This window comes from Phyllobates terribilis, unplaced genomic scaffold (assembly GCF_046119375.1).
Source record: "Phyllobates terribilis strain yellow unplaced genomic scaffold, ASM4611937v1 Scaffold_7__3_contigs__length_470593459, whole genome shotgun sequence".
NCBI lineage: Eukaryota > Metazoa > Chordata > Amphibia > Anura > Dendrobatidae > Phyllobates > Phyllobates terribilis.
In genome coordinates this window covers 403580444-404157159 of record NW_027362767.1, presented here as the reverse complement: position 1 = coordinate 404157159, position 576716 = coordinate 403580444, and the positions used below count along the sequence as shown (strand labels likewise).

The 576716-nt window shown below is 46.4% G+C and overlaps 13 protein-coding genes and 1 long non-coding RNA gene across 23 annotated transcripts; 9 read left to right on the top strand and 5 right to left on the bottom strand.

The window, feature by feature from the left end:
* Nucleotides 1-151257: 151257 nt before the first annotated feature.
* SYCN (syncollin) lies at nucleotides 151258-151821 on the top strand. Its single transcript, XM_073637983.1, has one exon. The coding sequence runs from the start codon at nucleotides 151297-151299 to the stop codon at nucleotides 151690-151692; it is 396 nt and encodes a 131-aa protein (XP_073494084.1). The 5' UTR covers nucleotides 151258-151296; the 3' UTR covers nucleotides 151693-151821.
* Nucleotides 151822-154778: 2957 nt separating this feature from the next.
* On the bottom strand, nucleotides 154779-162492 carry LOC141155062 (uncharacterized). Its single transcript, XM_073641693.1, has 6 exons — nucleotides 160230-162492; nucleotides 159859-159933; nucleotides 157151-157247; nucleotides 155911-156006; nucleotides 155631-155769; nucleotides 154779-155115 (listed from the first exon to the last, which is right to left on the bottom strand). Exons 1-6 carry the CDS (start codon nucleotides 162367-162369, stop codon nucleotides 154978-154980), a joined length of 2685 nt encoding a protein of 894 aa, XP_073497794.1. The 5' UTR covers nucleotides 162370-162492; the 3' UTR covers nucleotides 154779-154977.
* LOC141155063 (uncharacterized) lies at nucleotides 159812-164778 on the top strand. The gene is made up of 2 exons (XR_012247509.1): nucleotides 159812-160010; nucleotides 164510-164778. It is a non-coding gene; the product is annotated as an uncharacterized lncRNA (long non-coding RNA).
* Nucleotides 164779-169305: 4527 nt separating this feature from the next.
* On the bottom strand, nucleotides 169306-209633 carry PAK4 (p21 (RAC1) activated kinase 4). 2 transcript variants are annotated; one of them, XM_073641692.1, is made up of 9 exons: nucleotides 209480-209633; nucleotides 187167-187384; nucleotides 182547-183194; nucleotides 182042-182461; nucleotides 176688-176821; nucleotides 175869-175995; nucleotides 173949-174074; nucleotides 173714-173848; nucleotides 169306-172007 (listed from the first exon to the last, which is right to left on the bottom strand). In XM_073641692.1, exons 2-9 carry the CDS (start codon nucleotides 187368-187370, stop codon nucleotides 171852-171854), a joined length of 1950 nt encoding a protein of 649 aa, XP_073497793.1. In that variant the 5' UTR covers nucleotides 187371-187384; nucleotides 209480-209633; the 3' UTR covers nucleotides 169306-171851. The 2 variants fall into 2 exon arrangements, with proteins under 2 accessions (XP_073497793.1, XP_073497792.1); XM_073641691.1 differs by lacking the exon at nucleotides 209480-209633 and adding an exon at nucleotides 199132-199287.
* Nucleotides 209634-212241: 2608 nt separating this feature from the next.
* ACP7 (acid phosphatase 7, tartrate resistant (putative)) lies at nucleotides 212242-238380 on the bottom strand. 2 transcript variants are annotated; one of them, XM_073641689.1, is made up of 16 exons: nucleotides 238345-238380; nucleotides 235773-236011; nucleotides 234189-234307; nucleotides 232436-232639; nucleotides 228802-228984; nucleotides 226990-227015; nucleotides 226736-226833; nucleotides 224607-224669; nucleotides 224415-224529; nucleotides 223852-223965; nucleotides 222220-222277; nucleotides 221839-221906; nucleotides 219153-219224; nucleotides 215717-215872; nucleotides 212922-212965; nucleotides 212242-212470 (listed from the first exon to the last, which is right to left on the bottom strand). In XM_073641689.1, the coding sequence occupies exons 3-16, from the start codon at nucleotides 234286-234288 to the stop codon at nucleotides 212344-212346; spliced, it is 1428 nt and encodes a 475-aa protein (XP_073497790.1). In that variant the 5' UTR covers nucleotides 234289-234307; nucleotides 235773-236011; nucleotides 238345-238380; the 3' UTR covers nucleotides 212242-212343. The 2 variants fall into 2 exon arrangements, with proteins under 2 accessions (XP_073497790.1, XP_073497791.1); XM_073641690.1 differs by having other exon boundaries at nucleotides 215735-215872; nucleotides 238345-238378.
* Nucleotides 238381-238428: 48 nt separating this feature from the next.
* Nucleotides 238429-250613, top strand: LOC141155059 (F-box only protein 27-like). The gene is made up of 6 exons (XM_073641688.1): nucleotides 238429-238566; nucleotides 240440-240838; nucleotides 248138-248249; nucleotides 248567-248662; nucleotides 249486-249624; nucleotides 250406-250613. Exons 2-6 carry the CDS (start codon nucleotides 240454-240456, stop codon nucleotides 250559-250561), a joined length of 888 nt encoding a protein of 295 aa, XP_073497789.1. The 5' UTR covers nucleotides 238429-238566; nucleotides 240440-240453; the 3' UTR covers nucleotides 250562-250613.
* Nucleotides 250614-266114: 15501 nt separating this feature from the next.
* LOC141153271 (F-box only protein 17-like) lies at nucleotides 266115-269884 on the top strand. The gene is made up of 5 exons (XM_073637982.1): nucleotides 266115-266482; nucleotides 266596-266707; nucleotides 266999-267094; nucleotides 269219-269357; nucleotides 269601-269884. Exons 1-5 carry the CDS (start codon nucleotides 266128-266130, stop codon nucleotides 269754-269756), a joined length of 858 nt encoding a protein of 285 aa, XP_073494083.1. The 5' UTR covers nucleotides 266115-266127; the 3' UTR covers nucleotides 269757-269884.
* Nucleotides 269885-272082: 2198 nt separating this feature from the next.
* On the bottom strand, nucleotides 272083-281695 carry MRPS12 (mitochondrial ribosomal protein S12). The gene is made up of 3 exons (XM_073641687.1): nucleotides 281619-281695; nucleotides 273123-273192; nucleotides 272083-272670 (listed from the first exon to the last, which is right to left on the bottom strand). Exons 2-3 carry the CDS (start codon nucleotides 273169-273171, stop codon nucleotides 272294-272296), a joined length of 426 nt encoding a protein of 141 aa, XP_073497788.1. The 5' UTR covers nucleotides 273172-273192; nucleotides 281619-281695; the 3' UTR covers nucleotides 272083-272293.
* A 140-nt stretch (nucleotides 281696-281835) lies between these two features.
* SARS2 (seryl-tRNA synthetase 2, mitochondrial) lies at nucleotides 281836-294850 on the top strand. The gene is made up of 16 exons (XM_073641685.1): nucleotides 281836-282141; nucleotides 285815-285910; nucleotides 287238-287267; nucleotides 289139-289279; nucleotides 289521-289575; nucleotides 290711-290774; nucleotides 291131-291236; nucleotides 291794-291841; nucleotides 292197-292305; nucleotides 292402-292447; nucleotides 292732-292819; nucleotides 292901-293013; nucleotides 293252-293345; nucleotides 293493-293585; nucleotides 294129-294194; nucleotides 294410-294850. The coding sequence occupies exons 1-16, from the start codon at nucleotides 281899-281901 to the stop codon at nucleotides 294533-294535; spliced, it is 1518 nt and encodes a 505-aa protein (XP_073497786.1). The 5' UTR covers nucleotides 281836-281898; the 3' UTR covers nucleotides 294536-294850.
* A 17117-nt stretch (nucleotides 294851-311967) lies between these two features.
* Nucleotides 311968-333450, top strand: CCER2 (coiled-coil glutamate rich protein 2). Of its 2 annotated transcripts, XM_073641683.1 has the most exons (6): nucleotides 311968-312196; nucleotides 313301-313347; nucleotides 316717-316810; nucleotides 317227-317295; nucleotides 320746-321482; nucleotides 332853-333450. In XM_073641683.1, the coding sequence occupies exons 1-6, from the start codon at nucleotides 312148-312150 to the stop codon at nucleotides 332925-332927; spliced, it is 1071 nt and encodes a 356-aa protein (XP_073497784.1). In that variant the 5' UTR covers nucleotides 311968-312147; the 3' UTR covers nucleotides 332928-333450. The 2 variants fall into 2 exon arrangements, with proteins under 2 accessions (XP_073497784.1, XP_073497785.1); XM_073641684.1 differs by lacking the exons at nucleotides 311968-312196; nucleotides 313301-313347 and adding an exon at nucleotides 315214-315248.
* Nucleotides 333178-363824, bottom strand: LOC141155054 (inositol-tetrakisphosphate 1-kinase-like). The gene is made up of 10 exons (XM_073641682.1): nucleotides 363535-363824; nucleotides 360832-360856; nucleotides 358698-358820; nucleotides 343848-343965; nucleotides 342987-343082; nucleotides 338696-338736; nucleotides 334950-335115; nucleotides 334612-334679; nucleotides 333961-334120; nucleotides 333178-333850 (listed from the first exon to the last, which is right to left on the bottom strand). Exons 1-10 carry the CDS (start codon nucleotides 363627-363629, stop codon nucleotides 333627-333629), a joined length of 1116 nt encoding a protein of 371 aa, XP_073497783.1. The 5' UTR covers nucleotides 363630-363824; the 3' UTR covers nucleotides 333178-333626.
* Nucleotides 363825-363829: 5 nt separating this feature from the next.
* On the top strand, nucleotides 363830-464684 carry LOC141155053 (calpain-9-like). Of its 6 annotated transcripts, none has more exons than XM_073641677.1 (21): nucleotides 363830-363935; nucleotides 421144-421311; nucleotides 421545-421614; nucleotides 422314-422432; nucleotides 422508-422665; nucleotides 422735-422918; nucleotides 423732-423803; nucleotides 425022-425107; nucleotides 425197-425268; nucleotides 427703-427869; nucleotides 428250-428413; nucleotides 429245-429453; nucleotides 432529-432565; nucleotides 435567-435629; nucleotides 442084-442144; nucleotides 445745-445803; nucleotides 446347-446415; nucleotides 447218-447296; nucleotides 455552-455668; nucleotides 462488-462546; nucleotides 464043-464684. In XM_073641677.1, the coding sequence occupies exons 2-21, from the start codon at nucleotides 421147-421149 to the stop codon at nucleotides 464067-464069; spliced, it is 2037 nt and encodes a 678-aa protein (XP_073497778.1). In that variant the 5' UTR covers nucleotides 363830-363935; nucleotides 421144-421146; the 3' UTR covers nucleotides 464070-464684. The 6 variants fall into 6 exon arrangements, with proteins under 6 accessions (XP_073497778.1, XP_073497782.1, XP_073497781.1 ...); XM_073641681.1 differs by lacking the exon at nucleotides 363830-363935 and adding an exon at nucleotides 417732-417859 and having other exon boundaries at nucleotides 422619-422665; nucleotides 422747-422918; XM_073641680.1 differs by lacking the exon at nucleotides 363830-363935 and adding an exon at nucleotides 417732-417859 and having other exon boundaries at nucleotides 422619-422665.
* Nucleotides 464685-478887: 14203 nt separating this feature from the next.
* Nucleotides 478888-519656, top strand: ACTN4 (actinin alpha 4). 2 transcript variants are annotated; one of them, XM_073641675.1, is made up of 21 exons: nucleotides 478888-479160; nucleotides 505120-505234; nucleotides 505340-505459; nucleotides 505574-505660; nucleotides 505747-505834; nucleotides 507361-507439; nucleotides 507531-507612; nucleotides 508817-508902; nucleotides 511460-511552; nucleotides 511835-512065; nucleotides 512281-512428; nucleotides 512518-512668; nucleotides 513243-513351; nucleotides 513445-513585; nucleotides 513676-513858; nucleotides 513944-514078; nucleotides 515226-515405; nucleotides 515487-515633; nucleotides 515908-515988; nucleotides 516361-516519; nucleotides 518389-519656. In XM_073641675.1, exons 1-21 carry the CDS (start codon nucleotides 479035-479037, stop codon nucleotides 518545-518547), a joined length of 2700 nt encoding a protein of 899 aa, XP_073497776.1. In that variant the 5' UTR covers nucleotides 478888-479034; the 3' UTR covers nucleotides 518548-519656. The 2 variants fall into 2 exon arrangements, with proteins under 2 accessions (XP_073497776.1, XP_073497775.1); XM_073641674.1 differs by lacking the exon at nucleotides 508817-508902 and adding an exon at nucleotides 508406-508491 and having other exon boundaries at nucleotides 478889-479160.
* Nucleotides 519657-543405: 23749 nt separating this feature from the next.
* On the top strand, nucleotides 543406-567501 carry LOC141155050 (galectin-4-like). Its single transcript, XM_073641673.1, has 9 exons — nucleotides 543406-543559; nucleotides 552366-552454; nucleotides 559588-559792; nucleotides 560131-560265; nucleotides 560721-560756; nucleotides 562660-562689; nucleotides 562794-562882; nucleotides 563803-563968; nucleotides 567227-567501. The coding sequence occupies exons 1-9, from the start codon at nucleotides 543515-543517 to the stop codon at nucleotides 567371-567373; spliced, it is 942 nt and encodes a 313-aa protein (XP_073497774.1). The 5' UTR covers nucleotides 543406-543514; the 3' UTR covers nucleotides 567374-567501.
* Nucleotides 567502-576716: the final 9215 nt, after the last annotated feature.

Genomic DNA, 576716 nt, shown 5'->3' with positions numbered 1-576716 from the left:
GTGGTGTGGGCAGTGACCGAACGTTTCAAGCATTACCTTGCCTCTTCCAAGTTCCCCGTGTACACGGATAACAACCCGTTGACACACCTGGACACTGCAAGGCTTGGTGCCCTGGAGCAGAGATGGATGGCCCGCCTGTCCAACTATGAATTCACCATCAAATATCGGGCGGGACGCTCAAATGCCAACGCGGATGCCCTGTCCAGAATGCCAAACTTACCGGACGTAGGGGAAGATCCAGAAGAACTGGAAGAAGTCGAACTTCCTGCGTTCCACCATCATGGGATTACCCTGTATTCCCACCGTGTAAGGGACAGGCGCTCTGCCACGTTCAATCCCTTACCCCACTACAGCTGAGCGGAGACGCAAGACAGTGATCCAGCAGTCCGTCTGGTGAAGAAAATGCTGACACAGGCTGATGCCCGTCTTGACCCAGACGCTCCGGAGGAGACCAAACAACTGTGGAAGGAAAAAAGTAAACTGTTTCTTTACAAGGAGAAGCTGTGCCGGAGAATGGTCAACTCTAGAACACATGAGCTGACCTGGCAGGTAGTGGTCCCAAGACGAGACGCGGCTATGGTTCTGGAGGCATACCACGACGGAGCAGGACACTTCGGATGGAAGAAGCTGGAGTTCTTGTTGCGCGGACGGTTCTACTGGGTAGGCATGAGAGGAGCCATCGAGAGGTGGTGCAGAGACTGTGGCCCGTGCAACCTAAGAAGGAAGGACCGTGCCAGCCAGAAGACTCCTCTGCAGCCCATCATCACTAGGCAGCCACTAGAACTGGTAGCCCTGGACCATGTGAAACTGGCCCCAAGCAAATCTGGGTACGTCTACGCCCTCACTATCGTAGATCACTACTCCCGGTTCCTGGTGGTGGTCCCTGTCAAGGACTTAACGGCTCAAACAGCAGCTAGAGCCTTCCAGGAGCACTTCTGCCGTCCACACGGGTATCCGGAGCAAGTGCTGACGGACCAAGGACCAGCCTTCGAAGCGAAGGTCTTCCAAGAGTTCTGCAATCTGTATGGCTGCAGGAAGATAAGAACAACCCCCTATCACCCTCAGACCAACGGACTATGTGAGAAAATGAATCAAGTGGTGATAGACTTGCTAAAAACGTTGCCCCTGGAAGAACGCAGTCTCTGGCCTGAAAAACTGCCTGATCTGGTGGACTTATGTAATCACATCCCCGTAGGTTCCACCAACTGTACCCCGGCTTACCTAATGAGAGCAAGACCTGGTAAGCTGTCTATTGACCTGGATATGGGAGTCCTGGCACCTGAGGACACCTCGCCAGAGGCAGACTGGGATACAGAACGGCAGCAGCAGTATCGGAAAGTACAGGAGAGCGTCGAGCGGAGTCTGTCTAAAGCAAGAGAAAGGCAAGAGAAGGCTTATAACCAGCATGCTCCCTCTGTTCCCCTGGTACCTGGAGAGCAGGTCTTGAAGAGAAAGAGGCGGCTCCACAAGTTGGACGACCAGTGGGAGAAGGACCCGTACACCGTACTGCCCTCAAGCCATGATAATCCAAAAGTCTGTATAACCAGTAAGGATGGAGGAGAAACCACAGCCATTGTCTCCAGAGACCACCTGAAAAAGTGTCCCGAGCAGCTGCAAAGCACGGACGAAGATCAAGAGAACCCTCAACCCGCAGAGGAAAGGGAAGAAATGATCAGTACCGTACTCGGAGACTTTCCCCGGTCCTGGACTCAAATTAACAACGCGGTCGTGGTACCCGTCCTCACCTTTCTCCAGCCAGCCCCTCAAGGGCCTACAGAAGAACAGGGAGTGTCAGAACAGCAGCCGGCCCAAGAGGCAGAAGAATCCATACCAGCAGCCAAGGAGAATCAACCCTCTGCTAGTACTGAGCCTGCCGTGCCCCTAGTAAGCCAAAGAGTACGCAGAAAGCTGCCAGGCCTACCCGCAACACCTTCTACACCCTGTAGTGCAGAACCAGATAGTGGGTTACGTAGGTCCACCAGGAGCACTAGAGGACAGATGCCCGCTCGCTGGAGAATCTAAACTGTAATGTGAATTTACCTGTAAACTGCAAATGTTGAAAATGGTTTATGTTTGCTGCCTGTTTATTTATTATGTTTCTCTAGTTACCCTTCAGGTTTATTTGGACTGACGGGTTATGGACGCTGAATAACCGGAACTACATTGTAGATAGTTACACTTGGTGCTTCTTGCGAAAATGGCCACGGAAGAAAAACCTGTCTGGCGTGGTCCCGTGTGGTCCAAAGTAGTTTGCTTCGCCTTGCAGCCACGCCCAGGGCCAACGTTTGGGGTTTGCTTTGGACAGGTCCCCTACTCTGTTCTAAAAACTTCACCTCGGGTGATATGGACACCCGGTTACGGAAATGCCGTGACCTTAAAGACAAAATGTACTTTTTCCTGTTGTTTATACCCTGTTATATTATGTTTTAAAAATGTGTTTAATCCCGGAGTACTAAAATTTACTAGGGGGGAATGTGGCACCCCAGGGGTCTGGTTACCACAGTAATAGAAATATTATGTCTGAGAGCAAGTGGGAGGTTTCCTGGTCAGGAGCCCTTAAACATGCAACACCTCCTGCCCAGTCCTGGGAGGGGAGGAATCTGCCCTTATAAACTGGGTCTGGGGCGGGGTTAGAGAAGAACAAGCAGACACAGGGAAAGTGACAACTAGGAGCTCTGTAGGAGCAGGAGCTGAAGACCAGGGGCTGGAGCTGAGCAGAGCTCGCCCTGGCAGAAGAATCTAAGTACCGGACACCGGAGTCCGAGGCTGTAAGGATCTCTAAGTCCAACACCAGAAACCAGCCGGCAGGGGATTTCAGGTCCTCTGGCCATAGAAGCCCGGAGGCTCAGTCACAAGCAAGGGACCAGCATCGCCATCGAGGAGCGGAGGCTAACAGAAGGCCCCAAGTCACCAGCCATACGGGTGAGCACTGCACGGTACACTCAGGGACATGGGCTACTATCACCCGCTTACAGCAAGGTAGCCAGGAAGAGTGCAGACAGACGGGGAGGCCTACAACTCCACCTGGCCACGGGAGCTCCTGCTTGCTCACAGACTGACCAGGCCTCTTATGCTAGCCAGTACTCCCGGGAGGGTCTGCCTTATTATCATCAGTAAAGACCCTGAACTGCACTGCAAAGACTCTGAGTCATTCCTGTTGCGCTCGTGCACCATCACTCCCATCATCCACACTCATTGCCCTGAGGCTATACTCCTCCCGTGGGGAGTCATCCCATTCTCTGCTGTGCATACAACACCAGCCTCAGCGGTCTGCCTCGCAGCGGCGGTACACCCTAACCGCAATCCACTGGTGGCGTAGTCGGACAATTAACCTAAAACCTATAAAGGACTGCCACTGGTTTGACCACCCTGAGCCACGGGACCGGGTCGCCGCCACGGAGACTACAACCCCCAGAGACCCGGCGCCGGGTAACCCACACGCGTGTACACTCGGCCCAGGGGGCACGTCATACTCACATCGGGAAGTAGACAGTAGTTATATTATAGAGATCATTACAAATTCTGCTGGGAAACCTCAGATCCAGGCGTAAGGCTATGGAGAGGCAACTGACTATGCCCTGTGCAGCTGCATGCAAGTCGCATGTGTTAGGCTCACCTGGGGAGGTGGATCCTCCAAGCCCAAGGTTTGGGTGGGCACACGGGTGTCAGTGCAGCAGGCAGGTGAGGCACATGGGAAATGGGTAGCAGACGTACTGGAAGCCGCAGGCAGAAAGGTAGCTGAGGTACTGGAAACCGCAGGCTGATAGTTAGCTGAGGTACAGGAAACTGCAGGCAGACAGGTAGCTGAAGTACTGGAAGCCAAAGGCAGATAGTTAGCTAAGGTACTGGAAACTGCAGGCAGACAGCTAGCTGAGGTACTGGAAGCCACAGGCAGACAGGTAGCTGAGGTACTGGAAGCTACAGGCAGACAGGTAGCTGAGGTACTGGAAGCCAAATGCAGATAGTTAGCTAAGGTACTGGAAACCGCAAGCAGACAAGTGGCTGAGGTACTGGAAGCCGAATGCAGATAGTTAGCTAAGGTACTGGAAGCCACAGGCAGAAAGCTAGCTGCGGTACTGGAAGCCACAGGCAGAAAGCTAGCTGCGGTACTGGAAGCCGCAGGCAGACAGGTAGCTAAGGTACTGCAAACTACAGACAGACAGCTAGCTGAGGTACTGGAAGCCACAGGCAGACAGGTAGCTGAGGTACTGGAAACCACAGGCAGACAGGTAGCTGAGGTACTGAAAGCTACAGGCAGACAGGTAGCTGAGGTACTGGAAGCCAAATGCAGATAGTTAGCTGAGGTACTGGAAGCTGCAGGCAGACAGGTAGCTGAAGTACTGGAAGCCAAAGGCAGATAGTTAGTTAAGGTACTGGAAACCGCAGGCAGACAGCTAGCTGAGGTAATGGAAGCCACAGGCAGACAGGTAGCTGAGGTACTGGAAGCTACAGGCAGACAGGTAGCTGAGGTACTGGAAGCCAAATGCAGATAGTTAGCTAAGGTACTGGAAACCGCAGGCAGACAAGTAGCTGAGGTACTGGAAGCCGAAGGCAGATAGTTAGCTAAGGTACTGGAAGCCACAGGCAGAAAGCTAGCTGCGGTACTGGAAGCCACAGGCAGAAAGCTAGCTGCGGTACTGGAAGCCGCAGGCAGACAGGTAGCTAAGGTACTGCAAACTACAGACAGACAGCTAGCTGAGGTACTGGAAGCCACAGGCAGACAGGAAGCTGAGGTACTGGAAGCCAAATGCAGATAGTTAGCTAAGGTACTGGAAACCGCAGGCAGACAAGTGGCTGAGGTACTGGAAGCCGAATGCAGATAGTTAGCTAAGGTACTGGAAGCCACAGGCAGACAGGTAGCTGAGGTACTGGAAACCACAGGCAGACAGGTAGCTGAGGTACTGGAAGCCACAGGCAGACAGGTAGCTGAGGTACTGGAGGCCAAATTCAGATAGTTAGCTAAGGTACTGGAAACCGCAGGCAGACAAGTGGCTGAGGTACTGGAAGCCGAATGTAGATAGTTAGCTAAGGTACTGCAAACTACAGACAGACAGCTAGCTGAGGTACTGGAAGCCACAGACAGACAGGTAGCTGAGGTACTGGAAGCCAAATGCAGATAGTTAGCTAAGGTACTGGAAACCGCAGGCAGACAAGTGGCTGAGGTACTGGAAGCCAAATGCAGATAGTTAGCTAAGGTACTGGAAGCCACAGGCAGAAAGCTAGCTGAGGTACTGGAAGCCACAGGCAGAAAGCTAGCTGCGGTACTGGAAGCCGCAGGCAGACAGGTAGCTAAGGTACTACAAACTACAGACAGACAGCTAGCTGAGGTACTGGAAGCCACAGGCAGACAGGTAGCTGAGGTACTGGAAGCCACAGACAGACAGGTAGCTGAGGTACTGGAAGCCACAGGCAGACAGGTAGCTGAGGTACTGGAAGCCACAGGCAGAGAGGTAGCTGAGGTACTAGAAGCCAAATGCAGATAGTTAGCTAAGGTACTGGAAGCCACAGGCAGAAAGCTAGCTGCGGTACTGGAAGCCGCAGGCAGACAGATAGCTGAGGTACTGGAAGCCACAGGCAGACAGCTAGCTGAGGTACTGAAAGCCACAGGCAGACAGCTAGCTGAGGTACTGGAAGCCACAGGCAGACAGCTAGCTGAGGTACTGGAAGCCACAGGCAGACAGGTAGCTGAGGTACTGGAAACCACAGACAGACAGCTAGCTGAGGTACTGGAAGCCACAGGCAGAGAGGTAGCTGAGGTACTGGAAGCTGCAGGCAGACAGGTAGCTGAGGTACTGGAAGCCCCAGGCAGAAAGGTAGCTGAGATGCTGGAGGCCGCAAGCTGACAGGTAGCTAAGAAGCCGCAGGAGGAAAGGAGACGTCCTGGTAGACCGCAGACAGACATCTAACTGAGATGCTGCAAGCCATCAGGTAGCTAAGATACTGGAAGACGCAGGCAGTCAGGAAACGTCCTGGTAGACTGCAGACAGACAGGCAACTGAGATGCTGGAAACCACAAGTGACAGGTAGCTGAGGTACTTTAAGCCGCAGGCAGACAGGAGACATCCTGGAAGATGGCAGACAGGGAACAGTGCACAGACAAACTAAAACTAAAAATTTTAATGCCAAGAAACAGGTGTGCATCTTGTTAGGCCTTATATAGGCCCGGCTAGATGATTACATGGGATCACGCCAGGCTATCTGCAAAGCTTGAGATGGAGCATAACACAGTTTAGAGAACCGGCATGAGGGAAGCAAAGCCTGGTGTCATGGGTTTACCACGACAGAAAGGAGCCGGAAGACCACGCCGTCTGATTTCTCCTACTCCTGCACTGACTACAAGCACTTCTCCTTCTTATTAAATGGTGCAGGTTTCTTCTAGCAGTGCAGGGGTTAATCTGCTCAGTTAAGAGCTCCTGGAAGCTTACCTATATTAAGGCTCTCAGCTGTTCATTGTTGGCCACTCCCCATTCCTATATATACTGGACTCTGGCAGGCAGCCATTGCGAGAGTTAGCTTCATTACTGCTTGATTCAGGAGTTGGTGGAGAGTTGTTGTTTGAGAAGGCGTTTGGTGGATTTATGTAAGACTGTTGTATGGTTTTGGGTATGTGCAAATCCTCTCCTTTTCCTACTTTGGTTTTTCCCCCATCCTCCACTCCTCGGTGTGTTCCTGTGTTCTTTGTGTGTACATATTTGTATGTTTGCTATTTTCATTTATCTCTGTTCATATTACCTTGTTAGTCTTGTTGGTGTTGCCATACACTACTACTCCCCTCTTCCCTGTGTGGAGGAGGGATGGGGGAGGGAACAGACTGGGGGGCGGATTTAGGAGCTCAGCAAGGTATGTGGCCCCAGCGTCTTCACCATTAGAAGTAATCCAGGAAACAGGGATAGCTAGGGCGCCCCCTAGCGTTAGAGACAGAGAAGGAGTCCCTGGACCCGGGATACCCGAAAGCAGAGTCGTGACTCCTGGATTCTGGATAGGTGTCAAACATTATGCAGTGTGCATATTCCAGCCTACTACAGGAAAGAACTAAAATGACTGGTTGATAATAGCTTCACAGCATCAACAGCGTATTTCCCAACATCAGGGTAAAGAAAACAGGAACAAGTCCAGCCCCCGGAAAAGCCCTTTATCTGAGAAATTTACAAGCCATGCCACTTTTCAGCCTGGAGAATGTCTGCCTGGAGAATGTCTGACTTTTTAAGGATTGTTTCTAAAAATTCAGGACAGTCCCAGGAATTCTTGACTGTAGACGACTGTTCTTTAGTGAGCTGCTTGGAGATTCAGTGACAACCACAAAATACACAAGGCTATACAGATTTGTGGTTGTCAGGTTCATTCTGACATTTTCTTATTCAGAAATTCACCAAAAATAACAAGGAGTTACATAAGACATCGTAATTACAAGGAAGGATTTACACAGAATTTATTGTGATTTTTCTTAAAGAGTATCCATCATTTTAATTTTATCAATCAATAGAACACATCAAAGTAAGAAACTTTGTAATATATCTTATCAGAGAAATTTGCTTCTTTCTCCTCCTAGGACCGGTCATTCATTTTCAATATTCACAATTTCCTTGTTAAAGCTGTATTCCGTGAAGATAGATAGACTGGCGCCAGCAAATGTGGTACCAATATTCAAAAAGGGGTCTAAAAGTGACCCTGGGAACTATAGACCAGTCAGCTTAACGTCTGTTGTGGGTAAATTGTTTGAAGGATTTCTTAGAGATGCTATTGTAGAATATCTTAATGATAATAACTGTCTAACTCCATATCAACATGGATTCATGAGGGATTGCTCCTGCCAAACAAACCTGATCGCCTTCTACGAGGAGGTGAGCTCACAGCTGGACCGGGGAGAGTCAGTGGATGTTGTATACCTTGACTTCTCCAAAGCGTTTGATACCGTGCCACACAAAAGGTTGGTATATAAAATGAGAATGCTTGGTCTGGGGGATAATGTGTGTGTGGCACCCCAGGGGTCTGGTTTCCACAGTAACAGCAATGTTATGTCTGAGAGCAGGTGGGAGGTCTCTTGGTCAGGAATCCTATGCATGCCACACCTCCTGCCCAGTCCTGGGAGGGGAAGGACTTCCCCTATATAAACCTGGGGCTGAGGCAGGGTTAGTGAGTAGGGAAGAAGTAGAGACAGAGAAAAGAAGCAAATATAGGAACAAAACATCAGGAGCTCTGTGGGAGCAGTGTTACAAGGAGTCAGGGGCTGGCAGCTGCAGAGCTCGCCCTGACTGAGAAGATTTCTTACCGGACCCGGAGTCCGAGGCTGTGGGGACTAACTCCTACCCAGCAGCAGAATCCGTCAGGCAGGGGATTCCAGGTCCTCTGGCCAAGAAACCCGAAGGCACGGTCACACGCATGGGACCAGCACCGCCGTCGTGGAGCGGAAGCTACTAGAAGGCCCCGAGTCACCGGCCATACGGGTGAGCACCACACGGCACACTCAGGGACGTGGGCTACTTTTACCCGCCTCTAGCAAGGTAGCCAGAAGAGTACAGTTAGTTTGGGAGGCCTACAACTCCGCCTGGCCAGGGGAGATCCCATCTGCTCAAGGACTGACCAGGCCCCAATCGCTAGCCAGTACTCCGGGAGGGTCTATCTTTGTCACCAGTAATGACCCTGAACTACACCGTACCGTCTCTGAGTGGTTCCTGCTACCCCCATCATCCACGTCGGCTGCCCTGAGGCCATACCCCTCCCGTTGGGGGTTATACCATCTACGCTGCACTATCCTACCACCGGCCTCAGCGGTCTGCCCTGCAGCGGCAGCTCCATAGCTGCATTCAACGGGTGGCGTAGTCGTCCTACATCTACTGCTAAAACATCGCCGCTCAGTTTGACTCCCTGGGCACGGACCGGGTCACCGCCACGAGACTACAACCCTCAAGAGATCCGGCTCCGGGTAAGCTCCCGCGTGCGCAACGCAGCGCGACACAGGCCCAGGGGTGCGTCTACTTTTGGCGTAGTCGGCAGGATTTCGTGCCCGCAACTACCGGGTACTGCGTGCCTGAAAAAAGAGACTTTTAAACTTACCATCGGTGAAGATTCCCGCCATCCGGCGCCATCTTCAGCCTTCTTCCCGCCATCGGTGAAGATTCCCGCCATCCGGCGCCATCTTCAGCCTTCTTCCCGCCTTCCGTGGAGTTTTCCCGCCGTTGGACGCCATCTTGAAGACGCCGCGCGGGAAGAAGAGGGGCGTGGACTCCGAAAACGCGCGAGAACTGAAGCCCCGCCTCACGTCCGGACGTTGCGTAAGGTCCTGGAAGGAGCCCAGCAGACGCCGACGTCACAGGAGCGCGACGGAAGGTCCTCAACCCTGACGATCCACTGCGGAGCCGTGGCCTACGGAAGAGGATCATCGCAAGGTAGGCCACGGTCCACTAGGGGGGAGAAGGATGTCGGATACGGAGGAGAGCTTCACCGCTTCAACCCCCGCCAGCGCCACCGCTGTTGCGGTCATGCCTTTCACCATGCCCTATATCCCGGGGGCAGCCTGGCTACCCCAGTACTCAGGGGAGTCACATACCCTGCATGACTTTAGAGAAAAGCTGGATAGCCTCTTCCAGGTGTACCCCCTCACAGAGGAGCAAAAAGTGAGCATCCTGGTGGCCCAATTAACCGGGGCAGCCCAAAGGGAGGTAAAGTCCTGGCCACCTGGGAGGAGGACTGTCGCAGAGATACTAACCCAGCTAACCGAGGAGGAGCTGCAGTACTACCAATACGAGGAAAGCCAAGAGGACCCGGACGGGTCTGAGGACTACTCTCAGGAGGGAGCACAAAGAGGACATAGCTACTGAAGGGAAGTAGCGTGAATAAAGAGCTGTAAATAGTTACCCGTAAGGGTACAAGGACTGCTGCTAATTAAAATATGGTCCCCGTTGGGATTAGTGAATTGTTCCCCATGTGCCCCTATCTTAAACCAGGCTGAGGACTGTGAGCAGCCATTCCTTATCCCCACTGGCCGAGGACTGAGAGCGGCCATATCCTGTAAATAATTATGTGTTTCTAGTAATTTATGGGAGTCTTTGGTGGATTTACCGGGAATCCTTTGTACATGGTTGGAGCGTAACCCAGGAATGGACTAAAGACTGTTAAGGACTCGGGGCAGGACAGACCCCTACCTGGTTACGTCTCCCTGTTTTGGTGAAATGGACACCTTGCTTTTCTTCAAAACTGCACCCGGTTGCGGACACGCCGTAACCATCTTTATGTGTTTTTCTTATTGTATTATTATTGTTTATACCTTGTTATGTTTTTCTAAAATATGTTTAGTCCCGGAGTACTAAATTTCACTAGGGGGGAATGTGGCACCCCAGGGGTCTGGTTTCCACAGTAACAGCAATGTTATGTCTGAGAGCAGGTGGGAGGTCTCTTGGTCAGGAATCCTATGCATGCCACACCTCCTGCCCAGTCCTGGGAGGGGAAGGACTTCCCCTATATAAACCTGGGGCTGAGGCAGGGTTAGTGAGTAGGGAAGAAGTAGAGACAGAGAAAAGAAGCAAATATAGGAACAAAACATCAGGAGCTCTGTGGGAGCAGTGTTACAAGGAGTCAGGGGCTGGCAGCTGCAGAGCTCGCCCTGACTGAGAAGATTTCTTACCGGACGTGGAGTCCGAGGCTGTGGGGACTAACTCCTACCCAGCAGCAGAATCCGTCAGGCAGGGGATTCCAGGTCCTCTGGCCAAGAAACCCGAAGGCACGGTCACACGCATGGGACCAGCACCGCCGTCGTGGAGCGGAAGCTACTAGAAGGCCCCGAGTCACCGGCCATACGGGTGAGCACCACACGGCACACTCAGGGACGTGGGCTACTTTTACCCGCCTCTAGCAAGGTAGCCAGAAGAGTACAGTTAGTTTGGGAGGCCTACAACTCCGCCTGGCCAGGGGAGATCCCATCTGCTCAAGGACTGACCAGGCCCCAATCGCTAGCCAGTACTCCGGGAGGGTCTATCTTTGTCACCAGTAAAGACCCTGAACTACACCGTACCGTCTCTGAGTGGTTCCTGCTACCCCCATCATCCACGTCGGCTGCCCAGAGGCCATACCCCTCCCGTTGGGGGTTATACCATCTACGCTGCACTATCCTACCACCGGCCTCAGCGGTCTGCCCTGCAGCGGCAGCTCCATAGCTGCATTCAACGGGTGGCGTAGTCATCCTACATCTACTGCTAAAACATCGCCGCTCAGTTTGACTCCCTGGGCACGGACCGGGTCACCGCCACGAGACTACAACCCTCAAGAGATCCGGCTCCGGGTAAGCTCCCGCGTGCGCAACGCAGCGCGACACAGGCCCAGGGGCGCGTCATGTGCAAGTGGGTAAATAGCTGGCTGAGTGATAGAAAGCAGAGGGTGGTTATCAATGGAGTAAGCTCAGGGGGTGTCAGGGTTACTAGCGGGGGGCCTCAAGGGTCTGTCTTGGGCCCTATATTATTTAATATATTTATTAATGATCTAGTGGAAGGGTTGCATAGTAAAATAGCAATATTTGCAGATGATACTAAACTTTGTAAAGTAGTTAATACAGATGAGGATAGGGCACAGCTACAGGAGGATTTAGATAGATTGGGGAGTTGGGCCAAAAAATGGCAAATGGGGTTCAATGCCGATAAATGTAAGGTCATGCACATGGGAAAGAAAAACAGCAGTCACCCATACATATTAAATGGGAAACCGTTGGGGAAATCTGACATGGAGAAGGACCTGGGCGTCTTGGTTAATAGCAAATTAAATTGGAGTGCCCAGTGTCAGGCAGCAGCTGCGAAGGCAAATAGAGTCATGGCATGCATCAGAAGAGGAATAGGGGCATATGATGAGAACATTGTTCTTCCTCTGTATAAAGCGCTGGTAAGGCCGCACTTAGAATATTGTGCACAGTTCTGGGCTCCGGTGCTCAGGAAAGACATATTGGAGCTAGAGAGGGTACAAAGGAGGGCGACTAAGGTAATAAAGGGAATGGAGGGACTAGAATACCCAGAGAGGTTGTCCAAATTAGGCCTATTTACGTTGGAAAAGAGAAGGCTTAGGGGAGACCTCATAAACATGTATAAATACATCAGGGGGCAGTACAGAGATCTCTCCCATGACCTGTTTATACCAAGGATGGTGACAAAGACGAGAGGGCACACTATGCGTCTGGAGGAAAGGAGGTTCCTGCACCAGCATAGAAGGGGATTCTTTACGGTCAGAGCCGTGAGACTCTGGAACTCTCTGGGAGAGGAAGTGGTGATGTCCAACTCACTTAATGAGTTCAAGAGAGGCCTGGACGCCTTTCTTGAGAACAATAAAATTACATCTTATGCTTAGTGATAGTTAATTAATCCAGGGATTTAATCTGACTGCCAGATTGGTGTCGGGAAGTGAATTTTTCCTCAATGATGTAAATTGGCCTATACCGCATGGTATAGGAATAGCGGAATAGCTGCAGTGCACAAGAAATAGGCTGAACTGGATGGACGCTTGTCTTTTTTCGGCCTTATAAACTATGTAACTATGTAACTACATTACTGAGATAGGCGATGACAGTTGGTGCTGATAAAATTCTATGTAGAGAAAAGGAGCAAGAGGCAGAGATCCTCCCTTTTACATAGGAGATGATAGTTGTTTTTTATAAGATTCTACGTAAAAGGGAGGAGCTCTGCCTCTTGCTCCTTCTCGCTACATAGAATCTTATCAGCACCAACTGTCGTCTCCTATCTCCGTAATATAACAGTCTTCAATGAATACAGATTTTACCCATGAATTGAGATTTTGCCCATGAATTGAGATTTTGTGCAGCACGGTGGCTCAGGGGTTAGCACTGCAGCCTTGCAGCACTGGGGTCCTGGGTTCAAATCCCACCAAGGACAACATCTGCAAGGAGTTTGTATGTGTTCTCCCCATGTTTCCATCGGTTTCCTCCTACATTCCAAAGACATACTGATAGGGAATGTAGATTGTGAGCCCCAATGGGGACAGTGCTGATATTGTATGTAAAATTGTCTGAATTATAAAGCGCTGTGGAATATGTTGGTGCTATATAAATAAAAAGATTATTATTATTATATTATCACCTATCTCAGAAATGGAAAATCTGTCTTTAGTGAATACAAATTTTACGCTAGAATTGAAAATAAAAAAAATCAGCCCTGGAGGAGAGAGAAACAGATTTCTCTGATAAGATCTATTACAAAGCTTCTTATTTTCCCATATACTGTTGATTTATGGAAAGAACAAATGAAAACAACAAAAGTAAGAAAGTGGTGGACAAACCCCTGCAGAACTTAAAGGGTCCTCCCCAATGGCTTCCAATGGAGGATGACAAATGAGTGGTCTTTAGTCACTCTCCAATTACCCAAGCACTTAGGCCCCGGGCACTAACACAATAATGGGCCGGAGACAAACTTGTTTGGAGTTGACTTTGGGGCAATGACTGGACTCATGCTCGGTATGGGCGGAGGGTGGTCCTTAGAATCATTTATTCTCCTGGGCCTAAGGACCTCTAATCCAATACTGGACTCGGGCACTAACGCAATAATTGTCACAGGTGTGTCAGTGTCAGAGGTGACAGACAGTCGCCCTGCAGTTGGTTGCAGGAGATCTCTACGTTTGGCATTACAAACATCTTCCTAGAGGATGTCTCTAGGACCTAGCGGCTACCTCCCTCTGGCTAATTAGCTCACTGACCTGGGTGTATAAATACCTGGTGTGTTTGAGAGGGAGTTGCCAGCGATATTCATTTCTATTTGTGAGGCTTGGCAAGAGCAGTACTTCCTCTTCTCTGGAGCTTAAGGCCATGTGCGCATTTGTCTGGAGTCGTCTAAAGCTAAGCAATTCTCCCCTGTTTGTGTACTCTTGTTGTCTATAGAGTTTAGTGGAGATTGACTAGTGCTCATCTCTTTCCTTCCCTAGCCTTAACCATACACCAGGGAAAGTTAGGGCGAGGCACACGTGCGGCGATTGGTGAAGAGCCAATATAGGGATTGTAGTTGAGACAGGGTGACACTAGACCAGACTAGGAGATCTCCACTTCCCCCTTTCCCTAGTGTCTGGACTCCCTTTCCCTCTTTCCTCTGTGTTGCACTAAGTCTTTCCCACACCTTGCGTGACAATAATGGGCCATAAGCAGAAGACAGGGACAACCTTGTTTGGAGTTGACTTTGGGGCAATGACTGGGCTCATGCTCAGTATGGACGGAGGGTCGTCCTCTGAATCATTTCTTCTGGATGGCCTAAGGACCCCTAGTCCAATACTGAGCCCGGGCACTAACAGAATAATGGGCCACAAGCAGAAGTCGGGGACAACCTTGCAGGGAGTTGACCTTGGGGCAATGACTGGGCTCATGCTCGGTATGTACTGAGGAGGAGGATGGTCCTCAAAATCATTTCTTCTGGTGTGCCTAAGGACCCCTAGTCCAATACTGGGTCCGGGCACTAACACAATAATGGGCCACAAGCAGAAGCCAGGGACAACCTTGTTTGGAGTTGACCTTAGGGCAATGACTGGGCTCATGCTCGTTATTTACCGAGGGTGGTCCTCAGAATCATGTCAGGACCCATAGTCCAATACTGGCCCTTGCTACGGAGATTTAAAGGACCTAAGACATATTTTTCAATTACGCCCTTAATCCTAACACTGTATCCGATTGTTCCCAGCCCGGTGCGTCTCCAGCCTCATACTTGAAGACGGCTCCTTCTGTCTGAAGATGCCCAATGTGGGAAGCCTTGTAAGACTAATGGTGACTCCAGCAGTGATAATAGCCGCTACAACGGCGCATGAAGTGTTATATTTATGTAAGAAGGACACAAAGGAATATGCCGCTGCGTACTACAAACACGGCGTCCTTCTATCTATTTATCTCCATAGCATTACATAAGTGTTTGGACGGCTCTCGGGGAGGCGACTTTAATGTAGATGGCGTGATATGGTGATCAGAGCTGATGGGGAAGACTCATTATCGAGTTTTCTTCCTCCGCGCTGGGTAATCCTCACATGGAGGTTACTGATATCCAAGCTCCTAAAGTCTAATTATTTCCATTAATTAAGAAGATTACATCAAAACAAATGTCTCTCCCCAGAACTCTGTGCACGAGGGGCTCCTGGGTCCGGGAAGATTAGTGAGTAATAGGGGATGACACATGGTAATAAGAACGGTGTCACAGACGGAGGAAGCAATAACATGTACGGCCGCAGCAATAGACGCCTCTGTCATTGGGATGTAGCAGAGCTGGAGTTGTCATTCTCCTGTCTATGGTGAGAGTTGTACCTGCACTGCCGGAGATGAGCGGAGCGGCTACTTATCTGTTCCTGCAGCCGATATTGATCCAGTTTGCAGTAAATCTCTTCTCCAATGGTAATGACTGATGGACTGTGATATAGTGATGCTTAATTCATTAGGAAGAGGTTCAGCTGCTGCAGAACCTCATATTACAAATCTCAGCTGCTGCAGAACCTCATAATACACCTCAGCTGCTGCAGAATCTCATAATACACCTCAGCTGCTGCAGAACCTCATAATACACCTCACCTGCTGCAGAACCTCATAATACACCTCAGCTGCTGCAGAATCTCATAATACACCTCAGCTGCTGCAGAATCTCATAATACACCTCAGCTGCTGCAGAATCTCATAATACACCTCAGCTGCTGCAGAACATCATAATATACCTCAGCTGCTGCAGAATCTCATAATACACCTCAGCTGCTTCAGAAACTCATAATACACCTCAGCTGCTGCAGAATCTCATAATACACCTCAGCTGCTGCAGAATCTCATAATACACACCTCAGCTGCTGCAGAACCTCATAATACACCTCAGCTGCTGCAGAATCTCATAATACACCTCAGCTGCTGCAGAATCTCATAATACACCTCAGCTGCTTCAGAAACTCATAATACACCTCAGCTGCTGCAGAATCTCATAATACACCTCAGCTGCTGCAGAATCTCATAATACACACCTCAGCTGCTGCAGAACCTCATAATACACCTCAGCTGCTGCAGAACCTCATAATACACCTCAGCTGCTGCAGAATCTCATAATACACCTCAGCTGCTGCAGAATCTCATAATACACACCTCAGCTGCTGCAGAATCTCATAATACACCTCAGCTGCTGCAGAACATCATAATACACCTCAGCTGCTGCAAAGCATCATAATACACCTCCGCTGCTGCAGAGCCTCATAATACACCTCCGCTGCTGCAGAACATCATAATACACCTCAGCTGCTGCAGAATCTCATAATACACACCTCAGCTGCTGCAGAATCTCATAATACACCTCAGCAGCTGCAGAATCTCATAATACACCTCAGCTGCTGCAGAACATCATAATACACCTCAGCTGCTGCAGAGCATCATAATACACCTCAGCTGCTGCAGAACCTCATAATACACCTCAGCTGCTGCAGAACATCATAATACACCTCAGCTGCTGCAGAATCTCATAATACACCTCAGCTGCTGCAGCACCTCATAATACACCTCACCTGCTGCAGAACCTCATAATACACCTCAGCTGCTGCAGAATCTCATATTACACCTCAGCTGCTGCAGAATCTCATAATACACCTCAGCTGCTGCAGAACATCATAATACACCTCAGCTGCTGCAGAATCTCATAATACACCTCAGCTGCAGCAGAACCTCATAATACACCTCAGCTGCTGCAGAATCTCATAGTACACCTCAGCTGCTGCAGAATCTCATAATATACACCTCAGCTGCTGCAGAATCTCATAATACACCTCAGCTGCTGCAGAACATCATAATACACCTCAGCTGCTGCAGAGCATCATAATACACCTCAGCTGCTGCAGAACCTCATAATACACCTCAGCTGCTGCAGAACCTCATAATACATCTCAGCTGCTGCAGAATCTCATAATACACCTCAGCTGCTGCAGAACCTCATAATACACCTCACCTGCTGCAGAACCTCATAATACACCTCAGCTGCTGCAGAATCTCATAATACACCTCAGCTGCTACAGAATCTCATAATACACCTCAGCTGCTGCAGAACATCATAATACACCTCAGCTGCTGCAGAATCTCATAATACACCTCAGCTGCTGCAGAGCATCATAATACACCTCAGCTGCTGCAGAATCTCATAATACACCTCAGCTGCTGCAGAATCTCATAATACACACCTCAGCTGCTGCAGAATCTCATACTACACCTCAGCTGCTGCAGAACATCATAATACACCTCAGCTGCTGCAGAGCATCATAATACACCTCAGCTGCTGCAGAACCTCATAATACACCTCAGCTGCTGCAGAACATCATAATACACCTCAGATGCTGCAGAATCTCATAATACACCTCAGCTACTGCAGAATCTCATAAAACACCTCAGCTGCTGCAGAACATCATAATACACCTCAGCTGCTGCAGAACCTCATAATACATCTCAGCTGCTGCAGAATCTCATAATACACACCTCAGCTGCTGCAGAATCTCATAATACACCTCAGCTACTGCAGAATCTCATAAAACACCTCAGCTGCTGCAGAACATCATAATACACCTCTGCTGCTGCAGAATCTCATAATACACCTCAGCTGCTGCAGAACCTCATAATACACTTCAGCTGCTGCAGAATCTCATAATACACCTCAGCTGCTGCAGAATCTCATAATACACCTCAGCTGCTGCAGAATCTCATAATACACCTCAGCTGCTGCAGAACATCATAATACACCTCAGCTGCTGCAGAATCTCATAATACACCTCAGCTGCTGCAGAACCTCATAATACACTTCAGCTGCTGCAGAATCTCATAATACACCTCAGCTGCTGCAGAACATCATAATACACCTCAGCTGCTGCAGAATCTCATAATACACCTCAGCTACTGCAGAATCTCATAATACATCTCAGCTGCTGCAGAACATTATAATACACCTCAGCTGCTGCAGAATCTCATAATACACACCTCAGCTGCTGCAGAACCTCATAATACACCTCAGCTGCTGCAGAACCTCATAATACACCTCAGCTGCTGCAGAATCTCATAATACACCTCAGCTGCTGCAGAATCTCATAATACACACCTCAGCTGCTGCAGAATCTCATAATACACCTCAGCTGCTGCAGAACATCATAATACACCTCAGCTGCTGCAAAGCATCATAATACACCTCCGCTGCTGCAGAGCCTCATAATACACCTCCGCTGCTGCAGAACATCATAATACACCTCAGCTGCTGCAGAATCTCATAATACACACCTCAGCTGCTGCAGAATCTCATAATACACCTCAGCAGCTGCAGAATCTCATAATACACCTCAGCTGCTGCAGAACATCATAATACACCTCAGCTGCTGCAGAGCATCATAATACACCTCAGCTGCTGCAGAACCTCATAATACACCTCAGCTGCTGCAGAACATCATAATACACCTCAGCTGCTGCAGAATCTCATAATACACCTCAGCTGCTGCAGCACCTCATAATACACCTCACCTGCTGCAGAACCTCATAATACACCTCAGCTGCTGCAGAATCTCATATTACACCTCAGCTGCTGCAGAATCTCATAATACACCTCAGCTGCTGCAGAACATCATAATACACCTCAGCTGCTGCAGAATCTCATAATACACCTCAGCTGCAGCAGAACCTCATAATACACCTCAGCTGCTGCAGAATCTCATAGTACACCTCAGCTGCTGCAGAATCTCATAATATACACCTCAGCTGCTGCAGAATCTCATAATACACCTCAGCTGCTGCAGAACATCATAATACACCTCAGCTGCTGCAGAGCATCATAATACACCTCAGCTGCTGCAGAACCTCATAATACACCTCAGCTGCTGCAGAACCTCATAATACATCTCAGCTGCTGCAGAATCTCATAATACACCTCAGCTGCTGCAGAACCTCATAATACACCTCACCTGCTGCAGAACCTCATAATACACCTCAGCTGCTGCAGAATCTCATAATACACCTCAGCTGCTACAGAATCTCATAATACACCTCAGCTGCTGCAGAACATCATAATACACCTCAGCTGCTGCAGAATCTCATAATACACCTCAGCTGCTGCAGAGCATCATAATACACCTCAGCTGCTGCAGAATCTCATAATACACCTCAGCTGCTGCAGAATCTCATAATACACACCTCAGCTGCTGCAGAATCTCATACTACACCTCAGCTGCTGCAGAACATCATAATACACCTCAGCTGCTGCAGAGCATCATAATACACCTCAGCTGCTGCAGAACCTCATAATACACCTCAGCTGCTGCAGAACATCATAATACACCTCAGATGCTGCAGAATCTCATAATACACCTCAGCTACTGCAGAATCTCATAAAACACCTCAGCTGCTGCAGAACATCATAATACACCTCAGCTGCTGCAGAACCTCATAATACATCTCAGCTGCTGCAGAATCTCATAATACACACCTCAGCTGCTGCAGAATCTCATAATACACCTCAGCTACTGCAGAATCTCATAAAACACCTCAGCTGCTGCAGAACATCATAATACACCTCTGCTGCTGCAGAATCTCATAATACACCTCAGCTGCTGCAGAACCTCATAATACACTTCAGCTGCTGCAGAATCTCATAATACACCTCAGCTGCTGCAGAATCTCATAATACACCTCAGCTGCTGCAGAATCTCATAATACACCTCAGCTGCTGCAGAACATCATAATACACCTCAGCTGCTGCAGAATCTCATAATACACCTCAGCTGCTGCAGAACCTCATAATACACTTCAGCTGCTGCAGAATCTCATAATACACCTCAGCTGCTGCAGAACATCATAATACACCTCAGCTGCTGCAGAATCTCATAATACACCTCAGCTACTGCAGAATCTCATAATACATCTCAGCTGCTGCAGAACATTATAATACACCTCAGCTGCTGCAGAACCTCATAATACACCTCAGCTGCTGCAGAACATCATAATACACCTCAGCTACTGCAGAATCTCATAATACATATCAGCTGCTGCAGAACATCATAATACAACTCAGCTGCTGCAGAACATCATAATACACCTCAGCTGCTGCAGAACCTCATAATACACCTCAGCTGCTGCAGAACCTCATAATACACCTCAGCTGCTGCAGAACATCATAATACACCTCAGCTGCTGCAGAATCTCATAATACACCTCAGCTACTGCAGAATCTCATAATACATCTCAGCTGCTGCAGAACATCATAATACACCTCAGCTGCTGCAGAACCTCATAATACACCTCAGCTGCTGCAGAACATCATAATACACTTCAGCTGCTGCAGAATCTCATAATACACCTCAGCTACTGCAGAATCTCATAATACATCTCAGCTGCTGCAGAACATCATAATACACCTCAGCTGCTGCAGAACCTCATAATACACCTCAGCTGCTGCAGAACATCATAATACACCTCAGCTACTGCAGAATCTCATAATACACCTCAGCTGCTGCAGAACATCATAATACACCTCAGCTGCTGCAGAACCTCATAATACACCTCAGCTGCTGCAGAACATCATAATACACCTCAGCTACTGCAGAATCTCATAATACATCTCAGCTGCTGCAGAACATCATAATACACCTCAGCTGCTGCAGAACATCATAATACACCTCAGCTGCTGCAGAACCTCATAATACACCTCAGCTGCTGCAGAACATCATAATACACCTCAGCTGCTGCAGAACATCATAATACACCTCAGCTACTGCAGAATCTCATAATACATATCAGCTACTGCAGAACATCATAATACACCTCAGCTGCTGCAGAACATCATAATACACCTCATCTGCTGCAGAATCTCATAATACACCTCAGCTGCTGCAGAACCTCATAATACACCTTAGCTGCTGCAGAACATCATAATACACACCCCAGCTGCTGCAGAGTCTCATAATACATCTCAGCTGCTGCAGAATCTCATAATACACCTCAGCTGCTGCAGAACCTCATAATACACCTCAGCTGCTGCAGAACCTCATAATACACCTCAGCTGCTGCAGAATCTGATAATACACCTCAGCTGCTGCAGAACCTCGTTATACACCTCAGCTGCTGCAGAACCTCGTTATGCATACTTTAGATTGTGTAGAACAAAATTTAGTCAAATCAAATCACCTCCCCTCATTATTTACCTGGTTTTCTGTACAGCATGTAGTAAGAATGGTCCGGGGGAGGGGTAGATATATTTTTCCCTTTATTTACAATAATAAAGTAAAATAATTACAATTTCTGAGTTTCCATTATTCCACACACCTATTGTTCCAGAGGAATACATGTAAGAGAAGCTGCAAATAATACATTATAGCTGCAAGTCTAATAAAAGAACCAATCGATGCAGGAAAAAACTCCCGAGCTCATAAATCACATCTGAAGCTGGAAGCATTTGAAGCCGAACACCTCGGCGAGACCTCGGGATTTATACGTTTAAGCCCAGAGATCCGACACGATTTATGCTGCTATAAAAATCTATTGGGATCTACAGCCGTACCTCCTGTCATCTCAGGGAGCCTGCGGGGGGCGCCATAGGTCCATAACGTTCTAATGCGGCTCTACGTCCTGTAGTAATCGGTGGGTGGAAACGATCACAAAAATGTATAAAAGTATCAGCAGCAAGTAATAAAATGAAGCACAAAGTAAAAAATATACAATATAGAGGAATGCAGGGGGACAATTAAAACTTGTGAGCCCCGAGGGTGAGTCAGTAAGGGGCCCCTCCGTGTTGACTGTAAATTGAATTGTAGGAAAATCCCAAAAGCCTAAGAGGGCCCCTTCAGATTCTGAGCCCGGTAGCCATTGCTATGTCTGCAGTTACACCCATGATAAGAACCATTGCCATCAGTCCCGATTTTGGTAGAACAGTCCCATGAATTGGACAACAAAAGGACAGGCTTATCAAAAACACACCCAAAAGTGGGCATTTGGGGAGCTCCTGGTTTTTCCTCTAGGGTGGGGCTTAAAATCCTAAATTTTGGTCTTTAAATGGTGATAATTAGAGTTGAGCAAAAATATTTACAGTACGTTGGTCTAGTGGCGTTGGCGTTGACGTGGTGTTGGTAGCCCTACAAAGTTCCTACTACCTGCATAATTCCCAGTGTCTCTACCGATTAGTATGTCCTCGTGACCTTGGGGGAGTCTACTGATTATCAATGTTTTCAAGTTAAAATCTAGGACATTTGAGACCTGGAGAATCCCAAATACCCATTTTTGGAATTAAAGAGGTTTTTTTTTACCCAAAAACATAAAGCCAATAAGGCTAATATAAATCAGTAGGGTGGATAATTGAATCCTAAAGTTGGCCATACATTTGAGAACATTCGGCAGCTTTATGCTTGGCTCAGCTGAGTGGATATGCTTACATCAAGGGGGGTGTTACTCATTTCTCCTGGATATCCCCGGCTCTGCTTCTTTCACCCCTGTCCGTTGCCCGCTGTTGTGTTCCACGTCGGGTATTGCAGAGGCTCAGTGATGTCATCTCCCTAATCCTATTTAAGGCCCAATAGGAAACACACCTGTGTCTTAGGATGGAGTCTCAAGAATTTTCTTTGGTGTACTCCACCTTCTGTGCACACCATACTTTAACTCGCTTCCATCCCTGAGGGGTTTCACTGCATCTGTCCTTCTGCTCCCAAGATCCCAGTCCTTGCATCCCATGTACCTTCCTACTTGTCGCACCATCGCCCGAGGTCCATGAGCCCACCTGGACCTGAGGCTTAGAGGATCCACCTCCCCAGGTGAGCTTAAACGGGCAATAAGAATAGGAGACCACCAGACACTCTGGTAATGGCTTACCTTCGGCAGAAAATAAGGATCAGGCATGATGAAATCCAACATGCCCAACCCTTTTTCCACCAACACATTAGATCATCTGCCACTCTGGTTGGAAGGTTGGACATTATTGGTCCAAGTTTTTCACAGATAAGTTTTCCTTCACATGGCAAAGCTCCAGATACCCGTCATAGCCCAGTATCCAAATACCTTGTTCAAAGAAGAGTAGCTGAGAGTCATCCAGCAAATATTCTATTATCTGCGTGCTGCCTTAGCTGCATCACTAAAAGGGGCAAGATAATCAGTTCAAGATTCAGATATTTTCTCCATGCATTACTAGGCACATTGTTGGAGGGTTTTCGTACATAAATGTTAAGGGCTCAAAAATGTTTCTCATTTGGCTAATCAAATAATGTTGGCTTCTTTTTTTTCTATTTTCTATTTTTTTCTATTTGGGGCCCAATTTAAGGTGTATGGGCACCTTTAGTGATGCTCCGGTGGTTGAGTCCAAAATGAATAGGTTATTATAACTAAACATAATAATCATAGAGTAAATACTTACAGCCACCATCTACCCAGTAAAAACGTAGGGAAGACAGAAGAGCAGGAAGAAGAGACGAAGAACAGCAGCAAGAAAGTGGATGGAAATATTCAAAGAAATTATGAAGACTCCATAAAGAGGACCCATAACGCTGTAGATGGAGATTTGATATGGAGACAAAATCATTTAGACACCAGAGATAGACATACCACTTGAACAGGTTAGGTGGACATACCATACTACATGGACAGCCTGAGTGTTAGGAATTGTGGTTCTGTGCTCCCATCTGGGAATGGATCAGGTCCAGTGCTATGCTACTTCGGTCGCAGGTGTCGCCATTGTCCTGACCATGGGGGCAGAGCTACCACACATGCAGGGAAACTGTCCCAATCTTATGGAGCATCGTGTTCTGATGTTGTAGGATGTGTGATGACGCGGGACGCCATATCTCCTACTGATTTCACTGCCTGGGGAACATGGGACACTGTGTTTCCCAGTTACCAGGCAATGCAGGACACTGCTGTGTCTGGCACTAGGCAGTGGTGGGATTGTGTCCATTCTGCTGTGCAAGTTAGCAGGGAGTGGTTGTCTGGGGATGATTGGGAGGTATTCAACACCTGATCATTAGGCAGGCTATATAATCCTGCTCCCTGCTTAGTCCTGTGCTGTTTATTGCAGTTCCTATGTGTTGTGGTTGTGAGTGGTGCTAGCATTATTGGTTGTTATATTTTCAGGGTTTTTCTTAGGAGTCTTCTCTTTCCCTCTTAATTCTTCCTATGGGTTCTTGCAGAGGTACCCACCTGGTTCTTGACTAGGCACCGGCCGCGTCACCAGACGCCAGCTGACCGGCGACAGTGGGCCTAGGAAGGGCTCTACTTAAGTCTTCCTTCTATTACTGGGAGCTGGGTGAAGAGCTACACCTTTGCTGGTTTGGTGCCAGTTTTGCTAGGTCTTCGGATAACACTGAGGTGGACATACCAGAGATGGACAACCCATATGTACAGCCTGAGGTAGACATACCAGAGATGGATATACTATATGAACAGCCTGAGGTAGACATACCAGAGGTGGACATACTATATGTACAGCCTGATGTGGACATACCAGAGATGGATATACTATATGAACAGTCTGAAGTGGACATATCAGAGGTGGACATACTATATGTACAGCCTGATGTGGACATACCAGAGATGGATATACTATATGAACAGTCTGAGGTGGACATACCAGAGGTGGACATACTATATGTACAGCCTGAGGTGGACATACCAGAGATGGATATACTATATGGACAGCCTGAGGTGTACATACCACATGGACAGTCTGAGGTGGACAGACCAGAGGGGGACATACTATATGTACAGCCTGAGGTGGACATACCAGAGATGGATGTACTATATGAACAGTCTGAGGTGGATAGACCAGAGGTGGACATACTATATGTACAGCCTGAAGTGGACATACTAGAGATGGATATACTATATTGACAGTCTGAGGTGGACATACCACATGGACAGTCTGAGGTGGACAGACCAGAGGGGGACATACTATATGTACAGCCTGAGGTGGACATACCAGAGATGGATATACTATATGAACAGTCTGAGGTGGACATACCAGAGATGGATATACTATATGAACAGTCTGAGGTGGATAGACCAGAGGTGGACATACTATATGTACAGCCTGAGGTGGACGTACCAGAGATGGATATACTATATTGACAGTCTGAGGTGGACATACCACATGGACAGTCTGAGGTGGACAGACCAGAGGTGGACATATTGTTTGTACAGCCTGAGGTGGACGTACAGTCTACAATGACTATGTGGACAGACCAGAAATGAACATACCATGTGTACAGCCTGTTCTTCTATACGGACTTACTACCTTACATTGCAAAGAACAGTTCTTGTTCCTGTTGACAAGAGGTCGTCTAATGGCTGCATTAATAATTCCCATGGCTCATAATTACTTCTGGATTAGAGTCCACCAGAGAATTTCCCACCCTAGAGACACATGAGGAAGGTACATTGTAATCAGCTCCAAGCTTAGCTTAGAAGACCAAGGGCGATGGAAATCAATTTATAAGGGGTGGTAACATGGACATGGACTGTCCTACCTCAGTTTTCGCACTTACGGAGAGCTGTGTGCCTTGTACAATATAGCAGAGATTGTTGTTCCCCATTAATAGTATTCTAAAAAGACGTCCCATACCTTCAATAACTGAGTGCAAATAAAGTGTCAGGAGTCCACTGGGTGGTCCGCATCACTGGAGTTATTCGACACCTTTTTCCCCAGAATGCGCTTAGTGAAATGTTGTGTGTGCGCAGTGTAAAGATGTCCTCCAGCCTGACTGCAACTTAGTGAGGACAAGCGGCCAGCAAACATGCTCACTGTTATCTACAGATGGAAGATGGAGACCAACCTGGAGGGGAATGAGGGGATAGATAGATAGATAGATAGATAGATAGATAGATAGATAGATAGATAGATAGATAGATAGATAGATAGATAGATAGATAGATAGATATGGGATAGATAGATAGATAGATAGATAGATAGATAGATAGATATGGGATAGATAGATAGATAGATAGATAGATAGATAGATAATAGATAGATAGATAGATAGATAGATAGATATGGGATAGATAGATAGATAGATAGATAGATAGATAGATAGATAGATAGATAGATAGATAATAGATCGCACTTATGTTTCCTACTGCGGAATATGAAGGTACTAGAAGTCCCAGCGGACCCTGCAGCTATACTCACGTACAGGGTGAGAGACGGCCGCTGTATATAGGTCACAGTATTCCGCCATGACACCTAGTATGAGCAGTATTTTACTGTTGCCGGTTCATTTGCCAATTTTCCAAATCACTGATCACACGCAGTAATTATAGGGTTTCTCCACAGATTAGCTTCACTCCGCACTGGTAGAATACATTTAATGTATATACGGCATCCGTTTCCTATTTCTCGCGGTTTTTCTCGCCTACTCAACTACTTAAGTAGCAGCAGCTTTTAACAACTTTATTTCAAAGCCGTATTTGCATCCGTCATTTATCCCCAGAGCATTAATATTATGGATTATTTTAATGCCATTATATCTTTTTAGTGCACCTCTTTATGACCTTGTTAATGCATACTAAAGTTTTGTGCCTTGTTATAGTTCTGTGGCAAAATGGTAGAATAAAGAAATTTGCATCTATTCTTCTATGTCTTCTGTGCCTTGTACCCAGCGGGGCGGGGGAGGGTGCATGCAGAAAATCTGTGGATTCGTAAAGGGAGAGACTGTGCGAGAGGAGACAGAATGTGCCATAGTAATATATAGGCAGCACCTTACACTGGAGTAGCTGGGCTCTCGCCCCCCGCCCACCATGTGCCATTCATAATACTGGTGTCTTCAGTGCCCCTGAGTATCACTGGTAACTATTTTATTATTTGGGTTCTATTAACAATTTTGCACCATTCGGCTTTGTTTCCCGGTACATTCAACTTTGATGTGATCTATGGTCATAAATCAGCTGAGAGGAGCTCAGAAAAAGACAGATGAAAGAATGAAAGAGTTACAAACTCTCCCTTTAGATCATCATAGCGTGCTCACTCACAGATTCCCAGTTACCTCCTTGTGCAGGCAGCAATAGACATTGCAACTCAGAAGCTATAGAAAGCAAACGGTGCAACATTTTTAATGGATCCCAACTGCAAACATTATTTTTAGCATCAATTACGTGGAATTAAATATTAAAAAGAAAGTTTTAACTTTTTGCACTGGGGCCCAGGAGCTCTAAGTTACTCCTCTGATTGTAGTAAGCCAGTAGCCTACTTAAACGGGTTATCTGGGACCTTGTTTTTTTCCTATTGGGCAAAGAACTTACTGGCAGGTAGTTGCAAACTACCCCCCTGTTCTGCCCTGCGAAGATCTGTTCCAGCTTAGCTGGCAATTCTTCTGCTTCCTTTGACCTCGCGTCAACAGAGCAGCTCTTTCTCTCCCGCTCTGCTCTGTCCATCAGGCGTCACTGTTGGCATAATGCTGATTGACAGCGGCTCATCAAAGCAGAGGGGAGCCGGCTGTCAATCAACATGACATCAACAGGGACACCCAATCGACAGATCAGATGGAAGAGAAAGAGTTGCTCTGTCGACATGGTGTCACCGGAAGCTGTCAATCAACATGACGTCAATAGTAACACCAAATCGACAGAGCAGACGGAAGAGAAAGAGTTGGTTTGTCGACATGGCGTCACCGGAAGCTGTCAATCCACATGATGTCAACAGAGACACCCAATCGACAGAGCAGACAGAAGAGAAAGAGTTGCTCTGTCGACATGGCATCACCGGAAGATGTCAATCAACATGATGTCAACAGTGACACCAGATCGACAGAGCAATTTGAAGAGAAAGAGTTGCTCTGTTGACATGGCATCACTGGAAGCTGTCAATCAACATGACGTCAACAGTGACACCTGATTGACAGAGCAATTTGAAGAGAAAGAGTTGCTCTGTTGACATGGCATCACTGGAAGCTGTCAAACAACATGACGTCAACAGTGACACCTGATCGACAGAGCAGACGGAAGAGAAAGAGTTGCTCTGTCGACATGGCATCACCGGAAGCTGTCAATCAAAATGACGTCAACAGTGATACCGATCGACAGAGCAGATGGCAGGGAAAGAGTTGCTCTGACGACATGGCGTCACAGGTCAATCAACATGACATCAACAGTGACACCTGATCGACAGAGCAGACGGAAGAGAAAGAGTTGCTCTGTTGACATGGCGTCACTGGAAGCTGTCAATCAACATGATGTCAACAGTGACACCTGATTGACAGAGCAATTTGAAGAGAAAGAGTTGCTCTGTTGACATGGCGTCACTGGAAGCTGTCAAACAACATGACGTCAACAGTGACACCTGATCGACAGAGCAGACGGAAGAGAAAGAGTTGCTCTGTCGACATGGCATCACCGGAAGCTGTCAATCAAAATGATGTCAACAGTGATACCGATCGACAGAGCAGACGGCAGGGAAAGAGTTGCTCTGTCGACATGGCGTCACAGGAAGCTGTCAATCAACATGACATCAACAGTGATACCTGATCGACAGAGAAGACGGAAGAGAAGGAGTAGCTCTGTCAATATGGCGTCTCTGGAAGCCTGAGAATTGTCAACAGGTGCGGTCCGTGACCACTCTGAGTCTGGAGAGATTGTCGCAGGGAAGAACAGGCAGGTACTTAGCATCTACCTGTTGATAAGTTCTTAGCCCCATAAGGAAAAGACCCCAAAGTCCCGGATAACACTTTTAACAGCATTTCATTGGCCAAAATGGGACATTGACGCCCTCTGCTTGGATTGCCTAGAGCTGCCCCTAAAACGACCAGTAATTCTCACTTTTGAGTGGGTTTCATGGTACATTTGCAGTAAAATTGGGACAGTAGATGACCCCCTTCCAGTTTTTGCTCTGCAGTCTTTGCTTAGTTAGTTCTGACAAGACGATAATAAAATAACATTAGCAGTTAGAGATGAGCGAATCTTTGGAAATTAGAATTCACCAAATTTTCCCAACAATTTGATTGGCGGCGAATAAATTTACACAAATCTCAATGAGAGAATGTTTAAATTTACGTGATGCCGTGAATTTTGGGAAATTTGATTAGATCTCAGCCCTCCGCTCATCTCTATTCGCAGGTCTTACATGTTTTTTTGCAGGTTTCCTTTAGTTTTGGGTGCTGATACTTTTGGCATTGAGAGTTGAGAAATAATGCAGCTGTGATGGAAAGTGATGATGTGATGGCTTACAAACACTGATGTAAAATACTGACCAAATACTGAACGTGTGAACATGGCCTAATAAGAAGAATATTACAAACGTCAATTCATGTTCATTAGTCGGAGCTGTGTAGAGTTTTCAGTATCTGGAAATCCCTTTAAGGGAGGATGAGACAAGCTGCAAAATGAATTCACACATGTAAAATAGAATTTTCACATTATTTTTAATACAAATTAAATCTAGATGATAAAAAGGTCCCATAGTAAAACCAAACTGCCCCTGCTGGGCTGACTGAGGTACTGCAGGTTTACTCCTTTTAGGTGATGTGCACAGGTTGATTATTTGCACCTGCTTTTTCTGCTGCAAAAACAAGTTTCATGGCAGGAAAAACACTGTGTAAAATCCACGCATTTTTACACAATTTTACTTGCATTTTTTTCCCATTCATCTGAGTGAAAAACGCTGAAAGAATTGAGATGCAATCACTATGCTGTTAGTGTAAAACGCTGCATTTATCTGCAGCGAAAAAGCACCAGAAAAAAAAATGCAGCATGTGACCAAGACTTTAGAGCATACACTTCTCTGGCCTGCAGGGTGGACCGCGACACCAGAACACCACCCCCTATATGGGGCCATTATACTGTTTGTAGGACTATGTGGGGCCATTATACTGCATGGAGGACTATGTGGGGCCATTATACTGTATGGAGGACTATGAGGGGCCATTATACTGTATGGAGGACTATGTGGGACCCATTATACTGTATGGAGGACTATGTGGGGCCATTATACTGTATGGGAGACTATGTGGGGCCATTATACTGTATGGAGGACTATGTGGGCCCATTATACTGTATGGAGGACTATGTGGGGCCATTATACTGTATGGAGGACTATGTGGGGCCCATTATACTGCATGGAGGACTATAAGGGACCATTATACTGTATGGAAGACTATGTGGGGCCCATTATTCTGTATGGAGGACTATGTGGGGCCCATTATACTGTATGGAGGACATAGTGGGACCCATTATACTGTATAGAGGACTATGTGGGGCCCATTATACTGTATGGAGGACTATGTGGGCCCATTATACTGTATGGAGGACTATGTGGGGCCATTATACTGTATGGAGGACTATGTGGGGCCATTATACAGTATGGAGGACTATGTGGGCCCATTATACTGTATGGAGGACTATGTGGGCCCATTATACTGTATGGAGGACTATGTGGGCCCATTATTCTGTATGGAGCACTATGTGGGCCATTATTCTGTATGGAGTACTATGTGGGGCCCATTATTCTGTATGGAGGACTATGTGGGGCCCATTATACTGTATGGAGGACATAGTGGGACCCATTATACTGTATAGAGGACTATGTGGGGCCCATTATACTGTATGGAGGACTACGTGGGCCATTATTCTGTATGGAGGACTATGTGGGACCATTATACTGTATGGAAGACTATGTGGGGCCCATTATTCTGTATGGAGGACTATGTGGGGCCCATTATACTGTATGGAGGACATAGTGGGACCCATTATACTGTATAGAGGACTATATGGGGCCCATTATACAGTATGGAGGACTATGTGGGCCATTATTCTGTATGGAGGACTATGAGGGGCCATTATACTGTATGGAGGACTATGTGGGCCCATTATACTGTATGGAGGACTATGTGGGGCCATTATACTGTATGGAGGACTATGTGGGGCCATTATACAGTATGGAGGACTATGTGGGCCCATTATACTGTATGGAGGACTATGTGGGCCCATTATACTGTATGGAGGACTATGTGGGCCCATTATTCTGTATGGAGCACTATGTGGGCCATTATTCTGTATGGAGTACTATGTGGGGCCATTATACTGTATGGAAGACTATGTGGGGCCATTATACTGTATGGAGGACTATGTGGGGCCATTATACTGTATGGAGGACTATGTGGGCCCATTATACTGTATGGAGGACTATGTGGGGCCCATTATACTCTATGAAGGACTATGTGGGCCCATTATTCTGTATGGAGCACTATGTGGACCATTATTCTGTATGGAGGACTATGTGGGGCCCATTATTTTGTATGGACGACTATGTCAGGCCCATTATTCTGTATGGAGGACTATGTGGGCCATTATTTTCTGTATGGAGGACTATGTGGGTCAATTATACTGTATGGACGACTATGTGGGCCCATTATACTGTATGGAGGATTATGTGGGGCCATTATACTGTATGGAGCATTATGTGGGGCCATTATACTGTATGGAGGACTATGTGGGACCATTATACTGTATGGAAGACTATGTGGGGCCCATTATTCTGTATGGAGGACTAAGTTGGGCCCATTATACTGTATGGAGGACATAGTGGTACCCATTATACTGTATAGAGGACTATGTGGGGCCCATTATACTGTATGGAGGACTATGTGGGTCATTATTCTGTATGGAGGACTATGTGGGGCCATTATACTGTATGGAGGACTATGTGGGCCCATTATACTGTATGGAGTACTATGTGGGGCCATTATACTGTATGGAGGACTATGTGGGCCCATTATACTGTATGGAGGACTATGTGGGACCATTATACTGTATGGAGGACTATGTGGGGCCATTATACTGTATGGAAGACTATGTGGAGCCATTATACTCTATGGAGGACTATGTGGGGCCCATTATACTGTATGGAGGACTATGTGGGGCCCATTATACTGTATGGAGGACTATGTGGGGCCATTATACTGTATGGAGGACTATGTGGGACAATTATACTGTATGGAAGACTATGTGGGGCCCATTATTCTGTATGGAGTACTATGTGGAGCCCATTATACTGTATGGAGGACATAGTAGGACCCATTATACTGTATAGAGGACTATGTGGGGCCCATGATACTGTATGGAGGAGTACGTGGCCCATTATTCTGTATGGAGGACTATGTGGGGCCATTATACTGTATGGAGGCCCATAATACTGTATGGAGGACTATGTGGGCCCATTATACTGTATGGAGGACTATGTGGGGCCATTATACTGTATGGAGGACTATGTGGGGCCATTATACTGTATGGAGGACTATATGGGCCAATTATACTGTATGGAGGACTATGTGGGCCCATTATACTGTATGGAGGACTATGTGGGCCCATTATTCTGTATGGAGCACTATGTGGCCATTATTCTCTCTGGAGGAGTATATGGGGCCCATTATTCTGTATGGAGGACTATGTGAGGCCCATTATTCTGTATGGAGGACTATGTGGGGACATTATACTGTATGGATAACTATGTGGGCCCATCATACTGTATGGAGGACTATGTGGGGCCATTATACTGTATGGAGGACTATGTGGGGCCATTATACTGTATGGAGGACTATGTGGGCCCATTATACTGTATGGAGGACTACATGGGCCATTATTCTGTATGGAGGACTATGTGTGGCCCATTATTCTGTATAGAGGACTATGTGGGGCCCATTAAACTGTATGGAGGACTATGTGGAGCCCATTATACTGTATGGAGGACTATGTGGGCCCATTATACTGTATAGAGGACTATGTGGGGCCCATTATACTGTATGGAGGACTATGTGGGCCATTATTCTGTATGGAGGACTATGTGGGGCCCATTATTCTGTTTGGAAGACTATGTGGGGCCCATCATACTGTATGGAGGACTATGTGGGGCCCATTATACTGTATGGAGGACTATGTGGGGCCCATTATTCTGTATGGAGGACTATGTTGGGCCCATTATACTGTAAGGAGGACATAGTGGTACCCATTATACTGTATAGAGGACTATGTGGGGCCCATTATACTGTATGGAGGACTATGTGGGTCATTATTCTGTATGGAGGACTATGTGGGGCCCATTATACTGTATGGAGGACTATGTGGGGCCATTATTCTGTATGGAGGACTATGTGGGGCCCATTATACTGTATAGAGGACTATGTAGGGCCCATCATACTGTATGGAGGACTATGTGGGGCCCATTATACTGTATGGAGGACTATGTGGGGCCATTATTCTGTATAGAGGACTATGTGGGGCCCATTATACTGTATGGAGAACTATCTTAGGCCCATTATACTGTATGGAGGACTATGTGGGGTCCATTATACTGTATGGAGGACTATGTCGGGCCTTTATTCTGTATAGAGGACTATGTGGGGCCCATTGTACTGTTTGAAGGACGATCTGGGGCCATTATACTGTATGGAGTACTATGTGGGGCCATTATACTGTATGGAAGACTATGTGGGGCCATTATACTGTATGGAGGACTATGTGGGGCCATTATACTGTATGGAGGACTATGTGGGGCCATTATACTGTATGGAGGACTATGTGGGCCCATTATACTGTATGTAGGACCATGTGGGCCCATTATTCTGTATGGAGCACTATGTGGGCCATTATTCTGTATGGAGGACTATGTGGGGCCCATTATTTTGTATGGAGGACTATGTCAGGTCCATTATTCTGTATGGAGGACTATGTGGACCATTATTCTATATGGAGGACTATGTGGGGCCATTATACTGTATGGAGGACTATGTGGGCCCATTATACTGTATGGAGGACTATGTGGGCCCATTATACTGTATGGAGGACTATGTGGGGCCATTATACTGTATGGAAGACTATGTGGAGCCATTATACTCTATGGAGGACTATGTGGGGCCCATTATACTGTATGGAGGACTATGTGGGGCCCATTATACTGTATGGAGGACTATGTGGGGCCATTATACTGTATGGAGGACTATGTGGGACAATTATACTGTATGGAAGACTATGTGGGGCCCATTATTCTGTATGGAGTACTATGTGGAGCCCATTATACTGTATGGAGGACATAGTAGGACCCATTATACTGTATAGAGGACTATGTGGGGCCCATGATACTGTATGGAGGAGTATGTGGCCCATTATTCTGTATGGAGGACTATGTGGGGCCATTATACTGTATGGAGGCCCATAATACTGTATGGAGGACTATGTGGGCCCATTATACTGTATGGAGGACTATGTGGGGCCATTATACTGTATGGAGGACTATGTGGGGCCATTATACTGTATGGAGGACTATATGGGCCAATTATACTGTATGGAGGACTATGTGGGCCCATTATACTGTATGGAGGACTATGTGGGCCCATTATTCTGTATGGAGCACTATGTGGCCATTATTCTCTATGGAGGAGTATATGGGGCCCATTATTCTGTATGGAGGACTATGTGAGGCCCATTATTCTGTATGGAGGACTATGTGGGGACATTATACTGTATCGATAACTATGTGGGCCCATCATACTGTATGGAGGACTATGTGGGGCCATTATACTGTATGGAGGACTATGTGGGGCCATTATACTGTATGGAGGACTATGTGGGCCCATTATACTGTATGGAGGACTACATGGGCCATTATTCTGTATGGAGGACTATGTGTGGCCCATTATTCTGTATAGAGGACTATGTGGGGCCCATTAAACTGTATGGAGGACTATGTGGAGCCCATTATACTGTATGGAGGACTATGTGGGCCCATTATACTGTATAGAGGACTATGTGGGGCCCATTATACTGTATGGAGGACTATGTGGGCCATTATTCTGTATGGAGGACTATGTGGGGCCCATTATTCTGTTTGGAAGACTATGTGGGGCCCATCATACTGTATGGAGGACTATGTGGGGCCCATTATACTGTATGGAGGACTATGTGGGGCCCATTATTCTGTATGGAGGACTATGTTGGGCCAATTATACTGTATGGAGGACATAGTGGTACCCATTATACTGTATAGAGGACTATGTGGGGCCCATTATACTGTATGGAGGACTATGTGGGTCATTATTCTGTATGGAGGACTATGTGGGGCCCATTATACTGTATGGAGGACTATGTGGGGCCATTATTCTGTATGGAGGACTATGTGGGGCCCATTATACTGTATAGAGGACTATGTAGGGCCCATCATACTGTATGGAGGACTATGTGGGGCCCATTATACTGTATGGAGGACTATGTGGGGCCATTATTCTGTATAGAGGACTATGTGGGGCCCATTATACTGTATGGAGAACTATGTTAGGCCCATTATACTGTATGGAGGACTATGTGGGGTCCATTATACTGTATGGAGGACTATGTCGGGCCTTTATTCTGTATAGAGGACTATGTGGGGCCCATTGTACTGTTTGAAGGACGATCTGGGGCCATTATACTGTATGGAGTACTATGTGGGGCCATTATACTGTATGGAAGACTATGTGGGGCCATTATACTGTATGGAGGACTATGTGGGGCCATTATACTGTATGGAGGACTATGTGGGGCCATTATACTGTATGGAGGACTATGTGGGCCCATTATACTGTATGTAGGACCATGTGGGCCCATTATTCTGTATGGAGCACTATGTGGGCCATTATTCTGTATGGAGGACTATGTGGGGCCCATTATTTTGTATGGAGGACTATGTCAGGTCCATTATTCTGTATGGAGGACTATGTGGACCATTATTCTATATGGAGGACTATGTGGGGCCATTATACTGTATGGAGGACTATGTGGGCCCATTATACTGTATGGAGGACTATGTGGGCCCATTATACTGTATGGAGGACTATGTGGGGCCATTATACTGTATGGAAGACTATGTGGAGCCATTATACTCTATGGAGGACTATGTGGGGCCCATTATACTGTATGGAGGACTATGTGGGGCCCATTATACTGTATGGAGGACTATGTGGGGCCATTATACTGTATGGAGGACTATGTGGGACAATTATACTGTATGGAAGACTATGTGGGGCCCATTATTCTGTATGGAGTACTATGTGGAGCCCATTATACTGTATGGAGGACATAGTAGGACCCATTATACTGTATAGAGGACTATGTGGGGCCCATGATACTGTATGGAGGAGTATGTGGCCCATTATTCTGTATGGAGGACTATGTGGGGCCATTATACTGTATGGAGGCCCATAATACTGTATGGAGGACTATGTGGGCCCATTATACTGTATGGAGGACTATGTGGGGCCATTATACTGTATGGAGGACTATGTGGGGCCATTATACTGTATGGAGGACTATATGGGCCAATTATACTGTATGGAGGACTATGTGGGCCCATTATACTGTATGGAGGACTATGTGGGCCCATTATTCTGTATGGAGCACTATGTGGCCATTATTCTCTATGGAGGAGTATATGGGGCCCATTATTCTGTATGGAGGACTATGTGAGGCCCATTATTCTGTATGGAGGACTATGTGGGGACATTATACTGTATGGATAACTATGTGGGCCCATCATACTGTATGGAGGACTATGTGGGGCCATTATACTGTATGGAGGACTATGTGGGGCCATTATACTGTATGGAGGACTATGTGGGCCCATTATACTGTATGGAGGACTACATGGGCCATTATTCTGTATGGAGGACTATGTGTGGCCCATTATTCTGTATAGAGGACTATGTGGGGCCCATTAAACTGTATGGAGGACTATGTGGAGCCCATTATACTGTATGGAGGACTATGTGGGCCCATTATACTGTATAGAGGACTATGTGGGGCCCATTATACTGTATGGAGGACTATGTGGGCCATTATTCTGTATGGAGGACTATGTGGGGCCCATTATTCTGTTTGGAAGACTATGTGGGGCCCATCATACTGTATGGAGGACTATGTGGGGCCCATTATACTGTATGGAGGACTATGTGGGGCCCATTATTCTGTATGGAGGACTATGTTGGGCCCATTATACTGTATGGAGGACATAGTGGTACCCATTATACTGTATAGAGGACTATGTGGGGCCCATTATACTGTATGGAGGACTATGTGGGTCATTATTCTGTATGGAGGACTATGTGGGGCCCATTATACTGTATGGAGGACTATGTGGGGCCATTATTCTGTATGGAGGACTATGTGGGGCCCATTATACTGTATAGAGGACTATGTAGGGCCCATCATACTGTATGGAGGACTATGTGGGGCCCATTATACTGTATGGAGGACTATGTGGGGCCATTATTCTGTATAGAGGACTATGTGGGGCCCATTATACTATATGGAGAACTATGTTAGGCCCATTATACTGTATGGAGGACTATGTGGGGTCCATTATACTGTATGGAGGACTATGTCGGGCCTTTATTCTGTATAGAGGACTATGTGGGGCCCATTGTACTGTTTGACGGACGATCTGGGGCCATTATACTGTATGGAGTACTATGTGGGGCCATTATACTGTATGGAAGACTATGTGGGGCCATTATACTGTATGGAGGACTATGTGGGGCCATTATACTGTATGGAGGACTATGTGGGGCCATTATACTGTATGGAGGACTATGTGGGCCCATTATACTGTATGTAGGACCATGTGGGCCCATTATTCTGTATGGAGCACTATGTGGGCCATTATTCTGTATGGAGGACTATGTGGGGCCCATTATTTTGTATGGAGGACTATGTCAGGTCCATTATTCTGTATGGAGGACTATGTGGACCATTATTCTATATGGAGGACTATGTGGGGCCATTATACTGTATGGACGACTATGCGGGCCCATTATACTGTATGGAGGACTATGTGGGGCCATTATACTGTATGGAGAACTATGTGGGGCCATTATACTGTATGGAGGACTATTTGGGACCATTATACTGTATGGAAGACTATGTGGGGCCCATTATTCTGTATGGAGGACTATGTGGGGCCCATTATACTGTATGGAGGACATAGTGGGACCCATTATACTGTATAGAGGACGATGTGGGGCCCATTATACTGCATGGAGGACTATGTGGGCCATTATTCTGTATGGAGGACTATGTGGGACCATTATACTGTATGGAAGACTTTGTGGGGCCCATTATTCTGTATGGAGGACTATGTGGGGCCCATTATACTGTATGGAGGACATAGTGGGTCCCATTATACTGTATAAAGGACTATGTAGGGCCCATGATACCGTATGGAGGACTATGTCGGCCATTATTATGTATGGAGGACTATGTGGGGCCATTATTCTGTATGGAGGACTATGTGGGCCCATTATACTGTATGGAGGAATAAGTCGGGCCATTATACTGTATGGAGGACGATGTGGGCCCATTATACTGTATGGAGGACTATGTGGGCCCATTATTCTGTATGGAGCACTATGTGGGCCCATTATTCTGTATGGAGTACTATGTGGGGCCATTATACTATATGGAAGACTATGTGGGGCCATTATACTGTATAGAGGACTATGTGGGGCCCATTATACTGTGTGGAGGACTATGTGGGGCCATTATTCTGTATGGAGGACTATGTGGGACCATTATACTGTATGGAAGACTATGTGGGGCCCATTATTCTGTATGGAGGACTATGTGGGGTCCATTATACCATATGGAGGACATAGTGGGACCCATTATACTGTATAGAGGACTATGTGGGGCCCATTATACTGCATGGAGGACTATGTGGGCCATTATTCTGTATGGAGGACTATGTGGGGCCATTATACTGTATGGAGGCCCATTATGCTGTATGGAGGACTATGTGGGCCCATTATACTGTATGGAGGACTATGTGGGGCCATTATACTGTATGGAGGACGATGTGGGCCCATTATACTGTATGGAGGACTATGTGGGCCCATTATTCTGTATGGAGCACTATGTGGGCCCATTATTCTGTATGGAGTACTATGTGGGGCCATTATACTGTATGGAAGACTATGTGGGGCCATTATACTGTATAGAGGACTATGTGGGGCCCATTATACTGTGTGGAGGACTATGTGGGGCCATTATACTGTATGGAGGACTATGTGGGACCATTATACTGTATGGAAGACTATGTGGGGCCCATTATTCTGTATGGAGGACTATGTGGGGTCCATTATACCATATGGAGGACATAGTGGGACCCATTATACTGTATAGAGGACTATGTGGGGCCCATTATACTGCATGGAGGACTATGTGGGCCATTATTCTGTATGGAGGACTATGTGGGGCCATTATACTGTATGGAGGCCCGCTATGCTGTATGGAGGACTATGTGGGCCCATTATACTGTATGGAGGACTATGTGGGGCCATTATACTGTATGGAGGACTATGTGGGGCCATTATACTGTATGGAGGACTATGTGGGCCCATTATACTGTATAGAGGACTATGTGGGCCCATTATTCTGTATGGAGCACTATGTGGGCCATCATTCTGTATGGAGGAGTGTGTGGGTCCCACTATTCTGTATGGAGGACTACGTGAGGCCCATTATTCTGTATGGAGGACTTTGTGGGGCCATTATACTGTATGGACGACTATGTGGGCCCATTATACTGTATGGAGGACTATGTGGGGCAATAATACTGTATGGAGGACTATGTGGGGCCATTATACTGTATGGAGGACTATGTGGAGCCCATTATTCTGTATAGAGGACTATGTCAGGCCCATTATACTGTATGGAGGACTATGTCTGGCCATTATTCTGTATAGAGGACTATGTGGGGCCCATTATACTGTATGGAGGACTATGTGGGACCATTATACTGTATGGAGGACTATGTCGGGCCATTATTCTGTATAGAGGACTATGTGGGGCCCATTATACTGCATGGAGGACTATGTGGGACCATTATACTGTATGACGGACTTTGTTGGGCCCATTATACTGTATTGAGGACAATGTGGGGTCCATTATATTGTATGGAGGATTATGTGGGGCCATTATACTGTATGGAGGACTATGTCGGGCCTTTATTCTGTATAGAGGACTATGTGGGGCCCATTGTACTGTTTGAAGGACTATCTGGGGCCATTATACTTGTATGAAGTACTATGTGGGGCCATTATACTGTATGGAGACTATGTGGGGCCATTATACTGTATGGAGGACTATGTGGGGCCATCATACTGTATGGAGGACTATGTGGGGCCATTATACTGTATGGAGGACGATGTGGCCCATTATACTGTATGGAGGACTATGTGGGCCCATTATTCTGTATGGAGCACTATGTGGGCCATTATTCTGTATGGAGGACTATGTGGGGCCCATTATTTTGTAGTGAGGACTATGTCAGGCCCATTTCTCTGTATGGAGGACGATATGGGCCATTATTCTGTATGGAGGACTATGTGGGTCCATTATACTGTATGGACGACTATGTGGGCCATTATACTGTATGGAGGACTATGTGGGGCTATTATACTGTATGGAGGACTATGTGGGGCCATTATACTCAATGGAGGACTATGTGGGACCATTATACTGTATGGAAGACTATGTGGGGCCCATTATTCTGTAAGGAGGACTATTTGGGGCCCATTATACTGTATGGAGGACATAGTGGGACCCATTATACTGTATAGAGGACTATGTGGGGCCCATTATACTGTATGGAGGACTATGTGGGCCATTATTCTGTATGGAGGACTATGTGGGACCATTATACTGTATGGAAGACTATGTGGGGCCCATTATTCTGTATGGAGGACTATGTGGGGCCCATTATACTGTATGAAGGACATAGTGGGACTCATACTGTATAAAGGACTATGTGGGGCCCATTATACTGTATGGAGGACTATGTGGGCCCATTATACTGTATGGAGGACTATGTGGGGCCATTATACTGTATGGAGGACTATGTGGGCCCATTATACTGCATGGAGGACTATGTGGGCCCTTTATATTGTATGGAGGACTATGTGGGCCCATTATACTGTATGGAGGACTATGTGGGCCCATTATTCTGTATGGAGCACTATGTGGGCCATTATTCTGTATGGAGGAGTATGTGGGGCCCATTATTCTGTATGGAGGACTATGTGATGCCCATTATTCTGTATGGAGGACTATGTGGGGCCACTATACTGTATGGATGACTATGTGGGCCCATTATACTGTATGGAGGACTATGTGGGGCCATTATACTGTATGGAGGACTATGTGGGGCCATTATCCTGTATGGAGGACTATGTGGGCCCATTATAGTGTATGGAGGACTATGTGGGCCATTATTCTGTATGGAGGACTATGTGTGGCCCATTATTCTGTGTAGAGGACTATGTGGGGCCCATTAAACTGTATGGAGGAATATGTGGGGCCCATTACACTGTATGGAGGACTATGTGGGCCCCTTATACTGTATGGAGGACTATGTGGGGCCCATTATACTGTATGGAGCACTATGTGGGCCATTATTCTATATGGAGGACTATGTGGGGCCCATTATACTGTATAGAGGACTATGTAGGGCCCATCATACTGTATGGAGGACTATGTGGGGCCCATTATACTGTATGGAGGACTATGTGGGGCCATTATACTGTATGGAGGACTATGTGGGGCCATTATCCTGTATGGAGGACTTTGTGGGCCCATTATAGTGTATGAAGGACTATGTGGGCCATTATTCTGTATGGAGGACTATGTGTGGCCCATTATTATGTATAGAGGACTATGTGGGGCCCATTAAACTGTATGGAGGAATATGTGGGGCCCATTACACTGTATGGAGGACTATGTGGGCCCCTTATACTGTATAGAGGACTATGTGGTACTCATTATACTGTATGGAGCACTATGTGGGCCATTATTCTGTATGGAGGACTATGTGGGGCCCATTATTCTGTATGAAGGACTATGTGGGGCCCATTATACTGTATAGAGGACTATGTGGGGCCCATTATAATGTATGGAGGACTATGTCGGGCCCATTATACTGTATGGAGGACTATGTCGGGCCATTATTCTGTATAGAGGACTATGTGGGGCCCATTATACTGTATGGAGGACTATGTGGGACCATTATACTGTATGCAGGACTATGTCGGGCCATTATTCTGTATAGAGGACTATGTGGGGCCCATTATACTGCAAGGAGGACTATGTGGGACCATTATACTGTATGGCGGACTATGTTGGGCCCATTATACTGTATGGAGGACAATGTGGGGTCCATTATACTGTATGGAGGATTATGTGGGGTCATTATACTGTATGGAGGACTATGTCGGGCCTTTATTCTGTATAGAGGACTATGTGGGGCCCATTGTACTGTTTGAAGGACTATCTGGGGCCATTACACTTGTATGAAGTACTAGGTGGGCCCATTATACTGTACGGAGACTATATGGGGCCATTATACTGTATAGAGGACTATGTGGGGCCATCATACTGTATGGAGGATTATGTGGGGCCATTATACTGTATGGAGGACTATGTGGGACCATTATACTGTATGGAAGACTATGTGGGGCCCATTATTCTGTATGGAGGACTAAGTTGGGCCCATTATACTGTATGGAGGACATAGTGGTACCCATTATACTGTATAGAGGACTATGTGGGGCCCATTATACTGTATGGAGGACTATGTGGGTCATTATTCTGTATGGAGGACTATGTGGGGCCATTATACTGTATGGAGGACTATGTGGGCCCATTATACTGTATGGAGGACTATGTGGGGCCATTATACTGTATGGAGGACTATGTGGGCCCATTATACTGTATGGAGGACTATGTGGGCCCATTATACTGTATGGAGGACTATGTGGGGCCATTATACTGTATGGAAGACTATGTGGAGCCATTATACTCTATGGAGGACTATGTGGGGCCCATTATACTGTATGGAGGACTATGTGGGGCCCATTATACTGTATGGAGGACTATGTGGGGCCATTATACTGTATGGAGGACTATGTGGGACAATTATACTGTATGGAAGACTATGTGGGGCCCATTATTCTGTATGGAGTACTATGTGGAGCCCATTATACTGTATGGAGGACATAGTAGGACCCATTATACTGTATAGAGGACTATGTGGGGCCCATTATACTGTATGGAGGAGTATGTGGCCCATTATTCTGTATGGAGGACTATGTGGGGCCATTATACTGTATGGAGGCCCATTATACTGTATGGAGGACTATGTGGGCCCATTATACTGTATGGAGGACTATGTGGGGCCATTATACTGTATGGAGGACTATATGGGCCAATTATACTGTATGGAGGACTATGTGGGCACATTATACTGTATGGAGGACTATGTGGGCCCATTATTCTGTATGGAGCACTATGTGGCCATTATTCTCTATGGATGAGTATATGGGGCCCATTATTCTGTATGTAGGACTATGTGAGGCCCATTATTCTGTATGGAGGACTATGTGGGGCCATTATACTGTATGGAGGACTATGTGGGGCCATTATACTGTATGGAGGACTATATGGGCCAATTATACTGTATGGAGGACTATGTGGGCCCATTATACTGTATGGAGGACTATGTGGGCCCATTATTCTGTATGGAGCACTATGTGGCCATTATTCTCTATGGAGGAGTATATGGGGCCCATTATTCTGTATGGAGGACTATGTGAGGCCCATTATTCTGTATGGAGGACTATGTGGGGACATTATACTGTATGGATAACTATGTGGGCCCATCATACTGTATGGAGGACTATGTGGGGCCATTATACTGTATGGAGGACTATGTGGGGCCATTATACTGTATGGAGGACTATGTGGGCCCATTATACTGTATGGAGGACTACGTGGGCCATTATTCTGTATGGAGGACTATGTGTGGCCCATTATTCTGTATAGAGGACTATGTGGGGCCCATTAAAGTGTATGGAGGACTATGTGGAGCCCATTATACTGTATGGAGGACTATGTGGGCCCATTATACTGTATAGAGGACTATGTGGGGCCCATTATACTGTATGGAGGACTATGTGGGCCATTATTCTGTATGGAGGACTATGTGGGGCCCATTATTCTGTTTGGAGGACTATGTGGGGCCCATCATACTGTATGGAGGACTATGTGGGGCCCATTATACTGTATGGAGGACTATGTGGGGCCCATTATTCTGTATGGAGGACTATGTTGGGCCCATTATACTGTATGGAGGACATAGTTGTACCCATTATACTGTATAGAGGACTATGTAGGGCCCATTATACTGTAGGGAGGACTATGTGGGTCATTATTCTGTATGGAGGACTATGTGGGGCCCATTATACTGTATGGAGGACTATGTGGGGCCATTATTCTGTATGGAGGACTATGTGGGGCCCATTATACTGTATAGAGGACTATGTAGGGCCCATCATACTGTATGGAGGACTATGTGGGGCCCATTATACTGTATGGAGGACTATGTGGGGCCATTATTCTGTATAGAGGACTATGTGGGGCCCATTATACTGTATGGAGAACTATGTTAGGCCCATTATACTGTATGGAGGACTATGTGGGGTCCATTATACTGTATGGAGGACTATGTCGGGCCCTTATTCTGTATAGAGGACTATGTGGGGCCCATTGTACTGTTTGAAGGACTATCTGGGGCCATTATACTGTATGGAGTACTCTGTGGGGCCATTATACTGTATGGAGGACTATGTGGGCCCATTAAACTGTATGGAGGACTATGTGGGCCCATTATACTGTATAGAGGACTATGTGGGCCCATTATTCTGTATGGAGCACTATGTGGGCCATCATTCTGTATGGAGGAGTGTGTGGGTCCCATTATTCTGTATGGAGGACTATGTGAGGCCCATTATTCTGTATGGAGGACTTTGTGGGGCCATTATACTGTATGGACGACTATGTGGGCCCATTATATTGTATGGAGGACTATGTGGGGCAATAATACTGTATGGAGGACTATGTGGGGCCATTATACTGTATGGAGGACTATGTGGGGCCCATTATTCTGTATAGAGGACTATGTCAGGCCCATTATACTGTATGGAGGACTATGTCTGGCCATTATTCTGTATAGAGGACTATGTGGGGCCCATTATACTGTATGGAGGACTATGTGGGACCATTATACTGTATGGAGGACTATGTCGGGCCATTATTCTGTATAGAGGACTATGTGGGGACCATTATACTGCATGGAGGACTATGTGGGACCATTATACTGTATGGCGGACTTTGTTGGGCCCATTATACTGTATGGAGGACAATGTGGGGTCCATTATACTGTATGGAGGATTATGTGGGGTCATTATACTGTATGGAGGACTATGTCGGGCCTTTATTCTGTATAGAGGACTATGTGGGGCCCATTGTACTGTTTGAAGTACTATCTGGGGCCATTATACTTGTATGAAGTACTATGTGGGGCCATTATACTGTATGGAGGACTATGTGGGGCCATCATACTGTATGGAGGACTATGTGGGGCCATTATACTGTATGGAGGACGATGTGGGCCCATTATACTGTATGGAGGACTATGTGGGCCCATTATTCTGTATGGAGCACTATGTGGGCCATTATTCTGTATGGAGGACTATGTGGGGCCCATTACTTTCTAGTGAGGACTATGTCAGGCCCATTTCTCTGTATGGAGGACGATGTGGGCCATTATTCTGTATGGAGGACTATGTGGGTCCATTATACTGTATGGACGACTATGTGGGCCATTATACTGTATGGAGGACTATGTGGGGCCATTATACTGTATGGAGGACTATGTGGGGCCATTATACTCAATGGAGGACTATGTGGGACCGTTATACTGTATGGAAGACTATGTGGGGCCCATTATTCTGTATGGAGGACTATTTGGGGCCCATTATACTGTATGGAGGACATAGTGGGACCCATTATACTGTATAGAGGACTATGTGGGGCCCATTATACTGTATGGAGGACTATGTGGGCCATTATTCTGTATGGAGGACTATGTGGGACCATTATACTGTATGGAAGACTATGTGGGGCCCATTATTCTGTATGGAGGACTATGTGGGGCCCATTATACTGTATGAAGGACATAGTGGGACTCATACTGTATAAAGGACTATGTGGGGCCCATTATACTGTATGGAGGACTATGTGGGCCCATTATACTGTATGGAGGACTATGTGGGGCCATTATACTGTATGGAGGACTATGTGGGCCCATTATACTGCATGGAGGACTATGAGGGCCCTTTATACTGTATGGAGGACTATGTGGGCCCATTATACTGTATGGAGGACTATGTGGGCCCATTATTCTGTATGGAGCACTATGTGGGCCATTATTCTGTATGGAGGAGTATGTGGGGCCCATTATTCTGTATGGAGGACTATGTGAGGCCCATTATTCTGTATGGAGGACTATGTCGGGCCACTATACTGTATGGACGACTATGTGGGCCCATTATACTGTATGGAGGACTATGTGGGGCCATTATACTGTATGGAGGACTATGTGGGGCCATTATCCTGTATGGAGGACTATGTGGGCCCATTATAGTGTATGGAGGACTATGTGGGCCATTATTCTGTATGGAGGACTATGTGTGGCCCATTATTCTGTGTAGAGGACTATGTGGGGCCCATTAAACTGTATGGAGGAATATGTGGGGCCCATTACACTGTATGGAGGACTATGTGGGCCGCTTATACTGTATAGAGGACTATGTGGGGCCCATTATACTGTATGGAGCACTATGTGGGCCATTATTCTGTATGGAGGACTATGTGGGGCCCATTATTCTGTATGGAGGACTATGTGGGGCCCATTATACTGTATGGAGGACTATGTGGGGCCCATTATACTGTATGGAGGACTATGTGGTGCCCATTGTACTGTATGGAGGACTATGTGGGGCCCATTATTCTGTATAGAGGACTATGTCGGGCCCATTGTAGTGTATGGAGGACTATGTGGGGCCATTATTCTGTATGGAGGACTATGTGGGGCCCATTATACTGTATAGAGGACTATGTAGGGCCCATCATACTGTATGGAGGACTATGTGGGGCCCATTATACTGTATGGAGGACTATGTGGGGCCATTATACTGTATGGAGGACTATGTGGGGCCATTATCCTGTATGGAGGACTTTGTGGGCCCATTATAGTGTATGAAGGACTATGTGGGCCATTATTCTGTATGGAGGACTATGTGTGGCCCATTATTATGTATAGAGGACTATGTGGGGCCCATTAAACTGTATGGAGGAATATGTGGGGCCCATTACACTGTATGGAGGACTATGTGGGCCCCTTATACTGTATAGAGGACTATGTGGTACCCATTATACTGTATGGAGCACTATGTGGGCCATTATTCTGTATGGAGGACTATGTGGGGCCCATTATTCTGTATGAAGGACTATGTGGGGCCCATTATACTGTATGGAGGACTATGTGGGGCCCATTATAATGTATGGAGGACTATGTGGGGCCCATTATACTGTATGGAGGACTATGTCGGGCTATTATTCTGTATAGAGGACTATGTGGGGCCCATTATACTGTATGGAGGACTATGTGGGACCATTATACTGTATGCAGGACTATGTCGGGCCATTATTCTGTATAGAGGACTATGTGGGGCCCATTATACTGCATGGAGGACTATGTGGGACCATTATACTGTATGGCGGACTACGTTGGGCCCATTATACTGTATGGAGGACAATGTGGGGTCCATTATACTGTATGGAGGATTATGTGGGGTCATTATACTGTATGGAGGACTATGTCGGGCCTTTATTCTGTATAGAGGACTATGTGGGGCCCATTGTACTGTTTGAAGGACTATCTGGGGCCATTATACTTGTATGAAGTACTATGTGGGGCCATTATACTGTACGGAGACTATATGGGGCCATTATACTGTATAGAGGACTATGTGGGACCATCATACTGTATGGAGGACTATGTGGCGCCATTATACTGTATGGAGGACTATGTGGGCCCATTATACTGTATGGAGGACTATGTGGGCCCATTATTCTGTATGGAGCACTATGTGGGCCATTATTCTGTATGGAGCACTATGTGGGCCATCATTCTGTATGGAGGAGTGTGTGGGTCCCATTATTCTGTATGGAGGACTATGTGAGGCCCATTATTCTGTATGGAGGACTTTGTGGGGCCATTACACTGTATGGACGACTATGTGGGCCCATTATACTGTATGGAGGACTATGTGGGGCAATAATACTGTATGGAGGACTATGTGGGGCCATTATACTGTATGGAGGACTATGTGGGGCCCATTATTCTGTATAGAGGACTATGTCAGGCCCATTATACTGTATGGAGGACTATGTCTGGCCATTATTCTGTATAGAGGACTATGTGGGGCCCATTATACTGTATGGAGGACTATGTGGGACCATTATACTGTATGGAGGACTATGTCGGGCCATTATTCTGTATAGAGGACTATGTGGGGCCCATTATACTGCATGGAGGACTATGTGGGACCATTATACTGTATGGCGGACTTTGTTGGGCCCATTATACTGTATGGAGGACAATGTGGGGTCCATTATACTGTATGGAGGATTATGTGGGGTCATTATACTGTATGGAGGACTATGTCAGGCCTTTATTCTGTATAGAGGACTATGTGGGGCCCATTGTACTGTTTGAAGTACTATCTGGGGCCATTATACTTGTATGAAGTACTATGTGGGGCCATTATACTGTATGGAGGACTATGTGGGGCCATCATACTGTATGGAGGACTATGTGGGGCCATTATACTGTATGGAGGACGATGTGGGCCCATTATACTGTATGGAGGACTATGTGGGCCCATTATTCTGTATGGAGCACTATGTGGGCCATTATTCTGTATGGAGGACTATGTGGGGCCCATTATTTTGTAGTGAGGACTATGTCAGGCCCATTTCTCTGTATGGAGGACGATGTGGGCCATTATTCTGTATGGAGGACTATGTGGGTCCATTATACTGTATGGACGACTATGTGGGCCATTATACTGTATGGAGGACTATGTGGGGCCATTATACTGTATGGAGGACTATGTGGGGCCATTATACTCAATGGAGGACTATGTGGGACCGTTATACTGTATGGAAGACTATGTGGGGACCATTATTCTGTATGGAGGACTATTTGGGGCCCATTATACTGTATGGAGGACATAGTGGGACCCATTATACTGTATAGAGGACTATGTGGGGCCCATTATACTGTATGGAGGACTATGTGGGCCATTATTCTGTATGGAGGACTATGTGGGACCATTATACTGTATGGAAGACTATGTGGGGCCCATTATTCTGTATGGAGGACTATGTGGGGCCCATTATACTGTATGAAGGACATAGTGGGACTCATACTGTATAAAGGACTATGTGGGGCCCATTATACTGTATGGAGGTCTATGTGGGCCCATTATACTGTATGGAGGACTATGTGGGGCCATTATACTGTATGGAGGACTATGTGGGCCCATTATACTGCATGGAGGACTATGTGGGCCCTTTATACTGTATGGAGGACTATGTGGGCCCATTATACTGTATGGAGGACTATGTGGGCCCATTATTCTGTATGGAGCACTATGTGGGCCATTATTCTGTATGGAGGAGTATGTGGGGCCCATTATTCTGTATGGAGGACTATGTGAGGCCCATTATTCTGTATGGAGGACTATGTCGGGCCACTATACTGTATGGACGACTATGTGGGCCCATTATACTGTATGGAGGACTATGTGGGGCCATTATACTGTATGGAGGACTATGTGGGGCCATTATCCTGTATGGAGGACTATGTGGGCCCATTATAGTGTATGGAGGACTATGTGGGCCATTATTCTGTATGGAGGACTATGTGTGGCCCATTATTCTGTGTAGAGGACTATGTGGGGCCCATTAAACTGTATGGAGGAATATGTGGGGCCCATTACACTGTATGGAGGACTATGTGGGCCGCTTATACTGTATAGAGGACTATGTGGGGCCCATTATACTGTATGGAGCACTATGTGGGCCATTATTCTGTATGGAGGACTATGTGGGGCCCATTATTCTGTATGGAGGACTATGTGGGGCCCATTATACTGTATGGAGGACTATGTGGGGCCCATTATACTGTATGGAGGACTATGTGGTGCCCATTGTACTGTATGGAGGACTATGTGGGGCCCATTATTCTGTATAGAGGACTATGTCGGGCCCATTGTAGTGTATGGAGGACTATGTGGGGCCATTATTCTGTATGGAGGACTATGTGGGGCCCATTATACTGTATAGAGGACTATGTAGGGCCCATCATACTGTATGGAGGACTATGTGGGGCCCATTATACTGTATGGAGGACTATGTGGGGCCATTATACTGTATGGAGGACTATGTGGGGCCATTATCCTGTATGGAGGACTTTGTGGGCCCATTATAGTGTATGAAGGACTATGTGGGCCATTATTCTGTATGGAGGACTATGTGTGGCCCATTATTATGTATAGAGGACTATGTGGGGCCCATTAAACTGTATGGAGGAATATGTGGGGCCCATTACACTGTATGGAGGACTATGTGGGCCCCTTATACTGTATAGAGGACTATGTGGTACCCATTATACTGTATGGAGCACTATGTGGGCCATTATTCTGTATGGAGGACTATGTGGGGCCCATTATTCTGTATGAAGGACTATGTGGGGCCCATTATACTGTATGGAGGACTATGTGGGGCCCATTATAATGTATGGAGGACTATGTGGGGCCCATTATACTGTATGGAGGACTATGTCGGGCTATTATTCTGTATAGAGGACTATGTGGGGCCCATTATACTGTATGGAGGACTATGTGGGACCATTATACTGTATGCAGGACTATGTCGGGCCATTATTCTGTATAGAGGACTATGTGGGGCCCATTATACTGCATGGAGGACTATGTGGGACCATTATACTGTATGGCGGACTACGTTGGGCCCATTATACTGTATGGAGGACAATGTGGGGTCCATTATACTGTATGGAGGATTATGTGGGGTCATTATACTGTATGGAGGACTATGTCGGGCCTTTATTCTGTATAGAGGACTATGTGGGGCCCATTGTACTGTTTGAAGGACTATCTGGGGCCATTATACTTGTATGAAGTACTATGTGGGGCCATTATACTGTACGGAGACTATATGGGGCCATTATACTGTATAGAGCACTATGTGGGACCATCATACTGTATGGAGGACTATGTGGCGCCATTATACTGTATGGAGGACTATGTGGGCCCATTATACTGTATGGAGGACTATGTGGGCCCATTATTCTGTATGGAGCACTATGTGGGCCATTATTCTGTATGGAGGACTATGTGGGGCCCATTATTTTGTAGTGAGGACTATGTCAGGCCCATTTTTCTGTATGGAGGACTATGTGGGCCATTATTCTGTATGGAGGACTATGTGGGTCCATTATACTGTATGGACGACTATGTGGGCCATTATACTGTATGGAGGACTATGTGGGGCCATTATACTGTATGGAGGACTATGTGGGGCCATTATACTCAATGGAGGACTATGTGGGACCATTATACTGTATGGAAGACTATGTGGGGCCCATTATTCTGTATGGAGGACTATGTGGGGCCCATTATTCTGTATGGAGGACTATGTGGGGCCCATTATACTGTATGGAGGACATAGTGGGACCCATTATACTGTATAGAGGACTATGTGGAGCCCATTATACTGTATGGAGGACTATGTGGGCCATTATTCTGTATGGAGGACTATGTGGGACCATTATACCGTATGGAAGACTATGTGGGGCCCATTATTCTGTATGGAGGACTATGTTGGGCCCATTATACTGTATGGAGGACATAGTGGGACTCATTATACTGTATAAAGGACTATGTGGGGCCCATTATACTGTATGGAGGACTATGTGGGCCCATTATAGTGTAAAGAGGACTATGTGGGGCCCATTTGACTGTATGGAGGACTATGTGGGCCATTTTTCTGTATGGAGGACTATGTGGGACCATTATGATGTATGGAAGACTTTGTCGGGCCCATTATTCTGTATGGAGGACTATGTGGTGCCCTTTATACTGTATGGAGGACATAGTGGGACCCATTATGCTGTATAAAGGACTATGTGGGGCACATTATACTGTATGGAGGACTATGTGGGCCATTATTCTGTATGGAGGACTATGTGGGGCCATTATACTGTAAGGAGGACTATGTGGGCCCATTATACTGTATGGAGGACTATGTGGGGCCCATTATACTGTATGGAGGACTATGTGGGGCCATTATACTGTATGGAAGACTATGTGGGACCTTTATACTGTATGGAAGACTATGTGGGGCCCATTATTCTGTATGGAGGACTATAGGGGGCCCATTATACTGTATGGAGGACATAGTGGGACCCATTATACTGTATAGAGGACTATGTGGGGCCCATTATACTGTATGGGGGATTTTGTGGGCCATTATTCTGTATGGAGGACTACGTGGGGCCATTATACTGTATGAGGCACATTATACTGTATGGAGGACTATGTGGGCCCATTATACTGTATGGAGGACTATGTGGGGCCATTATACTGTATGGAGGACTATGTGGGGCCATTATACTGTATGGAGGACTATGTGGGCCCATTATACTGTATAGAGGACTATGTGGGCCCTTTATACTGTATGGAGGACTATATGGGCCCATTATACTGTATGGACGACTATGTGGGCCCATTATACTGTATGGAGGACTATGTGGGGCCATTATACTGTATGGAGGACTATGTGGGGCCATTATCCTGTATGGAGGACTATGTGGGCCCATTATAGTGTATGGAGGACTATGTGGGCCATTATTCTGTATGGAGGACTATGTGTGGCCCATTATTCTGTATAGAGGACTATGTGGGGCCCATTAAACTGTATGGAGGAATATGTGGGGCCCATTACACTGTATGGAGGACTATGTGGGCCCCTTATACTGTATAGAGGACTATGTGGGGCCCATTATACTGTATGGAGCACTATGTGGGCCATTATTCTGTATGGAGGACTATGTGGGGCCCATTATTCTGTATGGAGGACTATGTGGGGCCCATTATACTGTATGGAGGACTATGTGGGGCCCATTATACTGTATGGAGGACTATGTGGGGCCCATTATACTGTATGGAGGACTATGTGGGGCCCATTATTCTGTATAGAGGACTATGTCGGGCCCATTGTACTGTATGGAGGACTATGTGGGGCCATTATTCTGTATGGAGGACTATGTGGGGCCCATTATACTGTATAGAGGACTATGTAGGGCCCATCCTACTGTATGGAGGACTATGTGGGGCCCATTATACTGTATGGAGGACTATGTGGGGCCATTATACTGTATGGAGGACTATGTGGGGCCATTATCCTGTATGGAGGACTATGTGGGCCCATTATAGTGTAAAGAGGACTATGTGGGGCCCATTTGACTGTATGGAGGACTATGTGGGCCATTTTTCTGTATGGAGGACTATGTGGGACCATTATGATGTATGGAAGACTTTTGTCGGGCCCATTATTCTGTATGGAGGACTATGTGGTGCCCTTTATACTGTATGGAAGACATAGTGGGACCCATTATGCTGTATAAAGGACTATGTGGGGCACATTATACTGTATGGAGGACTATGTGGGCCATTATTCTGTATGGAGGACTATGTGGGGCCATTATACTGTAAGGAGGACTATGTGGGCCCATTATACTGTATGGAGGACTATGTGGGGCCCATTATACTGTATGGAGGACTATGTGGGGCCATTATACTGTATGGAAGACTATGTGGGACCTTTATACTGTATGGAAGACTATGTGGGGCCCATTATTCTGTATGGAGGACTATGGGGGGCCCATTATACTGTATGGAGTACATAGTGGGACCCATTATACTGTATAGAGGATTATGTGGGGCCCATTATACTGTATGGAGGATTTTGTGGGCCATTATTCTGTATGGAGGACTATGTGGGGCCATTATACTGTATGAGGCACATTATACTGTATGGAGGACTATGTGGGCCCATTATACTGTATGAAGGACTATGTGGGGCCATAATACTGTATGGAGGACTATGTGGGGCCATTATACTGTATGGAGGATTATGTGGGGTCATTATGCTGTATGGAGGACTATGTCGGACATTTATTCTGTATGGAGGACTATGTGGGGCCCATTGTACTGTTTGAAGGACTATCTGGGGCCATTATACTGTATGGAGGACTATGTCGGCCATTATACTGTATGGAGGACTATGTGGGGCCCATTATACTGTATGGAGGAATATGTGGGGCCATTATTCTGTATGGAGGAATATGTGGGGCCATTATACTGTATGGAGGACTATGTGGGGCCATCATTCTGTATGGATGACTATGCGGGGCCCATAATACTGTATGGAGCACTATGTTGGGGCACATTATTCTGTATGGAGGACTATGTGGGGCCTATTATTCTATATGCAGGACTATGTGGGCCCATTATACTGTATGGAGGACTATGTGGGGTCCATTATTCTGTATGGCTGACTATGTGGGGCCCATTATGCTGTATGGAGGACTGTGTGGGGCCCATTATTCTGTATGGAAGACTATGTGAGGCCCATTATTCTGTATGGAGTACTATGCGGGGGCCCATTATACTGTATGTAGGACTATGTGGGGCTCATTATACTGTATGGAGGACTATGTGGGGCCCATTATTCTGTATGGAGGACTATGTGGGGCCCATTATACTGTATGGAGGAATATGTGGGGCCATTATTCTGTTTGGAGGAATATGTGGGGCCATTATACTGTATGGAGGACTATGTGGGGCCATCATTCTGTATGGATGACTATGCGGGGCCCATAATACTGTATGGAGCACTATGTTGGGGCACATTATTCTGTATGGAGGACTATGTGGGGCCTATTATTCTATATGCAGGACTATGTGGGCCCATTATACTGTATGGAGGACTATGTGGGGTCCATTATTCTGTATGGCTGACTATGTGGGGCCCATTATGCTGTATGGAGGACTGTGTGGGGCCCATTATTCTGTATGGAAGACTATGTGAGACCCATTATACTGTATGGAGTACTATGCGGGGGCCCATTATACTGTATGTAGGACTATGTGGGGCTCATTATACTGTATGGAGGACTATGTGGGGCCCATTATTCTGTATGGAGGACTATGTGGGGCCCATTATACTGTATAGAGGACTATGTGGGGCCATTATTCTGTATGGAGGACTATGTGGGGCCCATTATTCTGTATGGAGGACTATGAGGGGCCATTATTCTGTAAGGAGGACTATGTGGGGCCCATTATTCTGTATGGAGGACTATGTGGGGCCCATTATTCTGTATGGAGTACTATATGGGGCCCATTATACTGTATGGAGGACTATGTGGGGCCCATTATTCTGTATGAAGGACTATGTGGGGCCCATTATTCTGTATGGAGGACTATGCTGGGCCCTTTATACTGTATACTGGTTGGCCCGAGACTTTTTTATTTTGGCCCTCTGTGTGTTTGAGTTTGACATCCCTGCTTAGAGGGATTATTAGGTTCAGAATTTTTTTTTTTTTTTTTGCTAGAAGGAATCATAAATGTAAACTGAACACATGATATATGACTGCTGGAATCCCAATCCATCAGATGCAATGTGTAGGGCTGTAGTCTCCAGGCTGTGACTCTCTGGCTGTTGTAAAACTACACCTCCCATCATGCCCTGGCTGTCCAAGCAGGTAGTTTTTTTGCAACTACAGGTTAGAAATCATCTGGTAGAAAGTGTTTGCTTCCGCTTCAGGAGAGATAAAGCATTGCTCACATCCTATTGAAATCAATTTTCCAGGTCCTTCAGAGATAAAACCATAAGTTTTATTAATCATCCAGATTGATTGCTATATTATCTGCACCACTTTTATTTCCGAATACCCTAGAAGTGCATTTTTTAATGGTTTTCCAGACGACCCCTTTAAGTGACTTTCTGGTTATCTGCCCCGTCCGTAATCAGCATTTTCTATTAGTTCTTAAATCCGGTGTGAGTGAAAAAAAAAAAATCCAATATAAGATCTAATCACACCTGACTCCAGCACAGGAGGCCACGTGACTGTCCTACATCTGCCACAAATGTTCTCCAATTAGAACCAGCAATGGAGATTTCTTTAAGTGGGGGGGGGGGAGCGATTTAGGATTTTTTATTGCCTTGCACATTTCGTGGAGAGCGGCGTCTCAGCCCTCGCGTGCACCGCAGAGCCGTTAATCCCTGAATACATTTCTCTGTGCTTTGCCAAAATGACGTTTTGTAAAAATTTGCCCAGGGCCATGGGCTCATCGACCTTATCTGTAGGAGTCGGTGCCAGGCTGGATGAGGAGCTGCAGGCCGCTGTGGAAGCGCTGTAATGCCATCTGCAGAGTCAGATTAACTCAGCTGTAACTGCAGAATCGGGCCCCTACCCGGAGCCCATGCAGAGCACTGGGAGCCGGACTCCATCCCTGCTCCGTTCTGACAGGTGGGGGGAGGAAGAAGGAAAATCTGGACATGACGTGACCTTTACGACGGGCGTAACCCATCATCTGCTCATAACGGAGGGATGGAAGTGCATACTGTGCACCGTCAATATTACATTACCCCAAAATGAGGGTAATAATAATCGCGGCTGGGGGTTATGAATTTTTTGGGGGACATTTTTGCATCCCCTCCCGTGCAGGCAGGGTTGGACTGGCCTACCAGAGAAGCGGAGAATCCTCCGGTGGGCCCTTGCTTCTCCTTCAGGATAGTTCATAGTGCAAACCTTGCAGCTGCTATGGGGCTCTTGAGTAGGGGATAAAGGTGGGTGCTCAAAATCAAATCCTCCAGTGGGCCCAATGTTCTTCAGTCTGACACTGCGTGCAGGTAAGTAATAAATGCTGGATGGGGGAAGATTACCGGTGATACCCAAAGGTCTGGAGACGGCAGATGGCACATGGTGGGTGGAAGACCCTGGAACACATTTTGCATTGAAGTCTAGTAGGCATCACTAACTATAAGGACAGAAATCCATGAAACGCGCTCTGAGTACGGACCGCGATGTTCGGACTGGCCGGCGGGTCTCCTGACCAGGAGTCAACACTCTCATCAGTGACATAACTGGAAGTTCAATGGCCCCAATGCAAAATCTCCACCAGGGCCCCCAACTATCATGGGTCTGTACTAGTATTAGTCTTCTAGTATGGGCCAAAATGACTATTTTGGCCCCTGTGACTGCAACCCCTGAACTATTATAGTTTGCGCCCCCTGAGTCTCATAGGTATATATAAGGGAAGAGTCCGACAGCCATATAAATCAGATGGAGATCGGAGCACAATGCTCGGACTGGCCGGCGACTCTCCCTACCCGAGCGTGACAGCTGCATAAAAATACATGAAGCCGCCACGCTCCAGGAGGGAGAGCCGCCGGCCAGTCCGAGCATTGCATTCTGATCGCCGTCCGATTTATACGGCCGTCTGACTCTTCCCTAAGGTTGTTGCGTTTGGGTCTGGAGAATCGCGGACATCATATTCCGTACGTAGAATGTGTTTAAATAAACTTCTAATTCCACCACTGACACAGTTTATGTTAATGGATTTGCCAATAAGGGTCCTGGAAGTTCTGTACCCCAAATGACATTGCAAGTAATGCTTTTGTCGGGTACCATCACTCTTATGGTATATGGCGCCAATTTCTTTTTGTGTGATGTTCTTGATGTAATAGCCATTTATTCAGAGGCGAACATATCATTGGTGCAGCCTGTGTAGCCAAAGATGTAAGGGGGTCACGTCTGCCTCCAAAGCAGGTGGAATTGAGCACTATGATGAGCTATTGGACTGCACAGGGCCCGTATATTGTTCTTGCACAGGGGCCTCTTCTGTCTGTGTCCGCCAGTGCGTCTATTCTCAAAAGGGAGAACTCCTGAAGAACCAGCAAAGCAGGAAAGTCTCTGGAATTAGTGACTTTCATTTCTATATTATTTTTATTTATTTTTATTTATTTGTTTATACTGTTCCTATTGTCTTTAGTGTATGCAGTGAGCTCCCCCTAGTGGCGGTATCACACAGAGAAATTTCTGTGGCTGTGGGAAGGCTAGCAATTGCCGCCTAGGTTTAGGGAAGATTCTTTAGGTCCAAGCAAAATTGTTTTTGTTATTCATTTTCTTATTTTCTATGGCAGTATCGATCCTGTGGGGCAATGTGCAGCCACTATTGGGCACTCGTCCATCATACTGTCTGTGGGGCTTTGTGGGGTCCATCATTCATGGCTTGGGGGGCTGTGGGGCCCATCACACTGTGTGTAGGTGGCTGTAGTGTCTATCATACATGGTGTGAGAAGCTGTGCAGGTCATCATACTATCTGGAGAGGTGGGTGGTCCATCATTCTGTGTAGTGGGAGCTGTGGGGTATTCATACTGCGGGGGCATCATACTGGTGGGGTTTGCTGTGGGGTCATCATACTGTTCTTTAGGGGTAATGTGGGAGTTAATTATTTGAGGAGATTCACAATGAGGTATAATACTATGCGTTGGGGCATTTCAGGGGGGCATTATACTGTGGAAGAGACTGTGGGGTCATCATACTGTGTGAGGGGGCAAATTATATGGGGATTTTCACTATGAGGCATCATACTACAGTCATGGCCAAAAGTGTTGGCACCCTTGAAATTGTCCCAGAAAATGAAGTATTTCGCCCAGAACAGAGGGAAAAAACAAAAAAGACAAATTGGACATAATTTCACACAAAACCCGGGATTCGAACTCGCCGAATTATGAGGATTTTCCCAGGAAATTAGATTTGCAGCGAAGTTATTCTCCACTAATTGAATGTCCCTTATTATGAACGTAAGATGTAAAAAAAAAATCCAAAACCTAATACCTCACCGCTCACCGCTCAGGCCGCCGTCACGTGCTGCATCTTCGGTTTCTTCACTATAGGCCATGACCAAGTCTTGACCGTTCCCTTCGCATCATAAGGTCGCTCATCTCTGGAAAAAGACCATGTTCGCTCTTCCAATAGTTTTTTTTTTTTATTGTATCTTCCATATTTTTGCACCAATATATGAATATAAAAACAGCAAAGAAAAAAGAAGAATATAGGGAAGCTATAGAGCTGATTTGCCTGGATGCCATAAGACTGCGCTTCCTATTTATACCCTTTTTCTTGTTCACTTATGAATGGACGTTCCCACAACGTCCTTTATTGATTGCAAGACATCCGACTTCCTGCACAGCCGGCAGAACAGCAGCGGTAATATTAGAATCAGTCCACATGTGACTCCATTGCTCCGCGTCTCTGGCCTTGAGGGACGCGCACTGTCAGCGATGCTGACCTTGATTAACATTGCCCGCCGGTGACCTCAGCGAGAATCTGGCTGGGGAACGTCCTAGCTGACCCCATTCTTCCTTTCCAAGAAAAAAACACTCGGTGATCATTGGGGTCCCTCAGGGCAAAACACAGCTCTATAAAACGCGGAGGGGAATCTGTTCTGTCTACATCGCAGGATTGCAACGCGCTCCAATCATTTATAGTGCCTGACAATATGGAAGAGCTATTCCGGGAGGTCCCTGTAGATCGCAGGCACAGATGTAACCGTAATCAAGTTTTATAGAAAACATGGGTTATTACATTTCAGAATATTTATTGCCTGCTCTCCCGTAGTGTAATGCTTTAGTTGTGTACTTCATGAATATAATGAAAGAACTGCAGTGAAGACTGACACACAGGCAGAGTAACGGAGAAAGGAGGGGGTCCCAATGTATATACTATTGGGGACCCCAGTGAGCAATTCTTACAGAATTGACCAGTGTAATCTAGATCACAATAGTTGACTTTAAAGGGACGCTACATCCAAAAATGCCCCATCACAGAATGCATCACCCACAGATAATCCCATATCCTCACGCCAGCCAGCTACAGATGCCCTTATAATAAGAAGCATAATAATAATATTTTTTTTTATATAGCGCCAACATATTCCGCAGCGCTTTACAATTAAGCGGTGACACAAACAGGCAATAAAAACAAAACAATGTAACGCATTACATTACATTACAAGAGGAATGAGGGTCCGGCTGCTCGTAAACTATAATCTATAAGGAAATAGGGGGACACAATAGGTGGAACGTGCTGTTATGTACGGTCCGGCCATCATTATAATAGATAAGGGTTTTTATATTAAGCTGCATGATCCAGTCACCAGAAGCACACCATAAATGCCCCCCGAAAAGTGTGCCAGCCATAGATACTCCAATCCCTGATGCCCAAAAAAGTAATATGTCAGCCACAACTGCCTCATGGCAAAGCAACATGGCGAGGGAACACGGCGCACATTAAAATTACGCACTGGCGCAGTGACGTTGCCTCTATAATAACAGCAAAAGTCCCCAAAACAGTAAACCGGCCACAAGTACCCAACACTTATTACAGATGCTGGTGTAAAGTTGCCAAGAGCGGAAGTCATGACCGAGCTGCTGTCCCGTTACGCTCTGGCACTTTACAGACAAGGGGTGTCCCAGTCCCAGTGTGCTGTAGGGTGTGGGGTGCACTCACTTGTAGGCCACAGGCCTCCATCTTCAGGAGCCGACGCACACAACTCTGGGGACACCACGTTCAATGCAACAAGCAAACATTTACTAGTCAGACCAAGTTCATCAGGTGGTGAAATGTGGGATAGGGCACAACACTTCATACTCCTTACTTCCTTAGCACAACACATCTTCAGCCCAACCATTTGTCCCTCCTGGACTCTCCCTAAGCCCACTGGCTCCGTCAGCCCCAGGAATTTCCTGTCCAGTTCCGCTTTGCACCTGAGATCAGCCACCTGCCCTTCACACGGTTGCGCATCCATCTTCCCCTGTGCGTCAGAGGATACGATGCGCCCATCAGCCCCCACGCCGGGCCTTGGGCTCTTGACATAGCAGGAATGTCCACTCAGGATATCAGTACGGCCTCCCGCTGCCTTGAACGATAAGTTCATGCTGGCCCTAGCAGCCCACTACAACTGAACTTGACCTTGTTACTGCACTTCCCTATCTCACAACTACCATGAAGTGCGTTCCTTTTCTAACCTCACTAGCCCCTCCCACTGTGGGCTACTCCCAAACATTAACTGTATCTTATCCTATATTAGTATGTGCTAAACCTATTGTCCTTATCTTGTGCCCTAGGTCCTAATCTATGTCTTACCCTATTCTGTACACTACCAACATCATACGTTGCTACACATCATGCATATTATACTTCACATTACCATATTAACAATACTTGTACTAGACCATATCATATTACACACTAGACGCATAGAGACGCATGACACTATTCACATTATGCAATTGTTGTCTTCAGGAACAGGGCAATACAGTCCACACCCTTACACTGGCATCGTTGTCTTTGCCCGTTCTTCAGCGTATATTACTAGTCTGAAAGATGTTGATTATCATAAATATAGTATTTCCAAATTCTGCTTCACCCCATCTAACCCCACGGCCTCAGAGTACAGCTTAACCCTTTCACAGTCATGCCCTCTGGTAGGAGCGGCACCAAATTACGACCCCCTCCCAATAAAAAAAAAGGCTGGTAGACAGACCCTTCGTGCTGTAATCATCATAGACATGACTAACCCACAGGGAATTAAAGCATAAATCCTTTATGACTTGCTTCTTCTCATTTCCTTCCGTGGTGCCCTATTATTGTAAGAGCTAGCGCCACCATGCCATGACTTACCTTTGCTTGTCCTTTCCTCAGGCTACGTGATACCAGTCTACACCGCTCCATAGTCTTTCCGAGTTTCTATTCCGCAGTACAACAGAAAAGAAAGAGTTAAATGGTCAATGTAATGACTAACCCATCTTTAGTTCTGAAATTTTAAGAATTCAAGTTCTTTTAAGAAAATGCCATGTAATCTCAATGTGTTCATCACATGAGATTTTGCAGAGCAATGTTAAAGGGGTTTCACAGCCCGAAAAAATGTTATTATATATTGTGCAAAGGTTTTAGGCAGGAGTGGAAACGATGTCGAAGATTAAGAGCCTTTCAAAAATAGCAGCCTTAATCATTTATTTTTATGAATGAACAAAATGCAAAGTGAGTGAACAAAAGAGAAATCTAAATCACATCAATATTTGGTGAAAGCCTTTGCCATGTCTTCTCAGCACTTGCACACAGTTTTTGAAGGAACTTGTCAGCAGGTTGTTCCAAACATTTTGGAGAACTGACCACAGATCTTCTAGTGCAAATCCTTCTGTCTCTTCATGTGATCACAGACAGACTGGATAATGTTGAGTTTAGGGCTCTTTAGGGGCTGAATCATCGATCCCAGGACTCTTTATTCTTAATGACATTGGCTGTATGTTTGGGGTTGTTGTCCGGCTGCAGAATAAATTTAGAGCCAATCAGACGCCTCCGTGATGGTATCACATGATGGATAAGTATCTGTCTGTATTTCTCAGAATAGGAGACAGCAATAAATGGGCAACGTTGAGGATCATAGACCTGGTGGTCGGCCAAGGAAACTTAGTGCAGCAGATGAAAGACACATCATGCTTACTTTCCTTCTAAATCAGATGTCCAGCAGTGCCATCAGCTCAGAATTAAAACATCTTCAAAGTAATATACACTGTGTGCAGAATTATTAGGCAAGTTGTATTTTAGAGGATTATTTTTATTATTGAGCAGCAACTATGTTCTCAATCAACCCAAAAGACTCATAAATATCTAAGCTTAATATTTTTGGAAGTTGGAGTGGGGTTTTTTTAGATTTGGCTATCTTAGGAGGATATCTGTTTGTGCACATGTATATTTGTTACACGCATGCCTCTAGGTTCAGATAGGGCGAGACGGATTTCATGAATTCTTTGGAATCCTGGGGGAACAAATACTCAGGACGACCATAGGCTGCAGCTTCTCTCAGGCACACGATAGATTCAATTGCTAACCAGACACATCTGACAAGAGTCTTTTTCAACAGTTTAACAGTGGATTTTAATCTGAAGCACGTCCAGTGCAATTCAGGGATATTACAGCAACAATCTTCATTACAGTACAGTCTAATATAGCAGGCACAGTAACGTCAGTCTCTTCAGTAGCATAATTCAGCATAGATTAGATCTCTTAGCAGCACACTTCTATGCATACACAACCACAGGCTTTTCCTTCACAAGGACACAATAGTACACAGCACTCTTTAACCTGCATGGAGATGGAGGGGGGAAGGTTTGATGAGGGAGATGATCCCTGTGACACAATTCCTTCCGGTCCTTATCTTCCTGCCCGATAATACTCTGCACTGTTGGTTCAGGTAGTTTATCTGACCTGTGTTTAGTTTCTCTCCTGATCTGAATCCTGTTCAGTTGCCTTCTGTCAGATCCAGATAACACACCACCTTTCTCTTCGGCTTCAGACAGACTACAATAACAAGTTCCCCACAATCCCCCTGGGACTCGGCTAAAACACTCCCTCTCTTCTGTGACTGTGTTAACCCCTCTAGTTGCTGGATTCTTCTGAAGCACAACACTTCCTGTCTCCTGTGCTTGTGTTATTTGTAACAGTTGCTGGATGCTTTTGAAGCAACATCACTACTTCTGCAAGTTACATATTGACACAGCAGAGCTGAGAGTGCAATACCACCATGATTGCTAGGACTGAGCTTGGAAGTAGTACTTATTGGATTGCAGTCAGGAGTAGCTGGGAAGATAATTAGACACCTGGCTGGAGCTGAAGCAAGTGGAAGGTGAGGCAAACTTCTGGTAAAGCATGTGGTAGCAGAATGCTCTACGTCCTGAATACTCAGACGGCGCACAGCTGCCTGAGCCAGCACTAAAAGGCCTTGACTGATCATGTCAGAGGTTATTGCTGGGTTACTACAGTAATCCAGCACAGACTAGCACAGATGGCGCTGGCCATAAGGGAAGTAAGTAAAGCCTGGAGCTGGAACCGGGGCAGATGAGTAATACTAATTATTTAATATCACTTATCCACAAGTCATAGGTGGATTAGAGGTTAATACTTGGTGTTTTAGAATAGTGAAGGAATTAATGATATCCCTGGTGGTCTAGGGTGGTGAATCAGTCAACAATAATATCCATGGCATTTTAGGGTGGTTAAGAGTTATAATTCAATATCACTTGAGGTCATAGATGGATTATGGGTTAACATCTGGTAGTTTAGAATGGTTAAGGAGTTAACGATATCCCTGGTGGTCTAGAGTGATAAAAGAAATGACAGTAATATCTATGGTGTTCCAGTTGTAATTATTTAACATCACTTGTGGTCATGGGTGGAGTAGAGGTTAACACCTTGATGAAGAAGTTGCTAATCATATCCCTGGTCAGCTAGGGTCAACTATGTAATCTATTATGTTTTAGGGTGGTTACAAGTAATTATTTAATATCTCGAGGTCATTGGGTGGTTTAAAGGCTAACACCTATTAATGTAGAATAGCCAAGGAGTTAATGACATCTCTGGTGATCTAGGATGATGACGGGGGTCAACAGTAACATCCAAGGTGCTCTAGGGTAACTACCAATTTGTATTTCATATCTCTTGACGTCATGTGTGGATTAGAGGTTAACACCTGTTGACTTCGTTTTGTAAAGTTGATGACATCCCTGGTGGTCTAAGGCAGTATCTACTCCTAGTGGTGGTTTCGGGCAGAAATTAAAATTATCTTTTAGGAAAAGCAGTTTTAGACTGCAGTAAATCCGGCCGCTAGGGTACCCAAAATCCAACTCCTCTCATCCGACTGCCACCAATTTACTTACTTAAGATAAAAAGACAGTAAAAAAGAAATGTGGTGACTGATAGAAGCCGCTGGTGAAGCCAAGGATTAAAAGGATTTCTTAGCATTTGTGCTAATTCCCCATGAAAAATTGTCCTTGAGATCAGATGTTTTCAGTTGTTTTGTGAGCAATTGTCCCAAAGGAATTGTCCAGATAAAGCGGAGAACGATATGTAAATGTTTAGTACATAAAATTCTGCATTCATGAATAACTAATGCAGTGATTTTTTTAGGTTCCCGATAACCGGCCTTCTGTATGGGCAGGGGCCGCGCGCTTTACCTTTGTTTTACACCAGGTACATTACGCAGGTTCTCGCAGGGGACGGACGGCAGGTTTTACATCTTCATGCCGAGTGCGTGGGAGGATTTTCTGTGCTTTGTTTCTGTCTTGCTCACAGTTAAATTGGCTTTATATGTGACTGAGTAGCTTCACAAGGAAAACAACAAATATAAATGCAGACTCCCCGCCGCCCGTGCCCATACTTGTTCTATCCCACCACCACCTAATGACCCCCGTCTGCCAATCAGCTGCCACCTTCCCGATCAAAACACCAACGTCTAGCTCCGTTTTAAGCATCAATTGTTCACTTATCGTGTTAAGTAATTTTGCAATTATTTCGGTTTACTGATTTTTTAACCTCTAGTCCTTGACATTCCGCCAACAATGACATCATCAGCTGTGATGTCATCATTCCATACTCTAGTGACACCACGACCCCTAAAATGTAAACACTTCTACTGAAAAGCCACCGCGCCCATTAGTCTGCACTGATCCTGCAGTGATATCATCATGCCTATTGTTCACATGACCGCTGCAGCCAATCATGTATGGCATGTGATTTGTAAGGTCAGTGATTGGCTGCTGTGGACATGTGAATAACTACTGGAGCGGTGGCGCTGCAGTGGAAGTTGGTATCAAGTGTTTCCATGTTAGGATGTCACTAGAGTGATGGTGTCACTGGGATGATGATGTCATCACCGCTTGATTAGTGGGAGGATGTCTAGGACTTGTGCTGGTGGGCGAGTGTGCGTAATATCATCACAAGTGACTAAATTGTCTGACGTCTACTTCAAGGCCCTCAGAAAGGAATGTGATGTCACCAGTGATGACATCACATGTACTGACGAGGTGGCCAGTGACATCACAAGAGGTGCTGAATCTATATATTAAACGTCAAGTAAGAAGAACAGGAGGTCAGAGCTCACCACGTTTGCTGAGAGACGGAAAGCTGAGAATACCAAAGCTGGTGGGTGCCGAATCCCACTGGTGGAGCACAGGAAAGCATATAGAAGAAAAGGAAGTGGTGCGACACAACCACCCGGTGAAATGAAAAAAAACTTTATTAGAACATCCTTAAAAAAAGTGCATCCATCCAAAAAAAAAAACATTTTAAAAATCTGACGCGTTTCTGGCACAACAAATCATGATTAAGGGCATTTGTTGTGCCAGAAACACATCGGCTTTTTAAAATGTTTTTTTGGGGTTGGATCCTTAAGGGCATTTGTTGTGCCAGAAACACGTCAGGTTTTTAAAATGTTTTTTTTTTGTTTGTTTTTATGAATCCTTAAGGGTATATGTTGGGCCCGAAACGCGTTAGATTTTTAAAATGTTTTTGGATGGCTCCTTAAGGCCATTTGTTGTGCCAGAAACACATCAGCTTTTTAAAATGTTTTTTTGGAATGGAGCCTTAAGGGCATTCGTTGTGCCCAAAACGCATCAGGTTTTTAAAATGTTTTTGGATGGCGACTTAAGGGCATTTGTTGTGCCAGAAGCGCGTCAGGTTTTTAAAATGTATTTTTGGGATAGAGCCTTAAGGGCATTCGTTGTGCCAGAAATGTGTCAGCTTTTTAAAATGTTCTTTTGGATGGATCCTTAAGGGCATTCGTTGTGCCAGAAACGCGTCCGATTTTTTAAAATATTTTTGGATTGCTCCTTATGAGCATTTATTGTGCCAGAAATGCGTCAGATTTTTTTAAAAAAAATTGGGGATGGATCTTTAAGGGCATTTGTTGTGCCAGAAACGGGTCAGGTTTTTAAAATGTTCTTTGCATGGATCCACTTGTTTTAAGGGTGTTCTAATAAAGTTTTTTTTCATTTTAACGGGGGGGTTGTGCGGCACCACTTCCTTTTCTTCTATATTCCAGGTGGACGCACCTGAGAGTAGAGGTAACACATGGAGGAGTCACTTTGTCATTCACTTAGTGACTTCATCGAGCAGGTCACCATTGCCATTTTCTAATGAGTCCCCCATGGGCACCAGGTGTCACTTAGTCCATTTTAAAGCTTGGGAAGAAGAGGTGACATCACAGGTCGGATTGCGGAAGGCGATGACCTCACTACTGGTGCCTGCACTAAAAATTGTGCGCTAATGGGCTATCTACGCTGAAATGTTGTGTCCGATTCTCAGCTCTAATATATATATATATATATATGCTGTATATAACTAGATCTATAGAAAAGAAGAATGTTCCATTCAATGACAGCAAGCACATATATTGAAAATGATGACGTATTGACACACAAACTATATTGCAGGTTTTGTCCATGGTCATTAAATTAATAGTCCCACGTGGAGGCAGATTTCTCCCCTATCCAAGCCGGTGACTGCCTTCTGCAATGTCTGGCAGGCTTTCCTCTAGACTGGACGGTTTTAACCTTTTTTTTGCTAAAGCGGACTGACAATATCCTGCTTTGCTTTTCCGCTTAAATATCTTCTCAGTTGGAGTGAACTCGTCTTTGGCTATGTGCCCACGTTGCATTTATGCAGCAGAAAATTTCTGCTGCATAAATGCAAGTCCTCTCCCGGAAAAACGCATGCGGAATTCCGCACGCGTTTATCGCGCATTTTTCGCGCGTTTATCACGCGTTTTCCACATGCGGAATTGCCTTGCGTTTTTTATGCATTGGACAAAGGCAATTCCGCTTGCGGAAACGCAAAATTAAATGACATGCTGCGGATTTTTGAACGCGGCATAAACGCTGCGGAAAAATCCGCAGCATGTGCATAGAACTTGCGGAATCCCATTGGGGAACATGGGGTGCGGATATACATGCGTTTTTCAAGCGTTTACGCTGCGGAAATTCCGCAGCATATACGCTTGAAAAATGCTACGTGGGCACACAGCCTTTCAGTTTACCTGGCCTGAAACATTGCTCAGAGACTGGCATTCTGCTGAGATCAGATCAGGCTGACACTGGAAACAGCAGCCGCACAGTATTCCCTGCAATACGAGGGAAATGCAAGTGTGCCACCTAGTGGTGACCGAGGGGAAAGAGGCGAAGGCGCAAAAGTAATGTGGGGGCACCAAAGACGTCTTGGGAGATTTTTCATACTAATTATAAGCAAAGGGAAATATGTAGAGAAAGAGATAAGAAAGTTTGTGGTTGCAGCTCACCCCATTCAATATACGTACGTTGTTCATATTGATGTGCGCAGATAAAGCTTGTTAGGTATCAAGCAGCTTTGTTCAAACTGATGAGAAAAAGTTTTTCAATCCAGAAAAAAAGCATTAAAAGCAAAAACAAATTCTATAGTGTGACTTCAATAAAACAGTAGCACCAGCAAAGAATAATATCTGACGCGTTTCGAGTCCGGCTGATTTATTTACGATTAATAGTCAGCTATAATCGAGACGCGTGAGTTTTTTTAATCCAGCAAAGCAAAAAAATAAACTGACTTCATTAAAATAGCAGCATGGGCATAGAAAAATACTGATGCGTTTCGAGTCCGGTTGACTTATTTACGATTTTTTTTTGTTTTTAATTTGCTTTGTTGGATTGAAAAACTTTTCTAATCACTCTGAGTATAGAGAATGAACACGACTTCCCGAAATAAAGCAATAATACATGTATAATTATTAAATCTTTTATTCCCAAAAGCGCAAGTTATTACCTTATTTCTAGAATAGGGCATAATGAGTTTATAGCTTGGAGTCCAACTGCTAGGACCTGGACCCACAGCAACCCCAAAAACATCTCTGATAGGTGCTGCCGTCATGAGGGCGTTTAGGAAGTCTAAAGCCCCGATTCATCACTTTCTTTGGCCCTTTTATGGAGTAAAAATGGTTCCAATAGTGCCGGTTATTATTTAACTAAATGGTGGCCCGATTCTAACGCATCGGGTATTCTAGAATATGTATGCGGCCGACTGGGCACAATCAGCAGAGCGGTGTTTAAATCTGGCGCCAAAATCGCTGATTGGTCGCGGCCGGCAACCGCGACCAATCAGCAAAGCAGTGTTTAAATTTGGCGGCAATATCGGTGATTGGTCGCAGGCGGCGGCCGCGACCAATCAGCAAACCGTGTTAGTGAGGACTGGAGAGCGTGTTTAAATTTGGCACCAAAATCGCTGATTGGTCGCGGCCGGCAACCGTGACCAATCAGCAAAGCGGTGTTAAAATTTGGCGCCTATATCGCTGATTGGTCTCGGCCGGCGGTCGCGACTAATCAGCAGAGCGGTATTTAAATTTGGCGCCAATAATGCTGATTAATCGCGACCGGCAACCGCGACCAATTAGCAGAGCGGTGTTTAAATTTGGCGCCAATATCGCTGTTTGGTTGCAGCCGGCCACCGCGACCAATCAGCAAAGCGGTGTTTAAATTTGGCGCCAATAGTGCTGATTAGTCGTGGCCGGCAACCGCGACCAATCAGCAGAGTGGTGTTTAAATTTGGCGCCAATATCGCTGCTTGGTCGCGGCCGGCCACCGCGACCAATAAGCAAAGCGGTGTTTGAATTTGACGCCAATAATGCTGATTGGTCGCATCCTGCGACCGCATGCAATCAGCAGAGTGGGGTTTAAATTTGGCGCCAATGCTGCTGATTGTTTGCGGGCGGCGGCCGCGACCAATCAGCGAACCGTGTTAGTGAGGACTGGAGAGTGTGTTTAAATTTGGCGCCAAAATCGCTGATTAGTCGTGGCCGGTGGTTGCGACTAATCAGCAGAGCGGGGTTTAAATTTGACGCCAATACTGCTGATTGGTCGCGGACGGCGACCGCGACCAATCAGCTGAGCGGTGTTTAAATTTTGCGCCAATATTGTTGATTGGTCGCGGCTGGCGACCGTGACTAATCAGCAGAGTGGTGTTTAAATTTGGCGCCAATACTGCTGATTGGTCGCTGCCGGCGACCGCGACCAATCAGCAGAGCGGTATTTAAATTTGGCGCCAATAATGCTGATTAGTCGCGGCCGGCATCCGCGACCAATTAGCAGAGCGGGGTTAAATTTGGCGCCAAAATCGCTGATTGGTGGCGGACAGCGGCCTCGACCAATCAGCATAGCGTTGTTTAAAAATTTGGCGCCAATCTCGCTGATTGGTCGCGGTCGGCCGACAGCCGCGACCAATCAGCAGAGCGTTGTTTAAATTTGGCGCCAAAATCTCTGATTGGTCGCGGCTGGCAGCCGCGACCAATCAGCAGAGCGTTGTTTAAATTTGGCGCCAATAATGCTGATTGGTCGCGGCCGGCGACCGCGACCAATCAGCATAGCGGTGTGTAAATTTGGCGCCAATGTCGCTGATTGGTCGCGGTCACCGGCAGCGACCAATCAGCAGAGCGTTGTTTAAATTTGGCGCCAATAATTCTGATTTGGCGGCAATAATGCAGATTATTTGCGGCCGGCGGCCGCGACCAATCAGCAGAGCGTTGTTTAAATTTGGCACCAATCTCGCTGATTGGTCGTGGCCGGCCGGCGGCCGCGACCAATCAGCAGAGTGTTGTTTAAATTTGGCAGCGTCCGCGACCAATCAGCACAGCAGTGTTTAAATGTGTCGGCAAGATCGCTGATTGGTCGCGGGCAGTGTCCGCGACCAATCAGCACAGCAGTGTTTAAATGTGGCGCCAAAATCGCTGATCGGTCGCGGGCAGCGTCCCCGACCAATCAGCACATCAGTGTTTAAATGTGGCTCCAAGATCGCTGATTGGTTGCGGGCAGCGTCCGCGACCAATCAGCACAGTAGTGTTTAAATGTGGCGCCAAGATCGGTGATTGGTCGCGGCTGCTATTTAAATGTGGCGCCCAAATCGGTGATTGGTCGCGGGCAGCGGCCGCGACCAATCAGCACAGCGGTGTTTAACTTTTGCGCCAAGATCACTGATTGGTCGCGGCCGGAGACCGCGACCAATCAGCGAATCGTATTGGTGAGGACCGGGGAGCGGAATCGTATTGGTGAGGACCGGGGAGCGTCGCTGCCTGTGCAGCTACTTCTGCTGCGAGAAGCAGGGAGATGAGCGACTGCTCGCAGCAGAAGTATCCCGACCCGCAGCGCCGCTCCCCGGTCCTCCCTTGACACCCTAGCCACTTGGATGTCAGCGCCGCTGCCTGTGCGGCTACTTCCGCTGCGAGAAGCCGGGAGATGAGCAGCTGCTCGCAGCAGAAGTATCCCGACCCGCAGCGCAGCTCCCCGGTCCTCCCTTCCTCATGGAGGTCTGCGGCGCCGGCGGTCGAGGTCCTTCTGCTGCTGCCGGCCGGGAGATGAGCGCCTCGCGACGGTCATCTCCCGGCTGCATCTCTGTCCCACAGATGAGCCGCTAGCGGCCGCCATCTTTTTTCTGAAATCCCGCGTCGCTGATTGGCCGCTGCCGGACCAATGAGCGACGCGGGATTTCCTGGACAGACAGACAGACAGACGGGATAAGACGATTATATATATAGATTTGTGCCTTTTTTTTATTAACTTACTTGGTTTCATCTGTGGTTTTATTTTTTATTTTTTTTTTTCGTTTATGGACATGGTTTTCCTTATCTGGATGTTTTAGTTTAATTCATCGATTGTCACTTTTTGAAAAGTTGCAACATTTTTGAGCAAATTTTACTAGTACAAAATCTGTCTGATTTTAACTTCTGCATGGTAAAGACTAACGCGCAACAGTTTAAGGGATCATAAGTCTTTTTTTGCTCTTAAAAGGAGCAAAAAGGTAAAAGACAGAGCAGATTTGATTTTTGCACAAAACTCCCCATCCATAGGCGCCTTTTTTTTAAGAATTTTTAAGAACTTGGCGCCAAAAATGGCAACAAAAACTACAAGAATTCAAAAAAGGCAAATGATGAATTTGGGGTCTTGCTTCATGGGAGCATCAGGGAAAGTAGCTGCTGTAGACGGGGAAAGTAGCTGCTGTAGTGGGGGAAAGTAGCTGTTGTAGTCGGGGAAAGTAGCTGCTATAGTCGGGGAAAGTAGCTGCTATAGTCGGGAAAAGTAGCTGCATAGTCGGGAAAAGTAGCTGCTATAGTCGGGAAAAGTAGCTGCTATAGTCGGGGAAAGTATCTGCTATAGTTGGGGAAAGTAGCTCCCATAGTCGGGGAAAGTAGCTCCCATAGTCGGGCAAAGTAGCTGCTGTAGTCGGGGAAAGTAGCTCCCATAGTCGGGCAAAGTAGCTGCTGTAGTCGGGGAAAGTAGCTGCCATAGTCGGGGAAAGTAGCTGCTGTAGTCGGGGAAAGAAGCTGCTATAGTCGGGGAAAGTAGCTGCTGTAGTCGGGGAAAGTAGCTGCTGTAGTCGGGGAAAGTAGCTGCTGTAGTAGAGAAAAGTAGCTGCTATAGTCGGGAAAAGTAGCTGCTGTAGTCGGATTGCTGGGGAATGGCAAGAAGAGACATGTGAGTGCTCTATCTGCCACGTTCACACGTTCAGTATTTGGTCAGTATTTTACATCCATATTTGTAAGCCAAAACCATGAGAGGGTGAAAAATACAGAAGTGGTGACGTGTTTCTATTATACTTCTCCTCTGATTGTTCGAATCCTGGTTTTGGCTTACAAATACTGATGTGAAATACTGATCGAATACTGAATGTGTAAATATGGCTGAGACCAGGAGGAAGAAACTATGTGATATGCCATAAAGGATCATTCAGTCAGACATCCATGCCAATCAGTCCAAGATTGGGCCACAATGCACGGACTGGCCGGGGGTCTCCCGACGCGGGCATGACAGCTCCATAGAAATATATGAAGCCATCACCTTCTGGTTAGGAGAGCATTGGCCAGTCCGTGCATTAGCAGCCCATCCGTGCATTAGCGGCCCAAACTCGGACCAATTGGCACGGACGTCTGAATGGGGTCTTAAGCTGAAACCTCTGTGATGGCCAGATGTAAGAAGTATCAAGTATCTCGTCTCCTGCCTCTCCTGCTTTTTATGTCTGCAGTCCTCACCGGGACACCCACCGGGTCCTTGAAAATAATCGAATCAGAAAGCGTCTTTTTGCCGAACCCCAACTGAGAAAAGTTTGGTATTGTCTCAATCACATTAAACTGGAAAAATATGTTACTGGGTCATTGTTACTGCGCGATGAACGGCAGTAAGAATAAAAAAAAAACTCAAAAATAGCGGAATTCAGGGGGATATTGTGCAGATTTGGAATTTTTTTCCCAAATTTGTTTCAGCACATTCTACAGTAAAGTAGAATGGTGAATGAAGAAGCAAGCCTTCATATGGTTATGTTGCCAAATAAATTTAAAAAAGTAACTCTTGGAAGAAGGGGAGGAAAGAAATAAAAGAGCAAAAATGAAAACTAGCACCGTCGGGAAGGGGTCAAGAACCCTTGTTTTAAGCCATAGGTCTAGAGCAATCCCAGTATGTCTCGTATGGTCTCCAGTCCCACATATCCTCTGCATCATAAGCCGAGTTTAGCAGCCGCGGCTGACGATTACACACCTGTAAATGATAACCACTTAGGACAAATTGTTGGTATATATCATCCACTAGAAGAAAGCGCCATTGATTGTGCGTCCTCTGTGTAACCCTGAAGTTGTACTTATAATTACTCACCCTAAACCAATTGCCTCTTTTCGTTTCCTTGGCTCTCCGTCTTGGTTAAATCACTCTGCCCAATTTATTTTCGTGTAATTCTTCACGCAGATGAAATTTGTTTTGCGGCTTCGGGTAGACGCCAATAGTTTTTAATGCGGTCTCAAATACAAATAACTTGCAATTACGTCGCTCTTGGCTCTCGCTTTTTCGGTTAATTTCTCCGTATTTAGATTTATTTAATCTTCTTTTTCAAACTTTAAAAGACGTTTGGCATAAACATGGTGTCCTCAGCCATGCTAAATACTGAATCCAGCCCTTCGTTGACCAATTTTGGAGCGTTCCTTACATGGTGCCAGTTAACACACCCTCAAGTAATTTATTAGAACCAAAAATATTTAAAGAGATTGTACAAAAACATGGTTGCACTACTCCAGAAACAGCGCCACACCTGTCTGTGGGTGGTTTCCGGTATAGCAGCTCAGCTCTTTTGAAGTAAACGGAGCTGAGCTGCATTACCCCAATGTGGACAGATGTGGGACTGTTTCTGAAAGCGATCACCCATGTTTTTTTTAATCTTGTGTTATCCCTTTAACCCCTTCACAACCGGACAATTTTCATTTTTTTTTTTCGATTTAATTTCTTCCTTTCCTTCTTCCAAGAGCCATAACTTTTTTATTTTTTCCATCCCCATAGCCATATGAGGGTTTGTATTTTGCGGGGCACGTTTTACTTTTGAATGACACCATTTATTCTGCCACATAATGTACTAGAAAGTGGTAAAAAAAATTACAATTACGTTGAAATTGCAAAAAAAAGTGCAATTTCACAATTGTTTTGGGGATTTTTTATTTACCTTCTTCACTATGTGACCTGGCAATATGATTCTCCAGGTCAGTACAAGTACACAGATACCAAACATGTATCGTTTAATTTTATTTAATGACCAGGCCAATTTTTTCAATTCTGACCACTGTCAATTTATGCGGTAATACCTCTGGAACGCTTCAACGGATCCCCCTGACTCTGGGCTTGTTTTTTCGTGACATATTGTACTTCATGATAGTGGTAAAATTTCTTCGATATCACTTGCGTTTATTTGTAAAATAAACAGAAATTTGGAGAAAATTTTTAAAATTTTGCAATTTCAAACTTTGAATTTTCATGCCCTGAAATCAGAGAGATATGTCACACAAAATAGTTAATAAATAACATTTCCCACATGTCTACTTTACATCAGCACAATTTTGGAACCAATTTTTTTTTTTATAAGGGAGCTATAAGGGTTAAAAGTTGACCAGCGATTTCTCATTTTTCCAACAAAATTTACAAAACCATTTTTTTTTAGGGACCACATCATATTTGAAGTCACTTTGAGGGGTCTATATGACAGAAAATACCCAAAAGTGACACCATTCTAAAAACTGCACCCCTCAAGGTGCTCAAAACCACATTCAAGAAGTTTATTAATCCTTCAGGTGCTTCACAGGAACTGGTGCAATGAGGAAGAAAAAAAACTAACATTTCACTTTTTTTCACAAAATATTAAATTTAGACCAAATCATTTTTATTTTCACAAGGGTAACAGATAAAAATGGACCCCAAAATGTATTGTGCAATTTCTTCTGAACATGCTGATACCAAATATGTGGCGTAAAACTACTGTTTGGGCGCACGGTAGGGTTTGGAAGTGAAGGAGCGCCATTTGACTTTTTGAATTCAAAATTTGCTGGAATAATCAGCAAATGCCATGTTGCGTTTGGAGAGCCCCTGATGTGCTTAAACAGTGGAAACCCCCCACAAGTGACCCCGTTTTGGAAACTAGACCCCTTAATGAACTTATCTAGATGTGTGATGAGCACTTTGAACCCCCAGGTGCTTCACAGAAGTTTATAACATAAAGACGTGAAAAAAAAAATTCACAAAAATTTCTTTTTAGCCCCAAATTTTTTATCTTCACAAGGATAACAGGAAAAAATGGACCCCAAAAGTTGTGAAATTTCTCCTGAGCACACCGATATTCTATATGTGGCAGAAAACCACTGTTTGGGCGCACGGCAGGGTTCGGAAGGGAAGGAGCGCCATTTGATTTTTTGAATTCAAAATGACGCCATGTTGGTTTGGAGAGCCCCTGATGTGCCTAAACAGCGGAAAACCCTCACAAGTGACCCCATTTTGGAAATTATACCCCTCAATGAACTTATCTAGATGTGCGGTGAGCACTTTTAACCCCCAGGTGCTTCTCAGAAGTTTATAATGTAGAGCCATGAAAATAAAAAAAATCACATCTTTTAGCCCCAAATTTTTTATTTTCACAAGGGTAACAAGAGAAAATTTACCTCTCATTTTGTTGTGCAATTTCTCCTGAGCACGCCAATACCCTACACGTAATTGGCAACTACTTTTGAGGCACAGTACAAAGGTCAGAAAGGAAGGAGCACAATATTATAGTACAGATTTTACTGTTATGGTTTGTGGGTGCCATGACCCACTGGGAGATCCCCTGAGGTGCCGTAACAGCAGATTCCCCCATAAATGACCCCATTTTTCAAACTACACCTCTCAATGAACTCATCTTGGGGTGCAGTGATCATACTGACGCCAAGGGTGTGTCACAGAATTTTATTCCATTGGGCAGTGAGGAAAAAATAATTACATTTTCACCGCAAAAATTTTGTTTTAGCCTCAGATTTGACATTTTCACACTGGATAATGGATAAAAATGGCACCAAAATTTGTCCCATAATTTCTGCTGAATGTGGCAATACCTCATATGTGGCTGTACAGTACTGCTTGGCCACGCGGCGACACTCGGGGGGGACGGAGCGCTATTTACCTCCTGGAGTGGAGATTTTCCTAGAATAGTTTGCGTACCCCATATACAGAGCCCCTAAATGCTAGAAGAGCAGAATCCCCCCTCAAGTGACCCCATTTTGGAAATTATACCCCTGCCAAACATGTGGACACTAAATGCGGTTTAGACACACTGCGGTGCTCAGAAGGGAGGGAGGATTTGGATTTGGGAGCGCAGAATTTGCTGAATTTCTTTTTGGGTGCGAGGAGCCATTTAGCTTTTCCAGAGCCTTTGTACTACTCGTAATGTGGAAGCCCCCTATATTTCCAGCAACAGATGACAGACCTGAGTGGGGGCTTTTATGTGAAGCTTTTATTGGGAACATTTTACATAACATTTTAGATCACATTTATCCGGCACGCTACGCTGAGCACTTACTTTGGGGTTTCCATCTAAATCTCCAAATGACGTGAATCAGATGAAACTCCCAAGGGTTCCATTCACTATAATGAGATGTGGCAGCAGAGTTACTCTGGACTCCATCTGGCCTCTGTTCAGTGTTATCCTTCTTTTCAAAGGTGCACAAAACTGTGGCTGACCGCGCTTTTATTTACGCCTAAAAAGATGGACACCGCCGGATCATAGGTCAGACACCGTCCACAGTGCCTCCATCTGCCTCATTATAGGGAATCTTCCATCAGTCGCTTCCGGTGTAAGTGCTCAGCGCAGAGCGCAGGATACATGTGCGCTGAGCCATACTGCGATCTTTGGGAGGCAGAATGAACAAAAATCAACAATTCAGGATTTTTTTGTTGTTACTTGTGTGGTAAAATTGATAAGGCAGCTTTATTCTTTGGGTCAGTACGTTTACAGCGGTACCACATTTATGTAATTTTTTTATGTTTTGGCGCTTTTACATAATAAAACTTTTATAGAAAAAATAATTATCTTTGCATCGCTTTATTCTGAGAGATGTAACTTTTTGCGTGACAAGATGACGTTTTCAGCGGTACCATTTTTATTTCCATCCGTCTTTTTGATTGCGTTTTATTCCACTTTTTTCCAGCGGTATGATGAAAAGTCATAGTTTCTCATGTTTGTTTTTTTTTTACGCTGTTCACTGAAAGGGTTAACTAGTGTGGCACATTTATAGATTGGGTCGTTTCGGACGCAGCGATACTAAATATGTGTACTCTTTTGTTTATTTTATTATTTTTTTTACCTATAAACCTGTATTTATTAGTGTAATATTTATTTTTTTTTACATTTTTTTTTACATTTTTGCAATTTTTTCTTTTTATTGTTTTTAAACTTTTTTACTTAGTCCCACTATGGGACTTTCACTTTTTTCATAGGTATAATGTATTGCAATGCACTAGCATTACAGTACATTATACCTATATTGAAAGCTCCTGAGACTATGCTGTGCATAAGTCTCAGGAGCTTTCCGTAGCTTGGTGACCTGGCAACGGTCGGGCCCCTGCGATGACGTCACGGGGGTGCCAACCTGAAGGCAGAGCGAGCTCCCAGCCTCTGCCTTGTCTCCTGAATGCTGCGATCGCGCTCGATCGCAGCATTCAGGGGGTTATCAGCCAGGGGCGGCGCTGACACCGTTCCTGGCTGTTTAGTGCGGGAGCTCAGCCACTGTCAGCGCTGAGCTCCGGCACTGATAGAGCAGCAGAGGCTGAAATTTCAGAGTCTCCTGCTCCATCATGCTGTGATCGGTCAGTCAGATTAACTGACCTATCGCAGCGATCTGGGTGCAGGGACCGACGGCATGGGTCCCTGCACCCCTTCTCGTGACGCTCAGCTGTCACAGACAGCTGTCGGCCAGTTCAAAGCTATGACGGACACTGCACAGCAATGAGCATTAACTTACACCTGCTCATGCAGTGTCCGTCATTGAGCGCTATGGGGTTAAGTGGTGGAAAAAAATTTAAAATTTGTAAAAAAAAAAAAATGTTGCTTGTGTTACTATTTTCCGAGACCCGTAACGTCTCCATTTTTCGGGATCTGGGGCCGTGTGAGGGCTTATTTTTTGCGTGACGAGTTGACATTTTTATTGATAACATTTTTGGGTAAATACAATATTTTGATCGCCTATTATTGCATCTTAGTGCAATGTTGCAGGGGCCAAAAAATTCTGGCGTTTTGACTCTCTTTTTGTTACACTGTTTACCAAGCAAATCAATTTATTTTATATTTTGAAAGATCAGACTTTTATGAACACAGCCATACCGAATATGTAATTGTTTTATTTTAAAAGGAGAGTGATTTGAACTTTTGTGGGGATTTTTATTTTTCATATTTTTAAAAACTTTTTTTTACTTTTTACTGTACTTAATAGCTCCCTTGGGGGACTTGAAGCTGTGATCATCTGATTGCTTGTGCTATACGTAGAAGTGCATCAGCATTTAGCAAAAATCACCATCTCCTATGAATGGCCACGGGCTGGCTTTCACAGGAGTATGTAATGACGGGCATAGGGGTCATCAGCAGACCCCTGACTGTCATAGAAACCCATCAGCGCCCTGTGATCGTGTCACGAGCACGCCCAATGGGCGGGTGGAATGACGTGCCCCCCTGATGGCGCTTGTTAAATGCTGCTGTCAGAGATTGGAGTGGAGCTTTTAAAGGCACATGATGGCTGAATAAATCAGCCATCATCTGCTGGGAAAGATGCGGGCTCAGAGTGCAAGCCCGCATGAAAGTCAGGGACACAACCTTTGATGTACATGCATTCAAGGGTCGTGAAGGGGTTAAGGATGGATTGCAATGTACTCATAAAGGGGACTATTTTTTACTTAAATGCATTCATTTTGGGATAAAAATCATTTTGTTTCATTAAAAACGTTGCACCGTTTGCCTTTTGTAGCGTTCATGTTGCACTGTGTATTTCTGACTGCAGAATGAGTAGCTCAAGAATTCCTTCGACCTTTACCTTCCGTCTGAGCCGCCACGTGACCGTCCACACTCATTATTACCGGGAAGTATTTGTACTGGAATGAAGTAATCCATCACAGGTGAAAATAAGAGCTTATCGTCCATGTATATTCCACGTCCCTCCAGCATAACTTCCAATCAATCGATTGAACACACTTTCCTACAGCCGTCTATGAGAACATGTTCCAGTTCACTGTCTCCGAGCAATGTTCTCGGCTGTAAATACAAATCTCCTAATCATCGCCGGCTGAATAAATGGAAATGTACAGTGGGGCCGGAGGTTAATGGTCTGGTGTCTAAATATGAGTTATTGATCAACACTAAGGTCAAATAAGACAATGGAGTACGTCTGTCTGCTCATGTCAGCTGCTCCTCCAGCCACTTCGGGAATCCGCGGAGCTGTCAATCATATCGCATATCACTCGACTACCTGTCTGACGTCCCGGGATGTCTCTCGACTTCAACCGCAGGCAGCACTGCTCTGATATTTAATATAGTTATCACATTTAATGAAAGTGACGGGGAATCCTGGCTATATACAGATATCACTTGTAAAATATGAAGGATCCTAGTTATAATGGAAAAATTGTTACCTGTAATTTTTCTTTCCTCGAGTCTGAAGACATCACACAAGGAATATTTTGACCTTCGGCTTTCCTAGGACCGCCAACCTAGCAATCAGACGAAGGGCTTATGCACATGACCGTATTTTCAATAAAACATCGGCTTGCACTCTGACCAATGTTATTCTATGGAGCTGTGGACATGTCTGATTTTTTTCTCGGCCCGAGCCGGACCAAGGAAAAAAATCGCAGCACGCCCAAGTTGGAACCGATAACAATGTTCTGCATATTTTCAAAATATTAATGATTTTCACCTCCTGAATTCAAATCTGCCAATGAAAATGTTTAGTTGGCTCTTGTTTCTATGATATCAAAGAGTTTTCCTTTTACTGCTACATATAATTAATTCATAAAAGTTTCAGAACTTTGAAACATTATTATTTATGTAAATATAAAGATGCAGAATGTTTTGTTATTCCAATTTTCTGATATTTGTTTAGAGGAAATTTAGCAACAATTCAAATAACTAAAATATGTCTAAACACTAATGCGAATTATATACAGTTACAGAAATTGCTCTATAAAATGTAATCCTCATTCAGTGACGACTTTCTTTTGCTTGTCTCTTGTACTCCTGCATCGGATCATCTCTTATACTTGTCCATTAGTAATCTGCAAGCATTGATGGATTCCATTTTCCTTGATATCTTTTCTCCATAGCCGCAGTATCTTGGTGAAATCTCTCACCATGCTCGTCGCTCACTGCTCCGCAGTTTGGTGGAAAAAAGACTAGATGTGAATGTAAGAAATGAATCTTAAAGAACATGTTACAGCCAAGATCCTTATAGGTTTTCAGGTGATTTTCCCAAAAAATGAGTTACCACTAATGTGAATGCTACCCATGCAGCCTTTTCCTTGCCCTGCAACAAATGGAGAAACTCCTCATCTTGCAGAAGCTTATGAATCTGAGGTCCAATAAAGACTCATTACTTTATCTTTGCTTCACTCAATCTTGGAAATTTATCTTTGAGATTCTTGAATGCTTTTGCATTTTTATCCATTGCCTTTACAAAGTTCTTCATTAGGCCCATTGTGATATGCAATGGTGGTAACAAAATGGTATGTGGGTCAACAAGTGCTGGATGTCGGACATTTTTACTCCCAGGCTGAAGTGAATGTCGGAGAGGCTAATCTCTTTTATTGTAGTGATAGTCTCTTGCACTACTATCCCACTCACACAGAAAGCAGCAGTACTTTGTGTATCCACCATGGAGACCAAGTAAGAGGGCAACCATCTTTACATCATCACAGAGGTCACAAATGTTGATCATAGTTCAGGCACCTCATCAGCTGTTTCATGTTGTCATAGGTTTTTTTCATGTGGACGGCATAACCAACTGGAACTGAAGGTAGCGCATTGCCGTTATGTAGCAAGACGGCTTTTAGGCTTGTTTTGGACAAATCAATGAAGAGCCTCCATTCCTCGGGATTATGATTTATCTTCAGAGCTTCCTTTAAACTGTTGATGTTGTTGCATGCCACAAGATCGCCTTCCATGAAGAATTATTGGACAAGATCTTTATCACCATTGCGGAACAAAGAAATCCGAACATCGCTCACTAGGAGATTCCTCTGCTGTAGCCGGGAATCTAAGAGCTCAGCCTTACTCTTGGGTGGATCCAAATCTCTAACAAGATGGTTCAGTTCACTTTGTGTTATAGGGTGCGGTTCAGCTGAGGTTGCTGACAGAAAGTCTGGGAAGATGCTTCATGACACCAAGCGTCCTCTTCTTCCTCACTTGACTCGACTGAAATGTTTCTGGTGCTTTTGGAACCGGCAGTTCTTCTGTATGTGGTACTGGGCGTATTGCCGGTGGAATGTTTGGATACGGTACAGTCCACTTCTTCTTCCTTGAAACTCCTTTCCTAATTGGGGGCACCATGCAGAAATAGCAATTTGTAGTGTGTTCGGTTGGCTCTCTCCAGATCATTGGGACTGCAAAAAGCAAAGATTGCCTCTTCCCATGAAACCACTGTATAGGATGTGATGCACATCTATTGCAGCATGTATGTGGAGCCCAACTCTTGTCCTGATCGCCTATTCTGCAGCCAAAATACAGGTTGTAGGCTTTCCTTATCATGGTAGTCAAGTTTCTCCTTTGTGATTCAAAAGTGACTTCTCTGCATATGTAGCAAAAACTATCCGCTTTGTTAATGCAAGAACGAGGCATATCTGATGTATAGAAACATGTCAATACGCTAAGAAACTAAGCCAGGGGAGGAGTCCTGAGGAGATAATTTGCATATTCCCACTGCATTTTGGGGTAAGTGAAGAGTCTCCACGAGCTCAAAGAACACTGGATTTTGGCTGTTGGAGCTGAAAAGAGGACATCGGTAAACCAGGGGAGGAGTCCTGAGGAGACAATTTGCATATTTCCACTGCATTTTGAGGTAAGTGAAGAGTCTCCGCGAGCTCAAAGAACACTGGATTTTGGCTGTTGGAGCTGAAAAGAGGACATCGGTAAACCAGGGGAGGAGTCCTGAGGAGATAATTTGCATATTCCCACTGCATTTTGGGGTAAGTGAAGAGTCTCCGCGAGCTCAAAGAACACTGGATTTTGGCTGTTGGAGCTGAAAAGAGGACATCGGTAAAGCTTTTTGAAGCTTTTTATTTAAGCTTTTTTCACTGTTTTCAGAACATTAACAATAAGAACATGGAAGAGTCCAGGAGCCATTTGGTGAGCTGCATATCCTGCTACATGTTCACAGACTTGCCAGTGGAAAAGCCAAACTTCACATGCCAGAAATGCAAGCTTGTGTCCCTGTTGGAGGAAAAGTTGCGAAATCTAGAAGAGAGGTTAACTACCTTGAAAATCATTAAGGAAGGTGAAGAGTTCTTAGACAGAGCAGAATTATCTCTTCATGATTCAGAAAGAGAAGAAATTCGAACTGCACCTGACGAAACAGAGGAATGGAAGCATGTGACCCACAGAAGCAGGAGAATCGAGAGGCAGTCAGCACCCATACTGCTCAGGAACCAGTACCAGGCTCTCACGCAGGAGAACCATGAAGAAATACAGCAAAATAAGACTTTGCCAGCAATGAATAACCTTGTAAGCCCTCAGAATCCTCCTGGATGGAGAAAGAAGAATGTTGTGAAGAAAAAACGGAGAGTGGTGGTCATGGGGGATTCCCTGTTAAGAGGAACAGAGGCCGCTATCTGCAGACCAGACATAACCTCAAGAGAAATGTGCTGTCTTCCAGGAGCAAAAATTAAAGATGTGTCTGACAGGATATCAAGACTCTTCAGACCTACAGATCACTACCCATTCCTGCTAATACATGTGGGGACAAATGACACCGCAAGAAAGGACCTGGAAACCATCTGCAGTGACTTTGAAGACTTAGGCAAGAAAGTGAAAGAATTGGGAGCGCAGGTGGTCTTCTCATCCATCCTCCCAGTGGATGGCCATGGAACAATGAGGTGGAATAAGATTCTACAGGTGAACAACTGGCTACGTCGATGGTGCCGTCAACAAGGATTTGGATTTCTGGATCACGGAATGAATTACCTATACGATGGACTACTTGCTAGAGATGGGGTGCACCTTACGAAGACTGGAAAACATGTATTTGGAAGTCGCCTTGCTACACTCATCAGAAGAGCTTTAAACTAGAACAATGTGGGAAGGGAAGCAAAAGGCCAGAAAAAGCCATACAGCTGACAAATACTATTGAGATCTCTGCTACTGGAAGTGGAAAAGAAGAACAAAGACAAAAAAATCTAAATAATAAAAATATGGGAGGAAGAGAAACCAATCACAAACTAAAATGTTTTTATACAAATGCACAAAGCATGGGCAACAAACAAGGAGAATTGGAACTACTAACGCAGGAAAAGGAACATGATATCATTGGAATCACTGAGACTTGGTGGGACGATACACATGATTGGAATAAAAGGCTAAAAGGATACAACTTATTTGCAAGAAACAGACTTGATAAACGAGGAGGAGGTGTTGCATTGTATGTTAGAAAAGCGTATATCTGCACAGAGATTGAAGCTTCAGAGACTGGGAGTTCTGTGGAAACTGTTTGGGTAAGAATACAAGGAGAGAACAACGGAAAGGACACCATTGTAGGCATTTACTACAGGCCACCTGGGCAAGCTGAAGATATGGATGAACTCTTTATGTATCAAATGACCAAGTTCTCCAAAAAATATGACGTAGTGGTCATGGGAGATTTCAACTATCCAGACATTTGTTGGGAATCTCTCTCAAGTAAAACTAACAGGTCAAGCAAATTCTTATCCTATCTTGCTGACAACTTTATCTTCCAAAAGGTAGGGGAGAAAACAAGGGGATCTGCTACTTTGGATCTAATCCTTATAAACAGGGAGGAAATGGTTGAGGAGGTAAAGGTGGCTGGGACCCTAGGAGGCAGCGATCATGCTATTATAGAATTTTGGATAACTAGAGGAGGAAGACATGTGAAGACTCAAACTTCAAGGTTAGATTTTAGAAAGGCAGATTTTAAGAGACTCAGAAAGAGAATAGGAGGGATCCAATGGCTGGATGTCCTTAAGGACAAAAATGTCCAGGAAGGATGGGAAATTTTTAAAAATGAGATTCTCAAAGCACAATCGTTAACAATCCCGAAAAGTAGGAAGAATGGGAAGCATTTAAGGAAACCAGGATGGATGAACCCAGAACTTAAACACATGCTAAAAAGAAAGAAAGAAATGTTTATTAAATGGAAAGAGGGAGGCATATCTAAAGAAGATTATAATGCAGTCTGCAGATCCTGCAGGGCACGTATCAGGTTAGCTAAAGCTGACAATGAATTAAGGCTTGCAAGAGATGTCAAAAGCAATAAAAAGGATTTTGGGGGTATGTCAAAAGTAAAAGAAAAGTCAAAGATGCTATAGGATTTTTACAGGATGAAAATGGAGAAATGGTAAGAGAGGATGTTGAGAAGGCCGAACTTTTTAATTCCTATTTTGCATCTGTTTTCTCTCAGAAAGAAAATGTAACATCAACTGATCTTCACTGTCCTTTTAAAGGAATAGAGGAATCCAAGTTATCTGTAAACAGAAAGATTGTGAGGGAATATTTAGCTAACATAAATGAGTTCAAGTCTCCAGGTCCAGATGAATTACACCCCAGAGTACTGAAGGAGATCGTAGAAGAAATTTTAGAACCACTCTCCATAATCTTTGAAAATTCTTGGAGAACAGGAGTAGTCCCAGAAGACTGGAGAAGAGCAAATGTTGTTCCTATCTTCAAAAACGGGAAGAAGGTGGACCCAGGGAACTATAGGCCGGTGAGTCTGACTTCTATACCAGGAAAGATCTTTGAACAAATTATTAAACAACATGTATGTAAGTACATGGATAAGAATGAAGTGATTAACCAGAGTCAGCATGGGTTTGTGTGACACCCCAGGGGTCTGGTTGTCACAGTGATAGAGATATTACGTCTGAGAGCAGGTGGGAGGTCCTTTGGTCAGGGATCCTGTGCATGCCACACCTCCTGCCCAGCCTTGGGAGGGGAAGAACTTCCCCTGTATAAACCCGGGGCTGAGGCAGGGTGAGTGAGTCCAGGAAGAGTAGAGACAAGAGCAGCATAGGAAGCAGCAGAGTCACAAGGAGTCAGGGGCTGGCAGCTAAAGAGCTCGCCCTGACTAAGAAGATTCTTTACCGGACCCGGAGTCCGAGGCTGTGGGGACTAACTTCTACCCAGCAGCAGAATCCGTCAGGCAGGGGATTTCAGGTCCCCTGGCCCAGAAGCCCGAAGGCCCGGTCACACGCGTGGGACCAGCACCGCCATCGTGGAGCGGAAGCCATTAGAAGGCCCCGAGTCACCGGCCATATGGGTGAGCACCACACGGTACACTCAGGGACGTGGGCTACTTACATCAGCTTCTAGCAAGGTAGCCAGAAGAGTACAGTCAGCTTGGGAGGCCTACAACTACGCCTGGCCAGGGGAGATCCCATCTGCTCAAGGACTGACCAGGCCCCGTTCGCTAGCAAGTACTCCGGGAGGGTCTATCGTTGTTACCAGTAAAGACCCTGAACGCTACCATACCGTCTCTGAGTGGTTCCTGCTACCCCCATCATCCACGTCGGCTGCCCTGAGGCCATACCCCTCCCGTTGGGGGTTATACTATCACGCTGCACCATCCTTCCACCGGCCTCAGCGGTCTGCCCTGCAGCAGCAGCCCCCCTGGCTGCATTCAACGGGTGGCGTAGTCATCAACCATTTTCTACCGCTAACAGACTGCCGTCCAGTTTGACTCCCTGGGCACGGACCGGGTCACCGCCACGAGACTACAACCCTAAACAGATCCGGCTCCGGGTAAGCTCCCGCGTGCGCAACGCAGCGCGACACAGGCCCAGGGGCGCGTCAACTTTGGCGTAGTCGGCAGGATCACGTGCCCGCAACCACCGGGTACTGCGTGCCTGAAAAGCAAAGACTGTTCAAACTTACCAGTGGTGAAGATTCCCGCCGTCGGTGAAGATTCCCGCCATCCGGCGCCATCTTAAGCCTTCTTCCCGCCATCGGTGAAGTTTCCCGCCATCCGGCGCCATCTTCAGCCTTCTTCCCGCCATCCGTGGAGTTTTCCCGCCATTGGACGCCATCTTGAGGACGCCGCGCGGGAAGAAGAGGGGCGTGGACTCCGAAAGCGCGCGAGAACTGAAGCCCCGCCTCACGTCTGGACGTTGCGTAAGGTCCTGGAAGGAGCCCAGCAGACGCCGACGTCACAGGAGCGCGACGGAAGGTCCTCAACCCTGACGATCCACTGCGGAGCCGCGGCCTACGGAACAGGATCATCGCAAGGTAGGCCACGGTCCACTAGGGGGGAGGAAGATGTCGGATACGGAGGAGAGCTCCACTGCCTCAACCCCCGCCAGCGCTACCGCTGTTGCAGTTATGCCCTTCACCATGCCCTATATCCCGGGAGCAGCTTGGCTACCCCAGTACTCAGGGGAGTCACATACCCTGCATGACTTTAGAGAAAAGCTGGATAGCCTCTTCCAGGTGTACCCCCTCACAGAAGAGCAAAAAGTGAGCATCCTGGTGGCCCAACTAACTGGGGCAGCCAAAAGGGAAGTAAAATCCTGGCCACCTGGGAGGAAGACTGTCGCAGGGATACTAACCCGGCTGAAGGACACCTTTGATACCCGCACCTCAGCCGAGATTAAACTTAGATTCTACGGGTGCAAGCAGCGAGCGCATGAGAGTATAAGGGACTATGCACTCAACCTACAAGAGGCCCTGAGGGCCATTAAGCAGACCGACCCTAATGGAGTGGGAAACGAGGACAGGCTGTTGACCGAACAATTTATAGAGGGTTTATATTGCAATGCCCACCGCACCCAGTTGCGGGCAATGGCCTTACAGGACCCTCATCTAGAATTTGCACAGTTCAAGGACAGAGCCATCCGGGTGCTCCGAGAACCGGCACCAGGTGGCGTTGTGACCCACAGACGCCCCACTACCACTTACTACCAGGAGGCGGCGCCCTTGTCAGCAGGGCCTGTGGGAGCTGATGCGCAGGCTTTGGACAATGACCCGGCTCCAGACCTACACCATCAGGTCCAAGAGCTAGCTAAAAGCGTTGCTGCGCTAACCCGAACTGTGCAGTCTTTACAGGTTTCCACTCCAGGGAAGATCCAGCTGGCATCCGGACCGGAGGACATCCCGTGGCGTCGACCAAGGAGGACCCCACCGGCCAGAGGAAGACCCAGTGACCGATACAGCGAGGACGGACGACCCATCTGCCGCCGCTGCAATCAACCCGGACATATGGAAAGGTACTGTTCTTTAAACGGGCACAACCTGGGGTAGAGGGCCAACCCCCAGGAAAAAGATCACCAGGCCCATCGAACTGGCGCGACAGATATGTGGGAGGACGTCCAGTCTTGCCTGTGGTACTGGATGGCATTCCCATGAGTGCCCTACTGGACACCGGGTCACAGGTCACCACCATCCCGTACGTGCTCTTCAAGCAGTACTGGAATGACTCGGATATTACCCGCTACCCTGACGACGACTTGAGTATCATCGCCAGCAATGGTCAGCCCGTGCCACAGATCGGATTTAAAGAGGTGACCATCAAAATTGGTAGAGTCGAACTGGCCGCACAGGGACTGATCATTGTAGATATTGACAAACATGAGAGTCACCCAAAAATAACTCTAGGAACTAATGTAATTGAAAATTGTCTTGCAGAGGTGATTTTCCTTTTACAGCAGGTTGCCAAGAATGCCAGCTCCGGCGAGCAGCGGGTGCTCCAGAAAGAGATCCGGGCACTGATGCAACGGCAACAAGTGGAACTCTCCGGCGGTGAGATTGGTAGCGTAAGAATGTGTGACCCTTTTCCTATTGCCATGCCCCCAAAAAGTGAAATGATGATTTGGTGCCGGGCAGCTATTGGTCTGAGAGGTAGAGATTACCAGGCAATGGTAGAACCAGTTTACTCAGACAGTAGGCCCACCATTTTGACAGCACGGGGGGTGGTCAATGTACGCCATGGGAGGGTGCCCGTTCGCATAATAAATATCGGGGAGAGGGAAGTGTACCTGCCCCGGTATGCCACGCTAGCCAAATTATATACCACTAATCAAAATTCTATACAATCTGTGGAACCCTTGCCTCCATCTCACCCGGAGGAAGGTAACGGCTCTAAGAAAGACATGGAGGACTGGTGTCAGCAACTACATCTGGGTACTGACTCCACTCCCTCACACCAGAAACAAGGAGTCTATCGGGTGGTTCAAGAGTATGAGAGAGTGTTTAGTAAACACCCGTTAGACTTCGGGCGAGTCAAGGGGGTAGAACACCGCATCCCCACGGGAGATCATCCTCCCATAAAAGAGAGGTATCGACCCGTACCCCCTGCACATTACCAACACGCCAAGGGGATGCTTAGAGACATGAAGGAGGCTGGGGTAATCCGGGATAGCTGTAGCCCCTGGGCAGCCCCACTAGTTTTAGTCAAAAAGAAAGACAACACCATGAGGATGTGTGTAGATTACCGGAAAATCAACCGTATCACACACAAGGATGCGTACCCCTTACCAAGGATAGAGGAGTCATTGGCTGCTTTAAGATCTGCTAACTTCTTCTCTACCTTGGATCTCACTAGCGGGTACTGGCAGGTTCCTGTAGCAGAGGCGGACCGGGAGAAGACCGCATTCACCACCCCGATGGGACTTAGCGAGTTCACCTGCATGCCGTTCGGACTCTGCAACGCCCCAGGAACCTTCCAACGATTAATGGAGTGCTGTCTGGGCCACAGAAACTTCGAGACGGTCCTGTTGTACCTGGACGATGTCATCGTATACTCCAAAACTTATGAGGACCACCTGAAACACCTGGCGGAGGTGTTCGAAGCTCTGGCGAGTTACGGCCTAAAGGTGAAACCCTCCAAGTGTCACCTCCTGAAACCAAAGGTGCAATACCTGGGACACGTGGTGAGCGCTGACGGAGTGGCTCCCGACCCCGATAAGATCACCGCAATTAAGGGATGGCCAAGCCCCTCCAGCGTAAAAGAAGTGCGGCAGTTCCTAGGGTTGGTAGGCTACTACCGAAGGTTTATTCCCGGTTTCACCAAAAAGGCAGCACCTATGCAGGACCTCCTGATAGGCCAGTCCCGGAAGGCCAAGAACCAGAAGCCGCCCTTCAAATGGGAAAAGCTAGAAGAAGAGTCCTTCCGCCAGCTGAAGATGGCCCTCACGGGGGATGAAATCTTGGCGTACCCGGACTATAGCCAGCCCTTCATCCTCTACACCGACGCCAGTAACATCGGGCTAGGAGCCGTACTGTCCCAGATTCAGCAGGGGAGAGAACGAGTAATCTCCTATGCCAGCCGAAAACTGCGACCCACCGAAAGGAACCCCGAAAATTACAGCTCATTTAAGCTAGAGTTCCTGGCCGTGGTATGGGCAGTCACCGAGCGCTTTAGGCATTACCTCGCTTCTTCCCGGTTCACCGTATACACGGATAACAACCCGTTGACACACCTGGACACGGCAAGACTCGGTGCCCTGGAGCAGAGGTGGATGGCCCGTCTGTCCAACTACGAGTTCACAATTAAATACCGGGCAGGGCGCTCCAATACCAACGCGGACGCCCTGTCCAGGATGCCCAACCTGCCGGACGGAGGAGAAGATCCGGAGGGACTGGAAGAAGTTGAACTCCCTGCGTTCCACCGTCATGGGACTATCCAGTATTCCCACCGGGTAAGGAGTAAGCAGGCTGCTACGTTGAACCCCTTACCTCACTACAACTGGGCGGAAACGCAAGACAGCGACCCTGCCGTCCGACTGGTGAAGGAGATGCTGACTCGCCCGGAGGCTAGCCTGGAATCAGACGCTCCAGAGGAAGCCAAACAACTATGGGCAGAGAAGAGTCGACTGTTCCTTTACAAGGGGAAGTTGTGCCGCAGAATGGTTAACTCCAGGACGCATGAACTACTCTGGCAAGTAGTGGTGCCACGAAGAGACGCAGCCATGGTGATGGAGGCATACCACGACGGAGCTGGACACTTCGGGTGGAAAAAGCTGGAGTTCCTGCTGCGCGAGCGGTTCCACTGGGTAGGCATGAGGGGAACCATCGAGAAGTGGTGCAGAGACTGTGGCCCGTGCAATCTGAGAAGGAAGGACCGGGCCAGCCAGAAGACTCCCCTGCAGTCCATCGTCACCCGGCAACCGTTGGAACTGGTAGCCTTGGATCATGTAAAACTGACCCCCAGCAGAAGTGGCTACGTCTACGCGTTAACCATCGTGGATCATTACTCCCGGTTTCTGGTTGTCGTCCCCGTCAAGGACTTAACGGCTCGAACAGCAGCTACAGCCTTCCAGCAGCACTTTTGCCGTCCACACGGGTACCCGGACCAAGTGCTGACGGACCAGGGACCTGCCTTTGAAGCGGAGGTCTTCCAGGAATTCTGCAATCTGTATGGCTGCCGGAAGATAAGGACGACACCCTACCATCCGCAAACTAATGGACTTTGTGAGAAAATGAACCAGGTGGTAATGGATCTTCTAAAAACGTTGCCCCTGGAAGAACGCAGTCTGTGGCCTGAGAAGTTGCCCGATCTGGTGGACCTATACAACCACATCCCGGTAGGTTCCACCAACTGTACCCCGGCTTACCTAATGAGGGCAAGACCTGGTAAGTTACCTGTTGACCTGGAAATGGGAGTCCTGACGCCCGAGGACACTTCACCAGAAACAGACTGGGACACAGAGAGGCAGCAGCAGTACCGGAAAGTACAGGAGAGCGTGGAGCGAAGTCTCTGTCAGGCTAGGGAAAGACAAGAGAAGACTTACAACCAGTATGCTCCCGCTGTTCCCCTGGTACCCGGAGAGCAGGTCTTGAAGAGGAAGAGACGGCTCCACAAGTTGGACGACCAGTGGGAGAAGGACCCGTACACCGTACTGCCCTCAAGCCACGAGAACCCGAAGGTCTGTACCATCAGTAAAGACGGAGGGGAAACCACAGCCATTGTATCCCGGGACCACCTGAAGAAGTGCCCCGAACAACTGAGGAACCCTGAGGAGGAACAGGAAGACCATCGACCCGTGGAAGAAAGGGAAGATATGGTTAGTACCGTGCTCGGGGACTTCCCTCGGTCTTGGACTCAAGTCAATGGTGCAGTTGTGGTACCCGTACTCACCTTCCTCCAACCATCATCCCAAGAACCTACGGAGCAACGGGTAGAGCTGGAAGAGCAGCCGGTCCAGGAGGCAGAAGACTCCACCCAAGCGGAACAGGAGAATCCACCCTCTGCTTATAGTGAGCCTGCCGTACCCCTAGTGAGACAAAGAGCCGGTAGACAGCTGCCCAGTTTACCCTTGACAGCTCCTACACCCTGTAGTTCAGGGCCAGACAGTCAGCTCCGTAGGTCCACTAGGGCCACTAGAGGCCAGTTACCCGCACGTTGGAGGATCTAAATGTTTAAGTTGTTTTACAATGTTTACCTGTTTATTGTTGCTTGTGTGTAATTTTGTGTTTCTAGTTGTTTTTAGGAGTCTTCGGTGGATTTACCGGGAATCCTTTGTATATAGTTGGAGCGTAACCCAGGATGGACTAGAGACTGTTAAGGACTTGGGGTAGGACAGACCCCTACCTGGTTACGTCTCCCTGTGTTGGTGAAATGGACACCTTTGCTTTTCTTCAAAGACTGCACCCGGTTGCGGACATCCGTGACCATCTTATTGTGTTTCCTTATTGTATTTTATTGTTCTTTGATATACCTTGTTATATTTTTCTAAAAAGTGTTTGTGACACCCCAGGGGTCTGGTTGTCACAGTGATAGAGATATTACGTCTGAGAGCAGGTGGGAGGTCCTTTGGTCAGGGATCCTGTGCATGCCACACCTCCTGCCCAGCCTTGGGAGGGGAAGAACTTCCCCTGTATAAACCCGGGGCTGAGGCAGGGTGAGTGAGTCCAGGAAGAGTAGAGACAAGAGCAGCATAGGAAGCAGCAGAGTCACAAGGAGTCAGGGGCTGGCAGCTAAAGAGCTCGCCCTGACTAAGAAGATTCTTTACCGGACCCGGAGTCCGAGGCTGTGGGGACTAACTTCTACCCAGCAGCAGAATCCGTCAGGCAGGGGATTTCAGGTCCCCTGGCCCAGAAGCCCGAAGGCCCGGTCACACGCGTGGGACCAGCACCGCCATCGTGGAGCGGAAGCCATTAGAAGGCCCCGAGTCACCGGCCATATGGGTGAGCACCACACGGTACACTCAGGGACGTGGGCTACTTACATCAGCTTCTAGCAAGGTAGCCAGAAGAGTACAGTCAGCTTGGGAGGCCTACAACTACGCCTGGCCAGGGGAGATCCCATCTGCTCAAGGACTGACCAGGCCCCGTTCGCTAGCAAGTACTCCGGGAGGGTCTATCGTTGTTACCAGTAAAGACCCTGAACGCTACCATACCGTCTCTGAGTGGTTCCTGCTACCCCCATCATCCACGTCGGCTGCCCTGAGGCCATACCCCTCCCGTTGGGGGTTATACTATCACGCTGCACCATCCTTCCACCGGCCTCAGCGGTCTGCCCTGCAGCAGCAGCCCCCCTGGCTGCATTCAACGGGTGGCGTAGTCATCAACCATTTTCTACCGCTAACAGACTGCCGTCCAGTTTGACTCCCTGGGCACGGACCGGGTCACCGCCACGAGACTACAACCCTAAACAGATCCGGCTCCGGGTAAGCTCCCGCGTGCGCAACGCAGCGCGACACAGGCCCAGGGGCGCGTCATTTGTAACTAACAAGTCTTGTCAGACTAACTTAATTTCCTTCTATGACAGAATCACTGACTGGGTGGATCAGGGAAATGCTGTAGATATAGTATATCTTGACTTCAGCAAAGCATTTGACAAAGTATCTCACACCATCCTTATTGAAAAAATGACCAAGTATGCAATGGACCAGGCAACTATTAGGTGGATTCATAACTGGCTTAGTGATCGGACTTAAAGGGTGGTTGTAAATGGCTTCACATCCAGCTGGATGAATGTCTCAAGTGGGGTACCACAGGGCTCCGTCCTGGGACCTGTATTGTTCAACATATTTATCAATGATTTAGATGAAGGAATTGAGGGTAAACTGATTAAATTTGCTGATGACACAAAGCTAGGAGGGATAGCTAATACTAGAGAAGAGAGAGAGAGGATTCAAAAAGACCTAAATAAACTGGAGCAATGGGCAGCAACCAACAGAATGGTTTTTAACAGGGAAAAATGCAAAGTACTACATCTGGGCAATAAAAATGAAAAAAGCATATACAGAATGGGAGGAATAGAGCTAAGCAACAGTACATGTGAAAAAGACTTAGGTATACTAATAGATCATAGACTGAACATGAGTCAACAGTGTGATGCAGCAGCAAAAAAGGCAAATACAATTCTGGGATGTATTAACAGAAGCATACAGTCTAGATCACGTGAAGTCATTATCGGTCTTTACTCCTCTTTGGTCAGACCTCATCTGGAATACTGTGTACAGTTTTGGGCACCACATTTTAAAAAAGACATAGACAAACTGGAGCAAGTTCAGAGAAGAGCGACCCGAATGGTGACTGGTCTGCAAACCATGTCCTATGAGGAACGGTTGCAGGATTTGGGAATGTTTAGCTTGCAAAAAAGAAGACTGAGAGGAGACTTAATAGCTGTCTACAAATATGTCAAGGGCTGTCACATTGTAGAAGGATCATCTTTATTCTCATTTGCACAAGGAAAGACTAGAAGCAATGGGATGAAACTAAATGGGAGGAGACACAGATTAGATATTAGAAAAAACTTTTTGACAGTTAGGGTGATTAATGAGTGGAACAGGCTGCCACGAGAGGTGGTGAGTTCCCCTTCAATGGACGTCTTCAAACAGAGGCTGGACAGACATCTGTCTGAGATGATCTAGTGAATCCTGCTTTGAGCAGGGGGTTGGACCAGATGACCCAGGAGGTCCCTTCCAACTCTACCATTCTATGATTCTATGATTCTAAACTAAGAAATCCTAAAACTGTATACTTTACACAGAGCATTTATAAAAGTAGGTGATGCCACTGTAATTAGGATTACGCCATCGGAGCTGAGTTGGCGTTTTTTGATTGGTCACCAAAGATGATAGAATACTGAAGGCTCAATAGACTAAATAGATGATGTAATAGACGAGCTGCTAACAATGCAATAATGATGAGGAAATAGTAAAGACACAACTGCATGAAAGGTGTTCTAAGTAATTACACGCTCCTCTGGATCTTAAAAGTTAGAGCCAATCAGCAAATTTAAGCATTATATTCGTTTTCAGTACCGTTTTAGTTAATTTGAACTGTTTTCGTCTCTGAACCAATTTGGCTGTAGAGGAGTGTATCGGATCGCGCTTGGCCAAGCAAGTCAATGAGTCCATGGAAAACATCGGACTAAACTCGGGTGACATCTGAGTGCAGTCTGATTTCTGATTGGACTGACAGACTGGAGAAGAAAGAGAATTTTTTCTCTCCATCTTCTCCTCATTCAAGAGAATCAGATCACAGTTAGTGATGAGCGAGTATGTTCTGTTAACCCTTTCAGCGAGCATCCTCGGGTGCTCACCGAGTATCTTCAGCATGCTCGGCCATTATGTTTTAGTCACTCCGTGCACATGATTTGCGACTGTTTGACAGCTTTAATACGTGTGAGGAATGCCTAAAAAACAGGCATTCCTCACATGTATTAAAGCTGTCAAACAGTCGCAAATCATGCGCACGGCGTGACTCAAACATAACACCCAAGCACCCTGAAGATACTCGGAAAACGCCCGAGCATGCTCGTAAATCTTGAGTAACGAGCATGCTCGCTCATCACTAGTCACAGTGTTATTAAACTCTGATTAGAAGTGTGATTCTCTATATGGTGGAGTGTACTTGGACAACTAGCTATTTCAAGACAATGTACCAGAATAATGGGTATCCTTGCATGTAAAAGCTCTGGTCCATTATTCAAAGGGGGGTTTACTATATGTATATCAGAGAGGTGTCCCTCTCTACAGTGTCTATGCAAAATATGCTGAAGTAAATTAAATGGTAAATTAATTTTGTCATTTGCATTTTGCTGTTTGAAGCATATCACAGTGTATGGAAATCAAGGAGCTGCACATTACATGTATATTACAGTGTCAGGGTAGTGTCCTGTGCACAATGTATGGAAATCAAGCTTCTGCACATTCAATATATATAACAGTGTCAGGGAGTGTTCATGTGCACAATGTATGGAAATCACGCTGCTGTGTGAGGGTAGTGAGGATGGCATCCCACTCCTGTGGCGTCACTTGCTAACTTCTGCGATCAACCAGCGAGAAGTTATCGCAGAAGTTAGAGATTTTAATAAAAACATGAAGGGTGGAGCCGAGCCCACGTGAGGTCATCCCAGGGGAGTGTGTGTTGGCAGGACCACCCCCTCGGCATAAAAAATCCAGCTGAAGATTGATGCACACTCATCCTGGAAGGTATATATTCTAGAAGCAGGGGTTCCGTTCGATAACGGTCCATTGGAGCGCCTCCCCTCCACCTAAACTGAATCATCTCTGCGATCCGTCTAGTAAGTTTCTTTTGTTAATCCCTTTTTATTTTGTGTAACTGTATATTCTGTATTGTATTGAACCCTTTGTAAAATCTTTGTATATTTTTCATAAACACTGCCTCCCTTTTGGATTAAATATAAAATTTAATAGTCCTGTTTCTTGTGCTCTGTAATCGTTCTTCCCCCGAAGCCATACGCTACCAGAAAGCAGGTGTCCAATCAGGCCTGTATTATATTTTAAAACTGATCGATGGTGGCAGCGAATAATGATAATTGGGCTATCGTGAAGCTGGCAGTGATCGTAAGTAGAGATGAGCGTTGTTCTACTCGAACTGTTCGCCAATCTCAAATTCGAGCTGTTTTGGGCGGTGTTCGAGCCGTTCGGCGAACACGAACAATTTGAGAAAAATTCGGCTGTTCGAGGTTATGTTCGATAACTGTTCGTGCACCAAAATCATAACTGGATTTTTTCTCAGTAATGATGAAAATTAATGTTAATACGCAGTTTGAGTGTACAGCGGGGCGGGGGGAGGGGCAGGGGATGGATCTCTGCAGGAACAATGAAGATCTCCATTTTTTTTTTCTCTTTCCCGCATTTACAGTGGGGAGGTGCAATCTGTCAGCCTATCAGCAGCGCACACACGGAGCGAAGTGCTTTTTTTCACACAAGCAAGGGCATGTGTGATTGGCAGTGTATGTCACATGTCCTTGCCCTATAAGACCAAGCCATTTTCCCCGTCGCCACCATTTTCTCACTGCTGCAGCTGCGTGTTAGACGGCACCGCTGTTGCTGTGTGCGCTATACCTTGTTAATTTCAAGCCAATTTTCGCACAAATCTACAGATAGCTTGGGAGTAGGGAATAGTTGTGATTGCAGTCCTTTTAAGGACTAGGTTACAGCATTTCCTACAACTTTTATCAGGCAGGTCTGTGCTCTTAAATAGATAGATTGTGGGAGTAAAGACTAATTGTAATTGCAGTCCTTTTCAGGACTAGGTTACATCAGTTCCTATCAGTTTTTGCCAGGCAGGTCTGTGCCAGTGCTGTGCAAGTTTTTTTCACAGCATTTGGCTGAATCCAGCAAAGCTAATCCATTTTGGCCTATTGCAGAGTGCGTTAGTCAGTGGAGTAGCCTATCTGTGTTGCAAGATATACCACCTGTGTATAGAATACCAATTTTTTTACTGCACCTAGTGAAGTAAAATCTTTTGGGCATAGCATCATTCTATTAGTCCATCTATACTGACCTCCATCAGGTTGCAAATTGAATATAATTTTTTCTGCATCTAGCTCTGAAAAAATATTGGGCTTCTAGCTGTGTGTGGGACTTGTTCTATTAATCCATCTATACAGACCTCCATCAGGTTGCAAACTGAATATATTTTTTTCTGCATCTACCTCTGAAAAAATATTGGGCTTCTAGCTGTGTGTGGGACTTGTTCTATTAATCCATCTATACAGACCTCCATCAGGTTGCAAACTGAATATATTTTTTTCTGCATCTACCTCTGAAAAAATATTGGGCTTCTAGCTGTGTGTGGGACTTGTTGTATTAGTCCATCTATACTGACCTCCATCAGGTTGCAAACTGAATAAAAAAATTTTCTGCATCTACCTCTGAAAAAATATTTGGGCTTCTAGCTGTGTGTGGGACTTGTTCTATTAGTCCATCTATACTGACCTCCATCAGGTTGCAAATTGAATATAATTTTTTTCTGCATCTAACCCAGCCAATAGTTTTGGCCTAATACCACAGTTTGGCCACTCAGCTCTGCTCGGTTCCCATCCATTGTTTTTTTGTGCAAACAACTCCAGAGTTGTGAATTAGTTAACCACCAAAATGAGTGGAAAAAGGCCTGCTGCTGGTGGAAAGGGGAATAGGCGTATTGGGAAGGGGAAAAAAGGTTGTGTCCGTGGGGTAGGTGTTAAAGCAACAGTAACATCTGCAGAAGAAAGACCATCTTCCAGCCAAACTAAAATGTCTACTTCTTTTAGCGGACAATGTGATAAGATCCCTTTCTTACGGCCACGCCAATCGCTACAAATTCCAGATGAGGCACAAAAACAGCAGGTGCTTCAACGGATATCAAGTGCTCCTTTAAGTGGGCTCTCCTCCACATCAACTTCAACATCACAAATACTCCAGTCCTCAAAGGTGTCACCCCAATCGCACTTGCTTCCTCACAGCTCCCAAATCTCCAGCTGCCCGTCTGAGTATGAGGTAGAACAGATGGTTGAGTCTGCAGAGCTGTTTACTCATACTATAGCCTGGGAATCAGAGGTCGACTCCAGCGCTTCTGTGAATCCAGACGAGGAAATGATCTGCACTGATGCCCAGAATCTTTATGAGTCGGATCCAGGACCAGACGCAGAAGGTTCTGACCATAATGTAGACCTTCATTCCCAAACTGTAACTCCTGTTGGTGGAGACAATGAGGAAGACGATAATAAGACTCAAATACCTGATTGGAGCGACAACTTTAGTTTTTTGTCAGTGCAGGAACAGGTTGGCTCTGAGGACGACGGGTGTGATAACGCACAGGGTGATGATGATGAGGTTGGAGATCCCACTTACTGTCAACCCACAGTCAGCCAAGAGATGAGGTCAGCAGAGGAGGTGGAGGAAGATGCTAGTGACGACGAGGTCAGGTTGCGCCTTCCTGGACAGAGACGTAGTACTGGAAGCACGTCAACAACTGCATCCTCAAACACAACTCTGCCTCTCACCACAAGTCGTGGTGGCTCTTCAGGTCGCATGGGTGCTAAGCCTTGCATAGCCTGGGCATTTTTTCAGATCGATAAAGATGACCCAACTCGTGTTATCTGTAACATTTGTCAGCAAAAGCTAAGTAGAGGCCAAAAAATACATAGTTTGAGTACTTCATGCATGAACCGGCACATGGACATGAAGCATAAGTTGCAGTGGGAAGCTCAGTGTGCTACAATGCGGCCTAGCCGGCCGGGCCAACCACCGTCTGCCATATCTTGTGCATCCGCGGCCTCTTCATCCTCTGTGACTGGGGCGACAGCAGTCAAACCTGTTTTGGGGCGCAGACCTGCCACCTCTTTACCCGCAACAGCCAGCGTGATTGGCAGGTCATCATTTTCTTTGGAGGTGGTAACACCAGCTGGTGTTGAGCGCTGTCCGACATCGATAGCACCACCTTTGGATCAAGGCAACCTAACATGTCCGCCTGCATCTTCCTCACAGACGGGCAGTTTGCCGGGGACACCCTTATCAACCCCGTCTAAGCACAATAGCCAGCCCTCGGTCCCTCAGATGTGGACAAGTAAAAGACCATTTCCTCCTAGCCATGAGAAAGCTAAGAGGTTGAATTTCACCATCTGCAAGCTCTTGGCTACAGAAATGCTGCCTTTCCGCCTGGTGGACACAGAGGATTTTTGAGACCTTATGTCCTTCGCAGTGCCCCAGTACCAGATGCCCAGTCAGCACTACTTCTCAAAGAAAGGTGTGCCTGCGCTCCACCAGCATGTCGCACACAACATCACCGCTTCTTTGAGAAACTCTGTGTGTGACAGGGTGCATTTCACCACAGACACTTGGACGAGTAGGCATGGACAGGGGCATTACATGTCGCTGACTGGGCACTGGGTAACTATGGTGACAGCAGGACAAGGGGCTGCTGTCCAAGTCTTGCCGTCCCCACGAGTTGTGCGTCAATCCTCTTTATGTCAAAGTTCCTCCACTGCTTCTGCCTCCTCAACCTCCTCTCGGTCTTCCACCTGCACCCAAAGCCTGTCTGGTCATGCCACAAGCTTTCTAACTGCGCAGAAGGGATCCTGCACACCTCCTTACTATGCTGGCAGTAGGGCTCAACGTCATCAGGCGGTTTTTACATTGAAATGTCTGGGAAATGTGAGTCACACAGCTGAGGAGTTGTGGTCAGCTCTGGAGAACCAATTTCATGAATGGTTGTCTCCACTGGACCTGAAACCAGGGAAGGCCGTGTGCGACAATGCTGCAAACCTGGGTGCGGCCCTTCGCCGGGGCAATGTCACACACGTGCCTTGTATGGCTCACGTGTTGAACCTGGTTGTCCAGCAATTTTTAGCCCACTATCCCAGACTAGATGGCCTTCTGCAGAGGGCACGGTCGCTGTGTGCTCACTTCCGCCGTTCACATCCCGCAGCTCAGCGACTTACATCTCTACAGAAGTCGTTGGGCCTGCCACTTCACCGGCTAAAATGCGATGTGCCTACCCGGTGGAATTCAACTCTGCACATGTTGCAGCGACTGTGGCAGCACCGACAAGCCCTGGTGCAATACGTTCTGACGTATAGCCTGGGCCAACGAGATCCAGAGGTGGGGCAAATCACGCTGGAGGAGTGGTCTCAGATCAGGGACCTATGCACCCTTCTGCACAGTTTTGAAATGGCGACGAAGATGTTTAGTGCTGACGATGCCATTATCAGCATTACTATTCCGGTGATTTACATGCTGGAGCACATGTTAAACAGAATTCGGAGTCAGGTGGTGGCACAAGAGGAGGTGGAGGAAGTAGAGGAGGAGGAGTTGTATGCGGAAGGGCTAACATCTGCAAGGTCCAGACGGTCGGCAGCACCAAGGCGGCAGGCATGTGAGGGTGGGGGAGATGGTTTTACCAGGGAGCATGGTAGCAGCCAAACTAGTGAGGAAGGTGCAGGAGCCCAGGAAGAAGTGGAGGACGAACTGATGGAAGACTCATCAGATGAGGGAGACCTTGATCACATTTCTGTTGTGTGAGGTTGGGGGGAGAGGACAGAGGAAGGAAGCATGATTGTTACCTCGCCACCAACACAACAGGGACTTGGTGCTCCTGGATGCGCAACACACATGAGTGCCTTCTTGCTGCACTACCTGCAACATGACCCTCGAATTGTGAGAATTAGAAATAATCCTGACTACTGGGTTGCCACACTGTTAGATCCCCGGTACAAAAGTAAATTTGCAGAAATTATTCCTGCCATAGAAAGGGATGCACGCATGCAGGAGTATCAGCAGAGACTGTTGCAGAATCTTACATGTGCTTTTCCACAAAATACCAGTGGTGCACGTAGTGAATCTCACAGTTCCAACTTGTCAACCGTGGGACCGTCAAGTGTTCAGCACTCAAACCGTAACAGAACCACAGTATCTGCTGGTAACATCAATTTTGCGGAATCATTTCACCACTTTTTTAGCCCATCCTTTGCAAGGCCACAGGAGACAAGAAGTCTGACACATAGTCAACGCCTAGAGACGATGGTACAGGAGTATCTCCAAGTAAACATTGAAGCCATGACTGTGTCACTGGACCCTTGCTCTTTTTGGGCTTCCAATCTGGATAAATGGCCGGAGCTAGCCACTTACGCCTTGGAGATCTTGTCATGCCCCGCAGCCAGCGTTCTGTCTGAACGTGTGTTCAGCGCTGCTGGTGGTGTGCTGACAGATAAGCGCACGCGGCTCTCCACTGATAATGTAGACAGACTCACGTTCATAAAGATGAACAAATCATGGATCCGAAACGACTTTTCTACCCCTGTGTCATCCTGGGGAGAGTAAAAGCTTGATGATTGGTTAAAATCACCCTACCAACCGTTTTAAGCTTTCAAATTACTAATCATGTTTATCTGTATCTTGGCTGGAAAATAATTTGGGCTTTGTAGCAGTGTGCAGCACTGATTCTATTAGGCCATCTATAATAAGCTCCACCAGATTTAAAATTACTAATCATGTTTATCTGTATCTTGACTGGAAAATAATTTGGGCTTTGTAGCAGTGTGCAGCACTGATCCTATTAGGCCATCTATACTAAAGCTTCACCAGATTTAAAATTAATAATAATTTTTAGCTGCATCTAGCTCGGAAAATAATTTTGGGGCTCCGAGATGCGCAAGACACATAAGTGCCTTCTTGCTGCACTACCTGCAGCATGACCCTCATATTGTCAGAATTCGAAGTAATCATGACTACTGGGTTGCCACACTCTTAGATCCCCCAAACTTTTCGATCAACCTTTTCATTTTAATAAAGACCAAAAAAATGGTCATTTTTGAAATTATAAGCATTAGCAGGTTGTTAGAAACTGAAATCAAACAGTTTTCAACTCAAAACTTTATTCTAGGTGATGTTACATTTTCACATAGGACCCCTTGTTCGAAAGGAGCTTCTGAACTCTCTCGTCCATTGAATTTGTCAGGTTTTGGATGGTTTCTGCTTCAATTGTTTTGCATGAAGACAGAATACCCTCCCAGAGCTGTTGCTTAGATGTGAACTGCCTCCCGCCATCATAGACACTCCTTTTAATGATGCTCCAAAGGTTCTGAATGGGGTAGAGGTCAGGGGAGCATGGGGGTCACACCATAAGTTTGTCCCCTTTTATGCCCATATCAGCCAGAGATGCAGATGTTTTATGTGCAGCATGAGATGGTGCATTATCATGCAAAAAAATGATCTTGCTGTGAAATACACGGTTCTTCTTCTTGAACCATGGCAGGAAGTGCTGTTTGAGAAAATCCACATACATTATGGAGTTCATCTTTAGCGCCTTCAGGGATCCTAAAGGGGCCGACAATCTCTCTCCCCATGATTCCAGCCCAAAACATTACTCCACCTCCTCCTTGTTGGCGCTGTAGCCGTGTTTGCGTGGGGTGTCCATCAACCAGCCATCCTCCACTCCATCCATCTGGACCATCGAGCGCTGCACGGCACTCATCCGTGAACAAAACAGTTTTGAAATCAGTCTTCATGTAATGTTTGGCCCACTGGAGCCGTTTCTGCTTGTGTGAAGTGGATAGAGGAGGTTGACAGGATGGCGTATGCACAGCTGCAAACCTCTGAAGGACCCTGCATCTTGTTCGGGGGACGTTGGAGGCACCAGCAGCTTCAAAAACTTGTCTGCTGCTATGACAAGGCTTTTTTGACGCTGCTCTTTCAACCTGACGTAATTGCCTGTAGGAAAGAGTCCTCAATTTGCCCTTATCAGCACGCACACGTGTGTACTGTGAATCAGCTACATACTTCTTGATTGCCCAGACACTTCATCCTGATCATCGCACAATGTTGATTGTAGTCATGCCTTGACCTAAACACTCCACAATTTGTTGCTTCTCAGCAGCCGACACATCCTTTTTCTTTCCCATTTTGGCAGAAAATGTAGGCTGCTTAATAATGTGAGACAGCCTTCTTAAGTAGTCTTGCCTTTCATTGGACACACCTGCCAAACTAATTAGCACAGGTGTCTGCAATTGCTTACAGTGATATAAAGAGCCCTGACACACATCACCATCAATGAGTTTAACTGACAAACAAACAAATTCTTCCCTTATCACTCCTAAACACTTTTTGCATAATAATTTGGAACACAGTGTACATGTGCTTTTCCACAAAACACCAGTGGTTCACGTAGTGAATCTTACAGTTCTAACTTGCCAACCGTGGTCTGTATGGAGTTGTTCAATAAAGGGCCCGAAATTAAGATAACATAGATGGGAGAGGTCTCTATGAATAAGAATTCCTACGTATTTGATACCCTGTGAGGGCCAGGCAAAGGGAAAGTTGGACTGGATGGAATCCTATATGGATTTGGGGAGGGAGACATCGAGGGCCTCAGACTTCGCTGCATTGATTTTAAAATTTGACCATGTAACAAAGTGATCTATTTCAGCCATAACAGCATGGATGGATATATGTGATTGAGTGATATATACTAGGACATCATCAGCAAATAGAGAGCACTTGTACTCGGTGCCTCCCACCTCAATCCACCTAATATTGGGGTTATGGCGAATTGATGAGAGCAGGTGCTCCGTCACTAGGATGTATAAGAGAGGGGACAGAGAACATCCCTGCCTTGTCCCATTGGTGATTGTGAAAGGTGATGAAAATGTTCTGACGCGCCCCCTGGGCCTTGGGACACCCGGAGCCGGACCCTTTTTGGTGGATGCTGGTGGTTGTAGTCTCCGTGGCGGCGACCCGGTTCCGTGGCTCAGGGCGGTCAAACCAGTGGCGGAACTATTTATGTGGTTTTGATGTTTAAATGTCCGACTACGCCACCCGTGGATTGCGGTCAGAGTGAACCGCCGCTCCAGGGCAGACCGCTGAGGCTGGTGTTGTGGGTGCAGCAGAGCGTAGCATAACTCCCCACGGGAGGAGTATAGCCTCAGGGCAGTGTATGCGGAGGATGGGGGTGATGGTGCAGGGCAGCAGCAGTAACTACACGGAGTCAGTGATGCAGTCCAGGGCCTTTACTCACAGTTCTTATTATCCAGACCACGTCTGCAGGTAACGGCTGCCCACGTCGTACTGTGCTCACCAGGTGAGGGGCTCAGACAACTCCCAGATAACTTTGGAGCGCTTCACAGGACCCCCTTTGTGTGTCCTTTGTCTGGCCTTTCTTACCAACCCTTCTGTCCGGCTGCCTCGGGCCTCCTCTTGGTAAACTTGGCGCCAGTTTCCCTGACCCTATGTGGTGCCTTCCTAGCGGGTGTAGCGAGGGGCTGCGCCACATAAAATGTCACAGCCTCCTGTTTCTAGCTGAGGGTCGTTTCCTGCCTCCACTAGTTTCGGGGACCGGTCTCCCCCTTTGGCCTGACCCCTCCACGCAGGTGGATTCGGGCGTGCGGTGGCGACTCGCCCGTCCGCACCCCTGGGATCCCTTCGTTCCTCGTTCCTGGAGCCTTCTCCGCTCCTCTTCCTTCCTTCTCCCTCTTCCAGGCCTGGGCCTCTGTTACTAGGCCCGCCTCCGGAGCAGAGCTCATGCAGAGCCCCTGCTCCCTGCCACTTCTCAGACTTCTCTGCACTGAACTAAGATGGTGCCCACCTTTTATACTCCCTTCTCAATGCACCCAGGAACTGCTTCCTCCCTGCTCCTGCACTACAGGGTTCCCCTTCCTCAGTGTTCCCTCCCCCCACTCCAGCCAGGGACAGGGACTGTCGTGCCCATCTCAGGGGCATATTGGTCGCCCTGCCCCACGGCAATGTGGTGTAATGCATGCAGGTGTCGGGTCCTGATCCACACTACATCCTTACCTGAGAGTGAGATATCACACCTCTGGGTGAGGTGCAATACCTCTGTAGCAACCGAGCCCTCAGGGTGCTACAGTTCCATTTATCTTCAGCCTAGGTGACGTATTGCGATACAGGGCCGTGATTTTGGCTATAAAAGGGTCCCCTAGACCCCTACCCCAAGCTTTTTAAGAGAATCATATATGGCGTGCCAGGAGACTCTATGGAATGCTTTCTCAGCATCCAACGAGAGTATCTAATTACAAATTTTTAACTGCATCTAGCCCAGGAAATACTTTGTGCCTAGTAGCAGTGTCTGCTAGTCAGCGGATTATCCCGGCTGTTAAGCAAGCTACACCACCTGTAGTTTGGACACTTAATTTTTTCAAAGGAAATGCTTCGGGACCACGGGATACTCAGTGAAGAGCATCAGGAGGCACCCCAAGGCATAGGGGCTGGGACTGGCAGTAGGATGCCTTGCGGTGGACAGCCGAGCTCGATCCTTATAAAAGCTTTTTAACTGCAGCAGCTTTAGTGGACGCTACTGGAGCTGGAATTACGCGGCTGCTGGCATGAGACTTGCCCTCCAATAGATCCTTGTAAATGGATTTAAAGTGTATTCATTCAAATTAGAGAGACAATTTAAATTAAAAAGCTTAGAGCTGCCTCCACCACAGGGGGGCTCGCTCGACCCACCAGCGGACAGGCACCAGTATTGGGAGAGGGGGGCTGGCCGTCAGGGTTCACCGCGGCTCTGGCACAAACCCAGCGACGCGGAGGTGGCACGGGCAGGAGCGGACTGAACGTGTCGGCTTCTCACTTTTTGGATTTTAGAAGGGCATGACATGCCTATATCTGTGTCTCCCCCTCCTTTTACTCCTCCACCTCTTTTCTTTTCGCATGACTATATGTACTTGTCACTTTTCCATGTGTTAGTTGTGTCTTCTGAGCAGTTTGTCAGCTTTTGGATACCTTTGAAGGTGTTTTCTATGTGTTTCTATGTGTTTTTGTTTGCCTGCCATTAGTTTTAACGGTGTTCGAAGGTGTTCGACGAACAGTTCGACGAACAGTTCGGCGAACACACGGGTGTTCGACGAACCGAACCGAACTCGAACACTACGGGGGTGGCTCAACACTAATCGTAAGGGGGCATATACTGTACACATATTCGATGCTTTGGAATTCGGAGGTGTGTACGCCATACGCTCACTGCTCGCTTGCCGATAGCTACATAGTGAGTAATCGGGATGTGCATGAATCCCTGACAAATTGGTGGCAGCGGTGGGATATTGTATGCTCCCTCCGGTGTCGTCCCTGACAAACCTGACAACTCCTCTGATATTTCTGTTGGTTAATTGTATTTTACATGAATGTTACTGCTATGTATTTAATGGTTATTTTCCTGTGGGCTGCAGTGTTGACCGAAAGCCACAAGATGTCACTGTCTTCCTTTTCACTCTGGTATAGAATGTAGGTGAAATCTGCCCAGATACAAGACAAGATATAGACATCAGGCACAAAGACAGTGTGAGGGTTAACTAAGTACAGCCCATAGTGGGAGGGCTGTACTTAGTTAACCCTCACACTTAGTTAACCCCATAGTGGGAGGGCTGTGGATTCTGGGATAAAGGAATCCATTTTAGTCAGTCTAGAAGAGGAAGATAAAGAGGCAAGACAGATTGTTCCTAGTGTGGAACTACAAGGCTCATGAGGAAAAGGATCTAGTTACAGAGGCAGTAGGATGACAGAGGCAAGTGGGGAACCCTGCAAGAGAAAAGCTTACAAGTCCAGGAAGTGTACTGTCCAACGAGAAAGGGACCTTGGGACAAGATAGCGCCCTGCTGTTGGTACTGAAGCGTACTGTCCAATGAGAAAGGGACCTTGGGACAAGGTTTCGCCCTGCTGTGGGTACTGAAACAGGGAGCATGTGATGCGCCCCCTGGGTCGTGGGGAACCCGGTGCCAGGCCAGTAGATGCTGGGGGATGTCACAGTGGCGGTGACCCGGTCCGTGACCCAGGGCGGTCAATAAAAAGGGTTTTATTTACAGGGGATTTATAAACAAAGTTCGTGAGGCCACCTGTGGTATGCGGCTAAAGGGAGCCGCCGCTTCGGAGCAGGTCCTCTGGAGCTGATGTTACTGCAGCAGGGATGGTGTGGCTCTCCACAGGTAGAGCTTAGCTCCAGGTCAGTGTAGATGTTATTGGTTGTGCTGGGCGTTGTAGTGCAGAGGGTGATGGCGCAGGCAATAATCACAGAGACAGTGGGGTGCAGTCTTCCGAGTTTACTCACAGTTGTTAAGTTCCTCAGGTTGCAGTGTCCAGCTTACAGCCTCCCACGTCGTGCTGCGTTCACCAAGCAGGGGTTCAGCAATCCCCCAGATAATTCAGGAGCACTTAACGGGACCCCTTTTCTCCCATAGTGGGAGGGAGTTCTGTGGATTCTGGGAGAAAGGAATCCATTTTAGTCAGTCTAGAAGAGGAAGAGAAAGAGGCAAGACAGGTTGTTCCTAGTGTGGAACTACAAGGCTCATGAGGAAAAGAATCTAGTTACAGAGGCAGCAGGACGACACAGGCAAGTGGGGGAGCCCTGCAAGAGAAAAGCTTACAAGTTCAGGAAGTGTACTTGTTATGATCTGCAACAAGTACTAAGGAAAGACTAAGCTGAATCCCTACGCCTTAGTCCTCGGCTAGTCTGAACGAAGACCTATAGCATAAGGGAAGGGGTTCCTAAAAGAACTAAGGACTGGGACAAAAATGGGACACCTCCTAAACAGAGAAGTTTAGACAAAAAGACAAACAGATAAAAAGGTACTAGAGGTCCCAGAAGGACCAAACGAACTGACAGAGAAAGGCACAGAAGCACTAGGCTAGAGAAACAGTCAAACACTTATGTCCAGCACAGCCAAAAGGGCGGAGCTGGAATATAAAGGCAGATGGTCACGTGACCGCAAAACACAAGATGGAAAAAACAAACAGGAGGGTTCTAACAGTACTGTCCAGTGAGAAAGGGACCTTGAGACAAGGTGTCACCCTGCTGTTGGTACTGAACCATACTGTCCAGTGAGAAAGGGACCTTAGGACCAGGTATCACCCTGCTGTGGGTATTGAAGCATACTGTCCAATGAGAAAGGGACCTTGGGACAAGGTATCACCCTACTGTGGGTACTGAAACAGGGAGCATGTCTTTTCGAGCGGCCCCTGGGACTGATATAAGCAAGGACACAGGGGATCAGGGCATAGCGACACACGTGGACCCGTATGACTCTACCACTAAGGAAAATGCAGGCATTTAAGATCTCTCCTCACTACTGTGCCATACCTGTTGCCAGAAACAAAGTGCAGACTGTAACTCTGAGAATGGAGTCTGTGTACTGTGCGGGAAGTGATGAAGAATGCATAACCTGTTACTCTATGTTCACCTGTTTGTGCATAAAATGAACACTGTTTATAACAGCTGGGTTGGCTTCTTGACTGAGAGGGTTAAACGGGACAGTTCTGCACCCAGCGCATTAGCAGGGACTGTGGAGATCTCAGATCTCGAAGCATCGTGGCACATGCTACCCCACCGTACACTATTTCCTGTAGAGAGTCGGGGTGTCAAAGAAGCAACACTTGCCCATGACTGCCACCAAGAGCCCCGTTACAGCTGCATATTACATGTATATTACAGCGGCAGGGTAGTGCCCTGTGTACAATGTATGGAAATCAAGCTGCTGCACATTACATGTATATTACAGTGCCAGGGTGGTGTTCATGTGGACAATGTATGGAAATAAAGCTGCTGCATATTACATGTATATTACAGTGTCAGGGGAGTGCCCTGTGCATAATGTATGGAAAGCAAGCTGCTGCTTGATTATATACAGATATCACATGTACAATATAGAGGTAGTTACTGAATGATGGGGGATCCTGGTTATATACGGATACCACACGTACATTATGGAGGTAGTTACTGAATGAAGGGGATCATGGTTATATACAGATATCACATGTTCAATATGGAGGTAGTTAGTGAATGACGGGGATCCTGATTATATACAGATACTGCATGTACAATATAGAGCTAGTTACTTAATGACGGGGGGATCCTGGTTATATACGGATATCACATGTACAATATAGAGGTAGTTATTGAATGACGAAGATCCTGGTTAAATACGGATACTACATGTACAATATGGAGGTAGTTACTGAATGACGGGGATCCTGGTTATATACTGATATCACATGAACAATATGGAGGTAGTTATTGAATGACAGGGATCCTGGTTATATACGGACTAGCTATTGAACCCGTTCTACGCCCGGGTGGCGAGCATTTTTATTGGTATATGGTCTCCCATCCTGTTATGTGCTGCCCCCATCCTGTTATGTGCTGCCCTCTTCCTGGTATTTGTGCTGCCCCCATCCTGGTATTTGTGCTGCCTCCATCCTGGTATTTGTGCTGTCCAATCCTGTTCCCCCATCCTGTTATGTGCTGCCCCCATCCTATCCTGGTATGCATGGCACCCCTTCCCTCATCCTGGTATGCATGGCTCCCTCATCCCCAATCCTGATATGTATGGCCCCCTCAGCCATATCCTGGTATGCATGGGCCCCTCACCTCCATCCTGGTATGCATGGGCCCCTCACCTCCATCCTGGTATGCATGGGCCCCTCACCTCCATCCTGGTATGCATGGGCCCCTCACCTCCATCCTGGTATGCATGGCACTCCTCATCCCCCAATCCTGGTATGCATGGCATACCATCCCTTATTCTGGTATGCATGGCACCCCTCATCTCAATCCTGGTATGCATGTGTGGCGCCCCTGAGGGTTCGACCGCCACAGGGATGCTACCTCTTTAATGTGGTGTGGTGTTCCTCCTTCGAGGTAAGAACGGTGCAATGGTCAGGACCCCACCTCCACATCCAACACCACACTTCTCCCACCAGAGGGGGCTATTAGGCACTAGTGCGCTGCCCCTACTGGAAAATGGGAGACTGGGGAACCAAGAAATAGGGGGAACCATGTAGAGGGTGAGGGTGGAGGACACACATTTAGTTACACTTAATATTTCATCTATCTATATAATTGTCTTATCCCGTCTGTCTGTCTTTCTGTCTGTCTGTCTGTCCTGGAAATCCCGGGTCGCTGATTGGTCCGGCCGCTGCCAATCAGCGACGCGGCATTTCAGAAAAACATGGCGGCCATTAGAGGCTCATGTGTGGCACGGAGGTCAGCGGCGATGCAGCCCGGAGATGCAGCCGGCTGCTCGCAGCATAAGTCCCCCGACCGCAGGTGCCGCTGACCTACATGCGGCTATCGTCGGAAGATCAGCGGCTATGGCCGCTTATCTCCCGAGGACAAGTGTAACGCCCCTCCCCTCCTTTCCCCTCCTCGCCTCTCCCCTCCCCTCTCCTCCGGTCCCTCCCCCCGCTCGATCAGGACCCCGGCACCCGGCGTCATACTTACCCCTCCCCTCCCCTCCTCTCCCCTCCCCTCTCCTCTCCTCCCGTCCTTCCCCCCGCTTGATCAGGACCCCGGCACCCGGCGTCATACTTACCCCTCCCCGTGCCTGCGCAGCAGCTCCTGTGTCTTCCGCTGCAGCTCTGTGACGTCTCAGGTCAGAGGGCGCGGTGACGTCTTTACACCGCGCTCTCTCCTGACCGGTCACAGCGCACAGCGTGAAGATGCCGGCTACGCTGGAGTCCAGAGAAGCAGTGAGGTGAGTATTGGATTTTTTTTTTTTTGTATGGGGCCATAGGGGACCTGCATGGGGCACTATGGGGGGATGGGACATCCCGCATGGGGTATTATATAGGGGGGGATGTGACAGCCTGCATGGGGCATTATATGGGGGGAGAGGTGACATCCTGCATGGGCCATTATATGGAGGGAGAGGTGACATCCTACATGGGGCATTATATGGGGGAACAAGTGACATCCTGTATGGGATATTATATAGGGGGGATGTGACATCCTGCATGGGGTATTATATAGGGGGGATGTGACATCCTGCATTGGGCACTATAGTGGGATGTGACTCCCTGCATGGGGCATTATATACGGGGGATGTGACATCCTGCATGGGGTATTATATGCATGGGGTATTATATACGGGGGATGTGACTTCCTGCATGGGGCATTATAAAGGAGGGTCGGGAGACATATGCTAGAATACCCGATGCGTTAGAATCGGGCCACCATCTAGTATTTAATAAACAGCCATCTTGGGCTCATGGTTCTTTGATTGTGATCTCCATCCCTGAACGTGGCTTCTGGTTGAACCTGCAGCGGATGGAGACACGGCCCTCGTACTCCAGCCTTGAGTCGAGGGGCAGGTTGGAGTTAACAAATGTCTCAACCCAGTTAAGGTCCCAGCCCAAGAAGGCCCGGAGCTTAAGAGTGTAGCTCCATCGCAAAAGGATCCCAGGGGGATGCAGACGGAGCGGTGTACGCCACCTGTCCTCGCTATTCTGGCCTAGTCAGAGGGATTCCGGCTGCAAGAGGGGTACCGGCCCCCGACACCTGACTTTGCTACTCCACGTCCTAGTCAGGGAAGCCCGGCAGGCCCAGAGGATCCCATCGGGTAACTGAAGGAGCGGAGCTGCCACCCGTACCCTTTTTCTGAACGTAGTCCAGAGGGAGACCCGGCCTATCTACACAGACAGGAAAGGACTCGGTCTGAAGTCTAGGAACACTCTGGTGCGGGGTCCTGATTAAGCACTTGAATTACTCGGAGGTTGTCGGACCCCTGTTTTCTGGTGACCTCAGAACTCCGTGAGGAGCAGGGAGAAGCCTTGCAGCTGCACGCTCTACCATGAGTAAAAACCCTGGAAGTCAACCCCTATGGCCTCCGGACTCTTTATTTCTGCACTGCACCGCGCAGCACCAGACCTCCTATACTACAACTCCCTCCACCCTCGTCTCTGCCCTGAGGCCCTGCTCCGCCTGTGGGGAGTAGTGTCAACTACAGCTGCCACAACATCACGCCTCAGAGGACTGCAGCAGCGCTGGTGGCCTTCACCAGGTACCACAGGTGGCGTAGTCGATAGCAACCACTCAACCCGGTAAGCCCATTACTTTTTATGTGACGGCCCTGGGCACGGAACGGGTCCAGGCCACGACTGCTTCCTCCAACATCTGACCCGGCTCCGAGTACCCCCGTCTTCCCAGGGTAGGGCTGTGAGGCGTCACACATGGCACCCTTAATCCCCCAATCCTGGTATGCATGGCACTCCATTACTCATCCTGGTATGTATGGCACCCCTCATCCCCAATCTTGGTATGTATGGTACCCCTCATCCCTATCCTGGTATGTATGGTACCCCTCATCCCTATCCTGGTATGTATGGCACCCCTCATCCCCAATCCTGGTATGCATGGTACTCCTCATCCGTATTCTGGTATGCATGGCACCCCCTCATCCGTATCCTGGTATGTATGGTACCCCTCATCCCTATCCTGGCATGTATGGCACCCCTCATCCGTATCCTGGTATGCATGGCACCTAATCCGTATTCTGGTATGCAGGGCATCCTTCATCCCTATCCTGGTATGCATGGCACCCCCTCATCCGTATCCTGGTATGCATGGCACCCCCTCATCCCTATCCTGGTATGCATGGCACCCCCTCATCCGTATCCTGGTATGTATGGTACCCCTCATCCCTATCCTGGCATGTATGGCACCCCTCATCCCCAATCCTGGTATGCATGGTACCCCTCATCCGTATCCTGTTATGCATGGCACCTAATCCGTATTCTGGTGTGCAGGGCACCCTTCATCCCTATCCTGGTATGCATGGCACCCCCTCATCCGTATCCTGGTATGCATGGCACCCCCTCATCCGTATCCTGGTATGCATGGCACCCCCTCATCCCTATCCTGCTATGCATGGCACCCCCTCATCCCTATCCTGGTATGCATGGCACCCCCTCATCCCTATCCTGGTATGCATGGCACCCCCTCATCCATATCCTGGTATGGATGGCACGCCCTCATCCCTATCCTGGTATGCATGGCACCCCCTCATCCGTATCCTGGTATGCATGGCACCCCCTCATCCCTATCCTGGTATGCATGGCACCCCCTCATCCGTATCCTGGTATGCATGGCACCCCCTCATCCCTATCCTGGTATGCATGGCACCCCCTCATCCCTATCCTGGTATGCATGGCACCCCCTCATCCCTATCCTGGTATGCATGGTACCCCATCCCTCATCCCTATCACGCTGCACATACACAAAACAATAAACAATTATACTCACCTTTCTTCCCTGTGCTCCAGCACTGCTGTGTCCTGTTTTGCCGGAGGCCGGGCGAGGAGTGTAGTGCCGGAGTACGCACTTGCCCATACCGCGCTGTCTGGCGCCATTTTGCTGAATGCACACTGCAAATGTGTCTTCAGTAAAATGGCACTGGATAGCGCTATGCACATGCGGCGATTCCGACGTCTCACTCCTCCCCCGGCCTCCGGACTGAACAGAGGCGCTGCGGCAACGCTCCTCCCGGTCAGGTAAGTATGTAAGTATGGTGCCGGATATCGCGGTATGCGTTCAGTGTCTACACATACCGCGATCTCTGGCGCCATAGACTCCTCTTACCTGTAACGGCTCCATGCGTTCTTCTGTTTGGAGCCAGACTGCGCGTCGCGCATGCGAAGTCTATAGAGGCTTCGGACAGAGGGACGCTTGCAGCGTTATATTATAGATATCACATGTACAATATGGAGGTAGTTACTGAGTGATGGGAGGACGCTCTAAAAATATAGCAGTGGGATTCTGAGCTCCCATTTTTCCTAGGTCTATGTGTGCGCTGTGATCTACTAGGCCCTTTCATTGGTGGAGACAATACTCTCTAAAAGAAAAGCCATCTTTGTTTCCCATAGCGACCAATCACAGCGCAGCTTTCATTTTGCGAGAGCTGTTTAAAAAATGAAAGCTGAGCTCTGATTGGTTGCTATGGGTAACACAGATAGGTTTTCTTAGACAGTTTTTATAAATGAGGCCTAATGTTTGTGGGAGGGAGAGATAACAATCAATCTGACTTTATTTCCACTCTGTAAATTATTCTTTAGTTTTATGTTATCTCATAAAAGAGCGACTTTCTGGATCTGCGGAGTGAGCAGCGCATCGGGAAGGAACATCCTGCTAGGATTTGGATGAAATGGTGGTTATTGTAGACAGTAATATCTATTCATGTGAAACAAAACAAGAAATAAATCTGATAACACGAGCAGAAGCCATCTGGATTACATAAGAGAAATGAAAAGAGCTCCGGACTGTCAATGGATTGTTCTGAAGACCTAATAGGGAGGTCATTAAGTTTATTGGATCCGAATATCAGTCCCGTAACTAGTAAATGTAACTATGATGGATAGATGCACTAAATGGAAAAAGTATGTGCCCCCTCCACATTACACCTACAGCAGCTTTCTGACCTCCCATTCTACATCCATAGACATTGACATAGAGGTTATTCCTCCTCTGCAGATAAAACAGCTTCCTTCCACTTATGGCTTTCTGCAAGATTTTGGAGGCGTCTCAAGGAATTTTTGCCCCTTCATCCAGAACAACATTTGTGAGGTCAGGCACTGATCGTTGGGGAGAGGCCGGGATCCCAGTCTCCGTTCTAGTTCATCCCAAAGGTGTTGGATAGGGTTAAGTTCCGGGCTCTGTGCAGCCGGTCATGTTCTTCCACCAAACTCTCCCCCTTCATGTCTGTATGGAGCTTGTGCACTGGGCACAGTCATGGGGAACAGAAAAGGGTCTTCCCCAAATTGTTCCTACAAAGCTAGAAGTTACAATTGTCCAAAATGTCTGGCGCTGAAGGATTAAGGTTTCACTTCACTGGATTTAAGGTGCCGAGGCCGACCCCTGATAACATCCCATAGTATTATCCTCCTTCAGCATCTGTACAGCGGGCACTATGCAGTCGGGGGGTAACGTCCTCCTGGTATTCACCAAACCCAGACTCCTCCATCAGACGCAGATAGAGAAGTGTGAACCGTCACTGCACAGAACACGTCTCCTCCAGGGTCCAGTGATGGCAGCTTTACACGACTCCATCCAACGCTCGACATTGTGCTTTGTAATGTACGGCTGCATGCAGCTACTTGGCCATGAAGCTCCCGGCGGGGGCGCAGTGTTTGTACTGATGTAAATAACAGAGGAGGTCTGGACTCTGCAGTTATGGGGTCAGCAGAGCGTTGGTAACTTTTCTGTCCTCTGCTCCTCAGCACTCGGCCCCCTCTCTGTAACATTGCGGGGTCTCGACTTCGTGGCTGAGTTGCTGCGGTTCCTTCCACTTCTCAATAATATCACTCACAGGTGATAGGGGAAGATTTAGGAGGACGAAATGTCATGAATGGACTTATTACCCCAATGACTCTTATTACAGGACCGCGCTGGTATTAGTGAGTTCGGCACCACTGGCCATTCTGTCACATGTTAGTGTGGCGCCCCTGAGGGTTCGACCGCCACAGGGATGCTGCACTTCTCTAATGGAGTGTGGTGTCCCTCCTCTGAGGTAAGAACAGTGTGATAGTCGGGACCCAACCTTTTGCATTGAACACCACATTTCTCCACCAGAGGGAGCTAGTATGCACTAGGTGCTGCTCCCCTGGTTACAGGGAGACTTGGGAACACAAAGTGGTAGGAACCAGTTAGTGGGTGAGGGTGGAGGACTTACAAGTTAGTTACACTTTAGATTTCATATTTAATAAAAAGCCATCTTTGATCATGGTCCTTGTTAGTCGAGTTCTTGTGCTGTCTTTGGTCGTACTGTGCTGTCAGATACTGTGTGTAATGTGACCTCCCTCCGGGAGCGCAGATCCTGTGTGGGCCTGCACCGGCAAAGGGACAGAGCCCTCGTACCCTGGCCTTGGGACGAGAGGTAGGTTGTAGACAAGGAATGTCTCAACCCGGCCAAGGAACAGGATCAAGAAGGCCCGGAGCTTAAGAGTGTGGCTCCACAGCAAATGGATCCCAGGCAGGATGCAGACGGAGCGGTGTACACCACCTGTCCTCGCCATGCTGATATATTCAGAGGGACTCCGGCTGCAAAAGGCGTATCGGCCCCCGACACCCGACCTTGCTACTCTACGTCCTGGATGGGAAAGCCTGGTAGGCCCTGAGGATCCCACCGGGTATCGGACGGAGCGGAGCTGCCACCCGTGCCCTTGTTCTGAGAGGAGTTCAGAGGGAGTCCCAGCCTATTTGCACACACACGGACAGGAAAGGATTCGGTCTGTAGTTCAGGAACACTCTGAATGCTGTACTTACTCGGAGGTTGTCGGACACCCGTCCCTGGTGACCGCAGGACTCCGTGGGGAGCAGGGAGTCGCCTTCCTTTGCCAGCTATGTGAGTAAAGCCTTGGAAGTTCACCCCTATGGCCTCCGGACTGTTATTTCTGTGCCACACCGCACAACGCGGCATCCGTTCTTCCTCTACTGCTTCCCCCATCCTCCTGTCCCTCTGCCCCGAGGCCTTGCTCCGCCTGTGGGGAGCAGTGAGAACTTAGGCCGCCATGACACCAGGGCTCGGTGGACTGCAGCGGCGCTGGTGACCCTTCATCAGGCACCACAGGTGGCGTAGTCGTTAAATAAGCCACTCAACCCGGATGAGCCCACAGCATCTTCCTTTTCATGTGACGGCCCTGAGCACGGGTCGGGTCCGGGCCACGGCTGCACTCCATCTCTTCGTCTCAGGACCCGACACCGAGTCCCCCATCACCCAGGGTAAACTCAAAAGGGGCTCTTTCGAGAACGAGGCATCACAACCTGGCGTAGTCGGCAGGATAGCGAGCCCGCAGCAAAGGAAGGAAGTGCCCATTGCTACCGGGTACTGTGTGCCTTACACCTTGAACCGTTGTTTTGCACTTAAAATGGCGCCCGCCCAAGAAGAACAGGCGCCATAATGCTGTGAAAAGACTGTCTTTGAACGCCTCCCATCGTGGGCTGGGCTCCCGCTTGGCGCCAAAAATGTGGACTGCCCCTTCCATCAGAGACTGTCCGCTGGGTAATGCCTGTCAAATCGGATGGGCTGAACGAAGGCGAGCCTGTCAGCATTCCGCCCAGGAACCGCCCCGAAAGAGGAGAAAGAAGAAAAGCAACAAGGTGCGGCCATTGCAGTCGGAGCTTGGCAATCAACAGAGGCAGACATGGACGCCTCTGGGGAGCAAGTCCACGCATCTACTGAACCCAGTTCAGGCCCTTCACCCGGCAGAGAGCAAGGCGGCAGCGTGTTGACCTCGGGAGATTTTGCATTTCTCCGGCAGGAAGCTCCGGGACTCTTAAGAAGGCAAAGAGAGGCCCAGGAGATGGCGACGGCTGCGTGGCGGGAGGAGATGCTGCTGCGTATCCGGGACCGCCGGCAAGGAGTTGAGGTTCCAGGACAAGGCGACGCGGTGACAGAGGTCGAGGGCGACCCAGCGGCGGGTGAGTGTGCAACCCCTGCCCCGGCTGCAGAGCTTACTGTGACTATCTTGGACCTAATGACGGAGTATCTAATTCCCCACGTGGTCACCTGGGAGCAAGAGTTGGCTCCAGAGCTGCAATCGGCAGCCATGAGTGGGGACCTGCGATGCCGCCCAAACCCTGACTCGGAGGTGCCTGAAGCTGCGGAGGAATCTACCGGCTACAACCCGGACTGGTCCGCGCCTCCAGAGGACCCGCAAAAACCTGTTTTGACCGCACTACCCGCGCCAGCAGTAACCTGGCCCGAGGCTGAGGAGTGGGCCTGGGAAAACCAGGGGGGCAACCTAATGGGCTTCCCCCGGGAGACCCGGGCTGAAGCGCGGAGGAGGAGCCAGTGGTGCAACGATCAAATCTTCCAGCTCGCACGGGAGCAGCGTCAGCGGGAGCAGCGCTGCAAGCGCCTCGAGGTTCTGGCCAAAGCTGCTAAGTCCCAGGCGCGTCAGGAGGAGGCCACCCGTCCCAGTCCCCGAGTGGAAGGCCACGTCGTCCGCTTCCACCATGAGGCGGGGTGGGGGTTCATAAGAAGTCCCCAGTACCAGGACGATGTCTTCGTCAGCTGGCGGGACGTCGAGCCGCGTTTAAAGAAGGGACACCCAGGTCGGAACCTCTTCCCGGGCGATACGGTCACTTTCTCTCGCCACCAGGGGGTGCGAGGGTGGTCCGCCCTGGACGTGCACAAATTGTCCGGGAGCGAAGCCACCCCGCGCTCAGCCTCAGGGGACCGGCTAGCCTCCGTCGGGAGGAATGAGCCTTTTCCAAGGAGAGAGCCCGAGGTCTAAAGCAGCCCCCGGCTGTTGCAATCCGTTTACAAGTTTTAGTGTGTGTTGACTTTTCTATTTTTGATTTTCTTATAATCCCCGGTTTCTAGAGACACGTGTCCCTGCGGACTGGCAGCAGACAGACTCTTTCCCTTGTATATAGTTTGCATCTCTTTAGGTGCTCCATATTGGTTTTATACAAAACCGTGGATATTTTCTACCTCAAGACCTCAGAAGAAAAACCTGTCAGGGTGGCTCTCCGGGAGGTCCAACTCGAGATCTTCCTGCCCTGCAGCCACCCCAGGGCCCCCGTTGAGGGTTTAAGACAGGTCCCTCGCACTTCTGAACTGACTCTGAGTCCTTGCACTTTTATCTGTCTGTTTGCACTAATGTCTCTGGAAAAATGCTAGCACTTTTATAATTTTATACTTTTGTACTTTTATACTGTATACCCTGTTATGCCATGTTTAAGGATATGTGCCTCCCATAAAGGGAAGATAGTTCATGTTTATATTAAAAAGAAAATTTCCTGGTTGTTACTTCTTTTGCAGCCCGCGGACGTGCTGTGTTTTACCAGGGGGGAATGTGGTGCCACTGAGGGTTTGACCACCACAGGGATGCTGCACTTCTCTAATGGAGTGTGGTGTTCCTCCTCTGAGGTAAGGACAGTGTGATAGTCGGGACCCAACCTTTGCATCCAACACCACATTTCTCCACCAGAGGGAGCTAGTATGCACTAGGTGCTGCTCCCCTGGTTACAGGGAGACTGGGGAACACAAAGTGGTAGGAACCAGTTAGTGGGTGAGGGTGGAGGACTTACAAGTTAGTTACACTTTAGATATCATATTTAATAAAAAAGCCATCTTTGATCTTGGTCCTTGTTAGTCAAGTTCTTGTGCTGTCTTTGGTCGTACTGTGCTGTCAGATACTGTGTATAATGTGACCTCCCTCCGGGAGCGCAGATCCTGTGTGGGCCTGCACCGGCAAAAGGACAGAGCCCTTGTACCCTGGCCTTGGGACGAGAGTTAGGTTGTAGACAAGGAATGTCTCAACCGGCCAAGGACCAGGATCAAGAAGGCCCGGAGCTTAAGAGTGTGGCTCCACAGCAAATGGATCCCAGGCAAGGATGCAGACGGAGCGGTGTACGCCACCTGTCCTCGACATGCTGATATATTCAGAGGGACTCCGGCTGCAAAAGGGGTACCGGCCCCCGACACCCGACCTTGCTACTCTACGTCCTGAACGGGAAAGCCCGGTAGGCCCTGAGGATCCACCGGGTATCGGACGGAGCGGAGCTGCCACCCGTGCCCTTGTTCTGAGAGGAGTTCAGAGGGAGTCCCGGCCTATTTGCACACACACACGGACAGGAAAGGATTCGGTCTGTAGTTCAGGAACACTCTGGTGTAGGGTCCCGATTGAATGCTGGACTTACTCGGAGGTTGTCGGACCCCCGTCCCTTGTGACCGCAGGACTCCGCGGGGAGCAGGGAGTCGCCTTCCTTTGCCAGCTATGTGAGTAAAGCCTTGGAAGTTCACCCCTATGGCCTCCGGACTGTTATTTCTGCGCCACACCGCACGACGCGGCATCCGTTCTTCCTCTACTACTTCCCCCATCCTACTGTCCCTCTGCCCCGAGGCCTTGCTCTGCCTGTGGGGAGCAGTGAGAACTTAGGCCGCCATGACACCAGGCCTCGGTGGACTGCAGCGGCGCTGGTGACCCTTCACCAGGCACCACAGGTGGCGTAGTCGTTAAATAAGCCACTCAACCCGGATGAGCCCACAACATCTTCCTTTTCATGTGATGGCCCTGAGCATGGGTCGGGTCCGGGCCACGGCTGCACTCCATCTCTTCGTCTCAGGACCCGACACCGAGTCCCCCATCACCCAGGGTAAACTCAAAAGGGGCTCTTTCGAGAACGAGGCATCACATTAGTAAAGGAAGATGTCATGGCGGGGGACCAGAGATGTTATACACCAGGGGGTGAGAGGCCGGATGTTATACACTTGGGGCGAGGGGCCGGAGGTTATATACCTGGTTCAAGGGGCCAGATATTATACAACGGGGCTGGATGTTCTACACTGAGAGGGCGAGGGGCCCGATGTTATACACCAGGGGGCAAGGGGTTGGATGTTATACACCGGGGTGGGGCAAGGGGTAGGATGTTGTACATCAGGGGGAGGGGCCAGATGTTATACACTACGGTCGAGGGGTCGGATTTTATACACCAGGGAAGGAGGTTATACAACGGGTGAAACAGGGCCAGATGTTATACACCGGGGGCGAGGGGACAAATATTATACACCGGGGGTGAGGGGCCAGATGCTAGACACCGAGGTTGAGGAGCCGGATATTATACACCGGAGGTTGAGGGGCCGGATATTATACACCGGAAGTTGAGGGGCCGGATGTTATATGCCAGGGGCCGGATGTTATACACCGGAAGTTGAGGGGCTGGATGTTATACGCCGGGGGCCGGATGTTATACACCGGGGGTGAGGGAACGGATGTTATATGCCAGGGGCCGGATGTTATACACCGGAGGGTGAGGAGCTGGATGTTATACACCAGAGATTGAGGGGCCGGATGTTATACGCCGGGGGCCGGATGTTATACACCGGAGGGTGAGGGGCCGGATGTTATACGCCGGGGGTGAGGGGCCGGATGTTATACGCCGGGGGGTGGATGTTATACACCGGAGGGTGAGGGGCCGGATGTTATACACTGGGGGCAATGGGATTGGAGAAAAAAAAATGGATTTTCCATATAGTGTAGATAGATGGATGGACGTGTGCATGGCTATATATACAGACAGATGCACTGTGTGCCGTGTTATTGAGGCTCTGTCTCTTACTTGCATTCTGTTTAGTAATAACATTATTTGGGCACAGACCTTTGGTCATATTCAGGCTGTATATGACTTTTTTGGGCACCGAATCACTTTTAATTATTTCATTTTATATATTGTCTAACTTATGTCTAAAATCAGGGCAGATGATAAAAATAAAACACGAAGACAAAATCAGAAACAAAACTAAAAGTGTCTATTCAAATAAATCATCTCTAAGTATGCAAGAAAGCATGGTTCTGTGCAGGGCTGGGGGGCTTTGTCTTTAGATCGTTTTGTTCTCCCAGTCCAGGATTTCCCCTTATATAGAACTGTTTTGTCTCATAAATATTCAAAAGGGTTAAATCTGTCTTCTATAATTACCCATCCATAGACTTCTATAGGACTACACTGTACCCCTGGACGATATCTTTATGATAATGAGGTGCCATATGGTGGCACATGAATTGCCTATGGCTCCATAGTGCTGAGCCACAGGGACTCTGCTCTGGCGCCTGCTACTTATGGACTATATTATATAGGTAGAAGTTACTACTCCGCGCGCCGCAGTCATAACGTAGTAATAGCAGGATGTAATTATTCCTTCCAGCCATTATTTTTCTTCTTTTTACAGGCTCCAATGAATTAAAATCTCCAAATCAGTTACCACGAATTATTGCAAACAATCTCAAAAAAACTGCGATAGTCAAAATGCCAAGTTAAACTTGCGGTTATTTACCATCGGAGCAGAAGTGCTCCGGATATTTAATAAACTAATAAACTTCCTAACGCTGCAATTATTCAATTATGTATGCCGCTGAGAGCAGGAATCCAGTGTTTGCATTCTGCATTTCCAGTTGCTTTTTCAAACAAGCCCGAAAGCGCTCCACCTGGTCCTGCTCAGCTGAGAGCGGCCTCGTAAAGAAGCAAGAAGTCATTACAGCAGATACAAAAGTGACCTGGAAGGTATACGGAGGATGACGGGGAGAAGGAGCACATGCCGCTACAACTTCAAGACCGAGGTCCTGGTGCCTCATTGGCGGGCTTTTATCACCACGACATGATGAAATCTTTTATTGCCCCCAAATCATCTCAAATTAAAAAAATAAAATGCAACTTTGCAGAACAGCTTGCTTTTAAATGTATCTCTCTTTTCACGCAAAACCAAGTTAAAACATGAACTCGGTGCCCTCAGCTGCTTTTGGTGCCCATACCAGTCGAATATGTCCAGGATCTGTCCCAATTCTCATACTCTGTCACTTGCCATCCTCTCTTTCTTCAGTGGGTGGTGCCTCTTCATCTGCATTCTGCCAGCACTATAGGTCCTGCCACTTCCTTTCTCCTTCTCAGCTAGCATTGCTCCTACCATTATCCAATGCTAACCCTGTACTGAAAGTCCACCACTCTGTTATGTCAGTAGGACAGGCTGGAGAGAAGGAGCCGAGAGACAAAAACCTGCCGCACTGCCTTTACAGAGTACAGTAAGTATCGGATAACATTTGCTCTGCTAATAATTCCAGTAACTTGAATGGTCACCCCCAAGAAATATATTAATTCCTTGTATTTTTTTAAGAATTTTCAGCACCCTTTAATTCTGTGGAGATCTTCCAGCTTATCTACTTCTTAACTGGTTCCCAAGGCTTGTCCATAATGTACCCTGTTTCCACATATGTCACATACCCCTAAACATTCCCCAGGTTACACTATGCTCCAAAAAAAGCTTATAGGGTAAGTCAGCGGTGCGGAAACAAGTGTTGGTTGGTAATTCTTAATGTGAATATCTAACCTTGAACCTTTTATTATAATAAGTCCAAAATCTGGTGCTGGATATTTTCTTAGTATATCTTCAGTTCTGTTTTTCTGATACAGAGCTCCAAATCCCCTGCATTGACACTGACTTAAAGTGAATCTGTCAGTAGGATCAGCCCTCCTAAGCCGTCTATATGGGCATGTAGATCATAGGAAGCTAAATAAAATGATACCTTGATATCAGCAATCCGATGTCTTATTCCAGAGAAATTCATGTTTTTCTTAATATGTAAATGAGCTGTTAAGATCTATGGGAGGGACATAGATCTCCCTGAGAATCTGACTCCTCTCTGATACATGTAGATCAGGAGAGCAGACTGTCAGTCATTACATGTCTCACACTGGTAACGCCCATCTGAGGCAGATTCTTGGGAGATCTATGTCCGGCCCAGAGATCTTAACAGCTCATTTACATATTAAGAAAAACATGGATTTCTCTGGAATAAGACATCGGATCACAGATATCAAGGTATCATTTTATTCAGCTTGCTATGACCTGCATGCTAATATAGATGGCTGAGGAGTAGTGATGAGCGATCATGCTCGTTTAACCCTTTTGCCGAGCACGCTCAGGTGCTTTCCGGGTATTTTCAGCGTGCTCGAATATTAAGTTTGAGTTTCTGTGTCTGCATGATTTATGGCTGTTAGTCCGCCTCAACACATGAGAGATTGCCTGTTTATTAGGGAATCCTCACATTTGTTGAGCCTGACTAACAGCCATAAATCATGCAGACGCAGGGGCTTGAACTTAATATATGAGCACGCCAAAGATACTCTGAAAGCACCCAAGCGTGCGCGGTGAAAGGGTTAAACGAGCACACTCGCTCATCACTACTTAGGAGGGTTGATCCTAGCGATAGATTCCCTTTAAATGTGACTTACAAGGTGACTTACTGAAGCCACCACTAGAGGTAGCTGAGTCCCCACTGCTAATAGACTAGTATACAGGAAGCGTCTCAGCACCCCCTTGTGGTGGCCACAGACAGCAACATTTTATAATTCAGTTCTATGTCCATACAGGCGAGTGGAATCTGTGAGTCAGAAAATCTGAGCTCCATCCACTATAAGGCTATGTGCCCACGATGCAGAAATGCTCCGGATTTTTCCTGAGCGTTTCTGCATCTCCCTGGCAGAAAAAACGCATGTGGATTGTACATGCGGATTGTAAATGCGGATTGTACATGCGGATTGTACATGTGTTTTCCTGCCAGGGACATGCGGATGTGAAGCGTTCTTCACATGCATTTCCGCATGCGGGTTGACAAGCGCTTTCCAAGCGATTTTAGCATCACTTGGAAAGTGTTTGTCAACTTGGTCACACTATATAAATCCATGCAACCGGGATGGATTTATATAATGTGACCGTAAAAGAATGGTAAAAAATAAAAAATAAATCTATACTTACCTTCCGATGGCCCCCGGTGTCTTGCTTCGCTCGGTCCCGGCTGACGTCAGCGCAGGTCCTTCAGTCCATCGCGAACTGCCGGCATGAGAGGAGGAGCGCACCGCGGGCCGCCAGAAGGTAAGTATCATATTTATTTTTTATTTTATTCTTTTTTTCACAGTTTCTATGGTGCCCGGGTCCGGAGGAGAGTCTCCTGTCCTCCACACCCGGGTACCATCCGCACATTAGAACGCATGGAATGCGCATCTACATATACAGTGATGCGTAATCCATGTGTTCCAATACAAGTCAATGGCGGTGAAAAAAGAACTTCCGCAAAATAATTGATAGTGCTGCGTATTTTTCCGCAATGATAATCCGCAGCGGAAATTTCCGCAGCATGTGCTCAGCACATGCGGATTATCATTGGGGAACATGGCAGACCTTCTACCATGCGTTTTTTAAGTGTTTCTGCAGCGTTTTTGCCGCTGCGGAAACGCTTAAAAAGCGCATCGCGGGCACACAGCCTAAAGTTATAATAAATTATTTAGCACAGAACGGTGGACCTAAAGACAAGGTGGCCCTCATCTAATACATGTCCTATGAAGAAGGGTTCCCCAATTCCAGTTGTGTTGTGTACTCCATTCATAATACCTATCACTGTCAGGCAACTTTATTATTATAGGGGCTGGAAAATCTCTATTATATTACACGGGATGGAAGGCCTCTCCTATATTATATGGGATGGAAGGTCTCTCCTATATTATATGGGATGGAAGGTCTCTCTTATATTATATGGGATGGAAGGTCTCTCTTATATTATATGGGATGGAAGGTCTCTCCTATATTATATGGGATGGAAGGTCTCTCTTATATTATATGGGATGGAAGGTCTCTCCTATATTACACAGGATGGAAGGTCTCTCCTATATTATATGGGATGGAAGGTCTCTCCTATATTACATGGGATGGAAGGTCTCTCCTATATTACATGGGATGGAAGGTCTCTCTTATATTATATGGGATGGAAGGTCTCTCCTATATTACATGGGATGGAAGGTCTCTCTTATATTATATGGGATGGAAGGTCTCTCCTATATTACATGAGATGGAAGGTCTCTCCTATATTACACGGGATGGAAGGCCTCTCCTATATTATATGGGATGGAAGGTCTTTCTTATATTATATGGGATGGAAGGTCTCTCCTATATTACACAGGATGGAAGGTCTCTCCTATATTATATGGGATGGAAGGTCTCTCCTATATTACATGGGATGGAAGGTCTCTCTTATATTATATGGGATGGAAGGTCTCTCTTATATTATAAGGGATGGAAGGTCTCTCCTATATTACATGGGATGGAAGGTCTCTCCTATATTATATGGGATGGAAGGTCTCTCTTATATTATATGGGATGGAAGGTCTCTCTTATATTATATGGGATGGAAGGTCTCTCCTATATTACATGGGATGGAAGGTCTCTCCTATATTACACGGGATGGAAGGCCTCTCCTATATTATATGGGATGGAAGATCTCTCTTATATTATATGGGATGGAAGGTCTCTCTTATATTATATGGGATGGAAGGTCTCTCCTATATTACATGGGATGGAAGGTCTCTCTTATATTATATGGGATGGAAGGTCTCTCCTATATTATATGGGATGGAAGGTCTCTCCTATATTACATGGGATGGAAGGTCTCTCTTATATTATATGGGATGGAAGGTCTCTCTTATATTATATGGGATGGAAGGTCTCTCCTATATTACATGGGATGGAAGGTCTCTCCTATATTATATGGGATGGAAGGTCTCTCTTATATTATATGGGATGGAAGGTCTCTCTTATATTATATGGGATGGAAGGTCTCTCCTATATTACATGGGATGGAAGGTCTCTCCTATATTACACGGGATGGAAGGCCTCTCCTATATTATATGGGATGGAAGGTCTCTCTTATATTATATGGGATGGAAGGTCTCTCTTATATTATATGGGATGGAAGGTCTCTCTTATATTATATGGGATGGAAGGTCTCTCCTATATTACATGGGATGGAAGGTCTCTCCTATATTATATGGGATGGAAGGTCTCTCCTATATTACATGGGATGGAAGGTCTCTCCTATATTACATGGGATGGAAGGTCTCTCCTATCTTATATGAGATGGAAGGCCTCTCCTATATTATATGGGATGGAAGGTCTCTCTTATATTATATGGGATGGAAGGTCTCTCCTATATTACATGGGATGGAAGGTCTCTCTTATATTATATGGGATGGAAGGTCTCTCTTATATTATATGGGATGGAAGGTCTCTCCTATATTACACGAGATGGAAGGCCTCTCCTATATTATATGGGATGGAAGGTCTCTCTTATATTATATGGGATGGAAGGTCTCTCCTATATTACATGGGATGGAAGGTCTCTCTTATATTATATGGGATGGAAGGTCTCTCCTATATTACATGGGATGGAAGGTCTCTCTTATATTATATGGGATGGAAGGTCTCTCCTATATTACATGAGATGGAAGGTCTCTCCTATCTTATATGAGATGGAACGCCTCTCCTATATTATATGGGATGGAAGGTCTCTCTTATATTATATGGGATGGAAGGTCTCTCTTATATTATATGGGATGGAAGGTCTCTCCTATATTACATGGGATGGAAGGTCTCTCTTATATTATATGGGATGGAAGGTCTCTCCTATATTACATGGGATGGAAGGTCTCTCCTATATTACATGGGATGGAAGGTCTCTCTTATATTATATGGGGTGAAAGGTCTCTCTTATATTATATGGGGTGAAAGGTCTCTCCTATATTACATGGGATGGAAGGTCTCTCTTATATTATATGGGATGGAAGGTCTCTCCTATATTACATGAGATGGAAGGTCTCTCTTTTATTATATGGGATGGAAGGTCTCTCCTATATTACATGGGATGGAAGGTCTCTCTTATAATATATGGGATGGAAGGCCTCTCCTATATTATATGGGATGGAAGGTCTCTCTTATATTTCATGGGATGGAAGGTCTCTCTTATATTTTATGGGATGGAAGGTCTCTCCTATATTATATGAGATGGAAGGTCTCTCTTATATTATATGGGATGGAAGGTCTCTCCTATATTACATGGGATGGAAGGTCTCTCTTATATTATATGGGATGGAAGGTCGCTCCTATATTATATGGGATGGAAGGTCTCTCCTATATTACATGGGATGGAAGGTCTCTCCTATATTATATGAGATGGAAGGTCTCTCTTACATTATATGGGATGGAAGGTCTCTCCTATATTGTATGGGATGGAAGGTCTCTCCTATATTATATGGGATGGAAGGTCTCTCCTATATTATATGGGATGGAAGGTCTCTATTATATTATATGGGATGGAAGGTCTCTCCTATATTACATGGGATGGAAGGTCTCTCTTATATTATATGGGATGGAAGGTCTCTCCTATATTACATGGGATGGAAGGTCTCTATTATATTATATGGGATGGAAGGTCTCTCCTATATTACATGGGATGGAAGGTCTCTATTATATTATATGGGATGGAAGGTCTCTCCTATATTATATGGGATGGAAGGTCTCTCCTATATTACATGGGATGGAAGGTCTCTCCTATAGTACATGGGAGGGAAGGTCTCTCCTATCTTATATGAGATGGAAGGTCTCTATTATATTTTATGGGATGGAAGGCCTCTCCTATCATGAGAGGGTAGAAAACTTGGGCTTTCATTATGAGTGGAAGAAAGGCGATTCCAGCAGCTAAACGGGAAAGGGTTCTTTACAGTCAGAGCTGTCAGACTGTGCAATGCCCGACCACAAGAGGTAGTAATGGCCGACACTATAACAGCTTTTATAGAAGGACTGGAAGCTTTTCTCAGTACAAATGGCAGTGTGGGTTATAAATAATCTAGCAATAGAGAATGAAGAACTGGTGGAGAAAGGGTGAACTTGAAGGACCTTTGTCTTTTGTTCAACCAACTATGTAACAATGTCTACAGTGCTGATGTATCCAGATATGGTCCAACGATACGTTGTGCCTGAGATCCTAGGGATTTCACTTTCCGCTTTCCTTACTATCCAGGTGTGTAAGTGTTTCACATAAAGTCAGAGGACGCGTAGGCTTCTGATTCGGCAATCTCCTGTTACATCATCTTGTTGTACCTGTTCAGACATTTCTAAATGAACTCATAAGTGAATGTGTCACAGCATTTATATTCGCTGCTGCAAAAAATTAAAGGGGTTCTCCCCTTTCATAAAATACCAGTCCCCATGTAAAGCTTCGTATTAAAAATAAATGCACTTTACTCATCCTCCCCAGGTCCAGCGCTGAGTCCCTATATCTGATATTGGCTGCAGCACTGACATCACGTTGGCAGCGTGGCAGCCAATCACTGAGATTATATATATATATATATATATATATATATATATATATACTGTATATACTGTATATATATATATATATATATATATATATATATATACATATATATATATATATATATATATATTATATACACACACATATATACAGTGGTGTGAAAAAGTGTTTGCCCCCTTCCTGATTTCTTATTCTTTTGCATGTTTGTCACTGAAATGTTTCAGATCACAAAACAAATTTAAATATTAGACAAGATAACACAAGTAAATACAAAATGCAGTTTTTAAATGAAGGCCTTTATTATTACGGGAACAAGAAATCCAAACCTACTGGGCCCTGTGTGAAAAAGTGATCCCCCTAAACCTAATAACTGGTTGGGCTGCCCTTAGCAGCAACAACTGCAATGAAGAGTTTGCGATAACTGGAAATGAGTCTTTTACAACGCTCTGGAGGAATTTTGGCCACCCATATTTGCAAAATTGTTGTAATTCAGCCACATTGGAGGTTTCTGAGCATGAATCGCCTTTTTAAGGTAATGCCACAGCATTTCAATTGGATTAAGGTCAGGACTTTGACTAGGCCACTCCAAATTCTTAATTTTGTTTTTCTTAAGCCATCCAGAGGTGGACTTGCTGGTGTGTTTTGGATTGTTGTCCTGCTGCATAACCCAAGTGCACTTCAGCTTGAGGCCATCAACAGATGGCCGGACATTCTCCTTCAGGATTTTGGTAGACAGCAGAATTCATGGTTCCATTTACCACACAAAGTCTTCCTGGTCCTGAAGCAACAAAACAGCCCCAGACCATCACACTACCACCACCATATTTTACTGTTGGTATGATGTCCTGAAATGCTATGTTACTTCTACGCCAGATGTAATGGGACATACTCCTTCCAAAAAGTTCGACTTTTGTCTCGTCAGTTCACAGAGTATTCTCCCAAAAATCTTGGCAATCATCAAGATGTTTACTGGCAAAACTGAGACGAGCCTTTATATTCTTTTTGCTCAGCAGTGGTTTTCGTCTTGGAACTCTCTCATGCGTGCCATTTTTGCCCAGTGTCTTTCTTATGGTGGAGTCATGAACACTGACCTTAACTGAGGCAAGTGAGGCCTGCTGTTCTTTGGACGTTTTTGTGGGGTCTTTTGTGACCTCTTGGATGAGTCGTCGCTGCGCTCTTGGGGTAATTTCCAGCCACTCCTGGGAAGGTTCACCACTGTTCCATGTTTTTCGCCATTTGTGGATAATGTCTCTCACTGTGGTTCGCTTGAGTCCCAAAGCTTTAGAAATCGCTTCATAACCTTTTTCAGACTGATAGATCTCATTTAATTTGTTTCTCGTTCATTCCTGAATTTCTTTGGATCACAGCATGATGTCTAGCATTTGAGGATCTTTTGGTCTACTTCACTTTGTCAGACAGGTCCTATTTAAGTGACTTCTTGATTGAGAACAGGTGTGGCAGTAATCAGGCCTGTCTGTGGCTAGGGAAATCGAGCTCAGCTTCCCAAAGATGTGAAAAAACACAATTAATTTATGTTTTAAGGGGGGGCAATCACTTTTTCACACAGGGCCCTGTAGGTTTGGATTTCTTTTTCCCTTATTAATAAAGACCTTCCTTTATTGTGATCTGAAATATTTAAGTGTGACAAAGATGCAAAAGAATAAGAAGACACTGTTTCACACAACTGTGTATATATACCGTATATACATATATATATATAGCAGCAGAATTTCATGAACAAAGAAATGCAGCAGAAAAAGTGCAGCATTTATGCTACATGTGAACACAGCCTAACTGTCCAAGCAAAGTAGATGTGATTTCATGATCACTCCACCCCCTGTGCACTATGTGGAGCCTGAAAAAAACCTATGTAAAAAAAACGCTGTTGCACTTTTAAGTGCAGAATAAAAGCTGTTCTGTAGTATCAAAAAAAGCATTAAAAATGCTGCTTCACATCTGCACTAAAAACGCATCAAATAAGTGTTGGCATATACAACAGATTAGAACTTATTATAAGTGAAAGGAGGACTTTATACTAACCAGACAGCAGATGGCGATAGTGTGTAAAGTTATATGCTTGCTGTTATGGTGGGATAAAAGCTCTCAATTGTTGGTTGTTTTTACTTCCTGCTTTTCTTTTTTTCCTGAATGTGTTATGTCAGCAGCACACGGACTGTGTGACACTGAATTGTATCTCATATTTAACCAGTATGAAGTAAATACTGTTTACTCAAGATATGTTTCTGATTGAAGCTCTCGTAAGTACAGTGGTGACTGTAAAAAGATGCACTTTGCGACAGGTTATGGGCCCAGGCCGGAACCCAGACACTAAAGCCCAGACACTACAGGCCCGCACTACCAGAGGATCCTGGTTTATAACCCCAGATAACAGAGCACACAGATAAGCTCTGTAAACAGAAGGAAATAAATCCAGATACAGAGTGACAAAGGAATTCATGATCCCAGGAGCTGGATATAATTACAGAGAATTCAACAAAGGCAGGACATACAGGAACTATCAGCAAGAAGAAAAAACAGGAGAATATCTTCAGTACAACTCTCTAAACAAGTAAGACTATATAAAGATGATGAGTAACACAGAACTGAAATTCACAGTAGCTAAACTGAATAGTGAAAATTATCAGTTATGGAAATTCAAAGTAGAGATGTTGTTATCTAAGGATGATTTATGGGAAGTAATTGTTACAGAAAGACCAGATCAAGATAATCAGACATGGGATAAGAAGAATAGACAAGCGAGAGCCACCATTAGCTTATTAGTGGATGATGCTCAATTAATACATATAAGAAATGAAGAAACAACTAAAGGAATGTGGGAAGTATTAAGAAAACTGTATGAAAGACCTAGCTTGAATCACAAGTTATTTTTATTAAGAAAGCTTTACAGTATGAGATTGAGTGCAAATGACGACATGCAGAAGCACATATTCTCAATGATGGAAGTGATATCACAGCTAAGATCTATTGGTGAAGACATTAAAGAAAGTCATGTAGCAGCTATATTATTGTGCAGTTTACCAGATTCATATACAGCCTTGATAAATGCCCTTGAGACGAGACCAGAAACTAACATTACATTAGATTTTGTGAAAACAAGACTAATAGATGAATATCAGAGAAGAAAAGAACAAAGAAATGATTCTTCTACTGAAAAGGACAGTGAAAACGCTCTTAAAGCTACAGAATTTAAAAGACCCTATAATAAAGAGACAAGAGAATGCTTCAGATGTAAGAAAAAAGGTCATTTAAATAAAGACTGTACCATATGGAAAGCAGAACAACAAAAATTACAACATAAAAAGCATACACAGAAAGTAAAAAACACAATTTCCGATTCATGTGAGAATAATTGGAATGGCACATTTAAAGTAACAGACAAGAAATCATCACTTGGTTGGTTTATTGATTCAGGAGCAACGAGTCATATGACAAGTGACAAGAATTTCTTTACTGATCTTGATTTAGATAAGAAAGAAGCCATTTATCTTGCAGATGGAAGCAAAATAACCGCAGAAGGTATCGGACAAGGTATGCTAAATTGTTCAAACAAGTTCGGACAAGATTCAAAGATACTTGTACAGGATGTGTTGTATGTTCCAAAATTGGAAGGTGGATTATTATCTGTGAAACGTTTAACAGCAAAAGGACTTACAGTAAAATTCAAAGACAATGAGTGTTCAATTATTGCAGGAAACAAGGTGATAAGCAAAGTCAAGGCAGATGAACAATTATATCATTTTGACATACCAAAGGAACAGATGAAGGTATGTACACATGATCACAAAAACTGTATTCACATGTGGCATAGACGTCTAGGACATAGACACCCTGACAGTATAAGGGAACTACAGAGAAAAGAATTGACAAAAGATTTAAAGATATCAGATTGCTCAATTACCGTAAGATGTGAATGTTGTATAAAATCCAAAGCCACAAGGATATCTATTCCAAAAGAAAGTGAGATGAAAAGCGAAAGACCACTTGATTTGGTGCATACTGACGTATGTGGACCCATGAAAGTGACTACATCAGGAGGCAATAGATACATGTTGACTTTTATAGACAACTACTCAAGATACACAGTCACATACTTAATTAAGAACAAAAGTGAAGTTTTTGATAAACTTGTAGACTATGTAACAAGATCAAGTAACAAATTTCAAAGGAAGCCAATTGTCATCAGAAGTGATAATGGAGGTGAATTTACAGGTCACAGAATAGAAGACTACTTAAGACAAAATGGAATAGAACACCAGAAAACTGTTCCATACACACCTGAACAAAATGGAGTAGCAGAAAGGAAAAACAGAACTCTAACAGAAATGATAAGATGTATGCTGACGGATTCCAAACTACCAGAGAAATATTGGGGTGAGGCAGCAATGACAGCTACATATCTACAGAACCGACTTTTTTCCAGAAAACTGATGAAAACTCCATATGAACTGTGGCAAGGTATGAAACCAAGTGTCAATCATTTAAAAGTTTTTGGATGTAAAGTTTTTATATTCATTCCAACAGAAAAACGTTCCAAACTTCAAAACAGATCCATGGAAGGAATATTCGTTGGATATAGTGAAAATTGCAAAGGATATAGAATCCTAGATCCCAAAACAGACAGAGTTACGGTGAGTAACAGTGTGACATTCATTGAAGATTTAAATGAAGACATTATGATTTCAGTTGAAACAAAAAATGAGAAAAACAATAGTGACATAACTGAAGAAATATCTGATGAGAAAGAAGTAGAAATCAATGAAGAACAAAATACTGAAAGTGAAGAATCACAACTACAAACAGACACAGAACCAAGACGTTCAATGAGAGAGAACAAAGGAAGACCACCAAAATGTCTCTCATACAAGACAAGCATAAGAAAAATCTATGAGCCTACCTCTTGGGAAGACATAAACTTCCTGAAGAAGAAGTTAATAAATGGATAGAAGCAACAGAAACAGAAATTAAATCCATGCATGATTCAAATACATGGACACTAACAGATTTGCCAGAAGGAAGAAAAGCCATAGGATGTAAATGAATTTTTAAAGTAAATTACCAAACAGATGGCACAGCTGAACGATACCGAGCAAGACTCGTAGCAAAAGGGTATTCTCAAAAATATGGAGAAGACTATGATGAGACATTTGTTCCAGTTGTCAAACACACTACAATAAGAACTTTACTTACAGTTGCAGCAATGAAACAGATGGAACTGAGACATCTGGATGTAAAGACAGCTTTTCTGAATGGAGATTTAACAGAAGACAGTTACATGGAACAACCTCCAGGATTCAAAGATGAAAGAAATCCAAACAAAGTTTGCAAACTACAGAAAAGCATATATGGTTTAAAGCAAGCAGCTAAAGTGTGAAATGACAAAATCACGGAAGTACTTACAAATGAAAAATTTCAAAGAAACAAAGCTGATCCATGCTTGTACACAAAAAGGCTGATTAATAGATGGATTTATGTACTCATATATGTAGACGACATTTTGATTTGTTTTAAACAAGAAAGGGATAAAGAAAACATTCTAAAAGTCCTGAAGCAACATTTTGAAATCAAAGACTTGGGAAATGTAAAACAGTACCTAGGAATACAGGTAGAAAGAGAAGAAGACGGAAGTTTCCTACTGAATCAAAATCACATGATTCAAGACATAGATAAATTTGGATTAAAGGATGCAAAAACAGTAAAGTCTCCAATGGAAACTAATTATCTCAAAGAGATGAACAGTGAAAAAAATATTCTACCAAATAATGAAGAATACACAACAGCAATAGGAAAACTACTGTATCTAGCGACCGTTACAAGACCAGACATTGCAGCAGCAGTAGGAATCCTGAGTAGAAAGGTATCAAAACCAAATAAAGCTGATTGGAATGCCATGAAGAGAGTAATGAGTTATTTGAAAGGAACTAGCAATGTTAAGCTGAAATTACCCACAAGTGATAATTGCATTTTAACAGGATATGTTGATGCAGATTGGGCTGGAGATCCAACTGACAGAAGATCTACCAGTGGACATATTTTTTTTCTCTCAGGTGGACCAATAAGTTGGACAAGTAAGTAACAGTCAATTGTGACACTGTCTTCAACAGAAGCAGAATATGTTGCCGCAGCACATGCGAGTCAAGAAGTACTGTGGTTAAGACAATTGTTGACAGAATTAGGACAACCACAGTTGGAACCAACAAAACAGAAAGAGGACAACCAAGGATGTCTTGTTCTTGCTCAGATGGAAAGAGTCAATCCAAGAACCAAGCATATTTATGTGAAATATCATTTCTTGAGAGATCATCAGGAACAAGGAGTCTTGAAGTTAGAGTATTGTCCTACTGAAGAAATGACAGCATACATCTTCACGAAGGCATTGAATGCTGATAAACACCAGAGACTAATAAAAAAGTTGGGTTTGATTGAATAAGTCCTTACTGTTGAGAAAGGGTGTTGGCATATACAACAGATTAGAACTTATTATAAGTGAAAGGAGGACTTTATACTAACCAGACAGCAGATGGCGATAGTGTGTAAAGTTATATGCTTGCTGTTATGGTGGGAGAAAAGCTCTCAATTGTTGGTTGTTTTTACTTCCTGCTTTTCTTTTTTTCCTGAATGTGTTATGTCAGCAGCACACGGACTGTGTGACACTGAATTGTATCTCATGTTTAATCAGTATGAAGTAAATACTGTTTACTCAAGATATCTTGCTGATTGAAGCTCTCGTAAGTACAGCGGTGACTGTAAGAAGATGCACTCTGCGACAATAAGGGATGAAGAGGTAAAAAAAACAAGGGAAAGCGTATCAAAGAAGATAGTTATTGCATTGTGTGGTGTGGATACCTGCAGAAAACATGCAGCTAAAAAGCAGGAGGAAAATTGCAGCATTTATGCTACGTGTTAACACTGCCACAGCCTTAAATTATTATCACTTTTTTTTTATGGGTTTAATGGAAGAAAAATATTAATCACAGCATTTTTTTTTACCCCATTTACTGATCATCGTAAATATCTGTTCACTGTATTGTACGAGTTGTTTCTATTATAGGGACACCGAAATATGTTTGTGGCATTTGCTGATTTGTGATGTTTATTCTTTTTTTTCAAGTGAAATAAAAATGACATTGTTTCTTATTATTTTTTTTTTCCAATTTTATAGAAATAAATCTGTTTTTTTCTCCCTCTAGAGTACAGGTTCCCAGAAATAGACTGGTATATAGAGATGTATCTTTGTGCACCAGTATAATCTGCCTGTAATTTCAGAGCCTACCCTGTACATTCAAGTACAGAAAATTCTCCCACACAGAGAAGTGCAGCCTGTGGCGCAGGGTTTTCCTTAGTGCCTACAATGATGCAGGTTGTGAGTTCGAATCCTGGGGAGACCAGAGCTCAAATAAAGAGTAAGAATTGTTTATTTAATAGAATATAAGCATGTGCAGAGCAGAGATACTGACCCCACTACAGTAGAAGGAGCTACAGAGCAATAAATACATTGCACAGAGGAGACGTCGCACAGAGTGGAAGTTGGGACATAGCCCCGACCTCCTTGGACAACGGGATCAATTAAGTAACAAACTGAAATTATTTTGAGGGGGGAAATAAAAATAACAAAACTAAATATTGTGGTTGCATAACTGTGAACACCCTCTTATTTGTGGGGATGTGGTTGTGTTCAGAATTAGACAATCACATTTACACTCATGTTACATAGTAGTCAATGCACGGCCGCCATCATTTCAACGGATTCTGATTAACCCCATATAAAGTTTAGCTGTTCTAGGAGGATTTCCCTGACATTTTCTTAGTTGCATTTGTGGCGCCCTGCTGCGCATTGGTGCCACAGATCCCAGAGGGGTGCATGGATGGACTTCTCCACAAGAGGCCCTCATAGCATTCACACACCTCCACCCTACCACCTCAGACCACCAGAGGGAGCCCGGATAGGGATATATATACTGGAGGGTGGAGTTAGGCAGGCAATCTAGAGAACAGTTTCCTCAGGGGACAGAGTTAGTTCCAGTTCCTGCAGAAGATGAGCCTGAGAGAGGTCAGTCTGCAGTGGAGCTCAGTCAGTTCCTCTAGAGAGAGTTCAGACTCAGTGAGCTCAGATTAGTGAGCTAGGAGCGTGCCGACGCTCAGAGAGCGGCGAAGAGTAGCGAGGCCTACTGCCCATGTGAAGCCTAGTGAGGTCCCCGAGCATGGCCGAAGGCGAGTGAGCAAGCAAGCAACATAGGGGGCAGAGGAGCTTAATCAGCTCGCCCCAAAACCATTTACCGGACACCGGGTCCGCGCCTACAAGGGGCCTATATCCCAAGCAGGAATAACCGGAACCCCTGGAGAACTTTACATCCCAGGTTAACCAGAAGCTGACTGGAATCACGGAGGCCCAAGAGACCAGGGAGTGTGATCTCCAACAGAAGGCCCTACTACCAGGTCAGCAGGTGCAAGACAGAGACCAAATTAGGCTTAGCTCCAGGCAGGTCAGAAACTTATCAAGGAAAGGCAAGGAACAGGAGGCCCTATACCCGCTCACTGGGGAGAGTCCTGATATGCACCCTTCACCCTAAAGTGCCTTGGATCGTGCCTGAAACACCACCAGTAAAGGTACTGAAGTGAACTGTTGTGTGTGTGCCTATTCTTCCTCTGACCCGGCTGGGTCCCCTCTGTCCTGTATCCTTCACCTACACTGCCCTGAGGCCCCGCTCCACCTGTGGGGAGTCGCACCAACTAAGCTGCCTAAACACCGGCCTGAGAGGACTGTCGCAGCGCTGGTGATTCTCACCAGACACCACGGGTGGCGTCACGAATATCCCTATCCCATACAACTTTCCCCCTTCTTTTAAGAGTGACCCCAGGGTATGGGCCCGGGAGCCGACCACCGCGACATCACCCAAGATCAGGCAACAACAAGGACCGGGCGCCGAGTCGTCCCCATCCCCTGGGCGCGTCACATTTTACAGTAAAAACCATGATATGTAAACAGGTGACAACACAGCAAGGGAATCTAATTGTTGGAAGTTATCAGTGAGGAGAAAGGTATAAAAAATTCTAAGGCATTAGATCTACCATGAAGCGCTGTGAAGACGGTTATCAAGAAGTGACTTAAATTTGGCACAACATGAACATTACCTACATTACCTAGAACGGGGTGTCCCTCAAAAATTGATGAAAAGACATGAAGAAAATTGGTCAGGGAAGCTGCCGAGAGGCCTACAGCAACACTAAATGAGCTGCAGCAATTTTTAGTAAGTACTGGTTGTGTACTGCATGTGACAACAATCTCTTGTATTTTTCATATGTCAGCCTGTGGGGTAAGGTGGCAAGATGGAAGCTTTTTCTTACAAAGAAAAACATCCAAGCCATGTTATATTATGCCAAAACCTACATCAAGACTGCCAAAAGCATGTGGGAAAACAAGTTATAGTCTGATAAGACCAAGGTTGAACCTTTTGGCCATAATTCCAAAATGTATGTTTTGGTGCAAAGCCAACTGTGCGCATCACCAAGACAACACCATACCCACAGTGAAGCACGGTGGAGGCATCATTAGGACTGTTTTTTCAGCAGTTGGAACTGGAGCTTTAGTCAAGGTGGGAGGGAACTATGAGCAGTCCCAAATATCAATCAATTTGCAACAAAACCTTCAGGTTTCTGGTAAAAATGTGAAGATGAAAAGGAAATTCTCCATTCAGCACGAGCCTAAGTGACCACCAAATAACCAAAAGAATGGATTTTCCAGAAGAATATGCATGTTTTGGAGTGGCCCTGTCCAAACCCAGACCTGAGTCCAATAGAAAATCTGTGGGTGACTTGAAGAGGGTGCTGTACACTGGAGATGCCCTTGCAGAATGACAGATGGGAAGCTACTGCAAGTAAGAGCGGGCAAAGATTGCCAATTCTACAAGTTGCATGCTGAAACTCAAAGGGGACTGCAACAAACTATTAGTTTAAGGGTGTGTAGATTTATGCAACCACATTATTTTAATTCTATCTTTTTCCACCCAAAAATTTCAATTGAATTGTATGGATAATGGGAGACATAAAAGATGGAAAAAGTTCTCTTCTTGGTATGAATATTTTAGTGCCACCATCGCTTTACACTGTGGGCATGATGTTCTGTCTGGCACTGTTATTTAGACACATTATGGTAAGGTCATGCATACACTGTTTAACCATATAGGGAGGGTGCAAACACTTTTATGAACCACCCATAACTGTCACATGGTGCGTCTTTATTAGCAACAATCCTTGCATTTACCAGGTGTAGAAACATGGAGAAGTATCAGAAGTTGCAGTCGTTCGTTTTGCTGGGCACTGTACAGAGCTGACTGTGGAGACATTGCATTTCTAGCGGGAATAGCAATATATTTCCACTTAGGAGTTAAATTGAGAAATGTCTGAACAGGTACAACAGGTTGATGCAACAGGAGGCGGGAAAAGCAAAAGTCTAAATTCCCGCTGCCGATGTGAGACACTTTCACTTTCCTCTTTCCTTACGTTCCAGGTGTAACACAGGATGTTGACGGGCGCTGCCACAATGTATATTATATGTCATCTATTAATACCCGGCATATTAGGCTGTGATGCGTTGTGCATGGAGTATTGGATCTTGCTCCTTGGCCGCCATTACTTATACATGGCATCTAGCTGGACACAACATTTGCATAGTACACGGTTTCCGGCCATTGTTCACCACCACATTTCATGCTTTAGGTATCTGGCAGCAGATTTCACAATACAAACTGCATATATTATTAAATAGACCTCTTAGACCTGATAAAGCTGGTGTACTTCCTTTGAAAAATCCATATTAGAATCCTTTTTTGAAAGTTTTTTCCTTCCTGATATTACAATGAGCTCTAGTTGGGCTGATAAAATGCTAATTTTAATATCAGGATTGCACAGATTGTATAGCCATGGGTTGTCAAAGTAAGTACATCGGTCTCATCAGGTCTAAAGATCTATGTAATAATCTATATGCTTTGCATTGTGATATCTGGTGACAGATCCTTTTTTTAAGGTGAAGATTCACCTTTTGACACAATGTTGTCCTTAGGTCAAAAGCTCAAAATTCTATGCATGATTGTTTCTAAAAACAAATTAAAATGTGAATGTATCTTGATATCTTTCACAATAAAAAATGATCTGATTGAAAAAAAAAATGCTATGCATAGCCATAGTGCTAAATGATGAAATTCTCGCTGTCACCGGTCACCACTAGGGGGAGCTCTCCAACATACTGTGTATACATTGAATTCAATAATAGCACAATATGCAGTGAGCTCCCTCTAGTGGTGGCTGTAGGCAGACAGAATTGTATTACTGAACTCTATGTCTATACTTGGGAGTTGGAGCTCTCTATTAAGAAAATATATAGCAAGAAATTAAAGGGGTTGTCCAGGACTTAAAAATGTATGACCTATCTGTAGGATATCACAGCACCCCCACCAATAAGCTGAGATTTGCTCCTGCAGCACCAGATATAAGCGACATATGGGGCAGAACACAGTAGCCATGTACATTGTTTAGTGGCCACTGCACCTTATTTCCTATTCCACTGATTGGCAGATAAAGACAGCGGCCACTAAGCAATGTACAGGGCTACTGTGTTGCATCCCATACATCACTTATATTTGGCGTTACAGGAACAGATATCAGTTTATTGGTGAGGCTGCTATGACATAGGTCATACATTTTTTAGTGCTGGACAACCCCTTTAATTTCTTGTTACATATTTTCTTAATAGAGAGCTCCAACTCCCCAGTATAGACATAGAGTTGAGTGATACAATTCTGTCTGCCTACAGCCACCACTAGGGGGAGCTTACTGCAAATTGTGCTATTATTGAGTTCAATGTATACACAGTATGTCAGAAAGCTCCCCCTAGTGGTGACAGTGAGAATTTCATAATTTAGCTCTATGGTTATACATAGCATTTTGGAGCTTTGTATTAAAAAAAAACAGAACTGCAACCGCAGAAATTCAGACTAATTTAAATAAAAAATAAAATTATTCAACGTTGGACATTCACTTTAACAAACACCAGCCAGCATGTGCTAGTGAATCCGCTGAGCGTTCCCTGGAACTACAGCCAAGGGCAGCAGGGTCAGCCTTAGGGGTGGGCGACGTTACTAAAAAGTGAGACCACCACCATATAGCATTTAGACTATTTCATGTTCAGAGCTGATATTTGGTCACTGTACGGTGGTATGTTTTGCGCACTGTATGGCGGTACTTACTTAGGATTTGCATGGTGCGGGCACATGTGTGCAATGTTGGCAGCACTATTTAGTTTTGCTATTAAGGAAACTATATGAATGTTTTATTAAGCCAAAATGTGACACTGTTATGTGGACGCCGTACTATATGGCACTTACTGACATTGTATAGGGGGCGCCACCAGACGATATTATACAGGACACAATGCACCATAAAGGAAGCAGTCCTCACCTCCCTTACGCACGACATTTCTTTCAGCTGGTAACGCTGCTCCATTGAATTGCAGGATGTGCAAACCGAAGATCTGGGAGCCCATTGACTTGTGAGCCTTAAAAAGTATTGTTCCCCCCAAAAAAAATAAGTCGTCAGCTATCTATAAAATAGGGGATAACTTGCTGATTGCTCGTGATTTTACCACTGGGACCCCCGGAAGGTCGGGGCTCTGGAGCCCTGAGAACAAAGCTCCGTCCTGAATGGAGCCGATGTGCGCATGCTTGGATTCTCCTCCATTCATTGAAAAAAGTGGAGGTCAAGCATACGCATCTCCTCTCCATTCAGGGTGGACTGCAAAGCTCCATTCCCAAGTCCCGATCTTGGGATCTCTGGGGTTCCCAGTGATTGGACTTGTTATTTCTGGGAAGAACCCTTCACATGCAGTCACCATTTAGTCATGCTGCATTGTTCTCCATTGTCCTCAATATTTCTCCAGATTTCCTATTTCCCCTGCTCCCGCGGCTCCTGATGGCCTATTTTTCCCCCATACGGCCCTTTGTTTTGGGATCTCAGCTCAGTCATTACAGGACCACTACTCCGTTAATCTCTGGTGTTTTGCTTTCTGCAGCGGCGAGCAAATATATAGGTGCGACGAGGCTGCCATGAAGACCTTTGGTCTGTAACCGGAGGAGGAGATTGGGCTGTGACAGGCGGAGGCGGCGACCGACACACCTGACGTCACCTGCTCACCTGCAAAGAAAAGTGAAACCTGTCGAGAAGTTCCCTAAGAAGAATGCAGTTCCCATTCTCCTTTAAGTTACATCATCAAAGAAATCTGGAAGATATCATGAAAGTGAATTCAATTTTCCCCCGAAGCATGAAGTATAAAAGAAGAAACATGGAGCATCCAACATCAAATCCACCAACCCTCCCAGTGAGATGCACCCTACAAGAGCAGGTGAGGGGTCTGCACCGTCATATTGGAGAATGCATTGTAACCTTAAGGATATTTTTGGTTTATTGTTGCTCTTCTCCTGATTTGCAGATATGGCTGACATCATCAGAATTGTGGCTCTTCTTGCCCTGTATTTTGCGTTCCTGCAGGACCCGGCCGAGGGTCATCCCATCCAAAATCACTGTCATATGTCTAAATATAAAAAGATGCAACCAAGCGCTATGTCACCGGCCCGAAAACTCCAGAACCTACAGGTGAGTAGAGATCAGGGGGTGAAGGGTTTGGAAAAGAGGGTGAAAAATGTACGGTCAGCAAGGTGCAAGGGTCTTCTGCCTGCAAGTCCCATATGTCCATAAAACGCCAATGTCGGCTACTTTTTTCAATAGAAATTCGCCAAGGACACCCCTCTGTATGGGGGGCTGCTAACAAGCTAAAGGGATCCCTGTATAACCCCTTTTGTTGCAATGGCCCTATGTAATTCTAGATTTCCTCCATTTTCACTGCTGCAGTTGACAATGACTTCCAAAGAAAAAATGGGGGTCTCGGAGTGATCCCTGGGATCATCAGTGATGAGAAAGCCCCTATAAATGTGCAATCAGCCCCAAAAAGTAAACAATTAAAAAAAAATCTCATTGTGTAAATGACCGGCTGAGAAACCTTGTAGATTGTGACTATAAGGGCATATAAAGACCTTCGGACATATTCATCAGATGGGATTGGATCTGATTTTGACTCTTTATCCGCAGCACAAGAAGTCGTCGTGCCATCATGGCCTCCGTCTGAAACACTTTGAGAACTGCGATATAAAGGTAAGGAGCTTACGCTTCGTCCCTTTTTACTATTCCTCTAGACGTCCTTATAGGTCACAAAAAAAAGAGGTCCTACCTGCGGCAAAGGATTCCCACAGAGACATAGTTTGGACCCCTGAACACCTATGCAAAATGTGTAACAGGAACGCCCTCCATGGAAGCTAGGGAGCTAAGAAATGGCTCCCAGGACTGAGTTTCTATTTAATGCTGCGTAAACTGACCTGCAGTGTGTGTTTCCAATCCGCAGCATGTCAATTTCTCTTGCTGAGTTTTTTTTCTGTGCGGATTTTCCCCATAGACTTGCATTAGATGCGCAAAAAACACAGGTAAAAAAGTAAAATATATCAATAAAGTTTTGTAAAAGTATCAAAAACAAAGCAGCTTTATTTAAATAGTGACACACCAAACAGAGACAAAAAAATGCAGCGTCCAAAACGCAATAAAAACGCACAAAAAAAAACGCAATGAAAAAACGCAAGTGGCCTAATTTATATAATAGGTGCAGAAATTCTGCAACATTAAAAATGCACCAAAAACTCATTGTGGGAATGTAGCCTAAAAAACAGGCTGTGACACATAGAAAGGCAGAGTTATTAGGCTATGTTCACACATCTTGTTTTTTTCAGCGTTTTTTGATGCGTTTTTTTTATGCAAATGTTCAGCTGCGTTTTGCAGTACCAGAAAAGTCTATGAGATTCCAGAAATCTTCTGCACACATCATGGGGTTTTTTTGTTCGGTATTTTGTGCTTTGCAGGTTTTTTTGCACAATAGAGCTTGTCACTTCTTTCAGCATTTTTTCACCCATTGGAAATAACGAGTGGTGAAAAAAACACGGAAAAAAAACGCACCAAAAATGCAGGTGTCAGGTTTTTTGTGCCCAAACCAGAATGAGATTTTTTTTTTCACTGAACTTTATGCACATGCATAAAAGAGACAAAAGAACAGTGGAAAAAAACGCACGAAAAAAACACACCAAAAAACAAGCAAGAAAACTCCTGAACAAACTTCCTGGACCAAGGGACCAGGTTTTGCTGCAGAAAAAAAAATAAAAACCCGCAGCAAAAACGCATTGTGTGAACATAGCCTTACAATGAGTTATATAGTCATGATCTTTGGTAAAAGTTTAAAAAAAAAAATTGAAACACTTAAAGAGAAAGAAAGTTGCCAAAGTAAAAAAATAAATTGCTATTAACTAAAAAGGACTAAAAAATGTAATAACTATTAATAAAAAGTAAAGAACTCAAAACTATACATACATATTTGGTGTCTCTGCCATTGTGTGCGTGCATATATGCAGTATATATTCTACATGTTTCTTATACAACATGATGAACAGCATAAAAGATCAGCAGAAGGTTTTTTTTTTATACCATCCTCAAAAAAAAGAAAAATTGTTGCAGTGGTCCAAGCATTCTAAAATGTGAACGGGACCTAACTCCAAGCTGATTAAATTCTTAATATATCTTTATACCAGTAGTTGATCAGTTTTTCTGATACAGAGCTCCAAACCCTCTGCATCAACATAAAATGTAAAAAAATATGTTGACTACCAGCACCAACCACTAGAGGGAGCTTCAATGTTTCCCATTGACTTCAATAGCAAGGCAGTAAATAAGCTCCCTCTAGTGGCAGCCACAGGTATCTAACATGTCATCTTTTAATTTTACGGTCATTCATGGGGTTTGAACCTGCAGCGTCATCCATAGGGGATATTATGTACTACATTACATGTGTTTATATGTGCATACTGTTCACGGAACTTAAAGGGATTGTCCACCTTTGGAGATTGAGATATATATGTAACATATATAGGTTTTATTTTTTTAATGAAATGATATAAAAAAAAATGTTTTGCTCAAAATACATGTGTTTAAGTTAAAAAAAAATATATACATATATTTTTTGCTTAAATTCATGTATTTTGAGCTAAAATATTTTTTTAATAGCATTTCATTAAAAATAATAAAAACATACTGTATATATTGTATATTTTTTTTAAAAAAATTAGAAAATGCTATTAAAAAAAATATTTTTAGCTCAAAATACACGAATAAGTAAAAAATATTATCTATATAATTTTTTTTTATTTAAATTCATGTATTTTGAGGTAACAAAAAAATTTTTTTTAAATAGTGTTTCATTAAAAATTGTGCATGGTTAGCCACCTATAGCTTCTGTATTGCACTTTCTATTGCTGGTTGCAAAACGGGTTAACTGAGAATCCATCAGTGAGCTCAGTTTAGGTCCAATGAGAGTTTAACTCTTTATATGTCTTTTCTGAGCTCCTGTCAGCTGATTTATGACCACGGACCACTTCAAAGTTGAATGTGTGGGGGAAACAAAGAGCTCTGTAAATGCTAAAGGGTGCAAAATATTTAATGAAATCCAATTTTTAGAAAAATTATCTTTAGCTGAAAAATACGATGCAATGTCCCTAGAGGTGGACAAAGCCTTTAAGGTGCTAAGTAAGTGTTAAATGTTCCATGTTGTATTCTTAACGTTGCCTATACCTCCGCAGGGCAGAGACAGACTGATGCTCACCTTATACAGGGTGTCGCTGGTCGTCAACGTGCTGGAGAACATGAATAAGACCGAACTTGTAAAGCAAAATCTGGACACTTTCTCCATTCTCGAGTCAGACCTGATGAACTGTGTAAGTGCAAAAACATTGTAGATATGTCTCATACATGGTGAACCAGCGCTAGACAAGGTGTGTGGAATAAGCAAGCAAAGGACACTGTACTTGGGGTGAATTTTTTTTTTTGTTGGCTCAGTGGTTAAGTGCCCCATTCTGTGATATTAGTCAATCAGTCCCTAGTGCCTCGTGTTCTTGTGACCTCGATAAGTGCTCCAGTCTACAGCGTTCAGTGATTTATCGCCATACTCACCGGTGCCTAGTGTTATGGTTACCCAGTGTCTGGTGTTCAGTGGATAAGTGCTCCAGTCCATAATACCCAGTGTTGTAAGAGCCCTAGTCCAGAGTGTTATGGTGTCCCAGTCTCTAGTGTTTAGTAGTTAAGTGCACCTGTCCATACAGTCCTGTGTTTTAATACCCTTGTCCTCAGTTTCTAGTGCCATGGGGACCCAGTGTCTGATGTTCAGTGGATAAGTGATCTGGTCCATAGTACCCATAGTTTCAACACCTTGGATCCTAGTGTCTAGTGTTATGGTGACCCAGTCTCTAAAATTCAGTTGATAAGTGTTCCAGTTCATAGCATCTAGTCTTTCATTGCCCTTGTCCCTGGTGTCTAGTGTTGTAGTGAGCCAGTCTTCAATATTCAGTGGATAAGTGCGCCAGTCCATATTGTTCAGAGTTTTAATACCCTGGTGTCTAGTGTTATAGTGAGCCATTCTTCATTGTTCAGTAGATAAATGTTCCGGTCCAGTGTTTTAATACCCTAGTTCCTGATGTTTAGTGCCATAGTGATCCAGTGTCTGGCATTCAGTGGATAAGTGCTCTGGTCCATAGTACCCCCAGTACTAGATCCTAGTGTCTAGTGCATTGGTGACCCAGGCTCAAACATTCAGTGGATAAGTGCTCCAGTTCATAGTATTTAGCGTTTCACTACCCTTGTCCCTGGTATCTAGTGTTGTAGTGAGCCAGTCTTCAGTAGATAAGTGCTCCAGTTCTTAGTGTCATATATTTTAATAACATAGTCCCAGGTGTCTGTTATGCTCTGGTCTAAGGCTTTCATAGTTTTAACTCCACAGACCAAGGTGTCTAATGCTATGCTGACCTGATACCCCGGTGGGTCAGCGGGTACGTGCTCCAGGTCATAGTGTTCAGAGTTTTAATTTTCTTGTCCCTCGTGTCTAGTGTAATGGTGACCTATGCAGTCTCTGTTATTTTGGTGAATAAGTGTTCATAATATTTAGTGTTTCACTACCCTTGTCCCTGGTGTCTAGTGTTGTGGTGAGCCAAGCATCAGTGGATAAGTGCTCCAGTTTTAGTGTCCTATATTTGAATAACATAGTCCCAGGTGTCTGTTATGCTCTGGTCTAAGGCATTCATAGTTTTAACTCCACAGACCAAGGTGTCTAATGCTATGCTGACCTGATACCCCAGTGGGTCAGTGGGTACGTGCTCCAGGTCATAGTGTTCAGAGTTTTAATTTTCTTGTCCCTCGTGTCTAGTGTAATGGTGACCTATGCAGTCTCTGTTATTTTGGTGAATAAGTGTTCATAATATTTAGTGTTTCACTACCCTTGTCCCTGGTGTCTAGTGTTGTGGTGAGCCAAGCTTCAGTGGATAAGTGCTCAAGTTCTTGGTGTCCTATATTTTAATAACATAGTCCCAGGTGTCTGTTGATCAGTGGATTTATGTTCTGGTCTAAAGTATCCATAGTTTCAACTCCGCAGACCCTGGTGTCTAATGCTATGCTGACCTGATAACCTGATGGTTCAGTGGGTACGTGCTCCAGGACATAGTGTTCAGAGTTTTAACTTTCTAGTTCCTCATACCCTTCAGATTGGTGGATGTGGCCAATGCACCAGTGTAATCCAATGTTCACGGACACCTTAAACCACAATAGCTGCAGTTTTTCTTTAATTCTCTACGTTTTTACCGATACCTCAAAAAGCGTTTATTGACATGAGTAATGCACGGGTTTGAGTCACATTGGTTCCTCGTCATTTTGGAGAAAGTATAATTTATCATCTTTATTCTTTTCTAGGAAACGGAGAAATCCCCAGAGTTGAAAAGCTGTCGGCATCATCTCAAGCATTACAGAGAGACGGTAAATATTTACTGCCGGAAATGGAGCAGATAGGAAGTAATGGAGGGAGCTCCGCACATCAGACAGGACCTGTCACCGTTCCCGATGTGTCTGGTTTAGTCATCACCTAGTATTAACCGTGAAATAACTCCGGAGCATCTTTTCTTAGAACTCTGCGTTGTACGATTCCTCTGTTATTCCTCCTAGAAAAATGGAGGAAAAAATTGACAATTGGGTGTTACCATTCCCTCTTTTTCAAAAGGGCGTGTCCCTATACAGTCTGATGATGTCAGCACTGACTGGACAGCTTCAAAGTATATAGGGACATGCTGCCAAGTGTTAACACCCATTTGTCAATTTATTGATATTTTGGGGGGGAGGTACGATAAGAACTGGTCTTTCTTGGAGAATATTTACTAAAATAGATGTGAGAAGTGGTCGTTTTTAAGCTTTGTCATAGATAAAAAGATTATAAAAAATTAATTTTATAAGAATTTTTGATTCCTTTGAGACAAGTGTCACCCAAGGTGACTGGTGGAGACTGATAACTATATAATATGTATGAGAGATCTTTTCAAAAACTTTTGACATGTCAGAAGTTTACACTGGTGGGTGTCCAAATGCCAAGACCTCCACCGAACTGTAAAATGAAAGGGACGAAGAATTCAGCCAAGCTATGCTCTCCTCCAAGACGGAAAGAGGACTTGTCACTTGCCATAAATATGTAAATTGTATTACCTTGTATAAATGCCCCTGTTTTTCTGAATCCGGAGATGTTTTTCTTTTGTTCCTGCGCCTCTCCATTCCTGAGATATTGCCTCCTCTTCCCTGTATATAAATCTAGTCTTGTTAGCCAACTGGGCGGGTTCCGTAAGAATACGCCCAAAGAAGAGTTGGTCACCACGCCCACTTAGAAAAAAGAGGCCATATCTCAGGAACGGAGAGGCGTAGGAACAAAAGAAAAACATCGCCGGATTCAGGAGAACAGCGGCATTTACACTGGGTAATAAAAATTACATGTTTATGACAAGCAACAGGTTCTCTTTAACACAGGAGAGCAGTGCTCAGTAATCGGTGAAGGTCTCAGATCTTCCCAGACACCCTCCAATCAAAACTTCTGACGTGTCTCTGATATGAAAAAAGTTGGGGTTTTTTTAAATGACAGTTACACCTTTTCCGTGAGTGGAAATTGTGCAAAAATTTTGCCACTTTTACGCCATTCCTGTGGCTACAAATTCACTTTAATATTGACGTGAACCTAATATATGAATAATTGAGTGAAACTATCATTTTTAACGCCCTTCTTCTTTTCTCCTAAATTTAGGTCACCCAAGAGTGTCTGAAAAATGACGTTCTCACCAGCCTGGTTTGGATTTTATCAGAAGATATGGGACAACTGATTCATGGGGGCCAAAGTACCGAAGAAATGATAAAAACAGATCTCCTTATCACTGCCAAACCACCTCCTGCAAAGAAGCAAAAAAGCAAAAGAAAGAAGAAAGGCAAGAAAACGAAAAAGAAGGCTGACTGAAAACATCTCCACCCTGTTGCTATGGGTGACATATAGTGTTGCTAAGGCTGGCGATGTCCCACATTTTATAGGCCTCATTTTTAAAATTGTCTCCTTGTTGCCCCCTAGCAACCAATCACAGCTCAGCTTTCATTTTGAAAACAGCTCTGGTTAAATGAAAGCTGAGCTGTGATTGGTTCCTATGTCTTCCACCATCTGCCCGTCAAAATCAAGTCTAGATGATATACAAAAATGAACAAAGGCCGCGAATAATACGTTATATTTCCGCTATCATGCTGTGAATGGACACAATATTGCGTTCAGTGACTTTTATACGTTAATGATATGTATTTATTATTAATAATAATAATTTATTTGTGGAGTTAGGATGACATTTCCTAGCACAATTTATTTATATTTTTATGTATATCTATTATTAATATTAAATTATTAGAATTTTTCGTTGGTTGTTTGACTCTTATTAGAAGAAGGGTAAATGGGGCCGTACATGAGAGCATTTTTTATACGGGTCCGTCTTTTTCTGGAGGTCAAAAACATCCATTTTTTAGCTTAAGACACTTTGGAAATTGCAATTTTTCTCTGGAAGTTTGTGCACCTGAAGCTTTATTTATTTATTTATTTATTTATTTATTTGCACTTTTTGGTCATTTTCTGAGATTTCTTTCCTCCTGTTTTTTTTGTCCTTTTTTGGGGAACGTTTTCTTTACTGTTTTTTCTGGACATAGTTTTCATAAATCTAGAGAGATATTGTCCTCATTCTTCCCAACATTAGTCATGGGGGAAAAAAGATGTTCAAGTCCTGCATAGGAAGACCTCCAACCCTACCAATTTTTTGGTAGAGTTACATAAACCCTGTCCCTTGTCCCTTTTAGGTCTGGGAAGGCCCAAATTCACAGGGACCCAATCTACAAATTCTGAACAATCACAGCAAATACAGGACAGCTGGAAAGTTTGCCCCCTACACCTCATGAAGAGCCCACTATGCCCCATTCTTGCCCCCATTTACAATTCTGACATCACAGACTGTGCCCATGGACTTTCTTCTCCGCTAAGATTGTGTCTCACATCTTCCTCTGCAAAAGAGTTCACCCATATCCCCCTTACCCCTAGCCATTAACAACTACCCTATCCCAGTCCTAACATGTCATCACTTTACATATTTCCCAAAGATGAAGATTTATGTAATAAGGAAAATGAATCCAGCTCTGTATCCCTGGTCTTTCTTCTCCGCTAAGATTGTGTCTCACGTCTTCCTCTGAAAAAGAGTTCATCCATGTCCCCCTTACCTCTACCCAATAACAACTACCCTATCCCAGTCCTAACATGTCATCACTTTACATATTTCTCAAAGATGTAGATCTATGTAATAAGTAAAATGAATTCAGCTCACCATGTGACATATCCTTCGCTTGTTTGGAGTCCGGAGAACGATGTATCAAAGTGTGGAAACAATCAATGAAGATGAACAAGGTTCCAGCTCAACGAATTGTGAACAGTCTTTATTCACATGGATACAAAGCGTAGGATAAAACAAGGCTTCTTCACATGACAGGCGGCATCAACGCGTTTAGAGTGACCTCACACCCTTAATCATGATCATAGGTTAAGGGTGCGAGGTCACTGAAAACGCGTTGATTCTGCCTATCATGTGAAAAAGCCTTGTCTTATCCTCTACTTTATCCATGTGAATAAAGACTGTTCACAGTTTCTTCAGTTGGATCCTTGTTCTTCTTCATAGATTTATTTAATGCCATAGTGATTATCCTATGCAAATCTGTTGGCTCTCCTGGCATGTCTGGAATTAAAAATTCTCATCATTCTCACCATGATATAACAATTCTCGAGCATGGTTTCCTATAACTCTTGAGTTGTCCCTCTGTCAGCTCTCCTAGAAATGTATGAATAGATCGACAACATTTTCCTTGTCAATGGTTGGCTGTCCGATGACTGCTAACAGTGTCAAACTCTGAAGTAACGCCCCCAATGGACAAGGTGAAAACCCTATTTCATAAATTAACATGAGGAGCAGCACAATGCAAAGTGTTAAGAATATGTTATTCTGGATTGTTCAAACCAACGAGAATGAGATTGTGAGGCAGTTTTTAGCTGTCTCCTTTTTTTATACCAACTGATGAGTTCTACAACACCTGTGCCCTCATATCTACAAGGAGGCATGACTACTGACCTTCACTACAGATGTGAGATTCTGTGGGTGGCATACAGCAGGTAGGTCTTCTCTGTGCCAAAAAAACACCTACTTCATCCCTGAAATGATACATAAAGCTGCCTCCAAAAAGTTCCTCTTCCCATTCAACCATGAGAGCCTTGAGTTTTTGCATCGTTCCACTGCTGGCCTCCTTGGCCATGGGGCTTTGCCCCCAACCTGCTGATCTCAAAGATGGTGAAGGCAACAGGCTGTGTGCCCGTCTTTATGCAGACAGCAGCCCGTATTACGATGAGTGCTGTGCTGGAGACGTCATAGACGTGAAGCCAGGAGAAGATATTCCCTACATCATACCGAGGTGGAACAATCGTATCTCTTCATTGGTGGTGGGCACCAAATGTGAACTCACCGTCTGGTCAAAGAAACCCAAAGATGGCGACACCAAGAAGTTTACCAGTGGGGCTCAACCACGACTGGCGGAGATCAAGAGAGGGCTTTTGGGAACCTGGGATGACTCCATCTCTTCCTATTACTGCAAATGCACCTGAGGAAGAGGAAGAGAAGACGGACAAACCTTGTGTCCTCCTAAATATGGAGAAGATTTCATGACTGAAGACAAAGCGTCATCCTGTAGGGGGTCCGACCTTCCTATACTGCAAATAAACCCTATAAACATGCATTGATCTGATGTGCTTACTATTATAGGACAGGAGGGCAGATTGTGAGAGGGTGAGTGTGCCGGACAAGAGTCTAAATGGGGCAAATGGAATTTTTGGAAGCTCTAAATTGTCCTCCTAAATTGTATCTCATCTCCATTTGCTGTGTAGTTGAATGCCATATGATGTTCCTTATTTGAAGTTATATAGGGCAAGACAAAGGGCCCCATACATATTGGTGTAAAGTCGGCAAAGACGCTAATTGTTTTTTGCCAACTATTGGATATATATGGGGGGACCTCCTGACGTTCCCCCGACAGATGGAGGAAAGAAGTATCAGGCATGTTGGATTTCACACCTAATCCCTTTGTTCTTGGGAGATAAACAGATACCAAATTTATTTTGAAGCAGTTTAATCCCCTCTTCTTAAAAAAAAACGTAAGTGCTGGGCCAAGAGGAATTGGGAGATAGCTATTAAAGATCTATGGGTACCTTCTCTGTAGGCTCTTATGTAGACACAAAGACATTTTGTGAAGGGTTAATGAAGGATCCTTTAAAATAATAGTATTTCATCCTTTTACCAGTGCCTCAAGAGGTCGAACATGTAATGAAGACCCTTTTCCCCACTGATATTTAGGGGTCCCACTTATTAGGCATTTATGGCACAAGCACTAATGTTTCTTGAAGCTCCCAGTGCAATAGTTGTAATCGACCACCTCTGCTGCGTGCCGGTGGCTTCTGGTCCCATTAGGCATTAGGTCTGAGAGTGACTGCTACCTTTGCACCCTACTGAGACTATTCTACTGGCAGCACCATAAGTGTCTAAATTAACAAAGTGGAAATTCAGTGTCAAAATTTTTACTGGTTTGTAGGGAATCCCTGACATCACCACTAAAAAATACATGAACGGGTATGTATACTTTTACAAATAATCTTCATATTGTTTCTATGCATTGATAATTTAAAAAAGAAAATAGCCTTAATTTAAAAGCATCCTATTTTTTATGTACGCAGCTCCTATGCAAGTCAATGTGTCCATATAGTTAGAGTCAACAAACAAGCCCTGTGTAGTCTGATCCTGCAGTCAGACTTTCTCTTCAACTTCTTGCTATAATATCTAGAAATAGGAGACAAGCTAAAAGGGTTTATTCCTATAAAAATATATATATTAGGAAGCTGTATAAAGATAACCAGTCTAATACTTTAAAGCAGAGTTGTCCCTTGCCATCAATACCTTTTTCTTTTATTCTTATCTGGTGTAATTGCCGCTGTTCTCCTGAATCCGGCGATGTTTTTCTTTTGTTCCTGCGCCTCTCCGTTCCTGAGATATAGTCACTTCTTCCCTGTATATAAATCTACTCTTTTTAGCCAACTGGGCGTGGTGCCTAAGAAGACACCCATGTAGGAGAGTTTGGGACAACGCCCTTTTGGCTATGAAGACTAGATTTATATATATATATAGAAGAAAGGGTCGTATCTCAAGAACGGAGAGGCGCAGGAACAAAAGAAAAACATCGCCGGATTCAGAAGAACAGCGGCATTTACCCCGTGTAAGAAAATTACATATTTATGGTAATTGACAGGTCCTCCTTAAAGGGATACTCCCATTTTAGAAAGTGAAGGAACATCACTAATACATGCTCTCTGTCCATGGAGGTCAAACTTCTAGGAACCCTACTTCTTCTGTCTAGTGTCTATCCCTTACATGTCCAGGATTGGTTATCCCATATAACGCAATGTATTCATACGTTTTACCCATAATATTATTTTTGAGATTTTGTCCGCGGCTCCTTACTGACAGGTAAATGATGTAACCTTGCTTGCTGCTTTACTGGAGGATATTACATTAGACGGGAGAAAGTTTGTGTTATGTTTTTTGATTATAGCGACACATCCAATGCAGCAAGGGGACGATCTGCGGAGCCGCAGGCGGCCTGGTACGTGCTCTCCTTAATGCATTACCAACTACTGACTGGTGGGGAGGCCTGAAAGGAAGATTATTGTACAAGATGTGACTGCAAGACGTGGAGAAGAATCTGTTTTGTATTTAAAGAGAGAGCGCCACTCTGGTCAGAGTCTGGTACTGCAGAATTCAAGTCAATGGGGTAACGCCAAAAACCTTAGCAAAAAAAAAAGCAGGTCGTGTGGGGTCTGAAACCAGGAGATGGTGCTACTGACCTTACAATACCAGATATAGGGGCAGTAATTCTAGGAACAAGACAAAATGCACAAAAACAAGCTCAGATTTTACTTTTATTCCCAATATTAACAAATGTTCTTTAATTTTACAATTTTTCTTTTTTTTTTTTTTTTTTTTAATGAGGGGGGAAGATGAAAGTCTCGTTTTCTGTGAAGACATAATTAAAAAACACATCTGCTTTCTTTGAAAAAACAGCACCCCACCCGTCTACTGGTTGTATCTGGTATTGCAACTTAATTCCATTGAAATGAATGGGACTGAACTGCAATACTGCATGCAAACTTCAGACAAGGGTGGCACTGTTTTTTTTTTAAAAATTTAAAAAAAGCAGCCATTTTTTTTTCCATTCCGTACAACCTTTGTATTAGAAATCTGATTGGTTACTATGATCGACGGCTGTTTTTATCTTAGTCCACATTTACCTTCCAAATTTTAAAGATTTTGAAGATCTCTATAGGAACATGTCATGGGTTCTTTTTATTATTATCAGTTTGATGGTCCCAAAGTAAAAGGTGTTACCCATAAAAAAAAATCATGGATTAGTGTTTTCTAAAAGGATCATAATTTGGGATCCTCTTGGCCAAAAAGTGGCACAAGACAAACTTTTCCCTTTTGACTGTTATCTGCAGGAACACCTGGCAGCATGTGTTTAATTAGCCAACAGTGCCCCCACAGGCAAATGTATAAATGACATGGTGTACATTTAAGTCATGTCTGTGCTGGTGAGCTTCCTATGAGACTTTCTCTGGGTTCCAGGTCACAAACTTCCACCAAAGTGTAGAGTAGGTAGATGGGGGCGTTGTCTGATAGGTAGGGACAACACCTCCATTTTCCATTATACCAATGTTTTATTTGCTGGTTTTATATACCATAGGTGCTATCATCCAACCAATGGGTGCAGGAGTACAACATATATTGAAGGTATGCAGCTGGAGACTGGTCCTGAGTTTTCACGTTGTCCTCTTCTATATTTGGATTCAGTCTCGAAGCTGAGCAAATATGGTGCTATCCGCCACGCGCGTTCGGTGGAATCCCAGGACTGACAGATCTTTACTCTTGTGCAAAAAGTGAACGTACCGCAGACCGGGTCCGTAAGACTTGAAGATATGGGAAACCTGAGACATAGAAGGGTCATTAGAAGGTTAGGGGACCCCGTCTGTTGGGTCTCCAGTGGGATATTTAAAACATATCCTGTCTAAATTAAAAACCCTCTGTAAGTCTTTAGAGAGGACTTGTCAGCAGTTTCTATCTTATTTTATTCCCGTTGCTCCCCTGAGTATTCTGGTTTTTCTTTTTTTAAACTCCGACATACGGTTCCAGAGATATGGGACATTTTATTTAGTGCTAAGTTTTATGGTCTTTACAAGAGGGCGTGGCTTACAGGGCGGAGCAGTCTAAAGACACGCCCCAGAGGATCCTGTGAGCCAATAAAAAGACACATATCTCTGGAACCGTATGGCGGAATTTAAAAAAACAAAAAATGGAATGCACAGGGGAGCATCGGGAATAAAATAAGAGCAGACACTGGTTAGTTTTGACATGGTGACAGGTCACCTTTAAGAGCTTACCTTTGACAGTATTTAATGATTATCCCCTTTCTATGGTTCCTTCTTGTATTTAGGATACTCACCGTGTTCCATCCTTTTGGTTCCCCGCTCATGTCATTTTCTGGGGTCAGGTCCAGCTGAGCTAAAACAGTTTTCTTGTCCTCTGCCAGCAGCTTGACATGGAGCTCATACACATGTTTGTGGAGCTTGCTGTCTTCATACCTGTACAATATACATGTGACATGAGGCCAGGATGCCCAATGGGCCCCTACTTACAAAATTATAGATGCTATTTCCACCAAAAATCTGACCAGTTATCAGGAGATTTGTCTCCAGCATCATGGTATGTTCCCAAGAACTCACCAGTCCAAAACATAGATATCCGGCTGATAGGAGTCCAGCAACTCGGGCCAAAGACCTTCAGAGCTCAGATCCAACATCTGCTCCTTCACACACCAACTGCAGATACCAAGAACACATTATAGCAGTGCGTGCAATGCCGGTTATTGCCATGTCGACATTTTCACTATGTCTATAAATATTTAAGAAAAATTGGTAGTAGAATCCAATATTGACAATTGGTGATGTCCTAATCCCCCTCCTTGCACCGCAGCACTCTCCCATAGAAATCAACAAGTCAGGTCTATGTGACTACTGTAAAAAAAATTTAATTATTTTAAAAGAAACTCAGGCCCTCATTATCATGTACAGAAAATAAGATAAAACATTTACGAGAATAAAATTAAAACATGAAAAATAAGAAAAACTTAAGGGATATGCAGTACCTGTGATGACCACCAGGTGGTGATGCACAGCACAGGGATTTCCTACTCCTACCTATTGCTCAAGCTGACTATATGGTAAAATGGGTTTGGGATTCACATATTTTGTAATTTTTTTTTTTTTGTAAAAAAAATGTATTTTACCTATCCGGTCTGGAGTCTTGAAAATTAAAGGGGTCTGCTATGGGTTTTGATAATTTTGGGGTCTGATACTTTAGGGGTCTGGTGTGGGGTCTCATAATTAATTGGCTTCTCCGAAAAATCGCTTTTTTTTTTTTCCTCTGACGGAACTATAAAGGCTGCAGCCCATCAGTGAACGCTGATTGGCTGCAGTGCTCACGTGACATCACAGTACAAACATCACTGGAATGGCGCCAGACTGGGAGGAGAGCATATGCTGTTTTGAGTTTTTTGTATATTTAAGAATGGGTTGTCAAGGTGTCTGGGATCTGATTATTAAAGGGTTCAGTCTGGGGTCTGAATGTTTAGGGGGTCTGCTCTGTACTTTGACAGTTTAGAGGTCTCATCTTGGATCTGATAATTTAGGGGTCTGGTCGAGAGTGTTTATAGATCTAGCCAGGTGTCTTATAATTAAGGGGTCTGGGTTTGCTAATTTCACGGTTATATCTGGGATCTGATAATTTAGGGGTCTGGTCTAGGGTCTGAGATATTTGCCAATTACACCCCTGCTTAGTGTGCACGAGCCCTTGCCTCGGATCTTAAAAGATCAAAAAAATGCAATGCAGTGTCCATTGGTGTTGGAGTAGGGCAGAGCTGTTGTACAGTATGCCGTCCTTACAGATACATGAGAGGGCACTCACCTGTACACGGGCAGATAACAGACCACCACACCTGGAGGAATATTACTCCTGTCCACAGGGATTTCTTCACTACTTATTTGCCACCCACTGAAATTACCTGAAAAGATAAAGGTACGTAGTGAGCGTCCATGTATGCATACAAGACTGGGACAATGAAAGGAGAAAACTCTGCATGTTCCTCTCTGTCATTGTCATTTTGCCTGTGATGATAATGAGATTACTATTGAGAAGTAATCTCTACAGAACAGGAAGTGACTACTGAGAAGTGATCTCTACAGAACAGGAAGTGACTACTGAGAAGTGATCTCTACAGAACAAGAAGTGACTACTGAGAAGTGATCTCTACAGAACAAGAAGTGACTACTGAGAAGTGATCTCTACAGAACAGGAAGTGACTACTGAGAAGTGATCTCTACAGAACAGGAAGTGACTACTGAGAAGTGATCTCTACAGAACAAGAAGTGACTACTGAGAAGTGATCTCTACAGAACAGGAAGTGACTACTGAGAAGTGATCGCTACAGAACAGGAAGTGACTACTGAGAAGTGATCTCTACAGAACAAGAAGTGACTACTGAGAAGTGATCTCTACAGAACAGGAAGTGACTACTGAGAAGTGATCTCTACAGAACAAGAAGTGACTACTGAGAAGTGATCTCTACAGAACAAGAAGTGACTACTGAGAAGTGATCTCTACAGAACAGGAAGTGACTACTGAGAAGTGATCTCTACAGAACAGGAAGTGACTACTGAGAAGTGATCTCTACAGAACAAGAAGTGACTACTGAGAAGTGATCTCTACAGAACAGAAAGTGACTACTGAGAAGTGATCGCTACAGAACAGGAAGTGACTACTGAGAAGTGATCTCTACAGAACAAGAAGTGACTACTGAGAAGTGATCTCTACAGAACAAGAAGTGACTACTGAGAAGTGATCTCTACAAAACAGGAAGTGACTACTGAGAAGTGATCGCTACAGAACAGGAAGTGACTACTGAGAAGTGATCTCTACAGAACAAGAAGTGACTACTGAGAAGTGATCTCTACAGAACAAGAAGTGACTACTGAGAAGTGATCTCTACAGAACAGGAAGTGATTATTGAAAAGTGATCTCTACAGAACAAGAAGTGACTACTGAGAAGTGATCTCTACAGAACATGAAGTGACTACTGAGAAGTGATCTCTACAGAACAAGAAGTGACTACTGAGAAGTGATCTCTACAGAAGAGGAAGTAATTAATGAGAAGTGATCTCCACAAAAGGGGAAGTGACTACTGAGAAGTGATCTCCACAGAACATGAAGTGATTAGTGAGAAGTGATCTCTACAGAACAGGAAGTGACTACTGAGAAGTGATCTCTACAGAACAGGAAGTGACTACTGAGAAGTGATCGCTACAGAACAGGAAGTGACTACTGAGAAGTGATCTCTACAGAACAGGAAGTGACTACTGAGAAGTGATCTCTACAGAACAAGAAGTGACTACTGAGAAGTGATCTCTACAGAAGAGGAAGTAATTAATGAGAAGTGATCTCCACAAAAGGGGAAGTGACTACTGAGAAGTGATCTCCACAGAACATGAAGTGATTAGTGAGAAGTGATCTCTACAGAACAGGAAGTGACTACTGAGAAGTGATCTCTACAGAACATGAAGTGATTAGTGAGAAGTGATCTCTACAGAACAAGAAGTGACTACTGAGAAGTGATCTCTACAGAAGAGAAAGTGATTAATGAGAAGTGATCTCCACCGAACATGAAGTGATTAGTGAGAAGTGATCTCCACAGAAGAGGAAGTGATTAATGAGAAGTGATATCTACAGAACAGGAAGTGACTACTGAGAAGTGATCTCTACAAAACAAGAAGTGATTACTGAGAAGTGATCTCTACAAAACAAGAAGTGACTACCGAAAAGTGATCTCTACAGAACAGGAAGTGATTTCTGAGAAGTGATCTCTACGGAACAGGAAGTGATTTCTGAGAAGTAAGCTCTACAGAACAGGAATTGATTACTGAGAAGTGATCTCTACAGAGCAGCAAGGGAATACTGAGAAGTGATCGCTACAGAACAGGAAGTGACTAATGAGAAGTGATCTCTACAGAACAAGAAGTGACTACTGAGAAATTGATCTCTACAGAACAGGAAGTGACTACTGAGAAGTGATCTCCACAGAACAGGAAGTGACTAATGAGAAGTGATCTGTACAGAACAGGTTGTGACAATTAAGAAAGTATCTGTACAGAACAGGAAGTGAACATTGAGATGTGATCTATAGAGAACAGGAAAAGTCAACCTATTATGAGGCTCTATGAAAACTGTAAGATTTCAGGATTTTATGTTTTAATATACATAATAACATGAAAAAAATACTTATAGAAAGTCCAATACATGCAGTTGATACCTGCTGACCAAATCTTTTTTGGCCATCAGTTATGATACCCCAATACTGGACCCTTCTGACCTCAGTCATTCTGAGGAAGAACCCAAAGAGCATTGGACAAAGAGATCCAGTAGAACAGATTTCACTGGAAAGACATTAGATTGTAGTGGGAGCCAAGTGATTGTTACAAAAGGTAAAGATGTAAATTATGGGAGAGATACTTTGGGTGTGAGCTGGGAAATGACAGGAACTATATTACTCAGAGCAGGTAGAAACATGATTAGCCTAACAGCATGGCATGAAAAGGATAATATGACTTTCTGACACAGACCTAATGTCTCCAGGGGCTTCTTCTCTGGGGGTGGGTCAAATTCTTCTGGTGGAGGAGGCTGTGAGGTGGATAAACCTAGTGAAATAACACATACATCAATATACCGGTTACAACTTGTCGGGAGGACAAAAAAAAGGGAAAAGAGGAGAAAAGTAAGTAGGTCATGATAAGACATTACATGATTACACTGAGCTAATATATGTTAAAAATGTGGGTAATATTCTGGACAAGTATCCATGGCGGCCCATGCAACTTCTATATCGGTCAAGGAGAAGGAGCCCAGCCCATGCATGGTGTGAGCCTGTGTAGGGCTCCCCTTCTGTAGGAATATTATGGGGTAAAAGTGAACTGAAGTATAGAACAGATCATACCTTCTGGATTTGGGCATTTCAGGAAGTTCCTTCCGAAAGGTTTTTTCTTATAGATGTCCTTCCAGTTGGCATTTTTTGGCAGGGTTATTGCCTTCTTCTGTAGACCCCACTCCTTCTCACACAATTCTAACCAGCCCTGAGCAGTCTCTGGTTCCTTCTCCACTGGTGGTATAAGATCTGCCAAGTTCGGAACTAGATCCGTCTGCGGCTCTTGTTTTGTAGGTTTCCATTTGGGTGGCTTTATTCCCAAAGTTGCTTCCTGTACAACTGATGTCACTTGGGACTTTTCCTGTTCCTGGACTGCAGTTATGGACTTTTGTACTTCTAGAGCTTTTTGTTTGGTGATCTCCTGTTCCTGAGATGTCGCATTAGACTTCTCCAGTTCAGAAGATGTGATTTTAGGCTTCTCTTGTTCCAGAGTTGTCCCTACAGACTTTTCCTGTTCCTGAGATGTCGATTTGAATTTCTCCAATTCTGTTACTGTCACATTAAGATTCTGTTGTACCTGACCTGTCACTTTAGACTTGTCCTGGGATGACATTTTGGACTCCTCTTGATCATAAGCAGTCTCTTTAGGCCTCTCATGTTTTTGTTCAGTCTCTTTAGACTTCTCCTGTTCCAGAGATGTCACTTTAGGCTCCTCTTGAACCTGAGCAGCCACTGTAGGCTTTTCCTGTACATGAGCAGTCTTTTTGGGCTTTTCCTGTTCCTGAACTGTCCCTTTAGGCTCTTTTACCTGGTCAGTCAGTGTATGCTTCTCTTGTTCTTGAGCAGTCACTACAGGTGTCTTTTGTTCCTGAGCAGTCTCTTTAGGCCTCTCCTCTACCAGAACTGTCAGTTTAAGCTCCTCTTGCAGCTGGGCAGTCACTGCACACTTCTCCTGTACCTGGGAAGTCTCTTTGGGCTTCTGCTGTTCCTTAGCTGTCACTTTAGGCCCCTCTTGTACCTGGGCAGTCACTGTATGTTTCTCCTGTTCCTGAGCTGTCACTGCAGGCGTCTTTTGTTCCTGAGCAGTCTCATTCGGCTTCTCCTTTGCCTGAACTGTCTGTTTAGGCTCCTCTTGCACCTTGGCAGTCGCTGTACACTTCTCCTGTGCCTGCGCAGTCTCTTTGGGCTTCTGCTGTTCCTTAACTGTCACTTTAGGCCCGTCTTGTACCTGAGCAGTCACTGTTTGTTTCTCCTGTTCTGGAGCAGTCACTGCAGGCGTCCTTTGTTGCTGAGCAGTCTCTTTGGACTTCTCCTCTACCTGAACTGTCAGTTCAGGCTTCTCCTGAGCAGTCTCATTTGGCTTCTCCTTTTCCTTAGCTGTCGCTTTAGGCTTCTCCTGTGCATTAGCTGTGACTTTAGCCTCCACTTCTACCTCTTGCAACTGAGCTGTCACTTTAGGTCCCTCTTGTACCTGGGCAGTCACTGTATGTTTCTCCTGTTCCGGAGCAGTCACTGCAGGCATCTTTTGTTCCTGAGCAGTCTCTTTGGGCTTCTCCACTACCTGAACTGTCAGTTGAGGCTTCTCCTGCTCCTGAGCAGTCTCTTTTGGCTTCTGCTGTTCCTTAGCTGTCGCTTTAGGCTTCTTCTGTGCATTAGCTGTGACTTCAGCCTCCACTTCTACCTCTTGCACTTGAGCTGTCACTTTAGTCTTCTCCAGTTCCTGAGCTGTCACTTTAGGCTCCTCTTTTACCTGAGCAGTCACTTTAGACTTGTGTTCCTCAGCAGTCTCTTTATGGTCCGGTTTCTCAGCTCCCTTCATATCTTCTTGCACTCGTTTTGCTGCGCCTGGCTTCTCGGGTGTCTCTTTATGTTTCTTATGTTTGCCAGGTTTTGCTTTGCCATTATCTTTCTTTTTGTGTTCTTCTAGTTTTACATCTGTCTCGATCGTCTCTTTGTTTTTCCCAGGAGTCTCATTTTTAGATGGTACTTCTTGCTTCTCCGTCCCTTCTGCCAGGGGAGGGACACTGTCTCCCTGCTGTTTCTGCGTTGGAGTCTCCACCTTTTCATTTTCGTCTCCCTTTTTGCTGACGCTCACGTTATCTTCGGTGACTTCTTTTACATGACTCTTCCCAGCCAGCTTGGACTCTCCCACCGAGTCCTCGGCATCCACCCTTGGGCCACCTTGCCCCTCTTGCGGTGAGCAGTCACTCATTCTTCCGTCTTCTCTCCCTCTCTCAGTCCTTCCAGGTGTTTGTAAGGTTCTGCTCCTCCTTCCCTAGGTGTGTGACCCGATGAGTAGTGATGAGAGGAGGGAGTGCCGCCCCAGGAGGCAGAATAAGCCTGTCATTGTGTTCGGAGCGAATCCTGTGCCGGACTCCTCTCCGCTAATTAATTCTGGGTGCACCTTATCATCAGAGACGCAATTAGGCAGGTACATCCCTATTCACATGCATTCAACCCCTTGGCCAGGTTTGGTCTTCACAACGCAGCAATTTTACACAACTTTTTTCTTGTCACTTGGCCGTATGGGGATAAGTTGTATTCTTCATTGGCACCATATTTTAAGAATCATACTTTACCAGTACTCACCGTGTCATAAATTATATGTTAACTTTATTGCACGGTCAGTACGATCAGAGCGACACTAATTTTATATATATATATATTTTTTTTAAGTTTTCTTTTATTTTTTTTTAGACTTTTGCATTCAGAGACTCAGAGCAGCTGTAGTTTTATTTGTATTTTTAAAGGTTCATGCAATTGTGTGGGTTTTTTTTTTATGGTGTTCCCTATGCAGGATAAAGTACATGATTATATTAAAGTTTGGGACATTATGAGCAATTATTTCCACTTTTTAATTTTTAATACTGTAGAACCTGAGAATGTGCAAAAAAAAAAGGTGATTATTTGGGGTATTTTTCACTTGAATTTTGCCCCAATTTTTCTAAAACTTATTTTTTTATCCTACTTGGGGATATTAATCGATTAGATAATACAGAAGTATTGCAGTGCATTATGCCTGCCACAGAACAATTGGCAAACAGCCTGTTATGCCCTGCCCCATTTGTACCTGAGAGGATGGGGGGCATTATGAGACCCCCAGATGCCACAACAACCCACCTGCAGCAAAATATCTGTCTAACCGCTTGGATGCAACAGTCACTTTTGATTGTGGATTGTAAGTGGGTTAAACAGCCAGGATTGGAGTGACCTCTAATCCCGGCCTTTGCAGCAGAGGATCAGCAACTGCGGCTGGTGCCAAAGGGTTAATCGCAACCAGGGTCAGACTGGCCCACCAAAATAACAGCAGATCCCCCGGTAGACACCTGCTCTGACAAAGTCATGGAGCCCAAATGAGATAGACAACAATTCGATATGGAACCGACTTTGGAAGATGAAAAAGAAAAATGTCTGCTTCATTCCGGAAGTGGCACCCATCTGATAGGAATGGAGGCAAGCTGCAGTACCAGACACAGCCTATGAAGAATAGTGGCGCTGTCTCCTTAGTAGGGTTGGGAATCCTATTTTGTAGATGTTATAGGGCCTTCTCATTTACAGGATTCTCTTTAATATCAGGTTTACTAGGGGTTGATCATAAATTGTGCAAAAATGAAATTTAAGGTATTTGTGATAGACACACCTGAGCAGCCATGTTTAGCCATGTACTGATAGGTGTGATTGTGTTCACAGCTCCGGAGCCTGTAACTACTGTCCCCTCCCTGGTGACTCACTGACACTGTGCACTCAGGATCTGCTCCGCACACACATAATGGCCCATTGTACTTCTACTCTTCAGGCTTTTTATTTTTCCCATTCAGACTACAAATATTGTACATTTATAGTACAAGTTGTAAAGCTTACCTGCTGGGGGTTATTGTACTTATCAGTAAAATAATGCATTTATTTCATGCTGGGTCTTCAAGACGACTTGTCACTTGACCTAAATAATGTAATTTTTAGTGTAAATGCCGCTGTTCTCCTCACTCCGGCGATGTTTTTCTTTTGTTCCTGCGCCTCTCCGTTCCTGAGATATGACCTCCTGTTTCCTGTATATAAATTTAGAAAAATTTTAGCCAACTGGGCAGAGAAAATGATGACCACACCCACTTGGAACAGTCAAAAATGTATACTCTGGGAAGAAGAGGCCATATCTCAGGAACAGAGAGGCGCAGAAACAAAAGAAAAACATCACCGGATTCAGGAGAACAGCAGCAATTACACCAGATAAAAAATACATATTTGTGACAAGTGACAGGTCTCCTTTAAAGGGGGAATGCAACAGATTTGGTTAAAAATTGTATTTTCCATTGATGTTAATAACAAAAAAGTATTATTCTTTTTTTTTCTACAAGTTGAATGTACAGTGCACGGATCACACAGAAGAGAAGTCACAACTTCTCCAAAGACATTTCTATATGTGAATGGATCCCTTTAACAATTCATCAGAAACAGGAAGGTCGGCTCTTGCAGGACGGAGATGTCACGGACCTCTCATCACACCCTGCAGTTTACATTTCACATTGGTGAACTCATAAAATATTATAAAATGCATTAAAGCTTGAATGTCTGCACCCTCGGAAAATAAACGGGCCAAAGCCACATGATGCCTTTTGGACAATCAGCCAAGAGATGCTTCCTTTTAGATAACCCACATGGGGTCTTATGTCCTCCCCAACTGAGACCATCCAATATTGGGTCATCGACAACGGATAATACCTTTTTGTGAGAAGGAAATAAAATGGTGTCACCCCAGTGATCAGCTGCGATCCATGGTCAAATTTGCAACAAGTGTTCATTTTCCCTGCAGCGCCCCCACATGGAAAGGAAGCATGACACAATGGCCATGAAAATTAATGAGCTGCCTATGAAATGGATACTCCTGCTGAGTCATTTAAAGGGTTCATGTTACCAGCCTTTAAAAAAGGGTAAACTAGGTTACATGGAGGTGTAGTTTTGCTTACTTAAAGGGACGTTCTTATTTTGAAAAGCTATTGATTTTACAGCAGTTCTGAAGAAGGCAGAGCTCTCAAATGGGGTCGTATCATGAAGACCACCCCTGTCTATATGCCCTATTAGGCATGTGAACAGGATAGAGAGGGACCTCACATGGATTCATCTGAAAGGTTAACAGTTATCCACAGGATAGCTGATGACTGCTAGACCTGTAAGGGGTCCATCTCCAGAATTGTGTCCTGTGTATATGCCCTATTAGAGAGACCCCACTTAAGACCTCCCTGAGCCACAAACTATCCTCTAATTAAAGGGTCATGGATTCATCTGAATGGTTGACCGATATCCACAGGATAGATGATGACTGCTAGAGCGGCAAAGGGTCCGGCCTCTGGGGTCCACCTCCAGAACATGGTCATGTCTACCGTATTTGAGAATATATGGGACTGACGGAGATAAACTGAATGGAGCGCAGCAATCATTGGTGGTCCATGTGGTCGGACCCATCAAAGCTAGCAATTATCACTAAATCCTGTGGATAGGTAAAAAGTTTTTATATCTGGAACCCCTCTTTAAAGACTTTGTATTACATTAGAAATAGGAATTGCATTTTCTTTAGTAACAGTGCCACTCTTATCCATGGCCTTGTCTGGTATTGCAGCCAATCCCTATGCACTTGAAAATAGCAGAGGTGCCGCTGTTTCGGGAAGGAACAGATCCATTTTTCTAAATCTGAAGGATATATTGGTTGAATGTCCTGGGAACGGTCCTCGTGTGCCCCAAGCTAAGTCACAAAGTCTCAATGGCCTCTGGCATCACTTTGCCATACCCCCTCAGTGTCCTTAATGGGAGGAGGGGGATATTTAAATTTCACACATTTTTGTGAACCCCAATTAGACATGATTCAGGACCACGAGAGCGGCGACCTTGACAATAGACTGCGCCGATTATTCTCTCCAGATACATTTGTCTATGAATTGTCCTTCCCTCATCTGTGAATCACAGGGAAGATATTGTGTTATCATCTATTCTGGTATTTCAATAACACGCGCCTGAAAGACTGGCTGATCCTGAACGGCTCCGTCATCGCCCAGGCACCTATTCACACAAGGCTTTTGTCACCATCGACCCATTATGTCATTGTCTGTCGTCTCTATAGATCTTCCATTCTTCATTGTAGCAGCTATTTTTCTCTTTTGTATCATTTTCTTCATTGTTGCAGCTATCATCTTCTTTTTGTATCACTTTCTGCATTCCGTTATCTTACATTTAAAGGGAAAGGCCACCAAATTTTTCCGCCATGGAAATGCCTACTTTTTAGCAGCACCCATGTTTTGCAGCAGGGAGGAAGTCTTGGCTGGGTGAAACTTTTTCTACAGACCACTTTTCCATTTCACTAGGGGGGCTGGGGGGGGGGGGTAAAAGTGATGTGGCACATAGATATCATTTTTTAGGTCCTCTTTGACCCCCCTGCTCCGGAGGTTGCTTTCCTCCTTGTGAATACATAACATTACTATATACTGATCTTGAGTTACAGTCTGGATTATAGACAGGAGCTGTATTACTAATACTACAAGCTTCAGAGCAGCACTCTTCCTTACGGGCTCCAATGTCTATATACAGAGCACGCACTGCTTTTAATTCTGGGAATAGAAAACGGTTATTCTGAATTATAGACGCTGAACTAAATTTGCAACTACCGCCAGGAAGCAGAACTGAGAATGCAGCTCTGAAGTGTACAACACTACAGTACCAGATAATTAATGCAATGTATTGACATTCGACCAAAAATTTGACCGAACACGATCGCCATAATTGGGAACTCCTGCCCTCCTCTAGCTGCAATATGGCAGCCATAAGGATCTAGTTGTGAGCAAAAACTATCTGGTAATTACATGGATTCATCTGAATGGTTAACAGTTATCCACAGGATAGATGATGACTGCTAGAGCTGTAAGGGTCCGACCACTGGGATCCATCTCCAGAACAGGGTCCGGTCTATTTGAGCATCTATGGGACTGACTGAGTGACTGAGATAAACTGAATGGAGCGCAGAAATCATAGGTGGTCCCTGCGGTCGGACCCCTCCAATCTAGCGATTATCCCTAAATCCTGTGGGTAGGTAATAACTTGTTATAGCGGGAGTCTCCCTTTAAAGAGTTTGTATTACATTAGAAATAGGAATTCTATTTTCTTCAGCAACAGCGCCACTCGGGTCCGTGGCCGTGTCTGGTATTGCAGCCAATCCCTATATCATTTGAATATTGCAAATAACAGAAGTGCCGATGGTCCGAGAGGACGCAGATGCGCCTCTGATGACCGCACGGAGCGGCACAGCGCGGCCATCAGAGGCGCACGGAGCGGCACAGCGCGGCCATCAGAGGCGCACGGCGCGGCACAGCGCGGCCATCAGAGGCGCACGGCGCGGCACAGCGCGGCCATCAGAGGCGCACGGCGCGGCACAGTACAGTCATTAGAGGCGCGCGGCACAGTACGGTCATTAGAGGCGCACGGCGCGGCACAGTACGGTCATCAGAGGCGCACGGCGCGGCACAGTACGGTCATCAGAGGCGCACAGAGCGGCACAGTACGGTCATTAGAGGCGCACGGAGCGGCACAGTACGGTCATCAGAGGAGCACAGCGCGGCACAGTACGGTACGGTAAGGTCATCAGAGGAGCACGGCGCGGCACAGTACGCTCATCAGAGGAGCACGGCGCAGCACAGTACGCTCATCAGAGCACGGCGCGGCACAGTACGCTCATCAGAGGAGCACGGCGCGGCACAGTACGCTCATCAGAGGAGCACGGCGCGGCACAGTACGCTCATCAGAGGAGCACGGCGCGGCACAGTACGCTCATCAGAGGAGCACGGCGCGGCACAGTACGCTCATCAGAGGAGCACGGCGCGGCAGTTATTAGAGCCGGACACTTGTGAGGTCGTGAGACTGGGTTTTATTCTTTACTGGCACAATCCAGCAATGGGCAGAGCAGCGCTCCAGTGTGACTGATGGTTTCACATTTACATCCAGCTAATCTGTGCTCTGTGTACCGGGCTCAGAGCTACTCATACACAGGACCCGGGTGTGCCACAGGGCACTGCCAGCTGCCGCATCCTCATACCATCACGGGGGTATAATTAACATTACGTTTCCATTACCACACACATTCCACTGGACGGATTTATGAGGAGCCCATTTGTGCGGCGCAGATCTGCCTCGTCTGAGCGTCCTGCCCACGTGCGTTCTCAGACGTCAAGCGTAAGATCGGATTATTACAGGGGACGTCCTGGAGAAAGGCAACGGTCTGGATCAATTCAAGTAACGTGCGCTTCTGCCCAGCCGGCTGCGGAGAGGATGAGGACGCCTCACCATCCGTATACAATGCTAAAGGGGATACAAGAAATGTGGGGGGGGGCTGTTACAGATTGGTGAGAAGACTACTAGGACCTCAATTATGTCCCATAGGCCCCATTGTAACATCCAGCCCACTGCCCCAGTGTATAACATCCAGCCTCCCGCCATGCCGTCTGCCTTGGTGGTGCGGACTTCACTGATACTAGCGCGGTCCTGTAATAGGAGCCACCGGGATAACAAGTCCGTTCATGACATTTCTTCCACCTGAATCGTCTCCATCACCTGTGAGTGATATTATTGAGAAGTGGAAGGAACCGCAGCAACTCAGCGGAGACCCCGTAACGTTACAGAGCCGAAGGCCGAGTGCTGAGGAGCAGAGGACAGAAAAGTCACCAACGCTCTGCTGACCCCATAACTGCAGAGTCCAGACCTTCTCTGGTATCAGCACAAACACTGCACCCCCGCCAGGAGCTTCATGGCTGAGCAGCTGCATGCAGCCTTACATCACCAAGCACAATGCAGAGCGTCGGATGGAGTGGTGTAAAGCCGCCACCACCGGACCCTGGAGGAGACGTGTCCTGTGCAGTGACGGTTCACACTTCTCTATCTGCATCTGATGGAGGAGTCTGGGGTTGGTGAATACCAAGAGGACGTTCCCTTCTGCCCTGATTACACAGTTGCAAGAATCCGTAGTTTTCCCCCTCTTAATGTATTTTTCCATTCACAGACTGCAAGCAAATATCTTGAAAAATGTGAGAACGATACACAGTGTATCCAATCAGCAGAAATGACCATGATACATTTACAAACCTCTTTACCTTCTGTGATGAAATGAATGGATGCAGACGGCCTTTTTATTTTATTTTTTTTATCCAAAACTGTATTTGTAAAACTAATCATTAATCTATTTCGCTCTGTTCAAACCAAAAAGATGCAAAATACAGTGGAATTTATTTGTACAAATTAATTGAAAAGCAGAGATCCTTTTTTTTAAAGTTTTCAAGTCCCTCAATGTCACAGCATATTTCTGTCTCCAGGTCAAAATGCAGGAAATACTGCAAAACATACACTTTATAAATATATATTTATATATAAAACTATAACCAGTAGTCACTCATGTAAGGAGGGGTAGGGGGCGCTCTGCTCTCCCAGTGCTACAAGTATTGCTTTGCTCGGTCTGCGGGGGATTTCGGAGCGGATGGTCCTTGATTGTCACATGGAGGGGGGCAGTAAAGTGACGGTGGGAATCTATAGAGTAAGGCACTATTGACAGTAATGGACACGGCTAATGACCCCCAAAGATAGACAGTAATTAATACAATGACAGGGAGGCAGGCATTTCTAGACTTAATCTATAATATCACCTTATTTGTAATATCCCATTTCCAGGACTTTTATATTTGCAGTACCACTCGTGGCCACTACACCATCTATGGAGCTGTTGCATTTCTCCTGCACCACAAACCCCTTCGATCCACTGATCAGTGGGAGCTGTAATACCAGGCGCATCCACTACTAAAAGCATGGCGCTGTAAACAATGAAAATTACACTCTGGAGCGTCACAGCCCCCTACAGCCAGCTGATCGGCAGGGTTGCCAAGAATCAGACCCCCACCGGTCTAATATTGATGACCCTTCCTAAAGATAGGTCAGCAATACTAAAGTCCCAGAAAACCCCTTTAAGCCTTTGTATACTTTGTAACACCTCCGCCACTAGTTTTCGAACCGCTATGTATTGCTCTCCTTATACTTTGGATACATGATAAAAAAGTGCACAAAGCCTTTAAAGGTGGCCATAGGATTGTTAACAATTGGGATTGTTAGGGCTGGCTGAAAGAGTCACTAGGGAAAGGGGGACTGTTAGGGAATTGGGGGGCTGGGGTGGATTGGTTCCAGTCTGATACTACACTGTGCCCCAATAACGCTCATCTACCGTATCTCCACAGTAATGGCATATCCGTCCTGCCGTGCAGACAGGGCATGTTATTAGGGATCCGGTCATAAGAGCACTGAAATGTCAATGGTCACATAGGAAGACGAGGTCCTCGTCCAGTACAGGGGTCCCCATCTCATACAACTGTGAGGGTCTTTAGGGCGTAGTATCCATGTGCGGTCACATCCTTTAGATCATACGTAGTGGTATCTTATATGTAGTGTTCTTTGGCGCTGTCTCATGTACTTCATTGTATGAAGAGTCAGGAGAAGTAAGATGAGGGGGGGGATAAGATCTACAGGGTCCATGACTGCACTGTATGGCGAGATGTTCTGTCTAGTAGATCATGGATGGCTCGTGGTCATGAATGGATTCAGAGGTCTTACCATCCACATTGCTTGGATATGCCGGCTCTTTATGATCAGTCGGCGGTCCAAGCTCTGGGATAGTTACCAATGCGTTCCACCCCCCCAAAAAAAAAGGGGTCTACTCTGCTACTCCAGCTCTGCTGCCGCTTGTCAGCGCAGGGGACCTGCATCCAGCACCACTTTAATAAAAGCATGCTGCACAGCAGGTGGTCAGGGGGCCGCAGTGCAGGGAAAGACTTAAAGGTACCAGTGCCCATAGATTACTTGATAGCACAGTATGGAAGAAATCCACTATGACAATAAGCACATAAATCTTCAGGTGCGGAGGGGGCTGCGTTACATCCCCTTCGTCTTCAGGATCGATGGGAGTCCCACCGACCGACCGTAAAGTGGTATAAGACAGGAATACCCTTTAATGGGGGTTAGGGCACTGTTCACAGACATGTCATCACCACTGCTCTGCTGAACGTACCCCGAACTGTGCAAACTACAGAGAAATGCAATGATACAAGGGGGGCAGTCACCTTCTCAGACCCTCGCCTTCTCCAGCCCCTTGAGAAATGCCAAAATGCTTACACAAATGGCCTGGATTGAGGTGGGAGCAGGCGATGGGTTTGATACCGTATCCTGCCGGCCTCGGACCACCCCATGCTATTCCAGTTATCCCCGACCTCAGTCATTTTTCCAGTGTTACATCCCAGTAGCGAGTGAGGGGCCGTCTTGTGTCTGTCCAAGTGCTTATTGGTGGTCCCAGAAGAACACAGCGGATGACCTGGTCCCCCCAGCTTCGTAGTGGACTGCTCCCAGTTTCTCAGGGTCCCGTATTGTGCACCGTTACAATAACTACCTGAGCAGTCAGAGGCCAGCAAGATGATTGCAGAGACACTCGGGAGCAGAAGAGTGCAGAGAGAGAGACAGCAACCTTCAGGGGATCCGGGAGAGGGGTCGGGTCAGTAGTTTTTATCCAGGGACCCTGGTACAATACTGAACAGATGGCAGAGACGCCACCTTCATGTTCTCGCTCCTCCTGGTTAGGTCAGTCTTTGGTGGGCTGCGTGAAGGGATAAGCAAGACCCCCGTGTCTGAAGCTCATCTCATGCGGTTCTGCCTCATCAGCGGTACGATGCACGATGGCGGCCCAGCCTTGGTCAGGAAGGGGTGTTTCAGCAGCTCGCTAGCAGTGCCTCGTTGGCTTGGGTCTCTCACCAGAAGCCGGTCAATGAATCCCTTTAAAAGGGGAGATACCTGAAAGACAGACGTAGATCAGGTCAATAATCGCCCCCTACACCAATCCCAATGTCATCACCGTCTGCAGGAGATTATTTTACAGCAGTTACAAACTTGCTTTACAGCAGCCAAAAACAGCAACAGATCGGCTCTAGGGGTGTGCGAGACATCATTGTACAGGAGGAGGAGGTGAGCTGTGACATCACCTATTGTGAATGGTGGATCCTGTGTTATCTACTGTATATAGAGGTGTTATCAGTCATTGTACAGGAGGAAGACGAGGTGAGCTGTGACATCACCTATTTTGAGTGGTGGATCCTGTGTTATCAGTCAGTGTAATCCTGTGATAATGAGATAACTGGAGGACTGAACTCTTCAAAACAGGATTAAGCGCAGGAAAGACGCAGATACAAGCCCAGGAGGGCACCGAGCCCTGCCGTCCTGTATATGGAGCACGTGATGGATGGGAGCCTAGAATTTAGGGGATGAGATCCTATCATCATTGGCGAGAATAACCCCTGTCCCTATACGGTTGCTTTACTATACAGGATGCGATTCTGGTTATAAATATATATATTTGAGAAGTGCTAATAATTCTTAAATTATTGGAGTTTTTCCTATTTCTTTAAACAGGCCATGAACACCACATTGGTCCCAAGAGTCGGGCTCTCGCCAATCGGTTTATTTCAGGGCTGCGGTGCGCCCCTTTGAGGGTATGTGCACACGATCAAGAGCCACTGCGGGTTTGACGTCAAACCCGTAGCGGCGAGATGTTACAGCATAGTGGATGGGATCTGTAGAAATCCCATGTCTACTATGCGTTCATCTGTGCCTGCGGATCACTCGCGGACACGGACATATGGCGTGTCTTGCTAGTCTCCGCAAGAGAAATCTCATCAGTACAATGTATTGAATGCGTTGAATCCGCACGCTTCAATGAACACATGCCGATTCACCTGCGTTCAATGGAATGCAGCGCTTAGGACACAGCATAAACTATACTGCATCCAAAGCGTGTGTACATACCCTGACTGCTCACCAGGAATAGCGCCACATGTTTCATAGTGGCTGTGCCTGGTATTACAACTCATTGCATTCAAGTCCAAATCTAAAGAATGGGACTGAGCTGCAATACTTGGCACAGCCACTATTACAAGTATGGCGCTGTAGCAGAATTGGATGCTATGTGGCCTGACTAGATCTCGTTGGACCGGTTCCCGTATCCAGCTGAGTAGATGGATGTGAATGGTGATGCAATGGACGTGGTGTCTGCAGCGTCATAAATCACATGTGATCACGTGTGCACATTTCCGCTCCTGGACGCCGGGCAGCTGCCCATGAAATCATCTCTTACTCACGTCCTGCATAACTATCAGCTCAGAAATGTTGATGGAAATGGACCGGAAGTAAAGAAAGAAAAAATACAGCAAAGAAGGCTGCAAAAACCCAAAAATCACACTGTGAGGCGTCCTGCACATGACAGTATTGGGTGACCCAATAATTGGCTCTCTAGCGCCATCTACAGGCGACTACACATAGGTATGTGCTTACTTATGGCCGTCAGTCTTAGCACATTGTGACTAATTTAGGCCAATGAGACCTCCAGCAGTATGCAACGAATGTACCTACAGATGCCCGGTGTTAATAAATGTGAAGCATGTCTGGGCCATCTGCAGGTTAATAAATGTTGGTATATATATGGCTTCATCAATGACTGCTCTTACCTTTTGCACATTTTTCAGTTTTGGTGGCAAATTGTCCCTAATCATCTTCATGGCCTTTAGTGGAGGCTCATTAAAATAGGGCGGCTCTCCGTCCACCATCTCTATCACCATGATTCCCAGGGACCAGATATCCACCTGAGATGGGAGGAAATACACAAGGACAGTCACACAAGGAGGTCGCTGGAATAAAAGACCCTGATCCTCCAAATTCACCAATCCAGGGACAAGTTCTCACCTCCGGACCATAGGGTAACCTTGAGATGAGCTCTGGAGCCATCCAGTAAGGAGTTCCTACCAGGGACTTACGACGAGGAACATCTCTATTTACCTGGGCACAGAAGCCAAAGTCTGAGAGCTTCACCTGCAACAAGAAAAAGGTGTTAGAAATGCTACAGAATATAGTTATGTTACAGAGGTTTAGTTCTAAATGGCCTGGGGCCGCCCCACCAGACCCCGGACGGAAGGCGCAGTCCCCACCAGACCCCGGGCGGAAGGCGGCGGCGTCGTCCCACCAGACCCCGGGCGGAAGGCGGCGTCGTCGTCCCCACCAGATCCCTGGCGGAAGGCGGCGTCGTTGTCCCACCAGACCCCAGGGCGGAAGGCAGCGGCGGCGTCCCCCCAGACCCCAGGGCGGAAGGCAGCGGCGGCGTCGTCCCACCAGACCCCGGTCGGAAGGCAGCGGCGGCGTCCCACCAAACCCCGGGCGGAAGGCGGCGGCGTCCCACCAGACCCCGGGCGGAAGGCGGCGGCGGCGTCCCACCAGACCCCGGGCGGAAGGCGGCGGCGGCGTCCCACCAGACCCCGGGCGGAAGGCGGCAGCGTCCCACCAGACCCCGGGCGGAAGGCGGCGGCGTCCCACCAGACCCCGGGCGGAAGGCGGCGGCGGCGTCCCACCAGACCCCGGGCGGAAGGCGGCGGCGGCGTCCCACCAGACCCCGGGCGGAAGGCGGCGGCGGCGTCCCACCAGACCCCGGGCGGAAGGCGGCGAAGTCGTCGTCCCACCAGACCCCGGGCGGAAGGCGGCGAAGTCGTCGTCCCACCAGACCCCGGGCGGAAGGCGGCGAAGTCGTCGTCCCACCAGACCCCGGGCGGAAGGCGGCGAAGTCGTCGTCCCACCAGACCCCGGGCGGAAGGCGGCGAAGTCGTCGTCCCACCAGACCCCGGGCGGAAGGCGGCGAAGTCGTCGTCCCACCAGACCCCGGGCGGAAGGCGGCGGCGTCCCACCAGACCCCGGGCGGAAGGCGGCGGCGTCCCACCAGACCCCGGGCGGAAAGCGGCGGCGTCCCACCAGACCCCGGGCGGAAGGCGGCGGCGTCCCACCAGACCCCGGGCGGAAGGCGGCGGCGTCCCACCAGACCCCGGGCGGAAGGCGCCGTCGTCGTCCCCACCAGACCCCGGGCGGAAGGCGCCGTCGTCGTCCCCACCAGACCCCGGGCGGAAGGCGCCGTCGTCGTCCCCACCAGACCCCGGGCGGAAGGCGCCGTCGTCGTCCCCACCAGACCCCGGGCGGAAGGCGCCGTCGTCGTCCCCACCAGACCCCGGGCGGAAGGCGCCGTCGTCGTCCCCACCAGACCCCGGGCGGAAGGCGCCGTCGTCGTCCCCACCAGACCCCGGGCGGAAGGCGCCGTCGTCGTCCCCACCAGACCCCGGGCGGAAGGCACCGTCGTCGTCCCCACCAGACCCCGGGCGGAAGGCGCCGTCGTCGTCCCCACCAGACCCCGGGCGGAAGGCGCCGTCGTCGTCCCCACCAGACCCCGGGCGGAAGGCGCCGTCGTCGTCCCCACCAGACCCCGGGCGGAAGGCGCCGTCGTTGTCCCCACCAGACCCCGGGCGGCGTCGTTGTCCCAGCTGACCCCTGGCCGAAGGCGGCGTCGTTGTCCCAACTGACCCCGGGCAGAAGGCGGCGTCGTTGTCCCACCTGACCCCGGGCAGAAGGCGGCGTTGTTGTCCCACCTGACCCTGGGCAGAAGGCGGCGTCGTTGTCCCACCTGACCCTGGGCAGAAGGCGGCGTCGTTGTCCCACCTGACCCCGGGCAGAAGGCGGCGTCGTTGTCCCACCTGACCTGAATCGGCCGAAGTCTTCCCACCTGACCCAAATCAGCAGTTTTATAAACATCCCAGATCCCCCGCTACATTTATTACAAGAGATGATTACCCGTCCATCGTGGGTCAGTAGTATGGAGTCGCTCTTGATGTCCCGGTGAATGACTCCCTGCACGTGCAGCACAGACAGCGCTTTCAGCACAGAGGCGCACACAGCAGCAATCTGCTCCTCATTCATCCTGAAAGCAAACACCACAAAGTCGTCAGTGACAAGTCTGGAGACGAGAACAAAATGGAAACAGTCACAGATCTCCTGATAAATGTAACTAATAACAGGAAGACAAGAAAAAACATAAAAAGGAACATAAAAATCAGCAGCGAATGTGAGGGAGAACACGAATCTCTGACCGATAAATGGTCTAGAATGTGATGTGACAGAGCAGCTTCACTCAGATTTATAAATGTGGTTCCCCTCATTCATGAGAATTGTACAAAGAAAGCTTGAAAATTCACCATGCAAAAAAAAGGGTAATAAATTACAGGATCCGGCTGCTGCGTTTCACACAGGCTGTGATGTGGCTACAGATTATTATATTCCCATTGGTTATCAGCAGAGTCAATGCGATCAGTGACAGGACCGGGTGTATCGGCCACGTCTAATCTGTGGCTGCCGGACAGGAGCCCTGAGAATCCTCCAACCTGCCGGCATCCGCGGCTCTTCTGTCAATCTTAACGCCATTGCATGTAGCAACAATCCAGGAGAAAAGTGGTGGATGCCAGGAGGTAAGAGGCGGTGCACAGAATAATGATGTGACCGATGGTTCGCATCAACCATACGTATCAGCTCTGCCTCTCATCAAGTTCAAAAATAAAATGGCAATAATTAAAGAGTTAAAAGTAAAAGACCAAAAGTAAAAATGGAAGCACATACCTGGTGTGCGTCACGATGTCCGTTAAGGCGCCTCCTTCCAGAAACTCCATCACAACCCACAGTTCATCTCCAACCAAGTAGCTGTTGTACATCTCCACCACGTTCTCGTGCTGGTAATCCCGCATGATCACCACCTGCCGAGCACAGAGAGTGTCAGCCACCCGAGACAGCACAGATTGGGGCCCCGGGGGACGTAAGAACGGGCATGGTGTCACTAAAGAACATATAGCCAAGACATGTGGACAATAATCCGCTGTAGTACCCGATTCCAGCACTAGAGGCCACTGTTTCCAGGGCTGTGACCTGGTTTATACTATATATTAACCCTATAAAGACCTAGGAAGTGCAGCAAAAATTGCGAGAAAAAACAAACAAAAATGCAATTCCACCACTGTTTTTATGCTGTTCATTGTGTGGTAAATAATGGACCTGGAAACATGATTCTTCAGGTCAGTAAGATTACAGCAATACCTAATGCAACTTTGCTTTACATTTATATATAATGATGGTAGGGTATGAGATATATTTTTGTCTTTTGTAGGTTTTGCTTCTTTTTGCTAGTGTGAACATGCTCCTATTTCTTGCATGTCTGCCATCTTAGACCTCAGTTCACATTGCTTGGTTTTTTGTCTTGTTTGCATTCTGTGCAATTTAAGGGTGTGGCATACCCTTTGTTGAGCTGATTAGTATATATGTAGCTTACCACGGGCCTAGGTGGTCTGGAGTTGGGACCCGGTCCTATTTGTCTACCCTTTTATATGCATTACTTCAACTTTGATATACAGTAAGGTTTTTAATATAGACAGTATAGGTACCGTCCCAATTTAGGGTCACCTTGTCGCTGGTGGGACGGCTTGTATACTTTTTTTGATCAAAAATAGTTCACTAAGTACCCTATATTTATTATGCAACTTTGCTTTACATTTATATATAATGATGGTAGGGTATGAGATATATTTTTGTCTTTTGTAGGTTTTAATACCTAATGTGTATAGCATTTTTATTTTTGTGATGTGGTTAAAAAAATTCTGTAAAAAAAATAAATAAATAAAACAAAAACATTAACAAAAAAAAAAACTATATTGTATTATATATATAGTTCTTTTTAGCATCAGTTTTCTTTATAATGCAGTTTAAATAATTTTATATAATGATAGACTGGACTTCTTTGGACACAATACCAAATATTTGTTTAATATTATCTACCAAGTGGTGATTTAAAACTTTTAGACATTATATACACTACCGTTCAAAAGTTTGGGGTCATTTAGAAACATCATTATTTTTGAAAGAAAAGCACATTTTTTTTCAGTGAAGCCGACATTAAATGAATCAGAAATACACTCTATACATTGTTAATGTGGTAAATGACTATTCTAGCTGCAAACGTCTTGTTTTTATTGCAATATCTACATAGGTGTATAGAGGCCCATTTCCAACTACCATCACTCCAGTGTTTTAATGGTCATTGTGTTTGCTAACAGTGTAAGAAGCTAATGGATGTTTAGAAAACCCTAGAAAACCCTTGCACAAGTATGTTAGCCCAGCTGAAAACAGTTTGGCTGATTTGAGAAGCTATAAAATTGACCTTCCTTTGAGCTAGTTGAGAATCTGGAGCATTACATTTGTTTGTTCTATGAAACTCTCAAAAATGGCCAGAAAAAGAGAACTTTCATGTGAAACTCGACAGTCTATTCTTGTTCTTAGAAATGAAGGCTATTCCATGTGAGAAATTGCCAAGAAACTGAAGATTTCCTACAACGGTGTGTACTACTCCCTTCAGAGGAGAGCACAAACTGGCTCTAACCAGAGTAGAAAGAGAAGTGGGAGGCCCCGCTGCACAACTGAGCAACAAGACAAGTACATTAGAGTCTCTAGTTTGAGAAATCGATGCCTCAGAGCTCCTCAACTGGCAGCTTAATTAAATAGTACACGCAAAACGCCAGTGTCAACGTCTACATTGAAGAGGTGACTCCGGGATGCTGGCCTTCAGGACAAAGTGGCAAAGAAAAAGCCATATCTGAGACTGGCTAATAAAAGGAAAAGATTAATATGGGCAAAAGAACACAGACATTGGACAGAAGAAGATTGGAAAAAGTATTATGGACAGACGAATCAAAGTTTGCGGTGTTTGGATCACACAGAAGAACATTTGTGAGACGCCACACAACTGAAAAGATGCTGGAAAGTGCCTGACGCCATCTGTCAAGCATGGTGGAAGTAATGTGATGGTCTGGGGTTGCTTTGGTGCTGGTAAAGTGGTAGATTTGTACAAGGTAAATGGGATTTTGAATAAGGAAGGCTATCACTCCATTTTGCAACGCCATGCCATACCCTGTGGACAGCGCTTGATTGGAGACAATTTCATCCTACAACAGGACAATGACCCAAAGCACACCTCCAAATTATGCAAGAACTATTTAGGGAAGAAGCAGGCGGCTGGTGTTCTATCTGTAATGGAGTGGCCAGCGCACCAGATCTCAACCCCATTGAGCTGTTGTGGGAGCAGCTTGACCGTATGGTACACAAAAAGTGCCCATCAAGCAAATCCAACTAGTGGGAGGGGCTTCAGGAAGCATGGGGGGAAATTTCTCAAGATTACCTCAGCAAATTAACAGCTAGAATGCCAAAGGTCTGCAATGCTGGAATTGCTGCAAAGGAGCATTCTGTGACCAAAGCAAAGCTTGAAGGAGAAAATTATTTTTTCAAAGAAAAATCATTATTTCTAACCTTGTCAATGTCTGGACTATATTTTCTATTCATTTTGCAACTCATTTGATAAATAAAAGTATGAGTTTTCATGGAAAACACAAAATTGTCTGGGTGTCCCCAAACTTTTGAACGGTAGTGTACATACATACATGTATATGTACACACACACACAGTGGGGAAAAAAAGTATTTAGTCAGCCACCAATTGTGCAAGTTCTCCCACTTAAAAAGATGAGAGAGGCCTGTAATTGCCATCATAGGTCGACCTCAACTATGAGAGACAAAATGAGAAAACAAATCCTGAAAATCACATTGTCTGATTTGGAAAGAATTTTTTTTTCAAATTTTGGTGGAAAATAAGTATTTGGTCAGTTACAAACAAGCAAGATTTCTGTCTCTCACAGACCTGTAACTACTTCTTTAAGAGGCTCCTCTGTCCTCCACTCATTACCTGTAGTACTGGCACCTGTTTGAACTTGTTATCAGTATAAAAGACACCTGTCCACAACCTCAAACAGTCACACTCCAAACTCCACTATGGTGAAGACCAAAGAGCTGTCGAAGGACACCAGAAACAAAATTGTAGCCCTGCACCAGGCTGGGAAGACTGAATCTGTAATAGGCAAGCAGCTTGGTGTGAAGAAATCAACTATGAGAGCAATAATTAGAAAATGGAAGACATACAAGACCACTGATAATCTCCCTCCATCTGGGGCTCCACACAAGATCTCACCCCGTGGGGTCAAAATGATCTAAAGAACGGTGAGCAAAAATCCCAGAACCACACGGGGGGACCTAGTGAATGACCTGCAGAGAGCTGGGACCAACGTTACACAGGCTACCATCAGTAACATACTACGCTGCCAGGGTCTCAGATCCTGCAGTGCCAGACGTGTCCCCCTACTTAAGCCATTACATGTCCGGGCCCGTCTGAAGTTTGCTAGAGAGCATTTGGATGATCCAGAAGAGTATTGGGAGAATGTCATATGGTCAGATGAAACCAAAGTAGAACTGTTTGGTAGAAACACAACTCGTCGTGTTTGGAGGAGAAAGAATGCTGAGTTGCATCCAAAGAACACCATACCTACTGTGAAGCATAGGGGTGGCAACATCATGCTTTGGGGCTGTTTCTCTGCCAAGAGACCAGGACAACTGATCCATGTACATGAAAGAATGAATGGAGCCCTGTATCGTGAGATTTTGAGTGCAAACCTCCTTCCATCAGCAAGGACATTGAAGATGAAACGTGGCTGGGTCTTTTAGCATGACAATGATCCCAAGCACACCGCCAGGGCATCGAAGGAGTGGCTTCGTAAGAAGCATTTCAAGGTCCTGCAGTGGCCTAGCCAGTCTCCAGATCTAAACCCTATAGTAAACCTTTGGAGGGAGTTGAAAGTCCGTGTTGCCCAGCGACAGCCCCAAAACATCACTGCTCTAGAGGAGATCTGCATGGAGGAATGGGCCAACATACCAGCATCAGTGTGTGCCAACCTTGTGAAGACTTACAGAAAACGTTTGACCTCTGTCATTGCCAACAAAGGATATCTAACAAAGTATTGAGATGAACTTTTGTAATTGACCAAATACTTATTTTCCACCAAACTTTGAAAAAAATTTCTTTCCAAATCAGACAATGTGATTTTCAGGATTTGTTTTCTCATTTTGTCTCTCATAGTTGAGGTCGACCTATGATGTCAATTACAGGCCTCGCTCATCTTTTTAAGTGGGAGAACTTGCACAATTAGTGGCTGACTAAATACTTTTTTTCCCCACTGTATATATATTTTAAACATTTTTTCTTTTATTTTTACTTACCGTACTTTTTTTTTTTTTTGTCTTCGGGGACTTGAACCTGCAATCATTCGATCCCTTATACTGCAATTCCATAGTATGGCAATATATAGTTATAAAAACACGCCCCAAGAGAATCCTTTGAGCCACGCCCCCTTGACAAAGACCATAGAAATTACCACTAAATAAAGAGGCCCCGGTGTCTAAAATTCTATGTGTTGTGAAGCTGTAAAGGAAAGTGCAATTATGCCATTGATTTGGGGTTTTATTTTTATTTCAGTGGTTACAAAAACAGATTTTTTTAATCTTTTTTTTATCCACTTTGTGTCACCATTTTCAGTTGCCCACAATGCTTTCACTTTTCCAAATTGGGACCGTATGAGAGCTTTGTTTATTGATACTATTATGAGGAACATATGACATTTTAATCACTTTTTGTTGCAGTTTTGGGGGCAAGTGCTGTGAAAAAAAAAAAACCTAACAATTTTGACTTTTTTTAAACTTTTTTTCTTTATGTCGTTACCATATAGATTAAATCATTTTATATTTTGATAGATGGGATTTTTATGCACGTGGCAAAACCAAATTTGTAGATTTTATTTCTTTATTTTAAATGGGGAAAAGAAGAGTGATTCAGATTTTTATATTTTTTGCTTTATGTAATTTATACTTTTATTTTTTTACTATTTTTTTTACTATATTTTTTAGTCCCCTTAGGGGACTTGAACCTATGATTGCCTGTTCTATATACCACAATACAACAGTATTGCAAACAAAGGGTGAAATCAATCAGCAATAATATAACGGGGCATGGTGGGACCTCCTTAAAAGACTAGAGGGGTCCGGCCTTACCTCGTTGAATAGAAGCTCCCTCCTCTGCTGCTTGCGGAGATCCATCTTTTTCACAGCGACCAGTTTCCCGGAACTCTTGATGGTAGCGATGCACACGATCCCCGTGGATCCCTCTCCGATTTTGATGAAATTATCCAGGTAGGATCTGGGGTCGCCGGGATCCACCACCATCTGCAGAGCCGCCCTAAACTGCTCATGTGACACCCGCTGAGGCTCTCTTTGCGGGGACCGCGGCTGGGGAGGTTGTTGTGTCTGTGGTGGGCGAGAGAGCTGGGGGTCTGAGCTGTGCTGGGAGAGGATGGCAGGAGATGGCTTTTCAGGAAGTTTAGGTTTGGGATGGGGTGGCGGCGGTGGCCGAGAACTGCTTTTGCTTGAAGGATTTTTGGGGGTGAGAGGGTTGGCCGATCGGGAATCCGGTACCTGTAATAAGCAAAAGAGAGGATTTTAAAGAATTACTGCTGTTACTGTAAAGAATCCATAATGGAGGCTTAAATCCTCTACTCACCTGTGGAGGAGCCCCCCTGCCGGGGTCAGTGTCTGCTCGGGGGTAGGTATTGAATGGTCGCCCTGTCTGTTGTGTTGGCTTTGCTTTTCCCTCGGCGGCTGGGTTAGCTGGTGTACGGATATTGGGCCCGGAGAGAGGCCTCTTATCTCGCGGTGACTGTGGGCTCCCCTGTCCTCCGGTGTAGGCCGATTTTGGCCTTTTGTCTTCCTTTTCTCTCCGGACCACCCTATCAGCAGGCTCGCTGTAGTCCCCGTCCGTCACGGGATGGTCTCGCTTTCCATCTGTTCTCTCATGAGAGCGCGTGGACTTGTTTTCCGATGACTTGGGGTAGTCCGGGGGAGGCAGCCGGTGTTTGCCGCTCGGCTCCTGTCCTCGTGGTTGTTGGGGGACCGTTCTTTGATCTTCTCTTGGCCTGTCCCTTCCAGGCTCGGCTTTGCTTCTCTCCGGGCCCCTACTTCCATCTTCGCGTACTTTCCGGAGACGGCCGTCGCTCACACCGTTTTCCATAGGGACCTGCTGCTCTCTTGGGGGACATGGCGGGCTCTCTCTACGCAGCGAGTTAGAGCGGCAGACGGACATATTCTCAAACTCATCCAGGAGCCACATCAGCGAGCCGTCTCGTGACATCTTGTTGCCACGTACAATTGTCTATGGTGGAGAAAAATGCAGAATTTCAAATTACAATACACAAATGTGTGGAAAACATTGGCACAAACAGACTAGATAAATAGGATATATCCCCCATATTCTACAAATGCTGAACGATGTGGACCCCTCCTCGTGCTGCCAGGTTCACCCCTACTACTAAGCATCGCCCCACCCCCCCCACTACTAAGCATCGCCCCACCCCCCACTACTAAGCATCGCCCCACCCCCCACTACTAAGCATCGCCCCACCCCCCACTACTAAGCATCGCCCACCCCCCCACTACTAAGCATCGCCCCCCACTACTAAGTATCACCCCCCCCACTACTAAGCATCACCCCCCCCCCACTACTAAGCATCACCCCCCCCCACTACTAAGCATCACCCCCCCCCACTACTAAGCATCACCCCCCCCCACTACTAAGCATCACCCCCCCCACTACTAAGCATCATCCCCCCCACTACTAAGCATCATCCCCCCCACTACTAAGCATCATCCTCCCCACTACTAAGCATCATCCCCCCCACTACTAAGCATCATCCCCCCCACTACTAAGCATCATCCCCCCCACTACTAAGCATCATCCCCCCCACTACTAAGTATCACCCCCCCACTACTAAGCATCATCCCCCCCACTACTAAGCATCGCCCAACCCCCACTACTAAGCATCGCCCAACCCCCCACTACTAAGCATCGCCCAACCCCCCACTACTAAGCATCGCCCAACCCCCCACTACTAAGCATCGCCCAACCCCCCACTACTAAGCATCGCCCAACCCCCCACTACTAAGCATCGCCCAACCCCCCACTACTAAGCATCGCCCCACCCCCCACTACTAAGCATCGCCCCACCCCCCACTACTAAGCATCGCCCCACCCCCCACTACTAAGCATCGCCCCACCCCCCACTACTAAGCATCGCCCCACCCCCCACTACTAAGCATCGCCCACCCCCCCACTACTAAGTATCGCCCACCCCCCCACTACTAAGCATCGCCCACCCCCCACTACTAAGCATCGCCCACCCCCCCACTACTAAGTATCACCCCCCCACTACTAAGCATCACCCCCCCACTACTAAGTATCATCCCCCCACACTACTAAGCATCACCCCCTCCACTACTAAGTATCATCCCCCCACTACTAAGCATCATCCCCCCCCACTACTAAGCATCATCCCCCCACTACTAAGCATCATCCCCCCACACTACTAAGCATCATCCCCCCCACTACTAAGCATCATCCCCCCCACTGCTAAGCATCATCCCCCCCCACTACTAAGCATCATCCCCCCCACTACTAAGCATCATCCCCCCCCCACTACTAAGCATCACCCCCCCCCACTACTAAGCATCATCCCCCCACACTACTAAGCATCATCCCCCCCCCACTACTAAGCATCATCCCCCCCCCACTACTAAGCATCATCCCCCCACACTACTAAGCATCATCCCCCCCCACTACTAAGCATCATCCCCCCACACTACTAAGCATCATCCCCCCACTACTAAGCATCATCCCCCCACACTACTAAGCATCATCCCCCCCCACTACTAAGCATCATCCCCCCACACTACTAAGCATCATCCCCCCACTACTAAGCATCATCCCCCCACACTACTAAGCATCATCCCCCCACTACTAAGCATCATCCCCCCACACTACTAAGCATCATCCCCCCCCACTACTAAGCATCATCCCCCCACACTACTAAGCATCATCCCCCCCCACTACTAAGCATCATCCCCCCACTACTAAGCATCATCCCCCCACACTACTAAGCATCATCCCCCCACACTACTAAGCATCATCCCCCCCCACTACTAAGCATCATCCCCCCACACTACTAAGCATCATCCCCCCCCACTACTAAGCATCATCCCCCCCCCACTACTAAGCATCATCCCCCCCCCACTACTAAGCATCATCCCCCCCCCACTACTAAGCATCATCCCCCCCCCACTACTAAGCATCATCCCCCCCCACTACTAAGCATCATCCCCCCCCCACTACTAAGCATCATCCCCCCCACTACTAAGCATCATCCCCCCCACTACTAAGCATCATCCCCCCCACTACTAAGCATCATCCCCCCCACTACTAAGCATCATCCCCCCCACTACTAAGCATCATCCCCCCCACTACTAAGCATCATCCCCCCACTACTAAGCATCATCCCCCCCACTACTAAGCATCATCCCCCCCACTACTAAGCATCATCCCCCCCACTACTAAGCATCATCCCCCCCACTACTGGGCGGCTTCTGGATTATTACTGCTCATACAAAAGACGGGAGGATAACAAATATGTCCTCGGCTTTCCTAAAAGTCTAACTGGAAAAGCTGCAGAAAATGCCAAACCTGTCCGGTAGGGCCTCTCTGTCACAGAGGCAATGATGGTGGCTTTATGTTACTCTGATAATTATTGGGGAAAGTCACCGCGATATTAAAGGGGTTGTATAGGATTTGAGAATGAGGAGGGTTTCTTCTAGAAAGTGCGACACTGTCCAATGGTTGTGTTAGTTATAGCAGATCACATGGGGCAAAGTGGGGAGCAGCAGTTCTGCACACAACCTGTGTGGGAGGGGGAGCCGCAGTTCTGCACACAACCTGTGTGGGAGGGGGAGGCGCAGTTCTGCACACAACCTGTGTGGGAGGGGGAGCCGCAGTTCTGCACACAACCTGTGTGGGAGGGGGAGGCGCAGTTCTGCACACAACCTGTGTGGGAGGGGGAGGCGCAGTTCTGCACACAACCTGTGTGGGAGGGGGAGGCGCAGTTCTGCACACAACCTGTGTGGGAGGGGGAGGCGCAGTGCCGCACACAACCTGTGTGGGAGGGGGAGGCGCAGTGCCGCACACAACCTGTGTGGGAGGGGGAGCCGCAGTTCTGCACACAACCTGTGTGGGAGGGGGAGGCGCAGTGCCGCACACAACCTGTGTGGGAGGGGGAGGCGCAGTGCCGCACACAACCTGTGTGGGAGGGGGAGGCGCAGTGCCGCACACAACCTGTGTGGGAGGGGGAGGCGCAGTGCCGCACACAACCTGTGTGGGAGGGGGAGGCGCAGTGCCGCACACAACCTGTGTGGGAGGGGGAGGCGCAGTTCTGCACACAACCTGTGTGGGAGGGGGAGGCGCAGTTCTGCACACAACCTGTGTGGGAGGGGTGGTGGTGGTGGTGGGACGACGACAGACCTGCAGTGACACACACAACCTGTGAGGGTCGGGGGAAGCTGCAGTAACACAGGGAACTTGTACACAGGTGCTTGGATAAGGACACAGCCTCGTTTTCTAATACTGTACAGCTCCTTTAAGGTAACAGTGCGCCCACTAATAAAATGCCTCAAACAGCATCTTTCAGAGGACGAGGTGCTCCCTGCGGAGGGGCCTGTAGGTTCATGTGACCACCACTCCTCCGGTGAGGGCTCGGTCTTGGCAGCGGGCAGAGCGGTCTTGTGAGTCTTTTGATCTGCAGATGTAAATAACTGCTGGAGGCCACAAATCATTCTGACAGTCGTACATCACTGCAGAGGTCAGCTATGAGCTCTTTAAGGGGATTTCTACTTCAAAGATACTGGCGGCCTATCCCTCAGGTGCCCAACACCCGACATCTCCCCGATCTCTTGATACCAGCTCCAGTGTATGGGACAGAACTGGACGGCTCAGTACGCTGTTTATTAGCAGCTCCCGGGTGTTTTAGTTCCTACTGATGTGAGTAGGACCTGACCTGCTGTACCCGGCAGCGGCCACTACTCAGTGTACTGCAGCATCCAGTGATCCTGAAGGTGAGGAGGGCAGGATACAGGAGCTTTTCTTCATGTTATTGCCCCCATTACTGTGGCTGGAGTATGTGTGCTCTATGGCTGTCACATCCAGTGGGGGAGGGTCTCCTATCAGTACGGCTATGGGGTTATAACATGACGCGTTACCTTCTTTATCCTCTTACATACCACGTCTCATCTCCGGCCGACTCACCTTTTGTCGCCCGTGTCCGATGGTCGTAATACATCCCGGGTCCACCATCGGCTTGGGCCTCTTGGCGGACTCTTCTATGAGGCTCTGCCATTGTCGCGGGAGGCCTGTGAACTTTTGTTCTTGCTCGTCGAAGCCGGTGTGCACCCGATGTTCAAAGTTGGACGGGGCGGAGATCTCGATGCGCTTCTTTTTCTTACTGAACATGGCAGCTAGCTGACCTGGGGGAGAAGAGGGTACAGGTGAGTAAAGAGCGAACGACACATGGACACCAGCAAAGCAAAGAGGGGCCTCCAACCTAGGAGGACACGGGGCCCGGAGCTCGGCGCTCCAGACTAGCACAGGAAGGGGGCCAAGAGCTCCAGACTGGCACGAGGTGGGAGGGACCGGAGCCCCAGACTGCCAGACTGGCATGGGGGTGGGAGGGGTGGCCCGGAGCTCCAGGATTGGTACAGGGGTGGGGGTGGGCCCCGAGCTCTAGACTGCCATGGGGTAGGAGTGGGGGTGGTGGGGGAGTGGCCCAGAGCTCCAGACTGGCACGGTTGGCACACATATGGATCCGTAATCACGTCCGCTTAGCAGAGCTCATTGTGTCGTGCGATCGGACCACGTTTCCGCGTCTATTGATGCCCTAATGAGGCAGTGTGCAGACAGGAGAGACCAACTTCCCACAAAGAATTTATTTCATGCGTGTTATAGAGGAAGAGCGGCCGTTGCCATGGTAACCGCACGCTCGTTCGCTTGAGCATCCGCTAAAAATAACTAACGTCCCAGATCAACAGGAGACGACCATTTTCTAATTCAGGCGCAATGGTTACAGCCGATAAATAATAATGTACTGATGACAGCGAGCCGACGCTGCGGAGATCTCGTCCCCTGCTGACACGTCTGCTACAACCAATCAGAGCCAAACAATAACTCATCACCCAATTAAAGGGGCTTCTCCTTCCTATAGACTGATAATATACAGGCAGAACCCGCCATCATCAGCCTACTGAAGCAGCTCCCAGCAGCCGCAGCCCCATCGATCAATGAGCCATCAGGTATCCTGTGTAGAGATGATATCACCCGTTTTAACCGGACAATCCCTTTAATCATCATTTGAGGTCCGACATCTGGGGATACCACTGATCATCAAATGAGGCAACCTGCAGATCTTTAGGGTAGGTCACCAGTATCAGATCGGTTACCATCTGGCCCCCGACACCCCCACTGACCACCCCACACTATGAGTGGGTCCCATGGTTGCTTCAAGAACACACAGCATTCAGAGCCCCAAACACCGTGCGGTGGCCGTACTCAGGTACTGCAACTCAGCTCCTATTGAAGTGACTGAGAGCTAGGATGCAATACCGGAGAATGGCCACTACACAGTGTGTGGCGCTGCAGTGTCACAACTCCCTGTGTGCATCAGGTATCAGCTGTTCATGGGGATCCCTGGGGTCGACCCACAACCAATCTGATAATGTAGACCTACCCTAAGGATCAGTATCTTCTTTCCGGTCAGCCCCTTTAAACTGGACCCGTCAGATGTTCTGACATTTTAATTTTAGTAACTACTTGTTGGTACCTTTTTTTGGTCTGTGACAGCACTGCTAAAAGACATGATATAGGAAAGCTGATAACTTATTGCTCCACCCATAGTAAATATTCTGAAGGACGGCACAAGACCACGTCTGCCCATCTCATTTACGTGAGGCTGAAAAGAAGTTTCAGTCAAAAAAAAAAAAAAGTTACATATCACGATCTTTATAAAAAGAAAAAATAAATTAGCAATTTTCACACTAGGGCTTTTTTAGGCCTCAGAGGAAGCGACCCCTGGTGGTCGCGAAACGCGCGTCGGGGTACACCAATGCATCTGTCTTTCCACTGATGTCCTACTGATCACCTGGTAAGCTCAGTAATGAATTTTAAAAATTGCAAGAGATAGCTCTTCGTACTATGTACTAATATCACATGATATATGGTTAATGTATTAGTCCTGGTCTGAGACTACTTATTTTTACTACCGCTACTCTATATATTTATTCCGGGACTGACCTGGTTCATTGCCATATGAGTGCAGACCTGGCTATACTCTATTTTCTTTATCTCTAATTGAGTCTATGAGCTTTACCTGAGTGTAAGGGCTTTATGACGTCAGTGGTCCGTTGCTGCCATTTTTATGCATTCTCACTTTTCTATTCATTGTATGTATAATTTTATATTTATTAAATGATGTAATAAAATTAATTATTTGCCGATAAAACTCTCTTTCCTCATTTGATTATATACAGCTCTATATACAGTAGATAACACAGGATCCACCATTCACAATAGGTGATGTCACAGCTCACCTCCTCCTCCTTTACAATGACTGATAACACCTCTATATACAGTAGATAACACAGGATCCACCATTCACAATAGGTGATGTCACAGCTCACCTCCTCCTCCTCCTGTACAATGACTGATAACACCTCTATATACAGTAGATAACACAGGATCCACCATTCACAATAGGTGATGTCACAGCTCACCTCCTCCTCCTCCTGTACAATGACTGATAACACCTCTATATACAGTAGATAACACAGGATCCACCATTCACAATAGGTGATGTCATAGCTCACCTCCTCCTCCTCCTGTACAATGACTGATAACACCTCTATATACAGTAGATAACACAGGATCCACCATTCACAATAGGTGATGTCATAGCTCACCTCCTCCTCCTCCTGTACAATGACTGATAACACCTCTATATACAGTAGATAACACAGGATCCACCATTCACAATAGGTGATGTCATAGCTCACCTCCTCCTCCTCCTGTACAATGACTGATAACACCTCTATATACAGTAGATAACACAGGATCCACCATTCACAATAGGTGATGTCACAGCTCACCTCTCCCCCTCCCTTCACAATAACTTTTGCACACACTCATTGGACGATTCAAAGTAACAGATCTGGGGAGAATCTGATCGTTGTGGCTAATGTATGTGTGGATTTCCTGAAACAGAAAGTTACAGTCAAAAAAATCCCCAGTGGCCGGTGTGAGAATTTCAATATTTCTATTTTTCATATAAAGTTTAATATGGTAAAGACAAAATAAATATTGGCAAAAAAGTAAAATAAAAATTTCTTTAAAACGCAAAAAAAAAAATCAGAGAATCTGATTTTCTGATGCTAGCTTCTGCACAGATTATAATGGCACAGATAGTACTGCCTCCTTGTAAATGACACAGGTACAGATAGTAATGCCCTGTATATGATATTGGCCCAGATAGTACTGCCTCCTTGTAAATGACACAGGTACAATCTGCGCCAATATCATATACAGGGCATCACTGCCTCCTTGTAAATGACACAGGTACAGATAGTAATGCCCTGCATATGATATTGGCACAGATAGTACTGCCTCCTTGTAAATGACACAGGTACAATCTGCGCCAATATCATATACAGGGCATCACTGCCTCCTTGTAAATGACACAGGTATAGATAGTTATGCCCTGCATATGATATTGGCACAGATAGTACTGCCTCCTTGTAAATGAAACAGGTAGTAATGCCCTGTATATGATATTGGCCCAGATAGTACTGCCTCCTTGTAAATGAAACAGGTAGTAATGCCCTGTATATGATATTGGCATAGACAGTACTGCCTCCTTGTAAATGACATATGTAAAGATAGCAATGCCCTGTATATGATAATGGCACAGATAGTACTGCCTCCTTGTAAATGACACAAGTACAGATAGTAATGCCCTGTATATAATAATGGCACAGATAGTACTGCCTCCTTGTAAATGACACAAGTACAGATAGTAATGCCCTGTATATAATGGCACAGATAGTACTGCCTCCTTGTAAATGACACAAGTACAGATAGTAATGCCCTGTATATAATAATGGCACAGGTAGTACTGCCTCCTTGTAAATTATATAGGTACAGAAGCATTGCTTCCCTGTGAATGATAGAAGCACAGATAGTACTGCCTCCTTGTAAATTATATAGGTACAGAAGCATTGCTTCCCTGTGAATGATAGAAGCACAGATAGTACTGCCTCCTTGTAAATTATATAGGTACAGAAGCATTGCTTCCCTGTGAATGATAGAAGCACAGATAGTACTGCCTCCTTGTAAATTATACAGGTACAGAAGCATTGCTTCCCTGTGAATGATAGAAGCACAGATAGTACTGCCTCCTTGTAAATTATATAGGTACAGAAGCATTGCTTCCCTGTGAATGATAGAAGCACAGATAGTACAGTCTTAGCACTGTACTAAGCAGTAGAAAGAAGGACACCTACAGAAAGGGAAACCACTCAGGAGAGATAAACCATTTCCTGGGCATAACTAGATGTGACCTGATGAGAGGTTTCTGCTGTGGCTACCACAGGACAGTGGGGCATCCGATGTGGCCCTTGCTATTAGCAGCAGGCCATTACTGACCATGTAATTACAGCCCCCCGGATACTTTCCCTGCCCCTCTCTCCCACCTGTCCGCAGACTGGGCTTTGTGACCTGTGGTATGAATTGGCATGTACTATACTGATAGATGGGAAATGAAGCCCCAGCTCTCATCAGACCGCACACCCCTCCTGGTGAGGCAGCGCACGCTGGTCGCCCACTCACCGTCACATGACAGATACACACGGGCGATACACTGGTTATTCCAGATTACTAGTCTACAGATCCGTCACTCACAAAGTCACACCCCAGACGCAGGGCGACAGCGAAAGTCTGCCAAATATACACACCTGATGTCACACTACAGGGAAAGCAATGACACAGAGGGAAAAATGGCGATTATAACAGTAAAAGAGCTGCCCATGCATACAGCAAACCTATGCGCAGAACCTGAGAGCATTGCCTTTCTGCAGAAGTTCCCAGTTGTTATTTTATTTTACATATATACACCATTAGAGCCTATGGGCATCCATCACAGTACAGTGGAAAATCCTCCTGAAACGCGGCAGCACGGCGCCCTTTACCTGTCTAACATTGCACGGCTTCCTAGTACAGAGCTGCAGAGTCTCTGTGATCTTCAGGACAGGGAGGAAAGCACCAGAAATACGGAGCTGTCAATTTCATGTTAAAAATAAAGTGCATGTGTGCCCGAGGCCCTACTGATATTACTGCACTCACTTCCTGATCAACACAAGCTGGAAGTAAAATCATCTCAGTGTGTTGTAATTTAGTGGGAATGTCGGGAACTTTAACCCTCGGCCATGTGGCGAGCCATGTGTAAAGTGCCTACCGGGCAGTGATGATTTTACTGTCTCTCTAAACATTACACAAGGGAAATCTATGTGTAAGGCTGATAGGATCTTAGATAACAATAATATAATAGTCCAGTAGGGATACAGAGGCTGTGCCTTTCCATAGGATAGCAGATAACTTGCTGATCGTTGAGGGTCCGGCCATGGGGTCCCTACTAACCCCATGAAAGCGGCTCTGGAATGCCCTGCCTGAATGCAAGCTCACTTCATTCATTTTCTCTGAATACAGCATTCAGGTCTTTCCCTCAGTCCCACAGAGAATAAATGAAGAGGAGAGGAGCATGGCTGGCCAGCGCTGCAACCAAGCAAGGCTCTGCCGAGCTCCGTTCTTGGGATAACTGGGTGTAATAGTAGTCAGACCTCCAGAGCTCATGAAGTTATTACCTATACCATGAACAGGAGATAACCTGAATGGTCAGCATTTGTGGTGTGCCTATGAAAAAAAAAAAGCCATAAAAAAGCCAAAGTAAAAACAGCATTAAAAAAGCCACAAACCCCAAAACACTGTATATGGTGTGTTTTATATTTTGCTATAGACTGTATAGGGATTTTCTCATGACAGATTTTCAGGGGCGTCCAGCTCTCGATTCCCGCGTGCCGGTATGCGGAGCTTTCCTGATGATTGAGAGTTTGATTAGCAGTATGGTGGTGCCGCTGTCCGGCACTGTGCGCTCTCCCATGCTGATAGAGGTAGCTTTGCCCCAGCAGTGTTGGAGGAGCACAGTGACAATAAAGCTGCCGGGATCTAGCAATCTAGTTCAGTTTCAAAGCAGCGCATACAAGTGCGATTGGAAAGAACTTGGAAGCACTGATGGTGCAGAGGTGACCGGTAACCTAGGTAACAAGTGGTAAAACTATCCAATTTAAAATCTTGAGACGAGAGAGGCTTCTTCATAAAAGGGAAAATGCAGCACATGGATTCTGGATGTTGCATTTGCTCCATTCCCATCTCACAGGGTGACCACAGCGGTGCACTTCGGATCTATTCCAGTTTGGTGTTGTGCCACGGCACCCCTCACTGACTACCCAAATCTAACGTCGTCTGCTAGGTAGAGCAGGAGTCAGTCTATTTATGCAGGCCTACAGTATAAGGCCATGGTCACACAGGATTTTTTTGAGGAGCTGATCTGCTCAAAAAATCCTCCTTAAAAATACACATAAAAAAAAAGCTGGGAAATCGCTTTCTATCAATTTCTGTGGAAAATCCATTTACTGTTCATTTGAGGAGTTTGAGCTTTTTTCCCTTAAGAGGTTTTGAAAAACACATAATGGGGGAAAAAAGTGCATGTCTTTTCTTTTTTTTAAAGTGTAACCCTGATGAGATCAGCTCCAAATTAGGTATCGTCCAATTAAAAAGCACTTCAAGAAAAAAAAAGAAAAAAACTCTCGGGTTTTTCTGCTTTAAAGAATTCTAGAATTCCTCAAATCAAAAAAAACCTCCATGTGAACACATCTCATAGTCTTGCATGGAGAGCACTTCATTCATTGTCTATGGGACAGCCATAGGCGACCAAAAAGGGTATTGTTCACACGTGGAGTTTCTCCCATGGGGGGGCGGGGGGACGCAGCGTTTTATTGTACCAGCAAAGTGAATGATTTCTGAAATCTCATGCACGCGCTGCTTATTTTTTCCTTGTGCAATTGAACCATTAAAGCTTTTTTTTCTCAGATCTGCAGCGTCAATTCTTTCACCCATTTTAATAAAAACGCACGCGAAAAAGGGGAAAAAAAGCAAGTATTTACGCAGTGTTTTTCCTTCCAATACTGCGGTTTTTGCTGCATAAAAAAAGAAAAGCTGCAAAAACAGCACGTGTGATTATACTCATACAGGGCTCCCATAGACAATGAATGGAGCGGGGGGGGGGGGGGGGGGCAGGCTACCAACACAAAGCTCTGCATATCCACAAAGCAGGGAGTATATAAATGATATTATCACAAGGGTGGAGATGGCAGAGTAGAAGGCAGTCCCTGCTATAGCTAATCATAGGAGACCTTATTGGGAGGCAGCTCCCCGTCTCGTACCCCTAGGCGAGGCTGGGTGGACCTGCGGTCTAGGTCATCTGTGCTGTAGAGGCAGAGCTCCCACATTCCCAGCACAGCGGCTGCTCTCCTCCTAATTAGTAACTCATTACCCCAGAAGGAGACCAGTCATGCAGAACTGAGCAGCTCCCTAACAGCCATCAGCCTTCATTACACTGGAAAGCTCCATCCTCAGGGCTCCGTTCACACAAGGAAGATTTGTAGATGAAATATCTCACGCTGAGAATCCCTTCCCTGCATGGCGTCAGCAGCGCAGGGCACGGGGGTCTGCAGAGAGATCAATGCTGGAGACTGTGCACTGCTGGTGTACAACCGCACTGCCACACTAACTGACCCTATAGATAATCGATCGTCGAGACCCCACCGATCACGAGAGTCCTTATTTTGAAAGGATCAGTGATTGAGCTCCATTCAGAGAAGGGGGTCCGATCAATCAGCAACTTGTCACCTAATCAGTGGACTGTGGCAGGCTGTCAGGGCATGCTGGGAGTTGTAGTGGAGGTTGCAGATCACTGCTCCAAGCCTGCATGTAATGAGTTAACGCCTGACCCTAATGTGCCCCCCAGGAAAAAACTGAGCGGAGCCAATAGAACGCAATATATACTCCCTCATAACACACAGCCTGCAGGCAGAAACCTCCTTACTACAGGGGACCCCCAAACCCACAGCCAGAAACCTCCTTACTACAGGGGGCCCCCGAACCCACAGCCAGAATCCTCCATACTACAGGGGGCCCCCAAACCCACAGCCAGAAGCCTCCTTACTACAGGGGGCCCTGAATCCACAGCCAGAAACCTCCTCACTACAGGGGGCCCCCAAAATCACAGCCAGAAACCTCCATATTGCAGGGGGGCCCCAAACCCACAGCCAGAAGCCTCCTTACTACAGGGGCCCCTGAATCCACACCTAGAAACCTCCTTACTACAGGGGCCCCTGAATCCACACCTAGAAACCTCCTTACTACAGGGGGCCCCTGAATCCACAGCCAGAAACCTCCTTACTACAGGGGGCCCCCAAACCCACAGCCAGAAGCCTCCTTACTACAGGGGCCCCTGAACCCACACCTAGAAACCTTACTACAGGGGACCCCCAAACCCACAGCCAGAAGCCTCCTTACTACAGGGGCCCCTGAATCCACAGCCAGAAACCTCCTTACTACAGGGGCCCCTGAATCCACAGCCAGAAACCTCCTTACTACAGGGGACCCCCAAACCCACAGCCAGAAGCCTCCTTACTACAGGGGCCCCTGAATCCACACCTAGAAACCTCCTTACTACAGGGGCCCCTGTATCCACAGCCAGAAACCTCCTTACTACAGTGGACCCCCAAACCCACAGCCAGAAACCTCCTTACTACAGGGGCCCCTGAATCCACAGCCAGAAGCCTCCCTACTACAGGGGGCCCCCAAACCCACAGCCAGAAGCCTACTTACTACAGGGGGTCTCCGAACCCACAGCCACAAACCTCCTTACTACAGGGGACCCCCAAACCCACAGCCAGAAGCCTCCTTACTACAGGGGGACCCCGAACCCACAGCCAGAAGCCTCCTTACTACAGGGGGGGGCCCTGAACCCACACCTAGAAACCTCCTTACTACAGAGGCCCCTGAATCCACAGCCAGAAGCCTCCTTACTACAGAGGGCCCCTGAACCCACACCTAGAAACCTCCTTACTACAGGGACCCCTGAACCCACAGCCAGAAGCCTCCTTACTACAGGGGGCCCCCGAACACACAGCCAGAAGCCTCCTTACTACAGGGGGCCCCCGAACCCACACCTAGAAACCTCCTTACTACAGGGGGCCCCCGAACCCACACCTAGAAACCTCCTTACTACAGGGGGCCCCTGAACCCACACCTAGAAACCTCCTTACTACAGGGGGCCCCTGAACCCACACCTAGAAACCTCCTTACTACAGGGGCCCCTCAACCCACAGCCAGAAGCCTCCTTACTACAGGGGGCCCCTGAACCCACACCTAGAAACCTCCTTACTACAGGGGGCCCCTGAACCCACACCTAGAAACCTCCTTACTACAGGGGGCCCCTGAACCCACACCTAGAAACGTCCTTACTACAGGGGGCCCCTGAACCAACACCTAGAAACCTCCTTGGATCTTTTATTTATTTGGTTACACAGTGAAAATAGAAAGTGATTCAGCCCCACAGAACAATCTTCACACACAGCGAGCAGCGCCGCTTCCTTCCTGAGGATCGCGCCAGCGGCAACACATGAGCTCAGCAGGATACATGGAGGCGTTCACGTACTGCAGAGCGGACTGCGGCTCTGGCCATCTCCCCGCACTAGTCTTCCAGTCGTCTCTACTCCAGCAACATTTCCTCGGACTCGGACTTTTGCCACTTGCTAGGAATTGGTCGCCTACTGACTCCAATTGTAAAAAAAAAAAAAATAATAAGATTTCTGATGGGGCATGCTCAGGATTTTTGGGATCTCTCATGTGAACTGTGCCAAAGTAGTAAGGGTCCGTGTGCTGCCCGTAAACCTAAACTGTGGCCCCCTGAATTATTTCGTGACAGCCTCGGAACGATGGGAGTAAAAGATCAATTCTAGGAAATTATTCCTAAGCCAATTTAGCACTTTTCTATCTATTTCAGGTTGGGTTGCAACCAATATGGTCACCATGTCCTATCCAGCAGCTTCTGGATATGGAGTAATACCCCCTTTTATTTCCCACCAGATAGATTTGCTTTTCAGGAGCCTGGGAAAGCTGGGTGACAACCTTGTGGAAGATATAATGCCAGCCATATTAGCTGACACTTAGGGTTTCCAAGAAACAAATATAATACTAAGAAACCATTGTAGAGCTGGGCACTCTCGCCTTACCATCTTAAAGGCTCATTCAGACGTCCGTGGATCTCTGACCGCAATGCACGAGCCAGCCGTCGGTCTCCCGACCCAAGTGTGACAGCCTCATAGAAACCGGGAGAATCGCGGGCGTGTTCTGATGGATTGGCACAGACAACTGACTTAGGGCTCATTCAGACATGTAACAACCAAAAGTGAACAAAATAAAGTGGCTATTAAATATTCCTTTAAATAAGCATCAGTTGCCATCTGATCTGATTATTCAGGATCTCTCAATATGAGAATCGCCACAGCCACGTGCTCATCCTAGGTCTTACAAAAACCCGGACCCATCATGTCTAATTAAGCATTAGAGGAATCTTACAGAAAAGAAAAATAGTAATAAAAGGAAATAAAAAAAAAAACAGCCATCTATGAAGAAGAATCAGTTGTGTCGTATAATTCATGATTTTCCAAGTTGGTAAAGATGTTGTTGATAAGGAGCGTAATAAACTTTTTTGCAACTAGACACCGTCCTTCTTTGTAGACCACCTCTGGGTGGGTGTACTGAAATATTGCTCCTATAATAATACATTTGGTGATTTTTTTCCTACTATACAAGGCAGCTTGGCGTGTAGCACCTTTTCTGCAATTTGTCAGGTATTTCTGGTTCAGTTGGCGTAAATCTCCGCGGCTGCGGTTAAGCGTCACCGCTGAATGTTGAACTGACGGATGTTGGCTGCAAATCTTTACAGGATGGATTAGTGATGCCCGGACCCCTATAGATAAGACCGCGCAGGACGGAGTGGTGTATCCTCTGCCATATCTACTCACATACTGATCTGTTCATTGGCTTCCTATAAATTAAGCCCCCCGACATGAGGGTCCCAATGATCCCGGGGTGCTGCAATACAAAGCTGTACTGTACTCTGATAAATTAAGATACGACCACGACTGGTGGTACAGGACACTTGGCGTGATGGCACCTCCGACCATACAATGCCATTTGCTCCTTTTCTTCCTTGCATGTGACAGTTGTCGTCCACCTCGGTGTAGTATTATATGCTGGTTATGGTAGGCTACACGTCTGGTATTCCCTTCTTGCCATCATTAATAATACACAGACATGGGAGAACCTGCTCTGCATTAATAATTGGCTCCATTCAGAAAGTCATCACCCGGTGGATACCAAAAACCGGGCAGTGCACCAGGTAGACAGGCGTGGGGGACATGTAGCCTCCATCTTTATCAGGACATGACCCCTGCAGATACTTGATCACCCATTTAGCTAAGACTAGATGGTCTTGACTGATAATGACCTTCTCACTCGCAGCACCAGGAGCGGTGTGGGGGCACGTACACAATTTGCCGGTGGTAGATGATGCACAGTCATGTCCTATCTCTAGACTCTACACCAGAGATGAGCAACCTCCAGCTGTCAGGGAATGCTGAGAGTTGTAGTATCACAACAGCTGGAACCCCGAAGGTTGGTAACCGAGCACATTTCTACAAACAACAGTAAAGTTGTCCCATATGAATGGGGCTATAAAAAGGGTCAATAGAGATCAACCTCCAGACACCCCGCAAAGCTCCCCACGCAGATGTTCTCTTTTGAGGGGTTAATAAGGCATAAGAACCCAATGCAGAGGAGACAATAGTCAGCCACTCTGCCTGGATCCACGAGTGTAGGACTGTCACCACCGCAGGACATGACGGACATTAGGACATGACGGACATCGCTCTCCTCTGCAGGTGGCTCCGGTGTAACAATGGGTGAGGCACGGTTGCACTAACATCCAGGGCAGGGAACCCTTGAGGTGACACAACACAACCCCTAAACAGGCAGGACTCACCCTTGGCATGGCTTTGGGCTCCGGACACCATAGAGACCGAGGAGGAGAGGGCACTGGCTGTGGGAGAGAATTCCTGTCTGATGGGAAGTTTCAGGCCCTCTCGCTGTCCCAGCCAGTTTCATGACGTGAAAGATCAGCTCCTCCCCGGCCCATGGGAGGAGGGAGGAGAGGAAAAAGACGGAGGGATGCCAGGAGTGGTCGGGATCACAATACACAGACATGAACGTGCTCTGTAACGCCGGAGAAGCCTAAAATATCACACCAAGGACTAAATATAAAGGGGGCATGAAGGCTGGCATCGCCACAATCCTGCACACTGCAATTCCCGGATTTATCCTACAAGCCGGGTTCCAGTACAGACCTAGTACAGGAACATGTCTCATTTATCCAAGTACTTGTAAAACTTTCCCTCAATGAGCAGCAATATGGACAAGTTTGTAATATAACCCCCCTCTCATAGGGTAGAGGGCCGCAGATGAGCTTTTAGGGGCACTTCCTAAACATTGCACGATGCCCAGATATGAGCAGCACCTCTTGTATAACATAGGCGTCCTTGGATACAGACGTCCAAGACTTGCTATAATAAATCCCCATTGCTGCATCCCAGCAAGACCCTCACTACTTGGATGCAGCATTGGCCTGAGGTCGTTTATGGGGACTTTGGCAAGATCCTAAAACTGCGCCTTCCTTGTGCACTGGCTGTGTGAAACCATGAACTTTCTCACAAGCATTTTCTGGCGGAGAAGTGTCACCTAGCCTTCTAGAAATACAGGCGGAGCGAGTTTTGTCTGGCACAGGAGACGCTCGGAGGTGCTGGTGGCGGGGGTTAATGACAAGGCGTGTTGTGCACATGTTAATGTATATCTGCTTTCACTGCTTGTACGCACACAAAGCATTAAAGAGAATAATGAGCGGTGGCGGCGAGTTCCCGAGCGCTGTGACCCGGCTCATCCGACTGGTCACAAGCTGCACAGCCTGATATTATATAAGCTGTTATCACACAACTGATCTAAGACTCGGCTCTCCTCCCCTTTTCAGAAAACTAAAATTAATTAAAAAAACAAAAACATTATTTGGCTGCAGCGATGACCGCTGCAAACACTCAGTGAGCTTTGCGGCTCTGCTCGTGTAGGCTGCACGAGCTGCTCATAGCTTTTGATCTCAGTGACTGGCTGCAGCTTTGTCAATATGATGTCACTGCTGCAGCCAATGAATGGAGACAGGGATAGAGGTGGACCCCAGGAGTTTGGTGTTTTTTTTCTAATGAGGGGACTCTATCCACAAAAATCAGTACATCTACAAACACCATGCACAAAGAATTCCTATTAAGTCGATAGGTGTAATGCTCTGGTTTGCCTGTGGAGGCGCTGCACGGGAACCTTAAACTGGTTGCCTGTCACACCTATACATGGTGCCATCTTTGATCAGTCACTCTGGGCTACTTCTACGTAAAGCGGACAACTCCTTTACCTTTTATTTTCAAAGTGACGGTGTCCAGAATCTCACTGAATGTGGATACAGTAGTGTTCTGGGGGCCCAAAATCACTGGTATGGGAAACCAGAACACACAGAGCATCTGTTGGATCAATCTTCAGACGGTTCCTATGACTGATAACATTACAACCTTATCTGACCAGGAACAAACTAAGACTGTAACATGCAAAAATAAAAACACCCTGGAGGTGGTGACAGCCAGGAAACAGATCAGAATAATCCCGCACAGGGGGATATGAAGGTTGGCGGATGAAAAGCAGGAGATAGTTTTATGACCGAGAGGTCAGAAGTCTTGACCTCCACATGACTGCAGTCTCCAGAAGAAGAAACAGAGGCTCATGGACGTGGGCATTGTGTCTGCAGGGCGCTTGCCACTTTCACCACATATTCGGAGGAACAGAAATCCCTGCACTTACAGCCTCGACTGCTATAAATGAGCTTATTAATGATAGTCTGTGGAATGCGGTGCCGCGCTGAATGAACTTGGAAAATCATCATGATCCGCTGCTGGCAGCTTCCGTTGCAATAGCTGACCAACGACGGCAGATGTGCTCGATGGGAGACAAGTCTGGAGCCGCTGCAGCCATGGGAGCATTGTTAGGTTGCAGGCTGTCTCCGGGGACACTTTGGAGAAATGGCCGTACTACTGGTTATACCATGATATCAATGTAATGCAGAGTTAGTGCACCTGGAATGGAGACTAGAGGGGTCATTACGCCACCCTGACCCATGATCCCAGGAGAAGGACTGGTGCATCGTTCCGTCATGAAGACATCTTAATGGTGTTGCCCTTGTGGTCTTCAGATGGAGATGATCCTCTTAAGTGATGGTGCAACGATAGCTGGAGATTAGAGATAAGTGAACCCAAACTCAAAAGGTCGGGGTTTATAAGGGACAGGTATTCGGCGTAGAACACCAAACACAGACTTCTCTCGGAAGACCGTTGCAGAGAGAGAGAATATTTTCCAGCTCAAAAGTTCGGTCCCAACACAATGGGGATTGGGTTGTGGTTCAAGTTCGGGTAGCCTAACCGAATTTTGGAATAAAAGTTCAGGTCGGACACCAGAACTCGAACTTCCATGTGTCCGCTCATCCCTACTGGAGATTAGCTTGGAGACCACGTGCTACCATGGTGTGCAGCGTCCACAGACTGGTCTCCCATTTCTGTTGATTGCATGCACAACCCACAGACCCTGTCACCAATGTTTGACGAGAGGGGACAGAAGACGCATGGATGGGACGTCACCATTTCCAGTATCAGAGCCATGATGGATCAAAGAGGTTGAAAAAAAATCCCCTTTCAAAGAGGGGCGATATTATTCGATATGGACATGACAGGGGAAGCCATAACATGAAGCTTCTCTATGCTCGAGGAACCCCAATAACCCATGCTGTGGATATCTGCAGCGAGCAGCAGCTGTGCCCGTGGCCGGCATGAGCCATACACAAAGCTTGCCCTGTGCACATGGCAGAACATACTGCGGGAGTCAATGTACAGATTCTTAAGACGTGCTTGGGGTGAAGGGGTTACTGACAAGGGGGATGGGACAGCTATGTGAGGAATGTAGAAGGAGACACAGAGACCATCTCCAGGCGGGCCCCCCCTGAGTATCCAGACACATGCCTGGGTCTAGTGGGTATTAAAGTAACATGACCCCTACAAATGACTATTCAGATTATAGCCCAGCTGATGCCAATGGATTCTGCTCCTTCCTGCGGCGTCGGCGTCCGTGTAATAATAACTGTGTGTGACATGAAAGGGGAACGTCCGTCCTGATAAGCGCCTTTGTCACAAAGCATTATGCTGTGCCCTGCATATACAATATGGGCACAGCGAGTGCCAGCCGAGCACGTGGCATTATCCTTTCCAAAAGGGCTTGCTTACACTTGTTACCAGAGACAGCTGCGACTTACAATACACAACCACCAGCGAGACATATGCTGGGGGGAAAACAAGGCCGACGATCAGACCGCTGAAAGCTCTGCAATCCAAATAATGCAAAGTGTAGGAGCGAATGATGGGAGTTATCAGCGCCCAGGAATGAAACCTGGACAGCGTCCAATGCATCAGCCACTCCCACCCCCGCACGGCCAGCTGTGATCCAGGCTCCATTACATACTGATGGGAATCATTATTTGTCTTATGACCCTATTACTGCAGTGCTTCCCTGTTCATCCTGAGCTACCTGCTTCATGAATAGAACCATGCATTTTGGTGCGGTCCTTCATCTGATGCATTTTCCGTCACATACTAATCCACGAGATAGGTGATAAATGTATTATTGGTGGGGGTCCGAAAGCGGAGGCCACCGCCGATCACAAGAACAAGGGTGGGCAGTGCACGACCACTTCGCAACCCAGTAGGCCCCTATATGGGCTGTACAGCACGGGTTATAGTGCGCCCACCTTTGGGTGGTAGACCCCGCGTTCCCTGGCAGCCTCAGTGATGTTCAGCCGGGCAGAATGAATGCCACAGACACAGAGGAGCGCCCAACGCGATTCATTAGCTGCAGAACATCGCGTTACATAATATCTAAATTACATTTCTACTTTGTGCTCCTTCTAGTTGTCAATTAGATTTGGATAATTACAAGCCTCGCACGATACATTTGAAGACTAGAATGACATTTTTGGAAATGGGGAAACAACTACATAATTTAAGCAAAGTTTCATATAAGGAATTTCCAGTACTAGGGTGGTGGGGCGGAGCAGGGGTCCTCTCCCCACAGTCTCCAGTACTAGGGTGGTGGGGCGGAGCAGGGGTCCTCTCCCCACAGTCTCCAGTACTAGGGTGGTGGGGCGGAGCAGGGGTCCTCTCCCCACAGTCTCCAGTACTAGGGAGGTGGGGCGGAGCAGGGGTCCTCTCCCCAGAGTCTCCAGTACTAGGGTGGTGGGGCGGAGCAGGGGTCCTCTCCCCAGAGTCTCCAGTACTAGGGAGGTGGGGCGGAGCAGGGGCCCTCTCCCCAGAGTCTCCAGTACTAGGGAGGTGGGGCGGAGCAGGGGCCCTTTCCCCAGAGTCTCCAGTACTAGGGAGGTGGGGCGGAGCAGGGGCCCTTTCCCCAGAGTCTCCAGTACTAGGGTGGTGGGGCGGAGCAAGGGTCCTCTCCCCACAGTCTCCAGTACTAGGGTGGTGGGGCGGAGCAGGGGTCCTCTCCCCACAGTCTCCAGTACTAGGGTGGTGGGGCGGAGCAGGGGCCCTCTCCCCAGAGTCTCCAGTACTAGGGTGGTGGGGCGGAGCAGGGGTCCTCTCCCCACAGTCTCCGATACTAAGGTGGTGGGCGGAGCAAGGGTCCTCTCCCCAGAGTCTCCAGTACTAGGGTGGTGGGGCGGAGCAAGGGTCCTCTCCCCAGAGTCTCCGATACTAAGGTGGTGGGCGGAGCAAGGGTCCTCTCCCCAGAGTCTCCAGTACTAGGGTGGTGGGGCGGAGCAAGGGTCCTCTCCCCAGAGTCTCCAGTACTAGGGTGGTGGGGCGGAGCAAGGGTCCTCTCCCCAGAGTCTCCAGTACTAGGGTGGTGGGGCGGAGCAGGGGTCCTCTCCCCACAGTCTCCAGTACTAGGGTGTTGGGGCGGAGCAGGGGTCCTCTCCCCACAGTCTCCAGTACTAGGGTGGTGGGGCGGAGCAGGGGTCCTCTCCCCAGAGTCTCCAGTACTAGGGTGATGGGGCGGAGCAGGGGTCCTCTCCCCAGAGTCTCCGATACTAAGGTGGTGGGCGGAGCAAGGGTCCTCTCCCCAGAGTCTCCAGTACTAGGGTGGTGGGGCGGAGCAAGGGTCCTCTCCCCAGAGTCTCCAGTACTAGGGTGGTGGGGCGGAGCAACGGTCCTCTCCCCAGAGTCTCCAGTACTAGGGTGGTGGGGCGGAGCAAGGGTCCTCTCCCCAGAGTCTCCAGTACTAGGGTGGTGGGGCAGAGCAGGGGTCCTCTCCCCAGAGTCTCCAGTACTAGGGTGGTGGGGCGGAGCAAGGGTCCTCTCCCCAGAGTCTCCAGTACTAGGGTGGTGGGGCGGAGCAGGGGTCCTCTCCCCAGAGTCTACAATACTATGGTGGTGGGGTGGAGAAGCGGTCCTCTCCTCAGAGTTTCCAAAACTAGGATTATGGGGTGGGGCAAGGACCTCTCCCCAGAGTCTCCAGAACCCTAGGGTGGGGTGAGAGCCTCTCTCCAGAACTAGGGTAGAAGTGGTGAAGCAGGAGCCTTTCCCCAGAGTCTCCAGAGATGGGGGGGGACGGGACGTCTCCACAGCAATATTCCCACCACAGCTCATGCAGATATTGCTCATAGTAATCTGCTGATACATATGATTGTGGAGTAGGGTTTTGACTGCTGTGACTCCTGCCTAATACCGATCTTCTACAATACCATGCTGAGAACTGTAGTTCCCCATCTGCTGGGGACATGCCATTCGTTGAATCCTCCTGTAATTTTCCCTTCCCGGCTGTATGAAGATGAAGCCATCAGTGGCAGACAAGGAGCTCCAGTAATGACGGGTGTGGAGGAGGATGCACTTGTTCCTGCAGCAGGTCACAGCTTGTGTAGGGAAGGTGGATGATGGCTCACAGCGATACACCTGTCTCATCCTGTCACTCAGCGCTGTCATCGCTCTGCCTGCACTTGGACAGTAGGGGGCACCACTCCACAACATTGCATAACTACTGCCATATAATAACTTGCTGATCAAGTAACATACACGATAACTCTTCCCTGGCTGCAGCAGAAGCACCGGGTTCTAAGTGACGATTTGGCAGCTAAATCCACATAAGCCATAAATGTGAAAGTCCCGGCGCATTGTCCTATTGACAGTACCGCACCCAGTCCTTAAATCAGAGTACTGTGCCAATGGCAGAGCTGCCACACCTCTGTCCTACCAGTGATTATTGCTTTAACCCTTCCCTGTCCAGGGTCAGTAAGTCACTGGGCAGAACAGGAATGTCCATAAGGAGCGAGAGAACAGAGGAAATAACAGCGATGGGACTCGCCCAGCGCAGAGGTGCAGCACAATGTAGTGCAACACAGGCGGGAAGTTCATTGATCAGGGTGAAAGTGCAGCGCACGCAGCGATCCGCACATTTCTTTCTTGGAATAGTAAACATTTATTCTGTGCTGTCAATAATCCAGAATGATAAATCGTCCGTACACGCCGAGGCTTCCCATTACTATGGGACACGCTGAGGACGTGGCACGCAGGGCAGGTATCTTATCGGGGTATTCCCATCTTCTGATGCAACACTTATCGTTACCATGTGTCATCACTTTATGATCGGTGGTGGTCGATTCTCTGAGAGTTAAGGGGACGCAGCGTTATTTTACTGCTTCTTATTGCGCAGCGGCTCCCGGTCACCAGAGGAAAGCAGCAGCAGTTTTCATTCAAGCTAGAGGGACAGCTCCTGCTACAGCGGACAGCATCGGGGCAGCTGTGCTGAGCCCCCTTTATTGTAGGAAACAGTGGAGATCCCAGAGTTCGGACCACCACGGATTAGAAAAAGTTTATTTATACCAGCATAATCTGCCATTAGAATAAAGTAGGGAAGGCGGCTCTCAATTCCAAAGGGTTGAGGGGGAAAAGAGGGGGTCGGCTCTCAATCCCCATGGGTCAGGGGGGAAAGGCTGCTCTCGAACCCCAAAAGTCAGGGGTGGGGGTGGAGTGGGGTCGGCTCTCGATCCCAATGGGTCTTGGAGTAAGAGGGGGGCAGCTCTAGTACTTTGAGGGTCGAGGGGCTATGCAGTACCCAGCTGTGATAGGCATAGTATTTCAATTTTTGGAATACTCTTTTAGGTTATGTGCACACCTTTAGTATTTGTAGCATATGTCTCTGCTGCAAAAACCAAAGTGTTGGCAGGAAAAATTGAATAGGTTGAAAATTCTGCAAAAAAAAAAAAAAAAGAACTGACACGCTGCAGATCTGAAAACACTTAGAAGGTTGAAATTTGCAAGAAACAAAATAAGCAGCGTGTGCATGAGATTTCAGAAATCTAATTCACTTTGCTGGTACTGTAAAATGCTACAAATTTTCCGTGGCAAAACTGTCAAGCATGAACAAGCCATTTTTGGGACTCTTCATAGAGCAATTCAGTAATAAAAGCGTTAATGCCAACATTAACGAGAGCTAGGTGATAACTTTGTGGGCCCTGAAATACCCCCTCAGAAGGAAGTGGTGGTCATGGACGCATTTATAGTCTATGGTATTTCAGGACATAGCTGAGTAAGGAAACCGCAGTCAGGAGCCCAGTAGTGCTCCATAGTAAAGAGGGATAAGATAAGAGGCATAGAAGTCAGGTGCAAACTTTTCACCGCCCCCAGACTACTCATCTCTGTGATTTATCCTTCACAACAATGTCACACCTGCTAGTGTTAAAGTGACAAGGGGCCCAGCATGTCCCCCAGCTGTGACAGAGACACCACAGCCCACACTGATAAGGACATGTCCTTCACTGGTCACTGGCTGTGGGTTTCAAAGCAGGAGGTATGAAGTCTGGATACATTTCTGCCACACTACAAGGACAGCTCTATTTATGGGCAAAAGTTCCCGTATTACTATTTCTTTACTGGATTCTGCAGCGGATTTCACCCTGGACATTATAAACTCTACAACAAAAGCAAAAACCAAGCCGCATCTGCATCACAATCCGATACACTGCAGCAGAAAAGTACACCACACGTGATTCTCCAGAGCCACGGTGTTTGGAGCCGACCTCAATGGTCGGCACTGGCCAAGCCTCAGGAAAGATGGGGTATTAGTCACCAGATGACAACGGTTCAGTCTTACTGACATGTCACAGAGGTCATTCAAAAAGGTCGTATTTCAGACCATCCCGCATCGTAGTGGGGATCCTGCTCATCGCAGGAAAAAGATGAAGACCTGCTTCAGATCAATTACTCCAATATTTTCCATTTTACAGTAGAGCTGACTTCAGATTTTCTACCCATACTGCACTGCAAGGAGGATTTACACCCCTGGTACCAGGACTGGCATCTTCACAGGTATAAGTAGGTATCCTATGCCTGCAGTCAGATTCAGGGCCAGCACTGAGCAAGTGCCAGCGGCACCGGGGGGGACCATTCTAGTCAGGTTTGCATTCGCATTATCCACTGCATATGGATGGCTTGTGTATGCACTGCGTGTATGGAGCGGGCCGAGGAGCCGAGCCGCACAGGCGGGCACGCTGCGGGCCAAGGAGGCACAGGCGGGCACACCGCAGGCCCAGGGGCCGGGGCCGCACAGGCGGGCACACCGCAGGCCCAGGGGCCGGGGCCGTACAGGCGGGCACACCGCAGGCCCAGGGGCCGGGGCCGCACAGGCGGGCACACCGCAGGCCCAGGGGCCGGGGCCGTACAGGCGGGCACACCGCAGGCCCAGGGGCCGGGGCCGCACAGGCGGGCACACCGCAGGCCCAGGGGCCGGGAAGCACCAGAGTCTAACTGCTGCGATCAGAGCCAGTTTAACATCTTAGACGCTGCTGCCAATCATGATTGCAGCATTTAATAAGTCGCAAATAGTGGATGGTGTCTTTTCCGAAATTCATCTCCCCTCATGTTTGCGCCTTTCCAATGGCGCTGTGTTGGCAACTGTGAGCTCAGTGAAGGCCCCCTCTGGCTGGGATACTTCATATCACATCCCCTTTTCCAAAAAAGTAAAATTAAAAAAAATTGCCCATTTGTCATTGTCATGAGCTTTACAGTCCGAACAAAATATCACAACTTTTATCTCACATAGTGGATATACAGGGTGGTCCAAAAGTAGGTGGACAGAAAGTGTAATAAGGTTATGTATGGGGAGATTTATCAAACATGGTGTAAAGTGAAACTGGCTCATTTGCCCTTAGCAACCAATCAGATTCCACTTTTCATTCCTCACAGACTCTTTGGAAAATGAAAGGTGGAAACTGATTGGTTGCTAAGGGCAACTGAGCCAGTTTCACAGATCTAGTTTTCACAGATAAATCTCCCCCAAATCTGTTTTCTTTTCAGATAATTCAGATAACACATAATTGCAAATAATTTAAATACAGATCAAAGAAAATGGATTTTAACAGAGTATTGGAAATCTCAAAATGCTGAAACCGTTAGAGCAAATTGGGTTGAAACATTTGGTACTCGAGCCCCAAAGAGACAAACCATTTACCGCATTCGTGACAAATTCAATGCCACTGGCTCAATCCTTAATGCTCCAAAAACTGCTCGACCCAAAACAGTCTGTACAGAAGATAAGAAACAACTTGTTGCTGAAACATTTGTTCAGAGTCCAAAAAAGTCCCCAGAAGAGCCTCTTTGGAATTGGGAATTTCACATGCTTCTATCATGCGAATCCTGAAATCTATTGGGTGGAAAGCTTATCGTCCACGTCTAATGCATGGTTTATTGGAGGATGATCCAGACAGGCGGCTGCAATTTAGTGTTTGATAAATCTCCCCCTTCATAACCTTATTACACTTTCTGTCCACCTCCTTTTGGACCACCCTGTATATATACACACATTACTAGGGTCACTTTGCCGACTCCTCCCCCAAAAAATAGAATAAAAAGATCAGAGGCCGAATATAACCCAAAAAAGCTGCACACCCCTGGAGCAGTCCCAGCACTAATAGTGCTGTACATGGCTGTGTGCAGTGCTGGGTCCCACCTTCAGGGGGCAGCAGAGAAGTTAGGAACCTCAGACCCTTGATTATGAGACAGTTACCATTTCTCGCACTGTCACAACGACCTGTCAGCAGCCCACACCTCCCTCACTGACAGCAGATACAACCTCAATCAAATCGGGCGATTAAAATCGCACACTACACAAGTCAGTGCATAAATAGCAAAGACTGGACCAGTGGTAAGTGTGAAGTACTTTCCATACGATTCCGCCACCTTCCCCGTCCTCACCTGGAGCCCAAGCTCTCCTCCTCTCACTGTCCTCCGGCCCCGGGCGCCATATTGTCCTACGAGCTTCAACATCCGGGGACTCCTAGCTCCCACAGCGCCTGCTGCCCAGCAACGCCGTACGCTGTCAACGGCCCCGCCTACTGGATGACGGGGCCGCGTCCTCATTGGTGGGAGCAGCGGTCACTCTGCAGATTAGAGCTCCTTGATTGGGTGGCCTGACCACTGTCAGGCACGGAGATGGCGCCTGCTGATTGGCTGAGGGAGGATTCGTATCTCGCACGCTGGTTTTGGCTGTAGGGGGTGAAGAATATTGGTGTCAGATGTCTGCAGCGCGGCGGCCATGTTGGCGGAGACTGTGCCCTCAGCAGGGCTTATGTGGGCCCTTGGGAGTCAGTGTCCCGCTGGGCCCCTCTTTGCTTTCCATTTTACCTCTTCCCCTTCCAAAGCTGTAGCTTTTTTGTCTATACAGTTGTATGAGGGTTTTGTACGAGCTGCAGATTTTTACAACTTTCTAATTTTTTTTATTCCATTTTTTAAAAAAGCAAAATGACCCCAATAAACAGCGATTCTGCTAGTTTATATATTTGTTTTACTGTTGCAGAGTTCACAAATATTCTGATATTAAATCTGCTCTTTTATTATATTTTAATAACATCCTTAAAATATATATTTTTATAGGTTTGTTAACAGAGAAATTAAAATCCATAAGACATCTCCAGAGAGAGGACATAGCACCCCCCCCACACACACACATTGAACTACTTATAACTAAGGAAGAAAGAAACTAATTACAACAAAGAGAAAGATGACACTTCAACCTCAATTGAAGTAGGTGCCTCCTGCAGTAACCAGGTAATTACAACAGGGAGATTTGCTGGGGAAACAGACACTGAGATTCATTTAGGCAGAGGGGCTAGTACTTCCAAACCAAAGAGTTTGTCTGGTCAAAGAATCTTTCTGAGACACTGGAGAGCCAGTTGTCAGCAGTGAATATTGGAATTTGCATCAATCTGATATTTATGGGAGATATATTTTCAGTGTTGCAGCTAAGGGATGAACATAACGCATTCACTCACATCACCGTAAGACCGACAGAAACCCTCCAACTTAATATTGGTCCGATGGATGATACTATCCATGCCGTGTTTCATCTCTATAGCGATGAGAAACATGATGACAATATCTACCACCTGGGACCTCCAGGGGCGAAGAGTTAGGGAAAGTTAGGGATCTCATGAAATTCTAACAGACCTAGCACATCCCACAACCAGCCCTCATATGAGCTCACCAAGGGGAGGTATGTGAGCATAACCTTGATCTAATAAAAATGAGAGTTTGCTTATCTGTCATTATTCATTCTAGAAGACATAGTTCTCTGTGAGAGTGTCCATTTTCCTAATCGGAGTGCTTCCCTCCGTAAAAATAACAGATAACAGTTATTCCTGCGACCTCAGGTTTAGTACTTCTCTTTCTTTATCCCTTTTTATTATATGTAATTGTATATACCGTGTTGTTTTTGTTCCCATTTTGTATATTTTTTATAAACACTGCCTCCCCATTTTGTATATTTTTTATAAACACTGCCTATCTTTCCGGATTGAATATATAAAATTTAATAGTTCTGTTCCTCTTGCTCTGTAAACGCAGCCCTGAAGCCATTCGCTACCTGTAATGGGTGTCCAATTGACCTGTATAACCAATTGGTGGTGGCAGCTAGTAGTTCCTTTTTCACTGCAGTCGATAACTGAGCTCAGTTATCGGCTGTGGCTGCAACAGTCACATGATATCATCTCTGGAGCAGAGTGAACAAAGGAACAAAGACTGGGGCGAAAGCAGCAGAGGAGGACGCCCTAAAGTTATTTTACACCATTATTTGTAAAAGTGTGTGGAGCTGGATGTCCCCTTTAAAAAGGAACGTGTCATCAGAAAATGGGCAATTATTTAAACCAAGTTTTTCTGGTAATTTTTTTTTTTAATTGTTGATAGGGTTATAGAAAACTGGAAAAAAAAATTATCAAAAATCTTACAATTTTCACGCTGGCCACTAGGCCTCATTCTAGATTTACACTTGATGTTCTGTACAGGTGACTTTTCAGCAGTCTCATCAATACAGAGAGGATTACAATCCCTGATAACACAGGATTCACAATTTACAATAGATGATGTCACAGCTCACCTCCTCCTCCTGTACAATGACTGATAACACCTCTATATACAGTAGATAACACAGGATCCACCATTCACAATAGGTGATGTCACAGCTCACCTCCTCCTCCTGTACAATGACTAATAACACCTCTATATACAGTAGATAACACAGGATCCACCATTCACAATAGGTGATGTCACAGCTCACCTCCTCCTCCTGTACAATGACTGATAACACCTCTATATACAGTAGATAACACAGGATCCACCATTCACAATAGGTAATGTCACAGCTCACCTCCTCCTCCTGTACTAATTAGATGCTATGATAAAGCTATTATACACATAGGGTCTGAGTCAGTCTATTGCTGTTAATATTCATGTGAAGAACAGGGAGTAGGAGTCTAATATTAGGCCCAGTGACCAGTAGAAAACAAATGCAAAATTAGATTTTTTTTTCTGAAACAATATCAAAAATGTTACATTTTAAATACATTTAACATAAAAATCTGATGTAAACAATAAGTCCTTTTCTCTTCACAAGTTCCCTTTATGATGGCATAGAAAGAACAATGGAGGGAGCATCACATTAGTAAATAATAGAACTAAATCAATTTTTCGGTTGAAATCTCCTTTAATGTTGACATTTCCGCACCGATCCGGGGCGTCCGGCCAGTTACAAGTTTAGTGTTAGCCTATTTTTCTCTTAAAAGGGGCTAAGTTTTGTTTTCTGGGTATAAGTCGCTGTTCATAGGGCAGAGTTGTATGTTGGGTGTCACAGACCCCCGGTGCTGGGTGGACTCCTCTGTGTTCTTCAGGGGGCTCATTGTGCTTTGTGCAGTACTAGGATCCAACATGGAGCGAAGAAGGTGAGATAAAGAAATCATCAGGTAGCATAGAAGCTGCGCTCCTGCCACCCCATAGCAAACTATGGGAAATGTAGTATTACATGACAGCCATGCAAATAACTCAAGGGCAGCTCGAGTCCACCAGCACAGAAAACCCCTACTACACAGCGGATCTCTATTCTGACTCCCAGAAGAAGCTGCAGACCCCCCTCTATGATATACATGTGCCCCAAAAGGGTATACGAGCAAAGAGATGTCATCACCAGACATCCTCTATAAGAGATCACTCAGTGCAAGAGATCAGCAGCAGCAGAATCACAGGGATCACTCCAGAGATACACAGAAGACTTCATTCCTGAGATCGAGAAAGAAGGACACAAATCCGGGGAAGATTCCGACCCCAACTGATTAAATCTCATCTAGAAAACATAGATCTCGGTATTCACCGCTTGTCTTTAATCAGCCAGATCTCATCCACTATCTCTCCATCCTGTGGAAGAAAAGCAGATGTCACAAGGTGTAATCTAATGTCTTTACTTACAGCTCGTCTCCCAGGAGTAAAGGCCCCGTCACACTAAGCGATGCAGCAGCGATCCCGACAACGATACGACCTGTCAGGGATCGTTGCTGCATCGCTAATACATCGCTGGTGAGCTGTCAAACAGGCAGGATCACCAGCGATCAGGGGAGCAACGATATCGTGGAAAGAATCGTTCCACGATGTCCTGCTCCCGTTACCAGCCTGCTGCAAGCAGGAGCAGGCTGGTAACTATGGTAAACATCGGGTTACTAAGTGCGCGTGTGCCCCTAGTAACCCGCTGTTTACCATGGATACTACTCTGCTACCGTGCGCTGGAGCCTCCGCTCACAGTAGCAGAGTGGTATCTATGGTAAACAGCGGGTTACTAAGTGCGCGTGTGCCCCTAGTAACCCGATGTTTATCATGGTTACCAGCCAGATCGTTGGTCCCGCTGGTCACACACAGCGATGTGTGCTGGCCAGCGGGAGGCCAACGACCAAAAAATGGTCCAGGACACTTTGCAACGATCAGCGACCTCACAGCAGGGGCCTGATCGTTGCAAAGTGTCACACATAGCGACATCGCTGGTGAGGTCGCTGGTGAGTCACCAAAACCGTGACACAGCAGCGATCTCGCTAGCGATATCGCTTAGTGTGACGGGGCCTTAAGAGAGGTTCAGGCGCTGATATTCATCAGTGTATAACCGTCCGTGTATTACTCTCATGTCCTGGCTCCAGTGCCGGCTCTGTGCCCTTCTCCTGCACGATGGCTTACAATGGCAACTGCACTTACTCCGGGGAGGTTTTGCTCTCAGGCTTTACAGACTTGCCCAGGCAGCGAAAAGTGGCCAGAATATTCAGGTAGTTGACATCAATGACGCTAACGTAGAAAGCTCCCTACACTGCCAGCTCTGCTATATCGTGGAGTTAGTGTGCCACACTGCTGACCAGTTCTACCTGGACTCTGTAACAAACCAAGCTCTACTATATCACTTCTATAGACAGTAGATTATATATATATATATATATATATACACACACACACACACACTACCGTTCAAAAGTTTGGGATCATTTAGAAATTTCATTATTTTTGAAAGAAAAGCACATTTTTTTTCAGTGAAGCCGACATTAAATGAATCAGAAATACACTTTATACATTGTTAATGTGGTAAATGACTATTCTAGCTGCAAATGTCTTGTTTTTATTGCAATATCTACATAGGTGTATAGAGGCCCATTTCCAACAACCACCACTCCAGTGTTTTAGTGGTACATTGTGTTTGCTAACAGTGTAAGAAGCTAATGGATGTTTAGAAACCCCTAGAAAACCCTAGAAAACCCTTGCACAAGTATGTTAGCCCAGCTGAAAACAGTTTGGCTGATTTGAGAAGCTATAAAATTGACCTTCCTTTGAGCTAGTTGAGAATCTGGAGCATTACATTTGTTTGTTCAATGAAACTCTCAAAAATGGCCAGAAAAAGAGAACTTTCATGTGAAACTCGACAGTCTATTCTTGTTCTTAGAAATGAAGGCTTACAAATACTGATTGTAATGCAGCGACTTGCTGGCATTACGGTAATGGTCCAGGATGTGTTTTACCTGACCATGTACCTTCCCCCTCAGGTGACTGGTCACATGACTGTGACATAGCACAGGTCCTGCGCGCACAGAATGTCTGTCTGATCACATGACTGTGACATCAGCAAGGTCCTGTCAGTATGTGTGTGTGTGTGCACGGGATGCATATATAAACCCTGCTTGATGGGAGACAGGTGTGTTCTGTGAGAGAGGCGTAAGGCCTGTTCCCATGTGTGTGGGACGCCGACCGTGTGAGGCCTAGTGGAGCCTGGTGCCTGAAAGGCAGAGCCTGGATCCTGTGTGGATGCTAGTGGCCTTGGAAGGCAGAGACTTGAGTAAGAGTCCTGAAAGGCAGAGCCTGGATCCTGTGTGGATGCTAGTGGCCTTGGAAGGCAGAGACTTGAGTAAGAGTCCTGAAAGGCAGAGCCTGGATCCTGTGTGGATGTCAGTGGCCTTTGAGGGAACGACGGCTGGAGACCCCGACCTGGGAAGCCGCAAAGCCACAGTGGTGGCGGAGTAATGGACTGAGACAGCTAAATCCGGCAAAGGTAATACCCTGTGTTATATGGACATTAATATGGACATTGCTATTTTATTACCTTGCTGAAGGCTGTTACTTGGGCCACTTGGGCCTGTCTGCTACTTGAGAGACTCCCGGATGTTAAGTGTGTAAACATGCCGGTGGCGGACTAAGATGGACTGTGTGAACTGTGGTTTATGAAGTGTAATAAACTGCAGCATTAAGAAATACCGGAAGGACATTGCTGGTGTGCTTTGATTTACCCGGTGCAGCGAGTATTCCCCATTATGATGACTAGTGCTGCCTTACATGATGTAAAATACTGACCAAATACTGGGCGTGTGAACGTGGCCTGACGTCTGGCTGATAGAAGTTGAAATGCACTGATACATTGTAGCAAACAATCAGGTGAGGAGAGATAGCAGCTGGTGCGTTTGTCTCACAGGCAGACTAAGCACTCTGGAAAATCAAGTGTCCTACAAGTGACTGTAAAGACGTATGAGCCAGCAATACCCCCAGTATGTCAGTCATAAGACCCCCGCCCTATATATATATATATATATATATATATATATATATATATATATATATATATATATATATATATATATATATACACACCCTGTGACGCGCGCTCACCCGGTCATCGGACACCTGCTGGATGTGTATGTGAGTCTTGTTTGCTATGTGGATCCGCGTGTAGCCATAATCCTCTATCCTCACTGCGCTCCATTCACGGTGCAGCGGAAAGAAAGGATCCAGCCGCTCCCTACATCCCTGCCACAAAATCACAAAAAGAAGAATTTATTCGTGGTTACCAATAAATGTATACATTTTACTTACAGTGAATGTCTCCCTATCACATCCAGTCATTGTGAAGTCTGAACTTACTGACTTTATACTTTATGGTATTTGGAGCTTTGTGTTACTGATACACAGTGCCAAACCTGCTGCTTCATGTAAGCCATAGACTTAAAGGGAATCTGTCAGCAGGTTTTTCCAGTGTAATCTGAGAACAGCATGATGTAGGGGCAGAGAGCCTGAATCCAGCGATGTGTCACTTACTGGGCTGCTTGCTGCAGATTTGATAAAAATACCTGTTTTATAAGTTCTCTAAATGCTGAGCCCTGAATAACCCCACCCCCACCCCCACCCCTGATTGGCTGCTTTCTGTGTACACTGTGCATAGGCAGAAAACTGCCAATCATTGGTGGGGGGCGGGATTACAGAGCAGGAGTACTACATGGCACGAGATACATAATCCTCTAGTGATAATCTCCTGCTGATAAAACAATGATTTTATTGAAACTACAGCAAGCAGCCCAGTAAGTGACACATCACTGGAATCAGGGTATCCCCTACATTATGCTGCTATCAAACTAGGTAGCAAAACCTGCTGACAGACTCCCTTTAAATGATAAAACAGTGCTTTATTAAAGCCACCACTAGGGGGAACATAGTGTGTACACCATCAAATAGACGCAACACCAGGATGGCACAACTTAAATTCCCACCGACAGAAATTGTCAGCGGCATTTAAGTAGATGCACAGTCTCAATTGCTGCTGCTATATGCGGGTGCTGGCTGTATAACACAGCTGGTACCACCCCTATATGGAGCGGGCCCGACACACCCATACCCTCCCCTATATGGAGCGGGCCCGACACACCCACAACCTCCCCTATATGGAGCGGGCCACACACACCCACACCCTCCCCTATATGGAGCGGGCCACACACACCCACACCCTCCCCTATATGGAGCGGGCCCGACACACCCACACCCTTCCCTATATGGAGCGGGCCACACACACCCACACCCTCCCCTATATGGAGCGGGCCACACACACCCACACCCTTCCCTATATGGAGCGGGCCCGACACACCCACACCCTCCCCTATATGGAGCGGGCCACACACACCCACACCCACACCCTCCCCTATATGGAGCGGGCCCGACACACCCACACCCTCCCCTATATGGAGCGGGCCACACACACCCATACCCTCCCCTATATGGAGCGGGCCCGACACACCCACACCCTTCCCTATATGGAGCGGGCCACACACACCCACACCCTCCCCTATATGGAGCGGGCCAGACACACCCACACCCTTCATTATATGGAGCGGGCCCGACACACCCACACCCTCCCCTATATGGAGCGGGTCACACACACCCACATCCTCCCCTATATAGAGCGGGCCACACACACCCACACCCTCCCCTATATGGAGCGGGCTCGACACACCCATACCCTCCCCTATATGGAGCGGGCCCGACACACCCACACCCTCCCCTATATGGAGCGGGCCCGACACACCCACACCCTTCCCTATATGGAGCGGGCCACACACACCCACATTCTCCCCTATATGGAGAGGGCCCGACACACCCACACCCTCCCCTATATGGAGCGGGCCCGACACACCCACACCCTCCCCTATATGGAGCGGGCCCGACACACCAACACCCTCCCCTATATGGAGCGGGCCACACACACCCACATTCTCCCCTATATGGAGCGGGCCCCACACACCCACACCCTCCCCTATATGGAGAGGGCCACACACACCCACACCCTCCCCTATATGGAGAGGGCCACACACACCCACACCCTCCCCTATATGGAGAGGGCCACACACACCCACACCCTCCCCTATATGGAGAGGGCCACACACACCCACATTCTCCCCTATATGGAGCGGGCCCCACACACCCACACCCTCCCCTATATGGAGCGGGCCACACACACCCACACCCTCCCCTATATGGAGCGGGCCACACACACCCACACCCTCCCCTATATGGAGCGGGCCACACACACCCACACCCTCCCCTATATGGAGCGGGCCACACACACCCACACCCTCCCCTATATGGAGCGGGCCACAAACACCCACATTCTCCCCTATATGGAGCGGGCCACACACACCCACACCCTCCCCTATATGGAGCGGGCCACACACACCCACATTCTCCCCTATATGGAGCGGGCCACACACACCCACATTCTCCCCTATATGGAGCGGGCCACACACACCCACACCCTCCCCTATATGGAGCGGGCCACACACACCCTTCCCATGACATAGGATTACATCCAGGGGAAAGTAACATAGTAACATAGTTTTTAAGGTTGAAGGAAGACTAAGTCCATCTAGTTCAACCCATAGCCTAACATGTTGATCCAGAGGAAGGCAAAAAAAAACCATGTGGCAAACACTAAGCTCCACATTGGGGAAAAAAATTCCTTCCCGACTCCATACGGCAATCAGACTTGTTCCCTGGATCAACGCCCTATCAATGGATCTAGTATTTATAACCTGTAATATTATACTTTTCAAGAAAGGCATCCATGCCCTTCTTAAATTTACATAGTGAATCACTCATTACAACATCATGCGGCAGAGAGCTCCATAGTCTCACTGCTCTTACAGTAAAGAATCCGCATCTGTGATTATGATTAAACCTTCTTTCCTCCAGATGTAGAAGATGCCCCCTTGTCCCCGTCTCAGGCCTCAGAGTAAAAAGATCAGTAGAAAGGTCTTTGTACTGTCCCCTCATATACATGTACATAGTAATAAGATCACCCCTAAGCCTTCTTTTTTCCACAGTAAATAACCCCAAGTGTAATAAGAAGGTGTTATCACTGATGGTCTGTCCTTAGGATCGGTGGTGGTCCAACTCCTGACACCACCATCAATCAGCTGATTGTCCAGAAGTGTAACAGCGCTGTACATTGTGTAGTGGCCATAAATGGTAGTACACACTCGCTCCTATTCGCTTGCAGAGGAGAGAACTTGAAGCACCAATCACAACCACTACACAGTGCATTTCCAGTGCACCACAATCTCTTCGATCAGCTGATCGGTGGGGGGTGCCAGCAGTCTGACTCCCATAGATATTGATGATAGCTTATCAACGATGAAGTCCCAGAAAACCCTTTTAAAGCTCTGTGGACCTTAAAATGACAACTCTGTACGGACTATAACACATACTCTGACAGTGACTATATACACGTATATACCTGTGCGCGCCCCGGTGTATAACTCACCGCAGATCCCGTCGTGATGTGGACAGGAGCCCTGGGATTTGTATAGGGAGCCTGGAGGGATCCATTATAAACCTGCAATGAGCGAGGGTCTGAATAAGAAATCTTTGCACAGCTGAACAAACAGCGCCGATCCACATACTCCTCACCGTCTGATGGGGTCTCCGGGGGGTCAGCTCTACACATATCAGCTCATGAAACATAGACGTGGTAGTATAGATAATAAGACACTCAGGGGCAGACGCCAACTATAGGGGCCCCGTGCCAGATCAGCTCCGCAGCTTTCGCTGATATTATTGGTGATGTCACTGCAGAAACCCACTTGTGATGTCATAGTGGCTTAGTGGAGTGAAATCCACTTAGGACGTCATATTAGTTGGCAGATCGCAGCTCACTTGTGGTGTTATAATAGATTATCAGGCTCAAATCTACTGTGATGTCACAGCAACTTGACTGACAAACTTATTTGTGATGTCATACAAGACTGGTTGACTGAAACTCAAGTGTGATGTCATTACAGCTAACGGAAACCTACTGTGGTGTCATAGCAGTTTACATGAATGAAACTCGCTGTGATGTCATTGCAGTTTATCTGATGAATACACATTTGTGATGTCATAATAGCCTACTTGCCTCAAACCTGCCGTGTTGTTACAGTAGCCTACCTGCCTGAAACCTATCATAAGATCGTAGTAACCTTCCATGATGTCATAGTAGCCTACCTGCCTGAAATCTACCGTGATGTCATAGGAGCCTACCTGCCTGAAATCTACCGTGATGTCATAGTAGCCAACCTGCCTGAAATCTATCGTTATGTCATAGTGGCCAACCTTCCTGAAATCTACCGTGATGTCTTAGTTGCCAACCTGCCTGAAACCTGCCGTGATGTCATAGTAGCCAACCTTCCTGAAATCTACCGTGATTTCATAGTAGCCTACCTGCCTGAAATCTACCGTGAGGTCATAGTAGCCTACCTGCCTGAAATCTACCGTGAGGTCATAGTGGCCAACCTGCCTGAAATCTACCGTGATGTAATAGTAGCCAACCTGCCTGAAATCTACCGTGAGGTCATAGTAGTCTACCTGCCTGAAACCTACTGTGATGTCACAGTAGCCTACCTGCCTGAAACGTACCGTGAGGTCATAGTAGCTTACCTGCCTGAAATCTACTGTGATGTCATAGTAGCCTACCTGCCTGAAATCTACCGTGATGTCATAGTAGCCAACCTGCCTGAAACCTATTGTGATGTCATAGTAGCCAACCAGCCTGAAATCTACTGTTATGTCATAGTGGCCAACCTGCCTGAAACCTACCATGATGTCATAGTAGCCAACCTGCCTGAAATCTACCGTAAGGTCATAGTAGCCTACCTGCCTTAAATTTACCGTGAGGTCATAGTGGCCAACCTGCCTGAAATGTACCGTGATGTAATAGTAGCCAACCTGCCTGAAATCTACCGTAAGGTCATAGTAGCCTACCTGCCTGAAATCTACCGTGAGGTCATAGTGGCCAACCTGCATGAAATCTACCGTGATGTCATAGTAGCCTACCTACCTGAAACCTACTGTGTTGTCACAGTAGCCTACCTGCCTGAAACCTACCGTGAGGTCATAGTAGCCTACCTGCCTGAAATCTACCGTGATGTCATAGTAGCCTTCCTGCCTGAAACTTACCGTGATGTCATAGTAGCCAACCTGCCTGAAACCTATTGTGATGTCATAGTAGCCTACCTGCCTGAAATCTTCCGTGATGTCACAGTGGCCAACCTGCCTGAAACCTACTGTGATATCATAGTGGCCTACCTACCTGAAATCTACTGTGATGTCATAGCAGCCAACCTGCCTGAAATCTACTGTGATGTCATAGTAGGCTACCTGCCTGAAACCTACCGTGATGTCATAGTAGCCAACCTGCCTGAAATGTACCGTGATGTCATAGTAGCCTACCTGCCTGAAACCTACCGTGATGTCATAGTAACCTACCTGCCTGAGACCTACTGTGATGTCATAATAGCCTACCTGCCTGAAACCTACTGTGATGTCATAGTAACCTACCTGCCTGAGACCTACTGTGATGTCATAGTAGCCTACCCGCCTGAAACCTCCTGTGATGTCATAGTAACCTACCTGCCTGAAACCTACCGTGATGTCATAGTAACCTACCTGCCTGAAACCTACCGTGATGTCATAGTAACCTACCTGCCTGAAACCTACCGTGATGTCATAGTAACCTACCTGCCTGAAACCTACCGTGATGTCATAGTAACCTACCTGCCTGAAACCTACTGTGATGTCATAGTAACCTACCTGCCTGAAACCTACCGTGATGTCATAGTAACCTACCTGCCTGAAACCTACCATGATGTCATAGTTTCTTATTTGACAGATACTTGTGATGTCACTGCTACCTACCAGAGTAAACTTGTGACATCACAGTAGGTTACCTAGGGGCATACACAAGCAAGAAATGGCCGCCAAGTAAAAACAATATATGAATAGATTACTGGAGGGAGCTGCCGGTGCCTCTGCAGACCATGCCTCAGCACCAAACCCCCAGTAATTGTGAGCTATGGATAGGAGGTGACCTCTTACCTGAGATCCAATAGGCCGTAGTGACCGCAGGTTGTGCTGATGCTATGTCCGCCCCAGGTGACAGTAATGTAGTCTGCTATAATGTGTAGTCTACTCACCGTACAGTTGTATACAGGCCACATCCGCTCGTAGGAATGCTCATGTGCCCAGATTTCCAAGTCCACCCCTAGAACATACATATGATAGTATAAATGCCTCCTGATTATGTAGGGGCTGATTTTTGCATGAGTAACGCTGAACATAGATGAACAGATGATCTACTGTAAAAGTGATCAGCCGATTGTGCTGAGGGATGATCCAGCTGGCTGTGCATTTTTCCTGCAGCGGCCACTACAGGAGAAGTGTAGTATTACACGCTGGCTTTGTGTTCAGGGTTTGAAGCTTGTGTCTCTATGATTTCATAGACATCTCCATCAGAGATGAAGTGTAAGGATTGCATCCGCTCACAGTATTCAGAATTGACATATTTATTACTATACCGTATTTATAGAACAGTTCCTCCAGCGGGTACTGTCCGCCAGGTAGCCCCGTCCTTATCTGCAAAATAGATCAAAGAATATGTTAGTGAATGAGTGAAAGAGACATCTATCTACCTGCAACATCTAGAAGTAGAGGACAATTCAGACCCATTCTCCAAAAATATCCCCACGCGGCCCATTAGAGGTTGCTCCAAGAATGTGTGTGTGAAGGGCTCTGACATTAGTAAGACATGTCACCATACATGGCCAGGAGCTATGGATGTGGTACAGGGGTGCTGCTCAAGACCTGTGCGGGGCCCCACTAATAACTATTGGATCCAGAAATATCTCGTATTGCATGGTCATCCGTTCATGTGTCTTAAGGTGCTCATATACTTTATATAACTATTGGCCCAATGCAATGATTTGATTGATATTCTTCCAATCTCAGACACACATGCACGCTCAGTTCGGCCAAGAGTGCATGTGTTCTGCAAAGGAAAAAAGGAGCAATTTGTTGCCAGACTGTCACGGGTGTGTTAGATGTGACAGACAATCGCCCTACAGTTGGTTGCAGAAGATCTCTTCATTTGGCATTACAGACACCGTCTTAGATCTGTCTCACTGTAGGACCCAGGGACTACCTCCCTCCAGCTAATTCACACCCAGGCCTGGGTGTCTAAATACTTTGTTTGCTCCAGGGAGGTGCCGGTGATATTCACATGTCCCCTTGTGAAGGCTTGGAGCTATTGCAGTTTGCTTACATCCTCTCGGGTGTTAGGAGGACGTGTGGGGTAATCTCTCTGAAGTCGGCTCAAGCTAAGTTACTTTCGCCCGTGTTTGTCTCCCTTGTTGTCTTTAGTTGTTAGTGAGGACTGTCTAGTGCTCATCCCTCCCTTCCCTATCCAGGGCCAAGCTCTAGGGAAATACAGGGTTTATGTTCCTGTGCGGCGATTGGTGAGGAACCAATATAGGCACGGTAGGGGAGACAGGGTGATATCAGATCAGCCTAGGAGGTCTCCACTCCCCCTTCCCCTAGTGTCTGGGCTCCCTTCCCTCTTCCCTTTGTGTTGCACTTAGTCTTTCCCACACCTTGCGTGACACAGACTCCTCATTCCCTTCTCTTTATGCCTAACTTTCTCTTTATGTGTGGAAATTCAACATCAATGACCCATCAACACGATGTCACGGGACAGCGGGGAGGCCCTCATGTATGGTCCTTCTGAAACTGGCAGATTTGGCCAACTTATCTCAATGATGTATGAGGGCGGCAAGTGTTTGGTCTAAAGTCGAAAGTGATTCAGCCAACTTCGGTGGGATCAGCCAACTATCCGATATGTATGGGGGTCTCCCAACTTTCACAGATGATGTCGGGATAGAGAAAGATCGGCACGGTGAAATTTCAACATCCGATTTGTTATTTTTTCCTCCGCTGCCAGAGGAGTCTGCAGGTGACTTTTTCCTCTCTCCCCATTGAATACAGACGGACGCACAGCTAAGCCGAACACTTGTGTATGGGGAGAGGTAGCTGTCAGCCGAACGAGCCAAGCACCGACATTAGGCTATGTTGGACCCCAGTCACATCCCTTCTAATCCTTTCCATCTTTGTCTCCTCAGTCCACCATTGCTTTCCCTTTTGTCCCGCCAGCTTACCGTACTATCGTGCTGGACGCAGTCGTCACTGTTGAAGTTGGTGCAGTACATGGGTCGGTGAGCCGTTGTTATGATCCATGGCCGCTCAGAACGATGCGCCGAGCTGGTGGCCTCCTGCAGACAATAAAATGTATAATAAAACTATGAACCTGTATGAAGTATCCAGGGGGTAGTCTCGGAGTGCGGTGTACCCTACAAGGGGCGATGGGGTACCTAGTGAGGACCGTGATGTCAACACACCGATACAAGACTAGGTTCCCAAAATTCTGCATAACAAGAAACTATTATTCCAGGTTACTGTATCTTTGAATAACTTAATATGAATTTCTGCCTTTTACCCTCATGACGTTTTTAGGTCCAATATACTGTGTTGATTAACCCCTTGTTGACACCTGCCTTATGCATGTAGTATATAGCACTGTTGCAAGTACTCCCCCATATTATGGCATATACTGCATGCACTGTGCAGTGGGCACCAGAGCTGTAGGCACCGCGCAAAATGGTACTAATCATCCATCCAACATGGGGATAAATAGGAGAAAGAAAGAGATCTTGCATCAGACCTGAAGATCCTTCTGCAGCCAGCGATACTGCTCCCCCACGAGTTCTTGGCCATACTTCAGATAGAAATACACCTCGGTGGAGAAGGAGATGATGTGAGCAGGTCCAAGGTCCCAGCTGGTAAAACAACACATTAAAATTTTATATCCACGTTACCATATCCTTGTATGACGGCACAACCACTGTCAGCTCACCTGTACCACAGACCTTCTGTATTTCCCGGCATGGAAAACCGGTTGCGGTAATTGGAGAAGTTACTGCGATACAAAAATGGTGAGATGCGGTTGTAACAATGGTAAAAACTGAATGTTTGATACTATAAAAGTCCTCATGCCATGTACAGCCATAGAGCTCAATGAGAAATTCTGCCTGCCTACGGCCACCACTAGGGGGAGCCCACAGCATACCGTTTCTACATTGAACTTAAAGACGATCTTTCAATTGCTAAAAAAAAACAAATAATTGTAAAAATCCCTGCGCTCCCGTGATTCTCCTGCTTTTTTCCGTTTTGTGCTGCCTCGCTCCTATCCAGAGATATTCAAATTTATTGGTTTTAGAGCGCAGCATGTGAAATCTCTGCTTGTAGTGCAACCAGGCGTTTTTTCAGAGTCTTCTCTGGGGGCGTGTGCTTTGACTCCTCCCTCCCAGAGGCGGCCAATTACAGCTCGGCAGTTGAGCTAGCAGTTTCAGAGGACACTGCCAATTGGCATCATTTGGGTAGGAGGGGTCAAAGCACATGCCCCCAGAGAAGACTCTGAAGAAACACCCATTTGCAGAGATTTCACATGCTACGCTCCAGAAGAAACAAATGTGAATATCTCTGCAAAGGAGCGACGCAACACAAAACGGAAAAGAGCGTCAAAATTGGGGGAGCTCAGTGATTTTTGCAAGGTATTTAACTAAATTTTTTTAAAGGTCCACTTTAAAGGGAGTGTGTCTGCCCAAACTGACAATATAACCTAAGCACATAGCCTTGTAGGGAATATAGCCCTTATAAAAAAAAATAAAAAAAAACGCACTTTTAGTGTTCTAATCGCTGCCTCCATTCTGCAGGATATGAAGTTCAATCAAAACAATAATTATGGTGATCAGGTTGCAATGGCATGGCAGTCCATGCCTGCCATGATGTTGTTCCCGTGAAGACTAGCCTGTGGCTGAGCTTCATAGGAGACTTTGGTATTGCAGTAGATAGTACAGTATAAGCAATCAGATGGTCGCTGGCTCAAGTCTCCTAAGGGGACAAAAAATTATAGTAGAATTTTTTTTATTTTTTTTTAAAAAGTAAAACATATAACAAAAATAAAGATTAAAATCACCTTCCTTTTCCTCAATTAAAAAAAAAAACATATTTGGTATTGCCGCATCCGTAAAAGTATCTGTCAAAATATAAAATTAATTAACCTGATTGGTACAAATAAGACAAAAATCACAAAGAACACCAAAATTGCGATATTTTTGGTCGGCGCAACTCCGCAAAAAAATGCAATAAGAAACAATCAAAATGTGATAACTACCCCAAAACGGTAACGATTAAAAAAAAATAACCCTACAATACATGGCAAAACACAAGCCCTAAAACTGCTCTATCAATCAAAAAAAAAAAAAAAAAAGAAAACATTACAGGTCTCGAAAAATAGCGACACAAGCACATTTTTTTCCTATGAATTTCTAATTGAAATAAAAAAATATAGATACAAGTTTGGTATTGCTGTAATCACGCTGACCTTGAGAATCGTATATATGCCAAGTTATTTCTACAACATGAATGAATGGTGTAAAAACAAAATGCAAACAACAATTGCGGAACTGCATATATTTTTTGCAATTTCTCCGCACTTGTAATTTTTTCCACATTTTCCAGTACAGTGAATGGTGTCATTCAAAACTACAACCCATCCCGCAACAAACCGGCTATGTCGATGGAAAAATAATAAAGTTACACTTCTGGGAAGGAGGGACGGAATAAAAAAAAAGATCGAAAACAATTAAAAAAAAAAAAAAAAAAATCACAAAGTCGGGAAGGGGTTAATAAAAATACAGTATGCGGTAAGCTCTTGAGCTCCCCCAAGTGGTGGATGCAGGTAGAAAAGATTTTTTGTTCATGTAACTCTTCATCTATGCAGGGGATTTGGAACTCTGAATTATAAAATATGGAAAAAAATATTTTAAGAGAGAAATCAACACATAATGTTGGACCCGGGGGGAATCCAATGAAGACACCAGTATTATTGCTGATCTAATTTAGGGTATGAGAGGGTCTTTGCGGTCCAAGAGCTGAAAATCAATAACTGGCTTATAATGGGAATGATAAGTCACAACTCACTATTTCTCTTCGTGGTTTCCAGGAGATGTCATGTAGGGAACGTAAGCTGCCACCGACTCGATCTGTCGCATGAACTCATCACCTACTTGAGCGTCATCCTAGAAGAGAGGGGAGGACGTGACCGTGCTAGGACAGGCATCAACCCGATTTCCATGGTTGCAATACCACACGCTGTCTATTGACAAAAGGGGCGCTGTTCCTCAAAAGAAAGCAGCTATGTTTTAGCGCGTTAGCAGGATATAAAGATATTTTACCTCGTCCATATCATAGGCAAAATCACCTGCAAGAAATAGAAACAGAAAGGACTTTACTTTGTGCAAGAGACCTGCACCTATACTGTCCCCATTGTTGCCCCTTCCTGGCTTGATTGACATCTCCTGGGCCGCTCCATCAGTATTTGGAGTATGCGCAGTGGAGAGCAGTGTACGGGCCTCCGCTTCATCTCCACGTTGCACATGTCTTAGATGCCACCGGAGCGGGCTTGTGATGACGTATCCCAGATATGGGGACATCAATTAAAATAAGTACCAGCCAGGAAATGGGATTGTGTGTAAGAGCGGAACCATCTCCAAGACTCTTCAGAATATTAAGCAAGAGATGCAATGTCCATGTAGTCGCTCCACCGGCATCTGGCACATGTTTAGCGAAGCGCGTCGTACTGGCCTCAGCTTCATCACCGCACTGCACATACACTGGTAAGTCATGGAGGGGCTGGCCAGTTGGATTTTATTGTGGGAGGTCAAGAACGACCTCCATGACTCTTCATGGTAATTAGCAAAATGCGGCTCTATCGGCATCTGGCACATGCATACCTAAGCATGGTGTATTGGCCTTAGCTTTCTTCTGTACACTGGAAGCCACCATAGCTGGCTTATCATGATGTATACCGGACAAGGGGAGACTATCCAAGCCTGTTAGGGAGAGAGGAACCACCTCCTTGACTCTTTTGGATAAGCAAGAGGTGCAATGTCCCATCCGGATCCAGTGTATGTGCAGTGAAGCGAGATGAACTGGCCTCAGCTTATTCTCAATATTGTGCTTACATTCGATGCTACCGACAACAGGGTCGTCAATAAAGCCAGGAAGGAACTGGACGGTGTGATTGCATGGTGGACAGGATCCACCTCTGTGACTCTTCAGGGTAATTAGCAATAGGAGCAATGTTCCTCTTGCTGCGCAATAATCATCAAATGCAAGTGCAGTGAAGTGCCCAGCATTGCCCTCCGCTTCTTATCCGCACTGCGCATGCATGCATTGGATGCCACCATAGCTGCTTAGAGGGACATCATAAAGGCAAGAAGGGTCCTGACCATATGTTCAGGAAGCAGGGACGACCTCCCTGACTTTTCTGGGTAAATAGCAATAGGTGCAATGTTCCTCTTGCTGCTCAATAATCATGCAATGCAAGCGCAGTGAAGTGATCAGTTCTGGCCTCCGCATGCACTGGATGCCACCATAGCTGGTCAGAGGGACATCAATGAAGGCAGGAAGGGTCCTGGCCAAGTGTTCAGGAAGCAGGAACGACCTCCATGACCTTTAAGGGTAATTAGCAATAGGTGCATTGTCCCTCTTGCTGCAAACTCAGTGAAGTGACCTGTAATGACCTCCGCTCCGTCTCCGCACTGTGTCTGCCAGTGGAGGTGTCTTGTGATGATTTATCAGAGCAAAAGGGATGTCAATCAACCCAGAGAGGGTCTGGTCAAAGTGCTTGGGAGACCGGAACCACCTCCATGACTCTTCAGAGTAATTAGCAATAGTCACAATATCCCATTTTGCTGCAAGCGCAGTGAAGTGAGCTGTACCGGCCGCCGCTTCTTCTTCGCGCTGCGCATGCGCTGGATACCACCAAAATTGGCGTGTGATAATATATCAGAGCCAAAGGGGCGTCAATCAAGGCGGGAGGGTTCGGGAAATGGGAACCACCATAATTTTTCAGGGTAGTTTGCATGAGGCGCTGTACATGACCTCAGTAACACTATTGTGGGAAATTACTATTTATGCAATTTCCAATTTCTAAAAAAGAACAGAATAACCCTGGATCATAACCCTAAAACTATCACACTTACCAACATGAAGTATGGCATCATACATTTCCATTTGCGTTTCCTTCTGGAGCCTTGATAAGGACTGAGCGTTGTCGTTTCCCATGTCCCCATATACGGCCAGGCGGGGTCCCCACGAAGAACCAACCTGGAGTGCCCGGAAGGAAAACTCAGGGCTCCAACCAAGGGAACTGCCGCAGTGATAAACTAAAGGACAAGAATTGCAAAAATAAGTATGAGATCTAAGAGGTAAGTTTTCTCCTTATGGATAGTGACATGCCAGGTCTGGCACGCCAGTATGAGGAGGCTTAAATGCCTTGCATGCTCCTCTGGGAAATTAAATATGCAAATTGTCTCTTCAGAGAGCAAGAGGACTTGAACTCTAGCGTCACCGATAGGAAGTAGCAATCCTACAAGTCAATATCAACTCTATAATCGACCCTTTAATATCGATATTGACTTGCAGGGTTGCTACTTCCAATAGGTGGTATTAGAGCATAAGTCCTCTTCCTCTCTGAAGAGACAATTTGCATATTTATTTTCCCAGAATAGCATTGCAAGGCGATTAAGCCTCCTCATAATGGGGTGCCAGACCTGGCATGTCACTCTCCATAAAGAGAAAACTTCCCCCTTAGATCCCAGTCTTAGCATCTCACCCAGCCAAATCAGACAATTTACAAAAATAAGTAAAAATAAAACATTGACCAATCATCTGTAAGTGTATAAAGCTCAGCTCTATTATCTAGTGGGGTCTGGGGTAGTCAGAAATCCATCCCTTGCCTCATTGGATTCTCACGCTGCTGCTCCTCTCCTCCTCTATCCTTTGCACTGCAGCTCTGCTTTTTCAGATAGGCTGCTGTGTATAAGCACAAGCCCACCTGAAGGGGAAGTCAGTGCATGCAGCCATAATTCTCATTACAACAAGGACACAATGATTATGACCTGCAAACAAATAAATCATCACGGTGAAAAAGAAGGTTATCACTGATATACTGAGACAAACGAGCCGCAATATGGCAGGTGCCCGTGAGATTGGCCGTAATTCACTCTCAGACCAATGAGACTGTTAGGCGACGAGTAGACAGATGACAGATGATGGATATATGGCACTGTCCAAGGTGTATGGGATTTGTCTGCATATTTCAGGGCTATAAAATACACCCATAGATTACTGATCGCCGTGAAATATGGCTGCTTTATACAAGAAGTCAGAAATGACTGTATTATTATTACTGGTCAGGGTTTTCACACATGGGGGATGCTGGATGATAGTGGTGTAGACCCAAAATACTTCCCAGACAGCAAAAAAAAAAACGGTCAAGCGGTTTTGCCACCATGCAGCAGACCGTGATCACCAGTGATCAGCTGTGATCACCAGGATAAGTTGCAGCTAGCGCCCACTACAGGTCAGATGTTGTATTACAAGGCGGACATTTAAAAGGGATTGTCCCCTTACATAAAATATTGGTCACCGATGCAGATCTGCCACCTATAACTTTACGACTGGTGGGGGCAAGACTGCTGAGAACGGGGGTCCCGTGTCTCATGTGTAAATAGATTGGTGGTACACATGCCCAACCGCCGCTAATTAATCTCCATTGGATTGGTAGTGCACGTGTGACCACCACTTCCGTAAACAGTGCGGTGGTCGCCCATGTGTGCTACCACAAGCGAGAGACACAAGACCCCCTATTCTCCAGACTGGTGGGAATCCGCCCCAAAAATCATACATTGGTGATATAACTTCAGTAGAAAAATTGGCTCTGTTACCTATAGCAACCAATCACAGCGCAGCTTTCATTTTACCAGAGCAGTTTAAAAAATATAAGCTTTGCTCTGATTGGTTGCTATGGACAACAAAGAGAGTTTTGGCAAATGAGGCCTATTATGAACTATCATTGTGGGCCTAAAAAGAAAAATGGTTTTTTTTTGTTGCCCATAGCAACCAATGACAGCCCAGCTTATATTTTTTCAATCCTGATGTAATAGTCGGTCACCATCAGGGTGCGCATGTAGCGGGCTACGAAGCTTCCGGCTGTGTCATGGCTGCTAGGAGTTGCCATGGCAGCTAGCGGCTAATGTAGGCCGCCATCTAACACCCAGCGTGTGGCCAGGCTTCATGGAAGATCGCAATATTAAAATTGCCGCATACAGAACAAATTATCAGGTTAAAAATATTAAGTGAAAATTAAATTAGTAATATTTAATAAAAATTTTAAAATAAAAAATAAGTTTTAATTCCCCTTACCAGTTTTAACACCCCCCAAAAAAAATTATATATACCGTATATATTTGATATCTTTAAAACTCTGTTCCATGAAAAAATTCACCCCAAAATATGGTAAAGAAAAAAAAAATCAAAATGCCAGAATTGCTTCCCCTCCTCCCAAAAAGCAATCAAAACATCATAGATGCTCCAAAATTGTATCAATAAAAATAACAATTCAGCCCGCAAAAAAACAAGCCCTCACACAGCATCATCTACAGAAAAATAAAAAAGTTATGGATCTCAGGAAAACAAATTTTTTTTTCAAAGTTCTGAATTTTTTTAAACTATAAAAATAATTAAAACAAAACCTATTTAATTCTATCGCTGTAATCGTTTTGACCTGGAGATTTATGTTGCCAAATTTATTTTTACCGCACAATGAACTTTGTATAAAAAAAAAAAAAAAAAAAAAAGGCAAAATTGCATTATTTATTTTTTTTCATTATTTCACCCAACTTGTATTTTTCCGCCCTACGGTAAATCTATACATTATAGGACTGTGGCCCTTTTAAACAGCTGATCGACAAAAGTGAGGAGAGTCGGACCCCTACCCGATCTAATACTGATGGCCTGCCCTAAGGAGAGTTTTTAAGAACTTAATATCCCCCTTTAACATCTGGCTGATGAGATTTTACACAATAAAAAATATGGCACCAGAGCGGGGCTTAAAGCAAAAGTAAATGGTATAAAAGCTTACAGATTAGAAGAGGAGAACAGCTTGTCTTGCTCAATTTAAGCCTACGACAGTAAAGTATATAATCCCAAGTACAGATGTTACAGAACTTTCTTTAGTGGTTGGAAACCCATAGAGTTCAGCTTATGCACTAGATTGTGGCCAAACAATAGCGCCAACTCTGCTACAACTGTATAATATTTAATTGCTGTAAATATGTATTTTTTTTTTACCTGGTGTAAATACCGCTGTTCTCCTGAATCCGGCGATGTTTTTCTTTTCTTCCTGCTCCTCTCCATTCCTGAGATATTTCCCTCTGTTTCCTGTATATAAATCTAATCTAGTTACCGAGTGGGTGTGGTCATGAAAGGAAACGCCCACAGAGGAGAGTTCAGGGCCACACCTACTTCACAACAAGACTATATTTAAATACAGGAAAGAGGAGGCCATATCTCAGGAACGGAGAGGAGCAGGAACGAAAAAAAACATCGCCGGATTCAGGAGAACAGCGGCATTTACACCAGATTAAAAAATTACATATTTATGGAAAATGACAGCTTCCCTTTAAATAAGCTGCATATGAATACTTAGAGCATTCAACAATGTGACTAGTTTTGTATGACAGCACAGTATCCAAACAAAGCCCACATGAGATACAACGAGAGGAGACCAACCTGACCATTTTCCCCCTTCCATGATTCCTGATCTTGTCTTACCATATTTCTGACCAGGATCCATATTCTCCAGAGTAACCCGATGGATAAACATCTTTCTATGTTTTGGTCCTCCATCTACAAAGATGCTGACACTGCCATAAGCAGTGAGATTGAAGGAAGCACGTCCGGGCAGAGGATTGTATTCTACTACCGATGGGGTCCAGCTGAAGGTGGTCCAGGTCACAGTCATGGTTGCCGGATGACCTGAATGGTAAATAAGATCAATTAAACTGTTCTATAAATTATACTGAGTAGTGTGTACACGCAATGATGGATGCACCCACCAGAGGAAGGAACTATCTATAGGTGATACCATCAATGTCAGATGGTGGAGGTCCAAAACAAAGCAGCTGATTGAAGGTGCCGTTGTGCTCCAGAACTGGCACAGCGCCATACACTGTGTTGTGGTTGTAGCAGAGGGAACTGCAAGCTTGCCGTAGCTTTCATGACCACTGCTGTGCCACGTCCAGCAGCGAGCCATGGCACCTTCAATCAACGGATCAGTGGGACTGCACTTGTCACCAGGTCGCAAGTTTTTTCTCATCTTTTTCTTGTTCTTCCCCTATTCCGTTTTTGTTTTGTTTAAATCCACCATACGGTTCCAGGAATATGGCCTTTTTATTTGGTGCTATTTTTATGGTCTTTACAAGAGGGGGTGGCTTACAGGGTAATTATAGAGAACAGCTAAAGACACGCCTATATGTCACGGTTTACCGCGAGAGAGAGGCCAGAATACTGTGATGCCTGATTTCACGTACTTCTGCACTGAATAGATGCACTTCACCTTCATATTAAACAGTGCATGTTTCTGCTAGCAGTGCAGGAGTTAATCTGTTCTGTTGATAGCTCCTGGAGCTTTCCTGCTTTAATAGTCTCAGCTGTCCAGTGTTGGCCACTCCCCTCTGATATATATGCTGCCTCTGGCAATCAGGATTGCCAGTGTTAGTTTCATACTGCCTGGTTCTGGAGTTGGAGGCGTTGGTTGTTTGAGGAGGCGTTTTGAGTGTTGTTCTGAAGAATGTTGCTTGGTGATTTGTCTGTGTGCATATCCTCATCCTCTCCTATTGTGTTTTTCCTTCCCTTTACTTCTCAGTGTTCCACGTTGTTGTTTGTGAGTGCATATTTGTATGATTGGTATTTTAATTTATTCCTGTACATCTTTCCTTGTTAGTCTGGTTTGTATATTCTTATACACTACTACTCCCCACTTCCCTGGGTGAGGAAGGGGACAGATAAGGGCTGATTCTGGAGTTCAGCAAGGTACGTGGCCCCAGAGTCTTCACCATCAGAAGTAATCCGGGGAGCAGGGATAGGGCGCCCCTAGCTTTAGGGATAGGGAAGGAGTGCCTAGCTCCGGGATATCAAACAGTGTTGTGACACTATATTACAGAATACAGAGTTAAAAGTGTGTGGTGGGTAGGTGGCTTTTTTTAGGATCCTCATCTATTGCCAAAGTGTAGAGTAGGTTACAAACAGCGTCTCTGGCTCTGGAGGACACAGCCTGTCCTGTATTACACAAAAATCCTATTGATTTGAATAAACAGTGTGTATTACTTAATTTTCCCTGGGGAGGCGCTGCAGAGAAACTGAAACAGGTTCAATAAGAAAATGTATTGGTAACAAAACAAGAGTGCCAGCAGGGGGCGTTTTTTGATTTGCTTTCCGTCAGTGCCAATATCAAAGCAGCTACCCTTATTAAATTTGGGGAGTGGGGCTGTCCGAAATCACAGTCCATTTTATGATCAATGCTTACCTGTATATGAGAGGTGCACCTGCTCGGGCTGGTACCAGCCAATGTTGGCACCGCTTGAGGACATCACGATCGCGCACAAGGGTAGAATAGACGTCCACATCCTGCTAAAAGTATTTTCGCTAAACAGTCACAAAAAAAAAAGTTAAAGTCAAATCTAAAGAACATTATTTAATCTGCATAGAATTTTTAAAATGTGTGTGTCGTTTTGAAGAATTTTGGAACAAAAAGCGTCAGTGACAATAAAAAAACCCTGCAAATGATTTGGTCAGTGTAATCCAAAAGCGGACTCCCTTATAAACATGTAACTTCCTAAATATGGATCAATAGATCGTATGGTGGAGATACGGATGCAGGACACTCCTGGCGCCGCTTATCTCCAGACGTAATAAGAGTTAATGCTGTATCTAAGCCGATTCCACCATCCCTGCACCTTCCGCTTCCATCTGTCACGTGCAGTATTCTTCCTATCTGGGTCACACGGAGGAGTCATGACTCTGCACAGGGGTTAGTGGTTTGGGGTTTAGCGGAACAGTGACTAAAGGAAGGAGGTTATTTCCTAGAAATGTAATATTCTGCAATATAATGAGTCCTGTCCGCGCCCCCATGTACATCTCGGTGTAAAGCAGGGTCACACAAGCTCATTTTCGGTCCATATGCAAAACAGACCGTACATGGACCAGCGGTCGTCAATGTGTAAGTGCTCATTTATCATTCTCTCGTGCGGTACATGCAGCTATGGCGCAATTCCACGACGTGTACAAGTGCACGGAGCTGTACGCTGGTCCAGAAAGGATTGACATCAGCGACAGTCAACTTTCGAGGATGCACCGGGTCCCAGATTTTCATTAGTGACTTCCATTGTACATGTACAGCAGATGTGCACCCTGCATGTATGGAGAGAGCAGTGCCGGCTGTGTTATACAGCCAGCACCTGAGTAACTGGCTCGGAGTTAAAGTAGCTTCTATTTCAGTGCTTTAACCCCCTTAGATGCCTTTATTAATCCTGACAGCAGCATTTAAGAGATTGAAATGGGGAGGAGGTGTCCTGTCAGGCAACTATTGACCCTATTGGCATTGCCATGTAAGCTGGAATCCTCCTTACAGGGGCTGTCTAGCTACAAGTCTGCAATCACAAAGTGTGACTTTAGACTTGTGAATCTTCACAGTGTACAGTGTGTGCACTGAGAGAATTCTCCGATTCAGGCGGTCACATGCCGACTAGACGTGCACAGAATGCTCAATGCAAGTGTACTGACACGTCTAGTCGGAATGTGCCCATAAGTATGCAAATCACATACTCATGGCCACAGTCCAACTAGACATGTCAATACACTTGGGGAGAATCCTCGCTGCGTACGTAAACCATCCAAACTAATAAAATATAAGTAGTAAAACTACATAAATTTGTTATCACCATAACCATAGTGACCTGTAGGACAAAGTTAACGGGTCATTGTTGCAGTAAAGTGAAGTTCGGAAAAAACAAAACACCAAAGATTATGGTGGAATATAGTATACAGTTGTATATAAGAGGTTAGTACTGAATCCTATGTAGTCACGATATTAGGTGAATGAGGTACGTACCTGGGAAGTCCTCGTGGTAAAATCAAGTGCCTCCCTCTTAGTAGGGGGGTTAGCAGCCAGTGATATTCTGCTGGAGACAGTCTTGGAAAAGCCGGAAACAAAAAAAACAAAAGGGCCGTCCTATAAGGAGCGTCCTGTGCGGCGCACAACTGCCCTCTCCTGCACAAAACCAGCACTGCATCTAGGAAAACATGCTAAGGGTACGTTCACACTGAGATGTGGAATGTAGATTTTTCTGGCTGAAAAACAAAAAAATGTAACGGCTATTTTATAAGATTTATATGTATTGTTTTTTTGTAAATGTTCGCCATTGTGGCCGGAGTTTGGGGTTTCCAAATGTTTATGGCTGATTCATCAATTACGACTTAAAAAAAAAAAGTGTACAAATTTACCCCAATCTCCTCCAGTGCGATTTTTATGGACGCCAAAACTTTGCACAACTTTTTAAACATTTTAGCAGAACATTCAACTTTTTTAAGCTTAAAAAGTTGCAAAAAAAAAAGGCAAAAGACCAAAATGAAAATAATTTTTCATTTTGCACAAAATTCATTAACCCCAAAACACATACCCATTGTAGGCTAATGGGGCTGGTCACAAGTTCTTGATTTTTGATGAACTGAGTGTCTGCAGGAATAAAAAATGGAGACGTCTGGATTGATCTGGGTCGTGAATCTCGCTCACCAATGCAAGTCTATGGGTCTGTGAAAAATAAATGGATTGCTTCATAGAGAAGTGTGATCCATCACTGCACAGAACATGTCCCCTCCAGAGTCCAGAGGTGGCAGCCTTACACCACTCCATCCGATGCTCAACCTTGTGCTTTCTGATGTACGGCTGCATGTAGCTGCTCGGCCATGAAGCTCCCATTGGGGGCGCAGTGTTTGTGCTGATGTTATTACCACAGAGGTGGTCTGGACTCTGCAGTTATGGGGTCAGCAGAGCATTGGTGACTTTTCTGCCCTCTGCTCCCCAGCACTCGGCCCCCCATTCTGTAACGTTATGGGGTCTCCACTTCATGGCAGAGTTGCTGCTGTTTCTTCCACTTCTCAATAATATCACTCAGAGGTGATGGGGGAAGATTTAGGAAATGTCATGAGCGGACTTGTTACCTCGGTGGCTCCTATTACAGGACCGCACTGGTATCAGTGAGCTCTGCACCACCGGCCGTTCTGTCACATGATAGTAAAGGCAGACGGCATGGCGGGGGGCTGGATGTCATACGGTGAGAGGCTATATGTTATACAATGGGGGTGAGAGGTCAAATGTTATACACCAGTGGGGGGCTAGGTGCCGTATGTTATACATTGGGGGGCAATGGGACTAAAGTAAAAAACAGAATTGAGTGATTAAGACGTGGGGACAGATACTTTCTCCATGTAATGTTCCTATGGCAGAAGGTAGGATGTAGAGCACTGTACAGACATGCAGTAATAAATGTCACCAACAATAAAATAAAAGTCATACAATGCACATTACACCTTTATTATATCCTCTTCTGCACTGACTCATATCGCTTTAATATACGACAAAAGGACCAGTAGATACAATCAGTACAAGCACCAAGTGTTCATATCAGAACACCAGCAACAAAAGTTTGTGCCCCCTCAGCTCCTCCTGGCGATGTTTCTGACACTCACAGCTAACACACACATTAGGGTGCGTGCACACGGTCAGTAAACGCTGCAGATTGTATGCCGCGCACTTGCGCTGTATGCAATTGCGCAGTGGCCAGATGTCACAGCATAGTGGATGGGACTTGTACAAATCCCATGTCCACTATGTGCCTGTGTGATCCTGCGGCTCACCCGCGGAGACGGACATGCGGCGCGTATTCACAGACCACAGGATGTCAATTTCTCTTGTGGAGACACTGGTTTCCGCAAGAGAAATTCTATCAGTGCAATGTCTAGGATGCAGTGACGGCAGGTGAATCCGCACGGTTCACTGAACACACACGGATTCACCTGCATGCAGCGCTATTGACACAGCAGAAAGTATACTGCATTCAAAGCGCAGCCAATACCGACCGTCTGCACATACCGAACTCTGCCTCTATGTCAGCGACTCTGGGGGCGCAGCGACCTGGGGGCAGGGTTTGGGGGTAACAGATGCTTCAACCTGATTCATCATTTGCTACTTTTACAAAAGTTGCAGCAAAATGTGATCCGGTCCTAGGGATGTCGTGTACCCCAGAAAAGTTTGTGTAACTTTTTTTGCACTAAAAAGTTGGAAAAGAAGGTTAAACACAAGGATTAAAAAAAAACATTCTTGCTTTTGCACAAAATTCACCAACTTTCTGAGCAATTTTTTTTAAATATAAATTTAGCACAAATACAAATATGCCAAGACAAGAAGTGACCTCAAAGTGCTGAAATTATGATTTGGACCCTTAGAGACCAGAATGCAGAACCCCAGAGAGGGCTCAGGGCAATCCAGCGAGAGAGGGTAGTCCCCCAGTTATGGCAGACCCCCAGAGAAGGCTCAGAGCAATCCAGCGAGAGAGGGTAGTCCCCTACAGTGAGTGCAGACCCCCCCCAGAGAGGGCAGTCCCCCAGTTATGGCAGTCCCCTACTGTGAGTGCAGGCCCATCGCGCGAAACAGTTCGAAGAACTTTAGAAACTACAACTCCCACAATTCCCTGACTTCCGCTCACACTACTCATTGTGCCCCGCCCATGGATGGGCGGGATTACGGATGTCATTAGCGCTGCTCTCAGCGCTGCGGCGCACCTTACTTTCCGGTTAGAGGTCGTTATGCGTGTTCACCGTGCACACAGCGTGTCTTATCCCTGCAGGTAACGTTCACCCGTGGGCGGCCCGGAGCCTGGGACACTGGGGCGTCCCCGCTTCTTATCAGGGACCTGCTGCGTCTGATGTCATATAACACATGTGTCTAGCGCTGACGGGCAGGTACAGCTGTTACCATGGCAACCGGAGGTTTCCACGCTGACAAGTTGCTATGGTTACCAGGATGTGATGCTTTTACACATGGAGCTTAAAGTTTTTGCCTGTTTTGCACAGTGGCGCCCCCCCCCGCCCCATCCTATAGTGCAGACAGTAGATAATGATGGATTTCGCAGATCTATGTTGCACGCGTGTGCCATCTATTCACATGTAACACGTCCACAACAGCACTTGACCGCTGCAGCCAATCACACGCGTCTGCTGAACATCGGTATACCGAGATCCCCCTTCACACTAGGGCAGCAATCGCAGTATTTCCAAATGGTGCTGTCATGGGGTCGTCTGTGGCCGGCGTCTTGTCACTGGGGGAGGGGTGCGCTTCTGTGGCTGGCATCTTATCATGGGAGGGGGGGAGCGTGTGTGACCAGTGTCTTGTCATGGGATGGGTGCGCTTCTGTGGCTGGCTTCTTGTTACGGGGGGGGAGGGGTGGTTGGGGGCATCATTGGCCAACGTCTTGTCATGGGTGCGGGGACGTATGTGGCCTGCATTTTGTCATGGGGGGGGGGGGGGGTGGAAGAGTGTGTGACCAGTGTCTTGTCATGGGGGGACGTCTATGGCTGGCGTCTTGTCACTGGTGGGTTTCGGTGAGAAGTTCTAATTCTGGCACCCCACAGTTGACAGTTAGGCTATGTTCACACGTTGCGCTTTTACAGTGTCTTTTTCCTGTAGGCAAAAACTGCTCTCGGCAGTAAAGAAGCTGTTTACAAATAGCGTCAGGTTTTACTGCTTTTTTTGAGTGAGGATTATATGTGTCATTTGTCTACAGTACATGTTTAATAAAGTTAGTTTTATTCATCAATAATGCATGGCTGCAGGTTTTTAGCTGTGTTTTTGCACTTTCTCATTGCTTTCTACTGGTAGAAAATATGCTGCAAAAACACTGAAAGCACTGACACACGGCAGTTTTCCAATTCAGTCAGGAAAAAAATATAAGTGTGTGCAGCTTTTAGGTTGCATTAAAAAAAAAACTGCAAAAACTGAACGTGTGACCATAGCCGTACACTGGTCTTTTGCCTGCAGGCACTCGTCCTATTAAAGGGGTTGTCCAGTACTTTATATTACCCCCCGGTGCCCCTAAGGATTTTTGGAATTACCTTACATTGCAGATACTGCCTGTGAGTGGCGCTATCACTGGCCGCTCACAGGCATCACGTGACCCCCGGTTGCAGCCGGCCCTGAAATCCGCTGATGTCACTACAAGTGCTGGCAGCAGCCGGGGATCTCTGTCTTCTGCGTTCCACGGTGGATTCCAGGCTGTGGGCGGGTTATCCCCCGCGTCACACCCGGCATCCACCGCGCGCTCTGCCTCTCCCCATTCATTGGGAAAGCGTGCGGTGGATGCCGGGTGTGATGTGGGGGGGGGGGTAACCCCGCCAACAGCCCATCAGCCACCACGGGGACCCCAGCACTGATGCCTCACTTGTCGTGACATCAGTGCGGGGTCACGTGATGCCTGTGAGTGGACACCGATAGCGCCGCTCACAGGCATTATCAGCAACGTAAAGTAATTAGAAAAAGTCTTAGGGGCCTGGGGGGATACATTGAAGGGGGTTATATAAAGTACTGCACAACTTCTTTAACAAGAGATTACACCTAATTATCAGTCTGGCCAGGACTACACCAAGGCCCCGATTCATTAAGGCCTCTTTCAGACTTGTGTTTCATACACATGTTGTATCTGTTTTTTTTCCTCTTTCCTGCAGGCTTTGATCACCTTATGATGGGTCAGAGCGGCTCTAAGGAATCAGATCAGCCCCCATCGGCCCGGGAGGAACTGCCGGCTAAGCTTGCATCCTACCAGGGAGCCTCACAAAGACTGAAGCAGGTGGCATTTTTCATGGACCTGGAGCCTTTCCCGGAGGAGATCCTTCTCTTGATCCTCAGCTTCGTAGCGGCTCAGGACCTGGTCCTCCGCTGTAGACTAGTGAGCCGGCGCTGGAGACATCTGGTGGACTCGCCCTCCCTATGGAGGATAAAGTGTGAGCGAGATCAGAGGAGAGAGATTCTCCTCGCCGCTGAAATGTGTCCTGACGTCTCCTGGCAGAGACTTTATCTGAAGACGCCATTTTCAAGGAACCTGCTGCGAAATCCCTTTGGCGCAGGTGAGACTCGGCCACTTCCTTGTACCGGGCTCTATTAACCCCTTCCCTTTGGAGCCAGTTGTTATTTTTGCACTTTCGTTTTTTTGTTTTTTTTTCCTCCCCTACTTCCATCTACGTAGCCATACAGAGGCTGGTATTTTGTGACTAGTTGAATGACTCGATTCACTTTACCCATTAATATATTGGAAACAAAAATTCCAAGTTAGAAAAAAAATAGTTCTGCCATTTTTTTCTTTCGTGTTTGTTTCGTTTTCATTTTGCGATAAACTTTACCTGGTATCTTGATTCTTCAGGTCAGTGTGATTACAGCGAGACCAAATACCGTATTTTTCCCCTTCTCCCATGACAGCACCACCTGAGAGAGGGTATCCGCCCACCAAGGACAGGAACCTACTGAATAAAAAGGCGGTACCTCTCCTCCGCATCAGTTTTGGTTCCTGTCCCTGATGGGAGCCTCACCAGGTGGTACCTTACGTACCTGGATTATGGACGGTGCGGCCTGGAGGCCGTGGAAGCAGCAGATGGTCCCTGTTCCCAGCCCATCTGGCTGCTGCCCGGGTCTGCGTGTGGGGAGGAGGTACTGTTTTTTTGATTCCTCCCCGCGTGCACCGGGGCCTGCGGCCGGGTCTGCGCCTCGCAAGACTAGCTGAGCGGGCCGGCCGGCAGGTCTTCTGGGTCTGCGCACGTGGGGGTCGCGTCGCACCCTGTGACGGAGCGCGCCGGAAGTCCGGGAAGCCGTCATCCCGCTGCAAGCGCGCCGGGTGCCGCTGGGCTGCGCACGCGCAGAAGGGAGCGGATCTGCGGTGTAGCGCGCCAGCTGGCTAAATTTAAAAAAAATATATATATATATATATATTTTTTTTTTTTTTTAAATGAGCACGCTGCCGGAAGGGGTGGAGCCCTACTGCTTTTAAGGATGGGAAGCAATCAAGATGGCGGTGTCTGCATCCCCGCCATGATGAATGAGGAGCCGCAGTCACCTGGGCAGCATCTGTCACCGCCACAGGAGGTACAGCAGCAGCCACAGCCATCAAAGCAGCGCAAGCAGCTTAAGCAAGTGGAGCATCGAGAATCTTCCCATCGACAAAGTCACAGCAGTGGAGGGCGTGCGAGTTCCGGCAAGACTGGTCAGAAAAGACTTCGTCAGTCCACCTCCGCCAGATGGGAGCCCTCATGTGAACGGCAACCACCGCCTCCGGAGGCGAAGTGTAGTGCTAAAAGTAAAAACAGGGAGTGTGCTTTATGCAAAATCGGTCTTCCCACCTCCTATGCCAAAAACCTTTGCTCGGACTGTATTCAGAAAACCATTGCAGAGGAGTCCCATAGGTTTTCTTTAGAATTAAAGGATCTAATCCAAACAGAGGTCAGAGAGTCTTTAAGAGGCTTAACCTCACGCAAAAAGAAGAAGCGAAAACTAGTTTCTTCAAAATCAGAGGAATCAGTGGAGTCCCGTTTTGCAAGAGAACTGCCTTCCTCCTCTAATCTCTCCTCATCATCATCGGAGTCTTCGGATGATGATGGGGGGGGGGCAGACCTTGTTTTTCGGTTGATAATACTGAGAGACTAGTTAAAGCCGTCAGAGGGACTATGGGTATTACCGATACCAAGGTGCCCAGAACAGTCCAGGATGTTATGTTCGGGGGCTTAGACCAAAGGAGGAGACGCTCATTCCCGGTCAATGACAGGATTAAATCTCTGATAGAAAGGGAATGGAAGAAACCGGAGAGGAAGGGTCAGCTGCCGTCATCCTCCAAGCGGAGGTACCCCTTTGAGGATGAGGATGCGGCTAAATGGGACAAAACCCCTAAGATTGACGTGGCCATTTCAAAATCTTCAAAAAAATCCACTCTGCCCTTTGACGATTTAGGAGCCTTAAAAGACCCGCTGGATAAAAAAGCGGAGTCCTTCCTTAAACAAGCCTGGGAGTCGTCAGCAGGGGCCCTTAAACCGGCAGTAGCAGCCACCTGCACCGCTAGATCTATGATGATCTGGCTTCAACAATTGGAAGACCAGATTAGGGGGAATGTGTCCAGGGAGAAAATTCTATCGGACCTTCCTCTTGTGCAGGGAGCGGCTGCATTCCTGGCAGATGCATCGGCAGATTCAGTTAGGCTGGCTGCCCGGTCTGCAAACCTCTCTAATGCAGCCCGTAGGGCGCTATGGCTCAAGAGCTGGTCAGGGGATGTGCAGTCAAAGTCTAAACTGTGCTCAATCCCTTGTGAGGGGGACTTCTTGTTCGGCAAAGGTCTAGATGACATCCTAGATAAAGCCGCAGACAAAAAACATTGATTTCCCACGGTGACTGGTTCCCGGTTTAACAGCTCCTTTCGGAAGAGAAAATACAGCCGCAGTAAAGCTCCCAGAGTCCAAGGTAGCTGGAAAGACAGAAAGCCGTATAACAGAGGCTTCATGTTCGGGGGTCCCTCCTCCGAGAATAAGAAAGCCCCTAAGTGACAGTTCCCCCCCAGGTGGGAGGAAGATTGTCCCACTTCCTGCCTGCCTGGAAGGAAATTTCATCCAATTCTTGGATCCTAGGGATAGTCAGGAGGGGGCTCACATTAGAGTTCAAAAGCAGGCCCAAGAACACTGTCAAAATATCAGCCCCCAGGAGTTTAGCGGAACAGATAGCCTTACAGCAGGAAGTTCTCTCTCTGCTCATGAAAGGAGTTCTGGTGGAAACACCTGCACCCGAGCAAGGAAGAGGATTCTATTCGACTCTCTTCCTAATAAAGAAGCCGGACGGCTCCTTCAGGACCATTGCGAACTTAAAGAGGCTGAGCGACCATTTAATCTACAGGCCGTTCAAGATGGAAACCATAAAATCGGCCATAAAGATGTTATTTCCGGACTGTTTTATGTGCGTCCTCGATCTGAAGGACGCCTACTACCACGTCCCGATTTGGCCAGATCATCAACAGTTTCTAAGAGTAGCTGTACAATTCGGCAGGCACGTAAGGCATTTTCAGTTCGCAGCTCTTCCCTTTGGCATTTCCATGGCGCTGAGGGTCTTCACAAAAATTATTCTGGAGGTCACAGCGCACTTGAGGGAAAGAGATATTCTGGTCATCCCTTATCTGGACGACTTCTTAGTAGTGGGCAGATCAAGTCAACTCTGTGCTCTAGCCCTGGCGGACGTCATGGCCAGTCTAAGACGCCTAGGTTGGCTGTTAAATCTGGAGAAGTCAAGGCTGGAACCAAAGAGGGTTCAGTCTTTCCTGGGTCTCATTCTGGACTCAGAAAACCAAACCTGTCTTCTGCCAGAGGAAAAAAAGCTGAAGATCAGATCCCTAATATCTCAGGTTATCAGCAATCCGACCATGACCCTGAGGAGTGCAATGTCTCTGTTGGGTACAATGACATCTTGCATCCCGGCGGTTCAGTGGGCCCAGTACCATTCCAGATGTCTTCAACAGGAGATTCTGGCAGCGGACAGGCGGCTCAAAGGTCGTCTGAATGGGAAAATATCTCTTCCAGATGTCGTGATCAACTCCCTGGACTGGTGGACATCTCCGGTCAACCTATCTTTGGGGGTTCCTTGGACCTTCCAGGTGTCGGATACAATTACAACAGACGCAAGTGCAGAAGGTTGGGGAGCTCACCTAAGGGATCGTTCTGTACAAGGCCTCTGGTCGGACAGCGAGACAAGTCTCTCTTCCAACATGAAAGAGCTGTTGGCAGCGAGAAACGCTCTAAAAGAATTCAGTTCTGTTCTTCAGGGTCCTCACGTCAGGATAATGTCAGACAACAGATCAACAGTCGCCTACATCAATCATCAGGGGGGTACCAGGTCTCTCCCTCTGATGTTAGTAGCGGATCAGATCTTCAGGTTTGCCGAGAGTCTGCTGGTTACGCTCTCGGCGCTGCATATAAAAGGGGAAGAGAACATAAAGGCCGATTTCTTGAGTCGTCACATCTTGAAACAAGGAGAGTGGGAGTTGAATCCAGACGTTTTTCAGCAGATTGTGGGTCTATGAGGACAGCCCCAGATAGATCTATTTGCAAACAGACACAATCGGAAGACCGAGACCTTTTGCTCCCTGAATCCAAAAGGGGGCGTTTGCGGTGGACGCGCTGCAGATTCAGTGGGATTTCACTCTAGCTTATGCCTTTCCCCCTTTAGTACTGATCCCTACTATCCTGAGGAAGATCCGAGAGGAACGGGCGAGGGTTATATTGATCGCCCCGTTCTGGCCCAAGAGACCATGGTTCACTTGGATGAAGAGAATGTCCCAAGCAGATCCATGGGTTCTTCCGGACATCCCGGATCTCCTCAGGCAGGGCCCAGTCTGTCATCCCCAAAGAGCGGGCCTGCATTTGACGGCCTGGATTCTGAGCGGTCGCTATTGACGCAAAGGGGGTTTTCTCCGGATCTTGTTACTACCCTTCTGGCAAGTAGAAAGCCGATAACAACTAGAATCTATGGTAGAACCTGGGCTAAGTTCTTGTCTACCTTGGGTCAGTCCGCCAAAGGGAGGATTCCTATTGAGGCCATACTAGAATTCCTCCAGAAGGGGTTAAATATGGGACTAGCCACCAGTACTCTTAAGGTGCAGGTATCAGCTCTGGGGGCACTGTAAAATTATGACTTGGCAGCAAATAGATGGATCATTAGATTTATTAAAGCTCGTCATAGATCCAGACCTATTCCTATTCCAAGAATGCCTCCTTGGGACCTTAATTTAGTTCTGGAAGCATTAACCAAACCTCCCTTCGAGCCCTTAGAGAAGGTTTCAGAAAAAAATCTTAACTTTAAAGACTGCTCTACTGGTAGCCCTGACATCAGCTCGTAGAGTCAGTGACTTACATGCACTATCCGTTAACCATCCATTCACTCAAGTATGTACGGATAGAGTAATCTTAAGACCAGACCCGGCCTATCTTCCAAAGGTAGCCTCCAAATTCTATAGGACGCAAGTAATCACTCTCCCTTCCTTCTATCCTAATCCTAGGGATTCTGAGGAACATAAGCTTCACACCTTAGATGTTAAGAGGGTGTTAGTCCAGTATTTGGAAGTGACAAAAGCCTGGAGAAAGAGTGACGCCTTATTTATATCCTTTCAGGGGGCTAAGAAAGGACTTAAGGTTACAAGAGGGACCATAGCTAGATGGGTCAGGGATACTATTACCTTAGCCTACTCTTCTAGCAATCTGCCGGTTCCTGAGAACCTGAAGGCCCATTCCACCAGAGCGGTAGCTGCTTCCTGGGCTGAGAAGGTGGATGTGCCCATCGATATCTTATGTAAGGCGGCAACTTGGTCATCCCCCGCTACATTTTACAAACATTACCGTCTTGACCTTTCCTCTTCTACTGATCTGTCCTTTGGTAGAAGGGTGTTGCAAGCGGTGATCCCTCCCTCTGGTATTTGATCTCTATAAATCTCTCAGGTGGTGCTGTCATGGGAGAAGGGGAAAAGATCCTAATTACTTACCGGTAACGGGATTTTACAGAGCCCATGACAGCACCCTATTAATTCCCTCCCCTTTATCACTGTGGTGTGCACTTTTTAAGGTGTTTAGTACAAATATTGAGGTGGTGGTTATGTATTAACCTGTCTTCGGAGGCCCTCTCATGCTCTGAAACAAAACTGACGCGGAGGAGAGGTACCACCTTTTTATTCAGTAGGTTCCTGTCCTTGGTGGGCGGATACCCTCTCTCAGGTGGTGCTGTCATGGGCTCTGTAAAATCCCGTTACCGGTAAGTAACTAGGATCTTTTCCGACTAGAAGAGGCATTTTTTAGCCAGAAAAAAATCTTGCTGAAAAGGGAGTGCTTCTTATAGTCCGGATTCAGCGCTGACACACAGTCCTTTCGATCACAGAGAGAGCTGCTCTCTTTCCCCCGGCCCCACACTGATCTATGCCGTCGTGGAGCTCGTTTTTAGTGATACCAATTAGAGGCTTTTTGATCACTTTTTTTTTTTATTTATTTTTTATTACATTTTGTGGGAAGGAGCGGTGACCAAAAAACAGCAATTCGGTCTGGCATTTCGATTTTTTATTTTTATTTATTTTTTTTTTTTTTTACCCCATATTTCATTTACCACATTGGTTAAGTATTTTTGTGTCTTGACTAGACTTTCACGGATGCAGGGATAACAAATATACTTAGATTTTTTTTTCTTCTTGAAATCTGAAAATGATTTAACCTTTGAAGTTATTTTTTTATCATAAAAACTTGCTTTAATTTTTTTTTTTTTTTTTTTTTAAACAAGGGGCTGTACCACCAACAAACGGTAATAATGAAATGGATAGTGGTTTGATTGTTGGGCCTGTTCACACAGTCACCAGTCAGAACAATTGTCTAGTGCAGGGATGTTAAACTCAAATACACAGAACGGGACCCGCCCGGCGTCGCGGGCCAAATGGACTCGGGGGACCTGTCCCGGCGTCGCGGGCCAAATGGACTCGGGGGACCCGTCGCGGGCCAAATGGACTCGGGGGACCCGTCCCGGCGTCGCGGGCCAAATGGACTCGGGGGACCCGTCGCGGGCCAAATGGACTCGGGGGACCCGTCCCGGCGTCGCGGGCCAAATGGACTCGGGGGACCCGTCGCGGGCCAAATGGACTCGGGGGACCCGTCCCGGCGTCGCGGGCCAAATGGACTCGGGGGACCCGTCGCGGGCCAAATGGACTCGGGGGACCCGTCCCGGCGTCGCGGGCCAAATGGACTCGGGGGACCCGTCGCGGGCCAAATGGACTCGGGGGACCCGTCCCGGCGTCGCGGGCCAAATGGACTCGGGGGACCCGTCCCGGCGTTAAGTAGACTCATTCTGTGGGCCAGAGTTTGATATATGTGATCTAGAGTAAAAGGCCCTTAAAGGGGTTGTCGATACCAAAACTGTAGTCCAAATAATACATACAGTTGAAACCCTCATCACGGTTGGCACAGGCTCAAACAGAACGTCATCACTTCCGTCTGATTAGCAGCCGGTCGGTGTCTGAGCACGTAGGCGCTGTTCTGCTTTTCTGAGGTGCGCTCCGTCCACTCATCCCCTTCCCATCCTAATGTAGATGGCTGGTGTCTGAGCTGTCAGCACCCATCACGACTTTCTTCTAATCTTCGCAGGACGAGGCCATCGCTGTATGTGCAGTGAAGATTAGAAGTCCGTCTTGGTGGGCACTGACCGGGTCGACGCCAGAGAATGGTGTCCATCAGAAGAAACGGTGCCACCCTAGACCGACATGGGAGAGGACGCAGCGTTACAGATTTATGCCTCCATGCAGCTAAAACTGTGACGGACTGGAGGATGGGTTCATGGTCGCCAGACTCCTTATGTTGTATAAATCTGATTTCCTGCAGAACAACTGAAGCACTGGGAAGCTAAACATGGAGGCGATGGGTGGAAGGTGGAGGAGAACTGCTCGGTTTTAGACGGTGCGGAGAGAACAACCTGCTTTGTCACCTCATTCGGGTGAGTGATCAGGTGACCTCCTGCAGACTGTTCAGTAACTAAAGGCTCATTTACACTGCCCAATAATTCAGAATGGAGATATCATAACCATGAACGTTCCCCATCATTGGCCTGTGTAATCCGCGGAGCCATTAAATCTCACATTGCCTTATGTAGACAGTGGATGTGCTACAGACAGTGTGCACGCCGTATGGGGGCCGAAAGATCTACCTACTCCCATACAGTCTGAACCTGTCATAAACAAGCGCTGATCTACTCGTATATAGACAGAAATCAGAGCGTCTTAATGCACAATAACCATATACCTCCCCCTGTAGGTGGTGCAGGAAGAGTCAGATCATAGACCTGTTACAGGAAGGACTGGCGGAGCATTTCCTGGACGTGCACCAGCCCTGCATCTGCATATCTGACTGGTGGGTTATTAGATTCACGTTACATACCTAAATTTAAACAGTTCTTTCCATGCAGAGGATCCTGCTCCATCCAGTGTGAGTGTCAGCTGTGTTGTACAGCTGGCACCAAAAAAAATCAGTGTTGTGCTGATGGGTATGCTATGGCAGTGGGGGTTTTCTGAAGCCCCCTAGTTCTGTCTTGTGTGGCTAAATTTTATGAGATCAATAATTTACCAATAGACTCTTCACCTAAGAAAAATAATTAAAAATCTAAAAAAAAAAAAAAAAAGTCAAAATATTTATATATTTATCCCATAAAATGAATGTAAAACTAATTTTTTTTGCATTTTTCAAAAAGAAAAATGCAACAAAGTGATGGACATAAAAATGTAAAAGTTTGGTATGGATGTAATCGTGCTGACCCGAAGAACCATGCTGCCAGGTAATTTTTTACCACACCCTGAATACAGTCAAAACAAATAAATTAAAAAAAGTAGTGGAATTGTGCTTTGTATTTTTTCTTCATCATTTGTCCCATTTTTTTTTAATACATTATATGGTAAATTGAACATTAATGGGTTACTGCCATGTTAAACAATCCCAAGCAACTGGCTTCATTCGATGGGAGAACAAGCAAATGTTCAGCCCCCCTGCAGCGCCACCATAGGGAACAGTGAAGTATTACACAGGTCTCATTGAATAAGTTAAATTTTATCGCCTATCCACATTCATCGCCACCACTGATGGGACATTTCAGATCCATATAGTAAAGATGCTAAAATGTGTAGACGTGTAAATCCACCCTAGACGGCACGACATCTGACGCCCGGGTCGTTTCCTGTAGGTACGCCGGACGGTGTGACTGCGGATGTGTCTACAAAATAAAAGTGCAACTCTTGGCGGAAAATAAACAAACTGTGCTAAAGGAGTTTTCTTTGGACCCCGAACCCATCCCCCAGTGGAACGACGCACATTATCAAGAGGTAGGATATAGTCAGATCATATATAGTGAAACGGACACGGACTGCTCATGGGAATCGCTAAGCCAGATCCCTTTTATGGCTGATGCATAAATTAAAGAAGATGTTCACTACTTTATATTATGCCCCAATGTATCCCCCCAGGACATATAAGACTTTTTTGCAAATACCTTGTGATGCAGTTTCTGCCTGTGAGCGGCGCTCTCCTTGGCCACTCACAGGCATCACGTGACCCCCCGCTGACGTCACGTCAAGGGAGGCGTGACATCAGTGACACGGTCCCCGTGGTGGATGTTGGGCTGTGGCGGGGTTACCCAGCACGTCACACCCAGCATCCACCACATGCTTTCCCAATGAATGGGGAGAGGGAGAGCGTGCGGTGGATGCCGGGTATGACGTGGGGGGTAACCCCGCCAACAGCCCAGCATCCACCTGTGGAACGCAGAAGAGAGAGAACCCCGGCTGCATCCGGAACCATGATATGACGTCAGTGGATGTCAGAGCCGGCTGCAGCCGGGGGTCGCGTGATGCCTGTGAGCGGCCAGCAATAGCTGCATCGCAAGGTATTTGTAAAAAGTGTTATAGGCCCCGGGAGAATACATTGGGGGGGATCATAGAAAGTATTGAACAACCCCTTTTAAAGGGGGCTGGCCTTGCGATTCAAATGAGGCTAGCGGCCTGCCCCCTTCACTGCAGACCCCAATGCTGGGTCACCCTCTACAGGCAACTTTTTCTTTCTTGTATGTTTAGTAATATCCGGTCACTTATGATTTTGTCTCTTCAGGTTTCCTATGAATTCCGCCACTATGGACCCGGTGTCCGATACGTGAAATTTGATCACAGAGGTAAAGACACAAAATTCTGGAAAGGATGGTACGGAGCTCGGATCACAAACTCATCCGTCACCGTGAAGTGTCACAACCTCGAGCCCTGTAGATAAGCCCAACGTGTCACCTGGAGCCGAACCATGTCTATTTTTGTAACTCTGAAAATATATATATATATATATATATATATATATATATATATATATGATACAATGAAATACAGAGAGTGAGACTGCATTCATAAATAAGTGCTAATAGTTTATTATTACCAAAATGCAAAGTGAATGAGCTAAAAAAGAACTCAGCAGGAGGTTGTTCCAAACATCTTCGAGAACTAACCACAGATCTTGTGTGGATGTCACTTGTGCAAATTCTTCTATCTCTTCATGTGATCCCAGACAGAAAATGGAAGAGGGAACTTGGTCAGAATTAATGGCGTCCTCAATGCTGAGCAGATACTTATCCATCAGGGAGGCGTCAGATTGGCTCCAAATTTATTTTGCAGCCGGATAACGTCCCCAAACATCCGACCAATGTCATAAAGAACGATCTTCAGTGTAAAGAAGAACAAGGAGTCCTGCAAGTGATGATTCGGCCCCCACAGAGCCCTGATCTCATCATCCAGTCTGTGATCGAATGAAGAGACAGAAGGATTTGCACTAGAAGATCTGTGGTCAGCTCTCCAAGATGTTGGGAACAACCTCCTGCCGAGTTCTTTCAAAATCCGTGTACAATTGACAAGTACCGAGAAGAATTGATGAAGGCAAAGAGCGGTCACCAAATATATTGATGTGATTTACATTTTTCTTTTGTTCATTCACTTTTCAGATCAATACGAATAAATATTAACACTTCTTCTATTTTTTTTTTTTTTTTTTAAAGCTTCTCACTGTGCAGCATTTTCCACACCTGCCTAAACCCTGTGCACAATACTGTACATGAACTATATATACGATTTACATAATATATGTATAGGCCTGTGTATAACCACCTAAAGTTATTTACTTACAGTATTTTATAATTCTACTTTTCTGCACAAAATTTGTGAAAATAAAGCAAATTTCACTTATAAAACTCTAAGCTCATGTTCACCAGGTTAATAAACTGTTGTGTAAGTCTCCCATTTACCACTATACGGACAGAGAGTAACCTCACTACAGTGTAACAGGTTGGTGACAACAGCAAAATAGTGAGTGCAGCTCTGGAGTATAATACAGGATGTAACATAGGATCAGTAATGTAATGTATGTACACAGTGACTGCACCAGCAGAATAGTGAGTGCAGCTCTGGAGTATAATACTGGATGTAACTCAGGATCAGTAATGTAATGTATGTACACAGTGAGTGCAGCTCTGGAGTATAATACAGGATGTAACTCAGGATCAGTAATGTATGTACACAGTGACTGCACCAGCAGAATAGTGAGTGCAGCTCTGGAGTATAATACAGGAGGTCACTCAGGATCTGTAATGTATGTACACAGTGACTGCACCAGCAGAATAGTGAGTGCAGCTCTGGGGTATAATGCAGGATGTAACTCAGGATCAGTAATGTAATGTATGTACACAGTGACTGCACCAGCAGAATAGTGAGTGCAGCTCTGGAGTATAATACAGGATGTAATTCAGGATCAGTAATGTAATGTATATACACAGTGACTGCACCAGCAGAATAGTGAGTGCAGCTCTGGAGTATAATACAGGATGTAACACAGGATCAGTAATATAATGTATGTACACAGTGACTGCACCAGCAGAATAGTGAGTGCAGCTCTGGAGTATAATACAGGATGTAACTCAGGATCAGTAATGTATGTACACAGTGACTGCACCAGCAGAATAGTGAGTGCAGCTCTGGGGTATAATACAAGATGTAACTCATGATCAGTAATGTAATGTATGTACACAGTGACTGCACCAGCAGAATAGTGAGTGCAGCTCTGGAGTATAATACGGGATGTAATTCAGGATCAGTAATGTAATGTATATACACAGTGACTGCACCAGCAGAATAGTGAGTGCAGCTCTGGAGTATAATACAGGATGTAACACAGGATCAGTAATATTATGTATGCACACAGTGACTGCACCAGCAGAATAGTGAGTGCAGCTCTGGAGTATAATACAGGATGTAACTCAGGATCAGTAATGTATGTACACAGTGACTGCACCAGCAGAATAGTGAGTGCAGCTCTGGGGTATAATACAGGATGTAACTCAGGATCAGTAATGTAATGTATGTACACAGTGACTCCACCAGCTGAATAGTGAGTGCAGCTCTGGAGTATAATACAGGATGTAACTCAGGATCAGTAATGTAATGTATGTACACAGTGACTGCAACAGCAGAATAGTGAGTGCAGCTCTGGAGTATAATACAGGGTCTAATTCAGGATCAGTAATGTAATGTATGTACACAGTGACTGCACCAGCAGAATAGTGAGTGCAGCTCTGGAGTATAATACAAGTGTAACGGGTCAGGGAGGTGGAACCTCTGAGCTACGATACAAAGGGGCAGTCCTTGTAAGGAAGCGGTGGCTCCCAGGGTAGGCGGGCAGGTAGTCACGGCAAGTGACGGGGACAGTCTCTGGGTAGAAGGGCAGGAGGTCACGGCAAGTGACGGGGACCGTCTCTGGGTAGAAGGGCAGGAGGTCACGGCAAGTGACGGGGACAGTCTCTGGGTAGAAGGGCAGGAGGTCACGGCAAGTGACGGGAACAGTCTCTTGACAGGCGGATGGTCACGGCAAGTGACGGCGAAGCCTCCAGATAGACTAGCAGGCAGGTAGCAGGTGGACGCTCCCAGGTGAGCGGGCAAGAGTCTCTGGACAGGCAGGTGGTCACAGCAGGTGACCGCAGAGCCTCCAGGTAGGCTAGCAGGCAGGTAGCAGGCGGACGCTCCCAGGTGAGCGGGTAAGAGTCTCTGGGCAGGCAGGTGGTCACAGCACGTGACGGCAGAGCCTCCAGGTAGGCTAGCAGGCAGGTAGCAGATGAGCGCTCCCAGGTGAGCGGGCAATCAGATCCATAGACAGACTGGTAGGCAGACTGTCGGACCGCAGGAATGCAAGTAGATAGACAAGTATCAGGCAGGTATCAAGCAGGAATCTGGCAGGTAACTGGTAACGGGACCTGAGGGCTGAAGCAGAGTGAAGGCTTTGCAACAACATTGCTCGGGCACCTCCATTTTGGAGGAGGTGCCTTATATATGGTGAGGTCCTCCGGCCATTGGCCGGGGACTCCTTAGGACGACGCGCGCGGCCCCTTTAAGAGAGGGGGAGCGCGCGCGCCTTAAGCACGGTGGCCGGGAAGCAGCGCGCGCTGCCAGCAGAGCGGGAGGAGGACGCCGGGCACGGAGCGGAGAGGTGAGGGGAACAGCGTCCCTGCCTAGCAGGAGGCAGGGACTCCGACGCTACAGTACCCCCCCCTTTAGGCCCCCCATTTTTTAGGCCAGACAGAAATTTATCAAGGATGAGAGGGGCATGGATGTTCTCCCGGGGCTCCCACGTTCTCTCCTCAGGACCAAACCCCTTCCAATCCACTAGAAAAAAGGTCTTTCCTCTTACCCTTTTGGTGGCCAGAATGTTCTCTACCTCAAACTCGTTTTCAGCGGAAACCGGAGCAGGAGGCGTACCTGTAGACTTGGAAAAAGAGTTAAGTACCACGGGTTTGAGGAGAGATACATGGAAGGAGTTAGGGATCCGCAAGTTGGCCGGGAGTTTCAATTTATAGGCCACTGGGTTGATTTGTTTGATAACTTCCAGTGGGCCGATGAACCGAGGCCCTAACTTGTAGGAAGGAATCTTGATCCGGACATACTTGGACGAGAGCCAGACTTTATCTCCAGGACGGAATTGTGGAGGATCCAGGCGTTTTTTGCCAGCGTGTCTTTTCATCCGCTCGGACGACTGAAGGAGTGCGGATCGGGTACTCTCCCAAATGGAGGAGAATTCGCTAACGAGAGATTCCGCAGCCGGATTGTCCACCGAGGTGGAGACGGGAAATGGGATCCGAGGATGCTGACCGAAGACTACAAAAAACGGGGATTTGGAGGAAGATTCGCTCTCGTGATTATTGTAAGAGAACTCGGCCCATGGTAGGAGATCCACCCAGTCCGAATGGTGGGCATTAACGAAGTGCCGGAGGTAACTGGTCAGGATCTGATTGATCCGCTCCACTTGACCATTGGACTGTGGGTGGTAAGCGGAGGAGAAGTCCAGGGTGACGTCCAGCAGCTTACATGTGGCTCTCCAGAAGCGTGAGGTGAACTGAACCCCACGATCCGACACGATGTGGAGGGGCAGGCCATGGAGACGGAAGATGTGGCGGATAAAGTCTTTAGCCAGCTCGGGTGCAGACGGGAGGCCCGGCAGGGGAGTGAAGTGAGCCATCTTGGAAAAGCGGTCAGCGACCACCCAAATGACCCTACAACCGGCAGAGACAGGGAGATCCGTTATAAAGTCCATAGCTATATGCTGCCACGGGGCAGCAGGTACTGGAAGAGGAAGGAGGCGACCGGCTGGCAGATGTCTCGGAACCTTGTTGCGGGCGCAGGACACACAGGCTGAAACAAAGTCTATTACGTCCTTGTGCAGGGTAGGTCACCAGTAATGCCGGGTAATAAGCTGGAGGGTCTTTTTCTGACCGGCGTGGCCAGCTAGCTTAGACGAGTGACCCCAGTGTAGGATCTTCTTCCGATCAGGTACTGTTACGGACGTCTTACCGGGAGGGAGACGATTTAGATTCACGGGGGCCACCTGCATTACTCTGGCGGGATCAATGATGTCCTTAGGCTCCTCCTCTAGATCAGACACCAGGAAGGATCGGGACAAGGCGTCAGCTTTGATGTTTTTGTCTGCCGGGCGAAAATGAAGAGTGAAATCAAAGCGGGCAAAAAACAAGGACCACCGGGCTTGGCGCGGGTTAAGTCTCTGGGCGCTCTGGAGGTAAGCCAAGTTCTTGTGGTCCGTGTAAATAATTACCGGGTGAAGAGCCCCCTCGAGCAGGTAACGCCACTCCTCCAGTGCCAGCTTAATGGCCAATAACTCTCGGTCTCCTATAGAATAATTACGCTCAGAAGGGGAGAAGAGTTTGGAGAAGAAGCCGCAAGTTACCATTCTTCCGGAAGACGACTTTTGGGTAAGTACCGCTCCGGCTCCAGAGGAGGAGGCGTCCACTTCCAGGAAGAATTGTTTGTTGCCGTCCGGACGATGCAGCACCGGGGCGGAAGAGAAAGCCTGTTTTAAGGAAAGAAAGGCTTCCTCTGCTTCGGGCGGCCATTCTCTGGGATTAGTACCCTTACGGGTGAGCGCAGAGATTGGAGCAGTCCGGGAAGAGAAGTGCGGTATGAAGAGGCGGTAGTAGTTGGCGAAGCCCAGGAACCGCTGAATAGCCTTCAACCCCTCTGGTCGGGGCCACTTCTGGATGGCAGACAGTTTCTCAGGATCCATTCAGAGGCCGGTCTGAGAAATAATGTAGCCCAAGAACGGAAGCGAGGTCTGCTCAAAGAGGCACTTCTCATATTTAGCGTAGAGGTGGTTCTGCCTGAGCCTGAGCAGGACCTGACGAACATCCCTCCGGTGAGTGAGAAGATCCGGAGAGAAGACCAAGATGTCGTCCAGGTACACCACTACGCAGGAGTAGAGAAGGTCCCGGAAGATGTCATTGACCAACTCTTGAAAGACGGCGGGAGCGTTACAGAGACCGAAGGGCATTACCAGATATTCATAGTGGCCGTCCCGGGTGTTGAATGCCGTCTCCCATTCATCCCCCTGACGGATACGGATCAGGTTATACGCCCCACGGAGGTCCAGCTTGGTGAAGATTCTAGCCCCCCTCAGACGGTCAAATAATTCCGGAATGAGCGGAAGGGGGTATTTATTCTTCACCGTGATCTGGTTAAGGCCTCTATAGTCTATACAGGGACGGAGTGAGCCGTCCTTCTTTTTGACGAAGAAGAAGCCTGCTCCCGCCGGGGAGGTCGATTTCCGGATAAATCCCTGGGCCAGATTCTCCTCAATATATTCAGACATGGACCGGGTCTCGGCAGCGGACAAAGGGTAAATACGCCCACGGGGAGGAGTAGCGCCGGGCATCAGGTCGATTGGGCAGTCGTATGGTCTATGAGGGGGTAATGTCTCTGCCTCCTTTTTATTAAAGACGTTCGCATAAGACCAATAGGGAACCGGAAGACCAGGTAGATTGGTTGGGGTAGGAGAAGGATGGATAGGATGGACGGGAACTAAACAAGTCTTATGGCAGTCCTGTCCCCAGCGAAGGACTTCTCCGGTCTGCCAATCAAGCACGGGTGCATGTTTCTGAAGCCAAGGTAGGCCTAGCAAGAGGGCGTGAGAGAGTCCAGGCAGAACATGAAAGAAGATGCTCTCAGAGTGCAGCATTCCCACCTGCAGGGTTATGGATTCGGTGATGAGTTGGATGGGATGTGGTAAGAGGCCCCCATCCACGGCAGCGACAGATAAGGGTACAGCCAGAGGTTTGGTGGGAATGCGGTATTTCTCTACCAGGGACTGAGAAATGAGATTTCCGGCAGCTCCAGAGTCAAGTTGGGCTAGTTCAAAATAACGGTTCTCCCCGCAGATGATAGAGACCGACAACAACAGAGATGGAGAGGGTTTACTCTTGTCTAGGACGACCTCTCTGAGCGATCCTAGACACAGGCGTTTCCCGACCTCTCTGGGCAGGAACGGATCCGGTGCTCCTTACTGCCACAGTAGAAGCAGCTCCCCTCGGCTCGGCGTAACTCTTGACGGGTCTTGACCATCTTGGTCTGGTCGACCTGCATAGGCTCGGGTGAGTGCGCCTGGGGAGTAGGAGAAGTGACGGATTTCTGAAAGGTAGGGGCTAGACGTGGAAACCTCCTCTCACGGGTGACCTCTTTGGCGCGTTCCTGGAACCGGATGTCAATCCGGGTGGCAAGAGTTATTAAGTCGTCGAGAGTGGTAGGAATGTCCCGACCGGCGAGTTCATCTTTAATACGGCCGGACAGACCCTCCCAAAAGACAGACACCAGGGCGTCGTTATCCCAGGCCAACTCCGAAGCAAGGGTACGGAACCGTATGGCATATTGGCCCACGGTGAGATTTCCTTGATTGAGGCGTAGCAGAGATGATGCGGATGAGGTCTTCCGTCCGGGTTCGTCGAAGACTTTCCGGAAAGCCATGAGAAAGGCTGGCAGGTTGGACACCAGGGGGTCTCCTCTCTCCCATAGAGGATTTAGCCAAGCCAGTGCCTCCCCCGTGAGATGGGACATGATGAAGGCTACTTTGGCCCGGTCGGAGATAAACTGGTGGGACAGGAGTTCAAAGTGCAGGGTGCACTGGTTTATGAAGCCCTGAGCTTGAGCGGGGTCGCCTCCGAAGCGAGGAGGTGCAGAAAGCCGGGGTCCGGGGCAGGATGCCATGGTATTGGTGGGCAGCGGCGCTGCCGGGCTACGAGTCATGACACTAGCGGTGGTTGCTGGTGGAGCAGTCAGAGTGTCCAGGCGAGAGTTGACATTCCGCAGATGACTCAGGATGGACTCCTGTTGGGACCTTTGACGGGACAGTTCATGACATAGGTCCGAGAGCGAGGGAGCTTGGGTGCCACCGGGTTCCACGGCCCGAGCAAACTGTAACGGGTCAGGGAGATGGAACCTCTGAGCTACGATACAAAGGGGCAGTCCTTGTAAGGAAGCGGGTGGCTCCCAGGGTAGGCGGGCAGGTAGTCACGGCAAGTGACGGGGACAGTCTCTGGGTAGAAGGGCAGGAGGTCACGGCAAGTGACGGGGACAGTCTCTGGGTAGAAGGGCAGGAGGTCACGGCAAGTGACGGGGACAGTCTCTGGGTAGAAGGGCAGGAGGTCACGGCAAGTGACGGGAACAGTCTCTTGACAGGCGGGTGGTCACAGCAAGTGACGGCGAAGCCTCCAGATAGACTAGCAGGCAGGTAGCAGGTGGACGCTCCCAGGTGAGTGGGCAAGAGTCTCTGGACAGGCAGGTGGTCACAGCACGTGACGGCAGAGCCTCCAGGTAGGCTAGCAGGCAGGTAGCAGGCGGACGCTCCCAGGTGAGCGGGTAAGAGTCTCTGGACAGGCAGGTGGTCACAGCACGTGACGGCAGAGACTCCAGGTAGGCTAGCAGGCAGGTAGCAGATGAGCGCTCCCAGGTGAGCGGGCAATCAGATCCATAGACAGATTGGCAGGGCTGGTAGGCAGACTGTCGGACCGCAGGAATGCAAGTAGATAGACAAGTATCAGGCAGGTATCAAGCAGGAATCTGGCAGGTAACTGGTAACAGGACCTGAGGGCTGAAGCAGAGTGATAGACTATGCAACAACATTGCTCGGGCACCTCCATTTTGGAGGAGGTGCCTTATATATGGTGAGGTCCTCCGGCCATTGGCCGGGGACTCCTTAGGACGACGCGCGCGGCCCCTTTAAGAGAGGGGGAGCGCGCGCGCCTTAAGCACGGTGGCCGGTAAGCAGCGCGCGCTGCCAGTAGAGCGGGAGGAGGACGCCGGGCACAGAGCGGAGAGGTGAGGGGAACAGCGTCCCTGCCTAGCAGAGGGCAGGGACGCCGACGCTACAACAAGATGTAACTCAGAATCAGTAATGTAATGTATGTACACAGTGACTGCACCAGCAGAATAGTGAGTGCAGCTCAGGGGTATAATACAGGATGTAACTCAGGATCAGTACAGGATCAGTAATGTAATGTATGTACACAGTGACTGCACCAGCAGAATAGTGAGTGCAGCTCTGGAGTATAATACAAGATGTAACACAGGATCAGTAATGTAATGTATGTACACAGTGACTGCACCAGCAGAATAGTGAGTGCAGCTCTGGAGTATAATACAAGATGTAACTCAGGATCAGTAATGTATGTACACAGTGACTGCACCAGCAGAATAGTGAGTGCAGCTCTGGAGTATAATACAAGATGTAACTCAGGATCAGTAATGTATGTACACAGTGACTGCACCAGCAGAATAGTGAGTGCAGCTCTGGAGTATAATACAAGATGTAACTCAGGATCAGTAATGTATGTACACAGTGACTGCACCAGCAGAATAGTGAGTGCAGCTCTGGAGTATAATACAAGATGTAACTCAGGATCAGTAATGTATGTACACAGTGACTGCACCAGCAGAATAGTGAGTGCAGCTCTGGAGTATAATACAGGATGTAACTCAGGATCAGTAATGTAATGTATGTACTCAGTGACTCCACCAGCAGAATAGTGAGTGCAGCTCTGGAGTATAATACAGGATGTAACTCAGGATCAGTACAGGATCAGTAATGTAATGTATGTACACAGTGACTGCACCAGCAGAATAGTGACTGCAGCTCTGGAGTATAATACAGGATATAACTCAGGATCAGTAATGTAATGTATGAACACAGTGACTGCACCAGCAGAATAGTGATTGCAGCTCTGGAGTATAATACAGAATGTAACTCAGGATCAGTAATGTAATGTATGTACACAGTGACTGCACCAGCAGAATAGTGAGTGCAGCTCTGGGGTATAATACAGGATGTAATTCAGGATCAGTACAGGATAAGTAATGTAATGTATGAGCACAGTGACTGCACCAGCAGAATAGTGAGTGCAGCTCTGGAGTATAATACAAGATGTAACTCAGGATCAGTAATGTAATGTATGTACACAGTGACTGCACCAGCAGAATAGTGAGTGCAGCTCTGGAGGATAATACAGGATGTATCTCAGGATCAGTGCATGATCAGTAATGTAATGTATGTACACAGTGACTGCACCAGCAGAATAGTGAGTGCTGCTCTGGAGTATAATACAGGATGTAACACAGGATCAGTAATGTAATGTATGTACACAGTGACTGCACCAGCAGAATAGTGAGTGCAGCTCTGGAGTATAATACAGGATATAACGCCGGATCAGTAATGTAATGTATGTACACAGTGACTCCACCAGCAGAATAATGAGTGCAGCTCTGGAATATAATACTGGATGTAACTCAGGATCAGTAATGTAATGTATATACACAGTGACTGCACCAGCAGAATAGTGAGTGCAGCTCTGGAGTATAATACAGGATGTAACTCAGGATCAGTAATGTAATGTATGAGCACAGTGACTGCACCGGCAGAATAGTGAGTGCGGCTCTGGAGTATAATACAGGATGTAACTCAGGATCAGTAATGTAATGTATGAGCACAGTGACTGCACCAGCAGAATAGTGAGTGCAGCTCTGGAGTATAATACAGGATGTAACACAGGATCAGTAATGTAATGTATGTACACAGTGACTGCACCAGCAGAATAGTGAGTGCAGCTCTGGAGTATAATACAGGATATAACTCCGGATCAGTAATGTAATGTATGTACACAGTGACTCCACCAGCAGAATAATGAGTGCAGCTCTGGAATATAATACTGGATGTAACTCAGGATCAGTAATGTAATGTATGTACACAGTGACTGCACCAGCAGAATAGTGAGTGCAGCTCTGGAGTATAATACAGGATGTAACTCAGGATCAGTAATGTAATGTATGAGCACAGTGACTGCACCGGCAGAATAGTGAGTGCGGCTCTGGAGTATAATACAGGATGTAACTCAGGATCAGTAATGTAATGTATGAGCACAGTGACTGCACCAGCAGAATAGTGAGTGCAGCTCTGGAGTATAATACAAGATGTAACTCAGGATGAGTAATGTAATGTATGTACACAGTGACTGCACCAGCAGAATAGTGAGTGCAGCTCTGGAGGATAATACAGGATGTATCTCAGGATCAGTGCATGATCAGTAATGTAATGTATGTACACAGTGACTGCACCGGCAGAATAGTGAGTGCGGCTCTGGAGTATAATACAGGATGTAACACAGGATCAGTAATGTAATGTATGAGCACAGTGACTGCACCAGCAGAATAGTGAGTGCAGGTCTGGAGTATAATACAGGATGTAACTCAGGATCAGTAATGTAATGTATGTACACAGTGATTGCACCAGCAGAATAGTGAGTGCAGCTCTGGAGTATAATACTGGATGTAACTCAGGATCAGTAATGTAATGTATGAGCACAGTGACTGCACCGGCAGAATAGTGAGTGCGGCTCTGGAGTATAACACAGGATGTAACTCAGGATCAGTAATGTAATGTATGTACACAGTGACTGCACCGGCAGAATAGTGAGTGCGGCTCTGGAGTATAAAGCCGAGACGAGCGACCACTGCTTCCGTCTCATACATCACAGAGGACAGAACCTCCTTATAATGAGTCTCAGTTTTTGTTCCTGACTGCTTGGTTGGAGACTCGTTATGGCACTTATTTCCTTCATAATGATCCCTACTGAGTGCTAAAATAGCGATTGTTCACTACTAACAAAATGTATAAAAAAACAGGTCCATGGTGGTACTATATACCCACTCGTGTTCCTCCGTACTGCTGCTGGTGTCCTCTAACGGTCTCCTCTTCCATTGTGGGTAGAAGCATCAGCTGCCACCAATTTATTTATTTTTTTATTTTACAAACGTCAGCATTTTTTTTTGTAACATCTGACCATAAATAAATATACATTTAAGGTTAGTATATATACACTAATATATATAATTTTTTTTAACCACTAACACATTGTATATATATATACACACACATTATATATATGTATATATATATATATATATATATATATATACATACACACACACACTAATTGGTATATAAAATTAGTATAAAAACAAAAAAAAGGGAGGCAGCACATCCAAAATAGTGAAAAAGTAAAGATCGACACCGGCTGCATTTTCTGGAATATAATGGGGGTTTATTTTGTTTGTTTATTTATTTTTATTTTATTCTTTTTAAAGTTTGGTCTTGCAGGAATCGCATTGACCTGAAGGATCGGGTCACCCGGTCACGTGGATTTTTTCCCTGTTTTTCCAAGTACATTACTTGGTAAAATGAACGGCGTCATTGAAAGCTACAACTCATCCTGCAAAAAAAAAAAAAAATGCCCTTGTACAATGGTCGACTTAAAAAAAAAAAAAAACACGTTATGTCTCCTGGAGGGGGTAGGACAAAAAAAATAATTCAAACTTCAAGCGTATTGTCTAGTCATGAAGGACTTAACAGGTGCACCCAGCTTTACGCTGGGCAGGCTATTTGAGGGATCAGTGAGGGTCCCCAACACCGAGACGTTTGCTGACCTTTTGTTTGGAAATCAATTCAGTAAGTTTTTTATTTTCCAGCATTTTTATATTACCGAAAGACAGCACAATCTAGGGTCCACCTGCCAGTGCCATGCCAGTACCCGGAGTCCTTGTCCTCTGCATTGGTTTTAATCAATGTTGGTAGATTTTGCAGCTGCAATCACTAATGATGGGAAGCTTCATAGCTGCCCAGATTCTCAGCTCTCAGTCCTAGCAGAGGAGGATGTCACAGCAAGGGGGAGAGCCGCCATTCTACTACGGAGCTCATATCCGGAGGCCGTGGTGCTGGTGTACTGGTAAGGCGGAGACTGGAATGGCGCTACCAAAAGGCAGTCCTCCCTCCGCAGTCCGGAATCTAGCCTGTATTGTGCAGGCTGGACTGGAGGTTTAACCCACCGCTCCATTAATATTTAGTGTGTGTGATTGTGCTGCATTTTTTTTTGCTGCTTTTTTCTGAAATCGCTGTATAAAAAAAAAAACCTTTCTGCACTTTAAAAAAAAAAAAATTTGCAAAAATATTAGAATTTTTTTTTTTTTTTTTTTTTTTTTTTAAGCCCAAACTCATCAAAAACTCCTCCTAAAAATTTCTTAAACTTTGGCTCCAATTCATCAATTGCATTTGTTTTTTAAGTCACGTTTTCTTGTCTTGTGACATTTGTTGCTGGCTTTGGTACCAAATGCATAAAAATGGCGCCCGTGATTCATGAATTTGGCGCAAAGTCAAAAATGGTCTTTTTCCTTGTCTTGAATTGCTTTTGGGATTTTTAACACCAAAAGTCGCAGTTTGGTGCCTAAAGTTACAAAAATTGCACCAAAAGTTAGTCGTACTTGGAAATACACCAAAGGAGGACTAGAGTGAAATTGTGCCAAACTTTGCGACTTTTTAAAAAGTTGCATTTGATGAATCAGGCAAAATCATCTGAAATAAATAAACTCCACCAACAAAGTGGAAACCAAAGAAAGACAAAAAGAACAGGCGTGACAAAAAAGGTGCAAAACACACAGACAAAAAAAAGCTGAAAGTCAATGGCGAATCAAGGCCTTTGTTTCTGATCCGAAAACTCAGCAAAAAGTCTCCATGTGCACATAGCCAGGGAGCGGAAACTTCCAAGTTTTGATGGGTTTCTGCTCCAAACACTTCAGTGTGAACACACCCTTAGGCTCCAATCCATCATTTCTGACTTATTGAAGTCTTTTTGTTTTCTTTTTTTAGACTTGTGGAATTCGATGTTGTCTTTTGAGCCAAATTCATCAAAATGGTGCAAACCAGTTTTTGCCACTTTTAAGTGCCAAAAGTCGCAAATACTTTACTAAGTTATAACTTTGTCTAAAATTGCGCCAAATTAAAATCTCCACTGGAAATTTCACTCCAGGCAATGATTGTGCCAAAAAAAAAGGTAAAAGTTGCATTTCATGAATCTGTCTAACAAGCGAAGTTGAGGGAAAAATCCAAAAAGCAACTTGAAAAAATGTGCAAAATCCAGAGAATAAGGCACAAAATGTACAGCAAAAAAAAGGAGCAAATTGCTGTTGAAATGTGGAGCAGAAACCATGATCAGTAAGCATCTTAGTGTCCCAAAAAGTGATCGCAGATGCTGACAGATTCTATTAGCTCTAGTTTTCTTAGAGGGAGCTCAAAGGTGGGGAATCCTTCAGGCTACGAGAGGACATTCCTTGTCCTGCAATGTCTGTGGGAAACTGATCAGAAGTTTAATGGTCTAAACAAAAACATATATATAGAGAATATCAAATGAGTGATGTACTGCCGGATGGGGCTGTGTATAGAGGGACTGTATATAGATGAGGAGTAATATATTGCAGGAAGTATATAGAGGGGATTAAATGAGTGATATACTGCAGGGTGGGGCTGTATCTAGATGGAGTAATATACTGCAGGATGAATATAGAGGATATTAAATGAGTGATATGCTGCAGAATGGGGATGTATATAGAGGGATTGCATATAGATGAGGAGTAATATACAGCAGGATATATATAGAAGATATCAAGTGAGTGATGTACTTCCGGATGGGGCTGTGTATAGTGGGACTGTATATAGATGAGTAGTAATATATCACAGGAAGTATATAGAAGGGGATTAAATGAGTGATATACTACAGGGAGGGGCTGTATATAGATGGGGAGTAATATACAACTGGATGTATATAGAGTGGATTAAATGAGTGATATACTGCAGGGTGGGGCTGTATATAGAGGGACTGTATATAGATGAGGAGTAATGTACTGCAGGGTGTATATAGAGGGGATTAAATGAGTGATATGCTGCCAGATGGGTCTGTGTATAGAGGGACTGTTTATAGATGAGTAATATACTGCAGGGTGTATATAGAGGGGATTAAATGAGTGATATGCTGCCAGATGGGGCTGTGTATAGAGGGACTGTTTGTAGATGAGGAGTAATAGACTGCAAAATTTGGCTGAATGCAATGATGTACTAGAGCAGGGTTCCCCAACTCCAGTCCTCAAGGCCCACCAACAGGTCATGTTTTCAGGATTTCCTTAGTATTGCACAGGTGATGTAATTATCACCTGTGCAATACTAAGGAAATCCTGAAACCATGACCTGTTGGTGGGCCTTGAGGACTGGAGTTGGGGAACCCTGTACTAGAGGACAGGGCTGTTTATAGAAGGTCTGACAGGAGTTATAGACTACAGGATGGGACTGAGAGGAGCGGTGTCCTACAGGATTGGGCTGTATATAGATGACGGAATTTATGTATTGCAGGATTGTGCTGTAAATAAAGGAGGCAGAGAAGAGTAATATACTGTAGGATGGGGCTGCATAGAGGGGGCTGGGGTGATGTACTGCAGCATGATAAATGGAGAGGCTAAGAGCTGTGAGGCACTGCAGGATGAGACTGTAAATAGAGGGGCTGAAAAGAGTGATGTACTGCAGGAGGGTGAGGCCACGGTTGGTTTGTAATTTCTTTTCCTTTTTTTGTAACATGCAATTGTATGTTGCAGAGAGTTGAATGGTGAGAAGTAATGTTGTTCACATAGGACTCTATGTTGGAGGGGTCGGAAGGGAATGATGTTTACATAGGACTGTATTTTGATTTTATTTATAAGGGACTGTATACTGAAGGGGGCTGAAAGGTGTGGAATGATGTTTTTCGATGGGACTCTATATTAAAGGAGGAGTAGGGTTTCTCCTCTACCTTTTCATCTATGGAACTGTGCATGTGATTCAGTCCTGTGTATATCGCCACCTTTGCCAGTCTAGCTCACAGTCCTCCTGAGATAAAAGCCTGATAAGGCCAGTGTGTGTCTGAGCGAGGCTCTATCACCCATCCGGTAACTGCGGACTGACCATATAGCGCCCATCATGTGATCACGAGAACTAAGGTCTTTGCAAGATCAGCTTTGGCGGAGACCCAACTCTGAGCAGTGTGCCATGTAATGGCCAAATATTGCGGTAGCTTTTATGCAGTTGATTTCTATTTCCTCCGTCTTGCAGGCTACGCTCACTTTCCTATGAGGCACGGCTTCTTCCCGGCACTACCGCCAGCTTGGCTTCTGGTACCTTACATGCCAATACCCTCGCTACAACATGTGGCATTTTTCATGGACCTGGAGCCTTTCCCGGAGGAGATCCTCCTCTTGATCCTCAGCTTCGTACCGGCGCGGGAGCTGGTCCTCCGCTGTAGACTGGTGAGCCGGCGCTGGAGGCGTCTGGTGGACTTGCCCTCCCTATGGAGGATAAAGTGTGAGCGAGAACATAAAAAAGAGATTCTCCTTATGGCTGAAAAGTGTCGTTCCTTCTCCTGGCAGAAGGTTTATGTGAAGACGCCATTTTCAAGGAACCTGTTGCGAAATCCCTTTGGTGCAGGTGAGGCTGTGAGACTCGGCCACTTTCTTGTACCGAACTGTATTAACCCCTTCCCATTGGAGCAGGTGGTCGTCTTCCATAAGATAATAATTTTATATTTCCGTTTACTGCAGAAATAATGTCTCACTGGAACGTTATACACGGAGCGCTTGGATGGGGGGTGGAGAGCAACCTTTCGGTTTTAGAAGGTGCAGAACAACAAATCTGCTTCGTCACCTCATTCATGTGAGTAATCTCTCGGCCTTCTGCTGTAACTAAAGGACCATAGAAGGGCGAGTTCATAACCATGCCTGATCCCGATCGCCGGCCCGTGTACACATGCCTCTGTTCATGCCGGCCATTAAATCGTCGGCAGCACATTGTAAACAGGGGACGTGCTGCAGACCAATATGGCGGCTAAAAGTCCTTTTGTATCGGCCCCTTGTGAATGGGTCATAAAAGCAAACAATCGCTGCTTGTTTATTTGCAGAAGTCTGAGCGTCCTGGTGCATGTTAACCGTATACCTCTCTCTACAGCTGGTGCAAGAAGTTTCAGATCATAGACCTGTTACAGGAAGGACTGTCTGAGCATTTCCTGGACGTGCACCAGCCCTGCATCTGCATATCTGACTGGTGGGTTATGATCTTCACTTTGCACAAAGTTTAAAAAGTTATGAATTATTTGGCGGCATCCGCCGTACATGTTCTCCGGGTTTACGCATTGCTTGCATGGACCGGCTCCATACAGCACAGGTGGCAGCAGTGTTGTACAGTTGGCACCAAAAACTATCTGATGTGATAGGAGCCGGCTCTGACTGCAGAAGTTTAACCTCTTAAATGCTGCTCTTGCAAAAAGGCTTCAACATCGGAATCTTCAATTTTGACAGCCATCAGCCCCCCTGCACAACAAGATGGCGGGATGCCGATGGATTGTCACGTCAGCGCGGGGCCTGCTGAAGCCCCCTAGTTCTGCCATAGTAGAACTCCTAGGAAGGGTGGCGTGTGGGTCGTTTTAACCAATGCATTTCAATACTACAAATCGCAGGTTCAAATCCTCCAAGCAATGGAGTCCAAGGGGAATCATTAAAAATGTAATAAAAAAATAATAATTAAATCCACTATGGAGATGGCAAAATGTAAAAGAAAAAAAAAATAGAATTGCCTGAGGTAATAAAATATCCAAGTATTTATCCCATAAAGTAAACGCTAAAAAAAAATCAATCACCAGAATTGCCTTTTTTCCCCCCAAAGAATAAAAAATTGTAAACTAACCCCTCCCGAAAAAAATAAATAAAAATACATATTTAATTTATTTTTAAATAGAAATAAATATAAATTAAATATAAAAATAAATTACTGTATTTTTTCGGACTATAAGACGCACCGGACCATAAGACGCACCTAGGTTTTAGAGGAGGAAAATAAAAAAAAAATTGAGCAAAAAATGTGGTCACGATGCTTTTAAGGGGGAGGGGGTCAGCTGCTGACACTGGTATAGGGGTAATGTCCCCCAATTCTGACAATATCCCCCATCCTGGTATATATGCCCCCCTTCCTTTTATACGTGGTCCCCATCCCCATCCTGCTGGCATCCCTCCATCCTGGTATGCATGGAACCCCTCATCCTTATCCTGTTATGCATAGCACCCCTCTTCCTTATCCTGGTATGCATGGCACCCCTCTTCCTTATCCTGGTATGCATGGCACCCCTCATCCCTATTCTGGTATGCATGGCAACCCTAATCCCTATCCTGGTATGTATGGCCCTCTCATCCTTATCCTGGTATGCATGGCAACCCCTCATCCTTATCCTGGTATGTGTGGCCCCTCATCTTTATCCTGTTATGTATGGCCCCCCATCCTTACCCTGGTATGCATGGCACCCCTAATCCCCATCACGCATCACATAAAAAAAAAACCACTACTACTCACCTCTCCTCCAGCGCTGCGTCCTGTCTGCCCGCACTGATCTCGCCATGTGAGCCGCGCATGGCGTCACTGCCATGCGCGGCTCACAAGGAGAGATCAGCTGGCGGAAGTCACTGCTCCCCACGCCGGGATTGTGTGCGCGGGGAGCAGTGACTTCATGCTCCTTAATAGCTAGCACACAGCGTAGCCGCGGCTCCTGCTGCTGCCGGGCTATCTCGTGTACCCGCTGTTAAAGGGCATGAATATTCACCCCCTCACCACGTCCATGGGCTTGGGGAGCAGTGAATATTCATTTTCTTTAGCAGCGGGGACAGTGTAGGCTGCAGCCTCCTGTGCCCCGCTCTTCTGCCACAACCGCTCCCCCCACACCCCCCCCCCCCCAACATTTGGACTATAAAACGCACCCCCCATTTTCCTCCAAAATTTGAGAAAAGTGCGTCTTATAGTCCGAAAAATACGGTACATTTTTATATTTATATTTAATTTATTTTTTATGTAACTTATATTTTGTAAGTTAATTATAAATCTAAAATATAAGTTAAGTAGAATATATTTAACTTATATTTTATATTTCATTTATTTATATTTCATTTCTTTTTACCACTTTATTTTTTTTTTTTTATAATTTATTGAAAGAAAAAAATAAACTTTACAAGTTTATTGCCGCAGAGGTGGGGAAGTGACTTATGACACTGTTCTCATTGAATAATTATGTGGTCACCCCTCGGCTCTGATGGACATATATATGGTACATATATACTGAAGTGTGTACAAGTGTAAATCCGCCCTAGAAAACATAAGTGCTGACGCCCGGGTCCTTTCCTGTAGGTACGCCGGACGACATAATTGTGGATGTGTCTACAAAATAAAAGTGCAACTCTTGGCGGCAAATAAACAAACTGTGCTAAAGGAGTTTTCTTCGGCCCCCGAACCCATCCCCCAGTGGAACGACACGCGATATCGCCAGGTAGGATATAGTCAGATCATATATAGTGAAGCGGATACTGACTGCTCATGGGAATTGCTAAGCCGGACCCATTTCACTGATATTGGACACACAGAAGGGGGCTGGTTTAGCTATTCTAATGAGCCCATCAGCCGCCCCCTACATTTGCGGTTCCTGTGAGAATGCTGGGTCACCCTCTACGGGCGACTTCTTCTTTCTTGTATGTTTAGTAATATCCGGTCACTTGTGATTTTGTCTCTTCAGGTTTCCTATGAATTCCATAAATATGGGCCCGGTGTCCGATACGTGAAGTTTTGTCACAAAGGTAAAGACACAAAATTCTGGAATGGATGGTACGGAGCTCGGATCACAAACTCATCCGTCACCGTGAAGTGTCTCCACCTCGAGCCCTGTAGATAAGCCCAACGTGTCACCTGGAGCCCTGGACCATGTGTATTTTATAACACTGCGAATATTTTACACTATCACATATATACTGTACATGTACGGATACAAGCGGTTTTTAAATGATAGAATTTTACATTTCTGCACAGAACTCTTTTAAATAAAGCAAATTTTAGTTATAAAACCCAAAACTTAAAGTGTACGAGGAAACAAAACTACGAGCTCTAAATACTACTGTACAGAGTGACTGCAAAACTGCTGCAACCAGAGGAACTATAAATGCTGCTCTGGAGGATAATACAGGAGGTAACTCGGGATCAGTAATGTAATATACAGTGGATTTAAAGTCTACAAACCCCTGTTAAAATGTTAGGATTTTGTCATGCAAAAAAATCTTACCAATTTTAGTTTTTTCCACCATAGAATGTTCTCGTTGGAAGGGACCTCCTGGGTCATCTGGTCCAACCCCCTGCTCAATGCAGGATTCACTAAACCATCTCAGACAGATGTCTGTCCAGCCTCTGTGTGAAGGAGAACTCACCACCTCTCGTGGCCGCCTGTTCTACTCATTGATCACCCTGTCAAAAAGTTTTTTCTAATATCTAATCTGTATCTTCTCCCTTTCAGTTTCATCTCATTGCTTCTGGTGTTTCCATGTGTAAATGAGAATAAGGACGATCCCTCTACACTGTGACCTTCAGCTATTAAGTCTCCTCTTAGCCTTTTTTCTAAGCTAACCGTTCCTCATAGGACATAGCTTGCAGACCTTTAATGCCACCGATAATCTGTACATATCTATTGAAAAACAGTGTTTTTAGGGGAAAAAATGTAAAATAATGTGATTGCATTTGCTTAAGTGTGAAAACCCTTTTATTTGTGGGGATGTGGTTGTGTTCCGAGGTGGCCAATCACATGTACACTCATGTTACAAAGTAGTCGGTACACGGTCACCATCATTTACAGCCATTCTGATTACCTCTGTAAGGCTACGGGCCCCACTATCAGTATTTGGTCAGTATCTGATCAGTATTTTTTCTCAGGAGTGGGAGCCAAAACCAGGTGAGGAACAATCAGAAAAGGTAGAATAGAAACAAGTCACCAACTCTGCATTTATCACCCACTCCTGGTTTTGGCTCCCACTCCTGAGAAAAAATACTGACCGAATACTGATAGTGGGGCCGTGGCCTAACAGTGAAAGTTTTGCTATACTAGGAAGATGTTCCTGACATTTTCTTAGTTGCATTTTACAGTGAAAGCCATGGTTCATAAACAGCTGACAACACAGCAAAGGCCATTGCATTGCTGACAGTTATCAGTCAGGAGCAGGGTCCAAAATTTCCAAGGCATCCGATATAACCATGCACAGTGTGAAGACATCAAGAAGTGGCTAAAATTTTGCACAGCGGTGACAAAACATACATCAAATCTGCCAAAAGCATGTGGGGAAAACGTATTATGGTCTGATGAGAGCAAGGCTGAACATTAGTCAGAATTCAAAAAGGAGCAAAGCAAACACTGTACTTCACCAAAAGAACAGCATACACACAGTGAAGCATGGTGGAGGCAGTGTTGTGCTTTGGGGCTGTTTTTTTGGTAGCTGGACCTTGGGTTTTGGTCAAAGTGCAGGAAACAGTTCTAAATATCAGTCAGTCAATATTGCAACAAAACCTTCAGGCCTCTGCTAAAAAGCTGAAGATGAACCTTTCAGCACAACAATGACCCAAAGCGACCTCCCAATAAAAAAAAAAAAAAAAAAATGGCTGCACCAGAAGATTTAAGTTTTGGAATGGCCCAGATTTTAAGCCAATCTGTGGATGACCTGAAGAGGGCGCTGTACACAGGAAATACAAAGATTGCCAGTTCTAGACGTGCCGTGCTGATGGACTCAGACTCCACAATACTGAATGCTGTCAAACATTCAAAGGGTAGTTCCACAAAGTATTAAACTAAGGGTTTGCAGATTTATGCAACCACATTATTTTAGTCCTTTATTTTTTCCTTCCGAAAAGATTTGTCTTTCAATGGATTTGTACAGATGATGGAGGACATTAAAGATCAAAAAAAGTGATTTGTTTTACAATACAAAAAGCTGGCATTTTAATAGGGGTGTGTAGACTTTACCTGAACTGTAAGTACACTGACACTCCACCAGCAGAATAGTGAGTGCAGCTCTGGAGTATAATACAAGATGTTCATATTTGTTGTCACAGCATTTTTTTTTATGGTACACAGCACCAAATCCCCCTACATGGGGTAGATGTGAATCCACATACAAGGAACCGCATGGAGTCACCACTAGGAGGTACTCTCTGTAGCCAGATTATACACATAGGATAATACATTCTGGTTTCCCATATACAAAGTTTATTTTACATGGAAAATATCAGACACAAAAATACATCAGCAGGTAATGTCACCGAGGCTTGCACGCTTCCTCTAGATGGACCCAGTAACTCTTGACTCGTGTGGCTGTGACCAGCCCCTACAGTGCACAGTTTTCTGCTGGGGCTCAGGACACACAGGAGCCATGATAGCCTCAGGGGCAGCCACCATTACTTCTTCACATGGGCACAGTCATATTTTCCTCGGACAATTTTCAGCTTGACCCCAGGGAGATCCTGTGTGCGGCCGCCCTCCACCAGGACGATGTTATGTTCCTGCAGATTGTGTCCCTCTCCTGGTATAAAGCATATCACCTCCTTGCCGTTGCTGAGCCGAACGCGGGCGCACTTGCGGTTGGCAGAGTTGGGTTTTTTAGGCTTGCGGATCATGGTCTTCAAAACAACGCCCTTAAGCTGCGGATTTCCACCCAAAGGTCCCAGTTTGGGAGGAGGTTTCTTGGGACGGCCGGCTCTGTGCATCTGATTCAATGTGGCCATGCTACGCGAGTGCACCAAAGAAGGGATGGCGGGACGGAAAAGTGAAGAACCTAAATAAAATAAGACAGGAGATTCACTTAGACTATAATTCACCCATTAAGGCTAGGATCGGCTTCCAGAAATTGATCGTCAGAGGTCTGACTGATGTGTCCACCACCGATTCCTACAATGAAGCAGCAGGCAAGTCGTGTCCTTTCTGCAGACTCCACACAGCTTTCTGCAGGCAGATATACTGAAGCTCAAGAGGAGAAGCAAGCTACTTCCTCCTCACTGATGACTTCCCAGCATCCTGTTACTTTATCTGACCCCCATCATTTACACTCAATGGTCCGGTGGGACAAAGGAGGAATGACCGGATCTAGTGCTGATACAGGGAGGTCCTATGGGTGCCACCTAAATTAGCCCCCTATAGGCCAATATGGCCGACAAGCTGATGGGTCCTGTCCTAGAAACTAGAGTTGCTACTAAACTGAGCAAGACCAGCACGTAAAAATCAACCTACCCCATCTCCAAGGTAAGGAGACCAGGCTCCGAATTCCTGCAAGGGACATGTTGGGTCAAAGAGACATCACCTGCAAGAGAGAAACTCACGTCAGTGCAAATAATCACACACCAGCACACGGCAAAATCTGGAAGTCCCTGCTTAGTCTTCTAGCAGGTGACATCAGGTAACCGCTGCAGCCAATCAGTGGCCAGTGATTGGCTGCAGCAGTCATCCGATGCCGTCTGCTGGAAGTAGAAGACCGGAATCCAGCAGTGACGCAGGCAACAGTACGGAGGGATTCTGATTAGAAGTGTTAAAAAAAAGAAAAAAATTTGCCTTAGGACAATCATTCCGATGTTCACAAGATCGGCGGGTGTCCATGATAGAGGGGAACCTGCTGAAGACCACCTTCACCGTCATCTTGTTACTCCTGTGACTGGGCTTCAGAGGAGATTAGTCATTTTTCCAATATACGACACTACGAGGGGCGATCCAAAAGTAATGATAATCGGTTATTTCTATTGCACACAGAAATTAAAATAAAATGTTTTCCTCTCTCTTAGGTACCCACTAGTCCAGGAAAAAAAATCACTTAAATAGGCCACGATTCCCGGGAGCTACATTCATTTGAATAAGAACTGCCGAGGAGTGAACATCAAAATGGAAAAAAATGAGCTCAGAGCTGTCATCAAATACCTCTGCTTGAAAAAAATGACTACCAAAGACATACACAGCGACTTGGTGGAAACATTGGGGGACTCTTCTCCTCCATATTCCACAGTTGCACGCTGGGCCAAGGAATTTAAGCTGGGAAGAACATCGACGGAAGATGAACATCGTGAAGGACGCCCATCCACGTCCCTCAATGAAGAAAACGTGAAAAAAGTTGAAGTTGTATTGGCAGATCGAAGAGTGACTATCAGGCATGTAGCTGAGGTCACAGGGATCTCATATGGCAGTATTCAAAGAATCCTTGCAAAAGAATTGCATATGAGAAAGGTCTCGGCGCGTTGGGTGCCAAAAATGTTAACCGACGAGCAAAAGAAGAAACGAGTTGACATTTCAATAGCAGATCTCGAAAAGTTCCAAGCAGACAAGGAGAATTTTTTGTCACGTTTTTTGACCATGGACAAGACCCGGATCCACCACTTTGATCCCGAAACAACAATCGATGACATGGAAACGAGCCAACGAACCGACGCCGAAGAAATTCAAAGTGTCAAGCTCAGCAGGGAAGGTTATGGCGTCCGTTTTTTGGGACGCTGAAGGAATTATTATGGTGGACTAATTAGAGAAGGGAGCCACTATTACGGGCTCCTACTACGCAGAACAAATAAGAAGATTGCGGGAGGCTATCAAGGAGAAAAGGCGCGGCAAACTGCGGGCTGGAGTGCTGTTTCACAAAGATAACGCGCCGGCTGACAAAGCTGCAGTTGCCATGGCTACCATTCAAGAAGCGGGCTTTGAAGTGATGGAACACCCCCCCATTCACCAGATCTAGCCCCCAGTGACTTCTATCTCTTTCCTCGGCTCAAGGAACACCTCCGGGGCAAGAAATTTGACGACAATAGCGACGTGATAACCGCTGTTGGGGATTTTTTTGAGGGTCAAGATCAAGAATTTTTTTCAAAGGGAATTCTAAGTTTAGAAAAGAGATGGACTAAATGTATAGACTTGTTAGGAGACTATGTAGAAAAATAATTATTTTTTTTTACTATATTCATTGTGTTTAGTATTGATTATCATTACTTTTGGATCGCCCCTCGTATATACATTCATCAACAATGAAATTGTAACACAGAGAAGGAAGAAAGTGATGGATTTATGGAGGATGGCGACGTCACTGCAAATCCGCATGTGCTGTGCACATGATGCAGAAATTTCCGCTCCGGATTCGCATTGCCGTGAAATCCGCAGCAAGACCATTAATAGTGCATTTATGAATGCGGAATTGACTATTTCCAATGCATTGGAAAAGCGCATGGCAAATTTGCATGAAAAATCGCGTAAAAACTGTGGGTGAAATTCCGCATGCGGAATTTCAACTTCAATTCGGCATCGTGGGCACACAGCCTCAATGTTGAGAAGTGCAGAACAAGCAAACGAGCGCAGGATCAAGTCCTCTAAATTACAAAATTAAAGCGACATTAAAAAGCAAGTCTTAATCACCGCCTAGTCTTAGAGTAACAAACACATATTTGGTATCATTGTGTCTGTAAAAGTACAATTTATCCAAATAAAAAAAATTATTTAAACTAACCGTACGCTGAGTGGTTAAAAATAACCAAAACTCCAGAATTCCAGTTGCTAAACTTCCCCCAAAAAATATGCAACAAAAAGTAATGAAAACGTCATACGTATTGCAAAATAACATTAATAACGTCAATTCGCTGCGCAGAATACAAGCGGCTCCATGCATATAAAAAAGGGCAGGGATAGAATCAGAAACAAAAAACATTTTTTTCTTATACAACTTTTACTTTTTTTTTACTTTTTCTCCTTTTTATTTTTTTTACAATGTTTACTATTTCTTTACTATTTGTTTTACTTTTTCACCTTTATTTTTTTAGTTTTATTTTACCATTTAACTTTTTTTTTTACAGTTTTTACTATTTCTAATTTTTTTTTTTTTACTAGTTATTTTTACTCTTCACCTTTTTTGTTTACAATTTTTTTTACGCTTTTATGCACTATTTTTAGTAAAAAAAACCTCAAATTTTTATTTTTCTAACTGTTTAATAACTTTTTTTTTAGAAACATCAATTTATACACAATACAATATATATTCACACACAACCCTAAGGCTGTGTGCCCACTATACGTTTTTTAAGCATTTCCGCAGCGGCAATTCCACTGCAGAAACGCTTAAAAAACGCATGGTAGAAGGCCTGCCATGTTCCCCAATGATAATCCGCATGTGCTGTGCACATGCTGCAGAAATTTCCGCTGCGGATTATCATTGCGGAAAAATCCACAGCACTACCAATTATTTTGGCGTTTTCACCACCATTGACTTGCATTAAATCGCATAATATCTGCATCACTACATGTGCACATACGGATATCATGCGGTTCAATGTGCGGATGGTACCCGGGTTTGGAGAAGAGGAGACGTTCCTCCGGACCCGGGTACCATAGTACCTGTAAAAAAAAAAAAAGAATAAAATAAAAAATATACATTATACTTACCTTCTGATGGCCCCTGGTCTCCATAGCGACCCATCCTGGCTTACCGGCAGTTTGCGATGGTCTAAAAAGACCTTCCATGACGTCATATAGTCCACTGATGTCGGCGGTCGCGTGACCCGTCACATGACTAAATGACATCATGGCAGGTCCTTTTAGACCACTGCTAGACACCGGGGGCCATCAGAAGGTAAGTATAAAATTTATTTCTTACCATTCTTTCGGTCACACTATATAAATCCATGCCGGTTGCATGGATTTATATAGTGTGACCAAGTTGTCAAGCACTTTCCAAGTGATGCTAAAATCGCTTGGAAAGCGCTTGATAACCTGCATGCAGAAATGCATGCAAAAACGCTTGACAAACGCTTCTACCTGGCGGGAAAAACACATGTACAATCCGCATGTACAATCCGCATGCGTTTTTTTTCTGCCAGGGAGATGCAGAAACGCTCAGGAAAAATCTGGAGCATTTCTGCATCGTGGGCACATAGCCTTAGGTGTTCACACGTTGTGTTTTTCAGCAGATTTTTATGTAAGTTTGCAGCTGTGTTTTGCAGTACCCTCAAAGTCTATGAGAAACCAGAATTCTCTGTTCACACATCTTGTTGTTTTGTTTTGTTTTTGTTCAGAGTTTTGTGCCTTTGTTGGGTTTTTGGAAAATAGAACATGTCACTTCCTTCAGCGTTTTTTCACCCATAGGAAGTAATGAGTGGTGAAAAAAAACGCAGCAAAAAACTCACCTGCGTTTTTTTTCAGCGTTTTTGATGGCAAAATGGGATTTTTTTTCACAGAACTTTATGTACATTCATAAATAGAGACAGAAGGACAGTGAAAAAAATGCCTCAAAAACGCATCAAAACACACAGGAAAACCAGCATTATTGACGCAGCTGTTTTCCTGCCAGAGAAAAGATTTACAGCAGAAAAAAACAATGTGTGTGAACATAGCCTTATAACAATGTTATCGCCTCTGCCGTCCTGGAGAATGGTATTTCCAGGCACAATTTACCGCACAATGCTCGCCATAAGAACTAAACCCAAAAATCAATGGCGGAGTTACAGTTTTTTCTCCATTTCCCTGCACTTTCTTTCTCCAGATTTATTTACTACATTATTTGGTAAATTGAATCGTCTCACTGAAAACTACAACTCATCCTGCAAAAAAAAAAAAACACAAGTCCTCATACTGCTCTGGGGACGGGAAAAAAAAAAACAACAAAAGAACAAAAACATTGAAAATTGCCTGGTCATAAAGGGGTTAATTAACCCCTTTAAAGCCCATGACGTACTATTCCGTATCTGCGCCCTGGGACTTAAGAGCCAGGTACGGAATAGTAGGTCATGGCGATCGCGCCCGCACACAGGCTGTGCGGGCACGATCGCCACCAGGTGTCAGCTGTGACAATGTGCAGGGAGCGGTCCGGCACATTAACCCCCGCAATGCTGCGATCGAAGTCGATCGCAGCATTGCAGTGGCAAGGGGAGGTGATCGCAATACTCACCTCCTCTTCCGGCCTCAAGCGATGTCTGCCGCGGCTTCCCGGATGTTGCCATGACGACCCGATGTCGTCATGACAACATCCGGGTCACCAGACATCAGGAAGATATTTTGGTCATGCGCAGTGCATCTCCAAACTATCTTCTCCCTGTGCAGCGCTGACAGCCTGCATAGCACAGGTATGGTGCTCCATTACTGTGCTATGCAGGCGATCAGAATAAAAAAAAGTGAAAGTCCCATAGTGGGACAAAGTATAAAAGTAAAAAAACTTCCAGAAAGTGAAAAAAAAATAAAAAAAGTCGTAAAAATATTTTTAAAAAATCCATCAAAAATAAAAATATAATGTACCCATCAATAAATATTATGAAAAAAAAAAAAACAATAAAAGTACACATATTTGGTATTGCCGCATCCAGAACGACCTGACCTATAAAATTTTCCCACTAGTTATCCCCTTCAGTGAATACGGTAAAAAATATAAATAAAAAACGAAGCAAAAAACAATGCTTTATCACCATACCGCCAAACAAAAAATGGAATAACACGCGATCAAAAAGACGAATATAAATAAAAATGGTATCGTTGAAAATGTCATCTTGTCCCGCAAAAAACAAGCCGCCATACAGCTCCATCAGCCGAAAAATAAAAAAGTTCCAGCTCTCAGAATAAAGCGATGCAAAAAAATATTTTTTTCAATAAAATAGCTTTTATTGTGTAAAAGCGCCAAAACATAGAAAAACTATATAAATGTGGTACCGCTGTAAACGTACTGACCCGAAGAATAAAGCTTCCTTATCAATTTTACCACACGCGGAACAGAATAAAAAAATTAAAAAAAAAAATCAATTCCTGAATTGTTGGTTTTTGTTTATTCTGCCTCCCAAAAATCGGAATCAAAAAATGTCACGTGCCTGAAAATGGCACCAATAACAACGTCAACTCATCCCGCAAAAAACAAGCCATCACATGACTGTCGGCCAAAATATGGAAAAATTATAGCTCTCAAAATATGGCGATGCAAAAACTAGATTTTACAAAAAATGCGTCTTTTAGTGTGTGACAGCTGTCAATCATAAAAAAACGATATTCTGGTATCTCTGTAATCACACCGACCCGAAGAATGAGGTCGTCTAATCACTTATACCGCACGAGGAACGGCGTAAAAAATGAACTCTTGGGTTAGGGTTAGGATTTTTTTCAAAAGTAAAAAAAAAAAAAAAAAAAAAAAGAGGACGATATGGCAACTAGTGTTGAGCTCTCACCACCTGAGTTGGCATCGGGTGCTCGGGTATGCATTGAGTATCGCGGGTGCTCGAGTTCCATATGCTTCGTGGCCAAAAATACCTCGCGGGGATTGCCTGCCATGCACGAGCGATCCCACGCATGTTTTTTTTGGGATAAAAACATGTGGGTGGGGACTCAAGCACCCGTGATACATGGTGCATGCCTGAGTACCCGATGAAAACTCAAGTAGCGAGCACTTGAGCTCAAGACTAATGACAACTTATTCAATATGATGACCTAATATTATCAAATTTTGTGTCGTACCTCTGCGTTCAAAATGTTCACTATACACCATGATAAAATCCTTGAAGGGTGTAGTTTCCAAAATGGGGTCACTTGTGGGGGGTTTCCAATATTTAGGCACATCAGGGGCTCTCCAAACCCGACATGGCATCCGCTCTCGATTCCAGACAATTTTGCGTTCAAAAAGTCACACAGTGCTCCTTCCCTTCTAAACCCTGCCGTGCGCCCAAACACTGTATTTTCCCCACATATGGGGTATTGGCGCACTCAGGAGACATTGCACAAAAGTTTTTGGGGTCCATTTTCTCCTCTTACCCTTGTGAAAATAAAAAAATTGGGGCTAAGGCTGCGTGCCCACGTTGCGGATTACAAGCGTTTTTGCTGCGGATTTTCCGCAGTGGAAACGCTTGTTAAACGCTAGGTAATCCGCACCCCATGGTCCCCAAGGGGATTCCGCATGTTCTATGCACATGCTGCAGATTTTTCCGCAGCGTTTATGCTGCGTACAAAAATCCGCAGCATGTCATTTAATTTTGTGGAAGCGCAGCGGAACTCCTGCCACTGACTTGCATTGAGACGCACAGAAACCGCGACTGTACATTTTTACAAGTGGCTTCTATGCATCTCTATGTGCGGATGGTACCCAGTTCTGGAGGAGAGAAGACTCTCATCCAGACCTGGGTACCATTGTACCTGTAAAAAAAGAATAAAATAACAAATAAAGTTTATACTCACCTTTCCGGAGGCTTCTCTTTGAATGCCAGCAGCGCTGAAGGATCTTCGGTGACGTCACAGTCATGTGACCGCAGGCCCTTCACCACTCTGTCTCGCGATATGCCGGGAACCAGCCAGGAAGCAGCGCTGCAGCCACGCCGGGGCCTCGGGGGTGAGTATAGCTTTATTTGTTTTAATTTTTACGGTTCACACTGTATAAATCCATGCTGTTTGCATGGATTTATACAGTGTAACCTAGTTGTCAAGCACTTTCCAAGTGATGCTATCGCCTGGAAAGCGCTTGTCAATCTGCATGCGGAAACGCATGTGAATCCGCATGTATTCTGCAGGAAAAACGCATGCACAATCCACATGTACAATCCGCATGCACAATCTGCATGCGTTTTTTCTGCCAGGGAGATGCAGAAATGCTGCAGAAATTTTCTGCTTCATTTCTGCATCGTGGGCACATAGCCTTAAACATCATTTTTGTGGAAAAAGTTTGATTTTTTTATTTTCACGGCTCCATGTTATAAACTTCTGTGAAGCACCTGGGGGTTCAAGGTGCTCAACACACATCTAGATAAGTTCCCTGAGGGGTCTAGTTTCCAAAATGGTGTCACTTGTGGGGGGGTTTCCACTGTTTAGGCTTAGGCACATCAGGGGCTCCCCAAACGCAACATGGCGTTCGCTAATTATTCAAGCAAATTTTACATTCAAAAAGTCAAATGGCTCTCCTTCCCTTCCGAACCCTGCCGTGCGCCCAAACAGTGTTTTTTCCCCACATATGGGGTATCTGCGTGCTCAGGGGAAAATGCACAACAAATTTTGGGGCCCATTGTTACCCCTGGGAAAATAAAAAAAATTGGGTCTAAAGTAACATTTTTGTGAAAAAAGTTAAGTTAATTTTTTTCTTCCACATTCCAAAAATTCCTGTGAAGCACCTGAAGGGTTAATAAAGTTCTTGAATGTGGTTTTGAGCACCTTGAGGGGTGCAGTTGTTAGAATGGTGTCACTTTTGGGTATTTTCTGTCATATAGACCCCTCAAAGTGACTTCAAATATGATGTGGTCCCTAAAAAAAAATGGTTTTGTAAATTTTGTTGGAAAAATGAGAAATCGCTGGTCAACTTTGAACCCTTATAGCTCCCTAACAAAAAAAAAAATTGGTTCCAAAATTGTGCTGATGTAAAGTAGACATGTGGGAAATGTTATTTATTAACTATTTTGTGTGACATATCGCTCTGATTTAAGGGCATAAAATTGCAAAATGTTCAAATTTTTCACCAAATTACCGATTTTTTTCACAAATAAACGCAAGTGATATCGAAGAAATTTTACCACAATCATGAAGTACAATATGTCACGAAAAAACAGTCTCAGAATCAGGGGGATCCCTTGAAGCGTTCCAGAGTAATTACCTCATAAAGTGACAGTGGTCAGAATTGTAAAAATTGGCCCGGTCATTAACGTGCAAACAGCCTTGGGTTGTAAAGGGGTTAAAGTGACAGCGCGCCCGGTGGAGGGGACATTTGCTGACTGATAGAACCACAAGTCCCAGCACACCCTGCCCGTGCACCGCACTCACCTTGAGCAGCAGAGCCAGAGCACACAGAGTGCAGCATGTGCGGGCACTTCCGGGTCACTAACTCCGCCCTGATGTCTGATTGGACAATCCCAGTGACAGCGACATTATCATTGGCTTTGTCCAATAACAGGGGCTCCGGATTGGTCAGTTATTAAGTCGGCGGAAATCAAATCGTTTGATTGGTTCGTCGTAATTAACTGAATCGCCTCCGGTCTCCTGATTGGTCAGTTTGACCCCATGCTACTTCCTGATTGGACGGCTCACTTTCCAACACTGAAAGATGGCGGCCCGCATGCTGCTCCGGTTATGTGTCCGTTCGGTATGCCGGGGACTCTCAGGGGTGCGGGCTCTGAGCACCGGAGAGTCGGCGCCTCCCAGCCGGCTGTACGACTATGTGCGGGAAGGTTACTGCAGCCGCCCTCAGCTGGATATGGACACCCTGAGCCGGGACATAGATGCTGCGGAGCGTGAACTGTCTGAGAGGAGACCGGGGAGACCCCCGGAGGGAGAACTGCGGGCGCTGGTGAGAGAATAGCTGCCTGATCCGGACACCAGAGGGCGCTCTGCTCCGCTACTAGTGGAACATGGAACTACGTGTAGTACCGCAATGTGACCAGCAGGGGCCGCAATGACCTGGAAATGGGATTCTCCAGACAATTACTGTCAGACACAATATATATATTTTGTTTTTAATGAAACAAAAAAAAAAACCTTAACTTTTTATGATTTTTTTTCCTGGGCTACTGCTTGAGTTCTGTGATAGATATAATTTCTTTTCCTGCTCGTTTTTTGGTGGCGATCTGACATTTTTATTGATGCACTTTGAGGTTTATAGAACATGTTGATGTTTTTATTAGGGAGATGCGGTGAAGGAATAACCTGCCATTCTCTTGTTTTGATTTCTTCTTCTTTCTGGTGTTTCCCGGGCAGGTTCGATCACTTTCTGTCTGGATGGATCGGACTCTTTCGGACGCACTGATTCCAGCTGTCTTCATTTTAAATTCAATTTATTTATTTTTTCAAAATTTAAATATTTGAATTTTTAAAAAGTAACAATATGTAAACAGTAACAAAAAACCAAAGGGAGAGGCGGAGGTCATAAGACGTCAGTAATCACCTAATGATAAGGGGAATGATGCAGCAGCCAGGGTAATATACCATCCACTAGGGGGAGCTCTCTACATACAGATTTATACAGTCAGTAATGATAAGGGGAATGATTCTGCAGCCAGGGTAATACACCCACCACTAGGGGGAGCTCTCTACATACAGATTTATACAGTCAGTAATGATAAGGGGAGTGATGCAGCAGCCAGGGTAATACACCCACCACTAGGGGGAGCTCTCTACATACAGATTTATACAGTCAGTAATGATAAGGGGAATGATGCAGCAGCCAGGGTAATACACCCACCACTAGGGGGAGCTCTCTACATACAGATTTATACAGTCAGTAATGATAAGGGGAGTGATGCAGCAGCCAGGATAATACACCCACCACTAGGGGGAGCTCTCTACATACAGATTTATACAGTCAGTAATGATAAGGGGAATGATGCAGCAGCCAGGGTAATACACCCACCACTAGGGGGAGCTCTCTACATACAGATTTATACAGTCAGTAATGATAAGGGGAGTGATGCAGCAGCCAGGATAATACACCCACCACTAGGGGGAGCTCTCTACATACAGATTTATACAGTCAGTAATGATAAGGGGAGTGACGCAGCAGCCAGGGTAATACACCCACCACTAGGGGGAGCTCTCTACATACAGATTTATACAGTCAGTAATGATAAGGAGAGTGATGCAGCAGCCAGGATAATACACCATCCACTAGGGGGAGCTCTCTACATACAGATTTATACAGTCAGTAATGATAAGGGGAATGATGCAGCAGCAAGGGTAATACACCCACCACTAGGGGGAGCTCTCTACATACAGATTTATACAGTCAGTAATGATAAAGGGAATGATTCAGCAGCCAGGGTAATACACCCACCACTAGGGGGAGCTCTCTACATACAGATTTATACAGTCAGTAATGATAAGGGGAATGATGCAGCAGCCAGGATAATACACCCACCACTAGGGGGAGCTATCTACATACAGATTTATACAGTCAGTAATGATAAGGGGAATGATGCAGCAGCCAGGGTAATACACCCACCACTAGGGGGAGCTCTCTACATACAGATTTATACAGTCAGTAATGATAAGGGGAGTGACGCAGCAGCCAGGGTAATACACCCACCACTAGGGGGAGATCTCTACATACAGATTTATACAATCAGTAATGATAAGGGAAATGATGCAGCAGCCAGGGTAATACACCATCCACTAGGGGGAGCTCTCTACATACAGATTTATACAGTCAGTAATGATAAGGGGAATGATGCAGCAGCCAGGGTAATACACCCACCACTAGGGGGAGCTCTCTACATACAGATTTATACAGTCAGTAATGATAAGGGGAATGATGCAGCAGCCAGGATAATACACCCACCACTAGGGGGAGCTCTCTACATATATATTTATACAGTCAGTAATGATAAGGGGAGTGATGCAGCAGCCAGGGTAATACACCCACCACTAGGGGGAGCTCTCTACATACAGATTTATACAGTCAGTAATGATAAGGGGAGTGATGCAGCAGCCAGGATAATACACCCACCACTAGGGGGAGCTCTCTACATACAGATTTATACAGTCAGTAATGATAAGGGGAATGATGCAGCAGCCAGGGTAATACACCCACCACTAGGGGGAGCTCTCTACATACAGATTTATACAGTCAGTAATGATAAGGGGAGTGATGCAGCAGCCAGGATAATACACCCACCACTAGGGGGAGCTCTCTACATACAGATTTATACAGTCAGTAATGATAAGGGGAGTGACGCAGCAGCCAGGGTAATACACCCACCACTAGGGGGAGCTCTCTACATACAGATTTATACAGTCAGTAATGATAAGGAGAGTGATGCAGCAGCCAGGATAATACACCCACCACTAGGGGGAGCTCTCTACATACAGATTTATACAGTCAGTAATGATAAGGGGAATGATGCAGCAGCAAGGGTAATACACCATCCACTAGGGGGAGCTCTCTACATACAGATTTATACAGTCAGTAATGATAAAGGGAATGATTCAGCAGCCAGGGTAATACACCCACCACTAGGGGGAGCTCTCTACATACAGATTTATACAGTCAGTAATGATAAGGGGAATGATGCAGCAGCCAGGATAATACACCCACCACTAGGGGGAGCTCTCTACATACAGATTTATACAGTCAGTAATGATAAGGGGAATGATGCAGCAGCCAGGGTAATACACCCACCACTAGGGGGAGCTCTCTACATACAGATTTATACAGTCAGTAATGATAAGGGGAGTGACGCAGCAGCCAGGGTAATACACCCACCACTAGGGGGAGATCTCTACATACAGATTTATACAATCAGTAATGATAAGGGAAATGATGCAGCAGCCAGGGTAATGCACCATCCACTAGGGGGAGCTCTCTACATACAGATTTATACAGTCAGTAATGATAAGGGGAATGATGCAGCAGCCAGGGTAATACACCCACCACTAGGGGGAGCTCTCTACATACAGATTTATACAGTCAGTAATGATAAGGGGAGTGATGCAGCAGCCAGGGTAATACACCCACCACTAGGGGGAGCTCTCTACATACAGATTTATACAGTCAGTAATGATAAGGGGAATGATGCAGCAGCCAGGGTAATACGATGTGGATAGTTAGTCCAGATTTGGGAGTGCTGACGTTTTCTCTTTCTAGTCTCCATAGGGGCCTTGAACCTGCGATCATTTGATCACTTTTTACCTGTATCGTACAGTATTGCAGTCCAGTCATCTCTGCTCCAGGATTGCAGCACACAAGTGCCCGTGATTGAGCGGCATTTAAGCTGTGGTGGAGGCAGGTGCTGTCTGTATCGCACAGCCGCCATCCATGGTGGAGGAATGGGTTCAGCTCCATTCACCGTCTATGGGACTGACCTGAGGAGCCCAGTGCAGGGCTGAGCTGCTTCTGCCGGCCCTATAGAAATGGATAGACCCGCGGTGGGGCTCATGGCGATCGTACATGTATGGCCGACCCTGTGCATAGCTGTAATAGACGTGCTAGGGGCTGTCGGTGACGTCCTCCGCTCTTTCTGTCCTCGCAGGTGGAGATCTGGGAAGAGCTGCAGACATTAAGACGAGACATTCACAGCCTGGAGGAGGAGAAATCACAAGTGGCCAATGAAGTCAAGGAAATGACGGTGAGTGTTTTGGGCACCAGATGTCAGTGATTTGTATACACAGTGTATCGACTTATTCATATGTAATCCTCTGCTTCCATTCACAGTACCATTGAGTTGGAATGCTGACTACATGCAGCCACCACTAGGGGGAGCTCACTGTATATGGATTTATACAGCTACCACTAGGGGGAGCTCACTGTATATGGATTTATACAGCTTCCACTAGGGGGAGCGCACTGTATATGGATTTATACAGCCACCACTAGGGGGAGATCACTGTATATGGATTTATACAGCCACCACTAGGGGGAGATCACTGCATATGGATTTATACAGCCACCACTAGGGAGAGCTCGCTGTATACGGATTTATACAGCCACCACTAGGGGGTGCTCGCTGTATACGGATTTGTACGGCCACCACTAGGGGGAGTTTGCTGCATATGGATTTATACGGCCACCACTAGGGGGTGCTCACTGTATATGGATTTATACGGCCACCACTAGGGGGTGCTCGCTGTATATGGATTTATACGGCCACCACTAGAGGGTGCTCGCTGTATATGGATTTATACGGCCACCACTAGGGGGTGCTCGCTGTATACGGATTTGTACGGCCACCACTAGGGGGAGTTTGCTGCATATGGATTTATACGGCCACCACTAGGGGGTGCTCACTGTATATGGATTTATACGGCCACCACTAGGGGGTGCTCGCTGTATATGGATTTATACGGCCACCACTAGAGGGTGCTCGCTGTATATGGATTTATACGGCCACCACTAGGGGGTGCTCGCTGTATACGGATTTATGCGGCCACCACTAGGGGGTGCTCGCTGTATACGGATTTATACGGCCACCACTAGGGGGTGCTCGCTGTATACGGATTTGTACCGCCACCACTAGGGGGAGATCACTGCATATGGATGTATACAGCCACCACTAGGGGGTACTCGCTGTATACGGATTTATACGGCCACCACTAGAGGGAGATTACTGCATATGGATTTATACAGCCACCACTAGGGGGAGATCACTGCATATGGATTTATACAGCCACCACTAGGGGGTGCTCGCTGTTTACGGATTTATACGGCCACCACTAGGGGGAACTCGCTGTATACGGATTTATGCGGCCACCACAAGGGGGAGCTCGCCGTATATGGTTATATATTGTACGGGCTGATTATTACACTGGTAGGATGAGGGGTATTTGAGGGTGAAATCTGCTGTGTGGGTAGAAAATGTCTGTATTTCTTTGGCAGAGGAGTCTGTGTAGTAATATGGAGCGGCCTGTGCAGCACACATGTAGTACATTTCCTAATTCTCCCTCTTTTCCCCTCAGCTCACACACGATCGTCAGAATCTGCCGTCGGTAAGTATCTGCAGTCTCCTATGAAGGGGCGGGGCATCAGAGGAGGCGGAGTTTAGCATCTTGTCCATAGCAGGCTCTGCGATGGGGGAGAGCTCCTGCTGCAGCCGGTAGCCTGACAGCCAGACATAAGAGTGATGGGGTTGGAGGGCAGAACGGCTGATCTCTGGGGTCACAAATAGAAGGAGTACATGGCGGGAGTAAGGAATTACATATGAGACATGGGGGACCACCAGTCCCAGCATGGCTGTAATCATACACTGCTCAAAAAAATAAAGGGAACACTGAAATAACACATCCTAGATCTGAATGAATGAAATATTCTCATTCGATACTTTTGTTCTATACAAAGTTGAATGTGCTGACAACAAAATCACACAAAAATCATCAATGGAAATCACATTTATTAACCAATGGAGGCCTGGATTTGGAGTCACCCCCAAAATTAAAGTGGAAAAACACACTACAGGCTGATCCAACTTTGATGTAATGTCCTTAAAACAAGTGAAAATGAGGCTCAGAATTGTGTGTGGCCTCCACGTGCCTGTATGACCTCCCTACAACGCCTGGGCATGCTCCTGATGAGGTTGCGGATGGTCTCCTGTGGGATCTCCTCCCAGACCTGGACTAAAGCATCCGCCAACTCCTGGACAGTCTGTGGTGCAACGTGACGTTGGTGGATGGAGCGAGACATGATGTCCCAGATGTGCTCAATCGGATTCAGGTCAGGGGAACGGGCGGGCCAGTCCATAGCTTCAATGCCTTCATCTTGCAGGAACTGCTGACACACTCCAGCCACATGAGGTCTGGCATTGTCGTGCATTAGGAGGAACCCAGGGCCAACCGCACCAGCATATGGTCTCACAAGGGGTCTGAGGATCTCATCTCGGTACCTAATGGCAGTCAGGCTACCTCTGGCGAGCACATGGAGGGCTGTGCGGCCCTCCAAAGAAATGCCACCCCACCCCATTACTGACCCACTGCCAAACCGGTCATGCTGAAGGATGTTGCAGGCAGCAGATCGCTCTCCACTGCGTCTCCAGACTCTGTCACGTCTGTCACATGTGCTCAGTGTGAACCTGCTTTCATCTGTGAAGAGCACAGGGCGCCAGTGGCAACTTTGCCAATCCTGGTGTTCTGTGGCAAATGCCAAGCGTCCTGCACGGCGTTGGGCTGCGAGCACAACCCCCATCTGTGGACATCGGGCCCTCATACCACCCTCATGGAGTCGGTTTCTAACCTTTTGTGCAGACACATGCACATTTGTGGCCTGCTGGAGGTCATTTTGCAGGGCTCTGGCAGTGCTCCTCCTGTTCCTCCTTGCACAAAGGCGGAGGTAGCGGTCCTGCTGCCGGGTTGTTGCCCTCCTACAGCCCCCTCCACGTTTCCTGGTATACTGGCCTGTCTCCTGGTAGCGCCTCCAGCCTCTGGACACTACGCTGACAGACACAGCAAACCTTCTTGCCACAGCTCACATTGATGTGCCATCCTGGATGAGCTGCACTACCTGAGCAACTTCTGTGGGTTGTAGAGTCCGTCTCATGCTACCACGAGTGTGAAAGCACAACCAACATTCAAAAGTGACCAAAACATCAGCCAGAAAGCATTGGTACTGAGATGTGGTCTGTGGTCCCCACCTGCAGAACCACTCCTTTATTGAGGGTGTCTTGAGAATTGCCAATAATTTCCATCTATTGTCTATTCCATTTGCACAACAGCATGTGAAATTGATTGTCAATCAGTGTTGCTTCCTAAGTGGACAGTTTGATTTCGCAGAAGTTTGATTTACTTGGAGTTATATTCTGTTGTTTAAGTGTTCCCTTTATTTTTTTGAGCAGTGTATTTCTCCTCCTTATTTTACCTTTGTGCTTTAGATCCCCGGGTACCTGACAATCAGAAACCGGGGGAAGGAGATCCGACAACAGCTGACTGCTCTCTACCAGCAGGAGAGCGATCTGGAGGAGTCATTCTATGTTCGGGCCCTTAAGTTGCCTAATAGGACACATCCGGGCACCGTGAGTAGCAAAAAAAAGACCCCTGATGTGTGTGTGTGTGTGTGTGGGGGGGGGGTGTTGTAAAAAAAAGACAGACTGCAATAGCGCCACTGTCCATGGTAAATGTTACTGTGCTGCAGTACCTGACAGAGCCATGCACAAGAGGGGCGCTGTTTCTGGAGCCTGTGGGGGCATCGGCCGCAGAAGTCTTCAGTAGACAGTGTAATACTTTCTAGCTCACGTCGTCTCTTTTCTTCTACAGCCCGTTGGGAATGAAAGCAACACGCGGCTGCTGGAGGTGGTTGGACAGAAGGCAGGTGAGGCTGGAGGACATGGTGTGGGCTCCTAACAGTCCCGTGGTCATGAAGTGGTTAAACCTCTGTCCATAAGTTTTGTATGTTGCAGGTATAGCAGGCACGACCCATGGCACGTTGTGGAGCAGCCATTTTTTTTGTGTGTTAATTCTGCCATGAGAGAGTTCAGCTCTGAAGCCAGCAAAACTGTGAATGCAACTCTAGAATATGTCATTTGGGACCAGTACAAGATAATGCAATGTTATGGCAAAGTCACTTGATAAATAAAGTATAAAATGGTGTCAACACAGCGGGGCCCGGCGCTGACCACCCGATGGCGGGGGCCTGGCGCTGACCACCTTCTGCTTCTCAACATAGTCATAGCGTTTACCTGTTGTCGCCACCAGGTGGAGCTCAGTATATTAGGTTAATAAAAGCTATAAAAAATCCATATGCAGAGATCTATAGCAGGCGGTGGCTCAGGTTTAACCCCTTCAGCAATGGGTGATTTATTTTATTTTTACTTCCGTTTTTTTCCTCCCTTTATTCCATCAGCCATAACTTCTTTTTTTTTCCATTCTCCGCAATGTTTACTATTTGGATTGATTAATTTCAATTTTCTCGTACTATAGAATTTTACAGATTTGGCAATTCCAAATATGTTTATTTTATTACTTTTTTTTCATTTTGAAAAGAAGGACGTTTTAAACTTTATTATGATTTTATTTAATTATTTTTATGTAGCTTTAAAAACCTTTTATTAGTTTTGCACTTTTTATTTTCCGTCCCCCGGGGACATGAACCTGCGACTGTTAGACCCCTTGTTCTGTATACTATAATACCGCACCCTGGCGCAGACATTATTATTACGGCCATATGTGTGAAGGGGGTTGAGAGTCAGAGAGATTCCCCCTAATGAACCCAAACTAAAGGACCAAAGTGCAGTAAAATATCCGACCATATTTACGTCTTACAGAAGTGTTTGGGGTTTGGTGCCGATGCCCTTGATGGCCCTCTGGTTCCCGCCAGCCCCCACATCCATGGCTGCCATGATGGCCCTGCAGACTATCGGCACATGTGCAGATGATCACTCCAGTACAGATGACTCTCCAGGGTCGGGAGCAGGTTATATATTAATTTTATTGTTTTCTGCTTCCAGAGTTTGATTTTAAAGTTCGGGGTCACCTGGAAATCGGTGAGGATCTGGACATCATCAGACAGAGGTAGGCCGGGCCCGCCCCCGTAGTCGTCCTGCTCCTTTCCTGCTTTGTGGTGTAATGGCAGAATTCTATCTCGGTGGGTTATATCACACAATGGGCTTTGGCCGCAGGCACTTTCCAGCCTGTCTGTGTAATGTGACGGCATCGTGCACGTGTCTGCACCTGATGGCGGCTTTTAATCAGGTGCCGGCTGCTGCGGCGTCCGTGGCCTGGACCATTATAGATAATTAGCCCTGCGGCCTCCGGGTAAAGCTTTGTCATGTACGGGACACGTTGTACGAGTGGCTGGGTAGAGCCAGCGCTCCGGGGGGCACTTATGGTGGGGGCGCATCTGACGTCTATTCTGTTCTGTCCTTCAGACGTCTCTCGCACATCTCTGGGAACCGCTGTTACTACCTGCGGGGGGCCGGCTCCATGCTGCAGCACGCGCTGGTGAACTTCACTATCACCAAACTCGTAAAGAAGGTAAGCGGACGACCCCGCCATCGTTACTTGTGCTTGCATAAAGGGCTGTCCGACCGCTGTTATCAGTCGCTCAGCCAGCCCCCTTCTCTGTGCACAAAGGATTATCTAGATCGGATTCATTGTAGAAGATGAGGATTGGAGATCTTTTACCCCAAAGGGAGACCATCCAAGCCTAGAGAAATTTACCACGGTCATCCTAACTTACTGACCTGTGGGGTCTAACCACTGCAGCGATCGGCAGAACGAGAAATTACCATCCTTAGTGCACACGGACGACGACTGTACCGTTCATTCTCCATGGAGTACAGCACTTGGCAGCCCCCATAGGGAATGAATGGAGCAGCGGCTGCACTTGTGCAGGACCCAGCAGACAAACCCCCTCTGATCACCAAGTTCTCACCTGTCCTTCATATACACGATGGCTTCTTGTCAACCCCTGTAATGCCATTGACTGTACTGTGCACCCGGCCCATCCCCAGTATTACCCCCATGCTGCGGCCCCTTCATTCTCTTGAGGGTCCTTGCTCATTATTTTCTCCTTTTTTCCTCTGTTGCAGGGATTTATTCCTCTCTCTGTTCCGGACATGCTGAAAGGGGCTGTATTTGTGAGTCTCCTTCATATGCATTTTGCGTCTTTTCTTCCACACATATGGGGGGCGGAGGGATGTGCGGGGGCAGGTGAAGATACGAGCGTCAGAGGCGGAATAACCGAAACCTGCTCACCAGAACCAATACTGCCTTATATCTGGAATTATTCCCAGAAATAATACACACTAAACCCTGATAATTTGCCCCTTATTAATACCTCCTTGAAGGGTCAATTCTTGCCCCTGTGACCAGCAGTTTATCCTGCCCATGGCTTAGCTGCGGGGGGCCACAACTCTCCGTTATTCTGCCTCTATAGCCTTGTGGTGCTTGTCCGCCCTGCCTGACCTGTACACTCCCCCCCCCATGTCCCAGGAAGGTTGTGGCATGCAGCCGACCGCCCACAGCTCGCAGGTCTACAGCCTGGATCCATCTGCGCACCCCGACCTGCACCTAGCGGGGACCTCTGAGGTCGGAATCGCAGGTAATTACACGTCCGGTCACGAGGGATTTGCCGGTAGGTCGGGGATGAGTCGGTTTTGCTCACTTTTCATTCCTGGTCTCTTTCTTTTATTCTTAGGTTATTTTATGGATCATGCAGTAGAATTGTCAGATCTGCCCATTCGGTGAGTTTTTACTTTTTCTGGGATCTACTGGTGACAAGTAGCTGAGGGTTCTCTGGTGCCGCATCAGGAGGTGAGCGGTGCTGGTGGCGGTGCTCCGGGACGTGGGCACAATCGGCAGGGCTTGTACACAGGCGTTTTTGCACACAACCTGGCAGGTATGTGCGGGAGCACCTAATGCAGAAGTAGCAGCACCGACAATCCTGTTAGATTATGGACCCCCTACCATGTGGTCATCCACGCCCGCTTTCTGCTCCTCTCTATACTCTTCTGCTTTTCTCCGGCAGGACTGTTTGCTGCAGCACATGTTACCGAGCAGAGACCGATACCGGCCGGGAAACGTGGGGTCTCTACCGAGTTCACCATTTTACCAAGGTTTCCGTCTTTCCTCGGGATGTCTCGGGGCGCAATCCTTTTTCTCTGGAGCGGTGGTCGCCATACTTGTCTCTTTTGCAGGTGGAGATGTTCGGGGTCACCGCTGATGAGACTGGTAACGAGAGTCAGGAGTTACTGGATGAGTTTCTGGACCTGCAGAAAGAGATTTTCTCCGATCTGGGCTTACACTTCCAGTAAGTAAAAGCATAGATCCTTGTGGATCCTGGGGATCTCGGGATCAGGGGGGGCTTATCCAATGTAGCTGCATTTGTTGGTTTTCATTTCTGGCGCCCTAAGTGATGTAAACCCCTATGTTCCCGCTGATGGATGGGGAACCACAAGGGTAAGAAAGGCTGGAGCCCCCACCAGTGTGTTTTATTACGTGCCCAGGACTGTGTCTGGTTATAAGCTTTTTCTTTATGATGTTTCTAGTGTTTTGGAAATGCCAAGTGAGGAACTCGGGCTCCCGGCGTACAGGAAATGTGACATGGAGGCCTGGATGCCGGGACGGGGGACGTACGGAGAGGTGCGTGCTCCATATTATTACTGGTGCTGCAGCGAGAGCCCATGTAGTACCATAGCTGTCAGCAGAGGGCGCTATGAGGGGTCATTACTTATACACATCTACCTCCATATAGTGCTCATGTTGTTATTATTATTCCCTTTCCACAAGATTTCCAGTGCATCAAACTGCACTGATTTCCAGAGCCGGAGACTGAACATCATGTACCGGAGAGCCGATGGAGCGCTGCGGCACGCCCACACGGTGAGATTGCTGCACCACCCCACCCAGGGACGCGTCATTGCCCAGAATCGGCCATCACTGCTGTGCACTAAAATGACATGTCAACCTAGAAATGCATTTGCCACATGGTTCATATATCGATGATCAATATCTATTGGTGGTCCGGGACCCCCACTGATCAGCTGACGGCAGTGAGTGGATTCAGAGCAACACAGCGCCACACAGTGTGTAGTGGCCATTCTCAGGTACTGCAGCTGGTCTCCTATTAAATTGAATGAGCTGCAGTACCTGGAATGGCCACTACACGGTGTAAGAAGCCGCGATGTTCTGCCTCTTTTTACACCTGGCCGCTGCAGGGTCCGTTAATGGGTGGGTGGTGTTTGCCTGGCCACAGTCTTATACACCTCTATAGGGCTTTGATTTCAGCCATCATCTTTTCTGCTTGTTGTAATCCCCAGTCCAATAGTCCGGCACCACAGCTCACTACGGTATCGTCTGTATCCTTGCAGGTCCGTACCACCAGACCTGTACTGAGTATCTAAGCTGTATCCTGTATAATTGCAGATTAACGGCACGGCTTGTGCGGTCCCCCGGCTCATCATCGCCATTCTGGAATCTAACCAGTTAAAGGTGAGTCCAGAAGGGTTTCTATGACTGGTCCCATTTTTATATGGTCCCCTCGACCACCACCTCGTCCTTCCCTGCTTCTTCCAGATTGCAGGACGGTGGTCCCCCAGAGGTCGGACCCTCATCTTAGGCTTGTGTATGGTAGTAGAGGCGGCCATGTTGCGGTCGCTCTGTAGCCCTTGTACTGTAATTTTTTATTTTTTCTTGTTTCTCTTTAGGATGGCCGGGTTCATATCCCTGAGGTCCTCCAGCCATTCATGGGCGTTGACGTCATAGAAAAACCATCGTACACTCCACAGAAATATATAGGACCGAACCAGAGAAAGAAGCCAGACAAGATGTGACCGGGACGGAGAGAAGGACGCGCCGAAAACCTTCCCTAATTACATTCATGTCTAAGGCTTCCGCTTCTGTTACGTAGCAGTGTCCCTAAGCCGCCACCAGGGGGAGCCTGGTGCATACAAGTTTATATAATTCACTGTATAATGCTGCAGCTAGCTCCCCCTACTGGTGGCTGCGTATATGCAGGATTTTATTATTTATCAAGTCCAAAAAACAGATCTTCACTAATATGAAATGAATTAAAACTGAATCTTGGACCCCTATATGGAGCGGAGGATATTACCTTTAATAAAGGTGCCGTATAGTGGGGTACAGTCCATTCTGCATTTTTGGCTCTATGATTTTAATGTACTCCTGTCTTAAAGAGGAGCATGCTTCCTCTGATGTGCCCATTCCTCTGTTGTTCCTCATGGAAATTTTTTGAACTGGGGTGTTCTCTACATATTTGCACATTGATTGTCTTTTGCTTCTGACAGCCCTCATTGGTCAATGTTAATCCATTTATACCTTTCTAGGCGGATTAACAGGAACGGAGCATCTGTTTAAGTTGCGTATGACAACATGGGTCAAAAAAGCAGATTTTTTTTTTCCAAATCAAAACTGCATTTTACAGCAAAAATTCTGTGGATCTTGCAAAATTACACCCCGCAAATGCTAAAAGTAAATGAATTGGTGCTGGGCAGCTGAAATCCACAGCGTTTCCAAGCAATGCAAAGGGTGAAATAGTCATGGCCAAAAGTGTTGGCCCTCTTGACATTGTTCCAGAAAATTAAGTATTTCTCACAGAAAATTATTAGTTACACTCGTTTATTTCCTTTTGTGTGTAACTGAAACAACACAAAAAAAAAAACAAAGATAAAAAAGCAAATTGGACATAATTTCAAACAAAACGTCAAAAATGGGCTTCACAAAATCGTCACGTTTCCAAAATTGTGGGTAAACAACTTTTTTTTTCAAGCTTTTGATGTGCGTTCAAACTCACCTGTGGCAAGTAACAGGTGTGGGCAATATGAAAATCACACCTGAAACCAGATAAAAAGGGGATAAGTTGACTCAATCTTTGCATTGTGTGTCTGTGTGTGCCACACTAAGCATGGAGAACAGAAAGAGGGGAAGAGAACTGTCTGAGGACTTGAGATCCAAAACTGTTCAACAATATCAACAAGCTCAAGGTTACAAGTCCATCTCCAGAGATCTTGATGTTCCTTTGTACATGGTGCACAACATAATCAAGAAGTTTACAACCCAACCCATGGCACTGTAGCTAATCTCCCTGGTCCTGAACGGCAGAGAAAAATTGAAAGGTTGCCACGCAGGATAGTCCGGATGGTGGATAAGCAGCCAGAATCAGGTTCCAAAGAAATTCAAGCTGTTCTGCAGGCTCGGGGTGCATCAGTGTCGGGGCGAACTATCCGTCGACATTTGAATGAAATTAAACGCTATCCGAGGAGGACCCCACTGCTGACACAGAGACGTAAAAAAGCTAGACTGCAGTTTGCCAAAATGTATATCAGTAAGCCAAAATCCTTCTGGGAAAAACGTCTTGTGGACAGATAAGACCAAGATAGAGCTTTTTGGTAAAGCACATCATTCTACTGTTTACTGAAAACAGAGTGAGGCCTACAAAGAAAAGAACACAGTACCTACAGTCAAATATGTTGGAGGTTCTTTGACTGTGTGCAAGGCATCATGAAATCTGAAGATTACCAAAGGATTTTGGGTCGCAATGTAGTGCCCAGTGTCAGAAAGCTGGGTTTGCGTCCTAGGTCATGGGTCTTCCAGCAGGATCTTAAAATTGCTGTTGAGATAAGGCGCCTTCACATATGAGAGACCTGGAGCAGTTTGCAAAAGAAGAGTCCAAAATTCCAGTTGAGAGGTGTAAGAAGCTTGTGGATGGTTATAAGAAGTCATTGATTGCAGTTACTATTTGTTTGCACTTCCTTTGGAATAAATAAGTTGAAGGTGCCAACAATTTTGTCCGGCCCATTTTTGGGGTTTTGTGAGAAATTATGTCTAATTTGCCTTTTTTCCCTCTGTTTTTTTTGTGTTGTTGCAATGCACAAAAAGGAAATAAACATATATAACAAAACATGTGTAATTGCAATACTGTTCTGGAAGAAATACTTCATTTTCTGTAACAATTTCAAGGGTAACAACACTTTCGGCCATGACTGTATGTTGTTCTAAACCATAGCATTTGTGAAAATAAATCCACGGAAATGCCCCCTGTGTATAGGTCACGATTTCTGACCACAGCGATGGAATGACATTGCCGGTGCACACACATCACCTCCACCTGCCCCCCGCTCAGCAATCACTGAATGCTCCAGTAACTGCCATGTTAGTCCTCCGGCGACTCCCGGTCACACGCTGCGCTCCATAGGAGAACGAGGTCTGGGGGCCGTGACCCCATCTTATCACTAAAACAAGGGGGCTGTAATAAGCAACATTCGTCTGAGGGATAATGCTCCTTTGTGGGGGTCTCTCCACTTGGATCTTGCCAAAACTTCTGACTGGTCTCTACAACATGTTAAAAGTGTTTGTGAAAGTGCAGCTGCATATTTGCACATATAATAAGTCACCAGCAATTTTCTAGCTGTGTGATCTGCTTTAACACCGCTCACTGGCATCCATAGATAGCTCCACATAATAAACAGGGCAATGTCCTGCAGTCACCAGTCCAGTACCTACTGTAAGCCATTGTTTCTCAGTTTGTGGTTCTCCAGCTGTTGAAAAAGTGCAACTCCCATCATGCCCTGGCAGTGACAGGTTGTAATGGTGTGAGGGGATTGTAGGCATCAGTCTTGGAACTTGGAGATGAAAGCTGAAAGTGCTGTGTCCAGAATCTTTAGCCAGCCTAACACTAGAACACAGGAGAAGCTTATCACAAGCAGGAGGCAGAAGAGCTTCTTGTGTGCTCATCACAAGCAGGAGGCAGAAGAGCAAACGAGGAGAAGCTCATCACAAGCAGGAGGCAGAAGAGCACACGAGGGGAAGCTTATCACAAGCAGGATGCAGAAGAGCACACGAGGAGAAGCTTATCACAAGCAGGAGGCAGAAGTGCTTCTCGTGTGCTCATCACAAGCAGGAGGCAGAAGAGCACACGAGGAAAAGCTCATCACAAGCAGGAGGCAGAAGAGCACATGAGGAGAAGCTCATCACAAGCGAGAGGCGGAAGAAAAAAGGCATTACCTACAATACACTGATATTTTGAAGTGTGAGGGGGAGACAAGTTCTGTCATCTATTACAGGCTATCCCTAGATTTGAGCAATGTGATGTGACTTCCCGCTCTGCAAAGACATAGGTACCCATATCAGAAGGAATCAAAACTATCTAGACTTTCTTTTTTTTTTCTCTGAGCCGTTCACACTGTGTTTTGCTGACTCTCTTTACTTTCTTCTAAATCCTTGAAAAACAAGAGTTAAATGGGGCAAATGGTGTACACAGTATGAAACTAGGTTCCTTTGATGCGACTTTCCGCCAGGGTCAGTCTTTTCAGTAGGGCAGAAAAACCCAAAAGGACTTGACATTTCATACTGTGAACTCCATTTGCCCAAGGTTATGTAACATAGATGTCGTTTCTGAATCTCGTTTTTCGAGCATTCAGTCAGAAGCTTTAACGCGTTGTCGAATGCAGTGTGAACGGACCCTGATGCAAATATTGGGGAACCTATTAAGGATGGGGCGAAACGGTGGTTTTGGCTGCAGCACAGGTCGCTCAGCCAAAGATTGCTGTACAGTCAGGCCTATTGTAACATACCTGGCGGCGTCCTTGCATAGTGGTCCATCTCCCACTGTGCAAGAGCGCGCACTTGATCTCCAATCCAGAATGTCTCTCTGGCTTCCCTCCATGCTGTCTGCCTCTGTTTCTGCTGCTTAAGGGCGGCGCCCGATCACTTCCTGTTTCTTGTACCTGCTGCAGGCACACCCCTTGTGCGTCCTCAGCCTATTGCTGTCTGTCACCTGGTATTTAAACCAGCTGCCCCAATTAACCCTTGCCTGAGCATCTTGCCCTGTCAGTTGGCTTCTTGTCTCTGACATGCCAGGTCCTGTGTGTTACCTGTCTTGCAGTATCTGTTCCCGTGTCTGTACTGTGTCCTACCTGTGTACTCTAACCTGCAGTCTGTACACGCTCTCTAGCCTGTTGTCTTCTGCCTATCCTGGAGGCTGTATTTCCAGGCCAGTGTGAACACGTTCCTAGCCTGTCCTTTCCGCCTTCTAGGGGCCACATACCTAGACCTGTTCCTGTATCTTGCCTGTTCTTAGCCTGTAGCTTACCACGGGCCTAGGTGGTCTGGAGTTGGGACCCGGTCCTATTTGTCTACCCTTTTATATGCATTACTTCAACTTTGATATACAGTAAGGTTTTTAATATAGACAGTATAGGTACCGTCCCAATTTAGGGTCACCTTGCCGCTGGTGGGACGGCTTGTATACTTTTTTTGATCAAAAATAGTTCACTAAGTACCCTATATTTATTATGCAACTTTGCTTTACATTTATATATAATGATGGTAGGGTATGAGATATATTTTTTGTCTTCTGTAGGTTTTGCTTCTTTTTGCTAGTGTGAACATGCTCCTATTTCTTGCATGTCTACCATCTTAGACCTCAGTTCACATTGCTTGGTTTTCTGTCTTGTTTGCATTCTGTGCAATTTAAGGGTGTGGCATCCCCTTTGTTGAGCTGATTAGTATATATGTAGCTTACCACGGGCCTAGGTGGTCTGGAGTTGGGACCCGGTCCTATTTGTCTACCCTTTTATATGCATTACTTCAACTTTGATATACAGTAAGGTTTTTAATATAGACAGTATAGGTACCGTCCCAATTTAGGGTCACCTTGCCGCTGGTGGGACGGCTTGTATACTTTTTTTGATCAAAAATAGTTCACTAAGTACCCTATATTTATTATGCAACTTTGCTTTACATTTATATATAATGATGGTAGGGTATGAGATATATTTTTGTCTTCTGTGGGTTTTGCTTCTTTTTGCTAGTGTGAACATGCTCCTATTTCTTGCATGTCTACCATCTTAGACCTCAGTTCACATTGCTTGGTTATCTTGCCTGTTCTTGTCTGTATACTCTCCTAGCCTGTTACCTGTTTTTCTCCATGTCCGTACCTTCCTTTTTCTTGCAGAATCTGATCCCGTACCTATCTCCTACTCGTTGTCTCTGTACTCCCGTTTGTGAGTTTGGAGTCCACTCGCTACTTCATTGCAAGTATCCTGTGTGTACCTGGTTCTGCCTTTCCCTTCCAGTCTGTTCCGTGTGAACAGAGCCCTGTCCCCTCCGCTCTGCCTTGCTTGCCGCTTCGGCGGTTCTTGCCTGCTCAGCCCTGTCCACCGCGTCTGCGGTTTCGCTTTGCTCAGCCCTGTCCACCGCGTCTGCGGTTTCGCTTTGCTCAGCCCTGTCCACCGCGTCTGCGGTTTCGCTTTGCTCAGCCCTGTCCACCGCGTCTGCGGTTTCGCTTTGCTCAGCCCTGTCCACCGCGTCTGCGGTTTCGCTTTGCTCAGCTTTGTCCACCGCGTCTGCGGTGTTGCTCTGCTCAACCTTGTCCACCGCGTCTGCTGTTTTGCTCTGCTGAGCCTTGTCTACCGCATCTGCGGTTTTGCTCTGCTCAGCCTTGTCCACCGCGTCTGCGGTTTCACTTTGCTCAGCCCTGTCCACCGCGTCTGCGGTTTCGCTTTGCTCAGCCCTGTCCACCGCATCTGCGGTTTCGCTTTGCTCAGCCCTGTCCACCGCGTCTGCGGTTTCGCTTTGCTCAGCCCTGTCCACCGCGTCTGCGGTTTCGCTTTGCTCAGTCCTGTCCACCGCGTCTGCGGTTTCGCTTTGCTCAGCCCTGTCCACCGCGTCTGCGGTTTCGCTTTGCTCAGCTTTGTCCACAGCGTCTGCGGTTTCCCTCTGCTCAGCCTTGTCCACCGCATCTGCGGTTTTGCTCTGCTCAGCCTTGTCTACCGGGTCTGCGGTTCTGCTCTGCTCTGCCTTGTCTACCGCGTCTGCGGTTCTGCTCTGCTCGGCCTTGACTACCGCACCTGCGGTTTCGCTTTACTCTGTTTGTTTACCGCATCTGCGGCTCCGAATTTGTCTCCCAGTCTGTACTGGACCCTACCCAGCCTGCGCTCTAGTCTGCCTGTTCCTGTATTCCCCGGTGTGGGTCAACAGCCGTGTCCGGAGTCTGACCTGGAGTAGACCCTGGTCCCTCTGCTCGGTTCCTCCTGGTGCACTGGCGTCGTACGCCGTCGTGCGACCTTGGTCGGATCGGGCAGATACTTATTTACGCCCCTCCAGGCCCTCTCCGGTTGATGGCACAGTGGAACCACTAAACACGCACACGCCAGTCAGTCCGGGCGTGTGCATTACAGCATGCTCAGGCCATGGTTCCCGTTGAGCCCCACGGCCTTCGCTCTCTGAGACTTTTTCCAGCGAATACGTACATCTAGAAGAAATTTTTTTTTTTTTCTTTTTTTTGCTACTAGCTGAGTTCCAGGCAAATTTCACACCCGTCCAGATGGAGCTTTCTGCACTCGTTCCTGCGGATCCGCCACGGTACTTTGGGGATCCAAAACAAAGTCGTGCATTTGTGGAGCAATGCATGCTACACTTTAAGGCCTACCCTCTCTATTTTCCTTCCGATTGGGCTAAAGTGGCCTTTATGATTGACTACCTAGCGGGTGATGCCTTGAAATGGGTCACCCCCCCTATGGGAAGCATGGGATCCTGTCGTCCTTGACCTGCAGCCCTTCCTGGTGGCCTTTTGTATGGTCTTTGAGGACCCTAACCCTGAAGTCTTGACTTCAGCAAAGCATTTGACAAAGTATCTCACATCATCCTTATTGAAAAAATGACCAAGTATGCAATGGACCAGGCAACTGTTAGGTGGATTCATAACTGGCTTAGTGATCGGACTCAAAGGGTGGTTGTAAATGGCTTCACATCCAGCTGGATGAATGTCTCAAGTGGGGTACCACAGGGCTCCGTCCTGGGACCTGTATTGTTCAACATCTTTATCAATGATTTAGATGAAGGAATTGAGGGTAAACTGATTAAATTTGCTGATGACACAAAGCTAGGAGGGATAGCTAATACTAGAGAAGAGAGAGAGAGGATTCAAAAAGACCTAAATAAACTGGAGCAGTGGGCAGCAACCAACAGAATGGTTTTTAACAGGGAAAAATGCAAAGTACTACATCTGGGCAATAAAAATGAAAAAAGCATATACAGAATGGGAGGAATAGAGCTAAGCAACAGTACATGTGAAAAAGACTTAGGTATACTAATAGATCATAGACTGAACATGAGTCAACAGTGTGATGCAGCAGCAAAAAAGGCAAATACAATTCTGGGATGTATTAACAGAAGCATACAGTCTAGATCACGTGAAGTCATTATCGGTCTTTACTCCTCTTTGGTCAGACCTCATCTGGAATACTGTGTACAGTTTTGGGCACCACATTTTAAAAAAGACATAGACAAACTGGAGCAAGTTCAGAGAAGAGCGACCAGAATGGTGACTGGTCTGCAAACCATGTCCTATGAGGAACGGTTGCAGGATTTGGGAATGTTTAGCTTGCAAAAAAGAAGACTGAGAGGAGACTTAATAGCTGTCTACAAATATGTCAAGGGCTGTCACATTGTAGAAGGATCATCTTTATTCTCATTTGCACAAGGAAAGACTAGAAGCAATGGGATGAAACTAAATGGGAGGAGACAGATTAGATATTAGAAAAAACTTTTTGACAGTTAGGGTGATTAATGAGTGGAACAGGCTGCCACGAGAGGTGGTGAGTTCCCCTTCAATGGACGTCTTCAAACAGAGGCTGGACAGACATCTGTCTGAGATGATCTAGTGAATCCTGCTTTGAGCAGGGGGTTGGACCAGATGACCCAGGAGGTCCCTTCCAACTCTACCATTCTATGATTCTATGATTCTATAAGTCCCTGCCGAAGCTTTACTTCCCAGTATCCCGGAGCAGCCCCGACGGGTAATGTGTGTGGGTAGCGCAACAGTTTTCCTCCTGCCTGAAGAGACTGCTGCCCACCCAGAATCCACACCGGAGGACCCCCTGTTGCCTCCTGAATCCCCCGGGATACCACTTGATGACAATTGGAGAGAGACTTCCCTATACTCTGCACCTGATACCTCGCCCGCTTCGTCCAGTGAATCCGACCTAGTGTTCTCCGAAGCAGAGGTTACCCCCGAGTCTCTACAACCCTCCGATCAGGCCGAGGATCTCCAGTTGTCTCCTGAACCTTTCGGGGAGCTACCTGGTAGCGAATGGACAGAGACTTTCCTATACTCGGTACCTGATACCTCGGCTGCTTCATCCAGTGAGTCCGACCTAGTGTACTCCGAAGCAGAGGTTACCCATGAGTCTCTTCACCTCTCCGACCTGGCGGAGGACCTCCAGTTGTCTCCTGAGCCCTTCGGGGTGCTACCTGGTAGCGAAAGGACAGAGACTCTCCTATACTCTGTACCTGATACCTCGCTCGCTTCGTCCAGTGAGTCCAACCTAGTGTACTCCGAAGCAGAGGTTACTCCCGAGTCTCTACACCCCTCCGACCAGGCGGAGGACCTCCAGTTGTCTCCAGAACCCTTCGGTGTGCCACCTGGTGGTGAATGGACAGAGATTTTCCTATATCCTGGATCTGATACCTCGCTCGCTTCGCCTAGTGAGTCTGACCTAGTGTACTCCGAAGCAGAGGTTATTCCCGAGTCTCTACACCCCTCCGACCAGGCAGAGGACCTCCAGTTGTCTCCAGAACCCTTCGGGGTGCCACCTGGTGGTGAATGGACAGAGACTTTCCTATACTCGGCACCCGATACCTCGCCTGCTTCGTCCAGTGAGTCCGACCTACTGTTCTCTGAAGCAGAGGTTACCCCCGAGTCTCTGCACTCCTCTGACCCGGCAGAGGACCTCCAGGTGTCTCCTGAACCCTTCGGGGTGCTACTTGATAGCGAATGGACAGAGACTCTCCTATACTCGGTATCTGATACCTCGCCTGCTTCATCCAGTGAGTCTGAACAAGTGTACTCCGAAGCGGAGGTTACCCCCGAGTCTCTGTCCCCCTCCAACCCGGCGGAGGACTTCCAGTTGTCTTCTGTACCCTCTGGGGTGCCACCTGAAAATATGTGGAGAGAGACTTCCTTGTGTGCTGTTCCTGGTACTCCACCCGTTTCGTTTGTTGCTGAGGATGGCTGGATAGGAGGTAGCATCCTAGGTACCCAGATGAGACCAGTTTTTCCTGTGGACAGTGGAAGTGATCTCCTTGAAGTGAAGGATTGGCCCTCGAATTCCCTGCGGAAGATTCTGGCAGGCCTGAAGAAGAGGGGGCGTAAGGGGGGGTACTGTAACATACCTGGCGGTGTCCTTGCATAGTGGTCCATCTCCCACTGTGCAAGAGCGCGCACTTGATCTCCAATCCAGAATGTCTCTCTGGCTTCCCTCCATGCTGTCTGTTTGCCTCTGTTTCTGCTGGTTAAGGGCGGCGCCTGATCACTTACTGCTTTTTGTACCTGCTGCAGGCACACCCCTTGTGCGTCCTCAGCCTATTGCTGTCTGTCACCTGGTATTTAAACCAGCTGCCCCAATTAACCCGTGCCTGAGTATCTTGCCCTGTCAGTTGGCTTCTTGTCTCTGACATGCCAGGTCCTGTGTATGTTACCTGTCTTGCAGTATCTGTTCCCGTGTCTGTACTGTGTCCTACCTGTGTACTCTAACCTGCAGTCTGTACACGCTCTCTAGCCTGTTCTTTCCGCCTTCTAGAGGCCGCATACCTAGACCTGTTCCTGTATCTTGCCTGTTCTTGTCTGTATACTCTCCTAGCCTGTTACCTGTTTTTCTCCATGTCCGTACCTTCCTTTTTCTTGCAGAATCTGATCCCGTACCTATCTCCTACTCGTTGTCTCTGTACTCCCGTTTGTGAGTTTGGAGTCCACTCGCTACTTCATTGCAAGTATCCTGTGTGTACCTGGTTCTGCCTTTCCCTTCCAGTCTGTTCCGTGTGAACAGAGCCCTGTCCCCTCCGCTCTGCCTTGCTTGCCGCTTCGGCGGTTCTTGCCTGCTCAGCCCTGTCCACCGCGTCTGCGGTTTCGCTTTGCTCAGCCCTGTCCACCGCATCTGCGGTTTCGCTTTGCTCAGCCCTGTCCACCGCGTCTGCGGTTTCGCTTTGTCTACCGCGTCTGCGGTTCTCCTCTGCTCTGCCTTGTCTACCGCGTCTGCGGTTCTGCTCTGCTCGGCCTTGACTACCGCACCTGCGGTTTCGCTTTACTCTGTTTGTTTACCGCATCTGCGGCTCCGAATTTGTCTCCCAGTCTGTACTGGACCCTACCCAGCCTGCGCTCTAGTCTGCCTGTTCCTGTATTCCCCGGTGTGGGTCAACAGCCGTGTCCGGAGTCTGACTTGGAGTAGACCCTGGTCCCTCTGCTCGGTTCCTCCCTGGTGCACTGGCGTCGTATGCCGTCGTGCGACCTTGGTCGGATCGGGCAGATACTTAGCTACGCCCCTCCAGGCACTCTCCAGTTCATGGCACAGTGGAACCACTAAACACGCACACGCCAGTCAGTCCGGGCGTGTGCATTACACCTATCACTGAGCGGGGATAATTAATCTGTGAGCGTTTTATCAGCTATAGACCAATGGAAAGGGTTTCTTTACATGCTGCTTAGTGCAATGACAGCTCCACATTTAGGCCTACACCCGTGCTGTGACTTCTTGCTGCGATAGAGGCAGAGAGAGCTGCTGTCATTCACATTTACTTGCAGCACAAGAAGAAAGAATATCATAATTATGAGAAATCACAAAATGCAAAATAGGGTCTGGAAAAGGAGTCTCCAAATGCCGATATTGGGCACCATTCCTGAGCCTGGCAGCGGTAAGCTGCGCTCCTTGCAGGATTGAATGATCAGGTCAGGGACGGTGAGCAGCCGGCAGCCATGACTTAACGCTCTGGCTGGCAAACAAAGCACGACTCTAAATGTCATTTTGCTGGAAGCCCTGCAGGTTTGTTCCTTAGTAATAGGTTTTGCTGCTTTCTGACTAATAGTTACATTATGCAGGGAGACAACACACTAATGGGGTCTGGATTGTGGTGGCTCCAGGCTTGTTTCCATCCCCATCCAGGTGGCAGGCAGGAGCCCCTGCAGCGAGCAGTCTACAAACAAAGGCGAAGACAATGGAGAGGAGGACACCTGCCGGGGATCTGCCGGGAACAATAGGAAGAGGCGGATGGAACAGCGACTATTTATACAATAACTGCAGGTCTGCCACCGACACCACACATTAATTCCCTCTGTATTATTCCCTTGGCGTGTGCTCCACAGTACATCGGCGCGGTGTACGCCGGGCAAAGTAACATGTAAATACGGTCTCACGTAACCTGTTCCATTACTGCGCATCCACACGGGATGGAAACGCTGCAGAAAATCCGTTGTATAAGCAAGATGCCAAATAGATGAGATCTGATCACATCTACATGCAGCGGAAAATTCAGAAATCTTGCACTTTTTTCGCTATCCGCTGAGCGTAATACTAAACTCATACTCCCTGTTCTGTGCAGAAGACTTTTCATTTTCTTCTGATCACCAAAAACAGTATTACAATGACTGATAACACTGATCTATTGTAGATAACACAGGATCCATCATTCGCAATAGGTGATGTCACAGCTCACCTCCTCCTCCTGTACAATGACTGATAACACCTCTATATTCAGTAGATAACACAGGATCCATCATTAACAATAGGTTGATGTCACAGCTCACCTCCTCCTCCTATACAATGACTGATAACACCTCTATATACAGTAGATAACACAGGATCCACCATTCACAATAGGTAATATCACAGCTCACCTCCTCCCACTTTCTTCAGATTGACCTTTGTCAAGATCAGTATGTCCATAAAATTCTGTAAAAGTCAATAAGTCAGAGTCAGTCTATTGCTGTCTATGTCCATATGACTGGTCAAAAGAGCCTAATGTTAGACCAAGTGTGAGAATTGCAAGATTTGTGTTTATTTATTTATTTTAAAAATAGGGAAAATGAATAATGTTTATTAAAAAATACATATAACATAAGAATCTGATCTGAACAATCAGCCATTTTCTGATGACACGTTCCCTTTAATATGTGACAGCCACAAGACAATACGATTGTGGTAAACCAAACTTCGATCATAACAGCGGTTACGTAATCTGCGGGGGTCTGGGTCTCGTGGTTGCAATTACACAGGACAGTCATCTAAAAGTGTAATGGGAATATTTACTACCGGAGTTTCCCTGTAATGCTATTTTATTTCGGGGGCAGACATGCAGTCTGTGCAGAGGAGCCCGAGTCCGGCTGCTAATCTGCGCCAATCCGAATTTACAGTCATAGTCTTGTTTTACGCAGGACTCTATGTTGTTCCCCAGAGATTCTCCGACACGGGACATTTTGTGGAAGGAGCCTTTTGTCTGTGCTTAGAAAATGTCGCCAGATATTATAATTAATTCCTAACTCAAACTTAAGACCTGTAGCATGGAAGGCAGAAACACTAATAGTGAGCCACAGGCTGTGCTGCTGTGTATGGGAGAATTTTCTCTGCCTAAAAATCTCAAAAGCATTTTTTTCCATACAGGAATAGACACAGATATATCTCAATATACCAGTACAATACAGATAAAATAAATCTGAAAATAAAAAGTCAGAGATTTATTCCATACAGTTACTCATTAATAAAGAGGCAAATATTTACAATAAACTTATTTTTGTTAAACATAGAAACTGTAAGAATTATCACGAAGTGCATCACATCCTACAGATTAAATTACAGACTTTGTGGCATTTGCCGCCTTGGTCCCTTTTTTTCAGGACGTGTTTACACACAATTTTTATTTTTTGTTCTTTGATGCAAAAAGAAAAATACCAGGAAATAATATTTGCGCCATGTTTACATTTGCGTGTAACGTTCTGTTCTGTTATCATCACAGAAATGGGAAGACAACCGAAATGTACATATATAAATAAATATAAATATATATATATATATATATATATATATATATATATATATATATATATATATATAGACACAAATAATGTGCAGATGTGTTTTCTGACCTCCCTATATCCATAGACATTAATATATTAACATAGTTTTTAAGGTTGAAGGAAGACTAAGTCCTTCTAGTTCACCCCATAGCCTAACTTGTTGATCCAGAGGAAGGCAAAAAAAAACCATGTGGCAAACACTAAGCTCCACATTGGGGAAAAAAATTCCTTCCCGACTCCATACGACAATCAGACTAGTTCCCTGGATCAACGCCCTATCAAGGGATCTAGTATATATAACCTGTATATACTAGATTCCTTGATAGGTCGTTGATCCAGGGATCTATGGAGTCTGTCCCTTCTCAGCTTCCGCTCTTCTGGGAAAGTTTTCTACAAGGTTTTGGAGATGTTTGTGGGAATTTTCACCCATTAATCTAGAATAGGTAAATTTCGACTCTAAAATTTTGGTGGAGGAAGATTTGTTTTTCAGTGGTCAGCCTTGGCTCCTTAGCTTAAGTGAAAAGAAATGTTAATGCTTCAAGGGATTGTCCAGGCGTGAGGCTCATGTCCGCAGTCACTCTGTCACAGTGCGTGCTGCCAGGATTCTCCAGTGTCAGTGCTGGGAGCTGGCAGGCGTGTGATTGCAAGTATGACATTTGCGTATAAGCGATCACATGCCGACTAGACATGTATCAAGTGAGGTCGGATAAGTCTAGTCGTAATGTGGCTGGAACTATTTAAATCGCATACTTGCAGTCACATGACCTGGCGCTGGCACTGGAAAATCCTGACAGAGCGCACTGTGCACTGCTCACACAGAGTGACTGTAGATGAGCCTAAAGCCTGGACAACCTCTTTCATTACAAGACATTGTGGACAACTGTAGCTTCTAACTTTGTGGGAACAGTTTGGGGAAAGCCCTTTTCTATTCCTCATGACTGTTCTCAGTGTACAAGCTCCATACAGACATGAAGGGGGGAGTTTGGAGGGAAGAACATGACCGGCTGCACAGAGCCCGGACCTCAGCCCCATCCAACACCCATGAGATGAAGCAGATGGAAGATTGTGAGCCAGGTCCTCTTGTCCAAATGCCACAATGCAGTCAGGGGGTAACGTTCTCCTGGAATCACCAAACCCAGACTCCTCCATCAGAAGCAGATACAGAAGTGCGATCACTACACAGAACACGTCTCCTCCAGGGTCCAGTGGTGGCAGCTTTACACCACTCCATCCGACGCTCAGCATGTATATATTGTGCATGTGTGTGTAATGTATACTTATTGTATATGTGTGTATGTAGTTATAATATATATATTGTGTATGTAATGTATATATATTGTATGTGTGTGTAATGTATATATATTGTATATAAGTGTATGTATGTGTAATGTACTGTATATATATTGTATATGTGAGTGTGTGCAATGTATATTTATTTATTTATTTTACTCACTTATACAGCGCCATTAATTCCACTTTACAGATATTATGGGCGCTGTCCCCATTGGGGCTCACAATCTAGATTCCCTATCAGTATGCCTTTGGAGTGTGGGTGGAAACCGGAGAACGCGGAGGAAACCCACACAAACATGTGGAGAACATGCAAACTCCTTGCAGATGTCGTCCTTGGCGGGATTTGAACCCAGGACCCCAGCGCTGCAAGGCTGGAATATATACATTGTATATGTGAGTGTGTGTAATGTATATATATTGTATATGTGTGTAATATATATATATATTGTATGTGTGTGTATGTATGCGTAATGTACTGTATATATATTGTATATGTGAGTCTGTGTAAAGTATATATATTGTATATGTGTGTGTAATGTACAGTACAGACCAAAAGTTTGGACACACCTTCTCATTTAAAGATTTTTCTGTATTTTCATGACTATGAAAATTGTACATTCACACTGAAGGCATCAAAACTATGAATTATCACATGTGGAATTATATACTTAACAAAAAAGTGTGAAACAACTGAAAATATGTCTTATATTCTAGGTTCTTCAAAGTAGCCACCTTTTGCTTTGATGACTGCTTTGCACACTCTTGGCATTCTCTTGATGAGCTTCAAGAGGTAGTCACCGGAAATGGTTTTCACTTCACAGGTGTGCTCTGTCAGGTTTAATAAGTGGGATTTCTTGCCTTATAAATGGGGTTGGGACCATCAGTTGTGTTGTGCAGAAGTCTGGTGGATACACAGCTGATAGTCCTACTGAATAGACAGTTAGAATTTGTATTATGGCAAGAAAAAAGCAGCTAAGTAAAGAAAAACGAGTGGCCATCATTACTTTAAGAAATGAAGGTCAGTCAGTCCGAAAAATTGGGCAAACGTTGAAAGTGTCCCCAAGTGCAGTTGCAAAAACCATCAAGCGCTACAAAGAAACTGGCTCACATGAGGACCACCCCAGGAAAGGAAGACCAAGAGTCACCTCTGCTTCTGAGGATAAGTTTATCCGAGTCACCAGCCTCAGAAATCGCAGGTTAACAGCAGCTCAGATTAGAGACCAGGTCAATGCCACACAGAGTTCTAGCAGCAGACACATCTCTACAACAACTGTTAAGAGGAGACTTTGTGCAGCAGGCCTTCATGGTAAAATAGCTGCTAGGAAACCACTGCTAAGGACAGGCAACAAGCAGAAGAGACTTGTTTGGGCTAAAGAACACAAGGAATGGACATTAGACCAGTGGAAATCTGTGCTTTGGTCTGATGAGTCCAAATTTGAGATCTTTGGTTCCAACCACCGTGTCTTTGTGCGACGCAGAAAAGGTGAACGGATGAACTCTACATGCCTGGTTCCCACCGTGAAGCATGGAGGAGGAGGTGTGATGGTGTGGGGGTGCTTTGCTGGAGACACTGTTGGGGATTTATTCAAAATTGAAGGCATACTGAACCAGCATGGCTACCACAGCATCTTGCAGCGGCATGCTATTCCATCCGGTTTGCGTTTAGTTGAACCATCATTTATTTTTCAACAGGACAATGACCCCAAACACACCTCCAGGCTGTGTAAGGGCTATTTGACCAAGAAGGAGAGTGATGGGGTGCTACGCCAGATGACCTGGCCTTCACAGTCACCAGACCTGAACCCAATCGAGATGGTTTGGGGTGAGCTGGACCGCAGAGTGAAGGCAAAAGTGCCAACAAGTGCTAAGCATCTCTGGGAACTCCTTCAAGATTGTTGGAAGACCATTTCCGGTGACTACCTCTTGAAGCTCATCAAGAGAATGCCAAGAGTGTGCAAAGCAGTCATCAAAGCAAAAGGTGGCTACTTTGAAGAACCTAGAATCTAAGACATATTTTCAGTTGTTTCGTACTTTTTTGTTAAGTATATAATTCCACATGTGTTAATTCATAGTTTTGATGCCTTCAGTGTGAATGTACAATTTTCATAGTCAAGAAAATACAGAAAAATCTTTAAATGAGAAGGTGTGTCCAAACTTTTGGTCTGCACTGTTTTTATATTGTATATGTGAGTCTGTGTAATGTATATATATTGTATGTGTGTGTAATGTACATATATTGTATATAAGTGTATGTATGTGTAATGTACATATATTGTATATAAGTGTATGTATGTGTAATGTGTATATATTGTATATGTGTGTATGTATGTGTAATGTATATATTGTATACAGTATATATACTGTATATGTGTGTGTAATGTATATATATTGCATATGTGAGTCTGTGTAATGTATATATATTGTATGTGTGTGTAATGTATATATATTGTATATAAGTGTATGTATGTTTAATGTACTGTATATATATTGTATATGTGTGTGTAATATATACAGTATATTGTATATGTCTGTATGTGTAATGTACATATATTGTATATAAGTGTATGTATGTGTAATGTACATATATTGTATATGTGTGTATGTATGTGTAATGTGTATATATTGTATACAGTATATATACTGTATATGTGTGTGTAATGTATATATATTGTATATAAGTGTATATATGTGTAATGTATATATATTGTACATGTGTGTATGGTTGTGTAATGTATATATATTGTACATGTGTGTATGGTTGTGTAATGTGTATGTATTTTATATATGTGTATGTAGATGAGGGGGTCGTTATAGAGGCGGCCGGACGTGTCCTGCACAGGGTCAGAATTCTTTGTCGCCAGTGTTTTTTTTATATATATTTTTTTCACATTAATTAATGGAATACTATAATTCACGTTACCTGCCATATTATATATCTCACCTGCAGTCAAGGCATATACAATGCTAGAAGAAAGATTATATAAAGCCATGGCTAAATTATGATGGATGGAGCCACCTGCATGGGAGGGGGTGTAAAGCGAGCTACAGGTGAAGAGCAGGCAGATGGAGGGGGTGTAAAGCGAGCTACAGGTGAAGAGCAGGCAGATGGAGGGGGTGTCGTTGTGACGACATTCGCCTGCTCTCTGCCAGCTATATATTCTGCAGCTACAGACACACTGTGGAAACTGTGGTCCAGCCTGGGGCTCCGGCTATCCGCATCCTTCCTGTATCTGCCTCATCACCAGCCTGGGCTGAGGGATTACCACCATCATCAGTAGCAGCGCCTCCATGATGGGACCTGTGAAGTGTTTACTGCTTGCAGCTGTCTGCTTGCAAGGTAAGAACTGCAGTCTGCCAAGTGTAATGTCCTCTGTCGGGGGAAGACCCCTCCAAGGTGAGACCTGGATCTGCAGTAATACATGACCAGACTGGTATCAGATCCTGGATCGTAAGAACTTATTAATTCATTATGTTAAAAAAAATCCATTTACATTCCAAATATGTGGTCTCCGAATAAGTGTTCTCCTTCGAGGATATGTTTTCTATTCATAGATTTGGTTGTAAGTCATCAATTATACATGATCTATTCCAGATAACGATATTATCATCCCTGGAGTTATTGCCTGCCTTCCCGGTAATTAGGTTATTTCCATAAAATCCTATATAAGGTGAAATGTCGCAATTAATATAATATATTGCTGTACAAAAGTGGTCTGCAACTGGTGAGAGCTGAGAGTTACATCCTAGCACATTAATTACGGTGCCCACAAGTTCTTATTGACTCCTGGTGACCATGCCATGTTCTTCATCCCTATGTTTGCCTCCATCCTTCTTGTTCCTGATCCTTTTTTTGGTCTTCCCTTTTAAAGAGGACCTGTCACTTCCCATAAATATGTATTTTCTTTTACCTGGTGTAAATGCCGCTGTTCTCCTGAATCCGGCGATGTTTTTCTTTTCTTCCTGCGCCTCTCCGTTCCTGAGATACGGCCCCTTCTTCCTTGCATATGAATCTAGCCTTGTTATCCAAGTGGGCGTGATACTCAGTTCTTCTCTGAGGATCACACCCAGTTGGCTGCTAAGACTAGATTGATATAGAGGGAAGAGGAGGCCGTATCTCAGGAACGGAGAGGAGCAGGAAGAAAAGAAAAACATTGCCGGATTCAGGAGAACAGCGGCATTTACACCAGGTATAAAAAAAAGACATATTTATGGTAAGTGATAGATCCCCTTTAAGTCTCCTGAGCTTTCTTATGAGTTGGGTCTTTAAGTAGTAGAAGGTAAAGGTCTAATCTGGTCATTTCTGAAAAATTCTTCATGATGTTGTCAAGGTTCTTCTCCTTCATTGACTTGACCTCCAGATTGGTCACTACTATAGAGCGTTGTATAAGCCCCAGAAGAGTCATCGATCCCAAAGAATTAATCTTTTCATTTCGTTCTTTAGTTTCCACCATGCCCCTGTCCAGCCAGCTGTCCGAAGAAGAAGAAAAGGTGAGCGTTTTGGATTACATATCTCTATGCATTATTTGGCAACACGCAACTTATTTATTTATTATGTGTGTAAAATATGAACATCATCTCAATACTTTACATGTAATGTATCATACCTGTCACGTTAATCATGACGTCTAATTTGTGGGCAGCGGGGTATAGAGCAGGAGGAGCTGAGCAGATTGATATATAGGTTTGTAGGAAAAGATTCAGGATAACTTGTAATAAATTCACTTAAATCTATGATCTTTATAAGTTCAGGAGTCCAGTGGGAGGTCTCAATCACTGAATAGGACCGCCCACTGGACTCAAGCATAGAAAGATCAAGCATTTAAATGATTGTATTACAGTTATACTTAAAAATATATATCAATCTTCTCAGCTCTTCCTGCTCTATAAGTCTGTGTTCACATGTCACTTTTTATTTCCATTTTTATTATCCTTTTGAGGAGCATAGAAACAGAAATAAAGAGTTCCCATACTGGACCCCTTAAATTAAATGGATTTAATTTTTTCTAAAATGTCGTCATTTTGCATCCATTCCAACTAATATTTGTTTTTTGGATGAACAAAATAAGCCCATAGTCTGCACAACTTTTTTTTCCATCCACAAATACAAATAGGCGACTGAACGGAGGCCTCCATTTTTTTACATTAGAGGTAATCTGTCAGCAGGATTTCATCACCCCCAAACTATTTATATTCACATGTAGCTCTTTCAAAGACAAGTCCAGCTATACCTTTACATGGCCGGTCCATTCCTTCATTACTGAGAAATGAGCGTTTGAATTGATATGTAAATGAGGCTGAAGAGCTATGGTAGATCTGAAGCCTCAGTCACTCCAGCTCTATTGCCCACCCAGCGCCGCCTCCTCCTGCTTGACTGACAGCCTCTATGCTGTGTGACTTCAGGCAAAGGAGCCGTCAGTCAAGCAGGAGGAGGCGGCACTGGGCGGGGACAAGAGCTGGAGTGACAGCTGTGCACATGCCCAGAAAACTAGAGATGTTCATAGATAACGCTAGTAAAATGAATTTGTTCAAAACAGAAGAAAAATAGAAGCGCTGGGTACAAAACAGAAACTAAAGGCTCCATTTGTCTCCAAATTTTTACATTTTGACAACATATGCAAATTTTTCCAAAAATTTCAACTTTATGTCAAATTGATTTATAAGATCTAAAAAGATTTATGTAACACTCTGAGGACTCCTAGGACTGTATCCAACTCCTTTCAAGCTCATTAATGCTAGCACAGCCTTAGTAATGTCAAAGTGACCTCAACATATGGATGAATGGACAATAACCGGTGGTAACAAACAGCCCGTTCCTCAGACACTTATCTTCTTCTTCCCTGCTGAGCTGTCACACACCATCTGTACAGTATCTTCAGTGTTTTATGGCTTTCTTACCTCTCTTTGACTAAGCTGTGAAGTGTGACGTCCTCTCACTATCCAGATTCACCCACAATAGCTGCTGCATTCCCTGCCTTGGCTTTTATACAGGCTAGGATAGTCTCTCCTAATTGCCTATGCTATACCATCTGCATAGTATTATGATAAAGTCTTGAGTTCATGTGAGCTTTCCCTGGCTGAGGCAATCTTCTGATTTGTGTAAAACGTCAGCGTCCATTTTTTGGCGATTCACGCTAAGCCAATCTCAAATTGTTCAAATTTTAAAAAATTTGCATTAAATCGATTTGTCCATCACTAATAATATGGGGCTTGTACATTACTACAGTCAATTTCAGGCAGGGAGAATCACAAAAGTCAGCGCAGTCTTCTTCTCTATTGCTCTATTGACCCTGCCCTTCTTTCCATTTATAATATACATTATTTAGCTCTACCAATATCTTTTTTTTTTTTAGCTGACCTGCAATACCAGATGCAACCTGCAGATGGATGAGGTGCTGTTTTGAGAATAAATAGTTTTTAATGACTATTAGGATCCAGAAAACTTTATCTCTCCCGTTCAGCTGTTTGTTTTACTCCGAGCCGCTCTCATTTATCATGTTACAGAAGGGGATTGTCACAATCGAAATAAAGCCGTCGAGCTCATTGAAATCAAACAAAAGGTCGCTGTTCAATATTATCGACGGCTGAACTCCCCGCGTCGAAGCCACAAGTTTTACAGCTGCTTAATTAGTAACTAAATCCTCCTGCAGACGGCAAACGGTGGTAGTACATGAGATATTGACAGGGGTGCTGCATGGACGGCAGCTCGTTAACTGAGCAGAGATCGTGGCTCCAGTAGACTAGAATTGGTTTTCTATGGTATATTGGTTACACTTACGCTATTATATAGCTGCACAGTTAAAGAGGCTGTCCATGGACAACTTTTTTCTCCAGAAACAGCGCCCCTCTTGTGCATAGGTTGTGCCTGGTATTGCAGCTCAGACTGATTCACTTAAATAGGCATTAGCTGTAACAGTGGCACCGAATCTTCCATTACACACTATCTGAACTGTTTCTTCAGTGTTTTATGTCTTTCTCTCCCTATCCCTATGACTAAGCTGTGAAATGTGACATCATCTCACTATCCAGATTCACCCCACATCTCTCTTAGGAAGTTGGGATGCTTCCATATGTGCTGTATTGGAGCATTTGGGCACTATAGAGGTAGTCCCTTACTATGGACCCCCCCCTCCATCAATTACCAGAGCCCCCTCTATAGACCAGACCTATCTATAAATTTTAGTGCCATTCCATACTGTGTTGTTAGATATTAATGATTTTACATTATTCTGTCGGAAAATTAATTTTATATTGAGAGGAGCTTTTCCTTGTGCTCATTGTCGCCCCCATAGAGGTAAGGGGTGAAGAAAAACTACAACTGCTCTGCATAAATTAGTTTTGTCATTTTGTAAACCCATTCAGAGGAATTTTTAATGTTTTTTTTAATTTAAACTGAGCACATTTTCCAATTGTCGCTGCTCCTCCGATTCTGGAACAGTTTTTCTTTTTCTTCTGTGCCCCTCCATTCTAAAGTTATGCCACTCGGTAATAATGTTTCCCTTTAACAAACTGGGCGTGTACAACAACCAGGCCACGCCCACAGAGGAGTTCTGTGGTACACGCCCAGTTAGGTGAAGGAGAAAATTTGCATAATTATTACCAGGGGGTATAACTTTGGAACGGAAGGGCACAGAAGAAAAAGAAAAACTGTTCCAGAATCGGCAAAACAGTGACAATTGGAGGAAATGCTCAGTTTAAATGACAAAATCCAGTAAAAGGTCCCCTTTAAGACACCAATCTGCCCAACGAAGAATATGTTGAACAAACAATTACTCATCATGGAGCTCAATATGGAACTAGAGTCGATAAATGAGCCCCAGCTTATATCTCTGGATTAATTATGTCTTTTTGTTCCTCCAGGTCACTAGATGTATCATGGAGGTCCTGGCAGAGTCGTTGACTTCACATGGGCCAGAACGGGTCAGCAGCAGCTGCATCCGAATACTCAAAGAAGGTTGGGAGCCATCTTTTATTATCAATGGTCTGCAAAGTTCACTCCACTTACCCAAAACTTTTGTTCCTTGTTTCCCTATTCTGTCCGCCTCACCCTCAGAATTACTTCGTAATGTTTTCTAATGTAAGGTTCCCAGAGATCTGCATGGCCCCCCACCTAGCACGGGCCATTTGTAATAATGATATATACCTATCTTGTATGGGAGCCTTTGGTCCTTCTCTTCAACCAGAGTTGGGTACGATCGGTTCACCCCTGATATTTCCAGAAATATATGATCTTTTTGGGGTAAACTGTACCTTTAGGGAACTATCATGGAATACCATATTATTCTATAGAGAGTACTTACAGAGAACGTACTGTGAATGTGGGGGGCTTATGGAACTTCTGTTAAAGTAAGGATGTTTGGGCTTTTGCAGATGAGCGTCTGATCGCCATGTTGCGGCACCAACATTTGCTCAGAGAACTGGAGGATCTGACTCAGCGAGGTAACTGATGATATAGCAAAAAGGGGCAGAAAAACTATGAAAAAATGATGGTAGAAAATTGTTCTGCAAATTAGTAAAATGACTGCCCATCACACATCATTCTAGAAAGCAAGAATTCATACCAGGCATAGACTTTAAAGGGAATCTGTCAACAGGATTTTGCTATTAAATCAGAGAACAGCATAATATAGAGAAAGAGACCCTGATTCCAGGGATGGGTCACTTATTAGGCTTTGTGTGGCAGTTTCAATACAATCAGTGTTTTTATCAGCAGGAAATTATCACAGCAGTCAGGCAAATCTGTGTAACCCCGCCCCGACCACTGATTGGCAGCTTGCTGACAGTGTACACAGGGAGCTACCAATCATGAGTGTGGGCGGGGTTACACACTAAATCTACAACAGCAGTAAAAGCAGGGATTCTATCAAAACTACACCAAGCAGCCCAGTAAGTGACACATCACTGGAATCAGGCTCTCAGCCCCTACTTCATACTACTCTCAGATTACATAGCAAAAACTAGCTGACACATTCCCTTTTTTGATGTAGGTTAACTTTTGTAGCATTGAGTGTTGCTGCTTAGCTTATTGGTAGCTATTAAATTCAAGGCATTTTTCTGTTATCCATAGACAGGCTATTTTTATGGCTTAGTGTATTATATAAAGGCTGTCCACCTTTAGGGCCAATTTTTTATTTTTTACTTAAATGTGTGTGTTTGAAGTTAAAAACATTTTTGCATTCGAGTTCCATTAAAAATGTTGCCTTCTATAGCATTTGTGTAACACGGTCTATTGCTGGCTGCAGAATGAGTTAACTGACTATCCATCAGTGAGCTCATTCTGATGGTCTTATGGGAGAGTTTTTAACTTTTTTATTTGTCTGTCTCTGAGCTCCTCTCAGCGTATTTTATGACCTCAGTCCATATCAAAGTTGGATATAGCTTTTGTCTTTTTGTATTCCATCACATTTAACTTTTATGTGATCTGTGGTCACAAATTAGTTGACAAGAGCTTTTAAGCACAAATAAATAAATGTCAACAAAAGTGAACATCCCTTTTAAATGACATTTATTGGAGAGTGGAGCGGCAGATGGAAGACCTAAAAGGGGTTGTCTAGAGTGAAAAAATTCTAATTTGATATAATTTGTTAGATAATTCTGAGTTAATAATGTTGGGTTTGATCCTCATCTCATGACCAGAATGGTTACAAAGAGTGAGTGTCTCTGGCTATGGAGGACCTGTCCTGTCCGCTATTACACTGGACACCCATAGACTTGAATAGACACGGTGTAATGCTTCATTTGTCCAGTGGTGGCGCTGCAGGGAGATTAAAAATTTGCCATTAGCTGTTTTCACAAAAGCCCCAGCTGAGGGAGATCCTTCTAACAACCAGAAATTGACCCCCTTTAATTGCTGCCATTATTTAAAGGGATCTCATATTTGCTTCTCATTCATTCGCGGACCTGTTCTTCGTCCGCTGCACTTTGTAATGTTTATTTTTCCAATGAACTCTGATGTATGTTATTTCACTCTACTACGCTTTATAGCGCCCACGCCAGACTGTATGGTGAACTGTGTCTGAACTGGGCTCTGTTTTATGAGTCTGGTCCTTCCCTATTACTGCTCCTTATCTACACAGCACCTTATGGTGTTTACCTTTCCCTATTCTTCTTGTTTCTCAGCCTTTTCCATTTTTGTCCTTAAAACCTGATTATTATCCAAACCTATGTAACTTCTTTCCGCTCCCTTGGAAAAAGTTCACAACAAACTTTTTTCTGCGCGCACCATGATTGGTCTATGGCTAATTGGGTTCTGATGACGTCACCTCTACCAGGCATTGGTAACCTGAAAATGGACAGAAATTTATGCCAACAAAGTAAACACCAATAAAAAAACATTTTCCACCCCAAGTTGCCCATACACCTTAGAAAGCTATTTCACTGAACACGAATAGACATAAGGAGGAGAGGGGATTAGAGATGAGTGAATTTTCTGAAATTAATTTTGGACAAAAAGTTCTATTCAGGCAAAATCAAAGCCTCCAATTGCTATGAATAGACATGTGTAACACTCTGAGGTTCCCTATGACTGTATCCAACCCCTTTAAAGCTCTTTAAGACAAAGAGCTTTAAAGGGGTAAATTAACTTTATTCATGGGACAACCCCTATAAGTCTATCTTTTGTCTTCTCCTTACACCCTGTGGCTCACAATGTGAACTATGTCTCTCTGACTGAGCTCTGAGGTCCTCTCTCCTCTCCGTATTGCAGCAGCATGTCAATCCTGAGCTTTTATAGTGGCTATGACATATACTCCCTCATGATTTCCTGAGCTGTAGGGTAAGGTAACATTATGGCTGCCCCTCATGTGACCCTTCTTCTCTGTCTTATGTTATCTGTAACACGGAGGTGGCCATTCAGGTAATTCGTCTGAACAAATTGAAAATTCTTCGGATTTGTAAAGTACAAAGAATTTCGAAAAATTGTGCAAAATTGATTAGCTCTTCTATAGGGGGCTAAGCGATGCTAGACACTGGGAAAATGAAATAATCAGGCATATAAATTCAACGTGACCGATCCACTTTCCACCCTTAGACATCAGGTAGACCGCCATTTCCATTGAAATCGGTAGGTTTGGGTAGCTCCAAGTACCATTAAGCTTCAAATTGAGATTGTCTTCTCCAGGACTTTTGGGGTCCATTATTGTCTCTTGGCCAAGCGGAGGATCCTCTAGCACGCTGGTGAGCCCGTCTAACCCTACAGCCATATGGTGACATTATCAAATCAACCAGTAGTGGACATAACACTGGTGCAACCTGAGGGCCCCAGGTGAAAGGGGGACCACTTCCATCTCCAAAGCAGTAATTAGCTTCTTTCGCAGACACCTTATTGGACTTCAGAAGGCCCTTGTAATGTTTTTGCACAGTGGTCCTCTTCTGTCTGTGTCCGCCCCTGAGCTCAACTATATTTTTGCACAGCGTCTCTCTAAATATCCTATGACCCGATCAATGATGACTTCCTCATTTCTCCTGTTACTTCGATGGTATTGACTGTTACCATGCATTTTGCTTCAGGTCCGAATTAATTCTTAACCCATTTATCATTATTTCCCTCCCCTTTATTATCTCCTTGCTATTTACTATGTCAACACTTCCGCTTCTCGATTCTTCTTGATAGAACACATAGGGTTAAAGCAAACCTTTATGTTCCCCACCATTGAGGCTTCTTGAGTTAACTGTAGAACAATGGGCATCTTATATTGTGCATGTGTAAATACATCATTGGTGGTCTTTCCATTTATAATCCAGTTATAGTCTTCGAGGTTCTGCTTCACACCATCGTTGCCACATAGTTGTCTATGTTGGTATGAATACCACTATTTCTTGATATCAGTTAAGATTTTTTCACGTGTGTTTGGCAAAACTAAACTTCCTTTGCATTAATTGTTTCCATAGAAAAGTCGCACCTCCATGCAGAAAGGGACAGTATGGAAGAAGAAGAAGAACTTAAAAAGAGAGCCAATGAGCCTCCTGTCCCTCCATCCAAAAAAGCTGAGGAGGCAAAAAGGGGATCTTCGAATGAGGAATCCAAAGAGTTTGAGAAAATAGAGAAGGTGCAGGTGAAGGAGAAGGAACATGGTGGCACTTCCGCTGAGGAGAAGGTTAACGAGCTGCTGGAAGAAGAAGAGGAAAAAAGGAACGCCCCAAATAAGAGAGGTGGAGATATGATGAAAAAAGATGGGAAAGAGGTCAGAAGTAACATGGCCACCAGAAAAGATAAAAAACACTTCAGCGATGAGAGTGATGAAGAAAACTCAGAGGAACACGAGCATGAGAGGGGCTACCATGGGGACAAAGATGGGTGGTACCACAGGAACCATGAAGGATGGGAAGAAAGAAAAAGGGTGGCAGAAGACCCCAGTCAGGAAGAAACAGCCCAGTTTGAGTCTGAAGACCGAGGCCTGAAATACTTCAATGCCAAGACCCATATGCATGGTTACCATGGGGAAGACAAGAGGCATATCCACCACCCAGAAGAAGGCGAAATGGAAAGGGAGAGGTCCTATTATGATCAAGGGGAAGAGGAGAAGGGAAGAGAGAGACATCATTACAATGGAAACCATGACCACAGAGAAGAAGAAGAAGAGAGGGAGTTGGAGGAGATGGAAGAACTTGAAGAACACAGGGCTAAGGTAAGAGGAGGAGGACATTCAACTCATGATGACATCAGTAGGTTTTATTTCTCAATGTTTAGGGTTGCCACTATGCCAATAAACCACCGTCCCATAACTAATTGGTATTTACGCTGGGACGCTGATGCAAGTAGCAAAGATTGTATTGTCCAATAGTGAGTACTGATATTCAACATGTCCGATCCTTTTTTCCCACAAAATTATCTGCTTAGGAATATTTGGGAGGCCCCAAAGCTGAAATTCATCAGATTGGCTAACTTTGCTCCAATGTGTTTGAACAACACACACTTTTTTTTTTTTTAATTTTAAATAATTTTGTCCACCATGGAAAGTCATGAAAATTTGCAAATCACTTTATTTGGGGATTCATCTTCATTCCTGTAGAAAAATGAATATTTTCTGATATCAGTGCAGCTGAAGGCAGGAAAATAGGCTGGGGAAAAGCTGCTGGCGGAAGCCAAGTAGATGCAATTTTTTTTTTTACAGACATGAAAACAAATCCCCTAATAAAGTGATTTGCAAAGTTTCATAACTTTCCATCCCAATCAAAATAATATAGACAGTACAGACCAAAAGTTTGGACACACCTTCTCATTTAAAGATTTTTCTGTATTTTCATAACTTTGAAAATTGTACATTCACACTGAAGGCATAAAAAGTATGAATTAACACATGTAGAATTATATACTTAACAAAAAAGTGTGAAACAACTGAAAATATGTCTTATATTCTAGGTTCTTCAAAGTAGCCACCTTTGGCTTTGATGACTGCTTTGCACACTCTTGGCATTCTCTTGATGAGCTTCAAGAGGTAGTCACCGGAAATGGTCTTCCAACAATCTTGAAGGAGTTCCCAGAGATGCTTAGCACTTGTTGGCCCTTTTGCCTTCACTCTGCGGTCCAGCTCACCCCAAACCATCTCGATTGGGTTCAGGTCTGGTGACTGTGGAGGCCAGGTCATCTGGCGTAGCACCCCATCACTCTCCTTCTTGGTCAAATAGCCCTTACACAGCCTGGAGGTATGTTTGGGGTCATTGTCCTGTTGAAAAATAAATGATGGTCCAACTAAACACAAACCGGATGGAATAGCATACCGCTGCAAGATGCTGTGGTAGCAATGCTGCTTCAGTATGCCTTCAATTTTGAATAAATCCCCAACAGTGTCACCAGCAAAGCACCCCCACACCATCACACCTCCTCCTCCATGCTTCACGGTGGAAACCAGGCATGTAGAGTCCATCCGTTCACCTTTTCTGCGTCGCACAAAGACACGGTGGTTGGAACCAAAGATCTCAAATTTGGACTCATCAGACCAAAGCACAGATTTCCACTGGTCTAATGTCCATTCCTTGTGTTCTTTAGCTCAAACAAGTCTCTTCTGCTTGTTGCCTGTCCTTAGCAGTGGTTTCCTAGCAGCTATTTTACCATGAAGGCCTGCTGCACAAAGTTTCCTCTTAATGGTTGTTGTAGAGATGTGTCTACTGCTTGAACTCTGTGTGGCATTGACCTGGTCTCTAATCTGAGCTGCTGTTAACCTGAGATTTCTGAGGTTGGTGACTTGGATAAACTTATTCTCAGAAGCAGAGGTGACTCTTGGTCTTCCTTTCCTGGGGCGGTCCTCATGTGAGCCAATTTCTTTGTAGCGCTTGATGGTTTTTGCAACTGCACTTGGGGACACATTCAAAGTTTGCCCAATTTTTCGGACTGACTGACCTTCATTTCTTAAAGTAATGATGGCCACTCGTTTTTCTTTACTTAGCTGCTTTTTTCTTGCCATAATACAAATTCTAACAGTCTATTCAGTAGGACTATCAGCTGTGTATCCACCTGACTTCTGCACAACACAACTGATGGTCCCAACCCCATTTATAAGGCAAGAAATCCCACTTATTAAACCTGACAGGGTACACCTGTGAAGTGAAAACCATTTCCGGTGACTACCTCTTGAAGCTCATCAAGAGAATGCCAAGAGTGTGCAAAGCGGTCATCAAAGCAAAAGGTGGCTACTTTGAAGAACCTAGAATATAAGACATATTTTCAGTTGTTTCACACTTTTTTGTTAAGCATATAATTCCACATGTGTTAATTCATAGTTGTGATGCCTTCAGTGTGAATGTACAATTTTCAAAGTCATGAAAATACAGAAAAATCTTTAAATGAGAAGGTGTGTCCAAACTTTTGGTCTGTACTGTATATATAAGAAAAATTGAACCTATCCTGTTCTTTTAGTAGGATAGTCTGGTAACTCTAGCATGATGGGTGGACACTGATACTACTCTCTAGAGCAGAGGTGTCAAACTCAAGGCCCGCGAGCTGAATCCGGCCCGCCACGTTATTCTCTGTGGCCCGTGAGGTCAGGACACAGAAGGACCGTCTATCCACTGTCCCCCATACGGAGAGCCGATCGGAGCAGTGTGTGCGCCGTACCTCAAAATCTAAGATGGCAGCCGCGCCCTGTGCCAGCTCCGTCACCTCTACTAAGTACTGGCTGCCTTCTACGTTGACACAGCCAGTGCTTAGCACAGGGGGGGACCGGCACAGGGGGCTGATACGATCTTGGAATCTGACATGATGCAGCGAGCAGTAAAAAGAGGGGACGACGCCAGCACAAGGAGTGGGTGCCATCTTTGTGAGTGATCAATGCATCCAGTGATAGCAGTCAGCAGGCATAAACAGGAAACAAAGTGATCGCAGTCAGCTAGCACAAACAATGATCTCAGTGATCGCAGTCAGCCAGCACAGAGAACACAGTGATCGCAGTCAGCTAGCACAAACAATGATCTTAGTAATCGCAGTCAGCCAGCACAGAGAACACAGTGATCGCAGTCGGCCAGCACAGAGAACACAGTGATCGCAGTCGGCCAGCACAGAGAACACAGTGATCGCAGTCAGCCAGCACAGAGAACACAGTGATCGCAGTCGGCCAGCACAGAGAACACAGTGATCGCAGTCAGCTAGCACAAACAATGATCTTAGTAATCGCAGTCAGCCAGCACAGAGAACACAGTGGTCGCAGTCGGCCAGCACAGAGAACACAGTGATTACAGTCCACCTGCACAAACGGCGAACGCCATGAACGCAGTTAGCCAACACAAAAAATGAACACTGTGAATGCAGTCAGCCAGAATGTCTGTGTGGTTTCATCTTTGAATCAGAGCAGACACAGCCATTACTTAGCATAGGGAGCAGGCCATCTTGGACTCTGAGGACTGACACAGCTCTCTTAGCCCCATTACCCAGAAACAGCTCTCTTAGCCCTGCTACCCAGGGACAGCCCTCTTAGCCCTACTACTCAAGGACAGCCCTCTTAGCCCTACTACCCAGGGACAGCCCTCTTAGCCCTACTAGCCAGGGACAGCCCTCTTAGCCCTACTAGCCAGGGACAGCCCTCTTAGCCCTACTAGCCAGGGACAGCCCTCTTAGCCCTACTAGCCAGGGACAGCCCTCTTAGCCCTACTACCCAGGGACAGCCCTCTTAGCCCTACTACCCAGGGACAGCCCTCTTAGCCCTACTACCCAGAGACAGCCCTCTTAGCCCAACTACCCAGGGACAGCCCCCTTAGCCCTACTACCCAGGAACAGCCCTGTTAGCCCTACTACTCAGAGACAGCCCTGTTTGCCCTACTACCCAGGGACAGCTCTCTTAGCCCTACTACCTAGGGACAGCTCTCTTAGCCCTACTACCCAGGTACAGCTCTCTTAGCCCTACTACCCAGGGACAGCTCTCTTATACCCGCTGGCCAGTCCATGCATTTCAGTATGTGCTCGTAACATGTTGCACAGACATCTGCATAAGTCCTTACAATTACAAACGGCCCTTTGAAGACAACCCTAATGTGGATGTGGCCCTCGGTGAAAATTAGTTTGACACCCCTGTTCTAGAGGAACTGTGCTCCTTGTGAGTTCATGTTTATCACAGGGCAGTGATAAAACTAATATCACTGCTGGTATATTTGTGTGTGTTTGCTATCATCCTGTTTTATGACGGTTGGACTTTAGTAATTTTACAGTAATAAGAACACTGCCACCAATAAAACCACTTATCACAGACACTTTGCCCTGTGAAATCTAAACTCTATAGCCAGCTACAGATTAGGAGAGTGAAGGTGCCTATACACATTGGAGTAAATGATGCTGGGGGTGAAAGAAGGATCAGGCATATTGAATATGACTGCCTGATCCTTTTGTTCCCAGGGGAGATAAGCCACAACCAGAGCTGTCTGGCGGCGTTTTATACCCCTTTACTCCCAGCCAAACCGAGCCTGGGGGGAATAGCTGTCGGTCAAGTGGGCAATTGGGGATAAGGTTTATCGTTGTTGCCATGTATTATGTGTAACGGGTCTGGGAGGCGGAACCTCTGAGCTACTATACAAGGGGGCGGTCCTTGTAAGGGAGCGGGTGGCGACCAGGCAGGCAGTCACAGCAGGTGACCGGGACAGTCTCTAGAAGAACGGGCAGGAGGTCACGGCAAGTGACCGGGGCAGTCTCTGGATGAACGGGCAGATGGTCACGGCAAGTGACCGGGGCAGTCTCTGGGTGAACGGGCAGATGGTCACGGCAAGTGACCGGGGCAGTCTCTGGGTGAACGGGCAGATGGTCACGGCAAGTGACCGGGGCAGTCTCTGGGTAAAGGGTTGGTACGACCTGTGGCGGCTGATGGTAGACGTGAGCTCCCAGGTGAGCAGGCGAGAGTCTCTGGATAAACGGGTGGTCACAGCATGTGACGGCGGAGCCTCCAGGAAGACCAACAGACAGGCGGCAGATGAGCGCTCCCAGGTGAGCGGGCAGAAGTCTCTGGACAGGCGGGTGGTCACAGCACGTGACGGCAGAGCCTCCAGGTAGGCTAGCAGACAGGCAGCAGATGAGCGCTCCCAGGTGAGCGGGCAGGAGTCACTGGACAGACTGACAAGAGTTGGAAGGCAGACCGTCGGACCTCAGGCAAGCAGGCAGGTAGTTGATGTGCGCTCCCAGGTGAGCGGGCAAGCTGGTCCTTAGACAGACTGACAGGAGTAGTAAGGCAGACCGTCGGACCTCAGGCTAGCAGGCAGGTAGCAGAATATCAGGCAGGAATAAGACAGCAAGCTGGCAGGAATCTGGCAGGTATCTGGCAGGTAACTGGCAACGGGACCTGAGGGCTGAAGCAGAGTAGTGAACAGTGCAACAACATTGCTCGGGCACCTCCATTTTGGAGGAGGTGCCTTATATATGGTGAAGTCCTCCGGCCATTGGCCGGGGACTCCTTAGGACGGCGCGCGCGGCCCCTTTAAGAGGGAGGGAGAGCGCGCGCGCCCTAAGCACAGTGGCCGGGAAGGAGCGCGCGCTGCCAGCAGAGTGGGAGGAGGACGCCGGGCACGGAGCAGAGAGGTGAGGGGAACAGCGTCCCTGCCTAGCAGAGGGCAGGGACGCCGGCGCTACAGTACCCCCCCCCTTTAGGCCCCCCCTTTTTTAGGCCAGACAGAAATTTAGCAAGGATGAGCGGGGCATGGATGTTCTCCCGGGGCTCCCACGTTCTCTCCTCAGGACCAAACCCCTTCCAATCTACTAGAAAAAAGGTCTTTCCTCTTACCCTTTTGGTGGCAAGAATGTTCTCTACCTCAAACTCGTCCTCAGCAGAAACTGGAGCAGGAGGCGTACCTGTAGACTTGGAAAAAGAGTTAAGTACCACAGGTTTGAGGAGAGATACATGGAAGGAGTTAGGGATCCGTAAGTTGGCCGGGAGTTTCAATTTATAGGCCACCGGGTTGATCTGACTGATGACCTCCAGATGACCGTTGAACCGAGGCCCTAACTTGTAAGAAGGTATCTTGAGTCGGACATATTTAGATGAGAGCCAGACTTTATCTCCAGGACAAAATTGTGGAGGATCCAGGCGTTTTTTGTCAGCGTGTCTTTTCATCCGTTCGGACGACTGAAGGAGTGCGGATCGGGTACTCTCCCAAATGGAGGAAAATTTGCTAACGAGAGATTCCGCAGCCGGGTTGTCCACAGAGGTGGAGACAGGAAAAGGAATCCGAGGATGCTGACCGAAGACTACAAAAAACGGGGATTTGGAGGAGGATTCGCTCTCGTGATTGTTATAAGAGAACTCGGCCCATGGTAGGAGATCCACCCAGTCTGAATGATGGGCATTAACGAAGTGCCGGAGGTAACTGGTCAGGTTCTGATTGATCCGCTCCACTTGACCATTGGACTGTGGGTGGTAAGCGGAAGAGAAGTCCAGGGTGACGTCTAGCAGTTTACAAGTGGCTCTCCAGAAGCGTGAGGTGAACTGTACCCCACGATCCGACACGATGTGGAGGGGCAGGCCATGAAGACGAAAGATGTGACGAATAAAGTCTTTAGCTAGCTCGGGTGCAGACGGGAGGCCTGGCAGGGGAACGAAATGAGCCATCTTGGAGAAGCGGTCAGCGACCACCCAAATGACCGTACAACCGGCAGAGACTGGGAGGTCAGTTATAAAGTCCATTGCTATATGCTGCCAGGGGGCAGCAGGTACAGAAAGCGGAAGGAGGTGACCGGCTGGCAGATGTCTCTGAACCTTGTTGCGGGCGCAGGACACACAGGCAGAAACAAAGTCTATTACGTCCTTGTGCAGGGTAGGCCACCAGTAGTGCCGGGTAATAAGCTGGAGGGTCTTTTTCTGACCGGCGTGGCCAGCCAGTTTAGACGAGTGACCCCAGTGAAGGATCTTCTCCCGATCAGGTACTGATACGAACGTCTTTCCGGGAGGGAGACGATTTAGACTCACGGGAGCCACCTGCATTACTCTGGCGGGATCGATGATGTGTTTTGGATCTTCCTCGAGATCAGACACCAGAAAGGATCGAGACAAGGCGTCCGCCTTGACGTTTTTGTCAGCCGGGCGAAAATGAAGAACAAAATCAAAGCGAGCAAAAAACAAGGACCACCGGGCTTGGCGCGGGTTAAGTCTCTGGGCATGCTGGAGGTAAGCCAAGTTCTTGTGGTCAGTGTAAATTATTACCGGGTGAAGAGCCCCCTCGAGCAGGTAACGCCACTCCTCCAATGCCAGTTTGATGGCCAATAACTCTCGGTCTCCTATGGAATAATTGCGCTCTGAGGAGGAGAAGAGTTTAGAGAAGAAGCCGCAAGTTACCATCCTCCCGGAAGATGATTTTTGAGTAAGTACCGCTCCGGCTCCAGAGGAGGAGGCATCAACTTCCAGGAAGAACTGCTTGTTGCCGTCCGGGCGATGCAGCACCGGGGCGGAAGAGAAGGCCTGTTTTAAGGAAAGAAAGGCCTCCTCTGCTTCGGGCGGCCACTCTTTGGGATTAGTACCCTTACGGGTGAGCGCGGAAATTGGGGCAGTCCGGGAAGAGAAGTGTGGTATGAAGAGGCGGTAGTAGTTGGCGAAGCCCAGGAACCGCTGAATGGCCTTCAACCCCTCCGGTCAAGGCCATTTCTCGATGGCAGACAGTTTCTCTGGATCCATTCGTAGGCCGGTCTGAGAAATAATGTAGCCCAAAAACGGAAGCGAGGTCTGCTCAAAGAGGCACTTCTCGTATTTAGCGAAGAGGTGATTCTGCCTGAGCCTGAGCAGGACCTGACGAACGTCCCTCCGGTGAGTCTGGAGATCCGGAGAGAAGACCAAGATGTCGTCCAGGTACACCACTACGCAGGAGTAGAGAAGGTCCCGGAAGATGTCATTGACCAACTCTTGAAAGACGGCAGGAGCGTTACAGAGACCAAAGGGCATTACCAGATATTCATAGTGGCCGACCCGGGTGTTGAATGCCGTCTTCCATTCATCCCCCTGACGGATACGAACCAGGTTGTACGCCCCACGGAGGTCCAGTTTGGTGAAGATTCTAGCCCCCCTCAGACGATCAAATAACTCCGGAATGAGCAGAAGGGGGTACTTATTCTTCACCGTGATCTGGTTAAGGCCTCTATAGTCTATACAGGGACGGAGAGAGCCGTCCTTCTTTTCGACGAAAAAGAAGCCTGCTCCCGCCGGGGAGGTAGATTTCCGGATGAATCCCCTGGCCAGATTCTCCTCAATATATTCGGACATCGACCGGTCTCAGCAGCGGATAATGGATAAATACGCCCACGGGGAGGAGTAGTACCAGGTAACAGGTCGATAGGGCAGTCGTATGGTCTATGAGGGGGTAGTGTCTCTGCCTCCTTTTTATTAAAGACATCAGCATAAGACCAATAAGGAATCGGAAGTCCAGGTAGATTAGCTGGGGTAGGAGAAGGACGGACGGGATGGACGGGAACCAGACAGGTCTTATGGCAGTCCTGTCCCCAGCGAAGGACTTCTCCGGTCTGCCAGTCAAGCACGGGTGCATGTCTCTGGAGCCAAGGTAGACCTAGCAAGAGGGCGTGAGAGAGTCCAGGCAGAACATGAAAGGAGATACTCTCAGAATGCAGCATTCCCACCTGCAGAGTAATGGATTCGGTGATGAGTTGGATGGGGCGTGGTAAGAGACCCACATCCACGGCAGACAAGGGTACAGCCAGAGGTTTGGTGGGGATGCGGTATTTCTCTACCAGGGACTGTGAAATAAGATTCCCGGCTGCTCCAGAGTCAAGTTGGGCTAGTTCGAAATAACGGTTCTCCCCGCAGACGATTGAGACTGACAGCAGCAGAGATGGAGAGGATTTATTCTTGTCTAGGTCGACCTCTCTGAGCGAACCTAGACACAGGCGTTTCCCGACCTCTCCGGGCAGGCACGGATCCGGTGCTCCTTACTGCCATAGTAGAAGCAGCTCCCCTCGGCACGGCGTAAGTCCTGACGGGTTTTGACCATCTTGGTCTGGTCGACCTGCATAGGCTCAGGAGAGTGTACCTGGGGAGAGACGGATTTCTGAAAAGTAGGAGCTAGACGTGGAAACCTCCTCTCACGGGTGACCTCTTTGGCACGCTCCTGGAACCGTAGGTCAATCCGGGTGGCAAGAGTTATTAGGTCATCGAGAGTGGTAGGAATGTCCCGACCGGCAAGTTCATCTTTAATACGGCCGGACAGACCCTCCCAGAAGATGGATACCAGAGCGTCGTTATCCCAGGCCAGCTCCGAGGCAAGGGTACGGAACCGTATGGCATATTGGCCCACGGTGAGACTTCCCTGACGGAGGCGTAGCAGTGATGATGCGGATGAGGTCTCCCGTCCGGGTTCGTCGAAGACTTTCCGGAAAGCCATGAGAAAGGCAGGCAAGTCGGACACCAGGGGGTCTCCTCTCTCCCATAGAGGATTTAGCCAGGCCAGGGCCTCCCCGGTGAGATGGGACATGATGAAGGCAATTTTGGCCCGGTCGGAGTTAAACTGGTGGGACAGGAGTTCAAAGTGCAGGGTGCACTGATTTATGAAGCCCCGAGCCTGGGCGGAGTCGCCTCCGAAGCGAGGAGGTGCAGAAAGCCGGGGTCCGGGGTAGGATACCATGGTATTAGTGGACAGCGGAGCTGCCGGATTGCGAGTCATGGCACTGGCGGAGGTTGCTGGCGGAGCAGTCAGAGTGTCCAGGCGAGAATTGACATTCCGCAGGTGACCCAGGATGGACTACTGTTGGGACCTCTGACGGGACAGTTCATGACACAGGTCCGAGAGCGAGGGAGCTTGGGTGCCACCGGGTTCCATGGCCCGAGCAAACTGTAACGGGTCTGGGAGGCGGAACCTCTGAGCTACTATACAAGGGGGCGGTCCTTGTAAGGGAGCGGGTGGCGACCAGGCAGGCAGTCACAGCAGGTGACCGGGACAGTCTCTAGAAGAACGGGCAGGAGGTCACGGCAAGTGACCGGGGCAGTCTCTGGATGAACGGGCAGATGGTCACGGCAAGTGACCGGGGCAGTCTCTGGGTGAACGGGCAGATGGTCACGGCAAGTGACCGGGGCAGTCTGTGGGTGAACGGGCAGATGGTCACGGCAAGTGACCGGGGCAGTCTCTGGGTAAAGGGTTGGTACGACCTGTGGCGGCTGATGGTAGACGTGAGCTCCCAGGTGAGCAGGCGAGAGTCTCTGGATAAACGGGTGGTCACAGCATGTGACGGTGGAGCCTCCAGGAAGACCAACAGACAGGCGGCAGATGAGCGCTCCCAGGTGAGCGGGCAGAAGTCTCTGGACAGGCGGGTGGTCACAGCACGTGACGGCAGAGCCTCCAGGTAGGCTAGCAGACAGGCAGCAGATGAGCGCTCCCAGGTGAGCGGGCAGGAGTCACTGGACAGGCAGGTGGTCACAGCATGTGACGGCGGAGCCTCCAGGAAGACCAACAGACAGGCGGCAGATGAGCGCTCCCAGGTGAGCGGGCAGAAGTCTCTGGACAGGCGGGTGGTCACAGCACGTGACGGCAGAGCCTCCAGGTAGGCTAGCAGACAGGCAGCAGATGAGCGCTCCCAGGTGAGCGGGCAGGAGTCACTGGACAGACTGACAAGAGTTGGAAGGCAGACCGTCGGACCTCAGGCAAGCAGGCAGGTAGTTGATGTGCGCTCCCAGGTGAGCGGGCAAGCTGGTCCTTAGACAGACTGACAGGAGTAGTAAGGCAGACCGTCGGACCTCAGGCTAGCAGGCAGGTAGCAGAATATCAGGCAGGAATAAGACAGCAAGCTGGCAGGAATCTGGCAGGTATCTGGCAGGTAACTGGCAACGGGACCTGAGGGCTGAAGCAGAGTAGTGAACAGTGCAACAACATTGCTCGGGCACCTCCATTTTGGAGGAGGTGCCTTATATATGGTGAAGTCCTCCGGCCATTGGCCGGGGACTCCTTAGGACGGCGCGCGCGGCCCCTTTAAGAGGGAGGGAGAGCGCGCGCGCCCTAAGCACAGTGGCCAGGAAGGAGCGCGCGCTGCCAGCAGAGCGGGAGGAGGACGCCGGGCACGGAGCAGAGAGGTGAGGGGAACAGCGTCCCTGCCTAGCAGAGGGCAGGGACGCCGGCGCTACATTATGTACTCTGTTTGGGTAGGGACCCACTCGGATGAGGTCGCCATGATGTGGCAAGTGAGTTCATACATTTTTTGTTACTTGGAAGCAATGGATCTCTGCATGAATTAGACAACTTCTTTCTCTAAGGTATACCCACAGCAAAAACATTTAGACCCAAAACTCAGTTTTAGATTCAGGTCTACTAACAGAAATCTGAAAATATTAGAAGTGTTGGACACCCTGCATCATAGACCCCATCGACTATAAAGGGGTCCATCTGGTTTCCATCGTGGTGTTCGGTATTTTACTGGAGAAAATAGTACAACATGCTGCGCTGTTTTGTTCGACATTTTTTTTGGCCAGATCTGAATTTGAGGTTCCAAATTCAAATGTGAACAAAGCCTAATAAATCTAAAAAATATTCTAAAAAATTTTTTTAGAAACATGTAAAATCTAATTAATGCTGTTCATTTATATATTGTGTGTGTTTTTAAGGAAAGGGACCTCCAAGAGGTGGAGGAAGAGCTAAGAAAGGCGGCAGAACGACTGCAGGAGCTTCACCGGGGCTAAGAAGAAGAAGAATAGGCCTCAAACTTCTGTCTTCCAGACTATAATCTGCCAACGCTTTGCACGTGTTCTTGTACCCTGTATGTACACAATTCTTCCGCAGTTGGCTTGGGCCTGTGTTTTCGTGGCTGTTTTATAAAATAAAGTTTCGGCCTGATAGTACTGTCAGAAAAGATCCTGGCTTCGGAGTCACCAAGATTATACATATGTCCACAGGTACCTCAAAAAGAAAAGAAAGAGGGAGGCATTGGAATTACCCGGTTGTGTGATTGTTAATATTAATGTTCTTCTTCATCTTCTCTATCTTACAATGTTGTTTTTGAAATGTTTTGTTCATTAATTAAATCACAATCATCTCTACAGAAGCAATGTTAGGGGCATACAGAAGCAGAAGGTCCTGGTCAGTACGGGAGATATCTACAAGACTACGTCTTCTGTTGATCACAGTCTTTTTAGCGTCTGTCCACTGATAATTTTCATGTTCTGCTGTGAGAACCGAATTAAAAATGACAAATTTAGGGTCTAAGTCTACGTAAACTTTGGTTATTGGTGGTAGTCTTCAATACTAAAGGTCTATATTCCTCTGGTTGTCTTCTCACGTGGTTCCAGTAGTGGTAATCTCATTGTGATAACGAAAAGGTTGTCCATGTCAAGGTTTAATTTACTACAAGGTAAGGTCCATTGTTCTGGTTTTCTCCTTCGTCACCAATCAGCAGAGACAGCTGGGGTACGCATCGTAAAGTAAGATGTGCTATTGACTTGTCTTTTACAATTCTCCGGGAGAGATCTAAGGTCCATCTTGCGATCTTCACATGGTGGGATATCAGGGGAACCTTCCAAAGTTGACGAAGATTCTTTGTTGACTTTGAGGATTTTGTCTACATGTGAAAGTAAAGCTGGGAAAAATTCAGGAACGCCTTCATAGCCTGAAAAAGAAGGGATTTATGGAATTAAAACCCTTAGATAGATGGAGCATTACTTCGATATATAGGGGATTCAGAATGGCTCTTATAGATGGAGTGCAAGAGCCGCTAACCTGGAAAAGCATTGACATCAATGACGGCACAACGACCACTCTGTGTGTCCACGATTAAATCCACCCCAAAGAGAGACATCCCCAGAGCTTCCTGAAGACCCTGGACCACCTGTCTGACAACATCCTCTGGTGGAGGAAGGACATCTGGATATAGGGGTGTCTGGAAGCAAAGAAGAAAACCATTAGTAAAATTCTAACCGAAATATTGCCAATCATGTTACTACATACATTTTGGGTAAAATATCTGTATGTGACTACTAAAAATGTGCAGTTGGGGACATGGAGAGCTACATTCATAAGTTCATTAAAGGGGGATGTTCAAAAACAATATTTATTACACGTCCATAGGAAAGATGATAAACGTATAAATACTGAGGGTCCGGCTGCTGAGACCCCATCCCAACAATTTGGAGAAAGTTGAGGCAGTGAGCATGTGTGACCACCCTTCTTATACAGGGGTCGCACATGCTCACTACTGCTTCATTCACACAGAAAACTTTGAGACCGCCATTCTTGTGATTAGTCGGGGTCACAGCAGTTGGATCATAAACTGATGCTGCCTCTACTCCAAAATCTACAGGGTTACTAAACAGTCAAACACATTATAAGCAACATGTAAATGAAAAAGTAAGCGAACCCCCGTAGACTCACTTGAGACAGGTGTGAACAGGACTCTGCTTTGGAGACCTGATGGCTGTTAAAGTAGATTGTTGATTGGTCTATAGGCAAAAAAAAATGTACAAAAAGTTTGAGAGTATTGTAGGATGGGTTACCTATAATATTATTGATTCTTCAGTGATTGATTAACCCTTACATTTCTTTAACGTATATGCAAGTTAAAGTGCTAACAAATAGATTAAAAAAAATAATATTTAATTAATTGTGCAAATAGGGTAAAAGTTAGTCATAAGTAAAATACTCGGAAATGATTGCTCTATGCCATACGCAAAAACTACAGATCATTCACATGGATATCATAGGATACCGACCTGCCTCCCCTATGGGAAAATTACGTATGGATGGCCTCTTGACGATAAAGTGCTGTGAACCCACAACAAAAATCTTATAAAGTGTGGCACTGTGGTTAATGAAGCTCTGGAGAAGACAGGGGGGCGTCACGTCCTTTAGGCCCTTTTCATTGAATATCAAGGACATCTGCAATACAGAAACACAGCGGTTAGATGATGTTCAGCTCTGCTGACATGTCTGTTAGCATTCCACATGAAAAGCTGCAATACCACCTACAACCTGTGGACATGTGTGGCACTGTTTTACAGATAAACTCCTTATAGGGGCTGTCAGCTTTACAGAACTCAATATCAACTACCCTACTAGAATATTGTAAATTAATAGACAGGGTTCTCTTATTGAAGACCTTAGTCTATTAGTCAGTGAGGGTACACAGAGTGTCAGTAACTGGAGGAAACAAATGTTCATGCATTTCACAGACAGCTCATTGATTTTAACGGAAATTGTGTAATACTTCATTTCACCTGCAGAGGCACTGCAGATAAAATAACCACTTTGTGTGTTGTTCCCATAGAGACTACAGCTGATTGCTGGAAGTCCATGCAGTCAGATACATTGTCACCATTGTATATATATATATATATATATATATATATATATATATATATATATATATATATATATACACTGCTCAAAAAAATAAAGGGAACACTTAAACAACAGAATATAACTCCAAGTAAATCAAACTTCTGTGAAATCAAACTGTCCACTTAGGAAGCAACACTGATTGACAATCAATTTCACATGCTGTTGTGCAAATGGAATAGACAATAGATGGAAATTATTGGCAATTATCAAGACACCCTCAATAAAGGAGTGGTTCTGCAGGTGGGGACCACAGACCACATCTCAGTACCAATGCTTTCTTGCTGATGTTTTGGTCACTTTTGAATGGTGGTTGTGCTTTCACACTCATGGTAGCATGAGACGGACTCTACAACCCACAGAAGTTGCTCAGGTAGTGCAGCTCATCCAGGATGGCACATCAATGTGAGCTGTGGCAAGAAGGTTTGCTGTGTCTGTCAGCGTAGTGTCCAGAGGCTGGAGGTGCTACCAGGAGACAGGCCAGTACACCAGGAGACGTGGAGGGGGCCGTAGGAGGGCAACAACCCAGCAGCAGGACCGCTACCTCCGCCTTTGTGCAAGGAGGAACAGGAGGAGCACTGCCAGAGGCCTGCAAAATTACCTACAGCGGGCCACAAATGTGCATGTGTCTGCACAAACGGTTAGAAACCGAGTCCATGAGGGTGGTATGAGGGCCCGATGTCCACAGATGGGGGTTGTGCTCACAGCCCAACACCGTGCAGGGCGCTTTGCATTTGCCACAGAACACCAGGATTGGCAAAGTCGCCACTGGCGCCCTGTGCTCTTCACAGATGAAAGCAGGTTCACACTGAGCACATGTGACAGACGTCACAGAGTCTGGAGACGTCGTGGAGAGCGATCTGCTGCCTGCAACATCCTTCAGCATGACCGGTTTGGCAGTGGATCAGTAATGGTGTGGGGTGTCATTTCTTTGGAGGGCCGCACAGCCCTCCATGTGCTCGCCAGAGGTAGCCTGACTGCCATTAGGTACCGAGATGAGATCCTCAGACCCCTTGTGAGACCATATGCTGGTGCGGTTGGCCCTGGGTTCCTCCTAATGTAGGACAATGCCAGACCTCATGTGGCTGGAGTGTGTCAGCAGTTCTTGCAAGATGAAGGCATTAAAGCTATGGACTGGCCCGCCCTTTCCCCAGACCTGAATCCGATTGAGCACATCTGGGACATCATGTCTCGCTCCATCCACCAACGTCACGATGCACCACAGACTGTCCAGGAGTTGGCGGATGCTTTAGTCCAGGACTGGGAGGAGATCCCACAGGAGACCATCCACAACCTCATCAGGAGCATGCCCAGGCGTTGTAGGGAGGTCATACAGGCACGTGGAGGCCACACACAATACTGAGACTCATCTTGAGTTGTTTTAAGGACATTACATCAAAGTTGGATCAGCCTGTAGTGTGTTTTTCCACTTTAATTTTGGGGGTGACTCCAAATCCAGGCCTCCATTGGTTAATAAATTTGATTTCCATTGATGATTTTTGTGTGATTTTGTTGTCAGCACATTCAAATTTGTACAGAACAAAGTATTCAATGAGAATATTTCATTCATTCAGATCTAGGATGTGTTATTTGAGTGTTCCCTTTATTTTTTTGAGCAGTGTATATATACAGGATTGTCAACATGGAGATCCCTTTTGTGTCCAATATGGTCCAACAGGATAGTCCAGTAGTGTACTGTGGTTTTGCAATATATGGTACAAGCAATCAAATAATCACAGGTTCAATGCCCATGGAGGAGTTAGAAGAAAGTAAAACTAAATAAAATATTTTTAACTACTTCTGGACCACCCATAGACTTTACACGTCTGCGGGCAGTCCACATCTTTCCCTGCAGTGATGTTCTAAAACATAAATGCAGTTGAGTTGTAGCTGTGGGGATGTGAAGCTGGCTGTTACTCACAGCCAAACTTCCTGGAGAGAAGATATACATGATTTATTACCATGTCTACCTTTTCGCTCGCTGCATATACAGCGCTGAACCAGTGTATGCAGATTAGTAAGCAGTAGCACTTACAGTGCTTCCTCCTCCAGACCCAGTGAACATGTGGTCACTGAGTGTAGAGAGGGAGCAGCAGTTGCTGAGTCCTAGGAAAGCCAGACAGCTCTGCTATGCAGCCAGCAGATTGAAATTTCCCTGTAACTAGGGTTAAGCTTCAGTTACAGGGGAAATCAGAAATAAAAAAAATGTATTAATATATTAAAATGCCTCCATAGAGGTCCTTTGAAATCTTATTTGGGACACGGTGTGTAAAATAAATAGAAGAAATAAATAAAAAAGCAAAAATAAAATAGTAAAAAAGGATAAATCAATTAAAAAAAAAAACTAAAAAAAAAGACACTGCCTGTCTGAATCATTGTTTCTTGTCCTGTACCCATTGAAAAATATGTATGTCCAATATATAAATAATTTTTACGGAAAGGTGAACACAATTTAAGATGTTTTTAGCAGTCGTTTATGGTTGTAATATAAAAAAGTGAACAACTGACACGTATTTCCTGCTTTTCTTTTCATTTTCCCCCAATATCAGCACAAAGAAAGGAATATAAAAATGACAAAAAAATTAAGATTCATGTATTGAGAATAAAAAGGGAAAAATTATTTGAATATCTGAACGAGAAATTTTTTTTATAGCCGTTAAAAGAGCGTCTACGATAAAAGCCGAAAATGTGCTTGGTCAGGAAGGTAAGAAAATGGCCTGGTCATGAACCTTGTAAAAAAAATGTAAAAAAAAAATTTCAGAAATGGCGACTTAAACCAAAATGTTTTTTTTCACAAACTTTTGAATTTTAATTTCTTTTCATTTTTTAAAGTTTTGAAAAAAATAATTAAAGTAGTAAAAAAAATAAACCTATACAAGTTTGGTCTCATTGTAATCGTACTGACCTCAAAAATCATGTTGTCAGGTCAATTTTGCTGTACAATGAAAGCCTTAAAACTGAAACCTAAAACAATGGCGGAATTCCCTTTTTCTTCACCATTTCACCGAACTTGGAATTTTTATTTTTTGTTGGTACATTATATGGTAAAATGAATGGTGTCATACAAAAAACTGCAACCAGTCAGCGCTAAAATATATAGCAACAAATACACAATACAGACCTCGTGGGAGCGCGGTCCGTGGGCCACCTGGGTTTTGCAAACTGCAGGAGAAAGAACATTAGGTCATTATTATTATTGGATGATGATAATTGGTAATCTTCCCCACATGCATGTCCCAATCCTCCACATACAAAGGGACGCCCAGTTTAGAAAATCCATTTCCATACTCCGTGTTAGATAGTTCTGACTTTTTAGAGGAGTCCTGCAGTCAGGAATCAGGATCCTCATCTCAAGAGTGAAGAGCAGTTAGAAAGAGCATCTCTCACTCTCGAGGACCCGGATTGACCAATATGTACCGATATACAATGTGCATATCCTATCATACCGTCCAACCGCACAGCAGATCAGATTTCCCTCTGCTATGAGTTATTACAGCTCTACTGTGCACTTTTATCAGAGATGTCCCCCGCAGTTGGGTTTAATTGGTTTTACATTAAAATGACATTATTGTACATAGAGTAAGGACATCAGCATGATTCACTCACTAGGACAGGGCTTCATGTACATGAGAGTCTAACCTCACAGTATCACGTCGCTCACGCATTATGTTTAATGTCTCTATTAATAAGCTTTTTTTCTTGTAGCACAGTATCACTCTTCTTATAGCACAGTATCACTCTTCTTATAGCACAGTATCACCATTTATACAGCACATTTATCAGCTATTCATATAGAACAGGATCAACCCCCACAGCTCTTCCCCCACAGTATAATGCCCCCACAGCCCACTACACACAGTATGATGCCCCCACAGCCCCACACACAGTATGATGCCCCCACAGCCCCACACACAGTATGTTGCTCCTGCAAGCCTCTCACACTCAATATGATTAGCCCACAGCCCCCCACACATTATAATACCATCACAGCTCCCCACACACAGTAGGGTTCCTCCACAGGTTATCCACACACAGTATGCTTCCCCCACAGCCGCTCATATAAATTATAAAGCCTTCACAGTTCCCTACACAAAGTATAATGTTCCCACAGTAGAATTTCCTACACAGTATGATGACCCCCACAGACACTAGAACACAGTATGCTGTCCTCACAGCCACCCACACACAGTATGAATCCACCAAAAGCTCCCTACACCGTAAATGATGTCCCCACAGTCCTCTACATACAATAACACAATAATAACAATACACACAATAACAATGACCACACATTATGAGGCCCCTAAAGTGCCCCCCCCATAAAAATGATGCAGGCAGGTACCACCATAAAGTATTATGCCACCACAGTGCCCCCTACATACACTATGATGCCCCCCACAGTGCCCACAATACAGTAGGAAGCCTCCACAGCCCCCCACAACCACAGTATGATGCCCACACAACTAAACAGCATCCCACACACAGTATGAGGTCCCCATAGTAAAGTCCCCCACCCACAGTATGATGTTCAACAGCCACCCAAATACAGTAAGGTGCCGCAATAGACCACCCACATAGAATAATGTCCCAAAAGCCCCCTCACAGTATGATGAATCTACATCCTTTCACTCACAGTGTCATGCCTCCACTGCCCTCACATACACTATAATGGCCCCCACAGCTCCCTCACATACAATGTGATGCCCCAGCTCCTTACACACAGTATGAACACAGCTCCCACACACAATATGATGATCCCACAGTCCATCTACCCAGCATGGTTCCCCATCATCTCCCCACACAAAGCAAGAAGTTCCCACAAATTATTATGCCCCCACAGTACCCCCCACGCAGTATAATGCCCTCACACACAATGTGATGACCCCACAGTTCCCCCACAAAATATGATGCACCCACAGTCGTCCACACACAGTATAATGCCCTCACGACTCTCCCGATACAGTATGATGCTCCCATAGCCCCACACATAGTATGGTGCCCTCACATTCCCCATACACAGTATGATGCCTCCACAATCCTCCACACACAGTATGATGCTCCCTCAGCCCTCCCCACACACAATATATAATTCCCTCTTAGGTCTCCACAGAATTATGATGCCCCCACAGTACATTCCCCCCACACAGTCTGATGCCACCTACAGTGTACACACAGCTCTGCTACATCAACACACTCAGCTCTGCTACATCAAAACACACACACCTTGCCTGTATCCTGCTCCTAGGATCTGATGGTTTACTATTCCACCATTATACTCTAGTGTATAGGACACTGAAACAGCTGAAGTCGAAACATAACCAAGATCTCCCCGACCCCGATCTCCCGGAACAGTGAGGAAGCTCCCCAAATTTGTGACACTTCCACTTGAACCAGGACAGGTGGGAGGTATGGTTTCATGTACCAGTTCTATCTGTTTTTTTCTCAGATAGAACACATATCATTATAGTCTACATATGAATTATTTTTTGTCCGTAAAAACAAAAAAAAATGGAAATATGTCTGATTTTGATCAAACTTGTCCATTAACATCAACGGGTCTGTAAAAAAAAAACAGCATTGGATAGAAGCTTGGAAACTTCTTTTTTTTTAAACAGAAATTTCTGTTTTTACTGATTGTAAAAAAGGACACACGGATCAAATATGAACAAAAACCGTACGTCTGAATTAGGTCATAAAGGTATAAATACATATATAATTATGTGTTGTTTCCAGCAGTCATTGACATGAAGGTCTGAGGACATTGTGATGACTGTGTTGTGTTACTATCAGGATTTGTTTGACAAGTGATGTGTAGATATACGGCATATATCTATAGGCAGCAACGTCTCCAGGGAGTCTGTATACTAATATTTACAACTGTGCATACATGAAAAAAAACATACACCAAGATAAACTAAGTGCAGAGGTAGAAAAGCAAAGAGCAATAATAGTACAGTGCCTGGATGGGTGACGCCAGCGGGAGGGTGCTCATACCTCACCCTGGACACAGGGACACACCTGAAGAACTTTGCTCCCTCGTCTGAATGACACAAATCTACACTCAATTTCCACACTGTACTAGAGATAATGAGCAATTAAACCAGGGAGGGGGCAGCCACCACCTTATGCCCACAGGTAAACCCTACCCAACAGTCCTAGTCAGATCCTGGAACCCTCCATGGACAGATGGGTTGGCACAGGTACCTGGGGTTGGCAGGAGATGTCACCGCTGTCACAAGGCGGTTTTGTTTTATTATCTGATGTGACCTTTCCTTGATAGGTGTGTGGTTAACTCTTCCCTGTCTAGTTTATAATGAACTTTTTTAAAACTTTTTGCGGAGGACTTATCCTAGAGAGGGAATATGGGAAGTGCCACTATAAGGGATGCAGAGGTATCAGTCACATCTAATTTCTAGGTGTCTCCGCCACATAAGAAGATGCCACATGGCACATGGAAGATAGGGTCCCAGGTTTACATTTTCCATTGGGGCCCAGAAGTGTCACGTTATGCTTCTGAAGAATTGGGTAATGTACAGGTCGTTTTCCCAGTCTTTGCTTATGTTGTGGGGTCAGAAGAGGATTAGGCCATCATGTTTTAGCCACACACCAGTGGCTCCATCGGAGCTTCTATCTGAAGCCCTGAAGAATATAATTCAGTTGTATCTGCCGACAGAGCAATTGACTTTTTTGAAGCAGACGGAGCCACCTTGTTCTTTGCATGGCTTCCGTTTTTCCAGTTGGTGCCGTTTTTCAGGGCTGCAGAAGGAGGCACTCACATGTGGCTAAAACGTGATGTGAACCCGGGCTTACAGACTTTAATTGCCATTGGGAATGTCCTAGTTTCATAGTTGCCAAAAGTCCTGAGTTTGGTGGCACTGTCCTGATTATTTGGTAAAAATAATGGCAAATTTGGTAAGACTCTCCCACTTATTTGGGGGCAATTTTGGAGGCATTCTGGGTCACAATCAGGGAGTGGAACTTAAATATCCATACATTGCTAATGACAACATTGGTAAGTACGCAGTCTACCATCGCCATCAACTACTTTGGCCTCATCAACGGCACTCTTCCCGACTAGTGGCTCAAAAGTGTCTTTCTACATATCGTAGACTATGGGCACCAGGAATGTCATAGCATTAGTAAACCTTGATATTAGGATAAAAACCCTACGACTGGTGGAGAATTGACTTTAGTAGCCAATTTTGCTTTTAATGCTCAATGTGGCTCATCACCAAAATGGCTTGAGAGCTGGAACTGGTTGAGCGCCTTGGGTATGTGATGAAAGGGTTGAAGGCCTTAGGATGTACTTCATGCTTTTTAGTACACACACACACAATTATATAGGTCCTAGCTCAAAACCCATCTACATGCAAAAGACAATCCCAGGTTTAATAAAATATTAGTATTCTTACTGATAGGGAAGGTGAGATGTTCTCTAACCAAAGCCACCATATCATTGCGTTTGGACATCAGCTCCACACATGGAGGGGAGAAAATGGCACTGACCCCTACAGAAAACAAGAACATCATTGAGACTTGGTTAATGGTTAATACAAATTACATTGCCCATATGTGCATTATTGCCCTGGTACACCAACCTTCCTACTGGATTATGTAACTGACGTGACTTCATCAACGGACTTAAGAAAAGGTCTAAAAGAAAGGCGATCAATGTATGATCACTGGAGGACTGATCATAGGCACCCCACTGATTCCCAGAATGGGGGTCCCAAAGTCCCTTGTGTGAATGGAGCTATACTGAGCATGTTTGACCACTGCTCAAATTACTGTCAACTGCTCCATTGACATATGGGACTTTTTACTCATGTTCTTGGAGTAAGGGTGCTCACTTTAGCTGTTTTCTACTGTCCTAAAAGTTTGCTGGAATAAGCCAATTAATTCTAAAAAACGAGTATTCTATTTTAAGTCAGTTTTCAATAGGACCTACACAAGGTAGGAGATAACCAGAAAAAAAAACCTATTAGTCCATTACGAAAAATGAATATGGAGTCCAAGAATGGACATAAGATTTTCTGTCTGCATTGGCAAGAGACATGGTCACTGCATGACCAGACAAGTGACCCAGGATCTACAAATGTCCCCCAAATCTCTTCTACATGAGTTATTTCCATAACATGGAGCAGTAACTAATTTTGCATTGTGTGTAAAACACCATTTTATACCATGACCCCTATAGTGTGTGTCTAAAAGGCTGTTATCATGCCCTGACTGTGATATTTGTTATCACTGTCTTCTGTAACCATGTCTCTGACCTTGCCTTTGGGTCTCCAGGCTTCGTAGAAGGTGATACGACTGGAATCGGTCAAGAAGTGTATGCAGAGCTGGTAGGGGGTCCAGAAGGATGGTAAAGGGATGAGTTTCCAGATAGACCTATGAAATAGCAAAAAAAAAAACTACATATACTACTACTTTACAATCCTTTCATATGTTCTACAATATTATATACTACATTACTGCAATACATTTTTCTACACTATATATGACGCGCCCCCTGGGCCGTGGGGGATACCCAGAGCCGGGCCTTGTAGATGCTGGGGGTTGTAGTCACCGTGGTGGCGACCCGGTCCGTGGGCGGTCAAACCAGGGTAGTCTATGTGTATCTGGTTTAAATAGTCCGACTACGCCACCTGTGGAATGCGGTTATTGGGAACCGCCGCTGCGGAGCAGTCCACTGAAGCTGGTGATATGCGCAGCAAGGTAGTGTAACTCCCCACAGGAAGAGTGTAGCTTCAGGACAGCGTGAGTAGATGATGGTGGTGATAGTACCTGGATCAGTAATGATGACACGGAGTCTTTGCTGTGCAGTCCCAGGGTTTTTACTGTTGGCAATTATATAGGCCTCAACGGGAGTACTTGCTAGGGATGAGGGCCTGGTCAGTCTGGGAGCAATCCTAGAATTCCCCTTGCCAGGTGGAGTTGTAGGCCTGCCGTTCTGACTGCACTCTTTTGGCTATCCCGCTTATAGTCGTGTTGTAGCCCATGTCCCTGAGTGTAACGTGGCGACTCGGACCTTGTGTATTCCTTGCTCCTCTGTGGCGGTACTGGTCCTTCCGCGTGGCTGAGCCTCCGGGCTTCTGTTGGCCAGGAGACCTACAATCTCCTGCCATGCGGTTTCTGCTGCTGGATATACAATCCTCACAGCCTCGGACTCTGGTGTCCGGTTCTCTGTATCTACTCTGGCCAGGACGAGCTCTGCCAGCTCCAGTCCTCGGCTCCTTGCTCCTGTGTCCTGCTTGACTCCTGACACTGAACTCACCTAACCCCGCCTCCAGATCCAGTTATATAGGGCAGGATCATCCCCTTTTCTGGTCTGGAGCAGGAGGTGTTGCATGTGTAGCACCCCGAGGGCTCGGCTGCTACAGGGGTATTGCACCTCAAACCAGAGGTGTGATATTCCACTCCCGGGTAAGGATGGAGTGTGGACTAGGGCTCAGTAAGCTGCATGCACCACACACACCCCATTTCCGAGGAACAGACCAACGGTGCTCCCACTAGACAGAGTGCAGGCACGACAGCTTCTGTTCCTGGCTGGAGTGGGGAGGGGGGTGGAAAACCCAGTGGTGTAGGAGCAGATAGGGGTGGGTTTCTGGGCATAGATAGGAGCCCATTGGTTGCTAGTCACCTGGGCTCGGGTGTCAGAAGGAGGTATATAAGGTGGGCACCATCTCAGAACAGGGTCGAGTTCAGCCAGTTCAGGCAGGAGGAGAAGAGGAGAGGAGCTCAGCCAGAGAGGGCTGACAGGGAGCTGTGGCTCAGTCTGGGCCCAGCTCCAGAGCCAGGCCTGGAGTAGAGGCCTGAGACAGCAGAGAGGGAGAGAAGAGAAGGAACAGCAAGGAGAGTAAGAAAGGAACTGAAACAGAGGAGAAAGGAGGCGAGGAACACAGAGAAAGGCCCAGAGACACGAAGGCAGAAGGAACCCCATATTCCCAGAGGAGATACTGGGTGAAGGGTTGGCAGAGCAGGGTACCGGAACCCGAATTGGTGGAGGCGACTAATCCTCAGCCAAAACCGGAGGTTGTCACCACATCTTGGTGCGACCCCTCACTACATCCACCAGAAAGGCATACCGCATAGGGTCAGGGAAACCGGAGAGAGGTTTCACCAACAGAAGGCCCGAGGAACCTGGACAAAGGTGGGTCACTGGTGAGGACGGCCAGTAAAAAGGAAGAGAGGGAAGCTCTGAACCGCACTCTGGAATTGCCTGGGAGTTGACCGAGTCCCTCACCTGGTGGACGCAGCACGGCTCGGGCGGTCACTGCTGGCCGAAGTGATCTGAACAACAACAGTGAGTAAAGCTTTGGAAACTGCACCACAAGTCTCTGTGTTTCATCGCCGCACCAGCACCATCAGTACTGGGACACTCGCACCATCACTCCCATCATTATCCACACTAGCTGCCCTGAGGCACTACTCTTCCCGTGGGGAGTCATCCCATACTCAGCTGCACAAACAACATCAGCCTCAGCGGTCTGCAGTGCAGCGGCGGTCCCCACTGACCGCAATCCACGGGTGGAGTAGTCGGACACTTATTACAATACAAGTAGACTGCCACTGGTTTGACCACCCTGGGCACGGACCGGGTCACCGCCACGGAGAACTACAACCCCCAGCGATCCGGCTCCGGGTATTCCCCCTGCACAGCAGCAGCAGCACAGGCCCAGGGGGCGCGTCACATGTAGTGTGTTCCCTAGCCAGGAAACTCCTGTTTTGCTCCCAGACATGGTATTACTACCACTGTGACAACCAGACCCCCTGGGGTGCCACATATACAATAGCATGTTACCACCCTATTATATATACTTCTACTCTATATTCCATATATAATAAATGCTACTACACTGTACACTACATAACCATCCTATAATATATGCTACTATACCACTGCTGCATTCAAAAATACCCCCCTCATTGCAAATTTAGTTTATTACTAACATTTTCAAACTTTTTACTGTTTGCAACCAACCAATCAAACAAGAAGTGGTTTCTCCAAATTCAGCACAAAATACAGTTTTTACTGAATGCTGCAGCTTCAGAATCAGTCACCCCTTCATGACAAGCATCTTTAGAATTTAGTGGAGCCCAATCGGATGTTATGACCTGCTGAAAACTTCAAGCAAACACAGACGCCAGCTGGCAGTGTTCCTGAGCTTTCCCTTCAAAAATTTTCTATGGTGTTCAAGTCAGGTGACTGTGATGGCCACTCCAGAATCTTCAAGAATTTCTTCTGCAACCAAGCCTTGGTAGACTTTGAGGATTTCTTGGGATCATTGTGCTGTTGGAAGGTCTTCCGTCTCACTAAAGACATGACATTTTCTTCTAGAATTTCCTGATATTTGCATTCATCTTGCCATCCTCTCACTTGAGGTTTCCAGTGCTAGAGATAGCAAAGACACCTCAGAGCATCACCGATCCACAGTGATGTTTCACCACAGATAACACCGAGCCACAGCCATGTCTCACTGTAGTCATCATCGAGCCACTGCAAATGCTTCACTGTAGACATCACTGACCCACTGCCAAGCTTCACTGTAGGCATCACCGAGCCTACTTCAAACTTCACTGGAGGCATCACTGAGCCTCCATCAAACTTCACTGTAGACAGGGTGTTTTTTCAGCATATGCTTCATTCTTCCATCTCCAGACATACTGCTGATCTATAGCCCCCAAAACGTTCCAGTTTGGTTTTATCACTCTAGTCCCCAAATTTCTGTAGCTTTTTAATGGTCTTGAGAAAATTGGAGCTGACTTTTCTTGTGCTTTTGGATCAGTAGAGGCATATTTCTTGGAGTTTGGGCATGGAGACCTTCAGCGTTTAATATTAATATGAACCTCACTATGCAAACTGATACCTCTGCTGTCACTAAATCTTGCCACAGGTTTTTTGCAGTCACTTTTGACCACCTGCCTCATCAGGAATCTGGTAATAACCGGTGACAGCTTCCTCTTTCTGCTATGTCCACATAGTGTAGCCAGTGTTTCTGTAATTTGGAACTTGTGAACTCTGCTTCCTGCTCTAGCTGTAGTAACATTCAATGCTTTGTATCTTTTGTTTCCTTTTCCTTATTTGTGCAACGATCTTCTTGTAACTTTTGGGACCACTTTCTTGCCAACTGAAGAATATTAGTGACCTGCAGGGCTGGCTTCAGGCTTTTGTGGGCCCCAGGCGAAAGAGTCTCAGTGGGCTAACACATACCACGATTCATGATGCACAGATATCGCAGAGAAATATAGGTATACAACACAGGGCCCAGCCTGCCCCCTCATCCTTCACATATGTAAAGATGCACGCACACACACACAGTACGCAGACACGCACACACACAGTACGCAGACACACACACACAGTACGCAGACACGCACACACACAGTACGCATGCACACACACACAGTACGCAGACACACACAGTACGCATGCACACACACACAGTACGCAGACACGCACACACACACAGTACGCAGACACGCACACACACAGTACGCAGACACACACACAATATGCAGACACGCACACACACAATACGCAGACACGCACACACACACACAGTACGCAGACACGCACGCACACACACAGTATGCAGACACACACACAATATGCAGACACGCACACACACACAGTACGCAGACACGCACACACACAGTACGCAGACACGCACACACACAGTACGCAGACACACACACAATATGCAGACACGCACACACACAATACGCAGACACGCACACACACACACAGTACGCAGACACGCACGCACACACACAGTACGCAGACACACACACAATATGCAGACACGCACACACACACAGTACGCAGACACGCACACACACAGTACGCAGACACACACACAATATGCAGACACGCACACACACACAATACGCAGACACGCACACACACAGTACGCAGACACACACACAATATGCAGACACGCACACACACAATACGCAGACACGCACACACACACACAGTACGCAGACACGCACACACACAATACGCAGACACGCACACACACAATACGCAGACACGCACACACACACAGTACGCAGACACACACACAATATGCAGACACGCACACACACAATACGCAGACACGCACACACACACACAGTATGCAGAAACACACACACAATATGCAGACACGCACACACACAATACGCAGACATGCACACACACAATACGCAGACACGCACACACACAACACGCAGACACGCACACAGACAGTACGCATGCACACACACACAGTACGCAGACACGCACACACACACAGTATGCAGACACACACACAATATGCAGACACGCACACACACAATACGCAGACACGCACACACACAATACGCAGACACGCACACACACAGGACGCAGACACGCACACAGACAGTACACATGCACACACACACAGTACGCAGACACGCACACACACAATACGCAGACACGCGCACACACAATACGCAGACACGCACACGCACACACAATACGCACACACACACAATACGCAGACACACACACAATACACAGACACACACAATACGCAGACACACACACAATACGCAGACACGCGTACACACACACAATACGCAGACACGCACACACACAATACGCAGACACGCACACACAATACGCACACACACAATACGCAGACAGACACACACAATACGCAGACACGCGCACACACACACAATACGCAGACACGCACACACACAATACGCAGACACGCACACACGCAATACACAGACACGCACACGCAATACACAGACACGCACACACAATACGCAGACACGCACACACGCAATACGCAGACACGCACACGCAATACGCAGACACGCACACACAGTACGCAGACATGTGCACACACACAGTACGCAGACACGCACACACACAGTACGCAGACACACACACAATATGCAGACACGCACACACACAATACGCAGACACGCACACACACACAGTACGCAGACACACACAATACGCAGACACGCACACACACAGGACGCAGACACACACACAATACGCAGACACGCACACACACACAGTACGCAGACACACACACAATATGCAGACACGCACACACACAATACGCAGACATGCACACACACACACAGTATGCAGACACGCACACACACACAATATGCAGACACGCACACACACACAGTACGCAGACACGCACACACACAGTACGCAGACACACACACAATATGCAGACACGCACACACACACAATACGCAGACACGCACACACACAGTACGCAGACACACACACAATATGCAGACACGCACACACACAATACGCAGACACGCACACACACACACAGTACGCAGACACGCACACACACAATACGCAGACACGCACACACACAGGATGCAGACACGCACACACACAATACGCAGACACGCACACACACACAGTACGCAGACACACACACAATATGCAGACACGCACACACACAATACGCAGACACGCACACACACACACAGTATGCAGACACACACACAATATGCAGACACGCACACACACAATACGCAGACATGCACACACACAATACGCAGACACGCACACACACAACACGCAGACACGCACACAGACAGTACGCATGCACACACACACAGTACGCAGACACGCGCACACACACAGTATGCAGACACACACACAATATGCAGACACGCACACACACAATACGCAGACACGCACACACACAATACGCAGACATGCACACACACAGGACGCAGACACGCACACAGACAGTACACATGCACACACACACAGTACGCATGCACACACACACAGTACGCAGACACGCACACACACAATACGCAGACACGCGCACACACAATACGCAGACACGCACACGCACACACAATACGCACACACACACAATACGCAGACACACACACAATACACAGACACACACAATACGCAGACACACACACAATACGCAGACACGCGTACACACACACAATACGCAGACACGCACACGCACACACAATACGCACACACACACAATACGCAGACAGACACACACAATACGCAGACACGCGCACACACACACAATACGCAGACACACACACAATACGCAGACACGCACACACGCAATACACAGACACGCACACGCAATACACAGACACGCACACACAATACGCAGACACGCACACACGCAATACGCAGACACGCACACGCAATACGCAGACACGCACACACAGTACGCAGACATGTGCACACACACAGTACGCAGACACGCACACACACAGTACGCAGACACACACACAATATGCAGACACGCACACACACAATACGCAGACACGCACACACACACACAGTACGCAGACACACACACAATACGCAGACACGCACACACACAGGACGCAGACACACACACAATACGCAGACACGCACACACACACAGTACGCAGACACACACACAATATGCAGACACGCACACACACAATACGCAGACACGCACACACACACACAGTATGCAGACACACACACAATATGCAGACACGCACACACACAATATGCAGACATGCACACACACAATACGCAGACACGCACACACACAACACGCAGACACGCACACAGACAGTACGCATGCACACACACACAGTACGCAGACACGCACACACACACAGTATGCAGACACACACACAATATGCAGACACGCACACACACAATACGCAGACACGCACACACACAATACGCAGACACGCACACACACAGGACGCAGACACGCACACAGACAGTACACATGCACACACACACAGTACGCATGCACACACACACAGTACGCAGACACGCACACACACAATACGCAGACACGCGCACACACAATACGCAGACACGCACACGCACACACAATACGCACACACACACAATACGCAGACACACACACAATACACAGAAACACACAATACGCAGACACACACACACAATACGCAGACACGCGTACACACACACAATACGCAAACACGCACACACACAATACGCAGACACGCACACGCACACACAATACGCACACACACACAATACGCAGACAGACACACACAATACGCAGACACGCGCACACACACACAATACGCAGACACGCACACACACAATACGCAGACACGCACACACGCAATACACAGACACGCACACGCAATACACAGACACGCACACACAATACGCAGACACGCACACACGCAATACGCAGACACGCACACGCAATACGCAGACACGCACACACAGTACGCAGACATGTGCACACACACAGTACGCAGACACGCACACACACAGTACGCAGACACACACACAATATGCAGACACGCACACACACAATACGCAGACACGCACACACACACACAGTACGCAGACACACACACACACAATACGCAGACACACACACAGGACGCAGACACACACACACACAATACGCAGACACGCACACACACACAGTACGCAGACACACACACAATATGCAGACACGCACACACACAATACGCAGACACGCACACACACACATAGTACGCAGACACGCACACACACACAGTATGCAGACACACACACAATATGCAGACACGCACACACACAATACGCAGACACGCACACACACAACACGCAGACACGCACACAGACAGTACGCATGCACACACACACAGTACGCAGACACGCACACACACACAGTATGCAGACACACACACAATATGCAGACACGCACACACACAATACGCAGACACGCACACACACAATACGCAGACACGCACACACACAGGACGCAGACACGCACACAGACAGTACACATGCACACACACACAGTACGCATGCACACACACACAGTACGCAGACACGCACACACACAATACGCAGACACGCGCACACACAATACGCAGACACGCACAATACGCACACACACAATACGCAGACACACACACAATACACAGACACACACAATACGCAGACACACACACACAATACCCAGACACGCGTACACACACACAATACGCAGACACGCACACACACAATACGCAGACACGCACACGCACACACAATACGCACACACACACAATACGCAGACACACACACACAATACACAGACACACACAATACGCAGACACGCGCACACACACACAATACGCAGACACGCACACACACAATACGCAGACACGCACACACGCAATACACAGACACGCACACGCAATACACAGACACGCACACACAATACGCAGACACGCACACACGCAATACGCAGACACGCACACGCAATACGCAGACACGCACACACAGTACGCAGACATGTGCACACACACAATACGCAGACACGCACACACACAATACGCAGACACACACAATACGCAGACACGCACACATACAATACGCAGACACGCACACACACACAATATGCAGACACGCACACACGCAATACGCAGACGAACACACACAATACGCAGACACACACAATACGCAGACACGCGCACACACACACAATACGCAGACACACAATATGCAGACACGCACACACACAATACGCAGACAAGCACACACAATATGCAGACACGCACACACAATACGCAGACACACGCAATACGCAGACACGCACACGCAATACGCAGACACGCACACACAATACGCAGACACACACACGCAATACGCAGACACGCACACGCAATAAGCAGACACGCACACACAATTCTCAGACATGTGCACACACACAATACGCAGACACGCACACACACAATATGCAGACACACGCACACACACACAATACGCAGACACACACACACAATACGCAGACACACGCACATACAATACGCAGACACGCACACACACACACAATACGCTGACACACACAATACGCAGACACACACACACAATACGCAGACACGCGCACACACACACAATACGCAGACACACAATACGCAGACACGCACACGCACACACAATAAGCACACACAATACGCAGACACACACACAATACACAGACACACACAATACGCAGACACGCGCACACACACACAAAACGCAGACACGCACACACGCAATACACAGACACGCACACGCAATACACAGACACGCACACACAATACGCAGACACGCACACACAATACGCACACACACACAATACGCAGACACACACAATACGTAGACACACACAATACGCAGACACACACACACAATACGCAGACACGCGCACACACACACAATACGCAGACATGCACACACACAATACGCAGACACGCACACGCACACAATACGCACACACACAATACGCAGACACACACAATACACAGACACACACAATACGCAGACACGCGCACACACACACAATACGCAGACATGCACACACACAATACGCAGACACGCACACACGCAATACACAGACACGCACACGCAATACACAGACACGCACACACAATACGCAGACACGCACACACGCAATACGCAGACACGCACACGCAATACGCAGACACGCACACACAGTACGCAGACATGTGCACACACACAATACGCAGACACGCACACACACAATACGCAGACACGCACACACACACACAATACGCAGACACACACAATACGCAGACACGCACACATACAATACGAAGACACGCACACACACACAATATGCAGACAGGCACACACGCAATACGCAGACTCACACACACAATACGCAGACACACACAATACGCAGACACGCGCACACACACAAAATACACGCAGGCATGCACAATACGCAGACACGCACACACACAATACGCAGACACGCACACACACAATACGCAGACACGCACACACAATACGCAGACACGCAATACGCAGACACGCACACACAATACGCAGACACACACACGCAAAACGCAGACACGCACACGCAATACGCAGACACGCACACACAATTCTCAGACGTGCACACACACAATATGCAGACACGCACACACACAATACGCAGACACACGCACACACACACAATACGCAGACACACACACATAATACGCAGACACGCACACATATAATACGCAGACACGCACACACACACAATATGCAGACACGCACACACACAATACGCAAACACGCACACACACAATACGCAGACACGCACACACACAATACGCAGACACGCACACACGCAATACGCAGACACGCACACGCAATACGCAGACACGCACACACAATACGCAGACACGCACACACGCAATACGCAGACACGCACACGCAATACGCAGACACGCACACACAATACGCAGACACACACACAATATGCAGACACGCACACACACACAATACGCAAACACGCACACATACAATACGCAGACACGCACACACACAATACGCAGACACACACACGCAATACGCAGACACGCACACGCAATACGCAGACACGCACACACAATACGCAGACACGCACACACGCAATACGCAGACACGCACACGCAATACGCAGACACGCGCACACGATACGCAGACATATGCACACACACAATACGCAGACACGCACACACACAATACGCAGACACACGCACACACACACAATACGCAGACACACACACACAATACGCAGACACGCACACATACAATACGCAGACACGCACACACACACAGTATGCAGACACGCACACACACAATACGCAAACACGCACACACAATACACAGACACGCACACACACAATACGCAGACACGCACACACGCAATACGCAGACACGCACACGTAATACGCAGACACGCACACACAATACGCAGACACGCACACACGCAATACACAGACACGCACACGTAATACGCAGACACGCACACACAATACGCAGACACGCACACACAATACGCAGACACGCACACACACACACAATATGCAGACACGCACACACACACAATACGCAAACACGCACACACACAATACGCAGACACGCACACACACAATACGCAGACACACACACGCAATACGCAGACACGCACACGCAATACGCAGACACGCACACACAATACGCAGACACACACACGCAATACGCAGACACGCACACGCAATACGCAGACACGCACACACGATACGCAGACATATGCACACACACAATACGCAGACACGCACACACACAATACGCAGACATGCGCACATACACAATACGCAGACATGCGCACACACACACAATACGCAGACACACACAATACGCAGACACACACATAATACGCAGACATGCACACACAATACGCAGACACGCACACAATACGCAGACACGCACACACAGTGCACAGACATGCGCATGCTCACGGTACGCAGGCATGCACACACATACACACATGAACATGGTACACATATATACACACACAATACGCAGACACGCACAGATACATGCACATACATATTTGAACACATTGTTAAAAACACATAAAACAGACATAAATATATAAACACAGTCATACACTCTGACATACACAGACATTCACATCATACATGCACACACACATTAGAAATATTTTTTATATGGGGATTGGGGAAGCTCGCTCACCTGCCCCCTGGCCTGTGTCCCATCCAGCTCCTCAGTCATGTGGCAGTGCAGGGCCTCAGGCGTGTCACATGACCCTGGACCATCAGGGGGGCCCACTCGCCATCAGGGCCCAGGCTGCTTCCCCGGCATCTGTGCAGGACCGCCGGTGCTGTTCAAGCTCTGCTCTGCTACATGCAGCAGCAGCAGTGTGCAGTCAGTGTGCTGCTGCTCCACCAATCAGGCCCAGTGCTGTCACTTTCCAGACATGGCCACGCGCTGTGCGGCTGTGTCTGGAAGTTATGACGCGGCAGGTGTGACACACAAGCGCAATTAAAGGCACAGTGCCCCGATAACGAGTGGGCCCCCCTGATGTTCCAGGGCCCGAGGCACTTGCCCCCCGGGTACGCCGGGTGATGACGCCGGCCCTGGTGACCTGGAGGGTATTGTCCATGAAGAATAGACTAAGATTTGTCTGGAACGCTGCTAGAAGCTGGTGTCTAGTTATTCATCCCATTTGCAGCAGGCCATAACAGCCAGAGGGGCTCTATTAAGTACGAAAGACGCTTCTCAAGACGGTTGGAATAATTCTGTGACTGCAGTAGTCGGTAAAAGTGGCATTTTGTGGTGAATTTGGAGAAACCACTTGTTATATTATTTGTATTGAGCCATTTACATTGTTCTTGTTTTATTAGTTTATTGCAGAAAGAGTGTAAATTTTGCTAATAATTCTAATTTACAATAGGGGTTGAACCCTATAATATACAGTGGGGAAAAAAGTATTTAGTCAGCCACCAATTGTCCAAGTTTTCCCACTTAAAAAGATGAGAGGGGCCTGTAATTGACATCATAGGTCGACCTCAACTATGAGAGACAAAATGAGAAAACAAATCCTGAAAATCACATTGTCTGATTTGGAAAGAATTTTTTTCAAATTTTGGTGGAAAATAAGTATTTGGTCAATTACAAAAGTTCATCCCAATACTTTGTTAGATATCCTTTGTTGGCAATGACAGAGGTCAAATGTTTTCTGTAAGTCTTCACAAGGTTGGCACACACTGATGCTGGTATGTTGGCCCATTCCTCCATGCAGTTCTCCTCTACAGCAGTGATGTTTTGTGGCTGTCGCTGGGCAACACGGACTTTCAACTCCCTCCAAAGGTTTTCTATAGGGTTTAGATCTGAAGACTGGCTAGGCCACTCCAGGACCTTGAAATGCTTCTTACAAAGCCACTCCTTCGATGCCCTGGTGGTGTGCTTGGGATCATTGTCATGCTAAAAGACCCAGCCTCGTTTCATCTTCAATGCCCTTGCTGATGGAAGGAGGTTTGCACTCAAAATCTCACGATACATGGCCCCATTCATTCTTTCATGTACACGGATCAGTCGTCCTGGTCCCTTGGCAGAGAAACAGCCCCAAAGCATGATGTTGCCACCCCCATGCTTCACAGTAGGTATGGTGTTCTTTGGATGCAACTCAGCATTCTTTTTCCTCCAAACACGACGAGTTGTGTTTCTACCAAACAGTTCTACTTTGGTTTCATCTGACCATGTGACATTCTCCCAATACTCTTCTGAATCATCCAAATGGTCTCTGCAAACTTCAGATGGGCCCAGACATGTAATGGCTTAAGCAGGGGGACACATCTGGCACTGCAGGATCTGAATCCCTGGCGGCGTAGTGTGTTACTGATGGTAGCCTGTGTAACGTTGGTCCCAGCTCTCTGCAGGTCATTCACTAGGTTTCCCCGTGTGGTTCTGGGATTTTTGCTTACCGTTCTTGAGATCATTTTGACCCCATGTGGTGAGATCTTGTGTGGAGCCCCAGATCGAGGAAGATTATCAGTGGTCTTGTATGTCTTCCATTTTCTAATTATTGCTCTCACAGTTGATTTCTTCACACCAAGCTGCTTGCCTATTGCAGATTCAGTCTTCCCAGCCTGGTGCAGGGCTACAATTTTGTTTCTGGTGTCCTTCGACAGCTATTTGGTCTTCACCATAGTGGAGTTTGGAGTGTGACTGTTTGAGCTTGTGGACAGGTGTCTTTTATACTGATAAAAAGTTCAAACAGGTGTCAGTACTACAGGTAATGAGTGGAGGACAGAGGAGCCTCTTAAAGAAGTAGTTACAGGTCTGTGAGAGCCAGAAATCTTGCTTGTTTGTAATTGACCAAATACTTATTTTCCACCAAAATTTGAAAAAAAAATTCTTTCCAAATCAGACAATGTGATTTTCAGGATTTGTTTTCTCATTTTGTCTCTCATAGTTGAGGTCGACCTATGATGTCAATTACAGGCCTCTCTCATCTTTTTAAGTGGGAGAACTTGCACAATTGGTGGCTGACTAAATACTTTTTTTCCCCACTGTATACTACTATACTAGACTAGGCTACTGAAAAATACACTGCCATCTATGAGAGTACGTGACATAAGTATCTATAAATTCAATATTTGCTCATTTGACAGGTAATTTACACCTCGCTAATGTATATCTATACAAAGAGGAAAGGTGTGTGCCATTGTACTGCCGAGTGTACAATTTGCTATAGGTATATTTATACACCCTTTATGGATACAGCATAGACCTGCATGACATTTAGCTGTATTTTTAGTTCCCTTTTTGTTTCTAGGTTTGTAGAGTATTAACTCATTCTCCATTTTTATGTCATTACCTGGAGCCTCTGGACAAGGTGATGGGACGCCAGGTCCTGACCGGCTTCTACCAAGAGGTCTGACAACTTGTGGATAATGAGGTCAAATGGCCCTTGACTAAGGAGACATTTGGTGAGGTCAACCTGAAGATGACACAATACGGAAGAGAAGATAAAGTTCTACAGAGTCATAATTTGGTTAACAGGGTTATCAGAAGCACAACATGTGGATAGGTGATAAAAGTATAACTGGTGGGGACCTGACGGCTGAGACACCCACAATTCATGAAAACTGGAGTCCTGTCTCTTCATGCGAATTAAGTGGTAGAGCGTATGCTTCTTTGGGAACTTTCTAAGGGAACAGTGGTTGCGCATGCTCACTACCACTCTCATAGACCCATTGAAGTGAATAGACCAGTGGTCACACATGTATGGTACCGCGATCATTGACCCATAGAATTGAATGGAGTGGTGGTCAATTATGGGTGATACTGCTCCATGCACACAAACAACAAAGATCCCATGTTCTCTTCATTGGTGGTGGTTCCAGCGGTTGGACCTCCACCATTCATACATCTATCACCTATCCCCTTGTTTGTGGGATTACACCTTTAGGCCACCTGGACAAGTTTCCCCATTTCCCTTGATCAAAAAAACATTGGAAACCAAAGGTTGAGTGTGGGTGAAGGCTCCAACTACCTACAGTGGAACCTCTCCACTTTTGGGAAGACCACCTCCTAACCCAAATAAGATTTCATGTAACTGATTTTCCATTCCAATATATCTTATACATATTTGCCACCTTCTTTTAGAAGACCACCTCGAAAAAAAGACTATTTTTTTATGCAATTAAAGGAGCACAACTCATAGAAACACTACTCAGTTTCCAATGTGACTGAGGAGTAATCATAACTGTGAAGGACCAATATGATGAAAGACAAAATACCTCCAAATAGAAATGTAGCATAGTTCTTCTGATTCTCTAAGTCACTCCATGTGCAGGGCAGCAGCTTGGGTATCTATGGTTATAACCTCTAACTGCTAATTAAATGTCATTATATGAGTAGTCGTAACCATGGAAACCTAAGCTACTGCAATGCAGTGCACATGGACTAAGCGACATAGCGAATCAGAAGAACTATCGTATATTTCTAATTGAAAGTATTTGCTAATATTATTATTATTATTATTTCATCTACTAAATATCACGATAGGATCTCGGAGATGGGAATACCCATTTAAGGTAATATAGTAAAATACACGTTGATATAAAGGAACATGGGACCTAATTGATCAAAACTCTATTTGTTCTCCATAGCAACAAATCAGCCCAGCTTTCATTTTTTAAACAGCTCTTGTAACAGTTTTTGATAAATCTGCCCCATTATGTTTTTAATGTCCCAAACCTCATTTGTCAAATATGTCTAAAAAGAAAAAAACAAACATCTTTGTTGCCCATAGCAACCAATCAGAGCTCAGCTTTAATTTTTTAAACAGCTTTGGTAAAAAGAAAGCTGCACTGTGATTGGTTGCTATGGGCAACAATACAATTTTTTGATAAATCTGCCCCATTTTAAGCTTTTACCAGTAGTAAATGAGTATGAGGTGTTTATTAGTGTCACCTCTTATTTGATGCATGTCAGCTATACGCTCATACCTTATTATCAGCCTGTCTAAATGGACCTTACAGGGGTATTCCCATCTCCAAGATCTTATCCCAATATGTAGTAGGTGTAATAATAATAATATTAGCAAATATCTCCAATTAGAAATGTAACATAGTTCTTCTGATTCACAATGTCTCTTACCCCATGTGAAGGGCATTGCAGTAGAATAGGTATCCATGGTCATGACCACTCATATAGGGATAGTTAGTTAGCAGTTAGTGGTCATAACCATGGATACCTAAGCTACTGCAATGTCCTGCACGTGGGGTAAGTGACATGGCGAATCAGAAGAACTATACTATATTTTTAATTGGACATATTTGCTAATATTATTATTACACCTACTACATATTGGGATAGGATCTTGGAGATGGGAATACTCCTTTAAAAATAAGTCCCCCCTAAGGAGGGTGTGGACTTCAGAATCAAACATGGAAGTCAGGGAGTCATGTACGGTAATAAAAAGCCAAAATTCGTAAAAATCTTACCTCTGTTACGTCGTATCCTTGATTCCTAGGATACAGACACAAAGCAAGATATGGGTTGAGTGTCAAAATGACATTCACAGAACACAAATAACAGCTAAACAGAGCAACACAGTTATGGGAATAGTCATAGTATTGTATGAGAGTGTCCGATACATCCTGGACAAAAACAGGCCAAGATGATGGACCAGATGATGTTTTTGTCAATTCGACAGAGAGTTTTGCCATTAGCAATGGTCTGCACATATGGCCCCCATCTAACTAACAGATGTGAGTGATGTCAAGCAGGAGATGAAAGCCACCGAAATGCAGGTTTTCTAATAGAGCTCACATCAAACCGATGATACCACAAGTCAAAATGTAGACTTGGAGATCAGTTTTCATGGATCATGACCATGGTGGAACCAATATTTGTCTTTATGGAGTCCATATGTGTAGGTATCTACAAGGACAATTATAGGCATAGAAACCAATGTCAATACTCTCTCCATAGAGGAAGCCCATACAGACGTTCCCATTGTCAATAGACACACCTTCGTTGTCAGTTATGGTCCTTGAGAGAAGATGTCAGGGACAATTTTTTACACTTATTGCAATTTTTAAACACTACATGGTCATTTTCTATTCATTCCTACCTCTTCAATCTCAGGAATCCCCCTGAATTTTTGATGGCCCCTTTCACAAGTTAGTTAAGGTGATAGTGAGTAAAATTGTGCTTTGCACTATCGATGTTTATGGTGATGGTGGATGATATAGCTCTTGGATTTGGTTAAGGTGATGTTGGGTGATATACAGTAGCTCTTGGATTTGGTTAAGGTGATGGTGGATGATATAGCTCTTGGATTTGGTTAAGGTGATGGTGGGTGATATAGCTCTTGGATTTGGTTAAGGTGATGGTGGATGATATAGCTCTTGGATTTGGTTAAGGTGATGGTGGATGATATAGCTCTTGGCTTTGGTTAAGATGATGGTGTTGGTGGGTGATATACAGTAGCTCTTAGCTTTGGTTAAGGTGATGGTGGATGATATAGCTCTTAGATTTTGTTAAGGTGATGGTGGATGATATAGCTCTTGGATTTGGTTAAGGTTATGGTGGGCGATATAGCTCTTGGATTTGGTTAAGGTGATGGTGGGCGATATAGCTCTTGGATTTAGTTAAAGTGATGGTGGATGATATAGCTCTTGGCTTTGGTTAAGGTGATGGTGTTGGTGGGTGATATACAGTAGCTCTTAGCTTTGGTTAAGGTGATGGTGGGTATATAATTTTTGGCATTGGTAATTTGATGGCGGGAAATATATCACTTGTCATTGGTTAAGAAGATGGTGGGGAATATAACACTTGGCATTGTTTACGACTATGTGTGGGATATAGCTTTTGGCATTGGAAATGGGTAAGTTGGTGGTGGGTGATGTAGCTCTTGACACGGGCAGAAAATGTGCATGCATGCTAATATTATAATATTATTTAGCATAGCAATGCTGTATAGTAATTGTTGTCATATGATGCTTTGTCCTATACAACAAAATATATAATCTCAAACCTCACTATCCTTTTATTTTCTATGAGAAAAGTGAAAATTAGGTTACCTATAGATTTTCAGCATTTAGGACATCTGTTTCACAGGTCCAACATTCGAGGTCAGAGTATAGACCACGATGTCCAGAATAGCGGCTGGTCTGAATATTGCAGTCCATACTAAAACCATGAATGGCGGAAGTGTGAAAATGGCCATTTAATGAACACTTCATTATTATTGTATGTGGTCCGATCCTCAAGAGATTTTATAAGGGATCTTCTTCAAGAGATCAAGGTCTTAAGCCTCACGTAAGACAGCTGCTCATAAGCTACCTTGTAATGGACTTTCTTCACCTGAAATGTCTCCTACTCATATATATATATATATGTTCACCTTACATGCTACTATGAAGAAATATCTATCAAGGCATGGTTTATTTTACATTTATATGGGTCCTATTTGAATATTTCCTTTTGTTAGAAGAATCCCCCAACAATAGGTTGATCACAGAATTTTCTATTTCTGGGACCCCTATAAATAAACTGTAGGGGATTCTGTCAGCATTTGTCCCTTTTATGTGCAGCGCCAGTACAGGGGAAATTAATAATTACACAGATCCTATTGAATTGAATGATCTGTAACGCATGGACATGCCGGGTCCTCCGAGACCTGCTTTCTACTTGTCGGTGTTCTGATTCTCTATTGATCCAAAATTCTTTTTTGATGGAACTATTAGGAAATTTGTTTTCTATTTCTATTTCAGCTTACAAAACTCCAACACTCTAGTATAAACCCAATTCATATGACATAATGTATATGCCACTTGTCACATGGGATAATGCAATGGTGGCGCAGTTAGCAGATATATAGGCATATTATGTGTTTGCCATTCAACTCTGCACATTTCTTTTTACATAGGACTGCAGGTAAACTCACTGCTCAATAAGTGAAATGGCAAGTTTATTTCTGCTTCAATATTTCACATACCAGAAAAACATACCTGCCTGTGTAATAGACTAATCCAAGGTGTAACATGTGCTATAATGCGCCCACATAATGGAATGCATACCATAATATAGTGCACAGGTAGAAGACTGTATCAGATCACTACGTAGGTGGCACATAGTCCATGATCGCAGCAGCACACCTGTACAAATAGGATGTGTAATGTCCATGAAATCGGACTGACCTGCATAGTTCCTCAAAGATGTGAAAATTGAGTTTTCTCTTCTTGTTCTCATTCAGACATACTCCGATCCTCTTCCTGGAGTTCAGGGAAGGCATGATCACCGCACCTGCTGTCAGTCCCCACACTGTAAACCAGCTCGCCCAGGTAACACCAGTCTGCTCCAGTCACCTTTAACCTCCCGGCTGCATTCTTCCTGCTCCAGTAGGATGGGTTCACCAATGGCGGTGACAAAGGGTAGTGCTGACTAGAGTACGTGAGGTTTGGGACGGGCATCTACCAGCTGATTGCTATAAATATTGATTAGGTCACAGTCACCGGGGACATAGCATATGACACTCCTCCTGATGAGGAACAACTGCAATGACTGAGCTATGGGATCAGCAGCAAAGTAGTCATATACGGTATGGATCATATATATATAGATATTTATATCTATATATATATCTATATATATATATATATATATATATATATATATATATAATTTATGTACATAGAATCGATAAAGACACTTTGCATAAAAATTGACCCCAAAGAAAGCAAAGCTGTTAGGCTATGTTCACACGTCATGGTTTTTTTTTTTTCATCACAAATCTGCAGCAAAACCTGATCTTCAAGGGCATTTTGCTCAGGATTTTTCTTGCACTTTTGATGCTTTTTTGATGCATTTCTTCAGCGTTTTTTTCACTGTCCTCCTGTCTCTTTTTATCCATGTACATAAAAAAAGAGCCTGTGAAAAAAAGATCTCCATTCTATATTGGCATTAAAAACGCTGAAACAAATTTTGCTGCCTTTTTTCAGCGTTTTTTGTCACCACCCATTACTTCCTATGGGTGAAAAAACACTGAAAAAACGCTGAAAGAAGCGTCATGCTCTATTTTCCAAAAAAACATGCAAGGCACAAAACTCTGAACAAAAAAAAAAACAATGATGTGTGAACAGAGAATTCTGGTTTCTCATAGATTTTGCTGGTACTGCAAAAGGCAGCCGAAAAATTTGCATAAAAAAAATGAATAAAAAAACACTGAAAAAAACATGATGTGTGAACATAGCCTTACTGTAAAGATCCATTTTTAATATTAAATGCAAAATTAAATCAAAATGCATGTACTTTATATTTAATGTGTTAACAGGTACGCGAATGCAACAGCGCAGACAATGAGGAGACAGTGGTACTTAACCAATAACTATTTATTCTATTAACACAATTAGAGGGGTGCCTACGGCACAATATCAGAGAATAAAGCAAATAGTGAAAATGAAACAAGTTGTGCTACAAGGAGAATGCAGTAATTCAGATTAACAGGATATTGACACAATGCTATTTACACTCTATTGTTCTATTATTACCATTAAATAACTATTATCATCAGCAATGTCTTAGTCCTAATACCCCAACCTAAAGGGCATCACTGTCACCGGGCCTGTCACCGTCATCACTCTCTAGGCAACGCAGAACGTCACACAGGCCCTAATGGGAGTCGACGATACTACCCGCTAGGCCGCAAGTCCCAGATTGATGAGATACTCGGCCCACTCATCACACTGGCAGCCCTCATTCCCTGAAGTACGGCCCCAGTCCCAACTTTGTACCGTACATCTACACTGGAAGCGATGGCTCACATGAAAGTCCCTCCTCTGGTCCTAGTTGTCTCTCTCTGCCCTGCTTTTTATCGCTTGGCTCAGCTGTCCCAGCTCTGGTCTCTCTCGGGTCTTTACTTGGATCTGATCTCTCGACTCCTTTACTCGGATCTGGTCTCTTGACTCCTTTACTCGGATCTGGTCTCTCGACTCCTTTACTCGGATCTGGTCTCTTGACTCCTTTACTCGGATCTGGTCTCTCAGCTCCTTTTCTCAGATCTGGTCTCTCTCGGGTCTTTAACCGGATCTGGTCTCTTGACTCCTTTACTCGGATCTGATCTCTCAACTCCTTTACTCGGATCTGGTCTTTCGGCTCCTTTACTCGGATCTGGTCTTTCGGCTCCTTTACTCGGATCTGGTCTCTCGACTCCTTTACTTGGATCTGGTCTCTCGACTCCTTTTTTGGATATATACAGGGTGGTCCAAAAGTAGGTGGACAGAAAATTTGTAATAAGGTTATGAAGGGGGAGATTTATCAAAGTGAAACTGGCTCAGTTGCCTTTAGCAACCAATCAGATTCCACTTTTCATTCCTCACAGACTCTTTGGAAAATGAAAGGTGGAATCTGATTGGTTGCTAAGGGCAACTGAGCCAGTTTCACAGATCTAGTTTTCACAGATAGATCTCCCCCAAATCTGTTTTCTTTTCAGATAATTCAGATAACACAGTTACATAGTTAGTAAAGCCGAATAAAGACTTGCGTCCATCAAGTTCGACCTGTTAGTTCTGTAATTGCTAAAGTTGATCCAGAGGAGGGCAAAAACCCCAAATGATTTAGCCAATCTTCACCTGAGGAAAAATTCCCTCCCGACTCTGAAACCAGCAGTCAGAATAAATCCCTGTATCAACCTACTATTTTATTCTATTTTTAAGTATATGCTGAAATCTGCCTGGTATCTAGAAAAGCATCCAGCCCCGCTTGAACTGGTTTAGTGAATCCGACATTACCGTCTCCTCACTCAGTGAATTCCATATTCTCACTGCTCTTACCGTAAAGAATCCCTTCCTATGCTGGTGCTGAAACCTTTTCTCTTCCAGTCTTAGTGAATGCCCTCTTGTTACCGTAATATCCCTCCTTTTGAACAAATCCCGGGCAAGGTCTCTATACTGTCCCCTAACATATTTGTACACATTTATTATGTCCCCCCTCAACCTTCTCTTTTCCAGGCTGAATAGTCCTAGTTTTGCCAACCTCTCTGGGTATTGCAGTCCCTCCATTCCCTTTATTAATTTTGTTGCCCTCCTTTGTACCTTTTCAAGCTCGTTTATATCCTTTCTATATATTGGGGCCCATAACTGAGCACAGTATTCCAAGTGTGGTCTGACCAGTGCTTTGTACAGTGGAAGAACAATGTTCTCATCCTTTGCAGCTATACCTCTTCTGATACATCCCATTACCCTGTTTGCCCTTACAGCAGCGGCCTGACTTTGGGCACTCCAATTTAGTTTGCTATCAATCAAGATGCCCAAGTCCTTCTCCATCTCTGAATGCCCCAATGATTTCCCATTCAGTGAGTACTGGTGACTTCCATTTTTCGTTCCCATATGTATGACCTTACATTTCTCCTCGTTAAACCTCATTTGCCATTTAATGCTCCACCTACCCAGCTTATCCAAATCCCTCTGTAGGTCTTCACTATCCTCTTTTGTATTAATTGTTTTACATAACTTTGTGTCATCTGCAAATATTGATATTTTACTATTTATCCCGTTGACTATGTCGTTAATAAAGATATTAAATAACATTGGGCCTAGTACAGACCCCCTGTGGTACCCCACTAGTGACGCTTACCCAATCTGAGTATATTCCATTTATAACCACCCTCTGCCTTCTATCCTTTAGCCAGTTAGCTACCCACTTGCAGACATTTTCCCCCAGCCCCATCATTCTCATTTTGTATACCAACCTATTATGTGGCACGCTATCGAACGCTTTTGAGAAGTCGAGATACACGACATCCACTGGTTCCCCCTGATCTACTCGAGAGCTAACCTCCTCGTAGAAGTCAATCAGGTTAGTTTGGCAGGAGCGATTCCTCATGAATCCATGTTGGTTCGGGGTTAATAGATTATTAGCATCAAGATGCTCCATGATTGCCTCATTAATAAAGCCTTCAAAAATTTTGCCCACAACGGACGTCAGACTCACCGGCCGATAGTTTCCGGTGTTACTTTTTGCTCCCTTTTTGAATATTGGCACTACATTCGCCTGTCGCCAATCAAGTGGTACAGACCCAGTCTCAACAGAGTCCTTAAATATAAGATATAACGGTCTGTCTATCACATTACTTAGTTCCCTTAGTACCCGTGGGTGTATGCCATCAGGTCCTGGTGATTTGTTTATTTTAATGTTACTGAGGCGTTTCTGTACCCCAGCTTGGGTTAGATTTGTCATACTTAGTGGAGGATTAAGCTTGTCACTTCTCATTTCGCCTGTTAGTTCTTTTTCCTTTGTGAAAGTTGACGAAAAAAATTTATTTAATAGATTAGCTTTATCCTCATCTTTCTCTATGATTTTGCCTTCATCACTTTTTATCGGTCCAATATTATTCGATTTAATCCTTTTACTATTTATATACGTAAAGAACAGTTTGGGATTTGATCTACTTTCCCTAGCAATACGTTTCTCTGTTTCCTCCTTCGCTATTTTTATTTGTTTTTTGCAGGTTCTCGTTTTTTCCTTGTAACACATTAGTGCCTCCTTGCTGTTTTCCTGTTTTAATCTCTTGAATGCCTCTTTTTTGCTATTTAACGCCCCTTTTACGTTCTTATTCAACCATATATGGCAAATAATTTAAATACAGATCAAAGAAAATGGATTTTAACAGAATATTGGAAATCTCAAAATGCTGAAACCGTTAGAGCAAATTGGGTTGAAACATTTGGTACTCAAGCCCCAAAGAGACAAACCATTTACCGCATTCGTGACAAATTCAATGCCACTGGCTCAATCCTTAATGCTCCAAAAACTGGTCGACCCAAAACAGTCTGTACAGAAGATAATAAACAACTTGCTGCTGAAACATTTGTTCAGAGTCCAAAAAAGTCCACAGAAGAGCCTCTTTGGAATTGGGAATTTCACAAGCTTCTATCATGCGAATCCTGAAATCTATTGGGTGGAAAGCTTATCGTCCACGTCTAATGCATGGTTTATTGGAGGATGATCCAGACAGGCGGCTGCAATTTAGTGTTTGATAAATCTCCCCCTTCATAACCTTATTACACTTTCTGTCCACTTACTTTTGGACCACCCTGTATATATATATATATATATATATATATATATATATATATATATATATATATATAAAAGTATATATACATATGTGTGGCGCCCCTGCGGGTTCAGTCGTCACAGAGGTACTGCATCTCACCCAGAGGTGTGGTACCCCACTCTCAGGTTAGGAGGGAGTACTACCCGGAACCCACACACCCACATCCAATACACTCCACTTCAGTAGGGAAGGGCGAGATTGCTCCTAAGGGAGAGCACAGTCCCTGGTCCCTAGCTGGAGGGTGGAACTAGGTAGAGGAGGTGGGTGGAGGAAGAAGTTTAGTGGAGCACTGAGGGTAGCAGTATAAAAGAGAGGGTGGAAGGTTCTAGAGGGAGTTCAGTGTTCAGAGAGTCAGTGAGAGCTGGGAGCAGAAGCTCAGGAGGAGCTCTGCTCAGGGGAGTGAAGAGAAGAGTCGGGCCTAGTGAGAGAGGGCCAGGAGGAGAGAGGAGAGAGGAGCAGTGAGGAGGGCTCCAGGAAGACAGAAGGTATCCCAGGGGCACCGCGAGTGCAGAGGCCACCCGTGCGCCCGAATTCATGCTGACGTGGAGGGATCAGGCCGCAGAAGGGGACCGGCCCCAAAACTAGTGGAGAACAACCAGGCTCAACTAGCCAACCGGAGGTTGCAGCATTTTCAAGGTGTTGTGACGCGCCCCCTGGGCCGTGGGGTACCCGGTGCCGGGCTGGTAAATGCTGGGGGATGTCACAGTGGCGGTGACCCAGTCCGTGACCCAGGGCGGTCAATAAAAAGGGGGTTTTATTTATAGGGGATTTATAGAGTTTGTGACGCCACCCGTGGAATGCGGCTAAAGGGAGCCGCCGCTGCGGAGCAGTCCTCTGAAGCTGATATTACTGCAGCAAGGATGGTGTGGCTCTCCACAGGAAGAGCTAGCTCCAGGGCAGTGTGAATGCTGTAGGTTGTGCTGGGCGTTGTAGTGCAGGGATTGATGGCGCAGCAAGAAACACAGAGACAAGGAAGTGCAGTCCTAGTGTCTTTACTCACAGTTGTTGCAGTCCAGATTACAGGGATCCATGTAACTGCCCCCGTCGTCCTGTGTTTACTCAGGGAGGGGTTCGGTCTACCCCCAGGTAACTCTGGAGTACTTAGCAAGACCCCCTTCTGTGTGTCCTCGCTCTCTGGCCTTCCTCCTGCACCTCACACCTAGTATCTCCAATCCGGTACCCGCGAGCCTTGGCGGGCGACGTCTGTTCCGTCCCCTGGGTCCTATATGGCTACCTTCTCGGTGAGACTGGCGTGGACTTGTGGCTACAGGACATAAAGTACTGCAGCCTCCGGTTTCTAGTTGGGCACAAAGTCCTCCGCTAGTTGAGGGACCGGTTCCCTTTAGATGGCCTGACCCCTCCACCGCCTGGCAGATGCGGGCGTACGGGTGGCCTTCTGCACGGCCCGTACCCCTGGGGTCCTTTCTGGTCCTGGAGCCTTTCTCCTGCTCCCTCTCCACTCTTCTCTCCTTCTCTTCAGACTTGGGCCTCATTGGCTAGGCCCGCCTCTGGAGTAGAGCTCCTGCAGAGCCTCTGCTCCCCTCCCTTTCCTCCTCTGACTGACTTATCTTTCTAAGATGGCTTCCCATTTTATATCTTCCTCTCATGTGCTCCCCTCAGCTACTTCCTCCACCCACACCCACTACACGGTTCCCCCCTCTCTGGGTTCCCCCCACTCCAGCCAGGAAAGGGGCTCAGCAAGAACCAGAGACATCTTGCCCCCTCTGCTGGCCTGGAGTGGTGTGTTGGATGCAGGTGTCAGGGTCCTGAGCTGTACTCCTTCCTTACCTGAGAGTGAGATGCCTCATCTCTGGCTGAGATGCAGCACCTCTGTGGCGACCGAACCCTCAGAGGCGCCACATACCCCCCTGGTAAAACACAGCACGTCCGCGGGCTGGAACAGAGTAAAAACAATTTTAAAGACATGCAAAATTTTTGAATGCATTCGCATAGAAGATTATAAACATAACATCTTTTCTTCCCTTTATGAGAGGCACATTTTCTTTAGTAAGGTGCAAACTAGCAAACTTGAGTATGAGGGACCTGTCCGAAAACCCTCAACGTAGGCCCTGGGCGTGGCTGCAGGGCATAGGTGATCCGGTCGTTGGACCACGTCTTCGGCCACGCCAAACGGGTTTTTATTCTGAGGTCATCGTTGTACAGATATAAAACCAATAAGGGGAACTTTAGGAAGTGCAACTATTTACAAGATCAGTTCTTGGCTGCTCACAGTCCTCAGCCTGTCAGTTCCTTGTACCCTTTCCGGGTAATTATGCAAACAAATAAAATGTATTTCTTTTTTATTTTTTTCCAAACTGGCAGCATTCCTGCCATACCCTTCCAGGCAACTATATATAGTTCAAAGTTCCAGCTACTATGCTTAGTAGTGGTGCTCCCTCCGGGGAAGCTCTTGTCCACTGTAGGCTAGCCCAGCCGGGTCTTCAGCGCTGTAGGGTGAGGAACTGCTCCCTTTCCCCACCCGGTGGACATTCAGGGCATACCAGCCCCTTTCACCTCTGTGTCTGGTATAGGTGACGTAATCACCCGGGTACAGATTCTGGTCCGGGTGACCTTCTTTCAGCTGGGACTCCACGTCCCTCCGGTTCACAAAAAGATCTGTCTCGGACTGCGGGTCCCGGATGAAGCCCCAACCTCCCTCCAGGTTGAACTTCACTACGGTCCCTTCGGCACGGGGACCGTATGCTGCCCTCCTGTCTTTGCGGGCCCGGGCCTTCTACTCCATGTTCCGGGCCTTCAGCTTCTCCCAACGCACCCGTCGGATGTGCCGCTCCCTCTCAAGCTGCTCCAGCTCCCTCCTGCAGTGTTCTCTCCTACGGGCCACCTCTGCTTTCGTTTCTTGGGAAAACCCCATGAGGTCTCCCCCAGGGTTGTCCCACTCGAATTGATCCTCCTCACCTTGGGAGACGGCAGGGGGCAGGGGAGCTGGTAGGAGTGGGAGCAGCTGGTCCTCCACCTCTGCGGACCAATCCCAGGGACGGCGTCTACACACCCATTCGAGTATCGGGGGAGGCGGTTCCCGTAAGGGGCCCAGGAGCGGGCCGGTGTCGCTGGTGCCCGGAGGTGACGGTTCCAGGGCCTGAAGGACGTCTAGGGCGGTTGCGCCCGGGGACAGATGTCCTGGGAGGAGGTTCCGGAATGGGTCCGCATCTTCCGCGCCCAGGGGCAGAGGGCCTTGCAGGGGTGTTAGGAGCGGGCCGGTGTCAGTAGCGCCCGGGATCGGCGGTTCCACCAGGGGGCCCAGGAGCAGGTCAGCGGCTCTAGCGCCCGGGACAGGGAGACTCCTCTTACCTGCTCCGCCGGCCGCTCTTGCGCTGCACTCTGCCTCCTGGCGCTGGTCTGGATCCGCCAAGGCTGAGGCGCTGCTTGTGCTTGGTAGCGGTGTTTGCTGCCAGCTTGCCATCCTTTCCACCATTTCCTTTTTCCAGCTTGTGATAGCATCTTACTGGGCCCTCTCCATCCTCCTGTTCAGGTCTTCTTTCCCGGCATAGAGGAACTCTGAATCCTCCCGGGACAGCCTGGCAACTAACCCCTCCAGGGTGAGGGGCGCCTCCGTTGGTAGCAGGCCGCTGGCAGGGATTCTGGTCTCTCCTCCTTCATTGTTCCCTGCCGGGTGTGATCTGTCTAGATGGGCCCAGACCACGCCCCGTCTCTCAGTTTTATTCTTCCCTCTCCCCTTTTTGGGGCGGTCCCATGTCTGCTTGCTCTTGGTCACACCTGGGGGCGTCTCCTCCAGACCGATGGACAGGTCCAGGGTTATGGCCACAGTTGCAGTGGGTGGGCCGCGCTTTTGGCGCCATTCTGGGACCCGGCCCACGATGGGAGGCGATCTCTTGCTGCTGTTTGGCTCGCACATAATGGCGCCCATTCTTCTGGGGCGGGTGCCACTTTCAGTATAAAAACACAGTCTCTAGGTGCACAGTACCCGGTGATAACGGGCACGAAATCCTGTTCGTGACGCCAAGTTGATGCGCCCCCTGGGCCGTGGGGTACCCGGTGCCGGGCCGGTAAATGCTGGGGGATGTCACAGTGGCGGTGACCCGGTCCGTGACCCAGGGCGGCCAATAAAAAGGGGGTTTTATTTATAGGGGATTTATAGAGTTCGTGACGCCACCTGTAGAATGCGGCTAAAGGGAGCCGCCGCTGCGGAGCAGTCCTCTGAAGCTGATATTACTGCAGCAGGGATGGTGTGGCTCTCCACAGGAAGAGCTAGCTCCAGGGCAGTGTGAAAGCTATAGGTTGTGCTGGGCATTGTAGTGCAGGGATTGATGGCGCAGCAAGAAACACAGAGACAAGGATGTGCAGTCCCAGGGTCTTTACTCACAGTTGTTGCAGTCCAGATTACATGTAACTGCCCTCGTCGTCCTGTGTTTACTCAGGGAGGGGTTCGGTCTACCCCCAAGTAACTCTGGAGTACTTAGCTGCACCCCCTTCTGTGTGTCCTCGCTCTCTGGCCTTCCTCCTGCACTTCACACCTAGTATCTCTAATCCGGTACCCGCGGGCCTTGGCGGGCGACGTCTGTTCCGTCCCCTGGGTCCTATATGGCTACCTTCTCAGTGAGACTGGCGTGGACTTGTGGCTACAGGACATAAAGTAAAGTAGCCTCCGGTTTCTAGTTGGGCATAAAGTCCTCCGCTAGTTGAGGGACCGGTTCCCTTTAGATGGCCTGACCCCTCCACCGCCTGGCAGATGCGGGCGTATGGGTGGCCTTCTGCACGGCCCGTACCCCTGGGGTCCTTTCTGGTCCTGGAGCCTTTTTCCTGCTCCCTTTCCTCTCTTCTCTCCTTCTCTTCAGACTTGGGCCTCATTGGCTAGGCCCGCCTCTGGAGCAGAGCTCCTGCAGAGCCTCTGCTCCCCTCACTTTCCTCCTCTGACTGACTTATCTTTCTAAGATGGCTTCCCAATTTATACCTCCCTCTCCTGTGCTCCCCTAAGCTACTTCCTCCACCCACACCCGCTACGTGGTTCCCCCTCTCTAGCTTCCCCCCACTCCGGTCAGGAAAGGGTTCAGCAAGAACCAGAGACATCTTGCCCTTCCCTGTTTGTGTAGCGCCCTGCTGCGCATTGGTGCCACAGAACCCAGAAGGGTGCATGGATGGACTTCTCCACAAGAGGCCCTCATTACATTCACACACCTCCACCCTACCACCTCAGACCAGCAGAGGGAGCCCGTTAGGGATATATAAAGGGAGGGTGGAGCCAGTCAGTTCAGTGAGAGAGTTAGAGTCAGTTAGTTCAGTGAGTAGTGAGCTCAGAGTCGAGCAGAGAGCGTGCTGATGCTCAGAGAGCAGCGAAGAGGCAGCAAGCTGGCTGCTGTGCTTAGGCGAGCTAAGGCCTACAGCACATGTGAAGGCCTAGTGAGGGCCCTGAGTGGGCCGAAGGCGAGAGGAGAAGGAAGAGGTAGCGAGGGGGCAGAGGAGCGTACCAGGCTCACCCCGAAATATATACCGGACACCGGGTCCGCGCCTACAGGGACCTTTCATACCCAGTAGGGACCACCGGAACCTCTGGAGGACTACAGGTCCCAGGTTTACCAAACGCTGACTACAGTACCGGGGCTAGGAGTCACGGAGGCCCCAGCGACCAAGGAGAGTGATCTCCAGAGAGAAGGCCCTACCACCAGGTCAGCAGGTGCAAGGGAGAGAGAGACAGTAATCAAGCTAGGCCTAGCTCCAGGCAGGTCAGAAGCTTAGCGAGTAAAGCCCTATACCCGCTCACTGGGGAGAGTCCAAAAGTGCGCCCTTCGTCCGGAGTACCCAGGACCGTGCCTGCATCATCACCAGTAAAGGTACTGAAGCTTACCCCCGTGTGAGTGTCCGTCTTTTCTCCGGGACCGTCCTGCCGTCTCTCACCAGCATCCACCATTCAGCCCTACACTGCCCTGGAGCTAGCTCTACCTGTGGAGAGCCACACCATCCCTGCTTCCGTTACACCAGCTCCAGAGGACTGCTCCGCAGCGGCGGCTCCCCTTAGCTGCATTCCATAGGTGGCGTCACAAACTTTCCAAATCCCCAATAAGTAATCCCCCCCTTTTACTGACCACCCTGGGTCGCGGACCGGGCCAGCCACCGTGATATCCCCCCATACCGGCATCCGTAGGCCCGGCACCGGGTACCCCACAGCGAAGGGGGCGCGTCATTTGCCTGGAGTGGTGTGTTGGATGCAGGTGTTAGGGTCCTGAGCTGTACTCCTTCCTTACCTGAGAGTGAGATGCCACATCTCTGGCTGAGATGCAGCACCTCTGTTGCGACCGAACCCTCAGGGGCGCCACAGTTGCATCCAAAATCCACAATTATATCGCCAAAAAGGTGGCTGCATAGGGTCCAGGGGAGTGAGAGCACGTCGCCCGATAAGGCCCGAGGCCACTGGCTTGGGACACTGATTGTGAGGCGCAGGGCAGGATGGCGAGAGCCAGCGCAGTGAGACGACCGGGAAAGGTACATAGAACGGGGTCCCGTTTAAGTGCTCCTGTGGTACCTGAGAGATTGCTGGATCCCTACCCCGGTGGGCATAGGACGACATGGGAGGTCATTACCGGCTGCAGCGGTGACCTGGAACTGCCTTGCACTGTGAGTAAAGCCTGAAGACTGCACCCCACTGTGTCCTTGACTCATTACTGCGCCACCAGCCCTGCACTACACCGCGCCAACAACATCTACCTCATAGCATCACTATATCCTGCCCTGGAGCTTAGCTCTACCTGTGGAGAGCTGAACCAACTCTGCTGCGTCACCATCAGCTCCAGAGGATCTGCACCTCAGCTGCAGCCCCATATAGCCGCATACGACAGGTGGCGTCAAGAACATTTTCTCTAAAAACTTTATTCCCCTTTCACTTTTCCCTTTTATTGACCGCCGTGGGTCATGGACCGGGTCACTGACACCATGACATCCCCCAGCACCGACAAGCCCGGCTACCGAGTACTCCACGGCCCAGGCGCGTCATACTTGGCGTCACAAACAGGATGAACCGACCCGTTACACCGGGTCCCGTGCGCCTATAGACTGTGTTGAATACTGAAAGTGGCACGTGCCCCAGAAGAACGGGCGCCATTATGTGTGTGATAAAAGACGACAAGAAACCTCCCATCGTGGGCTGGGTTCCAGAATGGCGCCAAAAGCGAAGCCCGCTCCCTACAACTGCGGCCATATACATAGACTTGTGCAGCAGTCTGGGGGAGCCGCCCCCTGGTGTGGCCGACAGCAAGCTGCAATGGAACCGACCCTGAAAGGGGAGAGGAGAAGAAAAACCTTGGAGACAGGGCGGGGCCACCAGCAGTGAAGACAGAACGCACCTGGCAGGCACCATGGACGGAAGCAAGAATCAGACTGACGCCCGTGGCCTGCAGCCAAGTGATGCCTCCCTCAACCTGGAGGGGGTCCTGGGTAAACTTACCCTGGAGGACACGGGGTTCCTCCGTGCCGAGGTACAGGAGCTGGGCCGGTGGATGGAAGAAGCCCAGCAGGCCGCCGTCGCGCTATGGAAGGACGAGCTGCTGGTGAAACTGACCCGGCAGCGGTCTGCGCTGAGTCCCACCATCAGCACCCCAGCCCCGGCGGAGCCTGTCCTGAACCTGGAGGCGACGCACATGACGCGCCCCCTGGGCCATGGGGTACTCGGTAGTCGGGCTGGTTGGTGCTGGGGATGTAACGGTGGCAGTTACCCGGTCCGTGACCCAGGGCGGTCAATTAAAGGGCAAAATAAAAGGGGAATAAAGTTTTTAGAGATAATGTTTGTGACGTCACCTGTGGTGTGCGGCTATATGATGCCGCCGCTGCGGTGCAGATCCACTGGAGCTGATGGTGACGCAGCAGACTTGGTTCAGCTCTCCACAGGCAGAGCTTAGCTCCAGGGCAGTGTAGTGATGATTGTATGAGGTAGATGTTCCTGGTGCAGTGTAGTGCAGGGCAGGTGATGGTGCAGCAATTATTCAAGGACATAGTGGGGTGCAGTCTTCAGGTTTTACTCTCAATTGTTCAAGACTTCAGGTTACAGTTACCGGTGTGTAACCGCCCACGTCGTCCTGTATCCTCCGGGGTAGGGGTCCAGCAATCTCTCAGGTACCTCAGGAGCACTTAACGGGACCCCGTTCTATGTATGTACGTTTCCCGGTCGTCTCACTGCGCTGGCTCTCGCCCTCCTGCCCTGCGCCTCACAATCAGTGTCCCAAGGCAGTGGCCTCGGGCCTTGTCGGGCGACGTGCAATCCACTGGACCCTATGCCGCCACCTTTTCGGCGATGTAATTGTGGCTGTTGGCTGCAGCACCTTGAAAATGCTGCAACATCCGGTTGTCTAGCTGAGCCTGGTTGTTCTCCATTAGTTTAGGGGCCGGTCCCCTCTCTGCGGCCTGATCCCTCCACTTCAGCGCAGATTCGGGCGCACGGGTGGCATCCACACTCACCGTGCCCCTGGGATCCCCTCTGTTCCTCCTGGAGCTCTCCTCACTGCTCCTCTCTTCACTCTTTGTCCTGGGCCTCTCTCACTGGGCCCTGCTCCTTTCTCCACTCCTCCTGAGCTCCTGCTCCCAACTCTCTCTCCTCATAACTGACCTACTTCTAGATGGTTCCCCTTCTTCTTATACTCTTCCTGTTGGTGCTCCCCTGATGTACTTCCTCCACCCACCTCCTCTACCTAGTTCCACCCTCGAGCTAGGGACCAGGGACTGTGCTCTCCCTTAGGAGCAATCTCGCCCTTCCCTACTGAAGTGGAGTGTATTGGATGAGGGTGTGTGGGTCCCGGGTAGTGCTCCTTCCTTACCTGAGAGTGGGGTACCACACCTCTGGGTGAGATGCAGTACCTCTGTGGCGACTGGACCCGCAGGGGCGCCACATACCACCCCCGTTAAACACAGCACGTCCGCGGGCTGGAACAGAGTAAAAACAAGGTATTTTAAAGACATACAAAATTTTTAGATGCATCACATAGAAGAACAACCATAACTTTTTCTTCCCTTTATGGGAGGCACTTTCCTTGAACGTTACATGTTTCTATCTATATAAAACCACTTTTAATAACACATTTTTTTTTTTTTTTTACACATAAAACATTTTTATCACTTTTCAAGCAAGTCCAGCAAACTGTAGCGAGATCCTAAACAGGGTGTCCATCTCACTGATGAAGGTGCAATTTGAGGGACCCGTCCGAAAACCCCCAACGTAGGCCCTGGGCGTGGCTGCAGGGCATAGGTGATCCACTTGTTGGACCATGTCTTCGGCCACGCCAAATGGGTTTTTGTTCAGTGGTCTTTTTAAATAAAACCAACAAGAAGCACCTTAAGAAGTCCTAACTATTTACAAATAAAAGTTTGTTGGCTGCTCAACATCCACAACCTATAAGTCTTTTTCTTAACCGGGTATACTAAACAAACAATAACTTTTTAATCACACAAGATTATATCAATACCCTTCCGGGTAACTATTTACAGTCTTTAACTTTTAACTAGTTCAGTTCAGTAGTGGTGCTCCCACCGGGGGAACATCTGTCCACCACTAGATGACGCAGCCGGTTCATTAGCCATAGATGGCAGGGGAACGCTCTCCTCCTCCACCACCCTGTGAACATGTAGGGCGTACCACCCACGTTCTCCATGGTGACAGGTGTAGGTGACCCTGTCTCCAGGGTACTTAGCTGCAGCTGGAGCAGAAGCTGCTTGTGGACGGCCAGGGTTAGCGGCACCAGAAGTCAGGGGCATGTCCTCCGTGCTCGCCTTCTGCACATCAAGCGCGTACTACCCCCTCTCTCCTGAGTATTGTGGTAACCAGGCCACTCCAGGGATGTATGGCATAGACAGTGGCATTATGAGGGATAAAGCAGCACCCGCTGTTGGAGCTCCTCCTAAGGTGGGCATCTTTCTTCCCCCCTAGTTCACCCTTGCCGGGGTAGGACTCACCGCTCTGGATGCTTATGTCGTCACTCCTTGCACACCCGGTCACCGAGACTGCTCAGCTGGTCACTGTACAGCTGCACTCTTGCTGTAGAGCTTCTCACACTTGTGTTGTATTCACAGAGCTGCAGCAGCTGGGATCACTCATTACAGGGCTCCAGCAGCTGGATGGATGCGATGGGTGGGATCACACAGCACAGAGCTGCAGCAGCTGGGATGGATGGGATCACACAGCACAGAGCTGCAGCAGCTGGATGGATGGGATCACACAGCACAGAGCTGTAGCAGCTGGATGGATGGGATCACACAGCCCTCTGCAAGGGGAGACAACAATCTCCTCCCTCAGTCTGATGCAAAGGGGAAGGCTGGCACCTTTCAGCCTGAGTGACAGACAACTCTGGTACAGTCTATGCAAGTGGGAGGGGCCTATTTTGGCACCGTTTCCTAGGCTCCACCCACGATGGGACACCCACATATTATTAACTTTGTATGTGCTACAGTAATGGCTGCGGTCTATACAGTTATACACAGTCTTTGTGGTACACAGGACCCGTTGCAACGGGTTGGTTCATCCTGTTCAAGACGCCAAGGTTGATGCGCCCCCTGAGCCGTGGGGTACTCGGTAGCCGGGCCGGTCAGTGCTGGGGATGTCACGGTGGCAGTGACCCGGTCCGTGACCCAGGGTGGTCAATTAAAGAGCAAAATAAGAAGGGAATAAAGTTTTTAGAGATAATGTTCGTGACGCCACCTGTGGTGCGCGGCTATATGGAGCCGCCGCTGCGGTGCAGATCCACTGGAGCTGATGATGACGCAGCAGAGTTGGTTCAGCTCTCCACAGGCAGAGCTTAGCTCCAGGGCAGTGTAGTGATGATTTTATGAGGTAGATGTTGCTGGTGCAGTGTAGTGCAGGGCAGGTGATGGCGCAACAATTATTCAAGGACACAGTGGGGTGCAGTCTTCAGGTTTTACTCACAGTTGTTCAAGACTTCAGGTTACAGTTACCGGTGTGTAACCGCCCACGTCGTCCTGTGTCCTCCGGGGTAGGGATCCAGAAATCTCTCAGGTACCTCAGGAGCACTTAACGGGACCCCGTTCTATGTACGTACGTTTCCCGGTCGTCTCACTGCGCTGGCTCTCGCCCTCCTGCCCTGCGCCTCACAATCAGTGTCCCAAGGCAGTGGCCTCGGGCCTTGTCGGGCGACGTGCAATCCACTGGACCCTATGCGGTCACCTTTTCGGCGATATAATTGTGGCTGTTGGCTGCAGCACCTTGAAAATGCAGCAGCCTTCAGTTGTCTAGCTGAGCCTGGTTGTTCTCCACTAGTTTAGGGGCCGGTCCCCTCTCTGCGGCCTGATCCCTCCACTTCAGCATAGATTTGGGCGCACGGGTGGCATCCGCACTCACCGTGCCCCTGGGATCCCCTCTGTTCCTCATGGAGCCCTCCTCACTGCTCCTCCCTTCTCTCTTTCCTTCTTCTGGACCTCTCTCACTGGGCCCTGCTCCTTTCACCACTCCTCCTGAGCAGACCTCCTCCTGAGCTCCTGCTCCCAACTCTCTCTCCTCACAACTGACCTACTTTTACATGGTTCCCCTTCTTCTTATACTCTTCCTGTCGGTGTTCCCCTGATGTACTTCCTCCACCCACCTCCTCTACCTAGTTCCACCCTCCAGCTAGGGACCAGGGACTGTGCTCTCCCTTAGGATCAATCTCGTCCTTCCCTACTGAAGTGGAGTGTATTGGATGTGGGTGTGTGGGTCCCAGGTAGTACTCCTTCCTTACCTGAGAGTGGGGTACCACACCTCTGGGTGAGATGCCGTACCTCTGTGGCGACTGGACCCGCAGCGGCGCCACACACAGTACCGGAGCGGCCGCAGGAGCAGGTAAAGACGACACCCCTGCCCCGGGCGCCAACAGCACTGACACGCTCCTGGGCCCCCTAGAGGAACCACCTGCCCCCGCACCCGAATGGGTGTACGGGAGCCCCATGTGGAACTGGTCTGCGAAGTTTGAGGACCAGCAGGGAGCCCCTCTACTGCCCACGCCCGCGCCCCCGGTCGCCTGTAAAGGAGATGGAGTGGAGTACAGGTGGGATAACCCGGAGAGTGATCTCATGGGGTCCCCATGGGAGAAGGGAGGAGTATTCCCTCAGAAGGGAGGAGTATTGCCAGCAGGAGCACCGGAAGCTGGCAGCGGAGCGCAAGGAGCGACAAGAGCGGTGGGAGGCCATGGAGGCCCGCAACATGAAGGCTAAAACCCAGGCCCGCAAAGTAAAGCCAGCCACACCCAGTAAATTCGCCGAGGGAACCGTGGTCAAGTTTGACCTGGATGGAGGATGGGGCTTTATCCGGGAGCCTCAACTGGCCACGGACCTTTTCGTTAACCGGCGAGATATAGAGTCCCATCTACAGCAGGGACACCCGACACGAGATCTTTACCCTGGCGACAGGGTCACCTATACCCGGCACAGAGGAGAACGTGGGTGGTACGCCCTCCATGTTCACAGAGTGGTGGAGGAGGAGAGCATGCCCCTGCCATCTAGAGCTCATGACCCGGCTGGGCCATCTGGTAGTGAATCATTTCCCCGGAAGGGGCACCACTATTGAACTGTTCATTTAAAAAGTAAAGACTGTAAATAGTTACCCGGAAGGGTATTGATATAATCTGTGTTTGAAAAGTTTTTTGTTTATTTGTTTAGTGTACCCTGTTAAGGTACAAAGGACTCTTAGGTTGTGGACAGTGAGCAACCGAAAAACTTTCACTGTACATAGTTAGCACTTCTTAAGGTGCTTCTTGTTGGTTTTATAAAGGCCACTGAACAAAAACCCAGGGCCTACGTTAGGGGTTTGTTGTGGACGGGTCCCCGCACTTTGCACCTTCTCCAGTGAGATGGACACCCGGATAAGAATCTCACTACAGTTTGCTGAACTTACTTGAAAAGTGCTAAAAATGTTTTATATGTGTGAAGAAAAATTTTATTTAAAGAAATTTTATATAGTAACCTGAAACATTTAAGAGAAAGTGCCTCCCATAAAGGGAAGAAAAGTTATGATTGTTCTTCTATGTGATGAATCTAAAAATTTTGTATGTCTAAAACACCTATGTTTTTGCTCTGTTCCAGCCCGCGGACGTGCTGTGTTTAACCCGGGGGGGGTATGTGGCGCCCCTGCGGGTTCAGTCGCCACAGAGGTACCGCATCTCACCCAGAGGTGTGGTACCCCACTCTCAGGTAAGGAGAGAGTACTACCCGGGACCCACAGACCCACATCCAATACACTCCACTTCAGTAGGGAAGGGCGAGATTGCTCCTAAGGGAGAGCACAGTCCCTGGTCCCTAGCTGGAGGGTGGAATTAGGTAGAGGAGGTGGGTGGAGGAAGAAGTTTAGTGGAGCACCGAGGGTAGCAGTATAAAAGAGAGGGTGGAAGGTTCTAGAGGGAGTTCAGTGTTCAGAGAGTCAGAGTGAGAGCTGGGAGCAGGAGCTCAGGAGGAGTTCTGCTAAGGGGAGTGGAGAGAAGAGTCGGGCCTAGCGAGAGAGGCCCAAGAGGAGAGAGGAGCAGTGGGAAGGGCTCCACAAAGACAGAAGGGATCCCAGGGGCACGGCTAGTGCAGAGGCCACCCGTGCGCCCGAATTCACACTGACATGGAGGGATCAGGCCACAGAAGGGGACCGGCCCCAAAACTAGTGGAGAACAACCAGGCTCAGCTAGACAACCGGAGGCTGCAGCATTTTCAAGGTGTTGCAGACAAAATCCACAATTATATCGCCGAAAAGGTGGCCGCATAGGGTCCAGGGGACTGAGAGCATGTCGCCCGACAAGGCCCAAGGCTACTGGCTTGGGACACTAATTGTGAGGCGCAGGGCAGGAGGGCGAGAGCCAGCGCAGGGAAGACAACCAAGAAAGGTACATAGAACGGAGTCCCGTTTAAGTGCTCCTGAGGTACCTGAGAGATTGCGGGATCCCTATCCCGGTGGATACAGGACGACGTGGGCGGTCATTACCGGCTGCAGCGGTGACCATGAACTGCCTTGAACTGTGAGTAAAGCCTGAAGACTGCACCCCACTGTGTCCTTGACTCGTTACCGCGCCACCAGCCCTGCACTACACCGCGCCAACAACATCTACCGCATAGCATAACTATATCCTGCCCTGGAGCTAAGCTCTACCTGTGGAGAGCTGAACCAACTCTGCTGCGTCACCATCAGCTCCAGAGGATCTGCACCGCAGCGGCGGCTCCATATAGCCGCATACGACAGGTGGCGTCACGAACATTATCTCTAAAAACTTTATACACCTTTTACTTTCCCTTTAATTGACCGCCCTGGGTCATGGACCGGGTCACTGCCACCTTGACATCCCCCAGCACCGACCGGCCCGGCTACCGAGTACCCCACGGCCCAGGGGGCGCGTCACATGCACTTGAATATACCCCCAAAAAAGGCTGTGGCTTAAGGATACCTTAATTAACAGATCAAGTAACTCATTTGTGCCCCAAAGAAAATCATATATAATAAATCTATTTGTCCCTAACTCTACCTGGCCGCGGAGGTTGGCACCCTAAAACATACGCAAATGGAGCCCCTGCTCACCGTCGGCTGACCTACTATGTCCTATTAATCACTGCTCTGATAAGGTATAATTAAAACAATATTCAGAAGAGCATGAAAACAACAGGTCACACTTAGATAGTGGTTTGACCTACCAACAATATGGGACTCAGAGGAGAAAGCACAAGAACTCCAGGCTATACCATCAATTAGCAAGTCAAGGTCATTACTTGCCGTTCATGGGGCACAACAGAAAAAAAGGGGCAAAGACCACACCACAGGGCGTCTTTAAGTAAGTGCACTTATTTACATTTTATTCTGTCTGTGTAGCCTCAAAGTGTTTCCCCTATGTCATTTGGTTCATCAGAAGGCTCCAGGAAAACCCTTTGGCACCTTGCAGTTATATGACAGTGGGACGATAAATTGACAGAGGGAGCAGCCTGCCTCTGGCAAACACATTTAAATGCCAGCAGAGGTGAAACCAGCCTCTCTCAGAGTACACTTTTGCATTTTCTTGCAGCTTTTAATCAAAACTTTGGACAGATCAAAAACATTTCTATTTTAATTTCTCTTTTAAGATCCCCTTCTGCTCCTGGCTAAACCTAGCCCTACTTATAAGTTGCATTGAACGTGCTGACTTAAGAAAGATTGGTTGACTATCTAATAAGCATGGAGGCTTCCTGACTCCCAGAATTTTGAGGGATATTAGGATCGATCATGTTGGATTCCAACATTCCCACTTAACTTTAGACATACAATAGACAGCTGTGCAGGTCTCGGAACATCTTTGGCTTTGAACAAAAGGTCATTAGATAAAGTGTGATGGTCTTCAAAGATCTACACTCTCTCTCAGCTGGGAGCATGTTAGTGATATCGGACCTGTGAATATCTGCTCAAACTTCAGGGTTGATTCTGATGTTGGCAGCATAGACTCTAGAAGACGAGGGCTACAGCTTACAATGTTTCTACCGATGGCAGCAAACCTATCAATGATGGTCCTGCTGTCACTAAGTCCAAGTGATACTCTATACCCTCATACAGATTCTTCAAAATCAATATCTTTGAGGCCCACCACATTCTCCACTTTTGGGTTCATCTTGTACAAAGCCCATTGATCTTAAATTTGTCTCGTGCTGTAACGGGCATGAAAATTTGATTGCTTTATATTCAGGGTTCTACTTATGACCATACCGGGTTTTTATGGATTATGGTACCCTTGTTTGGAAATCCATACTACTACACCATCAGCTGTGGAAAGCCAATTCCCTTGGAAGCCCTACGTCATAATGAGTAGTAATATGTTGGGCCAACTCTGTAGCATTCCCTACATAGCTTCTACTTAAAAGAGATGTTCACATTCATAACAATGAAGTCTAATGGTACTGTCTTGGGTCAAGAGAATTGGCTCAGGAGGTTTCTTTCCATCTGGTGCATCAGCATGACGTTAGCCATGTGTCCTGTTTCATGAAAACACCCTGAGCTAATACTTATTGTGCGAAGAGGTATGCCCGGATTGCAGTTGGAGAACGGCTGTGGTTAGGTAATGAGATCTGTAGATCCATCTCGTCAGTACAGGTGACAAGTCATAGTCAGAGCTCCACCACAGTAACATCAATGTGTGAAATAAAGGGGGTGTCTGATTTTACTCAATTCTTCTATATTTTAACGGTCTCCAGATGCTAAGTGACTTCAGAGTTTCCAACTGCTGAGATCCTCAACGATCAGTTGTAATATTTGCTAAGGATTCGATTTTCCTGCAGCGCCTCCTCAGGACAAAGAAAGTATTACATACTTCCACCGTAATCAGTGGGCTGCTTGTCTTTTGTTTTTCCCCGATCTCTGCTATGGCTAATCGAAGGAAGTCTTGATAGATGACCCCACAATTAATTTTTCAAATTTTCTAATCCAGACGACCTCTTCTACAGCTTTGTTCCCGCAATGATTATGGTCATGAACTACAGTTCTTGTGTTTGGTGACTGAAACCAAATGAGACGACACACACAAAAGGCTGTTATCAAGAGCAAATACATGACACAAGGGCAGGCGGGGCGGCGGTCCACCTAGTATTCAGAATGTAGATTGAAAAATAACCACCAGACAGCATTTGCCTATTGTTATAAAACAATGAGATGAGGTAAGAGGAGATAAGGTGCAGTACTCCGCAGCGGTCCCAAAACAACGTATGGGGCTACGGTGTCCCACCATGTACGTTGCTCATAGCCGGCAAGTTGGGTGGTGCCGGGGGTTGGATGATAGGTCATAAATTGTTTAGTCCCTGCTTTAAGTGACATACATTGTGTATGGGCACCAATAAAGGAAGCACTTTTTATTTTTTTGACCATAAAATTATGGCGTCAATGTCTGGTAGGTCGTGTCTTTTCCATAACTCCCATAGACAAAAACGAAGTAAGAAGGACACATGCCCGGCCTCCTCTTTCATTTTTCCCTTCCTTCATTGCCCTCCTTTAACCATTTTGAATGACAACACGTGCCATAGGACCCCCATGAATACCAAAAGTGGGACATTTTTAGGTTTACCCCAAAGGGAAGTTCAAAAATCTTGGCGGAAGAGACAACATGATATTCTACACTTTTCAGCAGGTTAGGGAAGCAATAATAATAGTTACGTCGTATTGAGGGAATTGTCATAAAAGCAATTCTTTAATAGGACAGGACCTTGTGGGGCATTACTTTTGGAAAAGATGGTTTATCTTCACTAAAATGCAGAGGAACCAGTATTTCTTAGACAAGGAAATGTGTATAACTGCATTTACTTCCTTTAAATCCAGAATTTCGCTTGGCGGACAAAACCCCTGATACCAGTGAGTTCAGCAAATACCATGTAGTGTAATCTAGAGGTGATAATCATTGGATATTATCAGATCTACTAGGGCAGGACAGTGGTTGCAGGGGATAGCATTTGCACCAAGACCCTAGTGCCTAAGGGGCCTCAAAGGTTCCCATATGATAAGATCAATACTATTAAAAACGCCATATAGTTGTGGGCCCTATTGTTGATTTTGCATTTTGGCCCACAAGCTTCAAGTGATGTCACGATTGAAGGGTAAAGTCTCTAGGAATCGGTACCATGCGACTTGGGCGTCCATAAACTTTATCCTCGCTCTCCTGCACCAAAGGTTTTGGTTTTAAGGAAGAAAAATAAGCAGAGCTGGATCTGGGCACTATATGGCACTTTATATATTATTACTATTTCTATAATTTGTACAGAAATTGATTTGCTATTCAATCGGTTGTTGTATCGCTTTCATCGGATACTGGCACTATTTATCTGGGCACCGTATGACACTATGTGGTTAGCATGAGACATTATTAATGGGCATAGGAGCTGTCTGGGCACTTAAAACAATGACACTATTATGGTTTGCCTTGTTGATAGGCAGTACTATGGTCAGCATTATGGGTAAGCATAGTTGTAAGCTTACACCAGGGCCAACTCCGCGTTAATGCGGACCCTTGGGCGACAGAATTCCTGTGGGCTCCTCTTCACTTTTCTATTTTTGGGTCTGTAAGGAGGTAGACAAGAGAGAAGACGAGCACAGTCAATGCCTAACCGATTAACTACAAGCAGGCACCGCCATCTGCTGGTCAAAGACTATAGAGAAAATTAAAGCAAACAGGATTACAGTAGTAGGAACCCTAAGCGTGGAAGTGCATGTTACCGAGAAGAGATTGAAGACGACGCCGGGTCAGGTGACAGTTGTGTCGCAGTTACAAAATATAAAAGGCCTTGCCAGGTCGAGAAGGAGGTAGTTGGCAGCAGAGCCTGTACCAGGCAGGACGTGTGGCCGCGAAATGGACATTCTGCCACCATCGCCATAGAAGGGTCTGAGAGTGGTCAGAACTCGGAGAAGGCCTGAGCTAGTAGAAGACCGTGACTTACGCCAGTAGAAGACTGTAACCCGCGACAGTAGAAGACAGTGACCTGCGCCAGTAGAAGACCGTGACCCACTCCAGTAGAAGACCGTCACCCGCACCAGTAGAAGACCATAACCCACGCCAATAGAAGACTGTGACCCGCACCAGTAGAAGAACGTGACTTGTGCCAGTAGAAGACCGCAACCCGCAGCAGTACAAGACCATTACCCATACCATTAGAAGATCGTGACCCATGCCAGTAAAAGACCGTGACCCGCACCAGTAGAAGACCACAACCCGCACCAGTAGAAAACCATGACCCGCGTCAGTAGAAGACTGCGACCCGCACCAGTAGGAGACCACGACCCGCACCAGTAGAAGACCATTTCCCGTGCCAGTAGAAGACTGTGACCTGCTTCAGTAGACCAGAGCCGAACCAGACTTGAGAGACGATCCAGCTGTAGCGGAGGACCGTTCCTGTTTGCCGTTACTTCCAGCGCAGACGTACGATACTGTATTGACCTCAGTATTATATTGTGCTCAATTGTATACATATATATACTAATAGATAGATTTTCCTTCCGTGTTAGTCAAATAAGTAGCATTCATTGTCTGTGCTGTTGCATCCAAACAACCTGTTTAGCAAATCGATAGAGTTGTATATAGTCGTGTTTTTTGCCGTACGAGCTATAGATTTTATCATTACTATTTTGGGGTCCACATGACTTTCTGATCTCTTTTTATTCCATATTTTTGGGAGGTGAGTGACCAAAAAAACACTGTATTAACAATCTTCTATGAAGCCCATAGGTATATAAACATGGGTGCCTTGTATAACCCCCACAACCTTGGCTGCCATGATACTGCCATCGGCACCCCACAATTTTGTTAGGTGGGGGGTGATGGACATCTGAAGCAACACCCCACCTCGTTAAATACCGTGCACATGTACAGCAGATGCACAGTGGAGCCCCCGGGTGCTGTGGGCCCTTTGCTCTTGCCCGGGTTTATTGGGTGCTGGCGCTTGCCCTGGCTTTCACAATTGCATGTGGCAGGAATATAAATAGGAACTTTTTGTGCCTAAATGGGTGAAAAACTCCTCCTAAGAAACTAGCAGAGTTTCCTCAAAAGTATAAAAATCCAGTAAAGGAGGCAGCACATGCAAAATAGTGAAAAAGTAAAGATTCTTTATTCACCACCAGTTACGTTTCAGTATGTAGACAGCGCCTATGCAGGTCCAGACAAGGAAACGCTATCATAACTGGTTGTAAATGATTCACAATCACCTTCCATTACATTAAATCTACGTTTATTGACCCAGTTGCACAATATTACTCTAATACTCGATATTTCTAATCTCTTGAATTGTATTCTACAGAAAACTTGTCAACACCTTCAGCCTTGTATCCTATATTGTTATATCTCATAGTAGATAATACCAACGAGGGAGGGTATACTGTAGTGTTATGAACCTACAGGAGTAGATGAATAGCTTTAAAAGGAGTTTGTCACCAGATTTTTACTACCCCACCATGATGTAGAGGAGAAGACCCTGATTCCAGTGATGTATCACTTATGGGACTGCTTGTTGCAGGTTTGATAATATCCCTGTTTTATCTGCTGTAGATCTAGCAGTGCTCTAAATGCTCAGCTGTGTATAACTCCACCCACACCACTGATTGGCTGCTTTCTATGTACACTGTGCATAGGCAGAAAGCAGCCAATCAGTGGTGGGGGCGAGGTTATACAGAGCTCATGAATATGGAGGACTACATGCCAGTACATTTTCTAGTCCTCTAATGGTAATCTCCTGATGATAACATAGTGATTTTATTAAAACTACAGCAAGCAGCCCAGTAAGTGACACATCGCTGAAATCGGGGTCTCTGTCTCTACATTATGCTGCCCTCAGATTAGGTGTCAAAAACCTGGTGACAGAGGCCCTTTAATAAACCAGGGACAATACAGGATTTGTATCAATACCTTATGATTTCACAGACTTTCTCTAGGGAGGAGTGTAGCTGTAGGAATAACTCCAAATTGTGCAAGAAAAGAAAGAGGGACACATACTGCAGTGTGCACCGTGGCAACTTTTATTGTATACTAAGCCAGTACCCTAACCTCGCCCACTCCTCTTTATGTGCCTGCACAGAAATATTGATCCTAGTGAAGGCCATTAGTTTTTCCACACAATACGCAAACCTCTATACACACAGCATGATGTCCCTATAAACCTCAACACACACGTTATGGTGTCCCCACAAACTTCTACACACACAGTATGATGTTCCCACAAACCTCTACACACACAGTATGATGTCCCCACAAACATCTACACACATTATGATGTCCCCACAGACCTCTACACACACAGCATGATGTCCCTGCAAACCTCAACACACACAGTATGATGTCCCCACAAACTTCTGCACACACAGTATGATGTCCCCACAAACTTCTGCACACACAGTATGATGTCCCTACAAACCTCTACACACACAGCATGATGTCCCTATAAACCTCAACACACACATTATGATGTCCCCACAAACTTCTGCACACACAGTATGATGTCCCTACAAACCTCTACACACACAGTATGATGTCCCTACAAACCTCTACACAGAGTATGATGTCCCCGCAGACCTCTACACACACAGTATGATGTCCCTACAAACCTCTACACACACAGCATGATGTCCCTATAAACCTCAACACACACATAATGATGTCCCCACAAACTTCTGCACACACAGTATGATGTCCCTACAAACCTCTACACACACAGCATGATGTCTCCACAAACCTCTACACACAGTATGATGTCCCCACAAACCTCTACACACACAGCATGATGTCCCTACAAACCTCTACACAGAGTATGATGTCCCCGCAGACCTCTACACACACAGTATGATGTCCCTGCAAACCTCTACACACACAGTATGATGTCCCTGCAAACCTCTACACACACAGCATGATGTCCCTACAAACCTCTACACAGAGTATGATGTCCCCGCAGACCTCTACACACACAGTATGATGTCCCTACAAACCTCTACACACACAGCATGATGTCCCTATAAACCTCAACACACACATTATGATGTCCCTACAAACCTCTACACACACAGTATGATGTCCCTACAAACCTCTACACACACAGTATGATGTCCCCACAGACCTCTACACACACAGCATGATGTCCCTGCAAACCTCTACACACACAGTATGATGTCCCCACAAACCTCTACACACAGTATGATGTCCCCACAAACCTCTACACACAGTATGATGTCCCTACAAACCTCTACACACAGTATGATGTCCCCACAAACCTCTACACACACAGCATGATGTCCCTACAAACCTCTACACAGAGTATGATGTCCCCGCAGACCTCTACACACACAGTATGATGTCCCCACAAACTTCTGCACACACAGTATGATGTCCCTACAAACCTCTACACACACAGTATGATGTCCCTACAAACCTCTACACAGAGTATGATGTCCCCGCAGACCTCTACACACACAGTATGATGTCCCTGCAAACCTCTACACACACAGTATGATGTCCCTACAAACCTCTATACACACAGTATGATGTCCCTACAAACCTCTACACACACAGTATGATGTCCCTACAAACCTCTACACACACAGTATGATGTCCCCACAGACCTCTACACACACAGCATGATGTCCCTGCAAACCTCTACACACACAGTATGATGTCCCCACAAACCTCTACACACATTATGATGTCCCCACAAACCTCTACACACACAGTATGATGTCCCCACAAACCTCTACACACAGTATGATGTCCCCACAAACCTCTACACACAGTATGATGTCCCTACAAACCTCTACACACATTATGATGTCCCCACAGACCTCTACACACAGCATGATGTCCCTGCAAACCTCTACACATACAGTATGATGTCCCTATAAACCTCAACACACACGTTATGATGTTCCCAAAAACTTCTACACACACAGTATGATGTTCCCACAAACCTCTACACACAGTATGATGTCCCCAAAAACCTCTACACACAGTATGATGTCCCTACAAACCTCTACACACATTATGATGTCCCCACAGACCTCTACACACAGCATGATGTCCCTGCAAACCTCTACACACACAGTATGATGTCCCTATAAACCTCAACACACACGTTATGATGTTCCCAAAAACTTCTACACACACAGTATGATGTCCCCACAAACATCTACACACATTATGATGTCCCCACAGACCTCTACACACAGTATGATGTCCCCGCAAACCTCTATACACACAGCATGATGTCCCCACAAACCTCTATACACACAGTATGATGTTCCCACAAACCTCTACACACACAGTATGATGTCCCCACAAACATCTACACACATTATGATGTCCCCACAGACCTCTACACACACAGTATGATGTCCCTGCAAACCTGTGATGAATCTAAAAATTTTGTATGTCTAAAACACCTATGTTTTTGCTCTGTTCCAGCCCGCGGATGTGCTGTGTTTAACCCGGGGGGGGTATGTGGCGCCCCTGCGGGTTCAGTCGCCACAGAGGTACCGCATCTCACCCAGAGGTGTGGTACCCCACTCTCATATAAGGAGAGAGTACTTCCCGGGACCCACAGACCCACATCCAATACACTCCACTTCAGTAGGGAACGGCGAGATTGCTCCTAAGGGAGAGCACAGTCCCTGGTCCCTAGCTGGAGGGTGGAATTAGGTAGAGGAGGTGGGTGGAGGAAGAAGTTTAGTGGAGCACCGAGGGTAGCAGTATAAAAGAGAGGGTGGAAGGTTCTAGAGGGAGTTCAGTGTTCAGAGAGTCAGAGTGAGAGCTGGGAGCAGGAGCTCAGGAGGAGTTCTGCTCAGGGGAGTGGAGAGAAGAGTCGGGCCTAGCGAGAGAGGCCCAAGAGGAGAGAGGAGCAGTGGGAAGGGCTCCACAAAGACAGAAGGGATCCCAGGGGCACGGCTAGTGCAGAGGCCACCCGTGCGCCCGAATTCACACTGACATGGAGGGATCAGGCCACAGAAGGGGACCGGCCCCAAAACTAGTGGAGAACAACCAGGCTCAGCTAGACAACCGGAGGCTGCAGCATTTTCAAGGTGTTGCAGACAAAATCCACAATTATATCGCCGAAAAGGTGGCCGCATAGGGTCCAGGGGACTGAGAGCATGTCGCCCGACAAGGCCCAAGGCTACTGGCTTGGGACACTGATTGTGAGGCGCAGGGCAGGAGGGCGAGAGCCAGCGCAGGGAAGACAACCAAGAAAGGTACATAGAACGGAGTCCCGTTTAAGTGCTCCTGAGGTACCTGAGAGATTGCGGGATCCCTATCCCGGTGGATACAGGACGACATGGGTGGTCATTACCGGCTGCAGCGGTGACCATGAACTGCCTTGAACTGTGAGTAAAGCCTGAAGACTGCACCCCACTGTGTCCTTGACTCGTTACCGCGCCACCAGCCCTGCACTACACCGCACCAACAACATCTACCGCATAGCATAACTATATCCTGCCCTGGAGCTAAGCTCTACCTGTGGAGAGCTGAACCAACTCTGCTGCGTCACCATCAGCTCCAGAGGATCTGCACCGCAGCGGCGGCTCCATATAGCCGCATACGACAGGTGGCGTCACGAACATTATCTCTAAAAACTTTATACACCTTTTACTTTCCCTTTAATTGACCGCCCTGGGTCATGGACCGGGTCACTGCCACCTTGACATCCCCCAGCACCGACCGGCCCGGCTACCGAGTACCCCACGGCCCAGGGGGCGCGTCACATGCACTTGAATATACCCCCAAAAAAGGCTGTGGCTTAAGGATACCTTAATTAACAGATCAAGTAAATCATTTGTGCCCCAAAGAAAATCATATATAATAAATCTATTTGTCCCTAACTCTACCTGGCCGCGGAGGTTGGCACCCTAAAACATACGCAAATGGAGCCCCTGCTCACCGTCGGCTGACCTACTATGTCCTATTAATCACTGCTCTGATAAGGTATAATTAAAACAATATTCAGAAGAGCATGAAAACAACAGGTCACACTTAGATAGTGGTTTGACCTACCAACAATATGGGACTCAGAGGAGAAAGCACAAGAACTCCAGGCTATACCATCAATTAGCAAGTCAAGGTCATTACTTGCCGTTCATGGGGCACAACAGAAAAAAAGGGGCAAAGACCACACCACAGGGCGTCTTTAAGTAAGTGCACTTATTTACATTTTATTCTGTCTGTGTAGCCTCAAAGTGTTTCCCCTATGTCATTTGGTTCATCAGAAGGCTCCAGGAAAACCCTTTGGCACCTTGCAGTTATATGACAGTGGGACGATAAATTGACAGAGGGAGCAGCCTGCCTCTGGCAAACACATTTAAATGCCAGCAGAGGTGAAACCAGCCTCTCTCAGAGTACACTTTTGCATTTTCTTGCAGCTTTTAATCAAAACTTTGGACAGATCAAAAACATTTCTATTTTAATTTCTCTTTTAAGATCCCCTTCTGCTCCTGGCTAAACCTAGCCCTACTTATAAGTTGCATTGAACGTGCTGACTTAAGAAAGATTGGTTGACTATCTAATAAGCATGGAGGCTTCCTGACTCCCAGAATTTTGAGGGATATTAGGATCGATCATGTTGGATTCCAACATTCCCACTTAACTTTAGACATACAATAGACAGCTGTGCAGGTCTCGGAACATCTTTGGCTTTGAACAAAAGGTCATTAGATAAAGTGTGATGGTCTTCAAAGATCTACACTCTCTCTCAGCTGGGAGCATGTTAGTGATATCGGACCTGTGAATATCTGCTCAAACTTCAGGGTTGATTCTGATGTTGGCAGCATAGACTCTAGAAGACGAGGGCTACAGCTTACAATGTTTCTACCGATGGCAGCAAACCTATCAATGATGGTCCTGCTGTCACTAAGTCCAAGTGATACTCTATACCCTCATATGGTCAGCATTATGGGTAAGCATAGTTGTAAGCTTACACCAGGGCCAACTCCGCATTAATGCGGACCCTTGGGCGACAGAATTCCTGTGGGCTCCTCTTCACTTTTCTATTTTTGGGTCTGTAAGGAGGTAGACAAGAGAGAAGACGAGCACAGTCAATGCCTAACCGATTAACTACAAGCAGGCACCGCCATCTGCTGGTCAAAGACTATAGAGAAAATTAAAGCAAACAGGATTACAGTAGTAGGAACCCTAAGCGTGGAAGTGCATGTTACCGAGAAGAGATTGAAGACGACGCCGGGTCAGGTGACAGTTGTGTCGCAGTTACAAAATATAAAAGGCCTTGCCAGGTCGAGAAGGAGGTAGTTGGCAGCAGAGCCTGTACCAGGCAGGTCGTGTGGCCACGAAATGGGCTTTCTGCCACCATCGCCATAGAAGGGTCTGAGAGTGGTCAGAACTCGGAGAAGGCCTGAGCTAGTAGAAGACCGTGACTTACGCCAGTAGAAGACTGTAACCCGCGACAGTAGAAGACAGTGACCTGCGCCAGTAGAAGACCGTGACCCACTCCAGTAGAAGACCGTCACCCGCACCAGTAGAAGACCATAACCCACGCCAATAGAAGACTGTGACCCGCACCAGTAGAAGAACGTGACTTGTGCCAGTAGAAGACCGCAACCCGCAGCAGTACAAGACCATTACCCATACCATTAGAAGATCGTGACCCATGCCAGTAAAAGACCGTGACCCGCACCAGTAGAAGACCACAACCCGCACCAGTAGAAAACCATGACCCGCGTCAGTAGAAGACCGCGACCCGCACCAGTAGGAGACCACGACCCGCACCAGTAGAAGACCATTTCCCGTGCCAGTAGAAGACTGTGACCTGCTTCAGTAGACCAGAGCCGAACCAGACTTGAGAGACGATCCAGCTGTAGCGGAGGACCGTTCCTGTTTGCCGTTACTTCCAGCGCAGACGTACGATACTGTATTGACCTCAGTATTATATTGTGCTCAATTGTATACATATATATACTAATAGATAGATTTTCCTTCCGTGTTAGTCAAATAAGTAGCATTCATTGTCTGTGCTGTTGCATCCAAACAACCTGTTTAGCAGATCGATAGAGTTGTATATAGTCGTGTTTTTTGCCGTACGAGCTATAGATTTTATCATTACTATTTTGGGGTCCACATGACTTTCTGATCTCTTTTTATTCCATATTTTTGGGAGGTGAGTGACCAAAAAAACACTGTATTAACAATCTTCTATGAAGCCCATAGGTATATAAACATGGGTGCCTTGTATAACCCCCACAACCTTGGCTGCCATGATACTGCCATCGGCACCCCACAATTTTGTTAGGTGGGGGGTGATGGACATCTGAAGCAACACCCCACCTCGTTAAATACCGTGCACATGTACAGCAGATGCACAGTGGAGCCCCCGGGTGCTGTGGGCCCTTTGCTCTTGCCCGGGTTTATTGGGTGCTGGCGCTTGCCCTGGCTTTCACAATTGCATGTGGCAGGAATATAAATAGGAACTTTTTGTGCCTAAATGGGTGCAAAACTCCTCCTAAGAAACTAGCAGAGTTTCCTCAAAAGTATAAAAATCCAGTAAAGGAGGCAGCACATGCAAAATAGTGAAAAAGTAAAGATTCTTTATTCACCACCAGTTACGTTTCAGTATGTAGACAGCGCCTATGCAGGTCCAGACAAGGAAACGCTATCATAACTGGTTGTAAATGATTCACAATCACCTTCCATTACATTAAATCTACGTTTATTGACCCAGTTGCACAATATTACTCTAATACTCGATATTTCTAATCTCTTGAATTGTATTCTACAGAAAACTTGTCAACACCTTCAGCCTTGTATCCTATATTGTTATATCTCATAGTAGATAATACCAACGAGGGAGGGTATACTGTAGTGTTATGAACCTACAGGAGTAGATGAATAGCTTTAAAAGGAGTTTGTCACCAGATTTTTACTACCCCACCATGATGTAGAGGAGAAGACCCTGATTCCAGTGATGTATCACTTATGGGACTGCTTGTTGCAGGTTTGATAATATCCCTGTTTTATCTGCTGTAGATCTAGCAGTGCTCTAAATGCTCAGCTGTGTATAACTCCACCCACACCACTGATTGGCTGCTTTCTATGTACACTGTGCATAGGCAGAAAGCAGCCAATCAGTGGTGGGGGCGAGGTTATACAGAGCTCATGAATATGGAGGACTACATGCCAGTACATTTTCTAGTCCTCTAATGGTAATCTCCTGATGATAACATAGTGATTTTATTAAAACTACAGCAAGCAGCCCAGTAAGTGACACATCGCTGAAATCGGGGTCTCTGTCTCTACATTATGCTGCCCTCAGATTAGGTGTCAAAAACCTGGTGACAGAGGCCCTTTAATAAACCAGGTACAATACAGGATTTGTATCAATACCTTATGATTTCACAGACTTTCTCTAGGGAGGAGTGTAGCTGTAGGAATAACTCCAAATTGTGCAAGAAAAGAAAGAGGGACACATACTGCAGTGTGCACCGTGGCAACTTTTATTGTATACTAAGCCAGTACCCTAACCTCGCCCACTCCTCTTTATGTGCCTGCACAGAAATATTGATCCTAGTGAAGGCCATTAGTTTTTCCACACAATACGCAAACCTCTATACACACAGCATGATGTCCCTATAAACCTCAACACACACGTTATGGTGTCCCCACAAACTTCTACACACACAGTATGATGTTCCCACAAACCTCTACACACACAGTATGATGTCCCCACAAACATCTACACACATTATGATGTCCCCACAGACCTGTACACACACAGCATGATGTCCCCACAAACTTCTGCGCACACAGTATGATGTCCCTACAAACCTCTACACACACAGTATGATGTCCCTACAAACCTCTACACAGAGTATGATGTCCCCGCAGACCTCTACACACACAGTATGATGTCCCTACAAACCTCTACACAGAGTATGATGTCCCCGCAGACCTCTACACACACAGTATGATGTCCCTGCAAACCTCTACACACACAGTATGATGTCCCTACAAACCTCTACACACACAGTATGATGTCCCTACAAACCTCTACACACACAGTATGATGTCCCTACAAACCTCTACACACACAGTATGATGTCCCTACAAACCTCTACACACATTATGATGTCCCCACAGACCTCTACACACACAGCATGATGTCCCTATAAACCTCAACACACACATTATGATGTCCCCACACACTTCTGCACACACAGTATGATGTCCCTACAAACCTCTACACACAGAGTATGATGTCTCCACAAACCTCTACACACACAGTATGATGTCCCTACAAACCTCTACATGCACAGTATGATGTCCCCACAAACCTCTACACACAGTATGATGTCCCCACAAACCTCTACACATAGTATGGTTTCCCCACAAACCACTACACACAGTATGATGTCCCCACAAACCTCTACACACAGTATGATGTCCCCACAAACCTCTACACACAGTATGATGTCCCCACAAACCTCTACACACACAGTATGATGTCCACACAAACCTCTATACACAGTATGATGTCCACACAAACCTCTACACACACAGTATGATGTCCACACAAACCTCTACACACAGTATGATGTCCACACAAACTTCTATACACAGTATGATGTCCACACAAACCTCTACACACACAGTATGATGTCTCCACAAACCTCTACACACAGTATGATGTCCCCACAAACCTCTACACACAGTATGATGTCTCCATGAACCTCTACACACAGTATGATGTCCCCACAAACCTCTACACACAGCATGATGTCCCCACAAACCTCTACACACAGAGTATGATGTCCCCACAAACCTCTACACACACAGTATGATGTCCCCACAAACCTCTACACACAGAGTATGATGTCTCCACAAACCTCTACACACAGTATGATGTCCCTACAAACCTCTAGACGCACAGTATGATGTCCCCACAAACCTCTACACACAGTATGATGTCCCCACAAACCTCTACACATAGTATGGTTTCCCCACAAACCTCTACACACAGTATGATGTCCCCACAAACCTCTACACACAGTATGAAGTCCCCACAAACCTCTACACGCACAGTATGATGTCCCCACAAACCTCTACACACACAGTATGATGTCCCCACAAACCTCTAGACACAGAGTATGAAGTCTCCACAAACCTCTACACACAGTATGATGTCTCCATGAACCTCTACACACAGTATGATGTCCCCACAAACCTCTACACACAGTATGATGTCCCCACAAACCTCTACACACAGAGTATGATGTCCCCACAAACCTCTACACACACAGTATGATGTCCCCACAAACCTCTACACACACAGTATAATGTCCCCACAAACCTCTACACACAGTATGATGTCTCCATGAACCTCTACACACAGTATGATGTCCCTACAAACCTCTACACACACAGTATAATGTCTCCACAAACCTCTACACACAGTATGATGTCCCCACAAACCTCTACACACAGTATAATGTCTCCACAAACCTCTACACACAGTATGATGTCCCCACAAACCTCTACACACAGTATGATGTCCCCACAAATGTCTACACACACAGTATGATGTCCACACAAACCTCTATACACAGTATGATGTCCACACAAACCTCTACACACACAGTATGATGTCCACACAAACCTCTACACACAGTATGATGTCCACACAAACCTCTATACACAGTATGATGTCCACACAAACCTCTACACACACAGTATGATGTCCCCACAAACCTCTACACACAGTATGATGTCCCCACAAACCTCTACACACAGTATGATGTCTCCATGAACCTCTACACACAGTATGATGTCCCCACAAACCTCTACACACAGTATGATGTCCCCACAAACCTCTATACACACAGTATGATGTCCCCACAAACCTCTACACACAGAGTATGATGTCTCCACAAACCTCTACACACAGTATGATGTCCCTACAAACCTCTACACGCACAGTATGATGTCCCCACAAACCTCTACACACAGTTTGATGTCCCCACAAACCTCTACACATAGTATGGTTTCCCCACAAACCTCTACACACAGTATGATGTCCCCACAAACCTCTACACACAGTATGAAGTCCCCACAAACCTCTACACGCACAGTATGATGTCCCCACAAACCTCTACACACACAGTATGATGTCCCCACAAACCTCTAGACACAGAGTATGAAGTCTCCACAAACCTCTACACACAGTATGATGTCTCCATGAACCTCTACACACAGTATGATGTCCCCACAAACCTCTACACACAGTATGATGTCCCCACAAACCTCTACACACACAGTATGATGTCCCCACAAACCTCTACACACACAGTATGATGTCCCCACAAACCTCTACACACACAGTATAATGTCCCCACAAACCTCTACACACAGTATGATGTCTCCATGAACCTCTACACACAGTATGATGTCTCTACAAAACTCTACACACAGTATGATGTCTCCATGAACCTCTACACACAGTATAATGTCTCCACAAACCTCTACACACAGTATGATGTCCCCACAAACCTCTACACACAGTATAATGTCTCCACAAACCTCTACACACAGTATGATGTCCCCACAAACCTCTACACACAGTACGATGTCTCCATGAACCTCTACACACAGTATGATGTCTCTACAAACCTCTACACACAGTATGATGTCCCCACAAACCTCTACACACAGTATAATGTCTCCACAAACCTCTACACACAGTATGATGTCCCCAAAAACCTCTACACACAGTATGATGTCCCCACAAACATCTACACACACAGTATGATGTCCACACAAACCTCTATACACAGTATGATGTCCACACAAACCTCTACACACACAGTATGATGTCCACACAAACCTCTACACACAGTATGATGTCCACACAAACCTCTATACACAGTATGATGTCCACACAAACCTCTACACACACAGTATGATGTCCCCACAAACCTCTACACACAGTATGATGTCCCCACAAACCTCTACACACAGTATGATGTCTCCATGAACCTCTACACACAGTATGATGTCCCCACAAACCTCTACACACAGTATGATGTCCCCACAAACCTCTATACACACAGTTTGATGTCCCCACAAACCTCTACACACAGAGTATGATGTCTCCACAAACCTCTACACACAGTATGATGTCCCTACAAACCTCTACACGCACAGTATGATGTCCCCACAAACCTCTACACACAGTTTGATGTCCCCACAAACCTCTACACATAGTATGGTTTCCCCACAAACCTCTACACACAGTATGATGTCCCCACAAACCTCTACACACAGTATGAAGTCCCCACAAACCTCTACACGCACAGTATGATGTCCCCACAAACCTCTACACACACAGTATGATGTCCCCACAAACCTCTAGACACAGAGTATGAAGTCTCCACAAACCTCTACACACAGTATGATGTCTCCATGAACCTCTACACACAGTATGATGTCCCCACAAACCTCTACACACAGTATGATGTCCCCACAAACCTCTACACACACAGTATGATGTCCCCACAAACCTCTACACACACAGTATGATGTCCCCACAAACCTCTACACACACAGTATAATGTCCCCACAAACCTCTACACACAGTATGATGTCTCCATGAACCTCTACACACAGTATGATGTCTATACAAAACTCTACACACAGTATGATGTCTCCATGAACCTCTACACACAGTATAATGTCTCCACAAACCTCTACACACAGTATGATGTCCCCACAAACCTCTACACACCGTATAATGTCTCCACAAACCTCTACACACAGTATGATGTCCCCACAAACCTCTACACACAGTACGATGTCTCCATGAACCTCTACACACAGTATGATGTCTCTACAAACCTCTACACACAGTATGATGTCCCCACAAACCTCTACACACAGTATAATGTCTCCACAAACCTCTACACACAGTATGATGTCCCCAAAAACCTCTACACACAGTATGATGTCCCCACAAACATCTACACACACAGTATGATGTCCACACAAACCTCTATACACAGTATGATGTCCACACAAACCTCTACACACACAGTATGATGTCCACACAAACCTCTACACACAGTATGATGTCCACACAAACCTCTATACACAGTATGATGTCCACACAAACCTCTACACACACAGTATGATGTCTCCACAAACCTCTACACACAGTATGATGTCCCCACAAACCTCTACACACAGTATGATGTCTCCATGAACCTCTACACACAGTATGATGTCCCACAAACCTCTACACACAGTATGATGTCCCCACAAACCTCTACACACAGAGTATGATGTCCCCACAAACCTCTACACACACAGTATGATGTCCCCACAAACCTCTACACACAGAGTATGATGTCTCCACAAACCTCTACACACAGTATGATGTCCCTACAAACCTCTACATGCACAGTATGATGTCCCCACAAACCTCTACACACAGTATGATGTCCCCACAAACCTCTACACATAGTATGGTTTCCCCACAAACCTCTACACACAGTATGATGTCCCCACAAACCTCTACACACAGTATGATGTCCCCACAAACCTCTACACACAGTATGATGTCCCCACAAACCTCTACACACACAGTATGATGTCCACACAAACCTCTATACACAGTATGATGTCCACACAAACCTCTACACACACAGTATGATGTCCACACAAACCTCTACACACAGTATGATGTCCACACAAACCTCTATACACAGTATGATGTCCACACAAACCTCTACACACACAGTATGATGTCTCCACAAACCTCTACACACAGTATGATGTCCCCACAAACCTCTACACACAGTATGATGTCTCCATGAACCTCTACACACAGTATGATGTCCCCACAAACCTCTACACACAGCATGATGTCCCCACAAACCTCTACACACAGAGTATGATGTCCCCACAAACCTCTACACACAGAGTATGATGTCTCCACAAACCTCTACACACAGTATGATGTCCCTACAAACCTCTACACGCACAGTATGATGTCCCCACAAACCTCTACACACAGTATGATGTCCCCACAAACCTCTACACATAGTATGGTTTCCCCACAAACCTCTACACACAGTATGATGTCCCCACAAACCTCTACACACAGTATGAAGTCCCCACAAACCTCTACACGCACAGTATGATGTCCCCACAAACCTCTACACACAGTATGATGTCTCCATGAACCTCTACACACAGTATGATGTCCCCACAAACCTCTACACACAGTATGATGTCTCCATGAACCTCTACACACAGTATGATGTCCCCACAAACCTCTACACACAGTATGATGTCCCCACAAACCTCTACACACAGAGTATGATGTCTCCACAAACCTCTACACACAGTATGATGTCCCTACAAACCTCTACACGCACAGTATGATGTCCCCACAAACCTCTACACACAGTATGATGTCCCCACAAACCTCTACACATAGTATGGTTTCCCCACAAACCTCTACACACAGTATGATGTCCCCACAATCCTCTACACACAGTATGATGTCCCCACAAACCTCTACACGCACAGTATGATGTCCCCACAAACCTCTACACACACAGTATGATGTCCCCACAAACCTCTAGACACAGAGTATGATGTCTCCACAAACCTCTACACACAGAATGATGTGCCTACAAACCTCTACACGCACAGTATGACGTCCCCATAAACCTCTACACACACAGTATGATGTCCCCACAAAAGCTGCAACTTTCTTGTGTGTTCCGCTGCTTTACCGCTGCCAGTCACGTGACCCAAATCTCTTTGTAGGTCTTTATGATATGATGGTTCACTGCTCCGCCATTGTATTTGTGGCGCCCCTGAGGGTTCAGTCGTCACAGGGGTACTGCACCTCAGATAGAGGTGTGGTATCTCCTCTTCCAGGTAAGGATGGAGCATTTCTCGGGACCCTACTTTACCACTCAACACTACACCATTCCTGTCCTGTAGGGGGCCTAAATGCACCACGGTGCTGCCCCGTCCTAGGATAGAGGAGATGGGGGGAACCAAAGATAGGGGGAACCATGTAGTGGGTGAGGGTGGAGGACACACTTTTAGGAAGCACTTATTGATTCATATTTAATCTACGGCCATCTTAAGTTCAAGGTCTTTGATTGAGGGTCTTCTGTCAGGGTCCAGCAAGAGGCTGTAGCTGGTGGAAGGTTCGCGGTCCTCGTTCTCTGGCCTTGAGACGAGGAGCGGGTCAGAGTTAACCACTGTCTCTACCCGGTCAGGGTCCCGTTCTAAGAAGGCCTCGGAGGGGAGCAGAGGAGATAGGCTCCACAGGCAAAAGGATCCCAGGGGGGTACGGACGGAGCGGAGTCGCCACCTGTATTCTTTATTCTGGCCTAGTCAGAGGGATTCCTGCTGCAAGAGGGGTGACCGGCCCCCGATATCTGACTTTGTTACTTCCCGTCTCAGTCAGAAAAGCCCGGAGGCTTAGTGGATCCCAGGGGGATACGGACGGAGCGGAGTCACCACCTGTATCTCACACTGCGTTTATCCAGTGGGACCCGGCCTTACACCACGTTCGAACCACACACAGTCAGGAGAAGATTTAGTGGGAGAACTTACCAAGGAGAGGAACACACACACCAGAGGGGTCTCGACAGGTGCTCCTGATCTATCTGGGAAGTGCTGGACCCCCTTCCTGGTGGCCGCAGTGCGCCGTGTGTGGCAGAGAGAAGCTTTGCGGCTGAAAGTTCATCTAAAGTGAGTAAAGACTTGGATGACTTCACCCACCGCCTCAGCCTGTTATTTCCTGCGCGGCACTGCACCCACCATTCCTCATCACACTGCCCTGAGGCCTGCTCCGCCTGTGGGGAGCCGTCCCATCTTAGCTGCCCGTAACACCGGCCTCAGTGGACTGTTGCAGCGCTGGTGTCCATCACCAGAAACCACAGGTGGCGTAGTCGAGCAAACCACTCATCCTAAAAGAAGCCCATTATTTTCATGTGACAGCCCTGGGCACGGAACGGGTCACGGCCACGACGACATCCCACACGGCCACCCTACATTGGCCCGGCTCCGGGTACCCCACCGCTCAGGGAGGGCATCGCATATTCAGCTGAAAATACTTCAAATTTAAAGTCTGCACCGACCCTCAACCTCCTGGGACAGCTCACCAAATTCAAGACTGACCCTCTAGATTCGGGACACTTAGGTGGTATGACTAAAGGGGATGCAGAGGCAACAATTGAATTGGTGTACAGAAGAGACCAAAGGTACCTCTGCCATGTGAAGATTACTATAATATAAATGGTACATTGTAAATGGAGGGGTTATGAATTAGATTTAGAACTGGGGCCGAGGAGATTCAATTTGCACCCATGTGTGTATAAGAAGAAGCCGGTGAGGACATACATGATTAGTCAATCTAATCACCTCGTCCTCAGCCATGAAAACATACATATATATATTTACAATAACAGAACTTGTCTCTGATTCAATTAGCCCACAAGATAGAAACGGTATAGAAAAAAATTTGAAACAACAGAAATACTTGAATGTACCCCAAAATGATAATAATAAAACTTGAACTCGAAATACAAAAAAAAATCAAGCCCTCACACAGATCCATAAAAACAGGAAAATAAAAAAAATGTACGGGTCTCAGAAAAATGGCAATGCCAACCTCACATGGATGAAAAAATGTTAAAAAGTTGTGGCTCCTGAAAGAAGAGGAGGAAAAGCGTAAAATTAAAAATTGACTTTATTTGGATAAAATAAACAGTAATATAGGTGAGATGGGGAGCAGGAAATATATAAACTGGAACCGAAGAACTTACGCTCATCAGTTGTCACCATCTTATCCCGCAGCGCCCCCTGCTGCCCATGTCATCTCCCCAGAGCAACGTGCAGGCAATATACTCATTTACACAATTCATTCATAATTTCACAGAATTTCTTTCCCAGGACTTTATTAGTCAGGTTCATGTAGTGCAAAAATCTTGAAGATTTTCTGCTGGGATTGTGCTGTCATATAGTGCTCTGTCAGGGTGGTATATCCTCCATTTTCAAGTTTACCGAATGGCTGTGAAGACATTTAGTATACATGTTGTGTCGCACTGTTTTATGTTTTATTTTGCAAGTCGGCTGGGGACGCTGTGGCACTGTCCATTTCCTGGACAAAGGAACAAGTGTCTTCTGGGTGACAGCTACAGCAGAGATACGGAAGATTTGTAAGAGGGCAGGTGGCCCAAGAAATGGCTCCACAAATGGCAGCATCCTTCGGTACAATCATAAGCTTCAATATTCCCCTCTGCAATAGAACTTCTCCCTCTCCTGCAGGCATGGGCCTCAATATTCCCCTCTGCACTGGTGCTTCTCCCTCTCCCGCAGGCATGGGCCTCAATATTCCCCTCTGCACTGGTGCTTCTCCCTCTCCCGCAGGCATGGGCCTCAATATTCCCCTCTGCACTGGTGCTTCTCCCTCTCCCGCAGGCATGGGCCTCACTATTCCCCTCTGCATAGGTACTTCTCCCTCTCCCGCAGGCATGGGCCTCAATATTCCCCTCTGCACTGGTGCTTCTCACTCTCCTGCAGGCATGGGCCTCAATATTCCCCTCTGCATAGGTACTTCTCCCTCTCCCGCAGGCATGGGCCTCAATATTCCCCACTGCATAGGTGCTTCTCCTTCTCCTGCAGGCATGGGCCTCAATATTCCCCTCTGCACTGGTGCTTCTCCCTCTCCCGCAGGCATGGGCCTCAATATTCCCCTCTGCACTGGTGCTTCTCACTCTCCCACAGGCATGGGCCTCAATATTCCCCTCTGCACTGGTGCTTCTCACTCTCCTGCAGGCATGGGCCTCAATATTCCCCTCTCCATAGATACTTCTCCCTCTCCCGCAGGCATGGGCCTCAATATTCCCCTCTGCATAGGTGCTTCTCCTTCTCCTGCAGGCATGGGCCTCAATATTCCCCTCTGCATAGGTGCTTCTCACTCTCCTGCAGGCATGTGACGCGCCCCCTGGGCCGTGGGGTACTCAGCAGCCAGGCCTCTGGATGCCGGTTGGGGAATATCACTGTGGCAGGCCCGGTCCATGACCCAGGGCGGTCAGTAAAAGGGGAAATATATATAGGGGATTTGGGAAAGTTCGTGACGCCACCTGTGGAATGCGGCTAAGTGGTGCCGCCGCTGCGGAGCAGTCCTCTGAAGCTGGTGTTACGGCAGCAGGGATGGTGTGGCTCTCCACAGGTAGAGCTAGCTCCAGGGCAGCGTGGGGGTGTAATGGATGGTGGTGCAGGGGAGAGACGGCAGGACGGTCCCGGTGCAAAGACGGACACTCACACAGGGGTAAGCTTCAGTACCTTTACTGGTGATGCTGCAGGCACGGTCCAGGGTACTCCAGGTGAAGGGCACACTTTTGGACTCTCCCCAGTGAGCGGGTATAGGGCCTCCTGATCCGTGGCTTTACTCTCTAAGCTTCTGGCCTGCCTGGAACTAGGCCTAGCTTGGTCACTGTCACTCCTTGCACCTGCTGACCTGGTGGTAGGGCCTTCTCTCTGGAGATCACTCTCCCTGGACGCTGGGGCCTCCGTGACTCCTAGCCCTGGTACTACAATCAGCATTTGGTGAACCTGGGACCTGTAGTTCTCCAGGGGTTCCGGTGGTTCCTACTGGGTATAAATAGTCCCTGTAGGCGCGGACCCACTGTCCGGTATATATATCTCGGGGTGAGCCTGGTATGCTCCTCTGCCCCCTCACTACTTCTTCCTTCTCCTCTCACCTTCGGCCACACTCAGGCCCTCACTAGGCTTCCACACGTGCTGTAGGCCTTGGCTCGCCTAAGCACAGCAGCCAGCTTGCTGCTCTCTTCACTGATCTCAGAGCTTCAGCACGCTCTCAGCTCACTCTGAGCTCTATCCCTTTCTGTGTCTCAGCAGGAACTAATCTCCGCTGCCTAGCTCCACCCTCCCTTTATATATCCCTAACGGGCTCCCTCTGCTGGTCTGAGGTGGTAGGGTGGAGGTGTGTGAATGTGTGAGGGCCTCTTGTGGAGAAGTCCATCCATGCACCCTTCTGGGTTCTGTGGCACCAAAGCGTAGCAGGGCGCCACACATGGGCCTCAATATTCCCCTCTGCAATAGCACTTCTCCCTCTCCCGCAGGCATAGGCTTCAATATTCCACTCTGCACTGGTGCTTCTCCCTCTCCCGCAGGCATGGGCCTCAATATTCCCCTCTGCATAGGTACTTCTCCCTCTTCCGCAGGCATGGGCCTCAATAATCCCCTCTGCATAGGTGCTTCTCCCTCTCCTGCAGGCATCGGCCTCAATATTCCCCTCTGCAATAGCACTTCTCCCTCTCCTGCAGGCATGGGCCTCAATATCCCCCTCTGCACTGGTGCTTCTTCCTCTCCCGCAGGCATAGGCCTCAATATTGCCCTCTGCATAGGTACTTCTCCCTCTCCCGCAGGCATGGGCCTCAATATTCATCTCTGCATAGGGGCTTCTCGCTCCTACAGGCATGGGCCTCACTATTCCCCTCTGCATAGGTACTTCTCCCTCTCCCGCAGGCATGGGCCTCAATATTCCCCTTTGCACTGGTGCTTCTCCCTCTCCCGCAGGCATGGGCCTCAATATTCCCATCTGCATAGGTGCTTCTTCTTTTCCTGCAGGCATAGGCCTCAATGTTCCCTTCTGCAGTAGCACGTATCCCTCTTCTGAAGGCATAGACCTCAATGCTCTGCTCTGCATTGGTGCTTCTCCTTCTCTCACAGGCATGGATATCAATGCTCCCCTAAGCAGTAGCACTTCCCCTTCTCCTCCTCCATCCTGCTCTGATTGACACACCCTGGTCTGGGTGTTTATAAACTCTGTTTGCTTCAGGGAGTCGACGGTGATATTCTCATTTTAACTTGTGAAGGTTTGGAGCAATTGCAGTCGGCTAGCTTGCTCTCTGGTGCCCTTGGAGGACGTTTGGTGTTATCTTTCTGGTGTCTGCTCAAGCTAAATTTTCCCCCCTTTGTTTGTCTCCCTTGTTGTCTTTAGTTTATAGTGGGGACTGACCAGTGCTCATCCCCCCTCCTTATCTAGGGCCTAGCTCTAGGGATATACAGGGATTAGGTTTCCTGTTCGGCGATAGGTGTGGAATCTATATAGGGACGGTAGAACAGGTAGGGTGAAATTAGATCTGCCTTGGGGTCTCCACTCCCCCTTTCGCTAGTGTTTGGGCTACCCTTCCCTCATCCCTTCGTGTTGCATTTAGTTTTTCCCACACTGTGCGTGACACATGGGCATCAATACCCCCCTGTCTATTGGTACTTATCCTTCTCCCGCAGGAATAGAGCTCAATGTTCCACTCAGTATTGGTGCTTCTCCTTCCCCACAGATACAAGCGTTCCTCTCGACAATGGTGCTTCTCCTTTTCCCACAGGCATAGACCTCAATGTTTCCCTCTCTATTGGTACTTCTCCTTCTCTCGCAGACACAGACATCAATGTTCCTCTCTGAAATAGTGGTTCTCCTTCTCCCACAGGCATAGGCCTCAATGTGGGATTGTGGGCTAGGAAATCAATGCCCAAAAGTATTTGAAGGTCAGTATTGTGTGGTTGCTGGACGGAAACCCTACAAACTGCCTTCCACCTATGGCATCCACGGCTCCTCTTTTGATGAGCCAATTTGCCATGATGCTGTGTGTGCGATACGCCAGGCTGACTAGTCAAAAAAGGAGCCAGAGATACCGGTAATTAAGAGGCGGTTCTCTGGGCTCCTATCCCATATAGCGGCGACAAAATACTGACCCGGCTACTGAATCTGGCTCCTGATAATCGATTCGCTCATCTCTACTACTGGGCAATCCTTTATTAATGGGCCAGGTAATGTAGGTGCGAAGAATACAAAAAAACCCTGATACTCCGCTCCCCTGTAGTCCGTGATATGTCCCCACTAGTTTGGTGAAATCACAGTAGAGGAATCACATAAGCCCTGCAGCCAATCAGTGTCCACATTTTGTTTGGCCTTTATGGCAGAGATGCCTAAAAATGGATCTGTCACTAGATCACAAGACTCAGTTTTTTCTCATGTTTTATTTGCGCTACTCCCCGTTAGTATTTTTCATTTTTTTATTTTGTAAATTAACCAAACGTTTCCAGGGAAAATTAGTCCTATCTATTTATTTCCTTTACTAAGGGGGCGTGGATCACAGGGTAATAATGCAAAGTAGCCTAAAAACACGCCCCTGAGGATCCTGCGAGCCTTGTCCCCTATAATATTAGCACTAAATAAAAAAATCCGCATCTCTTGAACCGTATGACGCATTGAAGAAAAAAAATTAATATTCTGGGGATCAGTGGGAATAAAATAAGAGAAAAAGTGGGCCACTTGCGACTTGGTTACAGGTCCTCTTTAACCCCTTCACAACATATGACGTAAACTTATGTCATATGCCGGCTCCCTAGCTCACACGTCGAGCTCATGACGCGACCCCTGGGCCATGGGGTACTCAGTAGCCGGGCCGGTCGTTGCTAGGAGAGATGTCACAGTGGCGGTGACCCGGTCCGTGACCCAGGGCGGTCAATAAAAGGGGATGTATAGTTTTTATATTTAATGTTCGTGACGCAACCTGTGGTATGCGGCTATATGGAGCCGCCGCTGCGGAGCAGGTCCTCTGGAGCTCTTGGTGATGCAGCAGAGTTGGTTCAGCTCTCCACAGGTAGAGCTAAGCTCCAGGGCGGTGCTGTGATGGTTAATGATGAGGTAGCTGTTGTTGTGCAGTGTGGTGCAGGGGATGGCGCAGCAATAATTCACAGAGACAGTGGGGTGCAGTCTTCAGGGTTTACTCACGATTATCACATTGCTCCTGGTCAGGGCCGGCTCCAGGTTTTTCTGGGCGAAAGAGTCTCAGTGGGCCCCTTTAACACATACCACGATTCATGATGCAGAGATACCGCAGAGAAATATATATATAGTACAATGCAAAGATTTCACTTCTTACATTACATGAGCGATATCTATTGTAAATTCCACAATAGCTCAGAAACCGGCGAATCGCTCCACACAGAATACTGGCCCCCATATAAGGCCCCATACGGAATACTGGCCCCCATATAAAACCCCATACGGAATACTGGCCCCCATATAAGGCCCCATACGGAATACTGGTCCCCATATAAGGCCCCATACGGAATACTGGCCCCCATATAAGGCTCCATACGGAATACTGGCCCCCATATGAGGCTCCATACGGAATACTGGCCCCCATATAAGGCTCCATACGGAATACTGGCCCCCATATAAGGCTCCATACGGAATACTGGCCCCCATATAAGGCTCCATACGGAATACTGGCCCCCATATAAGGCTCCATACAGAATACTGGCCCCCATATAACGCTCCATACAGTATACTGGTCCCCTTATAAAGCTCCATACAGGATTCTGGCCCCCATATAACGCTCCATACAGGATACTGGTCCCCTTATAATGCTCCATACAGGATACTGGCCCCCATATAATGCTCCATGCAGGCTGTTACCCCCCACATAATTCCCCATACAGGCTGTCCCCCCCCTTATAAGGCTCCATGCAGGCTGTTACCCCCCACATAATGCCCCATACAGGCTGTCCCCCCCTTATAATGCTCCATGCAGGCTGTTCCCCCCATATAAAGCACTATGCAGGCTGTTCCCCCCCCCTTATAATGCCCCATGCAGGCTGTTCCCCCGCTTATAATGCCCCATGCAGGCTGTCACCCCTTCTCTTTATAATGCCCCATGCAGGATGTACCCCCCTCTTTATAAGGCCCCATGCAGGATGTCACCACCCTCTCTTTATAATGCCCCATGCCGGATGTCACCCCCTCTCTTTATAATGCCCCATGCAGGATGTCACCCCCCTCTCTTTATAATGCCCCATGCAGGATGTCACCCCCCCCTCTCTTTATAATGCCCCATGCAGGATGTACCCCCTCTCTTTATAAGCCCCATGCAGGCTGTCACCCCCTCTCTCTATAATGCCCCATGCAGGATGTCACCCCCACCCTCTCTTTATAATGCCCCATGCAGGATGTCACCCCCTCTCTCTATAATGCCCCATGCAGGATGTCACCCCCTCTCTCTATAATGCCCCATGCAGGATGTCACCCCCCCCTCTCTTTATAATGCCCCATGCAGGATGTCACCCCCTCTCTTTATAAGGCCCCATGCAGGATGTCACCCCCCCCTTTATAATGCCCCATGCAGGATGTCACCCCCCCATATTATGCCTCATGCAGGATGTTGCCCCCCCATATAATGCCCCATGCAGGCTGTCACCCCCCATATTATGCCCCATGCCTCCATACATTAAAAAAAAAATCAAATACTCACCTCCCTCCTCCTCACCTGCTGCAGCTGCTCGGGTCCGGACTCCAGCGTCGCCGGTATCTTCCCGCTCTGCGCTCCCTGTGATGGCTCAGGGGAGGGCGCGGTGTAAAGACGTCACCGCACCCTCTGACCTGAGACGTCACAGGGAGCGCAGAGCAGGAAGACAGCGGATCTGCGGAGGCATGGGGAGAGGTAAGTATCCGGCTGCCGGGGCCCTGAGCAAGCGGGAGTGAAGGGCGGGCGCTGGCACCGCTCTCCTTCGCCCATAGCCCGGCGGGGTGCGCGACCGCTAGTGGGCCCCTCTGCCTGCTCAGGGCCCCGGCACTTGCCTGGGTGCGCCGGGTGCTGACGCCGGCCTTGCTCCTGGTTACAACTGCCAGATTATAACCAACCACGTCGTCCTGTGTTCACAAAGGGAGGGGTTCAGCAATCCCTCAGGTAATTCAAGAGCACTTAACGGGACCCCTTTCTGTGTGCCTTTCTCAGTCATCTTCCTGCGCTGGCTCTCACCCTCCTGCCCAGTGCCTCGCAAACAGTGTCCCAAGCCGGTAACCTCAGATCTTGGCGGGCAACCTGGAGTTCCCTGGATCCTGTGCGGCTATCTTTTTGGCGATTAATTGAGGCTGTGGCAACTACACCCTGGAAATGTAGAAGCCTCCGGTTTCTAGCTGAATATTGCAATTCCCACTAGTTAGGGGCCGGTCCCCTCTGCGGCTTGATCCCTCCACGTCCTGGTAGATTCGGGCATACGGGTGGCCTCCAGCACTTCCCGTACCCCCAGGATCCCCTCTTTCCTTCTGGAGCCTTCCTTCCTGCTCCTCTCCTCTTTCTTCAGTCTCTCCTCCTGGGCCTCTATCACTCAGGCCCGCTCCTCCTAAGCAGAGCTCCTGCTGAGCTCCTGCTCCTCTCACTGTCCACACTCTCTATTCTCTTCTGTTCTCTCCACACCCAAGATGGCTCCCCTTTTATACTACTCCTGAAGTGCTCCCCTGTTCCTCTTCCTCCATCCACACCCACTACATGGTTCCACCCTCCAGCTAGGGACCAGGGACTGTGCTCTCCCTTAGGAGCAATCTCGCCCTGCCCTCTGAAGTGGAGTGCAATGTATGCAAGTGGTTGGGTCCCCGGCAGTACTCCATCCTTACCTGAGAGTGAGATACCACACCTCTGGGTGAGATGCAGTATCTCTGTGGCGACTGAACCCGCAGGGGTGCCACATACCCCCCTGGTAAAACACAGCACGTCTGCGGGCTGGAACAAAGCAAAAAAACAAAGTATTTTAAAGACATGCAATTTTTTAGAATGCATTCACATAGAAGAATATCACACAAATTTTTCTTCCCTATATGGGAGGCACATTTCTTGAACGTTTCAGGTTACTATATAAAACTTCTTTAAATAAAATTTTTCTTCACACATATAAAACAGGTGACTCGATCACCGGGGTATAGATTCCGCTCCGGATGTCCCTGTTGGAGATGGGAATCCACGTCCCGCCGGTTTACGAAAAGTTCAGTGCCAAGCTGTGACTCGCGGATGAACCCCCATCCTCCATCCAGGTCAAACTTGACCATCACCCCTTCCGCACGTGGCTCGGGCGTGGCAGGCTTTGCCTTGCGGGCCCGGGTCTTCTCCTCCATATTTCTTGCCTCCATCTTCTCCCAGCACACCCGCCTGATGCGCCGCTCCTTTTCCAGCTGCAGGAGCTCCCGCCGGCAATGCTCCTCTCGGCGGGCAGCCTCCTTACGGGTCTTCCAGGGAAAACCCATGAGGTCTTCCCCCGGGTTATCCCACAGGAATTGGTCTCCTTCGTCCCCATGGGCGACTGAGGGCACAGGAGCGGGCAGCAACGGGAGGCTCTGATCTTCTACCTCCGCGGACCAGTCCCAGGGCGTGCGCCCGTACACCCATTCGGGTGTAGGGGCAGGTGGTTCTAGCAGGGGTCCCAGGAGCAGGTCTGTGTCATCAGCGCCCGGGGTTAACAGTTCCGGGCCCAGTAGCAGGTCCGCTGCACCAGCACCCGGGATAAACGGTTCCAGGCCCAGGAGCAGATCTGGGGCGTGGGTGCCCGGGGACGGAGGTTCCTGCAGGGGGACCAGGGACGGAGCAGCACCAGCCGCGTCCGGGACAGGGACATCACTCCTACCTGCTCCCGCGACCGCTTCAGCTCGGCCTGACACCTCCCGGTCCATGCGCAGCTCCGCCGGCGCTGGGGCGCTGCCTGTCACTTGCAGCACCGACTGCTGCCGGATGATCATCTTTTCCACGAGCTCCACTCTCCAGGCAGCAATTGCAGCTTGTTGGGCCTCCTCCATTCTCCTGCCCAGCTCCTGCACCTCGTCTCGGAGGAATCCAGTGTCCTCCAGGGACAGTTTCATCGGAATTCCATCCAGGGTGAGGGGTGATGCTCTTCTTTGCAGGTCACAAGACGGAGCTTCAGGCTGACCTCTCTCCATCTTGCCTGCCGGGTGCGGTCTGTCTAGACTGCTGGAGACACCGCCCTGTCTCCCAGGTTTTTTCTCTCCTCTCCACTTTCTGGGGCAGTCCCATGGGTGCTTGCTGTCAGCCACACCCGGAGACGGCTTCCCCAGACTGATTGACAGATCCAGGTATATGGCCACAGGCGCATGGGGCAGGCTGCGCTTTTGGTGCCATTCTTGGACCCGGCCCATGATGGGAGGTTCCTTGTTGTCCTTGATAACGCACATAATGGCGCCCGTTCTTCTGGGGCGGGCGCCACATTCAGTATACAACACAGTCTCTAGGCGCACTATACCCGGTGATAACAGGTTTGTTCGTATCCTGTTCGTGACGCCAAAAATGACGCGCCCACTGGGCCGTGGGGTACTCGGTAGCCAGGCCGGTCATTGCTAGGGGAGATGTCACAGTGGCGGTGACCCGGTCCGTGACCCAGGGCGGTCAATAAAAGGGGATTTATAGTTTTTATATTTAATGTTCATGACGCCACCTGTGGAATGCGGCTATATGGAGCCGCCGCTGTGGAGCAGGTCCTCTGGAGCTGTTGGTGATGCAGCAGAGTTGGATCCCCTCTTTCCTTCTGGAGCCTTCCTTCCTGCTCCTCTCCTCTTTCTTCAGTCTTTCCTCCTGGGCCTCTCTCACTCAGGCCAGCTCGTCCTGAGCAGAGCTCCTGCTGAGCTCCTGCTCCTCTCACTGTACACACTCTCTGTTCTCTCCACACCCAAGATGGCTCCCCTTTTTATACTACTCCTGAAGTGCTCCCCTGTTCCCCTTCCTCCATCCACACCCACTACATGGTTCCACCCTCCAGCTAGGGACCAGGGACTGTGCTCTCCCTTAGGAGCAATCTCGCCCTGCCCTCTGAAGTGGAGTGTAATGTATGCAAGTGGTTGGGTCCCGGGCAGTACTCCATCCTTACCGGAGAGTGAGATACCACACCTCTGGGTGAGATGCAGTACATCTTTGGCGACTGAACCCGCAGGGGCGCCACACTCACATCTTTACTGGCACATGATGGCTGATTTAATCAGCCATCATATGCCTCTAACAGCTGCGGGTGCAGTGGAGCTTCGCCCGTGGCTGTTAACCTGTTAAATCCCGCTGTCAATCTCTGACAGTGGCATTTAAGATGCGCCAGCTGGGTAACACGTTGTTCCACACTCCCATTGGTGCGCCCGTGACGTGATCGCGGGGCGCTGATGCACTGCTATGTACATCACAATTGCCCAGACGATCGCAGCTTCAAGTCCCCTAAAGGGACTATTAAATCCAGTAAAAAATGGGAAAAAAAAAGATTTTAAAAATATGAAAAAAAAAATAAAAAACACTAAAGTTCAAATCAACCCCCTTATGCCCCATTAAAAATAAAGCAATAAAAAAAATGCATATTAGGTATTGCTGCATTCTTAAAAGTCCGATCTATCAAAGTATAAACTATATTAATCCGATCGGTAAGCAGCGTAATGAAAAAAATCAAACTGCCAGAATTACGTTTTTTTGCCCACCCGTAACATTACAATAAAAAGCAATAAGAGGAGATCAAAACATTGTATCAGTAAAAGTCAGCCCTCACACAGCTCCAAAAACGTTATGGGTCTTGGAAAATGGCGACAAAAGCAACATTTTTTTTTCTTATAAATTAACTAATTTTATTTCACCACTTAAATAAAAAAAAACCTATACATGTTTGGTATCTGTGTACTCGTGCGGACCTGGAGAATCATATTGCCAGGTCAGTTTTACCATATAGTGAACTACATGGTTCCACCCTCCAGCTAGGGACCAGGGACTGTGCTCTCCCTTAGGAGCAATCTCGCCCTGCCCTCTGAAGTGGAGTGTAATGTATGCAAGTGGTTGGGTCCCGGGCAGTACTCCATCCTTACCGGAGAGTGAGATACCACACCTCTGGGTGAGATGCAGTACATCTTTGGCGACTGAACCCGCAGGGGCGCCACACTCACATCTTTACTGGCACATGATGGCTGATTTAATCAGCCATCATATGCCTCTAACAGCTGCGGGTGCAGTGGAGCTTCGCCCGTGGCTGTTAACCTGTTAAATCCCGCTGTCAATCTCTGACAGTGGCATTTAAGATGCGCCAGCTGGGTAACACGTTGTTCCACACTCCCATTGGTGCGCCCGTGACGTGATCGCGGGGCGCTGATGCACTGCTATGTACATCACAATTGCCCAGACGATCGCAGCTTCAAGTCCCCTAAAGGGACTATTAAATCCAGTAAAAAATGGGAAAAAAAAAGATTTTAAAAATATGAAAAAAAAAATAAAAAACACTAAAGTTCAAATCAACCCCCTTATGCCCCATTAAAAATAAAGCAATAAAAAAAATGCATATTAGGTATTGCTGCATTCTTAAAAGTCCGATCTATCAAAGTATAAACTATATTAATCCGATCGGTAAGCAGCGTAATGAAAAAAATCAAACTGCCAGAATTACGTTTTTTTGCCCACCCGTAACATTACAATAAAAAGCAATAAGAGGAGATCAAAACATTGTATCAGTAAAAGTCAGCCCTCACACAGCTCCAAAAACGTTATGGGTCTTGGAAAATGGCGACAAAAGCAACATTTTTTTTTCTTATAAATTAACTAATTTTATTTCACCACTTAAATAAAAAAAAACCTATACATGTTTGGTATCTGTGTACTCGTGCGGACCTGGAGAATCATATTGCCAGGTCAGTTTTACCATATAGTGAACTACATGGTTCCACCCTCCAGCTAGGGACCAGGGACTGTGCTCTCCCTTAGGAGCAATCTCGCCCTGCCCTCTGAAGTGGAGTGTAATGTATGCAAGTGGTTGGGTCCCGGGCAGTACTCCATCCTTACCGGAGAGTGAGATACCACACCTCTGGGTGAGATGCAGTACATCTTTGGCGACTGAACCCGCAGGGGCGCCACACTCACATCTTTACTGGCACATGATGGCTGATTTAATCAGCCATCATATGCCTCTAACAGCTGCGGGTGCAGTGGAGCTTCGCCCGTGGCTGTTAACCTGTTAAATCCCGCTGTCAATCTCTGACAGTGGCATTTAAGATGCGCCAGCTGGGTAACACGTTGTTCCACACTCCCATTGGTGCGCCCGTGACGTGATCGCGGGGCGCTGATGCACTGCTATGTACATCACAATTGCCCAGACGATCGCAGCTTCAAGTCCCCTAAAGGGACTATTAAATCCAGTAAAAAATGGGAAAAAAAAAGATTTTAAAAATATGAAAAAAAAAATAAAAAACACTAAAGTTCAAATCAACCCCCTTATGCCCCATTAAAAATAAAGCAATAAAAAAAATGCATATTAGGTATTGCTGCATTCTTAAAAGTCCGATCTATCAAAGTATAAACTATATTAATCCGATCGGTAAGCAGCGTAATGAAAAAAATCAAACTGCCAGAATTACGTTTTTTTGCCCACCCGTAACATTACAATAAAAAGCAATAAGAGGAGATCAAAACATTGTATCAGTAAAAAGTCAGCCCTCACACAGCTCCAAAAACGTTATGGGTCTTGGAAAATGGCGACAAAAGCAACATTTTTTTTTCTTATAAATTAACTAATTTTATTTCACCACTTAAATAAAAAAAAACCTATACATGTTTGGTATCTGTGTACTCGTGCGGACCTGGAGAATCATATTGCCAGGTCAGTTTTACCATATAGTGAACATGGTAAATAAAAAAATGTAAAAAAAACAATTGTGGAATTGCACTGTTTTTTGCAATTTTAACGCATTTCAATTTTTTTTCTTCCCGTTTTCCAGTGCACTATATGGTAGAATGAATGGCGTCGTTCAAAAGTACAACTTGTCCTGCAAAAAAACAAGCCCTCATACGGTTATATTGGCGAAAATATAAAAAAGTTATGGCTCATGAGCAGCATCGTGGCCGCCAATCATAGATCGTTTTGTATAAGTCATTAGCAGATAATCTGCGTAATGTGACACACAAAGAAACAATATAGCAATTAGGATCAGACATATCGGGGCAGGCAGGGTCTGGTCGCTCTGCAGGCTCCAGCTTTATACAGAGAGGTGCTGAGTAATTAGGAGGTTTTTCCCAAGAGGCTTTGCAGGATACTGGTTCTTCAAGTTCTCAGTCACTTCCCTGTGCAGCGAATGTCTCAGTTCAGGACGGTCCTGGAACGTCTTGGGTTCCTGCCCTGTGACCTCCGCAGGTAAAGGGCTGTTTGGGGAAGTGACATCTAGAGTTAGAAGAGACTGCCGGAGTTTGGGTGCACCTCATCTAGATCATGTTATGTTCAATGTGATTCATTTCCTGGCTCCTCCATTGCTTGTGGAGTAACTGGAGACTGCACGGACAAGAGTTGTAATTGTGCAACGTGCCAGGTTCACATGTGGCGGAGGAAAAAGAAGCAAACACTTCTATAACCCTTCATGTTCATCGGTGGCAAAGACGTCATTCAAATTCTGGTTTGTTTTTTACTTAAAGGGGAATTGCACTTTAAATATTTGTAAAGGCGAGACCTCCTCCACCGATGGCGAAAAAAAAGGGTCAGTGTGTTCTGTATTACACCTGATCCCCTCCAGAGCGGAATTTATTTCTGCACACCCCCGGGAAGGTCATAGTCATCCATTCGGCACACGTGGCCATAAGAGTTGAGCAAAAAGATTTGCTCATCTCTAGTCCGACATCCGGTAGGGTACCGGGGTAGTCTTCACTTCTGTGGTTGGCATCCTGGCAATATTATTATGTCTCAAAGGCATAGTACACGCTAGAGGCGCCCTATGGAAGGAATCAGGTGTCTGTATAAATCGACCAGAGATCTGAATGCAATACTCGGACTGGCCGGCGGCTCTCCCGACCCGATCGTGACAGCTGCGTAGAAATGAATGAAGCTGACCTACTTGGGTAGGGAGAGCCACCGGCCAGTCCGAGCATGGTGTTCCTATCTCCGTCTGATTTATACGGCCATCTGACTCTGCCCTAATAGTCAGGCGTCTGCTTGATCGTCATATGATCAGGACAGATTTTCTGGAATTAAGCAGGAAGGTTCCCATTCAATGACCACAAGCAAAACATCAACATCAATTATACAAGAAATACTGTAAGATTTAGCAGTTAAAATTGGAAAACCCCTTTAATTCAAGCTGTAAAGTCAGTAAATAAAGTTTGTTTAAATCTGCTGCTAAATGGAAACTGTCAACAAGCAGGATACCTGCGGCTGACAGTTCTTAAAGGGGTACTTTAATATCGGTGACCTATCCTTAGCATAGGTCATTAATATCAGACCAGTGGGGGGGTGCAACATCCAGCACTCCGTCAGTACCGGCGGTGGCTGGATGTGCTTAATTGCAGAGTGAAACAGCTCAGCTCCATCAACTGTATAGTGGCCACAGCAGGGTATTGCAGATCCACCCCTATGCGTTTGAATAGGTGCGGATGTGCAGTACCCGGCCACGGCCACTATACAGTTGGCGGCGCTGTGCTGTGTCGCTCTACAACTGATCACATCTGACTGGCACCAGGAAAAGCTGATCGGTGGCAGTGCTGGGTCGCACCCCCACCCATCATTCATTAATGACCTATCCAGCATAAATGGCATATATGAAGCAGTAGGTTTAGGCCAGGAGACCGGCCAGCAGGGCTGATTATTGCGAGCCGAGCACAGACTGTATATCATGGACATGTGAACCTGGCCGTACTGGTATCACAAACTCATTATCGAAACCACAGCCCGATCACAACATGCACTTTGTAACGGGTCTGGGAGGCGGAACCTCTGAGCTACTATACAAGGGGGCGGTCCTTGTAAGGGAGCGGGTGGCGACCAGGGTAGACGGGCAGGCAGTCACGGCAAGTGACCGGGGCAGTCTCTGGATGAACGGGCAGGAGGTCACGGCAAGTGACCGGGGCAGTCTCTGGATGAACGGGCAGGAGGTCACGGCAAGTGACCGGGGCAGTCTCTGGATGAACGGGCAGGAGGTCACGGCAAGTGACCGGGGCAGTCTCTGGATGAACGGGCAGGAGGTCACGGCAAGTGACCGGGGCAGTCTCTGGGTAAAGGATTGGTACGACCTGTGGCGGCAGATGATAGACGTGAGCTCCCAGGTGAGCAGGCGAGAGTCTCTGGATAATCGGGTGGTCACAGCATGTGACGGCGGAGCCTCCAGGAAGACCAACAGACAGGTAGCAGATGAGCGCTCCCAGGTGAGCGGGCAGGAGTCTCAGGACAGGCGGGTGGTCACAGCACGTGACGGCAGAGCCTCCTGGTAGGCTAGCAGACAGGCAGCAGATGAGCGCTCCCAGGTGAGCGGGCAAGCTGGTCCTTAGACAGACTGACAGAAGTTGGAAGGCAGACCGTCGGACCTCAGGCTAGCAGGCAGGTAGCAGGAAATCAGGCAGGAATAAGACAGCAGACTGGCAGGAATCTGGCAGGTATCTGGCAGGTAACTGGCAACGGGACCTGAGGGCTGAAGCAGAGTAGTGAACAGTGCTACAACATTGCTCGGGCACCTCCATTTTGGAGAAGGTGCCTTTTATATGGGAGGTCCTCCGGCAATTGGCCGGGGACTCCTTAGGACGGCGCGCGCGGTCCCTTTAAGAGAGGGGGAGCGCGCGCGCGCGCGCCCTAAGCACACTGCCGGGGAAGGAGCGCGTGCCGGAAGCAGCGGGGAGAGAAGCGCTGGAGGACGCTGCGCCAGGAGCGGGGAGGTGAGAGGGACGGCGTCTCTGCCTAGAACGGGGCAGAGACGCCGATGCTACACACTTCAAGTTCTAAAAAGAGGCATGAGATCAGTCAAAAGCAGCTTGTTGACAGTTTCCAGTCATCAACAGTTTTTTTTCCTACACTGGACAGAGTTAGACCACGTTCACACGTTCAGTATTTGGTCAGTATTTTACATCAGTATTTGTAAGCCAAAACCAGGAGTGGGTGATAAATACAGAAGTGGTGACGTGTTTCTATTATACTTTTTCTCTGATCGTTCCACTCCTGATTTTGGCTTACAAATACTGAACGTGTGAACGTGGCCTAAAAATTAGCAAAAAAAAAAAAATGGAGACAGTAATTTAAAGAAGAGCAGACCTTTGCTATACAGTATATATATTTTTTTATATAGTGTAAATGCCGCTGTTCTCCTGAATACGGCGATGTTTTTATTTTGTTCCTGCGCCTCTCCTTTTCTTAGATATGGCTCTTTCTTCACTGTATAAATCTCGTCTTTTTATCCAAGTGGAGATGGTCCAAAACTATCCTCAGTGGGAGTCTTCTCGAGGAACACGCCCAGTTGGCTAAAAAAGACCAGAAAGGGAAGAGGAGGCCATATCTCAGGAACAGAGAGGAGCGAGAACAAAAGAAAAACATCGCCGGATTCAGGAGAACAGCGGCATTTACCTCACATAAGAAAATGACAAATTTATGGCAAGTGACAGGTTATGTTTAAAAGAGGTAAATACCGGACCTTAGAAGATTACATTTACTAATGTTGGTCATGGCAGGACATGGAACCCCCTCCAACCAAGCGGATGAAACCTACAGTCTCTCTAGATGATAATTTGGTTTCTCAAGCACCAGTCTCCTCCTCCTCCTCACCTCTCTTTGAGGACATCACTTTCCCTCAAGATAAGGCACTACAGAATGAAAGAATCAAGTGGAAAAGGCCTAAGGTAATTAATTACACTTCCGATAAACCAGAGCCATAGGCTTTTCATCACCTGGAATTAAGGTTCAGACTTCTACCTTAGCGACCCCAAGCAAAGGCAAAGTGGCTGGTCAACACACCTTCTGGTACCCAGCACTTGGGGCAGATACCCTGCTGGCTCCCCCCAGATATGTCCATGTCATAATTTTATTAAAAAAAATCTCACCATGTGACCTTCACTCAGTTTTCTCCTTGTAGGAAATATGTGAATGTCCTCGCTTTATCGTAGATGGAGCTACCAGGATGGATGTGTGCCAGGGTAACCTGAGTAAGTATGTACCAGGCCTGTCTCAAGACTCAAGCAAATGGATATTTCAGGTTCCTCGGGTAGACTGTAATATTGGCTTAATTTGAAATGCAAAACCAAACCCATGATTTTGCCTCCTTAGCTTGAGATTACTCAGGGCTTACCTGACTACTTTCCACATTTTGTGGATTGGAATGTTCAAAGGAGTGAAAAGGAAATGAAAGATATTGACCATGCGCTGTGGAACTAGATCATGAATTTCTGGTGCTCAATACAGCCTCCAAAAGTCAACTCCAAATGGCGTTGCTTTCGATTGAACTATTATTGTGTCAGAATCTGAACTCATCAGAACAATAGTCTGGTGATCAAGTCCGACCTTGCTAACCTCCAGTATATGCTTTGGAGATTTTTTACCCATTTCCTCAAAGATGCTTGGTGTAGCAGGCATTCCTACTTTCCTTGTGTCCACATTAAGCTTGTTCGAAGATGTTGACTATAGTTTTCCATCCATACTGCACAATGGCAGCTCTTGGTTCCATTGTGTGCTGGAGAACCACTGAACCGGTTAAAAGAACAACCATGGTTCTGGTTGGAAAACACTGGTAGATTAAAAGCCCTGAGTTGTCTTACTGTACCCAATATACATGTGCAATTCACTCTTGATGGTCTGGGAATGGGAGAATGTGATGTGGGCTCCTCAGGGACATCTCCATTTTTCAGGTAACTGTTGGTTTCTCTCGGCTGTGGCTTGTCTTTCTCTGTACCCCCAGCTGCTGGAACAAGTGGTCCCCATTGATCAAGATTTTGGTGAAGGCTACAATGGCAAATTTAGATTCCAGGTAAACATCATTCATACCAAATCACTCAGCACAAATTGGAAAATCTGTGTAATACTTATCGTATCTCTTTTATAGTTTTGGCAGTATGGGCGTTGGGTAGAGATTGTGATCGATGACCTTCTGCCTACAGTCCCTGTCCAGAATAATAGGAAAACTCAATACGATTTACTTTTTGTGCACTCTAAGGACAAGGATGAGTTCTGGAGCTCGCTTCTAGAGAAAGCCTATGCAAAGTGAGTGTCACGTCAAACCAATGGTAGACAGTCTGAGTTTTACGATGGTTTGAGATCGCCCCGTAATAGTTCTTTTTACAGACTGAAAGGAGGTTACTCCACTCTCCAGATGGGATTTGCAGGAGAAGCACTGGAAGACATGACCGGTGGTGTGGTACAAAGCTGTGATACCAGTGGGCCAACTTCAGACTTATGGAGTCACCTCCATAATATGCTTCAGAGAGGAGCTCTTATCTGCTGTGGGAACACTCAGGTGAGAGTTTCTATTGTTCTTCCAGGACATGCACCACCTGGACTTGTAGGGAAGCAGCAACAGGTGCACAGGCCATGCTTTAAGCTTTATTTCCAATCTTGGAAAGTCATCACCTATCCACAGGGAAGTTCCATGAAGAATCAATGGAGTCCCATTCTCACAATTGGTGGAGGTCCCAGCAGTCAGACCCAACAAATCCAAAGGATGTGGCTCTAAAATTCCCCAGAGGCTGTGCTTGTGCTCCACCGCTCCATTCTTTCTCTATGAGACTGCTGGACATAGCCAAGTTGGCTTTCTCCGGCAGTTCCATAGAGAATGAATGGAGCAATAGTGACCGCTCTATTCAAACAGGACATTTCAGAGCCCCTTTATTGAGAATCTTGGGGGTCCCAGTGTTTGAACCTCCACTGATTAGAAAATTATCACCATTCCCTAAGTGTGGTTCATGACCTGTACAGGACTTTCTATTGTCACCTCTGTATACAATGTACCATTTTGTACCCAAATAATACAGTCACATAGTTCCCAAATAATAATGTCTAACCATTTCCTAAATTAACACCACCCACTGGTAGTAATAAAAGGTGATAAACCCCATACAACCACACGGGTGCACACCCCAAGTGCAAGCCCTCATTGGACTTTACCAACTATCGAAAGATCCTGGGGAAATCCTGTGTAAATCCCTGCGCCATGCTACGCTCCATCAGGCCCTGCTCATAGCTCAGTGTAATAAAAACTAAAAAGTTCTTCTGAATTTGTGTGATCTTTACAAGTTTCTTTATAATAATTTTTTTACTTTTTGTCCTGTAGGGAGAGATTGAAACATCGAACCTGATGGGGATTCTCAGCTACCACATGTACTCAGTGACCGGGACAAAAGAAGTAAGTATATGGCAGAGTCATATTGGACATATTTTTTAGACTGTATGGCATTGGAGTGGTATATGGCAAAGGTATATGTGGGAAATTCCTTCAATGCATAGCTCTGATGTAGTGTGAATTGACCATAAACTTGTCTATGACAATAATGAGGCCACAAATAAAAGTGATCTCTGCAGAAGAGGAAGCGTCAGCCTATCACAAGGCTCCATGACCAGAGCAAAAACTGCAAGATTTTCAAATTTAATATTGAAATATAAAATTAAAAATAAATCATCCCAAAATATTTTTTTAAATGTCTTTATAATAAAAAGTTAAGCGTAATGGGGTTTGTCTAATTTTCTATCTTCAGGAGCGCACCGCTCCTCTGTGTCACGTCTTCCTGCTTGCTGGTAAACGGTGTTCTCCTGAAGAGTGACAGTTCGCTCTCCTAAAGGTAGAAAAGGAGCGCGAGGAGAGTAAAGCTGGCTGGATCAAGCTCTCTGGCCAGCTTCAGAAGAGCAGTACTTTGCAAGCACACACTCCTTGTCTAGGAAACCGACCACCATCGATAGACTGCAGAGGAAGCCGGTAACTTAATGATCAGTAGACTATAGACTTAAATATTTCTCCGTTCTTGACAATGGAAGGATTTTTAAGAAGAAATAAAATTCAAAGTTGCTCTTTTTTACAAGCAATTTTGCAGTTTTAGCCCTTTTAACAATAGGTGTTTTCCTGATTAACCAGCAGGGTAGGAGAAAGAAGTCATCCAGTGAGTGACAACCACCTTTGTAAATGTCATCCCCACCCGGTGATGAGCCGATATTGCCCCTAAGCGAGTGGCTTTCTTTTCAGTAGTTCTCGGCTCAGCGTTTCCAGAAACGATCCGGCCACGCTCCTCACTGTGTGTGACTACCTATTAGATCATCAGTGATGGATCATCGCTCCTAGTTCTGCTAATTATAGGCAATTTGATGAATAGAACAAAACAATTAGAAACAAATACAACAAATGTGTGAACCTCACCAGCTCTCCGGCACAATGGATGAGTCACAATTTACCGCATTGCCCGGTCCATGCTAGAAATACTATTTCTGATTTTTTTGCCTTGCATCTCTATTGCAGTGAGTGACGGTTTACCTGTGCGGAGCACATTGTTTGGCGGTGATATGACTTCTGTCATTCTAGAATCGTCTTTCTGCAAAGTTTTCACCCTGTTTAAGCACTTGTCTCTTCCCGCAGGTTCAGACATTACATGGCTCCGTGTCTCTGCTGAGAGTCCGTAACCCCTGGGGGCACACTGAGTGGATCGGGCCGTGGAGAGACGGGTAGGAGTATTTATTTCTGGCTCAGGTAATGAGCTGTCAGATACCGATAGATAAAATCTCCATGTACAATATATTTCCTATTTTCTCAGGGGACCTGAATGGCAGAGTGTAAAAGACCCCGAGCAGTCAGAAAATGTGATATTAGAGGATGGAGAATTCTGGTAAAAAAAAAAAAAAATTGTAACAGTCAAAAACACTATAAGATGTGACCGAAAATAACAAAACAATAACTAACAAAAAAAATACTATAAGATGTGTAAAAAAAGAAAACAATAACTAACAAAACACTGTAAGATTTGACAAAAAAATAACAAAACAATAACTAACAAAAAGAAACACTAAGATGTGACAAAAACAAAAGCAAAATTCCAAAACGATAACAAAAAATACATTATAAAATGTGAATCTGCCCCTTTACATGCTAAGGAGAGATGATCCTTCTTAAAGATCGGATGGTCATTTCCATGAAGATGCTTCTGGATCTTCTCAAGGAGAACCAGCATTTTTCAAGATTACTCTCGTTGATGAGAAATAAAAGTCTTAGCGCTTATAAATGTCCGATATTTACATATGAGTGTTATTCGTGATTTCCACAGATAGGACTCATACCTGTGATAGTCTATGGGGCCAAACCAAAGAAGTGAGCCGTAACATATGTTGGTATAAGTGCAAAGTGTAGGTGTACGTTCACACTGTGGCTATTTAACAGACAAAACTTAAGATAAAAACAAAATGAGTAAATACCCTTAAATAAGTAATAATACATATAAATAACACAGGGGACTTAGTTAACACCATTTTGATCAAAAAAGCGTAAAAGCCATCCCACCGCGACAAGGTGAACCCAATCGGGACAGTCCGATCTCTAGTATTAAACCTCAGCTTGTGTCAGAAGAACTCAATGTAGAGGTTTAACACTAGAGATAGGACTGTCCCGATTGGGTTCTCCTTGTCATGGTGGGATGGCTTTTACGTTTTTTTGATCAAAATGGTGTTAACTAAGTACCTAACTAAGTAGTATTTGCTCATTTTGTTGTTTTCTTAGGTTTAGTCTATGGGGCTATTCACGTCTGTGATTTTTTTCGCAGACGGAGAGGTCAGCAGAAAATCGTGGAGACATGCCCGATTTTGATCCGAGGTTGGGATCAAAATTGAAAATGCAAATCAATGAGTACGTGAAAAAAATCAAACCGCACTTAGATGTCGTCCGATTTTCACTGACTAAGAATGAAGAAGGTGGAGAAGCTTTTTTATTTGTCCCACGTATGAGAAAAACGGATGACACTCGGACCACACTCTGTTCAAACTCTGATTAAAATAATTGGTCCGTTTTTCTCGTACTTGGAAAAATCGGACGTGTGAATGAGCCCCTAACATACAGTGGGTACGGAAAGTATTCAGACCCCTTTAAATTTTTCACTCTTTTTTTCATTGCAGCCATTTGGTAAATTCTAAAAAGTTCAATTTTTTTCTCATTAAAGTACACTCTGCACCCCATGTTGACTGATAAAAACAGAAATGTAGAAATTTTTGCAAATTTATTAAAAAAGAAAAACTGAAATATCACATGGTCATAAGTATTCAGACCCTTTGCTCAGTATTGAGTAGAAGCTTCCCATCTTCATAAATGGGTATAATCCGATAGAGCTTAAAAATGCAAGCAATTTTGCAATTTGTTGTTTATTAAAATATTCACCTGTTCTTGAGATATTAACACTTTTCGTTTGTTTAGAACTCATTGCCTTGGAGATAGACCACCGCTGCTAGATAGCAGGATATGCTCAGTGCTTACAAGCTTTTTTCTGTTGAGCTTGTAAGCACTGTTTTCAAGTGTCCAGAATCGTTGGAGCGCGCTATTACTTCCTAATCCCGGCTAGCTTACAAGCTAGTCAGCAGCAGTGGTCGGTCAAAGAGACCTTCACATATATGGCTGTGGGTGGTAACAAACTGTCTGTTCCTCACACACTAATCTTTTTCACTACTGTGCTGTCACACACCATCTATAATACTTATTTAGTGTATTATGGCTTTCTCTCCTTTTTTATGGGTAAGCTGTGACTTTCTTCTCACTTTCCAGATTCACCCTAAAATGGCCACTACATTCCCTGCTTCAGCTTTTATACCGGCTATGATAATCACTCCCAATTGACTGTACTATTCTACGTGATATAATAGCTAAAAGGCATTATGGCGAAGCCCGCTCTGATGTGCCCGTGGTTATGTAAATCTTCTCTGCTTGATGCAATCTACTGCAATGTGCAAAATGGTGGCTAATATTTTAGGTGACTCCCACAAAGCGCAAATTGGGTCCAGCGAATTCTGAATAAATTCTGTTAGTGGATAGGTGATAGGCTCCTGATCATGGGGTCCGAATAACAGGGCATAAAAAAAAAAGGGTGAAAAGATGGATGTCATTGGGTATATGGAATAACCATAAGGTGGTGAGTTATAATGGATTGGTTTCAGGGTTAGATGACGGGTAGATAGGGAATAAAATAATGGACAGACAAGTAGACCAATACATGGGGAGGACAAAGGAGAAAATGAAATGAAAACTCGCTCTACATATTCAGCATTGTGTTCCTCTTTGTGTAGGATTGCAGTTGACGACTTCCAAAAAAATTTCCACTTTCTGGAGATTTGTCACCTGGGGCCACAGAGTATTCTGAAAATTGGTGCAGCAGCTAAACCTTGGGAATACATTACCTATGAAGGACGCTGGGTGAAAGGACTGTCTGCAGGGGGCAGCCAGACCAGCAGTGGTAAGATAAAGGTCCATGTAATATATGGCAGCTTTCTGTTGTCCTGCAACTAGAAGGTTGGTCTTCCCTTCTTGGCTTGTCATTGGATTGGTCAAGTTCATCGTTTTGTTTTTTTTAAGCAAATTCTACATGAAAATCCAAAATGTAGACTTTATTGAAACATACTGTAGTTGCATGTGGGACGATCCCATTGATGAAGTCTACGGTCAACCTATGGACAACCATTGATTTCCAGAAAACTTAGACTTGACTGCAATGCGTCTGCATCCGTCTGCTTACCTACTGGAAATCACGCACCTGTTTTTACCCACTGTCTCCAATATACCAGGTATATAGGTGTAAAAACAATTCTAAACCCCCCCAAATTCTCTGCTTTACAGATTGCTACTGGCTGAACCCCCAATTTTCCCTCACTCTGGAGAATAATAATGATGATGACCACTCTGAAGCCCAAACATTATGCAGCTTTATCGTGTCCGTCATGCAGAAGCATCAGAGGTTACGGAGGACGGGGCACATCCGTGTAGCATGCCACATATTCCAGGTAATAAAAAATACAGGACCGTGTGACCAACCCGTACATATAGACTAAAAAGCAGAAAACACAAGGGTCGCTCGCTTTCTGTTTAAACTCCAATTCCAAATCAGTAACAAGGTTTCTCCAATTACCACTGGCTAGTTATAATACTGGTGTCTTCCTATGTGTCAGAAGGGTTTGGGCCCCTACAGGCACCAGGGCCCACGTGTGATTGCTACCTCTGCACCTCCTAGACATTTCAATGACTGCATAAATTTTCTGATTTTGCATTGCAAGTGGTCTCTTTTTGCAATCACGTTAAAGGGGCTGTCCAGTCTTGGGGGTACTAGTCTGCAGTCACTTTATGTGACTGCAGACATGTGAATTCTCACAGCGCACTGTCAGGATTCTCTGGTTCCGTAGATGGGAGCAGGCGGGCACATGATCGCAAGTAAGCGATTTGTTGCATCCATGCAGTCATGTGCCGACTAGACTTGCGCAGCTTCACTGAATACAAGTGAATTGAGCAAGGCTGGGCACGACTAGTCAGAATGTGGCTGGAAGTATGGAAATCGAATACTTGCATTCACATAACCGCCTGGTCTCGCACCAGAAAATCCTGACAAAGTGCACTGTGCGCGCTGAGAGGATTCACAAACCTGCAGTCGCTTAGAGTAACTGCAGACTTGAACCCCAAACGTGGACAATAATGTTTCACATTGTCCTGACAATGTGTTGACCACTCCGGATCGAGTATTTGGATGATGTTATTCCATAAGCTCCATATTGGGGTAAGTAAGATCTCAGATGGTTATTGGATCCTTTGAGAAGAAACTATGTTTTTATGTATTTACTCAGGGAGATGACACCCATGTGTATATATTCCAAGATGCCCTCCGCTCCTTTCAGCCCCTTCTTAGTGCCGGGCCGTGTGATAACCACCGGGAGGTTGTCCTCTGCTCCAGCCTTCCACCAGGACGCTACATAATCATCCCATCCTTAGAGAAGGAGTCTGATGAGGGAGAGTTTCTAATCCGGATCTTAACGGAGAAGGGAAACAATAGCAGGTAAAAAAAAGGAGAAACAGTACAAAAGTAATGCCCAACTAATGGGGGAGCCCCCAAGAGTGGATTACCCTTCCTTAGGGCTAATGTCTTCAGTGGTGGCCATGAAGAGGAATTTACTAAGGAGTTTTGAAGGGGTCTTTTTTTTTTTACAAATAAGGACCATTCCTTTAAGGCATATTTGGTGGAAGTCACATGTGAGTGAATTAGAGTTTTACGAAGGTCTCTCTCGTCTTTATTCTTAGCAGATATTTATATGAGCTATTCGTGTAATGCTGAAGGGTAGAGTTGAGTTCGCTGGACGGGAGACCTGAGAACCGCCTCCGACTTCTTGGCATCTGCGGCTCTTTTGATTGGCCAGCCATCGTCACAAGTGCGTCATGCTGTAAGGATGACGTCGTGCCAGGCCGACTAACCAAAAGAAGAGCCGCGGATGCCAATAGGTAAGAGGCAGTTCTCCGGGTTCCCATCTGATGGTCATACATCACTGGCCACTGGACTGGGTTCTGCAAATCGATTTGCACCAGCTCTACATATACTCCATATATTTGGGGTTTATGAGTGAGCCAGTGCACAAGAATAAGTTATGGGCACCCCAGTGCATGAAAAGGACATGGTGTGAAAATGGTCCCATTTTGGGTTTTGCTATGGGCCCTCTATGCTTTATATACGCTACAGGTAGTACTTCAAGTTGGCTCTAAGAAACCCTAAGGTTCCACTGAGGGCCTTCAAGGGTCCACAAGAAAATGTGTTGAGTGTTTGGTAGTAGTGCCTCACAGTAAGGCTATGTTCACACATTGCGTTTTTGCTGCTTTATTTCTCCAGGCAAAACCTGCTCTCTTGGCAGTAAAGCTGCTTACAAAATGCAGGTTTTGCGGCGTTTTTGCTGTGTTTTTCAGGATCTCAAAAAAAATTCAGCTTTGCTTCCACCAGAGAAGTATGGACACAGGTCACCAATGCAAGATACATGTCAAACCATAAAACCATTTTTGGAAAAAGGGAAATTTGATCAAATTATTTAGTGGAAAAAGATTTTTATGTGTAAAAAAATAGTGACTATTCTGAACAAAAAAGTTCATATGAGTTCATAAAAAATACACAATTACAAATATAACAGCAGAGGCAGGTAAATTGGTCAGGAATAGTTTACCCAAAACATTGGAAGAGCTTTGAGTTTGTAGGACTCTGTTTACTTTTACACTTTGGTGGGCCCTTGAGTTGATCAGGTATTGTTCAGTTTCACACCTTAGTCAGCCAATGTTTACTTTACACATAACTACTAATCCTAACTGCCATCTCAGGTGAGGACACCAAGACATTGTGGTTTAACCCCGTTATGACTTGGTATGTCATAGTACGCACCACATCATTACCCCCTGTTCAGCGCTGAGCCCGCACTAAACCGGGCACATGTCAGCTGATCTATACAGCTGACATGTGCCCGTAACAGCAGCGGGTGGAATCGCGATCCACCCGCAGCTGTTAACTAGTTAAATGCCGCAGTCAATCTCGGACAGCGGCATTTAACATCACCGCGACGGAAGCGCATCACTTACCCCGCCCATCGGCGGCCCCGTCACATGATCGCGGGTCACCGATGGGTTGGCATAACAACCCTGGGTCTGCAGGAGCCCCCTGTGGTTGTCATGGCCAGATTGCTATGAGCGCCGCCCAGTGGTTCTCATAGCAAGTGAGCAAATCTGCTACATACAGGCGATCTGCTCATCGCCTGTATGCAGCAGAGCCGATCAGGCAAGTGCTGCTTCTAGTATCCCATGGAGACTATTGAAGCAAGTAAAAAGTAAAAAAAAAAATGTTTTTAGAAATATTAAAAAAATAAAAAATATATAAAAGTTTAAATCACCCCCCTTTCGCCCCATTCAAAATAAAACAATAAAGAAAAAACCCACATACACATATTTGGTATCGCCGAGTTCAGAATCGCTCGATCTGTCAATATAAAAAAAGAATTAATCCGATCGGTAAACGGCGTAACGAGAAAAAAATTCTAAATGCCAGAATTACGTTTTTTTGGTCGCCGCAACATTGTAATAAAATGCAATAAGGGGCGGTCAAAACATCATATCTACACCAAAATGGTATCTATAAAAAACGGCAGCTCGGCGCACAAAAAAAAAGCCCTCACCCGGCCCCAGATCCCGAAAAATGGAGACGCTACGAGTCTTGGAAAATGGCGCCATTTTTTTTTTAGCAAATTTTGTTTTTTTCTTTCACCACTTAAATAAAAAAGAACCTATACAAGTTTGGTGTCTACGAACTCGTAATGACCTGGAGAATAATAATGGCAGGTCAGTTTTAGCATTTAGTGAACATAGTAAAAAAAGCAAAAAAAAAACAACTGAGGAATTGCACTTTTTTGCAATTTCAACGCACTTGGAATTTTTTTTTACCATTTTCCAGCACACGATATGGTAAAACTAGTGATGTTGTTCAAAAGTACAACTTGTCCCTCAAAAAATAAGCCCTCACATGGCCATATTGACCGAAAAATAAAAAAGTTATGGCTCTGGGAACAAGGGGAGCCAAAAACGAAAACGCAAAAACGGAAAATGCTCTGGTCATGAAGGGGTTAAACTTGGGAAAATCACAAAAATAAATGGGCTTCACATACTGCTGTACATGCTTTTTTCACAAAAATGCAGCAAAACCTGTTGCCTGCGGTTTTTGCTGCGTTTTTGCACTTAATCATTGCTTTATATGGGTGAAAAAATGAGGCAAAAATACGAAAAAATTGCTGAAAGAAGTGACATGCTGCAGTTTTCAAAACCACGGCAGTTTTCCAATTCAATCAGAAAAAATAACAATACGTGTGCATGAGATTTCTGAAATCTCACAGCTTTTGCTGGTATTGTAAATCGCAGCTTTTAATTGGCATAAAAATACCGCAAAAAAAAAACCTGCAGCAAAAACACAATGTGTGAACATAGCCTAAGAATCACTATAAAGCTCATTGTATATATGGAGGCCACGAGCTTCATAGGACTTATAGCTGTGTAGCTGCAGGGATCTTTATCACTTCCAATCAATATGTCGTAATTGTCCTTTTGTTAATCTTAGACCACCGGAAAGTAATGCGAACTATGGTGAAATTCCGGTAAGTGTCATACAATCATAACGTAGTAGCATCAGACGTTAAACACACCCAGGAAAGTTTTCTGATGGTGTCAGGCAGTTTTTCCAATTCCTTTACTGAAAGGGAATGCGTCATCAGAAAAAGACTTAGGTTTAAAATAACCCTGATTTAAACAATATTAAAAATGTATTAATGTTCTATTTAATTTCTAGAATTTTCATGTACAATGACTGATAACACCTCTATATACAGTAGATAACACAGGATCCACCATTCACAAAATATGATATCACAGCTCACCTCCTCCTCCTCCTGTACAATGACTGATAACACCTCTATATACAGTAGATAACACAGGATGCACCATTCACAATAAGTGATATCACAGCTCACCTCCTCCTCCTGTACAGTGACTGATAACACCTCTATATAGAGTAGATAACACAGGATCCACCATTCACAATAGGTGATGTCACAGCTCACTTCCTCCTCCTGTACAATGACTGATAACACCTTTATATACAGTAGATAACAGAGGATGCACCATTCACAATAGGTGATGTCACAGCTCACCTCCTCCTCCTGTACAATGACTGATAACACCTCTATATACAGTAGATATCACAGCATCCACCATTCACAATAGGTGATGTCACAGCTCACCTCCTCCTCCTGTACAATGACTGATAACACCTCTATATACAGTAGATAGCACAGGATCCACCAGTCTCTATGGGTGATGTCACAGCTCACCTCCTCCTGTACAATGACTGATAACACCTCTATATACAGTAGATAGCACAGGATCCACCAGTCACTATAGGTGATGTCACAGCTCACCCCCTCCTCCTCCTGTACAATGACTGATAACACCTCTATATACAGTAGATAGCACAGGATCCACCATTCACTATAGGTGATGTCACACCTCACCTCCTCCTCCTCCTGTACAATGACTGATAACACCTCTATATACAGTAGATAGCACAGGATCCACCAGTCTCTATAGGTGATGTCACAGCTCACCTCCTCCTGTACAATGACTGATAACACCTCTATATACAGTAGATAGCACAGGATCCACCATTCACTATAGGTGATGTCACACCTCACCTCCTCCTCCTGTACAATGACTGATAACACCTCTATATACAGTAGATAGCACAGGATCCACCATTCACAATAGGTGATGTCACAGCTCACCTCCTCCTTCTTCTATACAATGACTGATAACACCTCTATATACAGTAGATAACACAGGATGCACCATTCACAATAGGTGATGTCACAGCTCACCTCCTCCTCCTCCTGTACAATGACTGATAATACCTCTATATAGAGTAGATAACACAGGATCCTCCATTCACAATAGGTGATGTCACAGCTCACCTCCCAGTGTACAATGACTGATAACACCTCTATATACAGTAGATAACACAGGATCCACCATTCACAATAGGTGATGTCACAGCTCACCTCCTCCTTCTCCTATACAATGACTGATAACATCTCTATATACAGTAGATAACACAGGATGCACCATTCACAATAGGTGATGTCACAGCTCACCTCCTCCCCCTCCTGTACAATGACTGATAACATCTCTATATACAGTAGATAACACAGGATGCACCATTCACAATAGGTGATGTCACAGCTCACCTCCTCCTCCTGTACAATGACTGATAATACCTCTATATACAGTAGATAGCACAGGATCCGCCAGTCACTATAGGTGATGTCACAGCTCACCTCCTCCCCCTCCTGTACAATGACTGATAACACCTCTATATACAGTAGATAGCACAGGATCCACCAGTCACTATAGGTGATGTCACAGCTCACCCCCTCCTCCTCCTGTACAATGACTGATAACACCTCTATATACAGTAGATAGCACAGGATCCACCATTCACTATAGGTGATGTCACACCTCACCTCCTCCTCCTCCTGTACAATGACTGATAACACCTCTATATACAGTAGATAGCACAGGATCCACCAGTCTCTATAGGTGATGTCACAGCTCACCTCCTCCTGTACAATGACTGATAACACCTCTATATACAGTAGATAGCACAGGATCCACCATTCACTATAGGTGATGTCACACCTCACCTCCTCCTCCTGTACAATGACTGATAACACCTCTATATACAGTAGATAGCACAGGATCCACCATTCACAATAGGTGATGTCACAGCTCACCTCCTCCTTCTTCTATACAATGACTGATAACACCTCTATATACAGTAGATAACACAGGATGCACCATTCACAATAGGTGATGTCACAGCTCACCTCCTCCTCCTCCTGTACAATGACTGATAATACCTCTATATAGAGTAGATAACACAGGATCCTCCATTCACAATAGGTGATGTCACAGCTCACCTCCCAGTGTACAATGACTGATAACACCTCTATATACAGTAGATAACACAGGATCCACCATTCACAATAGGTGATGTCACAGCTCACCTCCTCCTTCTCCTATACAATGACTGATAACATCTCTATATACAGTAGATAACACAGGATGCACCATTCACAATAGGTGATGTCACAGCTCACCTCCTCCCCCTCCTGTACAATGACTGATAACATCTCTATATACAGTAGATAACACAGGATGCACCATTCACAATAGGTGATGTCACAGCTCACCTCCTCCTCCTGTACAATGACTGATAATACCTCTATATACAGTAGATAGCACAGGATCCGCCAGTCACTATAGGTGATGTCACAGCTCACCTCCTCCCCCTCCTGTACAATGACTGATAACACCTCTATATACAGTAGATAGCACAGGATCCGCCAGTCACTATAGGTGATGTCACAGCTCACCTCCTCCTCCTCCTGTACAATGACTGATAACACCTCTATATACAGTAGATAGCACAGGATCCGCCAGTCTCTATAGGTGATGTCACAGCTCACCTGTTATAGATCTTATACACAGGTATTACATCTGATACAGTACCTGCCTAGTGGTAGTTTTCTTGTCTCCACCTTGCAGGCACTTTCTCCATTCCCCGCAGAGGACCAGTGTATGAGACGGTTTTTACAGTTTGCAAATCAGGTACAATCTACATAGATAGAAATAAATTAATAAATAAATGGGATACTCTTAAAGGGAATGTTGGGATTGGCTGGCAGATGATCTTGTGCTCATTTATATAAGACATGAGGAATCTTTTATATTGCTTATAAAAGGTATGAGGCATGGAATTATTATATTGTTAATTTGGAACAGCAATGTTTCATTTCCTTGGTAATATTTGGGTGTCAAAATGTCCTTGACACGTCCCTTTTTAATAATAGAATCTGCGTCCCATCACCACCACTATGTGGAGCTTTGGGGCTTACTGCATAGTGTTAATTCATTAAAACCAATAATACTGCAGCATGTACCTAAGCTCTGCAGGAAAATCCCAGTGATCGTGGAGGCGAATTCACATCCAACCACATATTTTTCCTGCAGTGGCCTCTAGAGGGCAAATGAAGAACTGCAGTGCATGCCTGTAGATGAAATTGGAAAGCATGGCTATGCAAAGTCTACCGAAGTGGAAGCATCTCTTCCCTAGCAGCTCTCCGTTCTTTTACGAGGTCCTCGTAAAGTTCCCACCTCTATGACATCCATATGTCTTGGAATGGAGTTATTTCAATAGATTTTTGCCAACACACATTACCGTAATGTAGGTCAAACCTGCTGATTTATAGATGGTCCAGCTGAACATGTAATGTATCTCCTTCAATGGTAAATGTTTGGGGATAGAAGGATCAGGCATATTGGGTTTCAACATGCCCGATCCTTTTGTTCTTCAGGGGAGAGAAGCCACTGCCATAGTGTCCATTTGTGTCACGCAAAGTGTGGGAAAGACTAAGTGCAACACAAAAGGGGAGAGGAGGAGGAAGACCAAACACTAGGGAAATGAGGAGTGGAGACCCTTAGGCAGATCTAATATCACCCTGCCTACCCTACCGTCTCTATATAGGTTCCACACCTATCGCGGAGCAGGACACTAAGCCTTGGATGACCCTAGAGATTGGCCCTAGATAGTGAGGGGGAGGGGTGAGCACTGGTCAGGCCCCACTGCAAACTAAAGACAACAAGATAGACAAACAAAGGGGATAAACTTACTGTAACGGGTCCGGGAGGCGGAACCTCTGAGCTACTATACAAGGGGGCGGCCCTTGTAAGGGAGCGGGTGGCAGTCTCTGGATGAATGGACAGGGAGATACGGCAAGTGATCAGGGCAGTCTCTGGGTGAACGGACAGGGAGATACGGCAAGTGATCAGGGCAGTCTCTGGGTAAGGGGTAGGTACGACCTGTGATGGCAGAGCCTCCGGGTAGGCTAGCAGGCAGATGGTAGATGGGTGCTCCCAGGTGAGCAAGCGAGAGTCTCTGGAATAGCAGGTGGTCACGGCACGTGACGGCGGAGCCTCCGGGCTGGCAGGCAGGCAGGTAACGGAGAAGCGCTCCCAGGTGAGCGGGCAAGAGTCTCTGGAATAGCTGGTGGTCACCGCACGTGACAACGGGACCTCCGGGCTGGCAAGCAGGCAGGTAACGGAGATGCGCTCCCAGGTGAGCGGGCAAGAGTCTCTGAGATAGCTGGTGGTCACAGCACGTGACAACGGAGCCTCCGGGCTGGCAAGCAGGCAGGTAACGGAGAAGCGCTCCCAGGTGAGCGGGCAAGCTGGTCCATAGACAGACTGACCGGAGTAGTAAGGCAGACCGTCGGACCTCAGGCAAGCAGGCAGGTAGCTGATATGCGCTCCCAGGTGAGCGGGCAGGCTGGTCCTTAGACAGACTGACAGGAGTAGTAAGGCAGACCGTCGGACCTCAGACTGGCAGACAGGTAACAAGTATTCAGGCAGGAATCAGGCAGGTAACTGGCAGGAATCAGGCAGGTAACTGGCAGGTAACTGGCAACGGGACCTGAGGGCTGAAGCACAGGTGAGACACAGGTGCAAACAACATTGCTCGGGCACCTCCATTTTGGAGGAGGTGCCTTTTATATGATGAAGTCCTCCGGCCATTGGCCGGGGACTCTTTAGGGCGGCGCGCGCGGCCCCTTTAAGAGGAGGGGAGCGCGCGCGCGCGCGCCCTAAGCACAGGGGCCGGGAAGGAGCGCGCGCCGAGAGCAGAGCAGGAGGAGGACGCCGGGACGGAGCGCGCGCTGACAGCAGAGCGGGGAGAGGACGCCGGGCACGGAGCAGAGCGGTGAGGGGAGCAGCGTCCCTGCCTAGCAGAGGGCAGGGACGCCAGCGCTACAGTACCCCCCCCTTTAGGCCCCCCCTTTTTTAGGCCAGACAGAAATTTAGCTAGGATGAGAGGGGCATGGATGTTCTCCCGGGGCTCCCACGTTCTCTCCTCAGGACCAAACCCCCTCCAATCTACCAGAAAAAAGGTCTTTCCTCTTACCCTTTTGCTGGCAAGAATGTTCTCTACCTCAAACTTGTCCTCAGCAGAAACCAGAGCAGGAGGCGTACCTGTAGACTTAGAAAAAGAGTTAAGTACCACAGGTTTGAGGAGAGATACATGGAAGGAGTTAGGGATCCGTAAGTTGGCCGGGAGTTTCAATTTATAGGTTACCGGGTTGATCTGACCGATGACCACCAGTGGGCCGATGAACCGAGACCCTAACTTATAGGAAGGGATCTTGAGTCGGACATATTTGGACGAGAGCCAGACTTTATCCCCAGGACGGAATTGAGGAGGGTCCATCGCTAAATGCTGCCAGGGGGCAGCAGGTACTGGCAGAGGAAGAAGGCGGCCGGCCGACAGGTGTCTCGGAACTTTGTTGCGGGCGCAGGACACACAGGCAGAAACAAAGTCCATAACATCCTTGTGCAGGTTAGGCCACCAGTAGTGTCGGGTAATAAGCTGGAGGGTCTTTTTCCGACCGGCGTGGTCAGCTAGTTTAGACGAATGACCCCAGTGTAGGATTCTCTCCCGATCAGGTACCGATACGAACGTCTTACCAGGAGGGAGACAATTTAGACTCACGGGAGCCACCTGCATTACTCTGGCGGGATCGATGGGGCAGTCACATGGTCTATGAGGTGGTGATGTCTCTGCCTCCTCCTTAACAAAGACATCAGCACTAGACCAATAAGGAATCGGAAGTCCAGGTAGATTAGCTGGGATAGGAGAGGGACGGACGGAATGGACGGGAACCAGGCAGGTTTTATGACAGGCCTGTCCCCAGTGAAGGACTTCTCCGGTTTGCCAGTCAAGCACGGGTGCATGTCTCTGGAGCCAAGGCAGACCTAGCAAGAGGGCGTGAGGGAGACCAGGCAGAACGTGAAAGGAGATACTCTCTGAATGCAGCATTCCCACCTGCAGAGTAATGGATTCGGTGATGAATTGGATGGGGCGAGGTAAGAGGCCCCCATCCACGGCAACAACAGACAAGGGTACAGCCAGAGGTTTGGTGGGGATGCGGAATTTCTCCACCAGGGACTGTGAAATAAGATTTCCGGCTGCTCCAGAGTCAAGTTGGGCTAGTTCGGAATAACGATTCTCCCCGCAGATGATTGAGACTGACAACAGCAGGGATGGAGAGGATTTATTTTTGTCTAGATCGACCCCTCTGAGTGAACCTAGATACAGGCGTTCTCCCGACCTCTCCGGGCAGGCACGGATCAGATGCTCCTTACTGCCACAGTAGAAGCAGCTCCCCTCGGCACGGCGGAAATCCTGACGGGATTTGACCATCTTGGTCTGGTCGACCTGCATAGGCTCAGGAGAGTGTACCTGTGGAGAAACGGAAGGAATGACGGGTTCCTGGAAAGTAGGAGCTAGACGTGGAATCCTTCTCTCACGGGTGACCTCTTTGGCACGCTCCTGGAACCGTAGGTCAATCCGGGTGGCAAGGGTTATTAGATCATCGAGAGTGGTAGGAATGTCCCGACCAGCAAGTTCATCTTTAATACGGCCGGACAGACCCTCCCAGAAGACGGATACCAGGGCTTCGTTATCCCAGGCCAGCTCCGAGGCAAGGGTACGGAACCGTATGGCATATTGGCCCACGGTGAGGCTTCCCTGACGGAGGCGAAGCAGAGAAGATGCGGATGAGGTCCTCCGTCCGGGTTCGTCGAAGGCTTTCCGGAAAGCCATGAGAAAGGCAGGCAAGTCGGACACCAGGGGATCTCCTCTCTCCCATAGAGGATTTAGCCAGGCCAGGGCCTCCCCGGTGAGATGGGACATGATAAAGGCAATTTTGGCTCGGTCGGAGTTAAACTGGTGGGATAATAGTTCAAAATGCAGGGTGCACTGATTTATGAAGCCCCGAGCCAGGACGGAGTCGCCTCCGAAGCGAGGAGGTGCAGAGAGCCGGGGTCCGGAAAAGGATACCATGGTACTGGCGGAGGTTGTTGGTGGATCAGACAGAGTGTTCAGGCGAGTATTAACATTCCGCAGGTGACCCAGGATGGTCTCCTGTTGGGACCTCTGACGGGACAGTTCAAGACAGAGGTCCGAGAGCGAGGGAGCTTGGGTGCCACCGGGTTCCATGGCCCGAGCAAACTGTAACGGGTCCGGGAGGCGGAACCTCTGAGCTACTATACAAGGGGGCGGCCCTTGTAAGGGAGCGGGTGGCAGTCTCTGGATGAATGGACAGGGAGATACGGCAAGTGATCAGGGCAGTCTCTGGGTGAACGGACAGGGAGATACGGCAAGTGATCAGGGCAGTCTCTGGGTAAGGGGTAGGTACGACCTGTGATGGCAGAGCCTCCGGGTAGGCTAGCAGGCAGATGGTAGATGGGTGCTCCCAGGTGAGCAAGCGAGAGTCTCTGGAATAGCAGGTGGTCACGGCACGTGACGGCGGAGCCTCCGGGCTGGCAGGCAGGCAGGTAACGGAGAAGCGCTCCCAGGTGAGCGGGCAAGAGTCTCTGGAATAGCTGGTGGTCACCGCACGTGACAACGGGACCTCCGGGCTGGCAAGCAGGCAGGTAACGGAGATGCGCTCCCAGGTGAGCGGGCAAGAGTCTCTGAGATAGCTGGTGGTCACAGCACGTGACAACGGAGCCTCCGGGCTGGCAAGCAGGCAGGTAACGGAGAAGCGCTCCCAGGTGAGCGGGCAAGCTGGTCCATAGACAGACTGACCGGAGTAGTAAAGCAGACCGTCGGACCTCAGGCAAGCAGGCAGGTAGCTGATATGCGCTCCCAGGTGAGCGGGCAGGCTGGTCCTTAGACAGACTGACAGGAGTAGTAAGGCAGACCGTCGGACCTCAGACTGGCAGACAGGTAACAAGTATTCAGGCAGGAATCAGGCAGGTAACTGGCAGGAATCAGGCAGGTAACTGGCAGGTAACTGGCAACGGGACCTGAGGGCTGAAGCACAGGTGAGACACAGGTGCAAACAACATTGCTCGGGCACCTCCATTTTGGAGGAGGTGCCTTTTATATGATGAAGTCCTCCGGCCATTGGCCGGGGACTCTTTAGGGCGGCGCGCGCGGCCCCTTTAAGAGGAGGGGAGCGCGCGCACGCGCGCCCTAAGCACAGGGGCCGGGAAGGAGCGCGCGCCGAGAGCAGAGCAGGAGGAGGACGCCGGGACGGAGCGCGCGCTGACAGCAGAGCGGGGAGAGGACGCCGGGCACGGAGCAGAGCGGTGAGGGGAGCAGCGTCCCTGCCTAGCAGAGGGCAGGGACGCCAGCGCTACACTTAGCTTGAGCAGACACCAGAAAGATAATGCCAACTGTCCTCCAAGGGGACCAGAGAATAAGCTAGCCGACTGCTAGTGCTCCAAGCCTGGACAAAGGTACATAGAAGTATCACCAGCAATTCCCTGGAGCAAACTGAGTGTTTTAAACTCCCAGACAAGGGTGTGTCAATCAGCAGCAGGAGGGAGGTCGCCACTGGGTCCTAAAGGCAGAAGGATTAAGAAGGCATCTGTAATGCCAAGCGCAGTGACCTACAGCCATATTCAGAGCTACTGTCTATTACTCCTGACACACCCGTGACAATTTTCTTCTCCCCATACAGAACACGTGTGTGTGTGTGTGTGTGTTTGGGGGAAGAGGAAGAGACACCTGTCATCTCATATGTCCTACATGTACCTAATCCTAATGCTGGTCATACACATGAGATATCTGTTGGCTGAGCGTTCATTCGGCAGACAATCCCTCTTGACCCTTCCATGCACATAAGTACTTGTCTCGGGCAAGCGCTCATGAGTTTTCAATGGGGAGAGAGGAAAAAGCCGCGGTCAGGCTCTTCTGGCAGTGGCTTATCTCCCCTGTAAACAAAAGGATTGGGCATTAAAATTCCACTTGCCGTTTGTTGGGGGGAGAGTCGAGAGGCTTAAATGCACATCAGATAGTCAGCCCCTCCTGCCAAAATTTGTCTGACTTACACCTAATGTGAATGGAGACCTTACGTGTTTCCTCTTTGCACAAGAAGAAACAAGTCCGGGCTCTATCATCCTCTCCTCTGCTGCTCTGTAACCGATCTCCACAATGTTAAACCTATATAGTATTCATGTACATCCCCTATAATTACAATCCCACACCTTTGTCTAATTACAGGAGGGCCGAGTCAATAACGTACAATTTCACAAGCTTTTGGCTTGGTTACTGACTGAGTTTGGTGAGTAAGTTTAACAAGACAATGTGCAAAGTTAAAGGTGTCCTCAGGATAGGTAATAAATGTATGATCAGCAGAGATCCAATCACTGGGACTCCCACAAGAACTGGGGTCAATTAGTGCTCATATGCGGCCATATCTCCATTCACTGTGTATAGAAACAATGGTAAGACATGCACATCCACTCTCAAAGGTGAATGGAGTGACGGTCAGAGGTGCACTCCATTCACCCCGTTTCTCATCATCAGTGGAAGTCCTATTGGTTGGACCCCCCAATAGTCATATATTTATTATATTAATTTTTATTTTGGATGCATAAAAGCAATGTAAAATAAATGGTTGCAAAAGTATCCATCCCCTTTAAATCCTTCTTTTATGGGCATACACAATGAGTTGAACCCATTGACTAGCGTCTCTTTCATCACATGCACAGTCTTGACCTGTGTGCCCATTCACTCAAGCAGTAAATTATATCTCCCGATCTCGCCCACATACGCCCACAATTTACAAGTGTCATTCTGGTATGAAGGCGCTGTATTACTAAAGCTCCATCACATGTGGATGTTTATGATGCCACTCCTGCATGTAGATGCTTCTGTGCATGACAAACATCCCCTTTTCCACACCTACTAAATCCTTAAAGCAAACACCATCAGGTTTGGATGGCGTAACGTGACTCTGACTCATCCATCTTGTGCTAGAATTCGGTTTATTTTTATGTAAAAAATATGGATGAGAATCCAACCAATGCCGGAAAAGAACATCAGCATGGAAATTGATTTTTTTTTTGCAATGCATAAGGTGAAATCTGCATCAAAATCCAATATTTTTTGAGGCAATGCTCTTCCCTGGATCTTGGAGGCAGCATTTTGACACTCATGCTCCACTTACAACTTTGTATGGGAAAACCAGAAATGGCTTTATTTGAGCATTTGACTAATTCCAATGGTTCCATTCATTTCTATGGCCGGTCCACTAGATAAAACAGTTAACATTGGGGGACTTGGACCTTTAAAGTGACTACACACCATAAATAGCTTTCGTTTGGCTGCTAACTATGTCTTCCCAATCCTGGTTAAGTACACATTTATATTTAATAACTAGATGGTGGCCCGATTCTAACGCATCGGGTATTCTAGAATAGGTATGCGGCCGACCGGGCGCAAGCAGCAGAGCAGTGTTTACATTTGGCGCCAAAATCGCTGATTGGTCGCGGTTGCCGGCCTTGACCAATCAGCAAAGCGGTGTTAAAATTTGGCGCCTATATCGCAGATTGGTTACAGCCGGCGGTCGCGACTAATCAGCAGAGCGGGGTTTAAATTTGGCGCTGCCCGCGACCAATCCGATTTGGGCGCCAAATTTAAATATTGGCCGCTACCAATCACCGATTTTGGCGCCACATTTAAATAGCGTCCGCGAACAATCAGTACAGCGGTGTTTAAATGTGGAGCCAAGATCGGTGATTGGTCGCGGCCGATATTTAAATGTGGCGCCAAGATCGGTGATTGGTCGCGGGCAGCGCCGGCGACCAATCAGCGATTTTTAACACAAATGTCCGGACCTTTGTAACACTATGCGGATACTATGGGGACATCAGCGGCTAGGGTGTCAAGGGAGGACCGGGGAGCGGCGCTGCGGGTCTGGATCCTTCTGCTGCGAGCGCCCGCTCATGTCCCGGGTTCTCGCAGCGGAAGTATCCGCACAGGCAGCGCCGCTGACAACCATGCGCCTAGGGTGTGAAGGGAGGACGGGGGAGCGGCGCTGACATCCAATTGGTCGCTGCCGCTATTTAAATGTGCCGCACAAATCGGTGATTGGTCACGGTCTTGGCCCGCGACCAATCACTGATCTTGCCGCAAAAGTTAAACACTACTGTGCTGATTGGTCGCGGACGCTGCCCGCGACCAATCACCGATTTGGGCGCCAAATTTAAATATTGGCCGCGACCAATCACCGATCTTGGCTCCACATTTAAACACCGCTGTGCTGATTGGTCGCGGACACTATTTAAATGTGGCGCCAAAACCGGTGATTGGTCGCGCCCGGCGTCGGCAACCAATCAGCACAGCGGTGTTTAAATGTGGAGCCAAGATCAGTGATTGGTCGCGGCCGATATTTAAATGTGGCGCCCAAATCGGTGATTGGTCGCGGGCAGCGTCCGCGACCAATCAGCACAGCGGTGTTTAACTTTTGCGGTAAGATCAGTGATTGGTCGGGTCCGAAGACCGCGACCAATCATCGAATCGTCTTGGTGAGGACCGGGGAGCGGCGCTGCCTGTGCGGGTACTTCCGCTGCGAGAACCCGGGACATGAGCGGGCGCTCGCAGCAGAAGTATCCCGACCCGCAGCCCCGGTCCTCCCTTCCGCATGGAGGTCAGCGACGCCGGCGGTCCTTCCGCTGCTACCGGCCGGGAGATGAGCGCCTCGCGCCGCTCATCTCCCGGCTGCATCGCCGCTGAGCTCCGTCCCGCAGATGAGCCGCTAACGGCCGCCATCTTTTTTCAGAAATCCCGTGGCGCTGATTGGCCGCTGCCGGACCAATGAGTGATGCGGGATTTCCAGGACAGACAGACAGACAGACAGATGGGATAAGACGATTATATATATTAGATAAGTAGCTACTGCCAGACACCAAAGATGGGACATGTTGAAAAGCAACATGTACTATCCTTCTGTACCCCAATATTTGGCATTGAGTGAAATTTGGGCGACCAATACTAGGCTGTTGGCCAACAATTCAGTGGTAAGGCGTCTAGGCTCCTTTACTTATCATACTTTTACAACCTTCCTAATTGGTGTCTTTAAGACGGTAGTGTTTGCATTAAAGGAGCAATAAACAGAGAAAATATAAAACAAAAGAGCTCTTAATCTCTTACTTTTCTGTGATTCTAGCTTGCCTCATATTACAATTAAGGCCAAAAATACAGTATATAAAAAAATCTTCCCTGTGACTCAAGAAATAAACTGTTTTCCCCTCCTCTTCTAGTGTCTTCTATATTGCTGTAAGACAACTGTCTGCAGCAGGAGCCTCCCCCCACTGCCTTTTGTACAGTAGGATAAAATATGACTATGGTGCATGTCTTTAGATGGCCCCCAGATGACAACAGAACTGATCAAAAAAGGGTTAACCCATTCGTAGTAGGAATTTTACAATCAAATAGATCAGTCAGAATGTTTTGATGGTGCTTCTAGACAGGGGTGTGATCCTCCACACCAGGCCTGGGCAAAGTGTGACCTGCCAGCCACTTCCAGATCTTTGACTGCTACTGCGTGACCTGTGGATAGGGGCAGCGTGGGGAGGGTGGTTCCGGGGGTCTTTTTGGCACCTGACCTGCGTAGACTCGTAAAGACGCAGGTCGGGTGGATGCAGTATGTTGCAATCTGTGCACGCTTGACCGCCATGGCGCTCCTTCATTGTGTGCGACTGATCGCTGCTTCCAACTCAGCTCAAAGTGTGTGGAGTCCACACAGTATAGCAAGATGTCTCGGCACCCACATCGTCGTCTTAGAACTTTAAATGCTTGAAACTAAATTTTTCAGTGTCAATAAGATGGAAAGACGCGTTTCGACTTCCCGTCCAACTGTTTTTCTGTATCTTTGCAGCTCCTCATTTGCCAAAATTCACCTTGGAGATCTGCCGCTCACTAATGGCCTCAATAGATGTATCCTTATCTGTTAATGAGATGGTTCATTCCTTGGGTTTATCTCCTCCTCCTCCTTGTAAAGAACAGCAATGACCCAAAGTCTAGTAAAGATCTAGATAAAGAAAAAGGAATGAAGGAAGCTCACCACGTTAGCACGTGAATGAAAGCCGGTGGGTGCCGAATCCTGCCGGTGAGGGACAGCAAACATGTGAAAAGCTGGAGGAGAAGCTCGGCACAACCATCAGGTTAAAAATGGAAATCCATATGACGCGTTTCTGGCATTACAAACGCTCTTAATCATAGTATAAAAACGTAACACCAGAAACACGTCAGATTTTACATTTCTCATATGGATCAACTTGTTTTAATGGATTTTGAACTATGGTTTTCCATTTTTAACCCGGTGTTGTGCCGAGCTTCTCTTCCAGTTTTTCGTGAAGATCTAGATATTTGATGATGTTATCTAGTCTACAGCAGGTGAGATATTGTTATTCCCCTCCACATCTCGCTCCGTCATCTCATTTCTCACTCTGTACGTTATGATGATGTGACTCTGGACAGATATCGGCTGCTGGATCCCTGGACTCGGGGCAGTTCTGGACACTTTGGAAGAAAATCACAGCTGGAACGGTGCGTCCATCACTTTATATGTACTTTCGCTGGGAATCAATCCTAGCTCATACCTTGTGGTTTCACCAATATGCAACAATATTTAATAGTTTCTCTAGGTTCTTGTCTCGTGAGGGACAAGCTGCAGTACCAGGTACGGGTACCCTTATGAGGGGTGACGCGTCACTTGCACAAATTCAGGGTGCCATTCATTCTCCTGGTTGGCAGGGGCCCTAGGTAAAGACCTCAACTGATCATTAATGGTCTATCCTATGGTTGAGGCATTAAAGAGGGTTGTCCTGGACTGAGATATTTAATGACATATGCTTAGGATGGGTTATCAGCATCAGACCAGTGGAGGTCCAGGACCAGGCAACCTCACCAATCTGTTCATATCTGGTATCAATGAGAGAAGAGCTGAAGTACCCAAGTATGGGCACTACATAGCGTACAGACATGTGTAAAAATGTCCCAAAATTTGTGGGCAACTGTGAAGTTCCCAAAAATGTTGAAACATTTCCAGCAATTTGACGCCAGAAAACTTGCAAGAACTGCTTGATGAATCGGGCCCCATGGTTTGTTTTGCTACCCTCTGGTGTTTTAGAGAAGATATACTTTGAGGATTCGGCCAGAGATGAGACTAGTCCGGCTCCACCCCTGGCCGCCTCTTCCCAGCGCCACTGCGGGTAATGGACAGGTCTCTCCCTCGCTGGTAAATAGGGAGAGACCTGTCAATCACCTGCAGCATGAACATGCTCTATAATACCAGAGTCTGCATGTTGGAGGCATCTACAGATATAACAATGATCTGCTTTTTTTGCAGCGTATATTTGCTAATTTGCACAAAGACAAGACTGACAGAATTTCCGGTGATCAGCTCGTAGCGGCTCTTCAGTCAGCAGGTAACAGCATGACCTAGATAGACTTGCTCAGTATGCAAGGTTTTCAGCAATGGGACATCTCTTATTGAACCCACAGCCAAGTGAATCTATATTTGCTGAAGCTGAAATCTTTAATAATCTGCATTACAGGATGGGGAACCTTGGACACTGGCTACATCTAACCCTGAAACAAAATATGAACTCGACTATAAAATATTTCCACCAAGGTGAAAAAAAATCCTAAATCCTTGACTTACCATTGCCTGAAGAATATAAGGTTCTTCTGACAAGCAAGGTGGCCCTCGTTATGGTCTGATCAGAGGCGGTTGTCGGTGGTGTAACTATATTGGGAGCAGGGCTATAGTCACACCTGGGCTCTGGAGCCTAAAGGGGCCCAAAATAAAACCAAAACTATTGAAGGGTTGTGGTAGTTGGTGGCCCTGTTGAAGATTTGGCATTGAGTCACACAAGCTTTAAAGCTATGCTAATGTCTGCTGTCCACTTTTGCTAACGGAGGGGATTTGAAGTGTGGAACCTTCATCCTCAAAATCAAGACAATATGGAAACTGCTTTTTGTGGTTATAACACTAATAAATGGGCAGTGTTATAGAGGTTTTCTATTGTCACTCACTCACTATATAGGAATGGTGGCACAAGGTGCTGCAGGTTAGAAGGAATTGAGGATCACACCCACTTGGCTAAAAAGACTAGATTGACATACATGAAGGGGGTACTGTATCTAATTTATGACAAGTTGTTACGCACCTGTCCCAGATCCAGGCTGTGCTCCTCTCACTCCGGTCAGCTGAGCTCTGCTGTGCTCCACGTTGGGCTTTGCAGATGATCACATGGGATCACGATGGGCCATCTACCTAGGCCTATATAAGGCCTACCAAGACACACACCTGTGTCTTGATATTCAGACTTTCTAGTCACTCCAGAGTTCTGTCTGCTACCTGTTTCCGGTCTTCCAGGACCTCTCCTACGTGTCCTCCTGCGACTTCCAGGACCTCTCCTATGTGTCCACCTATAGCTTCAAGGACATCTCCTGCCCGCCTGCGTCTTCCAGGACCTCTCCTACATGTCCACCTACAGCTTCAAGGACATCTCCTGCCCGGCTGCGGCCTCCAGTACCTCTTCTACATGTCTGCCTAAAGCTTCAAGGACATCTCCTGTCCGCCTGCGGCTTACAGTACCTCTGCTAGATGTCCACCTACAGCTTCCAGGACATCTCCTGTCCGCCTGCAGCTTCCAGTACCTCTGCTACATGTCCTCCTGCAGCTTCCAGGGCATCTCCTGTCCACCTGCAGCTTCCAGTACCTCTGCTAAATGTCTGCCTGCAGCTTCCAGGACATCTCCTGTCCGCCTATGGCTTCCAATATCTCTGCTATATGTCCTCCTGCAGCTACCAGGACTTCTCCTGTCCGCCTACAGGTTCCAGAACCTCTGCCACATGTCCTCCTGCTGCTTCCAGGACATCTCCTGTCTGCCTGCAGCTTCCAGGACCTCTGCTACATGTTCCCAGTCTTCCAGGACCTTTGGTACCTGTTTCCCAAGTGCCACACATGCCTGCTACACCAACACATGTGGTCTGTGTGCCCACCTGGACCTTGGGCTTTCAGGATCCACTTCAGGTAGTGAGCCTAACACAAGTGTCAGGTCCTCCTAAACCTTCTTTAAATGCAATGGTTGTGGGACCTCCAGTGATCATTGGTGACCTATGGAGGAACCTGGCAGCAAGTGATCTATTTCCCTCCAGCTCCACCTCAGGGGAAATTAGGCATTACAACATTCCCAAATGAAATCAATGGGCTGACCATACAGTATAATGCACAGACGAGAGTGAGAGATGAACATTGTAGCCTCTTTCTGTGCTATGGCTAATAGAAATGGATCAGTTAAAGGGGACCTCCATCTGTCTGAAAATATGTTGTTTTCTACCAGGCAAATCTTTTGCGTTCTGATATTTAGCATTTCACCCATTAGTGATGTTCTGGGCAGTTTAATAAATGTTGTAAATCAGCATAAAGTGTCCATTATAGAACTTGCTGATTAATGCTTAGACAACATGGGAAGATGCTGATGTGGGCACTCACATGATCACACACATACTTGCAAAGTTAAAATAGTTGATGACCTAAATAAAGGGTCATAGGATTCAACTATGTTCCATTCCTACACCCCAGCCGGGAAACCTCTGCCCTTTCCCATCTCTTTATCTTATTTTACTTGCCCTCTAAAACTTTATTGGCGCTAATAAATATACATTGTCCAACTTGACAAAAATGTCTTCGTGGGTCGATACGTGGTGTCTATTGCAAGGCAGCGCTAGTCATCATAATGGGGGATACTCGCTGCACCCGGTCAATTAAGGCACATAAGCAATGTCCTTCCGATAATTCACAATGCAGTTTATTATTTCGTCATAAACCGCTAATCACACAGTCCATCTTAGTACACGCCCGGCATGTTTACACCTATCACCTCCGGGAGCTTCTCAAGTGGCAGACCGGCATATTACACACATCACAATTCGGGAGCCTTTCCAGCGACAGATACGTCCACTTGGCTCCCGTTATAGCCCTCGGCTAGGCAACAACATAAATGTTCATATAACGCAGCGTTTTTACCTTTAGCAGGTTTTGGCTGCTACAGTCCGTTTATTCCGCCACCACTGTGGCTTTGCGGCTTTCCCAGGTGAGGGTCTCTAGCCGTCGTCCCCTCGTAGGCTACTGGCATGTCTTCCACACTTGACATCCAGCCTGCACCTTTCAGGGTTCTTCACTAAGCCGGCTCTCCCTCAAAGGCCACTGACATCCACGCACAGGATCCAGGCTCGGCCTTTCAGGCTGCCAGGCTTCACTCTCGGCCTCACTAGGCCTCTCACAAACGGTGTCCCACACACACGGAGCACAGGCCTCACGCCTCTCTCACTGAACACACCTGTCTCCAATTACCGGGGTTTATATATCCTGTGCACACATACACCCATACTGACAGGACCTTGCTGATGTCACAGTCATGTGATCAGTCAGCTGTGTGTATAGGTCCTGTGTGCTGTCCCAGTCATGTGTACAGACCTTTACTGTGCATACAGGACCTGTGTGATGTCACAGTCATGTGACCAGTCAGTTAAAGGGGAAGGTACATGGTCAGGTAAAACACATCCTGGACCATTTACAGTAATGCTAGCAAGCTGCTGCATTACATATCCCCCCCCCCCTGTTCAAACTTGTGGGGTTGAACACATAATATACACAATAACATTATAACCCCCAGCTCACCTAGAGACCATGTACTTTACAATTGTGCTACTCAGCCCCTGGAACCTTAGTCAATGACATTAGCCCATTCCTTAGGGACCTACCATTTGTCATTGTTACTGACTCAGTCAGGTCACCTTTCCAGGTCATAACCTTGTCAGGTCTTCCCCGCTCCCAGGGGTCAGTCATACAGCGGTGTGACTCACATGCCCTGGTATCTAAGGTCCGGTTCGACTCCGTAATGTCCCGTCCTCTATTGGGTCGTTTGTATGGGCTGCTCAAACCTGAGTTACTGGAGGTCTCACTACCTCTAAACCCACGCCCACTACTCTCAGGACATCTTGAAAGGTCCCTAACTCCAGCTATAGCTGTTCTGTTATTTAGGGGGCCCTTTCTCTGTCTGGTCTCGTAACTTCTAGACGGCTGCCATCTTCTGTTACTCAGATGATGCTGTCTATCCACTCGCAGTCTAGCGAGATTCAACTGTTCTACCTCTCGCAGGTAGGTCACTCGGTACTCCAACAGCATGCGTATATATTCTAGGCTTTCTTCTGTTCCTACAGCGGAGAATGATACCATGCCGTCTTCGTCTGGTATCCAGTCCTGATGATCACGTGGACTGCTTACTTTCACCACACCAGACTTCTTGACCATCATCTGCATGGCTCGACCACTTCTCCCAATGAGCTTTCTCACCAGAACATGAGGCACCCGGATGACCTCTTCACGCATACTGTGAGCTTTCCTCATCAGCTCCAGTTGTCTAACGGCTTGTTCCGTCTTCAACCGGAGAAACCGCTTCGTGCGAATACATCACCAATGCATATCACTTAGGATCGCCACCCTCTTCACTGTGACTTCGGTCATGGACAGAACCACCAGCTGTTTAGCTTCGGAGGTCAAGTACACCTTACAGGCTCCCACAGCCTTCTTAAACTCTTCATGCACGGACTCACGGGTGCATTCTTCCCTCAAATCCTCGGGTACATCTACGAGGCATTTGTACCAAGACGTTTCAGTCTCGCCAGTGGTTTCCAGACGATCAACCAGCTCAGGGTTCAGGGACAACTGACTTTCAGCTTCTTCCCCCTGTATGCTTACCCTGAGCTGACTCACAGCTACAAATTCACAAATTTTCGTCTTGACCACTTCCACTTCATATTTATCTTCTGTTATCATGCTCTTAGCTCTCCTCAGGTCCACCTTCTCATGGTATAAGGGAGTGAGTGCAACGTGTTTGCCCTTTTCCTTCTCCAAGGAGGCCTCGTTCACTGAGTGATACTTTGTCATGCGACTTTTGAGCCCGGAAACCTCTTCCTCTAGTTCCGTCACTCGCCTCTCAGCGGCCCGTCTCTGAAGCTCTTCCTGTTTCAACTGCTCTTTTAACAGTAGAGTTCTCTCAGACCTCTCTTGCTTCAAATGGGCCTGAAGCAATTCCTTGAGCTCCCTGATCTCGGCTCTTACTTCCACCGTATCATCCAAGCTCGCATCACTCGAGGAGGTATCTGCTTCATACCTCCCATCACCAGCGGTCAACTCCTGGCCCTGGTCTGTGGCATTTCCGATGGACTCCTCCATCCTCTCTCGCTCAGCTTCCATCTTTCTGACTGTTTCCTTAAGGTACGTCTCCGCCTTCTGGAGAGTATCACAGGACATCTGTAGCTCCTTCACCTGAGCTTCCAGATCTAGGGTCTTTCCCCGGAGACCATCATTCTCCTCACGGGTGTCTTGCAGAGTGGTCTCAACCACTTGGCGCACTTGCTCTGCACCCGCCTTATCCTCCTCTAGTTTTTCTTTTACCTTGAGGAGATCCTCATAATCTCTCTTAAGTTGTTGCAGTTCCATACCGAACTTTTCACCACACTCCTTCTTGGAGTCACACAGCTCCTGGTTGAACTGTTCACGCAATCGTTCTAGGTTTTGTTCACGCCCAGCAACTTCATGCTGCAGCGCCTCTTTGAGGGCAGACAGCTCTAACTGTACCAGGGAGAAGCGATCTTTCACCTCGCATAACTCATCTTCATACACCGCTTTGTCAATCTGTAATTGAAAAACCTCCTCCTTGATTTTGCGGCGGTCCTCCTTAATTCTGTAGAACATTTCCTTCCAATGGTTAATTTCCGCGTTGCTTCCCTCCACGTCTCGCTGCCAGTTCCTCATAAGCTGGTATATTTTCTGCTGCTCAGACTCCAGGTTCAGCTGGTCTGAGGACACGTTCCCCAGGTTTCCACATAACTGCTGCACGTCAATCTGACACTGCGGCCTGATAGGCTCCAGCTCTTGGTCATGACTGGCCGCCTCCTCTTTCAGGGCTGTCGGATCCTGACTCGTCAGCCTCAGTACCGTACCGGAGGTTGCTACTGGCAACGTCATCTCCTCTTTTACCTCTAAAGGAGGATCCACACTTGAAGCAAAGGCACACAGTACTACATTCTCTTTATTTTCATTTTCAGGGAGTACTACCGGAGCAACCTTTTTGTGGCCCTTGCGCCGTCGACGACGAGAGGGGGACTCTCTCCCCTCGTCTAGCCCCTCCTGACTGAATTCACTTTTTACTTTCATAGTGTCACAGTCAGCTACGGGGTCTGTGTCACTCCTCATGGTGTTGTGGACTAACAGGTCACCTCCCACTTTGAAATCACCCCCTTCTACTGGAGTTACCCCGTTATCAACGGTCACATTGTCATTTTTAGGAGGTACCAACCCACAACCAGTAACAATTTCCAGTTTTCTGCAGTCCACACTCTTGTGAAAATCCGCCCCTTTTTTGTCTCCGCCCCCTTTTTAACAACCACACCGGCAGGGTAATTTTTACACAAAAAATCAGCAGTAGTCTTAGGACTCAGTTCACAACATCTCTTACCACCTCCCCGGGCACTCTGGGACAACACTGGCGCCCCCGGAGAGTCCATAGAATGGTCCACTGCCGCCATTCCATATGGTGCCCACAGCTCCTGCGGTTCCTGCACCATATCCAGTAAAAGTTTCCCAAATACCTGCTCCGATCCCAACCGGCCCTTCAACCGCTCAATAGCTCCAGACAGATCTGCTGCTTTGCTCACAGCCATCGCGGTACGCTGTTCACACTAGAACTTCACCGCTCTCCCGGAAAAAATATTCGTGGCCCCGCCGAGCCACCACAAACCAGGTTTGAGTGCGACGATAATCTTCGCAACCCCGCCGAGTTGCCGCAAGATGCTTTATCCACACTCGTCGTCCTGTGCCGTTGACGCTAGCAACCGGGCTGTCGTTGCCCGCATCCTCAAACCATATGTAAGGCAGCGCTAGTCATCATAATGGGGGATACTCGCTGCATCGGGTCAATTAAGGCACATAAGCAATGTCCTTCCGATAATTCACAATGCAGTTTATTATTTCGTCATAAACCGCTAATCACACAGTCCATCTTAGTATACGCCCGGCATGTTTACACCTATCACCTCCGGGAGCTTCTCAAGTGGCAGACCGGCATATTACACACATCACAATTCGGGAGACTTTCCAGCGACAGATACGTCCACTTGGCTCCCGTTATAGCCCTCGGCTAGGCAACAACATAAATGTTCATATAAAACAGCGTTTTTACCTTTAGCAGGTTTTGGCTGCTACAGTCCGTTTATTCCGCCACCACTGTGGCTTTGCGGCTTTCCCAGGTGAGGGTCTCTAGCCGTCGTCCCCTCGTAGGCTACTGGCATGTCTTCCACACTTGACATCCAGCCTGCACCTTTCAGGGTTCTTCACTAAGCCGGCTCTCCCTCAAAGGCCACTGACATCCACGCACAGGATCCAGGCTCGGCCTTTCAGGCTGCCAGGCTTCACTCTCGGCCTCACTAGGCCTCTCACAAACGGTGTCCCACACACACGGAGCACAGGCCTCACGCCTCTCTCACTGAACACACCTGTCTCCAATTACCGGGGTTTATATATCCTGTGCACACATACACCCATACTGACAGGACCTTGCTGATGTCAGTCATGTGATCAGTCAGCTGTGTGTATAGGTCCTGTGTGCTGTCCCAGTCATGTGTACAGACCTTTACTGTGCATACAGGACCTGTGTGATGTCACAGTCATGTGACCAGTCAGTTAAAGGGGAAGGTACATGGTCAGGTAAAACACATCCTGGACCATTTACAGTAATGCTAGCAAGCTGCTGCATTACACTATGTATTGGTGGCAATGAAGTTACATTATTACATGCTGGCACAACCCTTAATATTTGGATGACTATTAGCTGAAAGGAAAGGCTGGACTGCGTGACCGAATCCTGGTAACAGGCAAAAATGGCCAGTAAAGGAGCCAATGGCTATCTATATGTTTAATCATCTCGTTGGCGGAGAAAGGCGAGTACAACATTCGGCTAATTCCGGTAGTCCTATCGGCAATGAATTGAGGTTGTGCATCTTCACCTCCGCTCCAATGAAGATGGAGGAGCTGCAGGGCAACGTTCTTGAGGTCGCTGGGAGTACCAGTGGTTGGACCTCCAGCGATCATCCAATGGATAGGGGATAGTTGGACATTCTCATCCAAATCTGTGCTCCCCCAGCCACAAGTCTGCAGCCTTGAGATGTTGAATGGACCATGTTCCTCACCACCCTTTTTTATTGTCTCTTATAGAAAAGTTCCTCAGTGCCGGGGTTGATTTTTTTCTTTTTTGTTGATCAGCCGCTCTATTCAACTTCTTTTGGTTACAGCTTTGTAGAGGCAAAATTCTCTGATTCTAGAAATTGGTCGGGGGCCCAGAATGATCTTAGACTTGGACCTACGCCAATCTAACCATAAATAATTGTAGATATGATTGCCTACCCCTTCAAGGCGCCAAAGGCTGAATGTATGTTAACAAGAAGTAAGGAACCGATGGAAGAAAATATGACTACAAGGAAACACATTTGCCTGCATAGGAGCTGTGAACAAATCCAAACTTGTTAACTTTCCTCTAAACAGAACAAACCAACATAACAACATGCACTTTCCCTGGTGTGATGAGTACATGATTTTATTTCTATCTGTTAGGTCTTCCTGCAGATGATTTTTTGGTCCGTTTGGCTCAAGTAAGATATGGAGATCCAGATGGTTTTCTCAGTTATCCTGATTATATTTGCTGCCTCCTGAAACTCCAGAGTTTGACAGGTAAACGCTTCCTAAAAATTAGAAGCTTTGTGATAGAAACTTAATGCTTTGTGGTGTTCCTCCATTCTATCTAGTGGTGGGTAAGCACAGAATGACTGTTCAAACCTAGCACAGGTGCTCGGTGCACCCTTGGTGTGGCCAAACATTTAACTTCACTTTTCCACCTGCTTGTTTTCCATTTATCTCCCCCCTCTCCTTTGATTGACAGCTCTGGCTTTAGGGAGCCAAAAAAGGGGGAGATAGATGAAAATAAATAGATGGGAAGGTTCTCTTAAACTTTTGGCCACACCAAGGGTGCACCAAGTGCCTGTGCTTGGTTTGAACAGTCATTCTGTGCTGACAGGCTCCCTTCAAACTGTGTCACCCTATTGTAATGGTCTTTTGACCCGAGACGGAGGATTATGACTCGAGGACCTTATTTTGATATGTGTTATATGGCCCCACCTTCTACACTAATTTAATATACCCCTGATGAAGGACGTTTGTCGGAAACGCGCGTCGGGGCTATACCGCACGGTGCCATCCATTAAGCTGGACCAATAATGCAGGTATAAAATTCTTTCTTTTTTTGTACGGGTTATGATGCCATGGACTTGACATTTGTATTAACACCTAGACATAGTTATTAAAATCCATACATATGGTGCACGCGAATGGTCAATTGAATTATTATGTGGTTTACATGGGTATCACATGTGTATCATATACCATGGGTCTTAAGTGAATAATCCATGATCATCTAATCAGGTTACCTGCATTCGCATATTCTTCCTTTTTCCTGCTACAATTTTCATTTTCTTTTTATGTTGAGTCCTGCCCAAGGATTGGAGTGCATTAGTCACATAAATTAATTTGTCGTATTTATGCTTGGCCCTGCAGTGCGGTCATGCTGGTGCATGTAGTGCCACCTAACCATAACTTCTAAATAAAGTTTTTTTATGATTAATTATCTTTGTCTCGCTTTTTGACCTATGATTCGGTGGTTCTCTTTTGTTACTAATTTAATATAATCTGCAAAACATCTGCCACAAATCTGCCACGTCTGAATGAGGATCTGATTGGTCTCTTTTTTAATGGGTTCTCATGCTTTTAATTTTAGACATGTCGCCTTTACTAAAGAGGAAATCTCTGGTTCCTCTTCTATTGTATCCCTCGTGCTTTCATATGTAATTCTGATTCTCAATTCCTCATTCCTGATTGTAATGTATGAACTATGTCCTCATGTTTCCATTATTGATAGTAAACTGTAAGTCTTTAACAGGGTCCCATGCCACGTAAAATGTACAGTATAGCACTAGTGTCTTGTAATATGGCAGAGGGATCTGTGGGGGTGGGCACTTCAGCCCTTATAGCCCCACCCCCGCTTAGTTTATTACACAGCAAGTGTATCACAACATACGTTATCCAGGGTATGTGAGAAGAGGGGATCGACCCAATGACCATTTGGATGTACGTACCAATGTCAGACGTTTCTCATGTGTTTAGAGCCGGCTCCATAACAAGTAGCAGCAAAATGAATGAAATTTCAGCAAGTTTCAGATGCAGACAGGGCTCAGATTTCAATAGAGAGGAGATAAAATCTGCCACAATTATTACAGATTTTACTGCAAATTACTTGTGGATTAAGTTTCATTAAAGTTTAAAAAGTTTAAAATTAAACACTATAATCCCCTTGCCTAGTGGACATGCCTACCTTGATTGTTCCCCTACCGGTCTTTTTTTTTTTAACCCAGCCTCCTGTGGTGATGTCCTGTCCTATCGTCAGCAATTCAGAGGTTGCTGCAGTCACATGGGACGAGATGTCATCACAATGGGTTGGGTTATATCATACGTGTCAAACTCCGGCCTGTGGGCCAAATCTGGCCAACAGGGTGGTTATGTTTGTCCTGTGACACCAGAACTGGCACCCCTATGTGGGGCCATTATTCTGTATGGAGGACTATGTGGGGCCATTATTCTGTATGGAGGACTATGTGGGGCCCATTATACTGTATGGAGGACTATGTGGGGCCATTATTCTGTATGGAGGACTATGTGGGGCCCATTATACTGTATGGAGGACTATGTGGGGCCATTATTCTGTATGGAGGACTATGTGGGGCCCATTATTCTGTATGGAGGACTATGTGGGGCCCATTATTCTGTATGGAGGACTCTGTGGGGCCCATTATTCTGTATGCAGGACTATGTGGGCCATTATTCTGTATGGAGGACTATGTGGGGCCCATTATTCTGTATGGAGGACTATGTGGGCCATTATTCTGTATGGAGGACTATGTGGGGCCCATTATTCTGTATGGAGGACTATGCGGGCCATTATTCTGTATGGAGGACTATGTGGGGCCCATTATACTGTATGGAGGACTATGTGGGGCCCATTATTCTGTATGGAGGACTATGTGTCTCCCATTATTCTGTATGGAAGACTATGTGGGGCCATTATTCTGTATGGAGGACTATGTGGGGCCCATTATTCTGTATGGAGGACTATGTGTCGCCCATTATTCTGTATGGAAGATTATGTGGGGCCATTATTCTGTATGGAGAACTATGTGGGGCTCATTATTCTGTATGGAGGACTATGTGGGTCCCATTATTCTGTATGGAGGACTATGTGGGGCCATTATTCTGTATGAAAGACTATGTGAGGCCCATTATACTGTATGGAGGACTATGTGGGGCCCATTATACTATATGGAGGACTATGAGGCCCATTGTACTGTATGGAGGACTATGTGAGGGTCATTATCCCTTATGGAGGACTATGTGAGGCCCATTATTCTGTATGGAGGACTATGTGGGGCTCATTATTCTGTATGGAGGACTATGTGGGGCTCATTCTGTTTGGAGGACTATGTGAGGCCCATTATTCTGTATGGAGGACTATGTGGGGCCCATTATACTGTATGGAGGACTATGTGGGGCCCATTATACTGTATGGAGGACTATGTGTCGACCATTATTCTGTATGGAGGACTATGTGGGGCCCATTATTCTGTATGGAGGACTATGTGGGGCCCATTATTCTGTATGGAGGACTCTGTGGGGCCCATTATTCTGTATGGAGGACTATGTGGGCCATTATTCTGTATGGAGGACTATGTGGGGCCCATTATTCTGTATGGAGGACTATGTGGGCCATTATTCTGTATGGAGGACTATGTGGGGCCCATTATTCTGTATGGAGGACTATGCGGGGCCCATTATTCTGTACGGAGGACTATGTGGGCCATTATTCTGTATGGAGGACTATGTGGGGCCCATTATACTGTATGGAGGACTATGTGGGGCCCATTATTCTGTATGGAGGACTATGTGTCTCCCATTATTCTGTATGGAAGACTATGTGGGGCCCATTATACTGTATGGAGGACTATGTGAGGGTCATTATCCCTTATGGAGGACTATGTGAGGCCCATTATTCTGTATGGAGGACTATGCGAGGCCTATTATTCTGTGTGGAGGACTATGAGAAGCCCATTATTCTGTATGGAGGACTATGTGGGGCCCATTATTCTGTATGGAGGACTATGTGTCGCCCATTATTCTGTATGGAAGATTATGTGCGGCCCATTATTCTGTATGGAGGACTATGTGGGGCCCATTATTCTGTATGGAGGACTGTGTCGACCATTATTCTGTATGGAAGATTATGTGGGGCCCATTATACTGTATGGAGGACTATGTGGGGCCCATTATTCTGTATGGAGGACTATGTGGGGCCCATTATTCTGTATGGAGGATTATGAGGTGCCCATTATTCTGTATGAAAGACTATGTGAGGCCCAGTATACTGTATGGGGGACTATGTGGGGCCATTATTCTGTATGAAAGACTATGTGGGGCCCATTATACTATATGGAGGACTATGAGGCCCATTATACTGTATGGAGGACTATGTGAGGGTCATTATCCCTTATGGAGGACTATGTGGGGCTCATTATTCTGTATGGAGGACTATGTGGGGCTCATTCTGTTTGGAGGACTATGTGAGGCCCATTATACTATATGGAGGACTATGTGGGGCCATTATTCTGTATGGAGGACTATGTGAGGCCCATTATACTGTATGGAGGACTATGTGAGGGTCATTATCCCTTATGGAGGACTATGTGAGGCCCATTATTCTGTATGGAGGACTATGTGGGGCCATTATTCTGTATGGAGGACTATGTGAGGCCCATTATACTGTATGGAGGACTATGTGAGGGTCATTATACCTTATGGAGGACTGTGAGGCCCATTATTCTGTATGGAGGACTATGTGAGGCCATTATTCTGTATGGAGGACTATGTGGGGCCCATTATTCTGTATGGAGGACTATGAGAAGCCCATTATTCTGTATGGAGGACTATGTGGGGCCATTATACTGTATGGAGGACTATGTGAGGGTCATTATCCCTTATGGAGGACTATGTAAGGCCCATTATTCAGTATGGAGGACTATGTGGGGCCATTATTCTGTGTGGAGGACTATGTGGGGCCCATTATTCTGTATGGAGGACTATGTGAGGCCCATTAAACTGTATACTAGTTGGCCCGTTGGCCCTCTGTGTGTTTAAGTTTGACATCCCTGGGTTATATAGAGACCATCAGGGAAAAAGTCAAGTCACAATTTGGTGTAGATCTGCCAAGCGGAATATTATGAATTTCCTTTCTCTTCTACGTATTCCGTCCACAGTTACCAAGTCTATAAGACGTTATTAGAGATTTTCATGTAGGCAAAAAAATCTCATAGCATGGCCATGGGGTTTCCGGAGAGAGTTGCAGACTGGGCAGGACTATGGGTCAACGGTCACAAATTCCACTAATATGATTGGAAAGGAATCCAAGCAATCATTTTAGCTATGATTTGCCTTTTAATGCTGGCGGAATAGTGAAAAAGATGGGCCTAAGCGGCTTGTCAGGACTTTAACTGGGCATCTTTCCATCTCTCAGTACCACAGTAACCATATATTTCGAAGCTTAGTTGAGCTTTGGTTGCTTTCCAAAATTTAGTAAAACCTGCATCAGCACGTGACGTGGACCCACTAGGCTTGGGGGAGCCCTTTGCAGCCTCCACTTGGCATGAATAGAGGCTGGCTTTTTTTTATACCGCTGATACACCATCTGGACCCGGCCCTACTATTAAGACATTTCTTCTCCGCTATCTTATGTTGCCGTATATTTTTTGATGGCAGAGACACATACCTTATTGTACCTTATTCATTCTTGATAGTTGTTTACTGTGACGTCTTCTCTTCTTCTCCTAGATGAGAAGCCGTTCCGTTATATTATATTGTTTTACACTTCTCCGGTTTTGGTTACTTTAATTGGTGAATTTATTGCAGCTTTCAGCAGTGTCTCCGCTGTAAACACCCAAATTTCGAGTGAGCAGCAGCTGTTCTACCGCTGTTCTTTTTTTTTAAGCCGCCGTCTCCGCCGTAGAACAGAAGAGAATGAAATTCTATCCCCTAGGATGGAAACGCAGGAACTGTTACATCTTGTTTAAGGAATTTGGCACATACAGGTTATATTTTACTGAGAGTAGCAGGCGGTGCTGAAACACTGTTAATTCATCATAACAATGCTGACTATTGTGCTTATGGTACAGATCAGGGCTCGGGTCCCAGTTTGTGTTAATAGACCGCAATAAATTGTGAAGCTATGTGAGTGCACCCACTACCCCCCCCCCATCCCATTTGAAGTCCCAACCGGGGGGCTTTAACCTTACACTATGTGCAAATTGCCTTCTCCTGATCAAAATTGGATGGCGCGTTTCGGTACCTTTGTTTGATCATCTCTGAGCAGAGGTTAAAGAATTATTTCAACCCCCCCCCCCAAAAAAGCTGGAAAGAGAACAATTTGTTGATATCTGGGGGGTTCGACCACCACTATGCAACATGAGGCCGTGTTCCAGAGCTCTGATCTTGTGGTTGTACCCCCAGCGATCAGTAAGTTATTCCCTATCCTAATGATAGGAGATAACTTGCTTTGCATGATGTAGGGGAAGAGACCCTCATTCCAGCGATGTATCACTTACTGGACTGCTTGCTGTAGTTTTGATAGAATCCCTGCTTTTATTGCTGTACATATACCAGTGCTATGAATGCTGAGCTCTGCATAACCCCGCCCACAGCCCTGATTGGCAGCTTCTTGTGTACACTGTGCACAGCTGCCAATCAGTGGTGGGGGCGGGGTTACACAGAACAGCTGGTCTGCATGGCATGTGATATCTAGTTCTGCAGTGATAATCTTCTGCTGATAAAACACTAATTGTATTGAAACTACAGCAAGCGACACAACACTGGAATCAGACTTTCTGCCCCTACATTAAGCTGCTCTCAGATTAAATAGAAAAAAACTGCTGACAGGTTCCCTTATAATGATGCAATTTTTATTCTTTCAGCCACCAGTAGGGTGGAGCTTAATATTTTACTACATACAGTTTTATTATTGAGCTCAATATATAACCTGTTAAGCACATATATCTGCCTATTGGTGGCTACTTTCAGTTAAAAAAAAAAAAATACTTGCAATTTTTCCCAAACTTTTGTCATGCTGGAGGGACATGTCAGCAGTATGGGTCCAGGCGTTAAGACCTCCATGAATTGATGAAACAAAGGGGCAAAAATGCTCCGCCGAGCATTGCATTCCTCTATAGATCGTTACATAGACTTTGCATGAGCCCGTCTTTAGCCAGCCCCACTTCCCTAAGGTTCTGCTCCTGCAGTTTAGGGGTTAGTGGGGGTCTCAGCACCTGCATATATTAATACATTTGGATCTGTAACTAACAGCTGATACATTTCTAGAACTTAAACTTTCTTAATTTTCTGCAGAGAAGTTCCAGGCCGCCGACCCCGCAGGTTCTGGTGAAGTGACTCTAAACTATCGTCAGGTTTGTGTCATGTAATTCACACGTCTTTAACCCATTTTGCTCACATTGCTGACGTAACTATGTGACCTCCATATATTATTATACTTTGGAAGTAAAAAGACTTGGAGGAGGGGGATGAAGCTGCAGATTCTCTGTGTATTTATACATGGAAACAGAATTGGAAAGATATGATTGATTCAGAGGCGCAGGTTTATTAATCCTTTCTAATAATTATTACCCATAATAAACTAGACTATTCAGTCTGACGATGTACAACATTTATCAAAACGTTGAGTAACTTTACACCACCTATCGGTTGGCTTCTTTTGAGCCCATATTTTCCAGTAAAATTTTGGTGCAATTTTGGCACATATTAATTCATTTTAAGTGGGGAATAAAAAGATGTCTAAAACACGTAATAAATGTGATTCAAGGCATCGTCGTCGGTATTTCGGAGCACAATTTTTCGTTTTAGCCTAGTAAATCTCCCCTATAGTGCTATATTCTATACTATTGAAATGTTGACGGCCGGAAGCAACACCGAAGCAAGAGCAGATCTTACTCTATGAGAGCATACCCGCTCAAAAATCCCGCAGATAAAGGGGATTTCTGAGACTTTAAAATTGGTGGCCTATCCTAAATGTTTTTTCCCCCCAAAAAAACACAAATTATCCTCTATCCAAGGGATAAGTGATAATCCAACTGGTGGGACCCCTGGTGATTCCTAGATCAAGGCTGTGGAACCTTAAGAACGGGGCTCTGCAGTCTTGTCTTAAATGTAGCGGACGTGCGCCTGCTCGACTTCTGCACCATTTATTATCTTTGGGACTGTTGAAAATAGCGCTCGACTTTCTGACAGTCCCATAGATAAAGGACCTTCACTCCATTCTCCATTCACTCCCATTTTTAGAAACGCTGTGGGACCCACCGCTGGGATAGGAAGGATGGGGAATAACTTTTAATTCTGCAAATACCCCTTTAAATATTGTTGTAACCATGAGCCATTTATTTTGATGTTGAGGATTACTCCTGTCAAAGAACAAACAAGGGATAGGAAAAAAAAAAATGTATTAGACACACATTTTTTTTTGCCAGGGGCCGATTATCTAATATTATACAGGTGCCTGGGGAAAGATTGTGATCAATTACTTATTCTCTTAGATACACTTTATTGTTAAAATTAGTAATTGACCCTTCTACTTTTCTCATTTCTTCTGATATTTTGGTTACCGGTTACCTATATTAGGGGACACAATGCAGATGAAAGGCGCAAAGAGAAGAACTTTGGGAAATCAGTTCTGTGGGGGCTTTTTAGTATTGTAGATGTTTATGTTCAGAAGTGCTCCAATTATTAGACATCCTTTATAGTGTGTAATATATATATATAAATATTTGTATTTATGTAAATATATATTTTTTATATTTATAAATTTTTATTTTTTTATTTTTATATATTTTGTTTTTTAGTTTTAGTTTTAGATTTTTTATGTATGTTATAATATATGTTTCCTTAACAGTGGCTGCTGCTGGCTGTATTCAGCTGACTGGAAAAGCAGAGACAAGACAACTAGAAGAAGCAATCAGACCGATCTCAGAAGTTTGAGTTTGATCTCGATATCCCACCATTGACCTAGTATGGAAGAGGAGAATTAAAGGGTTTGACCCGATTAAAAATATATATTACCTATCCACAGGTTAGATGATAAATGCATTATGGCTCGGAGGTCGGCTGCTAAGACCCAAGTGATCACGAGTTAGGGGGGCACAATGTCCACTTGTGAATGGAGCAGAAGTGAGCATGTGCGACCACCACTCCTACAGACTGTGGTTGCACATGCTCACTACCACTCAATCCACACAGAGGACTTTGTGAGCCCCTCTCTTGTGAACGCTGGGGGTCTAAGTAATCAGACCCCCAGCAATCATTGATTACCTATCCTGTGAAGAGGTGATATCTTGTTTGCGAGACAATCATAGCAGTAAGAAAGAAGATGGAAGACCTCGGCTTCGGAAGCAATCCTACCTCATAAACGGCATTTCAGGCACATCCCCTTATTTATTTTTCTACATACATATCTGATTTCATGAACGATCTTCATCGCCGTTCTGCAATATCTTGCAGCTGCCACAAGATAGAATCTGTAAAATAAAAAATATCTCCCAATAAATCACGGCTTAATTGTGTCTTTTTTTAGCAGACGACGTGACAAAATATTTTTATTCGAGTTTCGCGAGTTTATGCAGAAGCACAATATGGATGTTGCTCATAATGATGTAAACACGTCTGCGGATTTGTTTACAGGGGAAGGTTAAAAGGAACAGTAAATCACTGCGCTCATTAGTGGGAGACAAAACGGAGAAAGAAAATTGCTTCTCGCGCTAAAAGGCTCCACGGACGCTCAGCCCATGGTTTCAACACTGAATCCCCAGGAGGAACCAGGAGCTTTCATTACTATTGTTCATTTAGAAATCTGTATTGTGTAACCACAGCAGTGGGCTCCAGCCTGGGGCTCTCCAACTTTTGCCAAATCACAACTCCCAGCATGTCCTCTGCCTGTCAGTGCATGCTGGGAGTTATGGTTTTGCAACCGGTAGCAGAACACCTCTGCTTTTTTTTGGCAGCAAAAATTATCTTAAATGTTGAAATTCAGCATGCACAAACTTCTTTCCCCTTCTGTTACCTCGATATGGAATGGGGGAAGAAGCAGGACTCTTAAGATATCTTCACCTTTGGTGTCAGACCACCCCTTTAAGAGTTCCCTTCACTTGAATGAAAGGGTTGAGGCCAACCCCGGAAAAGTGTCTCCATGGTATTATTCCTTCTCCACCATCTATACAGCGGGCACAATACAGTCAGGGGGTAACGTTCTCCTGGCATTCACCAAACCCAGACTCCTCCATCAGACGCAGGTAGAGAAGTGTGATCCATCACTGCACAGATCACGTCTCCTCCAGAGTCCAGTGGTGGCGGCTTTACACCACTCCATCCAATGCTCAGTATTGTGCTTGGTGATGTACGGCTGCATGCAGCAGCTCATCCATGAAGCTCCCGGCGGGGGCGCAGTGTTTGTGCTGATACCAGAGGAGGTCTGGACTTCACAGTTATGGGGTCTGCAAAGCGTTGGTGACTTTTCTGTCCTCTGCTCCTCAGCACTCGGCCCCCCGGTCTGTAACATTACGGGGTCTCCACTTCGTGGCTGAGTTGCTGCGATTCCTTCTGTGGCACCCTGCTGCACACAGGTACCACAGGACCCAAAAGGGTGCATGGACGGACTTCTCCACAAGAGGCCCTTACTACACACAGACACCTCCACCCTTCCACCTCATACCACCAGAGGGAGCCCTGTTAGGGATATATATACAGGAGGGTGTAATTAGGTAGGGAGAGTGTGCTGGCACTTGAGATCAGTGAAGATGCAGCACCTGTTGAGCTGCTGAGCTGAAGGCAAGCCAAGGCCTAAAGCACGTGCTGAAGCCTTAGGGCCTAGAGCATGGCCGGAGGCAAGGAGAGGAGAGAGGAGTTAAGGGGGCAGAGGAGCATCTTAAGCTCACCCAAGAACACAAGCCGGACACCGGGTCCGCGCCTACAGGGTCCTCTACGCCCAGTAGGAATAACCGGTATACCAGGAGGATTCCAGACCCCTGGTCAACCTGAAGCTACAATCATCTACAGAACTAGGAACCTCTAAGGCCCCAGCATCCAGGGATAGTGGTAGCCAGAGAAAAGTTCTTACTACTAAGCAGACAGGTGAGAGAGTGAAACAGTACAGAAGCTAGGCCTAGTTCCAGGCTGGTCAGGAGCTTCAGAGAGAGAGCGGAAGAAACGGATCAGGAGGCCTATTACCCGCTCACTGGGGAGAGTCCAGAAGTGCACCCTTCCTACTAAGTACCCTGGACCATACCTGCCGTTTACACCAGTAAAGGTACTGAAGCAAATCCCCTGTGTGCGTGCCTGTTATTCTCCCCTGACCCGGCTGGGCCACCTCTCACCTGCATCCCTTCCATCAACCCTGCCACAGGGCCCGCTCCGCCTGTGGGGAGCAGAAACATCTCAGCTGCCATCCCATCACCCCCGGAGGTCTGCAGCAGCGCTGGTACCCATTACCAGGAACTACAGGTGGCGTCACGAGACAAAGCCGTTTATCATCCCTTCAAGCAACAACCCCCTTTTTAAGAGTAACCACAGGGTACGGGCCTGGGAGCCGACCGCCATGACATCCCACAGAAGGTCAAGGCCTGGGTACCGAGTCCCCCATATCCCCCTGGGCGAGTCATCTCTTCCTGCCGTCACGAACAGGATTTCGTGCCCGTTGCCACCGGGTACTGTGTGCCGTATTTGAACTGTGTTTGAACTGTGGTGAACATCGCCGCCATTACCGCGTCGCCACGCGGGAAGAAGAGGGGCGTAACCGCGGGAACCAGAGAGGCGTGACCGTTGGTAGCGCACGACGCCCAAGCCCCGCCTCGTGCTCTGACACCACACCAGTAAGCGTCAAGTCCTGGAAGGAGACCGCGATCTGCGGAGCTGCGGCCTACCCGATTAAAGCAAAGAAGGTAGGCTACGGTTTACTGGGGGGGCGCAACCATGGCCGACGACCAGCAAAACGCCGGAGCACCGGTTAACGCTCCCGATGCTCAACTCGCGCCCGGCGCTGCTCAGGCCGGAGCGGCCACCCCACCAGCAGGGATCGTGACTCCAGTGATACCCATGGCCCTGCCGTACGTCCCCGGAGCGAAATGGCTTCCCCAGTATGATGGCAAACCAGACACCCTGTCTGGGTTCAAAAGAAAAATATGCGGTGTATTGGACATGTACTCAATGACTGGTAAACAGAGAGCCGCTGTTGTGCTGGGACAATTGGCTGGTGCCGCAGCGCGGGAAGTTGAAACCTGGCCAGCCGCAGACCAGGAATCTGTATCTATTATATTTAAGTGACTGCAAACTGTCTTTGAAATCCGCACTGAGACAGATCTTCGGATGAGGTTCTACCACTGTACCCAGAAACCTGAGGACAGTATCCGGGAATATGCCTGGCGTTTACAAGAGGCCCTGCGGGCCCTGAAACAGGTTAGTCCAACCAGCGTACATGATGAGGACAAAATGCTGATAGAACAATTCATCCGGGGGTTAAGGTCCCAGGAGGAGAGCAGAACTGTAAGGTGGTGGGCCTTAGATCATCCAAATGCCACCTTTTGACGCCCTGAAGGACATAGCTATTAAGGGCCTTCAGCCCCTGGAAACATCAGATACTGCTATCGAGCATTACCAGGGTGGGGCCACCCCAATGCCCACAGCACTCACTGCCCCTTCATTAGCGGCTGAGGCAAAAGTGCAAACAGCGTCCCCTAGCGAGCTGGACAGCCTGCGCTCTGAAGTGCGTCAGCTAAGTAAAACCCTGACCACTGTCCTGAGCGCCCTGCAGCTACAGACGGAGCCCGTGCCGGATGGAAGGATCCTACTCGCCGACAGTCCTGAGGATGTCCCCTGGATGAGGAGAAGAAGGAAGACCAACGACCGACCTCGCCCTCCAGGTGAACTCATTTGCTACCGTTGCCACAAGGCAGGCCACACCACACGGACCTGTCCTTTAAACGGGCAAACCCTGGGGCCAAGGGCCGACACCCAGGAGTAGATCAACCAGGCCCATCGAGCTGGTACGACCGGTTTGGGTCACAGGTAACCATCATACCTGATGTCCTCTACAAAAGGTACTGGTCCATAGATGAACTCCACCCGCCAGCCCCGAACCTCTCTGTGTATGCCTCCAATGGCCTTCCTCTTAACCTAGTCGGGGTTAAGGATGTGACAGTGAAGGTGGGAAGAGTGGAACTAAAGGACCAAGGACTGATTGTAATAGAGTCTAACCCTGGTGATACAAGCCCATATATGATACTTGGTACAAATATTGTTGGTAACTGTTTGGGAGAAGTGTTGTTCTTACTCCAACAGATTGCTGACACTGCCAGACCAGGACAGAGGAAGGTGCTCCAGAAGGAAATTCGCGCCCTCCTCTACCAGCAACAGGTAAAACTTAACAGGTGGTGAGATTGGTAATGTACGGGTGACAGACCCGATACCCATTGTGGTTTCCCCCACTAAGCGAAATGCTGATTTGGTGTAGGGCAGCAATAGGTCTCAAGGGACAGAACTACCAGGCGGTAGTAGAGCCCGTTAACTCAGAGCACAGACCTACACTCCTAACTGTTAGAGGGGTAGTTGATGTACGCAATGGGAGGGTACCCGTACGCCTCCTAAATTGTGGGGAGAAGGAAGTCAAATTGCCAAGATACGCCACTGTTGCCAGACTGTATACTGTGAATAATAATGCCATACACACAGTGGAATCCTTGACCCCACCAGATACAGTGGAGGACAATGACTCCGAAGCTCAGCTGGAGGAATGGTGTCAACAGCTCCATGTTGGAACTGACGCCACTCCTGTCCATCAAAAACACGGTGTCTACAGAGTGGTTCAGGAATATGAACATGTGTTTAGTAAACACTCACTTGATTTTGGAAGGGTCAAAGGGGTACAACACAACATACCCACAGGTAACCATCCACCCATTAAGGGGCGTTACAGACCCGTACCACCAGCACATTACCAAAAAGCCAAGGAAATGTTGCATGACATGAAAAAGGCAGGGGTAGTAAGGGATAGCTGTAGCCCCTGGGCAGCTCCCTTGGTCCTGGTCAGAAAGAAGGATGGTAACATGAGGATGTGTGTAGATTATAGACAAATTAATCGAATAACACATAAGGATGCATACCCTTTGCCCCGTATAGAGGAATCCCTGGCTGTACTAAAATCTGCCAATTATTTCTCCACATTGGCACATTGGATCTCGCTAGCGGGTACCTGCAAGTCTCTGTTGCTGAGGAAGACCGGGAGAAGAATGCCTTCACCACCCCGATGGGATTATGCGAATTTAACAGCATGCCATTTGGACTCTGCAACGCACCCGGAACGTTCCAGAGGTTGATGGAGTGTTGCTTGGGACACCGGAACTTTGAGACAGTGCTGTTATACCTGGATGACGTTATCGTGTACTCGAGGACGTATGAAGACCATCTAAAGCACCTGGCGGAGGTATTTGAGGCATTGTCCCGGTATGGGATGAAACTAAAACCTTCCAAGTGCCACCTGCTCAAACGGAAGGTTCAGTACCTGGGGCACATAGTCAGCTCAGAGGGGGTAGCACCAGACCCGGAAAAGGTCACTGCCATCCAGAAGTGGCCTGAACCAAGGAACGTCAAAGAGGTACATCAATTTCTGGGACTGGTCGGGTACTACAGGAGGTTCATTAAGGACTACACCAAAAAGGCAGCACCTTTACAAGATCTCCTAGTAGGACAGTCCAAAAGAGGTAAAAGTCCCCCATTCCAGTGGGGCAAAGGACAGACTGAGTCCTTTGCATTAATGAAGGAAGCCCTAACCGGTGAGGAAATCCTGGCTTACCCCGACTACAGCCAACCTTTCCTGTTATACACAGACTCCAGCAATGAGGGACTAGGAGCTCTGTTGTCCCAGAAGCAAAATGGAAGAGAAAAGGTGATCGCCTGTGCCAGTAGGAAGCTTCCCCCTACTGAGAGGAACCCAGAGAATTACAGTTCCTTCAAGCTGGAGTTCCTGGCCTTGGTCTGGGCTATCACCGAAAGATTCAAACATTACCTAGCCTCAACTAAATTTACAGCCTTTACCGACAATAACCCCTTGACACACCTGGAGACAGCCAGGTTGGAAGCCATGGAACAGCGTTGGGTGGCCAGATTGTCGAATTACCAGTTCACAATCAAGTACCGGGCAGGTCACAGGAACACCAATGCTGATGCCCTGTCAAGAATCCCCCACCTGTCGGACACCGAGGATGAAGTGGATGACCTAGAAGAAATTGAATTACCTGCTTTCCACAGAAATGGAATGGTCCACGAGCAACACACCTCCAGAAGACGTCATGGTAAGACACTAAACCCTTTACCTCATCACAGCTGGAAGGAGACCCAGGACAGTGACCCGCTTGTCAGCCTCATCAAAGGACTGATAACCCAAGAAGGTTCTCACCTGGAGAAGGATGCTCCTCCACAAGCCAAACACCTGTGGAATGAGAGAAGCCGGCTGTTGATCTACAGAGAAAAGCTGTGCAGGAGGTATGTCAACCCTAGAACCCATGAAATGGTGTGGCAGATTGTAGTGCCCAGGACGGATATCCAGATGGTGCTAGAGGCCTACCATGACCAAGCAGGTCATTTTGGCTCGAAGAAGCTGGAAACACTGCTGAAGGACCGGTTCTATTGGGTTGGAATGCAGAGTTCCATAGAAAGGTGGAGCTGGAATTGTGGGCCCTGTAGCCTCAGAAGGAAAGACTACGGCAGCCAGAAAGCACCCTTGCAGTCCATCAAAACAACCCAACCCCTCGAAATTGTCGCTCTGGATCACGTCAAACTGTCGCCCAGCAGATCAGGCTATTCCTATGCCCTGACCATGGTGGATCACTATTCCCGGTTCCTGGTGGTAGCCCCTGTCAAGGATCTGACAGCAGAAACTGCAGCAAGAACATTCCAAACCTACTTCTGCAGGCCCCATGGATACCCGGACAAGGTGCTAACAGATCAAGGCCCTGCCTTTGAAGCTGAGCTGTTTAAAGAATTCTGTCACCTGTATGGATGCAAGAAGATCCGGACTACACCATATCATCCTCAAACCAACGGTATGTGCGAGAAAATGAATAACATCGTCATTGACCTGTTAAAAACCCTACCTTTGGAAGAAAGGAACCAGTGGCCAGACAAACTACCTGACCTGGTGGACCTGTATAACCACATACCTGTGAGTTCTACTAACTGTACCCCAGCGTACCTTATGAGAGCAAGACCTGGAAAATTGCCCATAGACCTGGAACTCAGAGTGGTCGAACCTGATACAGATATGTCCACTGAAGACTGGGACACAAATCGGCAAGAGCAGTACAGGAAAGTACAGGCCTGTGTTGAAGACAGTCTAAACAAAGTAAGGGAAAGACAAGAAGACCAATATAACAAGCATGCACCAGCAGAACCCTTGGCACCCGGAGAAATAGTGCTAAAACGGAAAAGAAGGGGTCACAAGCTCGATGACCAGTGGGAAAGAGAGCCCTACACAGTGTTAAATTCCGGATTTGACAACACCAAAACTGCCTGATCAGCAAGGATGGAGGTAGGACAACCACAACAGTCTTAAGAGACCACTTGAAATTGTGCCCAGGTCTACTGAAGACACAGGAGGAAGAAGTACCTCTTATAATACGGGAAAAACCAAAGGAAGATGTAGTTCATACAGTTCTAGGAGACTTCCCCGCGGACTGGCCTCAACTCGATGGAGCAGTTATCATACCAGTGATACACTTCTGTCAACCACCAGAAGAACCTCCACCACAAGAAGAACCTGTGAGCACCCTGGAAGAACCAGCTCAGGAACAGGAGGAGTCCATACTAAGAGGAGGATCACCAGTTGAAGCAGAACCTGAGGGTCCAGTAAACAGTGCACTTGCCAGTGCTATAGAGATGTTGAGGCAGTTCTATAACTTACCCGCACGTAGACCTGATAGGTTAGCGGATAGTGCATGCACAGACACCAGTATCACCCCAGTGCTACGTAGATCCACACGCAGCACACAAGGCCAAATCCCTACCAGGTATAGGGAATAAGGTACAAAATGCCTACAGTGTAAATAGCTACCCGTTTGTGTGAACTGGAAAATATATGTGTGCATTTAGTTACCCGTAAGGGTATAAAGACTTACAGGCTGAGGACTGTGAGCAGCCGAAAACCGTCCATTGTAAATAGTTTTATATTGGTTTTATAATAAGAGACCACTGAACAAAAACCCATTTGGCGTGGCCGAAGACGTGGTCCAACAACTGGATCACTTATGCCCTGTAGCCACGCCCAGGGCCTACGTTGAGGGTTTTCGGACGCGTCCCTCATGCTACTCATGTTGCTCCTTCACCAGTGAGATGGACACCTGGTTATGGGACTCACTGTAACTTTGATATGTGTTATTGTTATCGTAATTGTTGTTGTGACCTGTTTACATGTTTACAGGAGTACTGAGTTTTACTAGGGGGGAATGTGGCACCCTGCTACACACAGGTACCACAGGACCCAAAAGGGTGCATGGACGGACTTCTCCACAAGAGGCCCTTACTACACACAGACACCTCCACCCTTCCACCTCATACCACCAGAAGGAGCCCTGTTAGGGATATATATACAGGAGGGTGGAGTTAGGTAGGGAGAGTGTGCTGGCACTTGAGATCAGTGAAGAGGCAGCATCTGTTGAGCTGCTGTGCTGAAGGCAAGCCAAGGCCTAAAGCACGTGCTGAAGCCTTAGGGCCTAGAGCATGGTCGGAGGCAAGGAGAGGAGAGAGGAGTTAAGGGGGCAGAGGAGCATCTTAAGCTCACCCCAGAACACAAGCTGGACACCGGGTCCGCGCCTACAGGGTCCTCTATGCCCAGTAAGAATAACCGGTATACCAGGAGGATTCCAGACCCCTGGTCAATCTGAAGCTACAATCATCTACAGAACTAGGAACCTCTAAGGCCCCAGCGTCCAGGGATAGTGGTAGCTAGAGAAAAGTTCTTACTACTAAGCAGACAGGTGAGAGAGTGAAACAGTACAGAAGCTAGGCCTAGTTCCAGGCTGGTCAGGAGCTTCAGAGAGAGAGCGGAAGAAACGGATCAGGAGGCCTATTACCCGCTCACTGGGGAGAGTCCAGAAGTGCACCCTTCCTACTAAGTACCCTGGACCATACCTGCCGTTTACACCAGTAAAGGTACTGAAGCGAATCCCCTGTGTGCGTGCCTGTTATTCTCCCCTGACCCGGCTGGGCCACCTCTCACCTGCATCCCTTCCATCAACCCTGCCCCAGGGCCCGCTCCGCCTGTGGGGAGCAGAAACATCTCAGCTGCCATCCCATCACCCCCGGAGGTCTGCAGCAGCGCTGGTACCCATTACCAGGAACCACAGGTGGCGTCATGAGACAAAGCCGTTTATCATCCCTTCAAGCAACAACCCCCTTTTTAAGAGTGACCACAGGGTACGGGCCTGGGAGCCGACCGCCGTGACATCCCACAGAAGGTCAAGGCCTGGGTACCGAGTCCCCCATATCCCCCTGGGCGAGTCACTTCCACTCCTCAGTAATATCACTCACAGGTGATGGGGGAAGATTTAGGAGAAGAAATGTCATGAACGGACTTGTTACCCCGGTGGCTCCTATTACAGGACCGCACTGGTATCAGTGACTTCTGCACCGCAGGCCGTTCTGCCACCTTAGTAAAGGCAGACGGCATGGTGAGGGGCCGGAGGTTATACACTGGGGGCAGGGGGCTGGATGTTTTACACTGGGGGCAATGAGGCCTGATGTTATAAATTGGGGGTGATGGACCTGATGTTATACACCGGGGGTGAGGGGCCGGATGTTATACACCGGGAGCAATGAGGCCGGATGTTATACACCGGGGGGCAAGGGGCCAGATTTTATACATTGGGGGCCGAGAGGCCGGGTGTAATACACCTGGGGGGTCAGATGTTATACACTGGGGTGGGGCCAGATGTCAGGAGCAGACAAATCATTGGTGCAACCTGTGCAGCTGCACAGGGGTCCAAGAGACAAGGGGGCCTATTTCCACTTCTAAAAGAAGAAATTGTGGATTATGAGGACTGCAAAGGGTCCATATATTGCTCTTATACAAGGGCCCTTTTCTGTCTGTTTGCCTGTGCCGAATGATATACACTGGGGTGGAGCTGGATGTTGTACACCGACGTCCCAATACTTTTCTCCGTGCAGTGTATGTTGCAGTAAACTATTAGTACAGGAGAGCCATTTGCACAGCTGATATAGATGCAACAGAAGAAATCTCTCAGCTGTGATAAGTATTAGGTATATCATACACTGCTTAATCTTTAGTTAAATAAAGCCAAAAAATCCTTCACATGAACAGGAATGTATTACTAACCACAGCTTTGGCGCAAAAAAAATGTAGTCGGTATCATGCAATATCCATTATTAGACACTAGATGGAGCCTGTGAGTTTGCTTGTTTCTATATATAAGGAAAAGTTTATTAAAAGTCATCCATGGATTTGCTCCTCGGCAGACGCTCTCTAAATTTCACACTACATGACCTCGAAATCAAAAAAAGAGGCAGATACGTATTTATACACTGCACAGTATTTATATCTGCTATTAGTCTATTAGGAATATACATTCCCACTCCTTTTAAGACTGAGGTTGTACACTAAGCTATTGCATTTATGTTAACACTCTGCTGTTGATCTTGTTTGGGGACTTTAATTGTGTCTGGGACAAGAATAGGGATCAAACTCAAATGTCGAGCTCCACCATTGATGTGGATGCCCCTTCGTCCCTGCAGGCAGGGTTGGACTGGCCCACCAGAGAACCGGAGAATCCTCCGGTGGGCCCTTGCTTCTCCTTCAGGAGAGTTTATTTCTTCTGGATGGTCTTGAATAGCTTCGGACCCCCCTAAAACTAGACAAAGCAGCAATGAATATTATTTAGCTTGGCTTATTTGGAATGATTGTCCGTTTGTGGAACCCACTAAGAAATGTTTTGCAATATTATATTCGAGTTCTCTATATCTGTTCCTCAATCTCTTTAATACTGTTACTACTATGTACTAAGTATGTCTATATTCGTTCCTGGTAATGATTTACTGGACATCAAGACTTGTTAATTTTGCTATACACGGGATTCCTTAAATCTCCTCAATAAACTTTTATTTGGTTTAAAAAAAAAAGAAAAAGTAAAGTATTTGATGGAAATGACTGGGGTCTGGCGCTTATGAACAGAGCTGCTAATATTAATATCTCACGTCCCTATGAATGTAAACGTCTCTGGAAGTTCTCACGAGCTGAGACATAATGTGAAATAATGTAGTCATGGAGGGGGCAGAGATTCTTCTGGATTTCTTGTCATTGATCTCATTGAAGAACACAACAATCTGCCTCGCCCCAGCCTGAAATGTCCAATAAAAGGGAACAATAAAACGCATTGAAGTGCGCCATGGATGTACAGTAGATAAGATAGGCTGCAGATGTAGTATCAGTTTGGATAACCCTTCCATTGTGGCTCCTGAGACATTCAAATGGCATGTGGGAGCCGCCATGATGGGCCATTATCTGCTGGAGAAGCCATAGTTACCTATAGCAGGGCATCCACTCACCCTAATCAGTAGTATATCGGGATAGTTTTATTAAACGTGTACTATCTTAAGGGGTTATCCAATTAATATGATCATTTTTACTACCCTGTAAATGCTGTAGGGAAAAGGAAGCATAACTAGTGTCTACTCAAAAGCAAAGGACTGTCTATGTAATAGTGAGATGGGCCGGGTCCTCCAGCGAGAGAGGAGCTCATTCTAAGTGCTTGTCGCTCTGGTAAAAGATGTGGTTCTGCTCTATTAGGCTCATGGAGTATTTAAAGGCTATAGGCACCGTTGTCATGGAAAAGAAACATATTTCTATATATGTTAATGGTTACCTTTCATTCATAAGATTGAAGTAAATTTCAGTCTGCAATCTTAATTACTTTGTTCATTCCCAGATGCCCTGATATGCAGTTTGCATCCTGATCCAAGTTTCAGATTTTTCTCTTGTGGGAGTGTCTCTCCCAGCAATGTAGGCTGGATGTGATCTGTGTGTGTCTCTCCCAGTAATGTAGGCTGGATGTGATCTGTGTGTGTCTCTCCCAGCAATGTAGGCTGGATGTGATCTGTGTGTGTCTCTCCCAGCAATGTAGGCTGGATGTGATCTGTATGTGTCTCTCCCGGTAATATAGGCTGGATGTAATCTGTGTGTGTTTCTCCTGGTAATATAGGCTGGATGTGATCTTTGTGTGCTTCTCCCGGTAATATAGGTTGGATGTGATCTATGTGTACTTCTCCCAGCAATATAGGCTGGATGCGATCTATATGCGTTCCTCCCAGTAAGAGAGGCTGGATGCAATCTATGTGTGTTTCTTTCGGGAATATAGGCTGGATGTGGGGTCTTTGTGTTTCTAGTGTACTGTTATCTTCATTAGCTCAATATCAGCACAGCTTCTATCCTCAACTTATTTACACTTCCTGTACTTTCCTTCACATCTATACCTTGTTTTCTCTGTCCTCCCTGAAAGACTTTCTCCCCCCTCTCCATGCTGTGAAGATCTGTGTACACCCCAGCAATGTCCCTGCTATCTCTAACACTGAGAGAAGCCAGAGGGAGAGCAGAGGAGCTCTGACCGATTTGCATCAGATAAAGGACTTAAATTTGCTCTACAACAGCATTGTTGATAGAAAGTTCTTAATGAAAATTATTTAGAAAGTTGCATAACTTTGCATTAAAGAAGCAAAAAAAACAATGTGCCATGTGTTCTGGAGCCAAGGGGCGATTGCCACCTCTGCACCTGCTACAACTACACCCTCCTGGTGGGTATGGACTCTGATATAAAGGGTCTCATTTAGAGGTGACTTTTGATCTTTTATCAATAGGGTCTATTTCTTATGGGATGAGTCAGTTATTGATGATCGGTCCTATATTGCATAAGATTGTGGGGCCATTAGAGCATCCTTTGACCCTTGGATCATGGGTCCAACCCTGGTCTTAAATTTTGGATGGCCAGAGGACATTCCTGATTGCTATTGTAGGACATAGAAGCACATAGAAGCAATCCCCATTGTGGCAGACATCAGATTTTCCGGCTCTTCCAACTAGGGCAGCATTGTGGCAGTGAGTAGCCTTAGGGGGATGATTCAGGCCTTTCCCGTATGACTATTGAGCACAGCATTAGTAATTGGAAGGATTTTGTAGTATTAAGTAACATTATCCTTAAGGGCCGCATTACAAGGACAGTTCACTAGATGTGTTGGAATATAGGGTTGTCCGCCTTTGGGAACACTTTTTTTTTTTTACTTAAAGGCATAATATTGGGGCTAAAACTCATTTTTGCAATTGTGTTTCATTAGTGAAGCCACAGACAGGTGACAGATACCCTTTAAAGGGGCTATTCCCGTGTTCATAGAAGGATATTATCTGATAGAGCTGGTAAAAACAAGCACTTTTCCAATTTACCGCTTATTAAAATTTGCAGCCGTTCTCCAGATATTAACACTTTTCTTTTTGTTGACAGTTCGTTGCCTAGGAGACCGACCACCTCTGCTGTCTTGCTTATAAGCTCTGCGCTGAAAATGGCCGGGGGTTTAGCGAGATAACGGCGCGTTCCAGCTTCAAAACGATGCTTATGATCGCAATAGAAAAGAGATTGTAAGCGCTGCGCGTGTTCTGCTGTCTAGCAGCAGTGGTCGGTCTCCAAGGTAACGAGCTGTCGATAACAGAAAAGTGTTAATATCTCAAGAACGGCTGAAAATTTTACCAAGCAGTAAATTGCAAAATGGCTTGTATTGACGAGACCTGTCCCACAATACCCATATGTGAAAGCAAAAATAATCCCTTTAAGATATTTTTTAATGAAGACGGTCTATAAAAAACGGGAGAAGTGAACAGAGAGAGAGAGCGCGTAACCTATTAGTAGTGATAGCTTATTTTTCGGCCTGCAGACTTGGTATCTACCGCTGTATGGTGGTAATATAGCAATGAGGTGCCCACTGTACGTGCGTTACCCCATATTGGGGTCCACTCAGATGGGTTAGGACCCCCATTTGGTACGACTCTGCCCCCAACAGTAGGTCGAAACACTATACGAAGCCGGGGTCCCATGTCTGAGCCGCCATTTCGCTATCGCCAAGAAGTTTTACGTTTCGACATGGTGATCTGTTGCTAGGCAACCCCATACATGGCAGGCTACTACTTCTGTGGCAGGCGGCCATCTTGGTTGTCACCCAGCTCATTTTATTACCCAATTATCCCCCCCCCCTCAAAAAAATAGCAAGAAAAGCATCTCCACAGATGAGAAATATGGCAGGACATTTATTTATAACTTTTTTTTTATTATTTTAAGGCGAAGGCTTGATGACAGTCCTGTATGTCTTTATGTCATAACTGTGTGAGTAACTTCTAGGCGTGGAGATTCCTCAGCAATGCCTCAGAAGGGCTCTCTATATAGTAACATGAGCCAATACTTTCTGCTAGGGACGAACGTGTCGGTTGCCGACGCAGACACCTGGCAGCAGAAAAGGGCGGGAACCGTCTGTCAGGGTGTGTGGGGAACGTTGGGTGTGGTAGGTGGTGTCAGCTCGGAGGGGGCGTGGCTTGAGTAGTTGAAGCGGGAGGCTTCTATACCCTCTCCTATTGGCTCACAGTCTAGGTGGGCGCGTTTATACCGGAGTAGTGCTCTGCCATTGGCTGGCGCTGTTGAGGAGAGTGAGTAGACGCTGTGGTGTTGGAGGACGTCCACTACGCATGCGCATTCGGCGCTGATCCCAGGAGAGGAGAGGAACCCGCGGCTCTCACACACCGGAGAGACCCCCCTCACGTATCACACCAGCTGCAGCCTCTGTGTTATCTCCGGCCCGCCATGGTGGACTATCACATGACCGGCGGTGGCGGCACCTTGATGCAAGATGGCAGATACATGGAGCAAGAGGAAGACTGGGACCGGGACCTGCTGCTCGACCCGGCCTGGGAGAAACAGCAACGCAAGGTAACTGCTACCTGTGTGCAGTGTAGGCGCCTGCCTGTCAGTGCAGAGCCGGCCCCTCCGCTGCCACCTGTGGAGTCCAACTGTGCACCAACTACAACTCCTATCAGGCAGCGGGCAATGATCGGGTTGGGCTGGGAGCTGTAGTTCCCCTTGTCCTAGGGAGTCCGGTCCTTCTATTATACATCTTGTATGTGGCCAGGGGCTTCATATAACCTATATAGGTGTGAACATGTCCTGTGTATATACAGGAGGCGGCATTATAACATATATACTTGTGTGATCACATCCTGTGTATATACTGTATACAGGGGGGTAGTACATAACATATATACTTGTGCGATCACATCCTGTGTATATACTGTATACAGGGAGGCAGTATATAACATATATACTTGTGTGATCACATCCTGTGTATATGCTGTATACAGGGGGGCAGTATATAACATATATACTTGTGCGATCACATCCTGTGTATATACTGTATACAGGGGGGTAGTACATAACATATATACTTGTGCGATCACATCCTGTGTATATACTGTATACAGGGAGGCAGTATATAACATATATACTTGTGTGATCACATCCTGTGTATATGCTGTATACAGGGGGGCAGTATATAACATATATACTTGTGCGATCACATCCTGTGTATATACTGTATACAGGGGGGCAGTATATAACATGTATGAACATATACTGTATACAGGGAGGCAGTATATAACATATATACTTGTGCGATCACATCCTGTGTATATGCTGTATACAGGGGGGCAGTATATAACATATATACTTGTGCGATCACATCCTGTGTATATACTGTATACAGGGGGGCAGTATATAACATGTATGAACACATCCTGTGTATATGCTGTATACAGGGGGGCAGTATATAACACATATACTTGTGCGATCACATCCTGTGTATATACTGTATACAGGGGGGCAGTATATAACATACTTGTGTGATCACATCCTGTGTATATGCTGTATACAGGGGGGTAGTACATAACATATATACTTGTGCGATCACATCCTGTGTATATGCTGTATACAGGGAGGCAGTATATAACATATATACTTGTGTGATCACATCCTGTGTATATACTGTATTCAGGGGGGCAGTGTATAACACATATACTTGTGCGATCACATCCTGTGTATATACTGTATACAGGGGGCAGTATATAACATACTTGTGTGATCACATCCTGTGTATATGCTGTATACAGGGGGGTAGTACATAACATATATACTTGTGCGATCACATCCTGTGTATATGCTGTATACAGGGGGGCAGTATATAACATGTATGAACACATCCTGTGTATATACTGTATACAGGGAGGCAGTATATAACATATATACTTGTGTGATCACATCCTGTGTATATACTGTATTCAGGGGGGCAGTGTATAACACATACTTGTGTGACCACGTCCTGTGTGTGTGTATACTGTATTCAGGGGGGCAGTGTATAACACATATATACTTGTGTGACCACATCCTGTGTGTATATACTGTATACAGGGGGCAGTGTATGACACATATATACTTGTGTGACCACGTCCTGTGTGTATATACTGTACACAGGGGGCAGTGTATAACACATATACTTGTGTGACCACATGCAGGGCTCTATATAATGTGTATACACATGTATGATCACGTCCTGCACGTATATGTTGTATACAGGGGTCTGTGTGAGTGCATGCAGGGCTGTATATACACATTTATGAGCAGTTCCTGTGTATATACTGTATTCAGGGCTGTATATAAATATATACTTGTGTGATCACGCCCTGTGTATATACTGTGTACAGGGGCAGTATGAGCGCTTGCTGGGCTGCATATAACATAAATACACATGTATGATCACGTCCTGTGTATATACTGTATACAGCGGTCTGAGCATGTGCAGGGCTGTATATAACGTATATTCACATGTATGATCATGTCCTGTGTGTATATAGGGGTCTGTGTCAGCTCGTTTAGGGCTGTATATAACGTATATACATGAATGAGCAGATCGCGTGTATGTGTGTGTGTATGTATGTATGTATATATATATATATATATATATATATATATATATATATATATAATATTTTTTTTTTTTCTCCTGCATACAGGGGGCAGTATGAGCGCTTGCAGGGATTTATATATATTTGTATGATCACGTCTTGTGTGTGTATATACTGTATACAGGGGTATGTATGGACGCGTGCAGGGCTGTATATAACTTACATACATTTCTTTATGATCATGTCCTATATACAGCGGTATGTATGGCTGCAGGGCAGTGTGTATGATCACGGCATGTGCGTGTACAGGGCTGTATGTAGTTTGTATATTAATGTAAGTACTGGGTCTGTATAATTTGTTGGATTGGATTTTGGTACAATTTGGTATCAGTCGAAATTTCGTAACCTCGTTGACCTCTATGGAGCAATTCTTCTGGCTACTTGGATAAGTTGGACCCCCTCTGCTAGTCTCTTGGTGACTAGGGACACCTGCAGTCCACACCCCAGCCTTATAACCCTTCCATAAGTATTAGATAAAATTCAACCAAACCCATTGATTTCTGTGAGATTGGATGTCCATCCAATGTTCGCGAGGCCTCCAGATTGTCCCCCAGCAGATAAATGGGGAGGTATAATGATCGGGTTGCTGGAATGTAATCACCTAAACCTTTTGCCGAGACGAGTCCCTGTGTTTGGGTGATTCAGGAAAGATGGCCGTCAACTGAACGATAGTTAGCAGACATCTATATGTGTGTGGCCGGCTTTAATCCGTACTGTAGTGGTCTCCAACTTGCAAAATATATATATCTCCAGATGCTGTAAGGGCCTGCTGGGAGTTGTAGTTTGGCAACAGCTGTAAGGCCTAGGCCGTACAAGAGGTGTCTCCAACCTACAGCCATCTAGATATTCCAAAACTTCAACTTCCATCATGCCCTGGCAACTTCTGGACTGAGATTAGAGATTGCGACTGTATGATGGGAGTAGTGGTATCTAACCTACGATTCTCCAGTTGTTGCAAATTACAACTACAGATCCCAGCCAGCGCTGTCAGACATGTTGGGTATTGAAGTTTTGCATCATCTGTGGTTAGAGACCTCTGCTCTATAATCTAAATATAGATTATGTTCCTGTTGGCCGAAAATAAACTCTTAATAATGTTACCTAACTTTTTTTTTTTTAGCAAAGTGCTATAGAGAACACCCCAAAAAGTTCATCTGCTGTCCATACCTGATATCTGCAGTATGGCCCCTGTCAGTGATCTTTACTACATTGTAACATTTCACTTGTGGTGTCTACATGTAATATAATTATGTTACATTTTACGTCTAATGCTTCCGTTCATACCTCTATGCGCTGTGTTATGGGAATTCTGAAAGCTTCGAGAAAATTGCTTTCAAGTAAGAGCTAAGAAAGTAGGAGGAAGATCCTTGGGGAAGTTTTCCATCGGGGTCCTCATGTGCAGGTTGCCCTGTGATGTTACACAACTCCTGTTTGTTCTGATCTCTGCAGAATGAGGGTTACAAGACCTTGAGCTCGCTGTCTTGGTATCAGATTAAGACCCTAGTATTGACCTATTTAATCCCTGGTCTGTGCTGAGGAGCGTGGACTCCTTGGGAGGGTATATGGGAGCGCTAGGTGGCTTGACAGGGTGTCCCAGTGAACTGGAGGGTGTGGCGAGAGATCAGTGAGACAAGATGAGAGTCACGCGTATAAAAATTCACATATATTGCAGCTTCAACAGAGCAATGGGGCTGTCGCCTAATCCCAGGGTGGGAGTCAACAATTGTTGCCAAGCTGTCAGTTGTCACGCTGGGCTATGAGATGAGCATGCACTAATGAATACCCTATGCAGATGGGTCACAGCCAGGCTATTTAATGCTTTGCAATCTAGGCTGGGTTACTTGAAGACATGGGTGGTAATAAGTAATAACCCAACACATAACTAGCTGGTGCATTGTATCACATGATTATAGTCCAGGCTAAGGAGCAAGGCTTTGAAGTTTCTGTAGGGACCACCTCTTGACACGTGTGGGGGGGGAGCCACGTTTGTGCAGGTGACACTTGTTCTGTTGTCTGTAGGGAAGGTAAATGTACATAGGGTTATTTTCAGCTGAATAAACGAGACTGATGACTGCGGATGCTGGATTTCATTTTCCTGAATACCTCCTTTTTATGCTTTGGGTTCTGTGGTCTTGGCCTGAGCCGGCTGTGTGTTGCATGCACAATTGTGTCCCTTTCTAGTCTCTTTTCTTCCAGGCAGTGAACAGTTTAGTGTGTCCAAACCTGGTTTGCCAGTTGTAAGTGAAACCAGTGACCTATTAACAGAGAGCCTGGAAATCTTTCATGTTTGTACTTTAAATCCCCCCACCTCCCCTGACTGGGCACAGTCATCCTCCTGTCTGAAAGACCTCTTTATGGGGGCTCTCCTAGTGAAGCATAGTTGCCTTTTTGTGGCACACAATAACCACAGATAAGAGCGCTCAGTGTTCACATGCTGACCAGACCTGAATTCTCACATTTTCAGGTTCCTGTCTGCAAGGATTAGTAACATGCAGGATTGTTTGTGCCTCTGGGATAAAATCCTAGGAGCTAAGATCACTTTCTGGGGCCTCCTGCTCCTGAATGCTGTTAACCTTGTGTGTGCTGGCTTACACCTGTGCACCAGTTGTACCTTTAAGTAGAAATTGGCACGTTATTGGAAAGTTTAGGAGCAAGTGGGAATCTGTCACCAGGCTTTTGCTACCTCTAAGTGAAGCATGATGTAGAGGGCAGAGACCCTGATTCCAGCAATACATCACTTCCTGCAGTTGTGATAAAAATCCCTATTTTCTCTGAATGCTGAGCACTGTATAACCCCGCCCACATCACTGATTGACAGCTTGCTGTGTGCACTGTGCATAAGCAGAAATATGCCAGTCAGTGGGGGTTACACTGCTCATAAGTGTGGAGGATTAATGTACTAGTTCTCTAGTGATAATCTCCTGCTGATAAAACAGTGATGGTATAAAATCTGCAACAAGCAGTTCTGTAAGCAGGGCTGTGGAGTTGGTGTCGGTATAAAATGGACCGACTCCGACTCCTAAAATATATAATAAATTGGGTACAGTAGTTCAATGCAGTTTGTGGGGAATATTTTTTCATAAGAATTTGGGAAAGTTATGAAATGTCCTATTCCTGATCTAAGGGTCTAGACTTTTAGCTGAGATTATTCTGTGCTACAGTAAATTTATCACTAATATATGAGCCATGTATGAGGGAGTCGGTGTCATGGAAATTGAGGAGTCTGAGGTTTGACTTCCTGACTCCACAGCCCTGTCAGTAAGTGACACATCGCTGGAATCGGGTACTGTCTCTACATTATGCTGCTCTCAGACTAGGCAAAAACCAGATGGCAGGTGAATGGTCAGCCATCAAAACTTACTGGAGGCAGTGTTTGCTGGTTGGATTGGCTTCTTCATGTTTCATCTCAACGGCACGTGCTGCCATTATTGTATCCCAGCTTCCCCCAAAGAATCAGTATTCCTAATGACGAGCACGGCAGGTATGAGCCCTGTGTCATCCCTAGGTATGAAAGGACAGGACTCCAGTTTCACCTATGCTCTTCTTAGATGTCTGACTTCTTCTGTCTGTTGCATCTATAGCACATTCTGCATCAGTCCCTGACCACAATGGCTTTTCTATTAAATTCTCTCCAACTTGGCAGTGTGTTTTTTAGAGTGTACACAACCCGTGCAAACGCAGCTACTTCATGTTGTCGGACACATTCGATAGGCATATAGTAGTAGTTCGTTCACCTGTTTAACCCATTTTGTGCTGAGCCGACAGCTAGGCATGTCCTCTGCACATAGCACAGTGCCAGGTTCAGCCGTGGACTTGTACTTTTAACCTTCTGGCTGTTTAATCATTAACAGGTTTCATCATGGCTCTGTCAGTAGAATAGGTTAATGAGTCTTGCATTTGCTCAGTAGAGAATAGGTTAGTGAGCCTTGCATTTGCTAACTTATGCAAGCAGTGATGGTTTAACTCTTGACTCACTCTGTGGATGATGCCCTTGTGTTTGCTTTTGCCTCATGTGCAGCCACAACTATATTGCGTGGCTATTTCGGAATCTATAATGGCCCCTTAATTCGTTAGTTTGTAGCATGAGTCATCGGGCACCATATATCGCTTACTACTAGTTCTATATGGGTGCCCTACAATGGGAAACAGAAGGTAATGGCATTCGTTTGCGCTCCTTACAAAGACTCCTGAGCTGCAATAGTTTACATTGCTAGTCTCTGATAGATGGAAGCCGCAGCGCAGTACCAGATCCTTTCCATGATGGACTTTCGCATCACCTGCCGACATCCTGGTGGCATAATGAGGTCCATTGGTTTCCACTATGTTGTCATTAGTTCTAACTGGCAAGGTATCGCAGAACTTAGTACTACTTTTCATTTATTTATTTTTTTACCATCAAAGATGATGATGATTCTGCAGCAGATCAAGGCAAAAAAAGTTGTGCAGAACTGCAAGAATACCAAGATGATTGTCTTACTTCTGAATATTGCCAGGCGCCCACATTTCTCTTTAAGAAATTAGTAAGATGGCGTGGCAGTCACCACTGACATATCATGACCAGATATTGCCATGACTGCAAAAAAGCAAAGACTTGTCAAGATTGTTCTAAAGATGCTGGTTGCGGAAATATCCTAGTCTTTGAGATCTTGTTTTTTATTAATTGGTGGATTTAGTAAGTGACAACTGCTGTAACCCAAATTAGTGATGAAAAAGGTTGTCAGTTTTCAGCCCTATCATCTGGTGTACAGATCACACGGTACCCCATTGCGTTTACAAGCACCATTTGTATATTTGCCTTTTTTTCCCCTGGCAACCCACCTCCTCTGAAAAGACTATTGTGACCCTTAGTAGTTTAATATAGGGCCGTATAAGTTCCCAAGGTGACTTATTCCCATTTTATGGCATTTTCTTGTCCAGATTGCAGCTTGTTCCCCAGAAAACCACCCTAGGGAGGTAACCAGTAGCCTGAAAATAGACTGTCCCGGAAAGTTGCTTGCTCATAATGTGTCTTTGTGTTTCTCCTATTGGCAGGTCTAGTAATGTGAACATCTGTGAAGCAGGCTTAGGTGTGTACACAGGACACTATGTCCTTAGAAGCTTGCAGTCTAAAAAGTGCCCCCCTCCCCTGCCAATAACCCTGCACGTCTATTGAGTCCCTTTCTCAAGGAAGGTGTTCAGAGCAGTGCTTAATTTACTGCTGCAAAAGGCCAAGTTTTCCTGTGGTTTTCACTGGTTCGTTCCCTCGGGTTGCTGGACAGGAATCTCAGCTATGCACTTTTTTTAAACAGCCAAGTAAAAATTGTGTGCGCCCTTTGCTTGTTTTCCCAAACTTCCACAAAGCAGATATCCACGCTGTGCCAGTAAAGATGCGTTTACATTTTCTATTCCCGATCCAAACTCTCGGCCGCTTTATCACTATAATTAGCGTTTCCCAGACTGCTGCAGATGAGAAGAGAAAAGGGAACGTCTTGCTGTAGCCCCCCCATTCCCTGCTCCCGCAAACCTGGCTGCTACCAGCTTTTTCCTCTCTGTTATTGCTGTGGGTGTAATATTGGTGTTTGCTCCAACTTGTGGCTGGATATGTGCCAGCTAAGAAACACAAGATGCATTTGAAGGCTGTATTGTGTTAATAGCCCAGGCTGGAGCCAGGAGGATGTGGTGGAGGGGGTGGGGGGGGGTGCTTGGACCACTGTAACGAGGGGAGTCCTGACTATCATTTATACTAGCAATCAGGCCTGTTCATAAGATACTTTTTGTTTTTGAGGTTATCCTACCACTCCAGGAATGTGCCTATATAAAATAGTCTCATCTAGCTAAATATATTTAGTAGTACCCCAAGTTATTTAAGTCATGTGAATCTGTCTCTCACGTGTAGGTTTTTTTTTCTTCTGTAACAGCGCCCTCCCTGACGATAGATAGATATACATACATGCATACATACATACATACACACACCAGCCTAGTTCCTCCAAACTCCCGCAGTTAAAGAATCTTTGGTGACAACATATTCACATGATCGTCATATCACCAAAGGGTATGTGCCCACGATGCGTTAATTCATGCGTATTTTGTGCGGAAATTTCCGCAGCGTAAACGCATGAAATACGCATGTTAGCCTTCTGCCATGGTCCCCTATAGCATTCTGCAATTGTAATGCCCATGCTGCGGAATTTTCCGCAGCCTTTTTGATGTGCGGAAAATTCCGCAGCATGTCAATTCTTTGTGCGTTTACGCATGCAGAATTGCCATCTACAATGCAGTAGAATACGCAAGGCAATTCCGCATGTGCAAAAAAGGACATGCGAAAATTTCCGCTTCATTTGCGCATCGTGGGCACATACCCTTAACCTTGAAATAAAAACTCTTGGGGCCCCAAAGTAAGTGGTGGCCCTGGGCAATTGCCCGGCCCCCCCCCCCCCCCCCATTCTCTGGCCACCCAGACAGTAACTAGGGCTTATTTTTTGGAATAGGGCTTGTATTTCAAGGATATTTGCAAAATCATTCCAGGGCTTATTTTTGGGGTAGGTCTTCTCTTTGAGGAAACATGACAAGTGGATTTTAAACCTCTACTTTTCCAAAGTTTATTTTCCGCCCCTCAGATGCTACGCTATTCGAATGTACTCATTTTGAGTACTTTTGCTGGCAGTGATGGGACAGCTCAGCACCTGTATCTCACTAATGCCAAATTCACACATCCGTGTGTCCACTATCAGAGTATGGACTGCCTTCGGACCCCCTGATCTGAAATTATGCCTATGAGGCTGTCAAAAGACCCGCGGCCGTTAGGTGCACCACGGTCGGTACTATGACCATGTCACTGATGTGTGAATGCGGCTTAACTCTGGGGAGAAGCTGCTGCAGGAAATTGTTCTGATAAGCTGAAGGCACAGAGGAGGAGATTGGTGCTGACCCATCACTGCCATCATCTGTTCTCCAAAGGAGTACATTCTGATATCAATGTAGCTAACCACTGAATAAAAGCGGGGAATTGGAAGCTACTTGCATATTTTTTTTTTTACAGGAGTGAAGACAAATCCCTTAATAAAGTGATTTACCAAGTTTGATAATTTTGTCCAGCATGAAAAGTTATTTAAAAAAAGTTAGTTTAGTTACTCTTTAATAACCTGTGGGGGAAAAAAGTAGTTGTTGCTGGACTGGATGATCCTAATATGTTTTCTATATGCGTCTATAATCACCGGCCGCATTCACGTCTCGCTCCGAGCCGGTCTAATTCTTTCGCATTTATAAAATTCTCTGCTAACCACAATGTAATTTAAGCAGAAAACTGTCTGTACACAGTGGAGACGAGCATTTAGGGGCATTTAGTTCAGTGCTCCTAATGTTTTTCAAAGATTTCATTTAGACATGTGGAGCATGGCTGCCGGAAGAACCTTCCAATACGATATATTAATATATTAGAGGATTCAACGACCTATGATTGTGCCAGGGGCTGGAATAAGCTCCTGTTTGTACAGCCCTTGTATGACTGCAGTTTAACCGTTCAGAAACTGCATGACTGGCAACATGGAATAATACCAAATAAAAATGTATATACATCTATAATATAGATACGGTATATATATTTTGATTTTACCACTTATTAATTTAGTTTGCCTGCTGGGAGCCACAGGCATTACCCCTGCCAATCTGCTGGTACATGTGGTCAGCTAGTGATTACAGGGCTGGGAGTGTATCGTCTGTATGGCTCACCAGCCTCACCCTTTATATGTGTGGCAACAGTTCTGTAAGATTAGTGATCTTGGCACCTAGATGGGAGCATTGCGAAGTCTGTGTCATTGCTATTGCCTTATACTGGAGCTCAGGTGTGACTGAGGCTTTTTTTTTTTTTTTTTAGAGGAGAGGGCACTAGTACTAAAAGTTTTTGGAGGGTATTTCATTAGCCTTGTACTGAATGGCGACCGGTAGGACTAGCTTAGCCAGTCAGTCTTATTGTTTCTGCACCCTGCAATTACTTATTTCTTGGCGGTTTACTCTGAGGAATAGCAGATTTCCATGTTTGGTAACCTCTACCCCCATAGTGTGTGTGTTTTTCTTGTAAAATGTCACAACAGCCCTCCTCTTGCCGTGTGGGCACCGCTGCCAGGCAGCAGTTTTGCAAGAGGAAATGTAGAAAATGCCGGTGTTCCTGTATTTTGTTTTTACTGACCTCGTCCCTGGCTTTTTTTTTTTTTTTTTTTTTTTGGAAGTAGCAAGTAAAACTTTGCAGTTCTGCCATAAAATGAATGTAATGGGGGGGCAGGGAGAAAGCATCTCACCAGCCTGGGGGGGCTGGCTGCAGTGGCAAGGCATGAATGTATGAGTAGCATATCACAACGCACGCTCTTTCCAGGGTGTGGCAAGTAAAAGAGCAGATCCAGAGGCTTCTTCGTTCTCACATGTGACTCCTATTTTACATTTTCTAATCTTCAGTGCATGTGTAAAAAGAAAAAAAAACAAAAAACCTTGAGACGTGAGTCAGTGTTTTCAGTTCCGCTTATTTATAGCATAAGGCAGGGTAGCCCCTCGTCTAACGCCTTATGATGTCAGACCCTGCTTGCCGTGATTACAGGGGGGAGTTTTGTGTACACACTGGGCTTTTGTGGATCATAAAACGCGCTTGTCTTTGATGTCCCATATACAGAAACTTTTAATAAAATTTGTAATGTATGCTGTGCCCCTCCCTCCCTCCGCCGGATCTTCCTACTCTCACTTATGGCTCGCTGTATCGCACACATCGGGATTAGGCTGTTTCTAATTTGCAATATTGGAATGTGCATTCGGTTTTCATCATCAGAACATCCATTGCCGCTTCTCATTTGTGAAAACCTGCAATTAAAAAGCATCCACGCCTATAAAATGAAGATCTGATCTGCAAGTCTTTTTTCATTAGATGTGGAAGCAACATTAATATGAAGTGTCTTTTATTTGATTCTTGTGTCCAGGATAGGAATGAGAAGCCCTTTATTTTCCTGTATCACAGCATTGACTTCATAATAAAGTTGACAGTATTAATAGACAGGAGTGGGAGGGTGGGGACCTTGATGGGGCTTTATTGCATTGGTGCATCTGTTAGATGACACAATGCTTAGATAGTGTGACTGCCGGATGGCTCCCCATATTCATGGGCTGTGAAATAACTTTAACTGGTGACCCTGGAAGCCCAGCTGGGAGGTGTAACATGATATAATTCCCTGCACGTTTGCTTTGATGCCTTCCACCTCCCAAATTTAGTGTTTGTGAGCGTAGCACCCATCAGCAGATAGTTGGCCATTCCAGTTAATGTAGCCCAGTGACTGACCCATGTTGAAGCTAGTCCACGGGGGCCAGCTGTTGTGACGCTATGATTTGGAGCATGCCCAGCGCCCCAGCTGGTGTGACTCTACGATTCGGAGCATGCCCCAGCTGGTGTGACGCTACGATTCGGAGCATGCCCCAGCTGGTGTGACGCTACGATTCGGAGCATGCCCCAGCTGTTGTGACGCTACGATTCGGAGCATGCTCAGCGCCCCAGCTGTTGTGACGCTACGATTCGGAGCATGCTCAGCGCCCCAACTGTTGTGACGCTACGATTCGGAGCCTGCCCAGCGCCCCAGCTGTTGTGACGCTATGATTCGGAGCGTGAGTGTTGGTGGCTGCTGACCCTAGCTTAGACCATGGAGCTGAAATGAAAGCTCCTATTTTGGTGCTGTTGTAATAAACCTTATTATTACTGATCGTCTCGATGAATTGACCAGCAGTTGTTGGTCTGCTGTGTGATATACAGTATGTGGAACATCCATCCTGGTTGCTTATGAGATGATTTCTGAATATAAAACAGGGGTGGATTCTGCTTTCTCAACGTTGTCCTTGCGTTTTTTTGTTTAATACCAAGTAAGGACATGTCAGCATTCTCAGGGCCTCTCCCTTTGTGAGACAGGTAGTGTGACTTTTTTTTTTCTTCTTCTTGTCTCCTCACATGCTGCTGGTGTATACTTTACTCACACCTTTTTTTTAAAGCAGATCTTTATCACTTTAACCTCACAATTACACATGTGTCCTCTAGACTAGAATGTATAGAATGTGTGTATGTGGTAAAACAGGATAATAAAGATCGCACTGCGCTGCCAGACACGGCCCGCTTCCTCGCACACAGGACATTGTGGTCAGGACCTGCAGTCAGATGGCGAATCTCTAATATACTGCCATAATCGAAATAAAGACTGATTTGAGATTAACCCTGCAGGCAAAACATTCTGTGATACTGGTTAGGAAACTTTCTGGCTGGTTCCCACTGAGACCTGCAATCTGCCCTTATCATATGTCCTCATATACCATCTATACTTTGATTTGAGTGCAGTTGGATGCACCGCCGTAGACTGCACTCACTTGATCTACAAAGACTGTTCTGAATTTCTTATGGTTTCCTTAGGAAATAAATCATCAGCGAGATAGGATATCAAGTCTTCTAAAGTGAAGCTGTAGGACTTGTTTGTTTTTTTACTTTTAGGATTGTCCAATAATGTATTGGGACATAGCTTATAGAGATTCTTATCACTAATGAGTAAAATTGCAAAAAAAAAAAAAAAAAATGCTTCTAAAAACAACTTGGCAATTTACTTCCTGTTAAAAATATTTTCCTGTCTCAAGAGCAGAGGGATTTTTTTTCTTTCTGTCGTGTACTAGTGTTGTGGCTAGTTTCCTAGATTAGGCTATGTGCACACGGTAAGCATTTGGTGCTGAAATTTCTGCACCATTTCTGCATCTCTTGGCAGGAAAAATGCAGCGTAAAGTATTTTTTTTATGTGTTTTTGGTGCAGATTTTTCCCCACTCTTTAGTATCTGAAAGAATTGGCATGCTGCAGATTTAAATCTGCTCCAAATCTGGAAGCCAAAAGTAAGCAACATGTGTTCAGGATTCTCATTCACTTTGCTGGCATCAGGAAACCCTTCAGGTTTTGTGACATCTGCTCATAAAAAGTCAACGTGTGCACACAACCTTTCTGACCACCTGTGCTTTCATCAGCACTAGCCAGTTTTTTAGGCAAGGAAGCGTAGCACTTGCATGTTCTTTGCTTTAGAGGAGGGGTAGGGCCGAGGGTCATTTGGAAATTTATACCATCCTTCGGGGACCGTACAAATCGCATCCTAACTCCGCCCACGATGAAACGTCCTGACGCTGGCACTGGTGTCGGAATGTAATGTTTCATTGTGCATGCTCCCAGAGCAAGAAGAAATTGAAGGGCTGGCGGCTGTCAAAATACAGCTGCCGGGCCCAGTACTGCTGTCCCCGAGGACCAAATAAAAGGTCGAGGGCCCCATGGGCCTGAGGTTCTCCACCCCTGCTTCCCAGCTTTTAAGAGCTGGTCATATAGTTGGATTCTGCCAGCTTCAGTGCCTCAGCACACCTCTTGTGGTGCAGAGGCAAAGCTGCCATTGCTTGCAACATCTGAGAGTGCATTGGTCTGGACTGTCAATCATTCAGGAGCATCCCTCCCATCACCGCATGTCAGGAGGCAGAGGAGCGGTTTGCTCCTGAAGAGAGATCATGAGAATAACCCAAGAAGATCTAAAATAGGAGCAGATACAAGTGGCAACACCCCTCCTGTCCTGCAGGCAACACACATGGGTATATTGGCTGCAGAAACAGATGCAAAATCTGCAGCGTAATGCAGTGCTAGCAGAGAAGAGAAGATCTTGCATAATCTCTACACTAGAGGAATAAAACCCATGGCACATTTGCATGGGTATAGAGATTTTGCAGAGGACTTGTGGTGGGATCCACTCCATGTGCATCTAGGAAGGTTTTTATTTTTGTTTTTTTCTTTTGCTTGCTTTCCTATACTTGTATAGGTCTTTTTAGGCTGTTTCATCATATATTCACCATTGAACCTCCAAAGTGAACTTGTCACATATATAGACTGCTTCAGGGACCGCAAGTGACATTTGCAGCCGAGGGAGTGAAATGACCAAACATCCTGTGTAGACAATTGAGTTTGCATGACTTGCCGCCACATCTATAAAGTAACTCTGTCCTAACTTGTGCCTTAATTGGGACATGTCCTCAACCCCCCAATGTTGGGAAGTTGGAATGTGTAATAAAAGCAGGATTGTGCCAGCATGGAGTAAAGGAGCTTTGTGTGCACTCGGCGGCTTTCAGTAAAGTCCAATTAGTGTGTGATTTGGGGGAGTGGGATGTTTCTCCAGGCTGCGCACCTCCCCTGTACTGTGTTCTGCATCACATCTCATGGAGTAATAGAAAGTGACTGCTGTAAATGTGCCAGAAGCAAGTGTGCGTTATATAAAAGTGCCCATCGTTAGACCCGTCTGCACACAGCCTGACCTCCAGTAGAGCCGCACACAATGGTCGTGGTTTGTGTTTGTAGCTTCTCGCAGGTCTGGGCTTGCACTTCTTTCGGTTTGAGGACGTCTTCTCATGAGAAACAGACCTGTTCGGAGGGCAGGGCTAGGAATCTGCACCCAGGGCTGGTTGTTGGGTGTAGCAGTCGTGAGCTGGTTGAGATGGTGATGAAACACTGGCACTGGAGAGCTGCTCTGTAAACAGAGGATCTCCAGGAGCAGAGACACTTTTTTTGCAATGCAAATCACATAGGTGGCCTCCTTTAATTATACTGGGTTGGCCAGTGAGATGTGAGGCCTTTCTCTTGTCCTTTTTGCAATCATGCAAATGCCTCCCCCATCCTGTCTCATAGGGGCTGTGTGCGATCCGGAAGTCAGGGCTTCCTTACTTAAAGTCTCCGATAAACACACTGATTACTTTCAAGGGCCCCTGTCAGCGGCCAGTTGCTTGCCAATTTTTTTTTTCCCTTCCTTAACCATCCGCATCATCTGAACATTTCTTGGCTAAACTCTGTGCATTTTCTATCTGGACTTAAAACCATACAAAGTCCGTCTTGGATTACATTGAAATGAACCTGTGTGTCTCGCAGACATTTGTCAAATTGTAGAAATCTGGCCTGGCAACGGAGATCATTAATGTGACTCCTGGACGTCGGCTCACACAGCTAAGCAAGTCAGATACTTGGACAAGTATAGTGACAACCCATGTAAGAGAGCTGTAATGGCAGCCTTATTGTTATCCATATTTCCCAGGGAAAAAAAATGTATACGACCAATATACTGTTGGCCAAGTGCACTAAAATATCATTGATTTTGAAATTTTTATTTGCCACTGATTTCTTCCTTTTCAAGCCCTACACAGAGGTAACTGATTGGCATCACTATGTGTTTTACAGACAAAATCCAAGAAAAGTAATTAGTAATAGTACATGTAAATAACATAGGATACCTAATGAACTCGATTTTGATAAAAAAAAAAAAAAAAAAAAAAAAGCATAAGCCATCCCACCACAACAAGGTAGAACCGTCCCGATAGGTACAATCTGTCTGTAGTATTAAAACCTTACCATGCGTCATACGACGTCAATGTGAATAAGGGCCGAACAGGACAAGGCTTGCCTGAGGCACCCATCCATGGGAAGCAGCTATACAGATTAAATACTAAGCTCAGAAAGGGGTGCTGTACAAAAGATTACTGGAAAATCAAAGAAAAGAGCTGGACTATAAGCTTGCTCATTTCTTTGGTTTTGCCACATTTGTTTTACCTTGAAGAGGAAGAGGGAGAAAATGCAGAATCAGTTCCCAGCTACTCCCACCTTCCATTTTGGAAAATTGTACTTCCATAACTTGGGATTTATAAATTGCTTATTAAGATCTGCATTTTGCAAGTTTAAGACATTTTGATTTTTGATGCTCTGTCATTTTCTGTTTATTGCATCACTTTATATAGTGCCAACATATCCCACGGTGTTGTACAGAGATGATCAATACTCACACATGTCCCTGTCCCATACGGGCCTATTTTTGATGTATGGGATGATAATGGAGTACTTAGAAGAAACCCACTCAAACACAGAGTACATAATACTTTGCAGGTGTTGCCCTTGGTCAGATTTGAACTCAGGACCACAGAATATTGGGATGTCGGCAACTTCTGTCTTCAACAAAAAAAAAAGGCATACGTTTTAGACAAACCTCTCTAATCTGTATGGAGCCCCAATAAAATATCAGGCATGTTTGATTTCAACATGCCTCATCCCTCTGTTCTTAGCATGAGGTACATTTCCACCAGAAATGTTTGGCAGTGGCTTTCTCCCATCTTTCAGAAGTGTTTGGAGGCTGCAGCGGACCAGTAGATTGCAGGGAGGATAATGCTGCCTTTGCTAGATAAGGGCTTGTGAAGATCAGGTACATGGGGGGGCATAATGTAAGTGCCGCACCTGTCACGCGCCTCCAGTACGGTCGTCATCTGAGCTCCTCACATGAAAGGTCTGACCGGAAGGCGTCTCAGTCGCCATTGTAAGGGCGCGGGGAGCATCCTCAGCCATGTTTGGACTGCAAGTGACTCCTGTTTCCTCCAGATACTGCCCTCCTTACTCACATTTCCTGGAGCAGCTGCTTAATAGGATTTGTCCAGTAGGATCAAGCTATGGGAATTCTCCTCATTCTTTATCCTTATTAGGCATTTGCAAACTTTTGAATTTTAGGACGAGGAAATTCTTTCTCACACTGCCCCTCGGCCGGCCGGTCCCGGCTGCCCCCCCTCCCTGATCATTCTCGCACACGTGTGTGATACTGTGCATCATCACTTCTTCCTCTTTCAGGAATTAATGTTGCTTTTCAACCTGCCACGAACGGACAAGAGTCGCAAATATTTCTAAAAAATCTCCTGTGCTGCAGCCCCAAATATGGCAAGTCTGGAGTGCCCGCTCTCGCATCGCCTAAACTTAGCGGCTCTGGAATTTCTACAGTTTTTAAATAGGATTTGTTTTACATAATATTCTAAAAAGAAGAATGAAGGGGCGATGGTCTGCGCTGGCATGCGTCTCTGCACATCCAAGATGTGTTCTCTGCAGAAGTGCACATTTCATGTTGCTTTTAGGATGTTTAATTGGCCATGTATGTGAAGGTTTCTCCTTCTGCATTGAGTGTAAGCCGCGACATCGATGGGTGTCTGCCATGATTCGTGCATGGTCGGTGCCGGCAGGAATAGGGCAGGTGCATAATGCAATGCCGTCCATGCTGACGTGCTGGAAAACCCTTTAATTCCTGCTGTCAATCTTGATGGGTCACTAAGGTCCAATAACAACCCAGAGTGACGACTGCCAGGACGGGCTGTCCGTGACTTACAAAGAAATGGTGACCATGTCTATATGTGAAGTCTTATGTATTCCAAGACCAAAATTTGGTGCAGATAGATGAGCGTAGATGTAAAATGCTTCCCTAAGCAAAAACCTACTTTCAACGTGGAAATTAGAAGCAGCTCTCAACCTCAGCGCAAAAGTTTCACTTCTGACATAATTAGAAGCAGAGGATGCAGCACAAATTCCTATAACGAATGCAGTGTTTTAGGAGTTCATCCCAATAGGCGCAGATGACCTGGAAAGACATTCTGCAAAGTCTGAACATTTCCTCTACCGATTTCAGAGCGAACTTGGTGCAGACGCAGGGTGGTGTCTATTGATGTAATAATATTATGCATATAAAATGGACAGATACTTATAAATTAAACTAACTAACCGTATGAACCCAAGGAATAAACTCTGACCATGAGGTTGGGCAGTTTTATGCCCATAACTGCTCGTTAACTAGTTTTCCATAGGTTTTGAGTGACTTGTAAGGCCTCGTTTGATTATTATTTTTTTTTATTCTTGTTGATCTGTATACTTGCATTGCCGTTTCAGTCCTGTAGACTATACTAGGTATGAGTGCTATCCGGAGAAAACACAGAACTCGTCAAAGAAAAACTGATATCTTGAGTTACGCAGACATAAGTCTAGTCTTACACAACGACCTGTAGCTGGGAGCCATTAAAGAGGTTGGATAATGATGACCTATGCATAGGATAAGTAATCCATATCAAATCGGTAGAGGTCCAACAACTGCCACCCTCACCGATTTTAGCTATTTGGAGCTCCGCGGACCGTTGTTAGCAGTGAATGGAGCCGTACTGCTCAGCACCGCTCATTGTCTCGCGGCCATCTCTGGGTTCTGTAGAACAGCTCCTATTCATTTACATCTGGCCACTGGAGCTGCAAGCAGTTAAATGATGGGGGTGCCACGTGTCGGACCCCTACTGAATAGATATTGATGACCTGTCCTAAGGATTGGTGATCAATATCTACCGTAAGTAGTGGGCAACCACTTTTTGATGCCAGATGTCACACTGCCAGATGGAGCTAATAATGATAAAAGTGGCCACACAGAAATCCTGGAGGACTGGAGCGTCACAGCGGCGCTGCCACATTCACTATTACTTTTTTTATTTTATAGTTTTGGTCCTTTTTTTTTTTTTTTTTTTTAAACCCTTCAGCCCCATTATTTAGTTTTCCATTTTGTGGGCCGACTAGAGATTCCATAGGTTTTTCGTCTGATTCATCAATTGCAACTTTTTAATAAAAAAAAAAAATCAGAAATTTGGCACAACTCCAGTCCCCCTGCCAGGCGTGTTATTCATTATGCCAAAACTTTGTACGTCTTCAAAAAAGTTTTAATAAGTATTTAAAAAAAAAAGTTTAAAACAGGGGAATTTTTTTTTTTCCCTTTGTGCCAAATTGATAAAACTCATGCGCCGTTTTGATTAATTTGGCGCACAACGAAGATCCTGATACAATTTCCCTCCTTTTATAGTTGATTTTATCTTGTTTTGTTCAGCTTCTGTGAATTCAAACCTGAAAAGTGAGAGATTTGATACCTGTGGTGACCCATCATAGCTCTGAAAACAAACATTGCAGGAGAATAGAATATTACCCACTGCACCGCTGCTTTTACCCTGGAGTACTCGTCTGGCCACTTAGCTTGAATGGATGCCTTGTAATACCATGCTTGTCCTGCAGGGGCCTCCACCAATACATTTCCTCTCACTTCTGATGGGGCAAATATAGGACGAGGAGGCTGATCCCAAACTGAAGCCTTCATTATTTCTGACCTTTGCCCCCACCATAATCTTTTTTCTTTATAAATTTGCTGGACTCCTGGCCACAGTGCTCTCCTCCCATCCTACACACCCAGTTGTTATACTTGTCTTCCCATACTAGTTTTCCAGGTTTGAGCCGGAAGTTGCAGTACGGCAGCCTGTGTAATGCCGCCGCTGCTGCTAAACCAGTTTACGAGGAGCCATTGTGAGAGGAGCTTGTTCACGGTTTGCATAAACCCAAGTATAAAAGGTGTCTGGGCCCTGCAGAGTGCAACACCGTGCACGACGGTCAGTCATTACTACACTTACTGGAAAGGAAATTGTGTTTCTGTAAAACCGCAGCCTTTCTACATCACCAGTGCGGAGGATGCAGAGCAGATGGCCGCACTGCACGTCTGTCTACACCTGCAGTGTGTGTAATGTTCACTATGGTCCCAGACACAGATCTGTGCACATCAGCTCCATCCTAAAGTTTCATTGAAGCTGCATGAATGCAACGTGAAAAATAAATGTTGTCATGTTTATCAATGTGTTTGTGATTTAAAAAACCGACAAACATGTTATATAGCTTGTGGGGAAGGCGGCGCTGGTTGTGGGGCGTCGCGCTGGGTGCAGGCGCCGCGACTGTGTCCGTGGGGCGCCGCGCTGGGTGCAGGCGCTGTCTGCAGATTTGGTGCATCCTTGACTATGTGAAAACCACAGAAGATGTAGTTCCTGGTGATGATGCAGCCCGGCCTCCTGATCTGTCATTCAGTTTGCAGAACTATCTTGTTTAATAGTTGGCAATATTCTTTATATTCTTTACCTAGACCTATTTTATTGGGTTGATCTATATTTATAGGGATGCAGGTTCCTCTTGCCTGACCAAACAGGCTAGTTCCTATAAGAGGTATATAGACGTGCCCATCGGATCGCTGACAGCTATGAACTTGTTCAGACTCGCTCAGACTCCCCCCCCCCCCCCCCCATTAGCAGGAGAACTTGCATCAACCAGACGTGAATGTTTAGCACAGGACAGATCTGACATCTTTTCTACCTAAGTAACAAGGGCTGGGGCTTGTTATCAAACATGGCTGCTTTTAAAAAAAAAATAAAAAATGTTAAAGCCTCTTTCTCTGGTTTCTAATTTGCTGATGATCATGAGTGCGGACCCCATTCTGCACTCGCTAACCCTGTGCTGAAATCCAGTTTCAGGGGTCTGCTTTGTGAAGGGAGTTTCTTAGACCACGGCTTCATCATGTCGTGGATGGTGATTGATTGCAGCGGTCACTGATGGGTGGGAGGCCATGAGACTTACAGTATTAGCAATGGCCTTTGGAGGTTTTGAGCAGGACCATTTCATTTTGGCTGTATGGTCTAGACTCTTATAGTAACTGATAGATATTTTCGCCTGTAGCGGAGTTTGGCGGCCGCGTCCTGTGACGCCCCTCATCCCCGGTTCTCCTTCCTAATGTTTCTTTCCAGCATTCCTCAGATGTCACCTACAGGACAGGCTTGGCTTTCTCCTGTCGTGTCTGTGTGCATTAGCCTTTACATTTGTATACATTTGATGCATAGTTTCCATCCGCTCATATGAATCCCTAATGTTTCTGTAGTGCACACAAAAAAAGCACTTTTTTTTTCTGTCCAAAATGGAAATTACAAGCGTCGTCCTTGCAAAAAAAATAAAAAATCTTGTGTCAATGTTTCTAAGTTTGCAAACCGTGAGCACATTACAGCGGAAATGCTCAGCGGCAGGAAATATTTGTTTGCTGGGCCGGGGAGAGGCTGGTTCTGGATGTCCTGCTAATAGGGCTTCATTTCAACACCTCTTAGCGTCTGCGGAGCGGAGACATGGCTGAGACCGTTTCCCATTGTGGGGGTTAAACATATCTGCGTGGGAGACTGCATGTAACTTCTGTGAATCTGGGGGCCACGGCCTGCGATTTGTGGTGGAGTGCTGTCCCCGCACATTCCTGGCCTTCCTGTCCTGTGTGTTTAACATTCCTCATGTCACGGAGGGTTTTCGGCTTGATTATGTCTTGATCTGCTTGTTTGCTGGTCGCTGTTCCAGCCAGGAAACACTACATCATTCTCTGGGAAAAAAAAAAACATATTTCTAGTTCTGTTGTCCTGAGTTTTCCCAAAAAAGAGCATCTCATGGTGGCAATCCTCCTCCTCCTCGAACTACGTGAACCCACTGATTTCCTGCCGTGCCTCCACCTTCCGAGTGATAAGGTGCTTACCGGGTGAAGCAGGACTTTTATATGATGGGGGCTTGTGTTTCCTGCCGCACCTTTTTTGTGCTCTGGGTTCTAATAAGAGTCCAGGATGCTGGCGGGTACATGGCTGTCACATGGTTTTACTCTTAAAAGGTTCAATCAAAGTTTTATTTATGAAATGAATGAAATGCAAAAGAGCAAAACTTCTTTCATGCCGTCAGTTCCTTTGAGTGCTCCCTCCCATTGATGACCATGGAATATGTCAATGTCCTTTTGTCCCAACCACCCTCCATCAAAATGCAACTGTTTGTCCAGCAGGACAGCGCACAGGCCAGTAATGGGTCTAGATTTATAAGCAGGAGCTTTTTGATGCCACATTCATGGGAATCTCCCTGCAACCCCCTCTTCTCCTTGTTCAGATGAATGACTGATTTCACGACTTGCCTGTGCCACATTCCTCCTGGCTGAGCTAATGCCAGCCACACTGGTTAGCCGGGGGGCAGGAAGGGTGGGGAACAGCTGGCCTCCTCCATTTATTCACTACCTTTTCTTACCTGAACACAGCACCCCTAGAAATGGAGCGAAGTCCTTGCTATGTAACATAGGCAGCTGCTTTTCTGCCATATTAATGAGCTTGTCGCATCTTCTTTCTTCAGGTGCTCCTTGTTCCTCAGCCGCCTTCCTAGTTTGCGGTGTGCTCCTGATAATTGACAGTGAACTTTATACTCTGCCATGCTGCAAGCAGAGAAATTCCTTCCTCTGAAGCATCGGAGGAACGTAAGGGCACTGAAGCTCTTTAGCAAAGAGCTTGTAAGTGCTGCAGTCCTTGCCTAGGAGACCGGCCACTGTTGCAATATATCAGCGGTGGCCAGTCTCCTAAGCAACAATGTTCTTAGCTGCATACATTGTAGTACATGAATTCTCCCTCCTTGCTCTCCAGAGCTTGGCTCCGGAGTCCCCAGTACATGGATTAAAAAATGATGGGACTTCCTTTTAGCAGGAATATCCTAATAAAAGAATGAGACCACTCCCCAAGGGCACGACAAACTCTACAGTGCTGGAGTCACTGGTGTAAATCGTCTCCGGACCACACGCATCCCTTTCCCCTTGTGTATGTGACCTGCGTTCTGGGTTATACGTGGCCTGATGTATGCATTATTCCTCTCCTATATATACTGGCCATTCGGGGGCAGTTTACTAGTATGTATTATGTATGCATTATTTGTTGTGCTGTTGCTTCCTCTTGTATTAAGACCACTTCTGTTCTGGATCAGTATTAGTCAGGTTATTTTATTTTTTTGCATGGCTGTTCCAGGAGGTCCCTATGGTTTGCAGCTGCAGATTCTGTCATCAGTCATTAATTGAACCATTCACTGTCATCCGAATAGGCGTGCAGGGGGGTACAAGTCACAGGCAGAAAACCCGGCTGCTCTGAAGCTGACCAGGTCTTTGGGTCTGACCAAATTCGGTACCCTGTGCTCCTTCGGTGTCCCATTGCCTCTCCTAGCAGCAGTGAGGGACGCAGAAATTGGGCCAGCAGTGCAACAATGCCGCTGGTCCAAACTGTCAATCAGGAGCGCACCGCAGCCCCCTTTCTTCCCTCCCTCCCCGGCAAGCATAAAGCCGGAAGGCACGGGAGCGGTGCTCTTCTGAAGACACAACTTGAGAATAGCTCTTTATAAAATATGTCCAATCTTAAATAGACAACTAATTTGTATCTGACTTAAAGGATTTGCACACCTGTATATGAGACACTCGTGCATTTTTCTTTTTTTTTTCTTTTGAAGCACAGAGGGTCGTGGACACGGAGTGAGCAGATTAGGTGTGGCATGCAAGTAATGAGCACAGGGCAAGTCCTTGCATAGAGTACAGGGTGTGTACACGGAGGAGGGGGAAGTGACTGCAGCCGGTGGTTCACATTCCAGACACCTCACCTGCCCCCTTTCTCAAGGACGCCCCTATCCTACTCGTGAAACTATGACCTGGAAGGTGCAAGAATGTCAGGAATTAGAGTATTTGCGTGCTCTCGCTGGGCAGGTCTCCCAGTTAAGGGGACAGGGTGTTGTAAAAGAACAATGGAAAGTTTCTGATCCGCAGGTGAAAGAATTTTGTCAGTGCAATATATGAGTAAGCGAGTGCCGTAACAGGTGCCGCATCCAAAAGATGTCCTCACCACCCCGCCATATTGATGTAATAAAGGGCCGGGCCTCTCACTGCAAAGGTGTTCACACCTTCCTAACCCTGCCATTGCCGCAATGTGAAACCTGAATCAGTGCCACCTCCTATAAAGATTAATGATCACTAATCTAAGCCTCGTCAGGAGCTGCCATGCAGGGGTTAAGCTGCAGGCATTGTATTTTCTGCCAGCAATAATTGTGCGCCTATTTCAGGAGACGTGACTCAGTCTGGAGTTAGGGAGGATGGGGGCCCCAGGAAATGACCCAGAATGTTTTTCTTACTAGAGGTCTCCTGACTGGCACCCACCCTTGCCTCTGCCCAGATGGCATGTGTTGGGTGGTGCCCATGTCATGAGATGTTCTTTTCATGTCCGGCACAGATTCAGCGACCTTTCTGCTCCTTCTTACCAGCGCACCATACTGTGAATCATTTATTCTCCAGGCCGGGGATCTTAGTGTAATAATTTACCCAGCACCAGCTTCGCTATGTGACATCTTACCAACGAACGTAAGCATTTATGGCACGTAGTAAAGGCTGTGTCCGTCGCCCCAGGCTGATGCCGCAGGTTTCAATGAAACGCCTATTTGTAGACTGGATCATTGTAAAGACTTACAGGTTTATAGACATTGGGGTTAGGTTTGGAATATAAATAAGTAGGAATATTTTACAGAATAGCAAGTGATTGCAAGTCATAGTCGCATTGTATGTAATGGGGAATATATTATAATAATAATCTTTTATTTTTATATAGCGCTAACATATTCTGCAGCGCTATACATACATTATCGTCGCTGTCCCCATCGGGGCTCACACTCTACATTCCCTATCAGTATGTCTTTGGAGCGTGGGAGGAAACCGGAGAACCTGGAGGAAAGCCACACAAACACAGGGAGGTGTTGTCCTTGGTGGGATTTGAACCCAAGACCCCAGCATATATGCTAGTTTCCACCTAAAAAAGCCAAGTTACAAGTGTCCACCCATTAGGTGTTTTAGCGTTCTACATACCCTGCATTGACTTAACTTAAGATCCCGCTGGTCCTTTTATATCTTGTATCTTTGTAGCATTTTGGCAACATATTATGGTATATAGAAGTAACAGGCGTGACTACAGGTGCCTGGATAGTCCATTTTGACACCATCATTATAAATGGATTGGAAATAAGTTGTTTTTTATGTCTGCTCCTTCACTAGCTGACGATAAAGTGCTTATTTTCACCAAGATATTCCTTACATGCCACCCCCAAAACAGTCATTTAGGGAGGTGCAATAAGCTCCTGCCAAACATCCCTGGCAGCTGCTTATCTCCCGGGAGGATAACAGGATTGGCAATGTTGGGGATAAGCCGGGAGGCCCCCATACACATGAGGGAACTGGTTTTGCGAAAATCAACCCGCTTTCCTCTGTGCATGCGGGTTTTTTTCTTTTAACTGCTCAGGTAGGTCTAGACCTGAGATGTCAAACTCAAATACACAGGGAGCCGAAATAAAAATACTTGGACAAAGTTGCAAGCTGACCTTGATATCTATTAAAAAAATGTCTAGAATTGAGGAAGTTTTTCCTAATTATCAAATATAACTATGAACTTTTTCATATAGAAACAAACTTAAAGGGGTTGTCCCATGAACAAAGTACAGTACATCTTAATAGATCTTAGAATAAAATAAACATATTCACAGATGGAGCGTACTGGAATAATATATGTTATGTAAGAGTAAAAAGCATATGGCCCAATGGCCTAATTTATATATGTAATCACGAAGGCTGAAAAACCTTGAATTAATAAATAATATAGTTACTAAAGTATGATGCCAACAAAATGCCCACCCGCCAACAAATTATACCCCCACAGTGAATTTCTCCATATGCACGATAGTATGACCCTACTGTACACCTCTCCCCCATCCCAACCAAAGTATGGTGACCTCAACTACATATGATGCCCCACATAGTCCGCCACACAGAGTGATGGGCCACACATAGTCCGCCACACGGTATAGTGGGGATGGTGCTGGTGTCGCAGGCCAAATATAATCACCCCATGGGCCAGATTTTGACATGTGTGGTCTAGACGTACACACAGAGGGTAAATCCACTACTTTTAGGGGATGACTTACTGACTACTGGGACCACTGCTGTAGTCTATGGGACTGGTACAGATGACTGTACAGCGCTGTGTATATTCACCAGTCTAATGAGCTATGGATGAGAGCAGTGGTCTGCAGATGCAGCCTTTGCTATATTCAGAGGGCCTCTCCTTTGACGGTGGTCCCAGAGATCAGCTCGTTATCGTCACCTATTTGCTGGATAGATGACGTCTTAATATCCCAATAAGCGAGTTATCTGCTGGGCCGAAACATCTATGGATGACAACTCTCTGAAGTGTATAGGGGGCTTTAGAGTATGGGGAAAATCAGTCTTGGTTATTTTCTCCTGATGTTTAGCTGCCTCTTGTAGTATAATTTTATCATCATTTCTATAGGCCTCATTGCCTGGATGTTGATAGATCTGTTTCTTCTCTCCGCAGACGTTCACGGCTTGGTGTAACTCCCACCTGAGGAAAGCCGGCACTCAGATCGAGAATATAGATGAGGATTTTCGTGATGGGTTAAAACTCATGTTACTCCTGGAAGTTATTTCAGGTGAGGTATTAAATAAAACATCTCGTCTGCACTCGGCAGAAGCGAAAGGTGATCACTAAATAAGGAGTGAGCGACTTATGTTTCTTTTCTTCGTCTTTGCTTCAGGAGAGCGTCTTCCCAAACCTGAGCGGGGAAAGATGAGAGTCCATAAGATCAATAACGTCAATAAAGCCTTGGACTTCATCGCAAGTAAAGGCGTGAAGCTGGTCTCCATCGGAGCTGAAGGTGGGCAGCAGCGTCTTGTAGCCTTCAGTGTTTCTTCATTTCTTCAGGATTCGGTTATGTTTGACTTAATGTCCTTATCATTTTTTGGGGGTTTTGTTTTATTTATTCTACTAGAAATTGTGGATGGAAATACAAAGATGACTTTAGGAATGATCTGGACCATTATTCTTCGCTTCGCCATTCAGGATATCTCTGTGGAGGGTAAGTGCTTTAGCATTTTTGGATGGTCTGGTCTAGATCGTCGGTTCCATGGTCCGGTCTCTTGCTGAACTTCTTCATCTCCGCAGAAACTTCTGCAAAGGAAGGATTACTGCTCTGGTGTCAGCGGAAGACAGCGCCTTACAAGAATGTCAATGTACAGAACTTCCACATCAGGTGACGCTCTACATGAGGAGTATGCAAGTCTGGTGTCCGGGGATCAGTTCACACTGTCAGGCTTTTCATGAGTGCATGGTGTAGGGATGTATTTTTAAGATTCAAATGTTTACAACTCTCATTTGAACTGACCCGGCATAGTGTTACAGTGTGTTGAACCCTTGGAGATGCAGGGTTTTTTTTTTGTTTGTTTTTTTTGTTTTTTTTTGTTGTGTGCAGCCAGTTCTACTTTTGAATGAGAACCTTAATTTCACCATACAATGCTTTATATAATGTTTTTACTATGTTTACTTTGTGGTAAAAATAAGTTATGGATATTAATACTTACCATATAGGTATGCTATAAATATTAATGTTGACATTAGTATTATCAATATTTAAAAAAAAAAATGTATAGACATATTATATATTTGACAAATTAATGTCATTTGCTATTTTCTGAGAGCCATAACTTTTTTTTTTTTTTTTTTTGTCCATGGAGTTGTTTAAGGGCTTTGTTCAACCTGCAGTTTTCGTTTTTTATTGGTATCATTTTGGTGTCCACACTACCTTATGAAATAATATTATTAATAATTAATTATATTTTGTGGAGGCGAAGTGACCAAAAAGAAAATACAAGATCTGACTTTTTTCTTTTTTTTTACTCCCTACTTCAGCATTCACCATAGGGAATTTGTTCTTCTAAAATGTTATCAATTCAGGCAATTGCGCACACAGAGGGCTATCATATATGTTACCTTTTTTTAAGATTTGATCACTTATGGTCTGGGAGAAGGCAGGTGATTTTTACACTTATTTTTAATGCCCCTTGCCCACCTACTTTCTACTTCTATCTACCTCTACCCCTTCTACTTTCTTTTTTTTCTTTATTTTTTTAGTCCGCTCAGGGGACTTGACTTTTTGGATTCACTTGGTCACTTATATAATAACCATGCACTACTGGAGTATTGCAGTTGGAGATGAACGGACCAGGCAAAATTCAAGTTCACCCGTTGACACAAATTTTCCCAGGAAAATAAATTCGCAGAGAATCTGCAGATTTACTGTCCCTTATTATGCTGTGGGGTCTCTACTCCCCAGAACATAATAAAGATAACATGTTAAAAAGTGAAAATAAATCCCTCTCCTTCCCTCACCATCACCCATCTTCTCCTCGATGCAACTTCTGATCCCTGCCGTGAGCGTTGAAATCCCTGAGCCTCTCGCTCTGAGGCCAGGAAGGCATCTCCTTGCTTATACAGACATGGGCCACTTCACACAAGCATAAATATGGCACGTTTCTTCACCCATATTACACCTATGAAGGCTGTCCTGACAGAGATCCTTATAATGCGGTTCGTTTAGAGGATTAGGTCTAAGTAACTTGTGGTCATTAGGCTAAGTCTGGACATTTCGTTTTTTAACATAAGTGTAGAAATACACCTGGAATACGATTGTGTGAAACTGGCCTTTACTACAGTTTCTATGTTAAAGCCCACTTATAATTGCAGTTTCCTGACTAATATTTTTTCCCCCTCTTTTTACAGCTGGAAGGATGGCCTTGCCTTCAATGCCTTGATTCACAGACACAGGCCTGAACTCATAGAATATGATAAGCTGAGAAAAGTAAGCCAAGATCAGTAACCCAGACCTCATTCTTATGTTGATTTTTAAGGTTCATCTATTTTCTTATATCTGGTCTTCACTCATGTCTTAGGATGACCCAGTCACTAACTTGAACAATGCCTTTGAGGTGGCTGAGAAGTATCTGGATATTCCTAAGATGTTGGATGCTGAAGGTATGTATCGTGAGCTGGTATATATACTGCTCGTCTTCCCCTCTGATATGATTTTCCTACATTTCCCATGGTGCTTCTGGCATTACGGGGGGGGGTGGGTCAGAGTCATCATATTGTACATGCTCTTATTGATAGATCAGTGACATAGGACTTGAGATTTCCACGTGGAGTCTCAATTTCATCCTATTTGAATCAGTTTCAGGCTGTCACCTTTGCCTCCTGCTTGTGAAAAGTCTCTTCATGTGAGCTCTTTCAAGCTGGAGGCAGGGAGGCCAGTATAAAACTGTATCTTGTACACTCTGGCGGTGTGAGATGTTTATAACTCTGTAATCAATCACTATGTAACTGCAACTTGTATATAAAACAGAAATGTTGTCTTCAGCTGCACAGGGGGCATTAAGAACATCATAACTAAGTGGGAAGGGGAGACATCCGAGGTCTGACTCGAGTTTCACAGCTAGAATATTACTGACCTTTTATCATTCTAGATAAAAACAAAAAAATTGGTGTAGAGCTACTTTACTTTCTAAGAGATGACAATGCGCACATGAGACACCTTAGGGTTGTTTTTTGGTCTTGGCTTTTTTTTCCATGTAGTCCAGTCCACAGATACATACCAGCATTTCATCTTTTTCTACCAGTGATTGACGGCCAGTGATTCTTGGATATTTCTTTTCCCCCTTCTTCTAACAATAGCTGCAGGACTTTAAATGTCTGGACTGGTGCCCCCCTTCAAGGACCCATGATTGTTGACCACTTACTATTTGTTTCATCATGTTTCCTTTGTTTACAGACATAGTGGGCACCGCTCGTCCCGACGAGAAGGCCATCATGACATACGTGTCCTCTTTCTACCACGCTTTCTCAGGAGCCCAGAAGGTAGTGATTGGGGCAACCGCAGCGCCCCCACCTGTCCCCTCTCTTGCTCCTTTCTCTCTTCCGCATGCCTAATACGCTTCTCTTGCAGCTACGCGGCATGTTGTCACCTCCGTGCCAGGAATTTTGTAGCTTGGCTGTAGTAATTACTGTCATTAGGAGTTATTTAACTCTGGAACCATAATGAGCCTACTCCCAGCTTATCATTCCTGGCGCGGACAAGAGGGCAGAGAGGTGCAGATCTGGGACGGGAAGCCCTCCGCCTGGCTCCTGGCTGGTCCTGCACCACCTCACCTGGCACTTGTCCTTTTCTTTCCTCTCTGCACAGATATTGTGGGCACTCTCAGGCCTGATGAGAAGGCCATAATGACCTACGTTTCCTGCTTCTACCACGCTTTCTCTGGTGCTCAGAAGGTGAGCTTCTGCTGGCATTTCTTCCCTGGGTGATTCCCCTATCCTGATCTCGTTTCTCCAGGTCATCACTTCCTTCTTGACCCCTGTACACCTTAAGAAACTGCAGCCTCTTCCTATTCTTTTCAATGCAACTGACCTTCCAGTATCTCTGCACCTTGCCGCTTCTGCCGGTCAGATAACCAAGCATTTACGTCTTCCTTGACCAATGATTGACAGACGTTCATGATGATGCCCATTCACATCAGCGGCTGATGATTATTGGTGACGGAAGGGGGAGCTCTGGTGCTTTGAAATGGTACATTATATGTTCACCATAGATCCTCCTGTGTGTGCACAGGCATTTGTTAAGTTTAACACTTTGTGACTTGGCTTTTTGAGCTCTGTTCACACATGTCAGATACTAGCTATATTATATAGCCATCATCTGTCTCTTAACGGCTGCGGCTGTTAACTATTTAAATTCCACTGTCAGTCTGACAGCTGCTTTTAAAGGCAATGCACGCCGGTATTGGCTCCCAATGGTCCCCCCGTGACACGGTCGCAATGGACCAGTGGGTTACCATGACAGTCAGGGGTCTGCTGAAGATCCCCTTCCCATCGCATTCATCCAGAGCTCCATATTAAACTGGGATTTTTATTTTACTGCATTATTTGCATTATTGTACTGTTGCAGTATGTAGCATTGCAGGTTCATGTCCCCTAAGTGAGCCCCCCCCCCCAAAAAAAAAAATGTAAAAAATAAAGAAAGTTTTCTCTATTGCTTTAATGGGGGACACAGGAGACCATTGGTGTATGCTGCTGACACTAGGCAGAAAGGAGTATTTCAATGTCCAAGATCCTATCCCCATATGTAGTAGGTATAATAATAGCAAATACTGCCAATTAGAAATGTAGTATAGTTCTTCTGATTCGCGATGTCGAATTGGGCATTGCAGTAGCTTAGGTATCCATGGCTATGACCACTCATAAAGTGACAGTTAACTAGTTGCTACTGGTCGTAGATACCATAGATACCTAAGCTCCTGCAATGCCCTGCACATGGGGTAAGTGACATAGCGAATCAGAATAACTATACCACATTTCTAATTGGAAGTATTTGCTAATATTTTTGTTACACCTACTACATATTGGGATAGGATCTTGGAGATGGAAATACCCCTTTAACGTCTCAGTAGGATACACCCGCCAAGTTATCCAGTTTTTAGCTTCGTGTTCGTAGGAGGCACACAGGTTTGCTCCCAGACCCATTTCTATCTTTTTAGATTTATTTAAAAAAAAAAAAAAATTCTAATCGCCCCTTTTTCCATCACTCCTTTCACTTTAAAAATAAACACGTATTTGGTATTGCCGCATTCATAGTTACATAGGTTGAAAAAAGACCTAGGTCCATCAATTTCAACCTTCTTCCACCAATTATAAAAGTCCGATCCATTAAAATATGGAATTAATTAACCTGATTGGTAAAAGCCATAAGCAGAGAAAAAATAAAAATGCTAAATTTGTGCATCTATTTTTTTTTATTTTTTTTTTGGCACTCCACCCCTCTAAGGAAAAAAAAAGATGATGTTTTGATGGCTTACCATTAATCATGTACATGAAATTGGTATCAATAAAACAATTAGCTCATCGTGCAGAAAAACAATCCCTAATTCAGCCCCAACAACAGAGAAAAATGTTACTGGTCTCGGGAAATAACGGCACAAAGCAAAAATATTTTTTTCCCCCCAACATAAAAATAAAAATTATGCATGTTTGGCATCGTCGTGTTTCCAGGTGACTTTATTTATTTCTTAACCACACAATGGTGGAATTGCTCTTTTTTCCCCAACTTTTCATCACACTTGGAATTTTTCCCATATTTCAGTACATTATATGGTTAAATGAATGATTGGTGTCCTTCAAAACTACAACTCGTCCCCCACGTCTATGGTGACGGAATAATTAGAATGTTATCGCTTTTGGGGCGAGCGGCAAAAACGATTTTTTTGAGACCTGCACATATTATTCTGTTTGAGGACTTATGCTTTTTACATGGCTTAGCGTTCATTCTTATTTGGGACACGCAACGTTTTTTTATAGATTATTGCATTCTTCCAGGGGGATGGCAAAAAAAACAAACCTTAATTCTGGTGGTGTGTTTTTTTTTTTTTTTTTTCCCTTACCCCTAGGGGACTTGAATCACTAGTATATAGTGAAATAATCCCACAGGTTGGGCTCTATGAGAGCACCAAGGTGATGGCAATGGTGTAACACATCGTCATCCTCCAATGGACGCTCGTACACACAGGGCCTTTGTCATTGCTGTCCTACAAAGTAGCGTCCACTGACGTAACTTTATGGGTTATTCCTGGGTGTCCAGACTCAAATCTTGGTTGTGTGTGTTTGCAGTATGGCTGGCGGGTCTGCACTTATCCATTAGTGATTATGATATTTTGGGGTAGCCCCTCCATAGGTGTTTATGAACTTATTTCCCTTTTAGAAGTTTGTCAGATCCCTCTGGTCTTTTACGGCCCTCTAAACAAATGTCGTCCTCTTATTTTTTTTATTTTTTTTTTAGGCCGAGACAGCGGCCAACAGAATCTGCAAAGTCCTGGCCGTGAATCAAGAGAACGAGCATCTGATGGAAGATTACGAGAGGCTGGCCAGTGATGTGAGTCCTTCACGTCTCGTTGGTTTTCTAAGGTTGACCTCTCCATGTCCCCGTTGCCCTAAATCTGCTCTGTGAAGCTCGGCATGCCATCATTTTTGCTTAAATCTGTACTCGCCCGGTCAGACTCCCTCAGCTATGGTGTATCCCTGTGATATAAGATGGGAATGTCCCATTAATATTTGTAGTCTGAAGATTTGTTTCACCGTAGGAAAGTTCTCCTCTTTGGATTTTCTGTTTGCTGCTGGTGTATTCTCTGTTATTAAAGCCGTCCTCTCCTCGTAGCTCTTGGAGTGGATTCGCCGTACCATCCCATGGTTGGAAGATCGTCAGCCGGAGAAGACCATGAACGATATGCAGCAAAAACTTGAAGATTTCCGTGACTATCGCCGAGTACACAAACCACCAAAAGTCCAGGAGAAATGTCAGCTGGAGATAAACTTTAACACCCTACAGACCAAGCTGAGGCTCAGTAACAGACCGGCCTTTATGCCTTCTGAAGGGAAGATGGTGTCGGTGAGTGTCGGGGTCGCCATTGGGCACTAATGTACTGGGGATTTAATGCGGAGTGCCACTTGTCACTGGTGTCGCGGCTCAGATAAAAGGCGCTAAGCTACAGTATCGCACACAGGCTGTGGTGCTGGAAGTAAGCAGGTCATGTTTTTTACCAATTCTGAAAAACCCCTTTAAGTACTCCATTAATATATATATTTTTTTTCTTTTTATTTCAGGACATTAACAATGGCTGGCAGCATTTGGAGCAGAGCGAAAAGGGTTACGAAGAATGGCTCCTAAATGAAATCCGTAGGATAGAAAGGCTGGACCACCTGGCTGAGAAATTCCGCCAGAAAGCCTTAATACACGAAGCCTGGACTGACGGTGAGTAACGGAGGCCTGCAAAGATTGTAGAAAAACTGCTAACTAGGGGGAAAGAAAGGCGTCACTTCTTTATTTCTTCCCCTCAATAGGCAAAGAGGCCATGTTGACGCAAAAGGACTATGAGACTGCCCCTCTTGCCGAAATCAAGGCTCTCCTCCGAAAACATGAGGCCTTTGAGAGCGACCTGGCGGCCCACCAGGACAGGGTGGAGCAGATTGCCGCCATCGCACAGGAGCTGAAGTGAGTCATCATGAAATATTTGCCCTCTTAACAGGGTTGTAAAAACAAGCGACTTCGCAAGAACGGAGGGTTGTTTAATTCTCGTTGCCTATGCTACCGGCCACCTCTGCAGTCTATAAGCAGCGGACTGTTTCCTTTTGATACCTAGCACAAGGCTTTGTGTCATTAATCTAAGCCCACTATCTATGCCAGTGATGTAATTCGGTTTATTCAAGGCTTCTCTGCCATATTCAGATGTTAAACCTTTTGAGAGCTGTATAGATTGGTTTGTATCTGATGCCCATTTGGGTTTTCTCTTGACATCGGTGTGTAGGTTAAAGCCCCACAGTGCCTGCATTGTTTCCATCCCTCGCACACCGTTATTATAAGACATTCCAAGGCCGGAGTTTCACAGCTTCCACGTCTCCGCGCTTGCCACGGCTGCAGTGAATGGAGCCATTGATTTCACTGACAGGCGGAGAGCAGCGAGGGGGCGAGTGCATCCTCCACAGAATATCTAAATGATGCTCTTGGTGTTTTCTAGTTGTTCTACCTACCTTTTCTTTTTTTTTTATACCCTCTTTGTCTCTTCTAGTGAACTAGATTATTACGACTCCCCCACGGTAAACGCCCGTTGCCAAAAGATCTGCGACCAGTGGGATTTGTTGGGCTCGCTGACGCACAGTAGACGGGAAGTCTTAGAGGTGAGGAGGCCGCTCCGGCTTGGGATGATTACTCTTTCCCCATACTTGATCGTTGATTTTTATATATTTTTTTTTTTTTACTTTTTCCTGTAGCAAACAGAGAAGCATTTGGAGGCCATAGACCAGTTGTATCTGGAATATGCAAAAAGAGCAGCACCTTTCAACAACTGGATGGAAGGAGCAATGGAGGACTTGCAGGATATGTTCATCGTGCACACCATCGAAGAGATCGAGGTAAGAGCTCTACTGCATTTTTTGGCGGCTCACACATTTGGGAGTCTTGATGAACGAGGATAAACCATGGCTGTTTTTGTCTGTTTTCAGGGGCTTATGGCGGCCCATGAGCAGTTTAAGTCTACGCTGCCGGACGCTGACCGCGAGAGAGAAGCCATTCTTGACATCCAAAGCCAAGCTCAGAAGATTGCTGATTACAACCACATTAAGTTGGCATCTGGGAACCCCTACACCTCCGTCTCCCCACAGACCATCAATTCTAAGTGGGACAAGGTAGGTGTCCACGAGACCTGGTTTGGAAATCCCGGACCTGAGCAGAACACCAGTTTCTAATACGCCCATTACTTCTTCATGCCAGGTCCAGCAGTTGGTTCCTAAGAGAGACAACGCCCTGAAAGGAGAGCAAGACAAGCAGCAGTCCAACGAGCGTCTACGTCTGCAGTTTGCTAACCAAGCAAACGTGGTGGGACCTTGGATTCAGGGAAAGATGGAAGTATGTCATGTTTGTGTTCATTCCTTAACGCTTTTGTTTGCCGTCCATATCGGGTGGTGGCGGAGGCAGACAAACACTAGGAGCCGAGTGCCACCTAGTGTAGGAAAGTGGTAATGCATGTGGAGGGATTTTAGACCAAAATGCATTAAATAAATGCAGGGGTGTAACGATGCATGGGAGGGGAAGCCGTCGTCACCAGCGCCTTTTTCAGCTGGATTTGTGTCTGAGGACCCTCCTTCAGCTGAAGTGTATTGGGGTGCAGAGACCTGCCAGCCCCCTGCAGTACAATACACGCTGACGTCCTGCATTGCCCAAGGCTGGCGCACCGAAGTTAGCTACAAGCTATAGAAGAGGACGCCACACATCGCGGGAACGGTGGAAGGTAAGAAGAATAGTTTATTTTTTTGTGTTGGGAAAAAAGCAACAGAATGGAGGGGCCCAGAATGGGAGGGGGTGGTCATTGTACCAGGGAGGGGCCCAGAATGGGAGGGGGTGGTCATTGTACCAGGGAGGGGCCCAGAATGGGAGGGGGTGGTCATTGTACCAGGGAGGGGCCCAGAATGGGAGGGGGTGGTCATTGTACCAGGGAGGGGCCCAGAATGGGAGGGGGTGGTCATTGTACCAGGGAGGGGCCCAGAATGGGAGGGGGTGGTCATTGTACCAGGGAGGGGCCCAGAATGGGAGGGGGTGGTCATTGTACCAGGGAGGGGCCCAGAATGGGAGGGGGTGGTCATTGTACCAGGGAGGGGCCCAGAATGGGAGGGGGTGGTCATTGTACCAGGGAGGGGCCCAGAATGGGGGGGGGGGTGGTCATTGTACCAGGGAGGGGCCCAGAATGGGGGGGGGGGTGGTCATTAGACTCTGCTTACACCATTGAATATATGATATATATCTGGTGTGTTTTTTTTTTTTTTTGTTTTAAATATTTTTTGCATGGAACTAAAAATCCTTGCACTTCATGGTAACAATGTAAAGGGGCCTCACTGTATTTTAGATACTTATGTGATGGGGCAAAGTCTCCAATAGTAATGCTAAAGAAGCCAGTGCATCCAGCTAATACACCGTGCTTTCGTCTGCCTGTGACCGATGTATTTTTATGTTCATTGCTTGGTAATTATGAAGCACTCACATCATCTCGTCCTTTCAGGAGATTGGAAGAATCGCCATTGAATTGCACGGCACCCTGGAGGATCAGATGAGTCACCTGAAGCAGTACGAGCAAAGCGTGATCAACTACAAGCCCAACATCGACAAGTTGGAGCAGCAGCATCAGCTCATCCAGGAGGCCCTGATCTTCGATAACAAGCACACAAACTACACTATGGAGGTGTGACGTCTCGCCATCTAACCATTTACTGTGGGCTATGCATCCCGAGCCATCGGTAATCTCTCGCTTCTGTCCTTTCAGCATATTCGGGTTGGCTGGGAACATCTGCTCACCACTGTTGCCAGGACCATAAACGAGGTGGAGAACCAGATCTTAACACGTGACGCCAAGGGAATCAGCCAGGAGCAGATGCACGAGTTCAGAGCATCCTTCAATCACTTTGACAAGGTGAGAGCCGGTGGGTGGTCAGAGGGAATGTAGCTGGAGACACGCAGGCGGGTTTCCTGACCAAATCCATCTCCCTCCCTCTCGTCAGTCCCTCGTCAGAGTAAGACGAGCCATTTCTCCAGGTCCATGTATGCGTTTCGTAAAGTAATGTTCTGTTTCTCTTCCATTGTCCACTCATCGCCTTCCTCTCCATTTCATCGCCTGTGTCTCCTGCCCACCGCTTGCTCTCCTGAACCCATCATGTCCTTCCTCCACCATCTTCTACTCACGACAGGATCATACAGGTGCTCTGGGACCTGAAGAATTCAAAGCTTGTCTCATCAGTCTGGGCTATGATGTGGAAAATGACAGACAGGTACCAATTTTATCGTGCTAAGCCAAACTAATTTTCTGCCGCTTTCTCTCTCCTCTCCCTCTGTTTTGTATGGCTGCTTTCCTCACCTTGATCTGTCCTCTTCTGACATGACTCCGCACCTTCTCCTTGTCCGCTGTGTTTTTCCCTTCTGTTTTTCTTTCTTTCCTCTGTTCAATGTTTATTACTGTTTCTTGGAAAAGAAGAGACTTTCAGCTCTGGATGCCGATGACTTTCGAGCTCTCCTTATATCTACTGGATACAGCTTGGTATGCTTCTTCCATGTCTATACTTTTTGTGGTGCTCACTCGTGTTTCTGAAAATCATATATATATTACTCCCTTGATTGATTATCTTTTTGTTATCCACTCTCAGGGCGACGCAGAATTTAACCGTATCATGGCCAGCGTCGACCCCAACAATTCGGGTATGGTGACATTCCAAGCATTTATCGACTTCATGTCAAAAGAGACCACAGACACCGACACCGCGGACCAAGTTATCGCATCCTTTAAGGTCCTCGCTGGAGATAAGGTAAGTGGCTGCTATATTACATCTAGTAACCCCATAATGAATATTTACGCACTTCCAATTGCAATAAATACCAAAAAACGAAGGGAAGCAGAAAAGGCTTAATTTAATAAAATTTCTTTATTAAAGTATTCATGATAAAATCAATAAAAGACCAGGAGAAGTGACAGAGTGCCACACCACTGGCAGTATACACATTCTCATATGAAAATAATATCTCAGAGAAGAACAATCAAATCACAGGCAACATGTGCCCTATACCCAAACTAATACAGTATCAATAGCCCAATATTTGGAATGACCCAAACTGATCCATCTGCATAATATATAAAGGCAAGAGTGCCAAAAACATGGGTAGCACAAAAGTAACTTGAAGTATAACAGACACCTCTCCAAAAATATAGTAAAAAAAACATATATGCAAGACAGTATACAACCTGGTTGGTGGGAAGTATGTTACCCTGACGCGCGTTTCGCATCAGCTTCCTCGGGGGATAGCTGTGCAGGGTGTGGAGCGGGCTCCTTAAATAATGCCCGAATGCCTCATGTGGTCCCTTGCGTATCCGCGGTATACCGGCACTTTCTGAGAGAATGCCGCAGACCGGAAGTCATGGGGCCGGTGTCCCGCGTCACATGTCACTTCAGGTTACTTTTGTGCTACCCATGTTTTTGGCACGTGTATACTGCCGGTGGTGTGGCACTCTGTCACTTCTCCTGGTCTTTTGTTGATTTTTTTATCATGAATACTTTAATAAATAAATTGTTTTACTAATTACACCTTTTCTGCTTCCCTTCGTTTTTTGGTATTTATATTACATCTAAGTCAGGGATGTCAAACTTAAACACAGAGGGCCAAAATGAAAAACTTGAACAAAGTCACGGGCCAACCAGTATACAGTATAATGGTGCCCCGCATAGGCCTCCGTACAGTCTCGTGGTGCCCCGCATAGGCCTCCGTACAGTCTCGTGGTGCCCCGCATAGGCCTCCGTACAGTCTCGTGGTGCCCCGCATAGGCCTCCGTACAGTCTCGTGGTGCCCCGCATAGGCCTCCGTACAGTCTCGTGGGCCCCGCATAGGCCTCCGTACAGTCTCGTGGGCCCCTCATAGGCCTCCGTACAGTCTCGTGGGCCCCGCATAGGCCTCCGTACAGTCTCGTGGGCCCCGCATAGGCCTCCGTACATAGTCTCGTGGGCCCCGCATAGGCCTCCGTACATAGTCTCGTGGGCCCCGCATAGGCCTCCGTACATAGTCTCGTGGGCCCCGCATAGGCCTCCGTACATAGTCTCGTGGGCCCCGCATAGGCCTCCGTACAGTCTCGTGGGCCCCGCATAGGCCTCCGTACAGTCTCGTGGGCCCCGCATAGGCCTCCGTACAGTGTCTCGTGGGCCCCGCATAGGCCTCCGTACATAGTCTCGTGGGCCCCGCATAGGCCTCCGTACATAGTCTCGTGGGCCCCGCATAGGCCTCCGTACATAGTCTCGTGGGCCCCGCATAGGCCTCCGTACATAGTCTCGTGGGCCCCGCATAGGCCTCCGTACATAGTCTCGTGGGCCCCGCATAGGCCTCCGTACATAGTCTCGTGGGCCCCGCATAGGCCTCCGTACATAGTCTCGTGGGCCCCGCATAGGCCTCCGTACATAGTCTCGTGGGCCCCGCATAGGCCTCCGTACATAGTCTCGTGGGCCCCGCATAGGCCTCCGTACATAGTCTCGTGGGCCCCGCATAGGCCTCCGTACATAGTCTCGTGGGCCCCGCATAGCGGTTCTAGTGTCGCGGGCCTAATATTACTGCCAGAGTTTGACATGTATGATTTATGCTGATTTTATGTCTGTGTGACACATTTGCAAAACTTTTTTCCCTCTATTTTCCAGAATTACATCACTGCAGCCGAGCTGCGCCGGGAGCTGCCACCAGATCAAGCAGAATATTGCATCTCCCGTATGGCTCCTTACCACGGTCCTGATACAGTGCCTGGAGCACTGGATTACATGTCCTTTTCTACTGCGTTGTACGGCGAGAGCGACCTGTGAGAGCCGGACGGGGACGAGATCAACACTGCCCTACCGCCCTCCGTCAGCTGCAGAAGGGGAGAAGCACCAGATGGTCAGGGGAGATGGGGGGTCACTAGCGTCACCCCCCCACCCTGTCAAAGGGGAGAGGGAGGGGATCACATTAGCTTTCGTTCCCTTTGCAAGGAGGGAGGAGAAGGCAGAGCGGAAGCGGCTGCAGGACCGCTCCTCCCCCCTTTTGCAAAGCTATCTATGCAATGGCTAAGGGGCTGGGGGGCTTCCACACAGCTGGCACGTAGACTGCGCTTCTGGGTAACTTTTTTTTTTTTTTTTTCATTTTTCGCACCTTGTACAGTTCTCACAAACCCCCTCCCTCCCTCTCCCTACCTTTGGGGTATTTATTCCTGGTCCTACAAATCCCTGCGAGAGGCATGCGGTCCGTGCCCACGCAGTCGAGTACTAACGTCTTCTTTTCTTTCCCCCCCTTATATCATAGTTTCATAATGCAGCGACCTCACGGTGAGGTCCTAGCATAGAGGGCTCCGCACTGCAGGCAGGGGAGAGGTCCACAATTAGGGGAGGGTGGGGGGTGCTTTACGTCCTCCAGCTGTTTTACCAGATAATATTTTAAGGGGGCACAGAGGCAGCTGGTATGAAACTCTGATCTGTTACAATACCCGAAACAGGCCAGAAAAGACAAATAATCACGTCATTCCACGGATCGTTCCTGGTGGATAAAACGAAACATATCATTCCATATCGCGATTTGCATGACCTTTTTTTTTTGGTGATGGTCACCCATTCCTGGGATGCACACCCCCTTTTTTTTTTTTTTTTTTTGTTTGCATTCAGTATATTCTCATGGCATCATGAAAAAGCGCTCTGTTCTTTGGATACTTTCTAAGCCCTATAATGGTTTTATATTTTATTTTTTCCCTAAGGACCAAAAAAAACAAACAAACAAAAAAAACAAATTATAATAAAAATAAAACTTTAAGAGGGGTTACTATTTACTTAATTTAGGGGGATTTATGATATAAATATATATTCACCTAGCAAAACCTATATTTGCAGTTTTTTTTTCCTTGTCTTCTAAATAATAATAATAATAATAATAAAAAAAAAAGAAATGGTTGCTGATTGTTTATCACGAGGTCTGTAACATTCCTTATCTCATCTTTTTATACCGGCGGCCCACCAGGAGAAATGTCAGGGGGCAGCGTCTCTTTCTATCATTCCTGCACCTCCTACAACTCCGTACAGAACAATAAAAGTAATATTTTTAAGATAAGTCTGGTCCGCGCGTGTTTTCTTCATTCTCCATTCCCATCGACCCATCTTGCATTTGCTGCTGATAAGTTGAATTTTTAGGCTAAGTTTATACAGTGAGTATTTGGTGCTTTTTTTTATGCTGCGGATTCTCATGTGTACTGCAGCAAAATATCAGATTGCTGTAATTCTCGTGCTCTCTGTGCTGTTTAACACTGTGGGGGAACAACCTGAAATTAGTTTGTTTTTTAAAACCCACATTGTAACACAGTATTAGGCCTTGTTCCCACTCGAAAAACTTTTTTTTTTTTTCTGCAGGTGTCTGCTCCAAAATACATGATAGAAGCCCGCTGTGTTTATTAGGTTTTAAGGCTATGTGCCCACGTTGTGGAACTGAAGCATATTTTTTACGCTTCTCCCTGGCGGGAAAATCGCATGCGGATTTTACATGCGTTTTTCCCGCCAGGTAGAAGCGTTTGTCAAGCGTTTTTGCATGCATTTCTGCATGCAGGTTATCAAGCACTTCTCCAAGTGATTTTAGCATCACTTGGAAAAGTGCTTGACAACTTGTTCACACTATATAAATCCATGCAACCGGCATGAATTTATATAGTGTGACCAAGTAATAGTTAAAAAAAAAGAATCAGAATGGTAAAAAATAAAGTTTATACTCACCTTCCGATGCATTCTCAGCCCCGTCCAGAGTCTTGAGCTGCTCGCGCTGTTGTGTGCAGGACCTGCGGTGACATTGATTCATGTGGTGGGTCACATGACTCAATGACATGGGAGGTCCTTCACACAACAGCGCGACGGAGGGAAAACATCAGAAGATAAGTATAAACTTTATTTTATTCTTTTTTTCACAGGTTCTTTGGTACCCAGGTCTGGATGAGAGTCTCCTGTCCTCCACACCCGGGTACCATCCGCACATTGATTCCGCATGCGGAAACGCAAAATTAATGAACATGCTGCGGATTTTTGACCGCAGCATACACGCTGCGGAAAAATCCGCAGCATGGGCATTGACCTTGCGGAATGCCATTCAGGACCATGGGGGGCTTATTACCATGCGTTTTACAAGCGTTTACGCTGCGGAAATTCCGCAGCATATACGCTTGTAATACGCAACTTGGGCACACAGCCTTAATGTGTTTTCAGATTTGAAGCAACTTTGTTTTTTGTTTTTGTTTTTTTCAGTTAAAGTAATTTTTATTGAGGGATTTGTACAAAAATTGGATATTCAAAACATAAGGTATACAAATCAAGTGTAAACAGGAATAATTATAAAAGGTCAACCCAACTACCTAAAAGGAAGGAAAAACTGGGACAAGAGGGGAAAGGGAAGAACAAACTGGGAGAAGAGGGAAAAGGAAGGACCAAACTGGGAGAAGAGGGAAAAGGAAGGACCAAACTGGGAGAAGGGGGGGGGGGGGGGAGAACACGCACTGGGAGAAGAGGGGAAAGGGAAGAGCAAACTGGGAGAAGAGGGGAAAGGGAAGAGCAAACTGGGAGAAGAGGGGGAAAGGGAAGAGCAAACTGGGAGAAGAGGGGAAAGGGAAGAACAAACTGGGAGAAGGAGGGGGGGGAGGGAAGAGCAAACTGGGAGAAGGGGGGGAGGGAAGAGCAAACTGGGAGAAGGGGGGGGGGAGGGAAGAGCAAACTGGAAGAAGGGGGGGGGAGAGCAAACTAGGAGAAGAAAATTATCACAATTTACAAACTGGGAGAAGGGGGGGGGAAACACACACTAGGAGAAGGGGGGGAAAGGGAAGAGCAAACTGGGAGAGGGGGGGAAGGGAAGAGCAAACTGGGAGAAGGGGGGGGAAGGGAAGAACAAACTTGGAGAGGGGGGGGAGTGAAGAGCAAACTGGGAGAAGAGGCGAAAGGGAAGAGCAAACTGGGAGAAGAGGCGAAAGGGAAGAGCAAACTGGGAGAAGAGGCGAAAGGGAAGAGCAAACTGGGAGAAGGGGGGGAGGGAAGAACAAACTGGGAGAAGGGGGGGGGGGGGAGGGAAGAGCAAACTAGGAGAAGAAAGAAAATTATCACAATTTACAAAGTAACCTGCATTAGTTTTATGTTTTTTTGATCCAATTTTTAAAATGGAAATTTATTGTATTCTCCTCTTACAAACGCACAGTTTATGCTCCTTTAAACCCACAGTGGGCATGAAGTTTTCTTGAAATCACATCTATGTTCCTTGAACTGTTAATCGCAGCTGAAAAAAAAATAATAAAAAAATAAACATTTACACTATGTGGCACATGGTGTTTCAGGCTAGAAAAGTCTGAATTTTAGGAGTAAGTCACTAATTGTCTATCAGAGAGGGCCTGAGACTAAATGAAGGAATAAGTGTTACGGACTGAAGCTTAAGTTGCATGATCTTTATTTGCATTGATCTCTGCAGAGATGACACCCTCTTTTTCTGGATTAAGTGGTCCTGTTGGCCGTACTTGGGTATGTATAGAAGGATTTCTCCATCTCCAGTGTCATTAGCTCGGTTACAGCAGTTTGGGCACGAACTTGTTGACTGGTTCCCGTTAAAGGATATACAATATGACCGACATGTGGGAAAGTCTTTTCTAGACTAGAATTTCTTACGATGGACTGTAGGGGGCAGCGTTAACAACTCTTGTAGGGGCGCATTCAGACATCGCTGATTCTCCTTGTACGCAACGAAAAATGGGCTGATTTTCATCAATGTTTTGAATCGGATTTTAGTTTGTGTTTTATTTCTATAGCGCCAACATATTTCATAGTAACGTACAATTTATTCTAGGGTCCGAGAACAGTTTTTAATCAGGTTTTTGTCCTTTTCAAAAAAAATAAAAAATTTCTCAAACTTAGTAAAAATTGAGCAGCACATGGCTGGCATCTTAGTGCTGTCTGATTTTTATTTTTCCACGGATCTAGACTTCAAAATCGGACATGTCTCCATATTTTGGTGCTGACCACTTGGTCTGCAAAAATACACGTATGTGTGAACGGCGACACAGACCATAAAAGGAACGAGTTCTACCTATGAAAAAACTGAAATAATTTGTACGTGAGACTCGTGTCTGAATTGGCTCTTACTTTTGGAGTATACAACAGCTGCAGGCTTATGTTGGTGGGACGATCAGGCGAGCAGCAGATGTTAATTGTTTGATCCGGTTCTTTATATGTAGTTGAACAGTCTTACCTGCAATCTGCGGTAATCTCCCACCTTGTCTGGGCTGAAAGATTCTCAGTAATTTACTGAGATAATGACTTTTGTGTATTCATTGGCTGTAAGCCATAATCATCAACATTAACAGAAATAAACACTTGAAATAGATCACTCTGTGTGTAATGACTCTAATATCTTGAGTTTCACTTTTTGGATTGAAGAACTGAAATAAATTAACTTTTTGATGATATTCTAATTTAGTGAGATGCACCTGTATACATTCAGTGTCCTTTTTTCCTTGGGTTTTGTAAGTCTTCACCGTGGCCCCCTCAGCCTGCACAAGTTCTACAAACCATGGATGTTTTCATCTTTTTAGGGGAACGTTTATATGGGATGTATTTGCTGTAGAACGAAGGCTAGGGTTACACAGCAACCTTGGCCGTAGCAGAATGTACTTGTCGCTGCAGCATTATACAGGTGAATATCGGGGGGCATTACGAAACGTACGTTACCGTGACAAGTACAACTCAAGTGTCGACAAGCTTGTTGTGGTTGTCACATTCACTTTGGTCGCGCAACGGCTTTTGTGGCTAAAGTCGTAGTTTAGCTTTATCCTAAATTGCAAATTGCTTCTGGATATATACTGCAGCCTAATGCAAATGGTGGTATTCCTAGTGAATATCGATGGAGCATAAATTGACCTTAGCAGCGGCTTTCTTTGCAGTTTGTAAATGCACATGAAATCTTACACTTAATTCTTCATTTTACTCACCTGGGGTTTTGTAGACTTGAAAGAAACCAAGTTTAGCTGAGTTCACCCCTCCGTGTAACTCGTCCTAGTTCTGTCGGTTTTTTTTCTCGACAGCACACTGACCCATAGACTTTGATCCATCTATACACACATCTGTTTTACAAATGGGTCCTTGAGACTCGGAGCAGCTCCTATTCTCATCCGTTTTGCACCCCAGATTCGGAACGTGGCGGCCAGAGTTTGTACTTCAATGTTTCTTCTACTTCTAAATGATCAATTGCAAAGAGTCAATGGATAAAAAAAAGTTCAGGCACTGCCTGCTTACTTTGCAATGTGCAATAAATGTTGCAGGAGGTGTTCGATGTGGGGACTAGGTACACGCTGCTTCTGTGGTGCAATCATGGCTTCAGTCCCTACAAAACAGGATTCGGATGTGCTGCTGACGGAGCCATTCCGCACAACGATTAACTGTTAAACTGTGTCTGACTTTTCAGAGGGGCACAAGAAAACAGTTATTGTGCCCATCTGGGGAAAAATGGATATTAACGCAAAAGAGCACAAACTGAGTGCATATGAACTCCTTATATCTCATTGTGCTGAATAGCTCCATCAGCAGCCTGTCTGAATCCTGTTTCACACAAGCCATGAATGCAGAGTGCAGTAGTGTGCAAAATAATAGCAGTCCAATATGACTAACCAGGTTAATCTCTGTTTTTGGTATAAATTATATTACCACATGTCAAACAATTTACCAGTTGGTGAAGCCAGCACATGTGTGGCACCCCAGAGGGTCTGGTTGCCACAGTGGTAGTAATACCATGTCTGGGAGCAAAACAGGAGTTTCCGGGTCAGGGAACACACTACATGCAACACCTCCTGCTCCAGACCCGAAAGGGGGAGGATCCTGCCCTATATAACTGGATCTGGAGGTGGGGTTAGCTCAGACAGGGCCAGTAGTCGAGTTGAGGACACAGGAGCCAGGGACTGGAGCTGGAGATTGGTCCTCTGTGTACACTGGCCAGGACGAGCTGAGTCCGAGGCTGTGGGACCCTTCAAGCTCAGCAGCAGATACCGCAGGGCAGGGGATTGCAGGTCTCCTGGCCCAACAGAAGCCCCAAAGGACCAGTACCGCCACAGAGAAGCGAGGAATACACGGGGTCCGAGTCGCCAGCCATACGGGTGAGCACAGCACGTCACACTCAGGGACGTGGGCTACAACACAACTATAAGCAGGATAGCCAAAGAGTACAGTCAGAACGGCAGGCCTACAACTCCACCTGGCCAGGGGAATTCTAGGATTGCTCTCAGACAGACCAGGCCCTCATCCCTAGCAAGTACTCCCATTAGGGCCTATATAATTGCCACCAGTAAAGACCCTAGGACTGCACTGCAAAGACTCTGTGTTTCATTACTGATCCAGGCACTATCACCACCATCATCCATACACGCTGCCCTGAAGCTCCACTCTTCCTGTGGGGAGTTACATCACCTTGCTGCACATACCATCAGCTTCAGTGGACTGCTCCGCAGCGGCGGTTCCCAATAACCGCATCCCACAGGTGGCGTAGTCGGACTATATCTAACAGAGACACATAGACTACCCTGGTTTGACCGCCCTGGGTCACGGACTGGGTCACCGCCACGGTGACTACAACCCCCAGCATCTACAGGGCCCGGCTCCGGGTATCCCCACGGCCCAGGGGGCGCGTCAGTTGTACATGCATTTCTCCTTGAAAGCCTGAGGAATATGGGTCGTTCGAGACATTGTTCAGAAGAAAAGCGTACTTTGATTAAAAAGTCGGAGAGGGTAAAACTTTTATAAAGAAGTGCAGACAATGATAGGCTGTTCAGCTAAAATGATCTCCAATGCTTTAAAACGGAAAGCAAAACTAGAGAAACGTGGAAGAAAACGGAAGACTACCATTCGAATGGATCGAAGAATAGTCAGAATGGCAAAGCCTCAGCCAATGATCAGCTCCAGGATAATCAGAGACAGTCTCAAGTTACCTGTGAGTACTGTGACAGTTAGAAGACGCCTGTGTGAAGCTAATCTCTTAGCAAGAAGTCCCTGCAAAGTCCCACTGTTAAAAAAAAAAAAAAAAGACATGTACTGAAGCGAATACAATTTGCCAAAGAACACATCAACTGGACTAAAGAGAAATGGAGAAACATTTTGGGGACTGATGAAAGTAAAATTGTTCTTTTTGGGTCCAAGGGCCACAGTCAGTTCGTCAGACGACCCCCCCCCCCCCCCCAAACTCTGCATTCCAGCCACAGTACACTCTGAAGACAGTGAAGCATGGTGGTGAAGCATCATGTTGTGGGCATGTTTCTCTTACTATGGTGCCGGACCTATTTACCGCATACCAGAGATCATGGACCAGTTTGCATATATTAAAATACTTGAAGAGGTCATGTTGCCTTACGCTGAAGAGGATATGCCCTTGAAATGGGTGTTTCAACAAGACTGCGACCCTAAACACACCCATAAACTGGCAATATCCTGGTTCCAGTTCAACAAAATTGAAGTTATGGAGCGACCAGCCCAATCCCCGGACCTTAATCCGATAGAACAGTTGTGGGGTGACACCAAAAATGCCAATTCTGAGGCAAAGACAACAAATGCCAAAAAAATTGTGGGATGAAGTCAAAGAATCTTGGGCTGGAGTAACAGCTGACAGGAGCCAGAAGTTGGTTGACTCTATGCAACATAGATGTGAAGCAGTTCTAAAAATCTGCGGATATACAACTAAATATTAGGTTAGTCATTCACAGGAATGCTCAAGCCTCAAAAAACTAGATTGTGAGCTTGTAAAGACAAATGTAGACACTTTTTTTAGAACAGCCCAATGTTAATTTTTTGTTATTTTCTGTAAAGCAGTTACAAATTATATACATTTCTCTTCATGTTTTGAATTAGTAAACAGTGTGCAATGTTCCCAATGCATGGGAATAAACACTAGTATAAAGATTTTGTGCTTAACTCATGTTTTTGAACTCACTGCTATTATTTGGAACACTACGGTATATCTGGTCTTAAAGGGAATCTGTTGGCAGTTTTTTTGCTATGTAATTTGAGAGCAGAATGATTTAGAGGCTGAGACCCTGATTCCAACAATGTATTAATTACTGGGCTTCCTGCTGTCATTTTTATACAATCACGGTTTTCTCTGCTGCAGTGCTCAGAGTGCTGAGCCCTGTATACAGTGCCTACAAGTAGTATTCAACCCCCTGCAGATTTAGCTGGTTTGATAAGATGCAAATAAGTTAGAGCCTTCAAACTGCAAACGAGAGTAGGTTTTATGAACAGAAGCATAAATCTTACAAACCAAAAAGTTATGTTGCTCAGTTGAATTTTATTAAATTTTAAACATAAAAGTGTGGGTCAATTATTATACAACCCCTATGTTTAATATTTTGTGGAATAACCCTTGTTTGCAATTACAGCTAATAATCGTCTTTTATAAGACCTGATCAGGCCGGCACAGGTCTGTGGAGTTATCTTGGCCCACTCCTCCATGCAGATCTTCTCCAAGTTATCTAGGTTCTTTGGGTGTCTCATGTGGACTTTATTCTTGAGCTCCTTCCACAAGTTTTCAATTGGGTTAAGGTCAGGAGACTGACTAGGCCACTCCAACACCTTGACTTTTTCCCTCTTGAACCAGGCCTTGGTTTTCTTGGCTGTGTGCTTTGGGTCGTTGTCTTGTTGGAAGATGAAATTACGACCCATCTTAAGATCCTTGATGGAGGAGCGGAGGTTCTTGGCCAAAATCTCCAGGTAGGCCGTGCTATCCATCTTCCCATGGATGCGGACCAGATGGCCAGGCCCCTTGGCAGAGAAACAGCCCCACAGCATGATGCTGCCACCACCATGCTTGACTGTAGGGATGGTATTCTTGGGGTCGTATGCAGTGCCATCCAGTTTCCAAACGTCACGTGTGTGGTTGGCACCAAAGATCTCGATCTTGGTCTCATCAGACCATAGAACCTTGAACCAGTCTGTCTCAGAGTCCTCCAAGTGATCATGAGCAAACTGTAGACGAGCCTTGACATGACGCTTTGAAAGTGAAGGTACCTTACGGGCTCGTCTGGAATGGAGACCATTGCGGTGGAGTACGTTACTTATGGTATTGACTGAAACCAATGTCCCCACTGCCATGAGATCTTCCCGGAGCTCCTTCCTTGTTGTCCTTGGGTTAGCCTTGACTCTTCGGACAAGCCTGGCCTCGGCACGGGAGGACACTTTCAAAGGCTGTCCTGGCCGTGGAAGGCTAACAGTAGTTCCATAAGCCTTCCACTTACGGATGATGCTCCCAACAGTGGAGACAGGTAGGCCCAGCTCCTTGGAAAGGGTTTTGTACCCCTTGCCAGCCTTGTGACGCTCCACGATCTTGTCTCTGATGGCCTTGGAATGCTCCTTTGTCTTTCCCATGTTGACCATGTCTGAGTGCTGTTCACAAGTTTGGGGAGGGTCTTAAGTAGTCAGAAAAGGCTGGCAAAAGAGATCTTTAATCCACACATGTGAAGCTCATTATTCTTTGTGCCTGAACTACTTCTTAATACTTTAGGGGGACCAAACAGAATTCTTGTGGTTTGAGGGGTTGAATAATAAATGACACTCTGAATTAACTTTTAACGTTTAAAAAAAAAAAAAAAAAATTTGCTGCACTGCATTTCCCACTTCCAGGCTGATCTACAGTACAAATGTCACAATGCCAAGTTAATTCCGCATGTGTCAACCAGCTAAATCTGCAGGGGGTTGAATACTACTTGTAGGCACTGTATGTCTTCTGAGCAGTTTGTCAGCTTTTGGACACCTTTGAAGGTGTTTTCTATGTGTTTCTATGTGTTTTTGTTTGCCTGCCATTAGTTTTAACGGTGTTCGACGAACCGAACCGAACTCGAACACTACGGGGGTGGCTCAACACTAATCCTGACTGCTAACTGTCATCAATGTAAAACACAAAATATCCACTAGATGGCGTCATAGGCAACTGAATACCTTTATGGAGACTGCTGGTCCTGGTGCTATTTTTGCTCATCATTCCCTTGTACACATATGACTTCTGGAAGTGGAACAGGAAATGTATATAGTAATTTGATACAATGAATCTTTATAAATCTATTATAATTCAATGTTTCATTGGTTTTGGGGTTTTTATGCTAATTTAAAACCTCCATCTGCAGTTGACAGTGAAGCGTCCAAATGTAAACTGCAGCAAACACCCTGGATAAACAGGATCTATAGTCAGATCTCATTATGTAGCATAGATGCCTGAACGTGACAGTGAGATCATTGCTGGATGTTGCCTGGATTCATTAAAGGGTCCTTTGTAATAATCCAACAATAATGTTGGGTGTCTGCCTACAAAGACTGTGAACGTCTTTCCATATATCCTATAAGAGCATTTTGAGATGTAACCGGGACCCCCAGCGTAGAGTTCGGCTCCTACTGTGGAGGAATAAAGACATTAAATGCTTAAATTTCCCCCAAATCAACCTTTTGCTGTAGGAACACATTAAGGAACTCCAAACATGTAAGACCTTAAAAAAAACACCTAATTTTCATCATGATCTAAGAACACATCTAATGGTGGCATCCAGTCCTCAAGGTCAAGGTGACCTGCTGCTGCCGGTGATTGTCTGAGCAGACGTTTCTGGCTTGGAGATTATTGGACCAAGACTTCAACGCTGCACCTATAAGTAATGTCCGGACTGTAGGTCCTTGTAATGTTACTTGTCCCATTATATTGAGGACTGACACCATAAAAATCCATCTGTGGCTTTCTCTTGGCTCCTTTGTTCTACGCTACCACCCCCTGTTTGCTTCATGTACACAGAGTTATACATAGCTTTAGCCTCCAGCTGTGAAGGATGGATCTGGATGACGACAGCTGCATGGCTGAAAACCTAAATTACATAGATACGAACCAAGCTGCTGTCAAAACCTTTGTGTTTGCAGGTATAAAAAAAATCTGGTCAATACAAGTCAACATTTAAGTGATCTCAAGCTGGGGATATGCTGCTTTCATGCAAATTTGTTAATTAGAAAATTATTAAAAAAATAATAATAGTTGGGATCTCTGAACGTTGTTGGTGCCAGACAGCACAGGATTCTTTTTAATTTTTTTTTTTTGCGTAGAGGCTGATGAGAGAATAAAGAGAGCCTCACACGTCTGGACACCTCCCTATTACTGGCCCCTGTCTTGAGATAGATGCAGTTCTCGGAGTTGTGCCCCACATTGATTAATCTTAGGATATGACATAAATCTCTGAGATGAGAGCCAATGCACTTGATGATCACTTTCCAGCATTTCACCCAGTATTTTTCTGAAGTGGTTCGGTAATGGCCTCAGATTATACAGTAGTTTCCCACTTAGGGATAGAAGAAAGACTGCAGGCGTACACAGGAGCGTTACTGACAAAAAGGCATTGAGCTTCATGGTTACAGTCTTACAACAGCTAATGAGCATGGCTTGAATTAAAGTAGACCATTTGGTGTGAACAATAGTGAGCTGACATTTGTAACTGATTGCTGTCAATTAGTGATGATCGAGCACTAAAATGCTTGAGTGCTCGGTACTCAAATCCAGTAGGCAGGGCCGCCATCAGGGCATTACTGTCCTTACTGTTGTATGGGGCCCTCCCGCTTGTGCTTCTGCTCACCGGGCCCCCAGTATCGCGTGCTGGCATGCCGCTGCCGGCGGTGTACATCTCAGCGCAGGGAGCTTTAGCCTTGGAGCTCTCATAGATGAATGGCCATGCAGCTTCAAGAAAGTCCCTCCGCCTCTTCTGTGACGCGCTAGAGATGGGGCGTACTCGATGACGTCATCACGTACTCGCCAGAATCGAGAGCCAGGATGCCAGTCCAGAAATGGAGCTGCAGGGGATTGTATGAGAGTCACGTATGAAAAACTTTTTTTTTTTTTTTTTTAACCCCTTTTATGCCCCAGGCTTTATAGTACGCACCAGGCCATCACCCCCGGTTCACTGAGGGCTCCGGCGCTGAGCCCGCACTGAACCGGGCACATGTCAGCTGATTCTTAAAGCTGACATGTGCCTGCAACAGCCACGGGTGGAATCGCGATCCACCCGCGGCTGTTAACCAGTTAAATGCCGCTGTCAGAGATTGACAGCGTCATTTAACAGGGCCGAGCCAAAGCGTGTCATTTACCCCGCCCATCCCTGACCCCGTCACTTGATCGTGGGTTACTGATGCGTGGGCATGACAACCATGGGTCTGCAGCAGACCCCCAGTTGTTGTCATGTAATGATAACTATGAGCGCCACCTAGTGGTCGGCGCTCATAGCACAGGATCTGTTCATCACCTCTATGTAGCAGAGGCGATCGGACAGTTGCTGCTTCTAGTCTCCTATGGAGACTATAGAAGCAAGCAAAAAGTGTAAAAAAAAAAAAAAAGTTTTTAAAAAATATTTAAAAAAAATTAAAAAATATAAACGTTTAAGTCACCCCCCTTTTGCCGCATTCAAAATAAAATAATAAAAAAAAACACATACACATATTTGATATCGCCGCATTCAGAATCGCCCGATCTATTAATATAAAAGAAGAATTAATGCGAACGGTAAACGGCGCAACGAGAAAAAAAATTCTAAACGCCAGAATTATGTTTTTGGTTGCCGCAACATTGCAATAACGGGCGATCAAAACATCAGATCTACCCCAAAATGGTATCAATAAAAACTTCAGCTCGCCGCGAAAAAAATAAGCCCTCACCCGGCCCCAGATCCCGAAAAATTGAGACATTACGGGTCTTGGAAAATGGCGCCTTTTTTTTTTTTTTTTTTTTAGCAAACTTTGGATTTTTTTTTTCACCACTTAAATAAAAAAGAACCTATACATGTTTGGTGTCTACGAACTCGTAATGACCTGGAGAATAATAATGGCAGGTCAGTTTCAGCATTCAGTGAACATGGTAAAAAAAACAAACAAAAAAAAAACATCTGTGGTATTGCACTTTTTTTGCAATTTCACCGCACTTGGAATTTTTTTTCCGTTTTCCCATACACGATATGGTAAAACCAGTAATGTCGTTCAAAAGTACAACTCGTCCCGCAAAAAATAAGCCCTCGCACGGCCATATTGACCAAAAAATAAAAAAACAATGGCTCTGGGAACAAGGGGAGCAAAAAACGAAAATGCAAAAACTGGAAAATCCCAGGGTCCTTAAGGGGTTAATAGAATTAATTAAATGGTCTTGGGTGGGTGGGGAGAGCACATGATGAACTGGGAGAGAATATGATGAACTGGGAGTGGGGGGGGTGGGGAGAGCATATAATGAACTGGAATTGGGGGTGGGGGGAGCACATGATGAACTGTGATTGGAGGGTGGGGAGAGCGCAAATAATGATGAATTGAGGGTGGCAGTGGGGAGCGCAAATGATAATTGAGGGTGGTGGACAACAAATGATGATGAATTGGGGGTGGGGGAGAGTAAATGATGAAGTGGGGGTGGGAGAGAGAGAGGACATGACAAAATTAATTGGGGCAGAGGGGGGCATATAAATATAATGAATTGGGAGAGGGGGCGTTGAGGATGACTGAGTGTGACTGGTAATAAATTGGGGGAAAGAATACTGTTTCTATTTTAATTCATATATTTATTAGGCGGGGACGCAGTGGTGGATTACAATTTATATTTGGAATGGTGGGTTGCATAATAACTAATTATATTATAGATTAATGGTGGGTGCAAGCCTGTATTCATCTGCGTAGTGTAGAAGTTGGGGAATGTACTCTAGATAACTGTGTCTGAAAGACGTGATGGCGGTCTGTGCTGGATGAAGGAGAACAGCGAATATGAAGGACTTCAACTATAGAGTGAGATGTCACTGGTGAGTCAGTGTTATCTGTACACTGACACTATATACTATATACAGAGCTCCTGTGTATAATGTCACTGGTGATCCCTGTATTACCTCTGCACTGACACTATACACTGTATACTATGTACAGAGAATAGTGTATACTGGCACTTATGGTAATATTAGTATTGTGTTTTTTTTATTAACGTTCAGTATTGTAGTATTCGGTCATTATGTGGTGGTAATATGTGGTCTGGTCATGATGTGGTGGTATTTGTCCCCAGTAGTGGTATTATTCAGTCACTATGAGGTGGTGATATGTACTCAAGCCATGGTGTGGCAGTATTTGTTCCTTGTATGTAGTATTATTCGGTCACTTTGTGGGGGTAATATGTGGTCTAGTCACGATGTGGCGGTATTTGTTCCTTGTTTGTGGTATTATTCGGTCACTATGTGGTGGTAATATGTGGTCTGGCCATGGTGTGACGGTATTTGTCCCTTGTATGTGATATTATTGGTCATTTTTATTTCAATTTATGTGACACATTAAAGAAAAATAAATAAAAATATACCTAAAAAGAGTTTTGGATATTTTAAGAAATGTTTAATAGGTTAGAGTAGAGTAGGGCCCGGCCAGAAGAGTCTACCTTGTCGTGGTGGCGGCTTAAAAAATCTTTTGGCCAAAACAAAAGCTGCTGGCTATGTATGTGATATGGTTTTCAATGGGAACTGTTAATGTGTGATTGGTGAAGACGTGGTGCAGAAAGTGAAGTTTTTCCAAGACTGGGCGGTGTGACTGTGGAACGTTTGAGGGGTGGATTAGGAGCTGGGGTGGAGCCTGGGCGGAGTCTCAAGGGGGCCCAAAAATTTTGCCAGTATGGGGCCCTGAAATTACTAGTGGCAGCCCTGTGAGCAAGTCGGACGCTTGGACGGACTCCACTCGAGTGCTGATTATAATGGGAGTCAGTGGGAAACTCAAGCACTTTTCAAGAAGACCCTAAAAGAAGGGCTGGGGAGGCAGGAAAATCGCTGAGGTTTATAAAAACAGCACTGAAATGTAATGAGAACAGCATGGGGGAGACACCTGGATGCATCTCTGACTCCCAGGTCGCTGCTTGCTGGGAACAATGTTGTCAGAGTATTAAGCAACTTTTACGGACTGACAATAAAGCATCCAAAACCGAAGATAAAATGGATTTTACAGGAAAAAATGTTAGGAAACATTCTTTCTTGTATAATGACTTGTGCAGTAGTGTTCAAAATAATAGTCGTGTGATCAAAAACATGAGTTGAGCACAAAATCTTTCTACTATTTTAAAACTACGGTGTTTATTTCCAGCATTAGGAACATTGCACACGGTTTTCTAATTCAAAACATGAAGAGAAATGTATATCATTTTTAATTACCGTGTTTTGCGGATTATAAAATGCACCGGATTATAAGACGTACCTTGGGGTGAAAAATAGGAAAAAATGTGTTTTTTTTTAAATAAAATGGTGTGTCTTATAATCCGTCTTACCTGGGAGATGGCGATGGTGGAGCGGGGGTCACATTAGCCAGTGTCACAGATACAGGAGATTGAGGGAGGAGGCAGGAGTCAGGCGGCCCCGTCCTCAGAAGAAGGGTCGCTGAATCAGGATGACCTGGGTGTTGGTGGTGCTGGCGGCGGGAGTGGGGCAGTGCTGCAGCCCCGTCCTCAGAAGAAGTTGGCGGCGAGCGGAGGTTCCCTATCCCGTACATAGCCCTGCGGTAGGCTTAGGGAAAATGGCCACCGGAGCATGCGCAGATTGAGATCTCGGGAGACTCCAACCACCACCGCCCAGGTCATCCTGAATCAGCGACCCTTCTTCTGAGGACAGGGCCGCAGCATCGCCCGACTCCTGCCGCAGCCTCCGTCATCCTCCTGTATCTGTGACCCTGCTCCACAGATGCCGACCCCCAGGTAAAATACCATACCTTCGGATTATAAGACGCACCCGCTTTTTCCTCCCAAATTTGGGGGAAAAAACTTTGTTTTATAATCCTAAAAATATGGTACTTCACAGAAAATAACAAAAAATTAACATTGGACTGTTCGAATAAATGGCAGTGTCTGCATTTGTCTTTACAAACTCACAATATGTCTTCTTTTTTTTTGAGGATTTAGCATTCCTGTGAATCACTAACCTAATATTTAGTATACCCACAGATTTTTAGAACTGCTTCACATCTATGTTGCATAGAGTCAACCAACTTCTGGCTCCTGTCACCTGTTATTTCAGCCCAGGATGCTTTGACTACATCCCACAATTTTTTGGCATCTGTTGGCTTTGCCTCAGAAACTGCATTTTTGATGTCACCCCAAAAGTGTTCTATCGGATCAAGGTCCAGAGATTGGGCTGCCCACTCCATAACTTCAATTTTGTTGAACTGGAACCAGGATATTGCCAGTTTATGGGTGTGTTTAGGGTCGCAGTCTTGTTGAAACACCAATTTCAAGGGCATATCCTCTTCAGAGTAAGGCAAAATGACCTCTTTAAGTATTTTAATATATGCAAACTGGTCCATGATCCCTGGTATGTGGTAAATAGGTCCGGCACCATAGTAAGAGAAACATGCCCATATCATGATGCTTGCGCCACCATGCTTCACTGTCTTCAGAGTGTCCTGTGGCTTGAATGCAGAGTTTGGGGGTCGTCTGAAGAACTGTCTGCGGCCCTTGGACCCAAAAAGAACAATTTTACTTTCATCAGTCCACAAAATTTTTCTCCATTTCTCTTTAGGCCAGTTGATGTGTTCTTTTGTAAATTGTATCCGCTTCAGTACGTCTTTGTTTTTTAACAGTGGGACTTTGCGGGGACTTCTTGCTAAGAGATTAGCTTCACACAGGCGTCTTCAAACTGTCACAGTACTCACAGGTAACTTGAGACTGTCTTTGAGCATCCTGGAGCTGATCACTGGCTGAGCCTTTGCCATTCTGACTATTCTTCCATCCATTCGAATGGTAATCTTCCGTTTTCTTCCACGTCTCTGGTTTTGCTTTCCATTTTAAAGTATTGGAGATAATTTTAGCTGAACAACCTATCATTGTCTACACTTCTATAAGTTTTACCCGCTCCAATCAACTTTTTGATCAAAGTATGCTGTTCTTCTGAACAATGTCTTGAACGACCCATATTTCTCAGGCTTTCAAGGATTAATGCATGTACAACATGTGCTGGCTTCACTCTTAAATAAGGGCCACCTGTTTCTTCACAGAATGATTGTCCTCACTAATTGACCTCCACACTGCTATTATATTGAACACCCCCCCGTACAATTAATTATTCAAATACACAGACTCAAAAACCTGCAGATCATGAATGTGGAGTCTGGTGATTTTCTTAGAATCTACTGCACCAACTGGTAAATTGTTTGACATGTGGTGATATAATTTATACCAAAAACAGTGATTAATCTGGTTAGTCATATTGGACTGCTATTATTTTGAACACTACTGTATATAAGGCAAAATTAAAAGGAGAAAAAAAAATGCCTCCTCCACCCCTTAGGTTGAGTGCCCGTGATCAGTAATGCTGCATGCCCATGATCAGTAATAGTAGAGTTCTGGACGCAGCATATTTTCTCTCCATCCAAAACTCTGCGTGGTACAGTACAAGCACAGTGGATGGGATTAATAGAAATCGGATGACCACTGTGCTTCTTTTTCACTCTGTGTGAAGTCCCCTGCGGTACAGGGTTGCGAGTCGCAGCATGTCAATTTCTCTTGCGGAAACACTCAGTCTTTTATGTGGAATTTCCCCATGCATTTGATGCGGAAAATTGGCAGTTAAAAAAAGGACATGGGTCATAAGTGCGTTTAGCCTGGTTTAACCATAAATAAATAATTTTAAAAAATGCCTATTTTTGATAACCAGCCAAGGTAAAGCAGACAGCTGTGAGCTGATAATATCAGGCTGGGAAGGTCCCTGGCTATTGGCCCCTTCCCAGCCTAAAAATACCAGCCTGCAGCTGCCCAAGAATTGACACATCACATTAGATGCGCCAATTATGGCGCTTTGCCCAGCTCTTACCGGTTGACGTGGTGCGGTGACAATCGGGGTAATGCTAGTTGGGGTTGATGACAGCTGTGATTCATAGTAAAGTTACCGCTATTCACAGGCGCCGGGTATTGACTACAATGCTCATCAGCGAAGTGGAGTTTTGCTGTGCTCAGAATTGGTCCATGTAAAAGGCCCCAAGAAAAAAAAGGCATATACCTATGCTCCACATTTATTATTCAAGTATCACTGCAAATAGAAGAGTGTCTGGCATACAAATGGTTACCTGACTCAGTATTAAAGAAACAGGAGAGTACTTGTCCCTTAAAATACATTCCTGAGCACTTACACATCACATCGTAGGCAGGGTCGCACCTTTCTATGTAAACTTTGCAAAATGGGACTGACATTCTGGAGATCTGGAACCCAGCAGCCAAACAAACGAATCTAGACTAAGTTATATCTATATTAAACACCGCGCACACAGCAGTGCGGCACTCGCATGTGTCCATCACTCCGATGGACCGTTAATGGGGCAGCAGTGTGCACGCTTGACCATCTTTTCATTCTCACCTGGGTTGTGAAAGCGAAGAGGGATAAAGGACTCCGGACCCCAATTTTAGAGATCAGTGTGGTCCTAGTGATCATACGTTTCCCTCAGGGGCGGACACAGACTGTAGTGGGCCCCTGTGCAAGAATTTTTTTTGGCCCCCCCCCCCTGCCCTTCATGGGGGCATGAAGGCCCCCCCCCCCCCCGTGCATCTCTGATTCCCCCCACTCCTAGTTAATTAATTGTATTTTAAAAAAATAAAACTTGTTATACTTACCCTCAGGGCCGGCTCCAGGTTTTCGTGGGCCCCGGGCGACAGAGTTTCAGTGGGCCCCTTTAACACATACCACGATTCATGATGCACAGATGCCACAGAGAAATATAATCCCCATATAACGCTCCATACAGGATACTGGTCCCCATATAACACTGCATACAGAATACTGGTCCCCATAAATTGCTGCATACAGAATACTGACCCCCATATAACGCTCCATACAAAATACTGACCCCCATATAACGCTCCATACAGAATACTGACCCCAATATAACGCTCCATACAGAATACTGTCCCCCATATAACGCTCCATACAGAATACTGACCCCCATATAACGCTCCATACAGAATATTGGCCCCCATGTAACGCTCCATGCAGGCTGTTCCCCCCCTTATAATACCCCATGCAGGATGACACCCCCCTTTTAATGCCCTATGCAGGTTGTCACCTCTACCCCCCATAAAATGCCCCATGCAGGATGTCACCTCTCCCCCCCATATAATGCCCCTTGCAGGATGTTACTTCCCCCCTTTTCAATGCCCCATGCCGTATGTCAGACCACCCCCTCCCTTATAATGCCCCATGCAGGAGGTCACCCCCCCCTCCTTATAATGCCCCATGCAGTATGTCACACACTCACCCTCCTTATAATGCCCCATGCAGGATGTCAATTCCCCCCTCCCACTCTTATAATGCCCTATGCAGGATGTCACACCCCCTCCCTTATAATGCCCCATGCAGGATGTCACTTCCCCCCTTCCCCTCTTATAATGCCCCATGCAGGATGTCACTTCCCCCCTTCCCCTCTTATAATGCCCCATGCAGGATGTCACTTCCCCCCTTCCCCTCTTAAAATGCCCCATGCAGGATGTCACACACACCCCCCCACCTCCATATAATGCCCCCATGCAAGATGTCAATTCCCCCTCCCCCTCCCCCATATAATGCCCCATGCAGGATGTCAATTCCCCCCTTCCCCTCTTATAATTCCCCATGCAGTATGTCACCCCCCCATATAATGCCCCATGCAGGATGTTACACCCCCTCCCTTATAATGCCCCATGCAGTATGTCACCCCCCCATATAATGCCCCATGCAGGATGTCACACTCCCTCCCTTATAATGCCCCATGCAGGATGTCACACCCCCTCCCATATAATGTCCCATGCAGGATGTTACCCCCCCCCATATAATGCCCCATGCAGGATGTCACACACCCCAATATAATGCCCCATGCAAGATGTCACCCCCCCATAAAATGCCCCATGCAGGATGTCATCTCCCCCCCCCATATAATGCCCCATGCAGGATGTCACACCCCCCCCCCCCCACCATATAATGCCCCATGCCCCCATACATGAAAAAAATAAAAAAATCCAATACTCACCTCACTTCTTACCGGCTGCTGGCACTGCTCCGGACTCCAGCGTTGTGCGCGTCTTCCCGCTCTGCACTGTGACAGGTCAGGAGAGAGCGTGCGCGGTGTAGAGACGTCACCGCGCCCTCTGACCTGAGACATCACAGTCAGAGAACACGGAAGACGCTGCGGAGGCACGGGGAGGGGTAAGTATTGTGCCGGCGCCGTCACATGACCGGAGATGTCCCTGCGCTCAGCATGGGGCCGGGGACCCATGCTGAGCGCAGGGACATCTCCGGTCATGTGACGGCGGGGGGTGATGTGATGGCGGGGGGTCCTGCGGGGGGCCCCATGAGGAGACGCACAAGAGGGGGGCCCCAACGGGGCTCCGAGGGGGCCCCGACCGGCCGGGCCCCATGTTGGAGTCAGGGCAGTCATGCCCTGATGGCGGCCCTGCTGGAGGGGCCCCCTCTCCCTTGGGGGCCCCCATTCAATGAACCAGCTGCACGGGCGGTAGGTCCGCCCCTGGTTTCCCTGATACTTTAGATCCTGATGATCTTAATTTCCAGAGTTTCCCCATCTGATCCCAAAGTTGGCATCTGGAATTAAGAGGAGCAGTGAGAGGCACAGTACATGGTCAGATCTATAAAATTAGATTCAAGGTCATACAAAGTAATTAGATGAAGATTTTACTTCTTGCTTTTTTTTTTTTTTTAATTTGCTTTTTCATGACAAGGAAAATTAGAAAATTTTCAAAATTCTTTATTAATGAAACTGTAGATAAAAAAGAGGCTTAGGCATTATTAGTTAATATTAAAGATGATCAAAAACATTTGCAAGACCCTTTTCCAGCAGCGATGTTGGTAGCCAATGCATGCTGAACTACAACCCTGGTGTAACAGGCCAGATTAACCCCCCGCCCAGAATATACCCGGGGTTAAAGTGGCCTAGACCAGATTATACCCCTCTAGGTCAGAATATACCCCAGCTGCTGTAGATCAGATTTTTCACGCTTTTGAGAACCATTAAGTGATATACTCAAGAACGGGGCCCCAGACATCGCACAGGGGGTCCCAGATAGCGCACAGGGGGGCAGACAGAGCGCACAGGGGCCCTGCGCCCTGTCTCTTTCCCCCCTTGCGCGCTGTCTCTGCCCCCTGTGCGCTGCCTGGGGTCCCGTTATTAAGTATATCACTTAATGGTTCTCAAAAGCGTGAAAAATCTGATCTACAGCAGCTGGGGTATATTCTGACCTAGATGGGTATAATCTGGTCTAGGCCACTTTAACCCCGGGTATATTCTGGGTAGCGGGGTTAATCTGGCCTGTATCACCAGGACGTGGTCCTGCAGTCGAAGAATACTGAAGTAGCCGTGGACCAGGGTCGTCCAAATCGTTTTGATCATCTCTAGTTATTTAATTAGTAAGCGGGGTAGCCGGCTAATATTAGTGTACATGAAGTTTCACATCAGGAATAACGCGATTTCTGACTATTATATGTCTTCTATCCTGCATTGACCAGTTTTCTCCTCTACAGACATCTCTAATTTTCAATTGTCTCTGAGCTAATGGGTTGCTGAGACTATCTGCTATAACATCTCCCATACACAACACACACAGACATGAGGGATTCCTGCTCTCCTGTCTCTATGTAGCACATGTTTAGAAGCAGCAGCAGCATGGAAGACATTATACAGCAGTACTGAGCAGTGTAGCTGTGAATCCAGCTCTGGAGTGAGATAAACGCTTACTAGAAAGCTGGAGCAACATCTGTGCCTCTCTCACTCTCACCCTCCCCTCTTCATTGACTTTAAAGGGCATCTGTCAGTAGAATAAACCCTTCTAAGCCGTCTATATGGGCATGAAGACCATAGAAAGTTGAATCAAACAACACTCTGATATCTGTAATCTGATAAATGGTTCCTGAGAAATCCACATTTTTCAAATATTTAAATGAGATGAAATTTACTATGCAATAAAATATATTTCATATGAAAAAAAAGAGTATTTTTTGTGTTTGGGAGAAGGTTTTTTAGATATTTTTTTATTTGTAATAATTTTTATGTGAAATATTTTTTTTCAAACATAATTTGTCCCAAAAGATTAGAAAAGAAAAAAATATGTACCTTATTTATTTTCTCCCAAGGATTAGATTGTGCTTAGATTGAAAGAGTACATGGTATAATCCAGCAATTTAAAATTACAATGGCGCAAGATTAAAGCCTACAACCAAGCACTCATACAGTTACAATGCTTTGTTACGAGGTTAAAGGGGTTATTCCGATCTTCATAAATTGATATTATGGGAAAGAGCTGGATAAAAAACAAGCACTTTTACAATTTACTCCTTATTAAAATTTGCAGCCGTTCTTGAGATATTAACATTTTTCTTTTGTTCACAGCTTGTTGCCTAGGAGACCGACCACCTCTGCTGTCTAGACTGTAAGCACTGCATTGAAGCTTGCTGGGATTAGGAGGTAACAGTAGACTCTAGCTTCAAAACAGCGCTTACAAGCTCAATAGAAATTAACTTGAAAGCACTGCGCATGTTCTGCTGTCTAGTAGCAGTGGTCGGTCTCTATGGCAACGAGCTGTAAACAAAAGAAAAGTGTTAATATCTCAAGAACGTCTGAAAATTTTAATAAGCGGTAAATTGCAAAATTGATTGTATTAACAAGCACTGTCCAAAAATATCCATTATTATTACAATATACAGTATTTAGGAGTCAGGTGACCAATTCATCTGATCCTGTGATATCATGAACACATGGCATCAACGTTATCTGTCACCTCAATTCAAACTTCCTACAATGTTATATAGATCACTTAGACCTGATGAGTCTGATATACTTACTTTGAAAATTCATGTTAGGTTTGAGCAATCTGTTTATTAATGTATGCAGATTGTATTGCAAAATCTAATAACAGATCCACCTTAATAGCGATTACGAACTTTTACAATACATTGTAGAAGTTCATAATTGCGCTTAAAGGGGATCTATCACTTGTCATATATATTTAGTTTCTTTTATTTAGTGTAAATGCCGCTGTTTTCCTGAATCCGGCGATGCTTTCCTTTTCTTCCTGCGCCTCTCTGTTCCTGAGATATGGCATTATCTTACCAGTATATAAATGTTGTCTTTTTATCCAAGTGGGTGTTAGTCTTCTTGAGGACCACACCCAGTTGACAAAAAGGGCTAGATTTATATACAAGAAAGAGAGGGCCATATCTCAGGAACGGAGAGGCGCAGGAACAAAAGAAAAACATCGCCGGATTCAGGAGCACAGCGGCAATGACACCAGGTAACATATTTGGAAAAAGACAGGTTCTCTTTAAATGCTGAAAAAGAATTGGAAAATCTTCCTTCTTATGTTGAGTGGGTCACGTCATGTGCTCAGTGCAGCCACAAGTTGCACACTTTAGGTATGTGTGTTTCGCCGCCCGGCTGGGACCGCCTATTACCCTGCAGGGCATGCTGTCAGGTAGTGTCTGTGGAAGGAGCACAGTAGGGGGAGGAGGACGTCAATTAGTTCTGTCTGAGTCTTGGCGATATAGCAGAGCATGCAATGTAGGAACAGTACAGGTACACGCAGACATGTGCAACAATAAGGAGCGCAGTGCAGAATAGTAATTACCCCCCGAGTATGGAATCATTAGGTATAACTTCAGACTTTTGGACTTTTAAAAAAAAAAATTAATTTATATATATATTTTTTTTACAATTCATACATATGCGTCCAGCGAAGTCCTCTGTATAAATGTGTACCTGGCCTTAAGGAGGGTCTTCAAGGCCTGAGCTCATGTCCCCACCTTTCTGTATACACATATTTTTTGTGCTAAAGGTATGTTCACACATTGAGTATTTGCAGTGGATTTTTCTCCACCAAAAATGATTGTGTTGTCAGAAAAAAACCACTGCGTATAATAAATACATTTTTAATGCCTTTTTGAAGCTTTTTTTATACATTCCTTTTGCTGCGATTTTACTTGTTTTGTTGTTTTTTTTCTATTCATTTGAATGGGTGAAAAACGCTGAATGCACCATCTGAATGAGATTTTAGAAATTTTATTCATTTTGCTGCTACTGTAAAACACAATTTTACAGCACAACAAAAAAAAACGCATCAAAAACGCTATGTGTGAACACACCCTGACTGTTCTAATTATTTGGGGGGTCAAGTCGCCATGACTTTTCTTCTTTTCTCTATGATCTAGCATGGGACTAGATTTTTAATAAATTTGAGGGTCTGTATTATGGACATTATTTAGTACTTCATGTTAAAGGGGTTTTTCACCTGTGAGAACATTTTCTCCTACCTAAATGTATTTGAAGCTAAAAATCATTTTGCCATTTGGTGCTATTAAAAATGTTGCCTTTTATAGCTGCTGTTTATTACTGGTTGTTGAATGAGGTAACTAAGAATCCATCAGTGAACTCATTTGGTAACTTGAATTTTTTAAACTATTTGAGCATGTTCGCACTGAATTATTTTTTGTTGAGTTTATGGAGCGGAAAAAAAAAATAAAAATAAGAGTTTTGATTACATTTATGGAGCAGTAACCTCACTAATAAGCTATTATATCTGTATCATCCTGTGATTACATGGCGGCTGCGGAGTCTATTCTCTGTGTCTTCCAGCAGGAGTCTCTCTCGGTTAGTGGTTCATAGTCTAAAGTGGATTTTCCAGTTTTCGGGGATATGCTCCAGGCACCGGCCCTGCCCCTTCTCTCCGGATATAAAGCATCTTTCGTCTTCTTGAAACTTTTCTATTGAGCAAGACTTTATAGCAGTAAACATGGCGTATGTACCAGCTCCAGGCTATCAACCTGCGTTCAACCCCGTGAGTACCAACTACTTCACCTCCAAATTGTCTAATTAGACTGCGATAATATAATAAGACTATAATAATATATGATAATATATTGTTTCTTCATTTCAATGCATTCATCATTTTTTGCAAAATGAGCAGATATCGGGCAAGTTTCATGGACCCCAGTAGTGCAGTATATTAGGATCTACCATCCGGACAGTATTAGCAGCCGCTGGTTTTGGGTGCATGCAGGAGGGATCTGGCTGCCCCTTCTGTATAGATTGGGGTCACAACTCTGCTTGTTCCTACTCCTTTCCTATTGGTGAAGTATTTCTGCACAGCGGTCTACAAAGTAAAGTGACTGATAGAGAATGGAAGGGACGAAGCAGAGAGAACTCGCGCCACACCCTACTTATTCTAGAATGGCAGAAAGAGGGGAATCCACATCTTTTATTTTGTTACGGCTCATTATATTATCTGAGCAACAGCCTAAAATTATACAATAACAGTATCATGTGTGTATCATAAGGTCCTAACCATGAAATTAAGAGCTGATTCCTGCCAGCTTCTCTGTGCTAGCATACTATTATAGCCGCGCCCCATCTAGGCTTCTTCACCCGAGGAGAAAAGTCTAAATATCTAAGTAACCTGCTCACAGCAGAGTAGCTCATTGGCATCTCACCAGAACCCATGCAAATGCCCCACCATTATCTCCCACACCCAGGTACATTCCCCACCACCGTCTCCCTACACCTAGGTACATGCCCCATCATCTCCTTACAACCAGGTAGATGACCCACCATCCTCTCCTTACACCAAGATAGCGGTCTCCTTATACTCGAGTAGATGCCCCACCACAATCTCTTTATACCCAGGCAGATGCCCCACCACTGTCTCCCACGCACAGGCAGATGCCACACCACCATCTCCTTATAACCAGGCAGATGACCCACCACCATCTCCCCATACTCAGGTAGATGCCTCACCACCATTTCCTTATACCCAAGCAAATGCCCCATCACAATTTCCTTATACCCATGCAGATGACCCACCACCGACTCCCCACACTCCAGCAGATGCCCCACCACCGACTCCCCACACTCCAGCAGATGCCCCACCACCATCTCTCCACACTCCAGCAGATGCCCCACCACCGACTCCCCACACACAGGCAGATGCCCCACCACCGTCTCCCCACACTCCAGCAGATGCCCCACCACCGACTCCCCACACTCCAGCAGATGCCCCAACACCATCTCTCCACACTCCAGCAGATGCCCCACCACCATCTCCCCACACACAGGCAGATGCCCCACCACCGTCTCCCCACACTCCAGCAGATGCCCCACCACCGTCTCCCCACACACAGGCAGATGCCCCACCACCATCTCCCCACACACAGGCAGATTCCGCACCACCTTCTCCCCACACTCCAGCAGGCGCCCCATCACCATTGTCCCACCACCATCTCCCCACACTTAGGCAGATGCCCCACCACTGTCTCCCCGCACTCCAGCAGATGCCCCACTACTGTCTCCCCGCACTCCAGCAGATGCCCCACTACTGTCTCCCCGCACTCCAGCAGATGCCCCACCACTGTCTCCCTACACTCCAGCAGATGCCTCACCTCCGTCTCCCCACATACAGGCAGATGCCCCACCACCATCTCCCCACACATAGGCAGATGCCCCACCACCATCTCCCCACACTCCAGCAGACGCCCCACCACCATTGTCCCACCATCATCTCCGCACACACAGGCAGATGCTCCACACCCATGCTACACCTTTACCATTTTTTCTTCTCAGGTCTGTGGTTTTCTGGAATTTGTCAGTCATCTACTTTGGGTGTGTCTCGTCTGTATTCATACTAACCAGTTGTACATATTTTAACGGTCATGACTAGTTTGACAGAGATGCAGAAAGCCGATGCTACAAGCAGATAGGAAATCTTTTATACCTTTTACAAAATGAATAAAAAAATGTTATTCTAGGACACAAACGGCTGAACCCAATTGTATAAAATACTGATGATCATTATTGTAAGCAATGAGAGGAATGAGGCACCAGACACGGCCGCACCCAGATATTTTTTTGTACTGTAAACAGTGGGAGATTAACACGTTATGGGGCACCTGTGTGCCATCTTATTCTGGGTACCCAAAAAGTTTTGCATTTGCTTTTACTATGCAGTAGATTTATACAGTGCAGGAGCATAGAGGTTCTGGTCACATTGATCTCTGGAGCCTGAAAGGTTACCCCAGATAGTCCGGGAGACTCCTGAAAAAGGGAAGGTGACCCTCACTCTCGGGAGTGCACTTTTTTTACTCATGGAGGCCTCCACAGATACTGTCCTGCAGCTGCCCTGGGAGTATGGAGCAGAGAAAGAACTAGGGGGGTGACTATCTGCACATCGGGTCTGGGGTTGGTGTTAATGGGGAGCCTTGTCTGGGGTCTGCATCTTAGGGGTAGTCGAGTTTGAGAAATTTAACTTAGAGGTAGTCTGGTCTGGGACTGTATTTTAGGGATAGCCTGGTGGTCTGTATTTCGCTGGTAGTCTGGTCTGTGGTTGGTATTTTGCTGGTAGTCTGGTCTGTGGTTGATATTTTGCAGGTGTCTGGTCTGTGGTTGTTATTTTGAAGGTGTCTGGTCTGGAGTGTGTACTTAGGGGGCGTTGGGTCTGGGGTCTGTACTGGTTTTTGATTGTGATGTACGGGTCATATACAATATTTTGGATTCACATTCTATATGTTGAGGGGCATATGCTAGCGGAGGAGACCCCGGTGGACCTATCTAGGCTTGCACAAGATTGATCTTCCTACAGATCCTTCATCTATCAAATCACCATGGCTCGGGAACTAGAGGCCATTTAAATAAATAATCTAAATATTATGGGAGTTATGCTATATAAATTAATGGGACACCCGGCCAAAATATTTGCATGCGATATACCCTGCAAAGATTCATACGTTCCCATTTATAATCTTCACTAATCATCTTCTCAAAAGTTGGCAAAGTCAATATTCATTAATGTCACGTCTTCCAAATATTAACGTTTTACTGTTCCTCCATGGAATCCGGAGCATGGAGGGTAGACTAAAGGTATCAAACTGGAGAAAATTATAGAATTAATGTGAGATCTTCTGAAAAACTGACCAAAACTTTGTCAAATCACAGTAATGTGTTCCACCGACAAAGTTAGAGGTCCACCTGTGAGCCCCGATGAGCTGCAGATGCAGCAACACTCCTGGCCCGACCTCTCATTCCAACTTCTGGGCTTATAGAAGAAATTTTTGTTCTTCAAAGCAGACAATTTGAGTACGAGTGCCAGAAATAATAGCCGTGGGTGCAAGAAGGACAAGAGTATGAGCAAGCGAATCATTTCAGTGCAAAAGGAGGAAGGGATAGTCAGGGTGTGTCCGCTACATTGTGCTCTCCGAGTCTCATCATTCCCATTAACCTCTGAGATGAAGACATAATTCCCTGTCAATTGATGCAAAGTGGAGTCTCCATAGAGAATCTATTGTTTGCTGGATGGAAATGTCTTAGTATCCGACACAATGGGACATCCTCTGATCTCCAGGAAAAGCCATAGACTTTAGTTTTTGGTTATCAGATTTCAGCCCCTTCTCTTGGGCGAGTATCCAGAGGAAACAACATGGAAACCTACAACCTATCGAATCTATATTACCCCCGACCACGGGTGTCTGTTGTTGGGGAGAACATGGGTTGGACTGGCGGACTGATCCTATTGTTGGAGGAGATTGTCTTTCATCTTGGTTGAATCTACATGTTATCTGAATGGGTGGAGAAGATATGCAACACAACAGGATAACCTATAACCTTATCAATCTATGTTACCCCTGGTGGCAGATGTCTGGGATCTGTCTGGAAAACCACATAGATATTTTATTGTTGGCCTAAATTGGTAAGATCCACCAAATAAAGCTGGCCATACACATTACATAGCAGTTGGATGACAACTCACTCTTAACTCTCCCCATACACAGGACAGCTTGACTCAACTGATCGCTCCTCTGTTCTCTACGAGAGATCCACTGTCAGAATTATCTAGTGGCGGCTTATCTCCCTGCCAAAAAGGATCGGGCAACTGAATTCCAACCACCTGATCCTTATGTCCACCAACATAATCTGAAAGTCAGGAGGACTTCCCCAAACACAATAGATATTTGGCTGATCCCACCAAAATTGTTGGGTTCGGTTGACTTTTATCCAATGTTCATGGGGGCCTTAATTTCTAATTTTTGCAGTCATCCTAACTTGGGCTTCTTTCGGTAGAAAAAAATTCCCACATTGTATTATCAGATAGAAATTTTTAATGTTTACTACGAAAATACCAGGAGACCTCATGAAACCTCCTGGACTCCCCAAAAATTCGCAAAACATTTGAGTTTCACCAAAACTTCTCGGAGAGCAGAAAGGTTTCTTGTGCGTGAAGCCACAATGATCCGTCATTTGGTGCAGTGGTAGCAGTTTTTCATCGACCATCGGGCATAAGGCGGAACAAAGGGTCCTCTGCCACATTCTTCTAAATGGCACATGCTGTGTGGGAGTCCTGTTATAGATTTGAAGTAGGGGTCCATGAACTGTAAGTTATGTCTTTGGTATCAAGGATGAAAAGTATCCTGATCAGAATAGAAAAGAACTGCAACCTGGAGTTCATGCACCATCTGGTGAATTCAGAGTTTTTATTGGTGCCTGCTGTTTCAAAGACATTGGGAGCAATGTTGTAATAGCAAATGATTTTGCCCTTCTGGCCTCCAGGGCTAGATTTCCTTCCTTTGCTTTTAGGTTTGGCCAATTTGCAATCATCGGAGCTGGACCTTCTGGGCATCTTGGATTCCCTTTTCCCAGAGGACTTTAATCAAATTATTTTCTATAAATTGGATTATACTAGTTTACGCTTTCCTAGTGGAGGATGTCCAAGTCTTTTTGGTTGGCGTCCATCGGCTTTCCAACCCTACAGACTTTCCCCCACTGCTCCAATTTTCGAAATGGGAATATTTTACAGTCCACCTTAGTGTTCAGGCTGATTGCTCCCGGTAAAGATAAGTACGGACATGCACTTGCTGGGATGGGTTTTGACATGCTTCTCCTCTCAGTGAGAAACATGTCTAGTCATGGAAAGGAAAGAAAATACCTCTCACATTTTTTTTTTGTCCCAATGAACAAAGATTTACAGACCCTGCACATGAACGGCTTACAGGTGATTGACGGCTCCAATTCTGCTCACATAATGGAGACCATTTTTGGTCGTGACAGAGGCTGACTGGTAACCAACATCTGGACAAAAGTTGATCGGCCATGTTGGGTTTAGTCAGTCGTTGTTATTTAAGCCAAACCACAAGTCTGCTCCTCATCAATGGATGATAATCCCTAACAAAAGACCAAGGACCACTACACAGGGTTTTCCTATTTTTAGGGTTTGGATAGAGTTAGAAATATCAAGCTGTCCCTACAAAGTCTCATCTTGCTTGTGGCAGTCTGTAGATTCGCCAACGGCCATACAAGGAGGACATATGATAGGCCCAGAAGTCTGCAGGATAGCATGTGGAACAAATCATAATAAAGCTGAAGCTATGGGGGACATTGTCTGTATATCCACCAGCGCTTACAGGGTGTAGTGTATGGTGGCAGTGGGATGGCAGGCAGGTCATTAAATTACCCTCTTCCCTCCAATTATTTGGTAACTCTTTAGAAGGGTTGTCCAAGCATGGGACAAAAGTCTGGAACTGTAGACTACCGTCCGTCAGCTCGCATCAGGAATGGTGACAATGTGTACACCCCATACTGTCAAGATTCGCCAGTCTGCAGTCACATAGAGTGACTGCAAACAATAAAACCAACCTCTTTTTGCAGAACATTTTATAGTCGGAATTGGGGACTTTCTCATTGGTGGTATCCGTTGTCTTCTAATGGACTTTTGGTGGCCATTTTTGTGCAAGGCTCCCCTAACGTTGGCCGAGCCCGCAGTTATCGACAGGTTCAGTCAACAGTCCAATGTGTGGAACCCTGTCTGTCACCTGACAGATGATGATGGAGGAGATAAGAAGCCAACATGTCCGATTACGGACTGCCGATCCGTCTTTTTCTCATAGACAGCTCAGGAGCGCTCAGCCAAGGGAGAGCTCCTGTGTATGGGACAGTTGTGCGTGATGGCTGTCGGACAAACAATCGGCAGAACTATTGTTTAGCTGACAAGCCTCAGCCCACCAGGTGATCCTCCAGTGGATGTTTCTGATCCTGAATCTATGCAAGTGTCAAGCCTACTAGATCCCACCACCAGAGGTGATGCCTTGCACGTTATTAGCACCACTGTATTCTGGGAAGATGGCTGCTGTCCCTCCGATCTAGAATGAGTAAATTCATATTTTTCTTCCCGTTTGCAGTATGAGTGATGCAATCGGGGCTGCAGAGCAGACAATGTTTTTTTATAATTCTATGATGGGCTGTCTGTGTTTCATCATGTTTTCCCCATTGTGAGTCAAACCTGGGAAGAGTAGTAGAATGAATGTGGGGTTAGCAGTGCAAATACTCGGTGACACACCCTGTATGACATATGTCTGCAGGCAAGACTGTATAACAAGAACTGCAAAATAAAAGAAGCAGCGAGTCGCACCCGTCATGTGGCGTAACACACCAGGAGGAAGTGATGCATGCAACAACGGCAAAATAGCACTTCCTACTCCACCTAAATAGGAAAACCATGTCTACAAGAGACCATTCAATAAAATGTCATGGTGATGGTAAGGGGCTTATTAACAACACTTTATCACCTCTAGCCCACTCCACCTACTGGTATCATTGTGCTCCCCAAGGAGAGGGCCAGCTGGAGCATGCATCATGGGTCCACAGTGCCAGTAGGGTGCCAACAAGCCACCGTTCCTGTACTGAAGTATTCACATACATAGGAAAGGCAGCAAAATAAACTTTTGTCCCAGGTGAAAGGACTAATCCCTGGAACTAGTAAATCTAATAGTAGACAACATACTATGATATCAGATTCTGGGGTTTTAGGTCTAAGAGGCGTATCATATGCGTGTATTTGGCTATCCAAATACAACGATGGGTCCTACTGTCTGCTGCTTTTGTTCTCCGGAGGAACAGATGTCCTCCTTGTATCTCCATTGCTACAGACTTATTATATGTTGAACATTACATTGCAGTGTCAGCAGATGGCGCTGTTCTATCTGTTGATGCTTAATAATATGTAGTGTGTCTTTTTCTCTTGTTTAAACTGTCACTCTCTAGTATAGCAGCCATCTTAGGATGAGTCTTGTTTTTTTCTCTCCGTTGACGATTTGTACAGTTCCTATATGTCACAAGTAAGCTCTGGATTGCCCCACAAATGTCTGAACGCTGTTACTTCTGCTGAAGTCGACCAAATCTGCAACACAGATGTCATCTTTTTATCTCCATTAGGAAATTTATAGGCTGCCGCCAACATGATGTGACTTTGTAGTGATATGCAATGCTATTACCACCCCTCAAAAAAAAAAAAAGACCCCTAAGCTGTGAGGTCAATTATTCTAATAAAAGGCCTGGTTTCCAGGTCTACCAGAAGTCTTGTCTGTATTTAGGCCAAGAAACAGGGGGTGTTATACAGAATCAACCCACCGAGTCAGTTGTGTAACTTGAAGCTCATGGGTATCGATGCCCCCGACTTCTGTGGGTCTAGGTCAGTATTGGTCTTCTCATATGGCCCCACCCAAGTCATTGAGACCCCTATGCTCTAGGGCCCGGGTGTGACTGCAACCGCCACACTGGCTATAGTTACGCCCCTGCTTGAGGGACTTTACAGGACACAACAGGGAACTGATAAAACAAAAATGACCATAGACAACAGATAACAACCTTCTTCATAAATTTCCATTCGATTCGGTGTTCTTACAATTGGAGGATGAACATCTGGTAAAACCGAAGGATCAGGAAGGTTGAATCCCAAAATGCCCCATCCCTGTTTTACCCTGAGAAGAAATGATGTTCTGTCCCCATAAACCTGCAAAAATCTCTCATTCTGGGAGTGACTCTGACATCCCTGGACACGGCAGTTGTTTAAGGTGACTTTTACATGGGCCAATGATTGGACCTCCCCGATCAATGATCTGTAACTACTAGTATCATTGAACTGGTTAATGCAGGTGTGCATGGTGGAGGGAAGTTTGTTCCAATTTTGCTTTTTTTGGCCAGACGAATACTCCTAAAAAAGAAAGTTTTTTTTTTTTTTAACAAAGCACAGTATGTCAATTCTTTCAGCGTTCTTACTGATTTTTTTTCGCATTGAGATCAATATGGCAGAGCACCAAAAAAATGCATCAAAAAACACATAAAAACCACACCAAAAACACTGCACAAAAAAGCAGCATTTCACTAAAGCAACAAAATGAAATAGATTTCTAAAATCTCATTCACACAATGCATTTTTTTTTCTACTTGCATATTTTGACCTCCAATACATTTTATAAAAAAACATGGAATGTCATTTCTTTCGCTGTTTTTACTGCAGTTTTTTTCCCAAAGACATTGAAATGTTGTAGCAAAAAAAAACAAAAAATTAAACAAAAACGCATCAAAATGAAGGAAAAAACGTATTTACTTTCTGCTGCGGTTTTTCCATGGGAAAAAAAAAAACACTTCAAAACAAGCTGTGTGAACATACCCAAATTTCTGTAAAACCGTTGAATGCAGAAAGACGACTCAAGTTTTTATATTTCCCTTTATATTTTAAAGTATTTTCAAATCGATGATTTGAGCTTTGGAATAAAAGCAAAAAATGACCAAAAGGTTTCTAATTCTATTTCTGTGATTTGTTGCAGCCCATCCCCTATACCACAATGATAGCTGGAGGCCTGCGGGTGGGGATGGTTGTGACTATTCAGGCCACGCTTCCAAGTAAATATAACAGGTAAGACAGGTTTATTCATTATCTGCATTTTTTTTTAGTTTTTTAAATCCTCCATACAGTTAGAGATATGGGCCTTTTTATTTAGTGGCAATTTTTATGGTCTTTACTAAAGGGGCGTGGCTCACAGGATCCTCTGGGGTGTGTCTTTAGGCTGAGAGCAACGCCCTCTCGGTAAAGACCATAAAAAGTGACACTAAATGAAAGGCTCATATCTCTGGAACTGTATGGCAGATCTTAAAAAAGAAAAAAACTGAATACTCAGGGGAAACAAGGGAATAAAATAAGGGACAAAATGAGGCACTCTTGATCTGGTGACAGGTCTTCTTTAAGATCACCATTTTCTATGAACTTATCCATGGGTGGGCTGTGAAAGCTGCCGTCTTAGACAACAATGCCATTAATTATAAATACTACTTGGACAAAATGACCAAACCTTCTGTAATGCACACGCCCGGGCTGAGCGGCGTGTGCGTGTGATTGTAGTGATTCCACTGGACCGTGCCGGAGAGTGAATGCCTGGAGGGGCGTAACTAGGTATTCACCCGATCCGACCAGGGTCGCACGACGGCATACGACGCCAGTGCACCAAGGAGGAACCGAGCAGAGGGACCAGGTGCTACTCCAGGACAGACCCCGGACACGGCTGTTGACCCACACAGGGGAATACAGGAACAGGCTGGTTAGGCTGGCGCACAGACTGGCGGGTATAGGCAGGCACGACTGGTATGCAGGCAGGCGGGTATGCAGGCAGGGGGGTACAGGCAAGCACAGCTAGAGTGCAGACAGGGAGGCACTAGCAGGTAGGAACACAGGCGGGATAGGACCCAGTACACACTGGGACTCAGGAACAATACAGGCAGAGGGGTACAGGCAAGCACAGCTAGAGTGCAGACAGGGAGGCACTAGCAGGTAGGGACACTGGCGGGATAGGACCCAGTACACACTGGGACTCAGGAACAGAACCACAGATGTGGCGGACAAACACAGCAGAGTGAGGCCGCCCAGAGAGGTGAGCGAGAACAGGGCAGGACAAGACCGCCTGGAGCGGTGAGCAAGAGTAGAGCAGGACAAGGCCGCCAGGAGCGGTGAGCAAAGGGTCAGAGCTGAGCGAGACTGCCGGAGCAGTGAGCAAGAGTAAAGCAGGATGAGACCGCCTGGAGCGGTGAGCAAGAGTGGAGCAAGACTGCCGGAGCAGTGAGCAAAAGGATAAGAGCGGAGCGAGACTGCCGGAGCAGTGAGCAAAAGGGTCAGAGCGGAGCAAGGCTGCCGGAGCAGCGAGCAAAGGAGTCAGAGCAGGCTAGAACCGCCGGAGCGGTAAGCAAAGGAGTCAGAGCAGGCTAGAACCGCCGGAGCGGTGAGCAAAGGAGTCAGAGCAGGCTAGAACCGCCGGAGCAGTGAGCAAAGGAGTCAGAGCAGGCTAGAACCGCCGGAGCGGTGAGCAAAGGAGTCAGAGCAGGCTAGAACCGCCGGAGCGGTGAGCAAAGGAGTAAAGCAGGCAAGGCTGAGCAGGGGGGACAGGGCTCTGTTCACACGGAACAGACAGGAAGGGAAAGGCAGAGCCAGATACCCACAGGGTACTTGCAGTGAAGTAGCGAGTGGACCACAAACTCACAAACGGGAGTACAGAGACAACAAGCAGGAGTTAGGTACGAGTTCAGACTCTGCAGAAAAAGGAAGGGAACGGACATAGAGGCAAAACAGGTAAAGGATAGGAGAGAGTTCAGACTGGAACTGAGTGTACGGAGGAGACCGACACTGCAGCGGAATACAGGAGCGGGTCTGGGAATACGGCCCCCAGAGAGGCAGGACGAACAGGCAAGGAGCGTGTTCAGACAGGACAGACAAGATACAGGAGCGGGTCTAGGTAATCGGCCCCTAGAAGGTGGGAGGAACAGACTAGGAGCGTGTTCAGACAGGACAGACAAGATACAGGAGCGGGTCTAGGTAATTGGCCCCTAGAAGGCAGGAGGAACAGGCTAGGAGCGTGTTCAGACAGGCCTGGAAAAACAGCCTCCAGGATAGGCAGACAAGAGAACACAGAACGGGACCTGGCACCTTCAGAGTGCAAGCACACACTGAATGAAACACTATGCTCAGGCAGGGATTGATTGGAGCAGCTGAGCTATATACCAGGTGACAGACAGCAATAGGCTGAGGACGCACAAGGGGTGTGACCCACAGCAGGTACAAAAAGCAGGAAGTGATCGGGCGCCGCCCTTAAGCAGCAGAAACAGACACAGACAGCATGGAGGGAAGCCAGAGAGACATTCTGGACAGGAGATCAAGTGCGCGCTCTTGCACAGTGGGAGATGGACCACTATGCAAGGATGCCGCCAGGTATGTTACAGTACCCCCCCCCTTACGCCCCCTCTTCTTCAGGCCTGCCAGAATCTTCCGCAGGGAATTCGAGGGCCAATTCTTCACTTCGAAGAGATCACTTCCACTGTCCACCGGAAAAACTGGTCTCCTCTGGGTAGCTAGGATGCTACCTCCCATCCAGCCACCCTTAGCAACAGACAAAACGGGTGGAGTACCAGGAACAGCACACAAGGAAGTCTCTCTCCACATATTTTCAGGTGGCACCCCAGAGGGTACAGGAGACAACTGGAAGTCCTCCACCGGGTTGGAGGGGGACAGAGACTTGGGGGTAATCTCTGCTTCGAGGTACATCTTGTCAAGCTCACAGGAAGAAATAGACCGGTTATCAGGTACATAATGAGGAAAAGTCACTGTCTCTTTGTTATCTGGTGGTACCCCGGAGGATTCAGGAAACAACTGGAGGTCCTCCGCCGGGTTCGAAGAGTGCAGAGGCTCAGAGAAAACATCTGCTTCAGAGTACACTAGGTCGAACTCACTGGACGAAGCAGGCGAGGTATCGGGTACCGAGTATAGGAAAGTCTCTGTCCATTCACCACCAGGTGGCACCCCGAAGGGTTCTGGAGACAACTGGCGGTCCACCACCTGGTCAGAGGGGTGTAGAGACTCACGGGTAACCTCTGCTTCAGAGTACACTAGGTCGGACTCACTGGACGAAGCAAGCGAGGTATCAGATCCAGGATATAGGAAAGTCTCTGTCCATTCACCACCAGGTGGCACCCCGAAGGGTTCTGGAGACAACTGGAGGTCCTCCGCCTGGTCAGAGGGGTGTAGAGACTCATGGGTAACCTCTGCTTCAGAGTACACTAGGTCGGACTCAGTGGACGAAGCAAGCGAGGTATCAGATCCAGGATATAGGAAAGTCTGTCCATTCACCACCAGGTGGCACCCTGAAGGGTTCTGGAGACAACTGGAGGTCATCCGCCTGGTCGGAGGGGTGTAGAGACTCGGGAGTAACCACTGCTTCGGAGTACACTAGGTTGGACTCAGTGGACGAAGCGAGCGAGATATCAGGTACAGAGTATAGGAGAGTCTCTGTCCTTTCGCTACCAGGTAGCACCCCGAAGGGTTCTGGAGACAACTGGAGGTCCTCCGCCTGGTAGGAGGGGTGTAGAGACTCGGGGGTAACTACCACTTTGGGGTACCCATTGTCAGGCTCACAGGACGAAGCGGACAAAGTATCGAGTACCGGGTGTAGAGAAGTCTCTCTCCATTTGTCATTGAGTGGTATCCCGGAGGATTCAGGAGGCAACAGGGGGTCCTCCGCCAGGTAGTAGAGGTGCACAGACTCTGAGGTAACCACAGCTTTGGAGCATCCTTGGACATGCACACCGGTTAAAGTGGGTGAAGCATCTGATGCCGGGTGCAGGAAGTTCTCCTGTGTGGAGTCTGGATGGGCAGAAGTCTCTTCGGGCAGGAGAACTGGTGCACTACCCACGCACATTACCCGTTGGGGCTTCTCCAGGATACAGGGAGATGAAGCTTCAGTAGGGACTTCAAGGTTGGGGTCAGGAGGTCTCAGGGAGGACAGACCCTGGCGTGACGGCTTGCCTCTACGTCTAGCACGTCTGGACTGCCTCTTGAGGTTGGGAGAAGTATTCCGGAAAGCGTAGTCACCCTGTGAGGATTCTGGGTGGGCAGTAGTCTCATTGGGCTGGGGGACTATTGCGCTACCCACACACATTACCCATTGGGGCTGCTCCGGAATATTGGGAAGTGAAGCTTCAGCAGGAGCCTCCGGGTTAGGATCATCGAAGACCATTAGAAAGGCTACCAGGAAGGCCATTAGGTCCAGGAGGATCGGATCCTGTGTTTCATATAGGGGGTTGATCCATTCCAAGGCATCACCCGCCAGGTAAGACATAATGAATGCCACCTTAACCCGATCGGTGGGAAAACATAGAGGGTAGAACTTGAAGTGTAGCATGCATTGCTCCACAAATGCACAACTTTGTCTTGGATCCCCATAATAACGTAGCGGATCCGCAGGAACGAGAGCAGATAGATCCATCTGGACGGGTGCGTAATTCGCCTGGAACTCAGCTAAAGGGAAAAAAAAAAATTATTTATTTATTTTAATGCATGTATTCGCTGGAAAACTTCTCAGAGAGCGAAGGCTGTGGGGCTCAACGGGAACCATGGCCTGAGCATGCTGTAATGCACACGCCCGGGCTGAGCGGCGTGTGCGTGTGATTGTAGTGATTCCACTGGACCGTGCCGGAGAGTGAATGCCTGGAGGGGCGTAACTAGGTATTCACCCGATCCGACCAGGGTCGCACGACGGCATACGACGCCAGTGCACCAAGGAGGAACCGAGCAGAGGGACCAGGTGCTACTCCAGGACAGACCCCGGACAAGGCTGTTGACCCACACAGGGGAATACAGGAACAGGCTGGTTAGGCTGGCGCACAGACTGGCGGGTATAGGCAGGCACGACTGGTATGCAGGCAGGCGGGTATGCAGGCAGGGGGGTACAGGCAAGCACAGCTAGAGTGCAGACAGGGAGGCACTAGCAGGTAGGAACACAGGCGGGATAGGACCCAGTACACACTGGGACTCAGGAACAATACAGGCAGAGGGGTACAGGCAAGCACAGCTAGAGTGCAGACAGGGAGGCACTAGCAGGTAGGGACACTGGCGGGATAGGACCCAGTACACACTGGGACTCAGGAACAGAACCACAGATGTGGCGGACAAACACAGCAGAGTGAGGCCGCCCAGAGAGGTGAGCGAGAACAAGGCAGGACAAGACCGCCTGGAGCGGTGAGCAAGAGTAGAGCAGGACAAGGCCGCCAGGAGCGGTGAGCAAAGGGTCAGAGCTGAGCGAGACTGCCGGAGCAGTGAGCAAGAGTAAAGCAGGACGAGACTGCCTGGAGCAGTGAGCAAGAGTGGAGCAAGACTGCCGGAGCAGTGAGCAAAAGGATAAGAGCGGAGCGAGACTGCCGGAGCAGTGAGCAAAAGGGTCAGAGCGGAGCAAGGCTGCCGGAGCAGCGAGCAAAGGAGTCAGAGCAGGCTAGAACCGCCGGAGCGGTGAGCAAAGGAGTCAGAGCAGGCTAGAACCGCCGGAGCGGTGAGCAACGGAGTCAGAGCAGGCTAGAACCGCCGGAGCGGTGAGCAAAGGAGTCAGAGCAGGCTAGAACCGCCGGAGCGGTGAGCAAAGGAGTAAAGCAGGCAAGGCTGAGCGGGGGGGACAGGGCTCTGTTCACATGGAACAGACAGGAAGGGAAAGGCAGAGCCAGATACCCACAGGGTACTTGCAGTGAAGTAGCGAGTGGACCACAAACTCACAAACGGGAGTACAGAGACAACAAGCAGGAGTTAGGTACGAGTTCAGACTCTGCAGAAAAAGGAAGGGAACGGACATAGAGGCAAAACAGGTAAAGGATAGGAGAGAGTTCAGACTGGAACTGAGTGTACGGAGGAGACCGACACTGCAGCGGAATACAGGAGCGGGTCTGGGAATACGGCCCCCAGAGAGGCAGGACGAACAGGCAAGGAGCGTGTTCAGACAGGACAGACAAGATACAGGAGCGGGTCTAGGTAATCGGCCCCTAGAAGGCGGGAGGAACAGACTAGGAGCGTGTTCAGACAGGACAGACAAGATACAGGAGCGGGTCTAGGTAATCGGCCCCTAGAAGGTAGGAGGAACAGGCTAGGAGCGTGTTCAGACAGGCCTGGAAAAACAGCCTCCAGGATAGGCAGACAAGAGAACACAGAACGGGACCTGGCACCTTCAGAGTGTAAGCACACACTGAATGAAACACTATGCTCAGGCAGGGATTGATTGGAGCAGCTGAGCTATATACCAGGTGACAGACAGCAATAGGCTGAGGACGCACAAGGGGTGTGACCCACAGCAGGTACAAAAAGCAGGAAGTGATCGGGCGCCGCCCTTAAGCAGCAGAAACAGACACAAACAGACAGCATGGAGGGAAGCCAGAGAGACATTCTGGACAGGAGATCAAGTGCGCGCTCTTGCACAGTGGGAGATGGACCACTATGCAAGGATGCCGCCAGGTATGTTACACCTTCTATGCTGAGATCTGTCCCTTAAGCCTGCCCCCATACACATTAGATCGCTGTTGGCCGAATGTATGTTCAGCCGGCAAATATCTTGCCTGGCTCTCCGATACACAGGAGCGCTCCCTCTGCTGAGCCTTCCCTCTGCCGAGTCTTCCTTTTTTCCTATGAGACAACTGCTGTCAGACATCTCCGGTGGCGGCTTATCTCTTAGAGAACCAAAGGATTGGCAGTCCTCAGTTGGACATGCCGGTTCCTTCCCCCACATAATCTGTCAAGGGACCCCATACACTTTAGGCTGTTGGCCAAACCCTTTGATATCAGTTGGCTCGCCCAACGTTAGCCTAATGTGTATGGAGACTTTGGTCTGGACTTCCATTGATGGGAGGCAAATCTGTTATTCGTCATGAACGCTTTTCTACTACAGCAGCCAACAAAATGGAACCCGGCAGATCAATATTTTGACAGAGCTCCCATCAGTCAACATCTGTCATTCTTGATCATGTCCTGAACAGGAGTGATGGTCAAGCACAAAATGGTCAAAATCTCTAGTGCATGGCCATAATCAAGGCCAGGCCCTCAGGTCCAGTCAATCATGTAGCAGGAACACATGGTGGATTGACATTTTACATTAACCAATCGCACCGGTAGCTCATCAGAGATGGAGGTACAGCTCCATATTTTACCACTTCCTATTTTTTTTAGACTATGATTTTGTATTAATTCCTCGCTGTTAGGTTTACTATAAACTTCGCTTGTGGACAAGAGGAGACGTCAGACATTGCCCTCCACCAGAACGCTCGATATGATGGCCGTGACCGGGTGGTCTTTAACTCAAAACAAGGCGAAGTTTGGGGGAATGAGGATTTGAAGAAAGAAATGCCTTTCAAGTCTGGGAAAGTCTTCTTCATTATGTTCGAGATTACGAGAAACAACTATCAGGTAAAATGGACACGGACGTTATGATTGAGCCCTTGTTGTTGTGTAGGTGACCCAGAACTTTTGGCCATATTTTGGCCAAACTGTGACCTTATTGACCTCAGGAGCTGCTTGTTTGAGTGCAAAGAAAAAAACAAAAAGTTCATTATTATTTAATAGGTCTGGACCTTGTTTCCCAGACAAATGTTTGAGTTGTCTTCTTGAACTTTTAAAATCACCTAAAAATTGGCATTTAGCATCCAATTTCTATGAAGACGCCTGAGATGAGAGTGTCACTTATACTTGAGTCAAGCACCATTGTAACTGAAATTTGGTAATCTCAATCATCTCCTTCTTTGTAGGTGTTTGCAAATGGCGCCCCTTTCTTTGAATTTGCACACCGAATTTCTCTGGACAGAGTGAACTGGATACAGGTCTCGGGAGACATCGTAGTCCAAGAACTGGCCATTATAGGCAGTGGACCCGGCGTGAAGGGGGTAAGTATCGATAAGGACCCATAATTCTGGGGTTCTAATGGAGATAGTAAGAAAAAGAGAAAAGAAAAGGGCTCCTTGTGTGGATCAATAGATCTGAGTGTACTGCTCACCTTGTTTGAAAGTTTTATTGAGACAAAGCATTTTGGAGTTGATCTACCGCCTTCTTCAGGTACCCGATGAAGGAGTTAGATCAACTCCGGAACAGCGGCATTTACACCAGCTAAAAATATACATATTATGGGAAGTGATAGATCATTTTTAATGGCTGGTTGCTTCTCCTGGTGTCAGTGGCTGACTTGCTCATGGTTCCATCAACCAGATCTCAAGTACTGAGCTAACTGTTGTGTCTCTGCATTAGGAAAGGGGATATTCTTGGTGGCACATATGTAACCAGTGAATGTTCCTCCGCGTTCCCTCCTTTGTATGGTATACTAACTATTTTATATCTATTTCAGGGTCTTGTGATGTCAGCAGCTCAGTGCGATCTCCTGGTCAGTATAACTAGAGGTAGCGGTGGTATTTATTAGTACGATTATGAGTAACTCATGGCTCCATGGGAGGAAAGAATAGCAAAAAAAATTAAATAAGGATTTTTCCTTTTGAAGAAACCCATTGGAAGATAATTAGGGTTACTTATTACGGGAGTTGCTATTAGAAGCAGGAAAAATGCAATACATGTACAGTTGTGTTCAAAAGTTTACATACCTCGACAGAATTTTTGCTTTCTTGGCCTTGTTTCAGAGAACATGAATGATAACAAAAAACTTTTTCTCCACTGATGGTTATTGGTTGGGTGAAGCCATTTATTGTCAAACTACTGTGTTTTCTCTTTTTAAATCTTAATGACAACCAAAAACATCCAAATGACCCTGATCAAAAGTTCACATACCCCAGTTCTTAATACCGTGTATTGCCCCCTCTAACATCAATGACAGCACGAAGTCTTTTGTGGTAGTTGTGAATGAGGTTCTTTATTTTCTCTGATGGTAAAGCTGCCCATTCTTCTTGGCAAAAAGCCTCCAGTTCCTGTAAATTCCTGGGCTATCTAGCATGAACTGCGCGCTTGAGATCTCCCCAGAGAGATCAGTGATATTGAGGTCAGGAGATGGAGATGGCCACTCCAGAACCTTCACTTTGTTCTTCTGTAGCCAATGACAAATCGACTTGGCCTTGTGTTTTGGATCGTTGTCATTTTGGAACGTCCAAGTACGTCCCATGCGCAGCTTCCGGGCTGATGAGTGCAAATTTGCCTCCAGTATTTGCTGCATTCATCTCTCCTTCAACTTTTACCAAGTTTCCTGTGCCTTTGTAGCTCACACATCCCCAAAACATCAGCGATCCACCTCCGTACTTTACTGTAGGAATGGTGTTCCTTTCATCATAGGCCTTGTTGACCTCTCTCCACATGTAACGTTTATGGTTGTAGCCAAAAGTTAAATTTTGGTCTCATCACTCCAAATTACCTTGTTCCAGAAGTTTTGAGGCTTGTCTCTGTGCTGTTTGGTGTATTGTAGGAGAGATACTTTGTGGCATTTGCGCAGTAATAACTTTCTTCTGGCGACTCGACCATGCAGCCCATTTTTCTTCAAGTGCCTCCTTATTGTGCATCTTGAAACAGCCACACCGCATGTTTTCAGAGAGTCCTGAATTTCAGCTGATGTTATTTGTGGGTTTTTCTTTGCATCCCGAACAATTTTCCTGACAGTTGTGGCCGACTTTGTTGGTCTACCTGACCCTGGTTTGGATTTTATAGAGCCCCTGATTTTCCATTTGTTAATCACAGTTTGAACGCTGCTGACTGGCATTATTAATTCCTTGGATATCTTTTTGTATCCCTTTCCTGTGTTATACAGTTCAACTACCTTTTCCCGTAGATCCGTTGACAATAGTTTTGCTTTTCCTATGACTCACAATCCAGAAATGTCAGTGGCTGGATGAAAGATGCAAGAGTCTGTCTGGATCCCAGAAACTCACTCAGTTTTTATGCACACACACTGATTACAAGCAAACAGGTCACAGGTGAGGATGTTACCTTTAGTAGCCATTCAAACCCATTTGTGTCAAATTCTGTGCATGTTATCAGGCCAAAATCACCAGGGTATGTGAACTTTTGGATGTTTTTTGTTATCATTAAGATTTAAAAAGAGAAAACACAGTAGTTTGACAATAAATGGCTTCACCCAACCAATAACCAGTAGTGGAGTAAAAGTTTTTTGGTTATCATTCATATTCTCTGAAACAAGGCCAAGAAAGCAAAAATTCTGCCTGGGTATGTAAACTTTTGAGCACAACTGTATATACTAATCCAACGTGTGGATAGTGAAGTAGTGTATAGAAGAAAGCTCCGCTAACCTGGTTACCTGAGTCTCACCATCTCTTCTTACCTTCATGCAGCCGATGTTGGGACCTGCGTACGTAAATGCAGTAAGTGTCCACTTCTTCCTGTTATCATGACTATCCCGTGTCCACCTCATTGTAGGAGGTCAATAGGATTCTCTACACTGAAATAATCTTCATGTTATTTACAGCCAGTTCCATTTTCGGCAAACATCAGAGGTGGAATGATCCCAAAACGCAACGTGGTTGTGAAGGGGATTGTAAACTCTAAAGCCAAAAGGTGAGGAGCAAAGTCTTGGAAAGACCTTCTGTAGTAGATGAGTGTACTGTTAGGGGGAGTTTCTATGGAGTGGGGTAGTCCAATGTCCTCTGTTCCCCCTTATTATGAGTTGCTATGGAGTGGGAGCCGTCCTGTGTCCTCTATTCCCCGCTCAGTACCATGAGTTTGTATGTAGCTGAGGGTCCCATGTCCTAAGTTCTCCACTCTTTACCATAAGTTTGTATGGACCTAGGGTCCCATGTCCTCCGTTCTCCACTCATCACCATGAGTTTGTATAGAGCGGGGGGTCCCATGCCCTCTGTTCTAAACTCATCACCATGAGTTTGTATGGAGTGAGGGTCCCATGTCCTCTGTTCTCCACTCTCCACCATGAGTTTGTATGTTGCAGAGGGTCCTATGTCCTCTGTTCTCCCTTATCACGATGATCTTGTATGGAGAGGGGGGGTACGATATCCTCTGTTCTCCCTCACAACCATGAGTTTGTATGGAGCTTGTATGGAGTTTGTACTATGTCCTCTGTTACCCCTCATTACCATAGTTTGTATGGAGCTGACTTGAAGTAAAAGAGCATAGAGATTTGGACAGAGCAGAAGGAGGATGGAGAGTCTGGCCCTGGAGCCAGGCCAGTGGGCATCCATTCTCTGGATCAGTGGGGGACCCAGCAGTTGGACCCTCCAGCAATCAGCAATTTATCAACTATCCTGTGGATTTGGGACATATTGCCCTGACATTTGACATCAGAGGATACATATTGAATAGTTGGACGATCACGGCACCATGGGTGCTTAGAGGACACCCCCGTAGAGGGCCATCCGGACAGGTTGCGGGTTGTTTTCAATGGCTGGATAGGTTATTTTTTTCTTTTATTTGGAGCTCACCAATAATTCTAATCTACTATCCCGTACACTATTTTTCTCCAGCTTCACTATTAATCTTAAAGCTAGTTACAACAATGAGATCGCTCTTCACCTGAAACCTAATCTTAGCAAGAACATTGTGGTCCGGAACAGCTTTATAAATGGGACCTGGGGAGAGGAAGAGACCGAACAGGTGAAAAATCCCTTCAAAGTAGGAGAATACTTCAATGTAAGTAACTGGAAAATGTATGTAGAAATAAGCCAAGGTTTCCATAATGCAGAACAGAAGATTGTACTGCAGGTCGGAGAGGCATCTCTGAACCCCTTCAGGGGCCATTTTTCCATTTTTGTGCTTCAATTTTTTTCCTCCTATTCTACCCAGAGCCATAACTTTTTTATTTCTCTGCTAGATATGCTAATCGGGGGGTGTTACGGAGAGCCGAGTCAATAGCTACGCCAAGCCAAGGGGTTCACCAAACCAAAGCACCCTCATTTTCATATATATTAAAAGTGAATTTTTCTACAACAACAACACTAAAATGTATATTTCTAGCATCATTTGTATAGGGACTAAGTCCCCTACATTTAAGTAGCTGAATTTACAATTTGGGGTTATAGACTCCCTTTAAATAAAAAACTACAAGACACATACAGTGGCCACTAGAGGGAGCTCAAGAGCTTACTGCATACTAATTTATTATTGACAAATAAAATACAACTTTATGGCATCAAGGATCTTTAGAGCAGAATCCACAGAATCCTCCCTCTCTGTCACACTTCCAGTATCGGCGTATTCATCAAATTATGTTCCTCTCAGTCCTGCTGAGACCAGTAGTTTCACAAGCGATGAACGCCAACAAGTTTCCTGTAAAGAACAACTGGACATAGAGCAGCACTGCCGGAAACTAGCTTTGATTGTTTTTTTTTATTAAACTCACAAGAAAAAATTATTTAAAAACATAAAAATAAACGTCAAACATGTGAATCACCAGCTTCTACCAAATCTCAGGTTTCGCCTGTCGGCTTCTTCTTGGGGCAAGCTTGGATGAATACACCAGTTCTGGAGGTGCGATGGAGAGGGGAGATTCTGGATGATGTGGATTCTACTCTGAAGATAGTTGTTGTGATAAAAGTTGTATTTTATCTGTTTTTACTGCAAAGCTTGTTGGACCTATTGAACTTTGCCTCACTCTGACCAGTGCTTTTGTGGTTGGAAGAGAGCCTGGTTAAACAATTATAGTGATATATTTTATTATTAAGTTCAATGTATACACATCTATAAGCATCCTTAGGGGTAGCTTCTGCAAACAGAATTTTATCTTTTAGTTTTGTGAAAAAAAAACACAAGGAATTTGGAACTTTGTATCAGTAAAACGGAGCTCTGATCGCTGTACAAATATATCAGGAAATTTACTGGCAGATAATGCTGCACCAAAACATGGATGAAAATTTCTGATCTATCTAATTCTGAGAGCCAGTGGCATACAGCTAATAGCGGCAGACCACGCAGTATGGCGCCCATGAGTCTAGGGGCCCGGTAACAGCGCCGTCTGCGGGCCCCCCACCCTACTTTCAACTGTATCCACATCCTGAGTGCAGATATAGTTGAAAACAATGATCTTTTAATCGATGAGTACTGTGTGCGGGCTATCATGCTATTTAGAGTGCTATGTTGGGGCCATCATGCTACTTGGATGACCATCATAGTATTTGGAGGGCTGTGTGGGGGCCATTATACTGTTTAGAGGGCTGTGTGGTGGTTATAATACTATTTGGGGGGCATCATACTATTTGGAGGGCTATGTGGGGCCATCATATTATTTGAAGGGCAATGTGGGACCCATCATACTATTTGGAGGGCTGTGTGCTGGTCATCATACTACTGGGGGGGGCATCATACTATTTGCAGGTCTATGAGGGGGCCATCATACTATGTGGAGGGCAATGTGGGACCCATCATACTATTTGGAGGGCCATGTGGGGGCCATTATACTGTTTAGAGGGCTGTGTGGTGGTTATCATACTATTTGGGGGCCATCATATTATTTGGAGGGCTATGTAGAGCCATTATACTGTTTAAAGGGCTGTATGGGGCCAATTATACTGTGTGCAAGGTTATGTGGGGTCCATTATACTGTTTAGAGAGTTATGTGGTGGTCATCATACTACTGGGGGGGCATCATACTATTTGCAGGGCTATGAGGGGGCCATCATACTATTTTGAGGGCTATGTAGGGCCATTATACTGTTTAAAGGGCTGTATGTGGCCAATTATACTGTGTGGAGGTCTGTGTGGGGAGCCATTACACTGTTTGGAGGGCTAGTGGGGGCCTTTATAATGTGTGCAGACCAATATACAGTGTGGTGGGTTGTGTGGGTGTCACTATACTTTATGGAGGGCCATCACACTGTATGGAGGTCTGTGTGGGGGGCATCATATTGTGTAGAGACTGTTTTGTGGCCATCATGCTGTGTGGGGGTATCATGCTTTGCGGGGGTACTGTAGGATCATCATAGTGTGTGTGTGGATTGTACTGTGGAGGAATTCACTGTGAGATTGTCTTACTGTGTTTGGGGGGAACATTTGTTGGCATCATACTTTATGGGGGCCATAAAAGGGGTATCTTAGTGTGTGGGAACACTAAGGGGCTTCAATAGGAGCGAAATAACTTTGTAAGGGTTGCAAAGTTGTGGGATATGCTCTTTTGTGACCCTGCCAAATATTATTTTTCTTTTGTGGGGTGGGGAGCCTCAATTCTGCTATGGGGCCCACTGAAAATGATGGTAAAACTTAACTTTTATTCTAAAATATAAAAATAACCCAAATGATATACAACATGGTGCACTCATATACTGTATTTCAATTCCTGGCGTGACCTCAAGAATTGACAAGACTAAACAAAAACAAAAAACTCTAAGCCTCCCCAATGTGATTGTAGTCACAAATACTAAATGTCTCGGTCTCGCCGCGTTTCGCAGTTCTGATTAGAACAACTCATCAGGAGACACAAAAACAAATGGAGACCACAACCCCTAAAAACAATTATACATAGTGGATTCCAATCCTCTCATTGCTCTGCCTACAAAATATTTCAGACGAAGGACGTCCACTCTAGAATGGGGTACATGCACTGTGCCTTTAAATGACTGGAGTATCTAAATCTGGCCTATATACTATCATTAGACTAATTCAGAGGACCGAACCTTTAAAGTTCATATAGCAGCATATTGGGAATTCTTGAGGTCACTCTAGGAATTTAAATACTTGGGTGCACCATGTTGTATGTCATTTAGGTTATTTTTATATTTTAGAATAAAAGTTAACTATTACTATATCTTTCAGTGAGTCCTAATATTTTAGGACTAATTATACTAATCAATCAGTGATACCCTTCTGCTATGGAGCCCCATGATTTCTATGTACACCCCTGCCGAGAACATCCCAAAAAACCTTTGATATTCACATTACGTGTCTCATTTCTTCCAGATTTCCATCTACAGCGACGATCAGAATTTTAAAGTCTTTGTGAATGGAAGTCTCAGCTTCAACTACGCTTACCGGCTGAGCAATCTGCAGCAAGTAGACAAGGTGGAAGTGGAAGGAGACGTCAACATCGTCTATGTGTTTATCTGAATACGTGCCTGTTCACATTTTACACTAAATAACCCGTTGAATCAATTCTTCAGGCTATATCGATCGCGTAGATACCTAATTTGTAGAGTTTTTTTTACTACTATGCAATAAATATTTCATATGAAAAACAGTCTTATTTTTTGTGAGGGAGGGCAATTTTTTTTCTCCATTTTTTTTATTTGTAATAATTTTTTTCTTTTTATCCCTAAAACATATTAACATAGTTTTTAAGGTTGAAGGAAGACTAAGTCCATCTAGTTCAACCCATAGCCTAACATGTTGATCCAGAGGAAGGCAAAAAAAAACCATGTGGCAAACACTAAGCTCCACATTGGGGAAAAAAATTCCTTCCTGACTCCATCTGACAATCAGTCTAGTTCCCTGGATCAACGCCCTATCAAGGAATCTAGTAGTTATAACCTGTAATATTATACTTCTCAAGAAAGGCATCCATGCCCTTTTTAAATGTTAATAGTGAATCACTCATTACACCATCATGCGGCAGAGAGCTCCATAGTCTCACTGCTCTTACAGTAAAGAATCCCCGTCTGTGATTATGATTAAACCTTCTTTCCTCCAGACGTAGAAGATGCCCCCTTGTCCCCGTCTCAGGCCTCAGAGTAAAAAGATCAGTAGAAAGGTCTTTGTACTGTCCCCTCATATACTTGTACATAGTAATAAGATCACCCCTAAGCCTTCGTTTTTCCACAGTAAATAACCCCAAGTGTAATAACCTGTCTTGGTATTGCAGACCCCCCAGTCCTCTAATAACCTTGGTCGCTCTTCTCTGCACCCGCTCTAGTTCAGCTATGTCTTTCTTATACACCGAAGACCAGAACTGTACACAGTATTCTAAGTGTGGTCGCACTAATGACTTGTATAGAGGTAAAATTATGTTCTCCTCATGAGCATCTATGCCTCTTTTAATGCATCCCATTATTTTATTTGCCTTTGCAGCAGCTGCCTGACACTGGCCACTAAACGTGAGCTTGTCATCCACCAATACACCCAGGTCTTTTTCAGTTACAGTTTTGCCCAGTGATTTACAATTAAGCATATAATTATACATTTTATTTCCTCTGCCCAAGTGCATTACCTTACATTTATCCCCATTAAAGCTCATTTGTCATTTATCAGCCCAAGCTTCTAGTTTACATAGATCCTCCTGTAATATAAAATTGTCCTTCACTGTATTAATTACCCTGCAGAGTTTAGTGTCATCTTCAAATATTGAAATATTACTCTGTATGCCCCCTACAAGGTCATTAATAAATATGTTAAAAAGAAGGGGGCCCAATACTGACCCCTGTGGTACCCCACTGTTAACTGAGACCCAGTCTGAGTGTTTTCCATTAATAACCACCCTTTGTTTCCTATCACTGAACCAATTCTTAACCCACATACATATATCTTCCCCTATCCCCATTGTTCTCATTTTATGTATCAACCTTTTGTGTGGAACCGTATCAAAAGCTTTTGAAAAGTCCATATACACAACATCCACTGCATTTCCTTGATTTCATGAACACATGACATGAATGTTATCTATGACCTCAATGCAAACTTCATACATAATTACATAGATCACTTAGACCTTATGAGTCTGGTGTACTTACTTTGAAAATCCATGTCAACCCCAAATATTCAGTTTGTATTGCAAAATCTGATGGCAGGTCCACTTTAATAGAGGTTATGTGCTTCAGCACTATGGAGAGGGGGAGACATCGCAGAAGTTCACAACTGCTCTTAAAGGAGTTCTATCCTTTGCCATATATATGACATTTTTTTACCTGGTGTAAATGCCGCTGTCCTCCTGAATCCAACGTTGTTTTTCTCTTCTCTGTTCCTGAGATATGGCCTCCTCTTCCCTTTAAATAAATCTGGATTTCTTATCAATGTGGGTGTGGTCATTAATGCTGCTCTATGGGAGTGTTCTTCAGGACCTCACCCACTTAACAAAAACACTAGATTTATATAGAGGGGAAACGGGAACAGAGAGGCGCAGGAACAAAAGAAGAACAACGCCGCATTCAGGAGAATGACAGCATTTACACCAGGGAAAAAAACATTACATATTTGGCAAGTGACAGGTTCTCTTTAAGTAGTGTTGCCCCCTAAACAACATATGTCACCTAACCATAAATTTATGATTGCGGTGGTGCAGCAGATGAGGTCCCCAATTATCCCAAAATTAAAAATTGTGAAATCTTCCCTCGTAAGTTGAGTGGCTCATGTCATGTGCTCAGTGCAGCCACAAGTTGCACACTTTAAGTATTTGTGTTTCGCCGGCTGTGACCGCCTATTACCCTGCAGGGCATATTGTCAGGTAGTGTCGATGGAAGGAGCACAGTAGGGGGATGGGGGGTCAACTAATTCTGTCTGAGTCTTGGAGATATAGCAGAGCATGCAATGTAGGAACATGTGCAACAATAAGGAGGGCAGAACATCTATGCACCAAAGTTATGGAATCATTAGGTGAAACCTCAGACTTTTGGACAAGTGGAGACAGTTGTCACTTTCCCTCTTTACAGGGAGACTGTGCACACACTTGACTCACTCTCCAGCACGTGAGCTATATAAAGCCATGTTCACATTTGTACATCTACAGATGTAAGACGTAATGTTAGATTAATCCGCGTGACATCCAGAGTTTAGAACACAGAATGTAGGTTTATTCATATCCAGCATAGGCACAGCATGGAGTCTGGTGTTACTGCAGCATGAGGAAATCAAATACATATATAACAACAACACAGGAAGAGAAGGAGGGGGCATCCTGTCTGTGGGAGTTTTTTTTTTTTTTTAAACTTTGTTAACAACCTCACAATATGCACAACATATGAAACAGCACAGTAGTTGTTGCAATACACATACAGATTAATATGTATTATTCCAACACCCCCACTCAACAACTACTTATCCTCTTAGTCCCATTGTGGTTCTCAATTCTTGGAACCTAGCTCGTGGCAATGGCTTTGTCATAATGTCAGCTACCATCTTATCAGTTTCACAATAGACAAACTGAATTATGCCACGATCTATCAAATCACGTAGATGATGATGTCTGACGTCAATGTGCTTGGTTCTAGTGACGCGCCCCTGGGCCTGTGTCGCGCTGCGTTGCGCACGCGGGAGCTTACCCGGAGCCGGATCTGTTTAGGGTTGTAGTCTCGTGGCGGTGACCCGGTCCGTGCCCAGGGAGTCAAACTGGACGGCAGTCTGTTAGCGGTAGAAAATGGTTGATGACTACGCCACCCGTTGAATGCAGCCAGGGGGCTGCTGCTGCAGGGCAGACCGCTGAGGCCGGTGGAAGGATGGTGCAGCGTGATAGTATAACCCCCAACGGGAGGGGTATGGCCTCAGGGCAGCCGACGTGGATGATGGGGGTAGCAGGAACCACTCAGAGACGGTATGGTAGCGTTCAGGGTCTTTACTGGTAACAACGATAGACCCTCCCGGAGTACTTGCTAGCGAACGGGGCCTGGTCAGTCCTTGAGCAGATGGGATCTCCCCTGGCCAGGCGTAGTTGTAGGCCTCCCAAGCTGACTGTACTCTTCTGGCTACCTTGCTAGAAGCTGATGTAAGTAGCCCACGTCCCTGAGTGTACCGTGTGGTGCTCACCCGTATGGCCGGTGACTCGGGGCCTTCTAATGGCTTCCGCTCCACGATGGCGGTGCTGGTCCCACGCGTGTGACCGGGCCTTCGGGCTTCTGGGCCAGGGGACCTGAAATCCCCTGCCTGACGGATTCTGCTGCTGGGTAGAAGTTAGTCCCCACAGCCTCGGACTCCGGGTCCGGTAAAGAATCTTCTTAGTCAGGGCGAGCTCTTTAGCTGCCAGCCCCTGACTCCTTGTGACTCTGCTGCTTCCTATGCTGCTCTTGTCTCTGCTCTTCCTGGACTCAATCACTCTGCCTCAGCCCCGGGTTTATACAGGGGAAGTTCTTCCCCTCCCAAGGCTGGGCAGGAGGTGTGGCATGCACAGGATCCCTGACCAAAGGACCTCCCACCTGCTCTCAGACGTAATATCTCTATCACTGTGACAACCAGACCCCTGGGGTGTCACACTCCCCCCTAGTGAAATTTAGTACTCCGGGACTAAACATTTTTTAGAAAAATATAACAAGGTATATCAAAGAACAATAAAATACAATAAGGAAACACAATAAGATGGTCACGGATGTCCGCAACCGGGTGCAGTCTTTGAAGAAAAGCAAAGGTGTCCATTTCACCAACACAGGGAGACGTAACCAGGTAGGGGTCTGTCCTACCCCGAGTCCTTAACAGTCTCTAGTCCATCCTGGGTTACGCTCCAACTATATACAAAGGATTCCCGGTAAATCCACCGAAGACTCCTAAAAACAACTAGAAACACAAAATTACACACAAGCAACAATAAACAGGTAAACATTGTAAAACAACTTAAACATTTAGATCCTCCAACGTGCGGGTAACTGGCCTCTAGTGGCCCTAGTGGACCTACGGAGCTGACTGTCTGGCCCTGAACTACAGGGTGTAAGAGCTGTCAAGGGTAAACTGGGCAGCTGTCTACCGGCTCTTTGTCTCACTAGGGGTACGGCAGGCTCACTATAAGCAGAGGGTGGATTCTCCTGTTCCGCTTGGGTGGAGTCTTCTGCCTCCTGGACCGGCTGCTCTTCCAGCTCTACCCGTTGCTCCGTAGGTTCTTGGGATGATGGTTGGAGGAAGGTGAGTACGGGTACCACAACTGCACCATTGACTTGAGTCCAAGACCGAGGGAAGTCCCCGAGCACGGTACTAACCATATCTTCCCTTTCTTCCACGGGTCGATGGTCTTCCTGTTCCTCCTCAGGGTTCCTCAGTTGTTCGGGGCACTTCTTCAGGTGGTCCCGGGATACAATGGCTGTGGTTTCCCCTCCGTCTTTACTGATGGTACAGACCTTCGGGTTCTCGTGGCTTGAGGGCAGTACGGTGTACGGGTCCTTCTCCCACTGGTCGTCCAACTTGTGGAGCCGTCTCTTCCTCTTCAAGACCTGCTCTCCGGGTACCAGGGGAACAGCGGGAGCATACTGGTTGTAAGTCTTCTCTTGTCTTTCCCTAGCCTGACAGAGACTTCGCTCCACGCTCTCCTGTACTTTCCGGTACTGCTGCTGCCTCTCTGTGTCCCAGTCCGTTTCTGGTGAAGTGTCCTCGGGCGTCAGGACTCCCATTTCCAGGTCAACAGGTAACTTACCAGGTCTTGCCCTCATTAGGTAAGCCGGGGTACAGTTGGTGGAACCTACCGGGATGTGGTTGTATAGGTCCACCAGATCGGGCAACTTCTCAGGCCACAGACTGCGTTCTTCCAGGGGCAACGTTTTTAGAAGATCCATTACCACCTGGTTCATTTTCTCACAAAGTCCATTAGTTTGCGGATGGTAGGGTGTCGTCCTTATCTTCCGGCAGCCATACAGATTGCAGAATTCCTGGAAGACCTCCGCTTCAAAGGCAGGTCCCTGGTCCGTCAGCACTTGGTCCGGGTACCCGTGTGGACGGCAAAAGTGCTGCTGGAAGGCTCTAGCTGCTGTTCGAGCCGTTAAGTCCTTGACGGGGACGACAACCAGAAACCGGGAGTAATGATCCACGATGGTTAACGCGTAGACGTAGCCACTTCTGCTGGGGGTCAGTTTTACATGATCCAAGGCTACCAGTTCCAACGGTTGCCGGGTGACGATGGACTGCAGGGGAGTCTTCTGGCTGGCCCGGTCCTTCCTTCTCAGATTGCACGGGCCACAGTCTCTGCACCACTTCTCGATGGTTCCCCTCATGCCTACCCAGTGGAACCGCTCGCGCAGCAGGAACTCCAGCTTTTTCCACCCGAAGTGTCCAGCTCCGTCGTGGTATGCCTCCATCACCATGGCTGCGTCTCTTCGTGGCACCACTACTTGCCAGAGTAGTTCATGCGTCCTGGAGTTAACCATTCTGCGGCACAACTTCCCCTTGTAAAGGAACAGTCGACTCTTCTCTGCCCATAGTTGTTTGGCTTCCTCTGGAGCGTCTGATTCCAGGCTAGCCTCCGGGCGAGTCAGCATCTCCTTCACCAGTCGGACGGCAGGGTCGCTGTCTTGCGTTTCCGCCCAGTTGTAGTGAGGTAAGGGGTTCAACGTAGCAGCCTGCTTACTCCTTACCCGGTGGGAATACTGGATAGTCCCATGACGGTGGAACGCAGGGAGTTCAACTTCTTCCAGTCCCTCCGGATCTTCTCCTCCGTCCGGCAGGTTGGGCATCCTGGACAGGGCGTCCGCGTTGGTATTGGAGCGCCCTGCCCGGTATTTAATTGTGAACTCGTAGTTGGACAGACGGGCCATCCACCTCTGCTCCAGGGCACCGAGTCTTGCCGTGTCCAGGTGTATCAACGGGTTGTTATCCGTGTATACGGTGAACCGGGAAGAAGCGAGGTAATGCCTAAAGCGCTCGGTGACTGCCCATACCACGGCCAGGAACTCTAGCTTAAATGAGCTGTAATTCTCGGGGTTCCTTTCGGTGGGTCGCAGTTTTCGGCTGGCATAGGAGATCACTCGTTCTCTCCCCTGCTGAATCTGGGATAGTACGGCTCCTAGCCCGATGTTACTGGCGTCGGTGTAGAGGATGAAGGGCTGGCTATAGTCTGGGTACGCCAAGATTTCATCCCCCGTGAGGGCCATCTTCAGCTGGCGGAAGGACTCTTCTTCTAGCTCTTCCCATTTGAAGGGCGGCTTCTGGTTCTTGGCCTTCCGGGACTGGCCTATCAGGAGGTCCTGCATAGGCGCTGCCTTTTTGGTGAAACCGGGAATAAACCTTCGGTAGTAGCCTACCAACCCTAGGAACTGCCGCACTTCTTTTACGCTGGAGGGGCTTGGCCATCCCTTAATTGCGGTGATCTTATCGGGGTCGGGAGCCACTCCGTCAGCGCTCACCACGTGTCCCAGGTATTGCACCTTTGGTTTCAGGAGGTGACACTTGGAGGGTTTCACCTTTAGGCCATAACTCGCCAGAGCTTCGAACACCTCCGCCAGGTGTTTCAGGTGGTCCTCGTAAGTTTTGGAGTATACGATGACATCGTCCAGGTACAACAGGACCGTCTCGAAGTTTCTGTGGCCCAGACAGCACTCCATTAATCGTTGGAAGGTTCCTGGGGCGTTGCAGAGTCCGAACGGCATGCAGGTGAACTCACTAAGTCCCATCGGGGTGGTGAATGCAGTCTTCTCCCGGTCTGCCTCTGCTACAGGAACCTGCCAGTACCCGCTAGTGAGATCCAAGGTAGAGAAGAAGTTAGCAGATCTTAAAGCAGCCAATGACTCCTCTATCCTTGGTAAGGGGTACGCATCCTTGTGTGTGATACGGTTGATTTTCCGGTAATCTACACACATCCTCATGGTGTTGTCTTTCTTTTTGACTAAAACTAGTGGGGCTGCCCAGGGGCTACAGCTATCCCGGATTACCCCAGCCTCCTTCATGTCTCTAAGCATCCCCTTGGCGTGTTGGTAATGTGCAGGGGGTACGGGTCGATACCTCTCTTTTATGGGAGGATGATCTCCCGTGGGGATGCGGTGTTCTACCCCCTTGACTCGCCCGAAGTCTAACGGGTGTTTACTAAACACTCTCTCATACTCTTGAACCACCCGATAGACTCCTTGTTTCTGGTGTGAGGGAGTGGAGTCAGTACCCAGATGTAGTTGCTGACACCAGTCCTCCATGTCTTTCTTAGAGCCGTTACCTTCCTCCGGGTGAGATGGAGGCAAGGGTTCCACAAATTGTATAGAATTTTGATTAGTGGTATATAATTTGGCTAGCGTGGCATACCGGGGCAGGTACACTTCCCTCTCCCCGATATTTATTATGCGAACGGGCACCCTCCCATGGCGTACATTGACCACCCCCCGTGCTGTCAAAATGGTGGGCCTACTATCTGAGTAAACTGGTTCTACCATTGCCTGGTAATCTCTACCTCTCAGACCAATAGCTGCCCGGCACCAAATCATCATTTCACTTTTTGGGGGCATGGCAATAGGAAAAGGGTCACACATTCTTACGCTACCAATCTCACCGCCGGAGAGTTCCACTTGTTGCCGTTGCATCAGTGCCCGGATCTCTTTCTGGAGCACCCGCTGCTCGCCGGAGCTGGCATTCTTGGCAACCTGCTGTAAAAGGAAAATCACCTCTGCAAGACAATTTTCAATTACATTAGTTCCTAGAGTTATCTTTGGGTGACTCTCATGTTTGTCAATGTCTACAATGATCAGTCCCTGTGCGGCCAGTTCGACTCTACCAATTTTGATGGTCACCTCTTTAAATCCGATCTGTGGCACGGGCTGACCATTGCTGGCGATGATACTCAAGTCGTCGTCAGGGTAGCGGGTAATATCCGAGTCATTCCAGTACTGCTTGAAGAGCACGTACGGGATGGTGGTGACCTGTGACCCGGTGTCCAGTAGGGCACTCATGGGAATGCCATCCAGTACCACAGGCAAGACTGGACGTCCTCCCACATATCTGTCGCGCCAGTTCGATGGGCCTGGTGATCTTTTTCCTGGGGGTTGGCCCTCTACCCCAGGTTGTGCCCGTTTAAAGAACAGTACCTTTCCATATGTCCGGGTTGATTGCAGCGGCGGCAGATGGGTCGTCCGTCCTCGCTGTATCGGTCACTGGGTCTTCCTCTGGCCGGTGGGGTCCTCCTTGGTCGACGCCACGGGATGTCCTCCGGTCCGGATGCCAGCTGGATCTTCCCTGGAGTGGAAACCTGTAAAGACTGCACAGTTCGGGTTAGCGCAGCAACGCTCTTAACTAGCTCTTGGACCTGATGGTGTAGGTCTGGAGCCGGGTCATTGTCCAAAGCCTGCGCATCAGCTCCCACAGGCCCTGCCGACAAGGGCGCCGCCTCCTGGTGGTAAGTAATAGCTGGGCGCCTGTGGGTCACAACGCCACCCGGTGCTGGTTCTCGGAGCACCCGGATAGCTCTATCCTTGAACTGTGCAAAGTCCAGATGGGGATCCTGTAAGGCCATTGCCCGCAACTGGGTTCGGTGGGCATTGCAATATAAACCCTCTATAAATTGTTCAGTCAACAGCCTGTCCTCGTTTCCCACCCCATCAGGGTCGGTCTGCTTTATGGCCCTCAGGGCCTCTTGTAGGTTTAGTGCATAGTCCCTTATACTCTCATGCGCTCGCTGCTTGCACCCGTAGAATCTAAGCTTGATCTCGGCTGAGGTGCGGGTATCGAAGGTGTCCCTCAGCCGGGTTAGTATCTCTGCGACAGTCCTCCTCCCAGGTGGCCAAGATTTTACTTCTCTTTTGGCTGCCCCGATTAGTTGGGCCACCAGGATGCTCACTTTTTGCTCTTCTGTGAGGGG

Excerpts from the sequence above, each read along its gene's own strand:
- PAK4 (XM_073641691.1), bottom strand. The coding sequence starts at position 199,162 with ATGGTGTCCGGAGCCCAAAGCCATGCCAAGG. Across the intron at positions 187,385-199,131 it reads AGCCCAAAGCCATGCCAAGG|GTCAGCTAGCTGCCATGTTC; the intron begins GTGAGTCCTGCC and ends CTTCTCCCCCAG. Across the intron at positions 174,075-175,868 it reads TACTGACCCACGATGGACGG|GTGAAGCTCTCAGACTTTGG; the intron begins GTAATCATCTCT and ends TTCTTGTTGCAG.
- CCER2 (XM_073641683.1), top strand. The coding sequence starts at position 312,148 with ATGATGGGACCTGTGAAGTGTTTACTGCTTGCAGCTGTCTGCTTGCAA. Across the intron at positions 316,811-317,226 it reads CATCCGAATACTCAAAGAAG|ATGAGCGTCTGATCGCCATG; the intron begins GTTGGGAGCCAT and ends GGGCTTTTGCAG. Across the intron at positions 321,483-332,852 it reads TTGAAGAACACAGGGCTAAG|GAAAGGGACCTCCAAGAGGT; the intron begins GTAAGAGGAGGA and ends TGTGTTTTTAAG.
- ACTN4 (XM_073641675.1), top strand. The coding sequence starts at position 479,035 with ATGGTGGACTATCACATGACCGGCGGTGGCGGCACCTTGATGCAAGAT. Across the intron at positions 513,586-513,675 it reads ACACCATCGAAGAGATCGAG|GGGCTTATGGCGGCCCATGA; the intron begins GTAAGAGCTCTA and ends GTCTGTTTTCAG. Across the intron at positions 515,989-516,360 it reads ATGTGGAAAATGACAGACAG|GGCGACGCAGAATTTAACCG; the intron begins GTACCAATTTTA and ends ATCCACTCTCAG.
- LOC141153271 (XM_073637982.1), top strand. The coding sequence starts at position 266,128 with ATGAGGCACGGCTTCTTCCCGGCACTACCGCCAGCTTGGCTTCTGGTA. Across the intron at positions 266,483-266,595 it reads GCGAAATCCCTTTGGTGCAG|AAATAATGTCTCACTGGAAC; the intron begins GTGAGGCTGTGA and ends CGTTTACTGCAG. Across the intron at positions 267,095-269,218 it reads TGCATCTGCATATCTGACTG|GTACGCCGGACGACATAATT; the intron begins GTGGGTTATGAT and ends CCTTTCCTGTAG.
- LOC141155059 (XM_073641688.1), top strand. The coding sequence starts at position 240,454 with ATGATGGGTCAGAGCGGCTCTAAGGAATCAGATCAGCCCCCATCGGCC. Across the intron at positions 240,839-248,137 it reads GCGAAATCCCTTTGGCGCAG|AACAACTGAAGCACTGGGAA; the intron begins GTGAGACTCGGC and ends GATTTCCTGCAG. Across the intron at positions 248,250-248,566 it reads TGCTTTGTCACCTCATTCGG|GTGGTGCAGGAAGAGTCAGA; the intron begins GTGAGTGATCAG and ends CTCCCCCTGTAG.
- LOC141155050 (XM_073641673.1), top strand. The coding sequence starts at position 543,515 with ATGGCGTATGTACCAGCTCCAGGCTATCAACCTGCGTTCAACCCC. Across the intron at positions 552,455-559,587 it reads CTTCCAAGTAAATATAACAG|GTTTACTATAAACTTCGCTT; the intron begins GTAAGACAGGTT and ends CCTCGCTGTTAG. Across the intron at positions 560,266-560,720 it reads GTGGACCCGGCGTGAAGGGG|GGTCTTGTGATGTCAGCAGC; the intron begins GTAAGTATCGAT and ends TATCTATTTCAG.
- LOC141155062 (XM_073641693.1), bottom strand. The coding sequence starts at position 162,369 with ATGAGTGACTGCTCACCGCAAGAGGGGCAAGGTGGCCCAAGGGTGGAT. Across the intron at positions 159,934-160,229 it reads GAAATGCCCAAATCCAGAAG|GTTTATCCACCTCACAGCCT; the intron begins GTATGATCTGTT and ends TTATTTCACTAG. Across the intron at positions 155,770-155,910 it reads GATATCTATGTTTTGGACTG|GTATGAAGACAGCAAGCTCC; the intron begins GTGAGTTCTTGG and ends TATATTGTACAG.
- SYCN (XM_073637983.1), top strand. The coding sequence starts at position 151,297 with ATGAGAGCCTTGAGTTTTTGCATCGTTCCACTGCTGGCCTCCTTGGCC.
- LOC141155054 (XM_073641682.1), bottom strand. The coding sequence starts at position 363,629 with ATGCCTTCCCTGAACTCCAGGAAGAGGATCGGAGTATGTCTGAATGAG. Across the intron at positions 358,821-360,831 it reads AAGGATACGACGTAACAGAG|GTTGACCTCACCAAATGTCT; the intron begins GTAAGATTTTTA and ends TGTCATCTTCAG. Across the intron at positions 334,121-334,611 it reads CCTGTTCACACCTGTCTCAA|ACACCCCTATATCCAGATGT; the intron begins GTGAGTCTACGG and ends CTTTGCTTCCAG.
- ACP7 (XM_073641689.1), bottom strand. The coding sequence starts at position 234,288 with ATGTGGACGTCTATTCTACCCTTGTGCGCGATCGTGATGTCCTCAAGC. Across the intron at positions 224,530-224,606 it reads ACAGAAGGTCTGTGGTACAG|CTGGGACCTTGGACCTGCTC; the intron begins GTGAGCTGACAG and ends TTGTTTTACCAG. Across the intron at positions 219,225-221,838 it reads GGCCTGTATACAACTGTACG|GTTTATAATGGATCCCTCCA; the intron begins GTGAGTAGACTA and ends CGCTCATTGCAG.
- LOC141155053 (XM_073641677.1), top strand. The coding sequence starts at position 421,147 with ATGGAACCCCCTCCAACCAAGCGGATGAAACCTACAGTCTCTCTAGAT. Across the intron at positions 425,108-425,196 it reads ATCGGGCCGTGGAGAGACGG|GGGACCTGAATGGCAGAGTG; the intron begins GTAGGAGTATTT and ends CTATTTTCTCAG. Across the intron at positions 462,547-464,042 it reads TGACTCTAAACTATCGTCAG|TGGCTGCTGCTGGCTGTATT; the intron begins GTTTGTGTCATG and ends TTTCCTTAACAG.
- SARS2 (XM_073641685.1), top strand. The coding sequence starts at position 281,899 with ATGGCGGCCCGCATGCTGCTCCGGTTATGTGTCCGTTCGGTATGCCGG. Across the intron at positions 291,842-292,196 it reads TGCTGAAAGGGGCTGTATTT|GAAGGTTGTGGCATGCAGCC; the intron begins GTGAGTCTCCTT and ends CCCATGTCCCAG. Across the intron at positions 293,014-293,251 it reads GATCTGGGCTTACACTTCCA|TGTTTTGGAAATGCCAAGTG; the intron begins GTAAGTAAAAGC and ends TGATGTTTCTAG.
- MRPS12 (XM_073641687.1), bottom strand. The coding sequence starts at position 273,171 with ATGTCCCTTGCAGGAATTCGGAGCCTGGTCTCCTTACCTTGGAGATGG. Across the intron at positions 272,671-273,122 it reads CTCCTTACCTTGGAGATGGG|GTTCTTCACTTTTCCGTCCC; the intron begins GTAGGTTGATTT and ends TATTTTATTTAG.